This window comes from Phyllobates terribilis, unplaced genomic scaffold (assembly GCF_046119375.1).
Source record: "Phyllobates terribilis strain yellow unplaced genomic scaffold, ASM4611937v1 Scaffold_7__3_contigs__length_470593459, whole genome shotgun sequence".
NCBI classification, from domain to species: domain Eukaryota; kingdom Metazoa; phylum Chordata; class Amphibia; order Anura; family Dendrobatidae; genus Phyllobates; species Phyllobates terribilis.
The window spans coordinates 63,775,776-64,352,491 of record NW_027362767.1 but is presented as its reverse complement, the minus strand read 5'-3'; the positions used below and the strand labels follow the sequence as shown (position 1 = coordinate 64,352,491).

The following is a 576,716-nucleotide window of genomic DNA, read 5'->3' as shown; positions in this document are numbered from 1 at the left end:
CCTACCTCCAATCCCAATTCCTCATTTGCTCTGCCCACCCTCTATTCATCATCTGTTTGCCCCACTCCCAGTTCATCATATGCTCTCCCCACCCTCCACTCCCAGTTCATCATGCGCTCTTCCCACCCTCCACTTCCAGTTCATCATAAGCTCTCCCCATCCCCCATTCCCAGTTCATCATTAGCTCCCCTCCCCCACTCCCAGTTCATCATTAGCTCCCACTCCCAGTTCATCATTAGCTCCCTTCCTACTCCCAGTTCATCGTGTACTGTCCCCCAAGACCATTTAATTCTATAAAAAAAAATAAGTTTTCATACTTACCTCTTATATGATCCCTGTAACTCCACTTCTGACCTGGCAGCATCCTTGCGCTGGATGCCGGCGAGTACGCGATGACATCATCGCGTATGGCCATCTCCAGCGCATCACTGAAGGGGAGGAGGGACTCCCCTGGAGCTGCAAGGCCGTTCAGTTTTGAGAGCTGTGCAGCTCCAAGGCTCCCTGCGTGGAGATGGCAGCGGCACGCAGGGACACAGTGGTGGCACGCAGTGCAGGCACACAGTGGTGGCACACGATACATCGGGGCACAGTGAGCAGAAGCCCAAGAGCAAGGGAGCCCCAGACTGGGCTGGTGCCCCTGCTCTTTACTGCTGTTTATCGGGCCCCATACAACAGTAAGGGCAGTAATGCCCTGATGGCGGCCCTGCTGTGAATAGTGGGGGGTCTGGCCACTAGGACCTCCAGAAATACTGAGACTAAAGCTCTGAAGTGTCCCAGAGGCATGTGTGACGATACAGACTAAAATTTTAATTAGCCAGACGATTAGATTTGGTAATCCAAGAGAAAAACATTATTGTGTTTTATTAGAGATTGCTGGCGGTGTTTTATTAATGTTCTGCTTGCTCGTCAGTATATGTACACTAATTTAACTTGTAAAGTGTCCAGCATTTCACTAATCTCATTAGTATCTCAGGAGCCTCTAACCATAGTTCAAAAATCATCGAGGCCAATTGTGTAAGTGTTGAAAAAAGATCCGGCTGAGCCTTCACCACAGGGAGTCTCACATGTAGACCCAGGTGATGCGGTCGACCTGAAAAAGATACCTCCACTAATGCACACTTAGCTTTTGGGGGGGAGGGTGAGAGCAGTTCTGGCATTCAGGGGGCTGAGCCCAGAGAAGCAGAAGGGACATGTGTTTTTTGTAGTAGTCAGACTTGAGACAGAGAATCAAAAAGACTTTACAAGGAGAATGAGAGACATCATTCAGGAAAGTAGATGGATTGCATGGCATTACCCAAAGAGACACAGATTTGAATTCTATATGATTCTAGCCTAAGGGTACGGCCCTAACTGGAAAGATACGGATCTGTTCCATTAACCATCAGAGAGACATGGATATATTTTGAGGAGGCTAGGGTGCGACGAGGAAGTCACCTGGCCCCATGGATATGTTGTTTGGAGCTGCGAGGAGGGATCCACCAGTCATCTGGCCCATTGGAAACTCTTGAAAAGACCAGGCTGAGACCCTGGGGTCTCCTGGCCTTGTACCTCGATGGACTGCTAGCTTTCTAAGCTTGCCGCTACCTCCTCTCTGTGGGGGCCCGCTAGAAACGGGAGGCCACTGGTTCAGGTAGTCGGCCTTGGAAGTCCCAACGTCTCAGCTGTTCTATCCGGGGCGGGCGGAGAAGGAAGGGTGACACTGTGTAATGTTGTACCATCTTGGGTATTTGCTGGGACTGTTCTGTGTGTTTACTATCCGCTTTGTGGTTCAATAAAGCATTGCCACTCTGTTTTACCCTCACCCTGTATTGTCAGAGTAGCGTTATGCCCACGGAAGAACCCGGGTCTTCACAGCATGGAATAATGGCTGCATATGCTTGCCACTGTGTTATGATCTGCAGCAAATACTAAGGAAAGAAGGGGAAAGATTTCCCTATGGTAAGACTAAGCTGAATCCCTATGATGTAGCGGGCTGCCTGTTCCTTGTGACCAGACCCACCTTAGTCCTAGACTAGTCTGAACAATGACCTATAGAATAAAGGGGAGGGGTCCCTAAAAGAACTAAGGACTGGAACAAAAATGGGACACCTCCTGAACAGAGAGAGTTGTTGCAGAATACAAAAAGATAAACTGACAAAAAGGTACTAGAGGTCCCACGGGACCAAGCGAACTGACAGAGATAGGCACTGAAGCACCTGGCTAGCAAAACAGTCAAACAACACTGAAGTCCAGCACAGCTAAAAAGGCGGAGCTGGAATATAAAGGCAGATGGTCACGTGACCGCAAAACACAAGATGGAAGAAACAAACAGGAGGGTTCTAACAGTACCCCCTCTTTTAAGAGGATCCTCCGGATCCTCCAGGCCCAGGCCTAGGCCTATCTGGAAACCTCTTGTGGAAAGCTCTAACAAGCCTAGGAGCAGAGACATCATCCGCCCTTACCCAGGAGTTATCTTCGGGACCAAAACCCTTCCAGGAGACAAGATACTCTAATCTCCCTCTATGCCATCTAGAATTCAAGATACGTGAAATTTCATATTCGCCGTCTTCCACCACAGGAGGAACTGTGACAGTGGCATCCCAATCTGATACATCCACCTTTTTCAACAAGGAAACATGAAACACAGGATTAATCTTCCAGGAAGTGGGGACATCCAACCTAACCGCAGACTGGTTAACAATCTGAAGCACTTTAAATGGACCCACAAACTTAGGACCCAGTTTTTTAGAGGGAATCCTCAACCGCAGGTTCCTTGAGGACAACAAAACCATGTCACCCACAGTAAACAAAACCTCCTTACGTTTCCTGTCAAAATACTTCTTGGACTTCTTGTTAGCCTCTTGAAGGTTGCAACATACATTAGTCCAAACTCTCTCCAAATCACTGGAAAAATTCTCCTCCTCTGGCACCGCCGACCCCAATTTGGAGAACGAACCAAAAGACGGAAGTCTCCCAGTACAACAAAAAATAGGAGAACACCCAGCTGAGGAGGATGTATGATTGTTAATAGCAAATTCTGCGTGAGGCAGAAACTCAGACCACACCTCTTGATTGTCCGCCACAAAACATCGCAAAAACTGTTCTACATTCTGGTTCTTTCTTTCAGTCTGTCCATTAGACTCAGGATGATACCCAGACAAAAATGACAAATGGACTCCCACCTGTCACAAAAAGCACACCAAAAGCGAGCCACAAACTGAGGTCCTCTATCAAACACAATATCCGTGGGAATGCCATGAAGCTTGACAATCTCCTTAACAAACGCCTTAGCGAGTGTCTTGGCGCAGGACAACTTAATGAATGGAACCAAATGACACATCTTACTAAAATGGTCCACGACCACCCAGATGACCGTAAAACCCTCGGACATGGGCAGATCAGTAATAAAATCCATTGTGAGATGCGTCCAAGGCGCACTAGGAACCTCCCTCCAGAGGGCAAAGCAACCCCGCAACAGGAGTATGTGAAGCCTTTGACCTAGCACACACCGTACATTGACGCACCCACTTGATGACTTCTTTCTGCCATCCAGGCCACCAAAAACGTAGTCTCCGAAATTCCTGGATGACCTACCAACCGAGACTCATGACACTCCACAAACAAGTCTCTCCTAAAGGTTCTAGGCATGAACAACCTCCCATGGGGAGTGTTAGATGGAACATCATCTTGAGCTTTTAGAATCCCATTCTCCAAAACGGAGTCCAATGCAGCCACCACAACTCATTTATGTAAAATGCTCTCCTCGGCACCGACCGCAGGAGAGAAGCCGCAAGATAAAGCATCGGCTTTAACATTCTTAGTACCAGGGATATAGGTAACAGAAAAATGAAACCGAGAAAAAAAAAAGTGCCCACCTAGCTCCACGGGCATTCAAGCGCTTGGCAGCATCCAGATAGATCAAATTCTTATGATCTGTGAAAACCTGAATAGGAAATCTAGCGCCTTCCAAAAAATGACGCCAATGTTCAAACACGAGTTTAATAGCCAGCAGCTCCCGATTTCCAACATCATAATTCAATTTGGTTTCCGAAAATTTTTTCGAAAAGAAGGCACAAGGATGTACTCCATCCCTGTTCTCCTGAGACAAAACTGCTCCGACCCCCACCGATGAAGCATCGACCTCGACCAAAAAAGGCTTGGTCTCATCAGGCTGCATAAGGATAGGGGCAGAACTGAACCTCTCTTTGAGACACTTAAACACTTCAATGGCCTCAGTAGTCCATTGGACCATATTCGCACCTTTCCTGGGGAGATCGGTTAGAGGTTTAACAATTACAAAAAAATTCTTAATGAATTTCCTGTAATAATTGGCAAAACCCAAGAATCTCTGTATAAATTTCAAACTAATAGGCCTAGGCCATTGCTGCACAGCCTGAACCTTCACCGGGTCCATCTCAAAGCCCTCGCTGGAGACAATGTAGCCCAAAAAATTAATTTTCTGCACGGCGAACTCACATTTCTCCAGCTTAGCAAACAGTGAATTATCACTCAATAACGGCAAAACTTCACGTACACTCTGCCAATGGGACTCGAGATCTGGCGAATAAGTCAAAATGTCATCCAAATACACAACCACATTCTTACCAATCAAAGGTCTCAGGATGTCATTAATAAGGTTCTGAAAAAATGCAGGTGCATTGGTAAGACCAAAAGGCATCACCAAATTCTCAAAATGACCTACCGGAGTGTTAAAAGCAGTTTTCCATTCATCACCCTTCTTCACTCGTAACAAATTGTATGCCCCCCGGAGATCAATTTCAGAGAACCACTTGGCCCCCACTAACTGGTTAAACAAGTCAGGAATTAACGGCAATAGGTAGGAATTGCGTACGGTAATCTTATTAATTTCACGAAAATCCAGAAATGGACGCAAACCCCCGTCCTTTTCATCCAACTGCCACAGGCGACTTAGAAGGTCTAATGTGACCAGCAGCCAGGCTAGTCTGTATGTACTCCTCCAAGGCCTTTCTTTCAGGGATAGTTAGATTAAACAAGCGACTCTTGGGAAGAGTAGCTCCCGGAATAAACTCAATGGCGCAATCATAATCCCTATGAGGAGGTAAAAACCGAAAAAAAACTCCAAAAATCTTGAATAGGTACAGGTAATTCCCTTTTTCCCACAGCCGCAATGCGACCATTACAACATTTATCATAGCACTTCGGACTCCAAGACTTAATCACATTAGTAGACAAGTCCAGTAGAGGATTGTGCAGTTTTAACCAAGGCAATCCTAGAACGACCGGAGAGGGTAAATTATCTAATACAACCAAATCCAAAATTTCTTGGTGAAGCCCATTGATAGTGAGGGGAAATGCAGCAACCTTGTGAGTAATACATTTCAAGCAAGTGTTATCAATTGCAATCACAGAAATAGGTGAAGACAAAGGTTTGGATTTCAATTTAAGTTTTTCCAAAAACCCTTTATCAATCACATTAAGTGTTGGACCACAATCCACAAATACCTGAAATTCAATCAAATTTTCCTGCAACGTAGTACTCCCTGAAAGAAATACTCCTGCAGAGCGTAAACAAGCTATACAGGTGTACCTAATCTTTTTTTTTTCTTTACTTAAACGAAGCTCACAATACTTAATCAAATGGTCAGCTTTACCACAATAAAGACACAATCCCTCGGCGAACCTCCGGCCTCCTTCCTGAGAGCGGAGCGACATCGCCCCAATCTCCATCGGTTCTCCGCCGTCTGAGCAGATTTTCTGGGGACTAGGACCTGGCATTACAGGAGTCTTTACCTCATTCTGCCTAGATCTCAGCCTCCTATCCACACGAACGGCTAATTGCATGGCATCCTGCAGAGTCTCAGGTGCGGGGAATGCAATTAGTAAACCCTTAACCCTTTCACTCAGACCAGCAAGAAATAGACATTTCAGACCAAGATCCTTCCATCTGACTTCAGAAGCCCACCTTCTAAAGTGTGTGCAATAAATCTCAACATCACCTGACCCCTGATTCAAACACTTGAGTTCGGCCTCAGCAGATGAGATTCGATCAGGATCGTCATATAATAGACCCATAGCAGAAAAAAATTCTTCTACCGACCTTAAGCATGGATCATTAGGTTGAAGAGAAAAGGCCCACCCTTGTGGTTCATTGCGGAAAAGTGATATAATAAAACCAATGTGCTGTGATTCATTCCCAGAGGACCTTGGTCTCAATCGAAAATATAACAAACAAGCATTTTTAAAGGAAAAAAAATTCTTGCTGTTTACCATAAAAAACATCAGGCAGTCCTACCTTGGGTTCCACAAAATGCGCTCCAGAACAGCTACTCACGTGTTGCTGGAGCTCGGCCACCTCCAGAGTCAACCCCTGCAAGCGTCGAGCCAAATCCTGGACGGGAGCCACACTGATTCCCGTATTTCTTTTCTTTTAGTTTTTTGGGCTGGACTTACTGTTATGATCTGCAACAAGTACTAAGGAAAGAAGGGGAAAGCTTTCCCTACAGTAAGACTAAGCTGAATCCCTAAGATGTAGCGGGCTGCCTGTTCCTTGTGAACAGACCCGCCTTAGTCCTAGACTAGTCTGAACAAAGACCTATAGAATAAAGGGGAGGGGTCCCTAAAAGAACTAAGGACTGGAACAAAAAGGGACACCTTCTGAACAGAGAGAGTTGTTGCAGAATACAAAAAGATAAACTGACAAAAAGGTACTAGTGGTCCCACGGGACCAAGCGAACTGACAGAGATAGGCACCGAAGCACCTGGCTAGCAAAACAGTCAAACAACACTGAAGTCCAGCACAGCCAAAAAGGCGGAGCTGGAATATAAAGGCAGATGGTCACGTGACCGCAAAAGACAAGATGGAAAAAACAAACAGGAGGATTCTAACACACTGATCCTTGAATTCTCCATAGCACTAGCAAAAAAGTATATGACAGTTCCATAGACAATTAATTTCGGAGCCCCATTCTTGGATTGCTGGGGGTGAATACTTACAATAATAGGAATAATTGTTTAAGGTGACATTACAAGAAATACTGCCATACTCGATGTATTGGTCAGATAATGTTACCTTTCTCAAATATCGGATTGCAGGAGCTACTCAGGATGCAAAAGAGAAGCACAGTGAAAGGCAGTATGTGTAACATCTGCAGGGCCAGCGCCAGCACCCTGCGCACCTGAGCAAGTGCCAGGGCCTTGAGCAGGTGGGGGGCCCACTCGCGGTCGGGCACCCCGCCGGTCTATGGGCGGAAAAGAGCAGTGCCAGCGCCCGCCCTTCTCCCCCGCTTGCTCAGGGCCCCGGCAGCTGGATACTTACTTCGCCTCTGCAGATCCACTGTCTTCCTGCTGTGTGCTCCCTGTGATGTCTCAGGTCAGAGGGTGCGGTGATGTCTTTCCACCGCGCCCTCCCCTGAGCGGTCACAGGCAGCGCAGAGCGGGAAGACGCCGGCGACGCTGGAGTCCGGACCTGAGCAGCGACAGCAGGTGAGGGGGAGTGAGGTGAGTATTTGATTTTTTTTTTAAATGTATGGAGGCATGGGGCATTATATGGGGGGGTGACATCCTGCACTGCATGGGGCATTATATGGGGGGGTGACATCCTGCATGGGGCATTATATGAGGGGGGACATCCTGCATGGGGCATTATATGGGGGGGAAGGGACATCCTGCATGGGCATTATATGGGGGGGAAAGGGACATCCTGCATGGGGCATTATATGGGGGGAGTGACATCCTGCATGGGGCATTATATGGGGGTGACATTCTGCATGGGGCATTATATGGGGGGTGACATCCTGCATGGGGCATTATAAGGGGGGAACAGCCTGCATAGGGCATTATGTGGGGGGGGAAGAGCCTACATGGAGCATTATATGGGGGTGAAGGGACATCCTGCATGGGCATTATATGGGGGGGAAAGGGACATCCTGCATGGGGCATTATATGGGGGGAGTGACATCCTGCATGGGGCATTATATGGGGGTGACATTCTGCATGGGGCATTATATGGGGGGTGACATCCTGCATGGGGCATTATAAGGGGGGGGAACAGCCTGCATAGGGCATTATGTGGGGGGAAGAGCCTACATGGAGCATTATATGGGGGCCAGTATCCTGTATGGAGCATTATAAGGGGAACAGTATCCTGTACCGGGCGTTTTATGGGGGCCAGTATCCTGTACGGAGTGTTTTATGGGGGCCAGTATTCTGTATGGAGCATTATATGGGGGCCAGTATTCTATATGGAGCATTATATGGGGCCAGTATCCTGTATGGAGCGTTATATGGGGGCCAGTGTTCTGTATGGAGCATTTTATAGGGGCCAGTATACTGTGTGGAGCGGTTCGCCGGTTTCTGAGATATTGTGGAATTCACAATAGATATCACTCATGTAATGTAAGAAGTGAAATGTTTGCATTGTACTATATATATCTCTGCGGTATCTGTGCATCATGAATCATGGTATGTGTTAAAGGGGCCCACTGATACTCTTTCGCCCGGGGCCCAGAAAAACCTGGAGTCGGCCCTGAACATCTGTGCCACTTCCTCTCCCTTTTGTTTCTGCTTCGGCTGCGAGGTGGAGCCACACCTTTGTTGAGGATGACATGACAGCATCAGTCCTGTTTTATTCCTGGGACTTTTGGTGCCAATAGATCAGGGAGCAATGGAGTTAATTGTCTGGTTTTGATTACTCCTTTCTGAATGCCCTGGGTGGGGCTGAGGCTATTTAAACTCCTGGGCCTCTGACTTCCATTGCCAATCAATTTAGTTTTGGTACCTGACTTGTGCTCTAGTCCTTGTTGGTTCTGTTTTCTTTAATCCTCTTGATTTCTGACCTTGGCATGTATTTTCACCATCCTCTTGTTTTATGATTCTGTTCCTGAGGTGACCTCTTGGCTTTGACCCTGCTTGGTGACCCTTCCTGCCTCTGGTTTGCTCCTCCGGGGAGGAGCCCTTCCGTGGTAGCAATCCAGGGGACCCAGTTGTAAAGCCAGATCCGTGTACAGGGGTTAAAGAGTGAAAGTTGGGGTGGAGTGGCTTGTGCCAAGTCTGTCCGAGGTAGTCTAAAACCTGCCAGATGGAGTAGCTTGCGCAAAGTCTGTCTGAGGTAGTCTTTTTGAGCCTGTGGCCTCTAACGGACGTAACAGTATGACTGGTCTGGAGAGAGGAGCTGTATCATGCCGTCATTCACTGTGCTTCTCTTTTGCATTCTGATTAGCTCCTGCAATCCGATGTTTGAGAATAGTCAGGTAATCCAACCACAATGTCATGCTTTTGGATTGCCTAACAATAAGTACAACTATATTTTGCATTTTGAAAAAGTGTTGACATCTTTTTTTTACCATGTTATAAGGGCTAGACCCCTACTTCAGCACCTTACATTAGGACTGTTCCTGTACCGAGCTTGAAGAGGAAGTACATAATTTTTCACTCCCTCTCATAACATGCACTGGGCTTATTGTATTATATTACTTTTTACTGGAGTGTTTCATGTCACTCTATCACCTATGACTTGAGGTTGTCCCCCTGTAACCCAGATATGCCGGAGTGGCCTATGGATTATGTGGTCACATGACCATGGCATATGACATTGCATGGATGAGGTTTACCTAGTTTTCAAGCACTCTGTGTGAAATTTGATACAAAATAAAAGTATAGAAAACCCTGCATTGTCCTTCACTGAAATGTACACATATTTTTACAATATTTTTACTGTGCTTATCACAAAATATAATTTACAGAATTTACAAAGTATACAGGAGAAATGTTCCATTAAATTGCCTTTCCTTTAAAATGCGCTATTTCCAGGTGATCGCAGGAATTGATACAAGGCTTTATTCTCCGCTACATTACCTTTATGAAAGATTTGAAACATCTAGTGTTGTGTGTTCGCCTCAGGTAGACAGCGGTCTGTCCCCATGAGTCCTGCGCTCATTTTGAATGTAATGAATTGAGCTTCAGAAAAGATATTGATTGTCTCCGCAGTTCTGAAATGTTAGCCTAACATCATTTTACAAAAACGATTGTATATGCGTTTCGGGCAATTTTTTAACACATATGTTACTTGAAGGAAAGAAAGGAAGTGAAGTTTCATGGAGTGATATGTGATGCAGCTGTAAAGTCTTTAAACAGTGATATAAAATATTCATGAACTCAAAATCAACATTGGTGAAATGTGCGGCCATGTGCTATGACTAAACTGTGCCATCTGCTTTAGGAGCCTCCTCTTTATCCATCCATGGGGAAAATTACTCAAAAGAGGGAGCAGCCAATTCTACATTTCCCAATGATTGAAATTTAAAAAAAAATTTTTTTGTAACAATTTTAAAAATCCAAATTCAGATATTTATTTTTCTTCTCTAAATTCAAAGTGGATCTGTCAGCATTCCTGACATGTCTGTTTTAGTAAGTACTACAATGCTGGCTAACACGGTACCTAATATTTTTTTCATTTAGCATGCTTCCTGAAATGGTAGGCTTGTCCATAATTTTCGGAAACAGTCTTAACAAATTTAGGCAAAAGCTGGGGAATTCGATGTCTTTGTTTTACCAAGCAATAAGTTGGTAAATATGGATAAGCTGGATTTAGATGCATTGCTCCATTAGTATTGGTGGATAAAGGTTGAACTTGATGGACCTATATATTTTTTCAACCTTATATAGCTATGTAACCATACAGTTATGGCCGAAAGTGTTGGCACCCTTGAAATTGTTCCAGAAAATAAAGTATTTCTCCCAGAAAATTGTTGCAATTACACGTTTTCTTATACACGTTTTCTTATACACATGTTTATTTCCTTTGTCTGAATTGGAACAACATCAAAAAACAAAACAGAGGAAAAAAAAGGCAAATTGGATATACTTTCACACAAAGCCCCAAAAATTGGCCGGACAAAATTGTTGGCACCCTCAACTTAATATTTGGTTGCACACCCTTTGGAATAAATAACTGCGATCAATCACTTCCTATAACCATCAACAAGCTTCTTACACCTCTCAACTGGAATTTTGAACCACTCTTCTTTTGCAAACTGCTCCAGGTCTCTCATACTTGAAGGACGCCTTCTCCCAACTCTATTTTACTCTCCACAGGTGTTCAATGGGATTTAGATCCGGACTCATTGCTGGCCAATTCAGAACTCTCCAGTGCTTTGTTTCCATTCATTTATGTGTGCTTCTTGAGTATATTTCAGGTCATTGTACTGCTGAAAGACGCATGACCTAAGACGCAAACTCAGCTTTCTGACACTGAGCACTTCATTGCGACCCAAAATCCTTTGGTAATTGTCAGATTTCATGATGCCTTGCACACAGTCAAGGCACCCAGAGGCAGCAAAACAACCCCAAAACATCTTTGAACCTCCACCACATTTGATTGTAGGTACTGTGTTTTTTTCTTTGTAGGTGCATTTATGCATAGTTTTTCGAAGTCCCATCGGTTTTCAAAGTCTGGCCACAGTTAGACATGGCGAATCTAATATTCATTTTTCTTCTCTTCCTGCAGGTATATACTTCCCATTCATCTGCTGTATTTTAACCCTTCTGAAGTCTGCATTGCATCTCCATGCCTATATTGCTCTGCAACTAATTGGTATATACTTCTCATTCATCTGCTGTATTTTAACCCTTCGGAAATCTGCATTGTGTAACATCCCTGGCGGCGTCCTGGCATGGCTTACCATCTCCCACCATGCAAGACCGCCAACTTATCTACCAGTCCAGGCTGTGCACTATACTCCCCTACTTGCTGTGTGCATGTCTCTAGTCTGCTGGCTTAGGGCGGCGGCGCTGGAGCTTCCTGATTCTTAAAGTTACAGTGTGCACAGTCCTAATGCGTCCCCAGCCTATTGCTGTGAGTCGCTGGATACTTAAACCTCCTCCACCCAGTAGGAGGTGCCTGAGTAACACTTTCTTACAGTGTGTTCTGTGCAACTGTGAGTTGCCAGGTCCTGTCCTGAATCTAGTCTGTTTCCGCCACACTGGGGGCTGAGAATCCAGGCCCGTTACCTGTATCTGTGACTTCTAGTCTATTTCCACCACCCTGTGAGCTGAATGCACAGGCTCGTTCCTGTATCTCGTTCCTGTGTTAGTTCCTGTCTGAACTGTGTCTTAGCCCGTTACCTGTTTGTCTCTATGTCTGATCCTTCCCTTTTCCTGCAGTGTCTGAACCAGTAAGTAACTCCTACTTGTTGTCTCTGTACTTCTGTTTGTGAGTTTTGTGTCCACTCGCTACTTCATAGCAAGTACCTTGTGAGTATCTGGTTCTGCTTGTCCCGTTTCCCTGCCTCTGTGTCTACCTCCTGTGTTCTGGCTATCTTCATGTGTTTCCTGGTCCCTGTCTGTTCCATGTGAACAGAGCCCTGCTCTGCTTGCCCTCCGCACCTGCGCCTCTGCTCTGCCCTGCCCTGCTCCGCTTGCCCTCCGCACCTGCGGCTCTGCCCTGCTCCACTTGCCCTCTGCACCTGCGACTCTGCTCTGCCCTACTCCGCTTGTCCTCCGCACCTGTGGCTCTGTTCTGCTCTGCTTGTCCTCCGCACCTGCGGCTCTGCTCTGCCCTTTTCTGCTTGCCCTCCGCACCTGAGGCTCTGCTATGCCCTGCTCCGCTTGTCCTCCACACCTGCGGCTCTGCTCTGCCCTTCTCCGCTTGCCCTCCGCACCTGAGGCTCTGCTCTGCCCTGCTCCGCTTCCCCTCCGCACCTGCGGATCTGCTCTGCCCTGCTCCGCTTCCCCTCCGCACCTGCGGCTCTGCTCTGCCCTTCTCCGCTTTCCCTCTGCACCTGAGGCTCGGCTCTGCCCTGCTCCACTTGTCCTCCGCACCTACGGCTCTGCTCTGCCCTTCTCCGCTTGCCCTCCGTACCTGAGGCTCTGCTCTGCTCCGCTTGCCCTCCACACCTGTGGCTCTGCTCTGCCCTACTCCGCTTGCCCTCCACACCTGCGGCTCTGCTCTGCCCTGCTCTTCTTGTCCTACGCACCTGCGGCTCTGTTCTGCTCTGCCCTGCCCTGCTTGTCCTCCGCACCTGTGGCTCTGCTCTGCCCTTCTCCGCTTGCCCTCCGCACCTGAGGCTCTGCTCTGCCCTGCTCCGCTTCCCCTCTGCAGCTGCGGATCTGCTCTGCCCCGCTCCACTTCCCCTCTGCACCTGTGGCTCAGCTCTGCCCTTCTTCGCTTGCCCTCTGCACCTGAGGCTCTGCCCTTCTCCGCTTGCCCTCCGCACCTGTGGCTCTGCTCTGCCCTTCTCCGCTTGCCCTCAGCACCTGAGGCTCTGCTCTGCCCTGCTCCGCTTGCCCTCCGCACCTGAGGCTCCGCTCTGCCCTGCTCTTCTTGTCCTACGCACCTGTGGCTCTGTTCCGCTCTGCTTGTCCTCCGCACCTGCGGCTCTGCTCTGCCCTTCTCCGCTTGCCCTCCGCACCTGAGGCTCTGCTCTGCCCTGCTCCGCTTGTCCTCCACACCTGCGGCTCTGTTCTGCTCTGCCCTGCTCCACTTGTCCTCCCACACCTGCGGCTCTGCTCTGCCCTCCTCCGCTTGCCCTCCGCACCTGCGGCTCTGCTCTGCCCTGCTCCGCTTCCCCTCCGCACCTGCGGCTCTGTTCCTGTATCCCAGTCTGTGCTGGTCCCTATCCAGCCTGTTTACCTACCTGCTAGTACCCGCCTGTCTGCATACCAGCCGTGCCTGCCAGTACTCGCCTGTCTCCATACCAGCCGTGCCTGCCAGTACCCGCATGTCTGCATACCAGCCGTGCCTGCCAGTACCTGCCTGTCTGCATACCAGCCAAACCTGCCCATTGCCCATTCCTGCATTCCCCGGTGTGGGTCAACAGCTGCGACCGGGGTCTGACCTGAAGTAGCACCTGGGCCACCTCCCACGCCCCTCCTCAGACCACGGAGTCGATTGAGCCGCCGTGCGTCCGTGGTCGGATCTGGTGAGGTCCCTAGTCACGCCGCTCCAGGCACTCCTCGGTTCGTGGCCCAGTGAGACCACTAACTACGCTCACGCCAAACAGTCCGGGCGTGAGCGTAACACATTGCATCTCCATGCCTATATTGCTCTGCAACACATTGGTATATACTTCCCATTCATCTGCTGTATTTTAACCCTTCTGAAGTACGCATTGCATCTCCATGCCTATATTGCTCTGCAACTCATTGGTATAAACTTTCTATTCATCTGCTGTATTTTAACCCTTCTGAAGTCCGCATTGCATCTCCATGCCTATATTGCTCTGCAACTCATTGGTATATATTTCCCATTCATCTACATATTTAAGCCATGATGCTTTAAAACCCTTTCGCAACCTTGGGTTTTGTCATTTTTGATTTTTCGTTTTTTGCTCCCCTTGTTCCCAGAGCCATAGCGTTTTTATTTTTTGGTCAATATGGCCGTGTGAGAGCTTATTTTTTGCGGGACGAGTTGTACTTTTCAACGCCATTACTAGTTTTACCATATCATGTACGGGAAAACGGGAAAAAAATTCCAAGTGCGGTAAAATTGCAAAAAAAGTGCAATACCACAGTTGTTTTTTATTTATTTTTTTTACCACGTTCACTGACCTGCCATTCTTATTCTCCAGGTCATTACGAGTTCGTAGACACCAAACATGTATAGGTTCTTTTACATTTAAGTGGTGAAAAAAAATTCCAAAATTTGGTAAAAAAAATGAACAAAAAATAGCGCCATTTTCCGAGACCTGTAGCGTCTCCATTTTTCGTGATCTGGGGCTGGGTGAGGGCTTATTTTTTGCACACCGGGCTGACGTTTTTATTGATAACATTTTGGGGTAGATCCAATGTTTTGATCACCCGTTGTTACATTTTATTTCAATTTTGTGGCGACCAAAAAACGTAATTCTGGCGTTTCGAATTTTTTTATCGTTACACCGTTTACCGATCGGATTAATTCTTTTTTTATATTGATATATGGGGCGATTCTGAACGCGGCGATACCAAATATGTCTATGTAGGGTTTTTTTTTTTATATTTTATTTTGAATGGGTTGAAAGGGGGGTGATTTAAACTTTTATATTATTTTTATTTTTCTTTTATATTTTTAAAAACTTTTTTTTTTCACTTACTGCATGCTTCAATAGTCTCCATAGGAGACTAGAAGCAGCAGTAGTCTGATCGGCTCTGCTACATACAGGGGACCAGCAGATCCCCTGCATGCAGCAGAAATGGTCCTGTGCTATGAGCGCCGACCACTAGGTGGCGCTCATAGCGACCAGATCATGACAACCATATGCGTCTGCTGCAGACCCTGGGTTGTCATGCCCACCCATCGGTGACCCGCGATCACGTGACAAGGTCGCCGATGGGCGGGGCTTATGACGCGCAACCCGGAAGCGCGCGTTAAATGCCGCTTTCGGAGATTGACAGCGGCATTCAACATGTTAACAGCCGCGGGTGGATCGCGATTCCACGCGCGGCTGTTGCGGGCACGTCAGCTGTAAGAATAAGCTGACATGTGCTCGGTTCAGTGAGGGCTCAGCGCAGCAGCCCTCACTGAACGGGGGGTACGCAAATGTGCGTACTAAGACATCATGGGTTGTAAAGGGGTTAAGGTCATCACACTTACTTGACCAAATGTTATGATCCATGTAGTTCTGCTAGTCTGTTTTTTTTCTGCAGTTTTATTGTCTCCTGCTGTCTTAAGCTAGTTGATTGACTGTTAACGAGTTAAATCTGAGTTAGATCTGAGCACATATTTTCCTATATATTGAGACATAGTCAAGGGGCAGCATTTATGCAGGGTGCATTTATGCATAGTTTCTTGACCATATCCGACAGGAAATTTTCTCCCAATCCCTAAATGTTATGCATGCTCCTCCCTCCCACAGTCCATCTTGCTCACTTTCTGACTTCAAACCAGTCACGGAAGAAGAAGTGACCAGCCTCCATGCTTCCTCTCGCCCTACCACCTGCACCAGTGACTCTATTCCTTCACATCTCCTTAAGTCCCTTTCTCCAGCTGTCACCACTCACCTAACTAACATATTCAACCTCTCCCTCTCATCTGGTATCTTTCCCTCCTCTTTTAAACACGCCAGCATACATCCATTACTTAAAAAAACATCCCTCGACCAGAACTGTGCTGCTAACTACAGACTTGTTTCCAATCTTCCCTTTATCTCTAAGCTCCTAGAACGCCTGGTCGTCTAATCCGCTGTCTCTCAGATAATTCTCTTCTTGACCCTTTACAATCTGGTTTCCGTTCTTCACATTCTATGAAACTGCACTCACTAAAGTCTCTAATGATCTACTAACAGCTAAATCTAATGGTCACTACTCCCTGAAGATTCTCCTAGATCTCTCTGCAGCATTCGACACTGTGGATCACCAGCTCCTCCTCACTATGATCCGCTCTATTGGCTTCAAGGACACTGTTCTATCCTGGTTCTCTTCTTACCTCTCTGACCGCTCCTTCACTGTGTCTTTTACCGGCTCCTCTTTCTCTCCTCTTCCCCTTATTGCTGGGGTACCTCAAGGATCAGTCCTACGCCCCCTTCTTTTCTCCTTATACACCGCTTCTATTGGATAAACAATCAGCAGATTTGGTTTTCAGTACCATCTCTATGGCGATGCCACCCAATTATACACCTCTTCACCGGACATCACCCCTGCATTATTACAAAATACCAGTGATTGTCTTTCCGCTGTCTCTAACACTATGTCCTCCCTCTATCTAAAACTGAATCTGTCAAAAACTGAACTACTCGTATTTCCTCCTTCCACTAACCTACCTGTGCCCGATATTGCCATTCCCGTTTGTGGCTCCACCATTACTCCCCAGCAACAAGTCCGATGTCTTAGTGTCATATTCGATTCAGATCTTTCCTTCACTCCTCACATCAAATCACTCGCTTGCTCGTGTCATCTACACCTCATAAACATCTCTAGAATTAGAACTTTTCTTACCTTTGACTCGGCAAAAACTCTAACTGTAGCTATTATTCATTCTCGTCTGGACTATTGCAAATCTTTACTAAATCGGTCTCCCTCTTTCTAAACTTTCCCCTCTCCAATCCATCCTGAATGCAGCAGCCAGGATCATATTCCTCTCCAACCGATACACCGGTGCCTCTTCCCTGTGCCAGTCATTGCACTGGTTGCCCATCCAATATAAACTTATCACTCTTACCCCCAAAGTTCTCCATGATTCGGCAACACTTTACATCTCCCCCCTCATCTCAGTCTACCACCCTTCCCGTGCCCTCCGTTCTACTAATGACTTAAAACTAAAACTAAAATCCTCCTTAATCTGAACCTCCCACTCCCGTCTCCAAGATTTCTCACGTGCTGCGCCAATTCTTTGGAATGCACTACCCAGGACAGTTCGATTAATTCCCAATACCCACAGCTTTAAGCGTGCCCTAAAAAATTATTTCTTCAGACTGGCCTATCGCCTTAACACATTTATATAACTGTCCCAGTTTGGCCCACATCAAAATTTTCTTAAAAATCATGTTCATACCAACCATGCACTGATTAGCCTTTGTCTGTACTGTACATATACTGCCTGGCGACCAGTTCATGTAGTGCTATGTACTTACCCTAGTTAGTATATTATGGCAGTATTATACGATATTTGTACAATTTACCTTTTGTGTCCTCCCCATTTCATCATAGACTGTAAGCTTGCGAGCAGGGCCCTCACTCCTTTTAATATCTGAGTTAAGCTTATTTTGTAATGTCTTTTTGTGTGTTCAAGCCCCCCCCCCCAAAATTGTAAAGTGCTGCGGAATATGTTGGCGTTATAAAAATAAAAATTATTATTATTATTATTATAGGTCTCATTCCATTTTCGGTAAACAGTAGAATGATGTGCTTTACCAAAAAGCTCTATCTTGGTCTCATCTGTCCACAAGACATTTTGCCAAACTGCAGTCTATATTTTTTATGTCTATGTCAGCAGTGGGGTCCTCGTGGGCAGGGCTGGCATCAGCACCCGGCGTACCCGGGTAAGTGCCGGGGCCCTGGACCATCAGAGGGTCTCACTCAAAGTCGGGGCCCGGGCGGCTTCCCCAGCACCTGTTCAGGACCGCCTGAGCTGCTTCATTGCTGGCACTTCACCAGACATGGCCGTGCGCGGCTGTGCGGCTGTGTCTGGTAGTAATGACACAGCAGGGGTGACACTGCAACTTTAATTGTGCTTGTGTGTCGCCCTAGCCGCGTCATTACTAGCAGACACAGCCGCACAGCGCACTGCTCACTGCCATGTCTGAAGTGCTGGCAATCAAACACTGCTGGAGGTCCTGCACAGATGCGGGGAGAGCGGCCTGGGGCCCGACGGCGAGTGGGCCCCTCTGATGATGCAGGGCCATGTCTGTGACACATCGGTGGCCCCGCACAGCCACATACCTGAGGAGCTGCTGAACTGGACAAAGGCCGGGGAAGTTGAGTGAGGCTTCCCCAATCCCCATATTAAAAATATTTCTAATGTGTCTGTGTGTGTGCATGTATGATGTGGATGTTTGTGTATGTCACTGTGTATGAGTGTGTATATATATTTATGTCTGTTTTATTTGTGTTTTTAAGAATTTGTGTTCAAATATGTACGTATGCCTGTATGTGTACGTATCTGTGTATATGTGCTTGTCTGCGTATTGTATGTGTGCATATCTGTGTATCATGTGCATGTGTCTATGTGTGTGCAAGTCTGCATACTATGTGTGTGTGTGCATGTCTGCGCACTGTGTGTATGAGTGCGTGCATGTCTGCGTACTGTGTGTGTGCATGTCTGCATACCATGTGCGTGCATGTCTGCGTACTGTGCATGTGCGCATGTTTGCGTACTGTGCGTGTGCGCATGTCTGCATACTGTGAGTGTGCGTGTCTGCGTACTGTGTGTGTGTGTGCATGTTTTCATTTGTTAAGGATGAGGGGACAGCCTGGGCCCTGTGTTGTATACCTATATTTCTCTGCCATATCTGTACATCATGAATGGTGGGATGTGTTAAAGGGGCCCACTAAGACTCTTTCACCCAGGGCCCATGAAAACCAGGAGCCGGCCCTGCTCGTGGGTCTCCTGCCATAGCATTTCATTTCATTGAAATGTTGTTGACGGATAGTTTGTGCTGACACTGATGAACCCTGAGCCTGCAGGACATCTTGAATTTCTTTGGAACTTGACATCGGCTGCTTATCCACCATCCAGACTATCCTGCGTTGCAACCTTTCATCAATTTTTCTCTGCCATCCACGCCCAGGGAGATTAGCTACAGTGCCATGGGTTCTTGATTATGTTGCACACCGTGGAAAAGGAACATCAAGATCTCTGGAGATCTCAATGTAACCTTGAGATTGTTGATATTTTTCAACAATTTGGATTCTCAAGCCCTCAAACAGTTCTCTTCTCCGCTTTCTGTTCTCCATGCTAAGTGTGGCACACACAGACGCACAATGCAAAGATTGAGTCAACTTCTTCCCTTTTTATCTGGTTTCAGGTGTGATTTTCATATTGTCCACACCTGTTACTTGCCACCGGTGAGTTTGAAAAAGCACCACATGCTTGAAACAAAGTTTTTCACCCACACTTTTGGAAAGGTGGCAACAATTTTGTCTGGCCCATTTTTGGGGTTTTGCATGAAATTATGTCCAATTTGCCTTTTTTTGTCTGTTGAATTGTGTTGTTCCAATACACAGAAATAAAATAAACATGTGTATAACAAAACACGTGCAATTGCAATAATTTTCTGGGATAAATACTTCATTTTCTGGAACAATTTCACGACTGTATATTGTTTTTTAAGGCAGAATAACTATGTAATGCCAAGACATACAGAGGAATCATATGACAGGAATTGAACATACAATAGCTGCATAGATCAGAACTTCATTTCAAGATTTCACTATTTTGTATAGTTTTTGTTTAAAAATGTGCTATTTATAGGTGAAACAATTTCACTAATTAATGCATTATTTCAGTGAGTACTTAACTTGTTACACAATGTTACTAGTGCCTTTATTTTTGAGTGCCCCTTACTCTGAGTTTCTAGTCAAATTTTATTGAGTCTCTATAATTTATATTCTGAATCTTGGCATATATGAGATTATAATTCTTCCACTATGTCTACTAAAGTGTATGCCTTGGCTTAAAAAAAAATACTGAAAGCAGGGAATGTAGATGTAGCAGAATTAAAAAATAATATATAATGACCTAATTAAGCACCCACTACACTAGCCTCACCACTTTGTTGGCTCCCACCACTCTTGTTGACCTCTTGCAGTGATGTTTTGCCGTACATTTCAATCACTCAGCATTTTTTTTGCAATGCATGTAGGCATTCCCTAAAGGAGAAGTGGACAAGAACACTGGGGACTGCAGGCTTTACCTCACACAAATTTTCTCTAGTACGTTTTATAAGAACATAAGAAATTTAAGGTAAAGCTTATCTCCAAACGATGTAAAAACCATATCACCGTTAACATTCGAGTGAGAGCTGCTTAGCTTCTCTTAATTTTTGCATGACTACAGAGACCAGTTTCACCAAATCACACATCGTTCAGTGAGTAATGAATATATTACACAAAACGAACAAGTGCCCTATTTATTAAAAGTGGGGTCAAAGCTGGTTGCTTCCTTTACCTTTCGCCTGACTGTTAACAGAATCCAAAATAAGAAGACTGATTAGAGTTGGTATAAATCGATTCGCAGGGCCAGGTCCATTGACCACACCAGTAATCTGAGGTCATTGGACAAGAACCCTGAGAAAAGCCTCTTTTTTCCCTTAATCCACAGCTCTTCTTTTGAATAGCTGGCATGGCGTGACGCCACATGCCACAACGATGACTTTGCACCAGGCCAGTTAATCAAAAGAAGTGCCATAGATGGTAGGAGGGGACCCGTCCAGTGACCACAGATTACGGGCGTGACCAATGGATCGAGTCCTGCGAATCGATTCGTACCAGTTCTAATATTAATGCAACTCAACTATGAGAGCTCCATTTTCTGTGAGAAATAAAGACATCTTGCCATTATAAGATGGAACCCAGAGACATTGGAACTTTTGAGTTTCCTAGGTAAAATTTTAGGGACTATAAAACATTTATAGTATACTGTTAGTACAAATTTTACACTGTGAATAGCTGCTCTGGGTAAATTTACCTTTTTTACGACTGTAATTCGAGTATATCATGTATATAGCCAGCACACTAAAGTTTATTTACTGTGTTCTCCATACAAGCCTTTGAGATATATGTTGGTTCTTTTTATTTTTCATGCATTATTTGTAAATTTCCAAAATTCCTGCTTTTCCAGCATTCATGGTACGGTAATTATCTTGTACAATTTTCTGAAATGGGTTCACATTATATATTGTGCAAATGTACTATAATTATAGTTGGGGACCGACATTTTACATGAATTTTTTTTTCATAATGCAAAAATAAAAATGTTTAGTATGTTTCGCCCATTAGTATTATTAAAAATAATTGAGGTGGAACTAAACACAATAAATAAACTTTACAGTTACATTAAATAGACCATTAATGCAGGCAGATGGGACCAATTTTCCAACAATTTTAAGTTAGCTGTAAAATTTTAGACTTTATTTTTAAAAGGCAAGAAAAGGTCAAAGTAATGAATTGTATAAAGGTATAATGAAAACTATTAGGTTTATTAGCATTATGTGCAAACTTTTAACTGTTTGCAATAAACCAATGAAACTAGAACTTTAAATTGAAATAGCTCAATGCAACTAATCTAAGAAAAGGTTTCTCCAAATCCAACAGAAAATGCCATTTTTAATTACTACTGCCATCTCAGAATTATTCACACCCCTTCCTGACAAGAGCCTTTAGTACTTAGTAAAGCCTCTTTGGCTGTTATGACCTGCTGCAAAAGTGAAAAATAACCTGATACTAGCTTCTTTATAGATTGTAAGCTTGCGAGCAGGGCCCTCACTCCTCCTGTAACTGTTGAACTGTGTTACTTTGTGATATCTTTATTGTTTGTACATGTCCTGGTTGAATTGTAAAATGTTGTGGAATTTGTTGACGCTATATGAATACAATTTTTATTATTATTAGCTTTTGTCTGGTGGCATTTCTGAGGAATCTTAGCTCATTCCTGATGGACAATGGCCTCATTCTTGGGTTGTCAAGAAAGTTGTCCAAAAAGTTAAAGGGGTTGTCCACTACTCGGTCAACCTCTTCTTAATCCCTATGTTTCTCCCCAACAAAATAATAACACTTATACTCAGCTCCGATACAGTCGCCATTCCAGTGGTTTCGGTACTGACTCTCCGAGGGCTCATGTGAACTTGTTATGTCAAGCAATCCCTGCGGCCAATCAGTGCTGGTTTCACACTCCTCTCATATTCAAATCAAGACATCAGGAGGAAGTGAGAACTGCTACTCCTTTCTCATTTCCCCAAATTTGAATTAAGTCCATAGGAAAGGAGAACCGATTGGCCGCAGGGATTGCGTGACATAACAATGTCACACGAGCCCTGGGAGAGTCAGTGCCGACTTCACTGGAACGGCGTCGGCACAGGAGGTCAGTATAAGGCCACGGGCCCCACTATCAGTATTTGGTCAGTATTTTTTCTCAGTAGTGGGAAACAAAACCAGGTGAGGAACAATCAGAGAAAAGGTATAATAGAAACAAGTGCGACAATTTTGCATTTATCACCCACTCCTAGTTTTGGCTCCCACTTCTGAGAATAAATACTGACCGAATACTGACCAAATACTGATAGGGGGGCCGTGGCCTAAGTGTTTTTATTTTATTGGGGGAGAAACATAAGGTTTCAGAAGGGGTTTTCCGAATAGTGGACAACCCCTTTAAGAAAAGAGGTCAATACCTTGCACATTAATGGAAAAGAGGCAAAAACAGATGTTTCGGTTGAGTGATCATTTAATGTAATAGTTAATCTTAGCTAAGAATTTTAAGAATGAATTCAGTCATTTTTATAATTCATAGAATTTCCTTTAAATTATCTAACTCTCAAAAAAACAGTATATGCAATCTGTTGAATCTTTCTCTTTTGTCACGTGACGAAAAATGCTATGAAAGAGATTTTATTTGTCCAATCAATGGGAAACAGACCACAGAGACCTCAGATGATTTCTTGAACAAAGTAGCAGAAGCGCTGGTACTAACAATGCCACTTTATAAAAAATTGGCTCTACTTAGCCATGCGTACTCCAGAATAAAATGTGCAGATATACTGTATCTCAAATGGTTGTTGTCACTCAGTTCTTTCAAACTCCTGTATGAAAATCCTATCTGGTTATGCACTTACAGACTACTTACTGTATTGCTGTGTATCAAAGTACGGTATATACGCCATTAAGAAGGCTTTAAAAAAAAGTCTCAGGCAATCCCTATGGGAGAAGTAGTGAATGTTAGATTGACAGCCAGTGTTTCCCATTAAGGATACAATTAGATACAGTTTTTAACAACTTGACAGCAGGCAAAAGGGTTTTTCCAATAATATATTTAAAAACTTTACAGAATATGCCCCTCAGTCTGCAAATTCAAGCTTCTAAGCTAAAAAAAAAATGTCCTGCCTATTAACTATCCACTTACAGGATACAAACTCTGTTCATTTCATTAAGGAGCAGAGTAGAAAGAGAATTTAATCATTGCAGTATTTAACTTTCTCCCTGCTAAGGATACATAGACCTGCGATCTCAGCAGCATCAACGATGACTCAAGAAAAACAGTATTTTTTTCTCTCTCTATAATCTTAGAGTGCTGATGTGAGAAAGCAAATGAAGCAAACTGAATGTAAGTTAGAAGTTTTAGAGAAAGGATAGGTTCACACAACCAATGTCTCCACATCTCAGAAAAACGGTCCGATTATTCTGATCAGACTTTGATCAGAGTGGCATCAGTTTTTCTCGGACATGGGGAGGAAAAAAAAGCGGGCAAGCTGAAATTGTGCCATCACAAACACCCACATCTTGTCGCTCGACCTTACTGTCCCAATTAATAGGGGACCGCAGAACACCACTATTGAACAGAGAGCAGTGTCAAAAGGTTGTTGGTTGGATAGCAGATAATGCTTTCAGTCACTTTGCCACCACCACCACCACTCTGTCTTCCACGCGGTCAAGTCTCAGTAGCCGTGAGTCTGGACCACATATTCCTCACCTTGATCCTCCTTTCTCCCACCATGTGAGTGCCCGGAGACAACTGATCCCACAGATGGACACTCAGAAGGGCTGTTCACTTTTCCACTGGTAAATTCGGGCCTCTATGTGTTTTTAAATTGTTAGTGGGGTTTTTCATACATTTTGGCAGCCACTGGATTCACTGTATACTCACCCTATAACTGATTAGCAGGCCCTCTGCTTTCTAATGGGAACATGTCGTTACTGTGGCCCTGCTCTATGTGTCTTTAAATTGTTAGTAGGGTTTTTCCCAAATTTTGGCAGCCCTTGCAGTCACAGCATGGGCATTACCACTATAGGAGACCCGCTCATTTATAATGGGAACATTTTTTTTACTGAGACCCTCCTCTATGTCTGTTCAAAGGAGTATTGGGTTGCATCCAAATTTTTGGAAGCCCTTGCAGTTACTGCATACGCAATAACAGTATAGGAGACCCACTCGTTAATAATGGGAAAAACAAAGCAAAGCCGGCTGATGGCTCTCTAACAATAGTAAGGGCCGCCTGATGGCCCTATAAAAATAGGCTTTGTGACTTTCAGAGTCCCTCCATTATAAATGAAACAGGATGTGTCTGATAATGTGTCACACATTACATGGCCAGATAAGGTTGTAGAATTTTAAAATAACATTTCAGGTTGTAGCATCGGCGTCTCTGCCCCCTGACAGGCAGAGACGCCTTCCCCCTCACCGCCGTGCTCCTGGCCCGGCATCTTCTGGCTCTCCTGTTGCTGCTGCCGGCACGCGCAGCTTCCCGGGCACTGTGCTTAGGGCGAACGCGCGCTCCCTCCCTCTTAAAGGGGCCGCGCGCGCCGTCCTAAGGAGTCCCCGGCCAATGGCCGGAGGACTTCTCATATAAAAGGCACCTCCTCCAAAATGGAGGTGCCCGTGCAAGGTTGTTGCTCTGTGTACTAACTCTGCTTCAGCCCTCAGGTCCCGCTGCCAGTCTGACTACCAGTCCAGTCTGCTAGCCTGACTACCAGTCCAGCCCGACAGTCTGCTTACAGCCCAGTCCGCCAGTCTGTCTATGGGCTTGGCCAGTCCGCTTATCTGGAGCCTTTACCTGCTACCTGTCTCCGCCAGCCAAGTACACTCTCCAGCCCGACGGTCTGCCTACGGTCCAACCCGCCAGTCTGTCTATGGGCCAGGCTAGCCTGCCTACCCGGAGAACGTACCAGTTACCTGCCGTGCCTACCAGCCAGCCTACCTGGAGGCTCCTGCTTGTTACCTGCCGTGCCTACCAGCCTGCCTACCTGGAGGCTCCTGCCAGTTACCCGTGATGTCTGCCAGTCCGTCTACCCGGATCACCCGTCAGCCTGCCTGCCGGGCTCATCTGCTGTACTGGTCAGTCCCTGCCTTCTGACCCGTGTTAGTCACCTGCTCTCATACAAGGACTGGCCCAGAGTAGCACCTGGTCCCTCTGCTCAGTCCTTCCCTGGTTCACGAAGTCGATTGAGCCGCCGTGCGACCTTGGTCAGTCCGAGTTGATACCTAGTTACGCCCCTCTGGTCCCTCCTTGCACCGCAGCACAGAGTTTCCACCATGTGGATCCGTAACACAGGTTAATGCATTTGTCTTGGTTGAAAGCAATGCAAAAGTACAAAAAAGCATCAAAAACGCTACGTGTGAACATAGCCCAAGGTGTGGAGAAGTATTTTTGGTTTTGGTTATTTATTTTGCCTTATATACAAGTTAGTACCCTGGAAAGGATGTTCCTTAAAATATTTCCCAGGAAAATCCATTTTGGTTTAGTTTTGTATGTTTTATTGTGAGTCCCTAAAAGTGGTGTAATACCTCTGACAACGTTTTTGACAGCAGTGACCTGGGAGTCAGAAATGCTTCCAGGCGTCTTCCCCATGCTGTTCCCATCGATTTGGGCAATTTTTAGGCCCTTTGCAGACCGCCGTGGGGAGCCGCCGGAAAAATGCTCGAGTTTCCCATAGACTTACATTGCCCTCGTTACTCGGACCGAGTACTCGAGTATTCCAATTTGCTCGATTCGAACAACGAGTACCCGAACATTTTAGTGCTCACTCATTACTAGCAGCTATACTTCACTGCAGTAACCTGTTGGATATGAGCAGCTAATAAGACATTCTCCAGTACAGTGTGCACCCCTGAGTTATTACTATGTCCTCTTAAAAGCTGAAGATAACAAGTGTACTCCCATTACACACTGCTTCTTGCATAAGTTACTCAAGTGCACAGTGCATAAAAAGCAAAAAAAACTCTTCTTAAGATATTTCAATACAGCCTAAGAGCAAAGTGGAGATTGGATTTTAATTAGGCCAGTCCTCTGCTGAATTTCTAATAAAGGATTTTTAATCTAGGCACATACTGATAAAAAAAAAACTTCTTCTGTATCCTGAAGGCAACTTCCCTGCCAATTTTGTTTGCGGAGAGCGAAAATAATTGAAAGAACAGTTCAAAACAGGAAAATCACAAGAGAGAAAAAAGCACTTCAAACTTGTGCTCTGGATCTGTCCTAGGGTTTTCATGTTTTTGATACAGTTCATGAAATTTTAGTAAGTGACACATATCATTATTCATTTTTTTTCGGCACATCATAGGGTGATTTATTCAGATGGAAAAAAGCGTTTTGTACTCCGGGATGTTAATACATTGTGTACAGTCTGATGGTATGCCCCTAGCAGACCTCTTCAAGGGATAATGCATTCACTTAATTGCAAGATGTCGACATGGTCCTTTCAGACCGGAAAGGAATGACAATGCATTTTGTGGACTTAAGGCTATGCTAATGAGCTCACTATGATGCGTACATGCATGAATGGAAGCCGATACATCACTTTAAGTACACTTATTTTGAAAAGATAAAGTAGTATTCACAGGTATAGTACTTTAGAAGGGAAATATTTTATTTCTTCCTTGCATAAAATACAGTAGATTCGTATAGTCATCTTTTCAGGACCATGCTTTTATGCCATAAACTACAAGCGCTTCTAAAAAAAAAAGCATGTTTTACAGTTTCCCCATTAACAGCATTAAACTATTATTTGTGTTTAGTAGGGCTCACACCCACGGCTGTATGCAGATCTGTGCCATAATATGGAACTTTAAGGGCAGGTGTAGAAGAGCATATGTTTTTTCCTCTAAACAAATAGGGTCGATTATGCTAATCACATTCTGATCAGAGTTTGATCAGAGTGTAATCATAGTGTAATCCGATTCTCTTGGATGCGGGAAAGATGGAGAAAAAAATGTCTACATCTTCTCCATTCTAACAAGTAAAGTAGTACTCTATAGTGCTATAGCATGTAAACAAGAAATATGTGAAATTTGAATTGCATTACTGCTCTAGAAAATAGGAAAAAATGAAGATACTGGCTCCCAGCAAAAGGAGATTGCCTTCTTGTTGGCTGCTGGGCATGCATCAATTGGCCAAATTATGCGCTAAGTATCTTCATTTTTTCCTACTATCTAGAGAAGTAATGCAATTCAAATATATTTCATGTTTACATGCTATAGCACAACAGAGTGCAACTTTGTTAGTTATGTATAGAGATGGCTACTATTATTAGTATGCACCTGTACACACCAGTTTTCTGTTTGGAAGTGATGGTCAGTCATCTCCATTTTGTCAGTCTTTGAAAATCTGACTAAACTCAGATGTCATCCAAGCGCAGTTTGATGTTTTGCACAGACTCATTGACTTACATAGCTGAGTACGATCTGAATATCGAATCAAACTCGGGCATGCTGCTTTTTCCACTGGACAGGCCCTGTCCAAGAAAAAAATCAGACATATGCACGGCCCCATAGACTAACATTGATCCGAGTGCGATCTGATATTTTATGCGATCTCACTCGGACCAAAAGTATGTTCTTCTGAACCACCCCTAAAAGGTCTATACTATAGATCTATGTACTCAGATTGGGTCCATACTTTAGCTATGTGTGCACAAGGGAATGTACGTTAACAGCAATTCTCTTGTAAAAGCATTTAGTCTAACGGAGAACACTGTGAGACTCACCATAAAGTGCCAATATGAGTTTTACAAACCTTTACCGTCACATAGGTCTGTGGAGATTGATAGTTGAATTTTACTCTAAATTCTTTTTTTTTTTTTTTTTTTTTTTTTTAACTTATGTATCTTACTTTCCAAATAAAACTTATTATACTGTTTGCTTCCCTGCACTGATTATGAGACGTCTACTCATGTGACCACTTCTGCCAATCTCTGGCCTCAGGGGACTTGTGCTGTACACCTTTAAGGCCAATGATTAGCTGCAGCAATCACTACAAGAAGTAAACAGTAGCCAACAGGCAGTGCTGGAGAAGAGGGGTCTGATTGGACATAAATTGGTCACATATCTGCACATATAAAGTCACCATTTAAAAACAAGCATGCTGATGTGATTGACTACTATGGTGCAATGACCCAATTTTTTCCTTTTTTTTTTTTTGTATATATTTCCAAATGACTGCGTTGCAAAGACAGAAAATACAAGCCAAAAATTGACGAAATTGCAGATGAATTATGTATTTTCAATGGTGTTTGTTTACAATATCCACTTTTGCACAAAATATATGTGCCATTTTATAAATATAATAATGCTTTCTGTCTACTGTGCATTGTTGTGCAGGAAAATTATATTTTTCCAGCACCAAAAAAATAAAGGAACAAAAAAAAAAGAAAGAAAAAATTACATTTGCCATTGTTTATTTTAGAATCTCAACATGTATATTGTTGTACCTGAAATTGTATCATGAATTACTGGATGATTTCTATGTGTAACAAAAGGAATAAAAGTCACACCCATTCACATAAAACACTCATTGCTCCAGCAATTTGTAATTGGGGCAAATTCTTTAAAACATATTCATAATAATTCACAAAAATGACATGTTGTTTGTTAAGGTACCAAGTCACTTACAAACCAGGCTTCTTAATTAATTATCCCTGGCTGAAATTCATGTACAGTTCCCTTATATTACCATGTTCCAGTCTTTCAATAATTGTGCAGTTGTCACTATTATATAGAAACATGAGCATTGTTGCTTGCTCTCCATGGACACAATATAAAATTGCTGGCTCCAAGGACATAAAAATAAGGGTCACAATAGCTACAGTCTCATTTTGGCTCTCATGGCTAGAGGCGGCTGGTTTTGAAAATGACAATGGCATCATCTCTGGCTGCACGGTAGAAGGACTCACAAAAGTCACCAGGGTAGGAGAGTCAGTAACCACTTTCCTTGTCCCTCCAACCAGACAATAAAACACTCTCCGTTACTATCACAGACAAGACATAGAGTATTAGACTATAACCCAATTCCTTGCTGTTTCAACATGGCATTGGATATGAAAACAGATTTTTTAGATGGTGCTGAAAAAGGTGATAGCATATGAGGCTCAAAGTAAACTACAACCAATAAGTTCCAGTCCAACAGATGGACCAAATAGGGAGATCATTAGTTTTAACAACAAAGCCTCATCTGTAAGCAAACATGAAGCGTGGCAATATAAAATATCATGTGTGTTATGTTCATATTTCAATATTTGCCTTGTGATCTGCTAGACTAGTTGCATAAACAACTCGTAAGATGAATGCTAAGAAGTTTCTGCCACCTATTGGAAACAGCAATATTAAACATCAATATCGACCCTTTAACAAGCATTCAAGCCTTGCCACATGACTTGGGATAAAAGCCAAACCAGAATCTCAATTTGCAGACACGTGTTTTGGAGTGTTGCATCTCCTCAGTGCAAAGCATGAGATTTGATTTGGCTGTATACCCAATCTATCAACCACAAAAAATTACATCACGCTTTCCCCTGTATTGGAAGTCCGCTGTCTCAGAGTAACCCTCGACTCTGCCCTGTCCTTCAAACCACACATTCAAGTTCTTACCACCTCCAACTCTAAAATATTTCCAGAATCCGTGCTTTCCTCAACCCTCAATCTGCTAAAATGTTAGTACATGTCTTCATCATCTCCTGCCTCGACTACTGCAATATCCTCCTCTGTGGCCTCCCTGCTAACACAATCGCACCTCTCCAGTGCGTCCTTAACTCTGCAGCCGGACTCATCCACCTCTCTCCTCACTATTCCTCCATTTCTCCCCTCTGCAAATCCCTTCACTGGCTCCCAATTCTCCAATGTATCCAGTTCAAACTATTACCATTGACCTACAAAGCTGTCGATAATCTGTCTACTTCATATATCTCTGAAGTAATCTCCCGATATCTTCCCATACATAATCTCTGGTCCTCCCAAGACCTCCTCCAAACTTATACACTCCTCACCCAATCGCCTCCAAGACCTTTCATGAGTATCCCCCATCTTCTGGAACTCTGTGATTGATTATTCACCACATTCGAATACTTCCAGACAGAACTTAAAAATGCATCTCTTCAAGAAAGCTTACAGCGTGCAATGACCCCTTGCCACCTCACCACCACCGAAGCTGGCGCAACCTCCCTAACCTACTGTTTCCTTCCCTATTATCCTGTAAACTCGCAAGGACATGGCCATATCCCTTCTAAACAAGTCTGGCATTGTTAGTTTGTTCACTGTCATTTATATTTGTATTTTGTAAGTAACCCCTTCTCATGTACAGCACCATGGAATTAATGGTGCTCTAAAAATAAATAACAATATACCTATACATTTGGCACTAGAATTATAATCAACCATTACCCGGAATTTGTACATTAAGGATAATAATGTACCATATTTTTCCCACACACAAGATACTAGGGATTATGATTAAAACTGAAAGCTTCATTCTGAACTGCCAGTGGAGTGTACCATTAGTCTATATGTCCTATTCTCAGAAATGCTCTAGGCTTAGAGTTCTCCTTTAATTTAATATCTTCTCCTGTGAAGGTGCTCAATGCCGCCTTCTGAACTATTATAAGCAAGAAATACTAATGTAGTAAAGAGTAAACAAACAGAACTTCAAAGACTTTCCGACTATCCCGCTGCAATATTTGCTATGAGATTAACATTTAAAAATGTGTTTACAGAATAAGATGAAGAGTATCAGCTGGTCCCTGGCCATCACACCATCATGATAAAACAACAAAATACTGTAGGGATAGAACAGAAATTTGCGCAAATGTCAAAAAGTTGTTTTCAATGCAACAGAAGTTTAATTAAAATAACTAAAACCTGCAACGGTACCATTAAGTGTGCACTTGGCCTGGTTGGTTTAGGTGGTTCTGATTGACATTAGGGTATGTGCACACGATGCAGAAATGAAGCAGAAAATTTCTGCATCATTTCTGCATCTCCCTGGCAGAAAAAACGCATGCAGATTGTGCATGCGTTTTTCCTGCAGAATACATGCGGATTCACATGCGTTTCCACATGCGTTTCCGCATGTGGATTGACAAGCGCTTTCCAGGCGATTTTAGCATCACTTGGAAAGTGCTTGACAACTAGGTCACACTATATAAATCCATGCAACCAGCATGGATTTATATAGTGTGACCCGAGAGAGTGGTAAAAATAAAAAATAAATGTATACTTTACCCTCTGATGGCCCGCGCTGTCCTGCTCAATCCGTTCTCCCTCGCCGGCAACTTTGAATTGAAAGACCTGCCGACGTCAGCGTCACGTGACCCGTCACATGACTCTGACGTCAGCGCAGGTCCTTCAACTCACTGCAAAGTGCCGGGAACCAAGCAGGAGCGGTGCGCGGGCCGACAGAAGGTAAGTATACATTTCTTTTTTATTTTATTCTTTTTTTTACAGCTTTTTTAATGGTACCTGGGTGTGGATGAGACTCTCCTCTCCTCCACACTCGGGTACCATCCGCACATTAGAACGCGCCAATAGCGCAAGTATAAATGCAGTCTTGCGGAATTGGCGCGTTCTAATGCAAGTCAATGGCGGCGAAAACGCCGCGTTTACGCAAAATTAATTGACATGCTGCAGATTTTTGAGCGCAGCGTTTACGCTGCGGAAAAATCCGCATCATGGGCACAGCACATGCGTTTCCGCAGCGTTTACGCAACTGCAAAAACGCCGCGGAAACGCATTAAAAACGCATCGTGTGAACTCAGCCTAAGAGTCTTGTTCACTTTTGCAAAAGTCTCCTTACAATTCATTTATATGGGCAAATTTACTTCCATCAACTATATATAAGTTGATACAAAAATACAATATGTCCTAGTTAATAATTGTTGGGTGTGGCTCTCCCATATTCCTATACAATAAAAGCAAACTCCACTCCATACATTATAGAAATAATCTACCGTATTTTTTGGACTATAAGACGCACTTTTTTCCTCCAAAATTTTGGAGGAAAATGGGGGGTGCATCTTATAGTCCGAATGTTGGGGGATGGGGATGTATATATATGTGGGGTGTGGGGGGAGCGGTAGCGGTGGAGGAGCGGGGCACAGGAGACAGCAGCAGCCCTCTGCAGCCTACACTGTCCCTGCTGCTAAAGAAAATGAATATTCACTGCTCCCCACGCCCATGGGGCGTGGGGAGCACTGAATATTCATGCTCCTTAATAGCAGCACACAGTGTAGCCGCGCTGCGGTTCCTGCTGCAGCCGGAATCGCCTGTGCCCGCTGTTAAAGGGCATGAATATTCAACCTCTCTCCACACCCATGGGCGTGGGGAGGGGGTGAATATTTATGCCCTTTAATAAGTGGACACACGCGATAGCCCGGCAGCAGCAGGAACCGCAGCGCGGCTACACTGTGTGCTGCTATTAAGGAGCATGAATATTCAGTGCTCCCCATGCCCCATGGGCGTGGGGAGCACTGAATATTCATTTTCTTTAGCAGCGGGGACAGTGTATTAAGCAGCATGAAGTCACTCCTCCCCGTGCACACAGTCCCGGCGTGGGGAGCAGTGACTTCCGGCAGCTGATCTCTCCATGTGAGCCGCGCATGGCAGTGACGTCATGCGCGACTCACATGGAGAGATCAGTGCGACCAGACAGGACGCAGCGCTGGAGGAGAGAAGAAAGGTGAGTAGGAGTGTTTATTTTTTTTTATGTGCAGCCTGATGGGGATTAGGGGGACCATGCATACTAGGATAGGGATGAGGGGGCCATACATACCAGGGTAAGGATGAGGGGACCATACATAACAGGATAAAGATGAGGGGGCCATACATACCAGGACAGGGATGAGGGGGCCATGCATACCAGGATAGGGATTAGGGGCGCCATGCATACCAGGATGGGGATTAGGGGTGCCATGAATACCAGGATGGGGATGAGGGGTGCCATGCATACCAGGACAGGGATGAGGGGGCCATGCATACCAGGACAGGGATGAGGGGTGCCATGCATATCAGGATAGGGATGAAGGGTGCCATGCATACCAGGATGGGGATTGCTGTGCCATGCATACCAGGATGGGGATTGCTGTGAAATGCATACCAGGATAGGGATTTGTGGTGCCATGCATACCAGGATAGGGATTAGGGGTGCCATGCATACCAGGATAGGGATTAGGGGTGCCATGCATACCAGGACAGGGATTAGGGGTGCCATGCATACCAGGACAGGGATGAGGGGTGCCATGCATACCAGGACAGGGATGAGGGGTGCCATGCATACCAGGATGGAGGGGTTCCATGCATACCAGGATGGAGGGATGCCAGGCATACCAGGATGGGGATGGGGACCACGTATAAAAGGAAGGGGGGGGGGCATATATACCAGGATAGGGGATATTGTCAGAATTGGGGGATATTACCCCCATACCAGTGTCAGCAGTAGACCCCCTCCCCCTTAAAACTGCAACATGAACACATTTTTTGCTTAAATTTTTTCTTTTTTCTTTTCCTCCTCTAAACCTAGGTGCGTCTTATAGTCTGAAAAATACGGTACTTTGCTCATATACAAATACAACACAGACAATTACAAAATACAATAGACACATACAAAGAGAAAAAGGGAATGTGCACACACTAATATGGGCAACATATGATGTAAGTTAAAGGGGTTTTCCCACAAACAAAAGTTAATTTTAATCAATAGATTTGGGAATAATAATAATTTCCACAATTGGATGTATTTAAATAAAATGTTCCTGTGCTGAGATAATCTTGTAAATGTGCCCCTGCTGTGTACTGTGTAATGGCTGAGTCTGACCATACAGGAACATGGTCTGATCATACCACATCTCCTGAGCAGGGGAGGAAGCAAAAGAGTATACAGACATTACAGCATGGGGATCGCAGCTGATTTTTTTTTTTTTGGAGTAAAACATTTCCCTGCCCTTTTTTAAAAAAATATTCTCTTTGAATTATACCCATGAAACAATTAAGTTCTTCAAAGCTAATGAGGGAAAAAGATAGGATAGGTGCATTTTTTACAATAAAAAAAAAATCCATGGTTTGAATAATAGAGAATTATTATATGCTAATCTTTTCTCTGCCGATATGAATGCTTTCAAACAATGCACGGTAATGGGCTGTGCGTATCTGCAGAATGCAAATGGCGATCAGTGGTTAGTAAACTAATTACAAAAAATATAAAGTAAATACTGGCAAGTAATTGAGATAAAATATTTGTTGGTGCTGGTTTATTCATGCAATGCAAATGTGTTTTATTGCTGTGTTTGTCATCACCCTTCCATTTAGCAGATTGGGTTACTTGCAGTACAAGGCAGCTGGTGCGAAGATTTCAGAGAAGGGCAACAAGCATAAATGAAAATAAATCCATGGAAATAATCTTTTCTAAGCAAACTCAACTTACTGGGGTCAATTTACTGATCTAGTCTAATACTTAGAAATGCCTATATGAGGCTTCTAGTCCAGGTCAGCAGACCTGCGGTTGGGTTTGGCATTGTGAACCGAATACAGACGATAAAATATTCTTGTTTGAAGGCACTGAACAGTGTGAAAAAAGTGCTACATTTACAAAGGTGGTTCATGCTGGATGATACATTTAACACATCTTTGAAGACCTCCAGAGACTACGTCCAGCGGGCACAGCTGAAAACATAAGTGTGCATGCTCCCGCAGTAGGGCAAAGCATAGTGAGCAGGCGCGACCTTCAATTTCTGTGCGCAGGCGCAAGATTTCGCTAGGCAATGTGGATAATGCGAGGCGTTGTCCATGTCAATTAAAGAAGTAGGACGACGAGCAGCAGATGGGTGGAGGGATGTAGAGGCCCGAAACTATGCCCATCGGACCGGACCGACATGATTACCGTATAGCGCGGGAAAACTTAAAAATGTTTTGGGGGGTATACAAGGGGAGTCAGTGGGTTACCGTATTTTTCGGACTATAAGATGCACAGGACCATAAGACGCACCCCAAATTTTGGGGTGGAAAATAGAAAAAAAAAATTTTTTAAGATGGGGGTCCATCTTATAGTCTGAATAGGTACAGTATCTTACCTGCGGGGCAGTGGAGCGAGGGTCACAGGAGGCAGGGTCCCTCAGGAAGTCGGGGGATGCAGCAGAAGTGGTCAGATGCTGTGGAGCCTGTGCCGGGCCGGGGCCTGTGCCTGGCTGAGGCCCTTAGCCTGGCCGGTTCCTGTGCTGGGGCATGTGGCTGAGGCCTGTGGCTGGGGCTGAGGTCTGTGGCTGAGGCCTTTGGCTGGGGCTGAGGCCTCTACCAGGCTGGGGTTTGAACCGGGCTGAGGCCGGGGTCTCGGGCTGGGGCCTGTATCGGGCGGCAAAGCAGTGTGGCCTGCATAGCTTTCCGGTGAGGGCGGACATCTTCCTAGAGCTGTGATCTACAGGAAAATGGCCGCCGGAGCTACCGGTCTGTGCATGCGCCGGCTCGGGCTGCCATTTTCCTGTAGATCACAGCTCTAGGAAGATGGCCGCGAGCACCGGAAACCTGCACAGGCCGCACTGCTTCACCACCCGATGCCGCTCACAGCCCAACAAGGGCCCCAGTACCGGCCAGCACAGGTCCCGGGCCCCAGCCACTCTGACTCACCTCTGCTGCCGCCGCCGCTACCACCACCATGTTCCTGGAGGGCCCTGCGATCCCACTTCACCACCAATGCAGGTAACGTTCGGACCATAAGACGCACCTCCCATTTTCCTCCCAAATGTTGGGGGAAAATAGTGCGTCTTATGGTCCGAAAAATACGGTATATGAGCATTTATGGAATGCAGAACAGGCGCTGTATAAGGGGATAGTTTTAGTTGATATAGGACAAAACTAATGACAGGTTCCCTTTAATATAGGTGGGATGAGGCTATCTTTAGGCTCATTCACACAGTAAGGGGCTGCACATGAGCACACAGCACTGAACCATAGACACTCTGTGTGCCATGTTATAAATCTTTGTTACAAACATATTACTCTGCTTCTAGGGGAGAATAGCTCTATAATATGATATATGAAATTAGAGGCATATGGAGATACAGTAGAGCCTTATAAAAGTGTTGCAGTATAGCTCTGTTCAGCTGGAAGGCTGAGCAGTTTTTTGCACTAAATATTGTGATGCTGAATTCAAACATTAAGGATTTGGCTATGGCAAATTTAACTTTTTTTTTTTTACAAATAACCCACAGCAAAAATCTGAGACTGAAACTTGTGCCAGCAAATCTATGCATGGATTACTCCTATTGTCATTAAATGGTGCTAATCGATGGATTTTCCATGTGGAATCTGTGCAAATAAATGCTGAGAATTTTCATTACTTCATAGGGGATTTTTTTCTGTTGTATATCAATACGGTGGAAAACATCCTATTCATCTGCATTATCTGCTGAATGTTGGCAGATTAAATCAGAATTTATGCACAGAATACTTTGTGTTGGTAGTTTTTAATATCTTTGTAAACCATAGAACTGCTACTTTTGTATGCATGAAAATCTCTCTCCCCCTCAACACTGAAATTACAACATCAAGAAGGAAAAGTCATGGCCATATGAAAATCAGAGGATGGATAGATACAGTGAGTACAGAAAGTATTCAGACCCCATTAAATTTTTCGCTCTGTTTCATTGCAGCCATTTGATAAATACTAAAAAGTTCATTTCTTTCTCATTAAAGTACACTCTGCAGCCCATCTTGACTGAAAAAAAACAGAAATGTAGAAATTTTTGCAAATTTATTAAAAAACGGAAATATCACATGGTCTTAAGTATTCAGACCCTTTGCTCAGTATTGAGTAGAAGCTCCCTTTTGAGCTAGTACAGCCATGAGTCTTCTTGGGAATGATGCAACAAGTTTTTCACACCTGGATTTGGGGATCCTCTGCCATTCTTCCTTGCAGATCCTCTCCAGTTCCGTCAGGTTGGATGGTGAATGTTGGTGGACAGCCATTTTCAGGTCTCTCCAGAGATGCTCAATTGGGTTTAGGTCAGGGATCTGGCTGGGCCAGTGAAGAATGGTCACAGAGTTGTTCTGAAGCCACTCCTTTGTTATTTTAGCTGTGTGCTTAGGGTTATTGTCTTGTTGGAAGGTGAACCTTCGGCCAAGTCTGAGGTCCAGAGCATTCTGGAAGAGGTTTTCATCCAGGATATCTCTGTACTTGGCTACATTCATGTTTCTTTCAATTGCAACCAATCGTCCTGTCCCTGCAGCTGAAAAACACCCCCATAGCATGATGCTGCCACCACCATGTTTCACTGTTAGGATTGTATTGGGCAGGTGATGAGCACTGCCTGGTTTTCTCCACACATACCGCTTAGAATTATCACCAAAAAGTTCTATATTCATCTCATCAGACCAGAGAATCTTATTTCTCATAGTCTGGGAGTCATTCATGTGTTTTTGAGCAAACTCTATGAGGGCTTTCATATGTCTTGCACTGAGGAGAGGTTACTCTGCCATAAAGGCCCGACTGGTGGAAGGCTGCAGTGATAGTTGTCTTTGTGGAACTTTCTCCCATCTCCCTACTGCATCTCTGGAGCTCAGCCACAGTGATCTTGGGGTTCTTCTTTACCTCTCTCACCAAGGCTCTTCTCCTACGATTGCTCAGTTTGGCTGGAAGGCCAGGTCTAGGAAGACTTCTGGTGGTCCCAAACTTCTTCCATTTAAGAATTATGGAGGCCACTGTGCTCTTAGGAACCTTGAGTAAGGCAGAACTTCTTTAGTAACTTTGGCCAGATCTGTGTCTTGCCACAATTCTGTCTCTGAGCTCCTTGGGCAGTTCCTTTGAGCTCATGATTCTCATTTGGTCTGACATGCACTGTGAGCTGTGAGATCTTAACCCCTTTCTGACGTGTGACCTAATAATACGTCATGGTGACCTGGGCCGATTGGACCAATGACGTACTATTAGGTCATGGTCTTTAATGCGTTCCCGCGACTAAAGTCGCGGTGATCGCATTACATTTCCAGCACCATCTTACCTCAGGGTAGATGGTGCCGCCATCCCGGGGGGTGTTGCAGCCCCCCCACACCCATGATCGCTGTGATTGGCTATTCAATTCTGAACAGCCAATCACAGCATTCTCACTGTTTCCGGCAATCAGATTGCCGGAAACAGTAATGTGCAGCCTAGGATCGGTGCTCCTAAGAGCATCGATCCTAGCCTGTTGCTAGGAGACCCAAGCCCTGAGCCCAAAGAGCTATGATCGGTGCGATCGCCGATCACATCGATCGCGCCGATCGTAGCGTGACCGCGCGGTGACAGGGCGGTGACTGGCTTGTGACCTGCCAGTTACCGCCCCATGTCGCCCTGTAATGTGATGACAGCCCCCAGACTGTTCTGACTGGAGCGATCGATGATGACATCGATCGCTCCAATCAGAGTACCTGAATACACCTCCCTGTGACCCCCTGTGGTGCGTGCTCTGCCCCAGCCATGTCTGATTGGTGACATTGATTGCACCAATCAGACATGGCTGGGGCAGAGCATGCACCACAGGCGGTCACAGGAAGGTGACACCCCCCTGTGACCGCCCTGCATACTCTCACACTTGGTGAGGATTTCTACAGAGCGGTCACATCTGATCTGTCTGTCGCTGGGCCTTCTAGTGCCACATAATCTTCTGTGACACTACAAGACCGTCTTCTCACCTGCTCCAGTCGCTGCTGCTCTGGTCTCCTGGATCTTTTGCTCCGGCGTCCTGGGTCTCCTGCTCCTGACCTGCTGCGGTTCCTGCTTCAGATCCTGCTCCAGAGCCTGCTAAAAGAATAACAGAGAAGACTTTGGTAAGTCCATCTCTGTTCTCCCCTCATCCACACCAATCCCCCCTCTCCCCTCCCCCCTCTTTTTACCCCCCTTCCCACCAGTTTATTTTTTTTGTGCGTCCTCCAGCGGCCGAGTGCTGACCAGTGACTACGTCACTGATCAATGTCCGTGCTCGCTGCTTTTCAGGATTTTTTTTGTTAATTCTCTTGGTTCTGGTCTCCAGCTCCAGCTTTGGTCCTGGTTTCCTGCTCCGGGCTCCAGTTCCTGCTCTGGGCACCGTCTCCTGCTCCGGGCACCGTCTCCTGCTCCGGGCACCGTCTCCTGCTCCGGGCGCCGACTCCTGCTCCGGGCCCGGTCTCCTGCTCCTGGGTCTTCTGCGCTGGTCCTGCTGCTCATCCTGCTCCAGAGCCTGCTGCTGAAAGAAGAACAGAGAAGACTTTGGTAAGTCCATCTCTGATCTCCCCTCATCCACCGCAATTCCCCTCTTCCCACTCCCCACACATCCGTGCGCACATCCAGCAGCTGCCGAGCGTTGATCGGTGACATAGTTCACCGATCCACACTCATGCTTGCTGTTTGCACCACATACAGTAGACCCTTTTTCCCTTTTTTTTTTCAGAAAAAAAGGTTCACACCAAGCACACTGACACATACACACTACATACATAACAAAAAAAAAAAAATGTCCCGCTCATCCCAAACTCACTATTCAGCGGAGGAGGCATACGCTTTTCTTGCATCCAACACTGACAGCGAGGGCGAGGATCCCACATTTCTTTATTTTTCCGACTCCTCGTTGTCCTCCTCTTCTTCCTCCTCAGGTGCTGCTGGACCGCCCCGCAGTTGTCCCAGGAGAGAAGACGAACCAGCGCCCCCCACTACTGACCCCATATGGACCGCGCCCCCCGAAAACTATGACCCACTGATTCCTGATTTCGTGGCGGAATCAGGAATCAAGTTTGACACCACTGGCCTCACAGAAATAGACTTTTTCAAAGTCTTTTTTTCTAAGGATTTTATAAACCTCATGGTGGGCCAAAATAATTTGTACGCTCATCAGTTTTTGGAACAAAACCCCTCTTCATCATTTTCTAACTGGTCTCCTGTAGATGAAGTAGAAATTATGAAGTTTTGGTGACTGGTCCTTCATATGGGGATCCTGAAGAAGCCAGAAGTTCGCCAATACTGGAGTGTTGACTTTTTGTATAACACTCCAGTGTTCCGAATGGTCATGACCCGGACACGTTTTGAGGCCATCCACAAGTTCTACTATTACAACGATAATGTGTCCTGCACGTGATGACCCGAACTTTGATCGTCTTTTCAAAGTTCGGCCGGTCATCGAACACTTCAACAACAAGTTTGCTGAAGTGTATGTGACGCGCCCCCTGGGCCATATTCTTTAAGGGGAATATCCGGAGCCGGATCAGGTGGGAGTTGTAGTCTTCCGAGTGGCTGTGACCCGGTCCGTGCCCAGGGTGTCAAACTCAGTTGTATGTGGCAGTCCTACAGATGTTATAAAGTTCTTAATGTCGACTACGCCACCCGTTGTATTGCGGTCACTATGGCCGCCGCTGCAGCAGGGTCCGCTGAGGCTGATGGTGTAGGTGCAGCTTTTGGTGGTATAACCCCCAACGGGTGGGGTATAGCCTCAGGGGGTCAGGTGCAGAGGATGGGGGTTGTGGTGGTGCAGCATAGATGTTAAAGGAAGACAGAGTCGGGTTGTGCAGTTTAGGGTATTTACTCACTGCTGATGTTCCGGTCACTCCAGCTTCAAGTGACCACCCGAGCCGTGCTGCGTCCACCAGGTCCTGGATCCAGCCAACCCCCAAGCGAGTCCGGAGCGTGACCCTGAGCTCTCCTTCAGTCCTTTCTCTGGCCGTCCCCACTATTGATCCACCCAGGTCCAGCTCCCTCGGGCCTTCTGTTGGGACACCCTTGGCCTTGGGTTCCCTGACCCTCCTCGTGGTATGCCTTCGTGGTGGATGTGGTGGGTGACCGTGGCAAACGCTGCCCACGGTCTCCGGTCTCTGGCTGGGGAATGTTTTTACCCCCACCAGCTTGGGTTCCGGTACCCTGATGCCGACTCTTCACCCGGGGATTTAAGTTGGGATCTTGGAGTCCTTTTCTTCTGTGCCTCTGAGTCTCTCTCTCTCTCCTCTCTCACTCTGGGTCTCTCTTCTCCTCTGCTCCTGACTTTCTCTCTGCAACTGACCCTGTTCTTAGTTGGTGCCCACCTTATATACACCCTCTATGTGTGAGCTCAGGTGACCAGCACCCAATGAGCTCCTAACTTTACCCAGGCTGCTCCCCCTATCTGCCCCTACACTACTTGGGATGTACCACCCCCCTCCCACTCCAGCCAGGAACAGACTCGGTCGTACCTGCACATTTCTAAGTGGGAGTACCGTCGGTCTGCTCCTCGGAAATGGGATGTGTGTAGTGCATGCAGCCTACCGAGCTCAGATCCACACTCCATCCTTACCCGGGAGTGGAATATCACACCTCTGGATTGAGGTGCAATACCCCTGTAGCAGCCGAATCCTCAGGGTGCTACATTCCCCCCTGGTAAATCACAGCACGTCCTCGGGCTGTAAGACATAACACCAAAACATACAAATTTTTGCATAAACATAAACATAATAAAACATCATATAAAACTTTTCATATAAACATTCTCGTCGCCTCTGGCTCCTCCTCCGGTCACTGTGCAACGTGTGACCGGGTAAAGTGCGACAGTCTCTCTGGAAAACTGGTTTTCCCATAAAACCGGTAGGGGGCGCTTTAGGACGCGCAACTATATACAAGGGATATGGCCGCTCTCAGTCCTCGGCCAGTGGGATTTAGGGGTTAAACGGGTAACAGTTCACACTTGCTGGTCCCAACGGGGACTATATTAGCAGCAGTAACAGTTTCAGTTTCAGTTTCAGTTTCAGTTTACTGTGCCCCGACGGGCAACTATATACAGCTCCTGCTTCGCTGTACTTAGCGACGGCGTCCTCCTGCTCTTTCTTTATGGTTACCTTTGGCTCGAGTTTCAGACCCGTCCGGGTCCTCTTGTTCTTCCTCCTCACACCGCAGCTCTTCCTCCGTCAGACGATGCACATGGAGGGCGTAGGGTCCTTTGGCACACTTGTGCCGGGTGAAGGTGACCTCGTCCCCGATGTAAAGGTCACGACCTCTGTGTCCCTCCGGTAGGTGGGACTCAACGTCTCTCCTGGTCACGAAGACGTCGCCTAGGGTGCGGTGGTCTTGGATGAAGCCCCACCCATGCTGCATGTTAAACTTTATCACAGTCCCGGTGGTGCGGGGACTATGCGCTGCACGGGGGTCTCTCCTGGCCCGGCTCTTCTGCTCCGCGCTCCTTATTTGAGCTTGCTGTTCCCGGACCCGCCTCTCTCTCCGCTCCCTCTCAAAGTCCTCGAGCTGTTGGCGGCAGCACTCAGCACGCTCCGCTGCAGCTGCCCGAGTCTCTTGAGTGAACCCCATGAGATCTTCTCCGGTGGGGTCCCACTCGAACTGCGCTTCTGCTAGCGGGGGCGAGATCCTCTTTACGGGCTTTGGAGCCGGGATCAGGGGTTCATCCAGGGATCTCTCTCTCCGGAGTCGGGGATGGTGAAACTCCGGTGGCCATATAAATGGCTGCCCATCCGGGCACGTATGCTGGGCGTACAGGTCCTCTCCCAGATGCGGCACTTTAGGTCTTATGGGCGCGGTGGTGTTAGCGCCCGGGTTGCCCGGGCCTTGCGGCCAGGCCTGGGGTATCTGGAAGGTAAAGGGCACCGTAAGGACGGCGGCGCCCTGGGCTACTTGGCCCTGCGACCAGGCCGGGGGCTCCGCGGAGGTAGGGGGCGCTGTTGGTATTGCGGCGCCCGGGGGTACTAGGCCCTGCGACCAGGCTAGTGGTACTTCCTGCTTGGTCACGCTCGGGGTCGAGGCGTGTGACGTCACAGGGGTCGCGGCTCCCATTTGAGGCCTAGCCTGCGGCGGTGACGTTGCAGCGACGGGCACGGCAGGATAGACTTCGGGCTCTGCGACGGGGAGCTGGGGCAGGTACGCGGTTTCCCGGTTTGGGGTATAGACGTCCCCTTTACCTGCCTCCACTCGTTCGGCTCCCTTCTCGGCGCCGTCTCCGGCCTTCAGTTCTCCCGCGCCATCCTCAGAGGCAGTCGGTCTCCTCGTCTTGGGTGGCGTGCTCCGCTGACGGGTCTCGGTCTGCTGGGCCATCTCTCGGCTCCACTCCGCCAACGTCTCTCGCTGCACCCGGGCCATCCTCCTTGCGAGGCCCTCCAGAGCGGTCTGCGCACACTCCCGGTCTCGGGGGAGCTGTGCTAGGACCTCCACTAGGCCTAGTGGGGTCGTTGCTTCCAGCAGGCTCCTGACCAACGGGTCGGTGCTGCTCTGCTCTCCTCCTGTTGCCTCCAGCAGGCTCCTGGCCAGCGGGCCGGTGCTGCTCTGCTCTCCCTCTTCTGTTTCTAGCAGGCTCCTGGCCAACGGGCCGGTGCTGCTCTGCTTTCTCGCCATCTCCGGGTAAGCTCCTCCGATATTCTTCTCCCGGCTTCTTGCCTCCGGGTGCGCTCGCTCTAGACTGCTCCAGGCGGCACCCATCTTTGTTCTCTCCTTTCGTCTCCTCCCCCTTCGAGGGCGGTCCCGGGGCCACTTGGTGACTGTCAGCTCCAGGGGCTGTTCTTTCACGCTGACAGACACCTCTAGCATCACAGTCTCTGTTGGTGGGGGCGGTTTCCACTTTTGGCGCCATTTTCGGTCCTGGCCCACGATGGGAGGTGGCCTCTCGCCACCCTCTGGCACGCCCATAATGGCGTCCGCTCTGGCAAGGCGGGAAATCTTCGGAAATGGCGGGAATCGCTTCCCAGTGGCGGGAAACTCCGCAGATGGCGGGAAAAAGCTGTTAATGGCGGACAACCGGCGGGAATCGATCTGTGACGGAGTCCGATGGCGGGGACCCTCCGGAACCGGCAGGAGACTTCTTTTTGAGGTAAACTCGTTCTTTTCTTCAGGCACGCAGTACCCGGGTGTTGCGGGCACGTAATCCTGCCGACTACGCCAAAGTTGACGCGCCCCCTGGGCCATATTCTTTAAGGGGAATATCCGGAGCCGGATCAGGTGGGAGTTGTAGTCTTCCGAGTGGCTGTGACCCGGTCCGTGCCCAGGGTGTCAAACTCAGTTGTATGTGGCAGTCCTACAGATGTTATAAAGTTCTTAATGTCGACTACGCCACCCGTTGTATTGCGGTCACTATGGCCGCCGCTGCAGCAGGGTCCGCTGAGGCTGATGGTGTAGGTGCAGCTTTTGGTGGTATAACCCCCAACGGGTGGGGTATAGCCTCAGGGGGTCAGGTGCAGAGGATGGGGGTTGTGGTGGTGCAGCATAGATGTTAAAGGAAGACAGAGTCGGGTTGTGCAGTTTAGGGTATTTACTCACTGCTGATGTTCCGGTCACTCCAGCTTCAAGTGACCACCCGAGCCGTGCTGCGTCCACCAGGTCCTGGATCCAGCCAACCCCCAAGCGAGTCCGGAGCGTGACCCTGAGCTCTCCTTCAGTCCTTTCTCTGGCCGTCCCCACTATTGATCCACCCAGGTCCAGCTCCCTCGGGCCTTCTGTTGGGACACCCTTGGCCTTGGGTTCCCTGACCCTCCTCGTGGTATGCCTTCGTGGTGGATGTGGTGGGTGACCGTGGCAAACGCTGCCCACGGTCTCCGGTCTCTGGCTGGGGAATGTTTTTACCCCCACCAGCTTGGGTTCCGGTACCCTGATGCCGACTCTTCACCCGGGGATTTAAGTTGGGATCTTGGAGTCCTTTTCTTCTGTGCCTCTGAGTCTCTCTCTCTCTCCTCTCTCACTCTGGGTCTCTCTTCTCCTCTGCTCCTGACTTTCTCTCTGCAACTGACCCTGTTCTTAGTTGGTGCCCACCTTATATACACCCTCTATGTGTGAGCTCAGGTGACCAGCACCCAATGAGCTCCTAACTTTACCCAGGCTGCTCCCCCTATCTGCCCCTACACTACTTGGGATGTACCACCCCCCTCCCACTCCAGCCAGGAACAGACTCGGTCGTACCTGCACATTTCTAAGTGGGAGTACCGTCGGTCTGCTCCTCGGAAATGGGATGTGTGTAGTGCATGCAGCCTACCGAGCTCAGATCCACACTCCATCCTTACCCGGGAGTGGAATATCACACCTCTGGATTGAGGTGCAATACCCCTGTAGCAGCCGAATCCTCAGGGTGCTACATATGCGCCCCAAAGGGACATCTGTGTGGATGAGTCCTTAATTGCTTTTAAAGGGACGGCTTGGATTCTGGCAGTACCTGCCCAGTAAGAGAGCCAGGTACAGAATCAAGCTGTATAAACTTTTGTGAGAGTACCTCAGGGTACACTCACAAGTTCAGAGTTTACGTAGGGAAGGACTCCCGGATTGAACCCCCTGAATGCCCCCCTGTTCTGGGAGTGAGTGGGAAAATTGTGTGGGACTTGGTGCACCCACTGCTGGATAAAGGTTATCACCTGTACGTGGATAACTTTTATACCAGTGTCCCTCTCTTCAAGTCCCTCTCTGCGCGATGTACCGCAGCTTGCGGTACTCAGAGAGGCCTCCCAAAGATGCTAATTGTGCAGCTGCTCAGAAGGGGTGAGAGCAGAGCCCAATGTAGCGACCACCTACTGGTGGTCAAGTAAAAGGACAAGAGGGATGTCCTTATCTTGACCACCATACATGGTGATGGCAGCACCCTCAGCACTGTACAAGGTTCCACTACACAGGTTGTCAAACCAGACTGTGTAGTGGGGTACAACAAGTACATGAGGGGAGATGATCTCTCTGATCAAGTCCTCCAGCCGTACAGTGCTTTGAGAAAGGACAAGGTATGGTATAAGAAGTTGGCGGTGCACCTTGTACAGATGGCAATGCACAATGCTTTCCTTCTGTCACAATGTGCAGGCCAGACTTCTGCGTCATACCTTCACTTCCAGGAGACAGTTATCAAGGCCCTGATATTTGGCAGCAGTGACGGAGCGGGCCCCAGTACTTCTGGAACTGAAGGACCTCGAATTGTACCAGGCCAGCATTTCCCAGGGGAGATCCCTCAAGTCGCAAAAAAAGGTAAGTCACAAAAGAGGTGCCGAGTGTGTTATAAAAGGGAAATATGCAAGGACACCATCTATCAATGTGACACCTGCCCCGACAAACCTGACCTGTGCATGAAAGAATGCTTCAAAAAGTACCATACTTCCATGCACTACTAAATAAATTTCTGATGTATGACAACCTGATGAACACTACACAACTGACGTAGTGTTCGTCAGGTTGTCATACGTCAGTTGCGTAGTGTTCGTCAGGTTTTCCTACACAACTGACGTATGATGCTACATTATAAATTTACAAATCAGGTATCAGCTCCAAAAAGGGGGCACTTGTTGGGCATTTCCACTGTTTAGGCACATCAGGGGCTCTGAACACGTGACATGACGCCCACAGACAATTCTATCAAAGTCTTCATTCCAAAGCGTCACTCCTTCCCTTCCGAGCCCTGACATGCACCCAAACAGTAGTTTTCTCCAACACATGAGGTATCAGCATACTCAGGATAAATTGGACAACAGATTTTGAGGTCCACCTTCCCCTGTTACCCTTGTGAAAATATTTTTTTTTAACATTTTTGTAGAAAAAATGTTTTTTTTTTTTATTTTCACAAGTCAACATTATAATTTTCTGTGAGGCACCTGGGGGTTCAAAGTGTTCACCACACATCTAAATAAGTTCCTTAAGGGGTCTAGTTTCCAAAATGGGGTCACTTGTGGGGGGTTTCCACTGTTTAGGCACATCAGGGGCTCTCCAAACGCGATATGGGGTTCGCTGTCAATATCAGTAAGTTTTGCACTGAACACGTCAATTGGCGCTCCTTCCCTTCTGAGCCCTGCCGTGCGCCCAAACAATGGCTTTCCCCCACATATTAGGTATCAGCGTACTCAGCAGAAATTGCACCACAACTTTTGGGGTCCAATTTCTCCTGGTACCCTCGTGAAAATAAAAATATTGCGGCAAAAAGATCGTTTTTGTGGAAAAAAATGTTTGTTTTTTCTCATGGCTCTATGTCATAAACTTTTGCAAAACACTTGGGGGTTCAAAGTGCTCACCACACATCTAAATAAGTTCCTTAAGGGGTCTAGTTTCCAAAATGGGGTGACTTGTCAGGGGTTTCCACTGTTTAGGCACATCAGGGGCTCTCCAAACGCGACATGGGGTCCTCTGTCAATTTCAGCAAGTTTTGCATTGAAAACGTCAATTAGCGCTCCTTCCATTCCGGGCCCTACCGTGTGCCCAAACAATGGCTATCCCCCACATATGAGGTAAAGGCGTAATCAGGAGAATTTGCTCAACAACTTTTGGGGTCCACTTTCTCCTGGTACCTTTGTGAAAATAAAAAAATTGGGGTCTAAAATAAAATTTTTGTGAAAAAAACTTATGTTCATTTTTTCCTTTTACATTCAATTAATTGTTGTGAAGCACGTGAAGGGTTAATACAGTTCTTGAATGTGGTTTTGAGCACCTTGAGGGGTGTCGTTTTTAGAATGGTGTCACTTTTGGGTATTTTCTGTCGTAAAGGCCCCTCAAAGTGACTTCAAATGTGATGTGGTCCCTTAAAAAAATGTTTTTGTAAATTTTGTTGTAAAAATGAGAAATTGCTGGTCAACTTTTAACCCTTATAACTCCCTAACCAAAAAAATGTTGGTTCCAAAATTGTGCTGATGTAAAGTAGACATTTGGGAAATGTTATTTATTAAGTATTTTGTGTGACATATCTCTCTGATTTACGGGCATGAAAATTCAAAGCTTAAAAATTGCAACATTTTCAAAATTTTCGCCAAATTTCCGTTTTTTCACAAATAAACGCAAGTGATAATGACGAAATTTTACCACTATCATGAAGTACAATATGTCATGAAAAAACAGTCTCAGAATCAGGGGGATCCGTTGAAGCGTTCCAGAGTAATTACCTCATAAAGTGACAGTGGTCAGAATTGCAAAAATTGGCCTGGTCATTAACGTGCAAACCACCCTCGGGCGTAAAGGGGTTAAATAAACAGGTGTGTGCCTTTCCAAATCAAGTCCTATCAGTTTAATTAAACACAGCTGGACTCCAATGAAGGAGTAGAACCATCTCAAGGAGGATCACAAGGAAATGGACAGCATGTGACTTAAGTACGAGTGTCTGAGCAAAGGGTCTGAATACTTATGACCATGTGATATTTCAGTTTTTCTTTTTTAATAAATTTGCAAAAAGTTCTGCATTTCTGTTTTTTTCAGTCAAGATGGGGTGCAGAGTGTACTTTAATGATAAAAAATGAACTTTTTAGAATTTACCAAATGGCTGCAATGAAACAAAGAGTGAAAAATTTAAAGGGGTCTGAATAATTTCCATATCCACTGTATGTTAATGATATGCAAATGATAAAAAAAAATGTAAACAACATTTTCAAAACATCTTTGTTCAGTATTGAGTTTGAGCACAACATGCAGGAATATATGCACTTACACGGCTTAGTTGCTATCAATTAGGTTATTATTTTCTGCCTGAGGAAGGTTCTATCACGCTGAATACACTTGCGGAAATTACCAAGATCCTCTGCCGGCAGCCCCTGGTGTAATTGACGACAAATGATGTCCCAGATGTGTTCGATGGGAGACAAGTACGGAGATGCTGCAGGCCATGAAAGCACATTTGGGCCATGCAGGCTGCTCATAGTAGCACAAGCAAAATGCGGCCTTTTGATATGCAGAAAAATATCTCCTGGAACACTTTGGAGAAATGGCCACAGGTTCCACCACCAAATCAGTGAAATGGCGAGCTGTTAGTGTGCCTGGAATGAAGACTAGAGGGGTATGGCTACCATACATTCTGCCACTGCACACCATAATCAAGGGAGTAGGATTGGTGTGATGTTCCCTCATGAAGGTCTCTTCATGGCATTGCTCACATGGTCTCCAGACCAATTTCAGGCTATCATTGTGTCCAAGACAAAAGCAGGACACATCGCTGAAGAGGATAGACCTCCAATCCAGCCTTCATTGCCATTTTGATCTAATAGCCTTTGACAGCAGTGATTTAAGGTCAATTGAGGACCTGAAGAAGGACATCTGATTCATAGCAAGTGCCTTCTAATGGTTTGTGAAGTCACTCCTTAGGCTTGGGTATGTGATGTCCAATTTCAATTGCACTACAGAATGAATCAATCATGGAGCTAGTAGTACGGCCATTTCTCCAAAATGTCCCTGGCAGGCAGGCCGCGTATGTCTCGTGCTACTGTGAGCTGTTTGTGTAGTCTAAACGTACTACCATGACCTGCAGTGACTCCGGACTTGTCTCCCAATTGAGTACATCTGTGACATCATTGGTTAGCAATTGCCATAGAAGCTGCCAGCAGCAGATATTGATGATTTGCCCAATTGCATTCAACGTGGCAGAATAATCCTCAGACACCAATTAGTAACCTCATTGATAGCAGCCAAGATGTGTAAGTGCAGGGATTTCTGCGTGTGGAATTCATCCTCGATGCTGAATAAATCGAGATGTTTTGAAAATGTTGTTCCCATTTTATTCATAATGTGCATTTAATTAACATGTCTATCCATTCTTTGATTTCCATGACTTTCTCTTCCTTATTTTTTCTCCCTTTCCAACTCTACTTTTATTCAATTTTAATGTTGAGGAGTGTATGTAAATATATATTTGTGTGTGTATGCAAAAATAGTTAAATGATTACATATGTATAATTAATTATACCCAACATGGAAAATAATTTTTACATTTAAATGTTGACAATAATATACATTAAAACACAGCCAGAAAATTAAAAGACGTGGATTTAAGTTGAGCAATTAAATGGATTTATTACATCTTTTTTAATGTGACTGGAAAACTGCCCAATTATATATGTAAAATATATGGCTTTAAATAAAATTACTGCTCTGATTATGTGCAATTTAATAAGTCAGTGGCAGTTGAGAACATATTATTTTAAATGTAAATTACCAATTATCCACTTGCAGTCTGAATGGAACCTTTAGGCTGCATTCGGTCTATAGTACAATCCTTTAGGTTTATGCAGAAAAATACAATGGAAACTTCACCAAATCAGGGAACCTGATTGTTTTTTTTCTCCCTTTGCCGCTCTACTTTTATTCAGGTTGAAACAGTTCTACAAAGATAGTGATGATTTATTTTTTTCTTTTCCACGGAAAGTTCTCCAGTCACGAATAATCTTGAGTTTGAAAGGAACAAATAATAGTAATTGCTTGCAGTTCCTGAATGACACTTAGGACATGTTAATCAGCGCCTTCAACCAGATACAATACACTTCAAAGAGTCTCCCTGGAAGTTTCCAATAATATACACTTCTCCCTCCGAACATAACCTACTACTCTTTTTAATAGGCTTTTACCATGCTAAGGGGCTGTTTCTTTCTCTTTGTAGAAATAAGGATGGATAGAAAATGGAGACATTAACACATACTAAAGGTCATTACCCCTATGAAGGGCTTTTCTAACCATCAACATTGCCAGCACGTATATTTTAGTACTACTATACTTTTATCATGCTCAGTGTCCCCTTTGTCTAAAACATCCAGAGGACACGTGACTGCACTATTTGTATCCTTGGCACTTATGTTGACATCACGTTTGGATGCCCCATGAGTCTCTACTACTCGTATATCCAAATGCAATCACTACCTTAGATCCTTAATAGCCACGTAAAAGGCTTCAGGATAAAAGTGGCTCCAGCTCAATGTAAAAAATATAATCTTTATTGAAACAAGATAAAATTATACCATTTAGCTGTTATATGCTGGACTATGTTCAACTGCCATGTGATACATATTTATCTTTAAGTCCACCTATAGCTGCTATTCATTTATAATTCTATATATACTTGGACTTGCTCGGCATTCACTACATCAGCTGTGTTTTATCTGCTGGTACTATAGTCTATTGGGCACTTATAGTAACCTGGGACCATCAGTGTGTTTCCTATTGTCACCTGTTGGGATTCTGAATTTTATATCCCACTATGGTTTTAGCTGTTCCTTTCCCAACACTTATTATGTGACGTCTTTACTTATATATTTTCTTGTATCTAATAAAATTATTATTATTATTTATATAATTATTTTCATGATACCCGCTAGACTTCTTTTTTAAGATAATTTTAAAGCATATTAAAAACAGAACTGGGGGGAACCTCCAATAGAAGGGAGGCACTGTAAATGCATGCATAATCCACCGGTAATTTCATAAGGCATATGATAATAAATATACTGTATATGGACTGTAAACTCCTTAAAGATGGTCTACTGTTAGTAGTATATCACAGATTATATATACACTGTGTTCCAAATTATTATGCAAATAATATTTTCTCAGATTTTCCCAAATTACCTATATGAATTGCAGTCATTGTAATTTTCCAGTCAAATAACTATTAGAGTACAATTGAAAGGTTTTTGTACAAACTGCCTATGATAACAGTATATTTTTAAAAAAATAAAAAACTCAAACTGCACTCAAAATGCATGTTCCAAATTATTATGCACAGCAGAGTTTTCAACCTTTTCATTTTAATAAAGAACAAAAAAATGGTCATTTTTGAAATTATAAGCATTAGCAGGTTATTACAAACTGAAATCAAACAGTTTTCAACTCAAAACTTTATTCTAGGCGATGTTACATTTGCACATAGGACCGCTTATTCGAAAGCTGCACATAGCACATCTGCATCTCTGGCTGCTATGGGCATAAAAGGGGACAAACTTATGGTGTGGCCCCCATGCTCCCCTGACCTCAACCCCATTGAGAACCTCTGGAGCATCATCAAAAGGAGTGTCTATGATGGCGGGAGGCAGTTCACATCTAAGCAACAGCTCTGGGAGGGTATTCTGTCCTCATGCAAAACAATTGAAGGAGAAACCATCCAAAACCTGACAAATTCAATGGACGAGAGAGTTCAGAAGCTCCTTTCGAACAAGGGGTCCTATGTGCAAATGTAACATCACCTAGAATAAAGTTTTGAGTTGAAAACTGTTTGATTTCAGTTTGTAATAACCTGCTAATGCTTATAATTTCAAAAATGACCATTTTTTTGTTCTTTATTAAAATGAAAAGGTTGAAAACTCTGCTGTGCATAATAATTTGGAACATGCATTTTGAGTGCAGTTTGAGTTTTTTATTTTTTAAAAAATATACTGTTATCATAGGCAGTTTGTACAAAAACCTTTCAATTGTACTCTAATAGTTATTTGACTGGAAAATTACAATGACTGCAATTCATATAGGTAATTTGGGAAAATCTGAGAAAATATTATTTGCATAATAATTTGGAACACAGTGTAGAGTCCACTAATTATGCAGGAACAAATACCACTATATATGTCAGTTATATACCATGCCAAAATACATGACTGCTAATGACATATATGAGAGGACATTCATGAGAAGAGAATCTTTCAACCAGACCTAAATAATCCGAGGCCAACAAAGAATTCACTGCATAACTGTCCCATCCGCACTAGAAAAAACTGATCTAAAGGGTAAATGTAAATAAATAAGGTACCTCTGATGATTTAGGTCTGCTTGAAAGATTCTCTTCTCGTTACTGTCCTCCCATATATGTTATTAACAGTCATATATTTTAGCATGGTATATAACTGACATATATACGAGGGTCAGTCAATAAGTAATACCTCCTATTTTTTTCTCCTTAAATAAGGTAGTTATGTTAAATATTCGAATTTGGCACAATTCCTCAAACCTTCTTCTCCAATCCACAGCAATTGTAACTTCCTGTACAAACAGGTGGCAGGACTATATCCGTTTGCAAAATGGCTGACATCAATGTTCGCATTAGACAACGTTCTGCGATTGAATTCTTGCATGCAGAAGGTGAAACGCCCATTCGAATTCATGAGAGACTGAAAAATGTGTACGGTGAAGCAACAGTGGATGTCAGTACTGTTAGACGATGGGTTCGTCGCTGTAACACAGCTGAAGGGCCATCACCGTTGGCTGACAAAATGCGGAGTGGCAGGCCAGTAACCGCAGTGACTCAAAGCAACATTCAGCGAGTCGATGACATCATTCGTGGTGACCGCCGGGTGACTGCAGATGAATTGTGTGGCATTATCGGCCTCAGTAAAGGCAGTGTGATGAAAATTATTGGACAACTGGGATACAGAAAGGTTTGTGCGCGGTGGGTCCCAAGAATGCTTTTTACCATGCTGGAATACATGCCCTTGTTAAATGGTGGACCAAGACTGTGGAAATGGATGGAGATTATATTGAAAAGTGACAAATTAATCGTTAATGTTGTGGTTTTCAACCTATGTAATTGCATTTGAATTTCTTGCCAATTAAAAAGAGAAAAAAATAGGAGGCATTACTTATTGACTGACCCTTGTAGTTGTATTTGTTCCTGCATAATTGGTGGACTCTATATATAATCTGTGATATACTAATGTAGCACCCCGAGGACTCGGCTGCTACAGGGGTATTGCACCTCAGACCAGAGGTGTGGTATTCCACTCCCGGGTAAGGATGGAGTGTGGAACTGGGCTCAGATAGCTGCATGCACTACACTCACCCCATTTCCGGGGGACAGACCAACGGTACTCCCACCAGATAGATGTGCAGGTACGACAGCTTCTGTCCCTGGCTGGAGTGGGGGGGGGGGAGGAACATCCCAGTGGTGTAGGAGCAGAGAGGGGAGGGACTCTGGGCATAGGTAGGAGCCCATTGGGTGCTAGTCACCTGGGCTCGGGTGTCAGAAGGGAGTATATAAAGGGGGCACCATCTTGGATCAGTGGTCAGTTCAGAGAGGAGCTCAGCCAGAGAGGGCTGACAGGGAGCTGTGGCTCAGTCTGGGCCCAGCTCCGGAGTCAGGCCTGGAGTGGAGGCCTGAAGCTGAGAGAGAGAGAAGTCAGAGGAAGAAGGAACAGAAACACCAGGAAAGGCCCAGAGACGCAAGAGAGAGGGAACCCTGAGATCCCACGAGCTAACGGGTGAAGGGTTGGCAGAACAGGGTGCCGGATCCCAAACTGGTGGAGGCCAATTATCCTTAGCCAGGAACCGGAGGTCGTGGACAAGTTTTGGCGCGACCCCTCGCCATATCTACCAGGAAGGCATACCATATAGGGTCAGGGAAACCGGGAAAGGTTTCACCACCAGAAGGCCCGAGGGAGCTGGACAAAGGTGGATCCCTGGTGGGGACGGCCAGTAGAAAGGAAGAGAGGGGAGCTCAGGACCACGCTCTGGAACTACCTGGGAGTTGGCCGAGTCCCGCACCTGGTGGACGCAGCACGGCTCGGGCGGTCCTAGCTGTACACAAGGGACCTGATAAAGAACTGTGAGTAAAGCTGTGAAAACTGCAATTGCACGTCTCTGAGCTTCCTTGTCACACCACCACTACCACTATCATCTTTTCCTGCTTCATCAGCTGCCCTGAGGCTATACCCCTCCCGTTGGGGGTTATACCATCCACGCTGCACATCCGTACCACCGGCCTCAGCGGACTGCCCTGCAGCGGCGGCTTCATAGCCGCATTCAACGGGTGGCGTAGTCGGACACTAATACCATCATATCAATAACGCCACTTAGTTTGACACCCTGGGCACGGACCGGGTCACCGCCACAAGGACTACTACCCCTATCGGATCCGGCTCCGGGTATTCCCCGCGTGCGCAACGCTACACAACATGGCCCAGGGGGTGAGTCACTAACAATAGACCATCTTTATGGAGGTTACAGCCCATATACAGTATATTTATTCTTATCATATGCCTTATGAAATTACCGGTGGATTATTTACAGGGTCTCCCTTCTATTGGAGGTTCCCCCCAGTTCTGTTTTTGATATGCTTTAATTTTATCTTGTTTCAATAAAGTTTATATTTTTTATATTGAGCTGGGGTCACTTTTATCCTGAAGCTTTTTATGCGGCTATTAAGGATCTAAGATAGTGATTGTATGTAGAAAGTGTCTAGCACTCCAATTCTACAGTGTTGTTTTGGACATATGTGATTAATTATATCCAAATGCAGTGTCAGCAATGACTCTCCTTTTCCCCAACTGAGCATTTGCCTAACGCTTCTCTACGCTTTTTCAGTTTGAGAGACTGAAAGCCTAGTCTAGACGTCATTGCTGATTATGCATATGGATGCCGAAGAAAGTCACATCAATGGAAGTGCTGGAGATCCAAATAGTGAAATCACGTGAGACGTGGCAAAAGAGACACCTGAAGTAACCGACGCCTTTTTGTTAAAATAAATGTGCTCGCTATATCATTGGTTAGAAAGGCTCTTTATAGTGCGGGAAATCCCTATAACATCTCACCTCTGAATCCAGTTTTGACCTTCCTGACGGAGCCCCATTTATCTAATCTTGGGGGTGCCCATGGTGTACAAGAGGGAGTGCCCTGCCTCTCACAACCATATACATGTCGCGGTCACTATTGATTATGGCATGTAAGGGCCAAAATGGCCGCGATAGGTGCTAGCACTGATAGCAGCAGCTACACCATGGTGTCAGCTATAAAAAAAAAATGCTGACATATACTTTTGAAGGTGCAGGTATGGTACTTTGTGGTAACTCCTTGCCTGCTGCACCGTATATATGTGGCATATTTTGGGAAGGGTGTTGATGCAAAAAGCCTGCAGATAAAGGCTCTATAAATGACTATGATGGTAGCTGGTGGCATAGGGCACAGATCAGAGAAATAGTTAACCCTTGTCATGGTCATAAAATCACCAGGTAAGTTAACGCTAAAACAGAGTTCAGAACAACAGCAACAAATCGAAGGTAAAGGGTATGAAAACAATCTTGGAGTAAGTTTGAAGAGGCAGACAGGACGTTTGCAATCATGACTATACACACGTGATGGTAATAAATAAGATATCTTTGTCCAAAAACGCACACAGTGCCTCATGAATCTGATTCAGGGCCAAGTTGTGCAGATTATGAGAGAAATTTATCAAGAGAAGAATATTTGAAGTCCATTCTGCATGTGGCTGTGTTGCCTTTATTTGGGCGACAGTTACCAAAGCGTCGTTGATGAATTTGGTGGAAAAACTATAGGGAATCAAAAGCGCACAAGACCATCGGGTGATATCTTTTTGGGTGCAAAGGAAAGTAAAAGGAAGGTGCTCACCTGAGCAGGTTGTGTGCAGGCACAACTCTTATGAACACCTGAAAATATCAGCTGCTGCTGGCTCATGGCTGGGGGATGATCTCATCCAGGGTAGTTGACAATATCAGGCTGCACTGCTGTATGGAGAATCCTTAGGACCAAGATGAGTTAACGGTTTTTATTTCCACAATGCATTTAAACGCTGGACTATTGTCTTTTTCAAGTGAAAAAACAATTGTATTTTGCATCAAATTGTTTTTTTCACTTGAAAAAGATGCTAGAACAGCGCTGAAACCTGATATTGTGTTATCGTCCAAATGGGTTGATGAATTTGGAGCATCTTTAGATTTAACAATTCTGCCTAGAGCTAATTTTCCACTTTGTAAGCCATCCACTTACTGGATTAAGTTTCCAACTATTTGTGTGAGTTTTTAATAAGTCACAATTAATAAATGTGACAAACCTTTTTAGCATAGATTGCTAACCATGCATAGATTACATCCACTTATTAAAAGTGGTTAGAGTGGCATAAAATAGCGAAAAGAAGTACATTTTTTTTTACAAAATTTGCCATTTGTAAAACAACAAAACCTTAATAAATTTCCCCTTTATGTATGCAGGCACCCTACGGCGGCATACAGAATATCTATTGCTCTATAATTATAATATGGAACTGTAGGACGCGGCTTGGAGGCCTAAAGGGGTAGTTCGGCATTAGTAACTCCTACATTGGGAGGTGAGCGAGCGGTGTCGATAAGAGCAGGCCAAATATATGTGCCAGGATTGTGCAGGTATTGTGCACTTCTTCTAAAAATAAAATCCAAAAAGGCTATTTTATTTAGGTTGTCGAAAAGCTGAAGAGTTTGTCCAGCTTTATTATATAGCTATGTAGTAAATGTTGCTTTTTTAATTAAATTAATAAAAGGATTTTCTTAAACCTTTCATACTGGTATTCAATTAACTATTGTGTAGCAAACTAGCATCGATGTTTATTCTAATTACTGAAGCAATATAATCAAGAACAATCCTGTCATATTGACTTAACGGCCAGAAATGTTGCATTTCGCACTGGCCATTAGCCTTGGCAGGTTCACTAGATACGGAAAAAAAACTGTTAACGTTTAAAATCAGGGCTGATACTAGAATCTAATCTGAAAACAACAATATTGTACCAGTGTTTTGCATATTTGACTTTATTAGTGGTTTCAGGAACTTTTTGGAATAAAAGGATTTCCAAATAATGATCATATAACTCTCTGGGCTGAGATAAAGCAGTGCGGCAACTCAGAAAATGGTTGACACTTTTATACCCCAAGGCTACACCCGTAAAACGATAAAATAAACTATACCACCAAGACAGATATTGTAATGCAACCCATGTCTTTCATTTCAGAAGTGCCTGTAGCAAAATAGTCTGCAGACCAGATAAGTGTTCAGCTCTTTAGATAAAAAGCATCTGTAATCATAACCTTAACTTTGCTCTTATTCCTTCGCCTGTTTGTCATTCCAGCTACTTGTTTTATCTACTTATTTTATATCCAATGACACTTTCATTTAACTTTTGCTAGAAAGTACTAAGGAGCAAATATATTAACATTGGTGTCTTATACTCCAGTCAAAAAACTACCCAACACATTTTTGGTACAATTTCCACCAAGTTTATTGAAAGTTTCACCCCCTTAAAATATTTGGCGCATACTGGATTGTCCTGAACTCGGAAAATTAAATATCCTTTTGTGATGAACAGGAATAGTTTTGTGACAAAATTGTTGCCATTTTCTGGATTTCGACTTAATAAATCTGTTGTTGGCCACACACTTTCGTTTTTGCAACTTTTGTACGGTAGTCTGACTTTTCCTTTTCTTCCCTTATTTTAACACTTACTGTACCTCCATCAGAGAAAGACAAATTCAAAATAGCAACTATGGATGTGGCGGGTGCTCTTTTACTGCACTTTCCATTGTATGGGTTTTATCCAGGCTTTATTACTACCTGTAACTCTTCCGCAGGTTAGAACAATGATGATGTTGAATTTTATTCATATTTCCAAGAATGAAATTATTATCAAACAGAGCCTTCATTGGATGTGACACTGAATCTTATCTATCCTGCATATTATCTGTCATATCTGATAATTCTTAAATACAATTAGAGACGACAGCTGCTAAATTTAATACATTAGTTATTGAGTTGGCCTGCCACCTGGTAAATCATATCACTATTAAATCATCAGCCTACTGTTGCGAATGTGGAAAGCAAATGAAAAATCATATTATAGTTGTGCAACTGTCTGATGAAGTAGGAATTATAATGTGTGTGTTCAAGTAAAATGGTACAAGGCATCCTCCATATAAAGAAGGGGCGATTGTAAGGACAACAGAATGACACACTCTATAAAGGTGCATATTATACTATAGACCGGCACTTTCCAAAATTTCTATGCTAAGGCTGTGTGCCCACTATGTGTTTTTTAAGCGTTTCCGCAGCGCCAATTCCACCACAGAGACGCTTAAAAAACGCTTGGTAGAAGGCCTGCCATGTTCCCCAATGATAATCCGCATGTGCTGTGCACATGATGCGGAAATTTCCGCTGCGGATTAACATTGCGGAAAAAAACGCAGCACTACCAATTATTTTGCATAAACGCGACGTTTTTGCAGCCATTGACTTGCATTGAATCGCTTAATATCCGCATGACTACATGTGCACATGCGGATATTAAGCGATTCAATGTGCGAATGGTACCAGAGTCTGGAGAAGAGGAGACTCTCCTCCAGACTTGGGTACCATAGTACCTGTGAAAAAAAGAATTTAAAATAAAAAAAAACATTATACTCACCTTCTGATGGCCCCTGGTCTCCTTAGTGATGCGTCCTGGCTCCCCGGCGGCTAGCAATGGTCTAAAAGGACCTTCCATGACGTCATTTAGTCATGTGACAGGTCACACGACCGCTGACGTTGGCGGTCGTGTGACATGTCACATGACTAAATGACGTCATGGAAAGTCCTTTTAGACCATAGCGAGCGGCCGGGGAGACCGGAGAAGGAGACCGGGGGCCATCAGAAGATAAGTATAATGGTTTTTTTAATTTTTTACCATTTTTATTCTTTTTTTTTTTTAACTAACTTGGTCACACTATATAAAATCCAAGTTGTCAAGCACTTTTCCAAGTGATGCTAAAATCGCTTGGAAAGCGCTTGAACAGTCACATGCGAAATCGCATGTGCAAAACGCGTGACAAACGCTTGTCCCTGGCAGGAAAAACGCATGTACAATCCGCATGTACAATTCGCATGTACAATCCACATGTACAATCCGCATGCTTTTTTTCTGCCAGGGAGATGCAGAAACGCTTAGGAAAAATCCGGAGCATTTCTGCATCGTGGGCACATAGCCTAAGTATTCCTTAGTGGTACATTTTTAGGTAGCTGTAAGGCAATGGTGGAGACCACCGTGTCTCCAAAACATTTCAGGCACAGTATCCTGATAAAATTACCAGCCAGGAAATTGCAGGTCATGGTAATTTCTTATATTTGTCAGCCACAGTCGACCCAGTAGGTTGCTTGCCAGTGTGCCCACTACATTGTCAAAAACAAACTTAGAGTACGTGCACATGGAGTTTTCCGGGGATTTTCTTAAAGCAGATCTGCTAAAAAAAAGCCCACCTTAACAATTGCTTAAAGAAAAACACTTAAAGACTCTTCCTATTAATTTCTATTGTAAAACCCCTTTTCGGTTCATATGTTCGTACAATCCAGGTTCACAATATACACCTCCAAAAGGATCCAAATATTAAAAACACTTGATTAGCTGTTTGCATGGAGAAAAATTCTACCCAAAATAAATCAAAATTAATGAAAATAAATCATTGAAACATTCTCTTATGTTGGAAATTTGCCTTCTTGTACCTACCTTTACTCATGACGTACTGCGAGTGGATGACGTTGGATGCATCATCCACATTAATCAAGCCAGGAGGACGGAAGCTGCAGGGACTGATGAGGTGCCGAGAAAAAGATACATTCTTTTGTTGTTCACCGGTCTGATGCTGAAACGTAAAGATAATGAAGACCACTAATGGCGAAAAATCGATTTATTTCAGCAGCACAGCAGTTTTATTGTGGTAAATCATCTCCTGTTTAGAGAGAGAAAAAAAAAAAAGATGTCCACATCAGACCAGACTGCGCCGTATGTCAGAAAGGTGTTTTTTGGCATATGCTCTGGCAGTTGAGGCTTAGATACAGGTTGATCAACCTGCAGTAATAGAGCAGCTAAAGGAGTTTTCCCATTAACAAAAGTTCATTTTAATAAATGGCTGTGTGTGACCGTGTATGGAACATACCACATCTCCTGGGCAGGAGAGGAAACAAAAGAGAGTATACAGACATTACAGCAGGGGATTGCAGCTGATTCTTTCTTTGAAGTAAAACATTGTTTAAAAACAAGCAGTGAAATGTTTTACCTCAGAGAAAGAATCAGCTGTGATCCCCATGCTGTAATGTCTGTATACTCTATTTTGCTTCTTACCCTGCCCAGGAGATGTGGTATGATCAGACCATGTTCCTGTACGGTCAGACACAGCCATTGATTAAAATTAACTTTTGTTCGTGGGAAAACTCCTTTAAAGGCGGTGGCTGTAGTTTACATTGGGATATCCTGGTGACAGGTTCCCTTTAAAGACCTCTCATAGGTGAGGAGGTCTGCTGGAGATTTTGCTTTGGGGTCCACAAGCTGGAAATCACACCACTAATTGGTCAACAAAACACGAATGGAGCCAACCTCTTCGCTGGTTCAGATATCTTTGTTTTTTTATTAACAGTGGGAAATATTAGCACTGATTGATAAAGCTTTGAGTAAGGTCACACGACCGTATTTTGACTCATCTGAGAAAATGTGTCTGATTATGCTAATAACACTCTGATCAGAGTTTGATAAGAGTCTTATCCGATTTTCTCACATGAGAAGATGGAAAAAAAATTCTCAATCTTCTCCATTCTCTCAGTCCATGAAAATCGCACAGCACTCGGATGTCATCAGAGTGTAGTTCGATTTCTTTGATGAATCCATTGACTTGTATGACCGAGTGCGATCTGATTTACGCATGCAAATCGGGCATGCTGCGATTTTTTTCTCAGCCCCATAGAATAACAAGAGTCTGAGTGCAATCCGATGTTTTGTCACATCACACTCGGACGGAAAATACGGTTGTCCGCACGAGTCCTTATAGCCACCGATCAGGAGATGCCCATTGTTAGCGATTATCATGAATATATTGCACTTGCATAGTTTTATTCCACCACATAAGCTGCAGTGTCTCAAGTCTCTCTGGTATGTTCACATAGTAAAATAATTCAAATTACATACTGCACCTGGGGTGATGAATTCAGCCCGATGAAATTAACTCTACAGGGGATAAACTGCATTTTTCATTTCTCTTCTGTACAGTCATTTCGTTTATCACCTCCCCCCATTGCAAGATTCATAAAATTGATTTTTTTTTTCCTTTTGCATGCGAATCATCAATGCAGAGAAAAAATGATTCATTAAATCAATATCCCTGCAATGTCTTATTATATAAAGGCTGAAGGTCTGCGAGAGCCTATGCTCAGCCTTATATACAGTATTTTCAGTTTTTTTTATTTTGGTGGCTTAAAGGCATGGGTTTTACTCAGCAATCCCATAGGATTTATATATAACGACCCTGCGCTTGGATCTTCGCTGCCAACTCTCTGTCATTACGTAGGGAATTGAAATATGGAGGGCTGGCTAGATTAACCACAAAAAAAAAACAGACCATGCAGAACCAAAGGGCAGGTTCTTTGAATAAAGAACCATAAACAAACACAAGGAAAAATCAATTGGGGAGTGTTAAATCAGTGTGACTATCATATTTTCGCCTCTTTACTTGCGGCTCCACAGAGACCTGGAAGGGGGATTGTTATGGCGACTTAATGCGGAGTTGAAAGGAATCCCAGAGCAATTAGCAGGTTCTCAAAAGAGAAAAAAAATAATGGAAAAACTGTTATATCCAACAATGGCACTTGTGTAAATTGCTGGCATGACAGTTTTTTTTTTTTTTACTTTAGGATGTGAATGACATAAATGCAGACTAATGACATTAATATATTATTCTGAATGTGGCCATAAAAGTAACCGTCACTGACAGAATATATCCCCGTGGACTGACGACTTTCCTATTACTTTCCATACTGTAATCAAAAAGTTTTTCTAATGAATCCTTAAACCTATACACAAGTTTTCAAACATAAAAGGGCGACTGGTCACAAGCGTTAATACATGTACAGACAGTGCAGCTTTGCCAAGAGCAGAGTGAATTTACATTATGAAGTATCCTTGCGCTATAATAACACAGCGCCACCTACTGGCTGCAAAACAAAAAGCAATATGTTTTTATTTTTCTACTTCAATAATAATGATCATTTTAAATCAGATGCCAGATAGCAATTTTGACAAATAAAAATCTAGATACTGGTGATACATCATGGGGATGATTAATCCTAATAAAATAATAGTGGCCCAAAAAATAATAACGCCAAACACTGCATAATTCTATCATTATTTCCTGAGTAATGTAAAATAACACAGTGCAGTGCCCATAAAACAGTGATACCTAACACTAGTTTATTTATTATGCCTTTTTTGTGGTGTAATTATTGTGTTTTTCTTTATTTTTTTCTCACAAATGCTGCAGTCATATCTTTTCTTTTAAAGAAGCACTCCTCCTCCTCCTCCTCCCATCAAAGTTTTCATCCTCTTAATATATTGCAGTCACCATATTATACAGCACTGTGTACTTACAATTGCTCATTTTGCCTTTCTACCCAGCTAATTCTTCTCTTTTCCATTAGGTCTACCTAGAAAAAGGAAGTCTCCTTTCCCAGTATGAGTCATCCCCTTCTTCGCCTCCTGACCCAGCTGCTCCCTCTTCCCCCTGCCAGGGATTTTTGCAGTGACTAATGATTCATGCCAGGAAAAGAGACTTCCTGTTTCTACACAGAACATAGAAAGGTCCAGTTAGTCAGTTTTTAATCACGTAACGTCATAGACCTAATAGAAAATAGAAGAATTATCTGGGTAGAAAGACAAAATGAGCAATTGTAAGTGCACAGTGCTATATAATATGATGATTGCAATATAATACAATTATATTATATTACGAGGATAAAAATTTTGATGGGTGTGCTTCTTTAAGGATTGGTGCACAAGGTGAGAATTTCCTGTGGACTTCCCAAGTTGATTTTTCAGCAGCAAATCTGCAGGGTAATATAGTACCCACAATGTACATGAGGTTTAGTAAATCTCATCTACACACTGCAAATACATTTCCACAAATAAATTGACATGTGATATAAATTTAGAAATTTGCAGCATTTCAATTCTTTTTGTGGAATTCATCAAGGGCTTCAACCCTGCAATGCATAGGGTGATGAACAAAAAAAGGTGAGAATAACACATGTATTTTGTAGCAAATTTGCAACAATTTTGTTATGTAATCCGCAGTTGACACTAAGGCTGTGTGCCCACGTAGCATTTTTCAAGCGTATATGCTGCGGAATTTCCGCAGCGTAAACGCTTGAAAAACGCATGTATATCCGCACCCCATGGTCCCCAATGGGATTCCGCAAGGTCTATGCACATGCTGCGGATTTTTCCGCAGCGTTTATGCCGCGTTCAAAAATCCGCAGCATGTCATTTAATTTTGCGTTTCCGCAAGCGGAATTGCCTTTGTCCAATGCATAAAAAACGCAAGGCAATTCCTCATGTGGAAAACGCGTGATAAACGCGCAAAAAATGCGCGATAAACGCGTGCGGAATTCCGCATGCGTTTTTCAGGGAGAGGACTTGCATTTATGCAGCAGAAATTTTCTGCTTCATAAATGCAACGTGGGCACATAGCCTAAAGGTAAGTGCCCACGATGCAGATTTGATGCCGAGCGTTTTTGCTTCTCCCTGGCAGAAAAAAACGCATGCAGATTTACATGCATTTTTTCTGCCAAGGAGAAGCGTTTTTTCAGCGTTTTTACATGCGTTTTTTCAAGCGCTTTTACAAGAGATTTGGAAAAGTCCTTGACAAGTTGGTCACACAATATAAATCAATGTAACTGGCATGGATTTATATTGTGTGACCAACTTAGATGCTTTAAATGCAGCATCTATAGTTAAAAAAAAAAGAATTAAAAAGTTAAAACCTACATACTTACCTCTCCGGTCTCCTCCCGGTGGCGATACTCTCCTCGGCGTCCCGCAGTGTACTGGCAGGACCTGTGGTGACGTCATTTAGTCAGCTGATGGTCTCGCAACCATCACCTGACCGCTGAAGTCAGTGGTCGCGTGACCATCAGTTGACTAAATGACGTCACAACAGGTCCTGCCAGTACACCGCGGGACGCGGAGGAGAAAGGACGCGGCCGGGAGGAGACCGGAGAGGTGAGTATACAGGTTTTTTTTATTTTTAACTTTTTTATTTCTTTTTTTCACAGCGTGGTAGCCGGGATGAAGAGGAGTTGTAGTCTCCTCCTCATCCTGGGTACCACACGCACCGCGATTACGCCGCAAATTCGTGGCCATTGAATTTAATTGAAACACAGCAAATCCACATATACCTGCGGGTGGGCTGCGTTTCAGTGTTCCTCAATGGCCATGAATTTGCGGCGTAATCGTGGTAGAAATGGTCATGCTGCGTTTTGCAACGCAATGTGAATTTGGCGCGCTAATCAGCGCATCATGTGCACAGCACATCCGAATTCACATTGCTTTGCATGGCAGACGTTTTTACAAGCGTTTTTGTGTCCGTAAAAACGCCGCACAAACGCTACAAGAACACTATGTGGGCACATAGCCTAATACTGCCAAAACTATAGTGCTGTATAGTACCCAAATAATACCCCTGCCCCTTCTGGCAGAGTAAGAGAATTGCATGTCTTAAAAAGATTCTTCAGGAATAGAAACAAATAAAAAAACAACATTTGAATAGCTTAATAGTACAGTAAGTAGTATGGATTATTTCCAGGTCACCGCAGCAGAGCTCCTTACTGCACAAGCGCACAGCACCAGCCCTATTAACATTTTAGAACAGGCTTCTATCAGGGCAACAAGACGGCAACCACTTTTAATCTACTGTACCGATTAGCTCCTTAGACAAAATGAGTGTCAATTGCTAATTAAAGATATTAGGAATCTAGTCATAATCCCAATTTAATATTTCTTTTCTAGTCTTGAAGACCCTCTTTAAGTACAGTGGCACAATAAGATAAGGACTGGGTCAGGTGTCCCCTCAATGCTATAAGCCATACTGACCATATACTGTGAATTTAATTTTTTTTTATCCATAGCTACTATAACACCATCATTTAATATGGTGTGATAGTAGCTTTAACACACCACAGGTTGATAAGCAGTGGGTTTTCAGCCTTGATGTTCCACTACATACTACAGTAGGGGTGTTTTGTGAGAGATTTTACTAAATCTCATCCACAGCATAACTTGACCAAAATTATGTACTGTATTTGACATGTACAACTCCTTTGAAGCCAACCACTAATCTTGAGTAGATCCTTAGTAAATAAAATAAAGGTTTGAGAAGATGGAAGTTTTGCCCATGCTTCCCCTGAAAGACATGTTTATTGTTATTAGTGATAGGTTGTGTTCTGCTCAGCACAGGGAGTTAATATGAACTGTTAGGGTTAATAGTTGGGACTAGCCCAGAGTGGAAGGGGCTAAAGTGAAGGGACAGAGACAGTTTTCTGTCAGGAAGTCATTTAAGGCCCAGCTTGCAGCTGTAGCAGACCTCCCATCTGATTAGTAGGCAGATACACATGTAGTGAGTGTTCCTGTGGCAAGAGGGAGATGAGAGAAGCGGATAGTAAGACCCTGCAGAGAGAGTGAGAAGTGATCCAGAAGCTGTATAATAGTCCAGAGTCGGAACAGAGACAGAGAGCGAGAAGGAGGGTGTATTGAGGTCTGGGTCAAGAAGCCCAGCAGAACGTTACAGAGTTTTCAGCCAGGTAACAGAAAGAGAAAGTAAGAGAGAAGCGAAAAAAAAAAAAAAAAGTGGACCACGTGGTGGTCAAGAGGAGTCAGCAGAAAAAGAAAGCTGAGCAGTCTCCATACTGGCATAGGGAACTCTCATATAGAGAGAAGGACGCAATACGACGGGTTGGAATTTAGAACTCTTGCTTACTGGACTTTATTGAAGTTATCTGGGCAATATGGAAGCTCCCAATGTACAGTGGTGAGCTGTGTTAAGAGTTCAGAGAAGAACCAAGAGGGACAGAGTGATTTCAGCAAAGCAAGATATGTGTGTGATATTGTGTGCTTCAAAAGAAACGTCCATGAAGATGTATACCTACTATCCGCTGTATATAGCTTCTTCTTCAGTTATTCTTCAGTAAAAAGAACTTTATTTTTGAACTGGGGTCTCAAACACTTAACTCCTTACCACCTGGTCCTGGCCAGCCGAATACAACGGCACCATGCGGTCTGCAGAGGCAAAGTAATATAAGTCCACACACACTGCCAGGACTCAATTTTCATGTAGCGTGCCGAGGCGTGGTAGCAGAGTTATTCACTATTGATGAGCGAGCATGCTCGTTACTCGAGATTTACAAGCATGCTCGGGTGTTTTCCAAGTATCTTCAGCGTGCTCCGGTGTTATGTTTTAGTCAATCTGTGTGCATGATTTGCGACTGTTTGACAGCTTTAATACATGTGAGGAATGCATGTTTCTTAGGCATTCCTCACATGTATTAAAGCTGTCAAACAGTTGCAAATCATGTGACGCGCCCCCTGGGCCTGTGTTGTGCAGGGGAACCCGGAACCGGGCCTGTTGTAGAATGCTGGGGGCTGTAGTCTCCGTGTGGCGGTGACCCGGTCCGTGCCCAGGGTGGTCAAACCAGTGGCAGTCTTAATGTATAGCAAATGTCCGACTACGCCACCCGTCGATTGCGGTCAGTGGGGACCGCCGCTGCGCTGCCGACCGCTGAGGCTGATGTTGTTTGCGCAGCCGAGTATGGGATAACTCCCCACGGGAGAAGTATTGCCTCATGGCAGCTAATGTGAGAGATGATGGGAGTGATGGTGTGAGGGTCCCAGTGCTAATGGTGCTGGTGCGGCAAGGAATCACAGAGACGTGAGGTGCAGTTCAGGGTCTTTACTGATGGTACAAGGCAGACCCTCCCGGGAGTACTGGCTAGTATAAGGGGCCTGGTCAGTCTGCGAGCAAGCAGGAGTTCCCCTGGCCAGGTGGAGTTGTAGGCCTCCCCGTTTATCTGCACTCTTCCTGGCTACCTGGCTGTAAGCGGTTACAAGTAGCCCACGTCCCTGAGTATACCGTGTGGTGCTCACCCGTATGGCTGGTGACTTGGGGCCTTCTGTTAGCCTCCGCTCCTGGATGGCGGCGCTGGTCCCTTCTTTGTGACTGAGCCTCCGGGCTTCTATGGCCAGAGGACCTGGAATCCCCTGCCGGCTGGTTTCTGCTGCTGGGTATATATCAGTCCCCACAGCCTCGGACTCCTGTGTCCGGTTTTAGTAACTTCAGCCAGGGCGAGCTATATCTCTGCTCACAGCCCCTGGCCTTCAGCTGCTGTTCCTACAGAGCTCCTGTTCTCACTTTCCCTCTCCAGGCTCTGACTGCTCTGCTTGTTCTGCAGGCTCTGTCTAACCTAATCCCGCCCCAGACCCAGTTTATAAGGGCAGATTCCTCCCCTCCCAGGTCTGGGTGGGCCGTGGTGCATGCTTAGGGCTCCTGACCAGAGAAACCTCCCACTTGCTCTCAGACATAATATCTCTATTACTGTGGCAAAGAGACCCCTGGGGTGTCACACATGCACACGGGAGCGATTTAACCTTATCACCGAGCAGCTGTAAATACTCGGAGCTTGGCCCGAGCATACTTGGACAGAACATACTCGCTCAACCCTAGTTAATACCCTTCATCAGACTATGAAATAAAAATTACGAGTATACAACTATATATTAATTGAATAATGGTAATAAATATCAAAATCTCAAGACATTATAGTGATACATCATGTAAAAATACATCATATCAAAAATACATGAAGATAAAACAAACAATAGCTTAGCGCAGGCCTGCACAACATACGGCCCGCCAAAGAGTTTGGTGAGGCAACAGGAACCGAGAGAGACCGGCTTCATTGTTCCTATATTTAAATGTATTCGTGTCTTTCAGACGGGAACGACTCCAATCAGTGAACATGTTATCCATAAAGTACCTGGATACAAATGTATATTTGTGATGCTGACTACGTCTAGTTTTATTTATTTGAAATAAGATTTGGAGGCAGATTCTCAGGTAGTTAAGTGTCCATCCCATAGCCTGGAACAGCTCCTTTACATATAAGAAAATAGTGGATTTCTCTGGAATAAGATATTGGGTCGCAGATATCAAGGTATAACTTTATTCAGCTTCCTATGATCTACATGCCCATATAGACTGCTTAGGAGGGTTAATCTTACTGACAGATTCGCTTGAAAGAGAGACTGGGAACTGTAGGTTTAAGCAATACAATTATATATGTGGCTGACCTGACATTACAATTGATAGCTGTACTAAGCTTGGTGCTTTATACATGTACTGATGGTGATTCTGGCATTGCACTTATGTACTGATAGTGTTTCTGGTGCCACATTCATGTACTTACAGCAGTTCTGGCGCTGCATTTATGCACAGACAGTGGTTCTAGCGCTGCATTCATATACTGATGGTGGTTCTGGCACTGTATTTGTGTACTTATGGTGGTTCTAGCGCTGCATTCATGTACTGACGGTTTTTCTGGAGCTAAACTCATGTGCTGACTGTTGTTCTGATCTTGTACACATGAAACAATCCATAATGTGCTCCATGGATATGTTAACACTTAAAAACCCTCAAAACTTAAAAAAATTAGATTATGAGAAGGATTTGGTGAGTTTCTCCTGAAAAAAAAAACAGTTTTAGACCCCCTTCACATACGCGTGTTTCCTGGACCTATTATAACCTATTGTAATCTTCATATGTTCGTGCTTTAACACAGACCATATTAAAACACGGTCTGTTAATTTTTTCCCAGCTGCACAGATAACAAGGGCCAATACAAGTCTATGAGTCCATGTAAAACAGGTACAGCACACGGATGGCATCAGTGTGCCATCCGTATGCTGTATGTGTTTAACATTGCAAAGTATAGGAGAAGTTTTGGAATTGATTTTTCTTAAGCCATATCGGAAAAAAAAAGATGGCACACTGATCCAAAACACTAATGACACCGGTACCGTTTTTTCCAGACGTGTGAAGAGGGCCTAAGATAGTGTGTGTTCACACAGATTTTTTACCAGAAATCTAAATCCTCCTCAAATACTCAAAACTTGGCTCTGGTGATGTATTAATGTACTGATGGTAGATCTGTATTCATGTAAGTACCCCTTGAAAATTGTTTGCAGCCCTTGGGATTAGTACACTATGGCAATATAGCTCTTGGACCAAAAATGGCTTGCACCCCTGACTTAGTGGCAGAGGATGGCAAGAAACCGCCAGGGACCCGTCAGTCACTGACTCACAGGTCTCTTCCTATTCACGAATGCAGGGAGAGACCTGTCACTCAAGGACAGCACGTGGGGAGAAGCCGCCAGGGATCCACCTGTGTGATTAGTCTCCCATGCGGCTCCGTCCCTAGCTGCTTTTAAAATATATTTTTCTCTAAAACACCACAGTGTTTTAGAGTCAAACATATCTGGATGAAATCATACAGCCAGCGCCTGATACATGTTGCCTGTGACATTGTGATAGCCCTCCCAGAAACTCCCTGAGCAATTTAGGCTTAAAGAATAAGATTTTTCAGCTATATCATAAATATTATTTTACATTTATGAAACAATTCCAAAGTCGGTACTACAGTTATTAGTTCCAAAATCTGTAAAGAACTAAACAAGGGCTTTGGTTAAAATAGACTGCTAGATGGATACAGCCTCTCTACAGAATCTCTAAAGCCCACATGGAATGACAGCAGCTGGTTTTAATAGGATTTGGCGGTTAGATTGTGTATATAGGGTATCTGTAACCTCTCAATATCAGAAGGACACAATGTGTATCTCTTTTACTGAGGGATAAATCTGCTTATGTGCTGGTAAATAGGCATCTTGATCCTCAATTCCTCTTGTGCAGTCTCAGAAGTGACAAAACAATAGGAAAAGAACAACAGTCGTCATGTTATGTTTATGATTTCATTCCTCTTATCGCTCCCGGGCTGTCAAGTATCATCTTTACTGTACAGAGACAATTTGGAAATCTAGAGCAAGGAATGAGGCAGTCACTTCACAGACAGACTTTCCCACAGGAAAGAAGCGCTTTGCACTGACCTTGTACTGATGATATTATTGTCTGACACTGCAAATTGGAACATAACCATTCAGCTAATGGATTAGAGCTTCTGCACAATACAGATACGGCTCTATTCATCGAAGAAAATCCCAACAAGTAAAGCTGAGCTATTCACAGTGATTGAGGTAAATAAAAACTGCTCCATGATAAACACCGTGACAGATCGGTGATTATCCACTGGATGCATTAAGGCAGTAATGTGCATTAAATCTAAAGAATAAATGAAGAAAGGCAGGAGCGAGCAGCACAGAATACATCATAGAAAACTGTATAAAAGAGGAGAAGCAATGTATATGTAGGACAGTAATCATTAACAAAACTTGGATATTCCTTATGGGCAATCAAAGTAAAAAAAAAAGTTAAATATTAAAACTTGAAATTTGTCACCAAATGTATATGAATTTAGATGTGTGGCTCCATCTAGACCAGGGATGTCAACCTCAAATACAGAGAGGGTCAAAATAAAAAACTTGGAAAGAGTCGCGGGCCAACCTTGGTATGTATTAACAGCCCTCCATACAGTATAATGGGCCCCACATAGTCCTCCATACAGTATAATGGAGCCCACATAGTCCTCCATACAGAATAATGGCCCCACATAGTGCTCCATACAGTATAATGGGCCCCACATAGTCCTCCATACAGTATAATGGAGCCCACATAGTCCTCCATATAAAATAATGGCCCCCACGTAGTCCTCCATACAGAATAATGGGCCCCACATAGTCCTCCATACAGAATAATGGGCCCCACATAGTCCTCCATACAGAATAATGGGCCCCACATAGTCCTCCATACAGAATAATGGGCCCCACATAGTCCTCCATACAGAATAATGGGCCCCACATAGTCCTCCATACAGAATAATGGGCCCCACATAGTCCTCCATACAGAATAATGGGCCACACATAGTCCTCCATACAGAATAATGGGCCCCACATAGTCCTCCATACATTATAATGGCCCCACATTGTCCTCCATACAGTATAATGTGCCCCACATAGTCCTCCATACAGAATAATGGGCCCCACATAGTCCTCCATACAGTATAATGGGCCCCACATAGTCCTCCATATAGTATGATGGCCCCACATAGTACTCCATACAGAATAATGGCCCCACATTGTCCTCCATATAGTATAATGGCCCCACATAGTCCTCCATACAGAATAATGGGCCCCACATAGTCCTCCATACAGAATAATGGGCCTCACAGTCCTCCACACAGAATAATGGCCGCACATAGTCCTCCATACAGTGTAATGGGCCCCACATAGTCCTCTATACAGAATAATGGCCGCACATAGTCATCCATACAGTATCATGGGCCCCACATAGTCCTCCATACAGTATAATGGCCCTACATAGTCCTCCACACAGTATAATGGGCCCCACAGAGTCCTCCATACAGTATGATGGCCCCACATAGTCCTCCATACAGAATAATGGCTCCACATAGTCCTTCATACAGAATAATAGCCCCACATTGTCCTCCATACAGAATAATGGCCGCACATAGTCCTTCATACAGAATAATAGCCCCACATTGTCCTCCATACAGAATAATGGCCGCACATAGTCATCCATACAGTATCATGGGCCCCACATAGTCCTCCATACAGTATAATGGCCCCACATTGTCCTCCATACAGTATAATGGCCACACATTGTCCTCCATACAGTATAATGGCCCCACATAGTCCTCCACACAGTATAATGGGCCCACATAGTCCTCCATACAGTATGATGGCCCCACATAGTCCTCCATACAGAATAATGGCCCCACATTGTCCTCTATACAGTATAATGGCCCCACATTGTCCTCCATACAGTATAATGGCCCCACATTGTCCTCCATACAGTATAATGTCCACACATTGTCCTCCATACAGTATAATGGCATCATGGGCCAAATATAATCACCCCGGGGGCCAGAGTTTGACATGTGTGGTCTTCACTAAGTTAATAGCTCTCAAGATGAAACTTCACCTTTTAGGCCATTTCAAAGGGAGCTGCATTAATAGCAATTACCTAATATAGTACTGAAATAATCATCTATGGTAGCCGAAGCATTGCATGTTTAATACTGAGAAGAACTTCACACCCCTTATCAATGGCGTAACTTGAAACTCATGAGCCCTAATACAAAAGCTCCAATGGAGCCCCAATTATTGCAAGTCTTTAATAGAATTGGTCTTTTTATATGGGCAAAAGGAACTTTTGGGGCCCCGTAGGCTCCAGGGCCAGAGTGTGATTGCAACCCCTGTACCTATTGTAGTTATGTCCCGGCCCCTTATCTGCCCTGTAGGGAATTATGTGCAGTTGTAGCTTAAAGATTTGTAATATCATATTTCCTGACATCAGAAGATAAAATGGACTTCCCCTTTAAAGCATAATGCACACAGCCTTACTGCTTGGTTTTGTACAGAGCCATAACAGTGCTCCTATTCTAGTCATTGGCTATGTACTGCACCCTGTTTGCCTCTGATTTCTGTACAAATCCTTCAGTAGGGATCAGCAACCTTCGGCACTCCAGCTGTTCTGAAACTACGACTTCCAGCATTCCCCGACAGCCACAGGCTGTCAAGTGGCTGTCAGTGCATGTTGGAAATTGTGGTTTCACAACAGTTGGCGTGTCGAAGATTGCTGATCTCTGTCCTACAGAATAAACTGTAGCATGCCGCTTCAGATGTAACAAGTACAGAGCGTTTATCCCGAAAAAGTAATGCGGAATCAGATGGAGTCTGTGTGACCCCAAACAGATCGCCTTGCAATGTGCATGAGGCTCTAGTGTTATGGTTATTTTCATAAAACTGCTTCTGAGTTACGATTAGCCCAGTTCTAAAGCCTGTAGTTTTTGCCAAATGAAAATTTGGCAGTGCATAAGCAATACACAGTTTGACAAAATATTGCCTAGAAGCATCACACTATATGGGAATGAGGCATTGAGAACTTTGGATGAACTTTTATTACATTCCCAACAGAAATAATTATTAACTGGGGGAACATTTATAAAAGTCTACTTTAAATATAATTAAATATACTGCATCTCTAACACTTCAAATCTGACAAAAAAGAACATCTGCACGGAGTTTGTATGGTCTGTCTATGCCTGTGTGAGTTTCCTCTCACACTTCAAAAGCAGACTGATAGCTTCAGAGGTTTCCTATGGTCTGTGTCTGATATAAGGAATTCAGTCTCTAAGTCCTACTGGTCACAGGGACTGATCTAAGCCCATGACTTCCTTTGTCCAGTTTTACGCCATATGTTGGTGCTATATAAGCAAAAATAAAAAAAGAATTGCGACTCATATTGTCACTGGTGTAATTTGAAGTTCTTGAGCCCCAATGAAAAATCTGCAACAGGGCCCCCATCAGACAAGTTCCATTTGATGTCTCTCGTCATTCATTTCTATGAAAACTCTAAATATTGCACAGCAAGCAAATGGACATTTATGGCTTCTTCTGTCGAAAATCCATAAATGTTCCAAATGGGACAGTTCTTTTTTAAAGACCAGTGTGTTAGCGGATAATCACTGGTACAAGATTTGATGGATGATGTAAAACTACAGTTTATAGTCAATTTAAATACTGTACCTCTCCACCCTCTAGTTTTCTCCTTGTCATACAATTACTTTTCCTTGTATTTGCAAAACTTTCATTTTGACAGGAAAGAGTACAACAGGAGCGCTCATTGTGGAGACAGCTGTCAGCCAGTGCTGTTCATTAAAATGTGCTGTTGTGTCCTTCGAGCATCTTATTGAGTCCATGTGAATGGCAGAATGATGTGGTGCCAATTAACTCTCAGCATGAAAAAAATGCCCCCTCGTATAAGATGTCTTATGCTCTGGCCACAGTTTCCCGTTATGGCCTTTCACAAGTTTTTTTGTTTGTTTTTTTAAAGAAAATTATTGTAGTTTTATGTTGTATATACTACAATATTATTTATTTAAATCAGAAGTTCAGGGCTAATTATTATTCTAGTATTTTAAAGTAATCACATGACCTTAATTAACAATTAATACAAAATAAATACAGTATATGCATTTCATATTTATTTTAATTGATTTTTTTTTAGATAAAATGTATTTTTAAAAAACAAGAATATTGTAAAAATGAAAACAGGGTAGGACATGTTGACACCCGAGGTTATGTTTGGTTTAAAAAAATATATATATATTTTTCATATATCTTGTGTATGTTGCCATATGGTAGGTAAGACAGGGATTTTTTTGCCTGGATTCTTTTAGCAGAGAACAACACATTTTTTTGCCTCACCCGGTGAGGTGGATCCTCCAAGCCCAAGGTCCAGATAGCAGAGGTACTTGAGGCCGCAGGCAGACAGGAGACTCAAGAACACTAAAAGTCTTAATATCAAGGCACAGAAGTGTGTCTTGGTGGGTTTTATATAGGAACAGGCAGACTATCCCATAGGTGGACGCTGGGCCACCTGGAAAGCCCAAAGTGGAGCACAACAAAGTTCAGCAAGCCGTTGGGTGAGGGGAGCAAACCGGAACAGGTGCTCATTTCCGCATCGAAAGGTGAACCCACAAAGACGTTTGGAGAACCCCGGTTGGGACTGAACTATATGTTGTTGTCGACTGGAGCTGGATACATGTGCTACGATCGTGGTATCTGTCGTCGGGATGTGAGGAACCATTTTAAGAACTGTTGTTGCCGGCTGGAGCGACTTACATGTGCTACGGTTGTGGTATCCATCATCTGGTGGAGCATGGACTGTGACTACAGACTAAACTGGCAGGAGATACAAAAGCTGTGGGCCAACCAAAAGTTGGGAGAAAGTGGGTATTGTCTGGTAAGAGGGCTGTGGAACTACCGTCCCTGGGTTGGGATCTTTTAAACTAGGGGCACTGTATTTTGGCCATCTACCCGGAGTTGCTGTAAGACCATGGATGTAAGGAATAAAATATAGTTACATTGTTAACCTGCATAGGTAATTATTACAACCCACAACATCAGATCTTCACAGCTGATTTTCCAATAATCGGTGTAAACAGACTGCTAATCACCTGAGGAATGAACATAACGTTCGTCGAGTGAATTTCTAAGTTTCTCTAATACGTTTATCCTATCCAAACAAACTATTAAATGACTAAAGAGTTAGCCTTGTTTTTCCAACAAAGGGTCATTTTTACTTCACTTAAGTCTAACAGCCACTTAAGTGTACTGTTCATGCTAGATTTTTAACAGCTATTGTACCTTACAAGACTTCCTTATGCCATGACCTGCTGGTGTCATTCAGTCCAAGTATCTTTGAGATATTACTGTTTGAAATGTAATGTGAAGCCAGAGTTTAATGCTCGATGTCAAAGAGTTTGACTCTTCTGTTTCAGCCAAACAATGTCTTTCAAATGAAAAACAATGACGCTATATTTATCTACAGGAGAACAAGGTACATCTGGATAGGAGACTATTGCATCCAACATTCATTCTGATGATAGATAGTAATAAGGCGCAATTATCAATTTATCACAGATGAAGATATCAGGTTGACAAACAAGCCTTACAGCTTAATTATTTCATAAATCAATACAACACATGAAAATACTAAACTTTGCAATTTATCAGAAAAATCTGCTTCTTTCTCTGCCAGAAGGATCATTCATTTTCAAAATTCTCAATTCAAGGATAAAATCTGTATTCAGTGAAAATAGATTTTTACATTGCTGAGATAGGAGACGGCAGTTGGTTTTCATAAGATTCTGTGCAGAAGAGAGGGGGCAGGAATTTAGAATTATGAGAATGAATGATCAATCCTGCCAGAGGAAGAAGCAGATTTCTCTCATAAAGATGTACAGTGGCATGTAAATGTTTGGACACCCCTGGTTAAAATGACTGTTATTGTGAACAGTAAAGCAAATTGAAGATGAAATGAACTCTAAAAGGCCTTAAGTTAAAGATGACACATTTCCTTTATATTTTAGTTAAAAAAATATATTGTAATATTTTACATTTTAAAAATTACAAAAAGGAAAATAGGCCAATGCAAAAATGTGGGCAACCTGAGGGATTTTCATCCATTTTTCCTTGGAAAATTCTTCCAGTTCTGTGAGATTCCTGGGTCGTCTAGCATACACTGCTATTTTGAGGTCTAGCCACAGATTTTCAATGATGTTCAGATCAGGGGACTGTGAGGGCCATTGTAAAACCTTCAGCTTGTGCCTTTTAAGGTAATTTATTGTGGATTTTGACATATGTTTAGGATTATTATCCATTTGTAGAAGCTATCCTCTTTTCAACTTTAGCCTTTTTACAGATGGTGTTATGTTTGCATCAAGATTCTGTTGAAATTTCACTGAATCCATTCTTCCCCCTACCCATGAAATGTTCCCCATGCCATTGGCTGCAACGCAACCCCAAAGCACGATTGATCACCCCCATGATTAATGGTTGATGAGATGTTCTTTTCCTGAAATTCTGTGCCCTTTTTCCTCCACACATACCTTTGATCAATGTGGCCAAAAAGTTCTATTTTAACCTCATCAGTCCACAGGACTTGTTTCCAAAATGTATAAGCTTGTTTAGATGTTCTTTTGCATACTTCTGATGCTGACTTTTATGGTGAAGACGCAGGAGAGCCTTTCTTCTGATGACTCTTTAATGAAGGCCATATTTTTGCAGGTGTCTCAGAACAGTAGAATAATGTACCACAACTCCAGAGTCTGCTAAATCTTTCTGAAGGTCTCTTGCCATAAAGCGGGGGTTCTGATTTACCTCTCTAGCAATCCTACGAGCAGCTGCCACTGAAATTTTGCTTGGTCTTTCAGACCTTATCATGACCTCCAACGTTCCTGTTAACTGTTGTTTCTTAATTACATTTCAAACTAAGGAAAGGGCAACTTGAAAACACTTCGCTATCTTCTTATAGCCTTCTCCTGCTTTGTGGGCCTCCACCATTTTCATTTTCAGAGTACTAGGCAGCTGCTTAGAAGAACCAATGGTTGCTGTTTTTTGGCACAAGGTTAGAGGAAGCTGGGTTTTTATAAAGCATCACCTGGCCTTTCCTAACGGTGATAGTGAACAAGCCATAACCCTAACAGGCTAATTAAGGTCTGATACTTTGGTCAAAGTTATCTGAGCACACAAATTTCCAAGAGTTTCCAAACTTTTTCATCAGCCTATTTTCATTTTTGTAATTTTTAAAATGTAAAAAATTACAATATTTTTTTTTTTGCCCAAAATACAAAGGAAATAACTTTAGGCCTTTTAGAGATCATTTCATCTTCAACTTGCTTAACTGTTCACAACAACAGTAATTTTGACCAGGGGTGCCCAAACTTTTACATGCCACTGTATAACAAAATTATTTTTTTTCATGTGTACTATTGATTTTTACAATAAAAATTAAAGAGATGGATACTCTTTACCATGTTCTGATAACTGCTAGATATTGCTACAAAAGTGCAATAATCTACCTACTTTTAGTTGATAGCAAATTAAAAGTTTAATTGACATTGACACTATAATCAAATAATAGCATTTATTTACAGAGGTAACAGATTATATCACAGAAGAGAATTTCCCACTTAGGCTCCCACTCGACTTGCCAAAAAAATGGTTTAGCGTGACCATGTATTACATGGCTGTCCAATCATTTGTACCATAAAATATTGTTCTTCCTTAGTAGAAATGTGACATTTTCCACAGCTCCTGATAACAGATCATTGGCATGCTTCCAAGTTGGGCTCATCCATTATGTGACAAGTGAAGAACATGAATCATCGCACCCATGGAGGATGCAAACACCAAACACTAGTCTTAGGCTATGTTCACATCAGGTTTTACCCTCAGATCAGTGGCTCCATTGGAGCTTATGTCTGAAGTCCTAGAAAATGGAATTCGGGCATGTGTGCTGATGGGGCCATTGACTGTAATGATGTAGACTGAGTCACTGTGTACATTGTTTGACATCATTTTACGAAGCTGATTACGTCGTGGAGCCTGCCTCAAATAGGCATAAATGACCGAAAATTATGTCCGACAGAGCACACAAGAACACAGTGAGTCCTTCTGCATCATTACAGTCAATGGCCCTGTCAACACATAGGTCCAAATCCTGTTTTCGAAGACTTCAGACATAAGCCCTGATGGAACCACTAACACGACAGTAAAACACGATGTGAGCATAGCCTTAGGGTTTCTCTTAGTGGAAATTTTTGACACAAAGCTTGCAGTATAACATGAAAGATTTCAGCTCACTACTAACACCTCCATGACAGGGTGTTTTTACCTCTCCGTCTTACCAGAGCCATAACTTCTTTATTTTTCTGCTGACACAGACAAATGGGGATATCTTTTTGTGGGATGAGTTGTAGTTTTGAATGAATCCATTAATTCGACCATATAATATACTGAAAAACAATTTTAAAAAATGCCAAATGTAATGAAATATTAAAAAAGTAATTTTGCCATTTGTTACTGGGATTTGCTTTTATAGTGTTCACTGTGTTGCAAAAACAAACTGGTAAATTGGTTCTTCAGCACGATTATGGCAATATCTAATAAGACTATCAGCCACTTAAGAGCTTTTTTTATATTTTAGTGATTAAAAAAATTCAGAAGAAAAAAATTTGGTTTGTGTTTCTATTTGTGAGGGCTAAGGGTTCACGTCATGTCACTGACATGTCAGTGTAAGGAGACTTATAGGCCATGCAATGCTCCTCTGGGAAATAAAATATACAAATTGCCAAATCTAGCACCAAATATTGGAAGTAACAATCCTAAAAGTCAATATCGATCCTTTAAATAGCCTTGGACACATAACTTAGGATAAAAGCTGTCACGCAGGTGGCACACATGGTTCTTGGGTTCACTGTGCCACGGGGCCGGGCTTGCCTAGGAGGGGTGTAGTTAAGCGGCTACCTGGTTTTCACTGGAGCTGTTGATGGTGGAGTCAAGCCTGAGCTGCAGGTAGCCGCCAGGTATCACTCCGTTCGGACTACACCGGTTCTGGATCCTCAGACAGAATGGACACTGACACGGAGTAACACACAGGGCTGCATTCGTAGACTGGTATAACAGTCCGGACAACACGGAGTACTGGGATAGGTACATGTTCAGACACACAGGTCTCTGGAACTGGTGCAGGTACCGGCGGTGCGGCTTCAGAGTTAAGCAACCACCAGATCCGTTTCAGAGTTCAAGTACCACAGAAGCGGCTTCAGAGTTCAGGGACCGTGGATGGGGTTACAGGTTTGGAGACCACCTGATGCAGTTTCAGGTTCAGCGTTTAGGTACAGGCTCTGGCCACACACAGATCAGGGGTTCAGGTTGAGGACATGGCCATACAAGAACCACAGGTTCAGGCTCAGGGACTGGGACCTCACAACTCACTAGTAGCACACCAACTCACTTATGAAAGTACATTGCTTCGGCATCTCCCTATTGAGACATCTTTGCAGGTGCAAGCTGCCCCTTTAAGAATAGAGCACTAGGATCGCCATCAGGAAATGCAGAGTGCACAGAGAACCAGGAAGCTGGAGACGGGGAGGTGACTACGCAACCGTAGCGGTATGTCAGCGTCCCTGCATGGATGGGGGAGGGGAACCATGCAGGGGCATCGGCATTAGGGTTATAAAAGCCAGGCCAAAATCTCAATTTTAGCCTAAGCCATATGACAAAGCTCATTAAAGGGTTGATATTGACTTTTAGGATTGCTACTTCCAATAGGTGGCACTAGAGTTCAAGTTCTTTTCCTCCATGAAGAGGCAATTTGCATATTTAATTTCCCAGAGGAGCATTGCACAGCCTATAGGTCTCCTCTGTCGATCTGCGTGAGACCTTTATTTTTCGTGTGGTGAGTTGATATTTTAGTTTTTGGGTACTTACAATGTTTTTATCGCTTTTTTTGCATTTCTTTGGGGCAGTGCGGTGACCAAAAAACAATTATTGTTATTTTTCTTTCTCTTTTCCGTATTTAACGTATGTTTAAATAATTTAATATGTTGATAGACTGAACTTTTACCTATATGATGATGTGAAATATTACATTTCTGCTACTTTCATTTTGATCCGGGATAAAGCTGGTGATTGAAACTTGTTTTATTTTTTGTTTTAGCACTCCTAGGGGACTTAAACCTGTGATTGTTTAATTGCTTGTTCTATATACTACAATGCCGTAGTATTGCAGTCTATGGGTACATTAGTGATTTCTTAGGAAGCCGAGCCAAAGCCAAGCACCCAGCTCAACTTCATAGGAGCACCAACACAAACATGGCAGCCATAGGAGCACCAACGCAACTGCGCCATTTAAATGTCACTGTAAGAAATTGACTATTTGATGTGTCAGACAATGATCTTTTAATAGATTTAGTTGGATTCTCAGAGCTCTTACATCAGTATCCCTCCACAGCGATCTGCCATCAATTTAGACATATGATTCTCTCTTCACACAAAGCATTTGACAAAACATCAATCAAAAGGAGGGGAAAATTATTAACAACAATTTATTATTCAATTTCCAATGTACTTATCCCTAAATTGCACTCTACACATATTTTATGTTTTGTGTTTACGGTTTACATTCCTGGAGAAATCCTTAGTGTGACTGCACTTATGAGCCCTTGTTAGGAGCAGTGAAAAACAAAAAGCTTTTCTAAATTGATCACCGGAGCAGTCATCAGAACAATATCACTGCTGCATGAAGTTTTGTAAGCTTCATCAATTCAGTCACTAAATAATTTATGTAATTAGTGCACTGATAGAAATTTTATTTTGTTTTAATTATTTATGTATCATAGATTTTAAATTATTTCATTAACGAGAACTGATACTAGGGAAGTCAAATAAGGTATCTGCCAATACTATTAAAAAAAAGATACATAATACAAAAGTACAACAAAACAAGCCAATAAATAATCAGTTGACTATGAAGGCTCCTTTTCTCTTTGCTTGGTATTTTAGCAGTTAGGCTATGTGCCCACGATGCAGAAATGAAGCAGAAAATTTCTGCAGCATTTCTGCATCTCCCTGGCAGAAAAAACGCATGCAGATTGTGCATGTGTAGCGCCCCGAGGGCTCGGCCGCTACAGGGGTATTGCACCTCTGCCAGAGGTGTGGTATTCCACTCCCGGGTAAGGATGGAGTATGGACCAGGGCTCAGTTAGCTGCATACAGCACACACACCCCATTTCCGAGGGACAGCTCAACGGTGCTCCCACTAGACAGAAGTGCAGGCATGACCGACTATGTCCCTGTCTGGAGTGGGGAGGGGGTGGAACACCCAGTGATGTAGGGGCAGATAGGGGTTGGTTCCTGAGCGTAGGTAGGAGCCCATTGGTTGCTGGTCACCTGGGCTCATGTTTCTAGAGGGTGGTATAAAAGGTGGGCACCATCTTAGTTCTGGGTCAGTTCAAGCAGGAGGAGAAGAGATAGGAGTTCGGCCGGAGAGGGCTGACAGGGAGCTGTGGCTCAGTCTGGGCCACAGCTCCATGAGGCAGACCTGAGGAGAGGGCCAGGAACAGAAAGGAACAAGAACAGAAAGGAACAGAAACAGAAAGGAACAGCAAAGAAAGGGAGGAAGAAACAGAAGGGCTCAGGAACAAGAAGGTGGAAGGGACCCTAAGAACCCACGAGAATCCAGGGTGCAGGGTCAGGCAGATTAAGGGTACCGGATCCCAAGCTGGTGGAGGAGAAACAACCCTCAGCCAAAGACCGGAGGTCGTGATCATTTATTGGTGCGACACCTCATCAAACCTGCTAGGAAGGCACCATATAGGACAGCGGAGGACGGGGCCCACGTTTAACCGCACAAGTCCGCGATAGCTGGACAAAAGTGGGTCACTGGTGAGGCAGGCCAGAGAAAGGACAAAAGGGGGTCTTGAGCCATACTCCTGAGCTGTCTGGGAGTTGACCGAGCCCCTCACCTGGTGGACGCAGCACGGCCCGGGCAGTCATTCCCTGCAGAAGTGACTTGGATATTAACCGTGAGTAAAGACCCTGGACTGCAGTACGTTGTCTGTGTGCTTTTTCGCTCCTCCGGCATTACCGGTACTGGGACTCTCACCACCATCACTCCCACCATCCACTACACTGCCCTGGGGCCGCACTCTTCCCGTGGGGAGTCACACCATTCCAGCTGCATACATCATCGGCCCCAGCGGTCTACCTTGCAGCGGCGGTTCCTAATAACCGCAATCCACGGGTGGCGTAGTCGGACATCTCTTAAAACATCTAAAAGACTGCCACTGGTCTGACCACCCTGAGCCACGGGACCGGGTCGCCACAACTACCTCCATCGTCTCCCTATTGCCCGGTTCCGAGTGCCCCACGGCCCAGGGGGCGAGTCAGCTTTGGCGTAGTCGGCAGGATTTCGTGCCCGCTAACAACGGGTACTGCGCGCCTGAACAGAGACTGTTTCATTGTACTAAAGATGGCGCCCACCCCAGAAGAACGAGCGCCATAATGTGCGTGCCAAAAGACCACAGGAGGCCGCCTCCCATCGTGGGCCGGGTCCCAGAATGGCGCCAAAGAGGAAGCCCGCCCCCAACAACCATGAGCACGGCGGTAGAAATGTCCGTCAACGTGGGGGGGGCTGCCCCTGAGAGTGATTGTCAGCAGAATGCCCCAGGACCACCCCCCATGGGGGCGGAAAGAGAAGAAAACTGTGGGGCAGGGCGCGGTCTGGATCAGTCTGGCCAGGCCGCATCCGGAGATGGACAAAGGAACCAGCTCCAGCACTTTAGCAAGGGGCCTGCTGCAAGCCACACCACCATGCAGCCTCACAGAGCTGCTAGCCCATCTCCCCAAGGAGGACCCCGAGTATGCGCGAGCGGCACTGGAGGAGCTGGACCGGAGGATGGTCCGGGCGCAGCAGGACGTGATAGCTGGGTGGAAAGAAGAAGTGGCTCGGCGGGCTGTGACCCTGCAGCAGGAGGCACCGTCAACGTCCAGGAGCACACCAGCCACCGAGGGCAGTGAAGACGGAGCAGAGGCTGACGACGACGACGCCGCGGAGGAGGCCGCGACAGCAGAGACAGGTAACGGAGACGCCCCTACCCCGAACCCTGGGGCCGCCGACCTGCCCCTGCACCCTGTTGCGGAGCCCAACGCACCTGGACTCGCCGTCGACACCGTGCCGCCACCGCCATCAACCGGCCCCCAGACCGTCGACGCTACCGGAGAGCCCCGCCCCACGCCGTGCCCTCTGACCCCGGGCGTGCTTAGCAAACCACTGTCGCAGGCCTGGCCGCAAGGCCTAGCGCCCCGGGGCGCCGCTGCCCCGACGGAACCCCCTGCACCCGCAGTACCACCCCAGGGTGCAACTAGGAAGCGCCCAGCGCGGGCCTGGTCGCAAGCCCGCTTACCCCCGGGCTCCGCCATCCCGCTCGCCATCCCTGCCTCTGCAGTACCACCACTGGGCGCAGATCTCTTCGCCCAACATACCAGTCCGGATGGGCTTCCTTTCATCTGGCCCCCCGAGTATGTCAACCCCCGCTTTCGGAGGAGCCCGCCCGCGGAGGTTGGAGTACCATCTGAGCCCCTCATCCCTGCTCCGGCGCCTCAGGAAACCCTTCAGCTACTGTTGGAGGACGCCCAGTTTGAATGGGACCCCACTGGGGAGGACCTAATGGGGTTCACAAAGGAAACGCGGGCAGATGCAGCCGAACGGCGGGAGGCCTGCCGCCAACAGCTGGAGATGTTTGAGAGGGAGCAGCGAAACAAGAGAAGCTGCAGGTCCGGAGCGTGGAGCAGAAAATGAAGGCCCGGCGAGATCCCCGAACTGCCCGCAGTCCCCGAGTCACCGGGACTGTTGTGAAGTTCCAGATGGAGCGCAGCTGGGGTTTCATCCGAGACCCTGAGACCATCAGCGACGTGTTCGTGACGAGGAGGGATGTGGAGAGCCACCTGCCGGAAGGTCATTGAGGGCGGGATCTGTTTCCAGGGGATGTGGTGTCTTACACCCGGCACCAAGGCGTGAAGGGATGGTACGCCCTCCGCGTCCACAGAGTAGTAGAGGAGGAGGAACAGCACTACTCGGACTCTGAGTACCAAGAGGGCCCGGACGGGCCTGAAGATGACCAGGAGGAGCAAGGAGCATATGGAGGACGACTGTAGAGAGTAAGAAAAAGCGCCAATGTAAATAGTTACCCGTCGGGGTACAAAGGAACTGTTTGGGACTGTTTCCAGAATAAAGTGTGGTCCCCGTTGGGACTGATATAGGACTGTGTGACTGTTGTCCCATCCCCTAAGTAACCTGGCTGAGGACAGAGCAGCCATCCCTCTTCCCTTTAACAGGCTGAGGACTGTGAGCAGCCATTCCCCCTTTTCAACCGGCCGAGGACTGGGAACGGCCAATCCCTTGTATATAGTTGCGCTTCCTAAAGCGCCCCCTACTGGTTTTATATAAAAACCGCACCGTCTACCTCAAGACAAGTTTACTGGACTGTTGCACCTTTCAGAAGAAAGAACAGCTGGTCGCAAGTTGCACCGCGGCCAGGATACAAGAATATGCCGTATTTGAAAATGTTTTACATGAGAAAGTTTTATATGCTGCTAGGTGATAATGCAAATGTTTTATATGATGTTTTATATGATAAAAGAGTTCCAGTAGTATTAACAATGACAAAGAAAAGTGTTTCCCATAAAGGGAATTGAACAATGTCTTCCGTTTCTGATGTAAAAAGTTATTGAAAAGGTTTTGCATGTCCTGTAACTAACTGTTTTTGCTCTTTTCCAGCCCGAGGACGTGCTGTGGTTTACCAGGGGGGAATGTTGCGCCCCGAGGGCTCGGCCGCTACAGGGGTATTGCACCTCTGCCAGAGGTGTGGTATTCCACTCCCGGGTAAGGATGGAGTATGGACCAGGGCTCAGTTAGCTGCATACAGCACACACACCCCATTTCCGAGGGACAGCTCAACGGTGCTCCCACTAGACAGAAGTGCAGGCATGACCGACTGTGTCCCTGTCTGGAGTGGGGAGGGGGGTGGAACACCCAGTGCTGTAGGGGCAGATAGGGGTTGGTTCCTGAGCGTAGGAAGGAGCCCATTGGTTGCTGGTCACCTGGGCTCATGTTTCTAGAGGGTGGTATAAAAGGTGGGCACCATCTTAGTTCTGGGTCAGTTCAAGCAGGAGGAGAAGAGATAGGAGTTCGGCCGGAGAGGGCTGACAGGGAGCTGTGGCTCAGTCTGGGCCCAGCTCCATGAGGCAGGCCTGAGGAGAGGGCCAGGAACAGAAAGGAAGAAGAACAGAAAGGAACAGAAACAGAAAGGAACAGCAAAGAAAGGGAGGAAGAAACAGAAGGGCTCAGGAACAAGAAGGTGGAAGGGACCCTAAGAACCCACGAGAATCCAGGGTGCAGGGTCAGGCAGATTAAGGGTACCGGATCCCAAGTTGGTGGAGGAGAAACAACCCTCAGCCAAAGACTGGAGGTCGTGATCATTTATTGGTGCGACACCTCATCAAACCTGCTAGGAAGGCACCATATAGGACAGCGGAGGACGGGGCCCACGTTTAACTGCACAAGTCCGCGGTAGCTGGACAAAAGTGGGTCACTGGTGAGGCAGGCCAGAGAAAGGACAAAAGGGGGTCTTGAGCCATACTCCTGAGCTGTCTGGGAGTTGACCGAGCCCCTCACCTGGTGGACGCAGCACGGCCCGGGCAGTCATTCCCTGCAGAAGTGACTTGGATATTAACCATGAGTAAAGACCCTGGACTGCAGTACGTTGTCTGTGTGCTTTTTCGCTCCTCCGGCATTACCGGTACTGGGACTCTCACCACCATCACTCCCACCATCCACTACACTGCCCTGGGGCCGCACTCTTCCCGTGGGGAGTCACACCATCCCAGCTGCATACATCATCGGCCCCAGCGGTCTGCCTTGCAGCGGCGGTTCCTAATAACCGCAATCCACGGGTGGCGTAGTCGGACATCTCTTAAAACATCTAAAAGACTGCCACTGGTCTGACCACCCTGAGCCACGGGACCGGGTCACCACAACTACCTCCATCGTCTCCCTATTGCCCGGTTCCGAGTGCCCCACGGCCCAGGGGGCGAGTCACATGCGTTTTTCCTGCAGAATACATGCGGATCCACATGCGGATTCACATGCGTTTCCGTATACAGATTGACAAGCGCTTTCCAGGCGATAGCATCACTTGGAAAGTGCTTGACAACTAGGTCACACTATATAAATCTATGCAAACGGCATGGATTTATACAGTGTGAACCGTAAAAATTAAAACAAATAAAGCTATACTCACCCCCGAGGACCTGGTGTGTGCAGCAGCGCTCGTTCCTGTCTGGTTCCCGGCTGCCGGCATATCGCGAGACAGAGCGGTGAAGGGCCTGCGGTCACATGACTGTGACGTCACCGCAGGTCCTCAAGCGATGCCGGCATTCAGAGAAAAGCCTTCGGAAAGGTGAGTATAAACTTTATTTGTCATTTTATTCTTTTTTTACAGGTACAATGGTACCCAGGTCTGGATGAGAGTCTCCTCTCCTCCAGAACTGGGTACCATCCGCAGATAGAGACGCATAGAAGCTGCTTGTACAAATGTACAGTCGCGGTTTCTATGCGTTTCAATGCAAGTCAATGGCGGGAGTTCCGCTGCGCTTCCGCAAAATTAAATGACATGCTGCGGATTTTTGTACGCAGCATAAACGCTGCGGAAAAATCCACAGCATGTGCATAGAACATGCGGAATCCCCTTGGGGTCCATGGGGTGCGGATTACCTAGCGTTTCATAAGCGTTTCCGCTGCGGAAATTCCGCAGCATAAACGCTTGAAAAACGCTACGTGGGCACCCAGCCTTAGACCTTAGTTTATATTACAGAGATGCTCTTTGAGAACCTTCTATTTTGTAGGAGACAGCTTGCTAGTCCTTCAGTTATTCACCTGCATAAAAATATGCACAAAAAAACAACAAATGTTCCACTTCTCACTCACAGAGTTGTTTGGAGCTGCAGCACACTTGCTCTGAACTAATGATTAGTGGAATTCAAGTGATGACTTAAATTAAATTAAACATTAATCAATTATCTTCCGGAAAATTCCTTTAGGCAGGGTCGGACTGGGACTTAAAGGGGTATTCCCATCTCCAAGATCCTATCCAATATGTAGTAGGTGTAATAATAATGTGACATGCAGAAGTAGTGCTGTTGCTTTAAAAGCATCCAGCAACTAGAGGGGTTAACACAGTCACAAGACACAGGGAGTGTTTTAGCAGAGCCCCAGGGGGATTGTGGGGAAGTTGTTTTTACTGCTCTGGCTGGAGCCCTAGTGAAAGGTAGTGTGTGAGCTGTATCTCAAAGAAGACAAGGAAACAGAATTCAGGTCAGGAGGGAAGCTAAACACACGTCAAATACACTCCCTGAGCTAACAGTGTGGAGTATTTATCTGGCAGAAAGATAAGGACTGGAAGGAATAGTGTCATAGGGATCATCTAACTCATCAAACCCCCCCCCATCTCCATGCAGGATAAAGAATGCTGTGTACTAGTGAGTCCTTGTGAAGGAAAAGCCTGCTGTTTATGCATAGAAGTGTGCTGCTAAGAGATCTAATCTGTGCTGAATTATGCTACTGAAGAGACTGACATTACTGTGCCTGCTTTATTAGACTGTACTGTAATGAAAATTGTTGCTGCAATATCCCTGAATTGCACTGACCGTGCTTCAGATTAAATTCCACTGTTAAACTGTTGAAAAAGACTCTTGTCAGATGTGTCTGGTCAGCAACTGAATCTATCGTGTGCCTGAGAGAAGCTGCAGCCTAATGTCGCCCTGAGTAACGGTTCTCCCAGGATTCCAACGAATTCATGAGACCCGTCTCGCCCCTATCTGAACCTAGCGGCGTGCGTGTAACAATAATAATATTAGCAAATACCTCCAATTAGAAATGTAGTATAGTATTTTTGATTCGCTATGCCACTTATCTCATGTGCAGGCAATACAGGACCTTAGGTATCCACGGTTAAGACCATTAGCAGCAAGGACGTAACCATGGAAACCTAAGGTCCTGCAATGCCTGCACATGAGGAAAGAGACATAGCGAATCAAAAATACTATACAACATTTCTAATTGGAGGTATTTGCTAATATTATTATTATTACACCTACTACATATTGGGATAGGATCTTGGAGAAGGGAATACCCCTTTAAGATAAATGTCACAAGGCAGGATTGTTTTGCTCTATAATTAGGGCCGATGCAGCTCTGCAGCAAAGTGGAACCTCGACCTTGAAGAGGTTTGAAACTTTTTGGGACGTATGGTTTATAAAAACAAAATGTAAAAAAATATATAACAAATTGTATCAAAATAATCAAAAAAATATAAAATCATTATCAACCATACCTATAGTCTTTTCCGTGACCAGCATATGCAAACATCACATATTAAATGGGCGCTGCAGTGCGGACACCTAATACAGAACATGTAGTGGCACACTGAGTGCCTATGGCTTCATAGTATGGAACAAGAGTGGTTTCACAAGCCACCATGTAGATGTGCTATATGTACAAGGCTACGTCAAAAAGTATGATACTCTTCTGAGCAATAATTTCTTCATTAAACTAAAATTATACACTGCTCCTATGTTTCAATACACTGCAGTGACCATGAGAGCAGCTCTGCAACTGCGGAAATAATGATTTCCACTTAAAGGTTTTAACATTTATCTGTAGTTCATCTAGAAGAGATAAAATATTCATGAATGCTTTATGGAATATACGATAAGAGATTGACTAGGATAGTACAGCTCCATCAGTAAAGTACAGGGACTTTATATCAGACAGAAAGTGCTAGCAATGCTCCGCTCAGCAGATCTGCAGAGAACAGTCCATGGGAAAACATAAATGGAGTTATATAAGGACACGGCTTTCATAAATTATTTTGTAACAGATAAGTTGTCCTTGAGGGGCATCAACTGAACCACACTGAGACGTCTCTCAGGCTATTACCAAACTCAGACATAAAATATCGCCTTTCCAAAATTAATGTAGAATATTTGTTAACTTATTGTAAAACCCATATGGATAAAATGTTGACATATCAAGTTTTCTTTTAGCATCTAAGGCAATGTAGGCTATATATACAGTACCAGTCAAAAGTCTGGACAAGCCTGTTCATGCAGTTATTTTCCTCTTTCTTATTGGAAGGTGTACATTGTAGATTCAGGCAGAAGGCCTTCCAGGAAGGAAGACATAAGAAAACAACCAGTAAAGAAATACATTTTAACCCCTTAACCCCCGAGGGTGGTTTGCACGTTAATGACCAGGCCAATTTTTTCAATTCTGACCACTGTCACTTTATGAGGTAATTACTCTGGAACGCTTCAACGGATCCCCCTGATTCTGAGATTGTTTTTTCGTGACATATTGTACTTCATGATTGTGGTAAAATTTCTTCGATATCACTTGCGTTTATTTGTGAAAAAAATGGAAATTTGGCAAAAATTTTGAAAATTTTGCAATTTTCAAACTTTGAATTTTTATGCCCTTAAATCAGAGAGATATGTCACACAAAATAGTTAATAAATAACATTTCCCACATGTCTACTTTACATCAGCACAATTTTGGAACCAATTTTTCTTTTGTTAGGGAGCTAAAAGGGTTAAAAGTTGACCAGCGATTTCTCATTTTTCCAACAAAATTTACAAAACCATTTTTTTAGGGACCACATCACATTTGAAGTCACTTTGAGAGGTCTTTATGACAGAAAATACCCAAAACTGACACCATTCTAAAAACCGCACCCCTCAAGGTGCTCAAAACCACATTCAAGAACTTTATTAACCCTTCAGGTGCTTCACAGGAATTTTTGGAATGTGGAAGAAAAAAATTAACATTTAACTTTTTTCACAAAAATGTTACTTTAGACCCAATTTTTTTTATTTTCACAGGGGTAACAAGAAAACATGGACCCCAAAATGTGTTGTGCAGATACCCCATATGTGGGGGAAAAACACTGTTTGGGCGCACGGCAGGGCTCGGAAGGGAAGGAGCGCCATTTGACTTTTTGATTGTGAAATTAGCTTGAATAATTAGCGGACGCCATGTTGCGTTTGGAGAGCCCCTGATGTGCCTAAACATTGGAGCCCCCCCACAAGTGACCCCATTTTGGAAACTAGACCCCCCAAGGCACCTATCTAGATGCATAGTGAGCACTTGGAACCCCCAGGTGCTTCACAAATTGATTCGTAAAAATGAAAAAGTGTTTTTTTTTCACTTTTTCATTTTTACGAATCAATTTGTGAAGCACCTAGGGGTTCCAAGTGCTCACTATGCATCTAGATAGGTGCCTTGGGGGGTCTAGTTTCCAAAATGGGGTCACTTGTGGGGGAGCTCCAATGTTTAGGCACGCAGGGGCTCTCCAAACGCAACATGGCGTCCGCTAACAATTTGAGTCGATTTTCCATTCAATTTGTTAGCGGACACCATGTCGCGTTTGGAGAGCCCCTGATGTGCCTAAACAGTGGAGCTCCCCCCCAAGTGACCCCATTTTGGAAACTATACCCCTCAAGGATTTTATTAAGGTGTATAGTGAACATTTTGAACCCAGAGGTACGACACAGAATTTGATAACATTAGGTCATCATATTGAATAAGTTGTCATTAGTCTTGAGCGCAAGTGCTCGCTACTTGAGTTTGCATCGGGTACTCAGGTATGCACCATGTACTACGTGTGCTCGAGTGACATGCTCGAGTCCCTGCCCCGCATGTTTCACGGTTATTAGACACCCAAAAAAAAACATGCGGGGATCGCTCGTGCATGGCAGGCAATCCCCGCAAAGTTTTTTTGGCCGCGAAGCATATGGGGCGGAGACTCGAGCATGTCACTCAAATACCCACGATACTCAATGCATACCCGAGCACCCGATGCAAACTCAAGTAGCGAGCACTTGCGCTCAACACTAGTCGCCATATCGTCATCTTTTTTTCTTACTTTTGAAAAAAATCCCAACCCCATCACAACCCTAACCCCAAACCCAGCCCTAACCCTAGCCCAACCCTAACCCGAGAGTTTATTTTTTACGCCGTTCCTCGTGCGGTATAAGTGATTAGACGACTTTATTCTTCGGGTCGGTGCGATTACAGTGATACCAGAATCATATGGGGTTTTTATGACTGACAGCTGTCACACACTAAAAGACGCATTTTTTGTAAAATCTAGTTTTTGCATCGCCATATTTTGAGAGCATAATATTTCCAGATTTTGGCAGACAGTCATGTGACGGCTTGTTTTTTTGCGGGATGAGTTGACGTTGTTATTGGTGCCATTTTCAGGCACGTGACATTTTTTGATCGCTTTCTATTCTGATTTTTGGGAGGCAGAATAAACAAAAACCAACAATTCAGGAATTGTTTTTTTTTTTTTTTTTTATTCTGTTCCGCGTGTGGTAAAATTGATAAGGCAGCTTTATTCTTCGGGTCAGTACGTTTACAGCGGTACCACATTTATATAGTTTTTCTATGTTTTGCACTTTTACATAATAAAAGCAATTTTATAGAAAAAATTATTTTTTAGCATAGCTTTATTCTGAGAGCTATAACTTTTTTATTTTTCGGCTGATGGAGCTGTATGGCTTGCCACCGCAATGCTGCGATCGACTTCGATTGCAGCATTGCGGGGGTTAATGTGCTGGGAGCGGTGCGCTCCCTGCACATAGTACCGGGTGTCAGCTGTGACAATCAGCTGACACCCGGCGGCGATCACGCCCGCACAGCCTGTGTGAGCGCGCGGTCGCGATGACGTACTAATACGGGTCTGGCTCTTAAGTCCCAGGGCACAGACGCGTATTAGTACGTCTAATGTTGTTAAGTGGTTAAACAAACTAGAATATGAGTTAGGCTGCGTGTCCACGATCAGTAATACTAGCAATCTGGAAGAAGCATATTTTCGCTGCGTCCAAAACGCTACGTTGTAGAGTACAAGCACAGTGGATGGGATTAATAGAAATATCATGCCCACTGTGCTTCTTTTTTATGCTATGTAAAATCACATGTGGTGCGGGTTTCCAAGCCGCAGTATGTCAATTTCTCTTGTGGGAAAGCTAAGTCTCCTGTGCGGATTTTCCCCATAGACTTGCATGTGTTGTAAGTGCGTTTACGCAGGTTTTACCCTGGTTTAACCTAATAAATAAAGAATTTTTAAAAATGATGTGGGGTCCCCCATATTTTTGGTAACCAGACAAGAAAATCTGCCAGCTGAGGGCTTATATTATAAGGCTGGAAAGGTCCATGGTCATTGGGCTCTTCCTAGCCTAAAAATATAAGCCTGCATCCTTCCTAGAATTGGTGCATCACATTAGATGCGCCAATTCTGGCACTTTGCCTGGCTCGTCCCGGTAGCCCTGATGTGGTGGCAATTGGGGTAATGGTAGTTAGGGTTGATGACAGCTGTGATTTGTTAAAAATCACAGATGCCATCAACACCTAGGGTTAGTAATGGAGAGGTATCCATCAGACACCCCTATTACTAACCCAGTAACCAAAAATAAAAACACACAGAAAAAAAACACCTTATTTGAATAAAGACTCCCCCACACTATCCGTCGTTCAACAATTTATTGAAACAAAAATCCCATGCAGGTCCGTCGTAATCCAACAAATCCGAATTAGTCCAGAAAAGGATACTGGAAAAACAGAAAAATACAAAAATAAAAACAACAGACACTCCCTCGTTCACCAATTTATTACCCAAAATGTTCCCACAAAACTCTGATGTAGTCCACGTTCCCCGATGTCTCCAGGGACTGTGAATAGCAGTAAAGTGACTGCTATTCACAGGCGTTAGGTACTGATGACAACTCTCATCAGCATCTCATCATATTTTGCTCGAAATTCATTGGAAGTATGTGACGCGCCCCTGGGCCTGTGCTGAGTAGCGTTGCGCACGCGGGAGCCTACCCGGAGCCGGATCTGATAGGGGTAGTAGTCTCGTGGCGGTGACCCGGTCCGTGCCCAGGGAGTCAAACTGTGTGGCTGAGTATTAGCAGTAGATGTAGGACGACTACGCCACCCGTTGAATGCAGCTATGGAGCTGCCGCTGCAGGGCAGACCGCTGAGGCCGGTGGTAGGATAGTGCAGCGTAGATGGTATAACCCCCAACGGGAGGGGTATGGCCTCAGGGCAGCCGACGTGGATGATGGGGGTAGCAGGAACCACTCAGAGACGATGCGGTGTAGTTCAGGGTCTTTACTGGTGACAAAGATAGACCCTCCCGGAGTACTGGCTAGCGGTCGGGGCCTGGTCAGTCCTTGAGCAGATGGGATCCCCCTTGGCCAGGCGGAGTTGTAGGCCTCCCCAACTAATCGTACTCTTCTGGCTACCTTGCTAGAGGCGGGTAAAAGTAGCCCACGTCCCTGAGTGTACCGTGTGGTGCTCACCCGTATGGCCGGTGACTCGGGGCCTTCTAGTGGCTTTCGCTCCACGACGGCGGTGCTGGTCCCACGCGTGTGACCGTGCCTTCGGGTTTCTTGGCCAGAGGACCTGAAATCCCCTGCCGGGCGGTTTCTGCTGCTGGGTCTGGGTTAATCCCCACAGCCTCGGACTCCGGGTCCGGTAGTAACTCTTCAATCAGGGCGAGCTCTTCAGCTGCCAGCCCCTGATTCCTTTTAGCCTGCTACCACAGAGCTCCTGATCTTTCTTTCCTATGCTGCTTCTCTTCTTCTCAACTCTTCTCTACTCTTCTCTTCTCCCTAACCCTGCCTCAGCCCCAGTTTTATATAGGGGAAGTTCTTCCCCTCCCAGGACTGGGCAGGAGGTGTGGCATGCATAGGATTCCTGACCAAGAGACCTCCCACCTGCTCTCAGACATAACATTGCTATTACTGTGGAGACCAGACCCCTGGGGTGCCACATTCCCCCCTAGTGAATTTTAGTACTCCGGGACTAAACATACTTTTGTAAACATAACAAATTACAAACAGAAACAACGCAATAAAGAAAAACATTAGGATGGTCACGGCGTGTCCGCAACTGGGTGCAGTTTTTCAAGAAAACAAGGGTGTCCATTTCACCAACACAGGGAGACGTAACCAGGTAGGGGTCTGTCCTGCCCCGAGTCCTTAACAGTCTTTCAGTCCGTCCTGGGTTAGGCTCCAACTATATACACAAAGGATTCCCGGTAAATCCACCAAAGACTCCTATAAATAACTAGAAACACAAAATTATACACAAGCAACAATAGACAGGTAAACATTAATAAACAATCTAAACACTTAGATCCTCCAACGTATGGGCAACTGGCCTCTAGTGACCCTAGTGGACCTACGGAGCTGGCTCACTGGTCCTGAGCTACAGGGTATAGGAGCTGTCAAGGGTAAACTGGGCAGCCGTCTACGGACTCTTTGGCTCACTAGGGGTATGGCAGGCTCACTATAAGCAGAGGGTTGATTCTCCGGGTCTGCTTGTGTAGGGTCTTCTGCCTCCTGGACCGGCTGTTCTTCCAGTTCTACCTGTGTCTCCGTAGGCACTTGGGATGCTGGTTGGAGGAACGTGAGGACGGGTACCACAACAGCACCATTGACTTGAGTCCAGGATCGAGGGAAGTCTCCGAGCACAGTACTAACCATATCTTCCCTTTCCTCTACGGGTCGAGGGTCTTCTTGCTCTCCTTCTGGGTTCCGTAGCTGTTCGGGACACTTCTTCAGGTGATCCCGGGATACAATGGCTGTGGTTTCCCCTCCGTCTTTACTGATGGTACAAACCTTTGGGTTGTCGTGGCTTGAGGGCAGTACGGTGTACGGGTCCTTCTCCCACTGGTCGTCCAACTTGTGGAGCCGTCTCTTCCTCTTCAAGACCTGCTCTCCGGGTACCAGGGGAACAGCGGGAGCATACTGGTTGTAATTTTTCTCTTGTCTTTCCCTAGCGAGACAGAGACTTCGTTCCACGCTCTCCTGTACTTTCCGGTACTGCTGTAGCCTCTCTGTGTCCCAGTCTGCTTCCGGTGAAGTGTCCTCGGGTGTCAGGACTCCCATCTCCAGGTCAACAGGTAGCTTACCAGGCCTTGCCCTCATTAGGTAAGCCGGGGTACAGTTGGTGGAACCTACAGGGATGTAGTTATATAGGTCCACCAGGTCGGGCAGCTTCTCAGGCCACAGACTGCGTTCTTCCAGGGGCAACGTTTTCAGAAGATCCATTACCACCTGGTTCATTTTCTCACAAAGTCCATTAGTTTGCGGATGATAGGGTGTCGTCCTTATCTTCCGGCAGCCATACAGATTGCAGAATTCCTGGAAGACCTCCGCTTCAAAGGCAGGTCCCTGGTCCATCAGCACTTGGTCCGGGTACCCGTGTGGACGGCAGAAGTGCTGCTGGAAGGCTCTAGCTGCTGTTTGAGCTGTTAAGTCCTTAACGGGGACGACAACCAAGAACCGGGAGTAATGATCCACAATGGTTAACGCGTAGACGTAGCCACTTCTGCTTGGGGTCAGTTTTACATGATCCAAGGCTACCAGTTCCAACGGCTGCTTGGTGACAATGGACTGAAGGGGGGGCTTCTGGCTGGCACGGTCCTTCCTTCTTAGGTTGCACGGGCCACAGTCTCTGCACCACCTCTCGATGGTTCCCCTCATGCCTACCCAGTGGAACCGCCCGCGCAGCAGGAACTCCAGCTTCTTCCATCCGAAGTGTCCAGCCCCGTCGTGGTATGCCTCCATCACCATGGCTGCGTCTCTTCGTGGCACCACTACTTGCCAGATTAGTTCATGCGTCCGGGAGTTAACCATTCTGCGGCACAACTTCCCCTTGTAAAGGAACAGTCGACTCTTCTCAGCCCACAGTTGTTTGGCCTCCTCCGGAGCGTCTGGGTCAAAGCGGGCATCTGGCCGAGTCAGCATCTCCTTTACCAGTCGGACGGCAGGGTCACTGTCTTGCGTCTCCGCCCAGTTGTAATGAGGTAACGGGTTGAACGTAGCGGATTGCTTACTCCTTACACGGTGGGAATACTGGATAGTCCCATGACGGTGGAACGCGGGGAGTTCAACTTCTTCCAGTTCCTCTGAATCTTCCCCTACGTCCGGTAGGTTCGGCATCCTGGACAGGGCGTCCGCGTTGGTATTGGAGCGTCCTGCCCGGTATTTGATTGTAAACTCATAGTTGGACAAGCGGGCCATCCATCTCTGCTCTAGGGCACCGAGTCTTGCAGTGTCCAGGTGTGTCAACGGGTTGTTATCCGTGTACACGGTGAACCGGGAAGCAGCAAGGTAGTGCTTAAAGCGTTCGGTGACTGCCCACACCACTGCCAGGAACTCTAGCTTAAATGAGCTGTAATTCTCAGGGTTTCTTTCGGTGGGTCGCAGTTTTCGGCTGGCGTAAGCAATTACCCGTTCTTTCCCCTGCTGGATCTGGGACAGTACGGCTCCTAGCCCGATGTTACTAGCGTCGGTGTAGAGGATAAAGGGCTGGCTGTAATCCGGGTACGCCAGGATTTCATCCCCCGTGAGGGCCATCTTCAGCTGGCGGAAGGACTCTTCTTCCAGCTTCTCCCATCTGAAGGGTGGCTTCTGGTTCTTGGCCTTCCTGGACTGGCCTATCAGGAGGTCCTGCATAGGAGCTGCCTTCTTGGTGAAACCGGGTATGAACCTTCGGTAGTAGCCTACCAACCCGAGGAACTGCCTCACTTCCTTTACGCTGGAGGGGCTTGGCCATTCCTTAATTGCGGTGATCTTATCAGGGTCGGGAGCCACTCCGTCAGCACTCACCACGTGTCCCAGGTACTGCACCTTTGGCTTCAGGAGGTGACACTTGGAGGGTTTCACCTTTAGGCCGTAACTTGCCAGAGCTTCAAACACTTCCGCCAGGTGTTTCAGGTGGTCCTCGTAGGTCTTGGAGTAGACGATGACATCGTCCAGGTATAACAGGACCGTCTCAAAGTTCCGGTGTCCCAGACAGCACTCCATCAGTCGCTGGAAGGTTCCTGGTGCGTTGCAGAGTCCAAACGGCATGCAGGTAAACTCGCTAAGTCCCATCGGGGTGGTGAATGCGGTCTTCTCCCGGTCCGCCTCTGCTACAGGAACCTGCCAGTACCCGCTAGTGAGATCCAAGGTGGAGAAGAAGTTAGCAGATTTTAAAGCAGCCAAAGACTCCTCTATTCTTGGTAAGGGGTACGCATCTTTGTGTGTGATACGGTTAATTTTCCGGTAATCTACACACATTCTCATGGTGTTGTCTTTCTTTTTGACTAAGACTAGTGGAGCTGCCCAGGGGCTACAGCTATCCCTGATTACCCCAGCCTCCTTCATGTCTCTAAGCATCCCCTTGGCGTGTTGGTAGTATGCAGGGGGTACGGGTCGATACCTCTCTTTTATGGGAGGATGGTCTCCCGTGGGGATGTGGTGTTCTACCCCCTTGACTCGCCCGAAGTCTAACGGGTGTTTACTAAACACTCTCTCGTACTCTTGAACCACCCGGTAGACTCCCTGTTTCTGGTGGGAGGGAGTGGAGTCAGTACCCAAATGTAGTTGCTGACACCAATCCTCCATTATTTTCGTAGAGCCGTTACCTTCCTCCGGGTGAGATGGAGGCAAGGGTTCCACAGACTGTATAGAATTTTGGTTGATAGTATATAATTTGGCTAGCGTAGCATACCGGGGCAGGTATACTTCCCTTTTCCCGATATTTATTTTGCGAACGGGTACCCTCCCATGGCGTACATCAACTACCCCCCGGGCTGTCAAAATGGTGGGCCTACTGTCTGAGTAGACTGGCTCTACCATGGCCTGGTAATCTCTACCTCTCAGACCAATAGCTGCCCGGCACCAAATCATCATTTCACTTTTCGGGGGTATGGCAATAGGGAAAGGGTCACACATTCTTACGCTACCAATCTCACCGCCGGAGAGTTCCACTTGTTGCCGTCGCATCAGTGCACGGATCTCTTTCTGGAGCACTCGCTGCTGGCCGGAGCTGGCGTTCTTGGCAACCTGCTGTAAAATGAAAATCACCTCTGCAAGACAATTTTCAATCACATTAGTTCCTAGAGTTATCTTTGGGTGACTCTCGCGCTTGTCAATGTCTACAATGATCAGTCCCTGTGCTGCCAGTTCGACTCTACCGATTTTAATGGTCATTTCTTTAAATCCGATCTGTGGCACGGGCTGACTATTACTGGCGATGATACTCAAGTCGTCGTCTGGATAGCGGGTTATATCCGAGTCATTCCATTACTGCTTGAAGAGCACGTACGGGATGGTGGTGACCTGTGACCCGGTATCCAGTAGGGCACTCATAGGGATGCCATCCAGTACCACAGGCAAGACTGGACGTCCTCCCACATATTTGTCGCGCCAGCTCGATGGGCCTGGTGATCTTTTTCCTGGGGGTTGGCCCTCTACCCCAGGTTGTGCCAGTTTAAAGGACAGTACCTTGCCATATGTCCGGGTTGATTGCAGCGGCGGCAGATGGGTCGTCCGTCCTCGTTGTATCGGTCGCTGGGTCTTCCTCTGGCCGGTGGGGTCCTCCTTGGTCGACGCCACGGGATGTCCTCCGGTCCGGATGCCAGCTGGATCTTCCCTGGAGTGGAAACCTGTAAAGACTGCACAGTTCGGGTTAGCGCAGCAACGCTTTTAGCTAGCTCTTGGACCTGATGGTACAGGTCTGGAGCCGGGTCATTGTTCAAAGTCTGCGCATCAGCCCCCACAGGCCCTGCCGACAAGGGCGCCGCCTCCTGGTGGTAAACGGTAGTAGGGCGCCTGTGGGTCACAACGCCACCCGGTGCCGGTTCTCGGAGCACCCGGATGGCTCTGTCCTTGAACTGTGCAAAGTCCAGATGAGGATCCTGTAAGGCTATGGCCCGCAACTGGGTTCGGTGGACATTGCAATATAGTCCCTCTATAAATTGCTCGGTCAACAGCCTGTCCTCGTTTCCCACGCTGTCAGGGTCGGTCTGCTTAATGGCTCTCAGGGCCTCTTGTAGGTTTAGCGCATAGTCCCTTATACTCTCATGTGCTCGCTGCTTGCACCCATAGAATTTAAGCTTAATCTCGGCTGAGGTGCGGGTATCAAAGGTGTCCCTCACCCGGGTTAGTATCCCTGCGACAGTCCTCCTCCCAGGTGGCCAGGACTTTACCTCCCTTTGGGCTGCCCCGGTTAGTTGGGCCACCAGGATGCTCACTTTTTGCTCCTCTGTGAGGGGGTACACCTGGAAGAGGCTATCCAGCTTTTCTTTAAAGTCATTCAGGGTATGTGACTCCCCTGAGTACTGGGGTAGCCAGGCTGCTCCCGGGATATAGGGCATGGTGAAAGGCATGACTGCAGCAGCGCTGGCGCTGGCGGGGGTTGAGGCAGTGAAGCTCTCCTCCGTATCCGACATCTTTCTCCCCCCTAGTGGACCGTGGCCTACCTTGCGATGATCCTCTTCCGTAGGCCGCGGCTCCGCAGTGGATTGTCAGGGTTGAGGACCTTCCGTCGCGCTCCTGTGACGTCGGCGTCTGCTGGGCTCCTTCCAGGACCTTACGCAACGTCCGGACGTGAGGCGGGGCTTCAGTTCTCGCGCGCTTTCGGAGTCCACGCCCCTCTTCTTCCCGCGCGGCGTCTTCAAGATGGCGTCCAACGGCTGGAAAACTCCACGGAAGGCGGGAAGAAGGCTGAAAATGGCGCCGGATGGCGGGAATCTTCGCGGATGGCGGGAAGAAGGCTGAAGATGGTGCCGGATGGCGGGAATCTTCACGGATGGCGGGAATCTTCACCACTGGTAAGTTTGAACAGTCTTTTTCAGGCACGCAGTACCCAGTGGTTGCGGGCACGAAATCCTGCCGACTACGCCAAAAGTTGACGCGCCCCTGGGCCTGTGCTGAGTAGCGTTGCGCACGCGGGAGCCTACCCGGAGCCGGATCTGATAGGGGTAGTAGTCTCGTGGCGGTGACCCGGTCCGTGCCGAGGGAGTCAAACTGTGTGGCTGAGTATTAGCAGTAGATGTAGGATGACTACGCCACCCGTTGAATGCAGCTATGGAGCTGCCGTTGCAGGGCAGACCGCTGAGGCCGGTGGTAGGATAGTGCAGCGTAGATGGTATAACCTCCAACGGGAGGGGTATGGCCTCAGGGCAGCCGACGTGGATGATGGGGGTAGCAGGAACCACTCAGAGACGATGCGGTGTAGTTCAGGGTCTTTACTGGTGACAAAGATAGACCCTCCCGGAGTACTGGCTAGCGGTCGGGGCCTGGTCAGTCCTTGAGCAGATGGGATCCCCCTTGGCCAGGCGGAGTTGTAGGCCTCCCCAACTAATCGTACTCTTCTGGCTACCTTGCTAGAGGCGGGTAAAAGTAGCCCACGTCCCTGAGTGTACCGTGTGGTGCTCACCCGTATGGCCGGTGACTCGGGGCCTTCTAGTGGCTTTCGCTCCACGACGGCGGTGCTGGTCCCACGCGTGTGACCGTGCCTTCGGGTTTCTTGGCCAGAGGACCTGAAATCCCCTGCCGGGCGGTTTCTGCTGCTGGGTCTGGGTTAATCCCCACAGCCTCGGACTCCGGGTCCGGTAGTAACTCTTCAATCAGGGCGAGCTCTTCAGCTGCCAGCCCCTGATTCCTTTTAGCCTGCTACCACAGAGCTCCTGATCTTTCTTTCCTATGCTGCTTCTCTTCTTCTCAACTCTTCTCTATTCTTCTCTTCTCCCTAACCCTGCCTCAGCCCCAGTTTTATATAGGGGAAGTTCTTCCCCTCCCAGGACTGGGCAGGAGGTGTGGCATGCATAGGAATCCTGACCAAGAGACCTCCCACCTGCTCTCAGACATAACATTGCTATTACTGTGGAGACCAGACCCCTGGGGTGCCACATATGGATTCTATGTTTTTTTCCATTGTGGAACAAAGAAAGCAGAACGTTTTTAAACTGAAGAGGCCTGAGTGCTGGATGAACATTACTTCTATGTCCTAATTCTTACGTGGCTCGCATCTTAGCATCTGAGCAGCAGCCGAATAGGCAGGAGCCATTTGCAAGCTTTGGTGTACTTGACGCTAAAGTGTAGAAAATAAGTATTTGATACACTGCCGATTATGCAAGTTTTCCCACCTACAAAGAATGGAAAGGTCTGTGATTTTTATCATTGGTACACTTCAACTGTACGTGACAGAATTTAAAAATAAAAAACAGAAAATCACATTGTATGATTTTTAAAAAATTAAATTGCATTTTATTGCATGAAATAAGTAGTTGATCACCCACCAACCAGCAAGAATTCTGGCTCTCACAGACCTGCTAGTTTTTCTTTAAGAAGCCCTCCTACTCTGCACTCATTAACTGTATTAATTGCACCTGTTTGAACTTCTTACCTGTATAAAAGACACCTGTCCACACACTCAATCAATCACACTCCAACCTCTCCACCATGGCCAAAACCAAAGAGCTGTCTAAGGACACCAGGAACAAAATAGTAGACATGCAGAAGGCTGGGATGGGCTACAGGACAATATGTAAGCAGCTTGGTGAGAAGGCAACAACTGTTGGCACAAATATTAGAAAATTGAATAAACACAAGATGACTGCCAAGCTTCCTTGGTCTGGGGCTTCATGCAGTATATCACTTTGTGGAGTAAGGATGATTCTAAGAAACGTCAGAAATCAGCCCAGAACTACATGGGAGGGCTTGGTTAATGACCTGAAGAGAGGTGGGACCACAGTCTCAAACATTACCGTTAGTAACACACTACGCCGTCATGGATTAAAATTCTGCAGGGCACGCAAGGTCCCCCTGCTCACGCCAGCACATGTCCAGGCCCGTTTGAAGTTTGCCAATGACCAAATGAACGATCCAGGGGAGGCATGGGAAAAGTTCAAGTGGTCAGATGAGACCGAACTTTAATTTTTTGGTATCAACTCTACTCGCCGTGTTTGGATGAAGAAGAAGGATAAGTACAACCCCAAGAACTCCGTCACAACAGTGAAGCATGGTGGGGGAAACAACATACTTTGTAAAGTGTTTTTCTGTAATGGGGACAGGACGATTGCACCAAGTTGAAGGGAGGATGGATGGGGTCAAGTATCGCGAGATTTTGGCCAACAACTTCCTTCCCTCAGTAAAAGCATTGAAGATGAGTCTTGGCTGGGTATTCCAACATGACAATGACCCGAAACACACAGTTAGGGCAACTAAGAAGCATTTCAAGGCCCTGGAGTGGCCTAGTCAGTCTACAGACCTGAACCCAATAGAAAGTCTTTGGAGGGAGCTGAAACTCAATGCTGCCCAGCGACAGCCCCGAAACCTGAAAGATCTAGAGAAGATCAGTATCGAGGAGTGGGACAAAATCCCTGCTGCAGTGTGTGCAAATTTAGTCAAGAACTACAAGAAACGTCTAACCTCTGTAACTGTCACAAAGGTTTCTGTACCAAATATTAACTTCTGTTTTTCTATTGTATAAAATACTTATTTCATGCAATAAAATGCACAATAATTATGTAAATTATGTGATTTTATGCATTTTTTTAGATTCTGTCTCTCACAGGTGAAGTTTACCTAAGACAAAAATTACAGATTTCTCCATTCTTTGTAGGTGGGAAAACTTGCAAAATAGTCAGTGTATTAAATTCTTATTTCGCCCATTGTATATGTGTTTGTCTAAATAAACTTCCAACCACTAGTCACTGCACTATGTAGTTTTGATAAGTTCCATTTAGTTCGCTAACATTGAGGTAGCTGGGGGGATATTACATCATTTCAGCTTCTCTTGATGATTAAATCAACACAGAATGGGCCCTTATCTTCAAGGGCCCTATAGAAGGCACATGGCTTGTATGGTACACATGCCCTTGTGTTATTATTTTACGGAAGAAACAAGCAGATGTCACCTGAAAGTATGATCCCAAGATTTGCTGAAAAAGATGGGAGGGGGATCAGCTGTAATGTGGACCAACAGAAGTGTAAAGTTAAGAGCTCCTGTCCATCCTGTTAGATTAGGATGTGCTGCCCCTAGTTAGAAGAGACAGAAGCTCCCTTTGTTTTAAGTAACATAGTAACATAGTCTTCCTTCAACCTTAAAAACTAAGTCCATCTAGTTCAACTCATAGCCTAACATGTTGATCCAGAGGAAGGCAAAAACAACCCATGTGGCAAACACTAAGCTCCACATTGGGGAAAAAAATTCCTTCCTGACTCCACATACGACAATCAGACTAGTTCCCTGGATCAACGCCCTATCAAGGAATCTAGTATATATAACCTGTAATATTATACTTTTCAAGAAAGGCATCCAGGCCCTTCTTAAATGTTAGTAGTGAATCACTCATTACAACATCATGCGGCAGAGAGTTCCATAGTCTCACTGCTCTTGCAGTAAAGAATCCCCGTCTGTGATTATGATTAAACCTTCTTTCCTCCAGATGTAGAAGATGCCCCCTTGTCCCCGTCTCTGGCCTCAGAGTAAAAAGATCAGTAGACAGGTCTTTGTACTGTCCCCTCATATACTTGTACATAGTAATAAGATCACTCCTAAGCCTTCGTTTTTCCAAACTAAATAACCTTGTGGCGCCCCTGAGGGTTCAGTCGCCACAGAGGTACTGCATCTCACCCAGAGGTGTGGTATCCCACTCTCAGGTAAGGATGGAGTGCTGCCCGGGAGCCTAACACCTGCATCCAACACATCCACTTCAGTAGGGCAGGGCGAGATTGCTCCTAAGGGAGAGCACAGTCCCTGGTCCCTGGCTGGAGTGGAGGGGAACCAAGTGAGGTGGAACCATGTAGTGGGTGTGGGTGGAGGACGTAGATCAGGGGAGCACAGGAAAGGAAGTTGTATAAAAAGGGAAGCCATCCTGTAAAGACAAGCCAGTTGGAGGAGGAAAGTGAGGGGGGGAGCAGGGGCTCTACACGAGCTCTGCTCCAGAGTGGGCCTAGTGAGAGAGGCCCAGAAGAGGGAGAGAGAGAGGAGCAGGAAGGAAGGCTCCAGGAGGAACGAGGGGATCCTAGGGGTACGGGCAGTGCTGGAGGCCACCCGTACGCCCGAATCTACCAGGTGTGGAAGGATCAAGCCGCAGAGGGGACCGGCCCCTAACTAGTGGAGAACTACAAGGCTCAGCTAGAAACCGGAGGCTTCTGTACTTTTAGGGTGCGGTTGCCACAGCCACAATTACATCGCCGAAAAGGTGGCCACAGAGGGTCCAGGGGACTGCAGGTCGCCCGACAAGACCCGAGACTACCGGATTGGGACATTAATTGTGAGGCGCAGGGCAGGAGAGCAGGAAGACGACTGAGAAAGGCACATAGAACGGGGTCTTGTCAGGCACTCTTGAATTACCTGAGGGATTGCTGAACCCCTGCCTGGTGAACGCAGCGCGACGTGGGAGGCTGTAACCTGTACAATCAAACCTGAGGAACTTAACAACTGTGAGTAAACTCTGAAGACTGCACCCCACTGTCTCTGTGAATTACTGCTAAACCAACTCTGCTGCATCAACAACAGCTCCAGAGGATATGCACTGCAGCGGCGGCTCCACATAGCCGCATACCACAGGTGGAGTCACAAACTTTATATAAAAACTATAAATCCCCTGTAAATAATCCCCCTTTTGATTGACCGCCCTGGTTCACGGACCGGGTCACCGCCACTGTGACATCTCCCCTAGCCACGACCGGCCCGGCACCGAGTACCCCACGACCCAGGGGGCGCATCAACCCCAAGTGTAATAACCTGTCTTGGTATTGCAGACCCCCCAGTCCTCTAATAACCTTGGTCGCTCTTCTCTGCACCCGCTCTAGTTCAGCTATGTCTTTCTTATACACCGGAGACCAGAACTGCACACAGTATTCTAAGTGTGGTCGCACTAGTGACTTGTATAGAGGTAAAATTATGTTCTCCTCATGAGCATCTATGCCTCTTTTAATGCATCCCATTATTTTATTTGCCTTTGCAAAAGCTGCCTGACACTGGCCACCAAACGTGACCTTTACGTCCACCAATACACCCAGGTCTTTTTCAGTGACAGCTTTGCCCAGTGTTTTACAATTAAGTATATAATTATACATTTTATTTCCTCTGCCCAAGTGCATTACCTTACATTTATCCCCATTAAAGCTCATTTGCCATTTATCAGCCCAAGCTTCTAGTTTACATAGATCCTCCTGTAATACAAAATTGTCCTCCTCTGTATTGATTACCCTGCAGAGTTTAGTGTCATCTGCAAATATTGAAATACTACTCTGTATGTCCCCTACAAGGTCATTAATAAATACAGTATGTTAAAAAGAAGCGGACCCAATACTGACCCCTGTGGTACCCTACTGTTAACTGAGACCCAGTCTGAGTGTGTTCCATTAATAACCACCCTTTGTTTCCTATCACTGAGCCAGTTCTTAACCCACTTACGGTACATATATTTTCCCCTATCCCCACTGTTCTCATCTTTTGTATCAACCTTTTGTGTGGAACCGTATCAAAAGCTTTCGAAAAGTCCATATACACAACATCCACTGCTTTTCCTTGGTCCAGTCCGAAACTTATATCTTCATAAAAGCTGATCAGATTAGTCTGACAGGAACGGTCCCTCGTAAACCCATATTGTTATTGGGTCATGAGGTTATTCTTCTTCAGATACTCTAGTATAGCATCTCTTAGGAAACCCTCCAGGATTTTACCCACAGTAGAGGTTAAGCTTACTGGCCAATAATTTCCAAGTTCGGTTTTTGTCCCATTTTTGAATATTGGCACCACATTTGCTATACGCAAGTCCTGTGGTACAGACCCTGTTATTATGGAATCTTTAAAGATTAAAAATAATGGTCTATCTATGACGTTACTTAATTCCTGCAGTACTCACGGGTGTATCCGATCCGGGCCCGAGGATCTGTCAACTTTAGTGATTTTTAGACGCCGCCGTACTTCCTGCTGGGTTAAGCAAGTGACATTTAATGGAGAATTTTTGTTATCACTAATCATGTTTTCACTTATTGTGCCCCTTACAGCTCTATTTAGCCATAGTGGTTTCCTCCTATTTCTAGCATGTTTATTCCCATAGGGTATACACTGTGTGCAGAATTATTAGGCAAATGAGTATTTTGATCACATGATACTTTTTATACATGTTGTCCTACTCCAAGCAGCATAGGCTTGAGAGCCAACTACCAATGAAGTAAATCTGGTGATGTGCATCTCTGTAATGAGGAGGGGTGTTGACTAATGACATCAACACCCTATATAAGGTGTGCTTAATTATTAGGCAACTTCCTTTCCTTTGACAAAATGGGTCAGAAGAGAGATTTGACGGGCTCTGAAAAGTCCAAAATTGTGAGATGTCTTGCAGAGGGATGCAGCAGTCTTGAAATTTCCAAACTTTTGAAGCGTGATCACTGAACAATCAAGCGTTTCATGGCAAATAGCCAACAGGGTCACAAGAAGCGTGTTGGCCAAAAAAGGCGCAAAATAACTGCCCATGAATTGAGGAAAATCAAGCGTGAAGCTGCCAAGATGCCATTCGCCACCAGTTTTGCCATATTTCAGAGCTGCAGTGTTACTGGAGTATCAAAAAGCGGAAGGTGTGCGATGCTCAGGGACATGGCCAAGATAAGGAAGGCTGAAAAACGACCACCTTTGAACAAGAAACATAAGATAAAACGTCAAGAATGGGCCAAGAAATATCTTAAGACTGATTTTTCAAAGGTTTTATGGACTGATGAAATGAGAGTGACTCTTGATGAGCCAGATGGATGGGCCAGAGGCTGGATCAGTAAAGGGCAGAGAGCTCCACTCCGACTCAGACGCCAGCAAGGTGGAGGTGGGGTACTGGTATGGGCTGGTATCATCAAAGATGAACTTGTGGGACCTTTTCGGGTTGAGGATGGAGTGAAGCTCAACTCCCAGACCTACTGCCAGTTTCTGGAAGACAACTTCTTCAAGCAGTGGTATACAGGAAGAAGTCGGTATCGTTCAAGAAAAACATGATTTTCATGCAGGACAATGCTCCATCACATGCATCCAACTACTCCACAGCGTGGTTGGCCAGTAAAGGTCTAAAAGAAGAAAAAATAATGACATGGCCCCCTTGTTCACCTGATCTGAACCCCATAGAGAACCTGTGGTCCATCATAAAATGTGAGATCTACAGGGAGGGAAAACAGTACACCTCTCGGAGCAGTGTCTGGGAGGCTGTGGTGGCTGCTGCACGCAATGTTGATCGAAAACAGATCAAGCAACTGACAGAATCTATGGATGGAAGGCTGTTGAGTGTCATCATAAAGAAAGGTGACTATATTCATCACTAATTTTTTTGGTTTTTGTTTTTGCATGTCAGAAATGTTTAATTCTAAATTTTGTGCACTGATATTGGTTTACCTGGTGAAAATAAACAAGTGAGATGGGATTATATTTGGTTTTTATTAAGTTGCCTAATAATTCTGCACAGTAATAGTTACCTGCACAAACAGATATCCTCCTAAGATAGCCAAATCTATAAAAAAACACTCCAACTTACAAAAATATTAAGCTTGGATATTTATGAGTCTTTTGGGATGATTGAGAACATAGTTGTTGATCAATAATAAAAATAATCCTCTAAAATACAACTTGCCTAATAATTCTGCACACAGTGTATATTGTGCACAGGTCCTATTCCGGATGCTAATAAATGTCTCCCATTTGCTTTGTGCAGTTTTATGTCTCAGGATATCGTCCCAGTTGATTGCTCTCAACCGTTGGAAATTTGCCTTCCTGAAGTTTAGTGTCCTTGTAACCCCTCTACTACTATTAAAGGATACATGAAATCTTATTATTTTGTGATCACTATTACCCAAGTGACCCCAAACTCATATTTGATATGCGGTCTGGCCTGTTGGTTAATATTAGGTCTAGCAGTGCCCCCCTCCTTGTTGGGTCCTGAATCAGTTGTGAAAGGTAATTGTCTCTCGTAGTTGTCAAAAACCTATTAACTTTGCTTGAACTACAGGTTTCTGTTCCCCAATGTATTTCAGGGTAGTTAAAGTCCCCCATAATAATGACTTCTCCTTGAGTCGCTGCTTCATCTATTTGCTTTATGAGGATATTCTCCGCTGCTTCCATTATTTTTGGAAACTTATAACAAACCCCTATCAGTAATTTATTATTTTTTCCCCCTCCCCTTATCTCCACCCACATGGACTCTACATTTTCATTAGATTCACATATATTCTCACGCAAGATGGGTTTTAAGGATGATTTTACATATAAACACCCCCCCCCTCGCTTGTTTGTACGGTCATTTCTGAACAGACTATAGCCCTGTAAATTAATTGCCCAGTCATGGCTCTCATCCAGCCATGTCTCAGATATCCCCACCATGTCATAATTATTTTCCAACAAAATTAATTCTAATTCCTCCATTTTGTTGGTGAGGCTTCTGGCATTAGTGTACGTGCATTTTATGTATCTCTCTGTACCTCTCTTCCTTCTTACTATATTGACTATTCTAACCCCACCCCCAGTTTCTTTATTTGTGCCCAGGTCACTATCTGCACTATCTTCCCCACCTATAAAATGAATACCCTCCTCCCAATCCCTAGTTTAAATACTCCACCAACCTTCTAGCCATTTTCTCCCCCAGCACTGCTGCACCCTCCCCATTGAGGTGCAGCCCGTCTCTAGCGTAGAACCTGTAGCCAACTGAGAAGTTGGCCCAGTTCTCCAGGAACCCAAACCCCTCCTTCCTACACCAATTCCTGAGCCACTTATTTATCTCCCTAATCTCCCATTGCCTCTCTGGCATGGCACGTGGTACAGGCAGTATTTCAGAGAATACCACCTTGGAGGTCCTTGCTTTAAGCTTGCAGCCTAATTCCCTGAAATCATCTTTAAGGACCTTCCACCTACCTCTAACTTTGTCATTTGTGCCAATGTGCACCATGACCGCTGGGTCCTCACCAGCCCCTCCCAGTAATCTGTCAACCCGATCAGCGATGTGCCGGACTCGAGCGCCAGGTAGGCAGCACACTGTTCGACGATCCCTGTCTTTGTGACAGATTGTCCTATCTGTTACCCTAAGAATTGAGTCCCCCACTACCAGCACCTGCCTGGCCTGCCCTGCTCTCCTATTTCCCCCCTTACTGGAGCTGACACTCCTCTGGCTTTCAGAGGACATGCCTTGCTGCAGCAGTGCTACCCCTGTACTGACACCCCCTTCATCTGCCAACTTTTCAAACTTATTGGGGTGTGCCAGATCAGGACTAGCCTCCCTGGCACTCTTCCCTCTGCCCCACCTTCTAGCTGTCACCCAGCTAGCTGCCTCACTGTCCTGCAGCTCCCTACTACCACCCTCCCCTTCATCTACCCCAGTGAGCTGCTGCTCAGTGAGCAGCAGACTCCTTTCCATATTGTCAATGGATCTCAGTGTTGCCAGCTGCTCATTTAGATCCAGTACCAGGGCTTCCAAATGCACAACGTGCACACATCTCGCACAGCAGTATGTACCCACGACCGGCTGTTCATGGATTGCATACATGTGGCAAGATGTACACTGGATAGCATTGTCAATAATGGAGCTCATTTCCTAATGGGGATTGCACTAGACATAAATTTTAAGTAAAAAGAAGTATAAAGGATTGATAAAATACAGACAGCAATTCAGTCCAAATTCCTCCCTTCCAAACTCCCTGAATCCAAAGTCACTGAAAAACAAGTCACACACTTACTTCCGTTTGCACTTACGCTCCGGTCACACTTGCTAAGGAAGAAGATTTAAAGAGCTTTTTTTGTTTCTTTTTTCCCCTTTAGCAGCAATCCAACCTACAGCTCAATACACTTCCAAAGGGAGTGGAGTTAACAATTAATTCATTATGGAAACTTTGATACATAACTTTTTTTTCATTATTATGCTCAGTGTGGAATGTTATTAAAGTTTTTATTTATTTTTTTCAATAAGCAATATAGCTTCTTTCATGGTCAAAAAATGTTCAAAGCGGCCTCCAAACTTTGCATTTTCTTCAGTATTCTGATTTTTATGTCCTACATCCACACTCCTCTCCTTGTCTATATATTTAGTGTCTGGATCCTTTCTGTGGAGGATTTATTTTGATTTATTCATCTCCTTGATTTATTTATTCACCTTATGCTACACTACTGGTTTAGGTCATGGAAGGTTTTCCTTAATGTCTATCATCTCTTGGCTGTATATATGTAGAGACAAATATACTAATGACAGGGAGATCAGGAAGAGATCCCAACGCTGCCACCAATTGTCAGGACAATCACACAATTGACTGCCAGTCGATGGAAGAGACAATGACTACTATTGCTCTTAGGCATTCACAGTGAAGTATAGTATATACACATCCGGCTCCACCCTTTACCAGCAACCGTCCATGGGAAATACACATGTACTTTGGTACAGCCACTGCCAAGCTCTGCAATAACCAAAGATAAACTAGTTGCTACCACCAATCGTATATTACAGGCCAATTGGATGCCCGTCACGCCCGTTAATGGTAACCTTAAGAATCACGAGGCTTCAGGGGTGAGGTTTATAGAGCAAGAGGATCAAATCTATTAAATTTTACATATTTAATCCAACAATTAGGCAGTGTTTATAAAAACATACAAGAGATGTTACAAAGGGGACAAGACAATACAGGATATACAGTCACATAAAAAAGAGCTAAACAAAAGACCTGTTGTCATAGGAATGGCGCAGATCTTGAGAAGGGGAGATCTCAGTTTAGAAAATGCTGCAATCATTACTGCACGCTGTTTAACCAAGCACTAAACATGGGTTCTAGACCAGAACCTGCTTTTATCTGGTACCAGCAACTCCCACCTTCTTTCCCTGGTGAATTCAGATGGGGCTGATAAATAAGATGCAGGCTCGGTATAAAAAAATTATGAAATCCCGAACTTAAGAATATCTGGCCCATTGGAGGTTCCAAGTGGAAGATATTAATCCCGTATTTCCTATCACAATTTTATCTCTCTATACATACAGTGGGTACGGAAAGTATTCAGACCCCTTTAAATTTTCCACTCTTTGCTTCATTGTAGCCATTTGGTAAATTCTAAGTTCATTTTTTCTCATTAAAGTACACTCTGCACCCCATCTTGACTGAAAAAAACAGAACTGTAGAAATTTTTGCAAATTTATTAAAAGAAAAACTGAAATATCACATGGTCATAAGTATTCAGACCCTTTGCTCAGTATTGAGTAGAAGCCCCCTTTTGAGCTAGTACAGCTATGAGTCTTCTTGGTAATGATGCAACAAGTTTTTCACACCAGGATTTGGGTATCCTCTGCCATTCTTCCTTGCAGATCCTCTCCAGTTCCGTCAGGTTGGTGTAGCGTCGGCGTCCCTGCCCTCTGCTAGGCAGGGACGCTGTTCCCCTCACCTCTCTGCTCCGAGCCCGGCGTCCTCCTCCCGCTCTGCTGGCAGCGCGCGCTCCTTCCCGGCCACTTTGCTTAGGGCGCGCGCGCGCTCCCTCCCTCTTAAAGGGGCCGCGCGCGCCGTCCTAAGGAGTCCCCGGCCAATGGCCGGAGGACTTCACCATATATAAGGCACCTCCTCCAAAATGGAGGTGCCCGAGCAATGTTGTTGCACTGTTCACTACTCTGCTTCAGCCCTCAGGTCTCGTTGCCAGTTACCTGCCTGATTCCTGCCAGAGTCCTGCCAGTTTGCTGTCTGTTTCCTGCCTGATATTCCTGCTACCTGCTTGCTAGCCTGAGGTCCGACGGTCTGCCTTCCTACTCCTGTCAGTCTGTCTATGGACCAGCTTGGCTGCTCACCTGGGAGCGCACATCTGCTACCTGCCTGCTAGCCTACCTGGAGGCTCCGCCGTCACGTGCTGTGACCACCTGCTATTCCAGAGACTCCTGCCCGCTCACCTGGGAGCGCTCCTCCGCTACCTGCCTGCTTGCCTACCTGGAGGCTCCGCCGTCACGTGCTGTGACCACCTGCTATTCCAGAGACTCTTGCCCGCTCACCTGGGAGCGCTCCTCTGCTACCTGCCTGTTTGCCTACCTGGAAGATCCGCCGTCACATGCTGTGACCACCCGTTCATCCAGAGACTCTCGCTTGCTCACCTGGGAGCATACATCTTCCATCTGCCTGCTAGCCTACCTGGAGGTTCAGCCATCACAGGTCGTACCTACCCTTTACCCAGAGACTGCCCCGGTCACTTGCCGTGACCTCCAGCCCGTTCATCCAGAGACTGCCCCGGTCACTTGCCGTGACCTCCAGCCCGTTCATCCAGAGACTGCCCCGGTCATTTGCCGTGACCTCCTGCCCGTTCACCCAGAGACTGTCCCGGTCACCTGCTGTGACTGCCTGCCCGTCTTCCCTGGTCGCCACCCGCTCCCTTACAAGGACCGCCCCCTTGTATAGTAGCTCTGAGGTTCCGCCTCCCAGACCCGTTACAGTTGGATTGTGAACGTTGGTGGACAGCCATTTTCAGGTCTCTCCAGAGATGCTCAATTGGGTTTAGGTCAGGGCTCTGGCTGGGCCAGTCAAGAATGGTCACAGAGTTGTCCTGAAACCACTCCTTTGTTATTTTAGCTATGTGCATGGGGTCATTGTCTTGTTGGAAGGTGAACCTTCGGCCAAGTCTGAGGTCCAGAGCACTCTGGAAGAGGTTTTCATCCAGGATATCTCTGTACTTGGCAGCATTCATGTTTGGCCGCATTCATGTTTCCTTCAGTTGCAACCAGTCGTCCTGTCCCTGCAGCGGAAAAACACCCCCATAGCATGATGCTGCCATCACCATGTTTCACTGTTGGGATTGTATTGGGCAGGTGATGAGCAGTGCCTGGTTTTCTCCACATATACCGCTTAGAATTATCACCAAAAAGTTCTATCTTTGTCTCATCAGACCAGAGAATCTTATTTCTCATAGTCTGGGAGTCCTTCATGTGTTTTTGAGCAAACTCTATGCAGGCTTTCATATGTCTTGCACTGAGGAGAGGCTTCCGTCGGGCCACTCTGCCATAAAGGCCCGACTGGTGGAGGGCTGCAGTGATAGTTGACTTTGTGGAACTTTCTCCCATCTCCCTACTGCATCTCTGGAGCTCAACCACAGTGATCTTGGGGTTCTTCTTTACCTCTCTCACCAAGGCTCTTCTCCCACGATTGCGCAGTTTGGCTGGAAGGCCAGGTCTAGGAAGACTTCTGGTGGTCCCAATTTCTTCCATTTAAGGATTATGGAGGCCACTGTGCTCTTAGAAACCGTGAGTAATGCAGAAATTCTTTTGTAACCTTAGCCAGATCTGTGCCTTGCCACAATTCTGTCTCTGAGCTCCTTGGGCAGTTCCTTTGAGCTCATGATTCTCATTTGGTCTGACATGTACTGTGAGCTGTGTGGTCTTATATAGTCAGGTGTGTGCCTTTCCAAATCAAGTCCTATCAGTTTAATTAAACACAGCTGGACTCCAATGAAGGAGTAGAACCATCTCAAGGAGGATCACAAGGAAAGAATATCACTTAAATATGAGAGTCTGAGCAGAGAGTCTGAATACTTATGACCATGTGATATTTCAGTTTTTCTTTTTTAATACATTTGCAAAAATTTCTACATTTCTGTTTTTTTTCAGTCAAGATGGGGTGCAGAGTATACTTTAATGAGAAAAAAAACAACTTTTTAGGATTTACCAAATGGCTGCAATGAAACAAAGAGTGAAAAATGTAAAGGGTCTGAATACTTTCTGTACCCACTGTATGAGACATAGCATATACAACCTTATCCACCTGGCCGATATTAATTCTGGCCCAATAGGCAGGCTGCACAGCAATGAATGTTAATGCATTTTGTTCGGCACTACACCATAATGCTGAAAATATGTCTCCCATATCTATGGAACTTTACGTCTGTCACTAAAAGCCCAATGTTCATATATTTTAACATGGCTCCACAAAGTTTGGGACATTGGCCATGTAGCTTTGAAGTCGGGAAGAGTCTAATCATAAAGTGTCACCACAAAAAAAGCTGTTGTTCCATATTTGTACTGACCACATCACTGGAGGTGACTGCATCACAAACCCGCTGTTCAGCGGGGGTTTGCTGAGCAAATGGAAGGAAGAGATTGTCAGCTCTTCGTCCCATGGCCCTGATTCACAGTTCATAGTGAAGCCATGCTCCTATGATCAATATGAGGGTGACAACTAGGTTCACACTTTACTTCCCAGCAGAAACCTGCAATAAATCTGCATGTATTAAAGAGGTTGTCCAACATAAATAAAAATTCCACTAAAAGCAGATAATTGTATAAAGTAATAAACAAATCAATTCTCACTACTTTGAAACAATCCGTCAGCCCTCATTGCTCCATAGCAGGCAACTCCAATTCTCTCTGCTGTAAATGGCAGAGATGATGATGCTATATTCTTCAGTCACCTGATCACTATAGCCTGTGATTAACTGTTGTCGTCAGGTGACTGGAAGTGAATGCCAACCACTAAACATATGATAATGTCTCATTAAAGTCACCTGCAAGCTGGTGCCAATTATGATGAAAGAATGGGATGTCATCACTTCTAGTCCTTGCAAAGAGCACTGTAGCGGAATGTGCGGCTTATGGGGAATGTATCTGATGAGTATGGCTTTATTTATTATTTTAAAAGCAAAAAAACTAAGAAAAAAATCGGCACCAAAAATCTCAAAAGCACTGATATATAAATATCTGCCACACAGTATATTGCGAATCGGTACGCCGGGATCTCGGGTGCAAACCTGAATAGAACAGTAGCCAGACAAGTCCATGTAAAAAAAGAGAAAAGGTTGCACTCACCGTCCCTTTAAAGGTCCTTTATTGCATTGCAGCTAAAAACATGCAGGCAGGCGAACGTAGTGGATCAAAGACGGACGATGGCTGTTTCGCGCCTCCTGCTAAGATCATTTATTATTTTAAACCCTCACAAGTTAGCCAACCCTTGTTAAGAAACAAACAGTGGGACACAGTGGCGTACCACCAATGGCGGCAGGCCATGCCACTGCTATGGGGCCCGTGAGCCGGGGGGGACCTGGTGTCAGCACTTGCACCGGGCCCCCCCTACGCCCATCAGCACCCGCACTGCCCGTGCGCACAGAATGATGGGGGTGGAAGCATCTGCTGACGCTCCCTCTTTCATCATCATTGTTTGTGCTGATAGCCAGAGTCCGGCCATTAGTGCGAGCAATGATGATGGAGGAGGGAGAGTCAGCTGATGCTTCCACCCTCATCATTCTTCGTCAGCGTCTGCCGGTTCAGAACAGCGGGCGCGATGACGTCATTACAGCGCGCCCGCTGCTCTGAGATGTGTGGCGCTTCCCACCAAAGGATCAGCATACCGGGGCATCGGGGGAACCAGGAGAGGTGAGTATTGTATTTATTTTTTAAAATCAGTGACTGGTGGCCATAATAGTGTATGGAGGCCCATGGGGGGCGCATTATATTGTATACAGGACCATTGGGGGATATTATATTGCTTAAAGGACTATGGGGGGCATTATATTGTATACAGGACCATCGGGGCGCATTATATTGTGTACAAGACCATGGGGTCCGCATTATATTGTATACAAGACCATGGGGGGCGCATTATATTGTATACAGGACAATGGGGGGAGCATTATATTGTATACAGGACCATGGGGGACATTATATTGTATACAAGACCATGGAGGACATTATATTGCATACAGGACTATGGGGTGCATTATATTGTATACAGGACCATGGGGGGAATTATATTGTATACAAAATCACGAGGGGCGCATTATATTGTATACAGGACCATGGCAGACATTACATTGCATACAGGACCATGGGGGGCATTATATTGTATATAGAACCATGGGGGGAATTATATTGTATACAAGATCACGAGGGGCGCATTATATTGTATACAGGACCATGGGGGACATTATATTGCATACAGGACCATGGGGGCGCATTATATTGTATACAGGACCATGGGGAGCATTATATTATGTACAGGACCATGGGGGAGCATTATATTGTGTACAAGACAATGGGGGGCACATTATATTGTATACAAGATGTTGGGTGGGGGTGTATTATATTGTATACAAGACCATGGGGGACATTATATTGTATGGAGGACCATGGGGGGTGCATTATATTGTATACAGGACCATGAGGGGCATTATATTGTATATAGGACCATGGGGGCGCATTATATTGTATACAAGACAATGGGAGGACGCATTATATTGTATACAACACCACGGGGGTCATATTATATTGTATACAGGAACATGGGAGGACACACTATATTGTATATAGGACCATGGGGGACATTATATTGCATACAGGAATATGGGGTGCATTATATTTCATACAGGAATATGGGGTGCATTATATTGTAAACAGAACCATGGGGCGCATTATATTGCATACAAGACCATGGGGGGCGCATTATATTGTATACAGGACCATGGGAGATATTATATTGCATACAGGACTATGGGGGCAGTATATTGTATACAGGACCATCAGGGGCACATTATATTATATACAGGACCATGGGGAACGCATTATATTGTATACAGGACCATGGGAGGAGCATTATATCGTATACAGGACCATGGGGGGCATTATATTGTATACAGGACCGTAGGGGGTGCATTATATTGTATACAAGACCATGGGGGACATTATATTGTATACAGGACCATGGGGGTGCATTATACTGTATACAGGACCATGGGGGGCATTATATTGTATACAGGAACATGGGGGGCATTATATTGTATACAGGACCGTAGAGGGTGCATTATATTGTATACAAGACAATGGGGGACATTATATTGTATACAGGACCATGGGGGGTGCATTATACTGTATACAGGACCATGGGGGGCATTATATTGTATACAGGAACATGGGGGGCATTATATTGTATACAGGACCATAGGGGACATTATATTGTATACAGGACCATAGGGGGCATTATATTATATATAGAACCATGGGGGGGGCATTATATTGTATACAGGACCATGGGGGCACATTATATTGTATACAGGACCATGGGGGAGCATTATATTGTATACAGGACAATGGAGGAGCATTATATTGTGTACAAGAAAATGGGGGATGCATTATATTGTATACAAGACGTTGGGTGGGGGTGTATTATATTGTATACAAGACCATGGGGGACATTATATTGTATGGAGGACCATGGGGGGTGCATTATATTGTATACAGGGCCATGAGGGGCATTATATTGTATACAGGACCATGGGGGGCGCATTATATTGCATAAAAGACCGTGGGAGGACGCATTATATTGTATATAACACCACGGGGGTCATATTATATTGTATACAGGAACATGGGAGGAAGCATTATATTGTATACAAGACCATGGGGGACGCATTATATTGTATACAAGACCATGGGGGTTATATTATATTGTATCAGGACCATGGGGGACATTATATTGTATACAAGACTTGTTTAGTTCCCGTCCTTCCTGTCCGTCCTTCTCCTACTCCAGCCAATCTACCTGGTCTTCCGGCTCCTTATTGGTCGTATGCGGACGTCTTTAATAAAAAGGAGGCAGAGACATTACCCCCTCATAGACCATACGACTGCCCAATCGACCTGATGCCCGGCGCTACTCCTCCCCGTGGGCGTATTTACCCTTTGTCCGCTGCTGAGACCCGATCCATGTCAGAATATATTGAGGAGAATCTGGCCTGGGGATTCATCCGGAAATCTACTTCCACGGCGGGAGCAGGCTTCTTCTTCGTCAAAAAGAAGGATGGCTCACTCCGTCCCTGTATAGACTATAGAGGCCTTAACCAGATCACGGTGAAGAATAAATACCCCCTTCCGCTCATTCCGGAATTATTTGACCGTCTGAGGGGGGCTAGAATCTTCACCAAGCTGGACCTCCGTGGGGCGTATAACCTGGTCCGTATCCGTCAGGGGGATGAATGGAAGACGGCATTCAACACCCGGGACGGCCATTATGAATACCTGGTAATGCCCTTCGGTCTCTGTAACGCTCCCGCCGTCTTTCAAGAGTTGGTCAATGACATCTTCCGGGACCTTCTCTACTCCTGCGTAGTGGTGTACCTGGACGACATCTTGGTCTTCTCTCCGGATCTCCCCACACACCGGAGGGATGTTCGTCAGGTTCTGCTCAGGCTCAGGCAGAACCACCTCTACGCTAAATATGAGAAGTGCCTCTTTGAGCAGACCTCGCTTCCGTTTTTGGGCTACATAATTTCTCAGACCGGCCTACGAATGGATCCTGAGAAACTGTCTGCCATCGAGAAGTGGCCTCGACCAGAGGGGTTGAAGGCTATTCAGCGGTTCCTGGGCTTTGCCAACTACTACCGCCTCTTCATACCGCACTTCTCTTCCCGGACTGCCCCAATCTCTGCGCTCACCAGTAAGGGCACTAATCCCAGAGAATGGCCGCCTGAAGCTGAGGAAGCCTTTCTTTCCTTAAAACAGGCTTTCTCTTCCGCCCCGGTGCTGCATCGCCCGGACGGCAAGAAGCAATTCTTCCTGGAAGTTGACGCCTCCTCCTCTGGAGCCGGAGCGGTATTTACCCAAAAATCGTCTTCCGGGAGAATGGTAACTTGCGGCTTCTTCTCCAAACTCTTCTCCTCTTCCGAGCGCAACTAATCTATAGGAGACCGAGAGTTATTGGCCATTAAGCTGGCATTGGAGGAGTGGCGTTACCTGCTCAAGGGGGCTCTTCACCCGGTAATAATTTACACGGACCACAAGAACTTTGCTTACCTCCAGAGTGCCCAGAGACTTAACCCGCGCCAAGCCCGGTGGTCCTTGTTTTTTGCTCGCTTTGATTTTGTTCTTCATTTTCGCCCGGCTGACAAAAACATCAAAGCTGATGCCTTGTCCCGATCCTTCCTGGTGTCTGATCTTGAGGAGGTACCTAAACACATCATCGATCCCGCCAGAGTAATGCAGGTGGCCCCCGTGAGTCTAAATCGTCTCCCTCCCGGTAAGACGTTCGTAACGGTACCTGATCGGGAGAAGATCCTACACTGGGGTCACTCGTCTAAGCTTGCTGGCCATGCCGGTCAGAAAAAGACCCTCCAGCTTATCACCCGGCACTACTGGTGGCCTACCCTGCACAAGGACGTAATAGACTTTGTTTCTGCCTGTGTGTCCTGCGCCCGCAACAAGGTTCCGAGACACCTGCCAGCCGGTTGCCTCCTTCCTCTTCCAGTACCTGCTGCCCCCTGGCAGCATATAGCTATGGACTTCATAACAGATCTCCCTGTCTCTGCCGGTTGTACGGTCATTTGGGTGGTCGCTGACCGCTTTTCCAAAATGGCTCATTTCATTCCCCTGCCAGGCCTCCCGTCTGCACCCGAGCTGGCTAAAGACTTTATCCGCCACATCTTCCGTCTCCATGGCCTGCCCCTCCACATCGTGTCGGATCGTGGGGTTCAGTTCACCTCACGCTTCTGGAGAGCCACATGTAAGCTGCTAGACGTCACCCTGGACTTCTCCTCCGCATACCACCCACAGTCCAATGGTCAAGTGGAGCGGATCAATCAGATCCTGACCAGTTACCTCCGGCACTTCGTTAATGCCCACCATTCAGACTGGGTGGATCTCCTGCCATGGGCCGAATTCTCTTACAATAATCACGAGAGCGAATCTTCCTCCAAATCCCCGTTTTTTGTAGTCTTCGGTCAGCATCCTCGGATCCCATTTCCCGTCTCCACCTCGGTGGACAATCCGGCTGCAGAATCTCTCGTTAGCAAATTTTCCTCCATTTGGGAGAGTACCCGATCCGCACTCCTTCAGTCGTCCGAGCGGATGAAAAAACACGCTGACAAAAAACGCCTGGATCCTCCACAATTCCGTCCTGGAGATAAAGTCTGGCTCTCGTCCAAGTATGTCCGGCTCAAGATTCCTTCCTACAAGTTAGGGCCTCGGTTCATCGGCCCACTAGAAGTTATCAAACAAATCAACCCAGTGGCCTATAAATTGAAACTCCCGGCCAACTTGCGGATCCATAACTCCTTCCATGTATCTCTCCTCAAACCTGTGGTACTTAACTCTTTTTCCAAGTCTACAGGTACGCCTCCTGCTCCAGTTTCCGCTGAAAACGAGTTTGAGGTAGAGAACATTCTGGCCACCAAAAGGGTAAGAGGAAAAACCTTTTTTCTGGTAGATTGGAAGGGGTTTGGTCCTGAGGAGAGAACGTGGGAGCCCCGGGAGAACATCCATGCCCCTCTCATCCTTGATAAATTTCTGTCTGGCTTAAAAAAGGGGGGGCCTAAAGGGGGGGGTACTGTAGCGTCGGCGTCCCTGCCTCCTGCAAGGCAGGGACGCTGTTCCCCTCACCTCTCCACTCCGTGCCCGGCGTCCTCCTCCCGCTCTGCTGGCAGCGCGCGCTGCTTCCCGGCCACTGTGCTTAGGGCGCGCGCGGGCGCGCTCCCCCTCTCTTAAAGGGGCCGCGTGCACCGTCCTAAGGAGTCCCCGGCCAATGGCCGGAGGACCTCACCATATATAATAGTAAGAAAAAACGCAGCACTACTGGACCTGGGTGCTTGAGTTGGGTCCAAATCCTTGAGATATAGTGATATAGTGATAACCTCAGCACACCAAATGATATAAAAGGTACTTTTATTAGCAGTCCACAGTAAACTGTAGACTGCTAATAAAAGTACCTTTTATATCATTTGGTGTGCTGAGGTTATCACTATACTCACCATATATAAGGCACCTCCTCCAAGATGGAGGTGCCTGAGCAATGTTGTTGCAAAGCCTTCACTCTGCTTCAGCCCTCAGGTCCCGTTACCAGTTACCTGCCAGTCACCTGCCAGAATCCTGCCTGTGACCTGCCAGTCACCTGCCAGATTCCTGCTTGAGACCTGCCTGATATCCGCTCATCTGCTACCTGCCTGGAGGCTCTGCCGTCACTTGCCATGACCACCTGCCCATCCAGAGACTCTTGCCCGCTCACCTGGGAGCGCTCATCTGCTACCTGCCTGCTAGCCTACCTGGAGGCTCCGCCGTCACTTGCCGTGACTACCTGCCTGTCCAGAGACTCTTGCCTGCTCACCTGGGAGCGCTCACCTGCTACCTGTCTGCTAGCCTACCTGGAGGCTCTGCCGTCACTTGCCGTGACCACCTGCCCGTCCAGAGACTCTTGCCCGCTCACCTGGGAGCGCTCATCTGCTACCTGCCTGCTAGCCTACCTGGAGGCTCTGCCGTCACTTGCCGTGACCACCTGCCTGTCCAGAGACTCTTGCCTGCTCACCTGGGAGCGCTCACCTGCTACCTGCCTGCTAGCCTACCTGGAGGCTCTGCCGTCACTTGCCGTGACCACCTGCCCGTCCAGAGACTCTTGCCTGCTCACCTGGGAGCGCTCACCTGCTACCTGTCAGCTAGCCTACCTGGAGGCTCTGCCGTCACTTGCCGTGACCACCTGCCTGTCCAGAGACTCTTGCCCGCTCACCTGGGAGCGCTCACCAGCCACCTGCCTGCTGTCCTTCTACCCAGAGACTGACCCTGTCACTTGCCGTGAGTACCCGTCCTTCTACTCAGAGACTGTCCCTGTCACTTGCCGTGACTACCTGCCCTTCTACCAAGAGACTGTCCCTGTCACTTGCCGTGACTACCTGCCCGTCTTCCCTGGGAGCCACCGCTTCCTTACAAGGACCGCCCCCTTGTATAGTAGCTCAGAGGTTCCGCCTCCCAGACCCGTTACAGCATGTAAAGGCTAATGAGGGGGAATTCATTGTCGGGGTATCATACTGTGTTTGGGGGGCACTTTTGTTGGCATCATACTTTCTGGGGGCAATGAAAAAGGTATCTAGGACTTAAGCAGGAGGAAACTTACTATGTAAAGGCTGGAAAGTTGTGATATGCTCTCCTGTGACCCCAGCTAGTATTTTTTTTTGGAGGGGGGGGGGGTGGGCAATTAGAACTTCTCCTATGCGATCCCATGATTTCATTTCTATGTACACCCCTGGGGGGACAGATTAATTTCATGTAGTTCAAACATCACAAATCCCAATCAGTCTTCAGTTTTCCCACTGTAGAAAGTCACACCAAAAAGTGACATGGAATGAAAGATCCATGGGTCAGCTTGTGTGCATAAGGAAAGAATATAATTTTTGTGACAGAGAAGGGTTAGATTATTCCTTCAAGGAACTACCAAAAGTAAATGATTCGATCCTAGGTGGAGGATGGTTTGTAGGTGTGGCGCCCCTGAGGGTTCGACCACCACAGGAATGCTGCACTTCTTTAATGGAGTGTGGAGTTCCTCCTCTGAGGTAAGGCCAGTGTGATGGTAGTTACCTCGCCTTTTGCATCCAACACCACATTTCCACCAGGGGGAGCTAGTATGCACTAGGTGCGGCTCCCCTGGTTACAGGGAGACTGGGGAACACAAAGTGGTAGGAACCAGTTAGTGGGTGTGGGTGGAGGAACAACTAGTTAGTTACACTTTTAATTTCATATTTAATAGAATGCCATCTTTAATCTTGGTCTTTCTGCTGGTTCTTTCTGGTCCTTCAATCCTTGGATGGTTCAAACCTGGTCCTGTGTGGACCTGTCCTTTTTAGTGGTCGTACTGTGCTGTCATGAACTGTGTGTGATGTGACTTCCCTCCGGGAGCGCAGATCCTGTGTGGGCCTGCACCGGCATGGGACACAGCCCTCGTACCCCGATCTTTGGGACGAGAGGTAGGTTGCAGACAAGGAATGTCTCAACCCGGCCAAGGACCAGGATCAAGAAGGCCCGGGAGCTTTAGAGTGGGGCTCCCTAGCAAATGGGTCCCGGGGAGGATGCAGACGGAGCGGAGCACGCCACCTGTCCTCGCCTACCTGATCTATTCAGAGGGATTCCGGCTGCAAGAGGGGTACCGGCCCGCGACACCCGACCTCATACTCTACGTCCAGGACGGGAAAGCCCAGTTGGGCCCGGAGGATCCCGCCGGGCCTCGGATGGAGAGGAATTGCCACCCGAGCCCTACACCTGAGAGGAGCTCAGAGGGAGTCCTGGCCTATCTACTACACAAGCACAGTCGGGAAAGGGTGAAGTCTGTAGTGCAGGAACACTCTGGTGTAGGGTCGCTACCGAACACTGGACTTCCTCGGAGGTAGTCGGACCCCCGTCCCTGGTGGCCGCAGGACTCCGCGAGGAGCAGGGAGAAGACTTGCGCTGCTTAAGAGAACTGTGAGGAAAGCCTTGGAAATTCATCCCTACGGCCTCCGGACTGTTCATTACGCGTAATACCACGCGACGCGGTACCCGTCCTGTCACACTACTACTCCCCCCTCCATTCTGCTTTGCCTGCCCTGAGGACACGCTCCGCCTGTGGGGAGCAGCGAGAACTTTAGCCGCCATGACACCGGGCCTCAGCGGACTGTAGCGGCGCTGGTGGCGCATCACCAGACACCACAGGTGGCGTAGTCGACAATTACCACTCAACCCGGAAAGCCCTAACATCATTTTTAATGTGACGGCCCTGGGCACGGAACGGGTCAAGGCCACGGCTGCATCCCCCCCTCAAACATCTGACCCGGCTCCGAGTACCCCATCTTCCCAGGGCAGGGCTGCGAGCGTCACATAGGGAGCTCGAAGCATCCAGATAACGTCTGCATGAGGCCTAGATAATATTGATGGCAGACCTTGCCATCATAAACAGCAGCCTATGTCCAGCTAATGGACTCACAGAGCTACAGTGGGGAATTTGATTAGATGCAGAACAATTCTATTATAAAATTATACTTATTAATATACATATTTAATACTTCATTTTCTGGAACAATTTCAAGGGTGCCAACACATTCAGCCATGACTCTTGTGAGGCAGTGACCAGGATCGTATATGAGGGACGTTATACATCCCCCAGAATGTGTACAGAGACCTATTTAGGCTTTGTGCCCACGATGCGCTTTTTAAGTGTTTCCGCGGTGGCAAAAAAGCTGCAGAAACGCTTAAAAAATGCATGGTAGAAGGCCTGCCATGTTCCCCAATGATAATCCGCATGTGCTGTGCACATGCTGCGGAAATTTCAGCTGCGAGTTATCATTGCGGAAAAAAACGCAGCACTACGTTTTCGCCGCCATTGACTTCCATTGGAACACTTGGATTCAGCATCACTGCATCTGTAGATGCGGAATCCATGCATTTCAATGTGCGGATGGTACCAGGGTGTGGAGGACAGGAGACTCTCCTCCGGACCCGGGTACCATAGAACCTGTAAAAAAAAGAATAAAATAAAAAATGAATATTATATTTACCTTCTGATGGCCCCCAGTCTCCTTGCAGATCGCGGTGGTGGAAGTACCTGCGCTGACGTCATAGTCATGTGACAGCAGGTCCTTCAGTGTAGTGTACCGCGAGCTGCCGGCAAGCCAGGACAGAGCGAAGCAAGACTCCGGGGGCCATCAGAAGGTAAGTATAGATTTATTATTTTATTTTTTAACATTCTTTAAGGTCACAGTATATAAATCCATGCCGTTTGCATGGATTTATACAGTGTGACCAAGTTGACAAGCACTTTCCAAGTGATGCTAAAATCACTTGGAAAGCGCTTGTCAACCCGCATACAGAAATGCTTGTGAAGAACGCTTCACATCCGCATGTCCCTGGCAGGAAAAACGCATGTACAATCCGCATGCGTTTTTTCTGCCAGGGAGATGCAGAAACGCTCAGGAAAAAATCCTGAGCATTTCTGCATCGTGGGCACATAGCCTAAATCCATTGGAGTGCATTGCAGTCACAAACTCACCTGCGGCTGCAATGCAGGAATGAAGGTGAGCATTGACCAGGTCAGGCTATCTGGCTAAGGCAAATTAAGTAAAACCCGGCAGGGCCTTCATTTCTTGGGGGGAGGCTATAGGAAGGCAGTGGGGCGGCCTCCTCCCTCCAACCCGGATTTTCCAGTGGCTCTTGCCACAGGTCTTTTAAAAACCCTGCACTAAGGATTGGTGTTGTTCTATGTTGGAACCTGCTAGGAGCATAGCAGGAAAGCTCAGCAGGATTGAGTGTGGCTGAACCCACGCCTGGGAAGGCTTTGCACCTGCCAGGCTCTGAGCGGCCCGGCGCAGCCATTGCTCACGGCAGCCATTGTTTAAGGACTCGTGTTAACCCGGCTGCGAACCGGAGGACTTTTCTGTTTGCCCATGAGTTGCTGAATAAAGCTGTTTATGTTGGACTTGCTTGGGTCACTGCCTCAGTTACTGCACGGTCTGAACACCACCGCCTTAAGGGTTGGTGGAGAATGCGGGCATAGTGACCGAGGCATACCCCACCAGCCGCTGCATGACCACAATCCGGCCGGCCACCTTTCAGCCCCACCCCGTGAACAAAATGGAGGAGCTGCTAAAGCAGCTGGTACTCACCCAGCAGCAGCAGGTACAGTCTCAGCGGCAACAGCAGGAACAGCAGCATAATCAGCAGCAGCAGCTACTGTACCAGCAGCAGCAAAAAACAAACGAACTGTTGCTGCAACAGATTGCTGCCCTGCAGGAGACGCCGAAGGCACCAGCCCCGGAATGTCACGAGGCCCGGGACAAGGTTCGCTCAGCGTTGAGGAAGATGGGACCGGAGGACGATCCTGACCATTTATGAGCGCACAGCAGAGCGGGAAAACCGGCCAGTGGGCAGAAGTGGTGGCTCCGTTTCTGGTCGGCGATGTCCAAAAGGCCTACTTCGACCTCAGTCGGGAGGACGCCCAGGACTACCAGAGGCTCAAAGGTGGGATCCTTGCCTGACTGGGGGTCAATAAATACGTGAGGGCTCAGCGTGTATTTTCATGGGCCTATGTGGAGACCCGACCGGCCCGGTCTCAGTCTTGTGACCTCCTGCAGCTGGTAAAGATGTGGCTCCAGCCTGAGACTTTGTCTCTAGCCCAGATGGTGGAGAGGGTGGTGGTTGACTGGCTGGTGAGGACTCTGCCAGCCGCTATCCAACGTTGGGTGGGGCAAGGGGACCCCGGCACACTCAACCAGGTGGTCAGCCAGATCGAGCGCTACTCGGCCACTCAGGACTTTATCCGGGATTCTGCCCCGTCGCGGCTGTCACGCCGATCCCTGCCAACCCAGGAACCGGGAAAGGGGTCGCATCCCTCTGCTGAGGACAGTCAGCACCGTACCCGTGCTGAAGGGGTACCCCGGAATGAGAGAGGCAGGAGACGGTTCCCTCCCAAACAGTCATAACACCTAACAGTACCTCCACCATTAGGTGCTGGCGGTGTCAGGGGCCGGGACATGTGGTTGCTAACTGCCCCCTGACTACGGAACCCATGGACTGCGGGTTTATCCGCTGGGTCTCAATGTACGCCCAGACTGTCTGCACTGCGAGCGCTGACCCCTCGGACAGTGAACCCCAACTGTGCCAGGTACTGGTTAATGGGTACCCCACGGAGGCCCTCCTAGATTAGGGGAGCCTAGTGACTTAGGTACATGGGTCGCTGGTGGCAGGAGACAACCCCAGTGAACGGAGAGTTGGGGTTGTGTGTATCCATGGGGACCTCCGAGAGTACCCAACCACGGAGGTAGTTTTGTCCACGCCATGAGGAGACATAAAACATGTGGTGGGGGTGGAAAATCTCTTCCCTATGGGACTGTGTTGGGAAGAGACTTGCCCCTGTTCTGGACTCTGTGGAAAAACAAAATCCACTCTCCCCCGGTAAAATGTGTTACAGGTGCTGTACACGATGAACCCGAGTCAGGGTTACCTGCCGCAGGGGTGTCCAACCTAGGGACAGAATGTGACCCCGATAGGTTTCCCCTAGAGGTGCTGGCAGGAGAGGTCGAGGAGACCCTATCGATCCCCGAGCTGGAAGTGTCCCGGGGCACGTTTGGGACAGCTCAGCTACAGGATCCCACTCTGACTTGGGCGCGGGAAAGGGTGTTACAGGTAAATGGCCTAGCTCAACAGCCCGGTGCAGATACTGTATTTCCACGTATGGTAGTCAACGGTGAGTTGCTCTATAGGGTAGACAAAATCAGGGACGAGGTCGTGGAACAGTTAGTGGTACCTCAGTCGTACCGTTGGGTGGTTCTGGAGTTGACACACACACCTGCAGGGTGGACACTTAGGGGTTAAAAAGACGCAAGAGCGTATCTTGCAGCGGTTCTTTTGGCCGGGGATTTACACGGAGGTCCAAAAGTACTGCGAATCCTGCCCCGAATGTCAGTTGACCACACCCACCGCAAGTTTCCGTAGCCCATTGGTACCTCTGCCAGTGATAGAGGTACCTTTTGAAAGGATTGCAATGGACTTGGTAGGGCCAATTGTAAAATCCGCCCATGGCCACCAACATATACTAGTGGTCGTCGACTATGCCACCCAGTACCCGGAGGCTATACCACTACGCCACACTTCGGCAAAACTGATTGCACGGGAGCTGTTTGCCATGTTCTGTCACCTTGAACTACCTAAGGAGATCCTGACGGATCAGGGGACCCCTTTTATGTCCAAAGTGACAAGGGAACTGTGCAAACTGCTAAAATTTAAACAATTGCGCACCTCAGTGTACCACCCTCAAACCGACGGGCTAGTAGAATGGTTCAATAAAACCATAAAGTCCATGTTAAAAAGGTGGTTTCTAAGGACGGAAGGGATTGGGACATGTTGCTACCCTATTTGATGTTCGCCGTCCGTGAGGTACCCCAGGCTTCCACAGGGTTCTCTCCCTTTGAGTTATTGTACGGCAGACACCCTAGGGGTCTGTTGGACGTAGCCAAAGAGACGTGGGAAAAAGAGCCGACTCCACATAGGAGTATAATTGAACACGTGGCTAGTATGCAGGACCGGATCGCAGCGGTTATGTCCATCGTGAAAGAACATCTGTTAGATGCCCAAGCAGCCCAGTGGCGTACATATAATAAAAGAGCCATGGTCAGGTCTTTTAACAAGGGCGATTTGGTGTTAGTACTGGTACCCACAACTGAGAGTAAACTCATGGACAAGTGGCAAGGGCCATATGAGGTTCGAGAAAAGGTGGGGGAGGTAAATTACCGGGTGTATCAGCCCGGAAGGAGGAAACCTGAGCAGCTTTATCATGTAAACCTGCTAAAACCTTGGAAAGATCGAGTGTTTAGTTACAGACGTCACTCCGGGCATATCACCAGAGAGTTCTCTACCTTCAGCCAGGGATGCATCCGGGGGAGAGGTCAGGATAAGTGAGGCTCTCACTAAACAGCAGCGACGGGAGGCTCGCTCACTGGTGCAGCAGAATACCGACGTGTTCTCAGAGCTACCGGGTAGGACTACAGTTCTCCAACATGACATAGTCACCGAACCTGGGGTAAGGGTGCGAATGAGACCGTACCGGGTACCGGAAGCCTGGAGGCAAGTCATCACGGCTGAGATAAAACAGATGCTCCAGTTAGGCATCATAGAGGAATCACGGAGTGAGTGGGCTAGCCCCATCGTACTGATTCCGAAACCAGACGGATCGTTACACTTCTGTAACGATTTCCGAAAACTAAATGAAGTGTCGAAGTTTGACCTTTATCCAATGCCCAGGGTGGATGAGCTGATTGAGAGACTGGGGCAGGCCCAGTACTTTACCACGCTCGATCTCACTAAGGGTTACTGGCAGGTACCTCTCTTGAAATCGGTGAAGGAAAAGACCGCCTACATACAGTGCCTACAAGTAGTATTCAACCCCCTGCAGATTTAGCTGGTTGACACATGCGGAATTAACTTGGCATTGTGACATTTGTACTGTAGATCAGCCTGGAAGTGGGAAATGCACTGCAGCAAATTTTTTTTTTTTTTTTTTTTTAAAAACGTTAAAAGTTAATTCAGAGTGTCATTTATTATTCAACCCCTCAAACCACAAGAATTCAGTTTGGTCCCCCTAAAGTATTAAGAAGTAGTTCAGGCACCAAGAATAATGAGCTTCACATGTGTGGATTAAAGATCTCTTTTGCCAGCCTTTTCTGTCTATTTAAGACCCTCCCCAAACTTGTGAACAGCACTCAGATATGGTCAACATGGGAAAGACAAAGGAGCATTCCAAGGCCATCAGAGACAAGATCGTGGAGGGTCACAAGGCTGGCAAGGGGTACAAAACCCTTTCCAAGGAGTTGGGCCTACCTGTCTCCACTGTTGGGAGCATCATCCGTAAGTGGAAGGCTTATGGAACTACTGTTAGCCTTCCACGGCCTGGACAGCCTTTGAAAGTGTCCTCCCGTGCCGAGGCCAGGCTTGTCCGAAGAGTCAAGGCTAACCCAAGGACAACAAGGAAGGAGCTCCGGGAAGATCTCATGGCAGTGGGGACATTGGTTTCAGTCAATACCATAAGTAACGTACTCCACCGCAATGGTCTCCGTTCCAGACGAGCCTGTATGGTACCTTTACTTTCAAAGCGTCATGTCAAGGCTCGTCTACAGTTTGCTCATGATCACTTGGAGGACTCTGAGACAGACTGGTTCAAGTTTCTATGGTCTGATGAGACCAAGATCGAGATCTTTGGTGCCAACCACACACGTGACGTTTGGAGACTGGATGGCACTGCATATGACCCCAAGAATACCATCCCTACAGTCAAGCATGGTGGTGGCAGCATCATGCTGTGGGGCTGTTTCTCAGCCAAGGGGCCTGGCCATCTGGTCCGCATCCATGGGAAGATGGATAGCACGGCCTACCTGGAGATTTTGGCCAAGAACCTCCGCTCCTCCATCAAGGATCTTAAGATGGGTCGTAATTTCATCTTCCAACAAGACAACGACCCAAAGCACACAGCCAAGAAAACCAAGGCCTGGTTCAAGATGGAAAAAGTCAAGGTGTTGGAGTGGCCTAGTCAGTCTCCTGACCTTAACCCAATTGAAAACTTGTGGAAGGAGCTCAAGAATAAAGTCCACATGAGACACCCAAAGAACCTAGATAACTTGGAGAAGATCTGCATGGAGGAGTGGGCCAAGATAACTCCACAGACCTGTGCCGGCCTGATCAGGTCTTATAAAAGACGATTATTAGCTGTAATTGCAAACAAGGGTTATTCCACAAAATATTAAACATAGGGGTTGTATAATAATTGACCCACACTTTTATGTTTAAAATTTAATAAAATTCAACTGAGCAACATAACTTTTTGGTTTGTAAGATTTATGCTTCTGTTCATAAAACCTACTCTCGTTTGCAGTTTGAAGGCTCTAACTTATTTGCATCTTATCAAACCAGCTAAATCTGCAGGGGGTTGAATACTACTTGTAGGCACTGTAACTCCAGAGGGTCTATATCACTATGTGGTCTTACCTTTTGGGTTACATGGGGCCCCGGCTACATTCCAGAGGTTGATGGACATAGTGCTCAAGCCTCATCAGGAGTACGCGTCCACGTATCTAGATGATATTATCATCTTTAGCACTGACTGGCATACGCATATATCCCAGGTACAAGCAGTGCTGGATTCTTTCAGAGCCACAGGGTTAACGGCAAACCCCAAAAATGTGCGATAGGGCTAGAGGAAGCCCGATATTTGGGGTATGTGATTGGCCGAGGAGTTATCAAGCCTCAAATTAATAAAGTTGAGGCCATAAAAAATTGGCCTAAACAGTCAAGTACAAAGCAGGTGAGGGCGCTCCTTGGCATCCTTGGGTATTACCGCCGGTTTATACCTAATTTTGCTGGGAGAACGGCAGCCCTGACCGATCTCTTGAAAGGAAAAAAAAAATCGGTAGTGGTTTGGTGGAACCCTCCGGCAGAAGAAGCCTTTCAGTCCATGAAGTTGGCCCTGTGTTGACAGCTGGTCCTCATGAGCCCCAACTTCAAGGAAACCTTCATTATACAGACAGATGCCTCGGAGGTAGGCCTAGGGGCATATTGTCACAAAAAGTGAATGGTAAAGAGCACCCGGTCACCTACTTGAGTAGAAAACTAGTCCCGGCAGAGAAAAACTATAGCGTGGTAGAGATGGAGTGTTTGGTTATTAAGTGGGCCTTGGAATCGCTACTTTATTATTTACTCGGTCATCAGTTCTGCTTGGTGACGGACCACTCACCCTTGGTATGGATGAGAAATGCCAAGGAGAGGAATGCGCGAGTCACCAGGTGGTTCCTGTCACTGCAAAATTTCAGATTCTCTGTAGAACATCACCCTGGGAAGTCGCAGGCAAACGCGGATGTCCTGTCTCGGGCACCCTGTATGGTGTCAAATGTTCAACCCCACAAGTTTGAACAGGGGGGGGGGATATGTGAGGCAGTGACCGGGATCGTATACGAGGAACGTTATATATCCCCCAGAATGTGTACACAGACCTATTAAATTCATTGGAGTGCATTGCAGTCACAAACTCACCTGCGGCTGCAATGCAGGAATGAAGGTGAGCATTGACCTGGTCAGGCTATCTGGCTAAGGCAAATTAAGTAAAACCCGGCAGGGCCTTCATTTCTTGGAGGAGACTACAGGAAGGCAGTGGGGCGGCCTCCTCCCTCCAACCCGGGTTTTCCAGTGGCTCTTGCCACAGGTCCTTTAAAAACCCTGCACTAAGGATTACTGTTGTTCTATGTTGGGACCTGCGACGAGCATAGCAGGAAAGCTCAGCAGGATTAAGTGTGGCTGAACCCACGCCTGGGAAGGCTCTGCACCTGTCAGGCTCTGAGCGGCCCAGCGCAGCCGTTGCTCACAGCAACCGTTGTTTAAGGACTCGTGTTAACCCGGCTGCGAACCGGAGGACTTTTCTGTTTACCCGTGAGTTGCTGAATAAAGCTGTTTATGTTGGACTTCCTTGGGTCACTGCTTCAGTTACTGCATGGTGTGAACACCACCGCCTTACACTGTATATATATTGTGACAAAGTCACTGGCAAAGTACTAGAAGAGATATGTAGTACTGAAGTTGTTCGCATCAGTAATATAAACCTAAGAAAAATGATCCAGCACACTAAGTGCTGAGAGGGGTTAATCAGCTATGTTTAGTGCTAGGATGATTGAACAGCTGTAGAGTGGGAGGAGTCCAGAGGATAAATACCCAGCTTTTTAGAGCATTCAGTATGGGTGGGTCTGGAGGTGCAAGCTCTGGAGCTGAGTGTTCCTGTTAAGGAAAGCTAAACCTTGTGTTGATTGTTTCCGAAGCGGGTGGCTTCCCGTAGAAACAAGGACTGTGCCATATGTTATGCTTTTATTTTCCTGTTAAGCCGGGAAGACCGTGTTTGTTTTGCTAATGCTGCACTGGTTTTATGCAGTACTTTTAATAAACTAGTGGAGGATTTAAAGAGACAGTGTTGCCTGTGTCTACTGCTAAGTGCAGCCGAGTGAGATGATCTACCACAATTTATATACAGGGTGGTCCAAAAGTAGGTGGACAGAAAGTGTAATAAAGGTTATGAAGGGGGAGATTTATCAAACATGGTGTAAAGTGAAACTGGCTCAGTTGCCCTTAGCAACCAATCAGATTCCACTTTTCATTCCTCACAGACTCTTTGGAAAATGAAAGATGGAATCAGATTGGTTGCTAAGGGCAACTGAGCCAGTTTCACAGATATAGCTCCCCCAAATCTGTTTTCTTTTCAGATAATTCAGATAACACATAATGGCAAATAATTTAAATACAGATCAAAGAAAATGGATTTTAACAGAGTATTGGGAATCTCAAAATGCTGAAACCGTTAGAGCAAATTGGGTTGAAATATTTGGTACTCAAGCCCCAAAGAGACAAACCATTTACCGCATTCGTGACAAATTCAATGCCACTGGCTCAATCCTTAATGCTCCAAAAACTGGTCGACCCAAAACAGTCTGTACAGAAGATAATAAACAACTTGTTGCTGAAACATTTGTTCGGAGTCCAAAAAAGTCCACCAGAAGAGCCTCTTTGGAATTAGGAATTTCACGAGCTTCTATCATGCGAATCCTGAAATCTATTGTGTGGAAAGCTTATCGTTCACGTCTAATTCATGGTTTATTGGAGGATGATCCAGACAGACGGCTGCAATTTAGTGTTTGATAAATCTCCCCATTAATAACCTTATTACACTTTCTGTCCACCTACTTTTGGACCACACTGTATGTGTATATACTGTATATACACAGTACAGACCAAAAGTTTGGACACACCTTCTCATTTAAAGATTTTTCTGCATTTTCATGACTATGAAAATTGTACTTTCACACTGAAGGCATCAAAAATATGAATTAACACATGTGGAATTATATACTTAACAAAAAAGTGTGAAACAACTGAAAATATGTCTTATATTGTAGGTTCTTCAAAGTAGCCACCTTTTGCTTTGATTACTGCTTTGCACACTCTCGGCATTCTCTTGATGAGCTTCAAGAGGTAGTCACCGGAACTGGTCTTCCAACAATCTTGAAGGAGTTCCCAGAAATGCTTAGCACTTGTTGGCCCTTTTGCCTTCACTCTGCGGTCCAGCTCACCCCAAACCATCTCGATTGGGTTCAGGTCTGGTGACTGTGGAGTCCAGGTCATCTGGTGTAGCACCCCATCACTCTCCTTTTTGATCAAATAGCCCTTACACAGCCTGGAGGTGTGTTTGGGGTCATTGTCCTGTTGAAAAATAAATGATGGTCCAACTAAACGCAAACCGGATGGAATAGCATGCCGCTGCAAGATGCTGTGATAGCCATGCTGGTTCAATATGCCTTCAATTTTGAATAAATCCCCAACAGAGTCACCAGCAAAGCACCCCCACACCATCACACCTCCTCCTCCATGCTTCACGGTGGGAGCCAGGCATGTAGAGTCCATCCGTTCACCTTTTCTGCGTCACACAAAGACACGGTGGTTGGAACCAAAGATCTCAAATTTGGACTCATCAGACCAAAGCACAGATTTCCACTGGTCTAATGTCCATTCCTTGTGTTCTTTAGCCCAAACAAGTCTCTTATGCTTATTGCCTGTCCTTTGCAGTGGTTTCCTAGCAGCTATTTTACCATGAAGGCCTGCTTCACAAAGTCTCCTCTTAACAGTTGTTGTAGAGATGTGTCTGCTGCTAGAACTCTGTCTGGCATTGACCTGGTCTCTAATCTGAGCTGCTGTTAACCTGCGATTTCTGAGGCTGATGACTCGGATAAACTTATCCTCAGAAGCAGAGGTGACTCTTGGTCTTCCTTTCCAGGGGCGGCCTTCATATGAGCCAGTTTCTTTGTAGCGCTTGATGGTTTTTGCAACTGTACTTGGGGACACTTTCAAAGTTTGCCAAATTTTTCGGACTGACTGACCCTCATTTCTTAAAGTAATGATGGCCACTCGTTTTTCTTTACTTAGCTGCTTCTTTCTTGCCATAAAACAAATTCTAACAGTCTATTCAGTAGGACTATCAGCTGTGTATCCACCTGACTTCTGCACAACACAAGTGATCGTCCCAACCCCATTTATAAGGCGAGAAATCCCACTTATTAAACCTGACAGGGCACACCTGTGAAGTGAAAACCATTTCCGGTGACTACCTCTTGAAGCTCATCAAGAGAATGCCAAGAGTTTGCAAAGCAGTCATCAAAACAAAAGGTGGCTACTTTGAAGAAACTAGAATATAAGACATATTTTCAGCTGTTTCACAATTTTTTGTTAAGTATATAATTCCACATGTGTTAATTCATAGTTTTGATGCCATCGGTGTGAATGTACAATTTTCAAAGTCATGAAAATACAGAAAAATCTTTAAATGAGAAGGTGTCCCCAAACTTTTGGTCTGTACTCTATATATACACACACACATATACACATACACACACACATATATGTATATATAAACTGCTAAAAAAAAAAGGGAATACTCAAATAACACATCCAAGATCTGAATGAATGAAATATTATCATTGAATACTTTGTTCTGTACAAAGTTGAATGTGCTGACAACAAAATCACACAAAAATCATCAATGGAAATCAAATTTATTAACCAATGGAGGCCTGGATTTGGAGTCACCCCCAAAATTAAAGTGGAAAAACACACTACAGGCTGATCCAACTTTGATGTAATGTCCTTAAAACAAGTCAAAATGAGGCTCAGTATTGTGTGTGGCCTCCACGTGCCTGTATGACCTCCCTACAACGCCTGGGCATGCTCCTGATGAGGCGGCAGATTGTTTCCTGTGGGATCTCCTCCCAGACCTGGACTAAAGCATCCGCCAACTCCTGGACAGTCTGTGGTGCAACGTGACGTTGGTGGATGGAGCGAGACATGATGTCCCAGATGTGCTCAATCGGATTCAGGTCTGGGGAACGGGCGGGCCAGTACATAGCTTCAATACCTTCATCTTGCAAGAACTGCTGACACACTCCAGCCACATGAGGTCTGGCATTGTCATGCATTAGGAGGAACCCAGGGCCAACCACACTAGCATATGGTCTCACAAGGGGCCTGAGGATCTCATCTCGGTACCTAATGGCAGTCAGGCTACCTCTGGAGAGCACATGGAGGGCTGTGCGGCCCTCCAAAGAAATGCCACCCCACACCATTACTGACCCACTGCCAAACCGGTCATGCTGAAGGATGTTGCAGGACTCTGTCACGTCTGTCACATGTGCTCAGTGTGAACTTGCTTTCATCTGTGAAGAGCACAGGGCGCCAGTGGCGACTTTGCCAATCCTGATGTTCTGTGGCAAATGCCAAGCATCCTGCACGGTGTTGGGCTGTGAGCACAGCCCCCATCTGTGGACGTCGGGCCCTCATATCACACTCATGGAGTCGGTTTCTAACACATGCACATGCACATTTGTGGCCTGCTGGAGGTCATTTTGCAGGGCTCTGGCAGTGCTCCTCCTGTTCCTCCTAGCACAAAAGTGGAGGTAGCGGTCCTGCTGCTGGGTTGTTGCCCTCCTATGGTCCCCTCCACGTCTCCTGGAGTACTGGCCTGTCTCCTGGTAGCGCCTCCACCCTCTGAACACCACGCTGACAGACACAGCAAACCTTCTTGCCACAGCTTGCATTGATGTGCCATCCTGGATGAGCTGCACTACCTGAACAACTTCTGTGGGTTGTAGAGTCCGTCTCCGTCTCATGCTACTACGAGTGTGAAAGCACAACCAACATTCAAAAGTGACCAAAACATCAGCCAGAAAGCATTGGTACTGAGATGTGGTCTGTGGTCCCCACCTGCAGAACCACTCCTTTATTGAGGGTGTCTTGATAATTGGCAATAATTTCCATCTATTGTCTATTCAATTTACACAACAGCATGTGAAATTGATTGTCAATCAGTGTTGCTTCCTAAGTGGACAGTTTGATTTCACAGAACTTTGATTTACTTGGAGTTATATTCCGTTGTTCGTGTTACCTTTATTTTTTTTGGGCAGTGTATATATGTGTGTATATATATATACACACACATATATATATATATACATATATATATATATATATATATATACACAGTGCTGGCCAAAACACAAGAGAATGAAGCAAAAATCAAATCATTGATCATTTCACACAAAACTCCAAAAATGGGCCAGACAAAAGTATTGGCACCCTCAGCCTAATACTTGGTTGCACAACCTTTAGCCAAAATAACTGCGAACAACCGCTTCCGGTAACCATCAATGAGTTTCTTACAATGCTCTGCTGGAATTGTAGACCATTCTTCTTTGGCAAACTGCTCCAGGTCCCTGATATTTGAAGTGTGCCTTCTCCAAACTGCCATTTTGAGATCTCTCCACAGGTGTTCTATGGGATTCAGGTCTGGACTCATTGCTGGCCACCTTAGAAGTCTCCAGTGCTTTCTCTGAAACCATTTTATAGTGCTTTTGGAAGTGTGTTTTGGGTCATTGTCCAGCTGGAAGACCCATGACCTCTGAGGGAGACCCAGCTTCTCACACTGGGCCCTACATTATGCTGCAAAATTTGTTGGTAGTCTTCAGACTTCGTAATGCCATGCACACGGTCAAGCAGTCCAGTGCCAGAGGCAGCAAAGCAACCCCAAAACATCAAGGAACCTCCGCCATGTTTGACTGTAGGGACCGTGTTCTTTTCTTTGAATGCCTCTTTTTTTTTTCTGTACACTCTATGTTGATGCTTTTTGCCAAAAAGCTCTACTTTTGTCTCATCTGACCAGAGAACATTCTTCCAAAACGTTTTAGGCTTTCTCAGGTAAGTTTTGGCAAACTCCAGCCTGGCTTTTTTATGTCTTGGGGTAAGAAGTGGGGTCTTCCTGGGTATCCTACCATACAGTCCCTTTTCATTCAGACACCGACGGATAGTATGGGTTGACACTGTTGTACCCTCGGACTGCAGGGCAGCTTGAACTTGTTTGGATGTTAGTCGAGGTTCTTTATCCACCATCCCCACAATCTTGCGTAGAAATCTCTCGTCAATTTTTCTTTTCTATCCACATCTAGGTAGGTTAGCCACAGTGCCATGGGCTTTAAACTTCTTGATAACACTGCGCACGGAAGACACAGGAACATTCAGGTCTTTGGAGATGGACTTGTAGCCTTGAGATTGCTCATGCTTCCTCACAATTTGGTTTCTCAAGTCCTCAGACAGTTCTTTGGTCTTCTTTCTTTTTTCCATGCTCAATGTGGTACACACAAGGACACAGGACAGAGGTTGAGTCAACTTTAATCCATGTTAACTGGCTGCAAGTGTGATTTAGTTATTGCCAACACCTGTTAGGTGCCACAGGTAAGTTACAGGTGCTGTTAATTACACGAATTAGAGAAGCATCACATGATTTTTCAAAAACAGTGCCAATACTTTTGACCACCCCCTTTTTTAGGTTTGGTGTGGAATTGTATCCAGTTTGGCTTTAGGACAATTCTTTTTGTGTTTTTTCATTGAAGACAAATTAAATGAAGATAATAATACCAAAGAATTTGTGATTGCAATCATTTTCAGGAAGAAACTGAGTATTATCTGACAGAATTGCAGGGGTGCCAATACTTTTGGCCACCACTGTATATATATATATGATATATATATATGATATATATGATATATATATTACATGAAATATATAATTTTATTTATTCATATATATAAATTCTTCAAGGTTCACCAGAGAAGATCCTGTGCTTTCTGCATATTCTGAAACTGTGGGCCGCTTTACTACAGTTGGTGCTAGGAGTGTGGGCAAGATCCCCAGGAAGCAAGTGTGATGGCTGTGGACAGACTGCATGTCCCGGGTGAAGGCGGCTGTAAGGATGAAACAGTGGTCAGACAAAATGGAGGAGTTGATAAAGTATCTGGTCGAAAGCCAGCACCAGCAAAAGCAGCAACAGCTGGCACAAAATGAGACAAGTAAGCTGCTGATGGAACAGAACCGACAACAGCAGCAACAGATTGAGTTACTAACAGAGGCGATTCGTGGCACAGCGGCAGCTTTGTCCCCAATGTCAGCTGATGATTTCTCTGTCCAGAAGGCGGTGAGGCGAGCCTTGCAGAAAATGACCCCGGGTGACAACATAGAGGCCTTTTTAACCGTTTTTGAAAGGGTCACTGATAGAGAGAGAAACTCCCGCCAGAGCAGTAGGCGGAAATCCTGGCGCCACACTTAACGGGGGAGACACAAAAGGCCTACTATGATTTAGCCTTACAGGACGCCAAAGAATATGCAAAATTTAAAACAGAAATTTTGGTGCGCTTGGGGGTGACAATGTCTGTCAGGGCACAACACGTCCACCGCTGGGCATATCATCGTGACAAACCCCCTCGCTCCGAAAAGTTTGATCTGCTGCACCTCATCCAAAAGTGACTCAGGGACTTTGGTGACCCTCATGAGGGCCATACTCCCTCTCTAATTGATCCCTAGGAAGAAAGTTAGCATCTGCTGCATTCATCCGGTGGCCAGAGTGGCCCGAGGTACTGAGTCTCATGAGATCGGCATGGTCCCAAATGTATTGCACCCAATTATCATAGGCGGGGACTTTGTGTTGTTTTGGGACTTGTGGGAGAGGGGCAGATACATCAATATGTTGGGTAAGAAATGGGTTGGCCCTAAAAAAGTCTCACCATCCCCAGAGTCTGACAGGTTTCCCTTCTGTGTAATGGGAGAAGAGGAAAAAGTAGTATCCCCTGAGGCAGACATTCCTGAGATAGAGGTGACCGGAGAAAATTTGGGGTTCACCCAAAATAGGGACATATGTCTAAAAGAAGCGTTCAATAAGGTAATCGTCATAAACAACATAGCACAGGAGTCGGGGACGGACACCAGGTTTCCCCATTTCATGTTGAGTGGGACTTATTGTACCGGGTTACTAAGGTGAGGGAGGAGATAGTGGAGCAATTGTTGGTACCATGACCATATAGACAAAGGGTGTTGGACAGGGCCCATTCACATGTTTTAGGTGACCATATGGGGGTGGACAAAACTCAAAAACAGGTCATGTGGAGGTTCTATTGGACCAGATGTCACCGGGAAATCCTAAGGTATTGGAAGTCCTGTCCCAACTGCCAGTTAACCGCTACCACCTCTCACTTCCAAAATCCTCTCCTGCCGGTACCCATCAAGGCAAGAGGGGGACCCCGTTGAAACTCCATGTGGGCTGGATAAGCCAGACGGAGACACTGAGGATATCACAGTGGCAGAGACACTGTCACTGACCCAGAGACAACAGTGCCGAGACTTGCTGCAGTGGAACCAGGACCTGTTTTCGGAGTTGCCAGGAAGTACATAGGTGGTTGAACATGAAATCCTGAAGAAACCACATTTGCGGGTAAACCAACAGCCATATAGAATCCCTGAAACCCGCCACAAGTTGATTTCGAAGGAGGTGAAGAAAAAGTTGAACCTGGGCGTCATTGAGGAGTTAAAGAGCGGAGGGTCCAGCCCCATTGTCCTTGTGCTGAAGACTGGGGGAGAGTCGCGTTTCTGCAACAACCACAGGAAACTAAATGTGGTGTCGTAATGTGATACGTATTCGACGCCGCGTAGATAATCTCATAGAGAAGCTAGGGTTAGCCAGATACATCACCACCCTGGAACTAACGAAAGATTACTGGCAAAACCTTCTTTCTCAAAGTGCAAAGGAGAACATCGCCTTTGCTATACCTGATGGTTGCTTCCAGTATACCAGAATTACGGTAGGGCTGCACGGAGCCCCAGCTACCTTCCGGAGGGCTTTGGACCGGATCTTAGCCCCTCACAAAAAGTACGCCACAGCTTACATCAACGACATTGTGATTTTCAGCCCGGATTGGGGAAGTCATCTGCAGAAGGGCCATGTCTTGCTGGATGCGCTGAGGAAGGGGAGGTTTACCATAAACCCAAAGAAATGTGCCATGGGGGAAAAGAAGGGAAAATACTTGGGCTACATTGTTGGAAGAGGCAAAGTAAAGCCGCAAGTGAATAAGGTGGAGACAATCCAAAATTGTCCGAAACTGGTCTCCAAGAAACAGGTTCGGGCATTTCTAGGAATGCCATGAAAGCGGCACCCCTGACCGACCTTCTTAAGGGTACGAAGACGTCAATGGCCAAATGGTCTCTTGAAGCAGAGATTGCATTCCAAAAGTTGAAACTCAGGGCTACAGGACATCAATAGAGAAAGCAGAAAAATCCAGCTCACAGATAAAGTCCAAAAAAGAACATTTTATTTTCCAAGGTACATGAAGCAAAGATTAAAATTGTGTATTCACTAAAAAGAGAATGCAGGCATCTTTCGACCCGTTCTTGACAAAGAGCCCTTTCAGCTCGAAACGCGTGGAAAGATGCCTGCATTCTCTTTTTTTGTGAATACACAATTTTAATCTTTGCTTCATGTACCTTGGAAAATGAAATACACTTTTTTGGACTTTATCTGTGAGCTGGATTTTTCTGCTTTCTCTATTGGATGTTGCGCCCTGCCCAGGTGCAATCCATGCTTCAGAAGTGTGGAACTGCAGGTGAGGAGCTGGATTTACTTCTGTGACTACAGGACTTCAACTTTCTTGTGGAACATAGGCCTGGGAAGCTGCAAGGCAACGCAGATGCCCTGTCTAGACTTCCCTGTTTGGTGACTGAAGGTGCCAAAACCCCCGGCTTTGGGCATAAAGGGGGTATTTGTGACAAAGTCACTGGCAAAGTACTAGAGGGGAGATATGTAGCACTGAGGTTGTTAGCTTCAGTAATATGAACTTAGGAAAAATGATCCAGCACACTAAGGCTTAGTGCCCACGATGCAGAAATGAAGCAGAAATTTTCCTGAGCATTTCTGCATCTCCTTGGCAGAAAAACGCATGCGGTTTTTACATGCGTTTTTGACGCGTATTTGAATGCGTATTTGCCATGCGTTTTTCCAATGCATTGTATAGGCAAATCTGCATGCAGAAACACACAAGAATTGGTCATGTCCGTATTTTTTCTGCGAGTAAAATCTGCGCAGAAAAAATACGGACCATGTGCACAGAACTTGCAGAATGTCATAGGAAGTCATGGGATAAGGTATGCAATGCGTTTCTGGAGCGTTTACGAGCTGCAAATACGCACCAAAAACACATCGTGGGCACACAGCCTAAGTGCTGAGAGGGGTTAATCACCCATGTTTAGTGCTAGGATGCTTGAACATATGGAGAGTGGGAGGAGTCCAGAAGATAAATACCCAGCTTTCTAAGCATTCAGTGTGGGTGGGTCTGGAGGTGCAAGCTCTGGAGCTGTGTGTTTATGTTAAGGAAAGCTAAACCTTGTGTTGATTGTTATTGAAGCGGGCGGATTCCCGTACCAACAAGTACTGTGCCATATGTTATATTTTTGTTTTCCTGTTAAGCTGGGAAGGCCTGTTTTGTTTTGCTAACGTTGCACTGGTTTTATGCAGTACTTTTAATAAACCAGTAGAGGATTTAAAGAGACAGTGGACCTGCATCTACCTCTGTGTGCAGCCGAGTGGGTCGATCTACCACTATACATATATATATAATTATATTTATTCATAGATATAAATTTTTCAAGGTTCACCAGAGAAGATCCTGTGCTTTCTGCATATTCTGAAACTGTTATCAAAGAAGATTAAGCACTGACTGAAAACAATCTAATAATAATAATAATAATAAATAAATAATATTGTTAGTGCAAAAATTACTTTTGGTATAACCACAACGCAAATGGGATAAACAGTGCAGTAAAGTGGTTTATATCACATACATCCTTGACATAACAAAATCTAGAATCAGAGCAGTGCATTTCCACACTGTTCTGGTGTGGGTCAGCAATTTTAATAAGTGCTTATGTTATCAGAGAAAGCCATCACACCCTTGTCTCTTTCCAGAAGACCAATTGCTCAAGCTTTTCGCACATTATCAGCGCTGCAGTGCTGGATATTGCAAATGGGAAGACTTTGATTACTGCAGACCTTTTAGAGGTCAGGCCATTCTTTTCAATGCACAGCTAAATTACCTGGTATTATAAAGAACACAAATACCCTGTCTACCTCAACATATTCTATAGGGTGAGCAATGTAATTATCTCTAGGAGAGTCACCGCTTTGTGCCTCAGACTGACATGGACAAGAAGAAATGGGTGGTAATTATCTATTATAGTAAACCCATTGCCTTTTTTAAGTTTCTTATATAATAAAAAACGTGTTTCTGTTGGTGACTAAGAATTACATAAGTATCATACATACAGACACCTCCACAATTCTGACCACCCACTGCAGGGGGTCCTGGTGCCTCTGTTTCAGATGTGACATTCGAATGTGTATTCTACTTCCATCTATCTCTTGTGGACATTATATCCCTGTGTAAAACGGCCATAGTGCCTACTCTGTGAGGAGCTCTAAGCCCAATTGCTCCGATGGTCATGGAATCTTTTAATATTGAATAAAAGCAATATGCAAATTACCTGGCGAGTGCCGTATATATTTTCTGGACTTCCAGAAATATTTATAAATTATTCCTGCGTAGGCTTGTATCATTCATTAAAATGGGTGAAAGACTAATCTGCATTAAGACTCTGTTACACACCTTTTTCGGGTGTACCGGGCTCTGCTTCCTTCACCTCGGTCAGCTGCCCTCTGTTGTGCTCCACGTCAGGATTTGCAGGTTGCCCGGCGTGACTCATTGACATCATCTCCATGATCCTACTTAAAGCCCATTAGGACACACACCCGTGTTTTAGGATTGAGATCCAAGAATTTAGAGTGGTGTACTGCATCCTTATGTGCACAACCATGCTTAACCTGCTTCGATCACTGCTGACTACCACTTTATGTCTTGCTGCTCCCAAGATTCCTGAGTGTGCCACATCCTTGCTCCCCATGTGCCATCCTGCCAGTTGCACCAACGCCCAGTGTCCGTGTGCCCACCCTGGGGCTTAGTGGGTCCACTTCACAAGGTGAGCCTCAAAGACTCCTTTATCCATGGGAGATAAAGCAGCTACATATTTGTCTTTCAGGTACTTGTGGCCTTAATGCTACAACATAAAGTTTATGATGAAGAGATTAATCTGATAATCGAGAAAATAATGGTTCCTGACTTTTGTTTTCCTATTCTATTTCCGAATATGTAGATTTCTGCATATTTTCTTTCATCCAAAACCAGGATTAGATGAAAAAAACTTACACTTGATGCTTCAATACATTACTTCGTAATGCGTTTTTGTTAGTGAAAAAAAACAGCAGTCTTGCTTTATCACAAATACGAATGTTTTTTTTCAGGGTGGACTCTCATATACTATAATTTTATGCCTCTAAGAAACCAGCTACAAAATCCAAATGCTGCTAATTGCAGCATTTCTGCATCAAATCCACATTTTGCAGCAGATTAGTTAGGGGCGTAACTAACGGTCCATGTAAATCCACCTTGAAGCTTGCTAAGTTTTTGTATAAAAGTGAAGAATCTGTGTCAGTTATACTGTGTCTTTTACCTATTTTTTAGTGGTATAGTCCTAGACTGAGTGCAATTACAGTACCTTACTAATAGGTGAGAAAAGTGCATATGGCATACTGCAAAAACATGGTATTTCCCTAAAAAAAGAAAGCCAGGGGAAAAACTGTTTATAATAAAGGTTTTCTATGAGAATATAAAAGCAAGCGGCTTCATTCCAGAAATAGAAACGAGATACATGGGCTGTGTTTAGTATTATATTACAGGTATAGAGCTAAGCTATAATACCAGACACAGGCCATGGACAAGAGAGGCACTGTCTCTGGAAGAAAACAGCCATGATTTTCTAATCTTAAAAAAAACCAAAAAAAACCATTTAACCACTTCAGAACAATCGCCTGTAATATTACATCCATGAGCCATTTTTCAACATGACAACACCAGACCTCATGTTACTCACTCTACAGTGAGCAGCCTGCGTGGCTTAAATGAGTTACCATGGCCTGCAGAGTCTCCAGACTTGCCTTCCATCTGGGACATCATTGGTCGGCAATTACACAGGCTGCTGCCAGCAGCGGATCTTGATGATTTGCCCAAGTGCTTTCAGTGCAGCAGAACCTTCCTCAGACGATCATTAATAACCTCAATGATAACAGCCGAGGCTGTAAGTGCGGGAATTTCTGCAAGTAGCGCTTATACACCGATACTGAATAAAATCGAGATGTTTTGAAAATTTTGTTTCCATTTTTATATCATTTGCATATTATTAACATATCTATCCATCCTGTCATTTTCATAATATAAACAACGTTTGCTTTTTCCTATATCCATTATTTTGCTGCTGATTGTGTTCCTCACAGAAGCCCCAACACTTGATTTCCGATCCTACTACCAACCCCTGTTTCTGGTGACACCATCTGGATCTAAATTAGTTTTAGGTCTCAATCAAATGACTGCTATGGCCGCCAATCATGGTGCTCTCTTTCCTCATGTCTTCTATCAGACTGAGATTTTTTTAACCACTTCATGCCTGCCTCACTTAAATTACGAGTTAATGGCACCTTATGTTAAACTATGCACACATATTTGGCATAACCATTCAATTATTTGTGGTGCAACTGACGCGCCCCCTGGGCGTGGGGTACTCGGTAGCCGGGCCGGTCCGGTCGATGCTGGGGGATGTCACAGTGGCAGTGACCCAGTCCGTGACCCAGGGCGGTCAATAAAAGGGGAAAAGTAAAAGGGGAATAAAGTTTTTAGAGATAAGATTTGTGACGCCACCTGTGGTATGCGGCTATATGGGGCCGCCGCTGCGGTGCAGGTCCACTGGAGCTGATGGTGACGCAGCAGAGTTGTTTCAGCTCTCCACAGGCAGAGCTAGACTCTAGGACAGTGCAGAGGATTTGAAGAGTAGGTGTTGTTGGCAGGGACAGTGTCGTGTAGGGCTGAGGGTGCAGGTAATGAACAGACAACACATTAATGGCGGTCTCCTCTTGCTTTACTTGCGGTTTGTCAGAGCAGACCGGGGAACGGGTATTAGCTGCTAGTGGAGGTCCGGGCGGCCTGGAAGCAAGTTGGGGATCCACCTCGCCAGGTAGAGTTGTAGGCGCTATTCTCTTTGGCCCTGCTGCTTGAAGCTATGCTGCGGCCCTCGTCCCTGAGTAAAACGTCTTTTCCTCACCAGTATGGCAGGCAGCTCGGGCCTTCCTTAAGTGTCGCTCCCACGTGGCGGTGCTGGGCCCTATGGTGCTGCTGAGCCTCCGGGCGTCTGATGGGGCCAGGAGAACTGCAGTCTCCTGCCCTCCGGTTTCTGCTGCTGGGCCTTCAGTGCCCCACAACCTCTGACTCTGCTGTCCGGTTCTTCTGCGCTTCTCTTCTCTGGGGTGAGCTAGTACACAGCTCCCTTCCCCAGGTCCTTCCTCGTCGCTGTCCTGTCTTCAACACCTCTCACTAACTCTCTCTAACCCCGCCTCCAGATTCCAGTTGTCAAGGGGAGGAGCTCCCCTTTCTGGTCTGGAGCCAGGAAAGTGTTGTATGCTGGTATACCTGATTAGGGGACCCCTCCTTGCTTCCAGGCATCACTCCTTGTGAGGGAGGCAATGCTACTGTGGCAATTGAACCCCTGGGGTGCCACAAAACTACTTTAGAGAATAATATTAAAATATTAAGAAAAATGTTATATTATTCCTGTCAATACCTATTTATCAATACAGAATATCTACAAAATAAAAACATATCCACTTTAAATTGGATAAAGTAGAAATCCATATGCACAAAAAAAAAACAAAATAAACATTTGCATAGACTGAAAAATACAAAAATAAAAATCTCATATTCTACATATTGTCTGTGAAGCGCTGTGGAATTAATGGGCTATATAAGTGAGCAAAATAAAAAAATAATATGTGAAATTTTCCTCTGGCCATGAAGGCCCAAACTACCCCTTGTTAAAGAACATATGTGCTTGTTTGAGCCCCTTTCCTCACTAGTTCATTTATTGCAACATAAAAATGGTTAGCTCTGGAAATTTCTCTAAATAAAACGGTATCTTACTTGATTTAACATTTTTTAAATATTTCATCATTTCTTTGTAGCCCACATTTTTTTTTCCAATTAAATTGTACAGTACCTTTTCCTGACCCTGAATATTGAATAATTCTATAATCCGGTCATTCACCATACATTGCAGATGCAAACATGAAACACATTTGTAAAAACAAAGAGCAGCAGATCGGTAATTACTCTGCATTGTCTCCTCTAGGAAGATTTTTTTTTGTCCCCATGGTCTGTTTCCATATGTCCCAGAATTTCCTTCTCCCACAGTCTCCGCACTCACAAAGCTTTGCTGTCATCACAATGTGACTGCCTTTTGTTTTAGTTCAAATGACTAAACAGTGACCTTCTGTTTGTCTGGAGACAGAAATGAATTTACATTGTAAAAATAGGGCATCTTCTGCATAAAAGATGAGCACTGAAGTTGTTCACTTAAAATGTCCACGTAAAGTAGACGCATAATGATTTTAATAGTCTGGCATTACCTGTTCCTTTTCAAATAGATTGGAATTTGTAACTTATATAGCCTTAGATTAAAAAAAAAAAACAAGCTCCAATCAAACCGTCGCTAAAGTATACATTGTAGTTCAGAGTGTACCAATGATATCCAAATAATAATGGAATTCCTCAAGAAAAAAAATATATTCATGCCATATACTGCCATAAGCATACATATATGCATTGAACATACCTGAACAGTGCAAAAAATACTACATAAATGTAATATGGGTACTTACCATTCGGGTGAACACTCTGAACCACAGAGTTGAACATCTAGGAACAGGAGTCAGGGAGTAACATCATTACCTTTGTCCCTGCAAACAGACAGTAACGGATGCAGTAATCAGATGGGTCAGATTATTTATTATTATTTTGATCCCTCCAATGTCTGGCCTTTTATCAGGTGGTGGTATTTGCTCTGTTTTTCAGTTCAAGCTCTAGGAAACCATGAAAATTAACCTGGAAGTGCATTGGGGGCTTGTCAATACATTACAAGTGCATTGTCACACCCCAAATGCACTTCAAAGCAAATTTGTATGCCGTTTCAAAGCTTGATTTCTCACCGTTGGCACAACAGATTACTACCAGAAAGGGATCATTTTTACTGTTGTACAAGGACCTATACAGACATACTATTAGTTTCAGTAGTAAAATTGTCCAGACAGGTTCACTTTAAAGTACTGGTAGAGAAATCAGTCAGCTCTTATATGCTTTCAGGATACATTTTTTGTTATTTCCAGATATCCTTATACATTCTTTCACAAATGTAGCAGCAGCGATTAGAGTCTTTTTAAAGACCAATGTCTTAATGATCCTTAAAAGTGACAGCCAATTATTAGAAATATGCTCAGAGCAGCTATCACTTTCCTTCCCTAATTCATCTCGGAAGGTCATATAAAATACATTATTCCAGGGCGGCTGACTGTGAACATGTGGCAAATTAACTCAGAGTAATAGTTAAAACGACTACATCTCTACATCACGATAACTCATGAAAATATGAACAAAACATATAAGCCTATTTTCTTGTGTCTTTTCTTAGTGATGTGTCACTAAAGAGGTTGTCTCACGAAGACAACCCTGGCTCGTCTTAAGGATGTGTCACTTACTGGGCTGTGTGCTGTAGTTTCAATACAATCATTGTTTTATTAGCAGCATTTTACTAATGCCGGACTAGGTCTCACGTGCAGGCCAGTCAAGCTAGTCTGTGTAACCCCGCCACTGATTGGCAGCTTCTGATGATAAAGATATACCAAAAAAATGAGCTGAAACACGTAGGTAGACATTCACACTGTGGCCATTAACAAACATAACCTAGCATAAAAACAAAATGAATGGATACCCTGCAGTGAGTATATAGTAAAATACATGTAAATAACATAGTAGACCTAGTTGACGTTGTTTTGATCAAAAAAGCGTATAAGCCATCCCACTGTGACAAGGTGTACCTGACGCGCCCCTGGGCCTGTGTCGCGCAGCGTTGCGCACGAGGGAGCTTACCCGGAGCCGGATCTGTTGAGGGTTGTAGTCTCGTGGCGGTGACCCGGTCCGTGCCCAGGGAGTCAGACTAAGTGGCGCTGTATCAGCGGTAGATGATGGACGACTACGCCACCCGTTGAATGCAGCTATGGAGCTGCCGCTGCAGGGCAGACCGCTGAGGCCGGTGGTAGGATTGTGCAGCGTGATAGTATAACCCCCAACGGGAGGGGTATGGCCTCAGGGCAGCCGACGTGGATGATGGGGGTAGCAGGAACCACTCAGAGACGGTACGGTGTAGTTCAGGGTCTTTACTGGTGACAACGATAGACCCTCCCGGAGTACTGGCTAGCGATTGGGGCCTGGTCAGTCCTTGAGCAGATGGGATCTCCCCTGGCCAGGCGGAGTTGTAGGCCTCCCAAACTGACTGTACTCTTCTGGCTACCTTGCTAGAGGCGGGTATAAGTAGCCCACGTCCCTGAGTGTACCGTGTGGTGCTCACCCGTATGGCCGGTGACTCGGGGCCTTCTAGTGGCGTCCGCTCCACGACGGCGGTGCTGGTCCCATGCGTGTGACCGTGCCTTCGGGTTTCTTGGCCAGAGGACCTGAAATCCCCTGCCTGACGGATTCTGCTGCTGGGTAGGAGTTAGTCCCCACAGCCTCGGACTCCGGGTCCGGTGATAACTTCTCAGTCAGGGCGAGCTCTGCAGCTGCCAGCCCCTGACTCCTTGTAACACTGCTCCCACAGAGCTCCTGTTGTTTCTTCCCATAGCTGCTTCTCTTCTCTGTCTCTACTTCTGGCATGGCCCAGGAGCTGGGCCCAGCCGGAGCCACAGCTCCCTGTCAGCCCTCCTGGCTGAACTCTCCCTCTGAACTCTCTAACCCTGCCTCAGCCTCAGGTTTATATAGGGGAAGTCCTTCCCCTCCCAGGACTGGGCAGGAGGTGTGGCATGCATAGGATTCCTGACCAAGAGACCTCCCACCTGCTCTCAGACATAACATTGCATTACTGTGGAAACCAGACCCCTGGGGTGCCACATTCCCCCCTAGTGAAATTTAGTACTCCGGGACTAAACATATTTTTAGAAAAACATAACAAGGTATAAACAATAATAATACAATAAGAAAAACACATAAAGATGGTTAAGGCGTGTCCGCAACCGGGTGCAGTCTTTGAAGAAAAGCAAGGTGTCCATTTCACCAAAACAGGGAGACGTAACCAGGTAGGGGTCTGTCCTGCCCCGAGTCCTTAACAGTCTTTAGTCCATTCCTGGGTTACGCTCCAACCATGTACAAAGGATTCCCGGTAAATCCACCAAAGACTCCCATAAATTACTAGAAACACATAATTATTTACAGGATATGGCCGCTCTCAGTCCTCGGCCAGGTAGAGGGAAAGAACGACCGCTCTCAGTCCTCGGTCAGTGGGAATAAGGGATGGCTGCTCACAGTCCTCAGCCTGGTTTAAGATAGGGGCACATGGGGAACAATTCACTAATCCCAACGGGGACCATATTTTAATTAGCAGCAGTCCTTGTACCCTTACGGGTAACTATTTACAGCTCTTTGTTCATGCTACTTCCCTTCAGTAGCTATGTCCTCTTTGTGCTCCCTCCTGAGGGTAGTCCTCAGACCCGTCCGGGTCCTCTTGGCTTTCCTCGTATTGGCAGTACTGCAGCTCCTCCTCGGTTAGCTGGGTTAGTATCTCTGCGACAGTCCTCCTCCCAGGTGGCCAGGACTTTACCTCCCTTTGGGCTGCCCCGGTTAATTGGGCCACCAGGATGCTCACTTTTTGCTCCTCTGTGAGGGGGTACACCTGGAAGAGGCTATCCAGCTTTTCTCTAAAGTCATGCAGGGTATGTGACTCCCCTGAGTACTGGGGTAGCCAGGCTGCCCCCGGGATATAGGGCATGGTGAAAGGCATGACCGCAACAGCGGTGGCGCTGGCGGGGGTTGAAGCGGTGAAGCTCTCCTCCGTATCCGGCATCCTTCTCCCCCCTAGTGGACCGTGGCCTACCTTGCGATGATCCTCTTCCGTAGGCCGCGGCTCCGCAGTGGATCGTCAGGGTTGAGGACCTTCCGTCGCGCTCCTGTGACGTCGGCGTCTGCTGGGCTCCTTCCAGGACCTTACGCAACGTCCGGACGTGAGGCGGGGCTTCAGTTCTCGCGCGCTTTCGGAGTCCACGCCCCTCTTCTTCCCGCGCGGCGTCTTCAAGATGGCGTCCAACGGCGGGAAAACTCCACGGATGGCGGGAAGAAGGCAGAAGATGGCGCCGGATGGCGGGAAAACTTCGCGGATGGCGGGAAGAAGACAGAAGATGCCGCCGGATGGCGGGAATCTTCACCACTGGTAAGTTTGAACAGTCTTTTTCAGGCACGCAGTACCCGGTGGTTGCGGGCACGAGATCCTGCCGACTACGTCAAAAGTTGACGCGCCCCTGGGCCTGTGTCGCGCAGCGTTGCGCACGCGGGAGCTTACCCGGAGCCGGATCTGTTGAGGGTTGTAGTCTCGTGGCGGTGACCCGGTCCGTGCCCAGGGAGTCAGACTAAGTGGCGCTGTATCAGCGGTAGATGATGGACGACTACGCCACCCGTTGAATGCAGCTATGGAGCTGCCGCTGCAGGGCAGACCGCTGAGGCCGGTGGTAGGATTGTGCAGCGTGATAGTATAACCCCCAACGGGAGGGGTATGGCCTCAGGGCAGCCGACGTGGATGATGGGGGTAGCAGGAACCACTCAGAGACGGTACGGTGTAGTTCAGGGTCTTTACTGGTGACAATGATAGACCCTCCCGGAGTACTGGCTAGCGATTGGGGCCTGGTCAGTCCTTGAGCAGATGGGATCTCCCCTGGCCAGGCGGAGTTGTAGGCCTCCCAAACTGACTGTACTCTTCTGGCTACCTTGCTAGAGGCGGGTATAAGTAGCCCACGTCCCTGAGTGTACCGTGTGGTGCTCACCCGTATGGCCGGTGACTCGGGGCCTTCTAGTGGCGTCCGCTCCACGACGGCGGTGCTGGTCCCATGCGTGTGACCGTGCCTTCGGGTTTCTTGGCCAGAGGACCTGAAATCCCCTGCCTGACGGATTCTGCTGCTGGGTAGGAGTTAGTCCCCACAGCCTCGGACTCCGGGTCCGGTGATAACTTCTCAGTCAGGGCGAGCTCTGCAGCTGCCAGCCCCTGACTCCTTGTAACACTGCTCCCACAGAGCTCCTGTTGTTTCTTCCCATAGCTGCTTCTCTTCTCTGTCTCTACTTCTGGCATGGCCCAGGAGCTGGGCCCAGCCGGAGCCACAGCTCCCTGTCAGCCCTCCTGGCTGAACTCTCCCTCTGAACTCTCTAACCCTGCCTCAGCCCCAGGTTTATATAGGGGAAGTCCTTCCCCTCCCAGGACTGGGCAGGAGGTGTGGCATGCATAGGATTCCTGACCAAGAGACCTCCCACCTGCTCTCAGACATAACATTGCATTACTGTGGAAACCAGACCCCTGGGGTGCCACATACCCACTCAGGATGGTCTCATCTCTAAAGTAAAACTTCCAGCCAGCTGGCCTCAATAGATGAGAGGAGAGCAAGACCCAGGTATGACTCTTTAAACACCTGCCAGTGGAAAGCCAAATAAACTAAATACAAAAAAGGGGGAGATGTATAAAATGTAGAGTTCTGCCAACGTGGTTGGTATGGACTCTGCACATATTTATCAAGGAAAAAACGAAGATTGAAAAATGAAAAATCGTCTGCTCTTTAGGGGTTAACTCCGATTTTAACTGTGCTCACCCTCTAAAGGAACTACAAAACTAGGGAGAGTACATGATGTTACACTTGATGAGATACATTTGTTTTCAGCCTGAGTTGACCCCACTAATTACACGAGGTGCCAGCATTACTCACCCTTTGGTAATCTCTAATAATAAGATGATTTATCTGCACTATTACAGGTCCATTATAGTATTCATGGTATCATCAGATCCTGTATAAAAGATAAAATAATAATTACATTAGCCAATTAATGTTTCTAAGCAGCGGGGCACACCAGTAGGGTGTATATTAAGATGTTCTATGAGCTGTACATAATGCGATATTGATTTCTTACATATATATACATTGATTCCTTACCTATACATTAGTTCTAAATTAGAAAGTTAATGTCATTAAGATTAAGCAATTTGTGACTCCTCAGCATGCTCTGCTAACCCATGGTCACAGGATACCTACTACTCACTATAATAATAATAATAATAATAATAGTTTATTTTTATAGCGCCAACATATTCCGCAGCACTTTACAAATTTTAGGGGGGACTTATACAGACAATACAGAATAAGCATATCTCGTATCGAACGGAGTGAGGGCCCTGCTCGCGAGCTTACAGTCTATGAGGAAGTGGGGGAGACACAAAAGGTAAAAAGTACATATATTGTATAATGCAGCCTTGATATACTGAATAGGATGAATAAAAATACATGGACTGGTCGCCAGCCAGTATGTGTGCAGTCCTGACAGAGGCTTTTATGTGCATGGTTGGTTTGAACCCGAAGTTGAAGAAGATTTTAATATGGGGGAAAGCTGGGATGGACAGAGTGTGTTTAGGTGATACGCCAGTCTAAAGAAATGTGTTTTTAGGGTTCGCTTGAAACTGTGGGTATTGGGAATTAATCGAACTGTCCTGGGTAGTGCATTCCAGAGAATTGGCGCAGCACGCGAGAAATCTTGGAGACGGGAGTGGGAAGTTCGGATTATGGAGGATTTTAGTTTCAAGTCATTTGCAGAACGGAGGGCACGTGTAGGGTGGTAGACTGAGACAAGGGAGGAGATGTAGGGGGGTACTGAAGCATGGAGCGCTTTGTGGGTAAGCGTGATAAGTTTAAAACGAACTCTATATTGGATGGGCAACCAATGCAATGACTGGCACAGGGAAGAGGCATCTGAGTAGCGGTTGGCGAGGAATATGATCCTGGCTGCTGCGTTCAGGACGGATTGGAGAGGGGAGAGTTTAGTAAGAGGGAGACCGATTAGTAGAGCGTTGCAATAGTCAAGACGAGAATGAATAAGAGCGACAGTAAGAGTTTTTGCCGAGTCAAAGGTGAGAAAAGTCCTGATTCTTGAGATGTTTTTGAGGTGTAGATGACATGAACGAGCGAGTGATTTGATGTGAGGAGTGAAAGAAAGATCTGAATCAAAAATGACCCCAAGACAGCGGGCTTGTAGCTGGGGAGTAATGGTTGAGCCACAAACGGAGATGGCAATATCGGGCACAGGTAGATTAATGGAGGGAGGAAAGACGAGTAGTTCAGTTTTTGACAGATTCAGTTTTAGGTAGAGGGAGGACATAATGTTAGACACAGCAGAAAGACAATCACTGGTCTTTTGTAGTAATGCAGGGGTGATGTCCGGAGCAGAGGTGTATAATTGGGTGTCATCAGCATAGAGATGGTACTGAAAACCGAATCTACTGATTGTTTGTCCAATAGGAGCGGTGTATAAGGAGAAAAGAAGGGGGCCTAGGACTGACCCTTGAGGAACCCCGACAGTAAGAGGAAGTAGGGAGGAGGAGGAGCCGGCAAAAGACACAGAGAAGGAGCAGTCAGAGAGATAAGAGGAGAACCAGGAGAGAACCGTGTCCTTGAGGCCAATAGTGCGGAGCATAGTGAGGAGGAGCTGGTGATCCACAGTGTCAAATGCTGCAGAGAGATCCAGGAGAATCAGCAGGGAGTAGTGACCATTAGATTTAGCTGTTAGTAGATCATTAGAGACTTTAGTGAGGGCAGTTTCAGTAGAATGTAAAGAGCGGAAACCAGATTGTAAAGGGTCAAGAAGAGAGTTGTCTGAGAGATAGCGGATTAGACGGGAGTGGACCAGGCGTTCCAGGAGTTTAGAGATAAAGGGAAGATTGGAAACAGGTCTGTAGTTGGCCGTGCAGTTCTGGTCGAGGGATGGTTTTTTAAGTAATGGTTGTATGCTGGCGTGTTTAAAAGAAGAGGGAAAGATACCAGATGAGAGGGAAAGGTTGAAAATTTTAGTTAGGTGAGAGGTGACAGCTGGAGCAAGGGACTGAAGGAGATGTGAGGGAATAGGGTCGCTGGTGCAGGTGGTAGGGCGAGAAGATGCAAGGAGCCTGATCACTTCATCTTCCGTGACTGGTTCGATGTCAGAAAATGAGCAAGATACAATGTGGCGGGGGGGAGCATGCATAACATTTGGGGATTGGGAGAAAATTTCCTGTCGGATATGGTCAATTTTTTCTTTGAAATAGTTAGCCAGATCGTCAGCGCTGAGGTCGGTGGTCGGGGCCTGTGCTGTTTGATTGAGGAGAGAATGAAACGTGTCAAAGAGTCGTTTAGGATTATTGGAAAGTGAGATGATGAGGTTGTTAAAGTAGGTTTGTTTGGAGAGGTGAAGGGCAGAGTTATATGTTTTCAGCATAAATTTATAGTGGAGGAAATCTTCGGGCAGATTTGATTTTCTCCACAGCCGTTCAGCGCACCTGGAGTACCTCTGGAGAAGACGTGTTTGAGGCGTGTTCCAGGGTTGTCGCCGTCTATGCCGAATTGTTCTTTGTGTAGGAGGTGCGGCTTCATCCAGGGCGCATAGCATTATTTTGTTATAATGCTTCAATGCAGATTCGGGACATGAGAGGGAGGAGATTGGGGCCAATGATGATTGCAACCTTTTTATAAATTTCTGGGTGTTAATGGCGCGTAAATTTCTATAAGTGTGGACGGTGGGAGTGTCTTGAGTAGAGTCACAGTTCTTGACAGAGAATGAAAGAAGATTATGGTCAGAGAGTGGAAGGGGAGAGTTAGTAAAGTCATGTACTGAGCAAAGCCGGGAGAAGATCAGGTCCAATGTGTTCCCGTCCTCATGTGTAGGAGAATTAGCAAGCTGTGAAAGGCCGAAGGAGGAGGTTAATGATAAAAGATGCGTGGCAGATGGGGAAAGAGGATCGCCAATTGGGATGTTAAAGTCTCCCATGATTATCGTGGGGATGTCGCAGGATAGAAAATTTGTAAGCCAGGCAGCAAAGTGATCCAGGAATTGACGGGGGGGACCTGGGGGGCGATAGACAACCGCCACTCGCAGGGAGAAGGGCCGGTAGAGTCTGACTGTGTGGGCCTCAAAGGACGGGAAGATAAGGGAGGGTACAGGGGGGATAACCTGAAAAGTACATTTTGTTGAAAGAAGCAGACCAACACCTCCACCTGATCTGTTGTCAGGTCGCGGGGTATGAGAGAAATGTAGGCCACCATAGGAGAGAGCTGCAGCGGCGGTGGTGTCCGACTGCTGGATCCAGGTTTCAGTGAGAGCCAGAAGGTTGAGGGAATTAGAGAGGAGAAAGTCATGGATGTAAGAGAGTTTATTACAAGCTGAGCGTGCATTCCAAAGGGCACAGTTGAATGAGACAGAAGATATGCAGGGAATATTAATGAGATTAGCAGGGTTTCTGAATGTAACAGGGAAAGAGTTAGTGTTATTATTACTGGAGGGTCCTGGGTTGGGAGAAATATCACCTGCGACTACTATAATCACCAACATCTCAAATATTTTAATTAAAGAAGCAATCTCACAAAACTTTTTATTGTATAAACCTGTGTAAATGTCTAAGTAGTGTAAGTCCAGTAATATACTCACCGATCGCCGTCTTCCTCTTCTTGGTCGTGTGACTTTAATTCCGATTTGCCGGATCATATATGTGCCTGAAGTAGCTGTTACAATTTAAAGCTTTGGAGCCGCGCTGCTCCATAGGCTTACATTGTAAGAATGACTTTCGGCTCACAAACAGACCCTACTGTGATCCGGCAAGTCAGGACAGAAGTCACGTGAACCAGAAAAGGACCAGAGTGCTGCTAGAAACCTGGGAAGATGGAGATCAGCGAACATCTTACCGCATTTACACATGTCTAGACAATATAAAGTTTTGAGTTTTGTGCTTCTTTGAATCTAGGACAATAATTACAGGTATATAAAGTGGCTAAAAATATTCTACAGTTGTGGATAGAATATTTTATGGATTACAAGATGGATGAAAATGGCTGATCCCAGAATTATAATTATAACACTATGGATCCGTAGGTTGCTGTAAGTTTGATTCAGTAAAACCGATCCCATTGGTACATCTGGAATAAGTCTGGTTAACCCCTTTCCCGCTGTGCCAATGTTCATAACACTTTTATTTTTCAGTCCATGTATGGAGGGCTTGTGTTTTGCAGGATGGATGAGATTAGTTACATATGACACCATTCATTTTACCACATAGTGAAGTGGAAAAATGTGTAAAAAAAATTCATTAATGGGGAGTAATGGTAAAAAAAATGCATGTCAGCCATTCTTTTTTTGTGTTTCATATATATGACATTCATTGTGAGGTTAAACTGATTAAGCAATTTGATTTATAAAGTAACCACAATAATGATGATACTTCATTTTGTTTAATTGAAGTAGTAAAAAAAAAAAATTGTAAAAAAAATAAATTTGTATATATATATACACACACACACACACACACACACACACACACACACACACACGGTTTGTGTTTTTTGAGACCTGAAACTTTTTATTTTTCCATCAGTGGTTGTTTTTGAGTGATGAGCTGTAATTTTTATTGGTACCATTTTGGGATGTATATAATGTTCTGATCGCTTTTTTTTTTCATTTTTTATGGAGGTTTGGGTACCAAAAATGGCAAGTCTGGTGTTTACATTTTTTTGGGGACTATGATATAGAGAAAAGGATGTATTCTAACGTACAACACCATGAGCCAAAAAATTTGGCCCATATTTCTGGCACACAGCAAGTCAACAAACAATAGGTAAACTTACACTAGATTGTCTAAAGTTGTGCAATATATATAAAACAGCATGAACCACTTTACATAATCTGACTCCATACACTTGACATAGGCCAGAGGGTATCTCTTTGGCCTCCATTGGGGTGGTATGCATCAGCTGTCACTGGTATGTCAGGGTTGACAGACAGTCATTCGCTGTAGAAGGTCGCTGCGTTTGGCCTTACAAACATCTCCCTGATCCTTTCACGTTTCCTCTCCCTTTAGGACCCAGTGGTGATCCTTATCTTGTTTGGGGATTATACTTTTCCCTTTAGGACCCTGAGGTATCTTCATTTTTCGGCAGTTAATCAGCACTTCCTTGCTGTGTCCTTAAATATACTCAGATTGCTCAGAGAGTTGCTGATGATAGCGTGTGCTATGCTCACGCCCAGACTGGCGTGAGCGTGGTTAGTGGTCCCACTGGGGCACGAACCGAGGAGTGCCTGGAGGGGTGTGACTAGGGGCCTCGTCAGATCCGACTAAGAACACACGGCGGCTTAATCGACTCCGTGGTCCGAGGAGGGACGTGGGAGGTAGCCCAGATGCTACTCCAGGTCAGACCCCGGTCATAGCTGTTGACCCACACCGGGGAATGCAGGAACGGGCAGGTTTGGCTGGTATGCAGACAGGCGGGTACTGGCAGGCACGGCTGGTATGCAGACAGGTGGATGCTGGCAGGCACGGCTGGCATGCAGACAGGTGGGTGCTGGCAGGCATGGCTGGTATGCAGACAGGTGGGTACTGGCAGGCACGGCTGGTATGCAGACAGGCCGATACTGGCAGGTTGGAAAACAGGCTGGATAGGGACCAGTACAGACTGGGATACAGGAACAGAGCCGCAGGTGCGGTGGACAAGCAGAGCAGAGCAGAGCCGCGGAGGACAAGCAGAGCAGAGCCGCGGAGGACAAGCAGAACCAGATACACACAAGGTACTTGCAATGAAGTAGTGAGTGTACACAAAACTCTCAAACAGAAGTACAGAGACAACGAGTTGGAGTTAGGTGCAGGTTCAGACACTGTTGGAAAAGGAAAGGATCGGACATAGAGACAAACAGGTAACGGGCTTGGACACAGTTCAGACAGGAACTGAACCTGGAACACGATACAGGAACGAGCCTGGGTACTCAGCCCCCAGGGTGGCGGAAACAGACTAGAAGTCACAGATACAGATAACGGGCCTGGGCACTCAGCCCCCAGGGTGGCAGAAACAGACAAGATACAGGAGATGACCTGGCAACTCAGTAGCACAGAACACACTGAAAGAAAGCATTGCTCAGGCACCTCCTGCTGGGTGGAGGTTTAAGCATCCAGTGACTCACAGCAATAGACTGGGGACGCATTAGGACTGCGCACACTGTAATTTTAAGAATCAGGAAGTAACAGCGCCGCCGCACTAAGCAATCAGACAAGAGACATGCACACAGCAAGCAATGGAGAAAAATGTGCAGCCAGGACTGATAGGTAAGTTGGCGGTCTTGCATGGTGGGAGATGCAAAAGAGAAGCAAGACAAAAATATATCTCATACCCTACCATAATTATATATAAATGTAAAGCAAAATTGCATAATAAATATAGGGTACTTAGTGAACTATTTTTGATCAAAAAAAGTATACAAGCCGTCCCACCAGCGGCAAGGTGACCCTAAATTGGGACGGTACCTATACTGACTATATTAAAAACCTTACTGTATATCAAAGTTGAAGTAATGCATATAAAAGGGTAGACAAATAGGACCGGGTCCCAACTCCAGACCACCTAGGCCCGTGGTAAGCTACATATATACCAATCAGCTCAACAAAGGGCATGCCACACCCTTAAATTGCACAGAATGCAAACAAGTCAAAAAACCAGACAATGTGAACTGAGGTCTAAGATGGCAGACATACAAGAAACAGAGGCATGTTCACACTAGCAAAAAAGAAGCAAGACAAAAATATATCTCATACCCTACCATAATTATATAGAAATGTAAAGCAAAATTGCATAATAAATATAGGGTACTTAGTGAACTATTTTTGATCAAAAAAAGTATACAAGCCGTCCCACCAGCGGCAAGGTGACCCTAAATTGGGACGGTACCTATACTGCCTATATTAAAAACCTTACTGTATATCAAAGTTGAAGTAATGCATATAAAAGGGTAGACAAATAGGACCGGGTCCCAACTCCAGACCACCTAGGCCCGTGGTAAGCTACATATATACCAATCAGCTCAACAAAGGGCATGCCACACCCTTAAATTGCACAGAATGCAAACAAGTCAAAAAACCAGACAATGTGAACTGAGGTCTAAGATGGCAGACATACAAGAAACAGAGGCATGTTCACACTAGCAAAAAAGAAGCAAGACAAAAATATATCTCATACCCTACCATAATTATATAGAAATGTAAAGCAAAATTGCATAATAAATATAGGGTACTTAGTGAACTATTTTTGATCAAAAAAAGTGTATACAAGCCGTCCCACCAGCGGCAAGGTGACCCTAAATTGGGACGGTACCTATACTGCCTATATTAAAAACCTTACTGTATATCAAAGTTGAAGTAATGCATATAAAAGGGTAGACAAATAGGACCGGGTCCCAACTCCAGACTCTAGGTGGTCTGGAGTTGGGACCCGGTCCTATTTGTCTACCCTTTTATATGCATTACTTCAACTTTAATATACAGTAAGGTTTTTAATATAGGCAGTATAGGTACCGTCCCAATTTAGGGTCACCTTGCCGCTGGTGGGACGGCTTGTATACTTTTTTTGATCAAAAATAGTTCACTAAGTACCCTATATTTATTATGCAATTTTGCTTTACATTTATATATAATTATGGTAGGGTATTTGATATATTTTTGTCTTGCTTCTTTTTTGCTAGTGTGAACATGCCTCTGTTTCTTGTATGTCTGCCATCTTAGACCTCAGTTCACATTGTCTGGTTTTTTGACTTGTTTGCATTCTGTGCAATTTAAGGGTGTGGCATGCCCTTTGTTGAGCTGATTGGTATATATGTAGCTTACCACGGGCCTAGGTGGTCTGGAGTTGGGACCCGGTCCTATTTGTCTACCCTTTTATATGCATTACTTCAACTTTGATATACAGTAAGGTTTTTAATATAGGCAGTATAGGTACCGTCCCAATTTAGGGTCACCTTGCCGCTGGTGGGACGGCTTGTATACTTTTTTTGATCAAAAATAGTTCACTAAGTACCCTATATTTATTATGCAATTTTGCTTTACATTTATATATAATTATGGTAGGGTATGAGATATATTTTTGTCTTGCTTCTTTTTTGCTAGTGTGAACATGCCTCTGTTTCTTGTATGTCTGCCATCTTAGACCTCAGTTCACATTGTCTGGTTTTTTGACCTGTTTGCATTCTGTGCAATTTAAGGGTGTGGCATGCCCTTTGTTGAGCTGATTGGTATATATGTAGCTTACCACGGGCCTAGGTGGTCTGGAGTTGGGACCCGGTCCTATTTGTCTACCCTTTTATATGCATTACTTCAACTTTGATATACAGTAAGGTTTTTAATATAGGCAGTATAGGTACCGTCCCAATTTAGGGTCACCTTGCCGCTGGTGGGACGGCTTGTATACTTTTTTTGATCAAAAATAGTTCACTAAGTACCCTATATTTATTATGCAATTTTGCTTTACATTTATATATAATTATGGTAGGGTATTAGATATATTTTTGTCTTGCTTCTTTTTTGCTAGTGTGAACATGCCTCTGTTTCTTGTATGTCTGCCATCTTAGACCTCAGTTCACATTGTATGGTGGGAGATGGTAAGCCATGCCAACACGCCGCCAGGGATGTTACAGTACACCCCCCCTTACCCTTTACGCCCCCTCTTCTTCAAGCCTGCAAGGATTTTCTGCAGAGAATTTGGAGGCCGATCCTTCTCTTCAAGAAAATTACCTCTTCTGTCCACTAGAGGGAACGAGACTGGTCTCACCATCTTGGTGACTAGGATGCTTCCTCCCATCGAGCCATCCTCAGCATCAGATGAAGTGGGTGAAGTACTTGGAACAGGACACAGGAAAGTCTCTCTCCATTTGTTAATATCGGGTAGCACCCCAAAGGATTCACGGGACAACTGGAGATCCTCCACCGGGTTGGAGGGGTGCAGAGACTCCGGGGTAACCACCGCCTTGACGTACACTTTGCCAAGCTTACTGGATGAAGTGGGCGAAGTACCAGGTACAGGGTGTAGGAAAGTCTCTCTCCATTTGTTATCAGGTAGCACCCCGGAGGATTCAAGAGACAACTGGAGGTCCTCCGCCTGGTTGGAGGGGTGCAGAGACTTGGAGGTAGCCACCGCCTTGATGGACTTATTGGCAGATTTATTAGAGATGGAGGATCCTTGCTTTGGGACCATCTTCAGTCTGGTTTCTGAGATAACACGTTTGCGAGGCGGGGGGGTACCTGAAGCCAGATCAATGGTACAATCATCAAGACTGTGTGGGCACATTGCCTCCGCTTCTCTTCCTTCGGAGACTTCAGAACACAGCGAGTCAGCGACTAGCAGATCTGGTGAAGAAGAAGAAGACATTGCTGACTGTCCTGTAGGTATGGGGACTGGACACCCCTTGTACCTGAGCAGTCCCCCAGGAAACACCATGCAGGATCTCAAGATCTGAGCGGGCACTAGATCTCTCGGCTCTGGACGACCTGTGGGTAAACCAGACAGCACCTGGAATGTGAACTTCTTCATGTGTAATGCTTCAATCTGGAGCTTAATTTGTACAGACATATTTTGACTGTTTCTGAGTACGGCTCGTCCTTCCGATGACAATGCCCAAAACCGGATTTTGGAGTTGGCGGACGGGAATCAGACACTGACTCTTCAAGGCTTTAAGCCCAAAACTTCCGGTTAATCCGAGGCCTTCACTTGCCACGGAGACAGTCATGGTCATCTGTGGAGAGGAAACACTAACACCAAGGGCAGCCTCTCCTACAGGCCTAATGTCTTGGGACTCTCCAACCTTCGCTGGACAAAGACCGTCAGGGTGTCCCAAACAACCGCAGAGGGTCCGCAATCCGATTTTATGACTGAGTTCCGGCCTCTGCTTTGCCTGACAAACATGGTCAACCTTCATGGATTCTGTGCGGATAGCTGCCTCTACAGGCTGGGGAACAGGAGGTCTTTGGGAGGACAGAACCTGACGTGACGGTTTATCTCTACGCCTTGCACGTCTGGACTGCCTCTTGAGATTGGGAAGAGAAGTATTCTGCGGAGCATTGTCATCTTGTGTGGATTCTGTGTGGGCAGCAGCCTCTTCAGGCTGGGGAACTGGTGGGCTACCTACACGCATCACCTGTCGGGACTGCTCCAGGATATTGGGAAGGGAAGCTTTAGAAGAAGCTTCAGGGTTAGGGTCATCGAAGACCATTAGAAAGGCCACTAGGAAGGCCTGCAGGTCAGAGACGATAGGATCCCATGCTTCCCATAGGGGGGGTGATCCAATTCAAGGCATCACCCGCTAGGTAGGACATCAGAAATGCCACTTTAACCCGATCGGTGGGAATATAGTGAGCATAGAATTTGAAATGCAGCATGCATTGCTCCACAAACGCACGGCTTTGATTTGGATCCCCATAGTATCGTGGTGGATCCGCAGGAATGAGTGCTGATAGCTCCATTTGGGCTGGTGCGTAAATCACCTGGACATCAGCGTGAGAAAATTTTTTTCCTTGGTGCACGCATTTGCCAGACAAGGATTCAAATGTCTCTGAGAGCGAAGGGCCGTGGGGCTCAACAGGGACCATGGCCTGAGCAAACTGTTACGCTCACGCCCGGACTGACTGGCGTGAGCGTGGTTAGTGGTCCCACTGGGCCACGAACCAAGGAGTGCCTGGAGGGGCATGACTAGGGGCCTCGTCAGATCCGACCACGAACACATGGTGGCTTAATCGGCTCCGTGGTCCGAGGAGGGACATGGGAGGTAGCCCAGGTGCTACTCCAGGTCAGACCTCGGTCACAGCTGTTGACCCACACCGGGGAATGCAGGAACGGGCAGGTTTGGCTGGTATGCAGACAGGCGGGTACTGGCAGGCACGGCTGGTATGCAGACAGGTGGGTACTGGAAGGCACAGCTGGTATGCAGACAGGTGGGTACTGGCAGGCATGGCTGGTATACAGAAAGGTGGGTACTGGCAGGCATGGCTGGTATGCAGGCACGGCTGGTATGCAGACAGGCCGATACTGGCAGGTAGGAAAACAGGCTGGATAGGGACCAGTACAGACTAGGATACAGGAACAGAGCCGCAGGTGCGGAGGACAAGCAGAGCAGAACCACAGGCACGGAGGACAAGAGGAGCAGAGCAGAACCGCAGGCGCGGAGGGCAAGCGGAGCAGAGCAGAGCAGAACCGCAGGCGCGGAGGACAAGCGGAGCAGAGCAGAACCGCAGGCGCGGAGGACAAGAGGAGCAGAGCAGAACCGCAGGTGCGGAGGACAAGTGGAGCAGAGCAGAACCGCAGGCGCGGAGGACAAGCAGAGCAGAACCGCAGGCGCGGAGAACAAGCAGAGCAGAAAAGCAGGTGCAGAGGACAAGCGGAGCAGAGCAGAGGGGAACTGCAGGCGCGGAGGACAAGCGGAGCAGAGCAGAGTGGAACCGCAGGCCGGAGGACAAGCAGAGCAGAACCGCAGGCGCGGAGGACAAGCAGAGCAGAACCGCAGGTGCGGAGGACAAGCAGAGCAGAGCAGAGCGGAACCGCAGGTGCAGAGGACAAGCAGAGCAGAGCGGAACCGCAGGTGCAGAGGACAAGAGGAGCAGAGCGGAACCGCAGGTGCAGGCAGACAGGACAGGGCTCTGCTCACATGGAACAGACTGGGAAACACACGAAGATAGCTAGAACACAGGACATAGATACGGAAACAAGGAAACGGGACAAGCACAACCAGATACACACAAGGTACTTGCAATGAAGTAGCAAGTGGACACAAAACTCACAAACAGAAGTACAGAGACAACAAGTTGGAGTTAGGTGCAGGTTCAGACACTGCAGGAAAAGGAAAGGATCGGACATAGAGACAAACAGGTAATGGGCTAGGACACAGTTCAGACAGGAACTGAACCTAGAACAAGATACAGGAATGAGCCTGGGTACTCAGCCCCCAGGGTGGTGGAAACAGACAAGATACAGGACAGGACCTGGCAACTCAGTAGCACAGAACACACTGAAAGAAAGCGTTGCTCAGGCACCTCCTACTGGGTGGAGGAGGTTTAAGTATCCAGTGACTCACAGCAATAGGCTGGGGATGCATTAGTACTGCGCACACTGTAACTTTAAGAATCAGGAAGTAACAGCGCCGCCGCCCTAAGCAATCAGACAAGAGACATGCACACAGCAAGTAATGCAGCAAAGTGTGCAGCCAGGACTGATAGGTACGCTGGCGGTATTGCATGGTGGGGGATGGTAAGCTATACCAGCACGCCGTCAAGGATGTTACAGCGTGTTATACCTATTCAGGCTTTGGATTCTAGTAATCGGCTAGAATTACCTTGGAGTTCCTTTGTAGATTGTTGCAGTGCTTTCTCCAGTGCTATCTTGGAGCTAGGTGTATTCCCCTGTTTGTTTCCCCTGTGTGTACTTTAGTTGGTAGTGGGGCTGACTCAGCAAACACCCATGCCGCTCCCTACCCTAGCCTTAGGGTCAGCTAAGGTCAGGTTTCTTGCTCGGTAATAGGTGAAGAAACTATTTAAGGTCTATAGGGGAGTCAGGATTTGTTGTTTAGATCTGTTTAGGGGTCTCCACTCTCCCTTTCACTGGTTGCAGGGCTCGCGTTATGCGCTGGGTTCTCTCCATACCTAGTGTGACATCAGCATACCTTTTTAACAATGGGAAGTCTTTTCTTTCTCATAGTATTAAAACATTCGATAGAGAAGAGACAGAGAATTCTTATTTCTTCTACTACAGTATTACACAGTGTAACCTCACCTCCTGCTTTATATGCATACAGATTTTTTTTTCGAATATCCAGAAAGAGTGTTCTTTTGAGCCTCATGATCTTGCTTAAACATTGTAAAAATCAATTAAAATAATAATAATGACTTTTCGTGCTAAATTGTCTGCCATAAACTCATTGAGTAACAACCAATAAAGCATCTAATGCAGCTCCCACGGCTTATATGCAATGGCCTCTGGGCAGAGACGAATACCTCAAAAGTTTTCATTTAGCGGTATTTCTTTTTATTTTAAGAGACAACTAACACCACCATTAGGACTGTATAGGTAGTACAGCTGTTAGGGGTTTAACTTCAACTTGTCTTCCATTAGAGTTGCACAATAGTTCAAATTAGTCTTTTGGTTTCTCATTTAACAATTGACCCATCAAATTTGTCTTAGGATCTCACGGATCCATGTGGAACTATGTGTGGGCACAGGGTTAAAATATATTTTAAGTTGTTGCCCATCAAAAGTAAACAAATGGATATAGCACAAAGAAAAAGGTAGGGGGCCCAAGTCTACCTGAACATTTTGTCTATCAGTTTTATGGCGGCTGAAATCAAAATTTAACATTCTAATAAACTTTACTAGATTCCATCTGACATCTAATGTCACTATATAATTTTTTTTTACTGGGTAAAATAATGTAGCAGACTAAAGATGTCAACGTGTGGCCATCTGTCAGTAGAAGAAAAAATATTTCAATCACTGGAGACATCACTAGAAACAGCTCTCTGTTTTATTATGTTTTTACAGGATAAAGCAAATTAAAAGCCAGTGTGAATAGAGCATTAAAGTGTACCTGTGATTTCAAGTGACTTTTCAGGATAAGCTGTTGTGTGTGTACGTGGATAATAACACTATTTCTGTTTTATGACTTGCATCCTGCATTTTCACAAGTTTCCCCCTTTGCAAATTCCATCTCTAATGTTTAGTTTTCCTGTGCTAGTTAATAAAGACTGTCTGAATTTTTATTTATCCATTGACTCTTATCAAAGGATCAGTGAAACACCAATAGAAAACTGAATCACACAATGTTTCATCGGTTTTATATGGATTACTATAGACTTTTAAAGAGTAATGTCATTTTAATTCTTTTTTTCTTGAACAGTACACTTGAAAGTAAGAAGCTTTATAATATATTTTATCATAGATATTACGGGTAAAGCCTGTCTTCAATAAATACAGATTTTCTCATTACTGAGATAGGAGATGACGGTGCTCTTAAAGTTCTATAGAGAACTAACAGTTGTTTCAGGAGATCTTGCAGCTTAATGTCTGTGTTGGCCTCTAGCTCCTCCCCTCTCCATAGAATTTTTAAATCACCAACTGTCATCTCCTATCTCAGTAATTGGAAAATCTGTCTTCATTGAAAACAGATTTTACCCACGAATGGAGAATGAAGAATCAATCCAGGAGGAGAAAGAAGCAAATTTCTCTAATAAGATATATTACCCAGTTGCTAATTGTCACGTGCACTATTGATTTATGCAAGGTTTGTTGAAACGACATTGACCATTTAACTATAAAGGCCCGTCACACTTAGCGACGCTGCAACGATCCCGACAACGATATGACCTGTCAGGGATCGTTGCTGCGTTGCTATGTGGTCGCTGGTGAGCTGTCAAACAGGCAGGCTCACCAACAATCAGGGGAGCAGCGACATCGTGGAAAGAATCTTTCCACGATGTCCTGCTCCTAGTTACCAGCCTGCTGCTGAAGCAGGAGCAGGCTGGTAACCATGGTAAACATCGGGTTACTAGGGGCACACGCGCACCTAGTAACCCGTTGTTTATCATGGTTACCACTCTGCTACAGTGAGCGGGAGGTTACCGCTCACTTTAGCAGGCTGGTAACCATGATAAACATCGGGTTACTAGGGGCACACGCGCACCTAGTAACCCGATGTTTACCATGGTTACCACTCTGCTACAGTGAGCGGTAGGTTACCGCTCACTTTAGCAGGCTCGTAACCATGATAAACAACGGGTTACTAGGTGCGCGTGTGCCCCTAGTAACCCGATGTTTATCATGGTTACCAGCCTGATCGCTGCTCCCGCTGGTCACACACAGCGACGTGTGCTGACCAGCGGGAGGGCAACAACCAAAAAATGGTCCAGGACACTTTGCAGCGATCAGCGACCTCACAGCAGGGGCCTGATCGCTGCAAAGTGTCACACATAGCGATATCGCTGGTGAAGTCGCTGTTGTGTCACCAAAACCGTGACACAGCAGCGATCTCGCTAGCGATCTCGCTATGTGAGACGGGGGCTTAAGACTGTTACAGCTCTGGAAGATCTTGATTCTCACAATGCAATATCACAATCTCATTATTGTGCAATGGGCCTGACACTTGCATAATGATAAGATTGTTGTAATGCTAGTCACTACTCAATGTGACGCTAGACACTACTCACGGACTTGCCGTGAGGCAGAATAGTCAAGAGGTCCGGGGTCAGTACAAAGGGTGCTCATAATGGACAAAGGGAAAAGACAAAAGCATAGTCAAGTCACAGTCCGAGGTCAAAGTATCAGGAAGGTAGCGGATCAAGACAAAGGGGTAAGTCAAAAGGATGGTCAAATGTAAATCCAAGGTCGACAATGGAGATCAGAATATAACTCAGAGCACAGAGCAGACACACACCACTTGAGCAAAGCTACAATTGGCAATGGTCTGACCATTGTCAGAGTGCTAAATAGCCCTATAATCACCCAGAACGGATGACATCTGGAAGAGATCCCACAGACCCAGCCAGATAGGATGGCAGAGCGGTCATTCACAATACTCACACCTCTGCCTCAGATTGGGCGGTTGAGCTGTCACTCACAATCCTGACAGCTCAGCAAATCCTCAATTCCATAGGAAGGCAGAGCTGTCATTGACAGCATAGGACACCATGAGTGGAATTGTGACAATTGTTACTGCAATTAATATATAATCAATGACCTGTTGTAAATGGTGGGCAGTGGATTAAAGTTCTTCAAGCTCTTCTGGCAAGAAGTGAATCTTTAGATGTAATCCATCCTCACAGCCATTATGTGCTGCCAAACCGAACAATGATATTGCCTCTAATTGGATTCCATGGCTCATTTTTCAAGGACACCATGGAAAATGAAAGGACCAATCTTATTATGTGTTGTGGGTGTGGGGACAACATCTCTGTCTTCACCCAATTAAAATTTGATTTAGCGATTGATGCCTGATCTTGGACATGCTCTTATAGCTACCTTTACTCAATACAAAATCCTAATGTCATCAATTACACTTGATATTTTTCCCCATAATTGTGACCTGAAAAAAGTGAGGTACAGTGGTGGCCAAATGTATTGGCACCCCTGCAATTCTGTTAGATAATACTCAGTTTCTTCCTGAAAATGATTGCAATCACAAATTCTTTGGTCTTATTATCTTCATTTAATTTGCTTGCAAGGAAAAAACACAAAAGAGAATGAAGCAAAAATCAAATCATTGATCATTTCACACAAAACTCCAAAAATGGGCCAGACAAAAGTATTGGCACCCTCAGCCTAATACTTGGTTGCACAACCTTTAGCCAAAATAACTGCGAACAACCGCTTCCGGTAACCATCAATGAGTTTCTTACAATGCTCTGCAGGAATTGTAGACCATTCTTCTTTGGCAAACTGCTCCAGGTCCCTGATATTTGAAGGGTGCCTTCTCCAAACTGCCATTTTGAGATCTCTCCACAGGTGTTCTATGGGATTCAGGTCTGGACTCATTGCTGGCCACCTTAGAAGTCTCCAGTGTTTTCTCTCAAACCATTTTATAGTGCTTTTGGAAGTGTGTTTTGGGTCATTGTCCTGCTGGAAGACCCATGACCTCTGAGGGAGACCCAGCTTTCTCACACTGGGCCCTACATTATGCTGCAAAATTTGTTGGTAGTCTTCAGACTTCATAATGCCATGCACACGGTCAAGCAGTCCAGTGCCAGAGGCAGCAAAGCAACCCCAAAACATCAGGGAACCTCCGCCATGTTTGACTGTAGGGACCGTGTTCTTTTCTTTGAATGCCTCTTTTTTTTCCCTGTACACTCTATGTTGATGCTTTTTCCCAAAAAGCTCTACTTTTGTCTCATCTGACCAGAGAACATTCTTCCAAAACGTTTTAGGCTTTCTCAGGTAAGTTTTGGCAAACTCCAGCCTGGCTTTTTTATGTCTCGGGGTAAGAAGTGGGGTCTTCCTGGGTATCCTACCATACAGTCCCTTTTCATTCAGACGCCGACGGATAGTACGAGTTGACACTGTTGTACCCTTGGACTGCAGGGCAGCTTGAACTTGTTTGGATGTTAGTCAAGGTTCTTTATCCACCATCCGCACAATCTTGCGATGAAATCTCTCGTCAATTTTTCTTTTCCGTCCACATCTAGGGAGGTTAGCCACAGTGCCATGGGCTTTAAACTTCTTGATGACACTGCGCACGGAAGACACAGGAACATTCAGGTCTTTGGAGATGGACTTGTAGCCTTGAGATTGCTCATGCTTCCTCACAATTTGGTTTCTCAAGTCCTCAGACAGTTCTTTGGTCTTCTTTCTTTTCTCCATGCTCAATGTGGTACACACAAGGACACAGGACAGAGGTTGAGTCAACTTTAATCCATGTTAACTAGCTGCAAGTGTGATTTAGTTATTGCCAACACCTGTTAGGTGCCACAGGTAAGTTACAGGTGCTGTTAATTACACGAATTAGAGAAGCATCACATGATTTTTCAAACAGTGCCAATACTTTTGTCCACCCCCTTTTTTAGGTTTGGTGTGGAATTATATCCAATTTGGCTTTAGGACAATTCTATTTGTGTTTTTTTATTGAAGACAAATTAAATGAAGATAATAATACCAAAGAATTTGTGATTGCAATCATTTTCAGGAAGAAACTGAGTATTATCTTACAGAATTGCAGGGGTGCCAATACTTTTGGCCACCACTGTATTTATTTTTAAAATTATTCTAAATAGTGGACAACCTCTTTAAGGAACACCTATGATTTCCATTCATTTTTTTTATGTTTTACATATTTAAACACAGATAGGTACGTTTAAAGGGAACCTGTCAGGTAGAATAATGCTATTAACTGGCAGATATAATGTTAATCTACAGGTTAATAGAATGATGAAGGTGCCCGGGCACTGTACTCAAAGTGCGGCTCCTGGGAGAAAATTAACTTTATTTCTCTAGGGAGTGGCCGGCCTTCAGTCATATCAGCGTGCCAGCGTAGCTTCAGTCACCGCTCACTAAACTGTGCTGGCACTTTGACTGACAGCGGCTCTGCACTGAAGCACTGCTGACCGAACTGTCAGTCAAAGTGCCAGGGTACTTCTAGCCATGGCTCACAGCATAGTGAGTGGAGACTGAAGCTGTGCGGGCACACCTGTACGACTGAAAGCCGGTGGCTCCCGGGAGACATAAAGATTTTCTACCAGTTGGTGCACTTTCAGTACAGCAACCAGACACCTTCCTAATGCTATTAATCTGTAGATTAACCCTATATGTACAGGTTAATAGCATTATCCAACCTGACTGATTCCCCTTAAGTAAGTAAAACATTGAAAATAAAAAAAAATGATAGATACCCTTAAAGCATTAAACTTTCTTTTAGAAACTTGAAGATATTATTTAGAATTGCCTGGAGGAAAGAAGACATAATCAAACATTCAAATTCATTAAAGCTTATATAAGGTTCAGGAGAGATTTTTTTAAATAAGAAACTAAACACAAGAGTAAGTGTCTGTTTACATAGACCGACTTAGCAGCATGATACGACCACCGTTCAGTAAACTTTTACAGATCAGCGATTGTTTGAATGCATGTTTACACAGGCAGACCAACGTAAACAATGCACACTGAGTGATCTATACTCTTTATACAGGAGAATGCACCGCCGAGAATGATGATCTTTTATATTGCACAAAATAATATTGCACCTGATGAACGATCGGCAGCCTGTTGTTTTTAACAATGCTTGTTTACGATTATTATCTCTTAAGAGGGCACTACCTGTACTCTGTCGAGGAGTGAAAAAAAGTATTGTTAGAAAACCTTTTATTATTATTATTTGTTTATATGGCACCATTGATTCCATGGTGCTGTACATAAGAAGGGGTTACATACAAAATACAGATATCACTTATAGTAAATGACTAACAATGTTAGACTGGTACAGAGGGAAGAGGAACCTGCCCTTGCGGGGTTACATTCTACAGGATGGGGAGGGATTTATTTAATGAGAGAGTAGTGAGCTGCTTTGAACAAACTTTCATCAAAAGGTGAGGTGGATCCACTAAGCCTCTGGTCCAGGTGGGCACAAAGACCCCAGGTGGTGGTAGTGCAGCTTCCAGAGAACACGTGGAATCATGGGGACCAGGACTAATTGGAAACTCAGGAGACAATGGACAAACAAATGGAACCCAGCAGGGAGGGATGTGAGTTGAAACACAGTAGTATAGGTAATGGAGCACACCAAACAAAGAACACAAGAACCTCAATCCCAAGACCCAGGTGACATGTATCAATCGGTCTTAAATACACTGCTCAAAAAAATAAAGGGAACACTTAGGCTGTGTGCCCAGGATGAGTTTTTTAAGTGTTTCCGCAACGGCAAAAACGCTGCAGAAACACTTAAAAAACGCATGGTAGAAGGCCTGCCATGTTCCCCAATGATAATCCGCATGTGCTGTGCACATGCTGCGGAAATTTCCGCTGCGGAGTATCATTGCGGAAAAAAACGCAGCACTACCTATTATTTTGCGGAAGCGCTGCGTTTTCGCCGCCATTGACTTGCATTGGAACACATGGATTCCGCATCACTGGATCTGTACATGCAGAATCCATGCGGTTCAATGTGCGGATGGTACCTGGGTGTGGAGGACAGGAGACTCTCCTCCGGACCCGGGTACCATAGAACCTGTGAAAAAAAGAATAATATAAAAAATAAATGTTATATTTACCTTCTGACGGCCCCCGCTGCGCTCGTCCTCCCATGCCGGCAGATCGCGATGGACTGAAGGACCTGCGCTGACGTCATAGTCATGTGACGGCAGGTCCTTCAGTGTAACGCGATCTGCCGGCAGCCAGGACGGAGCAAAGCAAGACTGCGGGGTCATCAGAAGGTAGGTATATATTTGTTTTTTTATTTTTAACCATTCTTTGGGGTCACACTATATAAATCCATGCCATTTGCATGGATTTATATAGTGTGACCAAGTTGACAAGCACTTTCCAAGTCATGCTAAAATCTCTTGGAAAGCGCTTGACAACCCTCATGCGGAAATGCATGTGAAAAACGCTTCACATCCGCAAGTCCCTGGCAGGAAAAACACATGTATAATCCGCATGCGTTTTTTCTGCCAGGGAGATGCAGAAACACTCAGGAAAAATCCGGAGCATTTCTGCATCGTGGGCACATAGCCTTAAACAACACAAAGTAACTCCAAGTCAATAACAATTCTGTGAAATCTACCTGTCCAGTTATGAAGCAACACTGATTGTGAATTAATTTCTCCTGCTGTTGTGCAAAATAGAACAGACAACTGGTAGAAATGATAGGCAATTAGCAAGATACCCCCTATAAAGGAGTGGTTCTGCAGGTGGTGACTACAGACCATTTCTCTGTTCTCATCCTCTTTGGCTGTTGTTTTGGTCACTTTTTCATTTTGCCTTTGCTCTCACCCCTAGAGGTATAGTAGCATGAGGCGATGTCTACAGTACAACCCACAGAAGTTGCTCAGGTAGTGCAGTTCATCCAGGATGGCACATCAGTGCGAGCTGTGGCAAGAAGGGTACCTGTGTCTGTCAGCACAGTGTCCACAGCATGGAGCAGATACCAGGAGATGTGGAGGGAGCCATAGGAGGGCAACAACCCAGCAGCAGGACCGTTACTTCCGCCTTTGTGCAAGGAGGAACAGGAGGTGCACTGCCAGAGCCCTGCAAAATGACCTCCAGCAGGCCACAAATGTGCATGTGCCTGCACAAACGGGTAGAAACCGACTCCATGAGGGTGGTATGAGGGGCCGACGTCCACAGATCAGGGTTGTGCTCACAGCCCAACACCGTGCAGGACGCTTGGCATTTGCCACTTAACACCAGGATTGGCAAAGTCGCCACTGGCGTCCTGTGCTCTTCACAGATGAAAGCAGGTTCACACTTAGCACATGTGACAGACGTGACAGAGTCTGGAGACGCCGTGGAGAGCGATCTGCTGCCTGCTACATCCTTCAACATGACCGGTTTGGCAGTGGGTCAGTAAGGGTGTGGGGTGGCATTTCTTTGGAGGGCCGTATAGCCCTCCATGAGCTCGCCAGAGGTAGCCTGACTGCCATTAGGTACCGAGATGAGATCCTCAGACCCCTTGTGAGACCATATGCTGGTGCGGTTGGCCCTGGGTTCCTCCTAATGCAAGACAATGCCAGACCTCATGGGGCTGGAGTGTGTCAGTAGTTCCTGCAAGATGAAGACATTGAAGCTATGGACTGGCCCGCCTGTTCCCCAGACCTGAATCCGACTGAGCACATCTGGGACATCATGTCTCGCTCCATCCATCAACGACACGTTGCACCACAGACTGTCCAGGAGTTGGCGGATGCTTTACTCTAGGTCTGGGAGGAGATCCCACAGGAGACCACCCGCAACCTCATCAGGAGCATGCTCAGGCATTGTAGGGAGGTCATACAGGCACGTGGAGGCCACACACAATACTGAGCCTCATTTTGACTTGTTTTAAAGACATTACATCAAAGTTGGATCAGCCTGTAGTGTGTTTTTCCACTTTAATTTTGGGGGTGACTCCAAATCCAGGCCTCCATTGGTTAATAAATTTGATTTCCATTGATGACTTTTATGTGATTTTGTTGTCAGCACATTCAGCTTTGTACAGAACAAAGTATTCAATGAGAATATTTCATTCATTCAGGTCTAGGATGTGTTATTTGAGTGTTCCCTTTATTTTTTTGAGCAGTGTATGTCTAAAGGATATGATGTCATTGATCCATGCAGGGAAACCGGCAAAACCCGACGTGGAGCACAGCAGAGGGCAGCAGACCCAGGAGAAAGGAGTGGAGCCTGGGATAGCCTTGGACAGACGTATAACACGTATATCTATCTCATAAGCACATAAAGATAGGTGACATGGACCAGATGGTCTTTTCCAGACATCAATCTTCTATGTTTCTAAAATCTGCACTGTTATTACCATGCTACTTATTTTTCCAATACAGGTGGTTGCATCGAACCTACTGTACATCAATATTTACAATAGAGTCACTACTTTAAGTGTTATATAGGACAATGCCCAACAGTTATGGCCAAGTCACATGGTCAAGTATCTAGTTATTTTTTCCATATATTTAATTGTAAAATACTCAAGCACCATGCATCAATTGTAAATACTGCTCAAATTAAACTGATGCTTGGAATGCAATTTTAATAACTCCTGAGGTGATTAACAGCTGGATGTAGGGCACTGAAAGCCTCGCATTAATTGCTGCAGTCAGCTATGGTTTCCTTTGCGCAGCTTGGTACAAAGCAATCCAACTGGTTCAAACGAATAAAAGGCGAATACACACCAATCAGATTTACATATATATCTTATGTAACGTACATATTATGCAATCTTAGGTCTCACAGACTTAAAATGTCCCTCAATTTAGGATGTAAATGTTGATAAATGTGCCTTTTAAATCAGTTGTAAGGCAACAAAACCCCAAGAACCATTGGCCTCAGATCACACAGATCCTCAACATAGAAAGCAATGGCAAAACAGAGGCAAAAAGGTTTCACTTTTTTAAAGGTATTAAAAAAAGAAAGTAATACTCAAGTTAAATATTCACATATTTAGATTCACTTCTTTGAACTAACCGTCAATGTTTATAGTCTCTTATGTGATTACAATAAGCGTCTCTGGAAGGAATAAACTTATGTCACTTATGTCAACGCTCTGTTAGATGTGCAGGCTGAAAATCACACGCTTTATCACATAATTTAAAACAGACTTGTCATAAGAAATTGCAAATGCGGTTTAATGCTGTTACTAAACTCCCTCGGGATGATACTAAAGTCGCTGTGACTCACTTGGTTTCATGCAATATATTTTAGGTATAGATTCAGCAGTTACTGGCATTTAAAGGGTTATTCACAACATTACAAGTTATCTCAATACGAGATAGGTGATAACTTGCTGATGGATCAGGTTCCGTCAGAGTGAATGGGTGGCCAAATATTTGCACCACTGCTCTATTACTTGCCTATGGGATTGGAGATATTTATTATGCTCAATTATATAGCACCATCATTCAGCAGCGCTTTACTGACATTGTCATCACTGTCCCCATTGGAGCTCACAATCTAAATTCCTTATGAGTATGTCTTTGAAGTGTGGAAGGAAACCGGAGAACCCAGCGGAAACCTATGCCAACACGGGGAGAACATACAAACTCCTTGCAGATGTTGTCCATGGTGGGATTTGAACCCAGTGCTCAGCTTTTCTTAAGAGTCTCAGACAATGAAAGGAGTGCTGTATGATGTTTGGTGCATGATGCTCGTTTAACTCTTCAAGTCACATGATCCAAGAATGGATCACCCGAATAATTTAGCCTCATTCCCGTAGAAGGAAACGTATGTTACAGAAAATTTGCATTGACTTTTCTGAGTGCAATAGTCATACAATAACACTGGAATGGCAAAAAAAGCAATCAGTGCATCTTTTAGTGGTCAATACATACTGGCTACCAATCTAGTGGAAGAACAAAGTTATAAAACTTTATCTGCAGTAACATTGTGGTCAAAGTCACCAAGCAGCACATGCCTTGACTATTGCCTCTTTAGCAACATTTATTTATTGCAATAGTAAAAAAAAAACATTGGAACACAAATGATGAGACTCCATGTGCCGCAATGTTGTAGCAGGCAACTGTTTAACATTTTCCAGTTGCAAGGCACATCAGTCACAGGACAGCCCAAAGCAATGAAATGATGTTCTGCTAGTGCTGAAACTTTGCAAATAGCTGGTCACTTTTGCTTTTCGCAGGGCTATTGTGTTGATCCCAATCACCATCCCCATAAATGTTCATTTATATAGTGCTAGTGCGGATGTAAATGCAAATTGAGATATTGTCACAAACATACCATCCCGTGGTGCAAGCAGAACAGCACATGAGCAACCTAACCAAGGTAGGATGACGGCCTGCACTTCTGGCTAATTAGGTCACCTGATTGGCTCTTATAATTTGGCTTTCACTCAGCGGATCAACCGCAGGGTGGGTCCGACAGCCAATCGGGATGATCTGCACTTTATTTAAGTTTCTTATTTATTTAGCTCTGTGTTGACTATGGAGTTTTTCTATGGCAGCCTATGTAGCTTATTAAACTGTTATTCTAGTCTTCTGACCCGGAATTCTCTCTGATCATTTTTCTGGAATGGGTATGTGTCCACGATCAGGAAATGCTGCGGGTTTGAAGCTGCGTATTTATGCAGCGTCAAACCCGCAGCGTCCAGATGTTACAGCATAGTGGATGGGATTTCTAGAAATCCCATGTCCACTATGCGTCTCTGTGCACCTGCGGATCACCCGCGGAAACTAATATGCTGCGGGTCTTTCAGTACCGCCGCATGTCAATTTCTCTTGCGGGTCCGCATGTGAATTTTCCCCATAGACTTGCATCAATGAGGAAAATTCACATGTGAAAAAAAAATGGCAGCCACTCATTTGCATAATGAAGGCGGAAGTGGTGTGGCTGTTCCGCAGAGTCGGAGCCACAGCAGCTCCAGAACGTGGACACATACCCTTACTCTCTACTTTTAACCTTGGCTAGTTTGATTTTCCCTTAGTTCACTACACCAGCCAGTACTTAGTCAGCAGATTCAAGATGGGGGGGATTTGCAGCGAAAACAAATTCATGTATAAGGGTGATAGAGTAAAAACCTTAGTCTGTGGTAAAAACAGTGGCCTGTGCAAAGTCTGACTGTGTAATCCCTCTTAAAGAAGCACTCCTCATCCCATCAAAGTTTTTATTCTCTTAATATATTGCAGTCATCATATTATATAGCACTGTGCACTTACAATTGCTCATTTTGCCTTTCTACCCAGTTAATTCTTTTTTTCTCTGCTCTACGTAAAAACAGTAAGTCTCTTGTCCCTGCATTTATCATTCCCCTCTTCAACCTGACCCAGCTGCTCCCTCCTGCCAGGGACTTTTGCAGTGACTTATGACTCATACAGTGAAAATTGATCTCCTGTTTCTACATAGAGCTTAGAAGGATTCAGTTACTCAGTTTTTAGTCACGTGATGTCATAGACCTAATGGAAAACAGAAGAATTAGCTGGGTAGAAGGGCAAAATGAGCAATTGTAAGTACACAGTGCTGCAGGGACAGGACGACTGGTTGCAATTGAAGGAAACATGAATGCGGCCAAGTGCAGAGATATCCTGGATGAAAACCTCTTCCAGAGTGCTCTGGACCTGAGACTTAGCTGAAGGTTCACCTTCCAACAAGACAATGACCCTAAGCGCGCAGCTAAAATAACAAAGGAGTGGCTTCAGAACAATGTATGACCATGTGATATTTCAGTTTTTCTTTTTTAATAAATTTCTACATTTCTGTTTTTTTCAGTCAAGATGGGGAGCAGAGTGTACTTTAATTAGAAAAAAAAATGAACTTTTTAGAATTTACCAAATGACTGCAATGAAACAAAGAGTGAAAAATGTAAAGGGGTCTGAATAATTTCTGTACCCACTGTATATACGTAATATGATGATTGTTATATATTAAGAGGATAAAAACTTTGATAGGAGTGCTTCTTTAACTAACATATTGTTGTAGATTTCCACAACATATTTATGAGAAGACAAGATTGTTGGAGCAAAGAATAAGAAGAAAAAAAATCAGTGGGGAAAAATTATCACAAAGAGGGCTTCTGTAGTGCCAATGAGGAGGGGCAAACCATAAGCAAGAACCAATCATCTTTGCATATAGTCTTTCTATATTGTCATCATTCCCCAAAGCAAAGATGATGTAAGAAAACAAGAAGGGGGACAAAAGCTTTAACCCCTTAGTGACCTATAGATGTCTTTTTAATGACCTGCGACATAAGAGACTAGCGTTCTCCGACAGGTGACAATCCTGTAACTGTCACCTGTACACTATAGCTGACGACTTGCTGCATCAGCCACGATCAGTGTTGGCACTGACCATGGATGTTTAACCCCTTAGATTCTGCTGTCAATAGTGACTACAGAATTTAAATAGTTAACAGAGTGTGGGGGCTCCCTCTTTAAGCTCATCGGCACCCTGAGATCTGGATTGTGTGGTCCTAATGTTTGCTATGGCAGTTCATTGCCAAATAACGGCCTTAGAGTCTGCTGGCTATAGCGGCCTGTTCAGAAGTTATCAAAATTTAGGTGGTAAAAATAAACTTTTTCATTCTTGTCATGCCACCTTCCATTACTTCCTGAAAAGAACCAGAAGGGTTAATGAACTACCTGAAAGAAATTTTAAATACGTTGAGGGGAGCAGTTTTTAAAATGGTATCACTTTTGGGGTTTTCCAATATATAGGACCCCGAAAGTCACTTTAAAGAAGTTGTCCGGTACTTTTTTTAAATTGCCCAATGTATTCAGCATGTGGGCATAAGTATATTTTTAAATACCTTGTGTTGCTGATAATGCCTGTGAGCTGATCTATCGGTGGCCGCTCACAGACAACACGTGACCCCGCGATGACGTCACGACAAGTGAGGCATGACTCAGCGCTGGGGTCCCCGCGGTGGCTGCTGGGTTGTGGGCAGGGTTATTCCCCACGTCACACCCGGCATCCACCGCGCGCTTTCCTAATGAATGGGGAGAGGCAGAGCGTGCGGTGGATGCCGGATGTGACGCAGGTGAATAACCCCGCTCACAACCCAGAAGCTACCGGTGGAACGCGGAAGAGGGACCCTCGGCTGCAGACTGGACTTGTCGCAACATGTCCGCGCCGGCTGCAGCCGGGGGTCACGAGATGCCTGTGAGCGGCCAGTGATAGCGCCGCTCACAGGCATTATCTGCAACACAAGGTATTTACAGAGATACTAATGCCCACATGCTGAATACATTGGGCAATTTTAAAAAAAGTAACCGACAACCCCTTTAAGACTGAATAGGTCCCTATAAAAATAATTTTTGTAAATTTCTTTGAAAAAATGAAAAATTACTGCTACATTTTAAACCTTCTAAAATCCTAACAAAATAAAAAAAATGGTGCTGATGTAAGGCAGACATGAGGGAAATGTTATTTATTAATTGTTTTGTGTGGTCTGACTACCTGGATTAAAGGGATAGTCATTCAAAGCTTGAAAATTGCAATTTTTAAACATTTTTGTCAAATTTCTGATATTTTTATAAATAAACGCAAAACATATCAACCTAAATTTACCATTATGTGTCACAAAAAAAACCAGTCTAAAAATCAATGGGATATGTTGAAGCATTCCAGAGTTATTACTACATAAATTGACACTGGTCAGATAGATTTAAAAAAATTGTCCGGTCACTAAAGTGGTTAAGATTATTTGGACCTTGTGAGTTTAAAGATGCAAGCAAATCCGAGTCCGTGTCTTGTGTCGTGGACTATGGTGGGACAACAGCAGACCATCCTTCAATAACGTATAATAAAAAAACATATCTTTAATGAAAACTTTGTCACATGGGAACTTGTTGCACTTGGACACTTTTTTTTTTTAAAGATCTCCACTTTCCTCACTCGTGGTCAGTGATAACATCACACATCGTGCATACAGCAACATAGTGTATTAATTATTTGTAGTAATTCCACACACAGGTATCATGGGACCTTCTTTAACTTGATTTTCTGCTCTGATCCGGATATTTCTTCATCTACACACTATGGGGGTTAATCTGTGAGACCTCTTCTCACGTAGTGAAACGTATAGAAGTAACTCTACACAGATACTGATTCAGAGACTCACGCTGTGTTAAAAGATTTGTGTACGCCTTTGAGCATCCCCCATTGAGACTATGTATAAAAAAATGTATCTGTAGATCAGAAGTGTTAGAACTTGGATTGAGCAATAACATCTGCCGTATTTTCTTTGAAGTGGTAAAAACAAAATACTTTACTAATAAATTTTAGATAAAATGTTATGTGTTAGCAAACTAAAGTACTGTGTCTATGCTTTTGTCAGGCTGTGTTCACCCTTATCGTAGACTATCTCTAGGAAATAGGTCGCAATATAGAACATGGTATTATATGACGTTATATATAGAGGATAAGTATATATTGAACTAATTGCAGGACTTTACTTCTTTATAATAGTATTTACAGAAGACACACAGTTATTATAGGACGACTTGTTTTTCAGATCAATAAAGCAATGATACAACCTACATGGGATTTGCAGATGGCGTTACACATTGGTCATGTTGTCGCCACATAATGTGGGACGTTCTGAGACGTTGTGCCTATTCCAAATATGTGAACGGAAGAGCCACACTGATACAATGAGCATCAAAGCAGATCTCTCTTTATTTTCTCATTTGGTCAGGGTTTTATAGGTATTTAATAGTCATACATGATAACAATATAATTGGCTCAGCTTATCTCTAAATATGTGCTGGCACTAGCAGACATACATCTCATTGGCTAAAGGTAATTCTGTCTACACCCATCAGAAGAGTCTAGGTGTGTCTCTTAGTTTAGTTTCTTCCACTTTCCTATGTTTTCTCTAAGTCTGTTAGACAAAGAAATTCCTAAGGGACACACTTATCACAGAACACACATACTGGCTCTAGTGATGAGCCAGCGTATGCTGTCAACCCTTTCGGCAAAATTGCTCGGGTGCTTGCCGAGTATTTGTGGTGTGCTCGAATGTTATGTTTTAGTCACTCCATGTGCATGATTTGTGACTGTTTGACAGCTTAAATACATGTGAGGAATGCCTAACAAACAAGCATTCCTCACATGTATTAAAGCTGTCAAACAGTCGCAAATCATGCACACGGAGTGACTAAAACATAACATTAGAGCACGCCGAAGATACTCGAAAAACACCTGAGCATGCTTGTAAATCTCGAGTAACAAGCATGCTCGCTCATCACTAACTGGCTCAAATTACATCTTGGAAAGCAGGAGAGAATTTCCGAAATAAAGTCATGATAGATAAAATATAAATCCTACTCTCACAGTCAGTTGGTGAAATACTTTATTATTATTATTACTGTTATTATTTTTTTTAGCACACCATTGATTCCATGGTGCTGTATATTTGAAAAGAGGTTTACATACAAATATCGATTACGATGAACAAACTAAAAATGACAGACTGGTACAGAAATGAGAGGGCTCTGCCCTTGCAGGCTTATAGTCTACCGGGTTGATGGAGAAGAAGACAGTAGTTTGGGGGTTTCGGCAGCTCCGGGGGTGGTGAGGTGGGTTATTGTAGGCTGTAAGCTTTCTTGAAGAGGTGCGTTTTCAAGTTGCGCCTGAAATTTGTGAGTGTGGTGGATAATCAGATGTGTTGGGGCACAGAATTCCAGAGGATGGGGAAATACTTGGGAAAATTCTGGAGGTGATTGGGTAAGGAATTGGAAACTAGTAAAGGGATTTGTAAAGGGGAAAAGCATAGGAATAGAGGTGGATTAGTCGGGCAGCTGAGTTAAAGACGGCTTGGAGAGGTGTAAGAGTGTTAGCAGGAAGGCCACAGAGGAGGATATTGCAGTAGTCAAGGAGGGAGATGATGAGGTCATGCACTAACATTTTAGTAGAGAGTTGAGAAAAGGAAGGATTCTGGAAATCTGGAAATATTTTTGAGTTGGAGGCAGCAGGAGGTTGCAAGAGCTGGGATGTGCCGTTTGAGGGACAGGGCAGAGTCGAGCGTTACTCTGAGTCAGCAGACTTTCGATACAGGCGAAAGTGTGATGTAATTTATTAAAGGAGAGAGTGGGAGTGGTGGGCGGCGGATATCCTTGGGGCTCCACGGTCTGAGTCAGGAACCAGCCAGGTCGGGTGCAAGTATAGATTTATTTGGCACTACGCGTTTCAGGAACAATCCATCCCCTTCATCATGTAACCATTACCTGTCTCAATCAGCGATCAAGTGTGTAGACAGGACATCATCAACGTACCCAAGTAAACAAAGACCAGTAGAAAGCTCTAACGCAGTGGCTATGGAGCTACAGATCTGCATATGGTGAGCTAATGGTGTTATTCACATTAATTAATTTCATAGAGGCTAGAATTTATTATTTCGTTAATACCATCACTCTGAAATGTTAGACATACATTTAAAATGCTAACACTCCGAATGGCGTGAATTCCCGAAATTAACAGACTATTAGGACTGTCCCTACTGGGTACACCTTGGCACTGGTGGGGTGGCTTTTAAGTTTTTTTTAACAAAAACAGTGTTTACTAAGTACCTTCTGTTATTTATATGCACTATTGCTTTTTACTTACTTATAACAGAGTATATGCTCATTTTCTTTCAATCTTAGGTTATATCTGAAAAAGCCCGAACTTCATACAAGACATTGGGAAGTTTGAAATATTTTCAATGCTCTATCCTTTGAAATTATAAGTAATTACATGCTATAACTGCACTTTATTTGCACTCCTACATAAAAAAAATGTTACGATAACATGGCACTGACCTGAGGCTCATCTCCCTGAAGTTAGTTCACTTTGTGAAATGCAAACATTGGATTGATAGAGATGCAGATAGAGGTATAAGTGACAACCACTTTTCACATGGTTTTAGTGCTTTTTTCTTGCTCAGGATTCATATTCTTCGTTTACCGTCAAAATGCAAGTTTGATAGATCTTACAATTTCTAGGTTACTTGAGTGATCTTTCCTTTACTGTCTGTGACCTACTTTTCTCACTAACTTTAGGTAAAATAACCTCCTCTCAGTTAAACAGCATAAAACTTTTTTTTCCTTCTCTGTTTGGAGTCCCTGTATTCTGTTTCTCCTTAAAGTTCTGAAAAATGCTGATGATGTTGCGCTGCCAGCAGCCAGGACACGTGCATGACCATCAGGTGTCGTCACACACCCATCTTATACTAATGAGTAGGGCAGAATAGGACCAGTACATAATACCGGCTGAGAGTATATGTGTCTTGGCAGACCCCATTTTGAGGCAATGTCATCAGGACCTCTCCCCTCCATATGTGAAAATGAGAGGTATTTTTTCCCAAAACGGCACCACTCTTGTTCATGAGCTGTATTTTGTATTGCAGCTCATCTTTATTCAAGCCAGTGGGATGGTTCTGCAGTACCAGACAAAGCTAACATAAAAAAACTTACAATATTGTACATGTCCTTGTACACAGCCCTCAGAGACGCACACAGGTGTGGCTATATAAGCAAAGCCTGTTCCCTCTCGGTAACCTCCTCAGTTGTTCCCCTAAAGCTTCTCACCAGTTTGGAATAAACCCTTTCCATTAGAGTAGGTCTCCCAAGTGGACATAGACTGTTGGACCTGGTGCTGCTTTTCATGTGATCATCTCAGGTTACTGTTACAAGGTAAATAAAGCATTACATGCAGTCCATGGATGCTAGTGGTCCACCAGAGTAACAATTGATTTTTGCATTGTCTTTCTCTTCTCCTAACCAAAATTGGATCAAACAACTTTTTGTGTGAAAAATCAATTCTCATTAAAGGTATGCTCAATTTTGCTAAACTGCATACTTCCACAGTAATAAGAGCGAGTTCAGACATTCCAGCCATAGTGCTTTTTTGTCACCATGATTTTCCAGAATTGCGTCAAAACCTACAGTGCTTTCACCATGATTACCCGACTTGACAGCTTCATAGGCATGTCAAGTTCGTGTCACAGGATCCACAATCAGTTTGTGTATTGCAGCCCGTATTTGAACCATGAAACCAGAATATGTTATACCAGCCTTAGGATAAGGCCAGACAATGTGATGAGCTAAAACATGCATGTGTTTTTTGCATATATAAACATGCTTTGGAAGGACTTTTTTTACTGACAGAACAAAATATAATGGTCCAACATGGAACATCTGTGGTAATGTCCCTGCTAAACAACATGCAGTCAAAAAATAGACTGTTATAGCATACTTGCTTATGCAAAAACTGCATGCAGTCAGCAACAATAGGACATTGACAAATGCAGGAAAAGTTGTTATATGACACATGACTGACAGGCAACAGAGGGGATCCTGACCACGTTATATCTGGCACTCTATTAACATTCGGAAACCTACAGTCACAGAGAGAAATTGTAGAAATGTAAGTTCAACCTAGGAAACCACTTTAGATAACAAAAAAATTAAAAGAGATTATCCTATAAACAACTTTTATGTATGAACACTGAGTTTAAAACTGCTGTGACCCCCAACCGATCACAGGGACCCCATAGTCCTTTGTGTAAATGAAGTGGCAGTGCTTGAACATTGTTCCATTTACGGTCTACAGGAGTATTAGCTGCTCACTACTGTTGCATTCACACATTGGACTTTAAGACCCCCCATTCTCATAACTGATGTGATATCAGCAGCCGAATCCCCAGGACATATTGTAAATGTTGTTAATGGGACAACCCCTATAACCGCAGCTATGCAATATCAATACTAAACTATATTGTTGGAATTAACACATACCTATAAGTGGAAACTTTTCTCCTTCTGTAGAAACACAGTGTTTAGGCTCACCTGATAAGGTGTATCTGTGGCACCCCAGGGGTCTGGTTTCCACAGTAACAGCAATGTTATGTCTGAGAGCAGGTGGGAGGTCTCTTGGTCAGGAATCCTATGCATGCCACACCTCCTGCCCAGTCCTGGGAGGGGAAGGACTTCCCCTATATAAACCTAGGGCTGAGGCAGGGTTAGGGAGTAGAGAAGAAGTAGAGACAGAGAAGCAGATATAGGAAAAGAACATCAGGAGCTCTGTGGGAGCAGTGCTACAAGGAGTCAGGGGCTGGCAGCTGCAGAGCTCGCCCTGACTGAGAAGTTATCACCGGACCCGGAGTCCGAGGCTGTGGGGACTAACTCCTATCCAACAGCAGAAACCGACCGGCAGGGGATTGCAGGTCCTCTGGCCCAGAAACCCGAAGGCACGGTCACACGCGTGGGACCAGCACCGCCGTCGTGGAGCGGAAGCTACTAGAAGGCCCCGAGTCACCGGCCATATGGGTGAGCACCACACGGTACACTCAGGGACGTGGGCTACTTATACCCGCCTCTAGCAAGGTAGCCAGAAGAGTATCGTTAGTTTGGGAGGCCTACAACTCCGCCTGGCCAGGGGAGATCCCATCTGCTCAAGGACTGACCAGGCCCCAATCGCTAGCCAGTACTCCGGGAGGGTCTATCTTTGTCACCAGTAAAGACCCTGAACTACATCGTACCGTCTCCGAGTGGTTCCTGCTACCCCCATCATCCACGTCGGCTGCCCTGAGGCCATACCCCTCCCGTTGGGGGTTATACTATCACGCTGCACAATCCTACCACCGGCCTCAGCGGTCTGCCCTGCAGCAGCAGCTCCTTAGCTGTACTCAACGGGTGGCGTAGTCGTCCAACATCTACCGCTAATACAGCGCCACTTAGTCTGACTCCCTGGGCACGGACCGGATCACCGCCACGAGACTACAACCCTCAAAAGATCCGGCTCCGGGTAAGCTCCCGCGTGCGCAACGCAGCGCGACACAGGCCCAGGGGCGCGTCATATCCTCTAAGGAGGCTGCTTTTGATTCCAGTGGAGGCGGCAGATAAGTTAAATTTTTTTCTCTGTTCACCCTGCAACTTTCTGTGTTTGATACATATACGTATGTCTGAGGCTGTCTTGCAGTTTGCTAGGCATGAGAGGGGCTGGAGATAAACACTATATCTATATCTGTCTCCCCAGTCATCTTCAAAAATGTATCTGTGGCTATCTCTATATATGTTCTGTCTTTTATATAAGAGTGAACAATAGATATTGCCTTTTCAAAATAGATGCTGCAGTTACACTATATCTCTGATCATATCTGCAGGTTTTTGCTTAAGCATTTCCTTGGACATACCGTATATTTAGGACTATAAGACACACCAGACCATAAGACACATCTGGCCCCTCTCATCCTGGTATGAATGGCACCCCTCGATCCTTGTATGCATGGCACCCCTCAATCCTGTTATGCATGGCACCCCTTATCCTGGTATGCATGGCACCCCTCATCCCTCTTCCTGGTATGCATGGCCCCCTCATCCTGGTATGCATGGCATCCCTTAACCTCAATCCTGGTATGCATGGCACCCCTCTTCCCTCTTCATGGTATGCATGGTCCTGTCACAGCTCTTCCTGGTATGCATGGTACCTCTCATCTCTCTTCCTGGTATGCATGGCACCCCTCATCCCTCTTCCTGGTATGCATGGCCCCCTCATCCTGGTATGCATGGCATCCCTCAACCTCAATCCTGGTATGCATGGCACCCCTCTTCCCTCTTCATGGTATGCATGGCCCCCTCATCCCTCTTCCTGGTATACATGGCACCCCTCATCCCTCTTCCTGGTATGCATGGTCCTGTCACAGCTCTTCCTGGTATGCATGGTACCCCTCATCTCTCTTCCTGGTATGCATGGCACCTCTCATCCCTCTTCCTGATATGCATGGTGACGCGCCCCCTGGGCCATGTTTGGGGTGCGGCGCGCGTGCGTGCGCGAGGAATACCCGGAGCCGGATCCGATAGGGGTAGTAGTCCTCGTGGCGGTGACCCGGTCCGTGCCCAGGGTGTCAAACTAAGTGGCAGTTATTGGTATGATGGTATTAGTGTCCGACTACGCCACCCGTTGAATGCGGCTATGAAGCCGCCGCTGTAGGGCAGTCCGCTGAGGCCGGTGGTACGGATGTGCAGCGTGGATGGTATAACCCCCAACGGGAGGGGTATAGCCTCAGGGCAGCTGATGAAGCAGGAAAAGATGATAGTGGTAGTGGTGGTGTGACAAGGAAGCTCAGAGACGTGCAATTGCAGTTTTCACAGCTTTACTCACAGTTCTTTATCAGGTCCCTTGTGTACAGCTAGGACCACCCGAGCCGTGCTGCGTCCACCAGGTGCGGGACTCGGCCAACTCCCAGGCAGTTCCAGAGCGTGGTCCTGAGCTCCCCTCTCTTCCTTTCTACTGGCCGTCCCCACCAGGGATCCACCTTTGTCCAGCTCCCTCGGGCCTTCTGGTGGTGAAACCTTTCCCGGTTTCCCTGACCCTATATGGTATGCCTTCCTGGTAGATATGGCGAGGGGTCGCGCCAAAACTTGTCCACGACCTCCGGTTCCTGGCTAAGGATAATTGGCCTCCACCAGTTTGGGATCCGGCACCCTGTTCTGCCAACCCTTCACCCGTTATTCCGTGGGATCTTAGGGTTCCCTCTTTTCCTGCGTCTCTGGGCCTTTCCTGGTCTTTCTGTTCCTTCTTCCTCTGACTTCTCTCTCTCTCCCTCTCTCAGCTTCAGGCCTCCACTCCAGGCCTGACTCTGGAGCTGGGCCCAGACTGAGCCACAGCTCCCTGTCAGCCCTCTCTGGCTGAGCTCCTCTCTGCACAGAACCGACCCTGATCTAAGATGGTGCCCACCTTATATACTCCCTCTGACACCCGAGCCCAGGTGACCAGCACCCAATGGGCTCCTACCTATGCCCAGAGTCCCTCCCCTGTCTGCTCCTACACCACTAGGATGTTCCTCCCCCCTCCCCACTCCAGCCAGGGACAGAAGCTGTCGTACCTGCACATCTATCTGGTGGGAGTACCGTTGATCTGTCCCCCGGAAATGGGGTGAGTGTGGTGCATGCAGCTATCTGAGCCCAGTTCCACACTCCATCCTTACCCGGGAGTGGAATACCACACCTCTGGTCTGAGGTGCAATACCCCTGTAGCAGCCGAGTCCTCGGGGTGCTACATTCCCCCCTGGTAAACCACAGCACGTCCTCGGGCTGGAATAGAGCAAAAGCAAATTACAACATACAAAATTTTTAAAGTGCACTCACATATAAGACGTTAACCAACAACTCATCCCTTTATGGGAGGTACTCTTTTCTTCTTTCTCTTAACATTACAGGTATAAAACATTACGGAAACATTATCAGACTTTCTTCACATACTTATAAAATACCATTAACTCTTTTAGCATCATATAAAACTTTGTCATATAAAACATTCTTGACCAACACGTTCTTGATCTCTGGCCACCGTGCAACTTGTGACCAGGTAAAGTGCAACAGTCACTAGTTCCAAAGTAGAAAAGCAGTTCTTCTATAAAACCAGTAGGGGGCGCTTTAAGAAGCGCAACTATTTACAGGGTGGCCGCTCTCAGTCCTCGGCCAGTGGGAATAGGGAAATGGCTGCTCACAGTCCTCAGCCTGGTTGGGGATTAGGGCACACAGGTAACAGTTCACACAAACACCAATTTTATGACAGTTCTTGTACCCCGACGAGTAACTATATACAGTCCTTCTTTACCACTCTCTAATAATGGTGTCCTCTTCGTGCTCCTTCCTGAGGGTAGTCTTCAGACCCGTCCGGGTCCTCTTGGCTTTCCTCATACTGTATCTCCTCCTCAGTCAGCCGGTGTACGTGAAGGGCGTACGGTCCTTTGGCACACTGATGCCGGGTGAAGGTGACCTCATCACCCGGGTAGAGGTCACGTCCGCGGTGTCCCTCCGGCAGGTGGCTCTCGACATCCCTGCGGGTGACAAAGACGTCGCCGGGGGTTCGGTGATCCCGGATAAAGCCCCAGCCCTGCTCCAACTGGAACTTTATTACGGTCCCGTTGGCGCGGAGACCGTGGGCCGCACGGGGGTTTCGTCGGGCCCGGCGTTTCTGCTCCGCGCTTTGGACCTGCAGCTGTTCCTCGCGGATCCGCCTCTCTCGCCGTTCTCTCCCAAAGACCTCTAGCTGTTGACGGCAGCACTCCTCACGCCGGGCTGCGGCCGCCCGGGTTTCCTTGGTGAACCCCATGAGGTCCTCACCGGTCGGATCCCATGCAAATTGGGCGTCCTCCAACGAGAGCGGGACAATTTTGACGGGCGCCGGAGCCGGGATCAGAGGCTCGCACAGGGGCCGTTCCTTCCGGAGTCGGGGGTTGACGTACTCCGGTGGCCACACGAAGGGCAGCCCGTCGGGCTGGTATGTTGTGCAAACAGATCGGCGCCCAGGGGTGGCACTGTGGAGGTTGAGGGCTCCGTAAGGGCGGCAGCGCCCGGGGGTGCTCGGCCTTGCGTCCAGGCCGGAGGCATCCTATCTGGGCCCAAGTATGGCACCTTCCGGGAGTAGAGTGCTGTGGAGACCGCGGCACCCGGAGGTACTCGGCCTTGCGACCAGGCCGGTGGCACTTCCTCTTTTGCCGCGCTCTGGGTCAAGGGGCGTGGCGCGAAAGGGGGCGTGACCGCGGCTCCGGCCGCTTGAGGCCTAGATGGGAGCAGTGGCGGTGCGGCAACGGGCGCGGTGAGTGGGACTTCGGGCTCTGCGCCGGGGAGCTGGGGCAGGCTTACGGCTACTGGGCTCGGGGTGATGACGTCCCCATTACCTGCTTCCATCCCTGCGGCTCCCTCCACGGCGTCGTCTCCGGCCTTCGTCCCTCCTGCACCATCCTCAGGGGCAGACATGCTCCACGTTGCGGGTGTCGTCCTCTGCTGGCGGGTTCCAGCCTGCTGGGCCATCTCCCTCCCCCATTCGGCCAGTGCCTCCTGCTGTACTCGGGCCATCTTCCGGGCCAAGGCCTCCAGCGCGGTCTGTGCACGCTCCCGATCTCTGGGGAGCTGTGCCAGGATCTCCACCAGGCCTTCTGGGGTGGCGGCCTGCAGCAGGCCCCGGACCACGGGGTCGGTACTGCTTGTCTCTTCCTCCATCCCCGGGTGCGATCTGTCCAGACTTCTCCAGGCTGCACCCATCTTCTCCGTTTTGTTCTCTATCCGCCCCCCTTGGGAGTGGTCCCGGGGCAACTTGGTGACTGTCAGTTTCAGGGGCAGACCCCCCACTTTGATGGACATTTCCATGGTGGTAGTCTCGGCTGGTGGGGGCGGTCTCCGCTTTTGGCGCCCTTCTGGGACCGCGCCCACGATGGGAGGTGGTCTCTTGCCACCCTCTGGCACGCCCATAATGGCGTCCGCTCTGCCAGGGCGGGAAATCGTCTCAGATGGCGGGAATCGTCTCCCGATGGCGGGAAACTTCGCAGATGGCGGGCAAAGACTGCAGATGGCGGGCAAACGGCGGGAAACGACCCCAGATGGCGTCCGATGGCAGGAACCCTCTGGAATTGGCGGGAGACTCCTTTTTGCGGTAAATGTGAACTTTTCTTCAGGCACGCAGTACCCGGTGGTTGCGGGCACGTAATCCTGCCGACTACGCCAAAGTTGACGCGCCCCCTGGGCCATGTTTGGGGTGCGGCACGCGTGCGCGCGGGGAATACCCGGAGCCGGATCCGATGGGGGTAGTAGTCTTCGTGTGGCGGTGACCCGGTCCGTGCCCAGGGTGGTCAAACTAAGTGGCGTTATTGATATAATGGTATTAGTGTCCGACTACGCCACCCGTTGAATGCGGCTATGAAGCCGCCGCTGCAGGGCAGTCCGCTGAGGCCGGTGGTATGGATGTGCAGCGTGGATGGTATAACCCCCAACGGGAGGGGTATAGCCTCAGGGCAGCTGATGAAGCAGGAAAAGATGATAGTGGTAGTGGTGGTGTGACAAGGAAGCTCAGAGACGTGCAATTGCAGTTTTCACAGCTTTACTCACAGTTCTTTATCAGGTCCCTTGTGTACAGCTAGGACCACCCGAGCCGTGCTGCGTCCACCAGGTGCGGGACTCGGCCAACTCCCAGGCAGTTCCAGAGCGTGGTCCTGAGCTCCCCTCTCTTCCTTTCTACTGGCCGTCCCCACCAGGGATCCACCTTTTTCCAGCTCCCTCGGGCCTTCTGGTGGTGAAACCTTTCCCGATTTCCCTGACCCTATATGGTATGCCTTCCTGGTAGATATGGCGAGGGGTCGCGCCAAAACTTGTCCACGACCTCCGGTTCCTGGCTAAGGATAATTGGCCTCCACCAGTTTGGGATCCGGCACCCTGTTCTGCCAACCCTTCACCCGTTATTCCGTGGGATCTTAGGGTTCCCTCTTTTCCTGCGTCTCTGGGCCTTTCCTGGTCTTTCTGTTCCTTCTTCCTCTGACTTCTCTCTCTCTCCCTCTCTCAGCTTCAGGCCTCCACTCCAGGCCTGACTCTGGAGCTGGGCCCAGACTGAGCCACAGCTCCCTGTCAGCCCTCTCTGGCTGAGCTCCTCTCTGCACAGAACCGACCCTGATCTAAGATGGTGCCCACCTTATATACTCCCTCTGACACCCGAGCCCAGGTGACCAGCACCCAATGGGCTCCTACCTATGCCCAGAGTCCCTCCCCTGTCTGCTTCTACACCACTAGGATGTTCCTCCCCCCTCCCCGCTCCAGCCAGGGACAGAAGCTGTCGTACCTGCACATCTATCTGGTGGGAGTACCGTTGATCTGTCCCCCGGAAATGGGGTGAGTGTGGTGCATGCAGCTATCTGAGCCCAGTTCCACACTCCATCCTTACCCAGGAGTGGAATACCACACCTCTGGTCTGAGGTGCAATACCCCTGTAGCAGCCGAGTCCTCGGGGTGCTACACATGGCACCCCTCATCCCTCTTCCTGGTATACACGTCACCCCTCATCCCTCTTCCTTGTATGTATGACCCTTTCATCCCTCTTACTGGTATGCATAACCCCCTCATCCCTCTTCCTGGTATGGTTGGCACCCCCCCATCCTGGTATGCATGGCACTTCCATCCCCATTATGCTGCACACAAAAAAAAAGCAATTATACTCACCTTCCTTCCTCCCCTCTGCTCCAGCGCTGTGTCCTGCTCTGCTGCCAGCCGCGCATGATGTCACTGTCATGCACCCTCACACTGTGAGATGGTCTGCCGGAATAGTCATTGCTCCCCACGCAGGGACTACGGGAGTGGGGAGCAGTGACAATTCACTCACCTTAATAGCACACATACTGTAGCCGCAGCGCAGCTCCTGCTGGCGTGTGCCCGCTATTAAAGAGCATGAATATTCCCTACTCCCAACACCCATGGGAGAGGGTTGTAGTGAATATTCATTGTCTTTAACAGCGAGCACACGTGACTGCCGAGCATGGGTGTGGGGAGCAGTGAATATTTGTTTGTTTTTTTAGCAGCGGGCACAGTGTAGGCTAAAGTGGGCGGCTGCTCCCTCCTGTGCCCTGCTCCTCCGTCACTTCCGCTCCCCCCATACACCCCACCGTCCACAGTATATACAGGTGCATCTCACTAAATTAGAATATCATCAAAAGTTAATTTATTTCAGTTCTTCAATACAAAAAGTGAAACTCATAATATATAGAGTCATTACAAACAGAGTGATCTATTTCAAGTGTTTATTTATGTTAATGATTATGGATTACAGCCAGTAAAAACACAAAAGTCATTATCTCAGTAAAATAATTAACAAAAAACACCTGCAAAGGCTTCCTAAGTGTTTAAAAAGGTCCCTTAGTCTGTTTCAGTAGGCTCCACAATCATGGGGAAGACTGCTGATTTGAAAGATGTCCAGGAGGCAGTCATTGACACACTCCACAAGGTCCCAGAGTTCCAATTTTCATTTGGAAATCAAGGTCCCAGAGTCTGGAGGAAGAGTGGAGAGGCACACAATCAAAGCTGCTTGAGGTCTAGTGTGAAGTTTCCACAATCAGTGATGATTTGGGAAGCCATGTCATCTGTTGGTGTAGGTCCACTCTGTTTTATCAAGACCAAAGTCAGCGCAGCCGTCTATCAGGAAATTTTAGAGCACTTCATGCTTCCCTCTGCCGACAAGCTTTTGGAGATGGAAATTTCATTTTCCAGCAGGACTTGGCACCTGTCCACACTGCCAAAAGTACCAATACCTGGTTTACAAACAACAGTATCACTGTGCTTGATTGGCCAGTGCATTGAGTGCATTTACTGAACATACATTTCAGTAGGCCGACATTTCGGATTTTAAAAACATTTTTCAAGCTGTTGTTATAAAGTATTCTAATTTACTGAGATAATGACTTTTGTGTTTTCATTGGCAGTAAGCCATAATCATCAACATTAGTGAGATGCGCATATATATATACACATACACATACATATATTTATACATATACAGTGGTGGCCAAAAGTATTGGCACCCCTGCAATTCTGTCAGATAATACTCAGTTTCTTCCTGAAAATGATTGCAATCACAAATTCTTTGGTATTATTTTCTTCATTTAATTTGCTTGCAAGGAAAAAACACAAAAGAGAATGAAGCAAAAATCAAATCATTGATCATTTCACACAAAACTCCAAAAATGGGCCAGACAAAAGTATTGGCACCCTCAGCCTAATACTTGGTTGCACAACCTTTAGCCAAAATAACTGCGAACAACTGCTTCCGGTAACCATTAATGAGTTTCTTACAATGCTCTGCTGGAATTGTAGACCATTCTTCTTTGGCAAACTGCTTCAGGTCCCTGATATTTGAAGGGTGCCTTCTCCAAACTGCCATTTTGAGATCTCTCCACAGGTGTTCTATGGGATTCAGGTCTGGACTCATTGCTGGCCACCTTAGAAGTCTCCAGTGTTTTCTCTCAAACCATTTTATAGTGCTCTTGGAAGTGTGTTTTGGGTCATTGTCCTGCTGGAAGACCCATGACCACTGAGGAAGACCCAGCTTTCTCACACTGGGCCCTACATTATGCTGCAAAATTTGTTGGTAGTTTTCAGACTTCATAATGTCATGCACACGGTCAAGCAGTCCAGTGCCAGAGGTAGCAAAGCAACCCCAAAACATCAGGGAACCTCCGCCATGTTTGACTGTAGGGACCGTGTTCTTTTCTTTGAATGTCTTTTTTTTTTCCTGTACACTCTATGTTGATGCTTTTTCCCAAAAAGCTCTACTTTTGCCTCATCTGACCAGAGAACATTCTTCCTAAACGTTTTAGGCTTTCTCAGGTAAGTTTTGGCAAACTCCAGCCTGGCTTTTTTATGTCTCGGGGTAAGAAGTGGGGTCTTCCTGGGTATCCTACCGTACAGTCCCTTTTCATTCAGACGCCGACGGATAGTACGGGTTGACACTGTTGTACCCTCGGACTGCAGGGCAGCTTGAACTTGTTTGGATGTTAGTCGAGGTTCTTTATCCACCATCCGCACAATCTTGCGTTGAAATCTCTCGTCAATTTTTCTTTTCTGTCCACATCTAGGGAGGTTAGCCACAGTGCCATGGGCTTTAAACTTCTTGACACTGTGCACGGAAGACACAGGAACATTCAGGTCTTTGGAGATGGACTTGTAGCCTTGAGATTGCTCATGCTTCCTCACAATTTGGTTTCTCAAGTCCTCAGACAGTTCTTTGGTCTTCTTTCTTTTCTCCATGCTCAATGTGGTACACACAAGGTCACAGGACAGAGGTTGAGTCAACTTTAATCCATGTTAACTGGCTGCAAGTGTGATTTAGTTATTGCCAACACCGGTTAGGTGCCACAGGTAAGTTACAGGTGCTGTTAATTACACGAATTAGAGAAGCATCACATGATTTTTCAAACAGTGCCAATACTTTTGTCCACCCCCTTTTTTAGGTTTGGTGTGGAATTATATCCAATTTGGCTTTAGGACAATTCTTTTTGTGTTTTTTCATTGAAGACAAATTAAATGAAGATAATAATACCAAAGAATTTGTGATTGCAATCATTTTCAGGAAGAAACTGAGTATTATCTGACAGAATTGCAGGGGTGCCAATACTTTTGGCCACCACTGTATATATATATATATATATATATATATATATATATATATACATACACATACACATACATACACATACACATATACACATATATACTCAAACCAGACAGAGAAACCTGACCAGCACCTCCTAGTGTGAACTGGTGCCAGCTGCCGTAACTATAAAATATATCAAAAGAATGCAGCAGCACTCCATATGGCCAAGATACGTCTTAACATAGAAAATATTAGATCAAAACTGTTTTGCTCAGCAACAAGTACTTACAAAAAACGAAGGTTTTTAGCACATAAATTGGCCTATTCATGTGTGTCCATCAACCACGGCAAGGTAACCTCCCCCTGATGAGTAACTACTCTGCCTTCCATGCCACTTTTGGGCTACAAAATGGTTTTCACTTCCCAGGTGTGCCCTGTCAGGTTTAATAAGTGGGATTTCTTGCCTTATAAATGGGGTTGGGACCATCAGTTGTGTTGTGCAGAAGTCTGGTGGATACACAGCTGATAGTCCTACTGAATAGACTGTTAGAATTTGTATTATGGCAAGAAAAAAGCAGCTAAGTAAAGAAAAACGAGTGGCCATCATTACTTTAAGAAATGAAGGTCAGTCAGTCTGAAAAATTGGGAAAACTTTGAAAGTGTCCCCAAGTGCAGTTGCAAAAACCATCAAGCGCTACAAAGAAACTGGCTCACATGAGGACCGCCCCAGGAAAGGAAGACCAAGAGTCACCTCTGCTTCTGAGGATAAGTTTATCCGAGACCCCAAACACACCTCCAGGCTGTGTAAGGGCTATTTGACCAAGAAGGAGAGTGATGGGGTGCTACGCCAGATGACCTGGCCTCCACAGTTACCAGACCTGAACCCAATCGAGATGGTTTGGGGTGAGCTGGACCGCAGAGTGAAGGCAAAAGGACCAGCAAGTGCTAAGCATCTCTGGGAACTCCTTCAAGATTGTTGGAAGATCATTTCCGGCGACTACCTCTTGAAGCTCATCAAGAGAATGCCAAGAGTGTGCAAAGCAGTCATCAAATCAAAAGGTGGCTACTTTGAAGAACCTAGAATATAAGACATATTTTCAGTTGTTTCACACTTTTTTGTTAAGTATATAATTCCACATGTGTTAATTCAGAGTTTTGATGCCTTCAGTGTGAATGTACAATTTTCATAGTCATGAAAATACAGAAAAATCTTTAAATGAGAAGGTGTGTCCAAACTTTTGGTCTGTACTGTGTATATATATTATATACAGTTATATGAAAAAGTTTGGGCACCCCTATTAATCTTAAGCTTATTGTTTTATAAAAATTGGTGTTTTTGCAACAGCTATTTCAGTTTGATATATGTAATAACTGTTGGACACAGTAATGTTTCTGCCTTGAAATGAGGTTTATTGTACTAACAGAAAATGTGCAATCTGCATTCAAACAAAATTTGACAGGTGCATAAGTATGGGCACCTCACCAGAAAAGTGACATTAATATTTAGTAGATCCTCCTTTTGCAAAAATAACAGACTCTAGTCGCTTCCTGTAGCTTTCAATGAGTTCCTGGATCCTGGATGAAGGTATTTTTGACCATTCCTCTTTGCAAAACAATTCCAGTTCAGTTAAGTTTGATGGTCGCCGAGCATGGACAGCCCTCTTTAAATGATCCCACAGATGTTCAATGATATTCAGGTCTGGGGACTGGGATGGCCATTCCAGAACATTGTAATTGTTCCTCTGCATGAATGCCTGAGTAGATTTGGAGCGGTGTTTTGGATCATTGTCTTGCTGAAAGATCCATCCCCTGCGTAACTTCAACTTTATCACTGATTCTTGAACATTATTGTCAAAAATCTGCTGATACTGAGAGGAATCCATGCGTCCCTCAACTTTAACAAGATTCCCGGTGCCGGCATTGGCCACACAGCCCCAAAGCATGATGGAACCTCCACCCAATTTTACTGTGGGTAGCAAGTGTTTTTCTTGGAATGCTGTGTTTTTTTACGGCCATGCATAACGCCTTTTTGTATGACCAAACAACTCAATCTTGGTTTCATCAGTCCACAGGACCTTCTTCCAAAAAGAAATTGGCTTATCCAAATGTGCTTTTGCATACCTCAGCCGATTCTGTTTGTGGCATGCTTGCAGAAACGGCTTCTTTCGCATCACTCTCCCATACAGCTTCTCCTTGTGCAAAGTGCGTTGTATAGTTGACTGATGCACATCTGCAGCAAGTTGATGCAGCAGCTCTCAGGAGGTGGTCTGAGGATTGTCCTTGACTGATCTCACCATTCTTCTTCTCTGCCTTTCTGATGTTTTTCTTGGCCTGCCACTTCTGGCCTTAACAAGAACTGTCCCTGAGTTCTTCCATTTCCTTACTATGTTCCTCACAGTGGAAACTGACAGGTTAAATCTCTGAGAAAGCTTTTTGTATCCTTCCCCTGAACAACTATGTTGAATAATCTTTGTTTTCAGATCATTTGACAGTTGTTTTGAGGAGCCCATGATGCCACTCTTCAGAGGAGATTCAAACAGGAGAACAACTTGCAAGTGGCCACTTTAAGTAGCTTTTCTCATGAGTGCATACACCTGGCTCTGAAGTTCAAAGCTCAATGAGGTTACAAAACCAAAAAAAGTGCTTTAGTAAGTCAGTAAAAAGTAGGTAGGAGTACTTAAAACAAGAAAATGATAAGGGTGCCCATACTTATGCACCTGTCAAATTTTGTTTCAATGCAGATTGCACATTTTCTGTTAGTACAATAAACCTCATTTCAAGGCAGAAACATTACTGTGTCCAACAGTTATTACATATATCAAACTGAAATAGCTGTTGCAAAAACACCAATTTTTATAATACATTAAGCTTAAGATTAATAGGGGTGCCCAAACTTTTTCATATAACTGTATATATATATTTTTATTTTTTTTTCGGACTATAAGACGCAAGTGCGTCTTATAGTCCGAAAAATGCGGCATATACTAACAGAAACTATCTAATGTTGTGGTTTACATAAAATGGCCATATACTTTTGACAGAGGCGTCAGTAATATAGGAGTATTTGATTCCCTGGCATTAAGGACTTATCTGGAGCTTTTGCATGGGATTGGAGATGTACTGGTGTTTAAAAATCTCCATAGGAGATAAATCAACATCCCAAACCCCAGTATTGCACTGACCACCTGTATTTATGGTATTTTGCCTGCCTGTGTAGTGAGATGATGTCCCACGCTTGATTTCAATAGGTCTTAAAATGTTTTGTGGACTAATCATGTTTTGCCATATCCCTTTATTGTTATAATGTTTAAGACCAGGGATCTATTAGGGCCTCCTAGGGGCAGCCATCATTGAGTAGGGGTACCATTTTGCGTACAAGCTAGGGTGCCATCCTCCGTGGCAAGATATGGACACAGTGCAGGACCAGACTAGGTGTGTTGGTGTGGCAAACAGGAAAACATATGGGAAGCAAGGACTCGGCACACTCAAGAATCTTGGGAGCAGTAGGGGAACCCAGCAGGGATGGAAGCAAGTTAAAGCACAATGTGCACAGAAGGTGGCGTACACCAAGCAAAAGTCTTGAGATTCAATCCTAAAAAACAGGTGTGTGTCCTAATATACCTTAAATATAATTAGGGAGAAGACTTCACTGAACCACACTGGGCATCCTGTAAAACCCGAGGTGGGGCACAACAGAGGGCAGCGGACCGAGGTGAAGGAAGCAGAGCCCAAGATACCCAGGTCAGATGTGTAACACATACTTTGACATTCTAATTTGTCAAAAATTAACACATTGGATTGGTTTCTTCCAAAATATTGGATGCAGATTTATAAACTGGCTTGAATTAAACCTAATGATTTTTTTATCACTGGTAGTAAAATGTATTATTAATTTGGGCAATATTTCTACATCTTCATCTGGTATCTACCATTAAGGCATTTTGTATCTCTACCTGGAAAACCACATTAGTAAAAACAGGAAACTCTCTGCATCCAATGAATGAATATTTCCTCAATTAGTGAAAAACCTGTGAGCTAAGCATTGCTCGTGATGAAAAGGATATATGTCGCAGGTCTGCTAATGACTGAGATCAGTGCAGTTAATCTCAATTACTCTTTGGTGAGGGTTTCAAGTAATCTATAGGGGTGTTATTACATCATGAATCACTTCCCATTTCATTTACATCATGCTGCTCCCAATTACAGGATGTAATTTGTGATACAATAATTACATAGAACAAGCTGGCCAAGAGGTCATCATGGTAGGGGAGCTGCTCTTGGAGAGATATCGGAAGCAGCCGCTCAATAACATAGTGCTACACGGTACAGCAGCATAATGACAAGAAAAATAGCCCATGGTTTTTGTTTATTGCAAATCAAACATGGTGGAAGAGTAGTTGGATGGATATATAGTTTTACAAGTTGGAAGTATAGTGTAATATTTTATACACCACGGTTCATGTTGAAAATATATTATAGTGTCATTTCTCTCAGTGGGTGGCAGATACTGTTGATCATCAAGATTTCTCTGTGGTTCTGTGAAAATGAGTGGTGAGCGTGCTGGATTTTATATAGGAGATAAAACCAGCATCAAGATAAATACGTGGAAAAAAAGAGTCCTGAAAATTCACACTAGTTTTGCTCATAAAAGGTCCACTGTAACTCATGCACTTTCTACACTATTAGACCATTCTGTATACCAGGACATAATAGAAAGTCAACACTATTCTCCAAAATATTGGCTACCTTGTCATTTCCTTAATCTCCCCATATAAAATTATTATTTTATTACATTTCATCACTGATTCTTCAAATCTCCCAGATCATGCATGATTGATGGCTGCCTGATGGCTATTCTACAGTTATGAATAAGTCAGGTTTCTAATATTGTTGGTCGGCTACTTAATTCTTTAACTAAAATCCTATGTACACTTCATTTATTCATTCTATTCAGAAAAGAAACATAAAATAGGCTAATTGTTAAAATGTGTTTGATCCTTTGTAATTGACATTTTAGCTTTTATTTTATTTAATTTTTTTTTTTTTTGGGCTCTTGGTTGGAAATTGTATTTTTGATTTATTTGATCTGACAGTTCGCCCAGAGCTGTCAGGGTTTATATTAAGGTGTAAATGAAAGGCTTATGCTGACAAAGGAATCCGCACCAATAGACCTGATATCCCTAGGCAGCTTCAGTATTTCTGCTGACAATATTTCGAATCACCCATCCCTTCTTTACCTGATATTATTCTTGTGAACCTAGCATTTCTTACTTTCATACTTGGAGACAAATCTCATTCTTTTATCATGCACTCTTTCAGGATCCGTTCATTTGGGATGAAGTAGTGTGCAGAGTTCTAAAATCTGGATCAGGTCATGAATACCAGGTTCACTTAGTTTATACGGCTGTGGTAATGCCACTCACTTGTCTGCTACTGAGGTAGACACAGGAACAATTGGGAAAAAACCTGAAAGTCTGAACTGAAACGTAAATTGATGTGCATGCAAAATGTAAATGCATGTTCACACAAGGCCACTAGACAGAGAAAACCCAAAAACAAGCAAAATACCCAAATAACTGGAAGTAAATGGATAGATCGCACAGTGCAAAAATAATAATAAATAATAAAGGGTATTTAGTTAACATCATTTTGATCAAAACAATGTAACAGCTATCCCGCCATGTCAAGGCAACCCTTATGGGACAGTCCTAACTGTAATATTAAAAACCTTACCACTTGTCAAGTGACATACATATGGATAAGGGCAGAGAGACTGAATCCCTAGTATAAGCATAGACCTGAGGCAGAATGAACCTTTCAGCTCAGACAAAGGGCGGCCACACCCTTTTATATGCACTGAAGCACACTGAACTACAAAGAACAGGAACACTTGGGGTTAAAGTCCATGGTTGGTTTATTACTTCATAAACCAGCAAAAACAAAATAGTAGCACAAAACGGCCCTTTCTGGCATAACTGAAATTAAAAAGCACAAAGAAAGTCCTATCCACTGCTCCAGCCCTGTGGGAAACAACAAATTCCAGATCACATTTGAGCTCCAGACTGGAGACTTCCTTGCCTCCAAACACACAGAACACTCAAATCAACTCAGTGGTCGGACATTTACCTGCCGGACCACACCCTTGGGGTGGGGATGGATATGGTGAGTAGCCGTGCTGCCCATCTCTTACAGATACTCACAGAAAAACCCAACCCTGTCATGGCCGATTAACCCCTCAGCACATAACATGCTGGAGAGAAACTTCTGGGTCTCACATCAGGGAAGACAGCAACTTTCGAGACACATATCTCCCTTCAAATACATTGCCAGTGACCCTTTCACAGGCTTAAAATTATTCAGTCACTGATTTATAATGATCATCTATAAAGTGATGGCATTCACTGAATTCCAGTTTGGGGTTCCATTGAAAAGTGCATGCAGTTTGTTTATTGAACCTCAAAACCATTGGTAAGAGATGCTCCAGTTTGCACTATAGCTTTGATTATGTTTGGGATATTGTGATATTGCCAAGAACTCATAAGAGAGAGGAGGAAATTTGATTTCAAGCAGCCGTTTAAATCTTCAATGTTGATGTAATTCGCAAGGCTGGCATTTTTACTATGATACCAAAGAAAAGAATTACAAGCAGTATATGTGTGTGCACAGGAATCTTGCTAATAAGTACAGTTCATAGATTACAGCAGCCTCAGCACTGGTTAGTAAGTACAGTGCAGAAATTACAGAAGCCCCAATACTGGTTAGTTAGTACATTCCAGAGATTAGAGCAGCCCCGGCACTGGTTAGTTAGCACAGTCCTAAGATTTCAGCAGTCCAAGCACTGATTAGTTAGTAATGTCCTGAGATTACAGAAACCCAGTACTGATTAGTTAGTACAGTTCTGGGATTACAGCAGCCTCAGGACTGTTTAAAGCAATTCCTAAGTGTTTATTAAAAAGATAGAGAAGAGAGACAATGAGTGGCAAGCCCATTTTAAGCGGTCATCTTGTTGAGACAAAGACTGGGACCAGGTAATAACATCATCTCTAACAAGGCAGACAATAACAACAACCTGTTAGTGAATTAGATAAAACAGGAGCGATCTAGAGTTCAAGAGTTGAGCTTTGAAAGGAAAGACTGAGCAAATGTACTGTACTTCAGGATCTACAAGCTCTGTGAAGGCACAATTTAAGGCTGCGTGCCCACTCTGCGTTTTTCAAGCGTTTTTGCTGCGGAATTTCCATAGCGAAAACGCTTAAAAAACGCTTGGTAATACGTGCCCCATGGTCCCCAATGATAATCCGCATGTGCTGTGCACATGCTGCGGAAATTTCTGCTGCGGATTATCATTGTGGAAAAATATGCAGCATGTCCATTAATTTTCCGGACACGCAGCGTAATTGCCGCCATTGACTTGCATTGAACCGCATAATATCCGTATGAACACATTTGCACAAGCGGTTATCACACGGTTCAATGTGCAAATGGTACCCGGATTTGGAGAAGAGGAGACTCTCCTCCAGATTCTGGTACCATTGTACCTGTTCAAAAAAGAATTTAAAATAAAAAATGAAGATTATACTTACCTTCCGATGTCCTCCGGTCTCCTCAGCGATGCGTCCGGTCTGTTGTATGGGTCGCGGTGGTGTGAAAGCACCTGCCATGACGTCATTTAGTCATGTGACAGGTCACTCGAGAGCCGACGTCAGCGGTTGTGTGACCTGTCACATGACTCAATGACGTCATTGCAGGTCCTTTCACACCACCGTGACCCATACAACAGACCAGACGAAGCAGAGAAAACACCGGGGGCCATCAGAAGGTAAGTATAATCTGTATTTTTTATCTTTTACCATTCTTATTCTTTTTTTTTTAACTATTACTTGGTCACACAATATAAATCCATGCTGATTGCATGGATTTATATAGTGTGACCAAGTTGTCAAGCACTTTTCCAAGTGATGCTAAAATCGCTTGATAACCCGCATGCAGAAATGCATGTGTAGCGCCCCGAGGGTTCGGCCGCTACAGGGGTATTGCACCTCTGCCAGAGGTGTGATATTCCACTCCCGGGTTAGGATGGAGTGTGGACCAGGGCTCGTTTAGCTGCATGCATCACACACACCCCTTTTCCGGGGGACAGCTCAACGGTGCTCCCATTAGACAGTAATGCAGGCACGACAGAATCTGTCCCTGGCTGGAGTGGGGAGGGGGGAGGAAAACCCAGTGATGTAGGAGCAGGAGGGGACGGTCTCTGGGCATATGTAGGAGCCCATTGGTTGCAAGTCACCAGGGCTCATACACTAGAGGGAGGTATATAAGGTGGGCACCATCTTAGTTCAAGGCAGTCTGTTCAGTCAGAGGAGTGAGGAGAAGAGGAGTTCAGCCAGAGAGGGCTGACAGGGAGCTGTGGCTCAGTCTGGGCCCAGCTCCACGAGGCAAGCCTGGAGTGGAGGCCAGAACCAGCAGAGAGGACAGATACAGAAAGGAACAGAAAGGAAAGGAAGAAAGGAACAGAACACCCAGAGAGGCCCAGAGACACGAGGGCAAAAGGAACCCCAAAAGCCCAGGAGATTGCGGGTGATGGGTTGGCAGAACAGGGTACCGGATCCCAAGTTGGTGGAGGCGACTAATCCTCAGCCAAGGACCGGCGGTCGTGATCACATCTTGGTGCGACCCCTCACTACACCTACTAGAAAGGCACACCACATAGGGTCAGGGAAGTGGACATCCAGCCTCCCAAGAGAAGACTCGAGGCAGCCGGACAAAAGTAGTGTCACTGGTGGGGCACGGCCAGAGCAAGGAATAGAAGGGAGTCCTGTGCCACACTCCAGAATTACCTGGGGGTTGACCGAGCCCCCTGCCTGGTGGACGCAGCACGGCTTGGGCAGTCATTGCCGGCGGAATGACTAAGAATATAAAGAACTGTGAGTAAAGCATTTGAACTGCAACCCCACGTCTCTGTGCTTCATCGCCGCACCAGCACTACTAGTGCTGGGATGCTCGCACCATCACTCCCATCCTCTACTACACTGCCCTGGGGCTGCACTCTTCCCGTGGGGAGTCAGACTACCTCAGCTGCACACACCATCAGCCCCAGCGGTCTGCCTTGCAGCGGCGGTTCGCACTGACCGCATTCCACGGGTGGCGTAGTCGGACAATTAACTTAAACCTTATACAAAATACCGCCATTGGTCTGACCACCCTGAGCCACTGGACCGGGTCGCCGCCACGGAGACTACAACCCCCCAGAGACCTGGTTCCGGGTAACCCACTACACGTATACGCGAGGCCCAGGGGGCGAGTCACATGCAAAAACACTTGACAAACGCTTCTACCTGGCAGGAAAAACGCATGTAAAATCCGCATGCGTTTTTCCTGCCAGGGACAAGTGGAAAAAATATGCAGCATTTCTGCATCGTGGGCACTTAGCCTCTAGGTAAGATGCCGCAGCTGTGAGACAGTAATGATGCACTTTGATGTGGTCAAAAACACATGCGATTAACTGCATGTGGTTTTTGCATACAAAAATATGCTTTCATAATGTGGACCCAAATTTAATAAGGTCAATTTAATCAACATGGAACACCTGTGGTAATGGCCCTGCTAAACAACATACAATAAAAAATTAACTATTTAAGCATATTTCCTTATGCAAAAATCACATGCATTGCAACATCCAAGGCTACATTCTCACAATGAGTATTTGATGTTGCAGACTTTTTGCAGCATTTTTGCATCTAATAGGTAAATTAGGTTACGTGCATTGTTAGTGTGTTTTTGATGCTGTGTTTGTTGTCTCTTTTTTATGTTATTTTTTAAATAAAGCTGCTTTATTTTTGATACTTCCTGGTATTTGACTTTGACAAAACTTTATTGATACAGTCATGTGCGGATAACATGGATTTTTAGTGCGTTTCTACAGCGGTAAAATAATGCATATGCATTTTTTTATTTGCAAATTTTTTGCATTTAATGAAATTCTATGGAGAAAATATACACATAACTAGGTGTACCTGCAAGAGAAGTTGATATATTGCAGATATCAAACATGCAGCGCAGGTCAGTTTACGCAGTGTAAAAATAAAACATAGAGGGAATTAGATTTATTTAAATCCCATCCACTTTGCTGGCACTGTAAGCAGGGCCGGCTCCAGGTTTTTCTGGGCCCCGGGCGAAAGAGTCTCAGTGGGCCCCTTTAACACATACCACGATTCATGATGCAGAGATACGGCGGAGAAATATATTATATATATATATATATATATATTATATATATATATATATATATATATATAGTACAATGCAAAGATTTCACTTCTTACATTACATGAGTGATATCTATTGTAAATTCCACAATAGCTCAGAAACCGGTGAATCGCTCCATACAGAATACTGGCCCCCTTATAAGGCTCCATACGGAATACTGGCCCCCATATAAGGCTCCATACGGAATACTGGCCCCCATATAAGGCCCCATACGGAATACTGGCCCCCATATAAGGCTCCATATGGAATACTGGCCCCCATATAAGGCTCCATACGGAATACTGGCCCCCATATAAGGCCCCATACGGAATACTGGACCCCATATAAGGCCCCATATGGAATACTGGCCCCCATATAAGGCCCCATACGGAATACTGGCCCCCATATAAGGCTCCATACGGAATACTGGCCCCCATATAAGGCCCCATACGGAATACTGGCCTCCATATAAGGCTCCATATGGAATACTGGCCCCCATATAAGGCTCCATACGGAATACTGGCCCCCATATAAGGCTCCATACGGAATACTGGCCCCCATATAAGGCTCCATACGGAATACTGGCCCCCATATAAGGCTCCATACGGAATACTGGCCCCCATATAAGGCTCCATACGGAATACTGGCCCCCATATAAGGCCCCATACGGAATACTGGCCCCCATATAAGGCTCCATACTGAATACTGGCCTCCATATAAGGCTCCATACGGAATACTGGCCCCCATATAAGGCTCCATACAGAATACTGGCCCCCATATAACGCTCCATACAGGATACTGGTCCCCTTATAAAGCTCCATACAGGATACTGGCCCCCATATAACACTCCATACAGGATACTGGTCCCCTTATAAAACTCCATACAGGATACTGGCCCCCATATAACGCTCCATACAGGATACCGGTCCCCTTATAACGCTCCATACAGGATACCAGTCCCCTTATAACGCTCCATACAGGATACTGGCCCCCATATAATGCTGCATGCAGGCTGTTACCCCCCACATAATGCCCCATACAGGCTGTCCCCCCTTATAATGCTCCATGCAGGCTGTTACCCCCCACATAATGCCCCACACAGCCCCCCCCCTTTTAATGCTTCATGCAGGCTGTTACCCCCACATAATGCCCCATACAGGCTGCCCCCCCTTATAATGCTCCATGCAGGCTGTTCCCCCCAACATAATGCACTATGCAGGCTGTTCCCCCCCACATAATGCACTATGCAGGCTGCCCCCCCCCTTTATAATGCCCCATGCAGGCTGTTCCCCACCTTATAATGCCCCATGCAGGATGTCACCCCCCCTCTTTATAATGCCCCATGCAGGATGTCCCCCCCCTCTTTATAATGCCCCATGCAGGATGTCCCCCCCTCTCTTTATAATGCCCCATGCAGGATGCCCCCCCTTCTCTTTATACTGCCCCATGCCTCCATACATTAAAAAAAAAAAATCAAATACTCACCTCCCTTCTCCTCACCTGCTGCCCGCTGCTCGGGTCCGAACTCCAGCGTTGTCGGCGTCTTCCCACTCAGCGCTTCCTGTAACGGCTTAGGGGAGGGCGCGGTGTAAAGACGTCACCGCACCCTCTGACCTGAGACGTCACAGGGAGCGCAGAGCAGGAAGACAGCTGATCTGCGGAGGCACGGGGAGAGGTAAGTATCCAGCTGCCGGGGCCCTGAGCAAGCGGCGGAGAAGGGTGGGCGCTGACACCGCTCTCCTCTGCCCATAGCCCAGCGGGGTGCGCGACCGCCAGTGGGCCCCTCTGCCTGCTCAGGGCCCCGGCATTTGCCCGGGTGCTGACGCCGGCCCTGACTGTAAGGATATGTTCACACATTGCATTGTTGCCTAATTTTTCCTGACTTTTTTTTTGCAAAAAATGCAGTGTTTTACTGTACCACCAAAATAAATGAGATTTCTGAAATCTTATGCACATGCAACTTATTTTTTCCTTGCAGATTTGAAGCAGTTTCATGAGGTCCATTGACTGACAGCTATGGTCTGTGTGCACACTTATACAAGGGATGTTGTCACTAATTAGGACAGCCCACTTGACTGATCAGGTTAAAATGAGCAGAGATTTAATTGAATAAAATCTCTATACTGAAATATACTGAATCTTTCCCCCAAAAAATCATAGATCAATCTTTTCCGCTTCTCCTGTTGTATAGCATACCACCTGCAAATTGGACTACATTTCCAATATAACAGCTTCCATTTAATTCAAGGGGTTCAGTTAGAAAAAAAACCGAAATACTTTATTATGCTAACTAGCTTTTTATGGTATAGGAGGACAATATCATGATGAATGGGCAGCGCTACACTAAATGAGAAGCCTTTTGTGTTCCAAAATGGTTATTTATTGTTCCAATGTGTTTCGGTGCTAGACCAATGCCTTTCTCAAGGTAAGAAAACAAATATCAGCTTTTAACTGATATAACTAGCTTTTTATGTATCATGCAGTTTAGATTTACTTTACCTAATCCCTAGGCTGCTCAGTGTTTGCACAATCTTTCCACAGCTATCCTTGCTGCAAGTAAGATGTAGGAGATTATTATATATGAGTGTTGTCAAAATGTTTGTTTAAAAGGGCATTTATGGGATTATGTCTTATGGTAAGGCGGGTGATAGAGTAAATCTAGATGTGGATGGGGTTTATCCTATTCTTTTGCTAGACACTTCTAAAGTATTAAACCAGAAGTGCTGCTATTATCAAGTTGTACATCATGTGATTTTCTCAGTTGTTTGAAATATTAATCACAATAACAAATATTATCAGTAATTTCTTGGTAGATTTTTCCTTTTGTACACTGTAAGCATTCTTCATATTGCTTGTACAATTTGCAAAACCCACTGGGAGAGCATTAAAGTGTTGTGTGGCTCACTTATGTGCATCATATTCTTCATTTCAATTACTGCACGAAGAACACAAGATAAAGCACAAGGTATTGCTTCCTGTGACAAGTCATAGGCTTCTGCAAAACTTAAAATATAAAGTATATAGATACGGCTCAAAACAAAAGATTTTATGTGCGGAGGGAATTGAGAAAACGTAAACTATTGCTTTGAATATGAATACATTCCTGGTTTACTGTGGAGTTCACATAGCTGGAGTACATGGAACAAAACAATTAAAAAAAAAAAAAGAGAGTGTGAAGGCCAACACTGTGTGGATGACGTAGGATGCGCCATCCACACAAAGCACAGAAGGAGGACGGCATCGAAGAAGAGAGGAGGCACTGGACCAAGCCCTGCGACTCCCATCGGACCGGACCGCCCCATTGGTGAGTATAATAAAAGGTCTTTTTTTTGCCTTGCAGGGCGAATTGGAGTCATATGTGCAGCATTATAGAATGCTGTCACATGGGGCTGAAAGGTGGTGGCCGCAGGTTATATCGGAAAAAATGGTGACAGGTTCACTTTAAAGTCCATCTTCCAGGACATAAAATGACATCCTACTTGTTTGAGGATGTCTATCCAGTAGTTTTCTCAAAAGCAATAATTAAGAAGACTGTATTAAAGTAAGTGCACTCAATGTGGGTTTTTTTTGCCACAATTTTTAAAAATTGCAATAAGCTATGATTTGGGTACATCCTTGGCAAAATGATGTATTTTTACCATGGTTTCTGATAAATTGCAGCAAAGAAACACAACACAATCACATTACATGAACATGCTCTCAAGTTATAATAACATAGTGCACTGAAATTGCTGTTTAGCACCACAAGTACCCCAAAATCTACAGTTCAAGACAAACTGCATTCATTGTGGCAATACACTACAATTTGATCATATGGTACAAGATGCGTGAAGCAGAATTTCCAGCATCCACAGAAAAAAATTAAGTGAAGTAAAAATTTACTTTTAATGAATCATGATAAAAAAAAATAAAATGAGCATAATTAAAAAGGCTACTAAGTTCTTATGCATTTTAGATCACATGGATCCTTATTCAGATTCTGTATGATCCGAAACGCGTAAGAACTTAAGATCTTCTTTCATCTAAATGACTATTCCTATTCGTTTAAAAGAACAAAGTAAAGTTATAAGATTAAATCCGAAAAGATTTTCATATCAGACTGCTTAAGGCTATGTGCCCATGTTGCAGAAATGAAGCAGAAAATTTCTGCTTCATTTCCGCAAGTCCTCTCCCGGAAAAACTCTTGCGGAATTTGGCAAGCGTTTTTTTGAAGCGTTTGTGACATGCGGAATTGCCTTGCGTTTTTTATTGCATTATTGACAAGGCAATTCCGCAAGCGTAAACGCAAAATTAATGGACATGCTGCAGATTTTTGAGCGCATCAAAAACGCTGCGGAAAAATCAGCAGCATGGGCATTGAAATTGCGGATTCTCATTGGGGACCATGGGGGACGGATTAACAAGCGTTTTACAAGCGTTTACGCTGCGGAAATTAAGCAGTATATACGCTTGTAAAATGCTACGTGGGCACATACCCTAATTCCTCAGTTCCCAAATTGCAGTATGAAAAAAGATCAGGTATGTTGGATTTCAGTATGCCTAATTCTTTGTCTCCCTGGTAGATAAGGCTTTACCAGGTTTCAATGGAGATAGCTGCATTTCTAGTCACATCTCCATTCTGGCTCCCCATGAATTTAGGCACCTCTAATTGCAGAATATGGCTCAAACTCCACCATCGAGCTGTCATGCTGGGGACTCGCACGGTTTACAAGAGCTGTCCTACTCACGGCATGCTCCTCTCAGTGTCAGATCATCTCGCTGAGCTGCCTTGAGCATCTTGCCTGAGCGTAGGTCCTAGTTGCAGGTCTTTACTAGTTCCCTATCAAGGTGCTTTATTGTTTTGTCTCTCCTGTTACCAGTCCAGCTTGTTAACTTGTTTTGTCTCATCTCTCTGCTTCTGACCCCGGCTTCATAGTTTGAACCTGTGCTGCAAGCCCCGACCTTGGGCTTCCTGACCACGTCTCTGACTTCGACGTCTGTGCTTCGTATTTCTGCCTTTGACCTCTTGGTCAGCTGCTGCAAGTCTGGGGACTGCACTGGAGTGGCACCTGGTGATTACCCTAACGGCCCAAGCTTATTCTCACCATCAGAGGCTCTAGTAAAGACCAGGTAGTCACTTAGTTAATCTCCTCCAGGGTAAACCCAGCCAGTGGCGCAGTGGATCCACACCCACCGTCGTCACACAAACATTCATTGCATGAAAAAATAAATGTCACTTCTTTAAAGCAGATCCTGATGAAATCTGCTTCAATACAGGCAGTGTCACATCAAAAGGCTGATAAAAATGCATCCAGAAAAAAACAAACCCGTCAAAGCCACTTTAAAATGGATTTAGGAAAACTTTTCTAAAAACTCACTCAAAAAAGGACTGTTTCCTGGAGCAGCTTTCTGTATAGGATTGCTTTTGCAGGATCTGCATGGATTTCTGTAAAGGCTGTTCAGATGCATTGGAAAATTCAAGAAATTTATTTAACAAATCTGCAGTATGTAAATATTCTCTTAAAGGGATAGTAAATCAAATGCAAATTATTATTCCTAGCAATCAAATGCTGCAGGCTGGGAAGAGGCTGCAAACATTGTTCTCTATTGAGATAACCAAAAATTGCAAAAAATCTCTAGACTTATTGATGTTTTCGATTTCCAATTCCAAGAATCTCTAGATATATTTACGTACAGAGGACTGAATAATATTAGCTGCAGCTTAATATGTTTTTTGCACCTTCAAATAGTAAGCTCATACAACTATGCTGTAAAGAGCAAACTATAGCTAAGGAAACAACAGGAGGGCAGACATGTGGAGACAATCCCGGCCTCTGCAATCAAAGTCACAAAAAGGGTCATGTAAAAGTAACTCCTGCTGAAGGTGTGATAAGATTATGTACATTAGCTATTCTTTGCTATCAAAAGGATTTTTGGGGAGAAGGAAAGCGCCAGGCATCAGGAACCAGATGAGACATGAACCCTGACCCTTACTTATTGTTTTATTCTAGCTTGGATATGTCTTGATGCGCTGCTCATGTCTCTCTCACTTTGTGCCTTTTAAGCTTATCAGTCATTCCGTTACCACAGTGTTATTCGCAATGTTATACAAATACGGAGATTATTCAATATTCATGTATTATGGAATGACAGGAAAACATGACATATGGTAATTTAATCAACTTTCCAAGACGTTATTCAAATTAAGGAACATTAGGGTGTGTTCACACAGAGGTTTTCATTCTTGCTTAATTTTTGGAGCAGAAACTCTATATAAACCATAAGACGTTCATAAAGAAACAAGTTCAGATTGGAGAGATGGGATATATGCACTGGACGTCTCTTAAACTCGGGTGAACCCGCTGGGTTTTCCAAGAGGAAGACGCATCAGGACACGTTGGCGCTTTTTGTGCTGAAAGCGTCCTTTTTTTTTTTGCAGATTTTGATTGCTGGTATTTTTTTGAGTGTTTTTTCCATTACTTTGGGTTGACTTTTCTAGTGACATTTTCCAGTGTTTGAAAACGGAATTGGGGCTGAGGACTTTTAGATGTGTAGGAAGCACTGAGTTTTTCAAACCGAAGACTATTCAGGAAATGCTGGCACTTTTTTTTTTTTCCTTGAACATCTTGTGCAGTATTTTTCATTTGTTTTTGGCAACCTCTTTAAGCCTGATTTTTTTTTAAATTCTTTTTATTCAATAAACTAGGGAGCGGTTTCCAAGTGGAAGCCACCTGAAGAATGGTCAGCGGTCGGTTGACCCGTCACATGACTAAATTACGTCACCGCAGGTCCTTTAGTCCACCGCGAGCTGCCGGCAAGTCGAGACAAGGGCCATCAGAAGGTAAGCATAATATTTATTTTTTATTTTATTCCTTTTTTTTTACAGGTACTATGGTACCCGGGTCTGGAGGAGAGTCTCCTGTCCTCCACACCCGGGTACCATTCGCACATTTAAACGCATGGATTCTGCATGTACAGATCCAGTGATGCGGATGACATGCAGTCCAATGCAAGTCAATGGCGGCGAAAACGCAGCATTTCCGCAAAATAATTGGTAGTGCTGCGTATTTTTTCGCAATGATAATCCGCAGCGGAAATTTGCGCAGCATGTGCACAGCACATGCGGATTATCATTGGGGAACATGGAAGACCTTTTACCAAGCGTTTTTTAAGCGTTTCTGCAGCGGAATTGCTGCTGCGGAAACGCTTAAAAAAGGCATAGTGGGCACACAGCCTAAAGCCCGAGTCCTATAGGTGATTATCTACATTTGCAGTGAAGAAATGCTGTGGTCATCTTTTAACTTATCCTCAGATTATTTTTTCCATAATCTTTCAAAAGCTACTTGTCGAGGCAATAAAGTAGTCAATAAACACCACAACATCGCTACCAAATACACGCACGTTAACCAAAGAAATGAGCAGGAGGTCCCATGGGTGGGTGTCTGAGCAGTCGGGCTCCTGTCCTGCTCTGCCCTTATCTACATTGAGGTCGGCTGACACAAGGTAAGGTTTTAATACAAGAGACAGGATAGGATGGTCCCATTTGGGTACTTCTTGTTGCGATGGGATGGGTTTTACACTTTTCTTTTAAACAAAATAGTGTTAACTAAATTCCCTATGTTATTTACATGTACTATTACTATTTACTTACTACAGGGTATATGCTCATTTTGTTTTATTCTTGTTTTTTTTTTTCTTCAAATACTGTACTTACAACTTGCAAAAAGTTGGAAAAATGGGTCACAGGATTTTATGCTCTCCATCCATGAAATTAGTCACATTTTTAACTTCCAATGATGGAATAATTAACTTATATATATTTTCCCTTTTGTTATTGTATTTGCTAATCTAAATCCATTCCAAACACAGAGAGCAGTTTTTCTCTATCAATTGATCTGTACAGAGATATATTATGCCCCTTCGCCGCTATATGCAGTATTACTATTTTCATTTTAATTACTCCATGGATGTGATTTGCATTGTTCAGAAGTAAATTGACTCCACACTTGACGTTTCTCTCCAGTCGTAGATTTACTGAAGTTATGTAATTGCTGCTTATTGGAAGACTGATGTTTCTTATCAAAAATTACTGCTATTTACCATTCAGAATACATAAAGAGAGTCCCAGGATAGCAAAAGTGCTCTGGGTTGACACTTTATACCCAGATCAGCCACCAAAATACCGTAAACCAGCTTGAAATAACCTTTTACGTATTATCCAGAGTAAAGCTTCTGTTTCAGTAATGCACATATAAATCAAGGCTGTATATGAATATTGATTCTAGCTTTGCCCTCCTCACCTCTTATTGGGCTCCATAGACTTTAATACTGAAATCGGTCATAAAATATCATTTTAGTGAAATCATTTATTCATTTACTGGGATACAGAAATTATATTATACTATTGTGTTACCAAATGCAGAATGTCTGCCACCAGCACATGATGGGATTCCGATTGATCATTGCTTTTTAGGAATTTTGAATATCTTGACATAAACGCATATATAGTTAAGTAAGAAGGATCTCTGCCCAGCGTTTAATGATGAGTGATGAAGGATGAGTGAACCGATTCATCAAAATGTCAGACAGTCTGCAAAGGTCATGGGGACTGACTCTGAAATGTAAATACAGTTGACGTAAGAGTATAAAAACCTAGAGCAGCGGAGATGTGGGGCTGTAACTCATGGCAATCAATGAGATTCTCGGACAGTTCAGTGACAACACATGTGGTTGCCATTACAGATCCTGTAAAGGTTGTTACTTGGCTTTAATCAATCAAGTCTATTCTGGGACGTGCACCTACATTGACAAACTAATTCCACAGATCTCATCAAGCCTTATGAAATGGCTATTGCATCTTGGCAGAGAATACATGGACAAGTGGCCTCATGTGTACTCCTTGTTGGCCATAGGATAGGAATACCCCTTTAAATCATAGAATCATAGAATGGTAGAGTTGGAAGGGACCTCCTGGGTCATCTGGTCCAACCCCCTGCTCAAAGCAGGATTCACTAAATGATCTCAGACAGATGTCTGTCCAGCCTCTGTTTGAAGACGTCCATTGAAGGGGAACTCACCACCTCTCGTGGCAGCCTGTTCCACTCATTGATCATCCTAAATGTCAAAAAGTTTTTTCTAATATCTAATCTATGTCTCCTCCCATTTCGTTTCATCCCATTGCTTCTAGTCTTTCCTTGTGCAAATGAGAATAAAGATGATCCTTCTACAATGTGACAGCCCTTGACATATTTGTAGACAGCTATTAAGTCTCCTCTCAGTCTTCTTTTTCGCAAGCTAAACATTCCCAAATCCTGCAACCGTTCCTCATAGGACATGGTTTGCAGACCAGTCACCATTCTGGTCGCTCTTCTCTGAACTTGTTCCAGTTTGTCTATGTCTTTTTTAAAATGTGGTGCCCAAAACTGTACACAGTATTCCAGATGAGGTCTGACCAAAGAGGAGTAAAGACCGATAATGACTTCACGTGATCTAGACTGTATGCTTCTGTTAATACATCCCAGAATTGTATTTGCCTTTTTTGCTGCTGCATCACACTGTTGACTCATGTTCAGTCTATGATCTATTAGTATACCTAAGTCTTTTTCACATGTACTGTTGCTTAGCTCTATTCCTCCCATTCTGTATATGCTTTTTTCATTTTTATTGCCCAGATGTAGTACTTTGCATTTTTCCCTGTTAAAAACCATTCTGTTGGTTGCAGCCCACTGCTCCAGTTTATTTAGGTCTTTTTGAATCCTCTCTCTCTCTTCTCTAGTATTAGCTATCCCTCCTAGCTTTGTATCAGCAAATTTAATCAGTTTACCCTCAATTCCTTCATCTAAATCATTGATGAAGATGTTGAACAATACAGGTCCCAGGACAGAGCCCTGTGGTACCCCACTTGAGACATTCATCCAGCTGGATGTGAAGCCATTTACAACCACCCTTTGAGTCCGATCACTAAGCCAGTTATGAATCCACCTAACAGTTGCCTGGTCCATTGCATACTTGGTCATTTTTTCAATAAGGATGGTGTGAGATACTTTGTCAAATGCTTTGCTGAAGTCAAGATATACTATATCTACAGCATTTCCCTGATCCACCCAGTCAGTGATTCTGTCATAGAAGGAAATTAAGTTAGTCTGACATGACTTGTTAGTTACAAACCCATGCTGACTCTGGTTAATCACTTCATTCTTATCCATGTACGTACATACATGTTGTTTAATAATTTGTTCAAAGATCTTTCCTGGTATAGAAGTCAGACTCACCGGCCTATAGTTCCCTGGGTCCATCTTCTTCCCCTTTTTGAAGATAGGAACAACATTTGCTCTTCTCCAGTCTTCTGGGACTTCTCCTGTTCTCCAAGAATTTTCAAAGATTATGGAGAGTGGTTCTAAAATTTCTTCTACGATCTCCTTCAGTACTCTGGGGTGTAATTCATCTGGACCTGGAGACTTGAACTCATTTATGTTAGCTAAATATTCCCTCACAATCTTTCTGTTTACAGATAACTTGGATTCTTCTATTCCTTTAAAAGGACAGTGAAGATCAGTTGATGTTACATTTTCTTTCTGAGAGAAAACAGATGCAAAATAGGAATTAAAAAGTTCGGCCTTCTCAACATCCTCTCTTACCATTTCTCCATTTTCATCCTGTAAAAATCCTATAGCATCTTTGACTTTTCTTTTACTTTTGACATACCCCCAAAATCCTTTTTTATTGCTTTTGACATCTCTTGCAAGCCTTAATTCATTGTCAGCTTTAGCTAACCTGATACGTGCCCTGCAGGATCTGCAGACTGCATTATAATCTTCTTTAGATATGCCTCCCTCTTTCCATTTAATAAACATTTCTTTCTTTCTTTTTAGCATGTGTTTAAGTTCTGTGTTCATCCATCCTGGTTTCCTTAAATGCTTCCCATTCTTCCTACTTTTCGGAATTGTTAACGATTGTGCTTTGAGAATCTCATTTTTAAAAATTTCCCATCCTTCCTGGACATTTTTGTCCTTAAGGACATCCAGCCATTGGATCCCTCCTATTCTCTTTCTGAGTCTCTTAAAATCTGCCTTTCTAAAATCTAACCTTGAAGTTTGAGTCTTCACATGTCTTCCTCCTCTAGTTATCCAAAATTCTATAATAGCATGATCACTGCCTCCTAGGGTCCCAGCCACCTTTACCTCCTCAACCATTTCCTCCCTGTTTATAAGGATTAGATCCAAAGTAGCAGATCCCCTTGTTTTCTCCCCTACCTTTTGGAAGATAAAGTTGTCAGCAAGAGAGGATAAGAATTTGCTTGACCTGTTAGTTTTACTTGAGAGAGATTCCCAACAAATGTCTGGATAGTTGAAATCTCCCATGACCACTACGTCATATTTTTTGGAGAACTTGGTCATTTGATACATAAAGAGTTCATCCATATCTTCAGCTTGCCCAGGTGGCCTGTAGTAAATGCCTACAATGGTGTCCTTTCCGTTGTTCTCTCCTTGTATTCTTACCCAAACAGTTTCCACAGAACTCCCAGTCTCTGAAGCTTCAATCTCTGTGCAGATATACGCTTTTCTAACATACAATGCGACACCTCCTCCTCGTTTATCAAGTCTGTTTCTTGCAAATAAGTTGTATCCTTTTATTCCAATCATGTGTATCGTCCCACCAAGTTTCAGTGATTCCAATGACATCATATTTCTTTTCCTGCATTAGTAGTTCCAATTCTCCTTGTTTGTTGCCCATGCTTTGTGCATTTGTATAAAAACATTTTAGTTTGTGATTGGTTTCTCTTCCTCCCATATTTTTATTTAGATTTTTTTGTCTTTGTTCTTTCTTTCCACTTCCAGTAGCAGAGATCTCAATAGTATTTGTCAGCTGTATGGCTTTTTCTGGCCTTTTGCTTCCCTTCCCACATTGTTCTAGTTTAAAGCTCTCCTGATGAGTGTAGCAATGGGTTGGCCAAGGGATAAACTAATTTTTTAAAAGAGCATCAACTGGGTAAAAAAAAAAAAAAGGAATAATCTCACCGATCCCTCGTTGTTCCTGTTCAGGTACTTACCTGATCCTCATGGGTCTTTACTTCTTGGGCCCATTTTGACACACTAGATATGGCCAGAAATGCCGGGCCACTGCTGTGTCCTGCCTGTGATTGACTGAGCAGTGATTTCCAGCCCGATTGAGAAGAAAATAACCAGGGGTATTAGTGCGAGCATGGAAATGAGGTGTGGGGGGAAGCGGTGAAGGTTAGTTATTCTGACTCCATGACTAAGCTGCAAGCATAGGGCGCTGTGAGACACCGTTTCTAGGCTGTCTCTTTACTGTACTCACACGAAGTGATGTCCTCAGATTAGTTTAACACGACTGCAGGAAGCACCTTGTTGAAGATTCAGAAGAAGATTTATTTTCTAGCAGAATTCTTGATGATGTGCAAATGTACAGCAGGTAAAACAGACTTTTTTGGAAACAGGCTGGAATCACATGAGCTTCTAACATGGCTGAAGATGGTGAATGAGGAAGAAGAATGGGGAAGAAGGAAGGAGAAACTGACATCACAACTACATCAGAGAGAGACAGGGAGAGAGAAAGGGCAAACTTATAAGGAAGGCAAACCTTACTGTATAGCAACAAAACAACAAGAAATAACAACTCAATGATAGTGCAATACTGTCTGCAAGATTCCCAAATCATGGGACATGACATTAGTATTATTTTTTTTTAAATTAGACCACTTTTTAAAAATAATTTTTAGCCCCTAGGCACCTCCTTTAAACATGGTTTAAAACTTTAGTAAAATACCTTTAATACAGAATCTGACATTGCTTTGTTTTCAGCAGTCTAATTTTTTCCCAACATTGGACAGTCACAGAAATTGGAATCTTGCAAGTCTGGAAATCAGAAGAATAGGTGAAGATAGTTAATCTGATAAATCTTGTAATTAAGTGATAGCAGCATATTAGATCTTAAAATTGCTCGCTTTTGAAATGTCCATTAATTCTCACTATACATATAGAAGTTATACATTCCTCAACATTCTCATACCTTAAAAAGCATTTTATTTGGTGATCTAAATCAGATCTTTCACCAGATTTCACAATACAAACCATATGCATTATTTAATAGATCTCTCAGACTTAATGGGACTCTTGTATTTACTTTTAAAATCCACATCAGAATGGCTGTATAACCCTGATAATATAATGAGCATTTTATAAGCACAGCTATAGGATGAAACAACTCCTGAGTCTAAAGAGTATTTTGTCTCTGTCCACTCAGCCAAGTCTGACATCTGCAGCTTGTACTGAGCAGTGTGAGATCTCGAAAGGAAGGAGGTACACTGAGGAGCTGTCAATCAGGCTAGGTGGGCTGAGATTGCGTTAAACTTTCATATAAAATGTTACAGCCATTCTGATATGGATTTTCAAAGTAAGTACACCAGTCGGACCAGGTTTAAATGATCTATTTAATAATGTATGCACTCTGCCTTGTGAAATTTAGTGACAGATCTGCTTTAAGACTTAAAAACGGGTGAAATGCACACAGCACTGCAACTTGCATGTGCCCTGTATGATGACTTCCAGAGTATTTCTGGGCAGGCCTGTAAAGACTCCATGTGCTACTGACGCGCCCCTGGGCCTGTGTCGCGCTGCGTTGCGCACGCGGGAGCTTACCCGGAGCCGGATCTGTTTAGGGTTGTAGTCTCGTGGCGGTGACCCGGTCCGTGCCCAGGGAGTCAAACTGGACGGCAGTCTGTTAGCGGTAGAAAATGGTTGATGACTACGCCACCCGTTGAATGCAGCCAGGGGGCTGCTGCTGCAGGGCAGACCGCTGAGGCCGGTGGAAGGATGGTGCAGCGTGATAGTATAACCCCCAACGGGAGGGGTATGGCCTCAGGGCAGCCGACGTGGATGATGGGGGTAGCAGGAACCACTCAGAGACGGTATGGTAGCGTTCAGGGTCTTTACTGGTAACAACGATAGACCCTCCCGGAGTACTTGCTAGCGAACGGGGCCTGGTCAGTCCTTGAGCAGATGGGATCTCCCCTGGCCAGGCGTAGTTGTAGGCCTCCCAAGCTGACTGTACTCTTCTGGCTACCTTGCTAGAAGCTGATGTAAGTAGCCCACGTCCCTGAGTGTACCGTGTGGTGCTCACCCGTATGGCCGGTGACTCGGGGCCTTCTAATGGCTTCCGCTCCACGATGGCGGTGCTGGTCCCACGCGTGTGACCGGGCCTTCGGGCTTCTGGGCCAGGGGACCTGAAATCCCCTGCCTGACGGATTCTGCTGCTGGGTAGAAGTTAGTCCCCACAGCCTCGGACTCCGGGTCCGGTAAAGAATCTTCTTAGTCAGGGCGAGCTCTTTAGCTGCCAGCCCCTGACTCCTTGTGACTCTGCTGCTTCCTATGCTGCTCTTGTCTCTACTCTTCCTGGACTCACTAACCCTGCCTCAGCCCCGGGTTTATACAGGGGAAGTTCTTCCCCTCCCAAGGCTGGGCAGGAGGTGTGGCATGCACAGGATCCCTGACCAAAGGACCTCCCACCTGCTCTCAGACGTAATATCTCTATCACTGTGACAACCAGACCCCTGGGGTGTCACACTACCATATGGACAGTAAGTAATTATTTTAGGGAATAATATCTCTTTAACATAGCATATGAAATCTGTGAGAGAAAAAACCCTCCATGTCCATTTGTGTAAAATAGGAGGTTTAATTCCCCTGGTACCATATATTACAGATCCCTGCTGCTACGGTCCCTAATATAGCTCTGTTCATGGGACCGAAATCACCTAGCTAGCGATACCTCTGACCATATCCATACACTGGCCTTATAAGGTACATGTATATTTACATGACAGGACCACATTATCTCATTTAAGGAAGTCCCAAAGTGACAAAGCATAAGCACATACCCTTGTAGGGAATATAGACCCTATAAAAAAAAAATCACACTGCTAGCGTTCTAATCATTGCAGAAACTACCGTTTAATAAAATATGCTAATTATTGTGTTTGGTGCACCCAGAGTGTGGCCAAAAGGCTCAGTGCACTGTTCTGCTCACTTGTTTTTCATACACTGCTTTCTTCTCTGGGGAATGATGGTGCAGGCTTGCCTGGAGCAAGCACTCTCAGTAGTGAAGGCTTTTGCAAGCCAGTCAGTTAGGATAGCTGGGATATGCAAAACCAGAGGGCGGATTGCTGCACTGAGCTCACCGGCCACACCTAGGGTGCACACAGCACCATAATTAGCATATATTTTATTAAACTTAAATTTCTGCAGTGATTACAGAACTAAAGCTACAATTTTTATAGGGGCTACATCCCCTACAAGACTATATGTTTAGTTTATACAGTTGGTGTGAGCTGACAGACTCCCTTTAAATATACAGTACAGACCAAAAGTTTGGACACACCTTCTCATTTAAAGATTTTTCTGTATTTTCATGACTATGAAAATCGTACATTCACACTGAAGGCATCAAAACTATGGATTAACACATGTGGAATTATATACTTAACAAAAAAGTGTGAAACAACTGAAAATATGTCTTATATTCTAGGTTCTTCTGTAATGCACACGCCTGGGCTGAGTGGTGTGTGCGTGTATATGTAGTGATTCCACTGGACCGTGCCGGAGAGTGAATGCCTGGAGGGGCGTAACTAAGTATCCACCCGATCCGACCAGGGTCGCACGACGGCATACGACGCCAGTGCACCAAGGAGGAACCGAGCAGAGGGACTAGGTGCTACTCCAGGACAGACCCCGGACACGGCTGTTGACCCACACAGGGGAATACAGGAACAGGCAGGCTAGGCTGGCACACAGACTGCTGGGCATAGGCAGACACGGCTGGTATGCAGACTGGCGGATGCTGGCAAGCACGACTGGTATGCAGGCAGGGAGGTACTGGCAGGTACGACAGGTTGGAGCACCGAGTGGATAGGACCCAGTACAGACTGGGACTCAGGAACAGAACCGCAGACGCGGTGGACAAACAGCAGAGTGAGGCCGCCCAGAGCAGCGAGCAAGAGCAGAACAAGACGAGACCGCCTGGAGCGGTGAGCGGGAGAAGAGCAGGACGAGGCCGCCTGAAGCGGTGCGCGAGAGAGGAGCAGGACGAGACTGCCGAAGCAGCGAGCAAAGGGTCAGAGCAGAGCGAGACTGCCGGAGCAGCGAGCAAAGGGTCATAGCAGAGCGAGACTGCCGGAGCAGCGAGCAAAGGGTCAGAGCAGAGAGAGACTGCCGGAGCAGCGAGCAAAGGGTCAGAGCAGAGAGAGACTGCCGGAGCAGCGAGCAAAGGGGTCAGAGCAGAGCGAGACTGCCGGAGCAGCGAGCAAAGGGGTCAGAGCAGAGCGAGACTGCTGGAGCAGGGAGCAAAGGGGTAGAGCAGAGCGAGACTGCCGGAGCAGTGAGCAAAGGGTCAGAGCGGAAGAAGACTGCCGGAGCAGTGAGCAAAGGGTCAGAGCAGGCCAGAACCGCCGGAGCGGTGAGCAAAGGCAGAGCAGGCTAGAACCGCCGGAGCGGTGAGCAAGGCAGAGCAGGGGGACAGGGCTCTGTTCACATGGAACAGACAGGAAGGGAAAGGCAGAACCAGATACCCACAGGGTACTTGCAGTGAAGTAGCAAGTGGACCACAAACTCACAAACGGGAGTACAGGGACAACGAGTAGGAGTTAGGTACGGGATCAGATTCTGCAGGAAAAGGGAAGGTTCGGACATAGAGAAAAACAGGTAACAGGCTAGGAGAGTATTCAGACAAGAACAGACAAAGCAGCAAGATACAGGAGTGGGTCTAGGTATGCGGCCCCTAGAAGGCGGAACGAACAGGCTAGGAGCGTGTTCAGACAGGAACAGGCAAGATACAGGAATGGGTCTAGGTATGCAGCCCCTAGAAGGCGGAAAGAACAGGCTAGGAGTGTGTACACACAGGCCTGGAAATACAGCCTCCAGGATAGGCAGAAGACAACAGGCTAGAAGATAGTACAGACAGGACACAGTTCAGACACGGGAACTGATACCGAAGGCAGGGAACAGGAAAGGACCTGGCACGACAGCGACAGAAGCCAACTGACAGAACACAATGCTCAGGCCGGGTTTCTTGGGAGGAGCTGGGTTAAATACCAGGTGACAGACAGCAATAGGCTGAGGATGCATCAGGGGTGTGTCTGCAGCAGGTACAAGAAACAGGAAGTGATCGGGCGCCGCCCTTAAGCAGCAGAATCAGAGGCAAGCAGACAGCATGGAGGGAAGCCAGGCTAGCAGACTGGACTGGAGATCAAGTGCGCGCTCTTGCACAGTGGGAGATGGACCACTATGCAAGGACGCCGCCAGGTATGTTACAGTACCCCCCCCCTTACGCCCCCTCTTCTTCAGGCCTGCCAGAATGTTCCGCAGGGAATTTGAGGGCCAATCCTTCACTTCAAGGAGATCACTTCCACTGTCCCCAGGAAAAACTGGTCTCATCTGGTTAGCTAGGATGCTACCTCCTATCCAGCCATCCTCAGCAACAGACGAAACGGGTGGAGTACCAGGAACAGCACACAAGGAAGTCTCTCTCCACTTATTATCAGGTAGCACCCCGAAGAGTTCAGGAGACAACTGGAGGTCCTCCGCCTGGTCAGAGGGGTGTAGAGACTCGGGGATAACTTCTGCTTCGGAGTACACTAGGTCGGACTCACTGGACGAAGCGGGCGAGGTATCAGGTACAGAGTATAGGGAAGACTCTGTCCATTCGCTACCAGGTAGCACCCCGAAGGGTTCTGGAGACAACTGGAGGTCCTCCGCCTGGTCGGAGGGGTGTAGAGACTCGGGGTTAACTACCGCTTTGAGGTACCCATTGTCAGGCTCACAGGACGGAGCGGACGAAGTATCGGGTACCGGGTGTAGGGAAGTCTCTCTCTATTTGTCATCAGGTGGTATCCCGGAGGATTCAGGAGGCAACAAGGGGTCCTCCGCCAGGTAGTAGAGACGCACAGACTCGGAGGTAATCACTGCTTCGGAGTACCCTTGGACAGGCTCACCGGATAAAGTGGGTGAAGCATCAGATACCGGGTGCAGGAAGTCCTCCTGTGTGGATTTTAGGTGGGCAGAAGTCTCTTCGGGCAGGAGAACTGGTGCGCTGCCCACGCACATTACCCGTCGGGGCTGCTCCGGGATACAGGGAAGTGAAGCTTCAGCAGGGACTTCCAGGTTGGGGTCAGGAGTTCTTTGGGAGGACAGACCCTGGCGTGACGGCTTGTCTCTACGCCTAGCACGTCTGGACTGCCTCTTGAGGTTGGGAGGAGTATTCCGGAGAGCGTAGTCATCCTGTGTGGATTCTGGGTGGGCAGTAGTCTCTTCGGGCAGGAGGACTAGTGCGCTACCCACACACATTACCCCTACGGGGCTGCTCCGGGTTATTGGGAAGTGAAGCTTCAGCAGCAGCCTCTGGATTAGGGTCATCGAAGACCATTAGAAAGGCCACTAGGAAGGCCATTATGTCCAGGATGATAGGATCCTGTGCGTCCCATAGGGGGGTGATCCATTTCAAGGCATCACCCGCTAGGTAAGACATCATGAATCCCACCTTAGCCCGATCGGTGGGAAAACAAAGAGGGTAGAACTTGAAGTGTAGCATGCATTGCTCCACAAATGCACGACTCAGTCTTGGATCCCCATAGTACAGTGGCGGATCTGCAGGAACGAGTGCTGATAGATCCATCTGGACGGATGCATAATTCGCCGGGAACTCAGCTGGTAGCAAAAAAAATAAATTTCCTCTAGATGCATGTATTCGCTGGAAAAAGTCTCAGAGAGCGAAGGCCGTGGGGCTCAACGAGAACCATGGCCTGAGCATGCTGTAATGCACACGCCCGGGCTGAGTGGCGTGTGCGTGTATATGTAGTGATTCCACTGGACCGTGCCGGAGAGTGAATGCCTGGAGGGGCGTAACTAAGTATCCACCCGATCCGACCAGGGTCGCACAACGGCATACGACGCCAGTGCACCAAGGAGGAACCGAGCAGAGGGACCAGGTGCTACTCCAGGACAGACCCCGGACACGGTTGTTGACCCACACAGGGGAATACAGGAACAGGCAGGCTAGGCTGGCACACAGACTGCTGGGCATAGGCAGACACGGCTGGTATGCAGACTGGCGGATGCTGGCAAGCACGACTGGTATGCAGGCAGGGAGGTACTGGCAGGTACGACAGGTTGGAGCACCGAGTGGATAGGACCCAGTACAGACTGGGACTCAGGAACAGAACCGCAGACGCGGTGGACAAACAGCAGAGTGAGGCCGCCCAGAGCGGCGAGCAAGAGCAGAACAAGACGAGACCGCCTGGAGCGGTGAGCGAGAGAAGAGCAGGACAAGGCCGCCTGGAGCGGTGCGCGAGAGAGGAGCAGGACGAGACTGCCGAAGCAGCGAGCAAAGGGTCAGAGCAGAGCGAGACTGCCGGAGCAGCAAGCAAAGGGTCAGAGCAGAGCGAGACTGCCGGAGCAGCGAGCAAAGGGTCAGAGCAGAGCGAGACTGCCGGAGCAGCGAGCAAAGGGTCAGAGCAGAGAGAGACTGCCGGAGCAGCGAGCAAAGGGGTCAGAGCAGAGCGAGACTGCCGGAGCAGCGAGCAAAGGGGTCAGAGCAGAGTGAGACTGCTGGAGCAGCGAGCAAAGGGGTAGAGCAGAGAGAGACTGCCGGAGCAGTGAGCAAAGGGTCAGAGCGGAGGAAGACTGCCGGAGCAGTGAGCAAAGGGTCAGAGCAGGCCAGGACCGCCGGAGCGGTGAGCAAAGGCAGAGCAGGCTAGAACCGCCGGAGCGGTGAGCAAGGCAGAGCAGGCAAGAACCACCGGAGCGGTGAGCAAGGCGGAGCAGGGGGGACAGGGCTCTGTTCACATGGAACAGACAGGAAGGGAAAGGCAGAACCAGATACCCACAGGGTACTTGCAGTGAAGTAGCAAGTGGACCACAAACTCACAAACGGGAGTACAGGGACAACGAGTAGGAGTTAGGTACGGGATCAGATTCTGCAGGAAAAGGGAAGGTTCGGACATAGAGAAAAACAGGTAACAGGCTAGGAGAGTATTCAGACAAGAACAGACAAAGCAGCAAGATACAGGAGTGGGTCTAGGTATGCGGCCCCTAGAAGGCGGAACGAACAGGCTAGGAGCGTGTTCAGAGAGGAACAGGCAAGATACAGGAACGGGTCTAGGTATGCAGCCCCTAGAAGGCGGAAAGAACAGGCTAGGAGCGTGTACACACAGGCCTGGAAATACAGCCTCCAGGATAGGCAGAAGACAACAGGCTAGAAGATAGTACAGACAGGACACAGTTCAGACACGGGAATTGATACCGAAGGCAGGGAACAGGAAAGGACCTGGCACGACAGCGACAGAAGCCAACTGACAGAACACAATGCTCAGGCCGGGTTTCTTGGGAGGAGCTGGATTAAATACCAGGTGACAGACAGCAATAGGCTGAGGACGCATCAGGGGTGTGTCTGCATCAGGTACAAGAAACAGGAAGTGATCGGGCGCCGCCCTTAAGCAGCAGAATCAGAGGCAAGCAGACAGCATGGAGGGAAGCCAGGCTAGCAGACTGGACTGGAGATCAAGTGCGCGCTCTTGCACAGTGGGAGATGGACCACTATGCAAGGACGCCGCCAGGTATGTTACATCTTCAAAGTAGCCACCTTTTGCTTTGATGACTGCTTTGCACACTCTTGGCATTCTCTTGATGAGCTTCAAGAGGTAGTCACCGGATATGGTTTTCACTTCCCAGGTGTGCCCTGTCAGGTTTAATAAGTGGGATTTCTTGCCTTATAAATGGGGTTGGGACCATCAGTTGTGTTGTGCAGAAGTCTGGTGGATACACAGCTGATAGTCCTACTGAATAGACTGTTAGAATTTGTATTATGGCAAGAAAAAAGCAGCTAAGTAAAGAAAAACGAGTGGCCATCATTACTTTAAGAAATGAAGGTCAGTCAGTGCGAAAAATTGGGAAAACTTTGAAAGTGTCCCCAAGTTCAGTTGCAAAAACCATCAAGCGCTACAAAGAAACTGGCTCACATGAGGACCACCCCAGGAAAGGAAGACCAAGAGTCACCTCTGCTTCTGAGAATAAGTTTATCCGAGTCACCAGCCTCAGAAATCGCAGGTTAACAGCAGCTCAGATTAGAGACCAAGTCAATGCCACACAGAGTTCTAGCAGCAGACACATCTCTTCAACAACTGTTAAGAGGAGACTTTGTGCAGCAGGCCTTCATGGTAAAATAGCTGCTAGGAAACCACTGCTAAGGACAGGCAACAAGCAGAAGAGACTTGTTTGTGCTAAAGAACACAAGGAATGGACATTAGACCAGTGGAAATCTGTGCTTTGGTCTGAGGAGTCCAAATTTGAGATCTTTGGTTCCAACCACCGTTTCTTTGTGCAACGCAGAAAAGGTGAACGGATGGACTCTACATGCCTGGTTCCCACCGTGAAGCATGGAGTAGGAGGTGTGATGGTGTGGGGGTGCTTTGCTGGTGACACTGTTGGGGATTTATTCAAAATTGAAGGCATACTGAACCAGCATGGCTACCACAGCATCTTGCAGCGGCAAGCTATTCCATCCGGTTTGCGTTTAGTTGGACCATCATTTCTTTTTCAACAGGACAATGACCCCAAACACACCTCCAGGCTGTGTAAGGGCTATTTGACCAAGAGGGAGAGTGATGGGGTGCTACGCCAGATGACCTGGCCTCCACAGTCACCAGACCTGAACCCAATCGAGATGGTTTGGGGTGAGCTGGACCGCAGAGTGAAGGCAAAAGGGCCAACAAGTTCTAAGCATCTCTGGGAACTCCTTCAAGATTGTTGGAAGACCATTTCCAGTGACTACCTCTTGAAGCTCATCAAGAGAATGCCAAGAGTGTGCAAAGCAGTCATCAAAGCAAAAGGTGGCTACTTTGAAGAACCTAGAATATAAGACATATTTTCAGTTGTTTCACACTTTTTTGTTAAGTATATAATTCCACATGTGTTAATTCATAGTTTTGATGCCTTCAGTGTGAATGTACAATTTTCATAGTCATGAAAATACAGAAAAATCTTTAAATGAGAAGGTGTGTCCAAACTTTTGGTCTGTACTGTATATCATACATAAAATTAAAGGTTCATTCCACCTAACACATTTAAACATTTTTCCTGATGTCTCCTGACATGCATGGACCCATTGCCCTTTGAAGCGGAATAAACTTTTGTGGATTAAAACATACATCAAATTTCATAAAGCGCTGAAAATTAATAACAAAGTCTCCACATGATAGGAAATCTTAGATATATTTTAGAATAGATTCTTAATGAAAACAGATCCGTTACGGAGACGACAATAACATCTGCACCACCTACAGATGGAAAAGAGAATTGCACAAGTGAGTTTTATTATAAACAATCAAATTCACACTGCATGCGCTGGCTCACACATCTGTGGACATGTAATAAGACACAGACCACACACTTCTGAATTTATTCTAGTTTACAGCTTGCACTTTTAATCAAATACATTCTTGGAACATAAAATATCCTGATCTGAACTCTCTTAGTAATGTAATGGGAAAACCGAAACACACACACACAAAAAATGTGCTGATGAAATATGTAAATACTCCCAAAAGAACGAATGAACTCAAGCACATTATGGCTCTGCATGAGATCCGAGTTGTAATATAAGACCAGTCTAACACTATATTATAGTTGTGTATGACTATAAATTCACAGAGGCATATCAAGGTTTATTTCTCTGATTCAGAGTATCCAACAGAAACAAAATGATTGTAATACATGACCACAAGGACTCCATGGACTGCCATGTTCAAATATCTTTTGGCCAAATTCAGACGTTTGTGATGTATAGACCAGGCTTACATGCTCCCGACCCAAACTGCACGACCGCAGCTATGCCTATGAGCTGATGAGTTTGCATCGGGAGACCCAAAGTCAGTACATGGACCGTATTTCTTGTATGCCTGAATTTGGCCTTAAAAAATGCTGTATCGGTACTGTTGATTTCCTTACTGCTTAGTACAGTTGTAAGAGTGTTGCAGTTTGAGCAACTTGCAGATTATGGGCTTTTGCAGAAATAAATGGAAGATGGAGGCATAATTACATTTTTGCAGAACACCATAAACTTTACATTTTTATGTATTTCTGTCTTTCCATAGGACATATAAGTTTAGTTCTACCCAACAATCTGAATAATGATACAGATATAGCGGCCTGGTGGTTTTTCTTACTCTGTCAACATTAATCTGTGTCACAGCTCTTTCACAAGCACCATGACGGATACACACTGGGTTTCGCCACACGTAAAATTACTTTCTACCCTAGGAATGAAAAGTGACTATACATTTCTCATGTACAGTCATCCTACCTTGTGCCTCTGTTTTCCTCCCGCCACTTCCTTTTCTTAGATCGGCATAGCTTTCCTTCTGCTTCCAAGATGATCAATTTGTGTTCTGTTTCTTCTGCTTCCAAGATGGTTATTGCCACTACAGTAACATGAGGAACACAACGGTAAGTCTAAATCATGCCTCCTCTGCCTTTCCTATCCAACAGCACAGAAAAAGGCAGAGGAGAGGTGGTTTAGACTTACCACTGCACTTATTATGCTACTGTGGTGGACATGGCCAATAAGGAACAGAACACAGATATGAGCAAACGAGGCAACCGAAGGCAGAGTGACAATGTGAGATGTATAGTTATTTATTAATCCCAAGGTGAAGGGTCATTTTAACAAGAGCAAATTGATGTCTCAAGTCAACACTTCCACCAGTTGCAAACAAAAGCTCAGGTTATGAAGCAAGCTCCGCCAAGGCACTTCCGTACCTGCAATCTTACTACTGAGGTAATCCGTGTCACTAACACCAGATTGGGATAAGGCTGGATATGCTCACGGGCTCAGGGTGAGGAGAAGCTGCCAGGGACTGGCCTGTCTGTTTAGTCTTTCACGCAGCTTGGTCGCCGGAGACTTTTAAACTATGTTTTTGTCATGCTAGGTATGGGAAGAACCCAGCGTATGACGATGGGAAAAGGGGGGAAGCCCAGCAACTAGGGAAAGGGGGAGTGGAGACCCCTAAGCAGATCTAACAACACCCTGACTCCCCTATGGTCCCTAAATAGGTTCTGCATCTATCGCCGAAGGATACCTTAGCCCTGGCTGACCCTAGAGCTAGGCCCTAGGTAGGGAGGGGGAGGGGTGAGCACTAGTCAGCCCCACTGCAACTAAAAAGACAAACAAGAGAAACATACAAGGGGATACATTTAGCTTTGAGAAGACATCAGAGAGATAATGACTACAATCCACAACGGAACTCCAAGAAGAATCTAGCCGACTGCTAGAATTCCAGACCTGAACAGAGGAATTAACTCTATCATCAGCAACTCTCTGGAGAAACTGAGTGTATTTAAAGATACAGCAAGAGTGTGTCAATTAGCAGCAGAAAGTGGAGATCACTGCTGGGTCCTAGAGAGGGGGGGATGATGAAAGGATCAAGAAGGAGTCTGCAAGGCGAAGCGCAGCGACCTTCTACAGCCGGATCCAGAATGACTGTCTGTCAAACCTGACACATCCGTGACAGTATCCACGTTCTACGAGTTGCCTGCGGACACTCAGGACCAGGTTTCTCTGGATGAGAGGAATGGAAAGAACGAACCAACCTAGGGGCATTCACCTCCAATGCTGAAATCCACATCCTTTCCTCTGGACCATAACCCCTCCAGTGCACCAAGTAATGAAGGGAACAATGTTGAAGATGAGAACCCACAATCTTCGAAATTTGGAACTCCAAATTGCCATCATCCATGATTCGGAGCGGCGGCAGGGGGGAGGACTCAAGAAGTACCACATACTTCTTGAGCAGAGACCTGAGAAACACATTGTGGATCCTAAGAGCCTGAGGCAACTTAAGACGAAACGCTGCTGGGTTAATGATGACGGTTAGGTTATAGGGACCAATAAATCTAGGTCCTAGCTTCCAGTAGGGAACCTTCAACTTGATATTCCTGGTAGACAACCACACAAAAGTCATTCACACTTAGGTTTGGACCTGGCGAGCGTTTCCTGTCAGACATATGTTTGTATCTATCTCCCATGACCTTCAAATTACTCTGAAAAAACGGTCCTCCTCAGGAACTCTTGAAGCCTCTTCCCCACTAAAGGTACCAAACTGTGGATGAAAACCGTATGCACCAAACAAAAGGTGACCTGCCAGTAGATTTTTGGCGATGATTATTAATAGCAAACTCGGCCAACGGTAAGTAGGATGCCCAATCCTCCTGGTTCTCGGAGACTAAACACCTGAGGTAAGTCAACAGGTGTTTCTCCAAATTCTGATTAATGTGCTCGGTCTGTCCATTCGACTGAGGATGGAAGGCAGAAGAAAAAAAAGACAACTGCACCCCCAGTCGAGTACAGAAAGCTTTCCAGAATTTAGAAACAAACTGGGTCCCCCAATCTGACACCACATCAGAAGGAACCCCGTGAAGCTTGCTTCACGATCTCATTAATGAATACATGAGCAAGAGTCTTGGCATTCGGAAGTGCCAGTAATGCGATGAAATTAACCATTTTACTGAGCCTATCTCCAACCACCAGAACCACAGTCTTGCATGCAGATACTGGTAGGTCAGTAATAAAACCCATGGACAAGTGTGTCCATGGTCTGCTAAGAATAGGCAGCAGAAGAAGAGAACCAGAAGGTTGGGTATGCGATACTTTAGAACGCGCGCAAATACTGCAAGCAGACACATGTTCAACCCCATCCTGATGCAACCCCGGCCACCAAAAACTACCAGAAAGGAGGTCTGCAGTTGCCTTACCACCTGGATGACCAGCAAGCAGTTGTGATGTTCCCTAATTACTTTACGGCGCAGATAAGATGGTACAAATAACCTCCCAGAAAGGGCAGGAGGCAGGGGCGCCCTGAGTCTCCAACACCTCTCCCTCCAGGTCAGGGTACAAAGCCGAAATGACTACCCCCTTCTGCAAAATAGGGGCAGGGTTCTCATGGTCACCACCACCAGAGAAGGTCCGGGATGAAGAATCAGCCTTGATGTTTTTAACCCCCGAGACGGAAAGTGACAACAAAATTTAACCTAGTAAAAAACAGAGACCATCTAGCCTGCCTAGGGTTGAGCCGTTTAGCAAACTGAAGATATGACAGGTTTTTATGGTCCGTGATGACAGTAATAGGATGGACTGCCCCCTCCAACCAATGTCGCCATTCTTCGAAAGCCAATTTAAATCGCCAAAAGCTCTCTATCACCCACGTCATAATTTGTCTCGACCGAAGACAATTTTTTGGAAAAGAAAGTGCATGGACACCATTTACCAGGGGACTGACCCTGAGACGACACAGCCCCAACCTCTACCTCCGACGCATCAAGTTCTACAATGAAAGATTGAGAAACATCGGGTTGACTGAGTATATGTGCTATGGCAAAACATCTCTTTAAGGAGGAAAAAGCCTGCTGCACGGCATTTGACCATTTAGAAAGATCAGACCCCTTTCTTGTCATGTCAGTGAGGGGTTTCACAATTACCGAATAATTTTGGATAAATTTCCGGTAAAAATTAGTAAAGCCCAGAAAGTGCTGTACTGCCTTCAGGTTCTCGGGACAGTCCCAATCAAGTACAGCACGGATCTTCTCCGGATCCATCTGAAAACCCGATGATGACGACAGGTACCCAAAAATTGCACCTCCTGGACAGTGAAAACACATTTCTCTAGTTTGGCAAATAGTTTGTTATCTCTTAATATTTGTAGTACCTGTTGACCTTGATGTATCTCAAAATCAGATGAGTAACCCAAAATATCATCCAAATAGACCACCACAAACCCGCGCACTAAATGATGGAAAATATTGTTTATGAAACGCTGGAACACCGCAGGTGCATTGGTCAGACCAAAAGGCATAACCAGACTCTTGAAATGCCCCTCAAGGGTATTGAACGCCATTTTCCATTCATCCCCTTCTCTGATTCTAACCAAGTTGTAGGCTCCCCTTAGATCCAACTTGGAGAACACCTTAACTCCCCCAACCTGGTTGAATAAATCTGGAATCAGAGGAAGAGGATAAGGATCTCGGATGGTGATTTGATTCAATTACCGGAAATCTAAACAGGGACGGAGACCCCCAGCTTTCTTCTTAACGAAGAAGAACCCTGCCGCCACGGGCGAAGATGAGGGTCTGATATGTCCCTTCTCCAGACTCTCAGCAATGAAATCCTTCATGGCTTGTTTCTCAGGGCCAGAAGATTATACAGTCTGGACTTGGGTTGTTTAACTCCGGGAGTCAGGTTAATAGGACAGTCATATGCACGATGAGAAGGCAAATCCTGACACCCCTTCTCAGAAAATACATCCTCAAAAACCAGACAAAAATGCAGTTAAGGTCTCCGTAGATACCGCAGAAAGGGAAATGTTTAAGCAGTTCTCATGACAGTAATCTACCCATTCAATAATTTCCCTGGATTGGCAATCCACAATCGGATTATGCTTCACCAACCAGGGTAGACCCAGTACAATCGGAGTGGGAAGGCCCTCCAGGACATAACAAGGAATTAATTCATAATGAAAAGACCCCACCCTCAGTCTTATATTATGTACAATCTGAGTCAAAGATTTCTGTGCAAGGGGCGCCGAGTTGATGGCATAAATAGGGATGGGCTTAGTTAACGTACAGCAAGCCCATGAGTTATCACAAACCCAGCATCAATCATGCTGACTCCAGTTCCACTGTCCACAAACACAGAAATTTTCTGTCTTGCCCTCTAGCACCACCTCTGCCGCCAGGACAAACCGAGAACTGCATGTTGAAGACAAACACACCCCCTGATTATCCAACTCCAGACTACCAAGGGTTAATCAAATTTATTTTTGCTTCGGAACCAAGGGACAGACCCCAATAAAATGTCCCTTTTTACTACAAAAAAAACACCCCCCTTTCTCTTGTGGATTTCAGGGGAAATAAGCGACGCAGTAGCTCCCCCTAACTGCATGGGTTCCTCCAACTTCATAAGTACAGGTTCACCCCCAGAACCCCCTGGCAAAGTGGCGTTGCCCCGAATATGGGGCTCAGGAGAAGGTGGTCTCACCCACCTATCCTGAAGGCGTCTATCAACGCATATGGCCAATGACATGGCAGCCTCCAAGGACCCAGGGGTTTCGTAAACTGCCAGGGAATCCTTTAACCTTTCTATAAGGCTCTGACAAAATTGGCTTCTAAAAGCCGGGTCATTCCATCTGGTGTCGGTTGCCCATCTACGGAGTTAGGAACTATAAGTCTCCACTGACCGATTCGCCGCTGAAGGCGACGCAGCTAGGATTCAGCCAAGGAGATTCGGTCAGGATCATCATAGATAAGGGCCAGAGCCCTGAAAAATCCTTCAACCGATCTGAGGCCAGCAGAGCCCTGTGGCAAAGAGAAAGCCCAGGATTGAGGATCTCCTTGCAACAGTGAGATCACAATCCCCATTCGCTGCTCTTCATCTCCAGAGGAGTAAGGTTGAAGCTTAAAATACAAAAAACTTGTCTCTACCTCCTGAAAACCTGTCCGGGAGGGCAATTTTGGGTTTAAGCTGGACTGGCCTACCAGCAGAGTCCCCAACATTAAGAGTCTGAGGCCGCTGCAGTTGCTGCTGAACCTCTAACTGAAGGTCAGTCACCTCCAGTGACAAACTCTAAATCTGCTCTGCTAGCACCGAAACGGGATCCATAAACCCAGGAAAAAAAAACAACCAAAAGTCAGTTTTTTTTAAAAGGCTGGTAATAATGTCATGCTAGGTATGGGAAGAACCCAGCGTACAACGATGGGAAAAGGGGGCAAGTCCAGCAACTATGGAAAGGGTGAGTGGAGACCCCTAAGCAGATCTAACAACACAATGACTCTGCTATTGTCCCTAAATAGGTTCCGCACCTATCGCCGAGCAGGATACCTTAGCCCTGGCTGACCCTAGAGCTAGGCCCTAGGAAGGGAGGGGTGAGCACTAGTCAGCCCCACTGCAACTAAAGACAAACAAGAGAAACATACAAGGGGATACACTTAGCTTTGAGAAGACACCAGAGAGATAACGACTACAATCTACAATGGAACTCCAAGCAGAATCTAGCCGACTGCTAGAATTCCAGACCTGAACAGAGGAATTAACTCTATCATCAGCAACTCTCTGGAGAAACTGAGTGTATTTAAAGATCCAGCAAGGGTGTGTCAATTAGCAGCAGAAGGTGGAGATCACCGCTGGGTCCTAGAGAGGGAGGGATGATGAAAGGATCAAGAAGGTGTCTGCAAGGCCAAGTGCAGCGACCTTCTACAGCCGGATCCAGAATGACTGTCTGTCAAACCTTACACAGCCGTGACAGTTTTTCTCCCAAACGTTGCAGCATTTCTATGTGGCTTAAATTATGCAACCAGCGTCTGATACATGCTGCCTGTGGATCGGGCATCATGTATTAACTTTCAGGTTCCCTTTAATGACCTAAACTATAACATGAACACAATATTTATCCTGCCTGGTGAAAATAAAATAATGTCAGAATCATTATATTTATGTCACATTGTATCAAAATAGAAGGAATAAAAAGCGATCAAACAGTCACAAACCCCCCCACAATGATACGAATAAAACTACAACTCATCCTTCAAACAATAAGCCCTCTCATGCAGTCAACAGAAAAATCTAAGGGTTACGTTTCAAGAGTAAGGCGACACAACATTATTATTGTTTATTACAAAGAATTTTATTCTGCAAACATAGGAAAACATAAATAAAACAAATTACATTTGATATCCTGTTAATTGTGCAGACACACAGAATATACAGTGCTGGCCAAAAGTATTGGCACCCCTGCAATTCTGTCAGATAATACTCAGTTTCTTCCTGAAAATGATTGCAATTACAAATTCTTTTGTATTATTCTCTTCATTTAATTTGTTTGCAAGGAAAAAACACAAAAGAGAATGAAGCAAAAATCAAATCATTGACCATTTCACACAAAACTCCAAAAAAGGGCCGGACAAAAGTATTGGCACCCTCAGCCTAATACTTGGTTGCACAACCTTTAGCCAAAATAACTGCGAACAACCGCTTACGGTAACCATCAATGAGTTTCTTACAATGCTCTGATGGAATTGTAGACCATTCTTCTTTGGCAAACTGCTCCAGGTCCCTGATATTTGAAGGGTGCCTTCTCCAAACTGCCATTTTGAGATCTCTCCACAGGTGTTCTACGGGATTCAGGTCTGGACTCATTGCTGGCCACCTTAGAAGTCTCCAGTGCTTTCTCTCAAACCATTTTATAGTGCTTTTGGGAGTGTGTTTTGGGTCATTGTCCTGCTGGAAGACCCATGACTTCTGAGGGAGACCCAGTTTTATCACACTGGGCCCTACATTATGCTGTAAAATTTGTTGGTAGTCTTCAGACTTCATAATGCCATGCACACGGTCAAGCAGTCCAGTGCCAGAGACAGCAAAGCAACCCCAAAACATCAGGGAACCTCCGCCATGTTTGACTGTAGGGACCGTGTTCTTTTCTTTGAATGCCTCTTTTTTTTTTCTGTACACTCTATGTTGATGCTTTTTCCCAAAAAGCTCTACTTTTGTCTCATCTGACCAGAGAACATTCTTCTAAAACGTTTTAGGCTTTCTCAGGTAAGTTTTGGCAAACTCCAGCCTGGCTTTTTTATGTCTCGGGGTAAGAAGTGGGGTCTTCCTGGGTATCCTACCATACAGTCCCTTTTCATTCAGACGCCGACGGATAGTACGGGTTGACACTGTGGTACCCTCGGACTGCAGGGCAGCTTGAACTTGTTTGGATGTTAGTCGAGGTTCTTTATCCACCATCCTCACAATCTTGCGTTGAAATCTCTCGTCAATTTTTCTTTTCCGTCCACATCTAGGGACGTTAGCCACAGTGCCATGGGCTTTAAACTTCTTGATGACACTGCGCACGGAAGACACAGGAACATTCAGGTCTTTGGAGATGGACTTGTAGCCTTGAGATTGCTCATGCTTCCTCACAATTTGGTTTCTCAAGTCCTCAGACAGTTCTTTGGTCTTCTTTCTTTTCTCCATGCTCAATGTGGTACACACAAGGTCACAGGACAGAGGTTGAGTCAACTTTAATCCATGTTAACTGGCTGCAAGTGTGATTTAGTTATTGCCAACACCTGTTAGGTGCCACAGGTAAGTTACAGGAGCTGTTAATTACACGAATTAGAGAAGCATCACATGATTTTTCAAAGTGCCAATACTTTTGTCCACCCCCTTTTTTAGGTTTGGTGTGGAATTATAACCAATTTGGCTTTAGGACAATTCTTTTTGTGTTTTTTTCATTGAAGACAAATTAAATGAAGAGAATAATACCAAAGAATTTGTGATTGCAATCATTTTCAGGAAGAAACTGAGTATTATCTGACAGAATTGCAGGGGTGCCAATACTTTTGGCCAGCACTGTACTTAACATGTCATTTATACCACACAGGCAATGGAAAAAAAAACAAAAAACAAAACCTGAAAATTGGAAAAATGGTCCTGGTTAATGGAGACACAAAATCTCAAGAAACCTTTGATAGCAAAAATTTAAACAAGCAACTATTGACTTGTGTATAGTCGATCACCGCTACTAATGGACAGTAATATGCTCATGTGCATGAGTCTTCAAAAGGGATATTCCCATCTTCATAAATGGGTATTATCAAATGGTGCTTGTAAATACAAGCAATTTTGTAATTTAATGCTTCTTAAAATTTACAGCCATTCTTTAGATATTAAGATTTTTCTTTTGTATACATATCGTGGCCTTGGAACATGGGCAGTGCTTACAAGCTCTTTTCTATTGCGCTTGTAAGCTTTGTTTTGAAGCTGCCGGGATCACTGGAGTTTGCTGTTACCTTCTAATCCTGGTCAGCTTCACCACAGTGTTGATCAGCTAGATAGCAACAGCGGTAAGCAACAAATAGAAAACAAAGGAAAAAAGTGTTACCGGTACTATCTCAAGGACGTCTATAAATTTTAACATGTAGTAAATTGCAAAATTGCTTGTTTTTGCAAGCACTATCTGACAATATGCATCTATGAAGATGGGAATAGCCCTTTAAGCTGAAACACCAGGCACATCCACTGCTAAAAGTAAAGTTGTGCTGTATATACTCATGGGCCCCTTAAACAGTTGATCCACCAGGGTGCTAAGAGTCGGCCCTCTATTGATTATGATATTGATGGCTATCAATTTCAAAGTATCAAAAAAAAACTAAGTGTAAAGTCAGAAATGAAGTGCTAATAACAGTATGTAATAGTATAACCAGCTATTGTAATTTTCTCCACGCTGTACATCAAGCAAAGTCTGCCACACTCAACAACCGCTCTAAAGCAAAAAATCTCATTTACAAGCCAGACAGTTTGCCAGAAATGATTCCAATTACTCAGAACCAATTCATTTGCCTAATTATTCAAAGCTGACCATTCTCATAGGATTCTCCCATAGAGAGAGCAACAGATGTAGAGAATGATCTATTTGGATCATGGAGGACGGGTTAATTTTCCAGCTGCTGCAGAGGAAAGTGGTCATTTTATGAATCAATCTAACCATTGCGCAGTAGGACGGTATCGCAGGATTCAATAATTAACACCCCATGCTATCAATTCCTGATGTTTACTAAAAATTAAAACACTAGAGAAACAGAAACACAAGGAAAAAAACATTTATCAATCATTTTATGTGGATGAAATCCCAGAGATGCCAAGTGCAGGCTTGCAGGTTTTTATTTAAAGCTTTAATTTCCCATGAACAAACTCATTCATTTAGAGGCCTGAGGATTTATTGAGTCAATTTCATAAACAGAAAGTTGCCTTCAGCTCAGCGGAAGGTTAATGGCTCACAAAGCTTGGATAATATTTCTAGGGATGTGTTGAAATGTTGGACGGGTCTAAGTGCTTTTGTCTGCTGCCTGCAGAAGTCAGTTGGTTTATTTGGCATCTAATTTCGGAGGTGTCATATGTGACTCCTGGGCTCTGATGCAAAAAACTTACTGTATAAGTCAATGGTGGGCAACTAGCAGCCTGTAGCCCTTGGCTACATTGTGGCCATTGGCTCCATATTCCCCTTGTGTACTGTAAAGTATACAATGTACTGTGTATGCACTCACAATGTCTTACTAACAGACATTCTGCTGTCCTGTGTATATATACAGATTTTTTACAACATACAGAGGTGCAGAAAAGACTGTGCATTATATATCATCTTCAGCACAAAGAAGGTAATTTATTTTAATGGTTAAAGCTTTGGCCTGCTGTTCGTTGCATGGATCCAACATTCAGAGGGTTTTGCATCTCACTAAATTAGAATATCATCAAAAAGTTAATTTATTTCAGTTCTTCAATACAAAAAGTGAAACTCCTATATTATATAGAGTCATTACAAACAGAGTGTGTCAATGACTGCCTTCTGGACATCTGTCAAGTCAGCAGTCTTCCCCATGATTGTGGAGCCTACTGAAACAGACTAAGGGATCTTTTTAAACACTTAGGAAGCCTTTGCAGGTGTTTTTTGTTAATTATTTTAATTTACTGAGATAATGACTTTTGTGTTTTCATTGGCTGTAAGCCATAATCATCAACATTAACAGAAATAAACACATGAAATAGATCACTCTGTTTGTAATGACTATATAATATATATGAGTTTCACTTTTTGTATTGAGGAACTGAAATAAATTACGGTAACTTTTTGATGATATTCTAATTTAGTGAGATGTACCTGTATATTTTCATGTCTGCAAGATAGGTTTGATTATGTGGTCCTGTTAATGGGACCTTCAAAATGACAAGAACAGAAGAGATGGGTCTGCATATAAGCAATCAGTTGTGGCTTGCAACTAGGTCCCATAAACCAATGAAGAGTGATAGGCTAATTGCAGCCACTTCTGTACAGCAAACAGACATGGCAGGAGACACCAGGCACTGAATGTAATACTGGGTTCAGTCAATGGTCACACCTAAGACACTTGCTTTTAGGCTATGTGCACACAAAGTGATTTTAATTTGTTTTTGCGGCGTATTTTCGCTGTGAAAACGCATTAAAATCACTTGTAATAGGTCTGCCATTTACTGCAATGCAAATCCGCATGTGCTATGCACATCATGCGGAAATTTCCGCTGCGAATTTGCATTGTAGTAAAACCCGCAGCAAGACCAATTCTAGTGTGATTTCGCTGAGAAATCACAGCCACTAACTTGCATTGGATCGCATAAGATCCGCATGACTACATGTAGTCATGCGGATCTTATGCTATTAATGCGCGGATTGTACCCGGGTCTGGAGAAGAGGAGACTCTCCTCCAGAGGCGGGTACCATAGTACCTGTAAGTAAAAAAAGAATTAAAATAAAAAATAACCTTATACTCACCTTTCCGGCGGCCTCGGTCTGCTCCCGGCTTCGTTGCTGGCTCCGTGGTGGGTACCGGTAATGTAAAAGGACCTTCCAAGCCATCAGCGGTCATGTGATAAGGTTATTTATTTTATTTTTTTTTACATTCTAATTCTTTTTTTTTAACATTATGTTGGTCACACAATATAAATCCCTGCCGGTTGCATAGACTTATATTGTGTGACCAACTTTCAGGCACTTTTTCAAATGATGCTAAAATCGCTTGGAAAAGCGCTTTACAAAAGCATGCGAAACAGCATGCCAAAAAAGCTTGACAAACGCTTGTCCCTGGCAGAAAAACGTATGCAAAATCCGCATGCATTTTTTCTGCCAGGGAGATGCAGAAACGCTCAGGAAAAATCCGGAGCATTTCTGCATCGTGGGCACATAGCCTTAGGCTATGGTCACACTTTCAGTATTTGGTCAGTATTTTACATCTATATTTGTAAACCAAAATCATCAGGGGAACAATCAGAAGAAACGTATAATAGAAACATGTCTCCACTTCTGCATTTTTCACCCACTGCTGGTTTTGGCTTACAAATACTGATGTAAGACACTGACCAAATACTGAACGTGTGAATGTGGCCTTATAGTATATATGTACAGTTGCAGCAGCAATGGTGCATATAGCAATTTTTGGTCGCACAACCTGTGTTGTGGCCAAAATCACTGCATAGTCTCAGCCTAAAAATAGTGAAAAGTCCATGAACACCTGAACTTTAACCAGCGATATCTGAATGCAGCGCAACTTTGGCTCTTATTTATAATGCCCGGTACCAGCGAATCTCAGCAGAGATCAGTGAATTTGTCTATAGTACCATATACTCAGGAGTGGACACATAGAAGAGGCTCCTGTGCAAGAATAACATATGGGCCCTTTGCAGTCCTACATCTCATCATAATGTACAATTCCACCTTCTTTGGAGGTGTTAGTGGCCCCCTTACCTCTGGGCCCCGATGCAGCTGCATAGGTTGCATCGGGGCCTAGAGGTCCACCCCTATATATGCTGTAGTTTGATAGATCTTGGCAGAGAATTTGCAGTTTCCAGATTGATTTGCTTTGCAGTAAATATCTGTAGTTAAAGACGGTCAGTCAGCAGTGAAAAGTTACAAAGCCAACAGCTGTCTCCTTTATTAGAAATTACTTTCTTTTCGTTTTTCTGCAGCAGCAGGTGATAAAACCTTACTCCTTTGCAGAAATGAATTGACCCTCCATATGGTCCAGACTATATCCCCAGCTGCCATATTCAGTGACTTGTCTTTCCAATCCTTGTAACTGCATCCACAGCAATCAGTATTTAGTGGCTCTTTGCTCAAACTGTGCACAGGGGGTCAGGGGAAAGCAGGACAATCACCACACAAGAACACTCCTGCTGTTTGCCTTTAGATACTATTTCCCTCTTTTATTTAGTAGTCATTAAACTGAAAGTAGGATGCAATAAAAAAAAAAACACAAATAAATAACCTCTTCACTATGTGCAGCATTTATCGATACTCTCCTCTATTTTGATGTCTTTTTCAAAGCTGAATTTTGGCAGCAGCAAAGGGCCCCATTCACAAAGGTATTTTCGCCAGTTTTCTGGAATAAAACACCATGAAATATCACAATTTTTTTGCGCAATGTGAAGCTGCGATAAATAATTGCAATTCTTTTACATTGTTATGACAGTACAGGCCAGCTCCAAAGTAGGCAGAGCTTAAGGCCCCGTCACACATAACGAGATCGCTAGCAAGATCGCTAATGAGTCACGGTTTTGGTGACGCAATAGCGATCTCGCTAGCGATCTCGTCATGTGTGACAGGTAGCAACGATCAGGCCCCTGCTGTGAAATCGCTGATCGTTACAAAGCTTCCTGGACCATTCCTGGGTCGTTGCTCTCCAGCAGGGCAGTGTGCATCGCTGTATTTGACACCTTATCAACGACCTCGTTAGCGATTCAGAACTGAGACATGTAGGCGTGCATAAATTGGACTTTTCTGCGCTCCTCGTTTCCGATTGGTGGTCGCTACTGCGTCCTTGTTTTTTTCAGATCCCACCAGCGTTCTCCGGCTGTGACTCTACTTTGAAGAAATCAGGCATCTTTAGCGAGGTAAGTATTGTTTGGGGTCTCAAATGAGTTTCCATTTTCAATGGACACGAAGTGGAGATCCCATCTGACCGGAGACGCAGTGTTAAACCAAGGCCACCCAATCAGAATGTAGTAGCGTTCTCCAATTGAAGATGAGGGGGGCGCGGAAAAGTAATTTTATGTACGCCTTTCTGACATAGTACAGTCCCTATCAAGGTGTGGATCGTTGAAATAGCTGCTGTGTGAAAGCGTCCCAACGACCGCCGAGATCGTTGGTTAGATCGCTGGGGCGGCCGAGATCGTTGGGAAGTTCTGCATGTTTGACATCTCCCCAGCGATCCCAAAACCGTGACGCAATAACGATCTCGCTAGCAATCTCGCTAGCGATCTCGTTATGTGTGACAGGGCCTTTAGGCATGATGGGGTGGGGTGTGACAAAGCCCGACCAGCAAAGTGATAACAATTTACTTCACTTTCGTGGTGTAAATTAAGCCAATAATTTGCTCCAGTCCTTGACTGCAGTAAAGTTTTTGGTGGTGGAGGCACACTGCCTCTTAATGAATTAGACACATTTTAGCCCAGCGGTGCCTTAATTAAAGGGGTTGTGCAGGTTTATCATAAAAATCTGCAGTCACTCTACGTGACTGTAGTCTTGTGAATCCTCACATTGTGTGTAATGCGCGCTGTGAGGATTCTCTGGTGTCGGCGGCGAGACTGACTGATCATGTGCCTGCAAGTATTCGATATACATATTTCCAGCCACATTACGACTAGAAGTGCGTTACCTCACTCAATTAAATTTCACTGAGCGAGGCCACGCACATCTAGTTGGAATGAGGCTGAACGTATGCAAAAATAGCATAATTGTGGTCACATGACTACCCGGACTCGCCACTGGCACCGGAGAATCCTCAATCCGCTGTGTATAATGTGAAGATTCAGAAGTCTGCAGTCCCATGGAGTGACTGCAAACGTTTGTGGAAAACTTGGACAACCAACCTCTTTAAGACTGGTGTGCACATTTTTGCGCTTTCTTATTGCTTTCTGTGGGAGAAAAAAAAAAACAGTGCAAAAATGCTGAAAGAATTAACATGCTGCAGATTTAAAATACGCTGCAGTCCTTAAAATTCACTTAGGAAAAAATACCTATTGCGTGCATGAGATTTTGTGCATAAAAAATGCACATTTTTGATGTGGTTTTTTTTTCTATTCATTAGAAAGGGTGAAAAGATGCTGCAAAAACGCTGAAAAAAATTAACATGCTGCAGATTTGAAATGGCTTGAAATCTGCAAGGAAAATATAAACAACATGTGCATGAGATTTCAGAAATATCATTCACTTTGCCGGAACAGTAAAATGCTGTTTTTTTACCCAGAAAAAATGCTCATGAAAAAACTAGGCAAAAATCGCAATGTGTGCACATAACTTTAGGCTACATTCACACCTCATAGCTATTTATACATCGGTGTAAAGTGGACAGGTTCTATTTAAACAACACCTGAGTGGCAAACATGTGCCAGCTGGCGGACATTTAATGCTGCACATCGCACTGTGTAAATGCATCCTTAGGGAATCTTCATACTAATTTTACAGAGACCATACACAACAAACTACATCCAAAATGTGTGTGATATCAGTCTGGTCTTAAGCTCCTGTTTTTAGCATGAAATAAGTGGAAGGAACGTTAAATACACAATATGTAATTATGCCTTAAGGTGGTAGCTTCTAGCAAGCCTAATAATCACATTCACTGTGTAGCCTTTGTAAGATGATTAAAATATAAATGTTATTAAAAGAAAAGTTTTAACCAAAAGTTTTGGAAAAATAGTTAATTTTAGCTCACCAGTTTAGGTTTGTTCTTTCCCAATCTCTTCCAGGTGTTTGCATTTCTTCACTTACAGCCAAAGATCTCTGCTAGTAAAACTACAGCGGCCTTGTAGAGCCAAAAAAGGCAGATTTCCTAAAAAAGAGCAGACAAAACAATTAAAGGTGCAGTTACACCAATCCAAATCCATCATTTAGATTCTTTGTGACTTGTGTGTCACAACAGCAACTTGTTGGTTGCCACACAATTACATTCACTTACACCATAGCATGATGTAGCAGTGGCATGATAGCATCATCTTTGGTCGTCAAACATTGAGAAGTTTAAGCCAAAGCTACACAGCGACATGTGTCAAACTGCAGTATTTCAACTAATGATTTACTATGCTATGGCATTGCAATCCTCCTGCCACTGCCTCAGAGTTGCAAATGTTTCCAAATTGGATTTTCTATGTCTGGTCGCAAGTCGCATCCAAGTCACTTTCCATGGACTGCAATGCATGTCACATGCAAGTGTGGTTTGCATGTGACTTATTTGTGATTTAACTTATTTTTGGCTGATGCCATATCACCACACATTAACGCAATTCTGTTGGTTTAGTAAGTGTCGAACCAAGTGATTAATGGCTCTGGAAATGAATGCACTTCCTGTGTTTGGCATAGTTAACACAGCATGGAAGCTTGGCTTAATATATGCACTAGCATGTACCTCTCTGTAATCAGGAGTGACTCACTGGAAACTAGTATGCTTCTGTGGCACCCCAGGGGTCTGGTTTTCCACAGTAATGTAATGTTATGTCTGAGAGCAGGTGGGAGGTCCTTTGGTCAGGGATCCTGTGCATGCCACACCTCCTGCCCAGTCTTGGGAGGGGAAGAACTTCCCCTGTATAAACCCTGGGCTGAGGCAGGGTTAGTCAGTCAAGGAGAGTAGAAACAGCAGAAGCTCAGTGGGAGCAATATTACTAGGAGTCAGGGGCTGGCAGCTGCAGAGCTCGCCCTGACTGAGAAGCTTTCTTACCGGACCCGGCGTCCGAGGCTGTGGGGACTAACTCTTACCCAGCAGCAGAAGCCGACCGGCAGGGGATTTCAGGTCCTCAGGCCCAGAAACCCGAAGGCACGGTCACACGCGTGGGACCAGCACCGCCATCGTGGAGCGGAAGCCATTAGAAGGCCCCGAGTCACCGGCCATACGGGTGAGCACCACACGGTACACTCAGGGACGTGGGCTACTTATATCCGCTTCTAGCAAGGTAGCCAGAAGAGTACAGTCAGTTTGGGAGGCCTACAACTCCGCCTGGCCAGGGGAGATCCCATCTGCTCAAGGACTGACCAGGCCCCGTTCACTAGCAAGTACTCCGGGAGGGTCTATCGTTGTTACCAGTAAAGACCCTGAATTACACCGCACCGTCTCTGAGTGGTTCCTGCTACCCTCATCATCCACATCTGCTGCCCTGAGGCCATACCCCTCCCGTTGGGGGTTATACCATCTACGCTGCACCATCCATCCACCGGCCTCAGCGGACTGTCCTGCAGCGGCAGCTCCATAGCTGCATTCAACGGGTGGCGTAGTCGTCCTGCATCTACCGCTGTTACATCGCCGCTCAGTTTGACTCCCTGGGCACGGACCGGGTCACCGCCACGAGACTACAACCCTCAAGAGATCCGGCTCCGGGTAAGCTCCCGCGTGCGCAACGCAGCGCGACACAGGCCCAGGGGCGCGTCAACTTTGGCGTAGTCGGCAGGATTTCGTGCCCGCAACCACCGGGTACTGCGTGCCTGAAAAAGAGACTTTTCAAACTTACCTGTGGTGAAGATTCCCGCCATCCGGCGCCATCTTCAGCCTTCTTCCCGCCATCGGTGAAGTTTCCCGCCATCCGGCGCCATCTTCTGCCTTCTTCCCGCCATCCGTGGAGTTTTCCCGCCATTGGACGCCATCTTGAGGACGCCGCGCGGGAAGAAGAGGGGCGTGGACTCCGAAAGCGCGCGAGAACTGAAGCCCCGCCTCACGTCTGGACGTTGCGTAAGGTCCTGGAAGGAGCCCAGCAGACGCCGACGTCACAGGAGCGCGACGGAAGGTCCTCAACCCTGACGATCCACTGCGGAGCCGCGGCCTACGGAACAGGATCATCGCAAGGTAGGCCACGGTCCACTAGGGGGGAGGAAGATGTCGGATACGGAGGAGAGCTTCACTGCCTCAACCCCCGCCAGCGCTACCGCTGCTGCAGTTATGCCCTTCACCATGCCCTATATCCCGGGAGCAGCTTGGCTACCCCAGTACTCAGGGGAGTCACATACCCTGCATGACTTTAGAGAAAAGCTGGATAGCCTCTTCCAGGTGTACCCCCTCACAGAAGAGCAAAAAGTGAGCATCCTGGTGGCCCAACTAACCGGGGCAGCCAAAAGGGAAGTAAAATCCTGGCCACCTGGGAGGAAGACTGTCGCAGGGATACTAACCCGGCTGAAGGACACCTTTGATACCCGCACCTCAGCCGAGATTAAGCTTAGATTCTACGGGTGCAAGCAGCGAGCGCATGAGAGTATAAGGGACTATGCACTAAACCTACAAGAGGCCCTGAGGGCCATTAAGCAGACCGACCCTGATGGAGTGGGAAACGAGGACAGGCTGTTGACCGAACAGTTTATAGAGGGACTGTTTTGTAATACCCACCGAACCCAGTTGCGGGCAATGGCCTTACAGGATCCCCATCTGGGCTTTGCACAGTTCAAGGACAGAGCCATCCGGGTGCTCCGAGAACCGGCACCGGGTGGCGTTGTGACCCACAAGCGCCCTGCTATCACTTACCACCAGGAGGCGGCGCCCTTGTCGGCAGGGCCTGTGGGAGCTGATGCGCAGGCTTTGGACAATGACCCGGCTCCAGACCTACACCATCAGGTCCAAGAGCTAGCTAAGAGCGTTGCTGCGCTAACCCGAACTGTGCAGTCTTTACAGGCTCCCACCCCAGGGAAGATCCAGCTGGCATCCGGACCGGAGGACATCCCGTGGCGTCGACCAAGGAGGACCCCACCGGCCAGAGGAAGACCCAGTGACCGATACAGCGAGGACGGACGACCCATCTGCCGCCGCTGCAATCAACCTGGACATATGGCAAGGTACTGTTCTTTAAACGGGCACAACCTGGGGTAGAGGGCCAACCCCCAGGAAAAAGATCACCAGGCCCATCGAACTGGCGCGACAGATATGTGGGAGGACGTCCAGTCTTGCCTGTGGTACTGGATGGCATTCCCATGAGTGCCCTACTGGACACCGGGTCACAGGTCACCACCATCCCGTACGTGCTCTTTAAGCAGTACTGGAATGACTCGGATATTACCCGCTACCCTGACGACGACTTGAGTATCATCGCCAGCAATGGCCAGCCCGTGCCACAGATCGGATTTAAAGAGGTGACCATCAAAATCGGTAGAGTCGAACTGGCAGCACAGGGACTGATCATTGTAGATATTGACAAACATGAGAGTCACCCAAAAATAACTCTAGGAACTAATGTAATTGAAAATTGTCTTGCAGAGGTGATTTTCCTTTTACAGCAGGTTGCCAAGAACGCCAGCTCCGGCGAGCAGCGGGTGCTCCAGAAAGAGATCCGGGCACTGATGCGACGGCAACAGGTGGAACTCTCCGGCGGTGAGATTGGTAGCGTAAGAATGTGTGACCCTTTTCCTATTGCCATGCCCCCAAAAAGTGAAATGATGATTTGGTGCCGGGCAGCTATTGGTCTGAGAGGTAGAGATTACCAGGCAATGGTAGAACCAGTTTACTCGGACAGTAGGCCCACCATTTTGACAGCACGGGGGATGGTTGATGTACGCCATGGGAGGGTGCCCGTTCGCATAATAAATATCGGGGAGAGGGAAGTGTACCTGCCCCGGTATGCCACGCTAGCCAAATTATATACCATTAACCAAAATTCTATACAATCTGTGGAACCCTTGCCTCCATCTCACCCGGAGGAAGGTAACGGCTCTAAGAAAAACATGGAGGACTGGTGTCAGCAACTACATCTGGGTACTGACTCCACTCCCGCACACCAGAAACAAGGAGTCTATCGGGTGGTTCAGGAGTACGAGAGAGTGTTCAGTAAACACCCGTTAGACTTCGGGCGAGTCAAGGGGGTAGAACACCACATCCCCACGGGAGACCATCCTCCTATAAAAGAGAGGTATCGACCCGTACCCCTTGCCCACTACCAACACGCCAAGGGGATGCTTAGAGACATGAAGGAGGCTGGGGTGATCAGGGATAGCTGTAGCCCCTGGGCAGCTCCACTAGTCTTAGTCCGAAAGAAAGACAACACCATGAGGATGTGTGTAGATTACCGGAAAATCAATCGTATCACACACAAGGATGCGTACCCCTTACCAAGGATAGAGGAGTCATTGGCTGCTTTAAGGTCTGCTAACTTCTTCTCTACCTTGGATCTCACTAGCGGGTACTGGCAGGTTCCTGTAGCAGAGGCGGACCGGGAGAAGACCGCATTCACCACCCCGATGGGACTTAGCGAGGTCACCTGCATGCCGTTCGGACTCTGCAACGCACCGGGAACCTTCCAACGACTAATGGAGTGTTGTCTGGGCCACAGAAACTTCGAGACGGTCCTGTTGTACCTGGACGATGTCATCGTATATACCAAGACGTATGAGGACCACCTGAAACACCTGGCGGAAGTGTTCAAAGCTCTGGCAAGTTACGGCCTAAAGGTGAAACCCTCCAAGTGTCACCTCCTGAAACCAAAGGTGCAGTACCTGGGACACGTGGTGAGCGCTGACGGAGTGGCTCCCGACCCTGATAAGATCACCGCAATTAAGGAATGGCCAAGCCCCTCCAGCGTAAAAGAAGTGCGGCAGTTCCTCGGGTTGGTAGGCTACTACCGAAGGTTTATTCCCGGTTTCACCAAAAAGGCAGCACCTATGCAGGACCTCCTGATAGGCCAGTCCCGGAAGGCCAAGAACCAGAAGCCGCCCTTCAAATGGGAGGAGCTGGAAGAAGAGTCCTTCCGCCAGCTGAAGATGGCCCTCACGGGGGACGAAATCCTGGCGTACCCGGATTATAGCCAGCCCTTTATCCTCTACACCGACGCCAGTAACATCGGGCTAGGAGCCGTACTGTCCCAGATCCAGCAGGGGAAGGAACGAGTAATCGCCTACGCCAGCCGAAAACTGCGACCCACCGAAAGGAACCCCGAGAATTACAGCTCATTTAAGTTAGAGTTCCTGGCCGTAGTATGGGCAGTCACCGAGCGCTTTAAGCATTACCTCGCTTCTTCTCGGTTCACCGTGTACACGGATAACAACCCGTTGACACACCTGGACACGGCAAGACTCGGTGCCCTGGAGCAGAGGTGGATGGCCCGTCTGTCCAACTACGAGTTCACAATCAAATACCGGGCAGGACGCTCCAATACCAACGCGGACGCCCTGTCCAGGATGCCCAACCTGCCGGACGGAGGAGAAGATCCGGAGGGACTGGAAGAAGTTGAACTCCCTGCATTCCACCGTCATGGGACTATCCAGTATTCCCACCGGGTAAGGAGTAAGCAGGCTGCTACGTTGAACCCCTTACCCCACTACAACTGGGCGGAAACGCAAGACAGCGACCCTGCCGTCCGACTGGTGAAGGAGATGCTGACTCGGCCGGAGGCTCGCCTTGAACCAGACGCTCCGGAGGAAGCCAAACAACTATGGGCAGAGAAGAGTCGACTGTTCCTTTACAAAGGGAAGTTGTGCCGCAGAATGGTTAACTCCCGGACGCATGAATTACTCTGGCAAGTAGTGGTGACACGAAGAGACGCAGCCATGGTGATGGAGGCATACCACGACGGAGCTGGACACTTCGGGTGGAAGAAGCTGGAGTTCCTGCTGCGCGAGCGGTTCCACTGGGTAGGCATGAGGGGAACCATCGAGAAGTGGTGCAGAGACTGTGGCCCGTGCAACCTGAGAAGGAAGGACCGTGCCAGCCAGAAGACTCCCCTGCAGTCCATCGTCACCCGGCAACCGTTGGAACTGGTAGCCTTGGATCATGTAAAACTGACCCCAAGCAGAAGTGGCTACGTCTACGCGTTAACCATCGTGGATCATTACTCCCGGTTTCTGGTTGTCGTCCCCGTCAAGGACTTAACGGCTCAAACAGCAGCTAGAGCCTTCCAGCAGCACTTTTGCCGTCCACACGGGTACCCGGACCAAGTGCTGACGGACCAGGGACCTGCCTTTGAAGCGGAGGTCTTCCAGGAATTCTGCAATCTGTATGGCTGCCGGAAGATAAGGACGACACCCTACCATCCGCAAACTAATGGACTTTGTGAGAAAATGAACCAGGTGGTAATGGATCTTCTAAAAACGTTGCCCCTGGAAGAACGCAGTCTGTGGCCTGAGAAGTTGCCCGATCTGGTGGACCTATACAACCACATCCCGGTAGGTTCCACCAACTGTACCCCGGCTTACCTAATGAGGGCAAGACCTGGTAAGTTACCTGTTGACCTGGAAATGGGAGTCCTGACACCCGAGGACACTTCACCAGAAACAGACTGGGACACAGAGAGGCAGCAGCAGTACCGGAGAGTACAGGAGAGCGTGGAGCGAAGTCTCTGTCAGGCTAGGGAAAGACAAGAGAAAACTTACAACCAGTATGCTCCCGCTGTTCCCCTGGTACCCGGAGAGCAGGTCTTGAAGAGGAAGAGACGGCTCCACAAGTTGGATGACCAGTGGGAGAAGGACCCGTACACCGTACTGCCCTCAAGCCACGAGAACCCGAAGGTTTGTACCATCAGTAAAGACGGAGGGGAAACCACAGCCATTGTATCCCGGGACCACCTGAAGAAGTGTCCCGAACAACTGAGGAACCCTGAAGAGGAACAAGAAGACCATCGACCCGTAGAGGAAAGGGAAGATATGGTTAGTACTGTGCTCGGGGACTTCCCTCGGTCTTGGACTCAAGTCAATGGTGCAGTTGTGGTACCCGTACTCACCTTCCTCCAACCAGCATCCCAAGCACCTACGGAGCAACAGGTAGAGCTGGAAGAACAGCCGGTCCAGGAGGCAGAAGACTCCACACAAGCAGAACAGGAGGATCAACCCTCTGCTTATAGTGAGCCTGCCGTACCCCTAGTGAGACAAAGAGCCGGTAGACAGCTGCCCAGTTTACCCTTGACAGCTCCTACACCCTGTAGTTCAGGGCCAGACAGTCAGCTCCGTAGGTCCACTAGGGCCACTAGAGGCCAGTTACCCGCACGCTGGAGGATTTGAAGTGTATAAATTGTTTTATTTATGTTTATCTGTGTATTGGTGCTTGTGTATAATTTTGTGTTTCCAGTTATTTTTAGGAATCCTTGGTGGATTTACCGGGAATCCTTGTACATAGTTGGTGCGTAACCCAGGATGGACTAGAGACTGTTAAGGACTCGGGGTAGGACAGACCCCTACCTGGTTACGTCTCCCTGTTTTGGTGAAATGGACACCTTGCTTTTCTTCAAAGACTGCACCCGGTTACGGACATGCCGTGACCACCTTTATGTGTTTCTTCTTATTGTACTGTTATTGTTGTTATATCTTGTTATGTTTTTCTAAAATATGTTTAGTCCCGGAGTACTAAATTTCACTAGGGGGGAATGTGGCACCCCAGGGGTCTGGTTTTCCACAGTAATGTAATGTTATGTCTGAGAGCAGGTGGGAGGTCCTTTGGTCAGGGATCCTGTGCATGCCACACCTCCTGCCCAGTCTTGGGAGGGGAAGAACTTCCCCTGTATAAACCCTGGGCTGAGGCAGGGTTAGTCAGTCAAGGAGAGTAGAAACAGCAGAAGCTCAGTGGGAGCAATATTACTACGAGTCAGGGGCTGGCAGCTGCAGAGCTCGCCCTGACTGAGAAGCTTTCTTACCGGACCCGGCGTCCGAGGCTGTGGGGACTAACTCTTACCCAGCAGCAGAAGCCGACCGGCAGGGGATTTCAGGTCCTCAGGCCCAGAAACCCGAAGGCACGGTCACACGCGTGGGACCAGCACCGCCATCGTGGAGCGGAAGCCATTAGAAGGCCCCGAGTCACCGGCCATACGGGTGAGCACCACACGGTACACTCAGGGACGTGGGCTACTTATATCCGCTTCTAGCAAGGTAGCCAGAAGAGTACAGTCAGTTTGGGAGGCCTACAACTCCGCCTGGCCAGGGGAGATCCCATCTGCTCAAGGACTGACCAGGCCCCGTTCACTAGCAAGTACTCCGGGAGGGTCTATCGTTGTTACCAGTAAAGACCCTGAATTACACCGCACCGTCTCTGAGTGGTTCCTGCTACCCCCATCATCCACATCTGCTGCCCTGAGGCCATACCCCTCCCGTTGGGGGTTATACCATCTACGCTGCACCATCCATCCACCGGCCTCAGCGGACTGTCCTGCAGCGGCAGCTCCATAGCTGCATTCAACGGGTGGCGTAGTCGTCCTGCATCTACCGCTGTTACATCGCCGCTCAGTTTGACTCCCTGGGCACGGACCGGGTCACCGCCACGAGACTACAACCCTCAAGAGATCCGGCTCCGGGTAAGCTCCCGCGTGCGCAACGCAGCGCGACACAGGCCCAGGGGCGCGTCACTTAATTTTGTAATCTGAGAATAGGGTGGGGTATCTGATCGCATCAGTATTAATCTGGAAAAATATAAAATCTGACCACAAATTAACAAAATTTGCAATTGATATATATTTATATTTGCCTTTGTAACCTATATCAAAAGCAGTAATTAGAGCAGGTATAAGCGCAGATGCAGCTTTTTTTAGCTGACAAAAGTGATATGTAAATGGCCAGCGTCTGCAATTTGTAAGAACCTGTGAATACACAAACCCAGGGATCATTAAATGGAAACAATACAGCATAATATATGCGCATTCTTCCATCCCATTATTCTTAGACAGTGATAGTGAACACAATGCACGTTAACAGCTTTTCCGGTACACTTAATAAATGGACGTCTCAAAATTAATCTGAGTCTTTCAAAGAAAAAGTCTAGCGCAGACTATCCTAAATCATAGGAGACCTTACATCTAACTTTTATTGATTTTGATGCCGGAAAACCACACTGTTCTTCAGCCTGATTTTGTGATGGACATTAGTTTGTAATTGATGCTTGCATGGTGAAGATAGATGACAATATAACTAGGTGGCATAGAAAATGCGTAATGAAGTATATCTATAATATGTACATGGTTTTATATTGAGCGATGTCCAAATTCCCATTCAGGGCACAGATCAGCATAGCATGCTATATACCAGTTATAACACAGCAACAGCACATCTATGTCAGAAGGGGTTACACTCACGTGATACTGCTCTGGGAGACCCCGTAACTGGCTTTAGGGCAAATAAGGATTTTCTACTGAGGATTGGCTGCTGCACACTTGGTTCAGAAATGTTTCAGCTTTAGTGAAAACCTGAAAAATGTGACAATACTGTCAGCTCTCCTGTTAGTCAATAATTCCTCATGAAATGACAATGCTGGATCATTTCTTAAAAGCCTCTCATTTTTCTGTTCCTGTTTTCATCCTGGAAATGTATGAATAAGTTGACAAATGGGCATTACCATTGCCCTAGTATGTTATGTTCCTACACTGTCTGACAGTGTGCAGGTACGTTTTACAGTCTAAATAGGGATATATCCTATAGATATAATGCCTTATCGTTTATATATACAGTACAGACCAAAAGTTTGGACACACCTTCTCATTTAAAGATTTTTCTGTATTTTCATGACTATGAAAATTGTACATTCACACTGAAGGCATCAAAACTATGAATTAACACATGTGGAATTATATACTTAACAAAAAAGTGTGAAACAACTGAAAATATGTCTTATATTCTAGGTTCTTCAAAGTAGCCACCTTTTGCTTTGATGACTGCTTTGCTCACTCTTGGCATTCTCTTGATGAACTTCAAGAGGTAGTCACCGGAAATGGTCCTCCAACAATCTTGAAGAAGTTCCCAGAGATGCTTAGCACTTGTTGGCCCTTTTGCCTTCACTCTGTGGTCCAGCTCACCCCAAACCATCTCGATTGGGTTCAGGTCTGGTGACTGTGGAGGCCAGGTCATCTGGCGTTGCATCCCATCACTCTCCGTCTTGGTCACATAGTCCTTACACAGCCTGGAGGTGTGTTTGGGGTCATTGTCCTGTTGAAAAATAAATGATGGTCCAACTAAACGCAAACCGGATGGAATAGCATGCCGCTGCAAGATGCTGTGGTAGCCATGCTGGTTCAGTATGCCTTCAATTTTGAATAAATCCCCAACAGTGTCACCAGCAAAGCACCCCCACACCATCACACCTCCTCCTCCATGCTTCACGGTGGGAACCAGGCATGTAAAGTCCATCCGTTCACCTTTTCTGCTTTGCACAAAGAAACGGTGGTTGGAACCAAAGATCTCAAATTTGGACTCATCAGACCAAAGCACAGATTTCCACTGGTCTAATGTCCATTCCTTGTGTTCTTTAGCCCAAACAAGTCTCTTCTGCTTGTTGCCTGTCCTTAGCAGTGGTTTCCTAGCAGCTGTTTTACCATGAAGGTCTGCTGCACAAAGTCTCCTCTTAACAGTTGTTGAAGAAATGTGTCTGCTGCTAGAACTCTGTGTGGCATTGACCTGGTCTCTAATCTGAGCTGCTGTTAACCTGCGATTTTTGAGGCTGGTGACTCGGATAAACTTATCCTCAGAAGCAGAGGTGACTCTTGGTCTTCCTTTCCTGGGGCGGTTCTCATGTGAGCCAGTTTCTTTGTAGCGCTTGATGGTTTTTGCAACTGCACTTGGGGACACTTTCAAACTTTTCCCAATTTTTCGCACTGACTGACCTTCATTTCTTAAAGTAATGATGGCCACTCATTTTTCTTTACTTAGAATTTGTATTATGGAAAAAAAAAAGCAGCTAACAGTCTATTCAGTAGGACTATCAGCTGTGTATCCACCTGACTTCTGCACAACACAACTGATGGTCCCAACCCCATTTATAAGGCAAGAAATCCCACTTATTAAACCTGACAGGGCACACCTATGAAGTGAAAACCATTTCCGGTGACAACCTCTTGAAGCTCATCAAGAGAATGCCAAGAGTGTGCAAAGCAGTCATCAAAGCAAAAGGTGGCTACTAGAATATAAGACCTAGAATATAAGAACCTAGAATATAAGACATATTTTCAGTTGTTTCACACTTTTTTGTTAAGTATATAATTCCACATGTGTTAATTCATAGTTTTGATGCCTTTAGTGTGAATGTACAATTTTCATAGTCATGAAAATACAGAAAAATCTTTAAATGAGAAGGTGTGTCCAAACTTTTGGTCTGTACTGTACACTATATGGAAAAAAAAGTATTAGGATCTTAATAATTTAATTTAGATTTCTCAACCAATCTCATTGCCTCCAATGTATAACATCTGGCCCCCCCGCCAGGTCGTTTGCCTTTACTGATGTGAAAGAAAGGACGGTGATGCAGAGGTCACTGATACCAGTACAGTCCTGTAATAGGAGCCATCAATGTAACAAGTCAGATCTTGACATTTCTTCCATCCTAAATATTCCACCTTCACATGTGAGTGATATTAATGAGAAGTGGAAGGAGCTGCAGCAGCTCAGCCATGAAGTGGAGACCATGTAACCTTACAGAGAGGGGTCACCAAGTGCTGAGGAGCAGAGGGCAGAAATGTCACGCTCTGCCGACTCCTCCTCTGGTATCAGCACAAACACTGTGCACCAGAAGCTTAATGACATGGGTTTCGATTGCTAAGCAGATCTATGCAAGCCTTAGATCAGCAAGCACAATGTCAAAAGTTGGATAGATTGTTGTAAAGACACCACCACTGGTCTCTGGAATAGTGGACCATCTGGCATCTGATGGATGGTAAAATCAAATACTTGAAGGACAACAAAATGACTAAATAAGTATAGTGCTGGGACTGAGACCTACTGTATTCAAAACACCAAAAACCTGCCTAGAAGATGTTTTAGTAAATGTTTTTCCCTAAACACTCCTAATCATGTATTTAAGTGCAAGTGTATTAAAAAAAACTTTCATTTGCCGTATTCCCAGCATTGTTTTAGTCCTCTTCTGGCCCAAATGATCGCTCATCAGCTTTGGCAGCTCCCACTGTGGAGCAGTGCTTCTTTTCCAATGTAAGTCTATGAAAATCAAAATGATGCGCCATACACTTACATTGAGAAAGCCCCAGTGGCGCTCCCTCATGATTGCTAACATACATAACATTGAGCATTACATGCCTCTGCTCCTCTGCCTCATTGGATGCTTAATTTTATTTATTGTGTTCTTGTTTTTACACGGATTGTAACATGGTGGACAATCAATTTTTGTATCAATAAAGTATGTATTAGGCATACAGTCTGATGGACGAGTCTGTTTAAATCTGTTTGCTGGTTCCTTCATATTGGGATCATTCCTGCATGTGTAATCCTTGATACCTGATTGAGTTGTTAGTAAAAGCTTACTACATAGATATGGTACCAGAACAAAGTTTACTACATACATATGGAACCAAAACAAAGCTTACTATATAGATACCGTAACCAAACCAAATGTACTACATAGATAAGTTAAAAGAGCCAAGCTTACTACGTAGATATAGTAACTAGACCAAGCATACTACATAGAACCAAGCTTACTGTGAGATAATGGTAACAGAACCAAGCTTTCTATGTACATATGGTAACTAGATCAAGGTTATTACATAGATACAGTAACAGAACCAAGCTTACTGTGAGATAATGGTAACAGAACCAAGCTTACTATGTACATATGGTAACTAGATCAAGGTTATTACATAGATACGGTAACAGAACCAAGCTTACTGTGAGATAATGGTAACAGAACCAAGCTTACTATGTACATATGGTAACTAGATCAAGGTTATTACATAGATACGGTAACAGAACCAAGTTTACTGTGAGATAATGGTAACAGAACCAAGCTTACTATGTACATATGGTAACTAGATCAAGGTTATTACATAGATACGGTAACAGAACCAAGCTTACTGTGAGATAATGGTAACAGAACCAAGCTTACTATGTACATATGGTAACTAGTTCAAGGTTATTACATAGATACGGTAACAGAACCAAGCTTACTGTGAGATAATGGTAGCAGAACCAAGCTTAGTACTTGCATATATTGGTGGGCATTGCATGCTGTCCTCAAAGATGAGTCATATTCATCAAATAGAAACAGTTGTACTGATAAAAACTATGATCACTACATAAAGGTTTCATATTATGTCCCAAAGCACACCACTTTGAAAAAAAAATATAAAACCTTTTTTTCACCTACACCCCATCCCCCCCTCCAAAAATAGATTCAAAAGTATACGTGAGATATGGAAGAAAATTAATGGCTGGCGTATGCAAATGTAATGGGCTGTGTTACACAATTTACGCTTGCTTCTGTTAGAAAAAATACACTATATTTGTCTCAAATGCAAAGAAACAACAAAGATGCATTAAAAACAGCTTACAATTAACATACAGTTGCATCTCCTTAATTGTAGTATACTTCGATACGAATCTAGCCTAAGGGCCATTTTACATTACGATCTTGGAATGTGTTGAGTGACTGTAATACGTCTGAAAACCACATGAGAGGTATTCAAAGATACTGCTCAAGGGAACCTATGGTCATACATAGTACAACTTGTGCTTAAGTTTGACCAACATTACTCCAGGTGTACATTTTTAAGAAGTATAAAGCAACCCAGCATAACATGCTTATCTATACTTTTAAATAAAAAGTATACCAGGAGTAAAGTTGGTCAAATGCTAGCACAAGTTGTACAAAATTGGTCTAACTATTAGGTTCTGTAAGAAAAAAAAGGTACAAATCACTCCTGTAGAAATATACGTGCAAATTTTATTATGAGGCAATCAAAAAGATACATTGGTAACTTTTCAGTCTCAAAATATGGACCTTCGTCAGACATGGATTTCTGTAGAGTATAGAGAAGAAGAAAAGCTAGTGTTAGTGAAACGCAGCCATAGTCGAGCATGACTATGGCCGTATTTCACTAGCGCTAGTCTTGTTTCTTTTCTGTGCTCTACAGCAATCCGTGTCCGACAGTCCATATTTTGGGACTGAAATGCTACCACTGTACCTTTTGCATTGCCTCATAATATATCTGCACATATTTTTCTACTGGAGTGTCGAGTACTTTTGTTTACTCATCTTGATGGTGTGGATCCTTGAAAGAGGGTGGAATACCCCCAACATATATTAATGTCTGTTATCCCCTTGAGCGCCATTCGCCTTACAGATGTAGAGATCATTTCAACTAAGTTAAGGTTTAGCAAATATGGAGCAATTATCGGAATATGTTATGTTTTTACAGAAACTTTCACTTTTACCTACACACGGGCACAAAAAAAATATGTGGGGATACTTAAATGGATAGTGAAGCTTATGTGAATGAATTAAGGACCTGAGTGCTCAGCCTCAGCGGAGGATCTTGGATATGCAACCTGCAGTGAAGACAGGCAGCTCAAGAGGGGATGGGAACTGCTACCTGATAGGAAGCCCTGTTGCAAATGCAATGTGACCGCCAACATAAGATAGCAGCGAGTGCGTCTACAGCCTCCCAAAGCTTGTTTCTGGACAACAAGCAATATAACGACTTATAGCCACACAGTTTGGATGGCCTTAGGCCATTCAGATTGGCGTTTTAGGGCAGCCATAGGCCTCTACTAAGCTTCTGGATTCAAGTGGACTCTGGGACTATAAAGAGCTATTTTGGCACTAAACCTGTACAGGGAGACCAGCCTGTGGTGCATTTTCCTTGTCTCCAGCTCAGATATGGGGTGTTTTAGCTGTTGGCCTAGGCCCACTTGTTCCAATGAAGGGAAATCATAATGCTTCGGCATACCAAGATTTTTTGGACAATTGTATGCTTCCAACTTTGAGGGAACAGTTTGGGAAAAGTCCATTTCTGTCCCTCCAGAATGACGGCGTCCCAATGCTCAGAGCAAGGTCCATAAAGGCATGGTAGGGCAAGTTTAGTGTGAAAGACTTTGCCTGGCTCTCACAGACACTAGACATCAACCCTATAAAAAACCTTTGCAATGAACTATATATTTCCAGCAGCAATAACAAAGGTACTGTATATGTATAAAGGTTTTCAAGCATAATATTTTGTGAACTCCATCTAAACGCATTGGATTTTGTATAGGAAAAATGATACGGTGTATAATGCCTTAATGCATTTTAAAAAGGAGAGATTGCTTTGTTCCATAATGTAATATACACTTAAAACCCATTTTCACTGCTCAGGTTTCGGCATCTTCGCCAAGTTTACAATATATGATTTAGTTTTGTGTAGCTTTATCTGCAATTGGCAGGAGAATTTCATCTTTAACTGAGGGTTAGAAAGCAGCTTCTGTGAATTACTGGCAATGAAATTGGAAAGCTTTCCTGGTAAAACGTGTTTTACTCCAGATTTTTCTTGCCAAGTGACTCAATATAGACACACAAAGAGAGAGAGACATATGTGCCTTTTATTGTTACGGTTTATCCTAAGCAATAAAAAGTTCCTTGCCTTTTGTTGCAAATGATGGGAAGCCAGACCATACAACTTTACAACAAGAAACACAAATAGGGTTAAAAGACATGGCTGAATAACAGGACAGCTATAAGAAGAATAGACATAGAAGAAAATATGGGAACTCTATAAATGGAGGAATTCAAAAGTCATTTGGAAAGGGAGCTGGGAGTTTTAAAGGAAATCGTTGCTACCTATTTCTGATAGAAGCTTGATGTAGGGGCAGAGACACGGATTCCAGTAATTTATCACTTACTGGGCTACTTGCTGCAGTTTTGATGAAAGTTTTCTCTGCTGCAGATCTAGCAGTTCTCTGAATACTGAGCTCGGTACAACCCCGACCACAACAGCTTTAGCAGGTGTAGGGATTTGTACTTACTGAGCAGCGTTGGAGGTAGGCTCAGCTTCACACAGTGATGCAGTCCATGGGTTCAAACAAACTGGTGGTTTATTTAGTGTCCATACACCAGTTCAGAAACAAAAGTAACAGCCTCTTTCTGGCACAAAAAGGAATAACAGAACCAAGCGCAAAATAACAAGTCCATGCAGCACGGTCTCAGCCGTTTAAACAAGGTGCTTTTCTCTGCCTCCTGCAGAGTCTAAGAAGCATATGCAAGGTCTGCTCACCTTGCCCAACACACACAGACAGACAAAGACAGGCGCAACTGTCTTAAATCAGCCTTCCAACACCTGGAGGTAAGTGAGCAAAAATACAGAAAAATCTTTAAATGAGAAGGTGTGTCCAAACTTTTGGTCTGTACTGTACCTCCCGCCCACGACCTGTCCGGCAGCCACCTTACACAGGCCAGATCTTTTTCCCTGTCACCATGCAATAAACCCTTGACAAGGCATCAGCATTCCCATGTTGTTTCCCAGGCCTATGCTCTACCCGGAAACTAAAATCTTGTAGAGCTAGGAACCACCTAGTCACTCTGGCATTGCCCTTCTTTTCTCGCATCCACCTCAGTGGGGCATGGTCTGACACTAACCTGGACCTTCTACCTAACGGGTAATACCTCAGAGTGTCTAACGCTCACTTAATGGCCAAACATTCTTTTTCTACAATGGAGTAGTTCTGTAGCATCGGCGTCTCTGCCCCCTGCCCGGCAGAGACGCCATCCCTCTTTCCGCCGCGACCCTGCTCCGGCGTCTTCCGGCCTCCCTGCAGCTGCTGCTGGTGAACGCAGCTTCCCCGGCTCTGTGCTTAGGGCACGCGCGCGCCTTCCTAAAAGGTCCCCGGCCAATGGCCGGAGGACTTCCCCTATAAAAGGCACCTCCTCCAATATGGAGGTGTCCGTGCAAGGTTGTTGCTTTGTGATTCTTACTTTGCTTCAGCCCCCAGGTCCTCTGCAAGTCAGTCCTGTCCGCCAGTCTGATCTTCAGGACTTCATTCATCACATCTTTCATCTCCACGGCCTATCCCTCCACATTGTGTCTGATCGCGGGGTCCAGTTCACTTCGCGCTTCTGGAGAGCTACGTGTAAACTGCTGGATGTCACCCTGGATTTCTCCTCTGCTTATCATCCTCAGTCCAATGGGCAAGTGGAACGTATCAACCAGGTCCTTACCAGCTTTCTTCGGCATTTCGTCAATGCTCACCATAACGACTGGGTTGAGCTCCTACCATGGGCCGAGTTCTCTTATAACAACCATGAGAGTGAGTCTTCTTCCAAATCCCCGTTCTTCGTGGTCTACGGACAACACCCCCGGATTCCGTTTCCCGTCTCCGCTTCTGTGGACAATCCTGCCGTGGAGTCTCTGGTCAGTGAATTTTCTACAATTTGGGAAGACACTAGATCCGCACTTCTTCAGTCCTCTGAGCGGATGAAGAGATATGCCGATAAGAGACGTCTGGATCCGCCTCAATTCCGTCCGGGAGACAGGGTCTGGCTCTCCTCCAAACATGTTCGGCTCAAAATACCATCGTATAAGTTGGGTCCGCGGTTCATCGGCCCGTTTGAGGTTCTCAAGCCAATCAATCCAGTGACTTACAAGCTAAAACTCCCGGCCACCTTACAGATTCCCAACTCCTTCTACGTATCTCTCCTCAAACCAGTTGTCCTTAACTCTTTTTCTGACGATCCAGGTACCACTCCAGCTCCGGTCTCCGCTGAGGACGTCTATGAGGTAGAGAACATTTTGGCCACCAAAAGGGTAAGAGGAAAAACCTTTTTTCTAGTGGATTGGAAGGGGTTTGGCCCAGAGGAGAGGTCTTGGGAACCCAGGGAGAACATTCATGCCCCTCTTCTCCTTAAAAAATTTCTTGCTGGCCTGAAAAAGAGAGGGCGTAAAAGGGGAGCTACTGTAGCATCGGCATCTCTGCCCCCTGCCCGGCAGAGACGCCGTCCCCCTTACCGCCCCGGCCCTGCTCCGGCGTCTTCCGGTCTCCCTGCAGCTGCTGCTGGTGCACGCAGCTTCCCCGGCTCTGTGCTTAGGGCGTGCGCACTCCCTCCCTCTTAAAGGGGCCGCGCGCGCCGTCCTAAAAGGTCCCCGGCCAATGGCCGGAGGACTTCCCCTATAAAAGGCACCTCCTCCAATATGGAGGTGCCCGTGCAAGGTTGTTGCTTTGTGATTCTTACTTTGCTTCAGCCCCCAGGTCCTCTGCAAGTCAGTCCTAGCCGCCAGTCTGATCTTCAGTCCAGTCCGCCAGCCTGTCTACTCTCCAAACCGACAGTCTGTTTACAGTCCAGTCCGCCAGTCTGTCTATGGGCTCTGCCCGCCTGCTTACCTGGAAGCACCTGCCTGTTACCTGCCGTGCCTGCCAGCCTGCTTACCTGGAAACACCTGCCTGTTACCTGCCGTGCCTGCCAGCCTGCTTACCTGGAAGCACCTGCCCGTTACCTGCCGTGCCTGCCAGCCCGCTTACCTGGAAGCACCTGCCTGTTACCTGCCGTGCCTGCCAGCCTGCTTACCTGGAAGCACCAGCCAGCTACCTGTTGTGCCGCCAGCTTGCCTATCCGGAACTCTCGCCTGACTATCTGCCTAATCAGCCTGCTTGTCTACACGGACCACCCGTCAGCCTGCCAAGCCGAAGCTCATCCGCTGTACCGGTCAGTTCCTGCCCTCTGACCCGTGGGAATCACCTGCTCTCATACAAGGTCGGTCCCAGAATGGCACCTGGTTCCTCTGCTCAGTTCCTCCCTGGTTCACGGAGTCGACTGAGCCACCGTGCAACCTTGGTCAGACCGAGTTGATACTTAGTCACGCCCCTCTGGCCCCTCTTTGCACCGCAGCACAGAGGTTCCACCACCCGGATCCGTAACAAGTTCTTCTCACAAGTGGAGAGCTTCCGACTGAGGTATATTACAGGGTGTTCTTCTCCATTAATCTCCTGGGACAAGACTGCTCCCAGCTCGACATCCGATGCATCCGTCTGGACCACAAACTCCTTGGAGAAGTTGGGCACCACCAAGACTGGCTGTTTACAGAGGACCAGTTTCAATTCCTGGAAGACCGCTTCTGCTTCCGGGGACCATTGGGCCATAGCCGACTTCGTCCCTTTCAGAAGATCCGTCAGTGGGGCTGCTATCAGGGCAAAGTTAGGGACAAATCTTCGATAGTAGCCCACAATGCCTAGAAACGTCCTGACCTGCTTCTTCGAGAGGGGCTGTGGCCAGTTCAAGATCACCTCCACCTTATTTATTTTTGGTTTTATTTCCCCTCTACCAACCACGTACCCTAGGTACTTGGCTTCCTCCATCCCCGTGGCACATTTCTTTGAGTTGATAGTAAAGCCCGTTTTCCTTAGGGCATCAAGTATGGCTTGAACTTCGTCCAGATGACTTTCCCAGTCCTGGCTGAATATGACGATGTCATCTAAGTAGGCCGCTGCATACTTTTTGTTGGGTGCTAAGATCCGGTCCATGGCTCTCTGGAAGGTGGCCGGAGATCCCTGCAACCCAAACGGCATCCTGACGTATTGATAACATCCGTCTGGCGTCGAGAAGGCTGTCTTCTCCTTGGCCTCTTTGGACAGTGGAATTTGCCAATATCCTTTGGTGAGTGTTATGCACACGCCCGGGCTAAGCGGCGTGTGCGTGGGATTGGTAGTGATTCCACTGGACCGTGCCGGAGAGTGAATGCCTGGAGGGGCGTGACTAAGTATTCACCCGATCCGACCAGGGTCGCACGACGGCATACGACGCCAGTGCACCAAGGAGGAACCGAGCAGAGGGACCAGGTGCTACTCCAGGACAGACCCCGGACACGGCTGTTGACCCACACAGGGGAATACAGGAACAGGCTGGTAGGCTGGCACACAGACTGGAGGGTATAGGCAGGCACGACTGGTATGCAGGCAGGCGGGTATGCAGGCAGGGGGGTAAAGGCAAGCACAGCTAGAGTGCAGACAGGGAGGCACTAGCAGGTAGGAACACAGGCGGGATAGGACCCAGTACACACCGGGACTCAGGAACAATACAGGCAGAGGGTTACAGGCAAGGAGCGAGTTCAGACAGGTCAGACAAGATACAGGAACGGGTCTAGGTAATCGGCCCCTAGAAGGCAGGAGGAACAGGCTAGGAGCGTGTTCAGACAGGACTGACAAGAGACAGGAGCGGGTCTAGGTAATCGGCCCCTAGAAGGCGGGGGGAACAGGCTAGGAGCGTGTTCAGACAGGACAGACAAGATACACAGAAAGGACTCAGTTCAGACACGGGAACTAATACCGCAAAGCAGGAGACATACAGGACTCAGTTCAGACACGGGAACTAATACCGCAAAGCAGGAGACATACATGACTCAGTTCAGACACGGGAACTGATACAAAAAGCAGGAGACATACAGGACTTAGTTCAGACACGGGAACTAATACCGCAAAGCAGGAGAAATACAGGACTAGTTCAGACACGGGAACTGATACAAAAAGCAGGAGACATACAGGACTAAGTTCAGACAGGCCTGGAAATACAGCCTCCAGGAAAGGCAGACAAGGAAACAAAGACGGGACCTGGCACCTTCAGAGTGCAAGCACACACTGAAGGAAAACACTTATGCTCAGGCAGGGATAGAAGGGAGCTGCCGAGCTATATACCAAGTGACAGACAGCAATAGGCTGAGGACGCACAAGGGGTGTGACCCACAGCAGGTACAAAAGGCAGGAAGTGATCGGGCGCCGCCCTTAAGCAGCAGAAACAGACACAAACAGACAGCATGGAGGGAAGCCAGAGAGACATTCTGGACAGGAGATCAAGTGCGCCCTCTTGCACAGTGGGAGATGGACCACCATGCAAGGACGCCGCCAGGTATGTTACAGTACCTCCCCCCTTATGCCCCCTCTTCTTCAGGCCTGCCAGAATCTTCCGCAGGGAATTCGAGGACCAGTCGTTCACTGGGTTGGAGGGGGACAGAGACTTAAGGGTAATCTCTGCTTCGAGGTACATCTTGTCAAGCTCACAGGAAGAAATAGACGGGTTATCAGGTACATAATGAGGAAAAGTCACTGTCTCTTTGTTATCTGGTGGTATCCCGGAGGATTCAGGAAACAACTGGAGGTCCTCCGCCGGGTCAGAAGAGTGCAGAGGCTCAGAGAAAACAACTGCTTCAGAGTACACTAGGTCGGACTCACTGGAGGAAGCAGGCGAGGTATCGGGTACCGAGTATAGGAAAGTCTCTGTCCATTCACCACCAGGTGGCACCCCAAAGGGTTCTGAACACAACTGGAGGTCCTCCGCCTGGTCGGAGGGGTGTAGAGACTCGGGAGTAACCTCTGCTTCGGAGTACACTAGGTTGGACTCACTGGAGGAAGCAGGCGAGGTATCGGGTACCGAGTATAGGAAAGTCTCTGTCCATTCACCACCAGGTGGCACCCCGAAGGGTTCTGAACACAACTGGAGGTCCTCCGCCTGGTCGGAGGGGTGTAGAGACTCGGGAGTAACTTCTGCTTCGGAGTACACTAGGTTGGACTCACTGGACGAAGCGAGCGAGGTATCAGGTACAGAGTATAGGAGAGTCTCTGTCCTTTCGTTACCAGGTAGCACCCCGAAGGGTTCAGGAGACAACTGGAGATCCTCCGCCTGGTCGGAGGGGTGTAGAGACTCGGAGGTAACTACCACTTTGGGGTACCCATTGTCAGGCTCACAGGACGAAGCGGACAAAGTATTGAGTACCGGGTGTAGAGAAGTCTCTCTCCATTTGTCATCGAGTGGTATCCCGGAGGATTCAGGAGGCAACAGGGGATCCTCCGCCAGGTAGTAGAGGTGCACAGACTCAGAGGTAACCACAGCTTTGGAGCATCCTTGGACATGCACACCGGTTAAAGAGAGAGAAGCATCTGATGCCGGGTGCAGGAAGTTCTCCTGTGTGGAGTCTGGTTGGGCAGAAGTCTCTTCGGGCAGGAGAACTGGTGCACTACCCACGCACATTACCCATTGGGGTTTCTCCGGGATACAGGGAGATGAAGCTTCAGTAGGGACTTCAAGGTTGGGGTCAGGAGGTCTCAGGGAGGACAGACCCTGGCGTGACGGCTTGCCTCTACGTCTAGCACGTCTGGACTGCCTCTTGAGGTTGAGAGAAGTATTCCGGAAAGCGTAGTCACCCTGTGAGGATTCTGGGTGGGCAGTAGTCTCATTGGGCTGGAGGACTATTGCGCTACCCACACACATTACCCATCGGGGCTGCTCCGGGATATTGGGAGGTGAAGCTTCAGCAGGAGCCTCCGGGTTAGGATCATCGAAGACCATTAGAAAGGCCACCAGGAAGGCCATTAGGTCCCGGAGGATCGGATCCTGTGTTTCATATAGGGGGTTGATCCATTCCAAGGCATCACCCGCCAGGTAAGACATCATAAAGGCCACTTTAGCCCAATCGGAAGGAAAATAGAGAGGGTAGGCCTTAAAGTGTAGCATGCATTGCTCCACAAATGCACGACACTGTCTTGGATCCCCATAGTAACGTGGCGGATCCGCAGGAACGAGAGCTGATAGATCCATCTGGACGGTGCGTAATTCGCCTGGAACTCAGCTAAAGGGGGAAAAAAATTTATTTATTTATTTTAATGCATGTATTCGCTGGAAAAACTTCTCAAAGAGCGAAGGCCGTGGGGCTCAACGGGAACCATGGCCTGAGCATGCTGTTATGCACACGCCCGGGCTAAGCGGCGTGTGCGTGGGATTGGTAGTGATTCCACTGGACCGTGCCGGAGAGTGAATGCCTGGAGGGGCGTGACTAAGTATTCACCCGATCCGACCAGGGTCGCACGACGGCATACGACGCCAGTGCACCAAGGAGGAACCGAGCAGAGGGACCAGGTGCTACTCCAGGACAGACCCCGGACACGGCTGTTGACCCACACAGGGGAATACAGGAACAGGCTGGTAGGCTGGCACACAGACTGGAGGGTATAGGCAGGCACGACTGGTATGCAGGCAGGCGGGTATGCAGGCAGGGGGGTAAAGGCAAGCACAGCTAGAGTGCAGACAGGGAGGCACTAGCAGGTAGGAACACAGGCGGGATAGGACCCAGTACACACCGGGACTCAGGAACAATACAGGCAGAGGGTTACAGGCAAGGAGCGAGTTCAGACAGGTCAGACAAGATACAGGAACGGGTCTAGGTAATCGGCCCCTAGAAGGCAGGAGGAACAGGCTAGGAGCGTGTTCAGACAGGACTGACAAGAGACAGGAGCGGGTCTAGGTAATCGGCCCCTAGAAGGCGGGGGGAACAGGCTAGGAGCGTGTTCAGACAGGACAGACAAGATACACAGAAAGGACTCAGTTCAGACACGGGAACTAATACCGCAAAGCAGGAGACATACAGGACTCAGTTCAGACACGGGAACTAATACCACAAAGCAGGAGACATACATGACTCAGTTCAGACACGGGAACTGATACAAAAAGCAGGAGACATACAGGACTTAGTTCAGACACGGGAACTAATACCGCAAAGCAGGAGAAATACAGGACTAGTTCAGACACGGGAACTGATACAAAAAGCAGGAGACATACAGGACTAAGTTCAGACAGGCCTGGAAATACAGCCTCCAGGAAAGGCAGACAAGGAAACAAAGACGGGACCTGGCACCTTCAGAGTGCAAGCACACACTGAAGGAAAACACTTATGCTCAGGCAGGGATAGAAGGGAGCTGCCGAGCTATATACCAAGTGACAGACAGCAATAGGCTGAGGACGCACAAGGGGTGTGACCCACAGCAGGTACAAAAGGCAGGAAGTGATCGGGCGCCGCCCTTAAGCAGCAGAAACAGACACAAACAGACAGCATGGAGGGAAGCCAGAGAGACATTCTGGACAGGAGATCAAGTGCGCCCTCTTGCACAGTGGGAGATGGACCACCATGCAAGGACGCCGCCAGGTATGTTACAGTGAGGTCCAGAGTGGTGATGTATCGAGCGGGTCCTAGCCTTTCGATAAGCTCATCTATCCTAGGCATTGGGTAGGTGTCGAACTTCGAGACCTCGTTCAGCTTCCTATAGTCGTTGCAAAACCGCCATTCCCCATTTGGTTTCGGCACTAAGACTATAGGACTGGACCATCCACTTTTGGACTCTTCAATGACTCCCAGGTTAAGCATCCGCCTCACTTCTTTTGAGATCACCTCTCTGCGGGCCTTGGGAATCCGGTATGGTTTTAGATTGACGCGAACATGAGGCTCTGTGAGAACCTCATGCTCTATGACCTGAGTGAGTCCTGGCAACTCCGAAAACTGGTCTTTATTTCGCTGTAGCAACTCTTTGCACTCTAGCTTTTGGGCACGTGACAGTGACTCTGCCACCTTGACCTCTTTCACATCGGCCTCAGCTTCAGCCACTAAACAGGGAGCTTCCACGGACTTTCTATCTTACCATGGCTTAATCAAGTTAACATGGTAAATTTGGTAGGGCTTCCTCTTCCCCGGTTGGTGGATTTTATAGTTGACTTCCCCCTCTTTCTTTACCACCTCATAGGGGCCCTGCCACTTGGCCATGAACTTGCTCTCCACTGTGGGCACTAGCACAAGCACTCGATCTCCTGGGGTGAACAATCTCACCCTGGCCGACCTATTATACACCCTGGACTGTGCCTCTTGTGCCTTGAGGAGGTGCTCCCTCACAATGGGCATCACGTGGGCAATCCTCTCTTGCATCTGGGCAATGTGCTCCACCTCGCTCCTATAGGGAGTGGTCTCAGCTTCCCAGGACTCTTTCGCCACATCCAGGAGTCCTCAAGGGTGTCGTCCATAGAGTAGTTCAAACAGGGAGAAACCTGTGTAAGCTTGGGGAGGGAACTTCCCTGATGGCGAACAACAGATAGGGAAGCAGACAGTCCCAGTCTCGACCATCCTTTTCAACTGCTTTCCTCAACATTGCTTTCAAGGTTTTGTTAAACCTGTCGACCAGTCCGTCCGTCTGGGGATGGTACACGGAGGTTCTCAGTTGTGCAATCTGCAATGTCTTGCACAATTCCCTCATGACCTTCGACATAAATGGAGTTCCTTGGTCTGTTAGGATCTCCTTAGGCAACCCCGTTCTTGAAAACATGTGGACTAACTCCCGGGCTATACACCTGGCGGAGGAGTTTCGCAGTGGTACGGCCTCCGGATACCGTGTAGCATAATCTAATACCACCAGGATATACTGATGCCCTCGGGCGGACTTGACCAGAGGCCCCACTAGATCTATTGCTATGCGTTCGAATGGAACCTCGATGACTGGTAGGGGCGCTAGGGGACTGCGGAAGTGGGCCACTGGGAAGTTATCTGGCATGTGGGGCAGGAACGACAATAACTCTTTATTTCTCTATAGCAACCTGGCCAGTAGAATCTCTGGAGGATCCATTCTTGGGTCTTGTCTGCACCCAGGTGACCACCCAAGACATGAGAATGAGCAATGTCTAACACCCTGCATCTATAGAGCCCTGGAACCAACAACTGTTCTATTACCTCACCTCTTGGCTTGGTTACTCTGTACAGCAAATCCCCATTCACAGCAAAATGAGGGAACCGAGTGTCAGCCCCCGGTTCCTGAGGCACCCCATTTAACACAGTAACATTTTCAAAGGCCCCTTTCAGAGTTAAATTCCTGAGTTGGGCAGTTCCAAAGTTTCCCTCGGACACCTTCAGCTCAGGAATATTAGCCTCAGGGGATGCTACCTCATCCTCATCGCCCACAAACACACACATGGGAAACTCATCTACCATTTTGTGCGGGTAAGTTTCCTTAGGGGCAATCTGGCTGTTGTCCGAGCAACCAGGTGTCCCCGCTTTCCCCCACATTTCCGAGAATAATGCAAAGTCACGTCCAATTATTATGGGATGCAATAGGTTCTTAACGACTACCACTTCATGAGATGTGGTGCCACAGTCCGTGTTTACATCCACCTGGGCCACAGGATAGTTCTTAGCATCCCCATGGATACACTGGACACCCACCACCTTCCCAGGAACCAGTCGATGAGGGAGTGTGTCCCTTATCAGGGTCACCAAACTTCCTGAGTCCAATAGTCCAGAGACATGTGCCCCGTTTACTGACACTGAGCATGCCTGAGGGCCCTCGCCATGTTGAGGAACCGCGCTGCAGGCGGGGTAGGCAAAATAAGAGCAACGCCGGCCCATGTTGCAGTCCATTAGCTCAGAGTTTATGGGACACTGGGCGGCAATATGGCCATGGGTATGACATCTCTAACACACTATATTATGGGGTGGGACCTTGGGCAGCAACTCAGACCCCTCCTGAACTCTAGGATGCCTCCCAGGTGTGGCGCTAGCTCCCTTCTTTTGGGTGTCCACCGCCTTTTGGGAACCCCAGTATTGAGAGGCTATGACCCCTTGTTTTCCCAATGGACTCTCAACCGCCTGGTATCTTTCCACCAACCCCACCAAGTCATCGGCATTATGGGGATCTCTCTGGGCAACCCAGGATTTCACCGACTTCAGGAGAGAGTGTATAAACCTGTCTATAACGACTTCTCCACCATCTGTACTGGGGAGGAATATTCAGGTTGCAACCACTTTTGGGCCAGGTGTAGGAGGTCGAACATCTGTGACCGGCGAGGTTTGTCACTGCAATAGGCCCAGTGGCGCACCCGTTGCGCCCTGACAGTCAGAGTCACTCCCAAGTGTGCCAAAATCTCAGTTTTCAACTTAGCGTACTGTTTAATAATAGGCCTTCTGCGGCTCGCCTGTTAAATATGGCGCCAGTACCTCCCCCCACTGCTCTGGAGGCAATTTCTCCCGCTCTGCCACCCTCTCAAAGACCGTCAGGAACGCCTCAACGTCATCACCCGGGGTCATCTTTTGTAATGCTCTTCTTACTGTCTTCCTGACATGTGAGTCATCACCTGGATCTGAGGATTTGGAGGTCGTCCTGCCACGGATCGGCTCTGCCAAGATTTCCATTTGTCTTTGCTGCTGTTGGAATTGCTGCATCAGAAGTTTATTTGTTTCCTGCTGCTGCTCCCGTTGCTGCTGCTGTATGTTCTGCTGGCTCTGCTGTAACTGCTGCTGGAACTGCGCCTGCTGAGCCTGCTGTTGCTGAAGTTGCTGCTGGTGCTGCACTTGTTGCGCCTGCTGTGCTTGCAACAGATGTTTAAGCAGGTCCTCCATTTTGTCCGGCGACACTTGCTGGCTTATGGCTGACTTCACCCAGGACATATACGTCTTCTTGCAGCAGTCACACTGCCGCTTGGGATCTGTGCCCGTGCTTCTAGCACCAATTGTAGGGATTTGTACTCACTGAGCCGCGTTGGAGGTAGGCACAGGTTCATACAGTGATGCAGTCCATGGGTTCAAACAAACTGGTGGTTTATTTAGTGTCCATACACCAGTTAAGAAACAAAAGTAACAGCCTCTTTCTGGCACAAAAAGGAATAACAGAACAAAGCGCAAAATAGCAAGTCCATGCAGCACAGCCTCAGCTGTTTAAACAAGGTGCTTTTCTCTGCCTCCTGCAGAGTCTAAGAAGCACATGCAAGGTCTGCTCACCTTACCCAACAAACACAGACAGACAGAGACAGGCGCAGCTGTCTTAAATCAGCCTTCCAAGACCTGGACTGGAGGTAAGTGAGTAGCTGTCCCCCCCCCCAGCTCTTTCAGCGGCTCGTAAAACCCAGCCCTGTAATCCGGGCCCATTAAATTCCTCTCAGCACTATGTGTGCTGGAGCCTGCTTCTCCGGGTCCTACATCACCGAAGCTTGGCACTTCGGGGACACATACCTCCCGTCCACGACCTGTCCGGCAGCCACCTTACACAGGCCAGATCTTTCCCTCTCTCAAAATCAACAGTTCAAGGAAAGTCAAGAGACCTTTATACAAATTATACCATTGGACGATCCAGCGGATATTGGTGGTTTGGACAACTTTTAGTCTAATGTGTATACAGTAGTATTTTTAAACATTGCCTTTATTCGGTGTCTGGTGTGGTTTGTGCACAAGGGTACTATGTTAGAGTTAGCACAATTTTGGCTTACACCTTTTGAATTTTGCAACTCTTCGTCCCAATTAAAAGTTGCAAAACTCAAAAAGCATAAACCAAGATTGTGCTAACTTTACTATGGAATTATATTAAGAAAAAAAGACAAATTTTACACTTTATTCTGGATTGTACTTATAAATGTATAATAGACATACAGTATGTCTATGATAAGAAAAATTATCACAGTAATACAAGCCAGACACATAATAAAAAATTATTTTTAAAAATACTGCTCTTTAAAAGTAATAGTCTGGTCCCTAACACCCCCACTGTAGAGATGGTTTAATCTTGTTACTGAAGTGATGGCAAGTCAGCTTTGACTTCTTTTTAGACTGGAAACTAGGCAGACAGCTATTAAGTTTCAAATTGGTACAAACTATAGTACTGTTGTGGAAACCCCTCATTAGAGAGAGCTTTTTAGGGGAGATGCAAGGAGTCTTACACAAGTTGCCGGAGTTGATCAAACCAGGGCGGCGATCGATCAGATCGATCAGAGACAAAGCATACATAGAGATCTGTCTGTGTGCAAAGCTTGTGTTATTTATCCACAAATGCATGGGTTTTTTATTGTCTTCAGAAAAGAGTAAGGTGCATAAGAATCATGACACAGACGGTCATTTTTGTATAATACATTATCTAAATAGGATCAAATGTTAAAATGGTTCAGTGAAATCTGATTACTATAATTGAAGTCTTCTGACTTTAGCCTTTGTACCATAGATAGATTGTACTGATGATCACAATGCACTGTACTTCGTATGTAGGTGACTGTAGCAATTAGGTAAAAAGGTTTTTACCTTAATTATCTTTCCTAACCAGGAAGTACTATGTACGTTATTCTATTTGTGTTCCTTTAAAATGTTTTGCCCTCGTGGTTTCATGTGTCATTTGTTTTATATTATTTTTAATTGGGTTTTTAAAGAACAAAAAAAATAGTTCAATTGTTCCTCATAGTTATAAAGAACATATGACCTGTAAGAGCCAACAAAAGGTATAAAGATTGTCATGCAGTACATTACGGTATAGGGCTTCATGAATGTTGCCACATTGTGACTTATCTCTATTGGATTGTATGTCTCCAATATACAGTGACACATAGGGCCCTAAATCAAAGCACATGACATTTCTGCACCACCATACAGAGCCTGTTGAAGTTATATATACGACCTTACAGTCTCCTGCATTAGATGTTATCTGCGTGACAGCGTGGCAAATCAGGGATGTTCATGGGAGGAGCCGATTTTTTGGCGCGAACAAGCCGGAACCCCGAACACGAACCCGAATTTGAAATGTCAAACAAATTCGCTCAACACTAGTCACGTATGCATAGTAAATCACCATTATAGACCATGGGAGACACAGGCAGACACAGACAGAAGTGTCCCCTGTGCAAGATCAGTGTATGGGTCCTTTGCAGTGATGAGAGTGACTGTTGTGTATGATGACAATTTATAAAACGCTACAAATTATGTTGGTACTATATTAAGCAATTAATGTCACCCCTTTTTAATTTTTAGCATTTTTTTAAAACCTGGACTAGAGTGGTCTAAAAAAGAACAAAAATATCCTTACCTCCTAATGGTCCTTTTCTCAGCACTGGCTTTGTTTTCTGGCAGCGATGATGCGTGACTGCTGCAGCCAATCAGTGGTAGTTTTTTTATGTTTAGACTATGCTCAGTCGGATTTAAAAAAAAAAATTGAAAACCCCTTTTAATATGCGACCCTCAGGCTAGGGTCACACCAGTGTATTTTCTCTCATCCGAGAGAATTGGGCCGATTATGTAAATCACAATCTGATCAAATTCTGATGAGAGTTTGATCAGAGTGTAAGCACAGTGTGCTCCGATTTTCTCGGATGAAGAGAAGATGGGAAAAAAATTATTACGGTTGTGTGCAAGAGCCCTTAGATCAAGCCAAAGCTCACATCGCAGGCCCTCATATTGTCATGGATTGACCTCTATAAAAAAAAACATGGATATCTTGGGGGCAATTTTTTTTACTTAAAAGCAAGCATTGTCAACTAAAAATAATTTTTCCTATTTGGTTTTATTAAAATTATTTTCACAATTTGCCTTCTATAGTCTTTTTGTTCCACTGTCTATTACCAAGTGCAGAATGAGTTAAAGAGGTTGTCTGGGCAAAATAAAACTTTGCTCAGGGTACTGAATGTATAAAAAAAATAACAAACGCCGTAATAATCACCAGAAAACATTTGACAAGAAACTCAAAGTTACCTCAGCAATCCATCAGCAAGTTGAACGATGATGTCTCCACTCCCTGTCCCTGCGCAGAGCACAGAGCAGCCTGCCCTGCAAACAGGGGGTGCCGTTAAGTGAGTATAAGTTTGTTAGTTTGTTTTTTACACATCCAGACACCTAGTTTTATTTTGCCAAGACAATCCCTTTAACTGAGAATCTATCAGTCATCTGTTCTGACAGGAGAGTTTATAACTCCTATCTGTCATCTGAGCTCCTCTTTGCTGATTTATGACCACATGTGAGTTAAACTGAACTCTGTGGTCAGAAATCAGCTAAGAAGAGTTCAGAAGAAGGAAGATAAGCTCCTGTCAGAAAGAGCATATTGGCGGATTCTCAGATGACTCATTCGGCAAGCAATAGTTCAACACAGCGGTTATAGGAGAAGAACAGTACAACATTTTTTAATGTAACCCATTTGCCAAAATGATTTATAGCCAAAAAAAATACATCCATTTATGTAATAAAAATGCCCCTAAGGTTTTCATATACTTTAATAGTCTATAAAGTTGTATTGTGTCTCGAATTACAAAATATATCTCAAATGACAGCATGCGCCAACAGATTTCTGTCAATGCGATATATTACAAAGTCTTTTTGGCCTGTCCATTGTCTTTTAGTGTTTTCTGAAGTTTGACCAGGTACTTTATAAAGTAACAGGATTTCTGTTCTCCTAATCCCCTGTAATCTGCATTAATGTGACATTAACACAGAAAAATAATTATAGGCCTGAAAGCAGTAGACAAGATAGCAGGTGTTTTTTTTTCTGTTTGAGCCACTTACTTGCAAACAGATTTAACTTTTTGGATTTTTTAAGCCTTAAGTGATCAGTTGCCATCTGCTCAGAAGATTAATGCTCAGTGCAAATAAGCAGCAGATGCACACGGCTCAGTGTCACTTGCAGTCACGCACGCTTCCTTGCAGTCAAAATAAGAATGGGTTTAGAAAAAAAAAGGAACAAGTTATTATGATGGTAGAAGTCATGAAACTTTATTTTTCCAGCCCAGCGATTTAAGTATATAAGATGACAACAGGTAAAGCAAGCCTTTATTATTTTAATTGTATTTATGGATTTACATGTCAACTTCCATGCGGTGCTGTGATATGCGCACTGTTTTCTGAGTAAACAACATAGATTTGGAAAATAATACTTGGCATATAAACTGAGGATTTGCAGACTTGGAAAAAAAGAATGGATGTTTGTACAATTATTATTATTAGTGGATGCTATTATTATTGCTTATTAATGTTATTCAATTGTATCTCCGTGTGACAATATGAAAACATATTCATGTTAGTAAAGATCTATCCAGGACTTTGGTAATTCTTTCGTATGGGGCTAAGAACTTAATGACAGGTAGTTGCTAACTACTCGCCTGTTCTGCTTTGCGATAATCTCTTCCGGCTCCTCCTGGCGATTCTCCTACTTCTTTGACCTCACATCAACAAAGCAGCTTTCGCTCTCCTCAGGTCTGCTGTGTCGATGGGGCGTCACTACCAAAGTTATGCTGACAGCCAATTAGGCTGCAGGGAGACGGCTGTTAATTAGAATGACGTCGGCAATGATGCCCTATCGACAGAGCAGAGCGGAAGAGAAGCTGCCCAGTAGTCGTGACATCACCAAAAGTAGGAGGATCGTCGACAGCAGAGGTCTGTGACCATGACTTTACTGAGCAGGAACAGCTTGTCGCAGAGCAGAACAGGCAAGTAATTAGCAACTACCTGCCGGTAAGTTCTTAGCCCCTGTAGCAATATCAGGTAGGCTAGGGTTAAATACTAGCTCTGCAGGCTTTTATTAGTGCACCTTGCTGACCCTGCATATAAACAGGCTAAGTGTTCATCTGAGTCAGTCAGCTCAAGGAAGCTGACCAAACTGGATGTGTCTTGAAGCTGAAAAGAGAGACAAGCCAGAATCCCTCTCTGAGAGGAGTTTGCACAGGCCGTGTGTAGAGAACCACAAGTATCAGTGGTTGCTATGGACAATAGCTGTTTTGTTTGACCGAGCTGGAGCTAGCGTAGCTGTGTATGAGTAGCCAGGGTCTGTTTTGTTTAGTTAGCACCGGAACAAGGCTAGGGATTTATGTTTATGAGTTTGTTTTGGTGCCATGGAAAGCAATAAAAACTGCTTGTGTTTGGACCAAAACTACTGTCACAGGTGTGCCAGGTGTAATAGAAAATCAGTGAATATGAATAGCGGTACCAGAGCGCCAATAACAGGGCAAAAATATTAAAAGGACTGATTTATTAATACACACACAACGCGTTTCGGTGGACACAGCCACCTTCATCAGGTGTGACAAGCAGCAAACAATTGATCCTTATATACATTTGACTAGGTATACAATTACTTAAAAGGGGCGGGGCCAGATACAGAGTAATACCTCTATATTAACCCCTTGAGTTCATATATGCTCAATAGAGTAAATAGGATTGTTATAAAATAATGCCTAATGAAGCATATAGGGTTCTTATAAAAAGGATTCGCTGTATAAAAACTTGTGAATCCTATAATCTTAATACTTCATAGGATATATTGTCATCTACCACCCTATATTTTAGATTATATAAAAAAATAATAATAATAATAATTTTTACATACAGCATAAAACAATGCATAAATATAAAGTTATAAAATTACAATCAGTTTCTATCATTGTAATTAGGAAAAGTAGACGAAGAAAGGAAAGAGAAAAAAAAAAAGAGAAAAAAAAAAAAAAAAAAAAATCCCCCCCCAAAAAAATAAATAAATAATTTTTCTTTAAATTTTTTCTCCTTTCTCTCTCTCCTCCCTCCTCCCCTCCCTCTCTCCTTTCCCCTCTTCCCTCCTTCTCTCTCTCCTCCCCCCTCCTCCTCCATATAAAATATATATATAATAAATTTGCTAAAATATGAAAACAATTATTTAAAAAGTTGTCTTCTCTATATTAAGGTTCAAACCTTCAGGAGACAAGGTTCCCATTTTGAAAATCCAATAATTTTCATGTGTAATGAGACGATTTAGTCTATCAGGGTGTGTATCAACTATATGATCAATGATAGTTAGTTTTAGGTTATTAGGATTTTTTTGATGTTCTTTTAAGAAATGATTAGAAACACTATGTAGGGGAAAGCCGTTTCTAATGTTTTGGCGATATTTATTTAATCTTGAGTGCATTTCCTGGATAGTGCGGCCAATGTATTGCAGGCCGCAGGTGCACTGGAGCAGATAGATCACATATGAGGACTGACATGTAAGTCTAAAGCGAATGGGATATATCTCTCCAGTGACCGCAGAGACGAATGTTTTGGCTCCGTTATCAATGGATTGACAGCATAAGCATTTAGGGACATTACATTTATAACATCCATTATTGCTAATAGGAGCTGAATGGTTCGGTCTTCTACCAATTGTTGTATTGCTAGGGGCTATATAGTTTCCTAGATTTTTACTCCTCCGATATATGACATGAGGAAATTCCGGTAAATGACCAGTTAATATTGGATCATTACTTAAAATGAACCAGTATTTTTTTAATAAACTGGATAACACTTGCGTAGGTTTACCATAGGTAGTAATCAGATTTAAACTGAAATCGTTGTTTGGCTCTTGGCTGGTATTCTTGGATTTGTTGATACACAGGTTCTGTGATAGGGATCTAGTTTTGGAGAAAGCATCCTCTAATAATTTCCGGGGGTATCCCTTAGCTCTAAAACGTTTTTGTAAAACCTTAGATTCCAGAAAAAAATCCGAATCATGTGTACAATTTTTGCTGACACGCCAATATTGACCATATGGAATATTTCTAATCCAGCTGGGTAGATGGCCACTGTCAAATTCAAGATAGCTATTTACATCCACTTCCTTAAAGTGGGTAGATGTGGATATTTTACCCGAATTGTCTATATTTATCTGAAGGTCAAGATATTGAATATTACTCTCAGATATGGTAGAGGTAAAGGAAAGACCCCAGTCGTTAGAGTTTAATTCATCAATAAATTTGGCAGCCTCCACAGTATTTCCCCTCCATATGATAAACAGATCATCTATAAAGCGGCGGTACATAACGATGGGTTTATCGGCGCCGAGGGATTGCGCGATGTGGATAGACTCGAATGCCCCCATATACAGATTTGCATAACTGGGGGCAAACCTCGTCCCCATCGCGCAGCCCCTCAGCTGCCGATACATCACCCCCTTAAAAGAAAATACATTGTTCTCAAGAATGAAAGTTATACCCCTCAATAAAAAGTTTTTTTGAGGATCTTGTAAGTTAGGGTCCTCATCTAGGAATATTTTAATTGCCTGTAAACCCAATACATGTGTGATATTGGAATAAAGAGAGCTTATATCGAGTGTAATAAGAAGACAGCCTGGAAGAGGGGGTAATTCTCTCAATATTGTAATTAAATGTGTAGAATCCTTTAAATGAGAATCTAGGGATAAAACGTACTTCTGTAAAAAAAATAAAAAATAAAAAAAAAAATAGCTATCTTGAATTTGACAGTGGCCATCTTCCCAGCTGGATTAGAAATATTTCATATGGTCAATATTGGCGTGTCAGAAAAAATTGTACACATGATTCGGATTTTTTTCTGGAATCTAAGGTTTTACAAAAACGTTTTAGAGCTAAGGGATACCCCCGGAAATTATTAGAGGATGCTTTCTCCAAAACTAGATCCCTATCACAGAACCTGTGTATCAACAAATCCAAGAATACCAGCCAAGAGCCAAACAACGATTTCAGTTTAAATCTGATTACTACCTATGGTAAACCTACGCAAGTGTTATCCAGTTTATTAAAAAATACTGGTTCATTTTAAGTAATGATCCAATATTAACTGGTCATTTACCGGAATTTCCTCATGTCATATATCGGAGGAGTAAAAATCTTGGCAAACTATATAGCCCCTAGCAATACAACAATTGGTAGAAGACCGAACCATTCAGCTCCTATTAGCAATAATGGATGTTATAAATGTAATGTCCCTAAATGCTTATGTTGTCAATCCATTGATAACGGAGCCAAAACATTCGTCTCTGCGGTCACTGGAGAGATATATCCCATTCGCTTTAGACTTACATGTCAGTCCTCATATGTGATATATCTGCTCCAGTGCACCTGCGGCCTGCAATACATTGGCCGCACTATCCAGGAAATGCACTCAAGATTAAATAAACATCGCCAAAACATTAGAAACGGCTTTCCCCTACATAGTGTTTCTAATCATTTCTTAAAAGAACATAAAAAAAATCCTAATAACCTAAAACTAACTATCATTGATCATATAGTTGATACACACCCTGATAGACTAAATCGTCTCATTACACGTGAAAATTATTGGATTTTCAAAATGGGAACCTTGTCTCCTGAAGGTTTGAACCTTAATATAGAGAAGACAACTTTTTAAATAATTGTTTTAATATTTTAGCAAATTTATTATATATATCTTTTATATGGAGGAGGAGGGGGGAGGAGAGAGAGAAGGAGGGAAGAGGGGAAAGGAGAGAGGGAGGGGAGGAGGGAGGAGAGAGAGAAAGGAGAAAAAATTTAAAGAAAAATTTTTTATTTTTTTTTATTTATTTTTTTTTGGGGGGGGATTTTTTTTTTTTTTTTTTTTTTTCTCTTTTTTTTTTTCTCTTTCCTTTCTTCGTCTACTTTTCCTAATTACAATGATATAAACTGATTGTAATTTTATAACTTTATATTTATGCATTGTTTTATGTTGTATGTAAAAATTATTATTATTATTATTATTTTATATAATCTAAAATATAGGGTGGTAGATGACAATATATCCTATGAAGTATTAAGATTATAGGATTCACAAGTTTTTATACAACGAATCCTTTTTATAAGAACCCTATATGCTTCATTAGGCATTATTTTATAACAATCCTTTTTACTCTATTGAGCATATATGAACTCAAGGGGTTAATATAGAGGTATTACTCTGTATCTGGCCCCGCCCCTTTTAAGTAATTGTATACCTAGTCAAATGTATATAAGGATCAATTGTTTGCTGCTTGTCACACCTGATGAAGGTGGCTGTGTCCACCGAAATGCATTGTGTGTGTATTAATAAATCAGTCCTTTTAATATTTTTGCCCTGTTATTGGCGCTCTGGTACCGCTATTCATATTCACTGATTGTCCTTTTCCCCCTGTTGGGGTGCGGTAGAGCTGCCTTTAATCTATTGTTTTTTCACCTGTGGGAGCAATTTAATTAAAATTACTACCCTGGTTTTCCAAGCTGCGCTGCCTTAACCCCTCCGGAACGCTGCCGGGGGTGTTGGTGAAGCTGGGCGTCTATCTCGGCAATACATGCTACTAACCTGACCACGTGATATACCACCAAGAGATCAGGATCTGTGAACGCCGCTGGAAATAGATGACAGCCACCAACAGAGCGGAGCTTGTGGAGCTTTACACTGGGGTTGTGCAGAGGTGCACAACTTCATAAGGTTAGTAGCCATCCCCACACCCCTCTACAAATTGCAATACTGAGTCACCCATTGCGCCTTGTTCTCTCCTCTCTTTACAGGTGTAATAGAAAGTCACTCTGAATCTGGCTGTAGAAGGTCACTGCGCTTGGCATTACAGATGCCTTCTTAATCCTTCTACCTTTAGGACCCAGCGGCGACCTCCCTCCTGCTGCTGATTGACACACCCTTGCCTTGGAGTTAAAAACACTCAGTTTCCTCCAGGGAATCACCCGTGATACTTCTATGTACCTTTGTGCAGGCTTGGAGCACTAGCAGTCAGCTAGTTTCTTCTCTGGTGCCCTTGGAGGACAGTTGGCGTTACTCCTCTGGTGTCTGCTTAAGCTAAGTTTATTCCCTTTGTTTGTCTACCTTGTTGTCTTTAGTTTGTAGTGTGGCCTGAACAGTGCTCACCCCTCCCCCTCCCTATTTAGGGCCAAGCACTAGGGTCATCCAGGGCTTAGGGTCCTGCTTGGCGATAGGTGTGAAATCTATATAGGGACAGTAGGGTAGGCAGGGTGATATTAGATTTGCCTAGGGGTCTCCACTCCGCCTTTCCCTAGTGTTTGGGCATCCTTCCCCTCTTCCCTTCATGTTGCACTTAGTCTTTCTCACACCTTGCGTGACAACTACATTGCCTGTGTGAATGCTACCTAAAGTCTAATGCCTAACTCTACACCTCATACGAAAAAATAAGCAAAGTCCTGAATAACCCCTATAAGCTCTGTGATTCTCACTGAGAAAATAAGGATTCTTCTTTAAATGCAGTAAAGGGATTATGATAGCGTTGAGAATGTAATAAGATATTAGACTTTGCAACATTTTAAAAGCTGCTTTTTTATTCCTACTTGGGAACCTGCTGTGATCAGCTTTGAATGCCATCTTTCAAATATTGTTGGAGCCTTTCATGCTGGGAGTATATGGAAACACTTTAACAGGCTGTATGAGTTTGTTTCTTTCTAGTGATGTTTAATGAGCCAATAAAGCTGAGTATCTGCACCAAAGAAATTACCAACTTCCCTGCGGCTGACTATGAGAGGAGATGTGTCAGAGGAGACTAGGGACACCACAATAAACTAAGTAAATTTGATAAACTATGTGCGTAGGGAAGGTTCATAAAAGGTAGTTGATGTATCTAACTCATGAGCGCTTGCTACATTCTTATTGCTGCTTTTGTTTCATGTGAAGTTTGCCTTCTCAGTCTGATGAGATTATTACAGATTAGAACAAGCTAACATGAATTTTTAACTTTTTCACAGTTAGATATATCATGACTTTGAACAAAAATTATTGTCTATATTTTCCAGAAACAATGCTGAACCCTATTCACTTCCAATGCCAATCAAAAGGAGTAGTGCCTATTTGGAAAAAGACACTCTCTTTAATACAATAATCTTAGAGAGTTTCTTAGCAATTTGTACGAACACAGAAATTTGTTAAAGGTTTTCATGTGGCTGCATAAAGCTAAAATAGAGTTTGTATCACAACCATTGAAGTCAATAACCCTGCAAAATATCTATACTCTGTGTACTCCCTACATACATACACAAATGTTACGTATTTAGGTAAAACAGAAGCATAGAACCAATCTATGTATCAAAGGAACAGCGATAAGAACTTGATTACCATACACCAGTAAATTAATTAGTGCACACTGGGACATTCATTTCTGTAATAAAAAATGGGTTGAAAAATAATTGGTGGAACTTCTGAGGAGCAAAAACATCAAAGGATCAATTCAGACTGGTGCATATACTGCATTTCAATTGCAGTTTTTCTTTTCTTGCTTTCTTTTGGGATGATCTGTGTTTTTGAACTATTTGGTATTAATTTTGGCTCTCTTTTCACAAACATGCAAGATGAAAATTCAACATGGAAAATAAAACGCAAAGTCAGTTCCAACAGCAGAAAACAAATAACATTATATGGCACACATGTATAGCATGTGGCTAGATAATGAATCCTATTCTGTTTTCTTGCTGGAAACAGCCCAAAAAATGCTAAGCTCCAATTTTTTTTCAGCTTCTGAGTATCATCATCTATCTATAGAAAATTATGAATAACGTCTATCTCACAACGAGTGATAGTTTATTAAATGCTCTATGTGAATTATTCTAAAGACAGAGATGTAGCCAAGTACGGGGTTCAGTGTAGGAAGTACAATTATAAATATAACCATTACATTTCATTATTAAACTAAAAGTGCACCTCCATTTTCAAAAGAAAAACCATAATAGTGTTACGGCTTAACAGCAACAAAAGAGTGATATAGAAATATCATTATACTGCAAAGTCCAGCGCTATAATCGTTTTACTTTTGAAAATGGAGGTTCAATTTAAAGAATAATATTTGTTACCAATACCTGAGAGGATGAAAATCACTACTACCCAAGTTCAAAGACCTTTTTGTAGCATCGGCATCTCTGCCTCCTGCCCGGCAGAGACGCCTTCCCCCTTACCGCCGCGGTCCTGCTCCGGCGTCTTCTGGCCTTCCTGCAGCTGCTGCTGGTGCACGCAGCTTCCCCGGCTCTGTGCTTAGGGCGCGCGCGTGCTCCCTCCCTCTTAAAGGGGCCGTGCACGCCGTCCTAAAAAGTCCCCGGCCAATGGCCGGAGGACTTCCCCTATAAAAGGCACCTCCTCCAATATGGAGGTGCCCGTGCAAGGTTGTTGCTTTGTGATTATTACTTTGCTACAGCCCCCAGGTCCTCTGCAAGTCAGTCCTGTCCGCCAGTCTGATCTTCAGTCCAGTCCGCCAGCCTGACTACTCTCCAGCCCGACAGTCTGTCTACAGTCCAGTCCGCCAGTCTGTCTATAGACTCTGCCCGCCTTCTTACCTAGAAGCACCTGCCTGTTACCTGCCGCGCCTGCCAGCCTGCTTACCTGGAAGCACCTGCCTGTTACCTGCCGTGCCTGCCAGCCCGCTTACCTGGAAGCACCTGCCTGTTACCTGTCGTGCCTGCCTGCCCGCTTACCTGGAAGCACCAGCCAGCTACCTGTTGTGCCGCCAGCTTGACTACCTGGAACACTCGCCTGACTATTTGCCTAATCAGCCTGCTTGTCTACCCGGACCACCTGTCAGCCTGCCAGCCGAAGCTCATCCGTTGTACCGGTCAGTTCCTGCCCTGTGATCCGTGGGAGTCACCTGTTCTCATACAAGGTCGGTCCCAGAGTGGCACCTGGTCCCTCTGCTCGGTTCCTCCCTGGTTCACGGAGTCGACTGAGCCGCCGTGCGACCTTGGTCGGACTAAGTTGATACTTAGTCACGCCCCTCTGGCTCCTCCTTGCACCGCAGCACAGAGGTTCCACCCCCCGGATCCGTAACAGTTTGCACGGGCCATGGAACCCGGTGGCCCCCAGGCTCCTTTGCTTGCTGACCTATACCAGGAGGTTTCTCGTCAGAAATCCCAACAGGAAACCATTCTGACCTACCTGCGGTCTGTCAACTCCCGCCTGGACACGCTGTCCGCCCCACCTGTGTCCGCCTCGAGCCGAGCAGCACCTGCTCCGGCGGCGCCACAGCCTACTGGTCCATGGCATCCAGCTCTGGACCCCGGCTCTCTGCGCCTCCTCGTTTTGGGGGTGATCCCGTCTTATGTCGGGGTTTTCTGAACCAGTGCACGCTGCACTTTGAACACCTGGCACATCAGTTTCCTTCCAACTGGGCCAAGGTGGCGTTCATCATGTCTCACCTCACCGGGGAAGCATTGGCTTGGCTAAACCCTTTATGGGAGAGAGGGGATACCCTGCTGTCCGATCTTCCAGCTTTCCTCACTGCCTTCCGGAAGGTCTTCGATGAGCCTGAACGAACGACTTCTACTGCCTCCTCACTGCTCTGTCTCTGCCAAGGGAGTCTCACCGTGGGCCAGTATGCCATACAGTTCCGTACCCTAGCATCTCAGCTTGCCTGGAACAACGAGGCCCTGGTGTCCACCTTCTGGGAGGGTCTTTCCGGACGGATCAAGGACGAGCTAGCCGGCCGGGACATTCCTACCACCCTGGATGACCTGGTGTCATTAGCTACCCGGGTTGACATCCGTTTCCTGGAACGAGCTAAGGAGACTACCCGGGAGAGAAGATTTCCTCGTCTCACTCCTGTTTTCCAGAAGCCTGCCTCCCAACCAGCAACCCCCGGGCACTATTGCCCGAACCCATGCAGATCAACCAGACCAAGATAGTCAAATCTCGCCAAGAAACATGCCGAGCCGAGGGGAGCTGTTTCTACTGTGGTAGTAAGGAGCATCTGATCCGTTCCTGTCCGCTGAAGCCGGGAAACTCCAGAGTCTAGGACCGCTCGGAGAGGTCGTCCTAGGCAAGAGGAAATCCTCTACGTCCTTGACTCTATCCGTTTCTATTTCCTGTGGAGAGACCCGCTTCTTTGAAACCGCCCACCTGGATTCCGGAGCCGCTGGGAATCTCATTTCTCAGTCCCTTGTGGAGAAGTATCAGATTCCCACAAAACGTCTGGCTGAACCATTGGCAGTCGCTTCCATGGATGGAAGACTCCTTCCGGTGACCATCTTGCTCGTCACAGAGCCTGTAACCCTTCAGGTGGGAATGCTGCACTCGGACAGGATCTCCTTCCATGTGCTATCCGGACTCTCAAACTCCCTTTTGCTAGGTCTACCCTGGCTACAGAAACATGAACCCGTCCTGAATTGGCGATCCGGTGAGGTGCTCCTTTGGGGGCAGGATTGCCATGGGGCCTGCCTGGTTCTGATTCGCTCGGCACGACCCCCGTCTACTCCGGCTAATCTACCTGGTCTGCCGGCACCCTACTGGTCTTAAGCGGACGTCATCGACAAGAAGGAAGCTGAAACACTACCACCTCATAGGCCGTATGATTGCCCCATCGACCTGGTACCTGGTGCTTCTCCTCCCCGCGGGCGTATCTACCCTTTGTCAATGGCTGAGACCCGGGCCATGTCTGAGTACATCGAGGAGAATCTTGCTAGGGGATTCATTCAGAAATCCACTTCCCCGGCTGCAGCAGGATTCTTATTTGTTAAAAAGAAAGACGGCTCGCTACGGCCGTGTATCGATTACAGGGGGCTTAATCAAATTACCATCAAGAATAAGTACCCCCTGCCTCTCATCTCGGAGCTGTTCGACCGCCTTAAAGGCGCGAGGGTCTTCACCAAGCTCGATCTATGTGGGGGGTATAATTTGGTCCGGATCCGCCAGGGAGACGAGTGGAAGACGGCATTCAACACCTGTGACGGTCACTAGGAATACCGCGTCATGCCCTTTGGTCTCTGTAAAGCTCCAGCCGTCTTCCTGGAGCTAGTTAATGACATTTTCCGCGACCTCTTGTATTCTTGCGTAGTGGTATACCTGGACGATATCTTGGTCTTCTCTCCGGATCTGCCCTCACACCGGAGGAATGTTCGTCAGGTTCTGCTAAGGCTCCGGCAGAATCGTCTCTACGCAAAATTTGAAAAATGTCTTTTCAAGCAGACTTCCCTTCCGTTCCTGGGATATATTATCTCCGAGACTGGTCTTTGGATGGATCCCGAGAAGGTTTCTGTCATCTTAAAATGGCCCCGACCGGAGGGGTTGAAGGCGATTCAGCGATTCCTGGGCTTCGCAAATTATTACCGCCTCTTCATTCCTCACTTCTCCTCTTGGACTGCTCCCATCTCCGCGCTCACCCGTAAGGGAGCAAATCCCAAGGAATGGACCCCTGAAGCGGAGGAGGCCTTCGTCTCCCTAAAACAAGCCTTCTCCTCAGCCCCTGTGCTGCAACGTCTGGATTGCAATAAGCAGTTCTACCTGGAGGTTGATGCTTCCTCCTCCGGAGCCGTGCTCACCCAGAAATCCCCGTCCGGGAGAATGGTAACCTGCGGCTTCTTCTCCAAGCTCTTCTCCTCATCTGAGCGCAACTACCCCATAGGAGATCGTGAGCTGCTGGCCATCAAATTAGCGCTGGAGGAGTGGCGCTACCTGCTGGAAGGGGCTCTGCACCCGGTGATCATCTACACGGATCACAAAAACCTGGCCTATCTACAGAACGCCCAGAGACTCAATCCGCGTCAGGCCCGGTGGTGTCACGGGTGTGTCGCCACGAAGATCGTCACGAGTACACAGCCTGACTTCTCGCAGTTGACTTGTTGGTGCTTTGTGTTTTTCGGCAGTGAGGGAGTTAATTCTCTCTCTCTCTGTGCTAGACGAGGTCCAGCCTCGCCCAGCTGCAATCAATACTTCTGTAGTGAGACTCCTTCAAATGCCTGCTGGTCTGTTTGGGAAGTGTCGGTGAAAGCATTTCATTCAGACTTACAGAGCGGATCGTGGTGTTTGGAGTTTCTGAGATAAGTGTTTTTGGAGTGTTTCTTCCCTTCCTCGCTTTATCATTTATCTCCTTTCCCGTTGGTGTTCCCTCTGTTGTAGTTGTGTAGTTGTTGTATGCAAGGTGGTTTTGGTTTTTCCCTTGTACTGTCTCGTTCGTCTAAGTACTGTGTGTGGGCATATTATTTCTTGTTCCCTTTTGTAGTGATCGGGGTCCTTCTCAGGACTAGATTACTTTGGTGCAGGGATCCTCAGGAGGTAGGGGTTACGCTGGCGGCCTGGACCTCTGTACCTTTAACAGTACCTCCAGGTTGAGGGATTAGTCAGGGCCCCAGCTTAGGGTCAGCTTAGGCCCCCTACCTCCAGTATACTGAGACAGCGTGACAGGTGGTCTCTGTTCTTTGCCCGATTCTGCTTTTCTCTACATTACCGCCCTGCGAACAAGAATGTTGAAGCCGACGCTCTATCCCGCTCTTTCCTGTCCCCCGACCAAGAGGAGGAGCCTCTGCATATCATCGACCTCTCCAGTGTAATGACTGTGGCTCTGTTTGACCTGGCTCGTCTTCCACCCGGTAAGACTTTTGTAGTTGTTCCGGATCGTAAGAAGGTTCTTCTCTGGGGTCATTCGTCCAAACTAGTCGGCTATGCAGGCCAGAGGAAGACCTTCCTGCTCATCGCCCGGCATTACTGGTGGCCTTCTCTACGCAAGGACGTTGCGGATTTCGTCTTGGCTTGTTCCTCCTGTAACAAAGTTCCTAGGCATCTGCCGGCTGGCCGTCTCCTGCCTTTACCCGTACTTTCCACTCCTTGGCAACATATTGCTATGGACTTTATTACGGATCTCCCTGTTTCTGCCGGTTGTACCGTCATTTGGGTGGTCACTGACCGCTTTTCTAAGATGGCCCGCTTCATCCCTCTGCCTGGTCTCCCGTCTGCATTTCCTTTAAAAGATTTCTTGCTGGCCAGAAAAAGAGGGGGTGTAAAGGGGGGGGGTACTGTAGCATCGGTGTCTCTGCCTCCTGCAGAGACGCTGTCCCTCTTACCACCGCGGTCCTGCTCCGGCGTCTTCTGGCCTCCCTGCAGCTGCTGCTGGTGCACGCAGCTTCCCCGGCTCTGTGCTTATGGCGCGCGCGCGCTCCCCCCCTCTTAAAGGGGCCGCTGTCCTAAAAAGTTCCCGGCCAATGGCCGGAGGACTTCCCCTATAAAAGGCACCTCCTCCAATATAGAGGTGCCCGTGCAAGGTTGTTGCTTTGTGATTCTTACTTTGCTTCAGCCCCAGGTCCTCTGCAAGTCAGTCCTGTCCGCCATTCTGATCTTTAGTCCAGTCCACCAGCCTGACTACTCTCCAGCCCGACAGTCTGTCTACAGTCCAGTCCGCCAGTCTGTCTATGGGCTCTGCCTGCCTGTTTACCTAGAAGCACCTGCCTTTTACCTGCCGTGCCTGCCAGCCCGCTTACCTGGAAGCACCTGCCTGTTACCTGCCGTGCCTGCCAGCCCGCTTACCTGGAAGCACCTGCCTGTTACCTGACGTGCCTGCCAGCCCACTTACCTGGAAGCACCTGCCTGTTACAACACTGAGATCCATTGACAATATGGAAAGGAGTCTGCTGCTCACTGAACAGCTGTTCACTGGGGTAGATGTGGGGGAGGCTGGTAGTAGGGAGCTGCAGGACAGTGAGGCCGCTAGTTTGGTGACAGTTAGAAGGGGGGGTAGAGGGAAGAGTGCCAGGGAGGCTAGTCCTGATCTGGCACACCCCAATAAGTTTGCAAAGTTGGCAGATGAGGGGAGTGACGGTACAGGAGTAGCACTGCTGCAGCAAGGCATGTCCCCTGAAAGCCGGAGGAGTGTCAGCTCCAGTAAAGAGGAGCAGGGCAGGCCAGGCAGGTGCTGATAGTGGGGGACTCAATTCTTAGGGGAACAGATAGGGCAATCTGTCACAAAGACAGGGATCGTCGAACAGTGTGCTGCCTACCTGGCGCTCGAGTCCGGCACATCGCTGATCGGGTTGACAGATTATTGGGAGGGGCTGGTGAGGACCCAGCAGTCATGGTGCACATTGGCACAAATGACAAAGTTAGAGGTAGGTGGAAGGTCCTTAAAAATGATTTCAGGGAATTAGGCTGCAAGCTGAAAGCAAGGACCTCCAAGGTGGTATTCTCTGAAATACTACCGGTCCGACGTGCCACGCCAGAGAGGCAACGGGAGATTAGGGAGATAAATAAGTGGCTGAAAAACTGGTGTAGGAAGGAGGGATTTGGGTTCCTGGAGAACTGGGCCGACTTCTCAGTTGGCTACAGACTCTACGCTAAGGACCGGCTGCACCTCAATGGGGAGGGTGCAGCTGTGCTGGGGGAGAAAATGGCTAGAAGGTTGGAGGAGTGTTTAAACTAGGGATTGGGGGGGAGGGTATTCATTTTATAGGTGGGGAAGATAGTGCAGATAGTGACCTGGGCACAAATAAAGAAATTGGGAGTGGGGTTAGAACAGTCAATAAAGTAAGAAGGAATAGAGGTACAGAGAGATACAGAAAATGCATGTACACTAATGCCAGAAGCCTCACCAACAAAATGGAGGAATTAGAATTAATTTTGTTAGAAAATAATTATGACATGGTAGGGATATCTGAGACGTGGCTGGACCAGAGCCATGACTGGGCAGTTAATTTACAGGGCTATAGTCTGTTCAGAAATAACCGTACAAACAAGCGAGAGGGGGGGGGTGTTTATATGTAAAATCATTCTTAAAACCCATCTTGCAGGAGGATATATGTGAATCTAACGAAAATGTAGAGTCCCTGTGAGTGGAGATAAGGGGAGGGGGAAAAAATAATAAATTACTGATAGGGGGTTTGTTATAAGTCTCCAAAAATAATGGAAGCAGCAGAGAATATCCTCATAAAGCAAATAGATGAAGCAGCGACTCAAGGAGAAGTCATTATTATGGGGGACTTCAACTACCCAGAAATACATTGGGGGACAGAAACCTGGAGTTCAAGCAAAGGTAATAGGTTTTTGACAACTATGAGAGACAATTACCTTTCACAACTAGTTCAGGACCCAACAAGAAGGGGGGCACTGCTAGACCTAATATTAACCAATAGGCCAGACCGCATGTCAAATACACGAGTTGGGGGTCACTTGGGTAATAGTGATCACAAAATAATACGTTTTCATGTAACCTTTAATAAGATGTGTAGTAGAGGGGTTACAAGGACACTAAACTTCAGGAAGGCAAATTTCCAATGGTTGAGAGATGATCTTAGTGCAATAAACTGGAACTATATCCTGAGACATAAAGCTACACAAAGCAAATGGGAGACATTTATTAGCATCCTGAATAGGACCTGTGCACAATATATACCCTATGGGAATAAACATGCTAGAAATAGGAGGAAACCACTATGGCTAAATAGAGCTGTAAGGGGCGCAATAAGTGACAAAAAGAAAGCATTTAGAGAACTAAAGCAAGTAGGTAGTGATGAGGCATTAAATAAATATAGAAAATTAAATAAATTCTATAAAAACCAAATCAAGGCAGCAAAGATTGAGGCAGAGAGAATCATTGCCAGAGAAAGTAAAAATAACCCCAAAATATTCTTTAACTACATAAATAGTAAAAAACTAAAAAATGATAGTGTTGGCCCCTTAAAAATAGTCTGGGTGAAATGGTGGATGAGGATGAGGAAAAAGCCAATATGCTAAATGATTTTTTTTCAACAAGAAAATCGCATGACAGAAAACATGATTAGTGATAACAAAAATTCTTCATTAAATGTCACTTGCTTAACCCAGCAGGAAGTACGGCGTCGTCTAAAAATCACTAAAGTTGACAAATCCCTGGGCCCGGATGGGATACACCCGCGAGTACTGCAGGAATTAAGTAACGTCATAGATAGACCATTATTTTTAATCTTTAAAGATTCAATAATAACAGGGTCTGTACCACACGACTGGCGTATAGCAAATGTGGTGCCAATATTCAAAAAGGGGACAAAAACTAAACTTGGAAATTATAGGCCAGTAAGCTTAACCTCTACTGTGGGTAAAATCCTGGAGGGTTTCCTAAGAGATGCTATACTAGAGTATCTGAAGAAGAATAACCTCATGACCCAATATCAACATGGGTTTACGAGGGACCGTTCCTGTCAAACTAATCTGATCAGTTTTTATGAGGAGGCAAGTTCTGGACTGGACCAAGGAAATGCAGTGGATGTTGTGTATATGGACTTTTCAAAAGCTTTTGATACAGTTCCACACAAAAGGTTGATACATAAAATGAGAACAATGGGGATAGGGGAAAATATATGTATGCAGGTTAAGAATTGGCTCAGTGATAGGAAACAAAGGGTGGTTATTAATGGAAAACACTCAGACTGGGTCTCACTTAACAGTGGGGTACCACAGGGGTCAGTATTGGGCCCGCTTCTTTTTAACATATTTATTAATGACCTTGTAGGGGGCATACAGAGTAATATTTCAATATTTGCAGATGACACTAAACTCTGCAGGGTAATCAATACAGAGGAGGACAATTTTATATTACAGGAGGATCTATGTAAACTAGAAGCTTGGGCTGATAAATGGCAAATTAGCTTTAATGGGGATAAATGTAAGGTAATGCACTTGGGCAGAGAAAATAAAATGTATAATTATATGCTTAATTGTAAAACACTAGGCAAAACTGTAACTGAAAAAGACCTGGGTGTATTGGTGGACGACAAGCTCACGTTTAGTGGCCAGTGTCAGGCAGCTGCTGCAAAGGCAAATAATATAATGGGATGCATTAAAAGAGGCATATATGCTCATGAGGAGAACATAATTTTACCTCTATACAAGTCATTAGTGCGACCACACTTAGAATACTGTGTACAGTTCTGGTCTCCGGTGTATAAGAAAGACATAGCTGAACTAGAGAGGGAGCAGAGAAGAGCGACCAAGGATATTAGAGGACTTGGGGTCTGCAATACCAAGACAGGTTATTACACTTGGGGTTATTTACTGTGGAAAAAAGAAGGCTTAGGGGTGATCTTATTACTATGTACAAGTATATGAGGGGACAGTACAAAGACCTGTCTACTGATCTTTTTACTCTGAGGCCAGAGACAAGGAGGCATCTTCTACGTCTGGAGGAAAGAAGGTTTAATCATAATCACAGATGAGGATTCTTTACTGTAAGAGCAGTGAGACTATGGAACTCTCTGCCGCATGATGTTTTAATGAGTGATTCACTATTAAAATTTAAGAAGGGCATGGATGCCTTTCTTGAAAAGTATAATATTACATGTTATATATACTAGATTTCTTGATAGGGTGTTGATCCAGGGAACTTGTCTGATTGTCGTATGGAGTCGGGAAGGAATTTTTTTCCCCAATGTGGAGCTTAGTGTTTGCCACATGTTTTTTTTTGCCTTCCTCTGGATCAACATGTTAGGCTATGGGTCGAACTAGATGTACTTAGTCTTCCTTCAACCTTAAAAACTATGTTACTATGTAAACTATGTTACTATGATCCAATAGATCATATTTTCAGAAACGTGATGAAGTGGAGAATGCAAAGCATGGTTTAAAGTCGCTGAGTGATGACCATAATCCTATCAATTGTATACGGAGCTGATAGACGAGGCTACACCTGGCATATTTGGTCTCTATGTGAAGATAAAATCATGATAAAAAATATGACGTTGATAAAGAGCACCTGCAACTCTCCAGAGCAAAGATATAGTCAATTTAGGGAATCTCATAATATTCTGAAACGGAAGCCACATCCTATGTCCAACCCTGTAAGGCGTCATCAAGGGCAAATGGAACTTTTGGGTGTTGCAAGTACTAGGAAAGACAGTTCACTGTCCATTTTTCCTGGAGAGCCTGCCTCCATAAATCTGAAGCCATTGCTGTGATGACAGGTTTATTAACTTTCTTTTATTTATCTTTTTATTTTATATATAATATAAAAATATATAATTCAGAATATATAATTCTGTATTGTTTTGTCCCCTTTGTAAAATCTTTTGTTGATTTTTATAAACACTGCCTATCGTTCTGGATTAAATATAAAATGTAATAGTTCTGTTCCTTTTGTTCTGTAAACCACAGCCATATGCTACCAGAACCAGGCCTCTAGTCAGCCTGTATAAGACCCGACTGGTGGTGGCAGCTAATAATCTTTCTTGGGTTATCGTGGAGTTAGCAGTGATCGTACGGGGGTATATACACATATTCCATGTGTAGGAATCCGGAGGTGTATATACCATATGCTGACTGTTAGTTTTCCAATAACTGGCCTGTTACTGTAAACAGACTGCAGCCTCCTACATTAAATGTCGGCCAATTGTGTAATTGTCCAGACGATAGGGGGCAGCAGAGAGCTGTTCGACACAAAGATCACAGCAGGTGGTTTTGCAAGACCTTCCTAGGCTATGAGATTTTGACACGCTCAAATAAAAGTTGCTTACAATTTTAGCTTTCCCTGGGGACAACAATTTATTATTATTATTATTATTATTATGCATTGCTTATATAGCGCTATCATATTCTGCTGTGCTGTACATACATTATCATCACTGTCCCAAATGGGGCTCACAATCTAGAGTCCCTATCAGTATGTCTTTGGGGTGTGTGAGGAAACCAGAGTACCAGGGAAAACCCACGCGAACACATGGAGAACATACAAACTCCTTGCAGATGTTGTCCTTGATGGGATTTGAACCCAGGTCCCCAACGCTGCAAAGCTACTGTGCTAACCACTGAGCCATCGTGCTGCCCACTTTAGATGTAAGGGGTTGTTTTACGGGTGTGTCAGAGGTGACAGACAATCGCCCTGCAATGGTTTGCAGGAGATCTCCACGTTTAGCAATGCAGACAGCTGCCTAGATAGGAGGCTGTGTTTAGGACCCAGCGACTACCTCCCTTTAGTCTGGGTGTATATATACCTGTTGTGTCTAGGGGGCGTCGCCGGTTATACTCATTTCTACTTGGAACTTAGCTGAAGCAGCATCAAATCCTCTCTGGAGTCTTGGCTGTGAACCCTGTTGGAGTTATTCTAAAGCTGATTTGTTGTGCCCCTGTGTTGTCTTCCCCTTTTGTCTTTAGAGTGCTAGTGGAGGTTGACTAGTGCTCATCTACTTCCTCCCCCAGCTATAGCCTTACGCCAGGGATAGTAGGGCGAGGCACGTGATCGGTGACAGCTGTGGAGGCTGTATAGGCACCTTAGGGGGAAACAGGGTGACGCTAGTCCAGATTAGGAGGTCACCTCTTCCCCCTTTCCCTAGTGTCTGGGCTCCCTTTCCCTTTCTCCTCTGTGTTGCACTCACACCTGTTGCACTTTCCTCTAAGACAAGAGGGAAATATCCATTTAGGGCTCGTGGAAACGACTATATTTTCAGTCCGAGTGTGACCAGACAACATATCGGATTGCACTCAGACCAATGTAATCCTATGGGGCCATGCATATGTCTGATTTTTTTTCCTCAGGCAGAGTCTGTCCGAGGAAAAAATAGATCAAAGTATGCACGATTTGCATCAGATAATCGGATTGCACTCGGCCATGAAGTTCAATGAGTGTGTAGAAAAAAATCGGACCACACTCGGATGACATCTAAGTGCTGTCCGATTTTCCCATCTTCTCATCCAAGAAAATCGGATCACACTATGATCATACTCTGATCAAACTCTGATCAGAGTGTGATTAGCATAGTCTGAAAATTTTTCTCAGATGAGAGAAAATACTGTCATTTGACCCTAGCCTTACAATGCTCGATTAATGTGAATGAGCTCTTCTGGCTCCTTCATGATAATTGCGTTGCCAATCATCTACCGGATGAGCAAAACGTTAGTTCGTTACGTGAAATTATCACATGATGCACAAAAGATCATCACATTGGCATTTTATCATCATGTACAAATGGGACTTGCGCTGACAAAAATAATGGCAGCTTATGCACAATGAACAATCTATTACAGATCGATCCCTGCATATCTGAAATGTGGTGTGCGTGTGTAATCTGTCTATATAACAAGCACCGATCAGCAAACAAGTAGCTGATCAGCAGTCATTTAATGCTGCTGGTCGTCAAGTGTGAACATACCTCCAGTTATGGAAGTTAGTTTGTGGAGTTGGGCCTTTCAAAAGAACTACTCACTTTGCTATACCGTGGCGACCAAAAGTTTTGCATTTTCTTTTAAAAGTGATTACTTCTGTCTGGTTGTTTTGATGCCATTTTCCTGGTAATTTTAGTAAACTGAAAGCAAATGGTTGTCAGCTACAAGGACAAAAATTATGTTTGACATTGTTTTATCCCTTTATGTGTTAGTTTTCAAAATTTGCTGGGCCAAATTTGGAACAAAATTATTTTTTTTATGTGTGTGTTTTTAGGTCAAAACACGGCAAAAACAAAGCCAAATTTATCACCAGATGTCAGGAAGCTTATTATTTTGAGAATGAAGTCAGGCAAAAGCCAAAAAGAGGTAGCTATGGAATTCACCTGTTCTCCGAGTCAAATGTCACGTATATTAAAGAAAGAAAAAGAAGGTTATGGAACAGCTGACAAACCTAGAAGTGGACAACCACCGAAAACTTCCTCCAAAGTTGATCACATTATTAAGAAAGTCAGTATATGATGTCCATAAAAGTGCTGTACATATTTCGCACGAAATGAACGAAGAATATGGGGTCAAAGTGAGTCGTCAAACTGTGGTTTGACGGCTAAGAGCAGTAGGGTTGAATGCACGAGTTCCAGAGAAGAAGCCTTTTATCTCTACAACGAACCGGAAGGTACGACTTGAGTTTGCCAAAGAACACATCCAATGGAAAGAGACAGATTGGTCTAAGGTGTTGTGGTCGGATGAACCCAAGTTCAGTCTGTTTGGTAGTGATGGCAAACACTATATATACCGCCCAATTGGAAAACGTAACGATGTAAGGTGCCAAACACCTACAGTGAAATATGGTGGTGGCAATGTCATGGTTTGGGGCTGCTTTTCTGTATCTGCCATTAGCCCTCTGCATAGAGTTGATGGAAATATGAATGCTACCATGTACAAGTATATACTGGAGAATGTAATGCTGCCACATGGTAAAACCAAAGTAGGCAGGGGATGGAAATTCCAGCAAGACAATGATCTTAAGCACACATCCAATTTACTCAAAAATTAGTTAGCAAAGAAAAATGTTCTCCTTTTGCAATGGCCAAGCCAATCACCTGATTTACACCCTATAGAGCACCTTTGGGATGAGTTAGGGCAATGAGTTGGGGCCCGTACCCATAGGAATAAAGATGAATTGTTTGCAGATTTGCAAATGGAATGGAGCAAGATCCCTCAAGATGTCTTGAATACTCTAGTGGCTTCTATGCCCCATCGGTGTGGTGCAGTAATTAAAGCAAGAGGTTATGCTACAAAATACTAAGTTATGGCATTGTAAAACAATGAATTGCTCTCTATGTTGTGATCAATAAATAGTATATGCAAAACTTTTGGCAGTCAGTTTTCTTTAATTAAATGACTATAACTATATTCAAAAGCATTTTGGTTAAAATTAAGGTCTTGTATGATGACACCTTCATGCGCTTTGAATTCATCACCAGGGAAAATGGCATCACAACAACCAGACAGAAGTAATCACACTTTAAAAAAAATGCAAAACTTTTGGTGGCCACTGTATATCTCAGCTAAGCTAATCAAAATGTTTAATTTGCACATATTTTTTTTTTACATTTCATTCTAGATTAGCTTGAGAAGAGTTCAGAGTGTAGTCTGATGGAACGGGGGGCTGAATGAGATTGAGCAGTCTGTATGTAGTGAATCCTATGCAAACTCAACGTGCAAAACATTTTATTAAAAAAAAACCTTGAAAATCTTTTATTTGAAAAAGAACAAGCAATGTAATAATAGAAACAAATGCTGAATGTACAGAAAACTGTATTTACTCAGCAAACGTGACATGAACATAAACTGGATACAGATAAAATAAACTAAATACAGTACTTCCAAAGTAAGGTACAAATCAATTAAGCACTTGAAATGTCAGTAAAATAAGTTTGTTTCTAGTTAATGCTTTTTATCTATCCAATTAGGATATGTTAGGTTAAAAGGAGATACAAGCTTGGACCTCCGATTTATCAAGTATGCCATACACACAATTTAGCTCTTGGGCAATTGCTTATTCGTTTCCCATACACCTAATAAAAATGCCAAGCATACATGTGAGACAAGCTGCTGCCAAATCTTTTTGAAGCAGCTCATCTCCTGACAGAGTAAAGGATTAGGTATGTTGACAATCAACATGAGTAAGCTTCACTATTCCCCACATCTACCTCTGGGAGACCATTAGAAGGTCCTCATAACATAAGATTAATGGATATTGCCAATTTCTGTGAGGACTGATAAAAATAATCTAACATGTATGAGCAGGGTGCTTGGTTTTTAGATGAAAGGATCAGGGCACTAAAATCACTAATAATCAGCACTAAAATCAAGACAGATTGCAGAGGTCTAAGCATAAATTAATCATTATTTAGCAATTAGTAAGGAGCAAAACAACATATACATAGAATTAAACTAAAAATATAACTACGATAGTAGTTCTATCTACCAGGTCTGATCTTATAGAGAGATGCATCAAACATTCTGCGTGCACATGGGAATATGAGCAGTGACTTGATATCCACCTCAGCAGTGGATACTTTACAGAAGGCTTTCATTTTTAGTTCCAGCCTAAGGAATCAATATGCCTAGCCAGTGATAATGTGCAGTATAATTATAGATAATATATGGCATGGTGAACATAAAAACACAATTAGTGGGAAAGTACATGCATATTTTTTATTTGCCCCAGGTGTGTTCTGTCTCTTATCTTTGGCTAAAGAGCACAGATCAGTGATCTCAACAAACTGAACACAATATATCCAGAGCAATTTGGAAGAATGTTCTATTTTGTTACTTTCATCATGCTCATCTTATGAGCTACAACATGATCAACAAAGCAGAAACAAGGAGAAAGAAGAGTACAGCGCTTGCGAAATATGATTTGTGATAAAGAATGGTTTCTTGTTTTTACATTAGATGTAAAAACAAAGTAAATGATGCCAAAGTAAAAAAAAAAAAAGAGTAAAGTTTAGTAAAAATATCACTGATTTACTTAAGAAACAAAAGCTATTAAAGCTGATTAAAAGACAGTATGGTTATGTTGAGCGCAGTGCTCTCTTTATGGTTTACCATACTAGGTACAGCGCCCTACATTTGGCAGTGGCTCTGCTTGGTATTGCAACTTAGTCCCATTTAAACTGAGCAATACCTGGCACAGACACTACAGAATGTATGAAGTTCTGCCTGGTAAACAATGAAGAGGGTGTGGCTGGAATAATGCAGCTGCTTCAAGCAGCTGAGCGGTGTGAATATTTGGATTCAGACTGAACTGATGTTCATGGCCCATCAATATAAAAATCTAAGAAAACCAAAGTTAATAACTTGAATACAGGGATATTAAGAGACTTAATTTAAGCAACACGAGAAAAAATAAACACCCAAGCAAAGTCTCTGTTGAATAGGCTATAATTTCTTATCAACCATTTGAATGTATAAAGGGAATCTGTCAACAGATTTTTCCTATGTAATTTGAGATGATAAAGTGGCAGAAAGCCTGATTCCAGCGATGTGTTACTTATTAGGCTGTGTTTTGCTGTTTCAAAACAATCAGTGTTTTATCAGTAGGAGATTATCACTGAATAACTGCCTTCCTCTTGCCTCCTGGTCCGGTCCAACCACTCCTACACCACTGATTAGAAGCTTTCTGTCAATTTACAGTACAGACCAAAAGTTTGGACACACCTTCTCATTTAAAGATTTTTCTGTATTTTCATGACTATGAAAATTGTACATTCACACTGAAGGCATCAAAACTATGAATTAACACATGTGGAATTATATACTTAACAAAATAGTGTGAAACAAATGAAAATATGTCTTATATTCTAGGTTCTTCAAAGTAGCCACCTTTTGCTTTGATGACTGCTTTGCACACTCTTGGCATTCTCTTGATGAGCTTCAAGAGGTAGTCGCAGGAAATGGTCTTCCAACAATCTTGAAGGAGTTCCCAGAGATGCTTAGCACTTGTTGGCTCTTTTGCCTTCACTCTGCGGTCCAGCTCACCCCAAACCATCTCGATTGGGTTCAGGTCTGGTGACTGTGGAGGCCAGGTCATCTGGTGTAGCACCCCATCACTCTCCTTCTAGTTCAAATAGCCCTTACACAGCCTGGAGGTGTGTTTGGGGTCATTGTCCTGTTGAAAAATAAATGATGGTCCAACTAAACGCAAACCGGATGTAATAGCATGCCGCTGCAAGATGCTGTGGTAGCCATGCTGGTTCAGTATGCCTTCAATTTTGAATAAATCCCCAACAGTGTCACCAGCAAAGCTCCCCCACACCATCACACCTCCTCCTCCATGCTTCACGGTGGGGACCAGGTATGTAGAGTCCATCCATTCACCTTTTCTGCGTCACACAAAGACACGGTGGTTGGAACCAAAGATCTCAAATTTGGACTCATCAGACCAAAGCACAGATTTCCACTGGTCTAATGTCCATTCCTTGTGTTCTTTAGCCCAAACAAGTCTCTTTTGCTTGTTGCCTGTCCTTAGCAGTGGTTTCCTAGCAGCTATTTTACCATGAAGGCCTGCTGCACAAAGTCTCCTCTTAACAGTTGTTGTAGAGATGTGTCTGTTGCTAGAACTCTGTGTGGCATTGACCTGGTCTCTAATCTGAGCTGCTGTTAACCTGCGATTTCTGAGGCTGGTGACTCGGCTAAACTTATCCTCAAAAGCAGAGGTGACTCTTGGTCTTCCTTTCCTGGGGCGGTCCTCATGTGAGCCAGTTTCTTTGTAGCGCTTGATGGTTTTGGCAACTGCACTTGGATGTAATTACATATGGGGTTCACGCACAAAAAAGACAACTGCAAACATATCATGATTAGAGGGTTTGCTTCTAGAAGTGACGTATCAATCTGGATAAACTGATTTAAAGGAGTTTTCTGATATTTGAAGAAAATTGTCCACAGGAGAGAAATGGTACTAACGTTCAAAAGTTTGGGGTCACCCAGACAATTTTGTGTTTTCCATGAAAACTCATACCTTTATTTATCAAATGAGTTGCAAAATGATTAGAAAATCTAGTCCAGACATTGACAAGGTTAGAAATAATGATTTTTATTAGAAAGAATAATTTTCTCCTTCAAACTTTGCTTTTATCACAGAATGCTCCCTTTGCAGCAATTACAGCATTGCAGACCTTTGGCATTCTAGCCGTTAATTTGCTGAGGTAATCTTGAGAAATTTCCCCCCATGCTTCCTGAAGCCCCTCCCACAAGTTGGATTGGCTTGATGGGCACTTTTGGCATACCATACAGTCAAGCTGCTCCCACAACAGCTCAATGGGGTTGAGATCTGATGACTGCGCTGGCCACTCCATTACAGATAGAATACCAGCTGCCTGCTTCTTCCCTAAATAGTTCATGCATAATTTGGAGGTGTGTTTTGGGTCATTGTCCTGTTGTAGGATGAAATTGGCTCCAATTAAGCGCTGTCCACAGGGTATGGCATGACGCTGCAAAATGGAGTGATAGCCTTCCTTATTCAAAATCCAATGTACCTTGCACAAATCTCCACTTTACCAGCACCAAAGCAACTCCAGGCCATGACATTACCTCCACCATGCTTGACAGATGGCGTCAGGCAATCTTCCAGCATCTTTTCAGTTGTTCTGCATCTCACAAATTTTCTTCTGTGTGATCCAAACACCTCAAACTTTGATTCGTCTGTCTATAAAACTTTTTTCCAATGTCTGTGTTCTTTTGCCCATATTAATCTTTTCCTTTTATTAGCCAGTCTCAGATATGGCTTTTTCTTTGCCACTTTTCCCTGAAGGCCAGCATCCCTGAGTCGCCTCTTCACTGTAGACGTTGACACTGGCGTTTTGCGTGTACTATTTAATGAAGCTGCCAGTTGAGGAGCTGTGAGGCGTCGATTTCTCAAACTAGAGACTCTAATGTACTTGTCTTGTTGCTCAGTTGTGCAGCGGGGCTCCCACTTCTCTTTCTACTCTGGTTAGAGCCTGTTTGTGCTCTCCTCTGAAGGGAGTAGTACACACCGTTGTAGGAAATCTTCAGTTTCTTGGCAATTTCTCACATGGAATAGCCTTCATTTCTAAGAACAAGAATAGACTGTCGAGTTTCACATGAAAGTTCTCTTTTTCTGGCCATTTTGAGAGTTTCATAGAACAAACAAATGTAATGCTCCAGATTCTCAACTAGCTCAAAGGAAGGTCAATTTTATAGCTTCTCAAATCAGCCAAACCATTTTCAGCTGGGCTAACACTTGTGCAAGGGTTTTCTGGGGTTTTCTAAACATCCATTAGCCTTCTTACACAGTTAGCAAACACAATGTGCCATTAAAACACTGGAGTGGTGGTTGTTGGAAATGGGCCTCTATACACCTATGTAGATATTGCAATAAAAACAAGACGTTTGCAGCTGGAATAGTCATTTACCACATTAACAATGTATAGTGTATTTCTGATTCATTTAATGTTAGCTTCATTGAAAAAAAATGTACTTTTCTTTCAAAAATAATGAAATTTCTAAATGACCCCAAACTTTTGAACGGTAGTGTATATATAAAGAAAGAAACCTATACTCACCATTTTAATCCACCACTGTTTCTGCTTACTTCCTGCAGAGATGACGTGCCAATCACAAGTACATAATCACTGCTGCCAATCGCTGGCTTCAGTAGGTTGATACATGGGAGCATGATGGGTATGTGTCCAATAAGGACAACCTGCCGTTGTCTCGGGTTTGCATTCTTGCATGAATGTAGAATTAATAATCAAGTCAGGCCTTACTGAATTCAATGTAAATATATAAGACATTTTGCCCAAAAAAGACAAAATTAAAAAATGTTTACTTTACTTAGTACAAAAAACCCAGGGTTTCAAAATGAGTCACAAAATGGAATGGCGACATCGCCGGATAGAAAGGTACGAGCATGATTCATATAATAATAAATAATGAGGGTACCAATATGGATATCGACAACCATGATATGGACTGTTCTTGATATAAATTACCAGTAAAAAAAAGTTCATTGGAAAAAACAGTAATGGCTGTCACAGCAGGCACAAAAATACAAGATTCACAGAATAAAAAGGAACACAATTCCCAGAATAAGGATACAAACCACAATATAAGCATAAGCAACAATAATGTGGGCTGCTTATGGTACAAACTGCAACTAAAGGCCCCGATGTAAAAGAACAATGACTATCTCAGCAGACTCGGAATAGTCTATCATAAAAATGGCCGATTCAATTGTAAAGACCATAGTAAAAATGATAAGAAAATGTCAGTATATCCATAATAGTTACACCAATAATCCCTCTGGGATGGCGACAACCCCCTAGTTTTTGCTTACTTCCTGCACCAGCCATCCGCACATAATCACTGCTAATTATTGGCCTCAGCAGAAATGGAAGAATGGTTGGTATGGGGCCGATGAGGCCAGTGACTGCCTGAGGTTGTCCCTTAGTTGTTTTCTTGCATGAATATAGAATTTCATATTCAAGTCAGTGTCATGCCTAGGGATTTGATCCGGCAGTCCTGTGCTTTCCTGTCAGCGTCTCTGTCCGCTAAGCCACAGCAGTATCTGTTGTGGTCCAGGTGCTGATTGCATTTTGGTCCATTCCTTTCGGACAGCAGGTGTTTTCTATGTGTTATCTAGTCTGTCCTATCACACTGCAGGTGCCTTTATTTAAACCTTACTTCTTCTTGATGATAGTATTTAATGGAGTCTGCTTTGAGTATCAAGACCATTCAGCTAAGTGTACTACTGGGGTTTTGTTTTTATGCTGCACTCTCACTCCGTTTTTTAGGAGGTACAAGATACATTCAACAACCTTTTCGGGAGCGAGGTCCGAGTGGTCATCTGTTGTTTTTCCTACAGGGGTTATCCAGGTTGTGCTGAAGCTACTAGGGCCTGCTTTACCGGATACTTTTAGTCTGTACAAGAACCAGGTATGACTTTTGTTCAGTTTTCTCATAGCTAGTTCCTTTTACCCATGTTTACTATCACGTGTGCATAACAGTAAGACTTTATTAGGATCAATGCTATTCTACCATTATATTTATATAAAGCTGGGAGATCAGGACGAACAGCTCTATAAGTATTGCCCAGACAGGGCAGTGTGAGGTATTGTTCTTCAATGCTCATCAGATACCATATTGAAAAGCCAATCAGCTTTTAAAGTGTGGCTAAAGATCCCAGCAAAACTAAGCGTGCGCGTCCAAACCAGTCCAGCATTGTGCTGAATATCTGTAAAAATCAATCTAATACCCTAAATACAATTATCATCTGAAATACTGAACAGTTCAAAGCACAAAATAAAAGATTCTCCCTAATGATACATGCTTAACATAGGCATGATGGTTTAAGCTAGGTTAGTACGATAAACTGTAGCCTTTAATTTGGAGCTAGCATCCACTTTAATTTTTCACATATTTGATATTAAATTGCTTCTATAGCCAATATAAAATATACTGAAAAGCTTCCCATGTCATTTCATACTTGCACTTACATATAGCCTTTCTGCTTCTTCAACAAGACAAAAAAAAAGAAAAGAAAAAAAAAAAAAAACTTCTTATAGTGCAGGTGCCCTATTCTTTAAGCTGTGTGTGGTGTGGTCTGTTTAAAATACCCTTTCATCCAGACATCCAGCCAGCTTCAGAGCAAAGCTCTACAGAAAAAAGTTTGCAAGCGCTTCACTCCTTGCCTAGTAGATGGAACCACGACTAACAGATGCAGAAGTGGCTCGTGACCTAGCAAATGAGCTGCAAGCTATAGCCTTAAAACTAGTTTCTCTACTACTATCTGTAGTTTTAAGAACGGAAATGGTTAATAGGTGAATTGCAAAGTTTCTTGCTTTTAAAAGCATTATGCAATTTTACCCATTTAAGAACATGAGATAACTCCTTTAGGTAACAGCATTTCGGAGGCTCTCAGGAAGAACACAGAGGCTTCTGTTGTTCCCAGTGGACAGCAACCCAAATTCTTGTTTCAGATCCTGCTAAATTGCACATGGTCATGGCTTTTAAACAGATCTCACCTAATAAGCAAATATAGAGAAGCTGCAAATAAATTCCATGTGCAGAATTTGCAACTTTATCTATGCTTAAATTTACTTTTTCATCTTGCAGTCTTTGGTTTCTTAGTAGAGCTGAGAAAGGCTCTTTTCTCTTCAGTAGAAATGGCATAAACAGGATAAATCTTTAGCTTTTGCTGTTGGCAGAACTCTTGTTTATGACCGATAGCCCTGTTACTCCATGATACATGAATTGAGTTACCAGTGCAGTTGCCTCAGGCTTCCTAATGAATGTGTCACACAAGTAGCAGTTCATATATTAAGTTGCTCAAAGCCTCAGCAAGTGGGCAGAATGAGGGAATTTCATTGCTGTTAAATGACTGCGGAGCTCCCACCAAGCCTGAATTACCCAGCAGCAAGCTGCAATTAACTAAATGGCACGCAGATGACTTATATTTGCCTTTTTTCATTCTTAATCAGTGGCAATCAACAGACAGCAATATTTATGTAGAAATGTTAAATATTCTAAGAAATTCTTAAAATTAGTTTTAGTACTTTCCTACAACAGTCTGGTATAGACAACCTTAATTGATTTGTTTTTCAATGATACAACCTAAAGTTCAGGCAACAAGTCGATACGAGGTCACGCAGGATTCACATTTAGGATTAATTCACACTCGTGTAGTAGAGATTTTATTAATCTAGTTCTTTTCATCATTGAAAACAAATGTTGTCAAAACATTGAAATGTATCAAATCAAAAAATGACACCCCAAACCCTGAATAGATGGTGGGGTAATCAAAACAGGACCACTACAATTGTAATTAAAATTAGTGTTTATTAATACAAAAATTTTTTGGGGAACAACAGCCAATTCTTGCTTATAATAAAAGATTTGTATTTTTCAAGCATCCAACAATCTGTTATGAAGGCACCTGTCCTGCCAAAGTGCATTTATGCTGCACCATATAGGTAGTTAAACAACCGCCCATCAGCTACTTATGAGCCAATTGGCAGTCATTTCTTAGCCTATTTCACCCATCGAATGAGCGTTTTGCTTGTACAACAGGTGATTGGCAGCCTGGAAGATTATCATGAAATGAGTGTTACTATTTCATGATAATCAGCCAGTGTCATTGAAGTCATCTGGAGAAAAAATATCCATTAGACAACCACCAACCAACTTACTAGTAATCAGTAGCCTGAGCGAAGCCATTAGGAGACACTGAATGCCTCATGCCTTATTAATATGGTTATTTATGTCCACTGGATACACTTTCATTGTGATAAATGTTTACATGACTGGTATGGAAAAACCTGACCGGGGCACAGCTGATGTAGCACAAGGTAATGTTAAAGTGTAGTAAGTTATTCACAAAAGATGGGCTTAATTATTTCACTCTGTAAATTAATTGCAAATATTTAGTTCCTTTGGTGATCTACTTACAGTTGCTTAGGCAACATCTCATGTAACTTTTAGTAGGTCTATCCACAGTTCTGTATAATTAAACAGGGTTTATATGTGCACGTGTGAATGTGTGTGTGTGGGGATGAAAATCTTGGTGGCATAAATGACATACCAGATGTTTTCACCATATGGAACAAATTCCTACCTTTGACATTAAAATTATCTGCTCAATAGGTTATAATATTGCAAGATGAAGCTTTGGCAAATAAAATCAAAACCCCCCAAAAAAGTCTTTCCGATAAAAAAAAAGAAATTCAGTGCTAACATCGTTGGACAATGAACAATAATTATGAATTTATTTATATTTATTTATTTTTTGGCAGCGGAGATGGCCTAATCCATAGATTAGAGCGTTTCTGTGAAGATGAAACAACTTGCATTACATCAGTACAATTTAAGCTCTCAAGGGCTACATATCATGGATAATAAACCAAAGAAAAGGAAGCGCTTGGCATAAAGTGATTTTAAATTACTTCTAAAAGCTGTGAATGTTGTTGCGTCTGTGTTTTTCTTTTTCTTGAACTGTAGTGTAATGTCAAAAACTTTGTTGTAATGATGTATGTGCAATATTGTGATTTAATAAATATTCCATACACACAATATCAAAAGAAACAAATGCTAAAACACAATCATGAAAAGTGTTAGCGATGCCAAAATAACATAACAACATATTCGATTTTTTATACATTTTGATGCAATTTATTTGATCTATTAATATGTAGCAGAGCAAAGTTTGTCAATCTATCAGTTTATTGATTATTTCATCTTTGGAGTTATTTATTGAAATAACCTAATAACAAACAATGGCAGTGACCACTAAACAGTGTACGCAGCTGCGATATTCCGCTCTGTACATTTGGCTCTACTCTACTCGGATCAATAATAACTCAATATGCAGCGACGATACCGGAAGTCAGTAGGAGAATAGCAATGGGCAAATCGAGAATGAAGTCACTGGACAAGGTCTTCAAATTATTATTATAATAATAATTATTATTATAGCGCCATTTATTCCATGGTGCTTTACATGTGAAAAGGGGGTATACATACAAAAACAATTACAATAATCTTGAACAAAACATGACAGCGACTGGTACAGGAGGAGCGAGGACCCTGCCCACGAGGGCCCACAGTCTACAGGGGATGGGTGAGGATACAGTATGTGAGGGTAGAGCTGGTCGTGCAGCGGTATGGTGGAGCGACGGTTACTGCAGGTTGCAGGCTTGTCGGAAGAGGTGGGTCTTCAGGTTCTTTTTGAAGGTTTCCACGGTAGGTGAGAGTCTGATGTGTTGGGGTAAAGAGTTCCAGAGTAGGGGGGAAGCACAGGAGAAATCTTGCATGCGATTGTGGGAAGAGGAGATAAGAGGGGAGTAGAGAAGGAGATCTTGTGAGGATCGGAGGTTGTGTGCAGGTAACAAGGAACATTTCACTGGCAATGAAGACAGGGCTCCTACATAGTCTTGTCTTTTCTCAGGTAAGATAAGTATGCGAAATCTGAATGATAAAGAAACAAGACAGAAGAAGAATCGACGCCTTTGAAATGTGGTGCCAGAGAAGGATGTTATCAATACCATGTATGGCAAGAAGAAAAAACAAATCAACTTTGGAAGAAATCAAGCCAGACATGTCACTCAAAGCAAGGATCACCAAGATAAGACTTCTCTACTTTGGACACATGATACTTAGTGAGCAATCACTGGAGAAGGACATCATGGTCGGAAGAATAAAAGGAACAAGACGAAGAGGAAGACCAGCAACACGATGGCTTGATACTATCAAGGTAAAGGAATGGTGGAGAAAACCCTGGCATACATATCTAGGCTTACACAAGATCGATCTTCCTACAGTGCGTTCATACATCAAGTTGCCATGGCCCAAGATCGAGCTGAAGGTTGTTAAATAATAAAATAAATATTGGCTTTGTATATCTGGCAGCGGCCAGAGCAGTTATCAGCCAATCATTGGGGGTGCCAAGTGTCAGCCCGCCACCATTCTTGATGATCTATTCTATCTATAAACCGTCAATATATTAGTCTAGGACAGCTGCGTTACACATGCATAGGCTTAAATAGGAGCTGTAGATACAAAAAAGTAGGATGTTTTTAATTAGGATTATTTGCCAAGTTGCTTTTTTATATTTAATATCCAGATTTTTATATTTTTAATACTGAAGCAATAAAAAATGGCAGCAAAGATTAAACAACTCTAGCTGCAGGCAGCACAATATAGAACTATGTTTTACTCTAAAGCACTTACCATACTTGTTATGAAGTGGTCATAGTTATAACACTGACTTGAGTCTAATAATAGATGTCAGACTCAGATAAAAGAGTTATTTGTATGGCTTCCCAGTAACTGTCTCAACTTGACTGTAAGATCTCTCCCTATCTGAGTATACGGAGAGGGCCTGTCACTCAAGTAGAGCCTGGTGGTCAGAAGAAAGAGGAAAGCTGCTAAGCAGAAAATTTTCCCAAAGTCTGGCAATCATAAAAACTATGATTCCCCCCCCCCCAAAAAAAAAATGCAGTACTTCAGAGTACAATATAATTTAGTTTAATCTGGATACCTGTTGATATATTATGCTGCCAGTCATTAGGCAGGTTTCATATAAAGGTTTTTTTCACAACTGTGATGAAATATTGTAGGATATGCCATCACAGCTGCCTGGATCAACACAATGTTTCCCTGCACAGCAGTGCTCCAGACCCCATGCTATACAATCAACTACCTCGCTACCCCATTCCCAGTTATTCACATTTTCATGGATGGCTATTATTGGAAAGTGCTTATAAAACCTACCACTTTTGTCTTTTACTAAAATTCCCTGCCATTACCTAGATAATTACAATTTTATTATTTTCTTGTTTACTGCTCAATTTCTAAGCTAACAGCCATTGTTACAGTCTAGCAGCAGTAGCCAAACACGTGCAGTGCTTACAAGTGCTGTCCAATAGAGATTGTAAACACTGCACAGAAGCTGGCCGGGATAACTTGCACGCACTGTTAGCTCCTAATTCAGCCAGCGCTCCTCCGATGATACAGAAGCAAAACTGCCTCAGAGCAGCATTGGGGAAGCACAGTTCTGGCTAGCAGCACAATTATGCAGCTGGTCTATCGTCAATCAAAGCAGACAACAGACAAGGTGTGACCAACACTTTAATGAGGCTTTCCTGCAATTTCCTACCCAGTTGGTGTCTAAGAGCTACCCTGAGAAGGAGAAAAATTAGAGGTACCGATATTGCGTCGGTCCTCAGATCCTTGAGGCTGGACCCTCATCGATCAGAATTTTATAACAAATTTTGGAGATATGCCATAACCCTTTATGATGAGAATACTCCTTTAATCTTTTATACACTAAGTTTTATTAAGTTTGATTAATGCATTTCCTTATGAATCAAGATATTATGAATAATGTCAATTCATCAGTCATATGTCCTGAACCACTTACATCACAGGCCACAAAAATACAAAATTTAATTTCCATATCTATTAAACTAATGCCGCAATTCCTTTCATCTCTTTGAAAAAGGTATTTCACTTAGTACATTTCGCTACACAAAAAACGGCTTAGCCTTTTTTCTAAATTGTGTCCAAAAAGCTTTTCCCCTCACTTGTCAAAAAAGAATTGTGATGTCTTGCAATCAGCTTAATCCTTCACATTTTGTTAATGGCTTTTTGATTAGTAGACTTAGATCTTAGTACTCTGGAGCTATCTTCAGAAATAGGGCTGCAAGAATCAGCACAAACTGTGAAAGTTAGTAAAAAACTTTTTTCCAAGTTTAAGCCAGACAATACACTTGAGATGTGTTTAATAAGGGCATGTAGAGAGGATTTCCACCAATGATAGAAAAATATAAGACATACCCTTCTTTAAAACTTAATATACTAATAAAGCATAAAAAATACAAAATGTCTGCTTTTCCAGCACTCACATGGGAGACTCAGCTTTCATAGTGTCCTGAGTGGCATTATTTACTGCTCACGAATTTCTTCCCTGGGCATCAGAGACAGTGCCGTAAAAGCATAAAGGTTGACTACAATATAGAATCTAACATTGATCCACTGGGTATCTGGCTCTTTGATCCATGTGTTAACAGGAAAGTTACTATTACTTGCAGATAAATGGCCGTACTTGACCACTGATTGTTAGTGAATCTCTGCTATGATTCATAGAGTGGGGTTCATAAATGGGGGGTAACCAATCTGTAACATCCCTGGAGGCAGGGCCGGCGTCAGCACCCGGCGCACCCGGGCAAATGCCGGGGCCCTGAGCAGGCAGAGGGGCCCACTGGCGGTCGCGCACCCCGCTGGGCTATGGGCGGAGGAGAGCGGTGTCAGCGCCCGCCTTTCTCCGCCGCTTGCTCAGGGCCCCGGCAGCAGGATACTTACCTCTCCCCGTGCCTCCGCAGATCCGCTGTCTTCCTGCTCTGCGCTTCCTGTGACGTGTTAGGTCAGAGGGTGCGGTGACGTCTTTACACCGCGCCCTCCCCTGAGCCGTCACAGGGAGCGCAGAGCGGGAAGACGCCGACAACGCTGGAGTTCGGACCCGAGCAGCGGGCAGCAGGTAGCAGGTGAGCAGAAGGGAGGTGAGTATTTGATTTTTTTTTTTTAATGTATGGAGGCATGGGGCAGTAGAAAAGGGGGGACAGCCTGCATGGGGCATTATAAAGAGGGGGGGGCATCCTGCATGGGGCATTATAAAGAGGGGGGGGCATCCTGCATGGGGCATTATAAAGAGGGGGGGGCATCCTGCATGGGGCATTATAAGGTGGGGAACAGCCTGCATGGGGCATTATAAAGAGGGGGGGGGACATCCTGCATGGGGCATTATAAGGTGGGGAACAGCCTGCATGGGGCATTATAAAGAGAGGGGGGGACATCCTGCATGGGGCATTATAAAGAGGGGGGGGCATCCTGCATGGGGCATTATAAAGAGAGGGGGGGACATCCTGCATGGGGCATTATAAAGAGAGGGGGGGACATCCTGCATGGGGCATTATAAGGTGGGGGGGCAGCCTGTATGGGGCATTATAAGGAGGGGGGGCAGCCTGTATGGGGCATTATGTGGGGAGTAACAGCCTGCATGGAGCATTAAAAGGGGGGGGGCCTGTATGGGGCATTATGTGGGGGGTAACAGCCTGCATGGAGCATTATAAGGGGGGGACAGCCTGTATGGGGCATTATGTGGGGGGTAACAGCCTGCATGCAGCGTTATAAGGGGACCGGTATCCTGTATGGAGCGTTATAAGGGGACCAGTATCCTGTATGGAGTTTTATAAGGGGACCAGTATCCTGTATGGAGCGTTATATGGGGGCCAGTATTCTGTATGGAGCTTTATAAGGGGACCAGTATCCTGTATGGAGCGTTATATGGGGGCCAGTATTCTGTATGGAGCCTTATATGGGGGGCAGTATTCCGTATGGAGCCTTATATGGAGGCCAGTATTCCATATGGAGCCTTATATGGGGGCCAGTATTCCGTATGGGGCCTTATATGGGGGCCAGTATTCCGTATGGAGCTTTATATGGGGGCCAGTATTCCGCATGGAGCCTTATATGGGGGCCAGTATACCGTATGGGGCCTTATATGGGGGCCAGTATTCCGTATGGGGCCTTATATGGGGGCCAGTATTGCTTATGGGGCCTTATATGGGGGCCAGTATTCCTTATGGGGCCTTATATGGGGGCCAATATTCCGTATGGGGCCTTATATGGGGGCCAGTATTCCGTATGAAGCGTTATATGGGGGCCAGTATTCCGTATGGAGCCTTATATGGGGGCCAGTATTCCGTATGGAGCCTTATATGGGGGCCAGTATTCCGTATGAAGCGTTATATGGGGGCCAGTATTCCGTATGGAGCCTTATATGGGGGCCAGTATTCCGTATGGAGCCTTATATGGGGGCCAGTATTCCGTATGAAGCGTTATATGGGGGCCAGTGTTCCGTATGGAGCCTTATATGGGGGCCAATATTCTGTGTGGAGCGATTCACCGGTTTCTGAGCTATTGTGGAATTTACAATAGATATCACTCATGTAATGTAAGAAGGGAAATCTTTGCATTGCACTATATATATATATTTCTCTGTGGTATCTCTGCATCATGAATCGTGGTATGTGTTAAAGGGGCCACTGAGAATCTTTCGCCCGGGGCCCAGAAAAACCTGGAGCCGGCCCTGCCTGGAGGCATGCTGGCATGGCTTACCACCTCCCACCATGCAAGACCGCCATCTTACCTATCAGTCCATGCTGCGTGCATGTCTCTTGTCTGATTGCTTAGGGCGGCGGCGCTGTTACTGCCTGATTCTTAAACTTACAGTGTGCGCAGTCCTAATGCCTCCCCAGCCTATTGCTGTGAGTCACCGGATACTTAAACCCCCTCCACCCAGTAGGAGGTGCCAGAGCAACATTTTCTTTCAGTGTGTTCTGTGCAACTGAGTTGCCAGGTCCTGTCCTGTATCTTGTCTGTTCCGCCACCCTGGGGGCTGTATACCCAGGCCCGTTACCTGTATCTGTGACTTCTAGTCTGTTTCCGCCACCTTGGGGGCTGAGTTCCCAGGCTCGTTCCTGTATCGTGTTCTTGGTTCAGTTCCTGTCTGAACAGTGTCCTAGTCCGTTACTTGTTTGTCTCTATGTTAGATCTTCCCTTTTCCTGCAGTGTCTGAACCTGCACCTAACTCCAACTCCTTGTCTCTGTACTTCTGTTTGTGAGTTTAGTGTCCACTCGCTACTTCATTGTAAGTACCTTGTGTGTATCTGCTCTGCTTGTCTACCGCTCCTGCGGTTTTGCTCTGCTCTGCTTGTCTACCGTACCTGCGGGTTTTGCTCTACTTTGCTCGTTTACCGCACCTGCGGGTTTTGCTCAGCTCTGCTTGTCTAACGCACCTGCGGTTTTGCTCTGCTCTGCTTGTCTACCGCACCTGCGGTTTTGCTCTGCTCTGCTTGTCTACCGCACCTGCGGGTTTTGCTCTGCTCTGCTTGTCTACCGCACCTGCGGGTTTTTCTCTGCGTTGCTTGTCTACCGCACCTGCGAGTTTTGCTCTGCTCTGCTTGTTTACCGCACCTGCGGGTTTTGCTCTGCTCTGCTTGTCTACCGCATCTGCGGGTTTTGCTCTGCTCTGCTTGTCTACCGCACCTGCGGGTTTTGCTGTACTCGTCTACTGCACCTGCGGGTTTTGCTCTGCTCTACTCGTCTACAGCACCTGCGGGTTTTGCTCTGCTCTGCTCGTCTACTGCACCTGCGGGTTTCGCTCTGCTCTGCTTGTCTACCGAACCTGCGGGTTTCGCTCTGCTCTGCTCTTCTACTGCACCTGCGGGTTTCGCTCTGCTCTGCTCGTCTACCGCACCTGCAGGTTTGGCTCTGCTCTGCTTGTCTACCGCACCTGCGGGTTTTGCTCTGCTCTGCTTGTCTACCGCACCTGTGGGTTTTGCTCTGCTCTGCTTGTCTACCGCACCTGCGGGTTTTGCTCTGCTCTGCTTGTCTACCGCACCTGCGGGTTTTGCTCTGCTCGTCTACCGCACCTGTGGGTTTTGCTCTGCTCTGCTTGTCTACCACACCTGCGGGTTTTGCTCTGCTCTGCTTGTCTACCGCACCTGTGGGTTTTGCTCTGCTCTGCTTGTCTACCGCACCTGCGGGTTTTGCTCTGCTCTGTTTGTCTACCGCACCTGCGGGTTTTTCTCTGCTCTGCTTGTCTACCGCACCTGCGAGTTTTGCTCTGCTCTGCTTGTTTACCGCACCTGCGGGTTTTGCACCTGTCTGTTAGGCAATCTCTGCATGTGTTGCAGCTGTCTAACACCCGCGAGACATGCAGCCAAGGGACCTCGAACATAGTTTTCGAGCACTCGGAAGCTACTCGGTTAGCACCCTAGCGTGCTTGGATAATACCTTATCCGAGCACGTTCATGCATCACTAGACTTCCCCCTTATAAATTTGTTTGCTTTGTGTTTGTCCCTATATTGCATTATTAGGTGCCAGTACTAAAATATTGTGACTAACATTATGGATTTATTGTTGACTATTTTTTTAATTAATTTATTTAAAATAAATGTTTTAAAAAGGGACAGATTTTTTTGTCAGTGATAAAGCCTTATAAAATTCAGAGGTGTCCCACATAACAATCATATTAACAATCAGTCTGCACATGTAGTACGTTCATCAGCTTGACTAAAGCTGGCCAGTAAACAGCTGATCTGCTTGAATATAGCCGAATGACAGTCATTTCAATGCCTGGATTGGCTCACCTAAAGAGGTTAAAAGTGGCCCAGCAAGCCTTAATGGACCATAATGTATTTAGGCCTCCATTAGCATACCCTGTCCTGCATCTGGCGGGTGGGGGGATTTATGGTTTTGTTCCTCTCTGCAGTGGGCTTTCCTGATATACAGCCCTGCAGGCTGGCCGGAGTCAGGACTTCACTGACCCTCTTCAATGCCTTGAATTAAATATAACTATTTAAGGGGGTGGGATGTGAGCAGCTCTGCTTAGCCAAGGGGGCTGATCCCAAGAGAGAAAGGGAAAGACATGTGCTTGCAGCGCAATGGCCGGCGTCCCTTCATGCAGATAAGCCGGCTTACTCACTGCACCGGCGTGTTCACTGCTTACTGTTCTGCTTAGAGTCCCAGCAGCACATCTAGGGCAAGCACACTCCCCTGCTCTTAAAGGGGCAGTGCGCATATAGTGAAATGCCCTCAGCTTGTTGCAGAGGGGCATTTAGCATAATGAGTTCTCCTGCAGGATGACTCTCAGCCTATTATTGAGAGTCATTCTGCATCGTCTCCCTTAGGGAGTCGCCGAATCAACAGCTTTCATTAGTATGTTGCCTCTCCTGCTGGTGAGTTGCTAGGTCCTCTGGTCCTGGTGTGGCCAGCGTCCTGAACCCAAATCCCCGGTCCTGGTGTGGCCAGGTCCTGAACCTGAAGCCCTGGTCCTAGTGCGGCCAGTGCCTGGACATTGTCCCCTGGTCCTGGTGTGGAGCAGTTATTTCCCCGAAGTACCCTGGTTCCGATGCGGATAGTGCCTGAACATTGTCCCCTGGTCCTAGTGCAGCCAATCCTGTTCCCGAAGTCCCCTGGTCCCGATGCAACAAGTATCTGAACGTCTCCCTATCTGAATCTCCGTGACAGTAACCGTTCTGCAGTGATCCTGAACTGAACCTATTAGTTTGAACGAAGCCTTAGTCTGCATCAGCTAACCTGACCCCTGGAGTCAGCTGCTGAAGTACCAGTATCTGCCTGGGAGTGGTACCTGGTGGCTACCTACAGCCCAGCCTGTCTCTACCATCTGGAGCTGCAGTTAACATCAGGCAGCCACTTAGCTACACCCTACTTAGGCAGACCTGGCCCTGTGGCACAGTGGGTCTGTAAGGTGCCCCAGCAAGGCAGTCGTGGGAAGCTGTAGCCCATACTTGCTTTGGCACCCTACATACAAAGTGTGTTCTCTCTCTAGTGTGCTGCGGTGCATGTGATGTTTTCCACTTACTTGTGACCAGCCGGTCTCTTCTGTCTCCAGGAATTTCTCTTCTGGAACCAGGGCAGCAATGAATTCAGAGGACACAAAGTTCATAATGATTACTGGAACTTTACTTGATAACTGACAGTATTTACAATATTTACAGGCACGTATAAAGGATGAGACCCACAGATACTTGATACAACTTCAGCCCTGGTTCCCAATTTAGGTGAAGCATCTCTGTTGCTTCGTTCTCTAGCAATAGAGAATCTTCCTCACCAGTGACAGTATATCCGGATCTTAGTTATCTCCACGTCCTAGCCTTGAGTCCTAACTTCTTCTGCAAACCTGCAGACAGAATGCTCCCCTAGGTCCCCGGCGACTCTCTCTCGCGGTTCCCAGGCCAGCTAAGGGGACTCTTGTGGAGGGATTATTCTATTTGATGATCCACTGTCTGGGATTCTAGGCTCACGCCTACCCTAGCAGACAGAATACAGCCTACCCGTCCTTCTGAATTACTGTACACTACTGCTGAGCTCATTTCCTGTACTCAACATTAACACTGGGTTGCCCCTCCCTCTACTGGGCTGGCTGTCACGGTTAAACTCTATCTGGACTAAACTGCAGTCGCAGAGGGTTCTAACTTTTGGGAACATGCTTTTAACCCCTTTTCAGCGTCAGAGGTAAATTACCTCCTTCGCCACTACTACAAGTCCACTAATCCACATGCGCCACCGGTGGGCGTAACAATTTGTGCCCGCCATGGGCCCCGCTGATCCTCAGTCCTCTCTACGCTTGGATCTGTGTCAACGGCTGATCAACCAGCAAGAGAGCCAGAATTTTTTTTTTACCATCTGCAGATACCAGATGCCCGATTGGAAGCCCTGATGTCAGCTGCATCAGCCCAAGTTGCAGTACATACGGCTATGCTTATGCAACCCGAAACTTATGCCTCTGAAGTGGAACCTGTCCTGTCTGATCTGCCTCGGTACTATAGGGATCCGAAGCAGTGCTGTGGGTTCCTGGAGCAGTGCATGCGGCACTATGAAGCTTTCGGTCAGCAGTTTTCTTCCAATTAGGCCAAGGTGGGATTCCTGATGTCCTACTTAGCAGGAGATGCCCTGGCATGGCTCTTCCCCCTGTGGGAAAAAGGGGCTCCTATCACCTTGGACCTGCAGGCCTTCCGGGTGGCCTTCCAAAAGGTTTTCAACAAGCTGAACCCAGAATCTTCTGCAAAAAACTTCCCTTCCCAACTTACAGGAACAGACGGGTGACGCGTGTGAGGAAACCATCACATCTGGCCCTGTCCTTTCAAAGACTACCCGTTCCACAGCCTGTAGAGGTAGCTACCTGTGCAAAATCCGTGAAGATCAACTGTGTTTGGCAGGCTGATCAGAAGCCAGAACTCAATCGTAAGATGGGATTGCTGTATCGCTGCAATTGTGCGGAATATCCTGATAGCCTTTGTCCAGAAAAGTTTAAAAAAACTTCAAAACCTTGGGCCAGTGGGAGAGGTTGCCGTTGGCAGGAGTATTCCCTCTCCACAGATGACTGTGACTTTATCCATAGCAAGTGGAGGCTTCGGTTCAGTGGGAAAATTTGTGCTGAAAGCTGTGAAAAGTTGGTGTCTGATTCTCCGACAGCTCCAAAATCCGGTGAGGGATGTTGTCAAGTGAAGGACGAGCCCTACTCAAGAACAGTCAAGTTATGACTGAACAACTTGAGTTCCAGATCGGAGCATTATATACATAGATGATCGCCTTCCATGTGCAGTCTGGTTTGCCCATAAGTCATACAGAGCCGAGCACTCTAGTGCCCGTTCTGGTCTGGAGACCCCACGTGGTGCTTCGTTGTCACAAGAGGTGTCTGGCTCTCATATGTCCTGATCAGTTAGCAATGTCGCCTTCCTCTCCGCCAGGTCTGCTAGTCGCTGACTCGCTGTGTGCTGGTGACGCGCCCCCTGGGCCGTGTGTGTAGGGGAATACCCGGAGCCGGGTCTCTGTGTAATGCTGGGGGTTGTAGTCTCCGTTGCGGCGACCCGTTCCCGTGGCTCAGGGTGGTCAAACCAGTGGCGGATCTGTTTATTTGGGTTTTGTAAGGTTTAAATGTCCGACTACGACACCCGTGGATTGCGGTCACTGAGAACCGCCGCTGCGGGCAGAGAGCTGAGGCTGATGCTGTGTGCGCAGCAGGGGGTAGTATAACCTCAGGGCAGTGAGTGCAGATGGTGGAGGTGATGGTGCGCGGGAGCAACAGTAATGACTCAGAGTCCAGTGATGCAGTCCAGGGTCTTTACTCACAGTTTTACACTCCAAGCCACTTCTGCAGGTAATGGCTGCCCACGTCGTGCTGTGCTCACCAGGTGAGGGGCTCGGCCAACTCCCAGGTACCTTTGGAATGCTTTTCAGGACCCCCTTCGTGTGTCCTTTCTTTGGCCTGTCGTACCCCACAATTGACCACGTTTCTGTCCAGCTGCCTCGGGCCTTGGCGGCAAACGTATGTTCCGTTTCCCTGGGTCCTATATGGTGCCTTCCTAATGGGTGTAGTGAGGGGCCGTAACACGTGCAATGCCACGGCCTCCGGTTACTAGCTGAGGGTAGTTGCTCTCCTCCACTAGATGAGGGATCCGGTTCCCTTTCTTGGCCTGACTCCCCTACTCTGGTAGCGGCGGGCGTACGGTGGCGACTGGCCGGTCCGCACCCCTGGGGTCCCTTCACGCCACTCCTGGAGCCTCCTCCATTCCTCTCCTCTCCTTTCTTCTCCTCCAGGCCCAGGCCTTGAGACTTGGCCTGCCTGCGGAGCAGAGCCCATACAGAGCCCCTGCTCCCTGCCTCCTTCTCTCTCTCTGCCCTCTCCCACTTTCTACTCTTCGACTCTAAGATGGTGCCCACCATATATACTCCCCTATACAGTGCACCCGGGATCTACTCTCCCCACCCACACACTACCGGGTCCCCCCTTTCTAGGTGTTCCCTCCCCCCACTCCAGCCAGGGACAGGGGCAGTTGTGCTCACTCTTGGGAGCATTGTCGCCCTGTCCCCCGGAAATGTGGTGTAGTGCATGTGGGTGTTAGGGTCCTGAGCCACACTCCATCCTTACCTGGAAGTGAGATATCGCACCTCTGGGTGAGATGCAATACCTCTGTATCGACCGAACCCTCGGGGCGCTACACTGGTGTCTCTGGAGAAAGGGAAGTGGAGGCCATGTCCCCACACAGTCCCGACGATTGTACCAATGATCTGCCCCTAGGAACCTCCCCGCCTCATGAAGGTATCATCTTGGAGACCAGGCTGAAGACAGTCCCAAAGCAGGTATCTTTAGTTTCAAGTAGGTCTGGTGAAGAGAACATTAAGGTGGTGGCATCTTCCAAGTCTCTGCAATTCACCAACCAACCCCTTGAATAGAAAAACAACATTTACTATGTTTCTGAACTTCAGGAATTTACTATGAAATGGTGCAAAGTACCCGCCCTCTTTTCTGTACAAGTTTCTTTAGCTTGACCTGTAATCGGGTTATTTGTACCCGTGTTGTAATCCAAAATAACATGTTGCCTCTTGTTTTATTTATTGGTAGGTTGCTGTAATTCAGTGGGCTGGCACATCTTTTAATATTCGTAAATCCAAGTTGGTACTTGCCTATCACTTCACCTGCTCTCTTGTATTCATGTTATTGTATTTTATACAGTGGTTTCATGTATTAATGTCAGATTTAGTGGTTCTGTAGTTTGGGTCATTTGATGAAATATTATTCTACGTTCAAAACTCAGAAAATGTCAATCTCTTTTCAGAAATTCCTACTACCTATTTATCAGACTAAAGGCGGTCATACACCTTCAGTTGCTGTCAGCTAAATGCCAATTTAGCAAACAGCAATCATCCCAATCTCTGCAACCACATGCACACATAATTTGGCCAAGAGTGCATGCATTCTCAGTAAACCTGACAGACAGCTCTGGTGGTGGATTATCCCCCTTTTCAAAAAAGGATTGGACTTGTTGACATTTTTTACATATCCAATCCTTTTGATCACGGATATTTGCTGAAAAAAACATCAGCTGAACATCTAATACATGGATGATAGACGGCCAAAATTAGTCTAATGTCTATGACACCTTAAGACATTCTATAAAATATACCAGCGTGTGTCTTGTGAATAAGAGTTATTTTAGGAGCTGTGATATATTTAACATTTTTAAAACTACACTTCAGATACTGTGAAATTACTTCATCCCATAGCTACTGAGGATGTTCTGCAAAATAGCAGAATTATAAGATCAGTTGTCACAAAAGGAAATACTTCAAACACTTGATCTGCATGGTGCGCACATGAATGAGTTTATTGATTATGGTTACACTTTGAAACTGAATACATTTAGGTGTATTAATAATGCATGTAGTATTTATTATACATCCTAATGGCAGAGGTTGCATGTTTAGGCCAAGAGTAAGTAACTAATATGGTGGAATGGGCTCGAGCATACTTGACATGACATCTGTAGTAACTAAGCATGTTGAAAGCAATAATGCACCTAAATGTAGCTCCAATGTCAGCAATAACATGTGGTTTACTGTATAGTGTAATAAATCTTCTGGGAACAATATAATTTATTGAAATAAATGATTGAGTGTATGTTTCACATGTTTTTCTAATCTCTAGATACCATCTATGGAATTGACTTGACACCGGCTGTGGTCTAAAAAGCAAACGTCCTTTGCCTATATGTGAACACCATCCTGGACAATATATATTCCTTAGGATAATTTAATCGACCATCCAGAAAAAAAATACTATGCAAGTCCTATCAGAAGTGTACATATTGTGGGGCATCTCATTTCCTAAACCACAGTTGCATGAAGCAAGTCAATATGATTTTACTTATGACACTAAAGGCTTTTGCACATGACAGTATTTTTTGTCCGAATGCGATCTGACAAAACATCTGATCATACACGGACCAATGTTATTCTATGGGGCCATGTACATGTCGAATTTTTTTCCCTGGGCCGAGACGGTCTGAGGAAAAAAAAAAAATCGCAGCATACCCAAGTTTGAGCCGATATTCGGATCGCAGTCGGCCATACAAGTCAATGAGTCTGTGGAAAACATCGGACTGCTCTTCAATGACATCCGAGTGCAGTCCGATTTTCATGGATTGACAGAATGGAGAACATAGAGAATTTTTTTGCCATCTTCTCCTCATTCTGAGAAAATCGGAGCACACTATGATCACATTCTGATCAGAGTTTGATCAGACTGTGATTAGTATAATCGGTCCGATTGTCTCGAATGAGATAAAATACTGTAGTGTGACCCTAACCTTACAGTTCCTGTCCATCGTGCTTCAGTTATATCATTTGTACTCTGCGCCCATAGAGCAAAATTAGGAATGATGACAAATCAGAACTGGCTATATGTAATTTCTATTCATACCCTCAATTTCCTACTCTAGATGTATACGATTTAGCTAGCCATCAGATTTCCTGAACTTCAACACAGGCATGGTATGGTCATGGCAAGGTACAGTCCCCTTGTGACCACTGTGATTCCCTTTACGCTTTGTGCTCTGGAAATGAGGGCTAAATAATCCAAAACCCTTCAGATGGACGGAGCTACTATTGGAATAGTTCATTCTGATAAGTAGGTGAGTCTAACCTAATTTGCAATACAAAGTGTACGGCTTAGATGAAATACTGCTATTGAGTAAACCGCAAATTAAACTAGTTCTGCCCCCAATCTTCACATTTCAGTGGTAGGTACTCATACTTGGTGTTAACACACTTCTTTTTTATTATGTATTGCAGGAAAGGAAGCAATATGGAAGCAGAATTACAGGGGGAAGGAGAGGAGTAGCCTGGACCAATGATGAGACAGAAGGTGTGCGTCAGACTACCTGTAGATATTGTATCTAGGCTGTAGTCACAGATCACAGCTCTGCATTAGTGCAGCAGAGTTAAAAAGATCTGAGAAAAAGAAAAAGCATGGAAGTAGCAACTGTAGATACTGACAAACATATAACTTTTTAACTCGTGGACAGTCAAAAGTCATTAGAGCAATTAGGAGTGCTGGATTAATGATTTGGAAAGATATGTTACTATGTAGGATGAGTGAATGAAAAGACTTTTTGGAGCAGAAACTGAGGAGCTAACAACATGGCAAAACACCCACAAACCAAGGTGGTGATAAAGAAGGTTCATCCAACTGTTAAATTTAGCTAGTAAGGTGTACATAAATCTCAAAAAGCACTAGTAATACACTGCCTTTGTTACAAGGATTACTGAAGCAGTAAACATCTGAATACATATGTAGAATAAAAGGCATCAATAGGAAATTAAAATTAGAGGACCAGAACGAAGAAAGACATTGTAATAGTAGTAAGTGTTTATTCTGGGAATGGCCAAATTTAGTTGACATTTTAAAAATATGCAGCAATTAGCTGCCTGGAAATCCAGATTGTATATACAAATTTACACAGATTAAGAGGCCGTCATTAAAGGGGTTTTCTGATCTCAGGTTAGTGGTTTATCACTAGATCAATGTTTGCTACAACAAAGTGCTGCGAAAGTGCTGTGACACTTCATCTTGTAATGGCTCCAACCCGTCAGTTTGATAATTCTGGCATATCCTAGTAATATGCTACTAATGTCTGTGACTTGATAGCACCTTTAAACAATAACAAGTAAATTTAAGAATTGTGAATGTGAATATTTCCTAGTTGAACCGTGCCATTGTACTGTTTGTCATTCAGCAATTATTTTTCAGGTAGGTTACAAAAACACACATGACAGGAAAGGAGGAGAAAATAACTAGTGATTTCCAATAAAAAAGTAAGTTCTATCCTGTAATATTCTAGTTATACAATAGGAGCCCTGGAAATTGGTGCAGAATGACTTCCTACTATTCACCTCAGCACTAAAAAGTCTATTACAATAGTCAGTTCTCTTTTTCCCACAGACAGATCAGATTCAGAACCGGAATGAGAACATATTAATCTCACCCTTGGAGATTTTTGTGTCTGAGTTTGGAAATATAATTATTATTATGTTAAGCTCTGATAGAGAATTGCTAACCTCAGGCATTATCAAACCAAAAGGGAAGATTGACATTTGCCTGCTAAAATTAAGTAGCAAAGTTCAATGATTTCACAAATGAGCTGTGTTTGTGATTGGACTTCTCTCATAGATTATCTCAATGGGAGGCTGTGAGAGAAATGCTCAGCTTTGAGCTTAGTTTCCTGAATAAAATAAAATGATCTTTGTAACAAATAAAGGTTTTAAGTTATCTGCAGACAGTGAATAAAGCGTTTTTTCCCAAAAAAGAAAATATTAATTTGTATCATAGTATTTTTTTTAAATCACACAGCCTTAGGCAAGTTTCACATGTGCGTATTACGGATACAAATTCTAGTAGAACCACAGGTCTAAGGACCCAAACTGAATACTTCGTAGAGCCTGCATTGTGGATACATGGCCCAGCTGAGTGAGAGTTTAAGAAGCCAAAAATACTAATTCATAGATTCATAAAAGGGCTCATGCAGACCACCATATTATCAGTCCGAGTGCGATCCGACAAAATATCGGATCGCACTTGGACCAATGTTATGCTATGGGGTAGTGCAGATGTGCAATTTTTTTCCTCTGATCGAGCCGGTCTGGAGAAAAAAATTGCTGCATGCTCAAATTTGATCCAATATTCGGATCGCCATGCCAGTCAATGAGTGTGTGGGAAACATCGGACTGCACTTGGATGACATCTGATTGCAGTTAAATTTCCATGCACTGATACAATGGAGAAGATGGAGACATTTTTTTCCCCTCATCTTCTGATACGAGAAAATTGGATCACATGGTGATAACACTCTGATCAGAGTAGGATTTGCATAATCGGCCTGATTCTCTCAGATGAGAGAAAATACGCTTGGGTGACCATAGCCACAAGCTTTAAGGTCGGATCCTTAGACACTTGGTCAGGCCAGGATTTGCACAATACATGTACACAATACTCACATCTTAAAATGGGTTTCCAGTCCTTACTAAAACCTCCGTCACGTCACCTACCCAAAATAACCTTGATTTAGTGTGGATCCCCACGTATCAACCTGTTATCTCAGTAGGTCTAAAAAGGGTTGTCCAATACTCGGAAAACTTCTTCTGACATCCTATGTTTCCTGCTAGTAAAATAATAACACTTATATTCATCTCCGATGCTGGCGCCGTTCCAGCGGATTCAGCATTGGCTCTCCTGGGGATTGTGTGACACTGTTATGTCATGCAATCCCTGCGGCGAATCGGCGCTGGCTTCACTCTCCTGTTCTACAGAGATAACTGACACCCAAAGGAAGTGAGAGCTGCTGCTGCTCTCTTACTTCCACAGGATGTTTTGATTTGTCCAAAGGAGGGGAGAATGAAGGCAGGGCTAATTGTTATGTCACATGATCACTGCAGCCATAGTCACATGATTCCCAAGAGGGCCAGTGCTGACACCGCTGGAATGGCGCTGGCATCGGAGCTAAGGGTTATTATTTTACTGTGGGGAAACACAGGGATTCAGAAGATAATGGGCTTATATTTCCCTTAAAATGTACTGAGGTCAAAGTTTAAACTGAGTATCTCCTCAAATTTGTGCTGCTCTAATTCTGGAATAGTTTTTACTTTTTTTCATGTTATGGTCTCCAGCAATAAAAAATGGAAATTTTCCCTTTAACTAACTGGCCATACACCACAGAATTTTTCGTGTTTTGATTGATCAGCTGGTTAAATGGAAAATTTACATCATTAATACCAGGGAGTATAACTATGGGGCAGAGGGATACAGCAGAAATAGAAAAACAGTTCCAAAATCAATGGAGCAGCACCAATTGGAGGAGGTGCTCAGTTTAAATTAAAAAAAAAAAAAAGGTGAAAGGTCCTCTTTAAAACTATGCAGTAAACTCACCCAAGTTGTGCTACAGGCAGTCAAAACTTTAACATTTCACTCAAAATTTATACATGGGTTATGAAGTTCAGTGTTTTAAAAATGGAGCTCCAACAATTTCCAAGATATTTCAAGAAATAATTCAGCATATAATGTAATAATATCATTTTAAGCATCAAAACTAAAAAAAAAAGCTAGCACATCTCTTATAGATAATTTATTCCCAGTAGAAAAAACAGTAACAATAATTTACAAGTCATTTTATTATTATTTTAGACGCTGGGGGATGTATATTAATAACAAGCATCTTGAATGGAATTCCCTTTAAGTCAAAGGGCTACAGGAAGGCTTCTACTTTTCAAGAAATGTCTTATATAAGTACTGAAGTACTGACAGATACAGTAGGGAGAAGCCATAGACTATAATAACTTAGATGTGCCTGAGGGCAGGCAACAACAGAGCTGAAACAGATAAGTGAAGGAGGCACAGCGGAGAGAAGTCAAGGGCAGACTGACATGGTGACTCATCTCAGCTTCACCTCAGACAATTGATCGGCAGACCCCCATACCGGATCAGAGTCTATATGGTAGCAAAGAGATGGAGAACATTAAATAAACAGTAACGACTGCACCTAGGGGTATTCAAGAGTGACGTGCATGGAGGAAGGTCATACTGAATAAGCATATTATTTCACTACTTCACAGCCTTATCCAGATAAAAAGGTATTTTGCAAGTTTATTCCTGAATATGAAATTTAAAATTACTTACAAGTAAAAAAAATAAAATAGGGGGATCTGTTTAAATTGTATTATTCCTTTTGTACAATAATCATCATTTCAAGAGGCACATTGAGGCATCTGACACCAGCATGGGCTCTAAATGAGGTAAGGTCAAATACAGAGGCAACAGGTAGATCAGTGCTTTTTACAAGTAGTGGTCTAAGGTTTTGCAGTTTATTATACTTTCGTTCTGCTAAGTAGACATATTAGGTATTTGCACTAGTTTGTATGGATTTCCTCACATGCTATAAGAGGCCGATCCTCTGATAAACACCACACTTTTTAAAAAAGTTGGGTGAATGACTAAAAACCTTCTATTATTCAGCAAATATTGTATGAACTATAATTTGCAACTAATTGTGCCAGAAAATTGTTGCAAAAGCTATAAATTCTCCTAATAATATAAACCCAGCTTGAGAATTACTTTAACCTGCAATGGGTAAAGTCCAATATTACATTGTTATCCTAATTTGTGAAATCCAGAATGAAGCCTAGAAATCAGCTTAATATTTCAATATACTTCTCCATCTTCTAATTTCTTTAGCTGTAGGCAACAAATATGTAAATCTTGCCTTGACTGGCAGCGCTCCACGGAGTTAAAGCTCGGTGGATTACTTGTAAAAATTGTTTTACATGTGATATTAACAGGCTGCTCCAGTTTCCAATCTGCTCTGGCTGACTGAGAAGTCAATAAGATGCATTTTTTTTTTTTTACTAATTAGATTCCCTGAGACTTTTAGCCCTAAAAAATTATCTTTAGCTTTATCTTTATGGTTTCTATGCGTATTTATCACATGAATATTAACCTGCAAGCAATTTAGAGTGGGAAACCAAGAGGAAGAAGCGGGTGCCAGTATTTTGAGAATTTCGAGATTATTATTGCTCTAAAGAGAATATCTAAATGTATATTAAAATAAAGTACAGCTGGAAAAAAAAGAGGTTTAATGCAAAGATTGGATAAGTGCTAGTTGAAAAGAGTCATCGCTGGTTCCAGAAGCATTGCAATATTTTTCACTTTGATACTTGTTAAGAAAGGGTCACAAATGCCAAGATATAAAAGGGAAATTACCTATGAAGAAAACTGTTGCATATGTCATTCTTTTGCTTTTCCATATACAGTTGTGCTCAAAAGTTTACATACACGGGCAGAATTTTTCCTTTCTTGGCCTTGTTTCAGAGAATATGAATGATAACAAAAAAACTTTTTCTCCACTCATGGTTATTGGTTGGGTGAAGCCATTTATTGTCAAACTACTGTGTTTTCTCTTTTTAAATCTTAATGACAACCAAAAACATCCAAATAACCCTGATCAAAAGATCACATATCCCGGTGATTTCGGCCTGATAACATGCACAGAATTTTACACAAATGGGTTTGAATGGCTACTAAAGTTAACATCCTCACCTGTGACCAGTTTGTTTGTTTGCATAAAAGCTGAGTGAGTTTCTGGGATCCAGACAGACTCTTACATCTTTCATCCAGCCACTGACGTTTCTGGATTGTGAGTCATGGGGAAAGCAAAAGAATTGTCAACGGATCTACGGAAAAAGGTAGTTGATCTGTATAACACAGGAAAGGGATACAAAAAAATATCCAAGGAATTGATAATGCCAGTCAGCAGCGTTCAAACTGATTAACAAATGGAAAATCAGGGGCTCTGTAAAAACCAAACCATGGTCAGGTACACCAACAAAAATTTGGGCCACAACTGCCAGGAAAATTGTTCGGGATGCAAAGAAAAACCCACAAATAACATCAGCTGAAATTCAGGACTCTCTGAAAACTAGCGGTGTTTCTGTTTCAAGATGCACAATAAGGAGGCACTTGAAGAAAAATGGGCTGCCTGGTCGAGTCACCAGAAGAAAGCCATTACTGCACAAATGGCACAAAGTATCTCGCATACAATACGCCAAACAGCACAGAGACAAGCCTCAAAACTTCTGGAACAAGGTAATTTGGAGTGATGAGACCAAAATTGAACTTTTTGGCCACAACCATAAATGTTACATTTGGAGAGAGATCAGCAAGGCCTATGATGAAAAGAACACCATTCCTACAGTAAAGCACGGAGGTGGATTGCTGATGTTTTGGGGATGTGTGAGCTACAAAGGCACAGGAAACTTGGTAAAAGCTGAAGGAAAGATGAATGCAGCATGTTATTAGCAAATACTGGAGGCAAATTTGTACCCAACAGCCCGGAAGCTGAGCATGGACGTACTTGGACGTTCCAACATGACAATGATCCAAAACACAAGGCCAAGTCGACCTGTTATTGTCTACAGCAGAACAAAGTGAAGGTTCTGGAGTGGCCATCTCATTCTCCTGACCTCAATATCATTGAGCCACTCTGGGGAGATCTCAAGTGCGCAGTTCATGCTAGACAGCCCAGGAATTTACAGGAACTGGAGGCTTTTTGCCAAGAAGAATGGGCTTCCACATCCACAACTACCACAAAAGACTTCAAGCTGTCATTGATGTTAGAGGGGGCAATACACGGAATTAAGAACTGGGGTATGTGAACTTTTGATCAGGGTTATTTGTATGTTTTTGGTTGTCATTAAGATTTAAAAAGAGAAATCACAGTAGTTTGACAATAAATGGCTTCACCCAACCAATAACCATGAGTGGAGAAAAAGTTTTTTTGTTATCATTCATATTCTCTGAAGCAAGGCCAAGAAAAGAAAAATTCTGCCGGGGTATGTAAACTTTTGAGCACAGCTGTATGTATTTTTTTAATTAATAGATTAAAAGAAACTCATCACTAGGTGTCTTGGTGTGTGATCACTTTTAATGTTCATATGTATTGCATTGGATACAACCAATTTTCATACTGTCACAGACATATGGTATCTCTAGTTACCTTGTATTAACTAGTGTTAATTAAATGCCTATGGCGTTCCTGCTTGATTGTTTATTTTCAACAACATGAGATGTACATTTTTATGGCCATTCACACACAGGGTTTTGCTTTTGTTTTTTATCCTATTCAACGACCCCAAAAAAACTAACATATAATGGAACAAAATTGCAACGTTTATTACCAGTCATAGTACCTAGACTACATTGCACACAACCACTTTCTCTTTTTTTACTAATTGATTCCCTATTTGCAACAAGTGGCCATAAAACATATTTTTAGCTAATAAAAAAAAACAAATAAGAATAGCACCAAACATATTGCCCTAGATGAATGATATCACTGTAAAATATAATCTGTCAGTCATTCTTGTCTGTATATTTGTTCTTATATGCTGTTTTAAGCTAAGCTTTGACCAGTGGCGTACCGCCAATGGCGGCAGTCCACGCCATTGCTATGGGGCCCGTGAGTTGGGGGGGAGCCCGTGAGCAGATAGGGAACGAGGAGGATAGGTGAGTATTGTATTTACGGGGGAAGAGGGGAGGTTGCGGCGGTGGAGGAGTGGGCACACTCAGTAGCCGCTGCTGCAGCTACCACGTGTGCCCGCTGCTAAAGGGAAATGAATATTCCCTTTTCTCCACTCCCATGGGCGTGGAGAAGAATGAATATTCATTCTCTTTAGCAGTGGGCACGGAGGAGCGCACTAAAGAGAATGCATATTCATCCTTCTCCACGCCCATAGTCCAGGCGTGAAGAGGAGCGAATATGCTGGCAGCTCACATCAGAGTCTGAGATTGCACGCTGCTCAGATGCTGACATGAGCTGCTGGCAGACAGGATGCAGCGCTGGAGCAGAGGTAAGGAAGGAAGGTGAGTATAAGTGTTTATTTGTTTTGTGTGCAGTGATTGGGCCATGCATACCAGGATTGGGGGATGAAGGGGCCACACATACCAGGATTGGGGGATGAGGGGGCCACACATACCAGGATTGGGGGATGAGGGGGCCAAACATACCAGGATTGGGGGATGAGGAGGCCAAGCATACCAGGATTGGGGGATGAGGAGGCCAAGCATACCAGGTTTGGGGGATGAGGAGGCCAAGCATACCAGGATTGGGGGATGAGGAGGCCAAGCATACCAGGATTGGAGGAGGAGGAGGCCAAGCATACCAGGATTTGGGGAGGAGGAGGCCAAGCATACCAGGATTGGGGGATGAGGGGGCATACGTACCAGGATTGGGGGATGAGGGGTGCCATACATACCAGGATTGGTGATGAGGGAGCCATGCGTACCAGGATGGGGAAATTTACCAGTAGCTGCTGCATTTCCCACCCTAGGCTTATACTCGACTCAATACGTTTTCCTATTTTTTTGTGGTAAAATTAGGGGCCTCGGCTTATACTTGGGTCGACTTATTTAAAATATACGGTATTTTGAAATCAGTGAGTATGTGGTGCCCATAATACTGCAGGACTGTGGGGTGCATTATACTATATGGGGGCTGCATTTTACCCTATGGGGTATGTAATATATTGTATGGAGGACTATGGGGAGTGCATTATATTCTATGGAGGACCATGGGAAGTTCATTATACTATATGGAGGATTATGGGGGGCACATTATACTATTTAGAGGATTATGAGCGGCATTATACTATATGGAGGATTATGGGTGGCATATTATACTATGTGGAAGGCTATGTGGGGCCATTATAATATTTTAAGGGCTATGTGGGGGGCGATTATACTGTATGAAAGCAATTATACAGTGTGAAGGTTTGTGTGGGGTCCATCATACTGTTTGGAGGGCTGTGTGGGACCATTATACTGTTTGGAGGGCTGGTGCGGGCCATTATACTGTATGTAGGCCCATTATACTGTATCGAGTGCTATGTGGGAGTCACAGTTGGGGGATCATACTGTGTTGTGGTCACCATGCTTTGCCTTGGGAGTTGAGGTGGGGCACGGTACGGTCATTATACTGTGCATGTGGAGGCTAATGTGGAGGAATGCACCATGGGGGTATCATACTGTGTTTGGGGGGCACTTTTATTGGCATAATACTTTACGGGGGCAATGAAAGAGGAGTCTAGGACTTCAAGAGGAGGAAAATGACTATGTAAAGGCTGGAAAATTGTGAGATCTGCTCTACTGTGACACAGACAAATATATATATTTTTTTTTGGGGGGGGGAATTAGAGCTTTTGCTATGGGACCCCATGATTTCTATGTACGCCCCTGGCTTTGACCAATGCAATTAGGGGTCATCACCCACCTTTCAACATACCCTGAATAGCAAATATTAAAGTTATGAAGTAGTTTTAGACCATGTTCACACGTTGAGTATTTGACCAGTATTTTACATCAGTATCTGTAAGCCAAAACCAGGAGTGGGTGAAAATGCAGAAGTGGTGACGTGTTTCTATCATACTTTTCCTCTGATTGTTCCACTCCTGGATTTGGCTTACAAATACTGATGTGAAATACTGACCAAATACTGAACGTTCGAAAGTGGCCGTAGGGTGCTTTCACATTGCGTTCAGGCACTTGTTCGTTGGTCTCGTCGGAGCTTATGTCCGAACCCGCAGCAAAACGTGATTCAGGCGTATGCACCATAGGGCTATAGACTATAATGGTGCTGACAGAGCGAACGTGTGCTCTGTCGTGCATCATTTTCAGGAATGCATGCCTGCTGGAGATGGACATACAGATGCAGTCTACTACGTCTGAGTGTAAGCCAGTAGGCGTAGATGCCCGAAAATGATGCACGTCAGAGCGCATGCTCGCTCTGTCGGCACCATTATAGTCTATGGCTTAGTCGGTGCATACGCCCGAATCACGTTTTGCTGGGGATTCAGATGTAACCCCCGACGGGACAGACAAACGGGTGCCTGAACACAATGTGAAAGAACCTTTAGGCTATGTTCACACTAGGTGTTTTTTCAGCGTTTTTTTATGCAAATTTTCAGCTGCGTTTTATAGAACCAGCAAAGTCTATGAGATTTCAGAAATCTCATGCACACATATTGGTTTTTTGGTCATCAGTATTTTGTGCTTTGCATGTTTTTTTGCACAATAGAGCTCGTCACTTCTTTCAGCGTTTTTTCAGCGGTTTTGCAGCGTCTTTCACCCATTGAAAGTAATGGGCAGTGACAAAAACGCTGAAAAAACGCTGGTATCAGGTTTTGCTGCGTTTTTTGTGCAAAAACCTGATGAAGTTGAATAGGTAATTTTTTTTTGTCACTGAACTTTATCAGTATGCATAAAGAGACAAACCTGATTTTTGGAGGCAGAAACTACTGCCAAGACATCAGGTTTTGCTGGAAAATAAAACACTGAAAAAATGCCTAGTGGGAACATAGCCTTAGGCTATGTGCCCAAGATGCAGAAATGCTCCGGATTTTTCCTGAGCGTTTCTGCATCTCCCTGGCAGAAAAAACGCATGCGGATTGTACATGCGTTTTTCCTGCCACGGACAAGCGGAAGTGAAGCGTTCGTCACATGCATTTCCGCATGCGGGTTGTCAAGCGCTTTCCAAGAGATTTTAGCATCACTTTGCTTGACAACTTGGTCACACTATATAAATCCATGCAAACGGCATGGATTTATATAGTGTGACCGAAAGAATGATAAAAAAGAAATATTATACTTACCTTCTGATGGTCCCCGGTGTCCTTGTCTCGGCTTGCCGGCAGCTCGCGGTAGATTTTTAAGAACCTGCCGACGTCAGCGGTCGCGTGACCCGTCACATGACTAAATGACGTCACCGCAGGTCCTTTTAGTCTACCGTGAGCTGCCAACAAGCTAAGACGCATCACTAAGGACACCGGGGGCCATCAGAAGGTAAGTATAATGTATATTTTTGATTTTATTTTATTTTTTTTTTACAGGTACTATGGTACCCGGGTCCGGAGGAGAGTCTCCTTTTCTCCAAACCCGGGTACCATCCGCACATTGAAATGCATGGAATCCGCATCTGCAGATGCAGTGATGCGTATTCCATACGGTCCAATGCAAGTCAATGGCGGTGAAAACGCAAAAATAATTGGTAGTGCTGTGGATTTTTCCGCAATGATATTCCGCAGCGGAAAATTACGCAGCATGTGCACAGCACATGCGGATTATCATTGGGGAACATGGCAGGCCTTCTACCATGCGTTTTTTAAGCGTTTCTGCAGCGGAATTGCTGCTGCGGAAACGCTTAAAAAACGCATAGTGGGCACACAGCCTTAGAGTCAGGATGTAGGTTCTGTTAACATTAGTATTGTGGTTTTGAGGTACACTGGAAACTATGACACCTGTTGTATAATGGGTGCCAATAGTGCAGACAAACCCCAATAGTACACAACGGGATGTGTTGTTTTGGCAGAAAAGAACAAATAAAGCAGCCAGTACTATTATTTCCGTCAAATCTGTGATGGAGGCTCTGATGCAGATATGAACATGACCTAACTATACTTATTTCAAAGATTAAAAAAAAGCCTAGTGATCCATGCCATTGACGGAAATGTATCCCCTTATGAAAATTACCAAGATGAAAGCCATAGCAGCTGGTTGGATGTCCAGTAGCTAAGGAGTGCAACTTGATTGTTAAAAGGATTTTCCGATTTCAGAAAACACCTGTTCCCCCTAGTTGTGCTTGGTTTTGAAAAACAAATTGTGCTTTACTCACCCTTCCCAGGCTGAGTGTGTAATCTCTGCCACTGCTCCTTTTCTCTGCTATTGTTTGCAGTGCTGACGTCACATCAACAGCTCTGCAGCCAATCGCTGTGCTCAACAGCTCTTTGTGGCCCACACCGTCAATTTGGGCAGAGTAGCTGAGCTCAGCTATTGGCTGCAGCACTGTTAATGTGACATTAGGGCTGTAGACAATAACAGACATATGGAGCAGCGAAGGAAACTCAGCGCTAGATCTGGGGAGGATTAGTAAAGAACAGGGTTTGTTTTTTTAAAAAACAAACTGCAGCCAGGGGTTTTCTGAAACTGAAAAGGTGATCGTAAGGCCACATTCACACATCCGATTTTCACAAATGTGTGCTAATTTTTTTTAACAAAAGCACACAGACACTTTATAGTCTATGGCTATTTTCACATATCCAAATTTGGTCTGATTTTCTGACCAAAGTCACCCTTACAAGTGAATGAGCTGGCAAGACAATTGGGCAGCACATGGATACCTTCAGTATTTTTTTCATGTGAGAAAAAGGGATGACACATGGAGAGCAAAAACGGACACAAGAGCCAAAAAAAGAATAAAAATCTTTCCTATTTATTTTGCATACGAGAAAAAAAAAAAAGGAGATCTGTGAATTTGGCCTAAGGATAACGAGGGCACCAAAAGCCTGGAGAAGGGAAGAAAAAACCTAATGAAGAGAAATGGACATAAGAATAATAACCTTTCAATTTCTTGAAAACGCTTCTAGCTGATGGTAATCACTGCAGAATGAGCCCCGGTTACAAGATTTGCTATTTGGCCCTATGGGTAACTTATTGCAGTCCTGATTTAAACAATATCTATTCTTACTATTTTCTTCGACTGTTTTCTGTACTGAACTGAGAGAAGGTTCCGCAATGCTGCTAAAATTACTTGTATTTATCATGCTGACTTTGATCACCGGTGCATCCAGACAAACCAATTGTTTTGCTTGCAGCTGAATAAATAATTGCTGAAATGTTAGTAGTCTTATGAATATAATTATTAATGGAAATTATACTCTCAGTCAAGTTTATAATCTCATTATAGGTACATTCTCAGTTTAAATAAAATGTAAGCGAGTCTGATTTACAGTCATTGCACTTTTATATCAGTCAGTGCAGGCTCATTGTGTCCTTGAATTGTATATTTATATCGTATAATTGCCGCACATGTAAGCCGAAGTTAGAAGTTTATGCAGTGGTAATGATTGTTATGCAGAGCTGCATGGCTTACCGACTATAGGGAACATTTACTGGGAATATTAATGTATCCATTTATGCAGTTTCATTTCTTTGCATGGTATTTTGTGTACACTGTGGTTTATTTGAAGATATTTATATTTTTTATGGCAAATACTTATCTTTGGAGGATCTTTTGATTAAATTATTAGAGCACTGAATACACGCTTGTAATGATGGGGCATTATGAGATGTCCAGTCCTGCAGGAGATAGGACAAAATAACAAAATGTTCTACATGTCTTTTCCAAAAGGGTGTCACTCTGAAGCTTGGTGGTTCACAAAGGGAGCAATAGTTTACTTACAAACTGCACACTTGTGAACATTACCTCCCAGTCATAGTATGTGTCAAAGTAATCACTGCCCGGGAGGTCAGGCAGATCCACCCGATGTTATCTTTGGAGTGACCAGAACTCTGCTGACCCCTATAATCTGGACAATTACGAGATTGACCGACGATTAACGGAGGAGGCCGCAGGCTGTTTCCACTAATAGGTCGATTATCGGGAAACTAACAGTGAGTGTATGGTATATACACCTCTGATTCCAATGGATGGAATATGTGTACATACCCCCGATACGGTCACGGCTAGCTCCATGATAACCCAAGTACTACTCCCTGCCATCACCAGTCGTGTTTTATACAGACTGACTGGAGGCCTGGTTCTGGTAACGTATGGCTTCGGGATGTGTGTTAAAGAACAAAAGGAACAGAACTATTAAATTTTATATTTAATCCAAAACGATAGGCAGTGTTTATAAAATAAAATATACAAATTTTTTTACAAAGGGGACAAAACAATACAGCATATACAATTATATAAAACAGGATTAACAAAAGAACTTACTACGCTGATCACAGAGATGATTCAGCTTAGTGGATGGAAGCAATCCAATTGAAAACCTTTGGTTAACAGGATCAAGCCTACACTGGTATGTATCTTCCTCAGCATTAAACACAGATCATAATTTGTATGGACCTTTTATCAGCACCTGAGTTAGACCCACACATACACCTCCCTAGTAATGACCTCACGTGGGGCGGGTTGTGGGATGTTCTCAGCCCTTCAGGATTTTATGAAATTCCCAACTTATGCGATAACTTTACTCCTGATAATTGTAGAAGCTCAAGATCACCACCATATTTTCAGGATTTTACCGTTACCCAGAGACCACAGGAAGGAGAAGAAGTAAATAATACAATTTAATGTATGCACTGAGTAGAGAGCAGCCCTGCCCCCTGAGGAGGAGGACCTACAGAGTGAAGAAGACGTCAGAGAGGAGAGGTGCGTATAGAAGTGGTACAAAAGCTCTGATGCGACGTGACGGGATGCGGGACTGAGCCCTCAAATCGGGACAGTCCCGCTGAATCCGGGACGGTTGGGAACTATGCGAGAACCATCGCTGTACTGTACAACAAAGATGTGATGCAACACAAAGATATAATACATGAACATTCCTCCACTCCCTTTCCCTATGATCTTCACCCTTTACTGTGCTCCATTTCAGGTTGCACAAGTTGCTCAGTATACCTCACTTACACCATCATTCAAAGGCCCCAATTCATCAAAGCAAATTCAACAGTATTCTGGCATGAATTGTTTTGAAAAGTTGCAAAAACCGTTAGCGCAGGGTCCCGATCGTTGCCATGGTGACCCGATGTGGTCATGATGACATCCGGGACACCAGGCACCAGCAAGTTACTTTGATCATGCGCAGTGCATGATCAAAGTAACTTGTGTCTGCAGCACTGACAGGTCATAATGTATAGCAGTGATCCTGCACTGCTATACATTATAACTGCGAGCAGACTGCAGAAAGTGAAAGTCCCATAGAGGGACTAAGTAAAAAAGTGAAAAAAAAGTTTAAAAAAAAAAAAAGGTGTAAAAATATGTTTTAAAAAAAATAATAAAAAATATATATACACAGTACATACCAAAAGTTTAGACACACCTTCTCATTTAAAGATTTTTCTGTATTTTCATGACTATGAAAATTGTACATTCACACTGAAGGCTTCAAAACTATGAATTAACACATGTGGAATTATATACTTAACAAAAAAGTGTGAAACAACTGAAAATATGTCTTATATTCTAGGTTCTTCAAAGTAGCCACCTTTTGCTTTGATGACTGCTTTGCACACTCTTGGCATTCTCTTGATGAGCTTCAAGAGGTAGTCACCGGAAATGGTTTTCACTTCACAGGTGTGCCCTGTCAGGTTTAATAAGTGGGATTTCTTGCCTTATAAATGGGGTTGGGATCATCAGTTGTGTTGTGCAGAAGTCTGGTGGATACACAGCTGATAGTCCTACTGAATAGACTGTTAGAATTTGTATTATGGCAAGAAAAAAGCAGCTAAGTAAAGAAAAACGAGTGGCCATCCTTACTTTAAGAAATGAAGGCCAGTCAGTGCGAAAAATTGGGCAAACTTTGAAAGTGTCCCCAAGTGCAGTTGCAAAAACCATCAAGCGCTACAAAGAAACTGGCTCACATGAGGACCGCCCCAGGAAAGGAAGACCAAGAGTCACCTCTGCTTCTGAGGATAAGTTTATCCGAGTCACCAGCCTCAGAAATCGCAGGTTAACAGCAGCTCAGATTAGAGACCAGGTCAATGCCACACAGAGTTCTAGCAGCAGACACATCTCTTCAACAACTGTTAAGAGGAGACTTTGTGCAGCAGGCCTTCATGGTAAAATAGCTGCTAGGAAACCACTGCTAAGGACAGGCAACAAGCGGAAGAGACTTGTTTGAGCTAAAGAACACAAGGAATAGACATTATTATGAGTCCAAATTTGAGATCTTTGGTTCCAACCACCGTGTCTTTGTGCGACGCAGAAAAGGTGAACGGATGGACTCTACATGCCTGGTTCCCACTGTGAAACATGGAGGAGGAGGTGTGATGGTGTGGGGGTGCTTTGCTGGTGACACTGTTGGGGATTTATTCAAAATTGAAGGCATACTGAACCAGCATGGCTACCACAGCATCTTGCAGCAGCATGCTATTCCATCCGGTTTGCGTTTAGTTGGACCATCATTTATTTTTCAACAGGACAATGACCCCAAACACACCTCCAGGCTGTGTAAGGGCTATTTGACCAAGAAAGAGAGTGATGGAGTGCTATGCCAGATGACCTGGCCTCCACAGTCACCAGACCTGAACCCAATCGAGATGGTTTAGGGTGAGCTGGACCGCAGAGTGAAGGCAAAAGGGCCAACAAGTGCTAAGCATCTCTGGGAACTCCTTCAAGATTGTTGGAAGACCATTTCCGGTGACTACCTCTTGAAGCTCATCAAGAGAATGTCAAGAGTGTGCAAAGCAGTCATCAAAGGAAAAGGTGGCTACTTTGAAGAACCTAGAATATAAGACATATTTTCAGTTGTTTCACACTTTTTTGTTAAGTATATAATTCCACATGTGTTAATTCATAGTTTTGATGCCTTCAGTGTGAATGTACAATTTTCATAGTCATGAAAATACAGAAAAATCTTTAAATGAGAAGGTGTGTCCAAATTTTTGGTCTGTACTGTACATACAGTACAGACCAAAAGTTTGGATACACCTTCTCATTTAAAGATTCCAACAATCTTGAAGGAGTTCCCAGAGATACTTAGCACTTGTTGGCCCTTTTGCCTTCACTCTGCGGTCCAGCTCACCCCAAACAATCTCGATTGTGTTCAGGTCTGGTGACTGTGGAGGCCAGGTCATCTGGCGTAGCACCCTATCACTCTCCTTCTTGGTGAAATAGCCCTTACACAGCCTGGAGGTGTGTTTGGGGTCATTGTCCTGTTGAAAAATAAATGATGGTCCAACTAAATGCAAACCGGATGGAATAGCATGCCGCTGCAAGATGCTGTGGTAGCCATGCTGGTTCAGTATGCCTTCAATTTTGAATAAATCCCCAACAGTGTCACCAGCAAAGCACCCCCATACCATCACACCTCCTCCTCCATGCTTCACGGTGGGAACCAGGCATGTAGAGTCCATCCGTTCACCTTTTCTGCGCACAAAGACACGGTGGTTTGAACCAAAGATCTCAAATTTGGACTCATCAGACCAAAGCACAGATTTCCACTGGTCTAATGTCCATTCCTTGTGTTCTTTAGCCCAAACTTGTCTCTTCTGCTTGTTGCCTGTCCTTAGCAGTGGTTTCCTAGCAGCTATTTTACCATGAAGGTCTGCTGCACAAAGTCTCCTCTTAACAGTTGTTGAAGAGATGTGTCTGCTGCTAGAACTTTGTGTGGCATTGACCTGGTCTCTAATCTGAGCTGCTGTTAACCTGCAATTTCTGAGGCTGGTGACTCAGATAAACTTATCCTCAGAAGCAGAGGTAACTCTTGGTCTTCCTTTCCTCAAGTGAGCCAGTTTCTTTGTAGCCCTTGATGGTTTTTGTAACTGCACTTGGGGACACTTTCAAAAGTTTGCCCAATTTTTCACACTGACTGACCTTCATTTCTTAAAGTAATGATGGCCACTCGTTTTTCTTTACTTAGATGCTTTTTTCTTGCCATAATACAAATTATAACAGTCTATTCAGTAGGACTATCAGCTGTGCATCCACCTGACTTCTGCACAACACAACTGATGGTCCCAACCCCATTTATAAGGCAAGAAATCCCACTTATTAAACCTGACAGGGCACACCTGTGAAGTGAAAACCATTTCTGGTGACTACCTCTTGAAGTTCATCAAGAGAATGCCAAGAGTGTGCAAAGCAGTCATCAAAGCAAAAGGTGGCTACTTTGAAGAACGTAGAATACAAGACATATTTTCAGTTGTTTCACACTTTTGTTGTTAAGTATATAATTCCACATGTGTTAATTCATAGTTTTGATGCCTTCAGTGTGAATGTACAATTTTCATAGTCATGAAAATACAGAAAAATCTTTAAATGAGAACGTGTGTCCAAACTTTTGGTCTGTACTATATATATATATATATATATATATATATATATATATACACTGTACCCATAAATAAATATTCTGAAAAAAAACAAACCAAACAATAAAAGTACACATATTTGGTATTGCTGCGTCCGAAGATACCTGACCTATAAAACTGTACCCATAAATAAATATTATTCTGAAAAAAAAACAAACAAACAATAAAAGTACACATATTTGGTACTGCCACGTCCGGAACGACCTGACCTATAAAACTGTCCCACTGGTCAACCCCTTTAATGAACACGGTAAAAAAAAAAAAAAACGAAGCAAAGAATTGGTGCTTTATCATCATACCGCCGAACAAAAAGTGGAATAAAACGCGATCAAAAAGACGAATGTAAATAAAAATGGTACCGCTGAAAATGTCACCTTGTCTCGCAAAAAACAAGCCGCCATACCGCTCCATCAGCCGAAAAATAAAAAAGTTATAGCTCTCAGAATAAAGCAATGCAAAAAAATATATATTTTCTATAAAATAGTTTTTATTGTGTAAAAGTGGAAAAACATTAAAAAAAACAATATAAATGTAGTATCACTGTAAACGTACTGACCCGAAGAATAAAGCTGCCATATGAATTTTACCACACACAGAACTGCATAAAAAAAAAAAAAAAAAACAATTCCTGAATTGTTGTTTTTTGTTTATTCTGCCTCTCAAAAATCGGAATAGAAACCAATCAAAAAATGTCAACTTGTCTCGCAGAAAAAAAAGCCCTCACATGACTCTATCGGCCGAAATATGGAAAAATTATAGCTCTCAAAATATGGCGATGCAAAAACTAGTCTTTGCAAAAAAAAAGTTTTTTTTAGTGTGTGACAGCTGCCAAACATAAAAACCTGATATAAATCTGGTATCGTTGTAATCGTACCGAACCGAAGAATAAAGTAATCTAATCACTTAGGGTTGTGTTGGGGTTAGGGCTGTGCTAGGGTTAGGATTAGGGTTACAGTTAGGATTAGGCTGTTTCAGGGTTAGGGTTGTGTTAGAGTTAGGATTAGGGTTGTGTTAGGGTCAGGATTAGGGTTATGGTTAGGATTAGGGTTGTGTTAGGATTAAGATTAGGGTTGTGCTAGGGTTACGGTTAGGATTAGGGTTGTGGTTGGGTTAGGGTTGAGGTTGTGATTTTGTCAAAAGTAAAGAAAAAACTGTTAGAACCCTCCTGTTAGTTTTTGCTATCTTGTGTTTTGCGGTCACGTGACCATCTGCCTATTTATTCCAGCTCCGCCCTTCTGGCTTTGCTGGACTTCAGTGTTGTTTGACTGTTTTGCTAGCCTGGTGCTTCGGTGCCTATCTGTCAGTTTGCTTGGTCCTCTTGGACCTTTATTACTTTTTGTCAGTTTGTCTTTTGTGTTCTACAACAATTTTTGTTTAGGAGGTGTCCCATTTTTGTCCCAGTCCTTAGTTCTTTTAGGGACCCCTCCCTTAATTCTATAGGTCTTTGTTCAGACTAGCCGAGAACGAAGGTGGGTCTGTTCACTAGGAACAGGCAGCCCGCTACATTGTAGGGATTCAGCTTAGTCTTACTGTAGGGACAGCTTTCCCCTATCTTTCCTTAGTTCTTGTTGTAGATCATAACAAAAACATGATGAACCTCCCTTCCCAACATCACGGAAAGAGACCTTACTCGTCTCCTCTCCAAATCACACCTCACCACATGTGCACTCGACCCCATCCCATCCCACCTCCTCCCCAACCTCACCCCCACACTCATCCCATCCCTAACCCATCTCTTCAACCTATCACTATCTTCTGGTACTTTCCCCGCTGCCTTCAAACATGCCACAATCACGCCCATCCTCAAAAAGCCATCCCTCGACCCAACCGCCTTGTCCAGCTATCTCCCCATATCGCTGCTCCCATTTGCCTCCAAACTCCTTGAGCAACACGTTCACGCTGAAATTTCCTCCCACTTTTCATCTAACTCTCTCTTCGACAACCGACAATCTGGCTTCCGCCCCCACCATTCCACCGAAACTGCCCTTACAAAAATCACCAGACTTACTTACAGCCAAAGCTAACAGACAATTCTCTGTACTCCTTCTTCTTGACCTGTCCTCTGCTTTCGATACAGTTGACCATTGCCTTCTACTACAGATCCTCTCTTCCTTTGGCGTCAAAGACCTTGCCCTATCCTGGATCTCCTCATACCTTTCTAACCGCACATTTAGCATCTCCCACTGCCACACTACCTCCTCACCCCACCCCCTCTCTGTTGGAGTCCCTCAAGGCTCTGTCCTAGGACCCCTACTCTTCTCAATCTATACCCTTGGCCTGGGACAGCTCATAAAATCCCATGGCTTCCAGTACCATCTGTACGCTGATGACACCCAGATCTACCTCTCTGGCCCAGATGTCACCTCTCTGCTGTCCAAAATCCCAGCATGTCTAGCAGCCATATCCTCCTTCTTCTCCTCCCGCTACCTCAAGCTCAATGTGGACAAAACTGAACTCATTATCTTTCCCCCATCTCGCATATCTTTCCCACCTGATCTTTCTATCACAATAAATGACATTACTCTTTCCCCTGTACCGACAATCCGCTGCTTTGGAGTAATCCTTGACTCTGCCCTGTCCTTCAAACCCACATCCAAGCTCTCGCCACCTCCTGTCGCCTCCAGCTCAAAATTATTTCCAGAATTCGTCCTTTCCTCAACCCTCAATCTACTAAACTGCTTGTGCATGCCCTCATCATCTCGCGACTCGACTATTGCAACAATCTCCTCTGTGGCCTACCTGCTAACACTCTCGCACCCCTCCAGTCCATCCTCAACTCTGCTGCACGACTCGTTCGTCTCTCACCTCGCTACTCCTCTTCTACCCCCCTTTGCAAATCCCTTCATTGGCTCCCATTCCCCCAGCGTATCCAGTTCAAACTACTAACACTGACCTACAAAGCCATCCACAACCTCTCTCCTCCGTACATCTCGGAACTAATCTCCCGATATATTCCTTCACATAACCTCCGTTCCTCCCAAGACCTCCTTCTCTTCTCCACACTTATTCGTTCCTCACGCAATCGCCTCCAAGATTTCTCCCGAATATCCCCCGTCCTATGGAATTCTGTGCCTCAACACGTCCGATTATCCACCACACCTGGATCCTTCAGACGGAACCTGAAAACGCATCTCTTCAAACAAGCTTACAGCCTGCCATGACCTTGCTTGCTGCCACCACAACCAACAACACCGGAACTACTGCAACCCCTCAACCTACTGTCTCCGCCCCTTTCCTGTAGAATGTAAGCCCGCAAGGGCAGGGTCCTCTTCCCTCCGTACCGTTCTATCATTGTTAGTTTGTTTACTGTAAGTGATATCTGTATTTGGTATGTAATTCCTTCTTATGTACAGCGCCATGGAATCAATGGCGCTATATAAATTATTAATAATAATAATGATGACAATATGGCGATTAGTGCTCAGCGCAAGACCTCGCTACTTGAGTTTGCATCGGGTGCTAGGGTATGCACCGAGTATCGTGGGTGCTCGAGTGACATGCTCGAGTCCCTGCTCCACATGTTTCGAGGCTGTTATACAGCCAAAAAAACATGCAAGGGATTGCCTGCCATACATGGGCAATCCCCGCATGGTTTTTTTGGGTGTCTAACAACCGTGAATCATGCGGGACGGGGACTCGAGCATGTCAGTCGAGCACTCGCGATACTTGGTGCATACCCGAGTATCCGATGAAAACTCAAGTAGTGAGCAATTGCGCTCAAGACTAATGACAAAATATTCAATATGATGACCTAATGTTATCAAATTCTGTGTCGTACCTCTGGATACAAAATGTTCACTATACCCCTTGATAAAATCCTTGAGGGGTGTAGTTTCCAAAATGGGGTCACTTGTGGGGGTTTTCCACTGTTTAGGCACATCAGGGGCTCTCCAAACGCGACATGGTGTCCGCTTTCGATTCCAACCAATTTTGCGTTCAAAAAGTCACACAGTACTCCATCCCTTCTGAACCCTGCTGTGCATCCAAACAGTGGTTTTTCTCTGCATATGAGCTATCTGTGTACTCAGGAGAAATTGCACAACAATTTTGGCATCCATTTTCTCCTTTTACCCTTGTGAAAATAAAAAATTTGGGGCTAAAAGATAATTTTTGTGGAAAAAGTTGGATTTTTTTATTTTCACTGCTCTACATTATAAACTTCTGTGAAGCATCTGGGGGTTCAAGGTGCTCACCACACATCTAGATAAGTTCTTTGAGGGGTCAAGTTTCCAAAATGGTGTCACTTGTGTGGGGTTTCCATTGTTTAGGCACATCAGGGGCTCCCCAAACGCGGCATGGCGTTCGCTAATTATTCAAGCAAATTTTACATTCAAAAAGTCAAATGGCGCTCCTTCCCTTCAGAGCCCTGCCATGCACCAAGTGATTTTCCCACACATATGGGGTATCGGCATACTCAGGAGAAATTTCACAAATGGTATGGTGCAATTTCTCCTGTTACCCTTACAAAAATGCAAAATTGGGGGCTAAAAAACATTTTTGTAAGAAAAATGAGAACATTTTATTTTTATGGCTCAATGTTATAAACTTCTGTGAAGCACCTGGGTGTTCAAGGTGCTCACCACACATCTAGATAAGTTCCCTGAGGGATTTAGTTTCCAAAATGGTGTCACTTGTGGGAAATTTCCACTGTTTAGGCACATCAGGGGCTCCCCAAATGTGACATGGCGGTCGCTAATTATTCAAGCAAATTTTACATTCAAAAAGTCAAATGCCACTCCTTCCTTTCCAAGCCCTGCCGTCTGCCCAGTGGTTTTTCCACACATATGGGGTATCGGCGTGCTCAGGAGAAATTTCACAACACATTTTGGGGTCCATTTTTTCCTGTTACAATGCAAAAAAAAATAGGGTCTAAAGTAAAATAATTTTTGTGAAAAAAGATAAATGTTTATTGCTTTCTTCCACATTCCAAAAATTCCTGTGAAGCACCTGAAGGGTTAATAAACTTCCTGAATGTGGTTTTGAGCACCTTGAGGGGCACAGTCTTTAGAATGGCGTCACTTTTGGGTATTTTCTGTCATAAAGGCCCCTTAAAGTCACTTCAAATGTGATGTGGTCCCTAAAAAAATGGTTTTGTAAATTTTGTTGGAAAAATGAAAAATCGCCAGTCAACTTTTAACCCTTATAACGTCCTAAAAAAAAAAATTTTGGTTCCAAAATTGTTCTGATGTAAAGTAGACATGTGGGAAATGTTATTTATTAACTATTTTTGTGACATATCTCTCTGCTTTAAGGGCATAAAAATTCAAAGTTTGAAAATTGCGAAATTTTCAAAATTTTCACAAAATTTCCGATTTTTACTAAAATAAACGCAAGTCATATCAAATAAATTTTACCACTATCATGAAGTACAATACATCACGAGAAAACAATCTCAGAATCAGTGGGATCCGTTGATGGGTTCCAGAGTTATTACCTCATAAAATGACACTGGTCAGAATTGTAAAAATTGGCCTGGTCATTAACGTGCAAGCAACCTTTGGGGGTAAAGGGGTTAAGGTTGACTTATACACACCTGTGTTTCTGAGTATTCAGTCAGTGTTGTATTAATTTGCTGTTTGTCTTGGAGTTTGCCACCATTCTGTTCCTTGAGTTGCAATCAGCTCTGTAGACTCCTGTGTTTCTAAAGCCTGCATCTACATCCCCTCAGACCTGCTGATTAACCTATCATCTGCTGTGCGCATTACAAATTGTTATTTACAGACTGTTCACATTATGCTGCAATTATCTCTGCAAACTTCTGTGGCTTCCTAAACCTGCATCTGATTCCTGGTTCAGAACTTCAATTTAACATTTCACCTACTCTCTGTTATGCACACGCCCGGGCTAAGCGGCGTGTGCGTGTGATTGTAGTGATTCCACTGGACCGTGCCGGAGAGTGAATGCCTGGAGGGGCGTGACTAAGTATTCACCCGATCCGACCAGGGTCGCACGACGGCATACGACGCCAGTGCACCAAGGAGGAACCGAGCAGAGGGACCAGGTGCTACTCCAGGACAGACCCCGGACACGGCTGTTGACCCACACAGGGGAATACAGGAACAGGCTGGTAGGCTGGCACACAGACTGGTGGGTATAGGCAGGCACGACTGGTATGCAGGCAGGCGGGTATGCAGGCAGGGGGGTAAAGGCAAGCACAGCTAGAGTGCAGACAGGGAGGCACTAGCAGGTAGGAACACAGGCGGGATAGGACCCAGTACACACCGGGACTCAGGAACAATACAGGCAGAGGGTTACAGGCAAGCACAGCTAGAGTGCAGACAAGGCTGAGCAGGGAGGACAGGGCTCTGTTCACACGGAACAGACAGGAAGGGAAAGACAGAGCCAGATACTCACACAGTACTTGCAGAGACAACAAGCAGGAGTTAGGTACGAGTTCAGACTCTGCAGAAAAAGGAAGGGAACGGACATAGAGGCAAAACAGGTAAAGGACAGGAGAGAGTTCAGACTGGAACTGAGTGTACGGAGGAGACCGACACTGCAGAGGGATACAGGAGCGGGTCTGGGAATACGGCCCCCAGAGAGGCGGAACGAACAGGCAAGGAGCGTGTTCAGACAGGACAGACCAGACACAGGAGCGGGTCTAGGAAATCGGCCACTAGAAGGCGAGAGGAACAGGCTAGGAGCGAGTTCAGACAGGTCAGACAAGATACAGGAACGGGTCTAGGTAATCGGCCCCTAGAAGGCAGGAGGAACAGGCTAGGAGCGTGTTCAGACAGGACAGACAAGAGAACACAGAAAGGACTCAGTTCAGACACGGGAGCTGATACCGCAAGGCAGGAGACAAACAGGACTCAGTTCAGACACGGGAACTGATACAAAAAGCAGGAGACAAGAGACGGGACCTGGCACCTTCAGAGTGCAAGCACACACTGAAGGAAACACTATGCTCAGGCAGGGAAAGAAGGGAGCTGCTGAGCTATATACCAAGTGACAGACAGCAATAGGCTGAGGACGCACAAGGGGTGTGACCCACAGCAGGTACAAAAGGCAGGAAGTGATCGGGCGCCGCCCTTAAGCAGCAGAAACAGACACAAACAGACAGCATGGAGGGAAGCCAGAGAGACATTCTGGACAGGAGATCAAGTGCGCCCTCTTGCACAGTGGGAGATGGACCACCATGCAAGGACGCCGCCAGGTATGTTACAGTACCTCCCCCCTTACGCCCCCTCTTCTTCAGGCCTGCCAGAATCTTCCGCAGGGAATTCGAGGGCCAGTCGTTCACTGGGTTGGAGGGGGACAGAGACTTAAGGGTAATCTCTGCTTCGAGGTACATCTTGTCAAGCTCACAGGAAGAAATAGACGGGTTATCACGTACATAATGAGGAAAAGTCACTGTCTCTTTGTTATCTGGTGGTATCCCGGAGGATTCAGGAAACAACTGGAGGTCCTCCGCCGGGTCAGAAGAGTGCAGAGGCTCAGAGAAAACAACTGCTTCAGAGTACACTAGGTCGGACTCACTGGAGGAAGCAGGCGAGGTATCGGGTACCGAGTATAGGAAAGTCTCTGTCCATTCACCACCAGGTGGCACCCCGAAGGGTTCTGGAGACAGCTGGCGGTCCTCCGCCTGGTCAGAGGGGTGTAGAGACTCACGGGTAACCTCTGCTTCAGAGTACACTAGGTCGGACTCACTGGAGGAAGCAGGCGAGGTATCGGGTACCGAGTATAGGAAAGTCTCTGTCCATTCACCACCAGGTGGCACCCCGAAGGGTTCTGGAGACAGCTGGCGGTCCTCCGCCTGGTCAGAGGGGTGTAGAGACTCACGGGTAACCTCTGCTTCAGAGTACACTAGGTCGGACTCACTGGACGAAGCAAGCGAGGTATCAGATCCAGGATATAGGAAAGTCTCAGTCCATTCACCACCAGGTGGCACCCCGAAGGATTCTGAACACAACTGGAGGTCCTCCGCCTGGTCGGAGGGGTGTAGAGACTCAGGAGTAACCTCTGCTTCGGAGTACACTAAGTTGGACTCACTGGACGAAGCGAGCGAGGTATCAGGTACAGAGTATAGGAGAGTCTCTGTCCTTTCGCTACCAGGTAGCACCCCGAAGGGTTCAGGAGACAACTGGAGATCCTCCGCCTGGTCGGAGGGGTGTAGAGACTCGGAGGTAACTACCACTTTGGGGTACCCATTGTCAGGCTCACAGGACGAAGCGGACAAAGTATTGAGTACCGGGTGTAGAGAAGTCTCTCTCCATTTGTCATCGAGTGGTATCCCGGAGGGTTCAGGAGGCAACAGGGGATCCTCCGCCAGGTAGTAGAGGTGCACAGACTCTGAGGTAACCACAGCTTTGGAGCATCCTTGGACATGCACACCGGTTAAAGAGAAAGAAGCATCTGATGCCGGGTGCAGGAAGTTCTCCTGTGTGGAGTCTGGATGGGTAGAAGTCTCTTCGGCCAGGAGAACTGGTGCACTACCCACGCACATTACCCATTGGGGTTTCTCCGGGATACAGGGAGATGAAGCTTCAGTAGGGACTCCAAGGCTGGGGTCAGGAGGTCTCAGGGAGGACAGACCCTGGCGTGACGGCTTGCCTCTAAGTCTAGCACGTCTGGACTGCCTCTTGAGGTTGAGAGAAGTATTCCGGAAAGCGTAGTCACCCTGTGAGGATTCTGGGTGGGCAGTAGTCTCATTGGGCTGGAGGACTATTGCGCTACCCACACACATTACCCGTCGGGGCTGCTCCGGGATATTGGGAAGTGAAGCTTCAGCAGGGGCTTCAGAGTTAGGGTCCTCGAAGACCATACGAAAGGCCACCAGGAAGGCCTGCAGGTCAAGGATGACAGGATCCCATGCTTCCCATAGGGGGGTGACCCATTTCAAGGCATCACCCGCTAGGTAGTCAATCATAAAGGCCACTTTAGCCCAATCGGAAGGAAAATAGAGAGGGTAGGCCTTAAAGTGTAGCATGCATTGCTCCACAAATGCACGACACTGTCTTGGATCCCCATAGTAACGTGGCGGATCCGCAGGAACGAGGGCTGATAGATCCATCTGGACGGGTGCGTAACCCGCCTGGAACTCAGCTAAAGGGGGGAAAAAAAATTATTTATTTTATTTTAATGCATGTATTCGCTGGAAAAACTTCTCAAAGAGCGAAGGCCGTGGGGCTCAACGGGAACCATGGCCTGAGCATGCTGTTATGCACACGCCCGGGCTAAGCGGCGTGTGCGTGTGATTGTAGTGATTCCACTGGACCGTGCCGGAGAGTGAATGCCTGGAGGGGCGTGACTAAGTATTCACCCGATCCGACCAGGGTCGCTCGACGGCATACGACGCCAGTGCACCAAGGAGGAACCGAGCAGAGGGACCAGGTGCTACTCCAGGACAGACCCCGGACACGGCTGTTGACCCACACAGGGGAATACAGGAACAGGCTGGTAGGCTGGCACACAGACTGGTGGGTATAGGCAGGCACGACTGGTATGCAGGCAGGCGGGTATGCAGGCAGGGGGGTAAAGGCAAGCACAGCTAGAGTGCAGACAGGGAGGCACTAGCAGGTAGGAACACAGGCGGGATAGGACCCAGTACACACCGGGACTCAGGAACAATACAGGCAGAGGGTTACAGGCAAGCACAGCTAGAGTGCAGACAAGGCTGAGCAGGGAGGACAGGGCTCTGTTCACACGGAACAGACAGGAAGGGAAAGACAGAGCCAGATACTCACACAGTACTTGCAGAGACAACAAGCAGGAGTTAGGTACGAGTTCAGACTCTGCAGAAAAAGGAAGGGAACGGACATAGAGGCAAAACAGGTAAAGGACAGGAGAGAGTTCAGACTGGAACTGAGTGTACGGAGGAGACCGACACTGCAGAGGGATACAGGAGCGGGTCTGGGAATACGGCCCCCAGAGAGGCGGAACGAACAGGCAAGGAGCGTGTTCAGACAGGACAGACCAGACACAGGAGCGGGTCTAGGAAATCGGCCACTAGAAGGTGAGAGGAACAGGCTAGGAGCGAGTTCAGACAGGTCAGACAAGATACAGGAACGGGTCTAGGTAATCGGCCCCTAGAAGGCAGGAGGAACAGGCTAGGAGCGTGTTCAGACAGGACAGACAAGAGAACACAGAAAGGACTCAGTTCAGACACGGGAGCTGATACCGCAAGGCAGGAGACAAACAGGACTCAGTTCAGACACGGGAACTGATACAAAAAGCAGGAGACAAGAGACGGGACCTGGCACCTTCAGAGTGCAAGCACACACTGAAGGAAACACTATGCTCAGGCAGGGAAAGAAGGGAGCTGCTGAGCTATATACCAAGTGACAGACAGCAATAGGCTGAGGACGCACAAGGGGTGTGACCCACAGCAGGTACAAAAGGCAAGAAGTGATCGGGCGCCGCCCTTAAGCAGCAGAAACAGACACAAACAGACAGCATGGAGGGAAGCCAGAGAGACATTCTGGACAGGAGATCAAGTGCGCCCTCTTGCACAGTGGGAGATGGACCACCATGCAAGGACGCCGCCAGGTATGTTACACTCTCCTGTGTTTGTCTGCACTCCGGTGTGGCATCTGGACGTCCTACTCTTCTTGCTTGCCGACCAGCATAACTCCATGTCTAGGTCCCCATAGGTATGCCATTGTCTTTGGTCCAAGTGTTCACTCCTGTGGCTTAATGGATCTATCTCACCAGGTGAGCTCGAACATTGCCCCCTGCTGTCTGTTCTTACTATTTGTAGCAATATCCCTTTTAGTGTATGGGGCAATGCTGCCTGGAATCTAGGGTACAAACCCCACATATCCCACACTACTACCTACCTATCTATGGATACAACCAAAACCATGAAAAAACAATGCACAATGGTGTTTGAAGGGCCAAAGTTACAAGTAAGAATTTTTCATAATAAACATGTTGCACAAAAAATACAAATCAAAACACCATACCCAATGAATTAATATTTCATGTTCACTTTCTTAGCTATACAAACTATAAACTATATAGCTATACTTTTCTTTCCTGTGTCACACCCAACAAATGAATTTTCCATTGTCTATATAGCCTTGGGAAAAGTTGATGTCAGTGGTATACTAAATTGACACTGATGGGAAAACACATTGGTTTTGTAATCATTATAGACAGGAACAGGAAAACTAATCTAGGAAAGCCCAACATTACTAATACAGCTAACTGCTAACTAATAACTTTCCAACCAAGAGAATGGATCTTTATCAATAACATTACTGGCTATAGCACAAAAATGCCTTACTTCAGCCAATGGAAATTTGCTTCATAGGTCAGTGTATCATCACAGCATGTAATCTTCTACTATCGGAGAAAACAACAGTGCACATAAATAATAATTGCAGAACTGGAAACTTTTTTTTCTACATAGTGAGTCATTGTCACTTTTGCAAAGATTCCTTAATGTACACTGTACCCGTTTAACTATATCTGTCCCAGTTGTGAAAAATATTTGAATTATTAAGACCCGTGGCTGACTTTTGGCAAAATTTATGTAGAATCATGCAAATAGTGTTAACAGGCAGCTATTATATATTGTTATATGGGCTCAATGTTGGACTGGGATGCCAAGGGCCCATCAGTAACCAACTACAAGGCCCCACTTTTCAGCTACATGGATATGTCACTTTATCCTCAATCACAAGTTTATATAACAATGACCTGGGTATATTGTTAAATTAATAAGATACTGCCTTTGTCTGTTCATAGTGATTCAAATATATAGTGTCAATTACAGCTCATATAAGAGGGTGGTGGCCCACTCTTGCACAGAGGCCCACCGGAGGATTCTCCTGTGGGCTAGTCCAAGTCTGTATGGGCTGTTATGTGTATATATACAGTGGGTACGGAAAGTATTCAGACCCCTTTACATTTTTCACTCTTTGTTTCATTGCAGCCATTTGGTAAATTCTAAAAAGTTAATTTTTTTCTCTCATTAAAGTACACTCTGCACCCCATCTTGACTGAAAAAAAAACAGAAATGTAGAATTTTTTGCAAATTTACTAAAAAAGAAAAACTGAAATATCACATGGTCATAAGTATTCAAACCCTTTGCTCAGACACTCATATTTAAGTCACATGCTGTCCATTTCCTTGTGATCCTCCTTGAGATTGTTCTACTCCTTCATTGGAGTCCAGCTGTGTTTAATTAAACTGATAGGACTTCATTTGGAAAGACACACACCTGTCTATGTAAGACCTCACAGCTCACAGTGCATGTCAGATCAAATGAGAATCATGAGCTCAAAGGAACTGCCCAAGGAGCTCAGAGACAGAATTGTAGCAAGGCACAGGTCTGGCCAAGGTTATAAAAGAATTTCTGCATTACTCAAGGTTTCTAAGAGCACACTGGCCTCCATAATCGTTAAATGGAAGAAGTTTGGGACCACCAGAAGTCTTCCTAGACCTGGACGTCCAGCCAACCTGAACAATCATGGGAGAAAAGCCTTGGTGTGAGAGGTAAAGAAGAACCCCAAGATCACTGTGGCTGAGCTCCAGAGATGCAGTAGGGAGATGGGAGAAAGTTCCAGAAAGTCAACTATCACTGCAGCCCTCCACCAGTCGGGCCTTTATGGCAGAGTGGCCAGACGGAAGCCTCTCCTCAGTGCAAGACATATGAAAGCCCACATAGAGTTTGCTCAAAAACGCATGAAGGACTCCCAGACTATGAGAAATACGATTCTCTGGTCTGTTGAGACGAAGATAGAACTTTTTGGTGATAATTCTAATTGGTATATATGGAGAAAACCAGGCACTGCTCATCACCTGCCCAATACAATCCCAACAGTGAAACATGGTGGTGGCAGCATCATGCTATGGGGGTGTTTTTCAGCTGCAGGGACAGGACGACTGGTTGCAATTGAAGGAAACATGAATGAAGCCAATTACAGAGATATCCTGGATGAAAACCTCTTCCAGAGTGCTCTGGACCTCAGACTTGGCCGAAGGTTCACCTTCCAACAAGACAATGACCCTAAGCACACAGATAAAATAACAAAGGAGTGGCTTCAGAACAACTCTGTGACCATTCTTGACTGGCCCAGCTAGAGCCCTGACCTAAACCCAATTGAGCATCTCTGGAGAGACCTGAAAATGGCTGTCCACCAACGTTCACCATCCAACCTGACAGAACTGGAGAGGATCTGCAAGGAAGAATGGCAGAGGATCCCCAAATCCAGGTGTGAAAAACTTGTTTCATCATTCCCAAGAAGACTCATGGCTGTACTAGCTCAAAAGGGGGCTTCTACTCAACACTGAGCAAAGGGTCTGAATACTTATGACCATGTGATATTTCAGTTGTTTTTTTTTTTTTTTAATAAATTTGCAAAAATTTCTACATTTCTGTTTTCTTCAGTCAAGAAGGGGTGCAGAGTGTACTTTAATGAGAAAAAAATGAGCTTTTTAGAATTTACCAAATGGCTGCAATGAAACAAATTTAAAGGGATCCGAATACTTCCCATACCAACTGTATATATATCCATGCAAAAATGGAGGCAGCACACAGAGTAGAAAAAAGTGATAAGATTTAATAGCCCATGTGGCAACGTTTCGGTCTAAGTTGTGGACCTTTCTCAAGCCATAGACCTGTATATATTGTAAGGCGGCGGTGTTCACACCGTGCAGTAACTGAGTCAGTGACCCAAGCAAGTCCAACATAAACAGCTGTTATTTCAGCAACTCACGGGTTAACAAAAAGTCCTCTGGTTCGCAGCCGGGTTAACAGAAAGTCCTCCGGTTCGCAGCCGGGTTAACAGAAGTCCATACACAATGGTTGCCGTGGGCAACGGCCGCCCCGGGCTGCTCAGAGCCTGACGGGTGCAGAGCCTTCCCAGGCTTGGTTCAGCTATACACAGTCCTGCTGAGTTTTCCTGCTATCCTCCTAGCAGGTCCCAACACTGAACAACGCTAATCCTAAGTGCAGGGTTTTTAAAGGACCTGTGGAAAGCGCCATTGGAAAACCCGGGTTGGAGGGAGGATGCCGCCCCACTGCCTTCCTGTAGCCTCCACCAAGAAATGAAGGCCCTGCTGGGTTTTACTTAATCTGCCTTAGCCAGATAGCCTGACCAGGTCAATGCTCACCTTCATTCCTGCATTGCAGCCGCAGGTGAGTTTGTGACTGCAATGCACTCCAATGGATTTAATAGGTCTCTGTACACATTCTGGGGGATATACAGTACAGACCAAAAGTTTGGACACACCTTCTCATTTAAAGATTTATCTGTATTTTCATGACTATGAAAATTGTACATTCACACTGAAGGCATCAAAACTATGAATTAACACATGTGGAATTATATACTTAACAAAAAAGTGTGAAACAACTGAAAATATGTCTTATATTCTAGGTTCTTCAAAGTAGCCACCTTTTGCTTTGATGACTGCTTTGCACACTCTTGGCATTCTCTTGATGAGCTTCAAGAGGTAGTCACCAGAAATGGTTTTCACTTCACAGGTGTGCCCTGTCAGGTTTAATAAGTGGGATTTCTTGCCTTATAAATGGGGTTGAGACCATCAGTTGTGTTGTGCAGAAGTCAGGTGGATACACAGCTGATAGTCCTACTGAATAGACTGTTAGAATTTGTATTATGGCAAGAAAACAGCAGATAAGCAAAGAAAAATGAGTGGCCATCATTACTTTAAGAAATGAAGGTCAGTCAGTCCGAAAAATTGGGAAAACTCTGAAAGTGTCCCCAAGTGCAGTTGCAAAAACCATCAAGCCCTACAAAGAAACTGGCTCACAAGAGGACCGCCCCAGGAAAGGAAGACCAAGAGTCACCTCTGCTTCTGAGGATAAGTTTATCCGAGTCACCAGCCTCAGAAATCGCAGGTTAACAGCAGCTCAGATTAGAGACCAGGTCAATGCCACACAGAGTTCTAGCAGCAGACACATCTCTTCAACAACTGTTAAGAGGAGACTTTGTGCAGCAGGCCTTCATGGTAAAATAGCTGCTAGGAAACCACTGCTAAGGACAGGCAACTGTTACGCACACGCCCGGACTGACTGGCGTGTGCTTGATTAGTGATCCCTCTGGACCATGAACCGAGGAGTGCCTGGAGGGGCGTAACTAAGTATCAACCTGGTCCGACCAAGGTCGCACGGCGGCTCAGTCGACTCCGTGAACCAGGGAGGAACCGAGCAGAGGGACCAGGTGCTACTCCAGGTCAGACCCTGGTCACAGCTGTTGACCCACACCGCGGAATGCAGGAACAGGCAGGTTAGATTGTCATATAGACAGGCAGGCTCTGGCCGGCACGGCTGGTATAAAGACAGGTGGACACTGGCAGGTACGGCTGGCATGCAGACAGGCGGGTACTGGTAGGTAGGAACGTAGGCAGGATAGAGACCAGTACAGACTGGGATACAGGAAGAGAGCCACAGGTGCAGTAGACAAGCAGAGAGGAGCAAAACCCGCAAGTGCGGTAGATAAGCAGAGCAAACCAAAACCCGCAAGTGCGGTTGACAAGCGGAGCAGAGCAAAACCCGCAAGTGCGGCAGACAAGCGAAGCAAAGCAAAACCCGCAGATGCGGTAGACAAGCGAAAGTGAACGCAGGTGCGGTGAACAAGCAAAGCAGAGCAAAACCCGCAGATGCGGTGAACAAGCAGAGCAGAGCAAAACCGCAGATGCGGTTAACAAGCCAAGCAGAGCAAAACCCGCAGATGCGGTGAACAAGCAGAGCAAAGCAAAACCGCAGGTGCGGTGAACAAGCAAAGCAGAGCAAAACCCGCAGATGCGGTGAACAAGCAGAGCAAAGCAAAACCCGCGGATTCGGTGAACAAGCATAGCAGAGCAAAACCGCAGATGCGGTGAACAAGCAGAGCGGAGCGAAACCGCTGGTGCGGTGAACAAGCAGAGCGGAGCGAAACCGCTGGTGCGGTGAACAAGCAGAGCGGAGCAAAACCGCAGGTGCGGTGAACAAGCAGAGCGGAGCAAAAACGCAGGTGCGGTGAACAAGCAGAGCGGAGCAAAAACGCAGGTGCGGTGAACAAGCAGAGCGGAGCAAAACCGCAGGTGCGGGGAACAAGCAGAGCGGAGCAAAACCGCAGGTGCGGTGAACAAGCAGAGCGAAGCAAAACTGCAGGTGCGGTAAACAAGCAGAGCCGTCAAAAACCAACAGATGCGGTGAACAAGCAGAGCGAAGCAAAACCGCAGGTGCGGTGAACAAGCAGAGCAGAGCGGAACCGAAGGTAGACAGGACAGGGCTCTGATCACATGGAACAGACTGGAAAACACAGGAAGATAGCTAGAACACAGGAGGTAAACACAGAGGCAGGGAAACAGAACGAGCAGAACCAGACAACCAGATACACAAAAGGTACTTACTATGAAGTAGCGAGTGGACACAAAACTCACAAACAGAAGTACAGAAACAACGAATTGGAGCTAGGTGCAGGATCAGACACTGCAGGAAAAAGAAGATACAAGCATAGAAACAAACAAGAAACAGGCTAGGACACTGTTCAGACAGGAACTGAACCAGAAACAAGATACAGAAACGAGTCTGGGAACTCAGCCCCCAGGGTGGTGGAAACAGACTAGAAGTCAAACATACAGGTAACAAGCCTGGCTACTCAGCCCCCAGGGTGGCAGAACAGACTAGATACAGGACAGTTATATATAAGAATAACCTCGGCACTCAATGGATATGCAAAGAAGGTAATTTTATTATGCAGTCCACACAAAAAATAAACGTTTCGGTCACAGTTGACCTTCATCAGTATTGCTGCAAAATAAGTAGATGCAGTCAGAAAATAATAAAATGAAAACAAAATAATACATTCAAGGATTATAACAAAGTATAAATGCAACTCAATGGGATCTGGGAAGGAAAGTGGAATAAGGGTGGAGGAGGATGTAGGGTAGAGGAGGATGTAGTTAATAGAGGCGGAAGAAAACATACCAAGAGGAAGGAGAAGGTGTATGTGGCTGGATGGTCCAGAAGAAAGGTTTCTGGAGTTACCTGTGTAAAAGTATATGCAGAGGTAAGGCGCCAGGTATAATGGAGACACACAGTCTAAAAGACATAGTAAAAATACCTGAGTAGTAGTAGAAGTAGTAGTGAATGAGGAGAACTGTATAACGCGGTATCCCCCGTTCGTATGATATGGACAAAAGGTAACAAGGCTTCCTGGAAGCGTATAAATTTAAAGAGGTGAGACGCTTGCTGAAGAGCAGTGTATGTCCAGGGAGAGACAGTACTATACCTGGGTGAAGAGGGCAGAGCTACGCGGTATCCCCCGCTAGTAGAAGGCACAGGTAAGAGGTGTGGAGGGTCCCTATTTATATATGTAGTGAGAGGAACGAGGCGCTGCAGAGCGCGCTAGAGCGGAAGAGGAAGTGACGTCACCGGATGTGACGCGTGCGGTCCAGAGGCTTGCGTTCCACCAACAGGAAGTGACCGGCCGAGAGAATCAGGAGATCTGGGCAAGCGCAGTAGTCAAGGAAACGGAGGAGGGGACTGGAGGGGAGAGCAGGAATGGAAGGCAGGGCTTTCTAGGGAGAAAAGAAACAACGAATGAGTACATGTAAACCGAGCATTGTGCATCATATACTATAGAAATATAGTCATGTTAAAGAGATACATTGAATGACAATATAAATCAGAGTTACTAGTTACATTACAGAAAACAGCGTGGCTGAGCATAAAATCACGATATAGAGCAGGGTACTATGTATCCTATTAGATGAAAGCAGATAAGTCATATTCCCTGTTCAGACCTTTGGGGGTCCTGGAATCCAACTCGTGGATCCAGAATGCTTCCCTTTGTTTGAGACGTAAGATCCGATTACCACCTCTGCGTAATGGTGGTACCTGTTCCAGGATTTGGAATCTAAGTTGTGATATATTATGTCCTACTGTAATGAAATGGTGCGGGATCGGTAGTAACATATTTCTACATCTGATTGTCGATTTGTGTTTAGAAATACGATCTTTTATAGGTTGTGTGGTTTCTCCAATGTAAATCATGCCACACGGACATTTAATGAGGTAAACCACAAACGAACTGTCACATGTGAAGTAATTTTTGATAGTGTATCTCTTGCCTGACTGGGGATGAAAAACGGAACTGCCTTTAAGCACATTATTGCATTGATGGCAATGAAGGCATGGGAATGTGCCTGATTTAGGATTGCAGAGAAAGCGTTGTGTCTGGCCTGTTTTGTTGCTGCCAATATCAGCATGTACCAGTGCATCTTTGATGTTGGGAGCTCTTTTGAAACAGGGCATAAAAGGTTGTTTAAATGACAATATGGTAGGGTGTGCTTCTTGTAGTAAGTGCCAATGTTTTTTTTATGGTTTTGTGAATCAGATAGGCATAAGGATGAAATGTATGAACAAAAGGGATGCGTTCCTTGGAGCCCGAAGCCGTATTGTTGCTGGAATTCCCTGTTCCGAGTTGGAGAGTGGAAGAGGGGTAACCCCGTTCTCTAAATTTGGATTGCATCTCTTGTAGTCGAAGATTTCTTGTGTCTGGATCTGAGACAATACGTTCGACCCTTTTAAACTGGGATCTGGGGATAGATGTTTTCATAGGTTTGGGATGATTGCTAGTAAAATGTAGTAGACCATTCCGGTCCGTCGATTTGCGAAAAAGATCTGTGCTAAGGCGCCCCTCAGTGTCCTTAAGTACCAAGGTGTCTAAAAAGCTAATCTGAAATTTGTCATGTGTCATGGTGAAGCCCAAATCAGGCCATGCACTGTTCAGGAAATTGTGAAATAACTCAAGGGACTCCAATGGACCGGCCCAGATGCAAAAAATGTCATCAATGAATCTTTTCCATACGATGGAGTATGACTGGAATAATTGGTTTGTGTACACCATGCAATTCTCAAAGTTGGCCATGTAGCAGTTCGCATATGGGGGGGCCACATTGGAGCCCATAGCAGTGCCCTTAATCTGAAGGTAGTAGGTGTCCTGAAATAAGAAATAGTTCTTGGTGAGGACGAGTGTGAGTAACTCGATGGAGAGGTCTATGATGGAAGGATCTATAGAAGACTCGGTCATGAGAGTCTTGACTGTGGCTATACCGGTGTCGTGAGGTATAGATGTATATAAATTTCGGACGTCAAATGTGACTAATAAAGCTTCTGGGGGCACTTGTCCCAAATTACCCAGTGTCGTCAGGAAGGCTCCTGTATCCAGTAGAAAAGCCGGACTTCTCTGAGTAAGAGGAGTCAAGATTTTCTCCAGGAAAATGGCCAGAGGAGAGAGAAGAGAGTCCGTGGAGGCTACGATCGGTCGGCCCGGAGGATTTATTAAGCTTTTGTGAATTTTCGGTAGTATGTAGAAGACCGGTGTCACAGGGTGTGTTTTAGTGAGGAATTCGCATGTTTTAGTGTCAATAACACCGGCTCCAGCAAATCGGTCAGTAACAGTCTTGATCAATTTGCTGAATTGAAAGGTGGGGTCATGAGATAGACGGCGATACGTGGTGGAGTCGTTAAGTTGTCGTTCGATTTCAGCGATGTATTGTGTACTGTCCATCACCACTATGGCACCCCCTTTATCAGCGGGTTTGATAATGATGTTTTTGTCCTGTCTCAGGCTGTTAAGGGCCTGTTGGTCAAGAGATGATAAATTGGATTCGTAGTGTAACTTGCCTCTGTCAGCTTTGGACCGAAGGTCCTGAAATGCACTGTCAACGAAACCAATGAATGTTTCGAGGGCATGTGAGCCTTGAGGTGGTCTATATGGGCTGCGAGTATAGAGGCCTAGGCTTTTGGAAGTAATGGCTACCTGGGGTTCTGAGGAAGATACTGACACGTGATCAGTGGCTACAGGACCGGTTGTTTGGGCAAAATGAACCTTCAATCTAAGTGAGCGATAGAACCGTTGAAGTTCCATCTCCAGTTTGAAGGTATTCGGGCGATAAGAGGGGCAAAAGGAAAGTCCTTTCTGTAATAGGGAGGTTTGGGCACCGTTCAAGGTTTTAGATGATATATTTACCACCAGGGGCGTTGGGTCTGCGAGCGAGTTATCCTGGTGAAATCCATGCCTCCTCTGATGCTGCCCGCCTCTTCGCGTCTTCTTCTGGATGGGCGTCTTTTGTACTGTCCTAAAAAACGAGAAGAGGAAACAGATTGGTCTCTTCTGTCGATCTCCGAACCTGAAGAGGAGATATCTGTTGATGAGTGGAAAAAACGGCGAGAATTTCCCCCCGTTGTACGTTTCTCTTGCCATCGGTAGACTCTTTGTAGTTCGTAGTCCTCAGTGTCTCTCTGGAATTTTTGTCTTTTCCGGGTCTCGGTTTCCTGTCGGTGTAGATCAATGTTAGTTTTAATCTTAGCTTGTAAGGTGGACCACTCATCAGCAACTCTCATCTACATTCAATGCTGATGAGTGGTCCACCTTACAAGCTAAGATTAAAACTAACATTGATCTACACCGACAGGAAACCGAGACCCGGAAAAGACAAAAATTCCAGAGAGACACTGAGGACTACGAACTACAAAGAGTCTACCGATGGCAAGAGAAACGTACAACGGGGGGAAATTCTCGCCGTTTTTTCCACTCATCAACAGATATCTCCTCTTCAGGTTCGGAGATCGACAGAAGAGACCAATCTGTTTCCTCTTCTCGTTTTTTAGGACAGTACAAAAGACGCCCATCCAGAAGAAGACGCGAAGAGGCGGGCAGCATCAGAGGAGGCATGGATTTCACCAGGATAACTCGCTCGCAGACCCAACGCCCCTGGTGGTAAATATATCATCTAAAACCTTGAACGGTGCCCAAACCTCCCTATTACAGAAAGGACTTTCCTTTTGCCCCTCTTATCGCCCGAATACCTTCAAACTGGAGATGGAACTTCAACGGTTCTATCGCTCACTTAGATTGAAGGTTCATTTTGCCCAAACAACCGGTCCTGTAGCCACTGATCACGTGTCAGTATCTTCCTCAGAACCCCAGGTAGCCATTACTTCCAAAAGCCTAGGCCTCTATACTCGCAGCCCATATAGACCACCTCAAGGCTCACATGCCCTCGAAACATTCATTGGTTTCGTTGACAGTGCATTTCAGGACCTTCGGTCCAAAGCTGACAGAGGCAAGTTACACTACGAATCCAATTTATCATCTCTTGACCAACAGGCCCTTAACAGCCTGAGACAGGACAAAAACATCATTATCAAACCCGCTGATAAAGGGGGTGCCATAGTGGTGATGGACAGTACACAATACATCGCTGAAATCGAACGACAACTTAACGACTCCACCACGTATCGCCGTCTATCTCATGACCCCACCTTTCAATTCAGCAAATTGATCAAGACTGTTACTGACCGATTTGCTGGAGCCGGTGTTATTGACACTAAAACATGCGAATTCCTCACTAAAACACACCCTGTGACACCGGTCTTCTACATACTACCGAAAATTCACAAAAGCTTAATAAATCCTCCGGGCCGACCGATCGTAGCCTCCACGGACTCTCTTCTCTCTCCTCTGGCCATTTTCCTGGAGAAAATCTTGACTCCTCTTACTCAGAGAAGTCCGGCTTTTCTACTGGATACAGGAGCCTTCCTGACGACACTGGGTAATTTGGGACAAGTGCCCCCAGAAGCTTTATTAGTCACATTTGACGTCCGAAATTTATATACATCTATACCTCACGACACCGGTATAGCCACAGTCAAGACTCTCATGACCGAGTCTTCTATAGATCCTTCCATCATAGACCTCTCCATCGAGTTACTCACACTCGTCCTCACCAAGAACTATTTCTTATTTCAGGACACCTACTACCTTCAGATTAAGGGCACTGCTATGGGCTCCAATGTGGCCCCCCCATATGCGAACTGCTACATGGCCAACTTTGAGAATTGCATGGTGTACACAAACCAATTATTCCAGTCATACTCCATCGTATGGAAAAGATTCATTGATGACATTTTTTGCATCTGGGCCGGTCCATTGGAGTCCCTTGAGTTATTTCACAATTTCCTGAACAGTGCATGGCCTGATTTGGGCTTCACCATGACACATGACAAATTTCAGATTAGCTTTTTAGACACCTTGGTACTTAAGGACACTGAGGGGCGCCTTAGCACAGATCTTTTTCGCAAATCGACGGACCGGAATGGTCTACTACATTTTACTAGCAATCATCCCAAACCTATGAAAACATCTATCCCCAGATCCCAGTTTAAAAGGGTCGAACGTATTGTCTCAGATCCAGACACAAGAAATCTTCGACTACAAGAGATGCAATCCAAATTTAGAGAACGGGGTTACCCCTCTTCCACTCTCCAACTCGGAACAGGGAATTCCAGCAACAATACGGCTTCGGGCTCCAAGGAACGCATCCCTTTTGTTCATACATTTCATCCTTATGCCTATCTGATTCACAAAACCATAAAAAAACATTGGCACTTACTACAAGAAGCACACCCTACCATATTGTCATTTAAACAACCTTTTATGCCCTGTTTCAAAAGAGCTCCCAACATCAAAGATGCACTGGTACATGCTGATATTGGCAGCAACAAAACAGGCCAGACACAACGCTTTCTCTGCAATCCTAAATCAGGCACATTCCCATGCCTTCATTGCCATCAATGCAATAATGTGCTTAAAGGCAGTTCCGTTTTTCATCCCCAGTCAGGCAAGAGATACACTATCAAAAATTACTTCACATGTGACAGTTCGTTTGTGGTTTACCTCATTAAATGTCCGTGTGGCATGATTTACATTGGAGAAACCACACAACCTATAAAAGATCGTATTTCTAAACACAAATCGACAATCAGATGTAGAAATATGTTACTACCGATCCCGCACCATTTCATTACAGTAGGACATAATATATCACAACTTAGATTCCAAATCCTGGAACAGGTACCACCATTACACAGAGGTGGTAATCGGATCTTACGTCTCAAACAAAGGGAAGCATTCTGGATCCACGAGTTGGATTCCAGGACCCCCAAAGGTCTGAACAGGGAATATGACTTATCTGCTTTCATCTAATAGGATACATAGTACCCTGCTCTATATCGTGATTTTATGCTCAGCCACGCTGTTTTCTGTAATGTAACTAGTAACTCTGATTTATATTGTCATTCAATGTATCTCTTTAACATGACTATATTTCTATAGTATATGATGCACAATGCTCGGTTTACATGTACTCATTCGTTGTTTCTTTTCTCCCTAGAAAGCCCTGCCTTCCATTCCTGCTCTCCCCTCCAGTCCCCTCCTCCGTTTCCTTGACTACTGCGCTTGCCCAGATCTCCTGATTCTCTCGGCCGGTCACTTCCTGTTGGTGGAACGCAAGCCTCTGGACCGCACGCGTCACATCCGGTGACGTCACTTCCTCTTCCGCTCTAGCGCGCTCTGCAGCGCCTCGTTCCTCTCACTACATATATAAATAGGGACCCTCCACACCTCTTACCTGTGCCTTCTACTAGCGGGGGATACCGCGTAGCTCTGCCCTCTTCACCCAGGTATAGTACTGTCTCTCCCTGGACATACACTGCTCTTCAGCAAGCGTCTCACCTCTTTAAATTTATACGCTTCCAGGAAGCCTTGTTACCTTTTGTCCATATCATACGAACGGGGGATACCGCGTTATACAGTTCTCCTCATTCACTACTACTTCTACTACTACTCAGGTATTTTTACTATGTCTTTTAGACTGTGTGTCTCCATTATACCTGGCGCCTTACCTCTGCATATACTTTTACACAGGTAACTCCAGAAACCTTTCTTCTGGACCATCCAGCCACATACACCTTCTCCTTCCTCTTGGTATGTTTTCTTCCGCCTCTATTAACTACATCCTCCTCTACCCTACATCCTCCTCCACCCTTATTCCACTTTCCTTCCCAGATCCCATTGAGTTGCATTTATACTTTATGTTATAATCCTTGAATGTATTATTTTGTTTTCATTTTATTATTTTCTGACTGCATCTACTTATTTTGCAGCAATACTGATGAAGGTCAACTGTGACCGAAACGTTTATTTTTTGTGTGGACTGCATAATAAAATTACCTTCTTTGCATATCCATTGAGTGCCGAGGTTATTCTTATATGTTACGGGTTCGGCCCCTACTCGAGCACCACTCATCAACAGCTGTGCGGTGATTTTTTCATTTATTAGATACAGGACAGGACCTGGCAACTCAGTTGCAAAAGACAAACTGAGTGAACGTGATGCTCAGGCACCTCCTACTGGGTGGAGGGGGTTTAAGTATCCAGTGACTCACAGCAATAGGCTGGGGACGCATTAGGACTGTGCACACAGTAACTATAAGAAACAGGCAGAAGCAGTCAGACAAGAGACATGGACACAGCAGATACTGAAACAAAATGTGCAGCCTGGACTGACAGGTAAGATTGCGGTCTTGCATGGTGGGAGGTGGTGCACCATGCAAGCACGCCGCCAGGAATGTTACAGCAACAAGCAGAAGAGACTTGTTTGGGCTAAAGAACACAAGGAATGGACATTAGACCAGGGGAAATCTGTGCTTTGGTCTGATGAGTCCAAATTTGAGATCTTTGGTTCCAATCACCGTGTCTTTGTGTGACACAGAAAAGGTGAACGGATGGATTCTACATGCCTGGTTCCCACCGTGAAGCATGGAGGAGGAGGTGTGATGGTGTGGGGGTGCTTTGCTGGTGACACTGTTGGGGATTTATTCAAAATTGAAGGCATAGTGAACCAGCATGGCTACCACAGCATCTTGCAGCGGCAAGCTATTCCATCCGGTTTGCGTTTAGTTGGACCATCATTTATTTTTCAACAGGACAATAACCACAAACACACCTCCAGGCTGTGTAAGGGCTATTTGACCAAGAAGGAGAGTGATGGGGTGCTACGCCAGATGACCTGGCCTCCACAGTCACCAGTCCTGAACACAATCGAGATGGTTTGGGGTGAGCTGGACCGCAGAGTGAAGGCAAAAGGGCCAACAAGTGCTAAGCATCTCTGGGAACTCCTTCAAGATTGTTGGAAGACCATTTCCGGTGACTACCTCTTGAAGCTCATCAAGAGAATGCCAAGAGTGTGCAAAGCAGTCATCAAAGCAAAAGGTGGCTACTTTGAAGAACCTAGAATATAAGACATATTTTCAGTTGTTTCACACTTTTTTGTTAAGTATATAATTCCACATGTGTTAATTCATAGTTTTGATGCCTTCAGTGTGAATGTACAATTTTCATAGTCATGAATATACAGAAAAATCTTTAAATGAGAAGGTGTGTCCAAACTTTTGGTCTGTACTGTATATATTGTAAGGTGGCTGCCGGACAGGTCGTGGACTGGAGGTATGTGTCCCCGAAGTGCCAAGCTTCGGTGATGTAGGACCCGGAGAAGCAGGCTCCAGCACACATAGTGCTGAGAGGAATTTAATGGGCTCGGATTACAGGGCCGGGTTTTACGAGCAGCTGAAAGAGCTGGGGGGGGGGGGGACAGCTGCTCACTTACCTCCAGCCCAGGTCTTGGAAGGCTGATTTAAGACAGCTGCGCCTGTCTCAGTCTGTCTGTGTGTGTTGGGCAACGTGAGCAGACCTTGCATGTGCTTCTCAGACTCTGCAGGAGGCAGAGGAAGGCACTTTGTTTAAATGGCTGAGGCCGTGCTGCATGGACTTGTTATTTTGAGCTTTGTTCTGTTATTCCTTTTTTGTGCCAGGAAAAGGCTGTTACTTTTGTTTCCTCACTGGTGTATGGACACTAAATAAACCACCAGTTTATTTGAACCCGCGGACTGCATCACTGTGTGAACCTGTGCCTACCTCCAATGCGGCTCAGTGAGTACAAATCCCGACAATATATACATATATATATATATATATATATATATAATATATATATATATATATATATATATATATATATACTGTGGCAAAGTCAATGGTAAAGTGCATTCAGAGTTCAATGTCTGGAGAAGTAAGCTCGTGTTTGAACTATGTGGCGTTGCTGAACTCTCAGCAGACGAACCCCTGCTACTCCAATGGCTGTGTTCTATGTGTTACCATTTTTGCTTTGTTTTCCTGTTTTGCCCAATGGGCTGTGTTTATTTTTATGGACTAAAGGTTGGTTTATGCAGCATTATAAAAAATCAACCAAAGATTTAAAGAGACGGCGTACCTGTGTCTACCTCCGTGTGCAGCCGAGTGAGCAATCTACCACAGGTGGTGGTAGAAGTGAGGACAAGATCCCCAGGAGTCACGTGTAGCAGCGGAGAACAAACCACATGTCCTGGGTAAAGACGGCCATAAGCGAGGAAATTAAGACAGACGGTATGGAGGACCTCATCAAGCACCTGGTGCTAGCACGGCAGGAGACAAGCAAGCTACTATTGTAGCAGATCCACCAACAGCAGCAGCACCAACAGGACCAGCTCAGACAACAGCAGCAGCAGATGGAATTGCCCGTAGAGGTGGTTTGTGGAAGGCCGACAGCCCCTCCCCCAACTCCAGGTGATGACTCGAGCATCCGGAAAGCGGTAAGGCGAGACATGCAAACAATGACCCTGGGCGATGATGTGGAGGCATTTTTGACTGTGTTTGAGCGGGAGGCAGAGCGGGAGTAGCTACTGCCAGAGCAGTGGTCGGAGGTGTTGGCCCCCTATCTGACTGGTGAGCCCCAAAAGGCTTATTACGACCTGGCCTTGCAGGATGCCCAGGAGTATATTAAACTCAAAACTGAGAAAATGGCATGTGCTGGAGTGACTACGTCGGTCAGAGCCCAAAGGGTCCACCACTGGGCGTATTGCGATGATAAACCCCCTCACTTCCAAATATTCGATCTCCTCCATCTTGTGCAGAAGTGGTTACAGCTGGAGTCCTCCACTCCAGCCCAGATGGTCGAGCGGGTTGTCATGGACAGATTTGTACACTCCCTACCTAGGCCCTTGCAGACCTGGGTTGCCCAGGGAGACTCCCGGAATGCGGATGACCTGGTCGGCCTCGTAGAAAGACATCAGGTAGTCGAGAGGTCCCTGGTGAAGTCCCAAAAGAGGGGTAGTAGAGACAAGAGTGGGGGGGGGGGGTACAAGGTCCCAAGGGGTTGCTGAGGGGCTGCCAAAGGCCACTGGGAAAGACATGATTTGTTGGAGGTGTCGTGGTCCTGGACACATAGCTGCAAGTTGTCCTAAGTCCTTTGAGCAGATGGACTGAAGTGTAGGAAGACGCTGCTCATATTATGCCTACCCCGCCTGCAGTGTGGACTATCAGCCCTGTGAGGGGCCCCAGTCATGTCCCGTAAACATAAATGGTGTGTTAGTGTCGGGACTCCTGGACTCAGGAAGTTTGATGACCCTGGTAAAGGCTACACTTCCCCACCAGTTGATCCCAGGGAAGTACGTGAGTGTCCGCTGTATCCACGGGGATGCCAAGGACTACCCTGTCACCCGAGTGACAATAAAAACTAACTGTGGGGCTGAGTCCCATGAGGTCGGGGTGGTTGGGGGCTTGTTACACCCGGTTATAATCGGGCGAGACTTTCGGCTATTCTGGGAATTGTGGGGAAAGGCAGGAGTGCCCACTAGCTGAGACCGGAGCTGGTTCGTCCATGAAGAATCCTCATTACAGCCAGAGGCAGATGAGTTCCCCCTGTTTGTCCTGGCTGGCGACGAGGACGAGACAGGGACCCATGAGGAAGAGATACCTGAACTGGGGGGAATTTTGGTACAGCACAAATGCAGGATCTTATGTTAAAAGGTGCATTTGACAATGTGACTGTAATAAAAGGGGTTGCCCAAGAGCCGGGGGCTGACACCAGGTTCCCATATTTCACCTTAAATGAGTAGCTGCTTTATCGGGTCACTAAACCAAGAGGGGAAGTGATAGAGCAGTTGTTGATGCCGGGTCAATATAGACGTAGGGTATTAGATTTGGCTTATTCGCATATCTTAGGGGGCATATGGGAGTAGATAAAACCTAAGAGCGGGTCTTGCAGAGGTCCTACCGGCCTGGGTGTCACCGAGACATTGTTAATTTCTGCCGGTCTTGCCCTACTTGTCAGCTAACTGCTCCCGTGTCCCACTTCCGGAGTTCCCTGGTTCTGTTACCCATTATAGAGGTCCCGCTTGACCGAATTCCCATGGACCTTGTAGGGCCCTTAGTTAAGTCCGCCAGGGGTCACCAATACATACTGGTTCTGCTGGACTATGCAACATGGTACCCAGAGGCGGTACCATTGAGAAACTCTTCTGCCAGGAGAATAGCCCAAGAGCTAGTACACATTTTCTCCCGGACAGGCCTGCCAAAGGAGATCCTGACAGACCAGGGAACTCCTTTCATGTCGAAGGTGATCAGGGAGTTGTGTAAGGCTCTCCAGATTATGCAACTCATGACATCAGTGTACCATCCGCAGATGAACGGCCTAGTGGAGAGGTTTAGCAAGACCCTAAAGTCCATGCTTAAAAAGGTTGTAGAGAAAGATGGACGAGACTGGGATTGCCTACTCCCCTACCAGCTATTCTCCATTAGGGAAGTTCCCCAGGTCTCTACGGAGTTCTCACCCTTCGAGTTGATCTATGGACGGCACCCTCGGGGACTATTGGACAGAGACCTGGGAAGCCGAGGTAACACCCCACGGGAGCGTCATCGAGCATGTGGCCCAGATGCAAGACCAGATTGCGAGGGTGATGCCGATAGTAAGGGAAAGCCTCCTTCAAGCCCAAAAGGCCCAGGCCAGGGTCTACAATCGGTCAGCGAGGCAGAGAAAATTTAGCCCAGGAGTCCAGGTGTTGGTGTTGATCCCCACGGTGTAAAGTAAATTCCTGGCCAAGTGGCAAGGGCCATAAGAGGTGGTGGAAAAGTTGAGTGACATCAACTACAATGTCCACCAACCAGGAAGAAGGAAGCCGTATCAGGTATATCACATTAACCTGCTCAAACCTTGGTGAGACAGGGAGCCGGTGAAAGCTACGTGCCCAGGGGCCCACCCTGAAGCCCGAGTCGAGGATGTCACAGTGGCGGAGGCACTGTCACCGACCCAGAAGCAACAGTGCCGAGAGCTGCTTCAGCGGAACCGGGACCTGTTTTCAGAGCTGCAAGGTTGTACGTAGGTGGTCGAACATGAAATCATGACAGCGCCGCATGTGAGGGTGAATGAAAGGCCGTATCGGATTCCTGAAGCCCACCGTGAGGTAATCTCCAAAGAGGTGAGGAGAATGTTGAGCCTGGGCGTCATCGAGGAGTCAAAGAGCGGTTGGTCCAGCCCCATTATCCTGGTGCCGAAGCCAGACGGAGAATGGCGGTTCTGTAATGACTAGAGGAAGCTGAATGAGGTGTCAAAGTTCGACGCGTATCCGATGCCCCGCATTGATGAGCTTATTGAGAGGCTAGGGACAGCCAGATATATCACCATCCTGGATCTAATGAAAGGGTACTGGCAGATTCTCTTGTTCCCACGTGCCAAGGAGAAAACGGCCTTCTCTACTCCTGATGGGTGCTTTCAGTACACCAGGATGCCGTTCGGTCTGCAGGGAGCCCCAGCTACCTTCCAGAGGGCCATGGACCGTATCCTAGTCTTTCGTAAAAAGTACGCTGCAGCTTACCAGGATGACATCGTACTCTTCAGCCAGAATTGGGGAAGTCATTTACAGAAGGTCCAGGCGGTACTGAATGCGCTTAGGAAAGCAGGGTTTACGATAAACCCAAAGAAGTGCGCCATCGAGAAGGAAGAGGCAAAATACTTGGGCTACGTTGTCGGAAGGGGTGAATTAAAGCCGCAAGTAAAGAAGGTGGAGGCTATCCAAAACTGCCCACAACCAAGTTCCAAGAAGCAAGTTTGTGCGTTTCTGGGAATTCTGGGGTATTATCGGCGATGTATCCCAAATTTCGCCATGACAGCCACCCCACTGACTGATCTTCTTAAAGGCACAAAGACATTGATGGTCAAGTGGTCCCCTGAAGCAGAGATGGCATTCCAGGAGTTGAAGCTCGCCCTATGTAAGCAGCCAGTTTTAGTAGCACCTGACTTCACTAAGGAGTTCGTGGTTCAGACTGACGCCTTCGAGGTCGGTTTGGGAGCTGTGTTGTCTCAGGAAACAGATGGGGACGAACATCCAGTACTATTCCTGAGTAGGACACTCTCCTCCTGTGAAAAGAACTATGCCATCGTAGAGAAGGAGTGCCTCCCCATCAAATGGGCCATTGAGACCCCAAGATACTATCTGTTAGGCTGAAAATTCAGGCAAGTGTCAGACCATGCACCCCTGAGATGGATGAGGGAAAGGAAGTGGAACAATGCCCGGGTAACCAGGTGATTTATAGCGCTCCAAGATTTTAATTTTCATGTAGGGCACAGGCCCGGGAAACTACATGGAAATGCAGATGCCCTGTCCAGACTTCCCTGTTTAGCGAGTGAAGGTGCCAAAACCCCCGACTTTGGGCAAGGGAGGAGGATATGTGACAAAGTCACTGGTAAAGTGCTGGAGGGGAGATATGTTTCCCTGAGGCTGTTGACGTCAGTGAACTAAAACCATTAAGTTTCCTCCAGCATGTTATTTGTTGAGAGGGGTTAACTCTATAGTAAAAGGGAGTGGTTTTTGTTAATGACTATTGTGAAGGGTGGGAGGTCATTCACCATATCTACCTGCCTCAGGGTGTGGTCTGGGGGAGTTTAAATACTCGGCCAGCTGAGGCATTCAGAGTTCAATGTCTGAAGAAGTAAGCTCCAGAAGGGAGCTTGTGTTTGAACCGTGTGGAGTTGCTGAACTCTCAGCAGGTGAACCCCTGCCACTCCAAGGGCTGTGTTCTATGTGTTACCATTGTCGCTTTGTTTTAACCTGTTTTGCCCAGTGGGCTGTGTTTATTTTTGGTTTGGTTGGTTTATGCAGCATTATAATAAATTAACCAAAGATTCAAAGAGACGCCCTACCTGTGTCTACCTCCGTGTGCAGCTGAGTGAGCGATCTACCACAATATATATATATATATATATATATATATATATATATATTATAGGAATCGTACTCACTTGGGTGCCATGGGAGGCAAATAGGAGGCATGTTCCTCTAAGTGTCCATAACGGTTTATTGGCTTCATAAACTGATCAAAAGTAAAATGCAAATAAACAGCCGTTAGTGCAGGCAAAAACAAAGAAAACAGTCTGTTTAGCAAAGACTCTGGTTAGCCAGCACTGTGGTCACACAGGCTGGCAAGCATCCAGTACACGACCCAGTCTGGAGACAACCACACACAGGAGTCCTTCTCCCTCCAGACACACAGACCATGTGACAAACAACCATTTTATAGGCGGTTAACCACACCCAGAGGGTAGCTAGACTCGCCCAACTGTCTCAGCTATCCGTAACCCGGTCCCAGGTGCACCAAAAGAACCTCTTAGTACTTAAATGCACTAGAGAAACACACTGGGTTACATCACAGAGGACAGCCATCTCTGTGACACATACCTCTCATCGACTATGTGACCATTAGCTATCTTACATACCTCCCCCCTCTGCCTAAAGCCATGGGGCTTGGCACTTTCTACTACGAGACAGGGGATTCTCGAGAGGGTATCGGCATTATCATGTAGCTTTCCTGCTCTGTGTTATACATGGAAGTTGAAATCCTATAGAGCTAAGAACCAGCGGGTGACCCTAGCATTTTTACTCTTTGTTTCCCTTATTTACCTGATTGGGGCATGATAGGATATCAATCTAAATTTATGTCCTAACAGATAGTACCTTAACGTGTCCACCGCCCACTTTATGGCCAAGCACTCCTTCTCTATGACCGAATAATTCCTCTCACATGAGGAAAGTTTCCTACTTAGGCAGAGAATCGGGTGTTCCTCCCCATGTATCTCCTACGAAAGGACTGCTCCCAAACCGACATCTGAAGGGTCCGTTTGGAGTACAAATTCTTTCTTAATGTCGGGGGCAACCAGGACTGGTTACTTATACAGAGCCCCTTTCATTTTTTTAAAGGCCATCTCTGCCTCTTCAGACCATTTGGCCATTGCCGATTTTGTTCCCTTAAGGAGGTCAGTCAGGGGTGCGGCCATCATGGCGAAGTTTGGGATGAATCTCGTGTAGTATCCCAAGATCCCCAGGAAGGCTCTAACTTGTTTTTTTGACAGCAGCCTCGGCCAGAATTGGATTGCTTCCACTTTAGTGATTTGGGGTTTGATCTCGCCCCTACCCACTACATAACCCAGGTATTTGGCTTATTCTTTCCCCATGGCACATTTCTTGGGGTTTATTGAAAACCTTGCCTTCCTCAGAGCATCAAACACCGCCTGGACCTTCTCCAGATGACTCTCCCAGCCTGGGCTGAAGATATCGATATAACAATACCGTCCAGGTATGCTGTGGCATATTTCTTATGGGACGCAAGGATTCGATCCATGACTCTCTGGAAGATTGCAGGGGCCCCCTGCAGTCCAAACGGCATCCGAACACACTGGAAGCATCCGTCCGGCATAGAAAACGCAGTCTTCTCCTTAGCTCCTTGTGCCATGGGGATCTGCCAATACCCCTGACCTTGCATAACTCCCTTATTACCTTACACATAAAAGGTGCTCCCTGGTCGGCCAGGATCTCCTTTGGTAAACCTGTCCAGGAAAAAACGTGGACCAATTCAAGGGCTATACTCTTTGTGGAGGAGTTTCTCAGGGGAATCGCTTCAGGATAGCATGTCACATAGTCCAGAATAACCAATATATATTGATGCCCACAAGCAGATTTAACCAGGGGACTGACCAAGTCCATGGCAATTCTCTCGAACTGCACTTCATTAATGGGCAATGGCATGATGGGACTTCGAAAGTGAGAGGTGGGGGTGGTTAACTGACACATAGGGAAGGACCTGCAATACTTTAATATTTCCCGGTGACACCCGGGCCATTAGAACCTTTGCACGATCCTTTCTTGCATTTTTTTCCATCCCTAGATGTCCCCCAAGATATGTGAATGGGCCATGTCCAACACCTTCTGTCTATAGGGACCCAGGACTATTAACTGTTCCCTCAATTTTGTGACCCGGTACAACAATTCCCTACTTATCATAAAATAGGGAAACCTTGTGTCAGCCCCCAGCTCCTGTGCAAACACCATTTATGACCTTAACATTATTAACCCCTTTACAACCCAAGGTGGTTTGCACGTTAATGACCAGGCCAATTTTTACAATTCTGACCACTGTCACTTTATGAGGTAATTACTCTGGAACGCTTCAACGGATCCCCCTGATTCTGAGACTGTTTTTTCGTGACATATTGTACTTCATGATTGTGGTAAAATTTCTTCAATACCACTTGCGTTTATTTGTGAAAAAAAATGGAAATTTGTTGAAAATTTTGCAATTTTCAAAATTTGAATTTTTATGCCCTTAAATCAGAGAGATATGTCACACAAAAGAGTTAATAAATAACATTTCCCACATGTCTACTTTACATCAGCACAATTTTGGACCAAAATTTTTTTTTTGTTAGGGAGCTATAAGGGTTAAAAGTTGACCAGCGATTTCTCATTTTTCCAACAAAATTTACAAAACCACTTTTTTAGGGACCACATCACATTTGAAGTCACTTTGAGAGGTCTTTATGACAGAAAATACCCAAAAGTGACACCATTCTAAAAACTGCACCCCTCAAGGTGCTCAAAACCACATTCAAGAACTTTATTAACCCTTCAGGTGCTTCACAGGAATTTTTGGAATGTGGAAGAAAAAAATGAACATTTAACTTTTTTCACAAAAATGTTACTTTAGACCCAATTTTTTTTATTTTCGCAGGGGTAACAGGAAAAAATGGACCCCAAAATTTGTTGTGCAATTTCCCCTGGGCACGCAGATACCCCATATGTGGGGAAAAACCACTGTTTGGGCGCACGGCAGGGAAGGAGCGCCATTTGACTTTTTGATTGTAAAATTTGCTTGAATAATTAGCGGACGCCATGTTGCGTTTGGAGAGCCCCTGATGTGCCTAAACAGTGGAGCTCCCCCACAAGTGACCCCATTTTGGAAACTAGACCCCCCAAGGCACCTATCTAGATGCATAGTGAGAACTTGGAACCCCTAGGTGCTTCACAAATTGATTCGTAAAAATGAAAAAATATTTTTTTTTCCACTTTTTCATTTTTACGAATCAATTTGTGAAGCACCTGAGGGTTCCAAGTGCTCACTATGCATCTAGATAGGTACCTTGGGGGGTCTAGTTTCCAAAATGGGGTCACTTGTGGGGGAGCTCCACTGTTTAGGCACATCAGGGGCTCTCCAAACGCAACATGGTGTCCGCTAACAAATTGAATGGAAAATCGGCTCAAATTGTTAGCGGACACCATGTTGCGCGATACTCAGTGCATACCCGAGCACCCGATGCAAACTCAAGTAGCGAGCACTTGCGCTCAACACTAGTCGCCATATCGTCATCTTTTTTTTTTTCTTTTTTTTTTTTTACATTGGAAAAAAAAAACAACCCCAACCCTAACATTAGCACAACCCCAGCCCTAACGTTTATTTTTTACGCCGTTCCTCATGCGGTATAAGTGATGAGATTACTTTATTCTTCGGGTCGGTGCGATTACAGAGATACCAGAATCATAATCGGGTTTTTATGATTGACAGCTGTCACACATTAAAAGACACATATTTTGTAAAATCTAGTTTTTGCATCGCCATATTTTGGCAGACAGAGTCATGTGATGGCTTGTTTTTTGCGGGATGAGTTGACGTTTTTATTGGTGCCATTTTCAGGCACGTGACATTTTTTGATCTCTTTCTAATCCTATTTTTGGGAGGCAGAATAAACAAAAACCAACAATTCAGGAATTGTGTTTTTTTTACATTTTTTTATTCTGTTCCGCGAGTGGTAAAATTGATAAGGCAGCTTTATTCTTCGGGTCAGTACGTTTACAGCGGTACCACATTTATATAGTTTTTCTATGTTTTGGCGCTTTTACACAGTAAAAGCTATTTTATAGAAAAAATTATTTTTTTGCATCGCTTTATTCTGAGAGCTCTAACTTTTTGATTTTTCGGATGATGGAGCTGTATGGCGGCTTGTTTTTTGCGGGATGAGATGACGTTTTCAGCGGTTCCCTTTTTTATTTATATTCGTCTTTTTGATCGCGTGTTATTCCATTTTTTGTTTGGCGGTATGATGATAAAGCATTGTTTTTTGCTTTGTTTTTTTTTTGTTTTTTTACCGTGTTCACTGAAGGGGTTAACTAGTGGAACAGTTTTCTAGGTCAGGTCGCTACGGACGTGGCGATACCAAATATGTGTACTTTTATTGTTTGTTTGTTTTTTTTCATAATAATATTTATTGATGGGTACATTATATTTTTATTTTTAGTGGATTATTATTATTTTTTTATATATATTTTTACAATTATTATTATTTTTTTTTTTTCACTGTCAGACAGTTTTTTTACTTTTTTACTTTGTCCCACTATGGGACTTTCACTTTTTTTATTCTGATCGCCTGCATGGCACAGGAATGCAGCACCATCCCTGTCCCATGCAGGCTGTCAGCGCTGGACAGGGAGAAGATAGTTTGGAGATGCACTGCGCATGTCCAAACAATCTTCCTGCTGTCTGGTGACCCGGATGTTGTCATGACGACATCGGGTCGTCATGGCAACACCCGGGAAGCCGCGGCAGACAGCGCTGGACGCCGGAAGAGGAGGTGAGTATCGGCGATCACCTCCCCTTGCCTCCGCAATGCTGTGATCGACTTCGATCGCAGCATTGTGGGGGTTAATGTGCTGGGACCGCTCCCTGCACATAGTATCGGGTGTCAGCTGTGACAATCAGCTGACACCCGGCGGCGATTGCGCCCGCACAGCCTGTGTGCGCGCGCGATCGCCATGACGTACTAATACGGGTCAGGCTCTTAAAGCCCAGGGCACAGACGCGTATTAGTAGGTCATGGGCTTTAAAAGGGGTTAAAGGCTTCCCTCAGAGTTAGGTTCCTATGTTGGGCAGACCCAAAATTCTCGCTGGTCACCCCTAACTCCGGAATGTCAGACTCAGGGGACACTACCTCCTCATCCCCCACAAGGACACAAAAGGGAAACCCGTCTGACTCTGAGTGTGGTGATACCTCATCAGGGTTAACTGATTTCCTATCGGAGCGAACGAACCCGGAACCCTTTCCCACAGATCCCAAAATAAACAAAAGTCGTGGCCTATAATGATAGGGTGCAACAAGTCCTGAACAACGCCGACCTCGTGGGACTCAGTACCGTGGGCCGTTTCAATATGCACTCTGGCCATAGGATATTCCTTAGCATCGCCATGAATGCATCGTACGCCGACTTTTTTCCCCGGGATCAGTTGGAGAGGAAGGGTGGCCCTCACAAGGGTCACCAGACCCCCGGAGTCTAATTGTGCCATTACCTGCCGCTCATTCACCTTCACGGGACACGCTTGTTCACACTGCAGGCCGGATACGCATAATATGAACAGCAGCGTCCTATGCTGCAGTCCATCTGCTCAGGGATCAGGGGACAACGGGCGGCTATATTGCCTGGGCCGTGGCACCTCCAGCAAATCACATCACCCATAGGGACCTTGGGCACCACCTCCCCCGCTCCTTTGGACCTTGGACGCCCCACCTCCTTTTGGGCCTTTGTCCCCTGTTGGGACCCCCAGTATGGAGTGGGCTACCTTCCCAAGGAACCTTTAACCCTCTGGTATCTCTCGACGAGTCCGATCAGTTCATCAGCATTCCGGGGATCATCCTGGGCAACCCAAGTCTGTATGGGCCTTGGTAGGGAGTGGACAAACCGGTCCATTACTACTTGCTCTACCATCTGCGCAGGTGTAGAGGACTCCGGCAGCAGCCACTTCTGGATCAGGTGCAAAAAGTCAAAAGCAAAAAAAGAGGTAGCTATGGAATTCAACTGTTCTCAGAGTCAAGTGTCACATATATTAAAGAAAGAAAAAGAAGGTTATGGAACAGTTGACAAACCTAGAAGTGGATGACGACGGAAAACTTCCTCCAAAGTTGATCACTTTATTAAGAAAAAGTCAGTATCTGATGTCCAGAAAAGTGTTGTACAGATTTCGCATGAAATGAACGAAGAATATGGGGTCAAAGTGAGTTGCCAAACTGTGCAGCGATGGCTAAGAGCAGTAGGGTTGAATGAACGAGTTCCAGTCTGCAAAGAACCTGAGGGTACAACTTGAGTTTGCCAAAGAACACAGCCAATGGAAAGAGACAGATTGGTCTAAGGTGTTGTGGTCGGATGAATCCAAATTCAGTCTGTTTGGTAGTGATGGCAAGCACTATATATACCGCCCAATTGGAAAACGTAATGATGTAAGGTACCAAATGCCTACAGTGAAACACAGTGGTCATGGTTTGGGACTGTTTTTTTTTCATCTGCCATTGGCCCTCTGCATAGAATTGATGGAAATATGAATTCCACCATGGAGAAGGATATTCTGGAGAATGTAATGCTGCCACATGGTAAAACCAAAGTAGGCAGTGGATGCATTGTCGTGCTGCTGGTCCAAACTATTCATTCTACAATGCTGGACGCAGTGGCAGCTTTGCCTTTACAAAACTGGAAAAGGACAGTTACACTGAAGCTGGCTGAATAGAGCTTGCAAAAGCATGCTCCTTGCTTAGAAAACCGGCCACTTCTGATAGACTGCAGAGGTGGCTAATAACCTAGGCATTTTAAAGTGCCCCATTTCTTGAGAACAAAGAGGATTTTTTAGTAAGAGGTAAATTGGAAAGTAGCTTGTTTTTACAAGCACTTTGCAATTTTACCAATTTATGATAAAGAGAGAACCCCTTTAATTTTCTATTCTCCACAACTGCTACCATTTAGTTAATAATTTAATTAAGTTCAAACCATTACACTAATGTACAAAACGCCACTTATCCTTCATGTTTCCCACCTCCTGCATTTATGCCCCGTCCACATGAAGGTTATTAATAATAATAATAATAATAATAATAATAATAATAATAGGTTAGCACTCTATTCTCTCCATTCTTGCCTGTGTGAATCATATAAGCATTTCAATGCCCAGACAATCACAATATGTTTAATTTCATTGCAGCAATACGATGTTCTAAAATTGCAGAATACATTTACTCCTCCTCATAACATCTGGAAGTCATGGGAAGCACACGGTGACTGCATACATTTGAATGAACTTTTTACATCTCTTTACTAGGAAATCCTGAAAAGCCAATTACTGAAGTGTTGTAAGCATCTTGTAATTAAAGCTATACTTCAGGTTTGTGGGAGAAATGCACTCTGAATGATTATACCTTAATTTAATAAGGAGAGTCAAGTTCTTTTACAGGCAAGATGTGGGCTCCAGACATCTTGTGAATATACTGGATCCTCCAAATGCTATGAAAAACAGGCAACTTGCACAAACAATTGCTAGAGAATGGGTCATATTGATGAAATAATTGAAATATCAGCATAAAAACTGTTAGGTGGGGGCTACAGTCACTTTACTGATTATAATGTGGCGCCATGCCACATAATAATTGTTATTATTGTATTATAATGTTACTGGTAACGTTCAAGAAAAGTGCCTCCCATAAAGGGAAGAAATGTTATTTGTTAACCTGTTTTGAGAAAAATGCTTCAGTCCAGGAGTACTGAGTTTTACTAGGGGGGGATGTGGTGCCCTGCTGTGCATTGGTGCCACAGAACCCAGAAGGGTGCATGGATGGACTTCTCCACAAGAGGCCCTCACACATTCACACACCTCCACCCTACCACCTCACACCAGCAGAGGGAGCCCATTAGGGATATATATAGGGAGGGTAGAGCCAGGCAGCTCAGTTCTAGTTTAGAGTTTAGTGTGCTCAGTGAGAGAGCAGCACGCAGGCTGCTGCGTGAGGCAAGTTGAGGCCTACAGCACACACTGAAGCCTAGTGAGGGCCCCTGGAGTGGCCGAAGGCGAGAGGAGAAGGAAGAAGTAGCGAGGGGGCAGAGGAGCATACCAGGCTCACCCCGAGATATATACCGGACACCGGGTCCGCGCCTACAGGGACCCTTTACACCCAGTAGGAACCACTGGAACCCCTGGAGGACTACAGGTCCCAGGTTTGCAAAACGCTGACTATAGTACAAGGGCTAGGAGTCACGGAGGCCCCAGCATCCAGGGAGAGTGATCTCCAAGAAAAAGCCCTACCACCAGGTCAGCAGGTGCAAGGGAGAGAGAGACAGTAATCAAGCTAGGCCTAGTTCCAGGCAGGCCAGAAGCTTAGTGAGTAAAGCCACGGATCAGGAGGCCCTATACCCGCTCACTGGGGAGAGTCCAAAAGTGCGCCCTTCGTCCGGAGTACCCTGGACCGTGCCTGCATCATCACCAGTAAAGGTACTGAAGCTTACCCCCGTGTGAGTGTCCGTCTTTCCTCCGGAACCGTCCTGCCGTCTCTCACCAGCATCCACCATTCACCCCTACGCTGCCCTGGAGCTAGCTCTATCTGTGGAGAGCCACACCATCCCTGCTGCCATAACACCAGCTCCAGAGGACTGCTCCGCAGCGACGGCATGCTTTAGCCGCAATCCAGAGGTGGCATTACGAACACTTTCCAAATCCCCTATAAATAATATTTCCCCATTTTACTGACCGCCCTGGGTCACGGACCGGGCCAGCTACCAGGATATTCCCCAGCAACCAGAGGACCGGCTGCCGAGTACCTCACGGCCCAGGGGGCACGTCAATAACATTGCAAGGGAGGTTTATGAGTTTGTCTTTTCTTCACCATGTGTCTTTTTCTTCTGATATTTTATCTTACAACAGTTGTTGCAGAATCTCCTGGAAGCTTCATGTACATGTGAAAAATTTAGTGTTGCACAATCTTACAAAAATTGTTGTGTGGGAGAATTAAAGTGGTTTCACCCATAACACATTTTTGGAAAAGCACCATTGCACTTTTTGATGCGCTTGTGACCAAGTCCGTTGAAAAAAAATTTAAACACAGGGGTAGGTAAGTACTTTTTTTTTTGCTGGATAAACTTTTGGATCTGGCGAAGTTTTTCTAATAAAAAGCTGTGTGTGAAAACAATACTTGGGTGTATGCACATGATACATTTTTCATTACTTCTTTTCCTGCAAAAAATACACAAAATTCTGAATCAACTATTGTGGATTTTGATACTTTTGTTTTTGAGGATTTGTGTTTTGTTGCATTTTGTGGTGTATTTTTTTTCTGCAGTGTTATACATGCATTTTTTTGGTGGTCCTTCCTGCTCCTGAGACATCAAATCCTTTTCCTATTGAAAGTCACACCACAGTTCACATAATGAGGTGATTGTAATGGGGGATTTCAACTACCCGGATATTGACTGGGAAACAGAAACCTGTAGATCTCACAAAGGTAAAAGGTTCTTGACAAATATTAAGGATAATTATCTCTCCCAACTAGTGCAGGAACCAACGAGAGGGAAGGCCGTGTTGGACTTAATATTGACTAATAGGCCTGATAGAATAACTGAGGTACAGATAGGGGGGCACCTAGGTAATAGCGACCATAATATTATCGACTTCAAAATGCCCTTCAGTAGGGTTATCAATAAGGGAACAACAAAAACATTAAACTTTAGGAGGGCGAAGTTTGATCAGCTGAAAGAAAGCCTTCAACTTATTGACTGGGACAAAGTTCTTAATCAAAGGAATACGAATAGTAAATGGGAAACCTTCAAAAGAATTCTGAATACTCAGTGCGAGAGATATATACCGTATGGGAATAAAAGGGCCAGAAATAAGAGGAAACCAATATGGTTGAACAAGAACGTAAAAGGGGCGTTAAATAGCAAAAAAGAGGCATTCAAGAGATTAAAACAGGAAAACAGTAAGGAGGCACTAATGTGTTACAAGGAAAAAACGAGAACCTGTAAAAAACAAATAAAAATAGCCAAGGAGGAAACAGAGAGACGTATTGCTAGGGGAAGTAGATCAAATCCCAAACTGTTCTTTACGTATATAAATAGTAAAAGGATTAAATCGGATAATATTGGACCGATAAAAAGTGAGGAAGGCAAAATCATAGAGAAAGATGAGGATAAAGCTAATCTATTAAATAATTTTTTTTCGACAACTTTCACAAAGGAAATCGAACTAACAGGAGAAATGAGAAGTGACAAGCTTAATCCTCCACTAAGTATGATATATCTAACCCAAGCTGGGGTACAGAAACGCCTCAGTAACATTAAAATAAACAAATCACCAGGACCTGATGGCATACACCCACGGGTACTAAGGGAACTAAGTAATGTGATAGACAGACCGTTATATCTTATATTTAAGGACTCTGTTGAGACTGGGTCTGTGCCACTTGATTGGCGACAGGCGAATGTAGTGCCAATATTCAAAAAGGGAGCGAAAAGTGACGCCGGAAACTATCGGCCGGTGAGTCTGACGTCCATTGTGGGCAAAATTTTTGAAAGCTTCATTAAAGAGGCAATTACGGAGCATCTTGATGCTAATAATCTTTTAATCCCGAACCAACATGGATTCATGAGGAATCGCTCCTGCCAAACAAACCTGATTGACTTCTACGAGGAGGTTAGCTCTCGAGTAGATCAGGGGGAACCAGTGGATGTCGTGTATCTCGACTTCTCAAAAGCGTTCGATAGCGTGCCACATAATAGGTTGGTATACAAAATGAGAATGATGGGGCTGGGGGGAAATGTCTGCAAGTGGGTAGCTAACTGGCTAAAGGATAGAAGGCAGAGGGTGGTTATAAATGGAATATACTCAGATAGGGTAAGCGTTACTAGTGGGGTACCACAGGGGTCTGTACTAGGCCCAATGTTATTTAATATCTTTATTAACGACATAGTCAACGGGATAAATAGTAAAATATCAATATTTGCAGATGACACAAAGTTATGTAAAACAATTAATACAAAAGAGGACAGTGCAGACCTACAGAGGGATTTGGATAAGCTGGGTAGGTGGAGCATTAAATGGCAAATGAGGTTTAACGAGGAGAAATGTAAGGTCATACATATGGGAAGGAAAAATGGAAGTCACCAGTACTCACTGAATGGGAAATCATTGGGGAATTCAGAGATGGAGAAGGACTTGGGCATCTTGATTGATAGCAAACTAAATTGGAGTGCCCAAAGTCAGGCCGCTGCTGTAAGGGCAAACAGGGTAATGGGATGTATCAGAAGAGGTATAGCTGCAAAGGATGAGAACATTGTTCTTCCACTGTACAAAGCACTGGTCAGACCACACTTGGAATACTGTGCTCAGTTATGGGCCCCAATATATAGAAAGGATATAAACGAGCTTGAAAAGGTACAAAGGAGGGCAACAAAATTAATAAGGGGAATGGAGGGACTGCAATACCCAGAGAGGTTGGCAAAACTAGGACTATTCAGCCTGGAAAAGAGAAGGTTGAGGGGGGACATAATAAATGTGTACAAATATGTTAGGGGACAGTATAGAGACCTTGCCCGGGATTTGTTCAAAAGGAGGGATATTACGGTAACAAGAGGGCATTCACTAAGACTGGAAGAGAAAAGGTTTCAGCACCAGCATAGGAAGGGGTTCTTTACGGTAAGAGCAGTGAGAATATGGAATTCACTGAGTGAGGAGACGGTAATGTCGGATTCACTACACCAGTTCAAGCGGGGACTGGATGCATTTCTAGATACCAGGCAGATTTCAGCATATACTTAAAAATAAAATAAAATAGTAGGTTGATACAGGGATTTATTCTGACTGCTGGTTTCAGAGTCGGGAGGGAATTTTTCCTCAGGTGAAGATTGGCCAAATCATTTGGGGTTTTTGCCCTCCTCTGGATCAACTTTAGCAATTACAGAACTAACAGGTCGAACTTGATGGATGCAAGTCTTTATTCGGCTTTACAAACTATGTTACTATGTTACAGTGCAGCGATGTGACACAACTTAGACGTCAATGCAGGTAAATCACATGAAAAAAAGCAGGAAAAAATCAGTAACAATTGACGTGCTGTGTACACTATACCGCAAGTCAATTTATGTGGGGAGAAATTCTAATTTACTTTTCCTGTACCTTACACCTATTCAAGTGAATTAAATAAGGCGAAGTATCCAGAAGGAACCACTAATTGTACGGAATTGCGTTGTTCCAGCTCCAAGCATTGTTTACATCTGGTCACTTCTGAAGCAAATAATTGCTGATCAGTGGGACTGCCGGGAATTAGAACCCCACCAACCTGATATTGACGATCTATTCAAGGGATAGGTTGTTAATCCCATTTAAAGAGGATGTCCGGTCTAAAATGAAAACTCTGCGTTCACTCTGTGTGACTGCCGACTTGTGAATCCTCCCAGTGCACGATTTGTGGGCTGTAAGATTCGCCATGGTCTTCCACAGGAATGACGGTGATGTATGTGATATACATACTCATGGGCAAAACAAGTCTAGTGGGCAAGGCCTCACTGAATACAAGAGTATTGGACAAGGCTTCGCCCTGTCTAGAGGGCACGGTTGTCCTGGGCGAGACCACGGCCAACTAGTGGGCGCAGCCTCCCTCAATACAAGTGTATGGAGTGAGGCCACGCCCACTAGACGGGTTCTGCCCGGGAGTATGCATATGGCATACTTGACCACTGTTCTCAGGGCAGACAATGGTGAATCCTCACAGTGCACAGTGCGTGCGCTGGGAGGATTCATAAGTCTGCAGTCACAAAGAGGAAATCAGACTTTTCATTTTAGACAGAAAATCCCTTTAACCAAAGGAAGACAAATAAACTTGTCTCTTAGAGGTTGCACAGAATAGCATCGAGGTTCCCCAGGTTTAAAGCTGTGACCCAAACCCCACCAAATGTTTTTGTAATAAACTGTATCAGCCAATGGTAAAGTTCAGATCCACAAGTGAGTAGTGGAGGCTATTAGAGGACCAAGGAAAGAAAATAAATTACTTCTTCCACCATCATTGGTCAGTCTGTATTATTCATAAAATTATGTAAACACCGCCACCTTGTGGTAAGAAGTGATAATACATGTAAATCAAAACCCTGTTAAATTAACTTCACCATTACACTTAGAGAGCATATCCATCAAGCAACTTTATCCCATTGGGTGTATCATTTTGTGTGGTACAATGTATTACTTATGGTTTTTCAAAACAGAAGCCAACGTACAACCTACCTCCAAAATGCCACGGATTTCTCCTGCCTATTAGAATTATTTGGACAAGTAAATCTCATTTCACTCTGCAGTTAACGGTGCTTTTCCATTTTTATGTCGATTGAAATATTCATTGTAAAATGAATGACTACACTGTAGAATGAGCAGGATTTAGGCTGGGGATACACTGTGACATGTGTTAAGCAACTAACTAGTCGTATGACTAAAAACATTTGTGCAAATTGCTTGCTGTCACACGACTATTTTAGATCTCGGATTTTGTTTTAAATAAAACAGCCAAGTTGAATTCAAGTCGCATGCTGCGTTCGACTCGCATTGAAGTGTAGGGCAAGTGTTTCTTGTATGATTTGAGACCACTGACAGAAAATTCAACACATTTGGAAATGCATTGGACATATATCGACTCGATGCTGCAGGTGCAATGCAACATAACCAATACATCCAAGGTTGCAAAGTGTCACTACGATTTCAGTGTCGTGCAAAAACATGTCGCCGTGTAGCCCTAGCCTTAGGAGGGACATTGTCTATCGCATTACGGAATTTTATCATAACATGGAGACATTTCAGACAATCAGATTCACTTAGCATAACATTTTCTATGTGGGAAATGAAAGCCACTACACCACTACCCTCAGCTGCGAGCAAACACATCCTATAATACTCTGTGCAACAAAAGAGTGCTGGACCACTGAGTGTCAAACTGTCAAAGTAAAAACCCTTTGGGAAGGGGTAGCATCTCTGTTTGCCTAATATACTGTAGTTTGTAAGAATAGTAACTTTAAAGGGAACGTATCACTAGATTTATGCTGCCCGAATCACAGGCAGCATGAATCAGAGCCTGTGAGATTGTAGCCAGCTACATTCTACTCCAAAACGTCATAGCATTTCAGAGAAAACATATTTTGAAAACCGAAAAAAGGAGAGACATACACCCGGTGTGGCCCCCGGCCAGCTTCTTCCTGCCCCACCAGGTGATCATGTATCTTTTCAAAATATGTTTTCTCTGAAACGTCACAGCGTTTTGGAGTAAAACATATCTGACTGCAATCTCACGCCCAGGCTGTTGTTTGGGCAGCATAAATCTAGAGACAGGTTCCCTTTAAAAGGGCTGTCACTGTTACAAAGTATTACAAACGCAGTGATACGCCCCTATCAGCACCCACCTGGATCCAGCGCAGGCTACTCTGTGGCCTGTGCAGGAACAGGAAGCTGAGGTTTCACTGTTCCACCAGCTGCTGAACTGCTGCAACCTGTGAATGGCTGCTGTTATCAGGTGTTTTGAGCAGCGTATCATTGGATGTTTTATGATAACATGCTCAAAATCACCTGACTGCTGTAGCCAATCACATTCTGCAGTGATCTGGCAGCTAGTAGAACAGTAAAACCACTGTTTTCTATAATGGTGCAGACTAGAGAGCGGCCTGCACTGGATCCAGGTGGCTTTCAGTAGGTGAGTTTAGCTGAATTTGTTATATTTTTACATAACTCGTCCTCTGGGCAAAGTTTTATTTTGCCCAGCAACACCTTTGATACTGGGTACTTGAATTTTCCAGAATGCAATATATATCTTGAACCTCATTTCTGGTACACAGGAGGAGGAAAAACTAGATTGACTTGAACTTGTACCTCTTTGTTGCATCAGTCTAATCACTCAGCTAAGCTTAGAGGGTAAGCTCTCCAGTAAGGCTCAGGGTAGCCAGGCTTTCTCTCATATGTACAGGCTGACAGGCCATAACGGTCAGGCAATGGCTCCCAAAATCTCTCAGATGGTAGCTGTACTCTAACCTGCTCCTCAGCATCACTCATAGCATGTTCCTCTGACACTGCACAATCTTACTTCTACACTCCACTCATTTTTTCCTTCATCCCCGGATCTGCCACCCGTTTTTTGATATCTTATCTGATAGCAGCATAATGTAGGAAAAGAGACCCTAATGCCAGCGATGTGTCACTTTGTGTTACAACTGCTGCACCCAGTAAACTATCAGAGTTTTTAGATGTAGCAGAGCTCAGAAAGCTACTCCCTCCCACACCACAGCTTTCTGTGCACATTGTCTATTGACAGTGAGCTGCTTATCAGAGGAGGGCGAGAAGTCGAACCATTGGGCAAGAGGGAGCTAGTCTGGGCACTGATAATCTGCTGGTGATAAAACATTAATTGTATGGAAATAACAGCACACAGCCTAATAAGTGACATATTGCTGAAATCTCATCCCCTATCTCATGATGCCTTCACATTACATAGCAAAAACTCGCTGACAAATTCGCTTTAAGAAGCCTTTCCATTCGTCCCTTCCCATGCAGAATCGCCACGGCATAACATCGTCCTCCATTACCCATCAGAGACAAGACCTCTGCTGATGTGGGATTCATTAACCTGCAAGCTGGCCACAAAGAAAATATGTCTCCAGCTGACCAGCGACACGGACAGGTTTTTGTGGCATCATTGCATCAAAACAGCCATATAATACAATTATGGACAATCAAAGGGTGTTGCGTTGAGAACAAACAACATGGAGACGAGCAAAATCCTCTAAGAGTAAAATATGAGGGTTACAATTTCATTGGGAAGATGAATGATATTTAGAGGACAGCCACTGTAAATGTCCCGTACATCCAGGATACTGTACCTTTACTTACAGTGAGTCACAGAATACTAATCTATGGATGTGAAAAATTTGCTCCAAAAAAAAAAATAGTGAGGAGTTTCTTGACTTAATGACTAAATTGACCAATTTTTAACTTCTCAGTCTTCCACACCTGGATTATAAATGCCCGAATGCAGATGCTCCCAAAAAGTGCCATAAACATCAACAAGCAAAAAGAATGGCAAAAAACACATCAATAGGACTTATCAATCTTTCTTTTTATCCAGTGAGAAAAGTTTTCATCTTTACAAAATTCAGGATCGCAGCAAGTTTAAAGAATCATATTCACCACAGTGAATGTAGCCCTGAGGCAACAGTGTAGACTCCGTTGTAGAAAGTCCATGCACTCATACAGTACAGACCAAAAGTTTGGACGCACCTTCTCATTTAAAGATTTTTCTGTATTTTCATGACTTTGAAAATTGTATATTCACACTGAAGGCATCAAAACTATGAATTAACACATGTGGAATTATATACTTAACAAAAAAGTGTGAAACAACTGAAAATATGTCTTATATTCTAGGTTCTTCAAAGTAGCAACCTTTTGCTTTGATGACTGCTTTGCACACTCTTGGCATTCTCTTGATGAGCTTCAAGAGGTACTCACCAGAAATGGTTTTCACTTCACAGGTGTGCCCTGTCAGGTTTAATAAGTGGGATTTCTTGCCTTATAAATGGGGTTGGGACCATCAGTTGTGTTGTGCAGAAGTCAGGTGGATACACAGCTGATAGTCCTACTGAATAGACTGTTAGAATTTGTATTATGGGAAGAAAAAAGCAGCTAAGTAAAGAAAAACGAGTGGCCATCATTACTTTAAGAAATGAAGGTCAGTCAGTCGAAAAATTGGGAAAACTTTGAAAGTGTCCCCAAGTGCAGTTGCAAAAACCATCAAGCGCTACAAAGAAACTGGCTCACATGAGGACCGCCCCAGGAAAGGAAGACCAAGAGTCACCTCTGCTTCTGAGGATAAGTTTATCCGAGTCACCAGCCTCAGAAATCGCAGGTTAAAAGCAGCTCAGATTAGAGACCAGGTCAATGCCACACAGAGTTCTAGCAGCAGACACATCTCTACAACAACTGTTAAGAGGAGACTTTGTGCAGCAGGCCTTCATGGTAAAATAGCTGCTAGGAAACCACTGCTAAGGACAGGCAACAAGCAGAAGAGACTTGTTTGGGCTAAAGAACACAAGGAATGGACATTAGACCAGTGGAAATCTGTGCTTTGGTCTGATGAGTCCAAATCTGAGGTCTTTGGTTCCAACCACCGTGTCTTTGTGCGACATAGAAAAGGTGAACGGATGGACTCTACATGCCTGGTTCCCACCGTGAAGCATGGAGGAGGAGGTTTGATGGTGTTGGGGTGCTCTGCTGGTGACACTATTGGGGATTTATTCAAAATTGAAGGCATACTGAAGCAGCATGGCTACCACAGCATCTTGCAGCGGCATGCTATTCCATCCGGTTTGCGTTTAGTTGGACCATCATTTATTTTTCAACAGGACAATGACCCCAAACACACCTCCAGGGCCAACAAGTGCTAAGCATCTCTGGGAACTCCTTCAAGATTGTTGGAAGACCATTTCCAGTGACTACCTCTTGAAGCTCATCAAGAGAATGCCAAGAGTGTGCAAAGCAGTCATCAAAGCAAAAGGTGGCTTCTTTGAAGAACCTAGAATATAAGACATATTTTCAGTTGTTTCACACTTTTTTGTTAATTATATAATTCCACATGTGTTAATTCATAGTTTTGATGCCTTCAGTGTGAATGTACAATTTTCAAAGTCATGAAAATACAGAAAAATCTTTAAATGAGGTGTGTCCAAACTTTTGGTCTGTACTGTACGTGTGCTTAAGGAAGGGGGAGGACCCCCAAAAAGTTGCCGCAGGTGCAGATTTCCAGCTCGTCTGACAGCGTCTCTGCCTCTCGGTCTTCATTCCCTTAGCGCCGGTGAGCGAATGGACTTTCTACACCGGAGTCTCTACCGTAGTCTAAAGGATACTTTCACTGTGGTGAATACGATTGTTTAATCTTGCTATAATGCTGAATTTTGTAAAGATTAAAACATTTTTCACTGCATAAAAAGAAAGATTGATAAGTCCTTTGAAGTGTTTTTTGCATTTCTTTTTGCTTACTGAGTTTCTTTATTTACCAGTTAAATCAAAATTCTGCAGTTTTGATTTCAGTGTTTTTATTTCTAGAAATCATTAATAACTTGCATGTACTCCTAAATAAGGCTCTTTTCACGCTACCTTTTATAACAGAAGCAAGATCTCTTTGACGGATCGGTTTTTTCAAATGGATCCCAATGAATTCTCACAGATTGAATCGATCTATAATGGGAAACGTTTTTAACCAATATAGTATATACCCAATCTTATTTACTGCATTTCTCCCCTCCCTGGTCTCATCTGTGGATAATGATCAGCCAACGCATTTACTGTGAGTCCATAACTCTTCATACACTATAGTAACTGGTACATTTACAGTAGATAAGCCGGGGAGATGCCATATATATGGCCTGACTCTGTAATAACATTTCTGTAAGCGGTGCATGGCACTGGAATAATGCCTAATGCACAGTATAATTAAGAAAACATTGCCATTGTGCAGTAAGTGATATTGATCGCATTTCTGTTTGATATTTTATGGGAAAGATTAGAAGACTTTTCCGGCATCAATGTTGGATTTAAAACCTGCTTAGAGAGCCCTGGCTCACAGAGGTACATCAGACATGCACTTCAGTTACTTATTTATAAGCCTGATAGCAGAAAATAAATGCATCTGCCCAAGTACATAAGAGCCAGAGAGAGCTGCCTTGTGCAGTTTACCCATTTTTCTGACTTGTATAATCTGAGCTTGAATTTGTTTAAAGGGAACCGGTCATAGGATTGCACCTTTTAAACTACATCTTTAAACATCTAATTATCATTTACACCCAGTTTTTTCACTGTCAGTGTGAAAAAGTAAAAAAATCCCAGCATGCTGTGGTCCCATATTTCTGATGAAACTCACCTCCATAAGTATATGGGGGATGTAATAAAACAGGCCCCTTACGGATTATCTGTATTTCATCTGTTTTTAGGGCTGTCATACGAATATGGATGACAAGTGTTAAGGCTCACCTGGATAGGTGGATTCATTAAACCTAGGTCCGGGTGTATACACAGATCCCGGGCGCTGGTCCTACCTTGGTGAGCAGTGAGGACTTAGCAACACAGGAATCAAAGGAGCAGCAGAGCAAATGAAGTGGAACCAAGCAGGGATGAACGCAAACACAAAAGCACATATACCTAGTGGAGCACACAAACATAGGAGTAGAGTCCCAATCTCAAGACATGGGTGTGTCTGTCAATGGGCCTTAAAAAGGTCTAGGGAGATCATGTCACTGATCTACTCCGATCAACTTGAAAATCTCATTGTGGAGCACCGCAGAAGGCAGCAGACCCAGGGGAAGTAAACGGTGCCCGGGATACTTGAGACAGGTGTGTAACAAGTATGGAATACGACTGAAAATTTTTCTGGATGTCAGCCGACACCCAGTTAGTGAGTTACTGCAAAAGAGGAGGAGCAGAACCAACCCCCCCTCAAACAAGTGCCGTGTTCCCCAGTGAAGGCTACGAGAAAGAGATTTTATGGTGAGTACCACAAATTTTAATTTCTCAGACATGTCATTGAGGAACACAGGAACCATGGTTCATCCTAAAGCAGTACCTGTGGTGGGAAAACTAATACCTGAACTGTCAAAAGAAGAATAGCAATCGCTCAGGGTACCCTTCTGCGAAGACTTGCATCCCTAGATGCAAAGGTAAGAGCTCCACAAAAATGTGGATTGAAGACTAAGTAGCAGTCCTCTGGAATAGAAGAACAGGCGCCTGTAGGCGTATGACCCATGAAGCTTCTACAACATGGGGGCAGTGAGCCATGCTGTGCCATAATTTAATCAGATCTTTCGCATTGGCAGATTGAAAGCGGTGAACAATGGTAGCCCTAGAGATGGTTCGACCTCTGCAAGAGCATACCGGGATGACCAACAATGCACCAAACGGAGCTGTGAAAGATAGGCCGAGCTACACAGCTTTGACTATGTTGCATTGTGTAAGAACCTCCCAGGAAGAAGACATGTGAAGTGTGTAAAGGAAGGAGAGCAATCTCCTCATTAAGATGAAAGAGTAAAGAACGCGCTAAGGAGAAAGAAGCATGCCGAACGCAAGACCACTCTGTCCTGGAAAAGGAGAAACACAGGTGAGGGCTGTTATGCACACGCCCGGGCTGAGCGGCGTGTGCGTGTGATTGTAGTGATTCCACTGGACCATGAACCGGAGAGTGCCTGGAGGGGCGTGACTAAGTATCTGGCCGATCCGACCAAGATGGCACGACGGCATACGACGCCAGTGCACCAGGGAGAAACCGGGCAGAGGGACCAGGTGCTACTCCAGGTCAAACTCCGGACACGGGGGTTGACCCACACAGGGATTACTGGATCAGGCTGGTTAGGCTGGCGCAGACTGGTGGATATAAGCAAACACGGCAGGTATGCAGATGGGTGGATACAGGCGAGTATGCAGGCAGGGAGGTACTGGCCGAAAGGACGGGCTGGAGCACAGAAAGGTTAAGACCCAGTACAGACTGGGTCACAGAACCGCAGATGCGGTAGACAACCACAGCAGAGAGGGAACGCCCGAAGCGGTGGGCAAGAACAGAGCAGGACGGGGCTGCAGGAGCAGCGAGCACAAGCAGGGCAGGACAGGACTGCCGGAGCAGCGGGCAGAAGCAGGGCAGGACAGGACTGCCAGAGCAGCGGGCAGAAGCAGGGCAGGACAGGACTGCCGGAGCAGCGGGCAGAAGCAGGGCAGGACAGGACTGCCGGAGCAGCGGGCAGAAGCAGGGCAGGACAGGACTGCCGGAGCAGCGAGCAGAAGCAGGGCAGGACAGGACTGCCGGAGCAGCGAGCAGAAGCAGGGCAGGACAGGACTGCCGGAGCAGCGAGCAGAAGCAGGGCAGGACAGGACTGCCGGAGCAGAGAGCAAAAGGGTCAGAGCGGAGCAAGGCTGCCGGAGCAGTGAGCAAGGAGTCAGAGCAGGACGGACAGGGCTCTGTTCACACGGAACAGACAGGAAGGGAAAGGCAGAGCCAGATACCCACAGGGTACTTGCAGTGAAGTAGCACGTGGACCACAAACTCACAAACGGGAGTACAGAGACAACAAGCAGGAGTTAGGTACGAGTTCAGACTCTGCAGAAAAAGGAAAGGAACGGACATAGAGGCAAAACAGGTAAAGGATAGGAGAGAGTTCAGACTGGAACTGAGTGTACGGAAGAGACCGACACTGCAGCGGGATACAGGAGCGGGTCTGGGAATACGGCCCCCAGAGAGGCGGAACGAACAGGCAAGGAGCGTGTTCAGACAGGACAGACAAGATACAGGAACGGATCTAGGTAATCGGCCCCTAGAAGGCGGGAGGAACAGGCTAGGAGCGTGTTCAGACAGGCCTGGAAATACAGCCTCCAGGAAAGGCAGCAGGCAAGAGTACACACAGACAGGACTCAGTTCAGACAGGAACAGATACCGCAAGGCAGGGACACAAACAGGACTCTGTTCAGACGGGAACAGATACCGAAAGGCAGAGACACAAACAGGACTCTGTTCAGACGGGAACAGATACCGCAAGGCACAGACAGGCAGATCTAGGAATACAGCCCCTAGAAGGCGAAAGAACAGGCAAGAAGCGTGTTCACAAGAACAGACCACAGTTCAGACACAGAACTGGAAAACAGGCAGGAAAACAGGATAGGACCTGGCATGTCAGAGACAAAAAAGCCGACTGACAGGACACAATGCTCAGGCGCCATCTTGAGGAAGAAGGTGGTATAAATACCCAAAGATGGACAGCAATAGGCTGAAGGTGCAACAGGGGCGTGTCCGCAGCAGGTACAAGAAACAGGAAGTTCAGCGGGCGTCGCCCTATGCAGCCAAAACAGACAAACAGACAGCAAGGAGGGAAGCCAGAGAGACATTCTGGACTGGAGATCAAGTGCGCGCTCTTGCACAGTGGGAGATGGACCACCATGCAAGGACGCCGCCAGGTATGTTACAAGGGCCACCATCTGATGGAAGAGATCGCTAAAAGGAAGATATGAACCTGCTGGAAAGTCGAAGTGGAGAGATATCTCTGATAGGCACAAAAGGAGAGGACTGAAGGGCATCCAAGAGCAGACACTAAGCTAAACTGAACAACTGGGTGTTGGTTGGCCAAGTGTAGGCTGTTGGGGAGAAGTCAGCTTTTTTTCTAAGATGTATACTTAGTGTCAGCCTTCAGGTAGCATTTTATAACCCATGGTTCCTGTGTCCTCCAATGAAGAAATCACTATTTTATCAGAGGGAGATTATCATTAGAGGACTAGTAAACCTGATGCCAAGCAATCAAGCATATTCATGAGCTGTGTATAACCCTGCCCCACCACTTATTGGCAGCTTTCTGTGACAACTGTACATGGGCAGGAAGCTGCCAATCAGTGGTGTGTACAGTGTATACAGGGCTCAGCATTCAGAGAACTGCTAGTTCTGCAGCAGATGAAGCAGTTATTTTATCAAAATGACAGAAAGGAGCCCAGTAAGTGACAAATCACTGGAAACAGGGTCACTATCCCTACATCATGCCACTCTCAGATGGGTAAGCAAAAACCTGGTGAAAGATTCCCTTTACAGGTCTTCCCAATATACACTATGGCCACTCCCTTTAATGCCTCTTTTACAGTAGTTTAGAAAGATGTATATAAATACCCAACACCCTCTGCTCAGCCTTAAAAATATATTTTATAATTCGCCCATATGGTGTGGTCCAGTGGACAGAGGTCTTACTTTGGTGCCTTTTTTCTAGTCACAATCGCCGTCCTTCTTGCTTCATGTGGATCATGCATCCACATAGCGCCTTCAATCGTGCTCCTGTGCAGGCATACTTTGTTCTGCACCGCTACGACAAGAGGGGCCAAAAGAAGATCAGCAATGCCCATCGGAGCGGACCTCGCTGTATGGGGGAGAATTATAAAAGATATAAGATATACTGGGCTATGAAGAGGGGGTTGGGGACTTATGTACATCTTGCTTAACTATGGTATAAGAGGCATTAAAGGTGATGGTGGCCATAGTTTATATTGGGAAAAACTGGTGACAAGATCCCACTGAAGCCCTCAAGCCAGTAGAAGGGCCACATTTTGACAGAGACTAAGTTATTTGAGGATTTCTATGGTCGTGCACCTGCATAAAAAATGTAATTAGTGAAGCTAAAATGTATCCCTCGTAGTGTTATTTATTTCACTACGAGAAGAAATGATTCCACATGCTGCACTATTGATCTAGTAATATTCATATTTATGTTGTATGGCATACAAAAAAATAATAATACCCTTTTGATCTTTCTTTCTTAGTTACAGTCCACACAGGGCTGCAAGTGCAAGATAAGAAGAAATATTATTCAGTACACATTTTATTACTGTTACTTTGAACCTGAAAAACAGAGACTTGTTTGTATATTTTCCTCTTGCCTAAAACACATCTAAGAAGGCGCCAAACATAAAAAACAAGGAATATAGAGGCACAGAAGAAAGGGGGCTGGGGAATTTGGATTTATTATATTAAACTTCTTATTGATCAGGGTGCTTTAACCCTTGTTACTCAGACAAATATTAGCAATATATAGTTTTATGAGTGTTTTTCTAATAGCAGAGCTGAAATGCCACTGTGTATGATGTAGGACGCATCATCCACACGAAGCAGGTACGGAGGACAGCGATCGTAAGAAGAGGAGGCGCCGGATCAAGACCAGAGATACCCATGTGACCGAATCGCGCCATCTGTGAGTATAATAAAAGCTATTTTTTGTGTCTTGCAGAATGAGACATACGGTTGAAACCAGAAGTTTACATACACTATATAAAAATACACATATGCATGTTTTTCTCAATATCTGACATGAAATCAGAATAAACCTTTCCCATTTTAGGCCAATTAGGATTACCATAATTTTTATTATTTGCCAAATGCCAGAATAATGAGAGAGAGAGAATGTTTTAAGGCATTTTTATTACTTACTGCAAAGTCAAAAGTTTACATACATTTCATTAGTATTTGGTACCATTGCCCTTAAACTGAATGACTTGGGTCAAACGTTTGGGATATCCTTCCACAAGCTTCTCACAATAGTTGGTCGGAATTTGGGCCGATTCCTCCTGACAAAACTGGTGTAACTGATCCAGGTTTGTAGGTCGTCTTGCTCGCAGCCTTTTCAGCTTTGCCCATAAAGTTTCAATAGGATTAAAATCCGGGCTTTGTTAAGGCCACTCCAAAACATTGACTTTGTTATCCTTAAGCCACTTTGTTACCATATTGGCAGTATGCTTCGGGTCATTGTCCATTTGGAAGACCCATTTCCGCCCAAGCTTTAAATTACTGGCTGATGTCTTGAGATGTTGCTTCAGTATTGCCACATAATCTTCTTTTCTCATGATGCCATCTATTTTGTCAAGTGCGCCAGTCCCTCCTGCAGAAAAACAACCCACAACATGATGCTGCCACCCCCGTGTTTCACAGTTGGGATGGTGTTCTTAGGTTTCCAAGCTTCTCCCTTTTTCCTCCAAACATAACGATGGTCATTATGCCCAAAAAGTAAAATTTTAGCTTCATCAGACCACAGGACATGTCTCCAAAAATGAAGGTCTTTGTTCCTGTGTGCATCTGCAAACATTAATCTGGCTTTTTTATGTTTCTTTTGGAGTAATGGCTTCTTCCTGGCAGAATGGCCTTTCAGCCCATGTACTCGTTTCACTGCGGTTATTGACACAATTTTACCAGCTTCCGACATTATCTTCACAAGGTCTTTTGCTTTTGTCCTTGGGTTGATATGCACATGTTGGACTAAAGCACGTACATCTCTGGGACACAGAACCCGTCTCCATCCTGATCGTATGATGGCTGGACATTCCCATCTTGTTTGTACTTGCGTATAATTGTTTGTACCGATGAACGAGGCACCTTCAGGTATCTTGAAATTGTACCCAAGTATGAGCCAGACTTGTGCAAGTCCACAATTCTCTTCCTGATATCTTGGCTGATTTCTTTAGACTTTCCCATGATGCTACACAAAGAAGAAGTGTGTTTCAGGTGTGCATTAAAATACATCCACAGGTGTGTCTCTAATTAACTCAGATGTTGACAAAAAAATCAGAAGCTTCCAAACACATGACATCATCATATGGGCAGTCCAGAATTGTTTAAAGGCATAGTAATCTTAGTCTATGTAAACTTTTGACTTTGCAATAAGTAATAAAAATGCCTTAAAACATTCTCTCGCTCTCATTATTCTGGCATCTGGCAAATATTGTACATGTCGGACCAAAGCACGTACATCTCTGGGACACAGAACCCGTCTCCATCCTGAGCGTATGATGGCTGGACATTCCCATCTTGTTTGTACTTGTGTATAATTGTTTGTACCGATGAACGAGGCACCTTCAGGTATCTTGAAATTGTACCCAAGTATGAGCCAGACTTGTGCAAGTCCACAATTCTCTTCCTGATATCTTGGCTGATTTCTTTAGACTTTCCCATGATGCTACACAAAGAAGAAGTGTGTTTCAGGTGTGCATTAAAATACATCCACAGGTGTGTCTCTAATTAACTCAGATGTTGACAAAAAAAATCAGAAGCTTCCAAACACATGACATCATCATATGGGCAGTCCAGAATTGTTTAAAGGCATAGTAATCTTAGTCTATGTAAACTTTTGACTTTGCAATAAGTAATAAAAATGCCTTAAAACATTCTCTCGCTCTCATTATTCTGGCATCTGGCAAATATTGTACATGTCGGACCAAAGCACGTACATCTCTGGGACACAGAACCCGTCTCCATCCTGAGCGTATGATGGCTGGACATTCCCATCTTGTTTGTACTTGCGTATAACTGTTTGTACCGATGAACGAGGCACCTTCAGGTATCTTGAAATTGTACCCAAGTATGAGCCAGACTTGTGCAAGTCCACAATTCTCTTCCTGATATCTTGGCTGATTTCTTTAGACTTTCCCATGATGCTACACAAAGAAGAAGTGTGTTTCAGGTGTGCATTAAAATACATCCACAGGTGTGTCTCTAATTAACTCAGATGTTGACAAAAAAATCAGAAGCTTCCAAACACATGACATCATCATATGGGCAGTCCAGAATTGTTTAAAGGCATAGTAATCTTAGTCTATGTAAACTTTTGACTTTGCAATAAGTAATAAAAATGCCTTAAAACATTCTCTCGCTCTCATTATTCTGGCATCTGGCAAATATTGTACATGTCGGACCAAAGCACGTACATCTCTGGGACACAGAACCCGTCTCCATCCTGAGCGTATGATGGCTGGACATTCCCATCTTGTTTGTACTTGTGTATAATTGTTTGTACCGATGAACGAGGCACCTTCAGGTATCTTGAAATTGTACCCAAGTATGAGCCAGACTTGTGCAAGTCCACAATTCTCTTCCTGATATCTTGGCTGATTTCTTTAGACTTTCCCATGATGCTACACAAAGAAGAAGTGTGTTTCAGGTGTGCATTAAAATACATCCACAGGTGTGTCTCTAATTAACTCAGATGTTGACAAAAAAATCAGAAGCTTCCAAACACATGACATCATCATATGGGCAGTCCAGAATTGTTTAAAGGCATAGTAATCTTAGTCTATGTAAACTTTTGACTTTGCAATAAGTAATAAAAATGCCTTAAAACATTCTCTCGCTCTCATTATTCTGGCATCTGGCAAATATTGTACATGTCGGACCAAAGCACGTACATCTCTGGGACACAGAACCCGTCTCCATCCTGAGCGTATGATGGCTGGACATTCCCATCTTGTTTGTACTTGCGTATAATTGTTTGTACCGATGAACGAGGCACCTTCAGGTATCTTGAAATTGTACCCAAGTATGAGCCAGACTTGTGCAAGTCCACAATTCTCTTCCTGATATCTTGGCTGATTTCTTTAGACTTTCCCATGATGCTACACAAAGAAGAAGTGTGTTTCAGGTGTGCATTAAAATACATCCACAGGTGTGTCTCTAATTAACTCAGATGTTGACAAAAAAATCAGAAGCTTCCAAACACATGACATCATCATATGGGCAGTCCAGAATTGTTTAAAGGCATAGTAATCTTAGTCTATGTAAACTTTTGACTTTGCAATAAGTAATAAAAATGCCTTAAAACATTCTCTCGCTCTCATTATTCTGGCATCTGGCAAATATTGTACATGTCGGACCAAAGCACGTACATCTCTGGGACACAGAACCCGTCTCCATCCTGAGCGTATGATGGCTGGACATTCCCATCTTGTTTGTACTTGCGTATAATTGTTTGTACCAATGAACGAGGCACCTTCAGGTATCTTGAAATTGTACCCAAGTATGAGCCAGACTTGTGCAAGTCCACAATTCTCTTCCTGATATCTTGGCTGATTTGTTTAGACTTTCCCATGATGCTACACAAAGAAGAAGTGTGTTTCAGGTGTGCATTAAAATACATCCACAGGTGTGTCTCTAATTAACTCAGATGTTGACAAAAAAATCAGAAGCTTCCAAACACATGACATCATCATATGGGCAGTCCAGAATTGTTTAAAGGCATAGTAATCTTAGTCTATGTAAACTTTTGACTTTGCAATAAGTAATAAAAATGCCTTAAAACATTCTCTCCCTCTCATTATTCTGGCATCTGGCAAATATTGTACATGTCGGACCAAAGCACGTACATCTCTGGGACACAGAACCCGTCTCCATCCTGAGCGTATGATGGCTGGACATTCCCATCTTGTTTGTACTTGCGTATAATTGTTTGTACCGATGAACGAGGCACCTTCAGGTATCTTGAAATTGTACCCAAGTATGAGCCAGACTTGTGCAAGTCCACAATTCTCTTCCTGATATCTTGGCTGATTTCTTTAGACTTTCCCATGATGCTACACAAAGAAGAAGTGTTTCAGGTGTGCATTAAAATACATCCACAGGTGTGTCTCTAATTAACTCAGATGTTGACAAAAAAATCTGAAGCTTCCAAACACATGACACCATCATATGGGCAGTCCAGAATTGTTTAAAGGCATAGTAATCTTAGTCTATGTAAACTTTTGACTTTGCAATAAGTAATAAAAATGCCTTAAAACATTCTCTCGCTCTCATTATTCTGGCATCTGGCAAATATTAAAAATTATGGTAATCCTAATTGACCTAAAACGGGAAAGGTTTATTCTGATTTCATGTCAGATATTGAGAAAAACATGCATATGTGTCTTTTTATATAGTGTATGTAAACTTCTGGTATCAACAATATATACAGCATTTGAGTATGCTGTAATGGAGGGCTTACAGGTGCTGGCCGTACTTTATATGGGAAAAACCTGGTGACTCATAGTGACTTTTTTTTGTCCAAGGGACCTGACAAACAAGCAAATGGCCCTGGAATTAACATTTACCCCTGCCAAAAACTTTATACTCTACGCCTTAAGCAGCGACCCATGTTTTGCTAATGAAGCAACAGCATAGTTTTGCTTTTCCCATGGCTGCTTTGCTCATTTATCAGAACTTCCTCTATGGACATACATGAAACACGCATAAACATGAAACAGTGTTCATCATTGACTGAACCTGTCCCCCCTGGACTGAGGAAGAAGCTGTTCTAGCATTAAAATATGTTGGTAATAAAAATGGTCAGCAAAAGTCCCGAGAAGTTCTCTGTTAATACAGGGGATGTCACAGACAGATTTATCTGATGTCAACCTCATTGATAACTATATCTCATGTTCCTCATGGCGCTGCTGTCATTGCATCTACAATAAAGTATAAATGAGTGAGAGGCACCAGTTCTTCTTTGTTCTTGTTTGGTGGCATTTTTGATAGTCACAGAAACAAAGGATATAAATGATAATTTTTACCTTGACTGCAGAGGATGGCTCAATAATTTATCTATACTGGCAAGTTTTTGACTAAAGCTTTTTTCTGCCTCTAGAGGGCACCAAATAATAAAATTTACTGCAATATGGGAAAAGCTTCTGACTAACATCGGACTGGAAGAGAGGTGAACTGTTTTAATGTACTTAAGGCAGCACAAAGAAAAAATTAATGTAAAAAAATAAATTAATAAAAAAAGCAGTTTTATCACAAAACTGAAAGGTAAATGTGTTAGCTTTAATTAATTTAAAGAAACTGAATTTGCTGTCATCTTCCATACATATTTCTATGCAACTGTCATGCTCGGTTCAGGACATCCGATGGCCAGTCCGAGCATTGCGTTGTGATCCTCATCCGAGTTACACCGCCGTCTGACTCCTCACTAAGTCTAATATTATCAACACTTAGGCACTGATGAGGATATTTTCGATAGTATTTTAGCCTAAAAAAAATCTTCAAATGTCACAATTTTTTTGCACATCTCAGATGTTGCATAAAAATGTTACAACTTTTGGCATTTCCATGCCACTCCTGGCCAGCTTTGCCAAAATGGGTTCAGTATGGGGGTGGGACAGGGAATGGATAAGCCCATACATTTAATTAATAAAAATTTACTCCACAGTGGCATTAATTTTGCCAGAAATTTTCTGGCAATGGCGCACGTCAGTTGTGGCGTGCGCCTCTTAATGAATGCACGTATTAGTCCAGCGGTCTTGTTCATTTAGATTGGCATGCACAACTACAGTCTTAATGAATTGGGGCAATTGTGTCTGAATATAACCACCATCCTAATACTGAACATTAACCACGATGCCAATAAAAATACACCAATAATACCACATATAGGGGACAAATACCGCCAGACAGTAGCGTAGCTACTGGGGGGACAAAGGGGGCGGTGGCCCCGGGCCCCACGCTCGGAGGGGGCCCACCCGGAGCTATGCCAGTGTAACTGTATCCGGCGTGCACAGCACGCCGATACAGTTACACTCCAGGCAGAGGAGGGATACTCTGTCCCTGCACTGCCCGGCGGCCGCTATGCAGCCTTGAGCAGCAGGGGGCCCCCGATGCCAGCATCAAGCTCCCCTGCCCGTCACCGCCGCAAGTTTACTGATGAGAGAGGGAGCACGACGCTCCCTCTCCCATCAGTCCCCTCTCTGTGACGGATGTCTCCAATGTCATCACTTGGCGCCTGGCCCGCTGTGCTGAAGATGTGTGCGGGCCAGGCGCTCGGAGCAGCGAGGGAACCAGGAGGAGAGGCGAGTACTGTGTTTATTTCTTTTTTGCTGAGCGGGCGGCATTATATTACAGCCTCTGCCTATGGGGAGGGGGGGGGAGCATTACACTAAAGACTCTGCCTATGGGTAGGGGGGAAGCATTATACTAAAGACTCTGCCTGTGGGGAGGGGGGAAGCATTATACTAAAGACTCTGCCTACGGGGTAGTGGGGGAAGCATTATACTAAAGACTCTGCCTATGGGCAGGGGGAGCATTATAATAAAGACTCCGCCTGGGGGGGTGCATTTTACTACAGACTCTGCCTATGGGGGGTGCATTTTACTATATGAAGGACTACGGGGAGTGCATTATACTATATTGAAGACTATCTGGTGCATTATACTATATGTAGGCTATTTATACAGTGTGGGAGATAATGTGGGGTCTTTGCACAGTGTGGGGCCCATCATACAGTGTTGGAGATAATGTGGGGTTTTTGTACAGTGTGGGGGCCATCATACAGTGTGGGAGACAATGTGGGGTCTTTGCACAGTGTGGGGGCCATCATACAGTGTGGGAGATAATGTGGGGTCTTTGCACAGGGTGGGGGCCATCATACAGTGTGGGAGATAATGTAGGGTCTTTGCACAGTGTGGGGCCATCATACAGTGTGGGAGATAATGTGGGGTCTTTGCACAGTGTGGGGCCATCATACAGAGTGGGAGATAATGTGGGGTCTTTGTATAGTGTGGGGGACATCATACAGTGTGGGAGATAATGTGGGGTCTTTGCACAGTGTGGGGGCCATCATACAGTGTGGGAGATAATGTGGGGTCTTTGTACAGTGCGGGGGCCATCATACAGTGTTGGAGCCATCGGATTGGAGGCTACTAAGGGGTCAGTATACTGTGTGGGGGGTACTATACAGTGAGGGGGCATTATACTGTGTATAAGAGAGCATCATACTGTGTAGAGGGGAGCTGTACATGGGGGGGAGACTCAGGACATTATTAAATCTTAAATGGACACTTATCGTTATAGGGGAACTCAGGTTATTGTGACTGTCAAAGGGGCACACAGAGGGCATTATTACTTTCTAGAGGGCACAATGTGGGCACTGTTTTTTAGGACACTTGCACATGGCATTACTATACACTGTGTGCAGAATTATTAGGCAAATGAGTATTTTGATCACATGATACTTTTTATACATGTTGTCCTACTCCAAGTTGCATAGGCTTGAGAGCCAACTACCAATTAAGTAAATCTGGTGATGTGCATCTCTGTAATGAGGAGGGGTGTTGACTAATGACATCAACACCCTATATAAGGTGTGCTTAATTATTAGGCAACTTCCTTTCCTTTGGCAAAATGGGTCAGAAGAGAGATTTGACGGGCACTGAAAAGTCCAAAATTGTGAGATGTCTTGCAGAGGGATGCAGCAGTCTTGAAATTTCCAAACTTTTGAAGCGTGATCACCGAACAATCAAGCGTTTCATGGCAAATAGCCAACAGGGTCGCAAGAAGCGTGTTGGCCAAAAAAGGCGCAAAATAACTGCCCATGAATTGAGGAAAATCAAGCGTGAAGCTGCCGAGATGCCATTCGCCACCAGTTTTGCCATATTTCAGAGCTGCAACGTTACTGGAGTATCAAAAAGCACAAGGTGTGCGATACTCAGGGACATGGCCAAGGTAAGGAAGGCTGAAAAACGACCACCTTTGAACAAGAAACATAAGATAAAACGTCAAGAATGGGCCAAGAAATATCTTAAGACTGATTTTTCAAAGGTCATGAAATGACTGATGAAATGAGGGTGACTCTTGATGGGCCAGAGGCTGGATCAGTAAAGGGCAGAGAGCTCCACTCCGACTCAGATGCCAGCAAGGTGGAGGTGGGGTACTGGTATGGGCTGGTATCATCAAAGATGAACTTGTGGGACCTTTTCGGGTTGAGGATGGAGTGACGCTCAACTCCCAGACCTACTGCCAGTTTCTGGAAGACAACTTCTTCAAGCAGTGGTACAGGAAGAAGTCGGTATCGTTCAAGAAAAACATGATTTTCATGAAGGACAATGCTCTATCACATGCATCCAACTACTCCACAGCGTGGCTGGCTAGTAAAGGTCTAAAAGAAGAAAAAATAATGACATGGCCCCCTTGTTCACCTGATCTGAACCCCATAGAGAACCTGTGGTCCATCATAAAATGTGAGATCTACAGGGAGGGAAAACAGTACACTTCTCGAAACAGTGTCTGGAAGGCTGTGGTGGCTGCTGCATGCAATGTTGATCAAAAACAGATCAAGCAACTGACAATCTATGGATGGAAGGCTGTTGAGTGTCATCATAAAGAAAGGTGGCTATACTGAGCACTAATTTTTTTGGTTTTTGTTTTTGCATGTCAGAAATGTTTATTTCTAAATTTTGTGCACTGATATTGGTTTACCTGGTGAAAATAAACAAGTGAGATGGGATTATATTTGTTTTTTATTAAGTTGCCTAATAATTCTGCACAGTAATAGTTACCTGCACAAACAGATATCCTCCTAAGATAGCCAAATCTAAAAAAAACCCACTCCAACTTCCAAAAATATTAAGCTTGGATATTTATGAGTCTTTTGGGTTGATTGAGAACATAGTTGTTGATCAATAATAAAAATAATCTTCTAAAATACAACTTGCCTAATAATTCTGCACACAGTGTATTCTAGAGGTTTGTTTTACCATCTAGAGCAGGGGTCTCAAACACGCGGCCCGCGGGCCGCATGCGGCCCCTGAGGCTGCTTTATGCGGCCCGCAGGCACAGACCCCTTGATGATCCCGACCAGGTCCAGGAGGAGCCGCCGACAGCAGCGCTGCATTGCCGCACAGAGACTGTTTCCTAGCACTGCATTTCCAATGCCAGCCGCTGGCCAATCAGAGGCCAGCAGCTGATATCTGCGTGTCGGCGCAGCGAGTATGACGTCATTGCCATACGCAGCTATCAGCTGCTGGCCTCTGATTGGCCGGCGGCTGGCATTGGAAATGCAGTGCTGGGAGACGGTCTCTGTGCGGCAATGCAGCGCTGCTGTCGGCGGCTCCTCCTGGACCAGGTCGGGATCGTCAAGGGGTCGGACTCTGTGGTGCCTGCGGGCCACATCTGCAGGAAGGCCGCCGAGGGAACGGAGGACAGGTGAGAATCATCTTTTTTTTTTTCTATTTTATGTGTGTGAAGAACAGGGGGCACATAGCCACAAGAGGGGACCTGAATGGGGCACATAGCCACAAGATGGGGACCTGGATGGGGCACATAGCCACAGGATGGGGACCTGGATGGGGCACATAGCCACAAGATGGGGACCTGGATGGGGCACATAGCCACAGGATGGGGACCTGGATGGGGCACATAGCCACAGGATGGGGACCTGGATGGGGCACATAGCCACAGGATGGGGACCTGGATGGGGCACATAGCCACAAGATGTGGACCTGGATGGGGCACATTACTACAAGATGTTTGCCATTATTACTATATGATGCTAATTGTAAGACAATATTACTGAATGTGGCCAATTGGGGGAAACAAAATTGTAAAAATCAAAAAAATAAAAATAAAGCATGAAAAAATATTGGGCACTAAAAATGCTGTTTTATATGTAAACTAAAGTAAACACAAAAAAGTGCACGTTTATTATCGCCACATCCATAACGACCCAAGCTATAAAAAAATAAACACGGAAAAAATGTTCAAAAGGTGTATACAAAAAAAAATGGTATCACTAAAAATGTCACATTGAACAAAGAATGCGGCCCCCCAAATTCAAATTTTTTCCATGTGCGGCCCATATACCCAGCCGAGTTTGAGACCCCTGATCTAGAGGGCACACAGCAGGTGCAGTAATAGGGACACATACAGCAACAGAGGCTCAGTATTGGGGTATCAGCACGATGAGGAGTTTGTGCAGGTTGGGAATAGATGGGGACAGTGCCTGAAATGTAAGGAGTCAAATGTGTCTTTGTTGTGATCTCTGCAGACCTGAGACTCTGAGTCCTGGATGGAGGAGTTGTCGTGTCGGTCTGGGCCAGATGGGAAAGACGGGAAAAGTGAACAATTTAATCTGAAAGAACATCACCTGTAAGGTACTTTATATAACTGTACTGTGATCTCTTATATGCTCTGCAGGACTGGTATCTATCAATATATGTCACCATATGGCGGAAGTATCAGTGCTGATCTTTGTATGGATATTATTTTCAGTAACAGCGCGGTCATCTGCTAAGGTTCTCCTACATCCACTATTAGGGTGTGCCACCATAGCTGTAATCAGGGTTTAAATATGTAATAACAAAGGATAAAAAAGTCTTGAATAATACAGATAAAGTATGATGCAAACAAAAGTGCCTCCAAATACCGTAAAATACCCCCACACGCACGGTATGATGACCCTACTGTACCTTCCTCCCCGACAAAGAATGGTGACCCCATCACAGTATGATTCTCCAATTGTAATCCCCACACAGCCCTCCATACAGTATAATGGCCACAAAAAGTGCTCCATACAATATAACGGCTACAAAGAGTCCTCCATACAGTATAATGGCCCCACATAGTCCTCCATACAGTATAATGGGCCCGATATAGTGTTTCATACAGTATAAAGGGGGCCCTGCATTACCTTCCATAGAGTATAATGGTCCCATGTAGTGCTCCATACAGTATAATGGTCCCATATAATGCTCCATACAGAATAATAGGCACCACATAGAGTTCCATACATTATAATGGGCACCAAATAGTCCTCCACACAGTATAATGGCCTCACGCAGTGCTCCATTCAGTATAATGCCCTCAAGTAGTGCTCCATACAGTATATTGGCTCACATAGCGCTCCATAAAGTATAATGGTGTCAAATTGTGCCCCATACAGTTTAATTTTCCCACATAGTGCTCAATACAGTATAATAGACCCTATATTAAAAAAACAAAAACTCACCTCTGCCCGTTTCCCCGCTGCTCTGGTCTATTCCTGATGTATTCAGATCCTCTGAAGGTCTCAGTACAGTAGGCGCGTTGTAATTATGTCATCACGCCCACTGCGCTAAGACGCAAGAGGCAGAGGGGGAATGATGGGAGTGGGAGCACCAGCTGACACTCCCTCCTCCAACATTGTTTTCAACTGTATCGGCATCTAGGATGCCAAATATAGTTGAAAGTGTGATGCCGGGTGGGGGACCTGCCTCATCTCGTGGGCCAAATATACTCACCCTGTGGGCCAGCGTTTCACATACGTGCCATACAGTAATAGTGTCCAACTTTAATGACTCAATACAGTTGGAACGTCCCAAATTGTAGCTCCATAGATTAATTAATAATGTATGGGCCACACTGGGGATTATTATTTGTGTACCTCATTCTGGCCTCCAATCCAGTAATAATGTCAGTTAATTTTCTCCCTATATTATGTTCTCCAATTTCCTCCATATGCTAAGTAACACAACGGTAACAATGTCCCCCAATTGGCACCTTACAATAATATTGTCCCCCAATTGGCCCTATAAATAATAATGTCCCCCAATTGGCCTCGTAGAGTAATTATTCTGTCAAATAGACGATATATAAAAATTAATTCCCCCAATTGGCCTCCCAAAATTGCCCCCATAAACTAATAATGTTCTCCATTCTCCACTGGCTCTCTGCTCCAATGTTCATTTCAAATGAATGTGCCACCATGGATGCAGATCCAGCTGTAAATATGTGGCGCCCCTGAGGGTTCAGTCGCCACAGAGGTACTGCACCTCACCCAGAGGTGTGGTGTCTCCCTTCTCTCAGGTAGGATGGGAGTGCTGCACAGAACTCCAAAACACCTGCATCCAACACTACACTACTCCAGGCCGGCTGGAGGGGCAAGACACAATGTATGTTTCTGCTGAGCTCTGACCCTGGCTGGAGTGAGGGGAACCCAAAGGTAGGGGGAACCAGTAGTGGGTGTGGGTGGAGGAAGTAGATAGAGGAAGCACTTTTCATAGGAGTATAAATAGGGAAGCCATCTTAGGGTGGCAGTTCAGTTGAGTGGTGGAGTAGTCGTGTCAGTTCAGAAGAACAGCTCGGGACTGTTCGGAGGAACAGTCCGGGAGCAGAGACTCATTAGGAGATCTGCTCCGCAGTTAGGGCCAAGTGTGAAGGCCCCAGAGAGGAGCAGGGAGTAGGCTCCATTCTACAGAACTGATCCCAGGGGGTACGGCGCGTACAGGACGGCACCCGTATGCCCCGCATCTGTCAGAAGACAGAGGGATTGCTGCGGCATTCTAATCCCCCAGGAGGGTCAAGTAGGTCCCGGATCCAACGTATAGGAAGGACTCTAGAGCACCCGAGTGGGATTGAGAGTGGGCAGCGCAGAGCAGGAGGGAGAAGGACCAGAGTAAAGACAGTCAAAATAGGAACACGAGAAAGTGGGGTTCTGCCAGGTATTCCCAAGTTGCCTGAGGAAGGATTGAACCTCTGCCCGGTGAACGCAGCGCGACATGGGAGGCCTTTACCTGCACCGTGCACCTGTGAAGTGTCTAAAGAACTGTGAGTAAAATCTTGGATGACTGCACCGCACAGCCTCCGTCCATTCTTTCAGCGGCACCATTGTTCCCCCTGCACTACAACGCCCAGCGCAACCACCACTCTATTTTACACTGCCCTGAGGCCTGCTCCACCTGTGGGGAGCCGTCCCATCACTTGCTGCCCTAACATATGCCTCAGAGGACTGCTGCAGCGCTGGTGATTTTCACCAGACACCACAGGTGGCGTCACGACAAACACCATATTGTTGGAAGACCATTTCCGGTGACTACCTCTTGAAGCTCATCAAGAGAATGCCAAGAGTGTGCAAAGCAGTCATCAAAGCAAAAGGTGGCTACTTTGAAGAACCTAGAATATAAGACATATTTTCAGTTGTTTCACACTTTTTTTGTTAAGTATATAATTCCACATGTGTTAATTCATAGTTTTGATGCCTTCAGTGTGAATGTACAATTTTCATAGTCATGAAAATACAGAAAAATCTTTAAATGAGAAGGTGTGTCCAAACTTTTGGTCTGTACTGTATATACACTGCTCAAAAAAATAAAGGGAACACTCAAATAACACATCCTAGGTCTGAATGAATGAAATATTCTCATTGAATACTTTGTTCTGTACAAAGATGAATGTGCTGACAACAAAATCACACAAAAATCGACAATGGAAATCAAATTTATTAACCAATGGAGGCCTGGATTTGGAGTCACCCCAAAAATTAAAGTGGAAAAACACACTACCGGCTGATCTAACTTTGATGTAATGTCCTTAAAACAAGTGAAAATGAGGCTCAGTATTGTGTGTGGCCTCCACGTGCCTGTATGACCTCCCTACAACGCCTGGGCATGCTCCTGTTGAGGTTGCGGATGGTCTCCTGTGGGATCTCCTCCCAGACCTGGACTAAAGCATCCGCCAACTCTGGGGAGCGGGCGGGCCAGTCCATAGCTTCAATGCCTTCATCTTGCAGGAACTGCTGACACACTCCAGCCACATGAGGTCTGGCATTGTCTTGCATTAGGAGGAAGCCAGGGCCAACCGCACCAGCATATGGTCTCACAAAGGGTCTGAGTAACTCTCATCTCGGTACCTAATGGCAGTCAGGCTACCTCTGGCGAGCCCATGGGGGGCTGTGCGGCCCTCCAAAGGAATGCCACTTACACACCATTACTGACCCACTGCCAAACCGGTCATGCTGAAGGATGTTGCAGGCAGCAGATCCCTCTCCACAACGTCTCCAGACTCTGTCACGTCTGTCACATGTGCTCAGTGTGAACCTGCTTTCATCTGTGAAGAGCACAGGGCGCCAGTGGCGACTTTTTGCCAATCCTGGTGTTCTGTGGCAAATGCCAAGCGTCCTGCACGGTGTTGGGCGGTGAGCACAACCCCCATCTGTGGACGTCGGGCCCTCATAATACCCTCATGGAGTCGGTTTCTAACTGTTTGTGCAGACACATGCACATTTGTGGCCTGCTCTAGGTCATTTTGCAGGGCTCTGGCAGTGCTCCTCCTGTTCCTCCTTGCACAAAGGAAGAGGTAGCGGTCCTGCTGCTGGGTTGTTGCCCTCCTACGGCCCCCTCCACGTCTCCTGGTGTACTGGCCTGTCTCCTGGTAGAGCCTCCAGCCTCTGGACACTACGCTGACAGACACAGCAAACCTTCTTGCCACAGTTCGCATTGATGTGCCATCCTGGATGAGCAGCACTACCTGAGCAACTTCTGTGGGTTGTAGAGTCCGTCTTATGCCATCACGAGTGAGAAAGCACAACCAACATTCAAAAGTGACCAAAACATCAGCCAGAAAGCATTGGTACTGAGATGTGGTCTGTGGTCCCCACCTGCAGAACCACTCCTCTATTGAGTGTGTTTTGATAATTGCCAATAATTTACATCTATTGTCTAATCCATTTGCACAACAGCATGTGAAATTGATTGTCAATCAGTGTTGCTTCCTAAGTGGACAGTTTGATTTCACAGAAGTTTGATTAACTTGGAGTTATATTCTGTTATTTAAGTGTTCCCTGTATTTTTTTGAGCAGTGTATATATACACATATACATATACACTACTCAAAAAAATAAAGGGAACACTAAAATACCACATCCTAGATATCATTGAATGAAATATTCCAGTTGAAAATCTTTATTCATTACATAGTGGAAAGCGTTGAGAACAATAAAACATAAAAATTATCAATGTAAATCAAAATTAATATCCCATGGAAGTCTGGATTTGGAATGATACTCAAAATCAAAGTGGAAAATAAAATTACTGGCTGATCCAACTTCAGTGGAATGCTTCAGGACAAGGAAATGAGGCTCAGTATTGTGTGTGGCCTCCACGTGCCTGTATGACCGTCCTACAACGCCTGGCCATGCTCCTGATGAGGTAGCGGATGTTCTCCTGAGGGATCTCCTCCCAGACCTGGATTAAAGCATCAGTCAACTCCTCAATAGTCTGTGGTGCAACATGGCATTGGTGTATGGAACGAGATATGATATCCCAGATGTTCTCGATTGGATTCAGGTCTGGAGAACGGGAGGGCCAGTTCAAAGCATCAATGCCTTCATCATGCAGGAACTGCTGACTCATTTCAGCCACATGAGGCCTAGCATTGTCATGCATCAGAAGGAACCCAGGGCCCACTGCACCTGCATATGGTCTCACAATGGGTCTGAGGATCTTATCCTGGTACCTAATGGCAGTCAGGATACCTCTGGCTAGCACATGAAATGCCTCGCCACACCATTACTGATCCACTGCCAAACCGGTCATGCTGGAGGATGTTGCAGGCAGCAGAACGCTCTCCACGACGTCTCCAGACTCTGTCATGTCTGTCACATGTGATCAGCGTGAACCTGCTTTCATCCGTGAAGAGCACAGGGCACCAATGTTGAATTTGACAATTTTGGTGTTCTCTGGCAAATACCAATTGCCCTGCACGGTGTTGGGCTGTAAGCTCAACACCCACTTGTGGACGTCGGCCCCTCATACCACAGTTTGAGCAGACACATTGATGTTAGTGACCTGCTGGAGGCCATTTTGCAGGGCTCCGGCACTGCTCCTCTTGTTCCTTCTTGCACAAAGAATAAGGAAGCGGTCCTGCTGCTGGGTTGTTGCCCTCCTACGGCCCCCTCCACATCTCCTGGTGTACTGGCCTGTCTCCTGCCATCTGCTTCATGATCTGGACAACGTGCTGACAGACACAGCTACCCTTCTTGCCACAGCTCGCATTGATGTGCCATCCTGGATGACCTACACTACCTGAACAACTTCTGTGGGTTGCACTGTAGACACCACCTCATGCTACTGTACCTCTATGGGTGAGAGCAATGACAAAATGCAAAAGTGACCAAAACAACAGCCAAAAAAATTTAGAACAGAGAAATGGTATGTGGTCCCCACCTGCAGAACCACTCCTTTATAGGGGATGTCTTGCTAATTGCCCATCATTTTTACATGTTGTCTGTTCCATTTGCACAACAGCCGGAGAAATTGATTCACAATCAGTGTTGCTTCATAACTGGACTGGTTGATTTCACAGAAGTGTGATTGACCTGGAGTTACATATTGATGTTTAAGTGTTCTCTTTATTTTTTTGAGCAGTGTATATATATAATATATATATAAAAATTATAAATGCGGTTTCCAACAGTAAGGGGGCCTGGCAGGCTCCCTTTAACCGTACTGAGCCGATGACAGTATAATTGAGGTTTTTTTCTGGTTATCTCACTTTAACAGGAGTAACCTTGTACAATACCTCCTACCAATTCTTTTCATCTACAATTTATTCAGTACCAAAATGTATCCCCTTATACAGGAAAAAATACATCTTTTCTTATAAAGATTCACCAATGCACTGATTCCACAGCAGAGAAAATAATCTCTTTATTTGAAGCAACTATCTATCTGACTCCTTGTCCCATTGATGTTAGCAGTATGGGATTTCCTTGACAACGCATATGCTCATGTGGTACACAGAAAGCTTTTTTTGCATCTTGGCTTCCATGTTTATGACTTGCAAAGACAACAGGGATGCTTTGCATACAAATTCGAGCGTCATTATATTATTTTTAGCGTTACTGATTTTTGCATATTGGGTGGCAGATTATGTTCTTAGTATCCATCAGTAATATGTTGGGATGTACTCTGTTATGAATACTCTCCAGTTTGACTTAAAATGGTGGGAGATGAAATTATATACAGTTATGGCCAAAAGTGTTGGCACCCTTGAAATTGTTCCAGAAAATGAAGTATTTCTCCCAAAAAATTATTGCATTTACATGTTTTGTTTAGAAATTCAAGCTGTCCTGCAGGCTCAGGGTGCATCAATGTCAGCGCAAACTATCCATCGACATTTTAATGAAATGAAACGCTATGGTAGGAGACCCAGGAGAACCCCAATGCTGGCACAGAGACATAAAAAAAAACTAGACTGCAGTTTGCCAAAAAGTACGTGAGTATGCCAAAATCCTTCTGGGAAAGCGTCTTGTGGACAGATGAGACCAAGATAGAGCTTTTTGGTAAAGCACATCATTCTACTGTTTACAGAAAACAGAATGAGGCCTACAAAGAAAAGAACACAGTAATGACAGTCAAATATGGTGGAGGTTCAAAGATGTTTAGGGGTTGTTTTGATACCTCTGTCACTGAGTGCCTTAACTGTGTGCAAGGCATCATGAAATCTGAAGATTACCAATGGATTTTGGGATGCAATGTAGTGCCCAATGTCAGAAAGCTGTGTTTGCATCCTTGGTCATGGTTCTTCCAGCAGGACAATGACCCTTAACATACTTCAAGAAGCACCCATAAATGGATGGAAACAAAGCGCTGGAGAGTTCTGAAGTGGCCAACAATGAGTCCGGATCTAAATCCGATTTAACACATGTGGAGAGATCTTAAAATTGCGGTTGGGAGAAGGCACCATTAAACGGAGAGGCCCGAAGCAGTTTGCAAAAGAAGAGTGGTTCAAAATTCCAGCTGAGAGGTGTAAGAAGCTTGTTGATGGTTATAGGAAGTGATTGATTTCAGTTATTTATTCCAAAGGGTGTGCAACCAAATATTAAGTTGAGGGTGCAAACAATTTTGTCTGGCCCATTTTTGGGGTTATGTATGAAATGATGTCCAACTTGCCTTTTTTTCTCTGTTTTTTGTGTTGTTCCAATACACACAAAAGGAAATAAATGTGTATAACAAAACACGTGTAATTGCAATAATTTTCTGGGAGAAATACTTCTTTTCTGGAACAATTTCAAGGGGGCCAACACTTCGGCCATGACTATATGTATAAGGTGTAAATGAATTGTGATTTTAAATTGTTTTGTATATGGTATATTTTCCTTAAGTGATTATCCTGTGTCATTTCAAGCTCGCCTTCTAGTTACATGTTTTACATTCCAGAGCTGCAGAATAGTTTCTTAATGTGACTCTTTTATAACGGGGGAGGGGGCGGGGGTTAGGCTGTTCTGTTTTCTCCTCCTTCTTATACGTTTAACATTATCAACCTGTGGAAGAGAGTGATCTGAATGACTCAAGAAAAAATCCCAGCGAACAGAGAATTAGGTTTTGGATTGGCTGCCGTAAATGGACCCCAGATTCATTAAGACTGGGGTTTTGAACACCAGTCATAATGAAAGTTGTGCTGGGGTAAGATGCGCCAAATTATTAATATTTCTGGCATCGTTTACGGCACTTTTATTGTACAAATTATGATGACTATGACAGGCCTTGTGCCAGCATCTTCTACTTTGGCAGCGATGCCTGGGACTGGTGTAAAAAAAGCCAAAAATAACACAATTTTTTTCACAACTTCAAGTTGCATAAAAATTTTGCAACATTTCAAGGAGGATTATGGCAGATAATAGGCGAAAACACATTAAGAATTGTGGACTTTATCTGTATTTTAACAAATTATGGCACTTAGTAATATACAGTAGTGACCAAAAGTTTTTTTGTTTTTTTTTAAACGTGTGATTACTCTCTCTGGTTGGCGTGATGCCATTTCCCTGGTGATGAACTGAAAGTGCATGAAGGTGTCATCATGCAAGACCTTAATTTTAACCAAAATGCTTTTGAATATGGGTATGGTCACTTAATTAAAGAAAACTGACTTCCAAAAGTTTTGTATATACTATTTATTGATCACAACATAGAGAGTAATTCATGGTTTACAATGCCATAACTTAGTATTTTGTAGCATAACCTGTTGTTTAATTACTGCACCACACCGATGGGGCATAGAAGCCACTCGGGTATTCAAAACATCTTGAGGGATCTTGCTCCATTCCATTTGCAAATCTGCAAAAAATTAATCTTTATAACTATGGGTACGGGCCCCAACTCGTCACCCTAACTCATCCCAAAGGTGCTCTATAGGGTTTAAATAAGGTGATTGTCTTGGCCTTTGCAACAGGCGAACATTTTTCTTTGCTAACCAGTTTCTAACTAAACTGGATGCGTGCTTAGGATCATTGTCTTGCTGGAATTTCCATCCCCAGCCTACTTTGGTTTTACCATGTGGCAGCATTACATTCTCCAATATATCCTTGTACATAGTAGCATTCATATTTCCATCAATTATATGTAAAGGCCAATGGCAGATGGAGAAAAGCAGCTCCAAACCATGGCATTCCCACCACGTTTCACTGTAGGTGTTTGATACCTTACATCATTACGTTTTTCCAATTGGGCGGTATATATAGTGCTTGCCATCACTACCAAACAGCTTGAACTTGGATTCATCCTCCCATAACACCTTAGACCAATCTGTCTCTTTCCATTGGCTGTGATTTTTGTCAAACTCAAGTCGGACCTTCCGATTCTTTGCAGAGATGAAAGGCTTCTTGACAGGACCTCGTGCATTCAACCCTACTGCTCTTAGCCCTTGCACCACAGTTTGTCGACTCACTTAGACCCCATATTCTTCTTTCATTTAGTGCGAAATCTGTACAGAACTTTTATGGACATCATATACTGACTTTTTCTTAATAATGTGATCAACTCTGGAGGAAGTTTTCCGTGGTCGTCCACTTCTAGGTTTGTCAGCTGTTCCATAACCTTCTCTTTCTCTTCTTTAATATACGTGAAACTTGACTCTGAGAACAGTTGAATTCCATAGCTACCTCTTTTTGGCTTTTGCCTGACTTCACTCTCAGAATAATCAGCTTCCTGACATCTGGTGATAAATTTGGCTTTGTTTTTGCCATGTTTTAACCTAAAAACACACATAAAAAAAAATGTAGGCAAAATTTGACTACCCATGACAAACTATACAAAACATTTGGCCCAGCAAATGTTGAAAACTAACACATAAAGGGATAAGGCTAAGTGCCCACGATGCAGAAATGCTGCAGATTTTTTCTGCATCTCCCTGGCAGGAAAAACGAATGCAGATTTTACATGCGTTTTTCCTGCCAAGTAGAAGCATTTGTCAAGCGTTTTTGCATGCATTTCTGCATGCGGGTTATCAAGCACTGCACAAATTGATTAATTTATTCATATAGCACTATAACATATGGTTTAGTGTAGTGCTATACATGCTTGTATCGATTCATCCAGATAGGTTTTTATAGGCATACACATTTCTTCAATTCTGTAATCCTAGATATAACTATGCTATATATATAACTATGTAATGTTCAAGCACACATATATGTATGCGGTTTTATAGTTAATACATCACTTTCAGTATTGTATTGTAATGAATTATGCAGAAATTGACTAATTTATTCATATTGCACTTTAATATATGTTTGAGTGTAGTGCTATACATCCAGATAGGTTTTTATAGGCATACATTTTTTCAACTCTGTAATCCTAGATTTAACTATGCTGCTTCACACATACACTTTCCTTTCTACCAGAATGTTAATGAGCAGGGACACGCAGGTGTTTCTTAGGCGCTCCGGGCTTCCACCGGTGTCGGCGTCTTGATGCGGCATAGGACCTGCGGTCACGTGACACCACGTGACCGTGTTTCCTGGGTGACGAGCCATGTGACCCGGTCACCTCAGCTGCATGACGCAGGTTGCGGATGGGAATATCCTGCGTTATCTCCCTGACTCACCCCCATTGACTGGCAGCCTCTTTTTAAACCTGACACTTGGAGTCACACCCTGATGAAGGACGCACCGAAACGCGCGTTGGGGTGAGCGCCACACTAGGAGCAGGACTATTGAGCCCAGAGCTATTGCGACACGTGCATACACTATATACCAGGTATGAATGAATTAAATACAACATTATTGCTACTTGGGAATTAACCTACTTGGATATAATACATCCCTTGATATATGTATATACCAAAAGGTCATTATCTTGGGAATGCCTACATTGGCTGTTATTACTTAGGATTATATGTCTCTGCAATTCAAATATTTACATTATATCTCCTCACTATTATATGGTATCACTATATATATGTGTGTGCGCTCTTTTCTTTGCCACCATGTACCCAAACTGTTATAATAAAGGTCTTTTTTTAACACATTGACCCTTTGTCGGATATATTATATATTGGTTGTTGTTCTCCGATTGGTCTACCAATTTATCTAGCAGATATACATTTTGTCACTACGTGGATTAATTGGACCAGTAAGAATATATATAAATACAAATGTATATTATCTGCTTGTCCTCTGCAACATTTTTCTACATAAAAGGATAAGGCTAAGTGCCCACGATGCAGAAATGCTGCAGATTTTTTCTGCATCGCCCTGGCAGGAAAAACGCATGCGGATTTTACATGCGTTTTTCCTACCAGGTAGAAGCACTTGTCAAGCGTTTTTGCATGCATTTCGGCATACGGGTTATCAAGCACTTTTCCAAGCGATTTTAGCATCACTTGGAAAAGTGCTTGACAACTTGGTCACACTATATAAACCCATGCAATTGGCATGGATTTATATAGTGTGACCAAGTTAATAGTTAAAAAAAAGAATAAAAATGGTAAAAAATAAACATTATACTTACCTTCCGATGGCCCCCGGTCTCCTGTACGATGCGTCCGGTCTCTTGTACGGCTCGCAATTGTCTAAAAGGACCTGGGGTGACGTCATTTAGTCATGTGACAGGTCATGTGACCGCTGACGTCGGCAGGTCCTTTTAGACCATTGCGAGCCGTACAAGAGACCAGACGCATCGTACAGGAGACCGGGGGACAACGGAAGGTAAGTATAATGTTTATTTTTTATTTTAAATTATTTTTTTAACAGGTACTATGGTACCTGGGTCTGGAGGAGAGTCTCCTCTTCTCCAGACCCGGGTACCATCTGCACATTAAATCGCATAATATTCGCATGTGCACATGTAGTCATGCGGATATTAAGCAATTCAATGCAAGTCAATGGCGGCAATTAAGCGGCGTGTCCGCAAAATTAATGGACATGCTGCGTATTTTTCCGCAATGATAATCCGCAGCGGAAATTTCCGCAGCATGTGCACAGCACATGCGGATTATCATTGGGGACCACGGGGCACGTATTACCAAGCGCTTTTTAAGCGTTTTCGCTGCACGCAGCCTAAAACAATGTCACTAAATTTTCTTCCTTATAGTTGACAACCATTTGCTTCTGGTTTACTAAAATCACCAGGGAAATGGCATCACAACAACCAGACAGAAGTAATCACACTTTTAAAATAAATGCAAAACTTTTGGTCGCTACTGTATAAGTATGATAGGTTTTCCTCCAGCACTATCTTCTTTACAGACTGCTCAGCTCTCTCCTCCACAAAAATGACTGCTGATGGAGGAGCATGTGAGCAGACCTGTCTGTCAACCTCATCCAACTAAAATACATCCTGAAGGACTGGTCTGGTCATATGCTCCTTCATTAGGAGGACATGTAATACTTATATTAGTAAGTGCCATCATATTCCCAAGACATTTGGTAAAATAAAGATAAAGTAGAAAACTCCTTTAAGTGACATCAGAGGACTTAGAAATGTGAAGATAAATGGCCAGTCTTATGGTTCAGGACAGTTTCAATTCAGTCCTGGTTGATAAACAAACACCCACAATTGGCCAAAAGCAACGGGTCCTTTATTTTGCTTTCTCTTTACAAATACATGTATAAAATAAAATGCACAAAACACAGGTTAAAAAAAGAAAAAATGAAAAATAATAATGGGAAAATAGGGTTTGGAACACAAGGAAACATAGACTGCCAAACAAGTTAAGATCCACTGCTACGGGCGATCATCTTAGATAACTGGCAGAGAGAAAGCATCAAGTTCCAATGTTATATACTTCATTTGGCAGCAATTCAAAGCAGATGAAATAATTACCACCTATCTGCATCCACGGGTACATTCCAAATTTTATTACAACGCCTGAACGCATGCTGTCAGGTAATTTGCACTGACTTATGTCATTAGGTTAAAATTAACCCATAAATCTGCCAGTCGGAATAATAGTGGAATGAGAAATGCATTATGATACTACAGTTATGTAACTTTATAATATACTTTGTTTTCAAACCCTTAAATGGTTGCTCCACATTTTTTTATACTGATGACATACAGTTAGGTTCATATATATTTGGACAGAGACAACATTTTTCTAATTTTGGTTCTAGACATTACCACAATGAATTGTTTTGTTTAACCGCTTCGCAATGCCCCACTGTATATAAACGTCGGCGCTACCTGGGCTCTGTGCAGCGCCGACGTTTAAAAACGGTGGGTGGTCTCGCAGCGCTCAGGACCCCCAGGGTCCTGCAAGCGCTGCGGTACCGGTTCAGAGCGATAGCTCTGACATGTGGCATCATGGGGACCTGATTGGATCAGGTCCCCATGATGTTAACCTGTTCCTATCTTCTAGATGCCGCGATCCATAGCGATCGCGGCATTTAAAAGATAGTGACAGCCGGTGGTCGGCGATCGGGACCCCCCACATACCTTAGTAGCGGCAGGGATCCCGGTGCTGTGACCTCTGACATCATCGAGACCTGATTGGCTCAGGTCTCGATGAAGTCAGCGTCACACCAGCCAATCAGAGAGATCACTAGGGAAGTTTGTTTTAGCAACAAACTTTCCCGGGCGATCTGGCTGATAAATACACTGTTTCTCCTCCGATCTCAGTGAGAGAGCAGAGGAGAAACAGTGTGACAAGAGCTGTCAGCCTTGCCACAGTAAAAGTGAAAAAAAATAAAATAAAAAAGAAAGTAAGAGTTAAGGTTAGTCAGTCCTGTCAGATCAGTCCTGTCAGATCAGTCAGTCCTGTCAGATCAGTCAGTCCTGTCAGTCAGTCCTGTCAGATCAGTCCAGTCAGTCAGTCCTGTCAGATCAGTCCAGTCAGTCCTGTCAATCAGTCCTGTCAGATCAGTCAGTCCTGTCAGATCAGTCAGTCCTGTCAGATCAGTCAGTCCTGTCAGATCAGTCAGTCAGTCCTGCTAGATCAGTCAGTCAGTCCTGTTAGATCAGTCAGTCAGTCCTGTCAGATCAGTCAGTCAGTCCTGTCAGATCAGTCAGTCCTGTCAGATCAGTCAGTCCTGTCAGATCAGTCAGTCCTGTCAGTCAGTCAGTCCTGTCAGATCAGTCAGTCCTGTCAGATCAGTCAGTCCTGTCAGTCAGTCCTGTCAGTCAGTCCTGTCAGATCAGTCCAGTCCGGTCAGTCCAGTCCGGTCCCGTCCGTTCAGTCCGGTCCCGTCCGTTCAGTCCAGTCCAGTCAAAAAATATAAAAATAAAATGGCCCGTCAGACTTATACCGCAGAGGAGGTGTATGCCCTGCTATGTTCTGACACTGATGACAGTGCAATCTCAGATGGAGATGTGGATTTTGAGGGCTTTAGTAGCGGCGACACTGAGAGCTCAGAAATGAGTAGTGATTCTGGTCCATCCTCAAGCCCAAGGACCAGTACAGCAATAGGGGCAAATAGCGCTACTGGAGAAACGTCTCCAAATCAGGGAACACTGCCCAGTACAAGCGCTGTCCCTGCTACCAGTGAATTGGCGCACGCCAGTGTACAAGGGGCTTTGCCACATGATCTAGCATTTCCCAGATGGGAGGCTTCGGATTCGGCTGCTCCATTCAGCCCTGATTTCAACGCCACTCCTGGTATAAATGTGGAGGTGGAAGATTTTGGACCAATTCATTTTTTTAATTTGTTTTTTACAGACAGCTTGCTAGAGCATATTGTCGTGCAAACAAATTTATATGCGTCCCAATTCATAAGCCAGAATCCCCGATCTTACTATGCTAGGGCAAATTTATGGACACCAACTAATGTCCCGGAAATAAAAAAATTTTTAGGACTTACATTTGCCATGGGGCTTGTTAAAAAACCGAGCATTCGATCCTACTGGTCCAACCACCCTATTCAAGCCACCCCTATGTTTTCAGTTGTTCTTACTAGGACCCTTTATGAAATGCTCATGCGGTTTTGGCATTTTAACGACAATAGTCAATGCCTGCCCAGAAATGCCCCAGAACATGACAGGTTATATAAAATTAGACCCATCATTGAAAATTTGTCAGAAAAATTCTTAAGGCTCTACACCCCAACACAAAATATTTCTATAGATGAGTCCCTTGTAAAATTCAAAGGAAGACTGCACCTCAAGCAATTTATCCCATCTAAAAGGGCAAGGTTTGGAATAAAGATCTATAAAATGTGCGAAAGTTCAACCGGATACACATCCGCTTTCCTCATATATGAGGGGAAAGATAGCCAACTAAACCCACCAGGATGCCCTACTTATGTGGGGACATCTGGAAAAATTGTTTGGGAGCTGATAAGTCCATTTTTTCAAAAAGGCTACAATCTATATGTGGACAATTATTACACCAGCATACCCCTATTTAAAAGTCTGGTTGAACACAACATCGGGGCTTGTGGGACCATCCGTAAAAACCGTCAGGGGTTTCCACAACCATTGGTCAACCAAAAGTTTCAAAAGGGGCAGTCAGGGGCTGTACGCAACGGAGAGCTGCTTGCCCTGAAATATAGGGATAAGAGGGATATTTTTGTCCTCAGCTCGATCCACACAGATGCCACAAGGGCCACTGTAGAACTAGGATCCACCACTCCGAAGCAAAAACCTGTGTCAGTCATTGACTACAACAAACAAATGGGGGGTGTGGACCTTGCAGACCAGATTCTACAGCCATACCAGGTATCAAGAAAGTCCTATACCTGGTATAAAAAGTTGGTTATTTATTTGTTTCAGGTGGCCACATACAATTCTTTTGTGTTGTACAAAAAAGCAGGAAATTCAGATCCTTTTCTTGACTATCAAGAAAAGGTAATTGAAAATCTTGTTTTTCAAAGTGTTAGCCCCGCTCATCCATTAAAATCTGAGGATGTGAAAAGACTCACTGAGCGACATTTTATTGCACTTATTCCAGCAACGGAAACAAGAAGGAACCCCCAGAAAAGATGTCGTGTACGTACTAAGAGAGGAATGAGGCGTGATACCCGCTACTATTGCCCACAACGCCCATCATTGCCAGCCTTATGCGTCACTGACTGCTTTAAAATCTTCCACACAGAATGTTTTTAAACTGTAAAAATGTATCCCAATTTGTCATTCAAACATTTGGTTCATTTAGTGAATGACACATTCGAGTAGAGCTCACTTAATTTCCAGGGGTGGGTGGGGGGGTTCTCCAGAATCTAAACCTTCCATTGCGTGCTTGTTTCTGGAAATCATCCATTGAGTTAAAATGGTCACTAAACCCATAGATGAATTCCCAGAGGGGTGTCATTTCCAAAATGGGGTCACTTCAGGGGGGATTCTTTAATTCTGGTACTTAGTGCCTCTGAAAAGTGCCGGAACAGTAGAATCCCCCCTGAAGTGACCCCATTTTAGAAATGACACCTCTCTGGGAATTCATCTATGGGTTTAGTGACCATTTACCTATCTACTTATTTTCCCACCACTATATTAATTTATACAGAGGAGTAGATTGTAAAATTCGGTCACTTGTTGGGGGTTTCCTCTGTTTAGGCACCCCAGGGGCTCTCCAAATGCAACATGGCGTCCGCTATCGATCCCAGCCAAATTTCCATCCCAAAAGTCAAATGGCGCTCCTTACCTTCCGAGCCATGCCGTGCGCCCAAACAGTGACTTTGCACCACATATGGGGTATCAGCGTGCTCAGGAGAAATTGCACAACACATTTTGGGGTCCATTTTTTCTGGCTGCCCTTGTGAAAATTAAAAATTTGAGGCTAAAGTAGCAATTTTGTGTTAAAAATGTGTTTTTTTATTTTCACACTTCAACATTATAAAATTCTGTGAAGCCCCTGGGGGTTCAATGTGCTCACCACACATCTAGATAAGTTCCTTGAGGGGTCTAGTTTCCAAAATGGGGTCACTTGTTGGGGGTTTCCTCTGTTTAGGCACCTCAGGGGCTCTCCAAATGCAACATGGCGTCCGCTATCGATCCCAGCCAAATTTCCATTCCAAAAGTCAAATGGCGCTCCTTACCTTCCGAGCCATGCCGTGCGCCCAAACAGTGACTTTGCACCACATATGGGGTATCAGCGTGCTCAGGAGAAATTGCACAACACATTTTGGGGTCCATTTTTTCTGGCTGCCCTTGTGAAAATTAAAAATTTGAGGCTAAAGTAGCAATTTTGTGTTAAAAATGTGTTTTTTTATTTTCACACTTCAACATTATAAAATTCTGTGAAGCCCCTGGGGGTTCAATGTGCTCACCACACATCTAGATAAGTTCCTTGAGGGGTCTAGTTTCCAAAATGGGGTCACTTGTTGGGGGTTTCCTCTGTTTAGGCACCTCAGGGGCTCTCCAAATGCAACATGGCGTCCGCTATCGATTCCAGTGAAATTTCCATTCCAAAAGTCAAATGGCGCTCCTTACCTTCCGAGCCATGCCGTGCGCCCAAACAGTGGCTTTGCACCACATATGGGGTATCAGCGTGCTCAGGAGAAATTGCACAATACATTTTGGGGTCCATTTTTTCTGGCTGCCCTTGTGAAAATTAAAAATTTGAGGCTAAAGTAGCAGTTTTGTGTTAAAAATGTGTTTTTTTATTTTCACACTTCAACATTATAAAATTCTGTGAAGCCCCTGGGGGTTCAATGTGCTCACCACACATCTAGATAAGTTCCTTGAGGGGTCTAGTTTCCAAAATGGGGTCACTTGTTGGGGGTTTCCTCTGTTTAGGCACCTCAGAGGCTCTCCAAATGCAACATGGCGTCCGCCATAGATTCCAGCCAAATTTCCATTCCAAAAGTCAAATGGCGCTCCTTACCTTCCGAGCCATGCCGTGCCCAAACAGTGGCTTTGCACCACATATGGGGTATCAGCGTGCTCAGGAGAAATTGCACAACACATTTTGGGGTCCATTTTTTTCTGGTTGCCCTTGTGAAAATTAAAAATTTGAGGTTAAAGTAGCAGTTTTGTGAAAAAAAAGTTAAATGTTCATTGTTTTCTTCCACATTCCAAAAATTCCTGTGAAGCACCTGAAGGGTTAATAAAGTTCTTGAATGTGGTTTTGAGAACCTTGAGGGGTGCAGTTTTTAGAATGGTATCACTTTTGGGTATTTTCTGTCATAAAGGCCCCTCAAAGTCACTTGAAATAAGATGTGGTCCCTAAAAAAATGTTTTTGTAAATTTTGTTGTAAAAATGAGAAATCGCTGGGCAACTTTTAACCCTTATAGCTTCCTAACAAAAAAAAATTTGGTTCCAAAATTGTGCTGATGTGAAGTAGACATGTGGGAAATGTTATTTATTAACTATTTTGTGTGATATATCGCTCTGATTTAAGGGCATGAAACTTCAAAGTTTGAAAATTGCAAAATTTTCGCCAAATTTCCGATTTTTTCACAAATAAACGCAAGTGATATCGAAGAAATTTTACCACTATCATGAAGTACAATATGTCACGAAAAAACAATATCAGAATCAGGAGAATCCGTTGAAGCGTTCCAGAGTAATTACCTCATAAAGTGACAGTGGTCAGAATTTTAAAAATTGGCCTGGTCACGAAGGCAAAAACAGGCTCTGGTGCGAAGTGGTTAAAATTCATTGTGGTAATGTCTAGAACCAAAATTAGAAAAATGTTGTCTCTGTCCAAATATATATGGACCTAACTGTATACTTGGGATATCAAATTAGTGGGGTTTGACACCCCCACCAACCAACTGTTCTCTGTGTTGGCAATGGCCGGATGTTCACAGTTGGTGGGTACTACAGATCCACTCCAATTCATTCAAAATAGTGATGGATTTGCAGTATTCTGCAGCGGCCACTACATAGTTGGCTGAGCTGTGCTATTCAGCAGCACAACTGATAACATCCGGCCAATGCCGTCACTGAGAACAGTGGTTGGGTTGCTGGGTATGGGCTAACAGCACCACTTTATTTCAAAGGCTATGTCAAGTATTGCATTTCATACCCTTTCAAGTTACAATTCAATCAAACAAATCAGGTATATATTTGCAGAAAAACATTTCCAAATAGTGGTATTTGTTTATATTAAAAAAAAAAAATACCAGAAAACTAATTAGGAGGAAGTGACTTTGTAGGGAGACCAGTCTCTACTTGTGCTAGCATATAATATAGCACTGGTGCGTTTTGGCTATGCTGAATTACGGACTGCAGAAAATTAAAATGTACTTTTAATATATTACTATAGAAGTGCCAAATTGATTGTTTTAAAGGCGTGTCTGACAACGGACATACAGTACAGACCAAAAGTTTGGACACACCTTCTCATTTAAAGATTTTTCAGTATTTTCTTGACTATGAAAATTGTACATTCACACTGAAGGCATCAAAACTATGAATTTACACATGTGGGATTATATACTTAACAAAAAAGTGTGAAACAACTGAAAATATGTCTTATATTCTAGGCTCTTCAAAGTAGCCACCTTTTGCTTTGATGACTGCTTTGCACACTCTTGGCATTCTCTTGATGAGCTTCAAGAGGTAGTCACCGGAAATGGTCTTCCAACAATCTTGAAGGAGTTCCCAGAGATGCTTAGCACTTGTTGGCCCTTTTTCCTTCACTCTGCGGTCCAGCTCACCCCAAACCATCTCGATTGGGTTCAGGTCTGGTGACTGTGGAGGCCAGGTCATCTGGCGTAGCACCCCATCACTCTCCTTCTTGGTCAAATAGCCCTTACACAGCCTGGAGGTGTGTTTGGGGTCATTGTCCTGTTGAAAAATAAATGATGGTCTAACTAAACGCAAACCGGAAGGAATAGCATGCCGCTGCAAGATGCTGTGGTAGTCATGCTGGTTCAGTATGCCTTCAATTTTGAATAAATCCCCAACAGTGTCACCAGCAAAGCACCCCCACACCATCACACCTCCTCCTCCATGCGTCACGGTGGGAACCAGGCATGTAGAGTCCATCCGTTCACCTTTTCTGCGTCGCACAAAGACACGGTGGTTGGAACCAAAGATCTCAAATTTGGACTCATCAGACCAAAGCAAAGATTTCCCCTGGTCTAATGTCCATTCCTTGTGTTCTTTAGCCCAAACAAGTCTCTTCTGCTTGTTGCCTGTCCTTAGCAGTGGTTTCCTAGCAGCTATTTTACCATGAAGGCCTGCAGAACAAAGTCTCCTCTTAACAGTTGTTGAAGAGATATGTCTGCTGCTATAACTCTGTGTGGCATTGACCTGGTCTCTAATCTGAGCTGCTGTTAACCTGCGATTTCTGAGGCTGGTGACTCGGATAAACTTATCCTCAGAAGCAGAGGTGACTCTTGGTCTTCCTTTCCTGGGGCGGTCCTCATGTGAGCCAGTTTCTTTGTAGCGCTTGATGGTTTTTGCAACTGCACTTGGGGACACTTTCAAAGTTTCCCCAATTTTTCACACTGAATGATCTTCATTTCTTAAAGTAATGATGGCCACTCGTTTCTCTTTATTTAGCTGCTTTTTTCTTGCCATAATACAAATTCTAACAGTCGATTCAGTAGGACCATCAGCTGTGTATCTGTTACTGTAAAAGTCAGAAGGCCGGTAAAACCTAGGATTTACCGGTCAATCCGTACATTTACCGAGGCCGTCGGTAAAAGCTCAAAATGAAAAGTAAAATTGGACTTTTACCTGTGAAGTCTTGGTAAATGTTAACATTTACCGTCGAGCGTAGTAAAAGTCAGAAATATCAGGTGTGAAGATGGAACATCTGACTTTAACCAAGCGCAGTTGGTAAATGTGCACATTTACCATGGCTTCTTGGTAAATGTAGCTAAGAAGGGTGTAATAAAAAGTGTAAGCCACCGCGGGAAAAGTGTCTGATTAGGCAGATACGGCGAGGAAATGGAGGACACAGTGGGAAAGGGGTCTGATTAGGCAGATACGGCGAGGAAATGGAGGACACAGTGTTCAAAGTTTTTATAAATGTAATAAGAGTAAATGGGGAAAATATGGTAATAACAATGAACAAAATCTGCTACCCTGTAAGGTATCTGCTACCCTGTAACGTATGTACGTTCTACAGTGCTGGCCAAAAGTATTGGCACCCCTGCAATTCTGTCAGATAATACTCAGTTTCTTCCTGAAAATGATTGCAATCACAAATTCTTTGGTATTATTCTCTTCATTTAATTTGCTTGCAAGGAAAAAACACAAAAGAAAATGAAGCAAAAATCAAATCATTGATCATTTCACACAAAACTCCAAAAAAGGGCCGGACAAAAGTATTGGCACCCTCAGCCTAATACTTGGTTGCACAACCTTTAGCCAAAATAACTGCAAACAACCGCTTCCGGTAACCATCAATGAGTTTCTTACAATGCTCTGCTGGAATTGTAGACCATTCTTCTTTGGCAAACTGCTCCAGGTACCTGATATTTGAAGGGTGCCTTCTCCAAACTGCCATTTTGAGATCTCTCCACAGGTGTTCTATGGGATTCAGGTTTGGACTCATTGCTGACCACCTTAGAAGTCTCCAGTGCTTTCTCTCAAACCATTTTATAGTGCTTTTGGAAGTGTGTTTTGGGTCATTGTCCTGCTGGAAGACCCATGACCTCTGATGGAGACCCAGCTTTCTCACACTGGGCCCTACATTATGCTGCAAAATTTGTTGGTAGTCTTCAGACTTCATAATGCCATGCACGCGGTCAAGCAGTCCAGTGCCAGAGGCAGCAAAGCAACCCCAAAACATCAGGGAACCTCCACCATGTTTGACTGTAGGGACCGTGTTCTTTTCTTTGAATACCTCTTTTTTTTTCCTGTACACTCTATGTTGATACTTTTTCCCAAAAAGCTCTACTTTTGTCTCATCTGACCAGAGAACATTCTTCCAAAACGTTTCAGGCTTTCTCAGGTAAGTTTTGGCAAACTCCAGCCTGGCTTTTTTATGTTTCGGGGTAAGAAGTGGGGTCTTCCTGGGTATCCTACCATACAGTCCCTTTTCATTCAGATGCCGACGGATAGTACAGGTTGACACTGTTGTACCCTCGGACTGCAGGGCAGCTTGAACTTGTTTGGATGTTCGTCGAGGTTCTTTATCCACCATCCGCACAATCTTGCGTTGAAATCTCTCGTCAATTTTTCTTTTCCGTCCACATCTAGGGAGGTTAGACACAGTGCCATGGGCTTTAAACTTCTTGGTGACACTGCGCACGGAAGACACAGGAACATTCAGGTCTTTGGAGATGGACTTGTAGCCTTGAGATTGCTCATGCTTCCTTACAATTTGGTTTCTCAAGTCCTCAGACAGTTCTTTGGTCTTCTTTCTTTTCTCCATGCTCAATGTGGTACACACAAGGACACAGGACAGAGGTTGAGTCAACTTTAATCCATGTTAACTGGCTGCAAGTGTGATTTAGTTATTGCCAACACCTGTTAGGTGCCACAGGTAAGTTACAGGTGCTGTTAATTACACGAATTAGAGAAGCATCACATGAATTTTCAAAGGGTGCCAATACTTTTGTCCACCCCCTTTTTTAGGTTTGGTGTGGAATTATATCAAATTTGGCTTTAGGACAATTCTTTTTGTGTTTTTCTCATTGAAGACAAATTAAATGAAGAGAATAATACCAAAGAATTTGTGATTGCAATCATTTTCAGGAAGAAACTGAGTATTATCTGACAGAATTGCAGGGGTGCCAATACTTTTGGCCAGCACTGTATATATACAGATGTCAATCCTGACTATCCTATGATTATTGTTCCGATCATACAAAAAGTGCCCACTTCCCGCTAACATACAACCACTAACCCCACACTAAAATAAGCAAAAGAGAACGTCCTATGAATCTTAGGGTATCAGTGTTCCGCAGCACCCTCTCACAAAAAGTTACAAGAAGTACACACGCTGCCGGTGCAGTAGTGTATAAATTGTCCTGTACTTAGCTTCCTGTAGAGCGCAGAGTCCAAAGTCTTTCCAAGGGCCCCTTGCAAGGTGGACGCTAACACTGCTCACACGATTTACCGTTGCCGCGCCAATGTGGTAGAACCAGAAGATATGCAGATAAGCTCTGAGCCGGAGTTGCTGGGTGCCATGAACGGTCTTGTTCCACCCGAGCACCGTAGTCTCTGATCAGGGGAATCGGAAGACAGCGCATTTCGAGAAAAGGCTGGAAGGAAACAGCGCAACAGCCCTGTCTGGGCTCAGTCTAGTCAGCACAGCACCAGTCCTCTCACTCTCCCTAAAATAGCTCCTGCCTCAAGTCCTAGTATTCTGTGACTCAAAGTTACTTTTACCAACACATGCTAGTAGTTACTTTTACCAACACATGCTGGTAAATGTAAAAATTTACCAATTTGCCCAGGTAAAAGTCCAAAATCGTTCGTTTATATGGAATACATCTGACTTTTACCAACGCTGTTGAGAAATGTTAAGATTTACCAAGACTTCACCGGTAAAAGTCCAATTTTACTTTTCATTTTGAGCTTTTACCGACGGCCTCGGTAAATGTCCAGATTGACCGGTAAATCCTAGGTTTTACCGGCCTTCTGACTTTTACAGTAACATATCCACCAGACTTCTGCACAACACAACTGATGGTCCCAACCCCATTTATAAGGCAAGAAATCTCACTTATTAAACCTGACAGGGCACACCTGTGAAGTGAAAACCATTTCCAGTGACTCCCTCTTGAAGCTCATCAAGAGAATGCCAACAGTGTGCAAAGCCGTCATCAAAGCAAAAGGTGGCTACTTTGAAGAACCTAGAATATAAGACATATTTTCAGTTGTTTCACAATTTTTTGTTAAGTATATAATTTCACATGTGTTAATTCATAGTTTTGATGCCTTCAGTGTGAATGTACAATTTTCATAGTCATGAAAATACAGAAAAATCTTTAAATGAGAAGGTGTGTCCAAACTTTTGGTCTGTACTGTATATACACATACAGTGGCATGCAAAAATTTGGGCACCCCTGGTCAAAATTACAGTTATTGTGAACAGTTAAGCAAATTGAAGATGAAATGATCTCTAAGGGGGCGTTACCAAGTTCAGGATTTGCTGTGGTTTTGACGCTGCGTATTTATGCAGTGTCAAAACCGCAGCGGCCAGATGTTACAGCATGGTGGATGGGATTCCTAGAAATTTCATGTCCTTGGTGCATCTATGTATACCTGCGGCTCACCAGCGGAAACTGACATGTGGCGCGTCTTTCAGATCCGCAGCATGTCAATTTCACTTGCAGGTACGCATTAGGATTTTCCCCATAGACTTGCATCACTGAGGAAAATAGGCATGTGTAAAAAAAAATGCGTGTCCGCTATTTTGCATAATTAGTGCGGAAGTGGTACGGAAATTTTGCAGCGTAGGGGTCGCAGCGGGTCCTGAATGTGGAAACGTACCCTAAAAGGCCTAGAGTTAAAGGGGTATTCCTATCTCCAAGATCCTATCCCAATATGTTGTAGGTGTAATAATAATAATTGTAGCATCAGCGTCTCTGCCTCCTGCTAGGCAGAGACGCCGTCCCTCTCACCTTCCTGTTCAGTGCGCGGCGTCCTCCAGCGCTCCTTCTCTCGCTGCTGCCAGCGCGCGCTCCTGCCCGGGCACTGTGCTTAGGGCGCGTGCGCGCGCGCTCCCCCTCTCTTAAAGAGACCGCGCGCACCGTCCTAAGGAGTCCCCGGCCAATAGCCGGAGGACTTCCCATATATAAGGCACCTCCTCCAAAATGGAGATGCCCGAGAAAAGTTGTTGCAAAGCATATTCACCTCTGCTTCAGCCCTCAGGTCCCTTTGCCAGCCTGACGTCCAGTCCTGTCAGCCTGCTTGTCTTCCCTTCAGCCCGACAGTCTGTCTCCTGCTTCCGCCAGTCTGTCTATGGGCAAGTCCACCTGCGGTACAGGAAGCACCTGCCAGTTACCTGCCTGCTACCTGCCGTACCTGCTAACCCGCTCACCTGGGAGCGCTCACCTGCTACCCACCTGCTAGCCTACCTGGAGGCTCCGCCGTCACTTGCCGTGACCACCTGCCTGCCAAGAGACTCTTACCCGCTCAGCCGTCACTTGCCGTGACCGCCTGCCTGCCAGCCAAGAGACTGTTACCCGCTCAGCCGTCACTTGCCGTGACCACCTGCCTGCCAAGAGACTCTTACCCGCTCAGCCGTCACTTGCCGTGACCACCTGCCTGCCAAGAGACTCTTACCCGCTCAGCCGTCACTAGCCGTGACCGCCTGCCTGCCAGCCAAGAGACTATTACCCGCTCTGCCGTCACTTGCCGTGACCGCCTGCCTGCCAGCCAAGAGACTCTTACCTGCTCTTCCGTCACTTCCCGTGATCACCGGCCTACTCACCCAGAGACTGCTACCTACCAGCTGTGTCCACCCGCTACTCCGGTCAGTCCCAGCTACCTGACCCATGGGAGCCACCTGCTCTATTACAAGGTGGTCCCCAGTATAACATCAGCCCCTCGAGGTTCCGCCTTGTTCCTGGGCACAGAGGTTCCACCACCCGGCCCCGTTACAATAATATTAGCAAATATCTCCAATTAGAAAAGTAGTATAGTATTTTTGATTCTTTATGCCACTTACCTCATGTGCAAGCAATACAGGACCTTAGGTATCCACGGTTACGACCTCTAGAAGCTAGCTAACTAACTGTCACTTTATCAGTGGACGTAACCATGGATACCTAAGGTCCTGCAATGCCTGCACATGAGGAAAGAGACATAGCGAATCAAAAATACTATACCTCATTTCTAATTGTAGGTATTTGTTAATATTATTATTATTAGACCTACTACATATTGTGATAGGATCTTGGAGATGGGAGTACCCCTTTAAACATGACACATTTCCTTTGCATTTTAGGCAAAAAAAATTGTAAAAATTACAAGAAGGAAAATGGGCCGATGCAAAGTTTGGGCACCCTGCATGGTATATACACCGCGTGCAGAATTATTAGGCAAATGCGTATTTTGATCACTTTGATACTTTTTATACGTATTGTCCTACTCCAAGCTGCATAGGCTTGAGAGCCAACTACCAATTAAGTAAATCTGGTGAAGTGCAGCTCTGTAATGAGGAGGGGTGTTGTCTAATGACATCAACACCCTATATAAGGTGTGCTTAATTATTAGGCAACTTCCTTTCCTTTGGCAAAATGGGTCAGAAGAGAGATTTGACGGGCTCTGAAAAATCCAAAATTGTGAGATGTCTTGCAGAGGGATGCAACAGTCTTCAAATTTCCAAACTTTTGAAGCGTGATCACCGAACAATCAAGCGTTTCATGGTAAATAGCCAACAGGGTCGCAAGAAGCGTGTTGGCCAAAAAAGGCACAAAATAACTGCCCATGAATTGAGGAAAATCAAGCGTGAAGCTGCCAAGATGCCATTCGCCACCAGTTTTACCATATTTCAGAGCTGCAACATTACTGGAGTATCAAAAAGCACAAGGTGTGTGATACTCAGTGACATGGCCAAGGTAAGGAAGGCTGAAAAACGACGACCTTTGAACAAGAAACATAAGATAAAACGTCAGGAATGGGCCAAGAAATATCTTAAGACTGATTTTTCAAAGGTTTTATGGACTGATGAAATGAGAGTGACTCTTGATGGGCCAGATGGATGGGCCAGAGGCTGGATCAGTAAAGGGCAGAGAGCTCCACTCCGACTCAGACGCCAGCAAGGTGGAGGTGGGGTACTGGTATGGGCTGGTATCATCAAAGATGAACTTGTGGGACCTTTTCGGGTTGAGGATGGAGTGAAGCTCAACTCCCAGACCTACTGCCAGTTTCTGGAAGACAACTTCTTCAAGCAGTGGTACAGGAAGAAGTCGGTTTAGTTCAAGAAAAACATGATTTTCATGCAGGACAATGCTCCATCACATGCATCCAACTACTCCACAGCGTGGTTGGCCAGTAAAGGTCCAAAAGAAGAAAAAATAATGACACGGCCCCCTTGTTCACCTGATCTGAACCCCATAGAGAACCCGTGGTCCATTATAAAATGTGAGATCTACAGGGAGGGAAAACAGTACACCTCTGGGAACAGTGTCTGGGAGATTGTGGTGACTGCTGCATGCAATGTTGATCAAAAACAGATCAAGCAACTGACAGAATCTATGGATGGAAGGCTGTTGAGTGTCATCATAAAGAAAGGTGGCTATATTGAGCACTAATTTTTTGGCTTTTTGCTTTTGCATGTCAGAAATGTATATTTCTAAATTTTGTGCACTGATATTGGTTTACCTGGTGAAAATAAACAAGTGAGATGGGATTATATTTGGTTTTTATTAAGTTGCCTAATAATTCTGCACAGTAATAGTTACCTGCACAAACAGATATCCTCCTAAGATAGCCAAATCTAAAAAAAAAAACACTCCAACTTCCAAAAATATTAAGCTTGGATATTTATGAGTCCTTTGGGTTGATTGAGAACATAGTTGTTGATCAATAATAAAAATAATCCTCTAAAATACAACTTGCCTAATAATTCTGCACACAGTGTATATATATATATATATATACACACATATATATATATATGTATACATATATATATTGAAGACCCTTTAACATCTTGTAAATCGGGGGTTGTGGGGGGTTCAGGGTATTGAGACTCCCCACTAATATAAACCATTGTGCGGACTAATTCAGCAGCCGAGCGCTTCTGCCTGCTGAGCTAAGCATTTCTGCACCATGTTGTGAGCGATTGGTGGGGGTATAAGAATGTCCACCGATTTATAGGACGTTTAAGGGGTTACAACATATAAAAAAATAAACTTTTAAGAGCTTACTTAGAATCAAAACACAAAAAAATCTTGTTTTTGTTTGTATTTTTTAACATCTCATTTACAAAAGTTTGCTGGAAAAAAAAAGCTTTTGACAACTTCACTTTGGCAGAGAGCATATTTGCCTCACACAGAGTTGCCTGTTTCTGCAGATTATTACATCTATAAATATTTAAAACATTTCAGGAACAAATCAAGACAAGTAAGTGGAAGGCGAAGAAGAGCGTTTTTGTTTCCAGCTATACACAATTCCAAAAAATTGGTGCGTGAGAAAATTCAGGATTATCCACCCACACACAAGTATAGAGCATGTGTCAACTAATCACAATGTATTTAATAAAGTAGATTTACCGTAAATTAGACAAGTGAGTATACTGTGAGGATTTTTTGGGATTATTTTGTTTTATATTTCTTTTATTTTCTACAATCTTTCTGAAGCACAAGGTTTATTTACAGTTCCCCTTATACTTTATTGTAATATTTTCCTCTGCTTGTAGTGGGGCAAAAGTTGGCAAGGTTGTTTTTTTGCCTAGGGCAAAGCTATTTAAATGTATCCCTCCTCAAAATGATGACTAAATCCATCTATTACTTATACTACACTTGCCAATTATGCCTACATAGTTTACCCAAAAGTGGCACCATGCAAAATTCCCCCTCACAGTAATATATATATATATATATATATATATATATATATATATATATATATATATATATATTGCCCATATTAAAGAAGTGAAAATTAATACACTGTGATCAATTCAATTACACTCTCTCCTTGTGGTATATTCTGTGCTGAGTCCTTGACCTTTAAAGCTAATACTAGATAATGTGTGTCATAATATTTCAGCCTGTATGGCATTCCTACCCCTATCACACCTTCTATGACATCATAGCGTGGTATTGTCACGCAAGGTGTGGGAAAGACTTAGTGCAACACAGAGGGAAGAGGGAAAGGGAAGCCAGACACTAGGGAAAGGGGGAAGTGGACACCTACTAGTCTGGTCTAGTGTCACCCTGTCTCAACTACCGTCGCTACATTGGCTCTTCACCAATCGCCGCACGCATGCCTCGCCCTGACTTTCTCTGGCGTATGGCTAAGCTAGGGAAGTGGGGAGATGAGCACTAGTCGATCTCCACTAAACTCTATAGACAACAAGGGTAGACAAACAGAGGGGGATTGCTTAGGTTTAGACGACTCCAGACAAATGCGCACACGGCCTCAAGCTCCAAAGAGGACGAAGTACTGCTCTTGCTAAAGCCTCACAAGTAGTTATGAATATCGCCGGCACCTCCCTCTCAGACACACTAGGTATTTATACACCCAGGTCAGGGAGCTAATTAGCCAGAAGGAGGTAGCCGCTGGGTCCTAGGGACAGCCAGCCTTTAAGATGTCTGTAATACTAAACATAGAGATCTCCTGCAACCAACTGCAGGGCGACTGTCTGTCACCTCTGACACACCCGTGACAGGTATGATCTCATAGTTATATTAATGGCATAATATGCCACTTCAGTGTTCTGGTGTTGCATCTATCATGTCCTGACATTTTTTCCGGATATGCATTGTTGTACTGACAGTGTTCCTGCGGATGTCTTCATGTACTGACTGTGTTTCTGGCGCTGCCTTCATGTACTGACGGTGTTTCTGACGCTGCAATCATGTACTGACGGTGTTTCTTTTGATGCCTTCATGTACTGACGGTGGTTCTGGAGCTGCAATCATGTACTGACTGTGGTTCTGGAGCTACATTCATCTACTGACGATGGTTCTGGCGCTGCATTCATGTACTGACGGTGATTCTGCCGCTGCATCAAAACCAGAAACTGGCAGCAAACCAGAATCTGCTTCCTGGCTAAGTTAAAACTGAAAAATCCTCAAACTTTAGCAGTTTTGAGATTATGAGGAGGATAAGCTTGGTCCTGGTGATGTATTAATAAAGGTGCTTCTGGTAATGTATTTATGTAAGTACCCCTTTAAAAAATTTTTACAGCCCTTGGGATTGGTTCAGTATGACATTGTGGCTCTTGAACCGAAAAATGTTGTGCACCCCTGCTATAGTCAACAACAATCATGGTATTTAACAGGTTAATACACTGGCATCGTGGTTATGTCTTATCCCAGCAGAACAGGAACTTAAATGTGTATTACAGCTTTGGTTCTGACTCTGAAAATACGGGCATAGTAACTGCCTTCGTGATCAAAGCACTATAATTGTAAGCTGAGTGTTTTCTGAAGACTCCTGCCTACACAATACTTTTACACAGCAGGCCTTTAAAGCGTTGATATTGATAAAAATTATATAATTAGGTTTTCCCTTAAAGCGAACTTGTCATCAGCATTTTATACCACCAAACTAATAGCATGTATGTAAAGGCGCTTTAATGCTGATTAAATCCTTACCTTTCTTGTAGAAATATGTTTTAATGTTTTAGAGAAATACATAGTTGAAATTGTATGTAAGTGCAATGGGGTAGACACTGCACTTTCAGCTCTCCTGCCTCTCTTCCTATTCCTCGTCTGCTGCCTGCCTCCAGTCTCTGACTCTGATGTCACTCATGTTTCAGTAAGGCCTCTGTCACACGTCCTGATATTTCCGATACTGGAAAAAACAGTACTGGAGATATCCGAGTCCGTGTGTACCTGTGTGGCATACATGTGATAACCATGTGCCGCATCAGAATCACAAGTACCGAGGCCTGGGAATCAGCGGTATAGTTAGCACTATTTCCAAGCGCTGGGTGCTGGAGGCAAGTCTCATCATTGTCCCCTGCTGATGCTGAGATCAGCGCCAGCAGGGGACAATGTTGAGAGTTGTATTCTGCCCCTGCTATCTCCAACAAGTGTAAAAATAAGAATAAAATAAACACATTATACTCACCTTTTCACCTAATTCCCTGAAGCCATTGTCCCCTGTAAACAAACCAAAAATAAAAAAGAACAATATCCCTCACCTGTCCGAAGATTAAATAATCCAGTGTCCCACGCCATAATCCATCTGGGCGACATTTCTTCATCAGGGTGTGCGATGGCTTGAGGCGACCGCACACGCTAAGGAGCAAGGGAAAATGACTCGATGCAGCGAGCAGGCCCCTGTACTGCACTGAGCTCACTGAGTGACAGGACACCACTCACAGAGTTCAGCGCAGTTCAGGGACCCGCTCGCTGCATTGAGTCATTCTCCCCTGCTCCTCAGAGTGTGCAGTCGCCCCAAGCCACCGCGCACGCTATTGAAGAAATGTCGGTCAGATTGATTATGGTGTGGGACAATCTCAGCACAAGCAGGGGACAATGATGAGAAATGCCTCCAGCACCCAGCGCTAGGGAACAGCGCAAATTTTACCGCTGATTTCCATGCACCGGTACGTGTCACACTGATGACACACAGATGTCATCCTTGTGTCATCAGTGTGCATGTGTGTGGGACGTTTTGCCACCCGTGCTGCATGTAAAAAATGGACATGTCAGCATTTTTTGCCCACGGACACCCGATCAGTGGAAACTCACTGACATGTGTGCAGATCCATTGATTTGAATGGGTCTACGTGTGTCAGTGTCTCCAGTACATGTGAAAACTGGCACCAGACGTACTGGAGACATGGACATGTGAATGAGGCATAACAGGAAGCAGGCAGGGAAAAGGCTGAGAAGCAGTAGAGATGGAAGTGCATCATCCCACCTACTGCACTTGTGACTCATTAGTATATAATTTTAACTACATATTTCTCTAAAAAAGCATAATGGTTGTCTGCAAGAAAAGTAAGGATTTACTTAGCATTAAAGCATCTTTACATACATGCCATTAGTTTGAGATATAAAATCCTGCTGACAGGTTGCCTTTAAATTCTTTCTTTCTACCTAGAGGTGATGAAACGTTACAAATATTAGTGAACATACATGGTGTCACCTTACAAAGATATCACTTTTATTCCCGTTGAACTTAAAATGCAGAATCCTATGAGAATGTGAAACTACAGTTACAATGTTGGTTACATCAATGATTTCTAAAAGTCCCTCAGGGACACTCTAAATAAAAGATCACAGGAAATCGAGGTTGTGCATTGACAGTTCCAGTGTTATACCTATTAAAATAGTTTACCTGCATAACTGACTATAGCTGTGCAAACAAACTACAACTTAGATGTGTGAACGTTTGCCACTTCAAATAGTGTCTCCACATTGCCATATGGGTTACGAGCTTTGATACATGTGTCACAAGTGTTGAGTAAACTGTGCATAAAGTTCACAATTTTTTTTCTCAGAATGTGCCGTCACTTTTAAACAATGAGATTTTGTTGCTTGACTGTTCTGAGTAGTGCTGGATTCACCTACAGTGTCTACAGTCATTTTAGTGACAATTTCTATGGGGTCCTTTTTTATCCTACTGTTTTTTCCAAATGCAGCATGTAATGGGATACATCCCTTTTAAATATTTGTTAAAGGGGATGTTCACTACTTAGATATTGATCACCTATCCTTAAGAAAGATCAATATTAAATAGAGGGGTCCAACACCTGGCTCCCCCATGCTCAGCTGTTTGCAGCGCAGCCATCGACAAGATGTAAACAACGTACAGAGCTGGAACAGAATTGCTCTACAGACTGTCTAATGGCTATTTTCAGGTACTGCAGCTGATCTTCTATTCATTTCAATAAGAGCCAAGCTGCAGCACTTGTAAATGGTCACTACACAGTGAAGACAGCCGAGCTGTTCCAGCTCCATACACGATTTACATCAGGCCACTGGCAGTGCTGCAAACTTCTGATCGGTGGGTGTGCCAGGTGCGAGACCCTCACCAAACTAGATAGGTCATCAGCATGTAAGTAGTGGACAACCCCTGTATCAGGAGGAGTCAATTATCTAGTGACTACAAGGCAAAATGCAAAGTTATTTTATTCTGCAAAAATCTTATTTGCAGATTTTGCACCCTATGAAAATTAAATTTTGCGTTACACATGCATTTTACTTTCTTTGTTGTTACTTTATGCAACATATATATCAAAAATCTTTAACAAATGCACCAAATGTGAACTTGGTATGTGTAGCGTCGGCGTCCCTGCCCCCTGCTAGGCAGGGACGCCGTTCCCCTCACCTCTCCGCTCCGTGCCCGGCGGCTTCCTCCCGCTCTGCTGGCCTCTGTGCTTAGGGCGCGCGCGCTCCCCCTCTCTTAAAGGGGCCGCGCGCGCCGTCCTAAGGAGTCCCCGGCCAATGGCCGGAGGACCTCTCCATATATAAGGCACCTCCTCCAAAATGGAGGTGCCCGAGCAATGTTGTTGCAAAGCCTTCACTCTGCTTCAGCCCTCAGGTCCCGTTACCTGTTACCTGCCAGTCACCTGCCAGATTCCTGCCTGTTACCTGCCAGTCACCTGCCAGTTTCCTGCTTGATACCTGCCTGTTATCCGCTTACCTGCTTGCAAGCCTGCGGTCCGACGGTCTGCCTTCCGACACCTGTCAGTCTGTCTATGGACCAGCCTGCCCGCTCACCTGGGAGCGTTCACCTGCTACCTGCCTGCTAGCCTACCTGGAGGCTCTGCCGTCACTTGCCGTGACCACCTGCCTGTCCAGAGACTCTTGCCCGCTCACCTGGGAGCGTCCACCTGCTACCTGTCTGCTAGTCTACCTGGAGGTTCTGCCGTCACTTGCCGTGACCACCTGCCTGTCCAGAGACTCTCGCCCGCTCACCTGGGAGCGCTCACCAGCCACCTGTCTGCTGCCCTTCTACCCAGAGACTGTCCCTGTCACTTGCCGTGACTACCTGCCCTTCTACCCAGACACGGTCCCTGTCACTTGCCGTGACTACCTGCCCTTCTACCCAGAGACTGTCCCTGTCACTTGCCATGAGTACCTGCCCGTCTTCCCTGGGAGCCACCCGCTTCCTTACAAGGACTGCCCCCTTGTATAGTTGCTCAGAGGTTCCACCTACCAGACCCGTTACAGTTTGCTCGGGCCATGGAACCCGGTGGCACCCAATCTCCCTCGCTCTCGGACCTATGCCATGAACTGTCCCGTCAGAGGTCCCAACAGGAGTCCATCCTGAGCCACCTGCGGAATGTCAACTCTCGCCTGGACACTCTGACTGCTCCACCAGCAACCACCGCTATTGCCATGACTCGCAACCCGGCAGCGCCGCTGCCCACCAATACCATGGCATCCTGCCGCGGTCCCCGGCTTTCTGCACCTCCTCGCTTCGGAGGCGACCCCGCTCCAGCTCGGGGCTTCATAAACCAGTGCACCCTGCACTTTGAACTCCTGGCCCACCAGTTTATCTCCGACCGAGCCAAAGTGGCATTCATCATGTCCCATCTCACTGGGGAGGCACTGGCATGGCTTAACCCTCTGTGGGAGAGAGGGGATCCCCTGGTGTCCGACCTGTCGTCTTTCCTCACTGCTTTCCGAGGGGTCTTCGATGAACCGGGACGAAAGACCTCATCTGCCTCCTCTTTGCTACGTCTCCGCCAAGGGAGTCTCACCATGGGTCAATATGCCATACGGTTCCGCACCATCGCTTCTGAGCTTGCCTGGGATAATGAGGCCCTGGTGTCTGTCTTCTGGGAGGGTCTTTCCGGTCGGATTAAAGATGAGCTCGCCGGTCGGGACATTCCTACCACTCTGAATGACCTGGTGTCTCTGGCCACCCGGATTGACATCCGGTTTCAAGAACGTACCAAAGAGACCACCTGTGAGAGAAGGTTTCCCCGCCTAGCTCCTACTTGCCAGAAACCTGTCTCCTCCTCTGTCACTCCCCGGGCGCACTCACCCGAGTCCATGCAGATCGATCAGACCAAGTTGGTCAAATCTCGCCAAGAGTCACGCCGAGCCGAGGGGAGCTGCTTCTATTGTGACAGTAAGGAGCACCTGATTCGTTCCTGCCCGGAGAGGTCGGGAAACTCCAGTGTCTAGGACCGCTCGGAGAGGTCGCCCTAGACAAAAATAAGTCCTCTCCAACCCTGACTGTCTGTATCTATCTCCTGGGGAGAGAACCGTCACTTTGAACTCGCCCACCTGGACTCTGGATCCGCTGGAAACCTCATCTCTCAGTCCCTGGTTGAGAAATACCGTATTCCCACCAAGTCTCTGGCTGAACCTTTGTCAGTCGCCTCCGTGGATGGAAGACTCCTTCCGGTGACCATCCTGCTCGTCACTGAACCCATAACCCTGCAGGTGGGAATGCTGCACTCTGAGGTAATCTCCTTCCATGTGTTGTCCGGACTCTCCCACTCCCTATTGCTAGGTCTACCTTGGCTCCAGACACATGAACCCGTGTTGAACTGGCATTCCGGTGAAGTACTCCGGTGGGGGCCGGCCTGCCATAAGACCTGCCTGGTTCCGGTTCGTCCGCCACCTATCCCAGCTAATTTACCCGGTCTTCCGGCTCCTTACTGGCCCTATGCTGACGTCTTCAGTAAGAAGGAAGCAGAGACATTGCCTCCTCATAGGCCATATGATTGCCCGATCGACCTGGTACCTGGTGCCACTCCACCCCGTGGGCGTATTTATCCGTTGTCTGCAGCAGAAACCCGGGCCATGTCTGAGTACATAGAGGAGAATCTGGCCAGGGGATTCATCCGGAAGTCTACTTCCCCGGCTGGAGCCGGATTCTTCTTTGTCAAAAAAAAAGATGGCTAGCTTCGCCCCTGTATTGACTATAGAGGACTCAATCAGATCACGGTTAAAAATAAATACCCCCTTCCGCTCATCTCTGAGTTATTTGATCGTCTTAAAGGTGCCAGGATCTTCTCCAAGCTGGATCTACGCGGAGCATATAACCTGGTCCGTATCCGTCAGGGAGACGAGTGGAAAACAGCATTTAATACCCGGGACGGACACTATGAGTACCGTGTGATGCCCTTCGGTCTCTGCAATGCTCCCGCCGTCTTCCAAGAACTGGTCAACGACATCTTCCGTGACCTTCTTTACTCCTGCGTGGTGGTATACCTGGACGACATCTTGGTCTTCTCTCCGGATCTTCCCACACACCGGAGGGATGTTCGTCAGGTCCTGCTTAGGCTCAGGCAGAACCACCTCTATGCTAAATACGAGAAGTGCCTTTTTGAGCAGACCTCTCTTCCTTTCCTGGGCTATGTTATCTCCCAGACAGGCTTGCGAATGGATCCCGAGAAGCTCTCTGCTGTCCAAAAGTGGCCCCGTCCGGAGGGCTTGAAGGCGATACAGCGATTCCTGGGCTTCGCTAATTACTATCGTCTCTTCATTCCTCACTTCTCGTCACGGACTGCGCCCATATCTGCGCTCACCCGTAAGGGAGCAAATCCCAAGGTATGGTCATCCGAAGCTGAGGAGGCCTTCCTTTCCCTGAAACAAGCCTTCTCCTCTGCCCCTGTGCTGCACCGTCCGGACTGCAACAAACAGTTCTACCTGGAGGTTGATGCCTCCTCCTCTGGAGCCGGAGCGGTGCTCACCCAGAAGTCTTCCTCCGGGAGAATAGTAACCTGCGGCTTTTTCTCTAAAATCTTCTCCTCCTCTGAGCGCAATTACTCCATAGGAGACCGAGAACTGCTTGCCGTTAAATTGGCGCTGGAGGAGTGGCGTTACCTGCTTGAAGGGGCTCTATACCCGGTGATCATCTATACGGATCACAAGAACCTGGCATATCTCCAAAATGCCCAGAGACTTAATCCACGTCAGGCCCGGTGGTCTTTGTTCTTTGCCCGCTTCGATTTCATCCTTCATTTCCGCCCGGCGGACAAAAATGTCAAAGCTGATGCCTTGTCCCGATCCTTCCTGTCCCCCGATCAAGAGGAGGAGCCTATGCACATTATCGACCCCTCCAAGGTGATGAATGTGGCCCCCTTGGATTTGACTCGTCTTCCACCCGGCAAGACGTTCGTGGCGCCTCCAGACCGTGAGAGGGTTCTTCGCTGGGGTCATTCTTCTAAACTAGCTGGCCATGCCGGCCAAAAGAAGACCTTCCTACTCATTTCCCGGCATTACTGGTGGTCTACCATGCGTAAGGATGTGGTAGACTTAGTCTCTGCCTGTTCATCTTGTGGCCGCAACAAAGTTCCCAGACACTTACCAGCTGGTCATCTCCTGCCGCTTCCCATACCTGTTGCCCCGTGGCAACACATCGCTATGGACTTCATTACCGATCTTCCTGTCTCTGCCAGGTGTACTGTCATTTGGGTGGTCGCGGACCGCTTCTCTAAAATGGCCCACTTCATTCCCCTGCCTGGTCTTCCGTCTGCACCTGAGCTGGCTAAGGACTTTATTCGCCATATCTTCCGTCTCCATGGCCTACCCCTCCACATCGTGTCGGATCGAGGGGTTCAGTTTACCTCACGCTTCTGGAGAGCCACATGTAAACTGCTGGACGTCACCCTGGACTTCTCCTCCGCTTACCACCCTCAGTCCAATGGTCAAGTGGAGCGGATCAATCAGATCCTTACCAGCTATCTCCGGCACTTTGTTAATGCCCACCATTCTGATTGGGTGGACCTCCTTTCTTGGGCCGAGTTCTCTTATAATAACCACGAGAGCGAATCCTCTTCCAAGTCCCCGTTCTTTGTTGTCTATGGCCAGCACCCCCGGATTCCGTTTCCCGTCTCCGCCTCTGTGGACAACCCTGCCGCGCAGTCTCTTGTCAGCGAGTTTTCTACCATTTGGGAGAGTACCAGGTCTGCACTTCTTCAGTCCTCCGAGCGGATGAAGCGTTATGCTGATAAGAGACGTCTGGATCCGCCTCAATTCCGTCCGGGAGACAAGGTTTGGCTCTCTTCCAAACATGTACGGCTCAAGATACCCTCCTACAAGTTAGGTCCTCGCTTCATCGGTCCTTTCGAAATCCTCAGGCAAATTAATCCAGTGGCCTACAAATTAAAACTCCCGGCCACCTTACGGATTCCCAACTCCTTCCACGTATCTCTCCTCAAACCCGTTGTCTTTAACTCTTTTTCCAACAATCCAGGTACTCCTCCTGCTCCGGTTTCCGCTGAAGACGTCTTTGAGGTAGAGAGTATTCTGGCCACTAAGAGGGTAAGAGGAAAGACCTTCTTTTTGGTAGATTGGAAGGGGTTTGGTCCTGAGGAGAGAACATGGGAGCCCCGGGAGAACATCCATGCCCCTCTCATCCTTGCTAAATTTCTCTCTGGCCTAAAAAAGGGGGGGCCTAAAGGGGGGGGGGTACTGTAGCGTCGGCGTCTCTGCCCCCTGCTAGGCAGGGACGCCGTTCCCCTCACCTCTCCGCTCCGTGCCCGGCGGCTTCCTCCCGCTCTGCTGGCAGCGCGCGCTGCTTCCCGGCCTCTGTGCTTAGGGCGCGCGCGCTCCCCCTCTCTTAAAGGGGCCACGCGCGCCGTCCTAAGGAGTCCCCGGCCAATGGCCGGAGGACCTCTCCATATATAAGACACCTCCTCCAAAATGGAGGTGCCCGAGCAATGTTGTTGCAAAGCCTTCACTCTGCTTCAGCCCTCAGGTCCCGTTACCTGTTACCTGCCAGTCACCTGCCAGATTCCTGCTTGTTACCTGCCAGTCACCTGCCAGTTTCCTGCTTGATACCTGCCTGTTATCCGCTTACATGCTTGCAAGCCTGCGGTCCGACGGTCTGCCTTCCGACACCTGTCAGTCTGTCTATGGACCAGCCTGCCAGCTCACCTGGGAGCGCTCACCTGCTACCTGCCTGCTAGCCTACCTGGAGGCTCTGCCGTCACTTGCCGTGACCACCTGCCTGTCCAGAGACTCTTGCCCGCTCACCTGGGAGCGTTCACCTGCTACCTGCCTGCTAGCCTACTTGGAGGCTCTGCCGTCACTTGCCGTGACCACCTGCCTGTCCAGAGACTCTTGCCCGCTCACCTGGGAGCGTTCACCTGCTACCTGCCTGCTAGCCTACCTGGAGGCTCTGCCGTCACTTGCCGTGACCACCTGCCTGTCCAGAGACTCTTGCCCGCTCACCTGGGAGCGTTCACCTGCTACCTGCCTGCTAGCCTACCTGGAGGCTCTGCCGTCACTTGCCGTGACCACCTGCCTGTCCAGAGACTCTTGCCCGCTCACCTGGGAGCGTCCACCTGCTACCTGTCTGCTAGTCTACCTGGAGGTTCTGCCGTCACTTGCCGTGACCACCTGCCTGTCCAGAGACTCTCGCCCGCTCACCTGGGAGCGCTCACCAGCCACCTGTCTGCTGCCCTTCTACCCAGAGACTGTCCCTGTCACTTGCCGTGACTACCTGCCCTTCTACCCAGAGACTGTACCTGTCACTTGCCGTGAGTACCTGCCCGTCTTCCCTGGGAGCCACCCGCTTCCTTACAAGGACTGCCCCCTTGTATAGTTGCTCAGAGGTTCCACCTCCCAGACCCGTTACAGTATGCTGTTAGTTTCTAGGCTGACATCTCATTTGGTCACGTGTAACCCCAATGACCTATCATGTGCTATGTTATTGTGCAGCTTTACTGAAATGAACTATAGGCTACAGTTCGGTTTAAGACTCTAAAATGAATGGAATAGTGATAATAGAGGTCATCAAGTGTCTGTTTCCAAGCAGCAAACACCAATACACAAAGAAGCAGTGATGGGGTCTTGTGGATGATATTACCTTTTTATTGTAGTTTGAATGGAGGACAATAACCTTGCTTTGTACAAAATTATACCATGTGAGTGGTATACATATTTTAGTTAATAAAATAATATAAAGTTATAGGGCTTGTCTTACAAAGATAATCCCTTTTTATATGCCCGATTAAGGCATATGGACATTATAGGAGAGGACTCATGTTTGAGAACATCCTCAATGAGAGAGAAAAGAGTGAAAAACAACGAAAAAGGCAAAGATACTGGATTTGAGCAAAAAAAGTCACACAGAATGACATCCTGACTGGGTCTCCATGGCAGGTGGACCAGGACAATCTTCACTTCTACAGATGGCATCCTGGGTACCTCTGGCGTTTACTAGGCCATGTCATGTCATAACATATGTCCTAATCTCACACGAGTCCTGGTGACTAGGCCTTGTGACGTAATTATATTGCAGAGCATAAGAAATGTCAGAAGTGCCAAGAATGACAATGTCATGATAAAGTAGCAACTCTCTTGGGAAAATAGGTACCACACTAAAAACTGCAACAGACCCTGCCGATTCCTGTACAGACTAGAGATCCTGACCCCACAGTCTCTAGTGGTTCCTGTGTGAGCTTAGAGAACCTTAACCGCAGACTAGATAATGGCAACTCGGATCTATGCTGCGCAAAGGGCCGTCGGGAGCTACACTTTCCTCGTAAAGAACCTGAGGGCAGAGCAGAGTGCAAATTACCTACAGAAGGGAAAGTGTGCTGAACTACAAAGAGATCCCAGACTGAGTAAAACAAACCACAAAATAAAAAATAAAGGATTACGTACATATTGTAAGTACGTACTGTTAGAGAATATGCCGTCTACTTCCTAAAAAGAAAGAAAAAAGAAAGAAGATAGCTGCAGGGTAAGGAACATAAACAGCAGAGAGATAAACTCTAGCTGGTCTTTCACTGACTGGTTTTAAACTACAGCAGTATGGCTGGACATCCAAATGAGACTATCACCAGCAGGAAATACCAGCAGAGGTAAAGTATATAAAGCACACCCGAAAGGTGACAGGGCAGACAAATGAGTAAATAAAAACACCGGTTACCCTAAAAAGACTGAAGCAAGGATAAGACAGACAGTAAACACCCAGAGAAAGGGTGCATCTGCTGTGGCTCGGTGGACAGAGAAGCCGACCACAAAGCACAGGCTCAAGGGTTCGAAACCAAACATATGACAGCAAGGCTGAGAATAACACCTGCAGAAATGAAGATTGTCCTGGTCCAGCTGCCACATGGGGCCAGGCTGGACAATGGACTAGGGAAGCACAAATCAGACAGTAAATGGAAATAAATAAAAAAAAAAAAAAACAAGATTAGGGTGTATTAAGGATTCATAGGACTCTGACATGTGGTGTCTCAATAGCAGGCACAACAAAAATTGCATAAATTGCTAAAGTGAACAACCAGTCACCCATGGGCCTAATCCAGCCTGCAATGTTCTTCTATGTGGCCCTCAATCTTCTGGACACAGGCATGCCTGTCTGTGTCTAGTGGCTGCTCACAAGTAGTTTCCATGTCAAATAGAAGAGGAGTAGCACATATTCGCAATCATTAATATTCCAGCATGGGCTATAAGGAGAGAAAAGGGTCTCTTGGTCTCACAAAGGAGTAAATGAGGTAAAAAAAATAGTGAACGATTATGCATGTGGCTCTTTCCAGTGCAGTATATGGGAGCTGAGAAATGCTAGGCTTTTTCTGCAGGTCTAATTTTCTAGATTGAAGAGAGATGCATGCATGGTCTTCTTATTTCTGGGGTGCTGAGACTCCTAATCTCATGATGGGTATGAATCAGTGGAAAGCACACCTATTTGACATTTCCACATGTCTCAAATGGTAATACACCTTTAATTATATTGTGCCATTGAGAGTAGTTCAGTCTCGGAGCAAACAACTAAGTGCAACCCTGCGTTAAAGAGAGTCCATCACATATAGGACTAAGCCCCTATAAAAATCTTACTTGTGGTCGGGATTTTAATTATTGTTTTCTTAGTTTTCTTTTGCAAAAACAGTATTATTACATATATACCATTCTCCACCCTGCTGTGCAATGCTGTGTGCAGCAAAAGGCCACTGCAGACAGGACGGGGGGATCAGAGGGGGCCCACACACAATGACACTGTGTGGGTTCTTGGCTCCTGCAATGTTAGTATTGTGACAAAATCACTGGCAGAATACTGGAGGGGAGATATATTTTACTGAGGCTACTAGCTTCAGTGATGTGAAACATGGAAGTTTTTCTCCTGCATGGTAGGTGCAGAGAGGGTTAATCAGCCATGTTTAAAGGGTGTGCTTTATGACAACAACCATACAGGGGGCGGGAGGTTGTTCTCCATATCTCCACCTCAGGGTGTGGTCTGGGCTATAAATTCCCAGCCTTTTGACTCAGGTGTGGGTCAGTATCTGGAGAGGCTTGCTCCAGAGAGGAGTTTGCATATGGTGAGCTGAACCTTGTGTATTTAATGCTGAGTGGCCGGACCCCGGCCGATGTACGGACTGTGCTGCATCTTTGTATTTTGTTTTGCCATTATGCCGAATCGGCTGTGTTTATTTTACAAACTCTAGGTTGATTTATGACATTTTAATAAACCAACCCGAAACTTAAAGAGACATTATTCCGTGTCTACTTCCGTGTACAGCTGAGCAAACCGCTTTACCACAGTATGTACAGGGCTGAGGATTTATGCAGGCAGTGCTCCTTGGAACACTGTCAATCATCAGAAGGGAAAGGCAGAGGATGGTAATTGAGGGGACTGAACAGTACACTGAGCACTTGGCCATGCCAAGGGTGCTCAAAGCCCCCTCCTTAGATATGTAATAAAACTTTTTTTTATTACATAAAATAATCAAAATCTGTTCTACGAGTATGATTTTTATAAGGGCTAAGTCTCCTATATGAATGTACAAATGGTTAAATTTGAGTATTGGGGATGAGCCTTCCTTTAAAGCATTACTTTTTTGGTAGGAAACATCATATAGTATTACAGAGAAGACTGTGGACTGAACCTTAGAAATTCAAAGGGCATGCACTAACAAAATGTGATAAAGCATAGTATAATTGTGACTAAATAAATGCATGGAAACAAATGAAAAACGTATAAAATTAGAGATGCAGATAGATATGTTGCTTCTCTTTCCTGTATAATGAATGAGATTACATTTTATATTTGCTCTCGTTATGATAATCTTGTTGCTCAAAAGAAAAAAATCTCCAACAAAAGCCGGGCCTTGCAATATAGTGCAATCACGAATGAGAGCAGTTAAGGTACTTGCACTTAATCTCCATTAGAAGGTAGATTAAACCTGGCTTACAGCAATTAACTGTATTCATCTTTCTGCAAGTTGTCCTCTAGAGTTCGTAGAAAGGCACAATGCAACATAAAAACTGTGGGCACAGGTACTGAAAATGCCCAGTGGAAACACAATGGATCTCTTTGACATAGACGTTCCATAGACATGGTTCACCGATATCTCACCTATGTGGAACGTGTTCTACTCTATATTGGCAAAGATAGTACACAAGAAAAATATAAAGTGGTGTTTATTTAAAGAGGAGTGGACTTCTTTCAATAGAGCAGTTACATACATCTGAACTACCTGGATACATAGTAGGCTCCTTTTTATTAATTCATACACAGAATGACACATTAGCTTCATTATTCATATATAGTGAGGGAGCTGCAAGACCTGTCAAACAAAAGTGTGCCGGCTGGTGGAACAAAACAATCTGCTCTCCTCTAAGCGAGCTGTGTATTTGTCATTTATTACATATGTAAAAGGTCATGCAGGTAAATCGAGATCATGGATGTAAAAAAAAAAAATCACGTTGCATTGAGATTTTAGCGTTACATACAGTGCAGTAGGCATAGTGGTAACGGTAGTGTGTGCAGGTGTTGCAATTGCACCCGGTGCCCTGAATCCTATAGCGGCCCAAAAGATCTATTTGGCCCAGGGGCCAAGTATACCAATATAGCCAAAGATCTATGATACTTAGGAGCCTTACTGGAGATTTTACAACAAGGCCCAGGAGCTACAAGTTACGCCAATGCAGCAGAATATATTACATCTGAGAGAAAATCTCTAAGACTTCCACTAGTATTCAGAACGAAATTTAGCTAAAGGGAATTTTCCAGGATTATATAATTTCCTTTATTTTAATCTCGAGCCACCTAATGTACTGCCATTAGAGAAAAATGGTATAGTGTCCCTGTTGACCATGCCCTGTAATGGAATATCATCAATCATGTCCCTTCAGGGTGGTACCTAGTGGTGCGTGTACCACTGATGCATAGACTTATCTTGATCCGTCCATGTCCAGTGTAGACTACAGCACTTTTCTAGTACTTGTTCTAATACACAGATAGAAAAGGACATGTATAATGCATTTGAAGCACATGGCATGCTGGGAAATACAATTTCATCTTTATGCTGAAATTTCAGAAACTTCCCGCTCTGAAGCCTGGGGATGTAAACAAACGGCACACAGCATGGCAGCAGACAAGGAAGAAAGACTAATTCTGCATTAAAAAATTAAGGACAGCCAGAGTATTGATTTAATCTATGGATTCTAGAATTTTTTTTAAATCTTTATTTCTATATACAGCAGCACTTCTGTCCAACCCCTATTATGGCAACTGTAACACAGTATCATTTAACTGAGTGGTTATTGGGAAGTAAGGCCCCCCATTAACCATAACATTATTGCAAATCATCTTCAAATATGGAAGTAGCCTGTAAAAAATAAAAACAATCACTCCCGGATTGTGATGGCCATTAATATCTGAGTCCCGGAAATGATGTCTATCAGCAGAATGGTAGTGACCCTCTGTATAGGAAAATGTGGTTTGCAGGAAAGTGCAGTTACAAAAAAAAGATACAGGACAGAAGTCGAAAGGATGATCTTTTGTCAGTCAGGCAAAATGTGCCCTATGAATGTGTGTAACATACAGCATACACTTGGAGCTTTTATCAGTATATATGCTAAAGGCAGTTCTATGACAGAAATCCAAACAATGGCACATGGAGTGCCTATGGTTAGATGATAAGAAACCATAGAGACTATGTTCCGCCGTACACAATCCAAGCATAGACCTTCACACAGAGCAACATATTTAGTTGTCAGATGCATTTTAAACTGTCCATTCATATTAGATTTTATCAGTATTGAGTATCAAACGGTCATTAGGTACATTCCCATTGTGTCACAAGTACAAACAAACAATCACGTTCACATTTTGCTGCAATATATCAGCTTTAGTCAGAAGCAGAAGGTATTAATTCTTCTAATCTTACTTCTGTTGTACAACGCTGTATTATTATATTCATTGTGTCGTCGGCTTACTGCGGGTATATGGCTAACGTCCACTAATGATTATCTCTTGTAAGCGTGAGTGGATATTGCATTACATGTATTATATAAGAGCTGGGTCATTCCTTTTCTGAATGAACAGTGTACTATGGGTGCTTGTAGAATATAGATGACCATGTGAGTGCATTGAATGTCAGTATAAAGGGCTGTGAGTGGCATGTCAGGTAAACAGAACAGCATCAAACAAAAGCATTTTACTCTTGCTAGGACACATGTCAGTTCCTAAACAAACCATGTAAAGAGAGCCTTACACCTATACCGTGCTCATGTTACCTGCACTGTAGCCTCCCGCTCTATGCAGCTATATTATATCAGGATAATCAATAGCTTCAATATTACTAGAACATCACTACATCCATTATTATGGCTTTTAGGAAACATACATAATTAAGTAAAGTTGCGATTTTGGAAACTTGAAAGACATTAATGGTGGCCTTTTATGTTGTCACGCAGCTTTACCCAAATCATTGGACTGCAGTGCCAACAAAGGCTATTAAACTTGGCAGGGGCGGACACAGACTGTAGTGGGCCCCTGTGCAAGAATTTTTTTAGGCCCCCCCCCTGCCCTTCATAGAGGGCATGAAGGCCCCCCCCCCCGTGCATCTCTCATCCCCCCGTGCATCTCTGATTCCCCCAACTCCTAGTTAATTAATTGTATTTTAAAAAAATAAAACTTGTTATACTTACCCCCAGGGCCGGCTCCAGGTTTTTGTGGGCCCTGGGCGACAGTTTCAGTGGGCCCCTTTAACACATACCATGATTCATGATGCACAGATACCACAGAGAAATATATATATATACTATATACTACTATATATATATAGTACAAGGCCAAGGATTTCACTTACTACATTACATGAGCGATATCTATTGTAAATTCTACAATAGCTCAGAAACCGGCGAATCCTCATAGCGCACAGTGCAGATCGGACAGTATAGTCCTCCATACAGTATTATGGACACCATATAATGCTCCATACAGGATACTGACCCCCTTATAATGCTCCATACAGGGTACTGGTCCCCATATAATGCTCCATACAGGATACTGGTCCTCATATAACGCTCCATACAGGATACTGGTCCTCATATAACGCTCCATACAGGATACTGGTCCCCATATAACACTGCATACAGAATACTGGCCCCCATATAATGCTCCATACAGAATACTGTCCCCCATATAACGCTCCATACAGAATATTGGCCCCCATATTACGCTCCATGCAGGCTGTTCCCCCCTTATAATGCCCCATTACACGAGCGATATCAATTGTAAATTCTACAATAGCTCAGAAACCGGCGAATCGTCACAGCGCACAGTGCAGACCAGACAGTATAGTCCTCCATACAGTATTATGGGCACCATATAATGCTCCATACAGGATACTGACCCCCTTATAATGCTTCATACAGGATACTGGTTCCAATATAATGCTCCATACAGGATACTGGTCCCCATATAACGCTCCATACAGGATACTGACCCCCATATAACACTCCATACAGAATATTGGCCCCCATGTAACGCTCCATGCAGGCTGTTCCCCCTTTATAATGCCCCATGCAGGATGACACCCCCCTTTTAATGCCCTATGCCCTATGCAGAATGTCACCTCTATCCCCCATAAAATGCGCCATGCAGGATGTCACTTCTCCCCCCCATATAATGCCCCTTGCAGGATGTCACTTCCCCCCTTTTCAATGCCCCATGCAGTATGTCAGACCACCCCATCCCTTATAATGCCCCATGCAGGAGGTCACCCCCCCTCCTTATAATGCCCCATACAGTATGTCACACACCCACCCTCCTTATAATGCCCCATGCAGGATGTCAATTCCCCCCACCCCCTTTTATAATGCCCCATGCAGGATGTCAATTCCTCCCTTCCCCTCTTATAATGCCCCATGCAGGATGTCACACTCCCCCCCACCCCCATATAATGCCCCATGCAGGATGTCAATTCCCCCATCCCCCTCTTATAATGCCCCATGCAGGATGTCACACTCCCCCCCCCACCCCCATATAATGCCCCATGCAGGATGTCATACTCCCCCCACCCCCATATAATGCCCCATGCAGGATGTCAATTCCCCCCTCCCCCTCTTATAATGCCCCATGCAGGATGTCACACCCACCTCCCTTATAATGCCCCATGCAGGATGTCACTTCCCCCCTTCCCCTCTTATAATGCCCCATGCAGGATGTCACTTCCCCCCTTCCCCATATAATGCCCCCATGCAGGATGTCAATTCCCCCCTCCCCCATATAATGCCCCATGCAGGATGTCAATTCCCCCCTCCTCCTCTTATAATGCCCCATGCAGGATGTCACACCCCCTCTCTTATAATGCCCCATGCAGGACGTCCCCCCTTCCCCTCTTATAATGCCCCATGCAGGATGTCACACCCCCTCTCTTATAATGCCCCATGCAGGACGTCACGTCCCCCCTTCCCCTCTTATAATGCCCCATGCAGTATGTCACCCCCCCATATAATGCCCCATGCAGTATGTCACCCCCCCCCCATATAATGCCCCATGCAGGATGTCAACCCCCCTCCCATATAAAGCCCCATGCAGGATGTCACACCCACTCTCCCCCCACCATATAATGCCCCATGCCCCCATACATAAAAAAAAAATCAAATACTCACCTCACTTCTCACCTGATGCTGATCTGGACTCCAGCATCGCCCGCGTCTTCCCGCTCTGCGCTGTGACAGCTCAGGAGAGATCGCGCGCGGTGTAAACATATCACCGCGCCCTCTGACTTGAGACGTCACAGTCAGAGGACGCGGAAGATGCTGCGGAGGCACGGGGAGGGGTAAGTATTGTGCCGGCGCCGTCACATGACCGGAGATGTCCCTGCGCACAGCATGGGGCCAGGGGCCCATGCTGAGCGCAGGGACATCTCCGGTCATGTGACAGCGGGGGGTCATGTGACAGCGGGGGGGCCCCATGAGGAGACGCACAAGAGGGGGGCCCCAACGGGGCTCCGAGGGGGCCCCGACAGGCAGGGCCCCATGCTGGAGTCAGGGCAGTCATGCCCTGATTGCGGCCCTGCTGGAGGGGCCCCCTCTCCCTCGGGGGCCCCCGTTCAATGAACCGGCTGCACGGGAGGTAGGTCCGCCCCTGAAACTTGGGATTATTTGGAAAAAAGATTGTATATGCCCGATCCTTTTACACCATACATGTCAAACTCTGGCCAGTAGGCCAAATCCGGCCCATAGGGTGGTTTTACTTGGCCTGCAACACCAGAACGACCACCCCTATGTGGGCCCATTATTCTGTATGGAGGACTATCTGGGGCCATTATTCTGTATGGAGGACTATGTGAGGCCCATTATTCTGTATGGAGGGCTATGTGGAGCCCATTATTCTGTATGGAGGACTATGTGAGGCCCATTATTCTGTATGGAGGACTATGTGAGGCCCATTATTCTGTATGGAGGACTATGTGGGGCCATTATTCTGTATGGAGGAGTATGTGGAGCCCATTATTCTGTATGGAGGACTATGTGAGGCCCATTATTCTGTATGGAGGACTATGTGAGGCCCATTATACTGTATGGAGGACTGTGTGGAGCCCATTATTCTGTATGGAGGACTATGTGGAGCCCATTATTCTGTATGGAGGACTATGTGGGGCCATTATTCTGTATGGAGGACTATGTGAGGCCCATTATTCTGTATGAAGGACTATGTGGGGCCATTATTCTGTATGGAGGACTATATGCGGCCATTATTCTGTATGGAGGACTATGTGAGGCCCATTATTCTGTATGGAGGGCTATGTGGAGCCCATTATTTTGTATGGAGGACTATGTGAGGCACATTATTCTGTATGGAGGACTATGTGGGGCCATTATTCTGTATGGAGGACTATATGGGGCCATTATTCTGTATGGAGGACTATATGGGGCCATTATTCTGTATGGAGGACTATGTGAGGCCCATTATTCTGTATGGAGGGCTATGTGGAGCCCATTATTCTGTATGGAGGACTATGCGGGGCCATTATTCTGTATGGAGGACTATGTGAGGCCCATTATTCTGTATGGAGGGCTATGTGGAGCCCATTATTCTGTATGGAGGACTATGTGGGGCCATTATTCTGTATGGAGGACTATGTGGGGCCATTATTCTGTATGGAGGACTATGTGAGGCCCATTATTCTGTATGGAGGGCTATGTGGAGCCCATTATTCTGTATGGAGGACTATGTGGGGCCATTATTCTGTATGAAGGACTATATGGACCCATTATTCTGTATGGAGGACTATGTGAGGCACATTATACTGTATGGAGGACTATGTGGAGCCCATTATTCTGTATGGAGGACTATGTGGGGCCATTATTCTGTATGGAGGACTATGTGGAGCCCATTATTCTGTATGGAGGGCTATGTGGAGCCCATTATTCTGTATGGAGGACTATGTGAGGCCCATTATTCTGTATGGAGGGCTATGTGGAGCCCATTATTCTGTATGGAGGACTATGTGGGGCTATTATTCAGTATGGAGGACTATGTGAGGCCCATTATTCTGTATGGAGGGCTATGTGGAGCCCATTATTCTGTATGGAGGACTATGTGGGGCCATTATTCTGTATGGAGGACTATGTGGGGCCATTATTCTGTATGAAGGACTATGTGGAGCCCATTATTCTGTATGGAGGACTATGTGGACCCATTATTCTGTATGGAGGACTATGTGGGGCCATTATTCTGTATGGAGGACTATGTGAATCCCATTATACTGTATGAAGGACTATGTGGACCCATTATTCTGTATGGAGGGCCAAGTGGAGCCCATTATTCGGTATGGAGGACTATGTGAGGCCCATTATTCTGTATGGAGGACTATGTGGGGCCATTATTCTGTATGGAGGACTATATGGGGCCATTATTCTGTATGGAGGACTATATGGGGCCATTATTCTGTATGGAGGACTATGTGAGGCCCATTATTCTGTATGGAGGGCTATGTGGAGCCCATTATTCTGTATGGAGGACTATATGGGGCCATTATTCTGTATGGAGGACTATGTGGGGCTATTATTCTGTATGGAGGACTATGTGGGGCTATTATTCTGTATGGAGGACTATGTGAGGCCCATTATTCTGTATGGGGGACTGTGGGGCCATTATTCTGTATGGAGGACTATGTGGGGCCATTATTCTGTATGAAGGACTATGTGGAGCCCATTATTCTGTATGGAGGACTATGTGGACCCATTATTCTGTATGGAGGACTATGTGGAGCCCATTATCTGTATGGAGGACTATGTGGGGCCAATTATTCTGTATGAAGGACTATGTGGGGTCATTATTCTGTATGGAGGACTATCTGGGGCCATTATTCTGTATGGAGGACTATGTGAGGCCCATTATTCTGTATGGAGGGCTATGTGGACTATGTGGAGCCCATTATTCTGTATGGAGGACTATGTGAGGCCCATTATTCTGTATGGAGGACTATGTGGGGCCATTATTCTGTATGGAGGACTATATGGGGCCATTATTCTGTATGGAGGACTATGTGGGGCCATTATTCTGTATGGAGGACTATGTGAGGCCCATTATTCTGTATGGAGGGCTATGTGGAGCCCATTATTCTGTATGGAAGACTATGTGGGGCCATTATTCTGTATGGAGGACTATGTGGGGCCATTATTCTGTATGGAGGACTATGTGGAGCCCATTATTCTGTATGGAGGACTATGTGGACCCATTATACTGTATGGAGGACTATGTGGGGCCATTATTCTGTATGGAGGACTATGTGGAGCCCATTATTCTGTATGGAGGACTATGTGGACCCATTATTCTGTATGGAGGACTATGTGGGCCCATTATACTGTATGGAGGACTATGTGGGGCCATTATTCTGTATGGAGGACTATGTGGGGCCATTATTCTGTATGGAGGACTATGTGGGGCCCATTATTCTGTATGGAGGACTATGTGGAGCCCATTATTCTGTATGGATGTGACGCGCCCCCTGGGCCGTGTGTGCACGTGTGTGGGATACCCGGAGCCGGGTCTCTGGGGGTTGTAGTCTCCGTGGCGGCGACCCGGTCCCGTGGCTCAGGGTGGTCAAACCAGTGGCAGTCTTTATAGGGTTTTTGTGGTTTTTAGGATTAAATGTCCGACTACGCCACCCGTGGATTGCAATCAGGATGAACCGCCGCTGCAGGGCAGACCACTGAGGCTGGTGTTGTGGGTGCAGCAGAGTGTAGTACAACTCCCCACAGGAGGAGTATAGCCTCAGGGCAGTGTAGAGTGATGATGGTGGTTGTGGTGTGGGGCGTCCCAGTACTAGTAGTGCTGACACGGTGAGAAAGCACAGAGACAAGGTGTTGCAGTTCAGGTTCTTTACTCACAGTTCTCATCCAGGTCACTTGTGCACAGATAGGACCGCCTGAGCCGTGCTGCGTCCACCAGGCAGGGGGCTCGATCAACCCCCAGGCAATTCCGGAGTGTGGCACAGGACTCCCTTCTATCCTTTAGTCAGCCGTGCCCCACCAGTGACACTACTTCTGTCCAGCTGCCTCGGGTCTTCTCCTGGGAGGACTGGGTGTCCACTTCCCTGACCCTATGTGGTGTGCCTTCCTAGTAGGTGTAGTGAGGGGTCGCACCAGTAAATGATCACGACCACCGGTTCTTGGTTAAGGATTAGTCACCTCCACCAACTTGGGATCCGGTACCCTGTTCTGCCAACCCGTCACCCGCAATCTCCTGGGTCCTTAGGGTTCCTTCTGCCTTCGTGTCTCTGGGCCTTTCTACACTTTGGGTACTTCTCTTTCTTTGCTGTTCCTTTCTGTTTCTGTTCCCTTCTTTTCCTTTCTGTTCCTCTCTTCTTGCTCCGGCATTCACCCTAGGCCTGCCTCGTGGAGCTGGGCCCAGACTGAGCCACAGCTCCCCGTCAGCCCTCTCTGGCTGAACTCCTTCTCTCACTCCACTGACTGAACTGAACTTCTTCTTTTTCTGCACACAGAACTAAGATGGTGCCCACCTTATATACCTTCCCCTAGTGTATGAGCCCATGTGACTTGCAACCAATGGGCTCCTACCTATGCTCAGAACCCGTCCCCTCCTGCTCCTACATCACTGGGTTTTCCTCCCCCCTCCCCACTCCAGCCAGGGACATGTTCTGTCGTGCCTGCATCACTGTACTAATGGCAGCACCATTGAGCTGTCCCCCGGAAATGGGGTGTGTGTGATGCATGCAGCTACCTGAGCCCTGGTCCACACTCCATCCTTACCCGGGAGTGGAATATCACACCTCTGGCAGAGGTGCAATACCCCTGTAGCGGCCGAACCCTCGGGGCGCTACAGATGACTATGTGGGCCCATTATTCTGTATGAAGGACTATGTGGGGCCATTATTCTGTATGGAGGACTATATGGGGCCATTATTCTGTATGGAGGACTATGTGAGGCCCATTATTCTATATGGAGGGCTATGTGGAGCCCATTATTCTGTATGGAGGACTATGTGAGGCCCATTATTCTGTATGGAGGACTATGTGGGGCCATTATTCTGTATGGAGGACTATATGGGGCCATTATTCTGTATGGAGGGCTATGTGAGGCCCATTATCCTGTATGGAGGGCTATGTGGAGCCCATTATTCTGTATGGAGGACTATGTGGGGCCATTATTCTGTATGGAGGACTATGTGGGGCCATTATTCTGTATGGAGGACTATGTGAGGCCATTATTCTGTATGGAGGACTATGTGGACCCATTATTCTGTATGGAGGACTATGTGAGGCCCATTATACTGTATGGAGGACTACGTGGAGCCCATTATTCTGTATGGAGGACTATGTGGGGCCATTATTCTGTATGGAGGACTATGTGAGGCCCATTATTCTGTATGGAGGGCTATGTGGAGCCCATTATTCTGTATGGAGGACTATGTGAGGCCCATTATTCTGTATGGAGGACTATGTGAGGCCCATTATTCTGTATGGAGGACTATGTGAGGCCCATTATTCTGTATGGAGGACTATGTGAGGCCCATTATTCTGTATGGAGGGCTATGTGGAGCCCATTATTCTGTATGGAGGACTATGTGGGGCCATTATTCTGTATGGAGGACTATGTGAGGCCATTATTCTGTATGGAGGACTATGTGGACCCATTATTCTGTATGGAGGACTATGTGAGGCCCATTATTCTGTATGGAGGACTACGTGGAGCCCATTATTCTGTATGGAGGACTATGTGGGGCCATTATTCCGTATGGAGGACTATGTGAGGCCCATTATTCTGTATGAAGGACTATGTGGGGCCATTATTCTGTATGGAGGACTATATGGGGCCATTATTCTGTATGGAGGACTATATGGGGCCATTATTCTGTATGGAGGACTATATGGGGCCATTATTCTGTATGGAGGACTATATGGGGCCATTATTCTGTATGGAGGACTATGTGAGGCCCATTATTCTGTATGGAGGACTATGTGGGGCCCATTATTCTGTATGGAGGACTATATGGGGCCATTATTCTGTATGGAGGACTATGTGAGGCCCATTATTCCGTATGGAGGGCTATGTGGAGCCCATTATTCTGTATGGAGGATTATGTGGAGCCCATTATTCTGTATGGAGGATTATGTGGGGCCATTTTTCTGTATGGAGGACTATGTGAGGCCATTATTCTGTATGGAGGACTCTGTGAGGCCCATTATCTGTATGGAGGGCTATCTGGACCCCATTATTTGTATGGAGGAGTATGTGGGGCCATTATTCTTTATGGAGGACCATGTGGGGCCCATTATACTGTATGGAGAACTATGTGGAGTCCATTATTCTGTATGGAGGACTATGTGAGGCCCATTATTCTGTATGGAGGGCTATGTGGAGCCCATTATTCTGTATGGAGGACTATGTGGGGCCATTATTCTGTATGGAGGACTATGTGAGGCCATTATTCTGTATGGAGGACTCTGTGAGGCCCATTATCTGTATGGAGGGCTATGTGGACCCCATTATTTGTATGGAGGAGTATGTGGGGCCATTATTCTTTATGGAGGACCATGTGGGGCCCATTATACTGTATGGAGAACTATGTGGAGTCCATTATTCTGTATGGAGGATGTTGTGGGGCCATTATTCTATACGGAAGACTATGTGAGGCCCATTATTCTGTATGGAGGACTATGTGAGGCCCATTATTCTGTATGGAGGACTATGTGGAGCCAATTATTCTGTATGGAGGACTATGTGGGGCCATTATTCTGTATGGAGGACTATGTGGGGCCCATTATTCTGTATGGAGGACTATGTGGGGCCCATTATTCTGTATACTGGTTGGCCCGCGACTTTGTCCAAGTTTTAAATTTTGTCCCTCTGTGTGTTTGAGTTTTACATCCCTGTTTTACACCTAGGTCTACAACAGTGACAAGAAGGAGTCCTCTACGTATATGTCATCATCATCACCACAGATGGCGATTCTTTAATGTGTGAGCAGTGAGAATATGGGACTCTCTGCCACAACATATCGTAATGGTTGAGTTCAAGGAGGTTCTGGATGTCAGGAAGGAATTGTTCCCTATGGAATAATAAGCATCTGCCTCATGAGATTTTTGCCTTTCTGTGGGTCAAAATGCTAGGATATAGGTTGAGCTCGATGAGCTTGTGTCTATTTTAAAACTTACAACTCTGATACAAAACCATCAAACAATTTTGTATAGGAGAAAAAAACGTGGATTTTACCAAGCTGCTGATAACTAGAAATGAGGATCCAAAGCCAGGAACTGTATTAAAGCGGTTTTTCAATCGACGCGTTTCAAAGTATGCACACTTCTTCCTCAGGATATAACTACAGTGTGTGCACTTCAAAATGTATCAATTAAAAAAACGGTTTAACATAGTTTCTGACTTTGGAGTCTCATCTCCACTAATCAACAGCGCGGAAAAATCAACGTTTTTTTCTCCTATATCCTTTATACCGGTCAGAGGACCTGTGGATCTGCAGCAGCCGAATATTCATACTCCTTTACTGTTGTGTGATCACAACTCCACCAAGTTAGCATAACCTATTATTTTATTCTGGGTAAGACCCTATTGCATTTTTCTGCTCCCCAGCTCCTGTATATATAAACTTAATATTATGATACACCATCAATAAGAAACAGTTGGAAAGAATATGTACCAAGTTACCAAAGTATTATAATGTGGTTTTAAGGAGTTTTCCAGCACCTCTCACATCCATATCAGGAGGTGGATAGGAGGAACTACTGCTGTGGCATCTGTTAGCCACTAGGTCTTGTGCACAGCAGGCATGTATCATGCACCTAATTAGAATAGGACGCATTGATGATACATGCCATAAGTGCACAATACTTGCCGATGTCTGAAAAATGGCAAATGGATGCCATGTTGATGGCACCTCTTACCTCCCAATTTGGAAGAGACAGCTGATGGATAATCCACTCAATAATGTAAGTGCTCCTTCCAGGGGAGAATAGCTTCACAATATGGTTTCTCATGGAACATAACAGTTTTTATCAGTCGGATTCATACATTAGTTACAGTAGGCCTCTATATGCTACTATATTCTTGGGGAAGGGTACACTGGGCCATAATATGGTAATGTCCATAAATCCTGTTGTTCAGAATTAGAAAACATTGTCTGCTTTTCTCCAAAAAACAGACCCATACCTATCTATAGGTTGTGTCTGGTACAAGAGTTCAATATTACTGAAGTGAACCAAACACAACCCGTGGACAGGTGTGGTGCAGATTTTAGAAGAAAGCATCAATGTTTTTTAATAATTTCCAAAAAAGTCACATCTTAGAAGAAAACAAGGACAGAAGTAAAAGCACAGCTATTCACCAAAAAAAGGAAACTTGGTATAGTAACTCAAAGGAATTAGCCAGCGCAGCTTTTTATGTAATTAATATGGTTAAAAAAAGACAAATGTCCATTAAGTTCTACCAAAATGCATGATCTAGTTCACTCCAAGAGCTAATCTTCATTATCAACAAGAATTGGCAACATTGATGCATTTTATTCATATTATATAATATGACACAATATTAGTTGAAATGACCCGTGATTATATAACTGCAGACCTTCGCTGCCGCTGCTGAACCCCCTCGAAACCACAAATAAAGTCCTATGAATAGGATATGTGCATTGTATTTTGGAGGTTACAGGAAGAAATAATCACATGCAAACAAAATGAGCGACTGTTTACCGCTCATATCAAGTTCTCATCAGAAGCAGGCTCTCTGTTGTATTTTGGTAGCACCTGTACTTAAATAGCAATATCAGTTCTCACTTTTTGTTTCAGCTTATTCAGGAGGTTGTCATAATGTAATGGGGCCTTTGAAGCATGAGACAGATTATTACAACTGTCAGCAACCCAAGGTCTCATTCCACAGCTCTCTGTGTGCGGTTTTATTTCACAAAGCAAATAGGCCAGGACCTGCATCCCATTTATGCCAAGCAAACGTGGGGTGATTCAATTATTTATGTGCGATTTTTTTTTTTTTATTTTATTATTTGCTTCATAACAGGCAAAGCAGCAGCAACAAAATAATATTCTATAGCAAAGGTGTCAGCAGGGCAAAATGATAGCAAAGGCGTCACTAGAACTCTAATTCAGCAGGGCCACAGTAGTAGGAGGCAACAGGTGGTCCATACGGGCCATCTCTCAAAAACCTGCCTAAGTTTGATCCCAAATAATTTGACCACTTCCTTCCCCTTTCCTTTACAGTAGTAAAATATGAAAGATATCAAATAACATTACCTTTACTTCCCTGGGCACTCCAGTGCACCTATCGAGGCAAGAAATGATTACATTTCATATTCCTTTGGTCTTTACTACCAAACACCACCAAGTATAAAACTCAAAAACTTGATTATTTTTCAAGGGGTTTTGGTGGGTGGCAATCATGGGATATCTGTAACTGACTCATATGGGTACTTCTTTCTGAATTTTGGAGGACACGTAACACCTACACAGTAGTGTGGCCTTCTCTAAATCAGTATTTTCTTGTATCTTTCCTATTTTGTTCTTCCTGAAGATATATGAATAGTTATATTTACCACTGGGTACTACCATTCCCCTTGTCAATATGGTGAAAGATAAGGGAATGGTAACACCGGACAGCTTTGCAGAAACACACAGGCTCCATTACAAGTCAAAGAAGTTTGAAGATAAGCCTCTCCACATAGGAAGAGAACAGGGTTTCTAGTATGACCAACTGGAAGGAAATTTGTCACTAGAGACTCTGTTTTCTTCCTTTATGAAGAGGCTATTTGCATATTTTACTTCCCATGGTGCACTGCATGGCCTATAAATGTACCTGAGTCAGTTAGGAGGTCTCCTTCAGAAGAAATTTTACCCCTTATACTTTATAGACTTGTTTGTGTGATTTTAATCCGTGGCCCGGATAAAAAATGGACAGGTCTCTGTGATTTTTTTTTTCTGGACACATGGTCCACAAAAATACACGGATATGTGAACAGCCCCATCGCTTATAATGGGTATGTGAAAAACATAGACGTCTGAATGAGTCCTTATATGTAGAAAATATAAGACAAGGCCCGCAATAACTATGGCATCAAATTAACATGCAGGTGCACACACGCTGTTGGCTATACACAAATATATATAAAAACACTGCAATTAATAAATACATGAACTTGACTATTGCTACACAAGTAGAAAATGTGAGGTGTTTGGTTTACATTTTTGATCAAAAGTGTATAAGCCATCCACCAGCGACAAGGTGATCTCCTCTCAGATGGGATCCTGATTCGATAGACTCACCTTTACGCAACGGCCACACTATCAGTATTCGGTCAGTATTTTTTCTCAGGAGTGGGAGCCAAAACCAGGTGAGGAACAATCAGAGAAATGGTATAATAGAAACAAGTCACCAATTCTGCATTTATCACCCACTCCTGGTTTTGGCTCCCACTCCTGAGAAAAAATACTGACCAAATACTGATAGTGGGGCCGTGGCCTTACATGTACTGAGGCCTCACAACGAACTGGGGAAGAACAGGATTCAGTACCTCACGTCTGGAAAATTAGCATCCCAAATAAAATGAGGTCACCTTGTCACTGGAATTTTACACTTTTCATCAAAAATATAAAGAAGATATTGATATGTGGTGTACTTATTTGTACAATCGGATCTTGTGTTATGTATGTTGTAGAATGTGCTTATATTCTCCAAAAAATGACAATTTTGAAGGACTACTGAATGAACTGACAACAGTGTAGTACCACTTTGCTTATCAATAGGCTGTGCCCAATGCATTATGACATTGTCCAATCGCATTGTGTAGGGAAACACAATATTGTTTTACTGGTGCAATGTTAATTTAACTATCCAATTCCAGGTGCAATAATAGAGGAATGGCACACTCTACGCTAAAGCTGTTATGATCTGCAACAAGTACTAAGGAAAGATAGGGGAAAGCTGTCCCTACAGTAAGACTAAGATGAATCCCTACGATGTAGCGGGCTGTCTGTTCCTAGCGGCAGACCCGCCTTAGTCCTCTGCTAGTCTGAACGAAGACCTATAGCATAAGGTCAGGGGTCCCTAAAAGAACTAAGGACTGGGACAAAAATGGGACACCTCCTAAACAGAGAAGTTGTTGCAGAACACAAAAAAACAAACTGACAAAAAAGGTACTAGAGGTCCCAGAGGGACCAAGCGAACTGACAGAGAAAGGCACCGAAGCACCTGGCTAGAGAAACAGTCAAACACTGAAGTCCAGCACAGCCAAAAGGGCGGAGCTGGAAAATAAAGGCAGATGGTCACGTGACCGCAAAACACAAGATGGAAAAAAAACAAACAGGAGGGTTCTAACAAAAGCTGTTTGACAACCAACAGTTGTGACAATAGCTCCTACAATAGATAGTACTCAACTTCCCCGGATTCCTGAATTACAGTGTTACTAGTAATGTGAACAAACAGAAATGGGAAATACATAATTGCTGAAATAATATAAAGTGACTAGAGTATATTTAAAGGGTTATTCTTTATCTCATTAAGTGATCCCTTATGATTTGTGGGGATTCAATCACCGTGCCCCCAACGATTCTGAGAATGAAGGGGCTTCAGTGCTGCGTCCTATTCTCAATTTGTTTCTGCACATTGTGCTCCCGGCTATCCAGGAGACTGCAGACTACCACATTTGCTTGGCTAGCTCCTTCTTGGAGAAAACTATGAGGCTGGTGCTAGATGGTGGCTTTGGCTGTGACATAGGTTGTGTGGTCAAAGATCGCTCTGTACAGCTACTACATTGCAGCATAATGTGGGTGAATAGGGTTTTCTAGAGTAATGCGACTGAGACAAGAAAGTGGCAAAAAGAAGGAGTTGGATTTTTTGTGATTGTCATGTTTGAGGTACCCAAGGGGCTGCAATGAGATCCCATTCCCCTGCATTACGTTGCGATGTAGCAGCTGCACTGAGTGATCTTTGGTTACAACACTCCCTGTATCATGGCCAAAGTCGCTGTGTAATTCCAGCCTTAAAGGGGTTTTCTGGGTTTGAGGTGGATTTCTGAAGTCATTCTGTGTCTGCAGACTGGAAAATCTTTACAGCTTGCACCATGCGCACTGTCATGATTCCCTTCAATTGCCAGATTGAGCTAGTGGTAACATGACAACTAGATTATCATCTGCTTCTCTTGATAGGACATTGAGAGAAAAGGATGAGAATCTAGTCAGAACGTCACCACCAACTCGATCTGACATTTGAAAAAGATCCTGACAATAATGCCGATTGGATTGTCCAGTCTGCAGTCAGATAGAGTGCAGAAATTTACCTCAAGCCCAAAATATCCCTATATTGACAAGCAATCATGAAGCCCCTTAATCCTCAGTTTGTAGGAATACTGAAAGCAATGATCGATGATGGATATCCAGTGATATTTCAAAGTTCAAAGAGACTGGAATACCTCTTTAACTATTAAAAAATGAGAACAGCACAATGGCTTATACTCAGTCACCTTATAGTCTGTGGACTTTTTTTTTTTTCATTTTACTGTCTTTTTTTTAATTAGAAAATATAGCAAATAATATTTACTTAGTGATGTGCACCAATTACATGGGCAATTTGTGCCTTTTTGTGGCTGCGACTTTGTTATGAACATCAAGCTTCAGGACAAACCAGAAACAAAAAATATGTCTGCTTTCCAGAAATGAAAGCAAACATCTTGCCTGACCTTACTTGCAGAATTAATGTTTAACCCTTTCGTCTATTTCTTTTAGGATGTCAGGAAAAGGATAAAAACTTTGTAAATGGAATGAGGAGAAACCACCTGTTATTAAAAAAAAAGGAAATTTTTTACGACTCTGGGTTAAAGCATTATAACATGACTGGTCTGTGCTTAGGTGACTAATACCTCAGTCAACATTTTTATCATAGGTGGTATCAGCTCTAACAGCTGTTGTAGCCTTTCTACCTAAAAAGCCAAAGTCAGAATTGAATAATGTATTGTTTTCTTTGACTCTTGTTTGTTCAGAAAAACTCCATCGCTCATAAAAATGTAATTTCCTGCCTATGTTATAATGGCGAAGAACATTGTCAGGAAGCTGCTAAAAGCCGACTGAAGTCGAGAGATATGCAATGGTTTGACTGCCAGTAGCACCCGGTATTATGTCTGATTGCACTTTTACTGAAAGGCACACCAACACAATTATAAACACATTTGGCTGTAGCTCAGAGCAATAAGCGCAACGATAATAATGTGGGTTTGAGTGGAACATACAAATACGTATAACTAACACATTAAATAGGAAAAATAAGCTGATTATTGTAGGGTAGTTTACTTTGGCTATTTAAAATAAATATCTGCCTTGGAACCACTATAAAGATTATGTTTGGAAACCTCATTATCAGCAATTCCCTAATACAAGCAATATCACTTTGGTAATGGAGCAAAGCAGCACCGACAATACTAAATCCTCAAGCTCACATGTAGTGGAGCCTGGTGGGGCGGTTCATGGAGCACTTGCTTCCCTGCATGCAACAACAGCAGTAAATAAACCAGACCACAATTGCTACTATGTATCTAGCAGCCATAATATTAAACCCACATATAGTAAAAGGAAAGCCAGCTCACCCAGTACTTATAATCCAGCTTGCACGGAACCAGGTGGATCCACACCAGAATGTGCTAAAAAAAAAAGGAATAGTTGTTCCAGTGTCTGGTAAAATAATTCTTTCCTTATTTTTTGTCCATTAAAAACTTGCAGAAAGAATTATTTTACCAGACGCTGGAACAACTATTCCTTTTTTTTTATAATATTAAACCACCCGCCTGAAATCCTACAAGTCAAAACAGCTTTGACCCTTCCAGACATGAACTCGGCAAAGCCTCTGAAGGTGTCCTGTGCTATCTGCCACCAAGAAACTGGCAGCATATCCTAAGTCCTGAAAGTTGTGATGTGCAGCATCCATGAATCAGACTTGTTTTTCCAGCAAATCCCACAGATGCTTCATCGGATTGAGCTCTGGGAAATTTGGAGGGTTATTAAACACCCTGAATAGTTTATGTTCCTCAGACCATTTTTTTTGTGCAGTACGGCAGTGCGCGTTGTCTTGCAGAAAAACGGCACTGCCATTAGAGAATACCGTTGCTGTAAAGGGGGTACTCGGTCTGTACAATGTCTAGGTAAATGGTACATATCACTCAAACAGAAGACTACCAGGATACCACGTCACCCATTATATCAGACTGCCCCCGACGGCTTGTCTTCCTCGAATAGTGCATCATGGTGCCATGTCTTCTACAGGAAGGTGACGCATACACACCCGGCCGTCCACATCACGTAAAACAAAATGTGACTCATCAGACCAGGCTGCCTTCTTCCATTGCTCCATGGCCCAATTATCATGCTCACATGCCCATTTTCTAAGATTGACAGGGGTCAGTATAGGCACGCTAACTGATCTGCTGCCCCATACAAAGCAAGCTGTTACACGCACGCCGCTAGGTTCAGTTGGGGCGAGATGGGTTTCATGAATTCTTTGGAATCCTGGGGGAACCGTTACTCAGGGCGACCATAGGCTGCAGCTTCTCTCAGGCACACGATAGATTCAATTGCTGACCAGACACATTTGACAAAAGTCTTTTTCAACAGTTTAACAGTGGAATTTAATCTGGAGCACAGCCAGTGCAATTCAGGGATATTACAGCAACAATCTTCATTACAGTACAGTCTGAGTTTCTTGAGCAACCGGCTCCAGTAACAATACAGTATTTTCTTCACAAGGCATAGTATTACAGTCTCTTCAGTAGCATAATTCAGCACAGATTAGATCTCTTTGCAGCACACTTCTATGCATACACAACCACAGGCTTTTCCTTCACGAGGACACAATAGTACACAGCATTCTTTATCCTGCATTGAGATGGAGGGGGGGAGAGTTTGATGAGGAACATGATCCCTGTGACACAATTCCTTCCAGTCCTTATCTTCCTGCCCAATAATATTCTGCACTGTTAGTTCAGGGAGTTTATCTGACCTGTGTTTCGTTTCTCTCCTGATCTGAATCCTGTTCAGTTGCCTTCTGTCAGATCCAGATAACACACCACCTTTCTCTTTGGCCTCAGCCAGACTACTATAACAAGTTTCCCACAATCCCCCTGGGGCTTTGCTAAAACACTCCCTGTCTCCTGTGACTGTGTTAACCCCTCTAGTTGCTGGATGCTTCTGAAGCACAACACTTCCTGTCTCCTGTGCTTGTGTTATTTGTAACAGTTGCTGGATGCTTTGGAAGCAACAGAACTACTTCCGCATGTCACAAAGCTAAAGATGCTTTATGTGTTCGGATACTTCTCTATCATAGCATAAATATAATAGATTTCTTTTTAAATGGACTGTTTGATCAAACAAGTCAATGGTCAGTCTCGAGATAATTTCTAGAAACTATTTTAATCACAAGTAAAAATCTTCTCTGCATAAGCTTTAGTTCAGCTATGTCCTTCTTATACACTAGTGATCAAAACTGTACACAATATTCCAAGTGTGGCAGCACTAGTGACTTATATAGAGATAAAACTATGTACTTGGCATGATCTATGCCTCTTTTAATGCATCCCATTATTTTATTAGCTTTGGCAGCAGCAGCCTGGCACTGGTCACTAAAGTTGAGTTTGCCGTCCACCCATACGCCCAAGTCTTTTTCAGTGACAGTTTTACCCAGTGCTTTACAATTTAGTACATAATTATTCCACTGATTGGGAGAATGAAGGTTCGGCATTACCTGTTGGAACGTAGTGTTAATGCTCATGTGTCACCATTGCTCTATTCATTGTCTATAGGAGCGGTCATTACGCATTGTGCAATACTGCTCCCCTTGACCCTTAGAAGCGAATGTAGCAGTATACACATATGTGCACTACCAAACAGTTCACACTTGGGATATAGCCCCCACTCTTCCTGAAATAGTGGGGGTCCAACTGCTGGATGGGTGATAAATGTCATAACGCTTTAACCTTTTTTACAATTCTTATTAGAAATGTTCTCCAACAATAAACCTATGGCTGGTTGTCCCATTGCTGGGACTCCCAGAGATCATCTGTAATCTGCAGGATAACTCCAGGAAAGATACTGTTTACAAGTCAGAGCTGAGATGAATTCAAAGTTCAATCTTGAACAACAGACCAACTCTATTAACTCAGAACTCCCAAATAAATATTTACAGGGTACCTAACATTTTACATTTTATTTTACACGTTATTACTTTTAAACATGTAGCCGATAGGTGGGACTCTGGGTCCTGAGACCCCAACCTCACAAGCACTCACTTTAGCTCGTAAAGGAGCCATAAGCAGTATCTTGAGCAATTTATGGGGATCTCAGAACTCTGATCCCCACCAATTTTAAGCACCTTTAGGTGAGGAATAACATAAAAACGTAAAATAATATGTATCATTTAAGCAAGAGATCAGTAAATCAACAACTCCTCCATAGGAATAGACATTATCACTGTTGCTGCAGGCTTTTTTCTTACTAAATAATAAAAAATACTTTCTATGCATTGCTTGTTTACAGATTTCCCAACCTGATGGAGTTGGGCAACACAAATTACATAGTATGATAAAATATTCTGCATGAAGCAATATAAAAATATTTGAGTTGAAATAATAATAAGCATATGATACCAGCTATGTATGCTGGCACATTGTCCATACACATCTTTTTTTTCCATACCTGCCTTACCTCCAGGCACCAGAATTAATATTGCACTATTTACATGATACAGTACTTTTGTACAGTTATTATTGAAGCGGGTAAAAGTATGACGCCTCAGCCAGTGAATTGGTTTATCCTACAGGAAAGTTATGGCTGCAAGAATGTACATCTGCTTAAGTTAAAGAAAATTGAGTCACATAATGATTTAGTTGATTTTTCATGCTATTATTTAGTAAAAGCTAAAAATAATTGACAATTGAAGGTTTGGGGACAAGGTGTTACCGAACCAGGGTCAATGGGAAAAAATGGCTTCATACTGTATCTGCACTGTTTATTATGTCTCTAGGCGCAAGTTAAGTTCAGTCCTGAGAAATCAGTGAGAAAGAGGGGTGTATGGAGCCAGGCAGTCTACGAGATAAAGAGTGGTATTGTGTACAGTCATCTACATAGCTGTGAGATCTTGAGATTGAATTTATTAACAAAGTATGGAAAATGTTTAAAAGAATCTTTCCCGAAGCCTACACCCCTTATTTCCTTGTGAACGGAGCTGTATCAGGAACATCAGATAATCCATTTTATGTGCCGCTGTTTCCCTGAAGGAAGAGACTCATTTTATTAGAGTTCTCTACGTTCCTTTTTGCATGTAGTTTGTTACATTATAAATGTGGTATTTTGTTTTTTTATTGTTTAATATGTTTCGATTATGTAAACCAAGTCTATATATCTGCAATAATGCAATCACATTCTGGTGCGTAGCAGGTCAATATCTTACAGATTGCCTGGTGTGCTAGTGCACTCCACAGATTACTTACCCAACAGCAATAGGGAGGTCTTCAATCATATATAGCATGTATTTGTGTGTACAATCTGGCACGTGGAGGTTGGCGAAATAAATTAGTATCTTGTTACTAGTGTGCAGTAAAAATGTAAAGCAGTTGTACAGAATTAGGCTATGTTCAGACGAATGTCTGAACTCCCGATATGCTTTTGTCTCTGACTATAAAAACATACATTGACAGAATGAAGACCAAAGTTTCATATTTAGGACCCTTTGCCTCAGTGAGTCAATGGCTCCATTGGAGGCATTTCTGAATCCCATTTACTGTATCTGTGATTCAGACGGAAGATGACAAAGGACTCCCGAGGCCAGCAGAATGTGGTGAAACAAGGCCTTAGAAAAAAAGACTATGGGCTCGATTCATTAAGACTGATGTTATGCAAGCCAATCTTAACGAAGGCACTGCTTGAGTAAGATGCACCTATCTAATTAATGATCATGCTTCTTAGTAAATTAAATGTATCTTACATCTGCAGAGTAAGTCCACCAAAAAAGGTTATTCCAGTAAGGGACTGGAGTACATTTCTGGCGTAATTTACACCATTAAAATGGTGTAAATTTTGATGCATTTGCCAGGCAAGCTCCCAAACTTCCATACCCTGTTCCACCCAACCTCTGCCTATTTTAGCAGAACTAGTCAGGATTGGCTTAAAAATGCCAAAAGCCACAAAATTTTGAGACATTTCATGGTGTTTTACAACAAAAAGCAGGATCACGTTAGTACATAGGATCTGTCTGACATTACAGCTCAGCTTTATGGACTTGAATGGGATAATGATACAATATCAGACATTGTCCTAGGATAAGAATGGTGCTAGTTAAAAAAAAAGGCACTTATCAAAATCTTGGGAATACGTATTTATTCAGAAACTGTTTAAATTCACCCTCAGTTAAATAAAAAGGGATTTGTAATGATTAGCCAAGGTACCGCCTTATAGCCTCACTTGTCTGACTGAAGTCAAGGATGTTCCCTTTTTAAACACAATTTTATAGATTGCACATATAATTGTCAAAATAAAAATAACTTTATAAATACTATGTATTCCGCATCTTGTATGAATACTAAATTCCTGTCTGTAACATGGTTCAAACCAGTAGTCACAATTCCGCAGGCTTCAGAGCTGAAATCTCCCAGCTTTCTCATCTTCTGCACAGAGCTTATACTGGTGATTTTTACATTTGAGACACTGTAGGTTTTATGTTTGGCATTGTATAGTAATCTCCAAGTACACTATAGGGGCTCATAGGCTGTTCAGGGAATTTCTGATGATAAACTTGTCAACTGTTTTAGCTGTTACTCAGGTCCAGTAAACAATATAAGGTAATGTATTATTTAATGTACACACCATTATGGGTATTTACTATTTTTAGTTCATAAAATAAAAGTAAACATACCCTTCAACTTTGCTTTGCTTATGACAGCAATAGAAGGCAGGGTCAAAGAGCGAAGCAATGGTTGTAAAAGAAAGAAGTGTTACTTACCTCTGAACTCCTGATTCTCCAGTTATTTCCGGAAGGGATAATGTCCCTGGATCGGCAGGTTTCAGAGGAAATAAGTAATGCTTTTTTATTATCTTACAACCCCTTGTTATTTATTATTATTTATTATACATTGCTTATATAGTGCTATCACATTAGGCAGCACTTTACAGCCATTATCATCGCCGTCCTCAATGGGGCTCACAATCTAAATTCCTTATCAATATGTCTTTGAAGGGTGGGAGGAAACCGGAGAACCAGGAGAAAACCCACGCAAACAAGGGGAGAACATACAAACACCTAGCAGATGTTGTCCTTGGTGGGATTTGAATCCAGGACCCCAGTGCTGCAATTCAACAGTGTTAACCACTGAGCCACCATGCTGCCCACAATTATTAAAAAGGGGATTTTCCATTTGTTTTCCTAGGCAGTCAGCAGAAAGGGATGGTTTGAAATGAAAAAAAAAAGAAACATTACTTATTACTTTGAATCTCTATGACCCAGTGTTGCCGTAATGGGTGGTCTCCCGAAGGATCGTAAGGGATGATTCCTGTCTATATATTCACCTGACCAGTCATTGGCTGCAGGTTTAGGTTTCTCATGCCCTGGAACATCATCCCACAGGAAGGAATATCATCCCATCTATCAGTCTCCTAACTCTGCAGTAAATCAGTGGCCTCAGCAGTCAGGTGGCTTTTCTTTGGAGAGACCATCAGATGTGGCCGCACTGGATCGTCAAGATGCAGAAAGATAAGTAACGGTCCCACCCACAACAACCTTTTTTAACATCTTTAGAAAAAACAGGTGGAAAACTTCTTTAAAAATAATAATACATTAGAAAAAATTAATAGCCACCCATTCAATCACTATAATACCTAATTGAGATGTCCACTTTCACGTACATGTTCTATCCTTTCTCTTCACAGATAAAACATACACCCATTATAGTCTATGAGGCTGGTCCCATATCCACAAAAAAAAATCATGATTTGAGTCATGTATGAAAATGACCTATACAGGTCTGTGGGTCAGTGAAAAAATCACAGACAGCACATAGATGCTATCTGTGTGTTGTCACTTTTTAACATTGCAATGAGTAGGAAAAGCTTTGCATACTTTTTTTTTACATATGAGGAAATCACTCATGGTAAACACTGAGATGCTGACTAAACAGTGATGAAAATCTGACCCAGCACACTAATCAAATACGAGAAAAAAAACGGATGTGTGAATAAAGATTAAAGAAGTATATATTTGTATTACAGCAGCATTCTAGAAGTAATCAGTTAATTTTCATGCTATTTGTATCCCACTAATAATTAGGTTTTATAAATCCCCCATATTTATTGTGCGCTATAACTGTAATAATGAATGTGATAAATCAAACCTGCAGACATATCATATTTCAAAGCATTAGTATGTATTTATGGACATACATATATGCACAATTGACATTTGTAGTTTCAGCTTGGCGTCATTCCAATGTTTGAGTTTACCACTTGGGTTCTCTTACATTCTTGCTGATCAAGCTAACACCCGAGCTTTTATATTAATATTAATCCCTTCTTTTTATGGACACATACTAATCACGGGGGTTTTTAATAGACAGCTGTTGTTTGAAACTGTAGACTTACAGAAATAGGTAATGATGACACCCTAAATCATATATGGCATTCCGCTTTCTTTTTAATTATCTCAATAATGACACTTGCAGAAATGATACTTTGATGTATATGTATACTGCAACATGAAAAGTGATTAAATAATTATTACATTATACGGTAGAGTGGTGAAAATGGTTTACGCTACAGTATCTCATTTGTGAGGCTATTATGGCTCCTGCACATTAGTATATTATGGGTTTGTACAATCTCCAACTTCTACAGAGCTGTTATACAGCAGCAATAGACTTCTATGTGGCCCTACTGTAACTCCATATGCCCAAACTACTGTATAGTGTTATTGCATGAATCCCATAGGAAAAGAATGGAGTCATAATCCTTTGAAAACTGTATTAAAGGGGGGTGTACTTGCTGATGGCTAGGGATCCCACCCATGGGACCACTACAATTCTTGGCTCTGAAGTGCCTCAATAGAATAGAGCAATAGTTCTACATGCAATGTCTATTTAACTGCAGGAATAGTCGAGAACTACACTTAGTGTCCCATAGACAAAGAAAAAGAGATGGTGCAGATGTGTGACCATACAAGGATAAAATAAGGATTATGGCACATACTGGCACAGGTGCATCATGCTCAGTAGATATATACAGTATATAGAAGTAACACACTGTGGAATATAACCCTAGAGAATCACTGAGCATGATGTATCTGTGCCAGTATGTGCCACAATCATCCTTTTTTTATCCTTGTATGGTGTGCTGATATGAAGCATTATTTTCAAAGACCATTAAGACCATTCTTACACATGTCAAATATTTCTACCACAACCCCTTCAAGGGCTCTACATATCTGTCATTACAGAGCATTGTAAATGGCACAGAAAAATGTATGCTAATAACGAGGAAATGCCTTTTTAAATGAGCAACATTTTTGCAGTATTATTCTATCATAGAAGGAGTCACTTTCAGGTTTTCTGCTTTGTAAGAAAACAAAGACAGGATAAGGAGGTTTCCATAACAAAAAAAGCAATAGGCAATCACCCCAGTAGAAAAAAAACAACCCCAAATATCGCAAATATTCTCTAGGCCATCAGCATCTGGTCGTCGGAACAATTTTAATCATTGACTTTGCAGACTGGCAGGTTAGGAGGGCTCAGCAGGGGCCTAGACAAAGATGGTGAGGAGTAGAAACTCCTCATGGGCGTTACCAAATCAAGAACCAAGTGAAAACTTTTGGATGGGCCACTTTTACTTTATGATTACAGAAATTGGAAGTATAGGATGAGGCTCTCTAAGCAGTGCAAAGACTATAACCGGTTATAATTGTGTAAAGCCTCATTCTTGATGTCCATTTTTTTCTCATACGAGAGACTAGGGACTTCTTTTTAACTACGTTGGAACCAATTTTCAACCATTTTTGGTCCATTTTTGCATCAGTGTGGCTTCCATTTTTTTCATATGCAAAAAAAAAGAAATCCCAACTCTGATGGCAAACGGACGGCCTCCATGTGCTGTCCTTTTTTCATGGACCTGTTGCATTGAATGGATGAGTATGATCTGTGACTCAAAAAACTGACATTTCTCTGGGTTTTTTTTTGCTGACACTCAGTCTGAAAGAAAACCACAGAAATGTAAACAACCTCACAGACTAGAATGGGTGGATGTTCAATCCATAAAAATAAGGAGAGAACATGTACATGAAAAATGGACATCTGAAAGAGGCCTTATTACCACTGCTCGGACAGGGACCTATACAGCCATAAATGCAATCAGTCCAAAAACTCCAATTTTGGCCTTTAGAACACAATGAGTCTTTTTTTTTTAACAAGGATAAAGTCAAAATCCTCATTCCGATATCTGTGAGTTTTCTTGTAAGCAAAAAACCAAACTACTTGTCAACAGTGAATTGAATCAGATTTCAGCAGTGTGTGGTCTATGCATTCGTGTTATCATCAGAATTTCATGTTTTTTTTTTTTGCTTAAGAGGTGGTTTATCTAACTTCTTCTATCAAACAAACATGAAAATGAACAGCATTAGGCCACGGCCCCCATATCAGTATTTGGTCAGTATTCGGTCAATATTTTTTCTCAGGATTGGGAGCCAAAACCAGGAGTGGGTGATAAATGCAGAATTGGTGACTTGTTTCTATTATACCTTTTCTCTAATTGTTCCTCATCTGGTTTTGGCTCCCAGTCCTGAGAAAAAATACTGACCAAATACTGATAGTGAGGCCGAAGAATTTGGATGTAGCTAGGAGGGAAACCAAGTCTTGTCTGATTTATTTCACAGAGCAATAGACTAGCATTGGCAAGTATCATTTGTGGTGCGTCTTAAAACTGAATATGCCTCCATGTTTTAGTGCAGACTACTTGGCCTGCAAAAATACACAGACATGTGACCAGCCCCATAGACTATAATGGGTATGAGTTATATCCATGAAATACACGTCGAAACACTGGTGTCTGAATGAGCTCAAATTAGTAAATTAGTATTTTTATGCACCATTTCAGTACATATGTTAGCTTTTTTTTTTAATATTACTTAATCTAGAAAATTCTATTACATTTCTATCAAAGGGTCAAACAGATACAACCTGATTTTTATGCAGCAATAAGCCCCAAAACAGTTGTTTATTCTCCACTTAAAGAGGGTTTGTTATTTATTTTCCTTGCTGTACCAGTTGATAAGTAGGGTGAATGCACAAGTTGTGTATTTGCTTTATGTATTTTTTATATTATATACTGTATGTCCAATGAGGCCATTGAGTTCAGATAAGGAGATTGGTATCTTCTCTTGACATCATGGTCCATGCTTGGATTGTAAATATTGGATGTGTGAAACTGGTCTGGGAAGGCTGGGTTTTCACAAAAATAGCTGACATGTGCAGCAGAAACTACACCGACATGTAGTGGTAAATGGCTACACAATTTTATGAGTAAGGTCACAGCCCCACTATCAGTATTTGATCAGTATTCGGTCAGTATTTTTCTCAAGAATGGGAGCCAAAACCAGGTAAAGGAACAATCAGAGAAAAGGTATAATAGAAAGAGGTGCACAAATTCTGCATTTATCACCCACTCCTGGTTTTGGCTCCCACTCCTGAGAAAAAATACTGACCAAATACTGATAGTGGGTCCGTGGCCTGAATGGAAGTATTGAGAAATGGATCGGACAGCTGGAATTGCAACAGTCGGTCTTCTTGTTTTAGGTAGAGATAAGTCACTGCCACAGGTGTCTGGCAGGGGCTTTCTCCTCTCTTTCTGCTGAAAAAAACATGAAGGCTATGTGCCCACGATCAGGAGCCGCTGAGGGTTTGAAGCTGCGTGTTTATACAGCGTCAAACCCGCAGCGTCCAGATGTTACAGCATAGTGGATGGGATTTCAAGAAATCCCATGTCCACTATGCGTGTCTGTGCACCTGCGGATCACCCACGGAAACTGACATGCGGCGCGTCTTTCAGACCCGCAGCATGTAAATTTCTCTTGTGGGTCCGCATGTCGACTTTCCCCATAGATTAACATTAATGAGGAAAGTCTGCATGTGAAAAAAATTGCAGCCGCTCATTTGCATAATGAGGGCAGAAGCCGCACGGTTGTTCTGCAATGTCGGGGCCACAGCGGCTCTCGATCGTGGGCACATAGCCGAATGCTTGGCCGAGCTGAGCGCTCATATGTATGGGGAAGTCAAGAGAGACAGCTGTCTGCTCACCAAACTTTTGCAGACTACTATATCATATGTACGGCCATCTCTACCTTTAATACTTTGTGGGCCATTGGTCACCGCATCTGGCCGTGGGTTTTGGCTGCAAGCAGCACCCCCTGCGTGAAAGCTCAGCCTTTTACGTCTGATCAACTGTCCTCCATTAGTCAGCTGGCTATAATCTCATGTCCATCACTAGCTATAAAATATTGCTAGTAAAATGTTAACAGAATATATTTTAAATAAGTTGTTTGAAATTCGGGATGAAGGAAACAAGGTCAATTCTGAATCATATTTCTTCTTTAAAATTAAAAATTACCTCTTCTGCAGATTTTTTTTTTAAGCTTTTCTTCCCTGCAACAGACAACGCTAAGGCAAGGAGACCGGTCTTTACACGAGACAAAGGACTACATAACTGCCAGTAATGTGTCATTACTGTTTCCATGGAGACAAACAGCTTAATGAATACACATTTACCGAGCAGGTAGTGCAACTATCCTGTTCCTTATCATCTACAACTCTTAAATAATATGTGAGCATATCCCATTTCCAAGCAAATATAAAGAAACACAATAAAGAATAATTACTAACTGCAAAATAACAACAAAACCCCCAAGCCTTTAAATGAATATTCATCACAAAATTAGCCTGCTCTCTTCTCATTTTCCCCTGTTAGCTTTCTCTAACGTTGTAATACATGCATGTTCCCTTTGCAAATTATTACAAAATGTGTGGGAGAAACAGCCAGAATAGCGATGTAAAGATTATTAGTTAGACTAAGGCATGATCTCCATTTTACAGGATTAGTATGCAAACAAAGAATAAAAATTATATTTATATATCTGCCTCTTTGTGCAAAGATGATTTCACCAATTCTGTGTTGCCAATTCTGTGTTGCTGTGTAAAAAAGGTAGATTTCATATTTATAAATCTGGCAATACACAGTAGAGTAAAAATAGCAGCCATATTGGTTATCATCACCCATCATTTATAGAAATGTATATAATTAAGGAGTATCCTGGGGATGTTGGTGAGATAGGATAAGTCATCATTATCAGATTGATGGGGGTACCCAGCCCCCCACCAATTACCTGTTTGTAGGGTCTGTGACAGCCGAATGTAGTCAGTAGATGGAGCCAGGACACCACAGCGACATACCCGGTTGTAGTGGCCATTCTCAGGTACTGCAGCTCAGCTCCCGTTGAAGTGAATGAGATATGAGCTGCAGTAGTTGAGAATGGTCCCCACCGATCCCGTACCTTGGCACTTAAAGCCTAGGTTCTTCAAGTGTTTTTTGTTTAAAGGGCTTTTCCACTTTCAACTCTTAACTAATTCTTCTTGGTAACGTTAACATTTTCCTCCTTTCAACTATTTTAACAAATTCTTCCTTACAATGTTGAAAGAAATTAAATAAAATCATCAGGTACTCACCCTCCCTGGGTCCAGCACTATGTCTCCGCAAAATTGATAAATTCTGGCACAATAAAACTTTCAGACTTCTTATCTAAACTAATTAAGGATTAACTCTCTAAGTTTATTCTGTTTGTTTTTCTAATGTCGATTTATTACACCATGTCTCGGCTCTTTTTGCGTATATGTGTGCTTGTGTTTCTTCAGACACCCTGTTATACCACGCCTGGTGAAGAGAACAAAGTAGTCTCAAAAGCTCGCTTTGTAACATCCTATTTCCGTTAGCAATTAAAAGACATCTAATCAACAAGACTATTTTTTATTTCCTTTTCTGAAAGCAATCAATACTTCAATGTTCGGAGAAATATCATTTGCAAGACAGAGGCCCGAAAGTGTGGCTTCTTTGAACTTCATCTAGCAAGTGTGTGTCTGCATACTGTTTATTTAAAGGGGTTGTCCAGGACTTTTACTTTGATGCCCTAACATCTTAGAACACATCATCAATGTCCGACTGAATCGGTTGCGACACGCAGCACCCCTCAGCTAATTATTTTAAAAGGAGGTAGATGTGCATTACCCCTCCGTGGCCACAATACAGGTGACAGAACTGTGCTGTGCAGCTCCGCAACTGAGCACTTTCAGGCGCCACGGAGAATAGGTGATCGGGAGGGGAGCTGGGTATCAAACCCCCACCAATCAGATATTGATGATCTGTCCTAAGGATAGGCCATAAATGTAAAAGTCTCAGAAAATTCCCATTCAACTCTAAAGAAAAGTGCTGCATCCTGCACTTTCCTATACAGAAGGCTACTAAAAAACATCTATATCTTGTGGTATATGTCTAAATTGAATGCCTGGCCATCTATCCAAACAATGACCACTGACGGGCATATACCTGGCCCAAACAATGGCCACAAAAGCAGTGTGCACTAAGCCTAAAGCTTGCCATGCACATTAGATGGCTGTTGGCCAAACAATGCTTCAGCCGATCGCCATCTCAGATGACTCTCCCATACACTGGAGCGCTCATTCGGCAGAGAGCTCCTGTCTCTATGAAAAAGCTGGCAACTGACACGTTGGCCGGCAACTTATCTCTGGGAGAACAATGCAATCAGCAGTCCGAAATTGGACATGCACGGTTGACATCTCCTCCGCCCATCAGTCAGTCGGCCATACCCACTGTCGATATCAGTGGGTATGGCCGACATCAGTCTAAAGTGTATGGGGCCTTAAGTAGTAGTGGGAACACTAGCCACTCGGACTGTTTATTACTAGCTATGTAGATGGTTTATTTTCACTGCACAAACCTCCTGATACCAGCAGCATGGTGTCAGAGAGAAAGTTGGAGGTGCTGCAAACTGCATTCCAACAGCGCACTGAATTCTTACACTGAGCGAGGTTTGTAATAATGAGAACATACCTGAAAATCTTCTCTCGCTACACAGCAGAACAAACAGATTCCATTTAAATGGATATTACACAATGAAATTGTCATCTTCTGTTATATAGTGGTGATCGATGGCGTAAGTCTTCAATCTGAAACCAATGTAAACACAGATGAGAAGGTAAACCTCAGAAGTGCCCTAAGTACATATTGGGGTTTTCATGTAATTTATACTTCCTAACATCTGAGAAGTTCATCCGGGCCTTTTCAGTGCTGTACAAACCCATTGCACCATTGTTTTATTTGTACACATCACAAAATAATGGACTTAATATTAACCACTTAATGGCAAAATTAGGGCATTTACCCACTGTAATGTCCACAGCGACAATCAATTTATGCCAAGCATATTCTTCACAGCATGGGCATGAGATTTCTTAAAATCCCATTCACTGTACTGGTACTGTAATATGCAGATTTTCAAGTTTGGATTTTCCACTACATATAGTGTATGTCCTGTGCGCACACAGTCTAAATGTTTGTACAGCATGTCCATGCATTTCATTAAGGCCTATTGAAATGAATGAGACAGTTTCAGAACTTTCTTTATACACTTCCATGAAAGCTAAGGCGAGTCTGTTTTACGGCTCATTCAGTTGTCAGTTTTTCGCTTCCGAGTTCTAGCCCCACCACCCCCAACATGTCATGTCTTCAGGATTTCCTTAGCATTACCCAGGTGATGGAATACAGTGCTGCTCACCATTATTGGCACCCCTTCATTTTTTTCATAGACTGTACAATATCTTCAGAAATAAATGGAAATGTACCAAAGTTATATCCTCAGGATTTTTTAATTAGTGGTCGAAAGTAATACAACAATAAAACATTGTTTTTCAACTTCCATGTTGCAATTTCAAAGAAAAATACAGAGTAATAAGCATGTGCAGCAATAATGGCACCCCTAATTAATACTTGGTTGCACACCCTTTGGCATTGATGATAGCCTCCAAACGTTTCTTGTAGCCATCTATAAGCGTCTCGCACTTCTCAGCTGGAATTTTCTCCCACTCTTCCATTGCAGTTTGTTCAAGCTCTTGAATGTTTGCAGTGTTCATTTTCCCAATGGCAGATTTCAGCTCACCCCAAAGATTTTCAATGGAATTGAGGTCAGGACTCATTGCTGGCCATTTTAAAATAGTCCATTTTTTCTTCTTCAACCATTCATGTGTACTTTTGGATGTGTGCTTTGGGTCATTGTCTTGCTGGAGGATCCATGATCTTCAACTCAAACCAAGTTTTCTTACACAGGGTAGGACATTTCGCTCTAAAATCTTTTGATAATTCTCTAATTTCATGAGTCCTGTGATACGGTCAAGGCCTCCAGTATCAGACGCAGCAAATCAACCCCCCAGCATTATGGATCCTCCACCATGCTTAACTGTTGGTAAGGTGTTCTTTTCCTTATAAGCTTCATTGCGCCATCTGTAAATAAACTGATGCTTTGCCTTGCCAAAAAGCTCTATTTTTGTTTCATTTTTCCACAGAACATTTTCCCAGAAGGATTGTGGTTTGGTGGTTTGTCTAGATACTCTTTGGCAAAGATCAGTCGTTCCATTTTATATCTTTTCTTCAGCAATGGTTTCTTCTTTGGTCTTTGCCCATAAAGCTCTGCTTGGTTTAGTGTGGTGAATTTGGTACTTGTTGAAACCATGACCCCAGACTGTCCAGGTTGGCCTTCAGCTGTTTCCCCAACGTCCAGGAAGGTTCTTGACGGTTCCATGCTTGGCAAATTTCTTAATAACATTGCGCACTGTTGAAACTGGGATGCCAAGGTCTTTGGAGATAGCCTTTTAACCTTTGGAAGTCTTTTGTTTGCTAATAATTGCAGATCTGATGTCCTCAGACAGCCCCTTTGTCTTCACCATTGTGACAAAGGAACAGGCCTACCATGTGGCTTTTTAAAACAATAAAGTCATCATTCATTGGCTAATTCATGTCACATGAGCAACAACAATTAATCACAGGAGAATCTCTCTTATGATTTACCACAGACGACTCAAAACGTGTTTCCATACTAAATTAATGTAAAAGGTGCCAATAACAATAACACAGCAAGCTTTAGGTTTTTCTATTTTTCTCTCCCATTGTTTTTGGTTTTAAATTATTGTTTATCATTTGCTCTTTTGTATTTAACACAAGTGCTCTATATAAAAAAAACTGTTTCGCTTGATTCATTTTTTTCAGGAGATATTCCACATTATGTACTTAAACTTCAAGGGTGCCAATAATGATGAGCAGGACTGTAATTATCAAGGCATGAGAAATTGCCATAGGTTCTCTCACCTGTGCAGTACTAGGGAAATCCTGAAAACATGATTTGTTGAAGGTTGTAAGTAGTGTTGAGCCACCCCCGTAGTGTTCGGGTTCGGTTCGGTTCGTCGAACACCGGGATGTTCGAGGAACTGTTCGTCGAACTGTTCGTCGAACACCTTAGAACACCGTCGAACACCGTTAAAACCAATGGCAGGCAAACAAAAACACATAGAAACACATAGAAAACACCTTCAAAGGTGTCCAAAAGCTGACAAACTGCTCAGAAGACGCTTTGTTTAAAAAAGCCGGCCGGCAATTCAGCAGCGGCATACACCGGTACCCGACAATTTAGACAAGAAGGAATAGAGCCTCACACATAGATTAGATAGATAGAAACATGTCAGTCACATATATATGAAGTACAGTGACAGTGTTGCTTACTGTACTTGTCATTTAGTGTAAAGGATTTATTAAAAAATATAATAGTGTTTTCATGCACTGTCTCTTTAAAAAAGCCGGCCGGCAATTCAGCATCTGTACCCGACAATTTATAACAGACAGAATAGAGCTTCACACATAGATTAGATAGATAGAAACATGTCAGTCACATATATATGAAGTACAGTGATAGTGTTGGTTACTGTACTTGTCATTTAGTATTAAAATAAAGGATTTATTATTAAAAAAAATTGGCGTGGGGTTCCCCTTAATTTTAGTCTCTAGCGGAGGTTAAGCAGACAGCTGGGGCAGATGTTTGAAGCCTGGGAAGGGGGTAATACCCACGGAGCTTCCCAGGCTACTAATATGAGCCCCCAGCTGAATACATAGCCTTTACTAGCTATTAAAATGGGGGACCCCCCAAAAAAAATGACGTGGGGTCCCCCCTAATTTAATAGCTAGCAAAGGCTAGGCAGACAGCTGGGGGCTGATATTAATAGCCCAGGAAGGGAGCCATGAATATTGGCCCCCTCCCAGGCTAGAAACACCAGCCGTCAGCCGCCCCAGAAATGGCGCATTCATAGGATGCGCCAATTCTGGCACTTAGCCTCGCTCTTCCACGCTGCCCTGTAGCGGTGGCAGGGGGTAATAGGGCTGGGGTTGATGTCAGCTTATAATGCCAGCTGACATCAAGCCCAGGTTAGTAATGGAGAGGCGTCTATAAGACACCCCCATTACTAACCCCATAGTCAAAGTTAAAAGAAAACACAAACACCCAGAATAAAGTCCTTTAATTGAAATAAAGACACAATCCTTTATTGTTCTAAATTAAACCATACTTACCATCACGCCCATTCCAGCTGAAGCCAACGATCTCCTGCAATAAAAGAAAAATAATAAAGTAACATCATCCTTACCTTTCCATGGTTCCCACGACAGCTTCAGCTCTGCTACATCGAGATGAGAGGCTGGACCGCAGCAGAACGCTGCCATCCAGCCTGTCATCCCGCAGACACTGAGAAGCGCAGGCATGCTTGCGCTCTGCAGTGTCTGGCTGTGACGGCATAAAGATGAGACGAGTTCATGTCCAATGAACTCGGCGCACCTCATGCACGTCACTGACAGCGTGGGAAAATTCTCACGCTGAAGCGCTGAGTGCAGGAGAATTCTCCCACGCTGTCAGTGACGTGCATAAGGTGAGCTCATGTCCAATGAACTCAGCTCACCTCCTGCACGTCACTGACAGCGTGGGAGAATTCTCCTGCACTCAGCGCTTCAGCGTGAGAATTCTCCCACGCTGAAGCGCTGAGTGCAGGAGAATTTTCCCACGCTGTCAGTGACGTGCATAAGGTGAGCTCATGTCCAATGAACTCAGCTCACCTCCTGCACGTCACTGACAGCGTGGGAGAATTCTCCTGCACTCAGCGCTTCAGTGTGAGAATTCTCCCACGCTGAAGCGCTGAGTGCAGGAGAATTTTCCCACGCTGTCAGTGACGTGCATGAGGTGAGCCGAGTTCATTGGACATTAACTCGGCTCATCTGGATGCCCTCACAGAGAGACACTGTGGAGCGCAAGCAAGCCTGCGCTTCTCAGTGTCTGCGGGATGACAGGCTGGATGGCAGCATTCTGCTGCGGTCCAGCCTGTCATCTCGATGTAGCAGAGCTGAAGCTGTCATGGGAACCATGGAAAGGTAAGGATGATGTTGCTTTATTTTTTTCTTTTATTTCAGGAGATCGTTGGCTTCAGCTGGAATGGGCGTGACGGTAAGTATGGTTTAATTTAGAACAATAAAGAATTGTGTGTTTATTTCAATTAAAGGACTTTTTTCTGGGTGTTGTGTTTTTTTTAAATACTTTACTAGAAATTCATGGTGGTCATGTCTAATATTGGCGTGACCCCATGAATTTTGGGCTTAGGGCCAGCTGATAATGCCAAGCTGGCCCTAACCCCTTTATTACCCAGTGAGCCACCGCATCAGGGCCCTGGATGAGTTGGGTACAGCGCCAGAAGATGGCGCTTCTATGAACGCGCCATTTTCCGGGGTGGCTGAGGACTGCAATTTGCAGCGGGGGTGGCCCAGAAAGCTTGGGCCTCCCTGCGCTGCGGATTCCAGCCCCCAGCTGCATAGTTGTACCTGGCTGGACACAAAAACAGGGCGAAGCCCCACGTCAATTTTCTTTAAATTATTTCATGAAATAATTAAGAAAAAAAGGGCTTCCCTATATTGTTGTGTCCGGCCAGGTACAAATAGGCAGCTGGTGGTTGGGGGCAGCCCGTTCCTGCCTGCTGCACCTGACTGGACACAAATATAGTGCGAAGCCCCACGTCAATTTTTTTTTAATTATTTCATGAATTTCCTGAAATAATTAAAAAAAATTGAAGTGGGGCTTCGCACTATATTTGTGTCCAGCCAGGTACAGCAGGCAGGAACGGGCTGCCCCCAACCACCAGCTGACTATTTGTACCTGGCCGGACACAACAATATAGGGAAGGCCTTTTTTTCTTAATTATTTCATGAATTTCATGAAATAATAAAAAAAAAAAATACGTGGGGCTTCGCCCTATTTTTGTGTCCAGCCAGGTACAACTAGGCAGCTGGGGGCTGGAATCTGCAGCGCAGGGAGGCCCAAGCTTTCTGGGCCCCCCCCGCTGCAAATTGCAGTCCGCAGCCACCCCGGAAAATGGCGCGTTCATAGAAGCGCCATCTTCTGGCGCTGTACCCAACTCATCCAGGGCCCTGGTGCGGTGGCTCACTGGGTAATAAAGGGGTTAGGGCCAGCTTGGTATTATCAGCTGGCCCCAAGCCCAAAATTCATGGGGTCACGCCAGTATTAGACATGACCGCCATGAATTTCTAGTAAAGTATTTAAAAAAAACACAACACCCAGAATAAAGTCCTTTAATTGAAATAAACACACAATTCTTTATTGTTCTAAATTAAACTATACTTACCATCACGCCCATTCCAGCTGAAGCCAACGATCTCCTGCAATAAAAGAAAAATAATAAACCAACCTCATCCTTACCTTTCCATGGTTCCCACGACAGCTTCAGCTCTGCTACATCGAGATGACAGGCTGGACCGCAGCAGAACGCCGCCATCCAGCCTGTCATGCCGCAGACACTGAGAAGAGCAGGCATGCTTGCGCTCCTCAGTGTCTCGCTGTGACGGCATCCAGATGAGCCGAGGTCATGTCCAATGAACTCGGCTCACCTCATGCACGTCACTGACAGCGTGGGAAAATTCTCACGCTGAAGTGCTGAGTGCAGGAGAATTCTCCCACGCTGTAAGTGACGTGCATGAGGTGAGCCGAGTTCATTGGACATGACCTCGGCTCATCTTTATGCCGTCACAGAGAGACAATGTGGAGCGCAAGCAAGCCTGCTCTTCTCAGTGTCTGCGGGATGACAGGCTGGATGGCGGCGTTCTGCTGCGGTCCAGCCTGTCATCTCGATGTAGCAGAGCTGAAGCTGTCGTGGGAACCATGGAAAGGTAAGGATGATGTTGCTTTATTATTTTATTTTTATTACAGGAGATCGTTGGCTTCAGCTGGAATGGGTGTGACGGTAAGTATGGTTTAATTTAGAACAATAAAGAATTGTGTCTTTATTTCAATTAAAGGACTTTATTCTGGGTGTTTGTGTTTTTTTTAACTTTGACTATGGGGTTAGTAATGGGGGTGTCTTATAGACGCCTCTCCATTACTAACCTGGGCTTGATGTCAGCTGGCATTATAAGCTGACATCAACCCCAGCCCTATTACCCCCTGCCACCGCACCAGGGCAGAGTGGAAGAGCGAGGCTAAGTGCCAGAATTGGCGCATCCTATGAATGCGCCATTTCTGGGGCGGCTGACGGCTCGTGTTTCTAGCCTGGGAGGGGGCCAATATTCATGGCTCCCTTCCTGGGCTATTAATATCATCCCCCAGCTGTCTGCCTAGCCTTTGCTAGCTATTAAATTAGGGGGGACCCCACGTCATTTTTTTGGGGGGGTCCCCCATTTTAATAGCTAGTAAAGGCTATGTATTCAGCTGGGGGCTGATATTAGTAGCCTGGGAAGCTCCGTGGGTATTACCCCCTTCCCAGGCTTCAAACATCTGCCCCAGCTGTCTGCTTAACCTCCGCTAGAGCCTAAAATTAAGGGGAACCCCACGCCAATTTTTTTAATAATAAATCCTTTATTTTAATACTAAATGACAAGTACAGTAACCAACACTATCACTGTACTTCATATATATGTGACTGACATGTTTCTATCTATCTAATCTATGTGTGAAGCTCTATTCTGTCTGTTATAAATTGTCGGGTACAGATGCTGAATTGCCGGCCGGCTTTCTTAAAGAGACGGTGCATGAAAACACTATTATTTTTTTTAATAAATCCTTTACACTAAATGACAAGTACAGTAAGCAACACTGTCACTGTACTTCATATATATGTGACTGACATGTTTCTATCTATCTAATCTATGTGTGATTCTCTATTCCTTCTATTCTAAATTGTTGGGTACAGATGCTGAATTGCCGGCCGGCTTTCTTAAAGAGACGGTGCATGAAAACACTATTATTTTTTTTAATAAATCCTTTACACTAAATGACAAGTACAGTAATCAACACTGTCACTGTACTTCATATATATGTGACTGACATGTTTCTATCTATCTAATCTATGTGTGATGCTCTATTCTTTCTGTTATAAATTGTCGGGTACAGATGCTGAATTGCCGGCCGGCTTTTTTAAAGAGACGGTGCATGAAAACACTATTATTTTTTTTGATAAATCCTTTACGCTAAATGACAAGTACAGTAAGCAGCACTTTCACTGTACTTCGTATATATGTGGCTGACATGTTTATATCTATCTAATCTATGTGTGATGCTCTATTCTTTCGGTTCTAAATTGTCGGGTACCGGTGTATGCCGCTGCTGAATTGCCGGCTTTTCGTGTTTCACTGTGAGCACAGTTCCCATCGATTTGGGCAATCACTGTAATGCCACAACCACCATGGCTGTGGCATTACAGTGAGTGGCAGACAATCCCTGCATGATTGGTGCTCTAAATAGCACCAGACATGCAGGACACGCTTTTGGTGCACGAACAGTTATCGAACATAACCTCGAACAGCCGAATTTTTTGCAAATCGTTCGGGTTCGTCGAACAACTCGAACACCGCCCAAAACAGCTCGAATTTGAGATTGGCGAACAGTACTAGTCGAACACCGCTCATCTCTAGTTGTAAGTTTGAGAATCACTGGTCTATGGGGATGTTTACATGTCCGTGTATTTTTGCGGCCTGAGTGGTTTGCACAAAATCACAGAGACATGTCTAATTTTTATCTGACTCTCGCACATTCAGCTGAAATTTATCATGGCGCAGAGACCCGTCTGCTCCTTGCACTGCAATATACACCGCCGGCCAATCAGAGGCCGACAGCTGACATCGGTGTGCTAGTCACAGGTAACGAATGGCAGTGACGTCATGTGCTGCCCGTTGCTTGCATGCTGAACTCATTTGCAGGCTTCAGCGTCAGCTATAGAAGAGGACACCGCACGTCGTGAAAGCAGAGGGATGTAATAGGAATTGTTTTTGGTTTTTTTTACATTTGTTGGAGAAGAGCAGCAGAACAAGACATTATTCCTAGAAGGGGGCACAAGATGGAGGAGATTACACCAGAATGGGGGACATTATACCAGTTAATGGCTCGCTCCCACTTGCGATGCAATCGAACGAGTGCAATCCGATAAAAAATCGGATTGCACTTGCCCCAATGTTATGGTGCAGCTCACATCTGCGATTATTTTCTCATGTCGATTCGGCATGCAAAAACAATCGCAGCATGCTTCGATTGCATCCGCAAATTGGATCGCACGCACCCATATAATTCTAACATCGCACTGCACTCGGATATCACCCGAGTGCAGTGCGATTCCCGCTGACGCGAGCAACAGAGATGGAGAAATTAATTTCCCCACACTTGTGCAGCAGAGCAAGAGCCGAGTGTCATTAGCATACCACATCCAATGATCTTGGGATGCGATATGGAACTCGGGCCTAAAGAAGACATTATACCAAGAAGGCGCCGAGGATGGAGTATATTATACCTGGATGGGGGATGGGGAACATTTTACCAGGAAGGGGCCAAAGATGGAGAACATTACACCAGGAAGGGACCAAAGATGGAAAACATTATACCACGAAGGGGCCCAAGATGGAGGACATTATATATATATATATATATTATATTCTATTCTATGAGGACATTATACAAGGAAGGAGCCCAGGATGAAGGACATTATACCAAAAAGAAGCCCAGGATGAAGAACATTGTACCAGGAAGGAGCCCAGGATGGAGGACAATATACCAGGAAGGAGCCCAGGATGGAGGACATTATTCCTGGAAGGGGCCTAGGATGGAGTAAATTAGTAATAAAAGGGGCCCACGATGGGGACATTATAACAGGATGGGAGAGAACACATATTTCTTCACATGAGCTGGAAAGCTACAAGGGCCCATACATCTGACGAAAATGCAGGTGGGGGCCAAGGTACAAATTTTTCAACAGGTCCCATCGGAATCTAGTTATGTCACTGTTTACACGGATTCTTTTTGCTGAGTTTTTGGAGCAGAGATTTCTGCTCATTTTCCACTCAAAAAACGCAACAACTTAAAGGCTCAATTCATCAAATTTTTTATTCCAGAATTCTGGCGTAAAACCCATTAAAAAATATCAAAATTTTGGCACAGTGGAAGGCTGCGTTATGCCCACGATCAGGCAATAACAGCGCTTTGGACACATCATATTTTTGCTGCGTCCCATGATGCAGGTAAATCCGCATGTGTTCATTGAACACATGCAAAGTTACCGCATCCTATACATTCTATTGTGGAAATTTCTGTTGAGGAAATTAGCGTCTCCGCAACAGAAGTTGACATGCTGCGGCTTGTAAAGTCGCGCCGCCGGTGAGTTTACACGACATCAAATAGAAGCACAGTGGGCATGGGATTTCTATAAATCCCATTCACTGTGCAACGCAGCGTTTTGGACGCAGAGCAGGTAAGCTACGTCCAAAACGCTGCTTTACAGATCGTGGGCACGCACCCTTAAAACTTTGCCACTTTAAGTGGTTTCACGCCATTTTAGCCCAACGAAAGTGTGAACACACCCTAATGGCTCATGCAGACATCAGTGTAAATCGGTCCGAAATCAGACCGCAATGCACAGACTCGCTACAGCCCTCCCAACTGGAGCGTGACAGCTTTGTATATTTCTATGAGGCTGTCACGCTCGGATCACGAGATCCACGGTTAGCCCAGCATTAGTGCTCCGTGCTCGGACTGATTTGCACTGACATCTGCATAAGCCCTGAAGGTATGTTTACACTACGTTTTTTTTTTTTCTGATGGTCCTAAACAACAAGTTTTTTGGAAACACGGGAGTTTTATTCTATCCTGAAACAATTTGTTAACGTTCTCCTTGGGTGTTTTCTGTTAACGTATTTCATTTTATTTTACTTTTTTGTGTGTGTGGGTGATGATTTTCTACCATTTTTTAAATCCACTAACCAATAAATAAAACATCAGCATTTGGTTTTCTTGGGTGAAAACGCTTATAAAATGCTTTCCCTATTGTAAAGTATGAAGATTCATCCTAGCGGAAAAAGTCAGAAGGATAGGCACATCTGGTTTTTGGAAACCTGAAGCGTCGAAAAGACGTTCTAAAGCATGAAGTCGTTTTACCATAGAAATGAATGACTAGGAGGATTCTTTTAAGTGTTTTTTTTTTTTGGGGTGTTTTAGGAGTGAAGCCGCTCAAAAATTGTGTGAACAAAGCCTAAAGGGTAGGAGCCGGCTGTACCGTACAGCTGAGACCTTCTCTGAAGTTTTACCATAGGAATGAGTAGGGGGATTCTTTTAAGTGTTTTTAGGAGCGAAGCCGCTCAAAAAAACATTATGTGAACATAGCCTAAAGGGTAGGAGTCGGCTGTACTGTACAGCTGGGACCTTCTCTGTCTGCCATATACCAAATTGACGTTTTTTGCATGCGGTTTGTGAATGGTTCCCTAAGGATATGACAGCCGGATGTTTTCCACAAAATTTTACTTCAGAAATATGCTATATATATATATAAACAAATATGTTATATAACCTCCATAGTCTGTATTAAAGCTATACTAAACATTATAACACTATAATGTAACATTATATGGCAGTCACAATGCTGTATAGTTATAGTGGATCCTTTGCAGACATTTTTCTAGTGTAAATAGGTCAGACCACAATTCAATATTGACTTTTTTTTTTTGCAAAAAAAGAAAAATGTGACTAATGCCAGAGAGACTTCTCTTACATTTCAGCACAGGTTGTGTGTAGAGTAAATAAAGGCGTCTTTTCTCTGGCGCACGTCCGCGCCTCCTGTGTGTACTGTGTGTGCGGCATTTAGCGCCGGCGCTCACCTGAAATGGGCGGGAAAAATCACACACACAAGGCAAACAGCAGCCGCGAGTGCGCGGGCGGGAATCTCCTCAGCTCCGGGCTGCCGCTTGTGTCAGAGCGCGCAGCACCTGACATGAAAACACGGCTCTGTGTGTATGGTGTGTGACAGGAAAACACGGCTCTGTGTGTATGGTGTGTGACAGGAAAACACGGCTCTGTGTGTATCGTGTGTGACAGGAAAACACAGCTCTGTGTGTATAGTGTGTGACTGGAAAACACGGCTCTCTGTGATTGAGTACAGCAGTAATGTCCAAAGTGGCAGGAAACAGGTCCCTGTCAGTAAACTGCCTCCTCAGACACATATATGGCTTCCATATCTGACACACAACACACAGAAGGAGACCTTTTGTTGTATATACAATAATACTAATACCCTGACCTCATAATAAAGAATAGGTTCATTTCATAGCAAGGCTTCATTCACACGTCGCTGTCAACAAACATGTTCTGATGTGTTTTTTCCTTTTACATATAGACCACATAAATCTCAATCGGTATGGTTTTTTATCTTAGTGGTCCACAAAATAAACCCTAGAAGTTTTGAAAAAATTAAAAAATATATGCACTATATATATATATATATATATATATATATATATATATGTGTGTGTGTATATATTAAATAGATATGTAAACGAATGACAAGACAGATGCTTTTTTAACTAGGAGAAGACAAACCAAACATGAATTTTACCTTAGGATAATGCCTAAAATATACCTGTTAAAAAAGCATTAGGCCACGTGCAAACGTTGAGTATTTGGTCATTTTTTTTACCTCAGTATTTGTAAGCCAAAATCAGGAGCGGGTGAAAAATACGGAAGTGGTGACGTGTTTCTATTATTCTTTTCCTTTGATTGTTCCACTCCTGATTCTGGCTTACAAATATTGAGATAACAAACTCACCAAAATACTCAACGTGTGACCGTGATCTTAGAGTATTTGCACACGTTCAGTATTTGCAGCAGATTTTTATTGCCGCAAAAAACAGCGTCTTGGCAAGAAATAAAACGCTGTATAAAATAAGTGCGTTTTTAACTTGCGTTTTATTTTTTCCCCCATTCACTTGAATGGGCAAAAAACGCTGAAAGAATTGACATGATGCTGATTTGAAGAAATGCTTTGATGGCTCAAATCTGCAAGGAAAAAATAAGCAGCGTGTGCACAAGATTTCGGAAATGTCGTTATCTCATTAACTTTGCTAGTACTGTAAAACGCTGCGTTTTTGTTTTTTTCCAGCCGCAAAAATCCAAACCCTTAAGAAAAAGCAAACTTTTTTTGGTGTGTTTAAGGGCCCTTTCACACGTCAGTGTGTCTTGTATGTGGGGTGACAGTTTCCACACATACTGGAGACACTGACACACGCAGACCCATTCAAATCTATCGGTCTGCGCACATGTCAGTGTGTTTCCACAGACCGTGTGCTCCACACGCTGACATGTCCGTTTTTTTGCAGATGCACGGTCCGCAAAAGTGTCTCACGCTGAACACACACGGATAACATCTGTGTGTCATCAGTATCACACGTACCAGTGCCTGGGAATCAGTTGTACAGTTAGCGCTGTTCCCAAGCGCCACGTACTGAATTCTGCCCTCATTATAGTTCCTGCCGGGGCTGCGATCAGCACCAGCAGGGACAACGATGAGGGTAGTAGTGTCTGCTCCTGCCGTGTCCACCTGTAAAAATAAGAATAAAATAATAAAATCCTTATACTCGCCTGTCCGGGGATGTCCCCCTCTGTAATCCTCTGACCACTGACACCGAGGAACCGCTCCAGAGCTGCACTCAGTGAGTGACAGGACACCGCTCCTGAGCTCAGCTCCAGGGTCTGCTCACTGGAGCGGCTCATTCTCCCCGGCTCCTTGGCGTCAGCAGTCAAAGGATTACAGCGGGGGACATCACCGGACAGGTGAGTATAAGGATTGTATTACTTTATTCTTATTTTTACACAGGAACACTGCTACCCTCATCATTGTCCCTGCTAGTGCTGATCGCAGCGTCGGCAGGGAACCATGGTGAGAACAGTGTTTAGCACCCGGCGGTTGGGAACAGCGCTAACTGTACACTGATTCCCAGGCACCAGTACGTGTGATACTGATGCGGCACATGGGCTGCACACGGTTGCCACACGTGTGACACACACAGACACATGGGACACGGATATCTCCGGTACTGGAAATATACGGATGTGTGAAACCGGCCTTATGCTGGGTTTTTTTCTGTGATGGACATTTTCTCTGCTTCATTTTATTGAAAAGTCAAATTTGGAGCATTTTTAAACCACAAAGGGTTTTGTTCACGTGGAGGTTTTTAATTTTTTAACGTGGATTTTAGCGCTAAAAAATCCATGTAAAAAAGTCTTACACTTTTAACATGCACAAAAATTTTGCAACTTTTCAAAGCCTTCACTCCAGTTTTCTGGCATAAAAGCTTTGACGGATCGGCCCCATTTTTTTTGGGCATTGTAAGAATACAAGTTTTTTTTATACTGTCTGGATGTAGTTTTTGATGCATTTTTTTAGCATGGTTTCTGATGGGCTTTTAATTATAGTATAGGGTGTATCAATATGACGTGTTTTCTTTTGGCACGCTTCCTCTGTAAAAACATCACTAAAAACTAAAGTGTTGAACAAAAAACATGCATTTTTCTATGATTTAGAATTATTATTATTTATTATAGCGCTATTTATTCCTTGGCACTTTACATGTGAAAGGGATATACATAGCACAAACAATTACAATAAATTTTGAACAATACAAGTCGGCGACTGGTACAGGAGGAGCGAGGACCTTGCCCGCGAGGGCTCAGAATCTACAGAGGATGGGTGAGGATACAGTAGGTGAGGATTGAGCTGGTAGTGCAGCGGTATGGTGGAGCTAGGGTTACTGCAGGTTGTAGGCTTGTGGAAGAGGTGGGTCTTCAGGTTCCTTTTGAAGGTTTCCACGGTAGGCGAGAGTCTGATGTGTTGGGGTAGAGAATTCCAGAGTAGGGGGGATGCACGGGAGAAATCTTGTATGCGATTGTGGGAAGAGGAGATAAGAGGGGAGCATAGAAGGAGATCTTGTGAGGATCGGAGGTTGCGTGTAGGTAAGTATCGGGAGACTAGGTCACAGATATATGGAGGAGACAGGTTGTGGATGGCTTTGTATGCAATGGTTAAGGTTTTGAACTGGAGTCTCTGGGCAATGGGGAGCCAGTGAAGGCATTGACAGAGAGGAGAGGCCGGGGAATAGCGGGGGGATAGGTGGATTAGTCGGGCGGCAGAGTTTAGGATAGATTGGAGGGGTGCTAGAGTGGTAGAAGGGAGGCCACAGAGAAGGAGGTTGCAGTAGTCGAGGTGGGAGATGATGAGGGCGTGCACTAATGTTTTTGCAGATTCATGGTTAAGGAATGTGCTGATCCGGGAGATATTTTTGAGTTGGAGTCGGCAGGAAGTGGAAAGGGCTTGGATAAGGATAGGCCAGAGTAGAGCCCCCCCCCCTACCCCCCCCACACACAGGCTTGGACGCAGGCCTGCATGACAATGGGTTGGAGGGAATGGCTAGCCCTTAATGGTAATGGGGAGTGGTTTAATGTTTTTTTTTAAGAACTTGTGAGGGGAGGGGTTACCCAGATTCCTGCTCACAGGGGTAGTGTGTTGTCTCCCCCATACCGTCCTGTGAATACCAGATGGCGTCCACAGCGCTGCTCTTGGAAGCCCTGAGGACGGCTGCAGAGTCGCACCCGGTGGGATGGCTTGAGGAGCAGGTAGCGGCGATCATCGGAGGGGGACGGTGGCTGTGACAGCACTGCTGGAGCGGCGTTCCCGTCGGACCACTGGCACACAGACCTTGCAGCCAGGGGTCAGAGAGGGCTGGGGGCTGGGTGACAATGATGTGCCCTCACATACACAGCCCCCTGGTCCTTTTTCAACATCAGTGTAACGGGTCTGGGAGGCGGAACCTCTGAGCTACTATACAAGGGGGCGGTCCTTGTAAGGGAGCGGGTGGCGACCAGGGAAGACGGGCAGGCAGTCACAGCAGGTGACCGGGACAGTCTCTGGGTGAACGGGCTGGAGGTCACGGCAAGTGACCGGGGTAGTCTCTGGATGAACGGGCAGGAGGTCACGGCAAGTGACCGGGGCAGTCTCTGGATGAACGGGCAGGAGGTCACGGCAAGTGACCGGGGCAGTCTCTGGGTAAAGGGTAGGTACGACCTGTGATGGCTGAGCCTCCAGGTAGGCTAGCAGGCAGATGGTAGATGTGTGCTCCCAGGTGAGCAAGCGAGAGTCTCTGGATAAACGGGTGGTCACAGCATGTGACGGCGGAGCCTCCAGGTAGGCCAACAGACAGGCAGCAGATGAGCGCTCCCAGGTGAGCGGGCAGGAGTCTCTGGAATGGCAGGTGGTCACAGCACGTGACGGCGGAGCCTCCAGGTAGGCCAACAGACAGGCAGCAGATGAGCGCTCCCAGGTGAGCGGGCAGGAGTCTCTGGAATGGCAGGTGGTCACAGCACGTGACGGCGGAGCCTCCAGGTAGGCTAGCAGGCAGGTAGCAGATGTGCGCTCCCAGGTGAGCGGGCAGGAGTCTCTGGAATGGCAGGTGGTCACAGCACGTGACGGCGGAGCCTCCAGGTAGGCTAGCAGGCAGGTAGCAGATGTGCGCTCCCAGGTGAGCGGGCAAGCTGGTCCATAGACAGACTGACAGGAGTAGGAAGGCAGACCGTCGGACCTCAGGCTAGCAAGCAGGTAGGAGGAATGTCAGGCAGAAAACAGACAGCAAACTGGCAGGTTTCTGGCAGGTAACTGGCAACGGGACCTGAGGGCTGAAGCAGAGTAGTGAACAGTGCAACAACATTGCTCGGGCACCTCCATTTTGGAGGAGGTGCCTTATATATGGTGAAGTCCTCCGGCCATTGGCCGGGGACCCCTTAGGACGGCGCGCGCGGCCCCTTTAAGAGGGAGGGAGCGCGCGCGCGCCCTAAGCACCGTGGCCGGGAAGGAGCGCGCGCTGCCAGCAGAGCGGGAGGAGGACGCCGGGCTCGGAGCAGAGGGGTGAGGGGAACAGCGTCCCTGCCTAGCAGAGGGCAGGGACGCCGGCGCTACAGTACCCCCCCCTTTAGGCCCCCCCTTTTTTAGGCCAGAGAGAAATTTAGCTAGGATGAGAGGGGCATGGATGTTCTCCCGGGGCTCCCACGTTCTCTCTTCAGGACCAAACCCCTTCCAATCTACTAGAAAAAAGGTCTTCCCTCTTACCCTTTTGGTGGCCAGAATGTTCTCTACCTCAAATTCGTTTTCAGCGGAAACCAGAGCAGGAGGCATACCTGTAGACTTGGAAAAAGAGTTAAGTACCACAGGTTTGAGGAGAGATACATGGAAGGAGTTAGGGATCCGCAAGTTGGCCGGGAGTTTCAATTTATAGGCCACCGGGTTGATCTGACTGATGACCTCCAGAGGACCGATGAACCGAGGCCCTAACTTATAGGAAGGAATCTTGAGCCGGACATACTTGGACGAGAGCCAGACCTTATCCCCTGGACGGAATTGAGGAGGATCCAGACGTTTTTTGTCAGCATGTCTTTTCATACACTCGGATGACAGAAGGAGTGCGGACCGGGTACTCTCCCATATGGAGGAAAATTTGTTAACAAGAGGTTCCGCAGCCGGATTGTCCACCGAGGTGGAGACGGGAAATGGGATCCGAGGATGCTGACCGAAGACAACAAAAAACGGGGATTTGGAGGAAGATTCGCTCTCGTGATTGTTGTAAGAAAATTCGGCCCATGGCAGGAGATCCACCCAGTCTGAATGGTGGGCATTAACGAAGTGCCGGAGGTAACTGGTCAGGTTCTGATTGATCCGCTCCACTTGACCATTAGACTCTGGGTGGTAAGCGGAGGAGAAGTCCAGGGTGACGTCTAGCAGTTTACAAGTGGCTCTCCAGAAGTGTGAGGTGAACTGTACCCCACGATCCGACACTATGTGGAGGGGCAGTCCATGAAGACGGAAGATATGGCGGATAAAGTCTTTAGCCAGCTCGGGTGCAGACGGGAGGCCTGGCAGGGGAACGAAATGAACCATCTTGGAAAAGCGGTCAGCGACCACCCAAATGACCGTACAACCGGCAGAGACGGGGAGATCAGTTATAAAGTCCATTGCTATATGCTGCCAGGGGGCAGCAGGTACTGGGAGCGGAAGGAGGCGACCGGCTGGCAGATGTCTCGGAACTTTGTTGCGGGCGCAGGACACACAGGCAGAAACAAAGTCTATTACGTCCTTGTGCAGGGTAGGCCACCAGTAGTGCCGAGTAATAAGCTGGAGGGTCTTTTTCTGACCGGCGTGGCCAGCTAGTTTAGACGAGTGACCCCAGTGTAGGATCTTCTCCCGATCAGGTACTGATGCGAACGTCTTACCGGGAGGGAGACGATTTAGACTCACGGGAGCCACCTGCATTACTCTGGCGGGATCGATGATGTGTTTCGGTTCTTCCTCGAGATCAGACACCAGAAAGGATCGGGACAAGACGTCCGCCTTGATGTTTTTGTCAGCCGGGCGAAAATGAAGAATAAAATCAAAGCGAGCAAAAAACAAGGACCACCGAGCTTGGCGCGGGTTAAGTCTCTGGGCATGCTGGAGGTAAGCCAAGTTCTTGTGGTCAGTGTAAATTATTACCGGGTGAAGAGCCCCTTCGAGCAGGTAACGCCACTCCTCCAATGCCAGCTTGATGGCCAATAACTCTCGATCTCCTATGGAATAGTTGCGCTCAGAAGAGGAGAAGAGTTTGGAGAAGAAGCCACAAGTTACCATTCTCCCGGAAGATGATTTTTGGGTAAGTACCGCTCCGGCTCCAGAGGAGGAGGCATCAACCTCCAGGAAGAATTGCTTGTTGCCATCTGGGCGATGCAGCACCGGGGCGGAAGAGAAGGCCTGTTTTAAGGAAAGAAAGGCCTCCTCTGCTTCGGGCGGCCACTCTCTGGGATTAGTGCCCTTACGGGTGAGCGCGGAAATTGGGGCAGTCCGGGAAGAGAAGTGCGGTATGAAGAGGCGGTAGTAGTTGGCGAAGCCCAGGAACCGCTGAATGGCCTTCAACCCCTCCGGTCGGGGCCATTTCTCGATGGCAGACAGTTTCTCTGGATCCATTCGTAGGCCGGTCTGAGAAATAATGTAGCCCAAAAACGGAAGCGAGGTCTGCTCAAAGAGGCACTTCTCATATTTAGCGAAGAGGTGATTCTGCCTGAGCCTGAGCAGGACCTGACGAACGTCTCTCCGGTGAGTCTGGAGATCCGGAGAGAAGACCAAGATGTCGTCCAGGTACACCACTACGCAGGAGTAGAGAAGGTCCCGGAAGATGTCATTGACCAACTCTTGAAAGACGGCAGGAGCGTTACAGAGACCAAAGGGCATTACCAGATATTCATAGTGGCCGTCCCGGGTGTTGAATGCAGTCTTCCATTCATCCCCTTGACGGATACGGACCAGGTTGTACGCCCCACGGAGGTCCAGTTTGGTGAAGATTCTAGCCCCCCTCAGACGATCAAATAATTCTGGAATGAGCGGAAGGGGGTACTTATTCTTCACCGTGATCTGGTTAAGGCCTCTATAGTCTATACAGGGACGGAGAGAGCCGTCCTTCTTTTTTACGAAAAAGAAGCCTGCTCCCGCCGGGGAGGTAGATTTCCGGATGAATCCCCTGGCCAAATTCTCCTCAATATATTCGGACATCGACCGGGTCTCAGCAGCGGACAATGGGTAAATACGCCCACGGGGAGGCGTAGTACCGGGTAACAGGTCGATAGGACAGTCGTATGGTCTATGAGGGGGTAATGTCTCTGCCTCCTTTTTATTAAAGACATCAGCAAATGACCAATAGGGAATCGGAAGTCCAGGTAGATTAGTTGGGGTAGGAGAAGGACGGGCGGGATGAACAGGAACCAAACAAGTCTTATGACAGTCCTGTCCCCAGCGAAGGACTTCTCCGGTCTGCCAGTCAAGCACGGGTGCATGTCTCTGGAGCCAAGGTAGACCTAGTAAGAGGGCGTGAGAGAGTCCAGGCAGAACGTGAAAAAAGAGATGCTCTCAGAATGCAGCATTCCCACCTGCAGAGTTATGGATTCGGTGATGAGTTGGATGGGACGTGGTAAGAGGCCCCCATCCACAGCAGCGACAGATAATGGTATAGCCAGAGGTTTGGCGGGAATGCGGTATTTTTCTACCAGGGCCTGTGAAATAAGATTCCCGGCCGCTCCAGAGTCAAGTTGGACTAGTTCGAAATAACGATTCTCCCCGCAGATAATTGAGACTGACAGCAGCAGAGATGGAGAGGATTTATTCTTGTCTAGGTCGACCTCTCTGAGCGAACCTAGACACAGGCGTTTCCCGACCTCTCCGGGCAGGTACGGATCCGGTGCTCCTTACTGCCACAGTAGAAGCAGCTCCCCTCGGCACGGCGTAAGTCCTGACGGGTTTTGACCATCTTGGTCTGGTCGACCGGCATAGGCTCAGGAGAGTGTACCTGGGGAGAAACGGAGGGAGTGACGGGTTTCTGAAAAGTAGGAGCTAGACGTGGAAACCTCCTCTCACGGGTGACTTCTTTGGCACGCTCCTGGAACCGTAGGTCAATCCGGGTGGCAAGAGTTATTAGGTCATCGAGAGTGGTAGGAATGTCTCGACCGGCGAGTTCATCTTTAATACGGCCGGACAGACCCTCCCAGAAGACAGATACCAGAGCGTCGTTATCCCAGGCCAGCTCCGAGGCAAGGGTACGGAACCGTATGGCATATTGGCCCACGGTGAGACTTCCCTGACGGAGGCGTAGCAGAGATGATGCGGATGAGGTCTTCCGTCCGGGTTCGTCGAAGACTTTCCGGAAAGCCGTGAGAAAGGCAGGCAAGTCGGACACCAGGGGGTCTCCTCTCTCCCATAGAGGATTTAGCCAGGCCAGGGCCTCCCCGGTGAGATGGGACATGATGAAGGCAATTTTGGCCCGGTCGGAGTTAAACTGGTGGGACAGGAGTTCAAAGTGCAGGGTGCACTGATTTATAAAGCCCCGAGCCTGAGCGGAGTCGCCTCCGAAGCGAGGAGGTGCAGAAAGCCGGGGTCCGGGGTAGGATACCATAGTATTGGTGGGCAGCGGAGCTGCCGGATTGCGAGTCATGGCACTGGCGGTGGTTGCTGGTGGAGCAGTCAGAGTGTCCAGGCGAGAATTGACATTCCGCAGGTGACCCAGGATGGACTCCTGTTGGGACCTCTGACGGGACAGTTCATGACACAGGTCCGAGAGTGAGGGAGCTTGGGTGCCACCGGGTTCCATGGCCCGAGCAAACTGTAACGGGTCTGGGAGGCGGAACCTCTGAGCTACTATACAAGGGGGCGGTCCTTGTAAGGGAGCGGGTGGCGACCAGGGAAGACGGGCAGGCAGTCACAGCAGGTGGCCGGGACAGTCTCTGGGTGAACGGGCTGGAGGTCACGGCAAGTGACCGGGGTAGTCTCTGGATGAACGGGCAGGAGGTCACGGCAAGTGACCGGGGCAGTCTCTGGATGAACGGGCATGAGGTCACGGCAAGTGACCGGGGCAGTCTCTGGGTAAAGGGTTGGTACGACCTGTGATGGCTGAGCCTCCAGGTAGGCTAGCAGGCAGATGGTAGATGTGTGCTCCCAGGTGAGCAAGCGAGAGTCTCTGGATAAACGGGTGGTCACAGCATGTAACGGCGGAGCCTCCAGGTAGGCCAACAGACAGGCAGCAGATGAGCGCTCCCAGGTGAGCGGGCAGGAGTCTCTGGAATGGCAGGTGGTCACAGCACGTGACGGCGGAGCCTCCAGGTAGGCCAACAGACAGGCAGCAGATGAGCGCTCCCAGGTGAGCGGGCAGGAGTCTCTGGAATGGCAGGTGGTCACAGCACGTGACGGCGGAGCCTCCAGGTAGGCTAGCAGGCAGGTAGCAGATGTGCGCTCCCAGGTGAGCGGGCAGGAGTCTCTGGAATGGCAGGTGGTCACAGCACGTGATGGCGGAGCCTCCAGGTAGGCTAGCAGGCAGGTAGCAGATGTGCGCTCCCAGGTGAGCGGGCAAGCTGGTCCATAGACAGACTGACAGGAGTAGGAAGGCAGACCGTCGGACCTCAGGCTAGCAAGCAGGTAGGAGGAATGTCAGGCAGGAAACAGACAGCAAACTGGCAGGTTTCTGGCAAGTAACTGGCAATGGGACCTGAGGGCTGAAGCAGAGTAGTGAACAGTGCAACAACATTGCTCGGGCACCTCCATTTTGGAGGAGGTGCCTTATATATGGTGAAGTCCTCCGGCCATTGGCCGGGGACTCCTTAGGACGGCGCGCGCGGCCCCTTTAAGAGGGAGGGAGCGCCAGCAGAGCGGGAAGAGGACGCCGGACTCGGAGCAGAGGGGTGAGGGGAACAGCGTCCCTGCCTAGCAGAGGGCAGGGACGCCGGCGCTACAATCAGTGCATGTCAATGACTTTCGGCCTTACAGAGCTGCGTCGGCGGGATCCATTGCATCGTCGGTGGTCGGGCCACAAGAGACGGAGGGTCCAGCGGGAAGAATCGGAAGTCGAGACGGACGGCTGGATTTAGGAAGGTCGGCTGGGGGGACCACAGCTCCTTCGCAGCCTGGTGAGTTGCGTTCTATGTCTTGTTCGTTACCCCAGAATTTTCTATCCCCAGGTTTAAGTGTTAATCAGGGGTCGGTGGCTGGGGGTACAAGTCAGGGACAGATGGGGGTGGTTGGCGAAGGGGTGAGTTAGGTATTAGCAAATGTGAGGGAGTTATTGTCGCGACTGGAAAGGGGTAGTAGTGCCGCTTCGGGCCATTTAGCCGCATGGGTGAGCCCGCAATGGGGCGGGCTGAGCAGTGTGGGTAATGGACTTGGGGGTGAGAGTCAATTGCCCGAGCCCGTTTCGGTGTCGGTGCAGACAGAAAAAGAAAAGGAATGTAGAATTCATTTGGACGATAGGGCTCACGGGGAGGTTTATGTCTGTTTTGAAGGTCCGTTAGGGCCACACCTCAAGAAAGAGGTGAGGGAAAAAATTTGGTAAGACGAATACATACAAATTTTTTCTCTTCTGCTTCTGGTGAAATTTAACCTGGAAAAAAGTAAAAAGGATGATAGTAGGAAGGAGGATGAAGAGAAGAAAAGGTGGCGTTTAATCCCGCAGACTTTCACTAATTGGCTGCAGGCATTCGCCATTTTGGTGAGCGTGATAGGTGAGAAGGCACCCCGGAGAACTGCTCTCCCTTGTTTTGCTATATAGATGCTATTGGGGAGGCCCATAGGACTTACGGGGGACAGACTTGGCTTCGGTATGACGAGCAGTTTCGTCAGAGGAAAGCTATTCGTCCTGCCATAAGGTGGGATCAGAAGGACATTGGCCTTTGGTTACGGGTGATGGCTTCTTCTAGATTGGGGCATTCCTTTTACGGAGGGGCCGGCTTAGCCGGCCATTCCGCTGGTCAATCAGGTACGCAGGGGAGTGGAGGCACATCCGGGTAGTCAGTAAGTATCTCCATTGGGGGTAGTGCCCAAAAAGGAGCCTAATAAGTTTAGGCTCATTCAACCATCTTTCTTATCCGCGGGGAAGGTCAGTTAATGACGGGATTGATCCGGAACTGTGTTCTGTGGTTTATACGTCATTCAATGAGACAGCGCTGTGGGTTAGATGGTATGGTAAAGGGGCATTGCTATCTAAGATGGATGTGGAATCAGCGTTTCAGTTGTTGCCTGTTCATCCTGAAAGTGTTAGGTTGTTGGGTTTTTACTGGGGGGGTGAGTTTTTTGTGGATAGGTGTTTGCCCATGGGTTGTACTCTGTCTTGTTCCTTGTTTGAGGCTTTCAGTACATTTCTAGAATGGGTCGTCCAGGATGTGACCGGTCTTGAATCTATCATACATTATCTGGATGATTTTGTGTGCATTGGTTAGGGCGATTCTACATGTTGTGAAATTCTGCTGAGAGCAATTCAGTGGGTAGCAGAGCGTTTCGGAGTGCCTTTGGCTTCAGAAAAAACTGAAGGTCCAACTACGACCATTTGTTTTTTAGGAGTTGTAATTGATTCAGTTAATTGGGAATTTAGGTTGCCAGAGGAGAAAGTGTCGGCTTTGAAAAAGGAGGTTGCGCGGGCTAGGAAGTTAAAAAAAATGACTTTGAGGGAAATACAGTCTCTTCTTGGGAAACTTAATTTTGCATGCCGCATTATTCCCATGGGGAGAATTTTTTCTCGTCGGTTAGCCAGCGCTACGGCGGGTGTAAAATCGCCACATCATTACGTTCGTTTGTCGGCTGAACACAGAGATGATTTGGTAGTGTGGGAAAAATTTCTGGAGCAATATAACGGACGTTCATTGCTCATGGAGGAAGTACAGGACAATTGTACTTTGGAATTGTACACGGATGCGGCGGGAAGTTCAGGTTTTGGGGCGTACTTTAGAGGTCAATGGTGCGCATCCATTTGGCCTGAAGATTGGGTAGCTTCAGAATTGGTAAAAAACATAGCCTTATTAGAGATTTTTCCCATTTTGGTGGCAGTATATCTGTGGAGGGGGGAACTTCAAAATAAGAGGGTACGGTTTAACTGCGACAACATGGGGGTCGTGTGTGCAATTAATAATATTACAGCATCCTCGCCTCCAGTGATTAGGGTTCTCCGCCAGTTAGTGCTGACTTGCCTTTCCATGAATGCTTATGTGACAGCGTCTCATGTACCGGAAGTGCAGAATGCCATTGCTGATTCACTTTCTCGCTTGCAGTTGGAGCGCTTCCCGCGGTTGGCACCAGAGGCGGCAGACAAGGGGCTGGTGTGCCCTCCGGAGCTTTGGAAGGTGGTATACGGGCCGCTGAGTCGTTGATTAGGTCATCATTGGCGGTGGGAACTTGGGAAGCGTATCAATCTATCTGGCAATTATGGGAAGACCGGTTGTTTAATACGGTCGGGCTTTCGGCTCTGGACGATGATCAGTTAGGAGTATTATTGTCATGGATAAGTCAAGGGGCTGAGGGGGGTTGGTCAGAAGCAGAAAACTCTTGGACTATTGCTGCTATGGCCTTTGGCTTCAAGTTACATGGTCAGAGAGATTTAACAAAAAGTTTTTTGATAAAACAGGCATTGAAGGGGTTTCGGAGGGGGAAGGGGCAGGAGGACTCTAGGAGGCCAGTTTCATTTGTCATTTTGGAAAAGATAGGGGGGGGGGGTGTTACCTTCTGTGTGTTGCTCTGAGTTTGAAATTTGTCTTTTTAGATTGGCCTTTTCCCTGGCCTTCTTTGGAGCTTTGAGGGTGGGTGAAATCGTATCACCTAGCAGATCAGTGGGCGGACGTCTTTTGTCAGCAGATGTGGTGGGCACCTCAGGAGGTGTGGAATTTTGGATCCGGAAATCAAAAACGGATCAGTTGGGAAAAGGAAGACGCGTAGTTTTGGGAGCGGTTGGGAATTCTTTTATGTGTCCGTTAAGATGCTTGCAGCTGTTTAGGGAGTCTGAACCAAAGCAGGGAGGTCCATTATTGTGTCACAAGGACGGGTCTTTCTTGTCCAGATACCAGTTTATAGCAGTATTTAGGAAGAGTTTAAAGTCATTGGGGTTAGATTCATCCCGTTTTGTGTCACACTCGTTTCGGATTGGAGCAGCAACGGAAGCTGCTGCGGGTGGTCTTAATAGGGAAACTATACAGCGCATTGGGCGGTGGGAGTCGAGGCGTTATCGGAGTTATATCAGACCTCAGGCTCGGGCAGGTAAACTGCCTCTTTACTGTTGGATTTTATGGCTGCTGTTGGTTTATGGCAAGTGTTTTTCAAATTTGTTTGTGTTTATTCTGCAGGTTCCAATTCCGTGTTGGTATGGATTCTGGGACACTCCTACGTGCACTGGGGAGCACTGAGGGCGGATATAAGGCCTGCAGGAAGGCAGTTCGGTTTTGACAGAGAAACGGCTGTGATCAGGTGGTTGGGCTTTAGAGGCATGAGTTGGTGTAGAGTGCTGCAGGAGCGCGCGTTTAGACAGGTCACCTGACATTTTGGTTTTGCACGTGGTGGGGAACGACCTAGGTTTGCGCCCTTTTAGAGAGTTGATAAAGGATATTAAACATGATTTGTTGCGATTGTGGTTGGCATTTCCAGGTTTGTTTATTGTTTGGTCGGAGATTGTCCCTCGGAGATTTTGAAGTAGAGCAAGGTCCGTGGAGAAAATCAATAAAGCTAGGATTAAAGTTAATAGGGCAGTCTCTACACTGTGTTCCAAATTATTATGCAAATAATATTTTCTCAGATTTTCCCAAATTACCTATATGAATTGCAGTCATTGTAATTTTCCAGTCAAATAACTATTAGAGTACAATTGAAAGGTTTTTGTACAAACTGCCTATGATAACAGTATATTTTTAAAAAAACTCAAACTGCACTCAAAATGCATGTTCCAAATTATTATGCACAGCAGAGTTTTCAACCTTTTCATTTTAATAAAGAACAAAAAAATGGTCATTTTTTAAATTCTAAGCATTAGCAGGTTATTACAAACTGAAATCAAACAGTTTTCAACTCAAAACTTTATTCTAGGTGATGTTACATTTGCACATAGGACCCCTTGTTCGAAAGGAGCTTCTGAACTCTCTCGTCCATTGAATTTGTCAGGTTTTGGATGGTTTCTGCTTTAATTGTTTTGCGTGAGGACAGAATACCCTCCCAGAGCTGTTGCTTAGATGTGAACTGCCTCCCGCTATCATAGACACTCCTTTTGATGATGCTCCAGAGGTTCTCAATGGGGTTGAGGTCAGTGGAGCATGGGTGCCACACCATAAGTTTGTCCCCTTTTATGCCCATAGCAGCCAGAGATGCAGATGTGTTATGTGCAGCATGAGACGGGGCATTATCATGCATGAAAATGATCTTGCTGCGGAATGCACAGTTCTTCTTCTTGAACCATGGAAGGAAGTGCTGTTTGAGAAACTCAACATACATTATGGAGTTCATCTTTACCCCTTCAGGGATCCTAAAAGGGTCGACAATCTCTCTCCCCATGATTCCAGCCCAAAACATTACTCCACCTCCTCCTTGTTAGCGTCGTAGCCGTGTTCGCATGGGGTGTCCATCAACCAGCCATCCTCCACCTCATCCATCTGGACCATCGAGATCATTTCATGCATGATAATGCCCCGTCTCATGCTGCATGTAGCGTCGGCGTCCCTGCCCTCTGCTAGGCAGGGACGCTGTTCCCCTCACCTCTCCGCTCCGAGCCCGGCGTCCTCCTCCCGCTCTGCTGGCAGCGCGTGCTCCTTCCCGGCCACGGTGCTTAGGGCGCGCGCGCGCTCCCCCCCTCTTAGAGGGGCCGCGCGCGCCGTCCTAAGGAGTCCCCGGCCAATGGCCGGAGGACTTCACCATATATAAGGCACCTCCTCCAAAATGGAGGTGCCCGAGCAATGTTGTTGCACTGTTCACTACTCTGCTTCAGCCCTCAGGTCCCGTTTCCAGTTACCTGCCAGTTACCTGCCAGTTTCCTGCCAGATTGCTGTCTGATTCCTGCCTGTTATCCGCTTACCTGCTTGCTAGCCTGTGGTCCGACGGTCTGCCTTCCGACACCTATCAGTCTGTCTATGGACCAGCTTGCCCGCTCACCTGGGAGCGCTCATCTGCTACCTGTCTGCTAGCCTACCTGGAGGCTCCGCCGTCACGTGCTGTGACCACCTGCCAGTCCAGAGACTCTTGCCCGCTCACCTGGGAGCGCTCATCTGCTACCTGTCTGCTAGCCTACCTGGAGGCTGCGCCGTCACGTGCTGTGACCACCTGCCAGTCCAGAGACTCTTGCCCGCTCAACTGGAAGCGCTCATCTGCTACCTGCCTGTTAGCCTACCTGGAGGCTCCGCCGTCACATGCTGTGACCACCTGCTTATCCAGAGACTCTCGCCTGCTTACCTGGGAGCACACATCTGCCATCTGCCTGCTAGCCTACCTGGAGGCTCCGCCGTCACATGCTGTGACCACCTGCTTATCCAGAGACTCTCGCCTGCTCACCTGGGAGCACACATCTGCCATTTGCCTGCTAGCCTACCTGGAGGCTCAGCCGTCACAGGTCGTACCTACCCTTTACCCAGAGACTGTCCCGGTCACTTGCCGTGACCTCCTGCCCGTTCACCCAGAGACTGTCCTGGTCACTTGCCGTGACCTCCTGCCCGTTCACCCAGAGACTGCCCCGGTCATTTGCTGTGACCTCCTGCCCGTTTACCCAGAGACTGTCCCGGTCACCTGCTGTGACTACCTGCCTGTCTTCCCTGGTCGCCACCCGCTTCCTTACAAGGACCGCCCCCTTGTATAAGTTGCTCAGAGGTTCCGCCTCCCAGACCCGTTACAGTTTGCTCGGGCCATGGAACCCGGTGGCACCCAAGCTCCCTCGCTCTCGGACCTTTGTCATGAACTGTCCCGTCAGAGGTCCCAACAGGAGTCCATCCTGAGTCACCTGCGGAATGTCAATTCTCGCCTGGACACTCTGACTGCTCCACCAGCAACCACCGCTAGTGTCTTGACTCGCAACCCGGCAGCTCCGCTGCCCACCAATACCATGGTATCCTGCTCCGGACCCCGGCTTTCTGCACCTCCTCGCTTCGGAGGCGACTCCGCTCTGGCTCGGGGCTTCATAAACCAGTGCACCCTGCACTTTGAACTCCTGTCCCACCAGTTTAACTCTGACCGGGCCAAGGTAGCCTTCATCGTGTCCCATCTCATGGGGGAGGCACTGGCTTGGCTAAATCCTCTATGGGAGAGAGGAGACCCCCTGGTGTCCGACTTGCCTGCCTTTCTCACGGCTTTCCGGAAAGTCTTCGACGAACCCGGACGGAAGACCTCATCCGCATCGTCTCTGCTACGCCTCCGTCAGGGAAGTCTCACCGTGGGCCAATATGCCATACGGTTCCGTACCCTTGCCTCGGAGCTGGCCTGGGATAACGACGCTCTGGTGTCTGTCTTCTGGGAGGGTCTGTCCGGCCGTATTAAAGATGAACTCGCCGGTCGGGACATTCCTACCACTCTCGATGACTTAATAACTCTTGCCACCCGGATTGACCTACGGTTCCAGGAGCGTGCCAAAGAGGTCACCCGTGAGAGGAGGTTTCCACGTCTAGCTCCTACCTTCCAGAAACCCGTCACTCCCTCCGTTTCTCCCCAGGTACACTCTCCTGAGCCTATGCAGGTCGACCAGACCAAGATGGTCAAAACCCGTCAGGACTTACGCCGTGCCGAGGGGAGCTGCTTCTACTGTGGCACTAAGGAGCACCGGATCCGTACCTGCCCGGAGAGGTCGGGAAACGCCTGTGTCTAGGTTCGCTCAGAGAAGTCGACCTAGACAAGAATAAATCCTCTCCATCTCTGCTGCTGTCAGTCTCAATTATCTGCGGGGAGAACCGTTTTTTCGAACTAGCCCAACTTGACTCTGGAGCAGCCGGGAATCTTATTTCACAGTCCCTGGTAGAAAAACACCGCATTCCCACCAAACCTCTGGCTGTACCCTTATCTGTCGCTGCCGTGGATGGGGGCCTCTTACCACGTCCCATCCAACTCATCACCGAATCCATTACTCTGCAGGTATGGGAATGCTGCATTCTGAGAGCATCTCTTTTCATGTTCTGCCTGGACTCTCTCACGCCCTCTTACTAGGCCTACCTTGGCTCCAGAGACATGCACCCGTGCTTGACTGGAAGACCGGAGAAGTTCTTCGTTGGGGACAGGACTGCCATAAGACTTGTTTGGTTCCCGTTCATCCCGTCCGTCCTTCTCCTACCCCAACTAATGTACCTGGACTTCCGATTCCTTATTGGTCATTTGCTGATGTCTTTAATAAAAAGGAGGCAGAGACATTACCCCCTCATAGACCATACGACTGTCCTATCGACCTGTTACCCGGTACTACGCCTCCTCGTGGGCGTATTTACCCATTGTCCGCTGCTGAGACCCGGTCGATGTCCGAATATATTGAGGAGAATCTGGCCCGGGGATTCATCCGGAAATCTACCTCCCCGTCGGGAGCAGGCTTCTTTTTCGTTAAAAAGAAGGACGGCTCTCTCCGTCCCTGTATAGACTATAGAGGCCTTAACCAGATCACGGTGAAGAATAAGTACCCCCTTCCGCTCATTCCGGAGTTATTTGATCGTCTGAGGGGGGCTAGAATCTTCACCAAACTGGACCTCCGTGGGGCGTACAACCTGGTCCGTATCCGTCAGGGGGATGAATGGAAGACTGCATTCAACACCCGGGACGGCCACTATGAATATCTGGTAATGCCCTTTGGTCTCTGTAATGCTCCTGCCGTCTTTCAAGAGTTGGTCAATGACATCTTCCAGGACCTTCTCTACTCCTGCGTAGTGGTGTACCTGGACGACATCTTGGTCTTCTCTCCGGATCTCCAGACTCACCGGAGGGATGTTCGTCAGGTCCTGCTCAGGCTCAGGCAGAATCACCTCTTCGCTAAATATGAGAAGTGCCTCTTTGAGCAGACCTCGCTTCCGTTTTTGGGCTACATTATTTCTCAGACCGGCCTCCGAATGGATCCAGAGAAACTGTCTGCCATCGAGAAATGGCTTCGACCGGAGGGGTTAAAGGCTATTCAGCGATTCCTGGGCTTCGCCAACTACTACCGCCTCTTCATACCGCACTTCTCTTCCCGGACTGCCCCAATCTCCGCGCTCACCCGTAAGGGCACTAATCCCAGAGAGTGGCCGCCCGAAGCAGAGGAGGCCTTTCTTTCCTTAAAACAGGCCTTCTCTTCCGCCCCGGTGCTGCATCGCCCGGACGGCAACAAGCAGTTCTTCCTGGAAGTTGACGCCTCCTCCTCTGGAGCCGGAGCGGTACTTACCCAAAAATCGTCTTCCGGGAGAATGGTAACTTGTGGCTTCTTCTCCAAACTCTTCTCCTCTTCTGAGCGCAACTATTCCATAGGAGACCGAGAGTTATTGGCCATCAAGCTGGCATTGGAGGAGTGGCGTTACCTACTCGAGGGGGCTCTTCACCCGGTAATAATCTACACTGACCACAAGAACTTGGCTTACCTCCAGCATGCCCAGAGATTTAACCCGCGCCAAGCCCGGTGGTCCTTGTTTTTTGCTCGCTTTGATTTTGTTCTTCATTTTCGCCCGGCTGACAAAAACATCAAAGCAGACGCCTTGTCCCGATCCTTTCTGGTGTCCGATCTCGAGGAAGAACCCAAACATATCATCGATCCCGCCAGAGTAATGCAAGTGGCTCCCATGAGTCTAAATCGTCTCCCTCCCGGTAAGACGTTCGTTTCAGTACTTGATCGGGAGAAGATCCTACACTGGGGCCATTCGTCTAAACTAGCTGGCCACGCCGGTCAGAAAAAGACCCTCCAGCTTATTACCCGGCACTACTGGTGGCCTACCCTGCACAAGGACGTAATAGACTTTGTTTCTGCCTGTGTGTCCTGCGCCCTGAACAAAGTCCTGAGACACCTGCCAGCCGGTCGCCTCCTTCAGCTTCCTGTGCCTGCTGCCCCCTGGCAGCATATTGCTATGGACTTCATAACTGATCTCCCCGTCTCTGCCGGTTGTACGGTCATTTGGGTGGTCGCTGACCGCTTTTCCAAGATGGCTCACTTTATTCCCCTGTCAGGCCTTCCGTCTGCACCCGAGCTGGCTAAAGACTTTATCCGCCACATCTTCCGTCTTCATGGCCTGCCCCTCCACATCGTGTCGGATCGTGGGGTACAGTTCACCTCACGTTTCTGGAGAGCCACTTGTAAATTGCTATACGTCACCCTGGACTTCTCCTCCGCTTACCACCCACAGTCTAATGGTCAAGTGGAGCGGATCAATCAGATCCTGACCAGTTACCTCCGGCACTTCGTTAATGCCCACCATTCTGACTGGGTGGATCTCCTGCCATGGGCCGAATTCTCTTACAACAATCACGAGAGCGAATCTTCCTCCAAATCCCCGTTTTTTGTAGTCTTCGGTCAGCATCCTCGGATCCCATTTCCCGTCTCCACCTCGGTGGATAATCCGGCTGCGGAGTCTCTTGTTAACAAATTTTCCTCCTTGTGGGAGAGTACCCGGTCCGCACTCCTTCAGTCGTCCGAGCGTATGAAAAGACATGCTGACAAAAAACGTCTGGATCCTCCTCAATTCCGTCCAGGTGATAAGGTCTGGCTCTCGTCCAAGTATGTCCGGCTCGAGATTCCTTCCTATAAGTTAGGGCCTCGGTTCATCGGTCCTCTGGAGGTCATCAGTCAGATCAACCCGGAGGCCTATAAATTGAAACTCCCGGCCAACTTGCGGATCCCTAACTCCTTCCATGTATCTCTCCTCAAACCCGTGGTACTTAACTCTTTTTCCAAGTCTACAGGTACGCCTCCTGCTCCGGTTTCCGCTGAAAACGAGTTTGAGGTAGAGAACATTCTGGCCAAAAAAGGGTAAGAGGAAAGACCTTTTTTCTAGTAGCTTGGAAGGGGTTTGGTCCTGAAGAGAGAACGTGGGAGCCCCGGGAGAACATCCATGCCCCTCTCATCCTTTCTAAATTTCTGTCTGGCCTAAAAAAGGGGGGCCTAAAGGGGGGGGTACTGTAGCGTCGGCATCCCTGCCCTCTGCTAGGCAGGGACGCTGTTCCCCTCACCTCTCCGCTCAGAGCCCGGCGTCCTCCTCCCGCTCTGCTGGCAGCGCGCGCTCCTTCCCGGCCACGGTGCTTAGGGCGCGTGCTCCCCCCCTCTTAAAGGGGCCGCGCGCGCCGTCCTAAGGAGTCCCCGGCCAATGGCCGGAGGACTTCACCATATATAAGGCACCTCCTCCAAAATGGAGGTGCCCGAGCAATGTTGTTGCACTGTTCACTACTCTGCTTCAGCCCTCAGGTCCCGTTTTCAGTTACCTGCCAGTTACCTGCCAGTTTCCTGCCAGATTGCTGTCTGATTCCTGCCTGTTATCCGCTTACCTGCTTGCTAGCCTGAGGTCCGACGGTCTGCCTTCCGACACCTGTCAGTCTGTCTATGGACCAGCTTGCCCGCTCACCTGGGAGTGCTCATCTGCTACCTGTCTGCTAGCCTACCTGGAGGCTCCGCCGGCACGTGCTGTGACCATCTGCCAGTCCAGAGACTCTTGCCCGCTCACCTGGGAGCGCTCATCTGCTACCTGTCTGCTAGCCTACCTGGAGTCTCCGCCGTCACGTGCTGTGACCACCTGCCAGTCCAGAGACTCTTGCCCGCTCACCTGGGAGCGCTCATCTGCTACCTGCCTGTTAGCCTACCTGGAGGCTCCGCCGTCACATGCTGTGACCACCTGCTTATCCAGAGACTCTCGCCTGCTTACCTGGGAGCACACATCTGCCATCTGCCTGCTAGCCTACCTGGAGGCTCCGCCGTCACATGCTGTGACCACCTGCTTATCCAGAGACTCTCGCCTGCTCACCTGGGAGCACACATCTGCCATCTGCCTGCTAGCCTACCTGGAGGCTCAGCCGTCACAGGTCGTACCTACCCTTTACCCAGAGACTGTCCCGGTCACTTACCGTGACCTCCTGCCCGTTCACCCAGAGACTGTCCCGGTCACTTGCCGTGACCTCCTGCCCGTTCACCCAGAGACTGCCCCGGTCATTTTCTGTGACCTCCTGCCCGTTTACCCAGAGACTGTCCCGGTCACCTGCTGTGACTACCTGCCTGTCTACCCTGGTCGCCACCCGCTTCCTTACAAGGACCGCCCCCTTGTATAAGTTGCTCAGAGGTTCCGCCTCCCAGACCCGTTACACTGCACATAACACATCTGCATCTCTGGCTGCTATGGGCATAAAAGGGGACAAACTTATGGTGTGGCACCCATGCTCCCCTGACCTCAACCCCATTGAGAACCTCTGGAGCATCATCAAAAGGAGTGTCTATGATGGCGGGAGGCAGTTCACATCTAAGCAACAGCTCTGGGAGGGTATTCGGTCCTCATGCAAAACAATTGAAGCAGAAACCATCCAAAACCTGACAAATTCAATGGACGAGAGAGTTCAGAAGCTCCTTTCGAACAAGGGGTCCTATGTGCAAATGTAACATCACCTAGAATAAAGTTTTGAGTTGAAAACTGTTTGATTTCAGTTTGTAATAACCTGCTAATGCTTATAATTTAAAAAATGACCATTTTTTTGTTCTTTATTAAAATGAAAAGGTTGAAAACTCTGCTGTGCATAATAATTTGGAACATGCATTTTGAGTGCAGTTTGAGTTTTTTATTTTTTTAAAAATATACCGTTATCATAGGCAGTTTGTACAAAAACCTTTCAATTGTACTCTAATAGTTATTTGACTGGAAAATTACAATGACTGCAATTCATATAGGTAATTTGGGAAAATCTGAGAAAATATTATTTGCATAATAATTTGGAACACAGTGTAGTTTTGTTACTAGGAATGGGGGGATTGCTGTGCTGCATTTCGATTTAGAGAAAGGAGAGGGTGAATTTTGGTTGGCGGATGGTGTGCATTTAAATGCAGTGGGCATTGACATGTGGGCTTTGGAGTTACAAGAGGGCATCGAGATGGCCATAGCTTTTCGTTCGGGGGGGGTCTCGGGCATTTGAGATATTCAAAGTGCCCTCGATGTGGCGGTTGGGGTTCCTTGAAGTTGGATTTACATTGGTATGGGGGTCCATTAGGGTATGGATTCCTTAATTGGAAAACGTTGGTTGCTGATCTGGTTTTGGGGGTTATGGAACCCTTTTGGGTTATGGTGCTCTCGAGCCAGTGGGGTAACGGCTGGGGGCAATTTGGTTTTAATTGTTGGTTTTATGTTAATCACCAGATCTTTGGAGCTTCAAGGACCCTCCTACCATTGAGTGTTAATTATTTATCTATGTAATTTTTGTTTAAATAAAGGCTGCTGTGGCCTGAATTTCCCAAAAGAATATGGTGTTTTAGTCTTATTTTATTTTAGTAAGGGAATTACAAAGAGGGAAGGGTACAAAATTTGGATGGTTCGGTTAAACGGATCATCAACGATACCAGTGTCAAGGATAGGCCAGAGTACAGCCGCCCCCCGCAGGCTTGGAACCAGGCCTGCATGACAATGGGTTGGAGGGAGTGGCTAGGTCTTAATGGTAATGGGGAGTGGTTTAATGGGGGGATTTTAAGAACTTGTGAGGGGAGGGGTTACCCAGATTCCCGCTCACAGGGGTAGTGTGTTGTCCCGCCCGCCCGCCCTATGGTTGGTATTTCGGTATGAGGGGTTTTGGAGTAGATTTGGGTCACTGTGGCTTTTGGCGGTTGGGGGTCCTTGAAGTTGGATGTAAATTGGTATGGGGGGTCCATTAGGGTATGGATTCCTTAATTGGAAAACGTTGGTTGCTGATCTGGTTTGGTGGGTCTCACGGCAGGTAATGTCGCAGCCCGGGAAGTGGAAGTAAATAATGGAACCCTTTTGGGTTATGGTGCTCTCGAGCCAGTGGGGTAACGGCTGGGGGCAATTTGGTTTTAATTGTTGGTTTTATGTTAATCACCAGATCTTTGGAGCTTCAAGGACCCTCCTACCATTGAGTGTTAATTATTTATCTATGTAATTTTTGTTTAAATAAAGGCTGCTGTGGCCTGAATTTCCCAAAAGAATATGGTGTTTTAGTCTTATTTTATTTTAGTAAGGGAATTACAAAGAGGGAAGGCTACAAAATTTGGATGGTTCGGTTAAACGGATCATCGACAATACCAGTGTCATGTGGTTTGAAGGAGAAATTAGAGTCCAGGGTTACCCTGAGGCAGCGAGCTTGCGGGACTGGGGAGAGTGGGCAGCCATTGACTTTGATGGATAGGTCAGTTAGGGGGGGGTTGAGTGAGACGGTGAAAAGATGATGAATTCAGTTTTATCCATGTTAAGTTTTAGAAATCTGTCAGAGGAGAAGGATGAAATAGCAGACAGACATTGTGGGATTCTGGTTAGTAGGGAGAAGATATCGGGTCCAGAGAGGTAGATCTGTGTGTCATCAGCATAGAGATGATACTGAAAACTATGGGACTCTATGAGCTGTCCCAGGCCGAAGGTGTAGATGGAGAAGAGCAGCAGTCCTAGGACTAAACCGACAGATAGGAGACGAGATGAGGAGATGGTGTGTGAGTGGGAGACACTGAATGTCTTGTCTGTTAAATATGAGGAGATCCAAGATAGGGCCCAGTCTTTGATGCCAAGAGATGAAAGAGTCTGTAGTAAGAGGGAATGGTCCACTGTGTCAAAGGCAGATGACAGGTCCAGGAGGAGGAGGACAGAGTAGTGTCGCTTGGATTTGGCAGTTAGTAAGTCGTTGGTGACTTTAGTCAGGGCAGTTTCAGTGGAGTGGTGCGGTCGGAAGCCAGATTGTAAGTGGTCAAAAAGGGAGCAGGAGGAGAGGTGGGAGGACAGTTCAGAATGGAAGTATTGTTCCAGTAGTTTTGAGGCGTAAGGGAGAAATGATATGGGGCGATAGCTAGACAGAGAGGATGGGTCAAGGGATGACTTTTTGAGGATGGGTGTGATCGAGGCATGTTTGAAGCACGAGGGGAAGACACCAGTTGTTAGTGACAGGTTGAAAAGGTGGGTTAGGGTTGAGATGAAGACTGTGGTGAGGTTAGGGATGAGGTGGGACAGGATTGGGTCAAGTTTGCAGGTGGTGAGGTGTGATTTGGAGAGTAAAGAGGAAACTTGATCATCCGTAATGGTGGAGAAGCTGGGTTTAGAGGAGGACGGGGCTGTGAGGACTTTAGGCAAAAGCTTTGTCTGATGGTGTCAATCTTCTACTTGAAGAATGAGGCAAAGTCTTCGGCTGAGATGAGAGGAGAGGGAGAAGGTGCTGGAGGATGGAGGAGATAATTGAAAGTGTTGAATAGCTGTTTAGGGTTGTGAGACAGGGAGGATATGAGGGATGAGAAGTAGAATTGACATAACATTTTGTCTAACACTCATTAAATAAACTCAAGGAGAAAAAATGAAACGTGTACTGCAGGAGCATTTTCTCATTCAAATAAATGGGAAGCTTGACGCAAGAAGATCAGATACTTTTTTTGTATGTAGATTTTAGGGTGAAATCCATGGTTATTACTGCCTTATAAAATTACCTGTTGGCCAATTTATGTTGTCGCATATTGTTCTAATGTGGTAAGGAGATTTCATGAAATCTGCATATTTTCTATCCACTTGCTGTTCAAAAAATCATCATGGTAATCGCAGCATGTAATTTTATACAGCAGATTTCACTGTTTGCAATTTATATCGTGTACGGATGTACCCATATAATTCTGTGTGTATTAATTAGGGCACATAGTGTAAATGTTCTATACGTACAAAAGGTGCATAACCCCCCCTTCCCCCCGGGGACTTTTTTTGTTTGTTTTTTCCGTGTTTTTTGTGCTTCAATGGATTAAGAAGTCAAGTTTGAAGCATTTGTTTTACCTATTAAGGTATGTGCACATGACATCTTTTAGATATGCGCCAACCCGCTGAGTTTTTCAGGAGGAAGACACTTTAGGACACATCAGCATCTTTTGTCCTAAGGCGTCTTTTCCGTAGGTTCATGGGCCGTTTTAGCACTGGTGTTTTTTTTAAAAAACTTGTATAAACGAATGAGCAGCTTCCATGCAGAATGGTCCCTTTTTTTTAACCACTTCAGGTCTCCAGATCCAAAGACTGAACATATGAACAGCAAGTCGTTTTGACACAGAAATGCATATGTTCATGCTTTTTAGCATTTATTTAGTGTTTTTCCAGGAGGGTTATGGAGCGGACCCGTCTGAAAAAGACCACGTGTGCACATGCCTTAACAGATACATCTGCTCTTGATTGACGTTGTACTATGGTCTACCTAAGCTGTTTGTTCCACGCTCTGTGCTTGCATTCCCATTTTCCTTATCACCCTGGTAATAAGATGCACACTTTTCCCCATTTCCTTGAATTACTTTGTAACATTTTGGTATGCCTGCCCTTATAAAATAGGGGGCCTACAGCAAACACATTTGGGGCGTATACTCAGGCATATGGAAAGGGTAATTTATGGAATTTGTTAAAAATGCAAAAGCAAAGGTGATGGAATGCTGATTTATTCCTGGCCCAAAAGAATATGTAATACATTGCCTCTCAACCCTGCATGTGGACGTCACAGAGGGACATATGTAGCACCCTGAGGATTCGGCTGCTACAGGAGTATTGCACCTCAACCCAGAGGTGTGATATTCCACTCCCGGGTAAGGAAGGAGTGTGGAACTGAGCTCAGATAGACTGCATGCACTACATACATCCCATTCCAGAGGAGCAGGCCGACGGCACTCCCACTTAGAAATGTGCAGGTGCGACCGAGCCTGTTCCTGGCTGGAGTGGGAGGGGGGAGGAACATCCCATGTAGTGTAGGGGCAGATAGGGGGAGCAGTCTGGGTAGTGGTAGGAGCTCATTGGGTGCTGGTCACCTGAGCTCACACATAGAGGGTGTATATAAGGTGGGCACCATCTAGAATCAGGGTCAGACGCAGAGAGGAAGTCAGATGCAGAGGACAAGCCTGCAGCAAGAGAGAGAAAGAAACAACAGCCCTGGAGAGAGAGTGGAGTGAGAAAGACCCAGAGGGGGACAAAGAAGGGACCCAAGAACCCAAATCAGATCACCGGGTGAGGAGTCAGCACAAGGGTACCGGAACCCAAACTGGTAGGGGCAGAAAGCACATCCCTAGCCAGAGACCGGAGGCTGTGGGCAGCATCTGCCACAGCCACCCACTACATCCACCCTGAAGGCTTACCACATGGAGGGTCAGGGAACCTGAGGCCAAAGGTTGCCCCGCAGAAGGCCCGAGGGAGCTGGACCTAGGTGGACCACTGGTGGGGAAGGCAGAAGAAAGGACAGAGGGAGAGCTCAGGGCCACGCTCCGGACTTGTTTGGGGGTTGGCCGGATCCAGGACCTGGTGGACGCAGCACGGCTCGGGTGGTCACTTGGAGCTAGAGTGACCCGTATAACAACTGCAGTAAGTAAAGACCCTTAACTGCACTACCCGACTCTGTCATCATTACCGGCTGCACCGCACCACCACAACCCCCATCCTCTGCGCCTGTCCCCTCTGAGGCTATACCCCTCCCGTTGGGGGTTATCCCACCAAGCTGCGCACCCACCATCAGCCTCAGCGGACCCTGCAGCAGCGGCGGCCACAGTGACCGCATCACAACGGGTGGCGTAGTCGACACACGAACTTTAATAACATCAGTAAGGACTGCCACATAACACTGAGCTTGACGCCCTGGGCACGGGACCGGGTCACAGCCGCTCGGAGACTACAACCCCCCATCTGATCCGGTGCCGGGTATTCCCCTCAAAAAGGAATATGTCCCAGGGGGCGCGTCAACTTTGGCGTAGTCGGCAGGATTACGTGCCCGCAACACCCGGGTACTGCGTGCCTGAAGAAAAGTGCAAGTTTACCTCAGAAAGAAGTCTCCCGCCGGTTCCGGAGGGTCCACGCCATCGGACTCCATCACCAGTCGTTTCCCGCCGATTGTCCGCCATTTCCAGCTTGTTCCCGCCATCTGCAGAGTTTCCCGCCACTGGGAAGCGATTCCCGCCAAAACCGCAGATTTCCCGCCTTGGAAGAGCAGCGGACGCCATTATGGGCGTGCCAAAGGAGGGCAGGAGGCCACCTCCCATCGTGGGCCAGGACAGAAAATGGCGCCAAAAGTGGAAACCGCCTCCACCAACAGAGACTGTGATGCTGGAGGTGTCTGTCAGCGTGAAAGAACTCCCCCTGGAGCTGACAGTCACCGAGTTGCCCCGGGACCGCCCTCGAAGTGGGAGGAGACGAAAGAAAGGAGAGAAGATGGGTGTCGCTTGGAGCAGTTTAGAACGAGCGCACCCGGAGGCAAGGTGTCTAGAGCGAGAGCACCCGGAGTCGAGGAGAGAAAGAATAGACCCGGGAATGGAGCGGCAGCAGAGCAGCACCGGCCCGCTGGCCAGGAGCCTGCTGGAGGAAGAAGGAGGAGAGCAGAGCAGCACCGGCCCGATGGCCAGGAGCCTGCCGGGAACGGAGCAGAGCAGCACCGACCCGATGGTCAGGAGCCTGCTGGAGTCAACAACCCCGCTAGGCTTAGCGGAGATCCTAGCGCAGCTCCCCCGAGACCGGGAGTGCGCGCGGAGTGCCCTGGAGGGCCTCGCGGGAAGGATGGCCCGAGTGCAGAGGGAGATCCTGGCGGAGTGGGGCCGGGAGATGGCCCAGCAAGCTGGAACCCGTCCACGGAGCCCGCTCCCTTGGAAGAAAACATCAACTGCCTCTGCGGAAGACGCGGGAGGACCCAAGGCCGGAGACGGCGCAGAAGAGGGAGCGAGACGCATGGCAGCAGGTAAGGGGGACGTCTATACCCCATACCGGAAGACCGCTTACCTGCCCCAGCTCCCCGTCGCAGAGCCCGAAGGTCCCCCAGCCGTACCCGAAACCGCCACGACACCGCCACAAACTAGGCCCCGACCGGAAGCCGCCGCCGCGACCCCCGTGACGTCACGCGCCTCGACCCGGAGTGTGACTAAACAGGAAGAGCCTCCGGCCTGGTCGCAAGGCCTAGCGTTTCAGGGCGCCGCGTCACCAACAGCGCCATCTACCTCTGCGGAGCCTCCGGCCTGGTCGCAAGGCCAGGTAGCTCAGGGCGCCGCCGTACTGACAGTTCCTTTCACCTTCCAGATGCCCCCGGCCTGGCCGCAAGGCCTGGGTAACCTGGGCGCCCCCACCATCGCGCCCGCACCCGTAACACCAAGGGTGCCACATCTGGGAGAGGACCCCTTCAGCCAGCTAACGTGGCCGGACGGTCGGCCTTTCATCTGGCCCGAAGGATTCTTGGAGCTGGAGCGGCAGAAGCAACTAGGTCCCCTGTGTGAGCCCCTGATCCCGGCTCCAAAGCCCGTGACTCGGGTCTCGCCTCCCCTAGAAGAGGCTCAATTTGCGTGGGACCCCAAGGGAGAAGATCTGATGGGGTTCACCGGAGAGACTCGGGCAGCTGCAACAGAGCGTACTGAGTGTTGCCGTCAACAGCTGGCAGAGTTCAAGAGAGAGCGGGAGGAGAGGCAGGCCAAAGAGCAATGGGCCCAGACCCGCAGCGCGGAGCAAAAGAGTCGGACCAGAAGGGACCCCCGTGCAGCAGATCGTCCCCGTACCATCGGGACGGTAATAAAGTTTAATGCGCAGCATGGGTGGGGCTTCATAAGAGACCGGAACACCATGGGTGACGTCTTCGTTACTCGACGGGACGTCGAGTCCCACCTGCCAGAGGGTCACAAAGGCCGTGACCTCTACGTCGGTGATGAGGTAACGTTCACCCGGCACAAGTGTGCCAAGGGACCTTACGCCCTCCACGTGCATCGCTTGACGGAGGAGGAGTTGCGGTGCGAGGAGGAGGAGCAAGAGGACCCGGACGGGTCTGAAGAAACCACCAGCCGTAAGCTAAGAGCAGGAGGAAGACGCCGTTGAGTGCGGCAGAGCAGGAACTGTATATAGTTGCCCGTCGGGGCACAGTAAATCGAAACTGAAACTGGAACTGTTGTTGCTGCTAAAATAGTCCCCGTTGGGACCAGTGAACTGTTACCTGTGTGACCCCTTCCATACCAGGCTGAGGACTGTGAGCAGCCATCCCTTTCCCTTTACCTGGCCGGGGACTGAGAACGGCCAAAATTTCCCTGTATATAGTTGCGCTTGCTAAAGCGCCCCCTACCGGTTTTATTTGGGAAACTGTTTTTCAAAAGACTGTCGCACTCTACCTGGTCACGAGTTGCACGGTGACCAGAGGACGAAGAGAAAGAGACGACGAGAATGTTGTTTACCTGAAAAAGTTTATATATATATTTATATAGTATTTCGTATAATATTTAATATGTTTTACATGTTTATAAAAATGTTGTATGTTTTGGTGTTTTTTGTCTTTGCAGCCCGAGGACGTGCTGTGATTTACCAGGGGGGAATGTAGCACCCTGAGGATTCGGCTGCTACAGGAGTATTGCACCTCAACCCAGAGGTGTGATATTCCACTCCCGGGTAAGGAAGGAGTGTGGAACTGAGCTCAGATAGACTGCATGCACTACATACATCCCATTCCAGAGGAGCAGGCCGACGGCACTCCCACTTAGAAATGTGCAGGTGCGACCGAGCCTGTTCCTGGCTGGAGTGGGAGGGGGGAGGAACATCCCATGTAGTGTAGGGGCAGATAGGGGGAGCAGTCTGGGTAGTGGTAGGAGCTCATTGGGTGCTGGTCACCTGAGCTCACACATAGAGGGTGTATATAAGGTGGGCACCATCTAGAATCAGGGTCAGACGCAGAGAGGAAGTCAGATGCAGAGGACAAGCCTGCAGCAAGAGAGAGAAAGAAACAACAGCCCTGGAGAGAGAGTGGAGTGAGAAAGACCCAGAGGGGGACAAAGAAGGGACCCAAGAACCCAAATCAGATCACCGGGTGAGGAGTCAGCACAAGGGTACCGGAACCCAAACTGGTAGGGGCAGAAAGCACATCCCTAGCCAGAGACCGGAGGCTGTGGGCAGCATCTGCCACAGCCACCCACTACATCCACCCTGAAGGCTTACCACATGGAGGGTCAGGGAACCTGAGGCCAAAGGTTGCCCCGCAGAAGGCCCGAGGGAGCTGGACCTAGGTGGACCACTGGTGGGGAAGGCAGAAGAAAGGACAGAGGGAGAGCTCAGGGCCACGCTCCGGACTTGTTTGGGGGTTGGCCGGATCCAGGACCTGGTGGACGCAGCACGGCTCGGGTGGTCACTTGGAGCTAGAGTGACCCGTATAACAACTGCAGTAAGTAAAGACCCTTAACTGCACTACCCGACTCTGTCATCATTACCGGCTGCACCGCACCACCACAACCCCCATCCTCTGCGCCTGTCCCCTCTGAGGCTATACCCCTCCCGTTGGGGGTTATCCCACCAAGCTGCGCACCCACCATCAGCCTCAGCGGACCCTGCAGCAGCGGCGGCCACAGTGACCGCATCACAACGGGTGGCGTAGTCGACACACGAACTTTAATAACATCAGTAAGGACTGCCACATAACACTGAGCTTGACGCCCTGGGCACGGGACCGGGTCACAGCCGCTCGGAGACTACAACCCCCCATCTGATCCGGTGCCGGGTATTCCCCTCAAAAAGGAATATGTCCCAGGGGGCGCGTCACATACCTGATCGGAACTCCTATCTTGCAGGCCTGATTCACATCCGTGTTGCACATACGTGTGGCATCCATTTTTTTTCACTGATACAGCACATATCCATTATAATCTATGGTGCTATGCACATGTCCGTTTTTTTTCTGGTGACTCAGAAGACAACGGCCAATACAAGTCTATGGGTCAGTGAAAATTGTGTACAGCACACGGATGGCATCCATGTGCAATCTGTGTCCTGTCCGTGTTTAACATTGCAAAGTATAGAAGACTTGTCATTTATTTCTTTATCCATCCTTGAAAAACACTGATGACACACTGATGATAAAAACGGACTCACAGATGACACACTGATGCACAACACTGATGACACTGGTACCATTTTTTCACATATATGTTTAAAAACGGACATGTGAGTGAGCCCTAAGCAGTCAGGATAGTTTCATACGAGTATAATATGAGCCAAATTCCCTGTATAATAAATCAAACTAGCATCATAAGCATTCGTCAGGCAGAATCTGTGGCTCTATAGGGGCTCGTGCACGCGATCGTAATGATGAAACGAGTGCTATCCATGGTTTTGACAGATCACATTTGTGTCCATGTTATTCTAAAGGGCTATGCACATATCCATATTGCAGAATGTATGAGTTGTCTCCGATAATCAGATGACTTTCGCCCATTCATGTCTATGGGTCCGTGGAAAACATCGGACTGCACTCGAATGATATCCAAGTGCAGTTCGATTTTCATGTACACACTGATTAACCCCTTTACAGCCCATGACGTATTAATACGCGTCTGTGCCCTGGGCTTTAAGAGCCTGACCCGTATTAGGACGTCATCGCGATCGCGCGCGCACACAGGCTGTGCGGGCGCGATCGCCGCCGGGTGTCAGCTGATTGTCACAGCTGACACCTGGTACTATGTGCAGGGAGCGGTCCCGCACCGCTCCTGGCACATTAACCCTTGCAATGCTGCGATCGAAGTCGATTGCAGCATTGCGGTGGCAAGGGGAGGTGATCAGTATACTCACCTCCTCTTCCGGCCTCCAGCGCTGTCTGCCGCGGCTTCCCGGGTGTTGCCATGACGACCCGATGTCGTCATGACAACATCCGGGTCACCAGGCAGCAGGAACATTGTTTGGTCATGTGCAGTGCACGACCAAATAATGTTCTCACTGTGCAGCTAGGACAGCCTGCATGGCATAGGGATGGTGCTCCATCCCTATGCTGTGCAGGCGATCAGAATAAAAAAAGTTAAAGTCCCAGAGTGGGACAAAGTAAAAAAGTGTAAAAACTCGCAGAAAGTGAAAAAAAAATTGTAAAAATATTTAAAATAAAATAAAAAAAAGAATCCACCAAAAATAAAAATATAATGTACCCATCAATAAATATTATTATGAAAAAAAAGCAAACAAACAATAAAAGTACACATATTTGGTATCGCCGCGTCCGGAACGACCTGACCTATAAAACTGTCCAACTAGTTAACCCCTTCAGTGAACACGGTAAAAAAAAAAAAAAAAAAAGCAAAAAACAATGCTTTATCATCATACCGCCAAACAAAAAATGGAATAACACTTGATCAAAAAGACGAATATAAATAAAAATGGTACCGCTGAAAACGTCATCTTGTCCCGCAAAAAACAAGCCACCATACAGCTCCATCATCCAAAAAATCAAAAAGTTATAGCTCTCAGAATAAAGCGATGCAAAAAATAATTTTTTCTATAAAATAGCTTTTATTGTGTAAAAGCGCCAAAACATAGAAAAACGACATAAATGTGGTACCGCTGTAAACGTACTGACCCAAAGAATAAAGCTACCTTATCAATTTTACCACACGTGGAACACAATAAAAAAAAAAAAAAAAACAATTCCTGAATTGTTGGTTTTTGTTTATTCTGCCTCCCAAAAATCGGAATAGAAAGCGATCAAAAAATGTCACGTGCCTGAAAATGGCACCAATAAAAACGTCAACTCACCCCGCAAAAAACAAGCCGTCACATGACTCTGTCTGCCAAAATACGGAAAAATTATAGCTCTCAAAATATGGCGATGCAAAAACTAGATTTTACAAAAAATGCGTCTTTTAGTGTGTGACAGCTGTCAATCATAAAAACACCATATGATTCTGGTATCACTGTAATCGCACCGACCCGAAGAATAAAGTTGTCTACCACACGAGGAACGGCGTAAAAAATAAACTCTCGGGTTAGGGTTGTGCTAGGGTTAGGGCTGGGCTAGGGTTAGGGTTGGGCTAGGGTTAGGGTTGTGCTAGGGTTAGGGCTGGGGTTGGGATTTTTTTCAAAAGTAAGAAAAAAAGATGACGATATGGCGACTAGTGTTGAGCGCAAGTGCTCGCTACTTGAGTTTGCACTCAAGCCTTAGGGCTCATTTAGATGTCAGTTTTTTTCTTGTACGAGAAAAACGGCCCGAGTTTCATCAGTGGTTTTGATCATACGAGTTTGGTCCAAGTTTCATCAGTTTTTCTCGAAAACGAAAATTCTCTAGCTTCTCATATCAAACAGGCCATGAAAAACAGACAACATATGGATGGCTTCCATGTGCTATCCTATTTTTTCACCTACCTGTAGAATTGTATTGGCGTGTTTAATCCGACACTCAAATCAATATCGGACAAGTCTCCGTGATTTTGTGCGGACCACTTGGTCCAAGGAAAGAATCGGACTTGTGAACTACCCCATAAGCTATCATAGTTACTAGTGCGATCTGTGAAAAACGCGGATAGAACTAGTATGTGAAATCTGACATCTGAATGAGCCCTTAGCGTACTGTGACCATGATAAGCAAATTGCAAGAAGTCATACCCAGATGTCATTTTTTTGCAGTGTCAGCACAAAGCGATCTTTGGCTTTTGGCTTTACGACCAGTGTTGCAAAAGGCTCCATCATCGCATGAAATTATATTTTGTATAGCGCAAAAACTATTCGTTCTTGGCGGTGCATCGTTCTGTTAAACAGAACTTACACTGTTCAGAACACTGACAGCCTATGCGCACTGAGCAATCTAGTATTCTTTGCTTTGGTCTGCCTGTTTAAATATGCATTAAAATGATAGCTGATTGGTAAAAATGCATCGATCGGTGGTTGTATCGTGTCGCCTGTCAGTCCATGTCAACAGACCTCAAGGCACATGGCATCAAGTTTAACAGAACCAAAAAGGGCACCCATAGAGGTGCACAAGACATTAATGTATCCCAGCAGACCTTTGACTTAAAGGGGTGGTCTGAAGGCAAAGTCATTTTGCTCCTAACTCTTCATCAACATTTGATGCTATAATCTAAGCTATTTTATTTTTTTATTTATTTTACTCACTTATATAGCACCATTTATTCCACAGCGCTTTACAGACATTATTGGCACTGTCCCCATTTATACTCACAAATTCCCTATCAGTATGTCTTTGGAGTGTGGGAGGAAACCGGAGAACCTGGAGGAGACCCACGCACACATGGGGGGAACATACAAACTCCTTGCAGATGCTGTCCTTGGTGGTATTCAAACTCAGGACCCCAGTGCTGCAAGGCTGCAGTGCTAACCCCTGAGCTACCGTGCTGCTTTTCCAATATACTTGCTTTAAAAATTCCCTACCGTCTAACTGCTAATGTATTTTTTTCCCTACTTCCTGTGTGATGACGATACATTTGAGTATCCCAGTGCAAGCAGGGATACTTAAACGAACCGTCATCAGAGCAGGGGGCAGATTCTGCGGTCACTGTCACAGCCCCTGCCCACTCCCTGAAACGAAGCGTCATTAGGGGGCATACAGTGGTGGCCAAAAGTATTGGCACCCCTGCAATTCTTTCAGATAATACTCAGTTTCTTCCTGAAAATGATTGCAATCACAAACTCTTTGGTATTATTATCTTCATTTAATTTGCTTGCAAGGAAACAACACAAAAGAGAATGAAGCAAAAATCAAATCATAGATCATTTCACACAAAACTCCAAAAATGGGCCAGACAAAAGTATTGGCACCATCAGCCTAATACTTGGTTGCACAACCTTTAGCCAAAATAACTGCGAACAACCGCTTCCGGTAACCATCAATGAGTTTCTTACAATGCTCTGCTGGAATTGTAGACCATTCTTCTTTGGCAAACTGCTCCAGGTCCCTGATATTTGAAGGGTGCCTTCTCTAAACTGCCATTTTGAGATCTCTCCACAGGTGTTCTATGAGATTCCGATCTGGACTCATTGCTGGCCACCTTAGAAGTCTCCAGTGCTTTCTCTCAAACCATTTTATAGTGCTTTTGGAAGTGTGTTTTGGGTCATTGTCCTGCTGGAAGACCCATGACCTCTGAGGGAGACCCAGCTTTCTCACACTGGGCCCTACATTATGCTGCAAAATTTGTTGGTAGTCTTCAGACTTCATAATGCCATGCACACGGTCAAGCAGTCCAGTGCCAGAGGCAGCAAAGCAACCCCAAAACATCAGGGAACCTCCGCCATGTTTGACTGTAGGGACCGTGTTCTTTTCTTTGAATGCCTCTTTTTTTTTTCCTGTACACTCTATGTTGATGCTTTTTCCCAAAAAGCTCTACTTTTGTCTCATCTGACCAGAGAACATTCTTCCAAAACGTTTTAGGCTTTCTCAGGTAAGTTTTGGCAAACTCCAGCCTGGCTTTTTTATGTCTCGGGGTAAGAAGTGGGGTCTTCCTGGGTATTCTACCATACAGTCCCTTTTCATTCAGACGCCGACGGATAGTACGGGTTGACACTGTTGTACCCTCGGACTGCAGGGCAGCTTGAACTTGTTTGGATGTTAGTCGAGGTTCTTTATCCACCATCCGCACAATCTTGCGTTGAAATCTCTCGTCAATTTTTCTTTTCCGTCCACATCTAGGGAGGTTAGCCACAGTGCCATTGGCTTTAAACTTCTTGATGACACTGCGCATGTAAGACACAGGAACATTCAGGTCTTTGGAGATGGATTTGTAGCCTTGAGATTGCTCATGCTTCCTCACAATTTGGTTTCTCAAGTCCTCAGACAGTTCTTTGGTCTTCTTTCTTTTCTCCATGCTCAATGTGGTACACACAAGGACACAGGACAGAGGTTGAGTCAACTTTAATCCATGTTAACTGGCTGCAAGTGTGATTTAGTTATTGCCAACACCTGTTAGGTGCCACAGGTAAGTTACAGGTGCTGTTAATTACACGAATTAGAGAAGGATCACATGATTTTTCAAACAGTGCCAATACTTTTGTCCACCCCCTCTTTTAGGTTTGGTGTGGAATAATATCCAATTTGGCTTTAGGACAATTCTTTTTGTGTTTTTTCATTGAAGACAAATTAAATGAAGATAATAATACCAAAGAATTTGTGATTGCAATCATTTTCAGGAAGAAACTGAGTATTATCTGACAGAATTGCAGAGGTGCCAATACTTTTGGCCACCACTGTAGGCTGCGGTCACTGTCACAGCCCCTGCCACCTCCCTGAAATGAAGTATCATCAGGGGGCAGAGGCTGCGGTCACTGTCATAGCCCCTGCCACCTCCCTGAAATGAAATGTCATCAGGGGGCAGAGGCTGAGATCACTATCACAGCCCGTGCCACCCCATGAAATGAAGTGACATCATGGGGCAGAGGCTGCGGTCACTGTCACAGCCCCTGCCACCTCCCTGATATGAAGCATGATCAGTGATGCTCGTTTCAGGGGCTGTGCTGTACTCGCTGTCTTCCCCGCATTGCTCTGTCTCCCCTGTGTGCGCTCTGTTGTCTGCTTATATGAATAAAAATAAACCGGGAACAGAGCGGTACCACTATACCCAGCAGTGCAGGAGACTAGCGCCACTCCTGCAAGTGACGTCTCTGGTCTCTGCTGGGTATTCTGACACCTCTCTGTTCCCGGCTTATTACTATTCATCTAAGCAGGGGCCGGGGCTGTGACAGTGACCGCAGCCTCTGTACCCCCCCCCCGCTCTGATGACGCCGGGCTTGCACTGGGATACTCAAATGAATATTCATCACACAGGAAGGAGAGAAAAAAAAATACAATAACTATTAGACCGTGTAGTGAGGGAACAGTAGGGAATTTTTAAAGCAAGTATATTAGAAAATAGCTTAGATTATAGAATCAAATACATAGGGACTTAGGAGCAAAATGACTTTGCTTTTGGACCACCATTTTAATTCCTAATTCCGTATGAAGCAGGGCAAAATATCTCTGACGTATGGAACCTGTCAGAGCATCATACACAGTGGAGTCCATGCACAGCTCAACCATGTGCACAAAGCCTACAAATGAGATGTAGATCAGTTCACATTTTCTTCTCTTTTTTTCTCCCATAATAAAAAATAACAAGGTACCATATTAAACAGCATCTGTAATATATAACCCCCACCTTCTGATGGATACATTTATACCCAATAACTTTTTGATCTTTACCTGTATGGTGTTAATATTAACCTTAATTTTTATTTCAGGTTAGTATAATTTTATCAAAAGTTAATGAGCATCTGTGTTATCTTCGATGGTCAACTGCGGCCCCATTGATGGCCTAATCATGGGGGATAATTAATTATTGCTAGACGTCTTGTAGTAGTTGGTAGGGAAAACTTTTCTTTTTTTTGTAAAGACAAAGCTGGGAGAATACGTTGGGTGCCTGTGACACAGCAGCTGGCCTGGACACGGGCTGACGCACCAGTTGACAAGTTGCTGGATTAGAAAGAATATTAAAAGGCAGCAAGTGTAAGATTAGGGGTAAATGAGCATCTGACAGCAGTTTGCAGCAGGAGAGAGCAGATGATAGACAATGAGAGCTTGGCACTTCAGGGGGAGGTTTAGAGGTGATGAGGGCATGGGAAAAGTGTGTCAGTAATCAGTCAAACTCCAGGTTGCTGATCTTGATGAATAGGGCAGGAAATAGGATTTTAGATGCGATGAGCAATGAGGAGTTCACCGAACAAGGGAAGAAAAACCAAGTCTCCCTGCCTTCAGATAAAAAAAACAAACATTTAATTCATTTATACACTTTTTTTTGTCTTCGTCATGACTTTCTACATTTCCCCTTTAAAAGAACCGAAATGTCCGACTATATAAAACACGGGGTATTATATTTTTTTCATCATTTTATTATGTGATCTCAGAGCTTCTGCCGAGCTAAAGCATCAACAAATCCTCCCAAACTTGCGGGAGTTTCTAATGGTTTTCACAGCAAGTGAGTAGCATCATGCATAAAATAATCTCTTTGTGGAGATCAGAGCTTTTGCATTGTATGTGTAAAATGGATTGACATGAAAGTGTTTACAGTGATTGAAATAAATGGGTTACATAAAAAAATGTCAAAGCATGAAAAAAAACTGAATTTACAAAAAGAGAGAAAAGAAGAGATGCAAATTGCCCGCTTCTTCTGAATTTGTATATGTGTATATCCATTTTACAGTTGCATCATGGACACACTATATATTTCAGCTAAAAGCAATATAACCAGTGAAGAATACAGTAAATCCATAACACGGCATTTCGTTGTAAATGCAACTTTTATGTTATGGAAAAATGCAGAGGAATCCTTGAGAATAACAAATTTAAAATTAAGGGGCACACAGAGGTGTGATGTTTCCAGCATAGAACACATCCATACCACTTGGATCAGTAACACGACCATGTGCACGCTTCACGGCTAACGTCACACTTCCATTTATTAGATTCTCTTTGATTTTCGCTGATCTGTTAATAGATCCTTTTACACGGTAGTCCTGAGCCTCCATTGGTTCCATCATGATCTTCTTTTCTTGCTTAAGGTCAATGGGAAGCCAAGTAAAAAACATATCAATTCATCATCAGATTGTCAATGAATACAGTACAGTAATAAAATTAAATAACATCTATGCTATCTGTGATGTCATTTTGACAGAGCAGTTGCCTTTATTCCGCTCTGCTCTTTCAACAGGGCGTCATTTTCATTGACAGCCGGCTACCCACTGCATAACTGCAAAATGTTTTGTATGCTGAAGTATTAAGCACTGGAATTCCCTGAAAAGCTGCACCCTGAAAATGAAACACAGAGTTATCACTCCTCCACCAAACTTTACAATTGGCACAGTGCAGTCAGGTGGGTAATGTTCTCCAATCCCAGATTCATTCATCAGATGACAGATAATCAAGAATGATTCGTCCAGTTTTGGTGGCTTTACACCACTCCATCTTAAACTTAGCATTGTGCTTGGTGATGTAAGGCTTGCATGCAGCTGCTCAGCCATAGAAACCCATGCCATGAAGCTATCAATTTTTGTACTGATGTTATTTCCTGTGGAGGTTTGAACTCTGCAGTTATGGAGTCAGCAGAGTGTTGGCAACTTTTATCCACTCTGTGGCCCAGCACTTTGTGACCCTGCTCTGTAACTTTACATCGAGTTGCTACTGTTCCTTCCACTTCTCAATAATATCAATTACAAGTGATGGAGGAATATTTAGGAGGGAAGAAATGACATAATTTGACTTGTTACACTGGTGGCTCCTATGACAGGACTGCGCTGGTATCAGTGAGCTCTTTACCACCGGCCATTCTACCAGATGATAGTAAAGGCAGACGACATGGTGAGGGGCTGGATGTTATACACCGGGGGCGATGGGACTGAATGAAAAAGCTGAATTCAATGATTAAAATGTGTGTCCCAATACTTTTGTCCATATAGTGTATATTTAGTATATAGTGTATATACATGTGTATGAACTGCATGCAAAATCCCAAAGTATGGAGATAGAAATAAGCAAGTAGCATGATAAGGACAAGAAGAATTTTTGGTCCAAGAGCCACATTGTCATACTGAACCAATCCAGGGGCCGCAGTAAAAATGAAAGAGGTATTACTTTCTCTGACATTTAACGCATATCGAAAGTATATACAATAAATGTATGATAGGTGCAAATTCTACTTATAGGACTCTTTTTTCCAAAAATCAGCACTGTAAGGATACGTTCAGAGTTCTTTGACAAGAATTTAGAAATAGAGTCTGCTCCTAAATCCACATTAAAAACTGCATTAAAGAGGTTGTCCACTACTTTTTCATTGATGATCTATCCTAAGGATAGGTCATCAATGTCTGATGGGTCAGGGCCCAACACCCGGCACCCCCACCGATCAGCTGTTACCTGTGTCGGTGGCAGCGGCCGCTGGCCTGAAATACTCACTTGCAGAGCTGGCCGTCCTCTGATAGAGGCTGCTGCAGGGTACTACACATCCACCTCATATTCAAATCAATAAGAGGGGGATGTGTAGTACCCTGCTGCGACCACTATCAGAAGACGGAGTCACTCCACAAGTGAGTATTTTTGGCCGACACCGATTGCGGCTGATCGGCAGGGGTGCCAGGAGTCGGACCCCGGCCGATCAGACATTGATGACCTATCTTAAGGATAGATCACTAATGAAAAAGTAGTGGATGAGCTTTTTAAACACTCTTTGAGTAAGTTTCTGGCTGATTTTAATGGGAAAGCTTCTTATGTGCACATAGTACTGTTTTTTTTTTCACGTTGTTTTTGCACATCTTCCATAAAACCAATAGGAAGCTTATATATATAAAAAAAAAAGTGTAAAGAGGAAGAGGTCATGCATGCATATGGGTCTCTACAGTAGGCTATGGGTTTTGTGCCTACTTTCTAATGTTTCACAACTCCTGTAAACTACAGTGGAGAGAGTCACCAGCACGGAAGGCCACCTGTCTAATTCACATACTCCTTTCTGGAGTGCAAAACAGGTGACGAGACCCTATTCTTCTGATGTATAAGATATCCAAAGATGTCTACATAGTGTGCCATTAGTAGATTCCAGTCCCTGCTTCTCAATTGCTTGCTTCTTCTGTAAGTGTATCTGCTCACATATAGTTGACTATTAAGACAAGTATTTTTCTGTCCATGTGGTTGGGGGCCACACAGATTGGCATTGCGGGCTGCATGTGGGCCCCTCATTTTATGCACCCTTGCACTAATGCCTGTTGATACCTACTAGACTTGAAATACAGTACGCTCAAAATATTGAAAATAAAGGATAAAAATTCCCAATATTTTGTATTTACTGTATTGGAGATCTAGTAGGGATCAACAGGACTACTAACGCACACCACAAGGGGGCACTATAGAGCTATGGGACAGAAAAGGCAGATTGTTTGTTAGACCTGAGGCATTAATGCAAGGGAACTCTATAAGTAACATTCCAGTCCATTTTGGTGGTGTAAGTCGCTTGCATGTCTTTATCATACTACTTGCTTATCTCTATCTCCATACATTGGGATTTCGTATGCGGTACCCTTATACTTTTTGTTTTGCACGTGTTTTCACAATTTGCATTTACGTCACATTATGTTTTTATTTTACATTGTGAGATAAATGTCTGTGTCATTTCACTTTTACAGGTAAATTTTGCGATGCTTGTAGTTTAAGGAGAATATCATTCAATAACAGCGGATTGAATTTAGATATGTTGTAATCTATAAAACTGCTACATCTGCTTTTGGGATACGGTAAAAGATATGTGCTCCTAACCTTGCGTGCCTTTCACATTACCCTATATGACTCTTCAATACTTGCATGGCGCAGTGAATCAGAAGACTGAGAATTTAGTGAAATTTGGATGCTGTTGAAGCGTACTGGTTTTGTCACTGAATGCATCTTGTTATGTTTGGGTTTCCACCTACATTTTTCCTGAATAAAATTTTTAAGGAAAAATTGTCAGGTGATTCATGCTGCCCAAATCGCGGGCAGCATTAATCAGAGCCTGGCTGCACAATTACATCCAGATATGTTATTCTCTGAAATGCTTTGGCATTTCCAAGTAAATGTACTTTAAAGAACCGGCTGGGGACCATAGCCAGAGACGAGACTAGTCCCGCTCTTCTCAGCGCTGCTGCAGATGATTGACAGGTCTCTTGCACACATGTACATAGGGATAGACCTGTCAATCACCTGTAGTGGCACTGGGAAGAGCTGGCTGGAGAAGGAACCGGACTAGTCGCATCTCTGGCTATAGTATGCTCTTCACAGCGCTCCTGGCATCCATAGTATAGAGCGCTAAGGGCACATAGTTTGCTTTAGTCTGCCTGCGTAAACAGGCATTCAAACGACCGCCCTGCAATTGTATCATGCCACAGGTTGGTCCGTCTAAACTGACCATAAGTGATCCAGAGGGACCAGATTTTGACAATTTTATCATCTGTGTCCATTTATCAGAAAGACACATTTTTTTTTTTTACAAAATACAGTTTTCAATGACTATTTCAGTTATTAAACTTAGCCAATGCCAGTTGGTCTTTTGTGAAAAAGTAAATGTACCCTTAGTTACATAGTCAAACAGCGTATGTCAACCAACTTATGCATTGGCTAAAACAATTCAGGAGCACTAAATGCTCCAGGTTATGCATTCTGAAAAATAACAAATCCAAAATTGAGTTGAATACATTTGTAGTGCTCTATGACAGTCGCTACCAGACTCTTCTGGCCGTTAGAAATCCAACAGGCAGGATCCTTCTCTCCCTGACATTATTTGTTTGAGAGCCCCCCCTAAACAATAGACGGTCAATTGATCCAGCCTATATGATGGGGTTTGACAGCCTGTAATCGAATCGGTATGGGGGTCTTTAGCTTTCCTACACCTAATATCTTTGGCAGATAGGTGCTGAGTAGTGATGAGCGAGCATGTTCTGTTTACCCTTTTGGCGAGCATGCTCGCGTGCTCTCCCAGTATCTTTGGTGTGCTCATGTGTTATGTTTGAGTCACTCCGTGTGCATGATTTTCGACTGTTTGACAGCTTTAATACATGTGAGAAATGCCTCAGAAACAGTCATTCGCAAATCATACGCACGGAGTGACTCAAACCTAACACCCGAGCACACTGAAGATACTCGGAAAACACCCGAGCGTGCTCGTAAATCTCGAGTAACGAGCATGCTCGCTCATCACTGGTGCTGAGTGCAAACAATTACAGAAGCTTAAGGCTATGTTCACATACAGCGTTTTTGCAGCATTTTTTTTTGCTGCATTTTTTTATACTAATCAAAAGCTACTTTTTTTACAGTAGCAGCAAAAGTTATGAGACTCCAGAAATCTCATGCACGTGTTTTATTTATTTTCCCTGACTGAATATGAGAACTGCAGCATGTCAATTCTTTCTGCGTTTTTTTTCACCCTATAAATATTTTTTAAGCGTTTTTGGTGAATAAAACTAATTTTATTAATCATGTACTGTCGACAAACAGATATGAAATCTGCACAAAAAAAGTGTCAAAAACGCAAAAAAATGGTGTTTTAAAAGCTGTGTTTTACTGCCAAGAGAGCAGGTTTGGACTGTAGAAGAAAACGCAGCAAAAATGCTGCATGTGAACACAGCCCTAGGGCAGAAAGAAATTTATGGCTTATCTCTACCCACTAAGTAAATCCTTTTGTGAGGGAGCCGTTGCTAGAGTACAATGGTTTATAGGTCAGTTTTCACAAATACCTCCAATTACCAAAGGAACTGTCAACTATTGACAGAAGTGTTATGATAAAACAATATAACATTGTAATCAGTGCGGTGAAGCTGTCAGGATCAACTAGATTTCTTCAGGCTGAAATATGGAATCGTGCATGGCTAGATTATAAAAATGTTATAAAAATTTTTGTTACTAGACTGTCCTATTGTACCAATATTTCAACAGTATCTGACTGCTCTTTCGACATGTTTATTTTAGTAAATGCAATGCTTGTATTCTCCATAATATAAAACATTTAGAGAATTTTTTTTATCACTTTCTGGAGTATTATTCCTCTTTACTCCTATTAGAAATTCATCCATAAATTGACATACAATATATTTAAAGCGCTGCCGAACATGTTGGCGCTATATAAGCAAGTATAATAATAAATAAGAATGGGGTGTTACCAGTTTGGGGCGAGTCTTTGAACACTCCTACTCTGTCCAATCAGTGCAGACCATGCTAGGCTGCCTAGGGATGCATCATTTTGACAATGGTAACAGTTGTCAGTTTTCCAGATGAATTTCCTGGAGGAATAAGATAGGAATGTCACAACACAGAATTTTAAAAATAACGATGCTCCATAATTGTTATTTCAGGTGGACACAAATGTCTGAGATGGCTGACAAGTCTTCTTTAATGATCCGTACTACGGTGGTAACATCAAGACCCCTGGCGAAATAACTGAACAAAACTTACAGCACTTTAAAGGATCAAGACACTTTTTTCCCACAGTCTTATTCCAATCTTGAGTGGAACGCTTATGGCATCTCTGGCAGTCAGGCTGATAGAAATGAACGGTCCTGAATGCGGTCATAGTTAGGACTTCCCAAGCAACCAGTCTGTCTTAGACTAATAAGGGTTTAAAACAGTGGTCTAACTTGAAGCTAATGAGCCCCAATGCAAAATTTTCACAGATTTTTATTAGTATTGGTTTTTATCATATTGGCCAAAAGGACCTATTGGACCTCCCTAGGCATTCACTTTTAACATCATGTAATCCTCATCAGTAAGGCATATCCATCAGTCATATACGGTATGTTGTATATATACATATACAATGCCCTCTTTAAAGGAAACCTTTTAGTAAGGTGGCTAGGCAGTATTGTAATGCTATTAACATGCAGATTGACCCTATATATGCAGGTTATTTTTATTTATTTTTAGAGCACCATTGATTCCGTGGTACATGAGAAGGGGACACATACAAAATACAAATAGAAATTACAGTCAAGAAACTAACAATGACAGACTGGTACAAAAAGGAGAAAGCCCTGCCCTTGTGGGGTTACAGTCTACAGGGTAATAGCGTTTGGTGACATGACAGACATGACAGATTCCCTTTATCATCATGTGACTATAAGAGGCATATTGCCTTGCTGAAATGTAGCCATAATAATTAAAAGACAATAACATGTTTAACATGCAGAGGTGACAGAGTTTGTTTAATGATAATCTTTTATCTTCGATGATACGGCGCACATTACACCAAGCCTGTGATACAACTTCTCCAGTATGAGAAGACGTGCTATGCTTTAGGGAAGGTCATTTTTATAATGAGGTGTCCTTTCATACATATCATTACAATTTTTCCGCTAAGCAGAATTTACAAGATGTCACAGTGACATGTGAATGCAAGTGTCTATGTTTATTTTACCTCCTAGAGTGAAGGCAGAAAGTACAAGTACCTTAGACTTATAGATCAACCTTCTTCTAACTGTGTCAGTGCAGTTTCTTAAGAGAGCCCTGGAAAGACACAGCAATGCATGCGGAGGAGCAAGGATATGGAAAATAAACGTAATAAAAAAAATAAAAGGACCCTGTCTGCAAAAATAATAAAATGGTATTCAAGTGTGTTTGTTGTGTTTTGTCATATCAGCATTGTTCATTGTAAAGAAATGTCAGGCATTTAAGAAATTCTTGCATTGTGTATTTATGTTGTAGGTATCACAAAAAAAAATGTGAGGAAGCCGGTTTCCTTTACATTGCTTTATCTAAAATTGAATGCCAAATAAAAGGCTGTTATTTAGAGGAATACGCCAACAGACCTTCAAACACTCCATTAATAATCAGCAGTATGTACTGAGTTATATGTTGGATTAGGGGTCATTGTTCATACAATTGCAGCGTTTTGAGAATTGAACGTGAACTTTTTAAAGTAACTTCAGTCCATATGTGCATAAATGCAGTATAGGGAGTACAATATGATAAAATATTAATGTAGAGTTGAGAAAAAAGATTTGCAGTGCTCTGGTTCAGCTGTCACATTGGCAGCCCATGGCTGCTGGACAATAGCCCCGTGAACCTGTTCTTACCTGCCGGCATTCTCAGCGCCTCTCCTAATTAGTAGACCCGGCATCATGCTCACAAGATGTTGTGACCAGCTCACTAATCAGAAGAGTGAGCTTACTGATTGGCTGCAGCGCTGTCAACGTGACGCCAACACTGCAGACAGTGAAGAACTCTAGAGAGGGGCAAAAGACACATAATAGGGCAGTACTATTGTAAAAGAACACAACCAAGGGGGTGGTTGTGTTCACTTGGTGGTGTTGTGTGAAGGCACAACACCTGTTTGAGCTTTAATATCCGCTGCTGCCCCATAGCTAGGGGAGATATCTTTCATATGTGCATTTACCAGAATGGAGATAATCACATTAGGTAAGCTGCACTGCGGGGAATGAGGAGCTTTGGAGCTTCAAATAAGGTTTTTTACTAATACCAATGCATTTCATTGCCGGGCCTGCAACTTTGTTAAGGTCAAAAAAACAAGTGAGATTTGTATACTATTTGTATACCTACATGAACTAACACATTATCAAGAGTTATCTGTAAAATATAGCCTGAAGAAGTGTGTCTTACTCGAAAACAGTTGTCGCTCATTTTACTTCTCCTGGTCTACGCTCCTTACATGTTGTCAGAATAAAGTTGCTGTTTTAACGTACCAGTGGTGAGTGCCACTATTTACTATCTCATTCCTCTTGTCCAAATTTTGAGCACTTTTTCCCAATAGCCGAACACCACATTTTTTGCAAATCTTGGTAGATTTGCTTTCTGATGTTATGTGGATATATCAGCATTGTCAACGTTCCATGCCTCTTTGATTATATTTCTGTAAAATATATGCTCAATTTATTAAGTATCTATAGAAAGAGACCATATTGAACACAGAAAAAGCTCCATAGCTAAAAATTTATTCATTAAATTAAAAAAAGAAGACCCTATATTTTGGGTCAGTTCAATCACTGCTGACGACGTCCTCCATGGTCCTGTGTGAGTTTAAAGAGCTATTTTATTATCTTTGTAGCACTTCAGTGGCCTTTATGGAGAGGCTAGTTAAAAAGTGACTTTTCTTGTCTGTTGTTTCAGTAAATTCTGTTCTAGAGATGAGCTTCATTAGACTTGAACAAATAGCTAGTTTTTTTTTCTACCGTCATAATTAACTTTTTTCCCAAGGCAGTGACACCGATGTGTAAAAACTGGGAAATGTAACATGTACTATTAAGTACATTTGGTCTTTTCAACACTTCTTCAACTATTTTCTAGAAATTACTGTGGCATAACTTTATTTATGTTTGTAAAAAGATGAAAGTTTCACCAAACAATTAATTGTCTCTGTAATACTTGTACAATATGTGCTGGGTCATCCTGTATAAGGCATTATTTTTGTACCTGGTCTCTGCTGTGGATCATAAATAGGGGACACTATCTGTCTGCTCAGAATTCCCTAATGGGCCAATAAAAAAAATGCTAAACTAATGATGGCTTCAATCAATGTAAGATCTATTTGTCAACAAAGCCCCACCCCTGAGGAATCACTGCTGTATTATTAGCAGCAGCATTTAGGACAATTCCTCTCTTTCTAGCTGAGGTTGCCCCACAAGCTTAAAAATTTGCAACTGTTGTAGTGCTGGATTCTGTTGCACACATCATACCAACGCATGCAGTATAATTTATTGTCTATAGATTGCAATAACAAATCATTACAAAGTGCTGGGGCGTGCTCACAGCCTCCGCTCACTGTGTACTAAGAGGTGACTGAAGCCGCTCAAGGCGTGCCTTTATAATTGAAAGGCGGCAACTCCCGAGAGGAATAAAGTTTATTTTCTCTCGGTAGGTGCACTTTCAGTAAGGTATCCTGACAGCACTGTAAGGGTGTGATCACACATGGCATTTTTGTAACATGTTTTTAAGTGCATTAAAAACGCTGTGTTTTACAGTACCAGCAAATTAAATGAGATTTCAAAAGTCTCTTTCACATGCTATGTTGTTTTTTTTTTGTCTTTATTGAGCTGCTTGGCATTTTTTTTTATTAAATCATATCAATATTTACAATGTTTTTGCAGCATTTTTCACCCATTCAAATAAAAATAGAAAAAAAACGCATGTAAAGACAAAGCAAAAATGCACTGAAAAATGCATGAAAAACACATAAAGAAAGCGTGTATTGTACACAGCATTTTTCTTACCAACACTTTGGTTTTTGGTGCAGAAAAAATCTGTAGCAAAAACGCTGCGTGTGAACATACCCGAACACTACTAACCTGCAACTTAATCCTATATCTGCAGGTTAATAGCATTTGGAGACATGACAGGTTCTCTTTAAGGATATCCTTTAAATTATATATAAAATTTAATGACGCCTCCAATGGAGCCAAAAAATATGCATGCTTAGTTGTAAAGATTTATGATTAGAAAGCACACATTATCAAGATCAGGGGACATCCGCTTTAAAGGGCTGCAAAATAGCTAAAGTGGAATGAAATGTGTGCTGTGCATAATGTGAAAGAAATGGCACGTAACTATTCATGCAACAAAAGAAGACGGGAAGGAAACGTTCTACTTTGTTGGACAAGTCTAGGCTTGAGCAAGTCATTCAATACATCATTCTGTACTGTTCCAGTTGCACAACATAGTGTGGAAAAGCTGCAGCGTGTCCTTGCCTCGGCTTTTCTACTTTACTTTTTTTTTTATTATTATTTGTGAAAAGATTTTGCACAAACTAAATATTCTAAATGGAGATTGTAGGTTTTATGTTCCACAGATCACTGTGTACCTTCAGTGCAGATAGGTAGCTCTCAGTGCGTGTAGCGAGTAACAACTCGTATGCTCTTTTCTCAGATGTATTTTTAAAAGGACTGTTCCACTTCATGAACCGAACTTTGAAAATGTATTTGAAAGCAAAAATTGGCACAGTTTTAAAATAAAGGTACTTTTTTTTGCTTTCAAATACATTTTCAAAAGTTGGGTTCATGAAATGGAACTGTCCTTCTCAGCCCTCCAAGAATAAATGTAGGATGTGCCAAAGGAAGGCTTGGTACCCTTGGCACTGTGTCCAAAGGAAACATGATGTGCACCCAAAGTGCTGATGAATAAATGTACTAAGCACCAGAGGATTTTTTTTACCACATTTTAAATTAGGTAATTATTGGTATTTCCCTTAAAGGGTTTATCCACTTCTTGGACAACCCTTTGTTAAATGCAATAGTGCTTCTTGTAGAATAAATACACAGTATACCCACCTTTTGGACGGGTGCTATTTCAGCGATATCGGCACCATGTCTGCTGTTGCTTATGTGACATTGTTATGCCACATGAGCGTTGCAGCCTATCAGTGGCCGCAGATGGGCAGCAGTGCTTACATTTCGCTTGTCCAAAACTGTTTTGTCTACGGAAAATGTGAGTGCTGCAGCACTCTCGTGGCATAACAATGTCGTGTGAGAACCAGCAGACAAAACACTGGTGTTACTGGAATGGCGGTCCGGGAGGGGAAGTATATGGTGTTTATATTTTACATGTTGCATTGAACAATTAGTAGATGTTAGGGATCCGGATGGTGGAACCACTGTGCCGTGGTACTAGGAGGGACCAGAAGGGCGTGACTAAGGACCAACCTGGACCGACCATGGCTACACGGCAGCTCAGTTGACTCAGTGAACCAGAGAAGGACTGAGAGGGTGGATCAGGTGCCACTCTGGGACCGACCTCGTGTGAGGGCAGGCTACTCCCGTGGGACTGGCGACAGGTGTAGACGGGCACGGCAGATAGACTCGGTAGTAGGCAGACAGACAAGCACTTCAGGAGTACAGGCTGGTGGGCACGGCTAATAGGCAGGCACGGTTGGTAGACAGGCTGGCGGGCATGGCTGATTAACCGGCTGGCAGTCACAGCTGGTAGACAGGCTGGCGGGCACAGCTAGTAGACAAGCTGGCAGGCACAGATGATAGACAGGCTGGCGGGCACGGCTGATAGACAGGCTGGCGGGCACAGCTGATAGATGGGCTGGCTTGCAGCACGAGGATCTGAGAACTGACAGAAAGGTTAGGAGATCAAACTAACATATTGCATAGGCACCTCCATATTGGGGGAGATGCCTTATATATTACCTGTCCTCCGGCCATTGGCCGGGAACATCTTAGGAAGGTGAGCGCAGCCCCTTTAAGAGACAGGGAGCAAGCGCGCGCGCAGCCCCATTAAGAGACAGGGAGCACGCGTGCGCGCCCTAAGCACAGTGCCCGGGGATCTGCGTGCAGTGCTCGCACCCCGGACACAGCCAGCGTGGGAGACGAGCGGCGGCGCCGGAGACACCTGGCCGGGGCTGCGGCGGTAAGGGGGTTAGTGTCTCTGCAAGGGCTGGAGGCAGAGACGCTGGTGCTACAGTAGACAATCCTTTTAAAGGCATTCTCAGACAAAATTGGAGCAAACTCAGAAAATTTTGGAAACCACACAAGCAGCAGTCACCTTTTGAATTCTTTGCAGCTCCAGCGATGCCTCTCCTCTGCTCCTGGCCGGTTTATTGGGCTCCTGCAATGAAGTCCCTTTTACAACATGACTGCGGCAGAAGCTAATTGTCAAAAGCAGTCTTATGTCCTACGTCTTGGTATCCCCACTTGATTAAGATTACCCTTTAAATAAGTTTTTTTTAAGTTTGTAAAGAAATGGCTCTTACCTAGTGCCAGGCTCATATTCCTTAGGTCCACCAGAATAAATCTCTTGGCTCAACCTCCAGCAGTACATGGCAAGTGCAATAAGTGAGTTTTAAAAATGTTTTCAAAAAAAGTTTAAGAATAATAATAAAAATAAGAAATAATAATGAAACACAAAACTTTGTAAATTATTATTAAATTGTATTTTGTAGATAACATTTTATTAGTTTAGGTTTTTTTTGTGATTTTTCTCCTAGTAAATAGATCTTTTTTGACTAGTGAATAGTGATTGGTTCCAAAGGGGTTGTCTTCTGCTCAACTTTTGGGGCCTATTGTTGTGCCAGAGTCTGAATTCTCTGGTCGATCAGTCTAACTGTCCTTGTTCTAAGGGTGAAGTGAAGATTTTGTCTGATAGTTGGCACACAAAAAAAATCTTGGCTTGTCTTTACATGTATACTTTACAAAGTATTTATAAAGACTTATTTGTGCATTAGGTGTTTATAAAACAATACTTTTTGGATAATTACAGTACAGACCAAAAGTTTGGACACACCTTCTCATTTAAAGATTTTTCTGTATTTTCATGACTATGAAAATTGTACATTCACACTGAAGCCATCAAAACTGTGAATTAACACATGTGGAATTATATACTTAACAAAAAAGTGTGAAACAACTGAAAATATGTCTTATATTCTAGGTTCTTCAAAGTAGCCACCTTTTGCTTTGATGACTGCTTTGCACACTCTTGGCATTCTCTTGATGAGCTTCAAGAGGTAGTCACCGGAAATGGTTTTCACTTCACAGGTGTGCTCTGTCAGGTTTAATAAGTGGGATTCCTTGCCTTATAAATGGGGTTGGGACCATCAGTTGTGTTGTACAGAAGTCTGGTGGATACACAGCTGATAGTCCTACTGAATAGACTGTTAGCTGCTTTCTTCTTGCCATAATACAAATTCTAAGTAAAGAAAAACGAGTGGCCATCATTACTTTAAGAAATGAAGGTCAGTCAGTCCGAAAAATTGGGCAAACTTTGAAAGTGTCCCCAAGTGCAGTTGCAAAAACCATCAAGCGCAAAGAAACTGGCTCACATGAGGATTGCCCCAGGAAAGGAAGACCAAGAGTCACCTCTACTTCTGAGGATAAGTTTATCCGAGTTACCAGCCTCTGAAATCGCAGGTTAACAGCAGCTCAGATTAGAGACCAGGTCAATGCCACACAGAGTTCTAGCAGCAGACACATCTCTTCAACAACTGTTAAAAGGAGACTTTGTGCAGCAGGCCTTCATGGTAAAATAGCTGCTAGGAAACCACTGCTAAGCATCGGCAACAAGCAGAAGAGACTTGTTTGGGCTAAAGAACACATGGAATGGACATCAGACCAGTGGAAATCTGTGCTTTGGTCTGATGAGTCCAAATTTGAGATCTTTGGTTCCAACCACCGTGTCTTTGTGCGACGCAGAAAAGGTGAACGGATGGACTCTACATGCCTGGTTCCCACTGTGAAGCATGGAGGAGGAGGTGCGATGGTGTGGGGGTGCTTTGCTGATGACACTGTTGGGGATTTATTCACAATTGAAGGTATACTGAACCAGCATGGCTACCACAGCATCTTGCAGCGGCATGCTATTCCATCCGGTTTGCGTTTAGTTGGACCATCATTTATTTTTCAACAGGACAATGACCCCAAACACACCTCCAGGCTGTGTAAGGGCCATTTGACCAAGAAGGAGCGTGATGGGGTGCTACGCCAGATGACCTGGCCTCCACAGTCACCAGACCTGAACCCAATCAAGATGGTTTGGCGTGAGCTGGACCACAGAGTGAAGGCAAAAGGGCCAGCAAGTGCTAAGCATCTCTGGGAACTCCTTCAAGATTGTTGGAAGACCATTTCTGGTGACTACCTCTTGAAGTTCATCAAGAGAATTCCAAGAGTGTGCAAAGCAGTTATCAAAGCAAAAGGTGGCTACTTTGAAGAACCTAGAATATAAGACATATTTTCAGTGGTTTCACACTTTTTTGTTAAGTATATAATTCCACATGTGTTTAATTCATAGTTTTGATGCCTTCAGTGTGAATGTACAATTTTCATAGTCATGAAAATACAGAAAAAATCTTTAAATGAGAAGGTGTGTCCAAACTTTTAGTCTGTACTGTACATAAAGTATATATACTGGGTAAAGTGTATAAATCAGGTGAACCCATATTCCTGTGAATGCTACTTATGGATATAGTAGGATTTGTTAGTACCAAATGCATAATAAATATGATGAAACGTCAATTAAAGGTTTTGTTAAAAGTCTGAATATTTTTATTAGTTTTTATCACATATTTTTGGAGGTATCCATTGATTCCAGGTAACTATTCAAAAATTACTTTATCTTTTAGCAAAGACAAGCTGGTTGAGCACATTAATGAGGAGGCCTGAAGGTTAATTATGCTGAGTGTGGCCTATAGGAAGTCTGCAGTTGGAGTGACCTTGTAAACCTCTTACACATAATGACACGACCATTTAAAAAATGTTGTCATATCCTATGCAAAGCAAAAACAACACACACCATCCAAACAGTATACCCTCATGTGCAAGTTGCTTCTTGGCCGTATTGTGTGAAATCTCGTTATCAGCCGTGTGTAACTGTATCCAGTAGAGGTAATGCGATATGATTGTAATTAAACTTTGAACTGACTGGTGAGCCTCTTCTTGTTTTATGTTGTCTTTTTCACATCTTTACTGTCAGCACTCAGTTCTAATTGGAATTTAGATCTCCCTTAGGGTTGCCATTCTTTTACCTACCAAGTTGCTGCAGTTAACATTCTGTGGATATTTACATTTTTATGCAAAGAGTGGTTTGATGTAGTCACGTTGACTCATATACAGGGGGGAAAATAAGTATTTGATACACTGCTGATTTTGCTAATTTTTTCACCTACAATGAATGGAAAGGTCTATAATTTTTATCTATCGTAGGTACACTTCACCTTTGAGAGACAGAATTTAAAAATAAAAAACAGAAAATCACGTTCTTTGATTTTTAATTAATTAAATTGCATCTTATTGCATGAAATAAGTATTTGATCACCTACCAACCAGCAAGAATTCTGTCTCTAACGGACCTGTTAGTTTTTCTTAAAGAAGCCCTCCTACTCTGCACTCATTACCTCTACTAATTGCACCTGTTTGAACTTGATACCTGTATAAAAGACACCTGTCCACACACAAATCAATCACACTCCAACCTCTCCATCATGGCCAAAACCAAAGAGCTGTTAAGGACACCAGGAACTGTAGACCTGCACAAGGCTGGGATGGGCTACAGGACAATAGGCAAGCAGCTTGGTTAGAAGGCAACAACTGTTGGCACAATTATTAGAAAATACAAGAAACACAAGATGACTGTCAATCTTCCTCGGTCTGGGGCTCTATGCAAAATATCTCCTCGTGGGGTAAGGATGATTCTAAAAAAGGTCAAGAATCAGCCAGAACTACACGGGAGGACCTGGTTAATGACCTGAAGAGAGCTGGGACCACAGTCTCAAACACTACCGTTAGTAACACACTATGCCATCATGTTTTAAAATCCTGCTCACATGTATCATGAGATTTTGGCCAACAACTTCCTTCCCTCAGTAAGGGCACTGAAGATGGGTTGTGGCTGGATTTTTCAGCATGACAATTACCCAAAAAACACACAGCCAGAGCACCTGAGGAGTGGCTCCATAAGAAGCATTTCACTATCCTGGAGTGGCCTAGCCAGTCTCCAGACCTGAACCCAATAGAAAATCTTTGGAGGGAGCTAAAACTCAATGTTGCCCAGCGACAGCCCCGAAAACTGAAAGATCTGGAGAAGATCTGTATGGAGGAGTGGGCCAAAATCCCTGCTGCAGTGTGTGCAAACCTGGTCAAGAAGTACAGGAAACGTCTGACCTCTGTAATTGCAAACAAAGGTTTCTCTACAAAATATTAAGTTCTGTTTTTCTATTGTATCAAATACTTATTTCATGCAATAAAATGCAAATCATACAATGTGATAAATCATGTATACAATCATGTATACAATGTATAAATTGTATATAATCATATATAATGTATATAATGTATATAATGTATATAATCATGTATACAATCATGTATACAATGTATAAATCATACAATGTGATTTTCTGGATTTTTTTTAAGATTCTGCCTCTCACAGTTGATGTGTACTTACGATAAAAATTCAGACCTCTCAATTTTTTGTAGGTAGTGTAAGGCGGGGCGGTGTTCACACCGTGCAGTAACTGAGGCAGTGACCCAAGCAAGTCCAACATAAACAGCTTTTATTTCAGCAACTCACGGGTTAACAGAAAGTCCTCCGGTTCGCAGCCGGGTTAACAGAAGTCCATACACAATGGTTGCCGTGGGCAACGGCCGCTGTCCGGGCTGTTTTCTGCCAAGTTTTCCTGCTATGCTCCTAGCAGGTCCCAACACTGAACAACACTAATCCTTAGTGCAGGGTTTTTAAAGGACCTGTGGCAAAAGCCACTGGAAAACCCAGGTTGGAGGGAGGAGGCTGCCCCACTGCCTTCCTGTAGCCTCCTCCAAAAAATGAAGGCCCTGCCAGGTTTTACTTAATCTGCCTTAGCCAGATAGCCTGACCAGCTCAATGCTCACCTTCATTCCTGCATTGCAGCCACAGGTGAGTTTGTGACTGCATTGCACTTGAATGGATCTAATAGGTCTCTGTACACATTCTTGGGGATATATAACGTCCCTCGTACATGATCCCGGGCACTGCCTCACATATCCCCCTCTCTGTTCAAACTTGTGGGGTTGAACATTTGTCACCATACAGGGTGCCCGGGACAGGGCATCCACGTTTGCCTGTGACTTCCCAGGGCGATGTTCTACAGAGAAACTGAAATTTTGCAGTGACAGGAACCACCTGGTGACTCGCACATTCCTCTCCTTGGCATTTTTCATCCATACCAAGGGTGAGTGGTCCGTCACCAAGCGGAACTGACGACCGAGTAAATAATAACGTAGCGATTCCAAGGCCCACTTAATAGCCAAACACTCTTTCTCTACCACGCTATAGTTTTTCTCTGCCGGCACAAGTTTTCTCCTCAAGTAGGTGACCGGGTGCTCTTCATCATTCACTTTTTGTGACAAAACCGCCCCTAGGACTACCTCCGAGGCATCTGTCTGTACAATGAAGGTTTCCTTGAAGTTGGGGCTGATGAGGACCGGCTGTCCACACAGGGCCAACTTCATGGACTGAAAGGCTTCTTCTGCCTGAGGGTTCCACCGAACCATTACCGATTTTTTTCCTTTCAAGCGATCGGTCAGGGCCACCTTTCTCCCAGCAAAATTAGGTATAAACCGGCGGTGATACCTAAGGATGCCAAGGAACGCCCTCACCTACTTTGTACTTGACGGTTTAGGCCAATTTTTTATGGCCTCAACTTTATTTATTTGGGGCTTCATAACTCCTCAGCCAATCACATACCCCAAATACCGGGCTTCCTCTAGCCCTATCGCACATTTTTTTGGGTTTGCCGTTAACCCCGCGGCTCTGAGAGAATCCAGCACTGCTTGTACGTGGGATAGACGCGTATGCCAGTCGGTGCTAAAAATTATAATATCATCTAGATACGCGGACGCATACTCCTGATGAGGCTTGAGCACTATGTCCTTCAACCTCTGGAATGTAGCCGGGGCCCCATGTAACCCAAAAGGTAAGACCACATAGTGATATAGACCCTCCGGAGTTATGAAGGCGGTCTTTTCCTTCGCCGATTTTGTGAGAGGTACCTGCCAGTAACCCTTGGTGAGATCGAGCATGGTAAAGTACTCGGCCTGCCCCAGTCTCTCAATCAACTCATCCACCCTGGGCATTGGATAAAGGTCAAACTTCGACACTTCATTTAGTTTTCGGAAATCGTTACAGAAGCGTAACGATCCGTCTGGTTTCAGAATCAGTACGATGGGGCTAGCTCACTCACTCCGTGATTCCTCGATGACGCCTAACTGGAGCGTCTGTTTTACCTCAGCCGTGATGGCTTGCCTCCGGGCTTCGGGTACCCGGTATGGTCTCATTCGCACCCTTACCCCAGGTTCGGTGACAATGTCATGTTGGAGAACTGTAGTCCTACCCGGTAGCTCTGAGAACACATCGGTATACTGCTGCACCAGTGAGCGAGCCTCTGGTCGCTGCTGTTTAGTGAGAGCATCACTTATACTGACCTCTCCTCTGGACACATCCCTGGCTGAAGGTAGAGAACTCTCTGGTGATATGCCCGGAGTGACGTCTGTAACTAAGCACTCTCGATCTCTCCAAGGTTTTAGCAGGTTTACATGATAAAGCTGCTCAGGTTTCCTCCTTCCGGTAATTTACCTCCCCCACCTTTTCTCGAACCTCATATGGCCCTTGACACTTGGCCATGAGCTTACTCTTGGCTGTGGGTACCAGTACTAATACCCGATCACCCTTGTTAAAAGACCTGACTCTGGCTCTTTTATTATATATGCGCCTCTGGGCTGCCTGGGCATCTAACAAATGTTCTTTCACGATGGGCAGGACCGCCGCGATCCAGTCCTGCATACTAGCCACGTGTTCAATTATACTCCTATGTGGAGTCGGCTCTTGTTCCCACATCTCTTTGGCTACGTCCAACAGACCCCTAGGGTGTCTGCCGCACAATAACTCAAAGGCAGAGAACCCTGTGGAAGCCTGGGGTACCTCACGGACGGCGAACATCAAATAGGGTAGCAACATGTCCCAATCCCTTCCGTCCTTAGAAACAACCTTTTTTAACATGGACTTGAGGGTTTTATTGAACCGTTTTTCTAGCCCGTCGGTTTTAGGGTGGTACACTGAGGTGCGCAATTGTTTAAATTTTAGCAGTTTGCACAGTTCCCTTGTCACTTTGGACATAAAAGGGGTCCCCTGATCCGTCAGGATCTCCTTAGGTAGTCCAAGGCGACAGAACATGGCAAACAGCTCCCGTGCAATCAGTTTTGCCGAAGTGTGGCGTAGCGGTATAGCCTACAGGTACCGGGTGGCATAGTCGACGACCACCAGTATATGTTGGTGGCCACGAGCGGATTTTACAATGGGCCCTACCAAGTCCATTGAAATCCGTTCAAAAGGTACCTCTATCACTAGCAGGGGTACCAATGAGCTACGGAAACTTGCGGTGGGTGTGGTCAACTGACATTCGGGGCAGTACTTTTGGACCTCCACGTAAATCCCTGGCCAAAAGAACTGCTGCAAGATACGCTCTTGCGTATTTTTAACCCCTAAGTGTCCACCCAGCAGGTGTGTGTGTGCCAACTCCAGAACCGCCCGACGGTACGACTGAGGTACCACTAAGTGTTCCACGACCTCGTCCCTGATTTTGTCTACCCTATAGAGCAACTCACCATTGACTACCATGCGTGGAAATACAGTATCTGCACCGGGCTGTTGAGTTACGCCATTTACCTCTAACACCCTTTCCCGCGCCCGAGTCAGAGTGGGATCCTGTAGCTGAGCTGTCCCAAACGTGCCCCGGGACACTTCCAGCTCAGGGATCGATGGGGTCTCCTCAACCTCTCCTGCCAGCACCTCTAGGGGAAACCTATCGGGGTCACACTCTGTCCCTAGGTTGGACACCCCTACGGCAGGTACCACTGACTCGGGTTCGTCGGGTACAGAGCCTGTAATACATTTTACCGGGGGAGAGTGGATTTTGTTTTTCCAAGTCCAGAACAGGGGCAAGTCTCTTCCCAACACAGTCCCATAGGGAAGAGTTTTTACCACCCCCACCACATGTTTTATATCTCCACATGGCGTGGACAAAACTACCTCCGCGGTTGGGTACTCTCGGAGGTCCCCATGGATACACTCAACCCCGACTGTCCGTCCACTGGGGTTGTCTCCTGCCACCAGTGACCTATGTACCAAAGTCACTAGGCTCCCCGAATCTAGGAGGGCCTTCGTGCGGTACCCATTAACCAGTACCTGGCACAATTGGGGTTCACTGTCCAGGGGGTCGGCGCTTGCAGTGCAGACAGAGTGGGCGTACATGGAGACCCAGCGGATAAACCCGCAGTCCATGGGTTCCGTAGTCAGGGGGCAGTAAGCAACCACATGTCCCTCCCCTGACACCGCCAGCACATAATGGTGGAGGTACTGTTAGGTCTTATGACCGTTTGGGAGGGAACCGGTCACCTGCCACTCTCATTCCGGGGTACCCCTTCAGCATTGGTATGGTGCTGACTGTCCTCAGCAGAGGGACGCGACCCCTTTCCCAGTTCCTGGGTTGGCAGGGATCGGTGTGACAGCCGCGAGGCGGCAGGGACCTGGATAAAGTCCTGAGTGGCCAAGTAGCGCTCGATCAGGCCGACCACCTAGTCGAGTGTGCAGGGGTCCCCTGGCCCTACCCAATGTTGGATAGTGGCTGGCAGAGTCCTCACCAGCCAGTCAACCACCACCCTCTCCACCATCTGGGCTGGAGACAAAGTCTCGGCTGGAGCCACATCTTTACCAGCTGCAGGAGGTCATAAGCCTGAGACCGGGCGGGTCGGGTCTCCACAAAGGCCCATGAAAACACGCGTTGAGCCTTCACGTACGTATTGACCCACAGTCGGGCAAGGATTTCACCTTTGAGCCTCTGGTAGTTCTGACCGTCCTCCCGACTGAGGTCGAAATAGGCCTTCTGGGCATCGCTGACCAAAAACGGAGCCACCACTTCCGCCCACTGGCCGGCTGGTAGGTTTTCCTGCTCTGCTGTGCGTTCGTAGGCGGTCAGGAAGGCTTCCACGTCGTCCTCCGGTCCCATCTTCCTCAACGCTGAGCGAACCTTGTCCCGTGCCTCTCGATGTGCCGGAATCGGTGTTGTGGCTGTTTCCCGCAGGGCAGCAATCAGTTGCAGCAACATTTCATTTGTTTTTTGCTGCTGCTGGTACAGTAACTGCTGCTGCTGATTGTGCTGCTGCTCCCGCTCCTGCTGTTGCCGCTGAAACTGCAGCTGCTGCTGATTTTACTGCTGCTCCCGCTCCTGCAGTTGCCGTTGGAGACTCTGGTGCTGCTCCTGCAGTTGCCATTGGAGATTCTGGTGCTGCTACTGCTGCTGCCGCTTAGACTGTAGCTGCTGCTGCTGGGTAAGTACCAGCTGCTTTAATAGCTCCTCCATTTTGTCCACGGGGTGGGTCTGAAAGGTGGCAGGCCGGATTGTAGTCATGCAGCCGCCGGTGGGGTATGCCTCAGTCACAATGCGCGCATTCTCCACCAAGTTGTAAGGCAGCGGTGTTCACACCGTGCAGTAACTGAGGCAGTGACCCAAGCAAGTCCAACATAAACAGCTTTTATTTCAGCAACTCACGGGTTAACAGAAAGTCCTCCGGTTCGCAGCCGGGTTAACAGAAGTCCATACCCAATGGTTGCCGCGGGCAACGGCCGGGCCGGGCCGCTCAGAGCCTGACGGGTGCAGAGCCTTCCCAGGCATAGGTTCAGCTACACACAGGCCTGCCGAGCTTTCCTGCTATGCTCCTAGCAGGTCCCAACACTGAACAACACTAATCCTTAATGCAGGGTTTTTAAAGGACCTGTGGCAAGAACCACTGGAAAACCCGGGTTGGAGGGAGGAGGCCGCCCCACTGCCTTCCTGTAGCCTCCTCCAAGAAATGAAGGCCCTGCCGGGTTTTGCTAATCTGCCTTAGCCAGATAGCCTGACCAGGTCAATGCTCACCTTCATTCCTGCATTTCAGCCGCAGGTGAGTTTTGACTGCAATGCACTCCAATGGATTTAATAGGTCTCTGTACACATTCTGGGGGATATATAACGTCCCTTGTACACGATCACAGTAGGAAAACTTGCGAAATCGGCAGTGTATCAAATACTTATTTTCCATACTGTACTTGTATTTTAATATTATGTGAATAAACTCTGCATTATAATATAAGCAAAGGTATTTTGTACATGCTCATATACATACAGTATATCTGCCTGACATTCTGCAACAATCTAATGATCCTAGTACCTCCACTCTTTTGCATACCAAGGACCGCAGTCCATTCATTCACACCTATCATCCATTCGCATACATCCTCCACAAAACCATCCATAGACACTGGAACATCCTACAAACGCTTTACCCAACTATTTTTGCATTCCAGCAAACATTCCTACCCTGTTTTAAACGGGCCCCCAATCTGAGAGATTCATTGGTCGATGCGCATATAGGCACTACACATTCTAACTTCTAAGGTAAAACAGCGCTTTTTACAAAAGCCCAAGACGGGTACATTTCCCAGCCTACAATGCCACCAAAGCCATAACATCTTACGTGGTAATGTTTTCCATCACCCCCACACTGGCAAAAAATATCCCATCAAAGATTAGCGGCAATAAGAAGCACTATTCAAAATCGCATACCTTGCTTGAAGATCAAAGGATATTTGTACTGGTGCCGGCCCACGCCGTGACAAGCAGGTGCACAAGCCGAAGGAAAGATATCCTGAATGCAATACGTAGTAGATGAAGGTGGCACTCTGCGACACGGTAAGTACAATGAAAAAGGAACTTTATTCCAAAAGCACGTAAATAGAACATAGAGCACGGGAAGCGGGAGTTCTCATGGACGATGGCCGTTTTGCATCTCAATGACACCTCAACGTGTCCAGGTACCGTTTCCATCCATTTATGGGTGCTTCTTGAAGTATATTTGGGGTCATTGTCCTGCTGATAGACTCATGTCCTAGGACCCAAACCCAGTTTTCAGACACGGGGCACTAAATTGCGACCCAAAATATTTTGGTAATCTTCAGATTTCATGATGCGTTGCACACAGTTAAGCCACCCAGTGCCAGAGACAGCAAAACAACCTTGTAACATCTTTGAACCTCCACCATATATAACTGTAGGTACTGTTCTCTTTTCTTTGTAGTCATCATTCCATTTTTGGTAAACAGTAGAATGATGTGCTATACCAAACAGCTCTATCTTGGTCTCATCTGTCCACAAGACGCTTTCCAAGAAGGATTTTGGCATAATCACATACATTTTGGCAAACTGCAGTCTAGCTTTTTTATGCCTCTGTGTCAGCAATGGGGTTCTTCTGGGTCTTCTGCCATAGCGTTTCATTTCATTCAAATATTGACGGACAGTTTGCATTGATACTGATGCACGCTGAGCCTGGAATACAGCTTGAATATCTTTGGAACTTGATTTGGGATGCTTATCTACCATCCGTACTATCCTGTGTTGTAACCTTTCATCAATTTTTCTCTGCTTCCACATCCAGGGAGATGCGCCATTGGTTTTAAACTTCTCGATTATGTTGCACACTGTGGACAAAAGAACATCAAGAGCACTGGAGATGGACTTGTATCCTTGAGATAGTTGATATTGTTCAACAATTTCAGTTCTCAAGTCCTCAGACAGTTCTCTTCTCTTTCTATTCTCCATGCTTAGTGTGGCACACACAGACACACAATGCAAAGATTGAGTCACATTTTTATCTGGTTTAAGGTGTGATTTTCATATTGCCCACACCTGTTACTTGCCACAGGTGAGTTTGAACGAGCATAACATACTTGAAACAAAGTTGTTTCCACACAATTTTGGAAAGGCGGCAACATTCTTGTCTGGCCCATTTTTGGGGGTTTGTGTGAAATTATGTCCAATTTGCCTTTTTATCTCTGTTTCTTTGTGTTGTTCCAATACACACAAAGGAAATAAACATACAAGTGCTTCTCACTAAATTAGAATATCATCAAAAACTTAATTTATTTCAGTTCTTCAATACAAAAATATTATATAATTTATATAATATTATATAGAGTAATTACAAACACAGTGATCAATTTCAAGTGTTTATTTCTGTTAATGTTGATGATTATGGCTTACAGCCACTGAAAACAAAAAAGTCATTATCTCAGTAAGTTACAATACTTTATAACAACAGGTTCAAAAAATGTTTTTAAAACCCAAAATGTTGGCCTACTGAAATGTATGTTCAGTAAATGCACTCAGTACTTGGTCGGGGCTCCTTTTGCATCAATTACTGCATCAATGCGGCGTGGTATGGAGGCGATCAGCCTGTGGCACTGCTGCGGTGTTATGGAAGCCCAGGTTGCTTTGATAGCAGCCTTCAGCTTGTCTGCATTGTTGGGTCTGGTGTCTCTCATCTTTCTCTTGACAGTACCCCATAGATTCTCTATAATAGATTCTCTATGGGGTTAAGGTCAGGCGACTTTCTTGGCCAATCAAGCACAGTGATACTGTTGTGTTTAAACCAGGTATTGGTACTTTTGGCAGTGTGGACAGGTGCCAAGTCCTGCTGGAGAATGAAATTTCCATCTCCAAAAAGCTTGTTGGCAGAGGAAAGCATGAAGTGCTCTAAAATTTCCTGGAAGATGGCTGCGCTGACTTTGGTCTTGATAAAACACAGTGGACCTACACCAGCAGATGACATGGCTCCCCAAACCATCCCTGATTGTAGAAACTTCACACTAGACCTCAAGCAGCTTGGATTGTGTGCCTCTCCACTCTTCCTCCAGACTCTGGGACCTTGATTTCCAAATGAAATGCAAAATTTACTTTCATCTGAAAACAACACCTTGGACCACTGAGCAACAGTCCAGGTCTTTTTCTCCTTGGCCCAGGTAAGACGCTTCTGGCGTTGCCTATTGGTCATGAGTAGCTTGACACAAGAAATGCGACACTTGCAGCCTATGTCCTGGAGGCGTCTGTGTGTGGTGGCTCTTGAAGCAATGACTCCAGCAGCAGTCTACTCCTTGTGAATCTCCCAAATTTTTGAATAGCCTTTTCTTAACAATCCTTTCAAGGCTGCTGTTATCCCGGTTACTTTTGCATCTTTTTCTACCAAACTTTTTCCTTCCACTCAACTTTCCATTAATATTCTTGGATACAGCACTCTGTGAACAGCCAGCTTCTTTAGCAATGACCTTTTGTGGCTTACGCTCCTTGTGGAGTGTGTCAATGGCTGCCTTCTGGACATCTGTCAAGTCAGCAGTCTTCCCTATGGTTGTAGATGCTACTGAAATAGACTAAGGGACGAATTTAAACGCATTGGAAACCTTTGTAGGTGTTTTTTGTTAATTATTCTAATTTACTGAGATAATGACTTTTGTGTTCTCATTGGCTGTAAGCCATAATCATCAACATTAACAGAAATAAAAACTTGAAATAGATCACTTTGTTTTTAATAACTCTATATAATATATGAGATTCACTTTTTGTATTGAAGAACTGAAATAAATTAACTTTAGTGAGAAGCACTTGTATGTATAACAAAACATGTGTAATTGTAATAACTTTCTGTGAGAAATACTTCATTTTCTGGAACAATTTCAAGGGTGCCAACATTTTTAGCTATGACTGCGTGTATATATATATATATATATATATATATATATATATATATATATATATATATATATATTGTGGTAGATAGGCTCACTCAGCTGCACATAGAGGTAGACACAGGAACACTGTCTCTTTAAATCTTCCTCTGGTTTTATTAAAAATACTTCTTAAAGCCAGGGCAACATTAGCAAATCAAACATGGCCTTCCCGACTTAACAGGAAAACAAAAACATTCCACATGGCACAGTCCTTGTTGCCATGGGAGTCTGCCTGCTTCAGGAACAATCAACACAAGTCCAGCTTTCCTTAACTTGAAAACACAGCTCCAGAGCTTTCACCTTCAGGCCAACACCACCCACTGCTCTAGAAAGCTGGGTATTTATCCTCTGGACTTCTCCCACTCTACACCTGTTCAATCATCCTAGAACTAAACATGGCTGATTAACCCCTCTCAGCACTTAGTGTGGACCATTTTTCCTAGGTTTATATTACTGAAGCCAACAACCTTAGTACTACATATCTCCACTATAGTACTTTGCCATTTTGGAAACTAGACTCTTCAGGGAACTTATCTAGATGTGGTGAGCATTTTGAACCCCCAGGTGCTTCACCGAAGTTTATAACGTTGAGCCATTAAAATAAATCACATTTTTCCACAATGTTTTCTTAGCCCCAAATTTTGCATTTTCACTAGGGTAACAGGAAAAATTGCTTTATACAATTTGTTGTGCAATTTCTCCTGAGTATGGAGATGACGCGCCCAGGGGATGGGGACGACTACTCGGCGCCCGGGCCTTGCTGTTGGTTTTTTTGGGGGATGGCGCGGTGGCCGGCTCCCGGGCCTGTACCCTGGGGTCACTCTTAAAAGCAAGGAATGGGGGGAAGGTGTATGAGAATGGGGGAATGTTCGTGACGCCACCCGTGGTGTCTGGTGAGGATAACCAGCGCTGCAACAGTCCTCAGAGGCCGGTGTTCAGGCAGCTTAGTTGGTGCTGCTCCCCACAGGTGGAGCGGGGCCTCAGGGCAGTGTAGAGAGAGGGATGCAGAATAGAGCGTTGGCGGGTGCAGAGCCGCGGAGGAAAGAACAGACAGAGGCAGTATTTGAAGTCATCCGAGTCTTTACTCACGGTAGTGTTTTCTCAACCCAGAGCTTCTCTCTGCTGTCACACTGCGAGCTGCGGCCGCCAGGGTGAGGTTCAGCACACTCCTGGTAGTTCAGGAGCGCTTGACAGGACCCCCGCTCTAGTGTGTTCCTCTCTTGTAAGCTTCTCCCTCCTTGTGTCCCCCACTGAGTCCCGTACGGGTACTGCGATGTCCCTGATGGGTAGCGTGTAGCTCCCGGACCGACTGGGTGCCCTTCTTGGTGACTAGTGGTGAGAACGTGGCGTAAGGCCGGGTCCCTCTGGATAAACTCAGATTAGGGCATACAGGTGGCGACTCCGCTCCGTCCATATCCCCCTGGGATCCACATAAGCCTCTGGACTTTTCCGACAGAGACATGAAGTACAAAGTCAGATAATCGGGGACCGGTACCCCCTCTTGCGGCAGGGTCTCTCTGGCAGGGCCAGAATAAGGTATGCAGGTGGCGACTCCGCTCCGTCCACATCCCCTGAGATCCTTTCGCCTGTGGAGCCTAACTCCTCTGCTCCCCTCCTGGGCCTTCTTGGTTGGACTCTTACCAGGGACAGAGCCGGTTTTAACTCTGCCCCAATCCCCCGTTTCGAGGCCTGAGACTGGGAATCGTGGACCCTAAGCCGGCTGCACCCTTGTACTGACTTGCCGTCCCAAAGACCCGGTTCTTAAAATGGCCTCCAGTTATATATGATTCTAATTAAGTGCTTAAGTAAAGTGCTTCCTCCACCCTCACTCACTACATGGTTCCCCCTAACTTTGGTTCCCCCCAACTCCTGCATTCAGGCCCGGGGCAGCACTATGGTGCTTTAGGCCCCCTTCAGAACTGGAGTGGTGTAGTGTTGAGTGTGTGGTTGTGGTCCTGTGTGGTGCTTCATCCTTACCTTGGAGAGGAGATACCACACCTCATTCTGAGGTGCAGTACCCCTGTGGCGACTGAACCCTCAGGGGCGCCACAAAAATACCCAATATGTGGAGGAAGACTACTGTTTGGGCGCACAGAAAGGCTTGGAACTATAGGAGTGTCATTTGACTTTTTGAATGTAAAATTTGCTGGAACAAGTAGCGGATGCTATGTCCCGTTTGGAGGGCCCCTAATGTGCCTAAACAGCGGAAATCCCCCACAAGTGACCCCATTTTGGAAACTAGACCCCTCAGGGAACTTATCTAGATGTGCGGTGAGCACTTTGAACCCCCAGGTGCTTCACAGAATTTTATAACATTGAGCCATGAAAATGAAAAAAATCAAATTTTTCCACAAAAATGTTTTTTTTTAGCCCCAAATTTTGTATTTTCACCAAGGTAACAGGAAAAATTGCACCATATAATTGTTGTGTAATTTTTCCTGAGTACGCGGATACCCAATATGTGGAGGAAGACTACTGTTTGGGTGCATGGCAGGGCTTGGAAGTGAAGGAGCACCATTTGACTTTTTGGATGTAAAATTTGCTGAAATAATTAGCAGGCGTCATGTTGCGTTTTGAGAGCCCCTGACGTGCCTATAAAAAGGAAACCCCCCACAAATGTCACCATTTTGGAAACTAAACCCCACAGGGAACTTAACTAGTTGTGTGGTTAGCACTTTGAACCCCCAGGTGCTTCACAGAAGTTTATAACATTGAGCTGTGAAAATAAAAAAAAAAACACTTTTTTCCCGCAAGAATATTTTTTAGCACGAAATTTTGCATTTTCAGAAGAGTAACAGCAGAAAATGGACCCCGAATTTGTTGTGCAATTTCTGATGAGTACGCAGATACCCCATATGTTGCCAAAAACTACTTTTAAAGTATAGTGCAAAGCTCAGAAGGGAAGAAGCGCCATATTGGAGTTCAGATTTTGCTGGACTGGTTTGAGGGTGCCATATCACATTGGCAGAGCCTCTGAGGTGCCACATCAGCAGAACCCCCATAAGTGACCCCATTTTGCAAACTACACCTCTCAATGAATTCATCTAGGGGTGCAGTGATCATATTGACACGACAGTTGTGTCTCAGAATTTTATACCATTGGGCAATGAGGAAAAAATAATTACATTTTTACCACCAAAATTTTGTTTTAGCCCCAGATTTTACATTTTCACACTGGGAAATGGGTAAAAATGGCACCAGAATTTTTCCCACAATTTTTGCTGAATGTAGAAATACCCCATATGTGGCTGTCCAGTACTGCTTAGTCACACAGCGAGACTCAGGAGGGACGGAGTGCTTTTTGACTCCTGGAGCACAGATTTTCCTGGAATAGTTTGCGGACTCCATATACAGAGCCCCTATGTGCTAGAAGAGCAGAATCCCCCTCAAGTGACCCCATTTTGGAAATTATACCCCTTTGTGAATTTATCTGCTAGTGTAGTGAAGATTTTGACTCCATGGGTATTTTCCAGAAACGAGCAGCAGTGGATGTTGCTAAATGAAGACTGTAAACTCCCATTGTAGTGACCAGTACGCTGTAGCGACCAGTACGTTGTAATGACCAGTAGATTATGCTCTGCTCGCTGTAGCGACCAGTACATTGTAGTGACCAGTACATTATGTTCAGCTCGTTCTTCTGGAGACATGCACTCATAAATTAGGCAGGCTCTCATTGCTACAGGAATGTCAAAGATGGGCATTAACTGCGGTTTAAGCACACTGGAACTCAGATAGGAGGGGAACATTTGGATTTGGGAGTGCAGAATTTGCTGGATTTCTTTTGGAGGGCAAGGAGCCATTTCGTCTTTCCAGTGCCTTTGTGCTATCAGTAACGTGGAAGCCCCCTATATTTTCATTAACAGATGACGGACTTGAGTGGGGACTTGCTTTTTTTGTGAATGAAGTTGAAGCTTTTATTGGGAATATTTTACATAATATTTTGGATTACGTTTATCCTGCGCTATACTCTAAGCACTTATATCAGGGTTTCCATCTAAATCTCCGAGTGATGTGATTCAGATGAAATCACCAAGGGATCCATTTACTATAATGAGGCAGCAGAGTTACTCTGGACTCCATCTGGCCTCTGTTCAGCGTTGTCCTTCTTTTCAGAAGTGCACAAAACTGTGGCAGACAGCACTTTTATGCACGCAGGGGAAGACTTGGTTTCATTCATTTTTTATGCCATTCCTCATGCGGTATAAGTGATTAAACAACTTTTTTGTTTGGTTCGGTGCGATTACAGCGATACCAGATTTATATCGGGTTTTTATGATTGACAGCTGTCATACACTGAAAGACACTTTTTATTGTAAAAACAAGTTTTTGCATCCCCATATTTTGAGAGCTATAATTTTTCTATATTTCTGCCGACAGAGTCATGTGATGTAGTGATGAGCGAGCACTAAAATGCTCGGGTACTCATTGCTCGGGTCGAGCAAATTGGAATACTCGGGTGCAACGAGCCCAATGTAAGTCTATGGGAAACTCGAGTATTTTTCAGGCGGCTCCCCCCAGCAGTCTGCAGAGGGCCTAAAAATTGCCCAAATCGATGGGAACAGTGCTCAGATGACATTGGAACAGAATGGGGAAGACCCCTGGAAGCATTTCTAACTCCCAGGTCACTGCTGTCAACAACATTGTAAGAGTATTACGCCACTTTTACGGACTCACAATAAAACATACAAAAAACGAAACCAAAATGGATTTTCCTGGGAAATATGTTAAGGAACATCCTTTCCAGGGTAATGACTTGTATATAAGGCAAAATAAATAACCAAAACCAAAAATACTCCTCCACACCTAGGGCTATGTTCACACGTAGCGTTTTTGATGCGTTTTTGCACTTTTGCATTGCTTTCAACCAAGACAAATGCATTCACTGGGATATGTCATTTTAACATTTTACAACCTTATCTGGCCATGTGGTGTGTGGCACATCATCAGACACATGCATACAGTGCTGAAAAGACATGGGAACAGCATGGGGAAGACCATTTCTGACTCCCAGGTCACTGCCTAAAAGTTTGACCATCATAAGTGATCCTTGGCGCATGCGAAGATGCCTCCCGCCATGCACCTGTCGTTGCAACAATCACCGTCCACGTCCTTGTCCCAGTGCAGCATTCAGTTGTCCCTACCCCATTCCTTGGAATGCAAGCGCAAGTATGCAGCCAGCCACCCACCCTCCCACAGTCTGCAATACTATACTGCCAAATTTTTGACAGCTGCTTGCACTTGAAATGTGGCCTTCTAGGCTCGTGGAGGCGGAAGCTGTCCACAATCTTATGGCGGCGGCGACCGGGTATCCATACTCGGTCCCCAGCCGCCTCGATTTTTCCCGGTATCGTCTCCGCCTTCCACAAGCACGGGTCCCACAACATTACCCTTGCCCTCCCCAGTGCACTTACTGAGAAGGACCGCCTAACCACAAACATATGGACAGGTGAATGTGACCAGGGACGGTATGGAGCCAGTCCACAGCTTTTTTTGCTGAGTTGTATTTAGCTCGGTGAAAGGACTGGCATAGAGGGAAACCGTATCTACTCTGGGTGTCATTTCTCCCAGGAAGTCCTCTAATGCAGCTTGTTGCAGAAGCAATGGCAGCCCGTCCAACATCAACTCACACTTGTCGGTGGTGCTTTGACACACGAACATCTTTCTTTGCACATTTAATTTCATGACTACAGAGTTGGGCAATGGCCTGATCTGCAATGCGGTTTGAGAAATAACATGCATAAGCACGTCCGATCCACATTAAAAAAGCAGCCATAGAGTGTCCGGAAACCTTCCCCCACACTTTTCTTAGCCAGGACTGCTTCTTGGCAGGATTGGACGGTCCCACCAGCGAATCCTCTGGTGTGCCCTGGCTTTTACCTTAGGAGAGTTCATGATAGCGCTATCTTTGCAGCTCCTATGGGGCTCTTGATCGGGGGAGAAAGGTGAGCCCTCAGAATCAAATCTGGTGGGCACAATGTTTTTCAATCTGAAACAGCTTCTCAGTGGGAGTTGTATTTCACCACAGCCATATTCTTTAGCTCGGCGAAAGAACTTTCCAGTAAACTATGGTACGACGCCATGGTATTAGCACTGCCCCCAATACCAGTAGTGAAGCCTTCCCCAATTTCCTTCTCAGGAATTTTATTTGGTAGACTGAGTGGCTGCCTAAATACATTAGTTTATCACAAAGGAGCTGAAGATAGAGTGGCAGTTGGTGCAAGTTTCTCCAGCCTGTTAGATATCAGAGGGTGAACGGCAGCACATTGGATCAGTGGTTAGCACTGAATCCTTGCAGCGCTGGGATCCTGGGTTCAAATCCCAGCAAGGACAACATCTGCAAGGATGTTGTATGTTCTCCCTGTGTTTGCGTGGGTTTCCACCTCAGTAAAAAAGCAGCCATAGAGTGTCCGGGAACCTTCCCACACACTTTTCTTTGCCAGGACTGCTTCTCGGCAGGGTTGTACGGTCCCACCAGAGAATCCTCTGGTGTGCCCTGGCTTCTACATCAGGAGAGTTCATGATAGCTATAACTTTGCAGCTCCTATGGGGCTCTTGAGCGGGGGAGAAAGGTGAGCCTTCAGAATCAAATCCTCTGGTGGGTCCAATGTTTTTCAATCTGAAACAGCTTCTCAGTGGGAGTTGTATTTCACCACAGCCATATTCTTTAGCTCAGTGAAAGGACTGGCATAGAGGGAAACCGTATCTACTTCGGCTGTCATTTCTCCGTCACCAGGTTCCGCCCATTGTCACACACGACCATGCCTGGCTGTATGTTCAGCGGTGAGAGCCACAGATCAAGCTGCTGTGTTACAGCTTTCAACAACTCTGGAGCGCTGGGCGGTTTGTCACCTAAGCATTAAGCATGTTATCTTCAGCACAGCCTGTTGCCGCTTGACCAAGGTAGTGCTGCAGTGCTTTCAGCTTGTGACTGATGTGGTCATTTCGGAGATGGAGGAAGAGGTGCAGGAGCTGAACAATGTGATTACATTGAGGTTAAATTGACTACGCCGTTTTTTATACTAAAGAAAGATCCTATTGTTTTGGGGTTTTTTGCTTTATTTTTTAAGACAAATGCATTCACCGGGAAATGTCATTTTAACATTTTACAACCTTATCTGGGAATGTGGTGTGTGACACATCATCAGACATATCGTGTTTAATTTATGATGGAGTGACTGTGAAAGTCATAAAGCCTATTTTTATAGGGCCATCAGACGGCCCTTACTATTCTTAAAAGGCCAGCAGTCGGCCCTCGCTATTGTTAGAGAGCCATCAGCCGGCTATGCTTTGTTGTTTCCATTATTAACAAGTACGACATGCTCCCATTAGAATGGAGAGGGTTTGCTATACAGTTATGGGGTATGCAGTGAGTTCAACGGCTGACCAATTTTAGGAAAAACCCCACTAAGAATTTAAAGACACATAGAGCAGGGCCACAGTAACGACAAATTCCCATTAGAAAGGAGAGAGTCTGCTATACAGTTATAGGGTATGCAGTGAGTCCAACGGCTGACCAAATTTAGGATAAACCCCACTAATAATTTAAAGACACATAAAGCAGGGCCACAGTAACGACAAATTCCCATTAGAAAGGAGAGGGTCTCCCATAGTGTTGGCCTATGCAGTGAATGCAAGGGCTGCCAAAAATTTGGAGGCACTCCATTGCCCCTTGGAAGAGACTTAGAGGGCCTCATAAAAAAATGTTCCCATTAGAAAGGAGCGGGTCTCTTATACTTGTAATGCCCATTCAGTAAATGAATGGGATGCCAAACATTTACCCCTGGGGGTATACATGAACATACTTTATAATTTTTTTTTTTGCGGGCATCATAAACACCCTTTAAAAAAATTATGTGGGTGTTGCATCACAGACCACGGTCACCCTGGTGATATGGTGGCGGAGGATGAGGAGAAGGAGGAGACAAGAGCAAATAGCCAAAATCAGGAAGCATATACCCATGTGTGGGCGTGAAGAGGTGCATGGGAATACCCCTCCCAAAAAAGACACTGGATTTGAGGTTATGTTACGTTGCTATCATTCGGTGGTGTTGAGAAGTCTGGCCCAATCCAGCCCTTGTCCATTGTTATAAGAGTCAGCCTGTCAGCATTTTCAGTTGACAGGCGGATGCGCTTGTCAGTTATAATTCCACCAGCGGCACTAAAAACCCACTCTGATAAAACGCTAGCGGTAGGGGTGGCCAGGACCTCCAAGGCGTAGAGAGCCAGTTCATTCCACTTATCCAGCTTGGATACCCAATAATTAAAAGGCACAGAGGAATCACGGAGGACGTTGGTATGGTCGGCAAGGTAATCTCTCAGCATCTTCCTAAACTTTGCACTCCTTGTGAGAATACCCCGCACCTCAAGGCCTGTGCAACGGGAGGGTCTGAGAAAACTTCCCAGATCTTTGACAGTGTTCCCTTGCCTCTGCTGGATTGCATTTGTGTCTCTCTCGCCTGTACTCCTTGGTTGTCCAACAAACTGTGACCTTTGCCGCCAGCGTTTTCAGATGGGAATTTTTTTAATAGTTCCGCAACAAGGGCCTTCTGGTACTACCCCATTTTTGTAGTCTTGTCCGCCTCAGGAATAAGAGATATAAAGTTCTCCTTATAGCGTGGGTCTAGAAGTGTCACCAACCAGTAATGACTGTCACCCAAATTTTGAGAACGCAAGGGTCATGGGAAAGGCAGCGTAATATAAACTCAGCCATGCGTGCCAGACTGCTAACAGGCAAGACTTCCGTGACCTCACCAAGAGGATGACTGACCATGCTCTCTTCCTCCTCCTCTCTGTCCTCTGGCCATCCACGCTGAACAGACTTTATGACAGTTGTGCAGGTAGTACCGTCTATAGTGCATGAAACTAGCTCCTGTTCTTCCTTCTCCTCCTCTTCCTCATTGTCACCCAATCCACGTTGGGATGAGATGAGGCTGGGCTGTGTGTAATCACCCTGTATGGTTCCTTGCTCCATCTCATCGTGCTCCGCCTGCAATGCATCCTCTTTGATTGAGAGCAGAGAGCGTTTCAGAAGACAGAGAAGCGGGATGGTGATGCTAATTATGGCGTCATCACCTCTCATCCTTTGGTGGAGTCCTCAAAGTTTTGGAGGATGGTACATATGTCTGACATCCATGTCCACTCCTGAGGTCTTATGTGTGGAGGCTGAACTGAATACCGACGGCCTTGTTGATACTGGTACTCAACAACTGCCCTCTTCTGTTCACAAATCCTTCCCAACATCTGCAGTGTAGAGTTCCAATGCGTGGGGGCATCACATACCAGTTGTAACGGGTCTGGGAGGTGGAACCACAGAGCAACTATACAAAGGGTCAGTCCTTGTAAGGAAGCGGGTGACACCCAGGGAAGGCGGGCAGGCAGTCACGGCTAGTGACGGAGACAGTCTCTGGGTAAGAGGGCAGGAGATCACGGCAAGTGACGGTGACAGTCTCTGGGTAAGAGGGCAGGAGGTCACGGCAAGTGACGGGGGCAGTCTCTTGACAGGCGGATGGTCACAGCAAGTGACGGCTGAGCCTCCAGGTAGGCAAGCAGGCAGGTAGCGGGTGGATGCTCCCAGGTGAGCGGGCGAGAGTCTCTGGACAAGCGGGTGGTCACAGCAAGTGACGGCTGAGCCTCCAGGTAGGCAAGCAGGCAGGTAGCGGGTGGACGCTCCCAGGTGAGCGGGCGAGAGTCTCTGGACAAGCGGGTGGTCACAGCAAGTGACGGCAGAGCCTCCAGGTAGGCTAGCGGGCAGGTAGCAGGTGAGCGCTCCCAGGTGAGCGGGTAAGATTCTCTGGACAGGCAGGTGGTCACAGCACGTGACGGCAGAGCCTCCAGGTAGGCTAGCGGGCAGGTAGCAGGTGAGCGCTCCCAGGTGAGCGGGTAAGATTCTCTGGACAGGCAGGTGGTCACAGCACGTGACGGCAGAGCCTCCAGGTAGGCTAGCAGGCAGGTAGCAGGTGAGCGCTCCCAGGTGAGCGGGTAAGATTCTCTGGACAGGCAGGTGGTCACAGCACGTGACGGCAGAGCCTCCAGGTAGGCTAGCAGGCAGGTAGCAGGTGAGCGCTCCCATGTGAGCGGGCAGCCGGATCCATAGACAGACTGGCAGGGCTGGTAGGCAGACTGTCGGACCGCAGGAATAACAGCAGATAGACACGAGTCAGGCAGGTATCAGACAGGAAACTGGCAGGAAACTGGCAGGTAACTGGAGACGGGACCTGAGGGCTGAAGCAGAGTGATGAACTATGCTACAACATTGCTCGGGCACCTCCATTTTGGAGGAGGTGCCTTATATATGGTGAGGTCCTCCGGCCATTGGCCGGGGACTCCTTAGGACGGCGCGCGCCCTAAGCACGGTGTCCGAGAAGCAGCGTGCGCTGCCAGCAGAGCGGGAGGAGGACGCCGGGCACGGAGCGGAGAGGTGAGGGGAACAGCGTCCCTGCCTAGCAGGAGGCAGGGACGCCGACGCTACAGTACCCCCCCCTTTAGGCCCCCCCTTTTTGAGGCCAGACAGAAATTTATCAAGGATGAGAGGGGCATGGATGTTCTCCCGGGGCTCCCAAGTTCTCTCCTCAGGACCAAACCCCTTCCAATCCACTAGAAAAAAGGTCTTTCCTCTTACCCTTTTGGTGGCCAGAATGTTCTCTACCTCAAACTCGTTTTCAGTGGAAACTGGAGCAGGAGGCGTACCTGTAGACTTGGAAAAAGAGTTAAGTACCACGGGTTTGAGGAGAGATACATGGAAGGAGTTAGGGATCCGCAAGTTGGCCGGGAGTTTCAATTTATAGGCCACTGGGTTGATTTGTTTGATAACTTCCAGTGGGCCGATGAACCGAGGCCCTAACTTGTAGGAAGGAATGTTGAGCTGGACATACTTGGACGAGAGCCAGACTTTATCTCCAGGACGGAATTGTGGAGGATCCAGGCGTTTTTTGTCAGCGTGTTTTTTCATCCGCTCGGACGACTGAAGGAGTGCGGATCGGGTACTCTCCCAAATGCAGGAGAATTCGCTAACGAGAGATTCCGCAGCCGGATTGTCCACCGAGGTGGAGACGGGAAATGGGATCTGAGGATGCTGACCGAAGACTACAAAAAACGGGGATTTGGAGGAAGATTCGCTCTCGTGATTATTGTAAGAGAACTCGGCCCATGGTAGGAGATCCACCCAGTCCGAATGGTGGGCATTAACGAAATGCCGGAGGTAACTGGTCAGGATCTGATTGATCCGCTCCACTTGACCATTGGACTGTGGGTGGTAAGCGGAGGAGAAGTCCAGGGTGACGTCCAGCAGTTTACATGTGGCTCTCCAGAAGCGTGAGGTGAACTGAACCCCACGATCCGACACGATATGGAGGGGCAGGCCATGGAGACGGAAGATGTGGCGGATAAAGTCTTTAGCCAGCTCGGGTGCAGACGGGAGGCCCGGCAGGGGAATGAAGTGAGCCATCTTGGAAAAGCGGTCAGAGACCACCCAAATGACCGTACAACCGGCTGAGACAGGGAGATCCGTTATAAAGTCCATAGCTATATGCTGCCACGGGGCAGCAGGTACTGGAAGAGGAAGAAGGCGACCGGCTGGCAGATGTCTCGGAACCTTGTTGCGGGCGCAGGACACACAGGCTGAAACAAAGTCTATTACGTCCTTGTGCAGGGTAGGCCACCAGTAATGCCGGGTAATAAGCTGGAGGGTCTTTTTCTGACCGGCGTGGCCAGCTAGCTTAGACGAGTGACCCCAGTGTAGGATCTTCTTCCGATCAGGTACTGTTACGAACGTCTTACTGGGAGGGAGACGATTTAGATTCACGGGGGCCACCTGCATTACTCTGGCGGGATCAATGATGTGCTTAGGCTCCTCCTCTAGATCAGACACCAGGAAGGATCGGAACAAGGCGTCAGCTCTGATGTTTTTCTCTGCCGGGCGAAAATGAAGAACGAAATCAAAGCGGGCAAAAAACAAGGACCACCGGGCTTGGCGCGGGTTAAGTCTCTGGGCGCTCTGGAGGTAAGCCAAGTTCTTGTGGTCCGTGTAAATAATTACCGAGTGAAGAGCCCCCTCGAGCAGGTAACGCCACTCCTCCAGTGCCAGCTTAATGGCCAATAACTCTCGGTCTCCTATAGAATAATTGCGCTCAGAAGGGGAGAAGAGTTTGGAGAAGAAGCCGCAAGTTACCATTCTTCCGGAAGACGACTTTTGGGTAAGTACCGCTCCGGCTCCAGAGGAGGAGGCGTCCGCTTCCAGGAAGAATTGTTTGTTGCCGTCCGGACGATGCAGCACCGGGGCGGAAGAGAAAGCCTGTTTTAAGGAAACAAAGGCTTCCTCTGCTTCGGGCGGCCATTCTCTGGGATTAGTGCCCTTACGGGTGAGCGCAGAGATTGGGGCAGTCCGGGAAGAGAAGTGCGGTATGAAGAGGCGGTAGTAGTTGGCGAAGCCCAGGAACCGCTGAATAGCCTTCAACCCCTCTGGTCGGGGCCACTTCTGGATGGCAGACAGTTTCTCAGGATCCATTCGTAGGCCGGTCTGAGAGATTATGTAGCCCAAGAACGGAAGCGAGGTCTGCTCAAAGAGGCACTTCTCATATTTAGCGTAGAGGTGGTTCTGCCTGAGCCTGAGCAGGACCTGACGAACATCCCTCCGGTGAGTGAGAAGATTCGGAGAGAAGACCAAGATGTCGTCCAGGTACACCACTACGCAGGAGTAGAGAAGATCCCGGAAGATGTCATTGACCAACTCTTGAAAGATGGCGGGAGCATTACAGAGACCGAAGAGCATTACCAGATATTCATAGTGGCCGTCCCGGGTGTTGAATGCCGTCTTCCATTCATCCCCCTGACGGATACGGACCAGGTTATACGCCCCACGGAGGTCCAGCTTGGTGAAGATTCTAGCCCCCCTCAGACGGTCAAATAATTCCGGAATGAGCGGAAGGGGGTATTTATTCTTCACCGTGATCTGGTTAAGGCCTCTATAGTCTATACAGGGACAGAGTGAGCCGTCCTTCTTTTTGACGAAGAAGAAGCCTGCTCCCGCCGGGGAGGTCGATTTCCTGATAAATCCCCGGGCCAGATTCTCCTCAATATATTCAGACATGGACCGGGTCTCAGCAGCGGACAAAGGGTAAATACGCCCACGGGGAGGAGTAGCGCCGGGCATCAGGTCGATTGGGCAGTCGTATGGTCTATGAGGGGGTAATGTCTCTGCCTCCTTTTTATTAAAGACGTCCGCATAAGACTAATAGGGAACCGGAAGACCAGGTAGATTGGCTGGGGTAGGAGAAGGACGGACAGGATGGACGGGAACTAAACAAGTCTTATGGCAGTCCTGTCCCCAGCGAAGGACTTCTCCGGTCTGCCAATCAAGAACGGGTGCATGTTTCTGAAGCCAAGGTAGGCCTAGCAAGAGGGCGTGAGAGAGTCCAGGCAGAACATGAAAGAAGATGCTCTCTGAGTGCAGCATTCCCACCTGCAGGGTTATGGATTCGGTGATGAGTAGGATGGGATGTGGTAAGAGGCCCCCATCTACGGCAGCGACAGACAAGGGTACAGCTAGAGGTTTGGTGGAAATGCGGTATTTCTCTACCAGGGACTGAGAAATGAGATTTCCGGCAGCTCCAGAGTCAAGTTGGGCTAGTTCAAAATAACGGTTCTCCCCGCAGATGATAGAGACCGACAACAACAGAGATAGAGAGGGTTTACTCTTGTCTAGGACGACCTCTCTGAGCGATCCTAGACACAGGCGTTTCCCGACCTCTCCGGGCAGGAACGGATCCGGTGCTCCTTACTGCCACAGTAGAAGCAGCTCCCCTTGGCTCGGGATAACTCTTGATGGGTCTTGACCATCTTGGTCTGGTCGACCTGCATAGGCTCGGGTGAGTGTGCCTGGGGAGTAGCGGGAGAAGTGACAGGTTTCTGAAAGGAAGGGGCTAGACGTGGAAACCTCCTCTCACGGGTGACCTCTTTGGCGCGTTCCTGGAACCGGATGTCAAAACGGGTGGCAAGAGTTATTAAGTCGTTGAGAGTGGTAGGTATGTCCCGACCGGCGAGTTCATCTTTAATACGGCCGGACAGACCCTCCCAAAAGACAGACACCAGGGCGTCATTATCCCAGGCCAGCTCCGAAGCAAGGGTACGGAACCGTATGGCATATTGGCCCACGGTGAGATTTCCTTGATGGAGGCGTAGCAGAGATGATGCGGATGAGGTCTTCCGTCCGGGTTCGTTGAAGACTTTCCGGAAAGCCGTGAGAAAGGCTGGCAGGTTGGACACCAGGGGGTCTCCTCTCTCCCATAGAGGATTTAGCCAAGCCAGTGCCTCCCCCGTGAGATGGGACATGATGAAGGCTACTTTGGCCCGGTCGGAGATAAACTGGTGGGACAGGAGTTCAAAGTGCAGGGTGCACTGGTTTATGAAGCCCCGAGCTTGAGCGGTGTCGCCTCCGAAGCGAGGAGGTGCAGAAAGCCGGGGTCCGGGGCAGGATGCCATGGTATTGGTGGGCAGCGGCGCTGCCGGGCTGCGAGTCATGACACTAGCGGTGGTTGCTGGTGGAGCAGTCAGAGTGTCCAGGCGAGAGTTGACATTCCGCAGATGACTCAGGATGGACTCCTGTTGGGACCTCTGACGGGACAGTTCATGACATAGGTCCTAGAGCGAGGGAGCTTGGGTGCCACCGGGTTCCATGGCCCGAGCAAACTGTAATGGGTCTGGGAGGTGGAACCACAGAGCAACTATACAAAGGGGCAGTCCTTGTAAGGAAGCGGGTGACACCCAGGGAAGGCGGGCAGGCAGTCACGGCTAGTGACGGGGACAGTCTCTGGGTAAGAGGGCAGGAGATCACGGCAAGTGACGGGGACAGTCTCTGGGTAAGAGGGCAGGAGGTCACGGCAAGTGACGGGGGCAGTCTCTTGACAGGCGGGTGGTCACAGCAAGTGACGGCTGAGCCTCCAGGTAGGCAAGCAGGCAGGTAGCGGGTGGATGCTCCCAGGTGAGCGGGCGAGAGTCTCTGGACAAGCGGGTGGTCACAGCAAGTGACGGCTGAGCCTCTGTAACGGGTCCGGGAGGCGGAACCTCTGAGCTATTATACAAGGGGGCGGCCCTTGTAAGGGAGCGGGTGGCAGTCTCTGGGTGAACGGACAGGAAGTTACGGCAAGTGATCAGGGCAGTCTCTGGGTAAGGGGTAGGTACGACCTGTGATGGCAGAGCCTCCGGGTAGGCTAGCAGGCAGATGGTAGATGTGTGCTCCCAGGTGAGCAAGCGAGAGTCTCTGGAATAGCAGGTGGTCACGGCACGTGACGGCGGAACCTCCGGGCTGGCAGGCAGGTAGGTAACGGAGAAGCGCTCCCAGGTGAGCGGGCAAGAGTCTCTGGATTAGCTGGTGGTCACCGCACGTGACAACGGGACCTCCGGGCTGGCAAGTAGGCAGGTAACGGAGATGCGCTCCCAGGTGAGCGGGCAAGAGTCTCTGAGATAGCTGGTGGTCACAGCACGTGACAACGGAGCCTCCGGGCTGGCAAGCAGGCAGATAACGGAGAAGCGCTCCCAGGTGAGCGGGCAAGCTGGTCCATAGACAGACTGACCGGAGTAGTAAGGCAGACCGTCGGACCTCAGGCAAGCAGGCAGGTAGCTGATATGCGCTCCCAGGTGAGCGGGCAGGCTGGTCCTTTAGACAGACTGACAGGAGTAGTAAGGCAGACCGTCGGACCTCAGACTGGCAGACAGGTAACAAGTATTCAGGCAGGAATCAGGCAGGTAACTAGCAGGAAACTGGCAGGAAACTGGCAGGTAACTGGCAGGTAACTGGCAGGTAACTGGCAACGGGACCTGAGGGCTGAAGCACAGGTGAGACACAGGTGCAAACAACATTGCTCGGGCACCTCCATCTTGGAGGAGGTGCCTTATATATGATGAAGTCCTCCGGCCATTGGCCGGGGACTCCTTAGGACGGCGCGCGCGGTCCCTTTAAGAGGAGGGGAGCGCGCGCGCGCCCTAAGCACAGGGGCCGGGAAGGAGCGCGCGCTGAGAGCAGAGCGGGAGGAGGACGCCGGGAAGGAGCGCGCGCTGACAGCAGAGCAGGAGGAGGACGCCGGGACGGAGCGCGCGCTGACAGCAGAGCGGGGAGAGGACGCCGGGCACGGAGCAGAGCGGTGAGGGGAGCAGCGTCCCTGCCTAGCAGAGGGCAGGGACGCCAGCGCTACAGTACCCCCCCCTTTAGGCCCCCCCTTTTTTAGGCCAGACAGAAATTTAGCTAGGATGAGAGGGGCATGGATGTTCTCCCGGGGCTCCCACGTTCTCTCCTCAGGACCAAACCCCTTCCAATCTACCAGAAAAAAGGTCTTTCCTCTTACCCTTTTGGTGGCAAGAATGTTCTCTACCTCAAACTCGTCCTCAGCAGAAACCGGAGCAGGAGGCGTACCTGTAGACTTGGAAAAAGAGTTAAGCACTACAGGTTTGAGGAGAGACACATGGAAGGAGTTAGGGATCCGTAAGTTGGCCGGGAGTTTCAATTTATAGGCCACCGGGTTGATCTGACTGATGACCTCCAGTGGGCCGATGAACCGAGGCCCTAACTTATAGGAAGGGATCTTGAGCCGGACATACTTGGACGAGAGCCAGACTTTATCCCCAAGGCGGAATTGAGGAGGGTCCAGACGTTTTTTGTCAGCGTGTCTTTTCATACGCTCGGATGACAGAAGGAGTGCGGACCGGGTACTCTCCCATATGGAGGAAAATTTGTTAACAAGAGATTCCGCAGCCGGATTGTCCGCCGAGGTGGAGACGGGAAACGGGATCCGAGGATGCTGACCGTAGACTATAAAAAACGGGGATTTGGAGGAAGACTCGCTCTCGTGATTGTTGTACGAGAATTCGGCCCATGGCAGGAGATCCACCCAGTCAGAATGGTGGGCATTAACGAAGTGCCGAAGGTAACTGGTCAGGTTCTGATTGATCCGCTCCACTTGACCATTAGACTGTGGGTGGTAAGCGGAGGAGAAGTCCAGGGTGACGTCCAGCAATTTACAAGTGGCTCTCCAGAAACGGGAAGTGAACTGTACCCCACGATCCGACACGATGTGACGGGGCAGGCCATGAAGACGGAAGATGTGGTGGATAAAGTCTTTAGCCAGCTCGGGTGCAGACGGAAGACCTGGCAGTGGAATGAAGTGAGCCATCTTGGAGAAGCGGTCAGCGACCACCCAAATGACCGTACAACCGGCAGAGACGGGTAGATCAGTAATGAAGTCCATCGCTATATGCTGCCAGGGGGCAGCAGGTACTGGCAGAGGTAGGAGGCGGCCGGCCGGCAGGTGTCTCGGAACTTTGTTGCGGGCGCAGGACACACAGGCAGAAACAAAGTCTATTACATCCTTGTGCAGGTTAGGCCACCAGTAGTGCCGGGTAATAAGCTGGAGGGTCTTTTTCTGACCGGCGTGGCCAGCTAGTTTAGACGAATGACCCCAGTGTAGGATCTTCTCCCGATCAGGTACTGGTACGAACGTCTTACCAGGAGGAAGACGATTTAGACTCACGGGAGCCACCTGCATTACTCTGGCGGGATCGATGATATGTTTCGGATCCTCCTCGAGATCAGACACCAGAAAGGACCGAGACAAGGCGTCCGCCTTGACGTTTTTGTCAGCCGGGCGAAAATGAAGGACAAAATCAAAACGAGCAAAAAACAAGGACCACCGGGCTTGGCGCGGGTTAAGTCTCTGGGCATGCTGGAGGTAAGCCAAGTTCTTGTGGTCAGTGTAAATTATTACCGGGTGAAGAGCCCCCTCGAGCAGGTAACGCCACTCCTCCAATGCCAGTTTGATGGCCAATAACTCTCGGTCTCCTATGGAATAGTTGCGCTCAGAGGAGGAGAAGAGTTTAGAGAAGAAGCCACAAGTTACCATCCTCCCGGAAGATGATTTTTGAGTAAGTACCGCTCCGGCTCCAGAGGAGGAGGCGTCAACTTCCAGGAAGAACTGTTTGTTGCCATCTGGGCGATGCAGCACCGGGGCGGAAGAGAAGGCCTGTTTAAGGGAAAGAAAGGCCTCCTCTGCTTCGGGTGGCCACTCTTTGGGATTAGTACCTTTACGGGTGAGCGCAGAAATTGGGGCCGTCCGGGAAGAGAAGTGTGGTATGAAGAGGCGGTAGTAGTTGGCGAAGCCCAGGAATCGCTGAATGGCCTTCAACCCCTCCGGTCGGGGCCATTTCTCGATGGCAGACAGTTTCTCAGGATCCATTTGTAGGCCGGTCTGAGAGATAATGTAGCCCAGAAACGGAAGCGAGGTCTGCTCAAAGAGGCACTTCTCAAATTTAGCGTAGAGATGGTTCTGCCTTAGCCTGAGCAGGACCTGACGAACGTCCCTCCGGTGAGTCTGGAGATCCGGAGAGAAGACCAAGATGTCGTCCAGGTACACCACTACGCAGGAGTAGAGAAGGTCCCGGAAGATGTCATTGACCAACTCTTGAAAGACGGCAGGAGCGTTACAGAGACCAAAGGGCATTACCAGGTATTCATAGTGGCCGTCCCGGGTGTTGAATGCCGTCTTCCATTCATCCCCCTGACGAATACGAACCAGGTTGTACGCCCCACGAAGGTCCAGTTTGGTGAAGATCCTAGCCCCCCTCAGGCGATCAAATAATTCTGGAATGAGCGGAAGGGGGTACTTATTCTTCACCGTGATCAGGTTTAGGCCTCTATAGTCTATACAGGGACGGAGAGAGCCGTCCTTCTTTTTGACGAAAAAGAAGCCTGCTCCCGCCGGGGAGGTAGATTTCCGGATGAATCCTCTGGCCAGATTCTCCTCAATATATTCGGACATTGACCGGGTCTCAGCAGCGGATAAAGGATAGATACGCCCACGGGGAGGAGTAGTACCGGGTAGCAGATCGATGGGACAGTCGTATGGTCTATGTGGTGGTAATGTCTCTGCCTCCTTTTTATTAAAGACATCTGCATAAGACCAATAAGGAATCGGAAGTCCAGGTAGATTAGCTGGGGTAGGAGAGGGACGGACGGGATGGACGGGAACCAGGCAGGTTTTATGACAGTCTTGTCCCCAGCGAAGGACCTCTCCGGTTTGCCAGTCTAGCACGGGTGCATGTCTCTGGAGCCAGGGCAGACCTAGCAAGAGGGCGTGAGAGAGTCCAGGCAGAACATGAAAGGAGATACTTTCAGAATGCAGCATTCCCACCTGCAGGGTAATGGATTCGGTGATGAGTTGAATGGGGCGAGGTAAGAGGCCCCCATCCACGGCAGCGACAGACAAGGGTACAGCCAGAGGTTTGGTAGGGATGCGGTATTTCTCAACCAGGGACTGTGAAATAAGGTTCCCGGCTGCTCCAGAGTCAAGTTGGGCTAGTTCGAAATAACGGTTCTCCCCGTAGATGATCGAAACTGACAACAGCAGGGATGGAGAGGATTTATTCTTGTCTAGGTGGACCTCTCTGAGCGAACCTAGACACAGGCGTTTCCCGACCTCTCCGGGCAGGCACGGATCCGGTGCTCCTTACTGCCACAGTAGAAGCAGCTCCCCTCGGCACGGCGTGAGTCCTGACGGGTTTTGACCATCTTGGTCTGGTCGACCTGCATAGGCTCAGGAGAGTGTACCTGGGGAGAGATGGAGGGAATGACGGGTTTCTGGAAAGTAGGAGCTAAACGTGGAATCCTTCTCTCACGGGTGACCTCTTTGGCACGCTCCTGGAACCGTAGGTCAATCCGGGTGGCAAGGGTTATTAGATCATCGAGAGAGGTAGGAATGTCCCGACCAGCAAGTTCATCTTTAATACGACCGGACAGACCCTCCCAGAAGACGGATACCAGAGCGTCGTTATCCCAGGCCAGCTCCGAGGCAAGGGTGCGGAACCGTATGGCATATTGGCCCACGGTGAGACCCTCCTGACGGAGGCGTAGCAGAGAGGATGCGGATGAGGTCTTCCGTCCGGGTTCGTCGAAGACTTTCCGGAAAGCCGAGAGAAAAGCAGGCAAGTTGGACACCAGGGGGTCTCCTCTCTCCCATAGAGGATTTAGCCAGGCCAGGGCCTCCCCGGTGAGATGGGACATGATAAAGGCAATTTTGGCCCGGTCAGAATTAAACTGATGGGACAAAAGTTCAAAGTGCAGGGTGCACTGATTTATGAAGCCCCGAGCCTGGACGGGGTCGCCTCCGAAGCGAGGAGGTGCAGAAAGCCGGGGTCCGGGGTAGGATACCATAGTATTAGTGGGCAGCGGAGCTGCCGGATTGCAAGATATGGCACTGGCGGAGGTTGTTGGTGGATCAGACAGGGTGTTCAGGCGAGTATTAACATTCCGCAGATGACCCAGGATGGCCTCCTGTTGGGACTTCTGACGGGACAGTTCAAGACAGAGGTCCGAGAGCGAGGGAGCTTGGGTGCCACCGGGTTCTATGGCCCGAGCAAACTGTAACGGGTCCGGGAGGCGGAACCTCTGAGCTATTATACAAGGGGGCGGCCCTTGTAAGGGAGCGGGTGGCAGTCTCTGGGTGAACGGACAGGAAGTTACGGCAAGTGATCAGGGCAGTCTCTGGGTAAGGGGTAGGTACGACCTGTGATGGCAGAGCCTCCGGGTAGGCTAGCAGGCAGATGGTAGATGTGTGCTCCCAGGTGAGCAAGCGAGAGTCTCTGGAATAGCAGGTGGTCACGGCACGTGACGGCGGAACCTCCGGGCTGGCAGGCAGGTAGGTAACGGAGAAGCGCTCCCAGGTGAGCGGGCAAGAGTCTCTGGATTAGCTGGTGGTCACCGCACGTGACAACGGGACCTCCGGGCTGGCAAGTAGGCAGGTAACGGAGATGCGCTCCCAGGTGAGCGGGCAAGAGTCTCTGAGATAGCTGGTGGTCACAGCACGTGACAACGGAGCCTCCGGGCTGGCAAGCAGGCAGATAACGGAGAAGCGCTCCCAGGTGAGCGGGCAAGCTGGTCCATAGACAGACTGACCGGAGTAGTAAGGCAGACCGTCGGACCTCAGGCAAGCAGGCAGGTAGCTGATATGCGCTCCCAGGTGAGCGGGCAGGCTGGTCCTTTAGACAGACTGACAGGAGTAGTAAGGCAGACCGTCGGACCTCAGACTGGCAGACAGGTAACAAGTATTCAGGCAGGAATCAGGCAGGTAACTAGCAGGAAACTGGCAGGAAACTGGCAGGTAACTGGCAGGTAACTGGCAGGTAACTGGCAACGGGACCTGAGGGCTGAAGCACAGGTGAGACACAGGTGCAAACAACATTGCTCGGGCACCTCCATCTTGGAGGAGGTGCCTTATATATGATGAAGTCCTCCGGCCATTGGCCGGGGACTCCTTAGGACGGCGCGCGCGGTCCCTTTAAGAGGAGGGGAGCGCGCGCGCGCGCGCCCTAAGCACAGGGGCCGGGAAGGAGCGCGCGCTGAGAGCAGAGCGGGAGGAGGACGCCGGGAAGGAGCGCGCGCTGACAGCAGAGCAGGAGGAGGACGCCGGGACGGAGCGCGCGCTGACAGCAGAGCGGGGAGAGGACGCCGGGCACGGAGCAGAGCGGTGAGGGGAGCAGCGTCCCTGCCTAGCAGAGGGCAGGGACGCCAGCGCTACAGCCTCCAGGTAGGCAAGCAGGCAGGTAGCGGGTGGACGCTCCCAGGTGAGCGGGCGAGAGTCTCTGGACAAGCGGGTGGTCACAGCAAGTGACGGCAGAGCCTCCAGGTAGGCTAGCGGGCAGGTAGCAGGTGAGCGCTCCCAGGTGAGCGGGTAAGATTCTCTGGACAGGCAGGTGGTCACAGCACGTGACGGCAGAGCCTCCAGGTAGGCTAGCGGGCAGGTAGCAGGTGAGCGCTCCCAGGTGAGCGGGTAAGATTCTCTGGACAGGCAGGTGGTCACAGCACGTGACGGCAGAGCCTCCAGGTAGGCTAGCAGGCAGGTAGCAGGTGAACGCTCCCAGGTGAGCGGGTAAGATTCTCTGGACAGGCAGGTGGTCACAGCACGTGACGGCAGAGCCTCCAGGTAGGCTAGCAGGCAGGTAGCAGGTGAGCGCTCCCATGTGAGCAGGCAGCCGGATCCATAGACAGACTGGCAGGGCTGGTAGGCAGACTGTCGGACCGCAGGAATAACAGCAGATAGACACGAGTCAGGCAGGTATCAGACAGGAAACTGGCAGGAAACTGGCAGGTAACTGGAGACGGGACCTGAGGGCTGAAGCAGAGTGATGAACTATGCTACAACATTGCTCGGGCACCTCCATTTTGGAGGAGGTGCCTTATATATGGTGAGGTCCTCCAGCCATTGGCCGGGGACTCCTTAGGACGGCACGCGCCCTAAGCACGGTGTCCGAGAAGCAGCGTGCGCTGCCAGCAGAGCGGGAGGAGGACGCCGGGCACGGAGCGGAGAGGTGAGGGGAACAGCGTCCCTGCCTAGCAGGAGGCAGGGACGCCGACGCTACAGTACCCCCCCCTTTAGGCCCCCCCTTTTTTAGGCCAGACAGAAATTTATCAAGGATGAGAGGGGCATGGATGTTCTCCCGGGGCTCCCAAGTTCTCTCCTCAGGACCAAACCCCTTCCAATCCACTAGAAAAAAGGTCTTTCCTCTTACCCTTTTGGTGGCCAGAATGTTCTCTACCTCAAACTCGTTTTCAGTGGAAACTGGAGCAGGAGGCGTACCTGTAGACTTGGAAAAAGAGTTAAGTACCACGGGTTTGAGGAGAGATACATGGAAGGAGTTAGGGATCCGCAAGTTGGCCGGGAGTTTCAATTTATAGGCCACTGGGTTGATTTGTTTGATAACTTCCAGTGGGCCGATGAACCGAGGCCCTAACTTGTAGGAAGGAATGTTGAGCTGGACATACTTGGACGAGAGCCAGACTTTATCTCCAGGACGGAATTGTGGAGGATCCAGGCGTTTTTTGTCAGCGTGTTTTTTCATCCGCTCGGACGACTGAAGGAGTGCGGATCGGGTACTCTCCCAAATGGAGGAGAATTCGCTAACGAGAGATTCCGCAGCCGGATTGTCCACCGAGGTGGAGACGGGAAATGGGATCTGAGGATGCTGACCGAAGACTACAAAAAACGGGGATTTGGAGGAAGATTCGCTCTCGTGATTATTGTAAGAGAACTCGGCCCATGGTAGGAGATCCACCCAGTCCGAATGGTGGGCATTAACGAAATGCCGGAGGTAACTGGTCAGGATCTGATTGATCCGCTCCACTTGACCATTGGACTGTGGGTGGTAAGCGGAGGAGAAGTCCAGGGTGACGTCCAGCAGTTTACATGTGGCTCTCCAGAAGCGTGAGGTGAACTGAACCCCACGATCCGACACGATATGGAGGGGCAGGCCATGGAGACGGAAGATGTGGCGGATAAAGTCTTTAGCCAGCTCGGGTGCAGACGGGAGGCCCGGCAGGGGAATGAAGTGAGCCATCTTGGAAAAGCGGTCAGCGACCACCCAAATGACCGTACAACCGGCTGAGACAGGGAGATCCGTTATAAAGTCCATAGCTATATGCTGCCACGGGGCAGCAGGTACTGGAAGAGGAAGAAGGCGACCGGCTGGCAGATGTCTCGGAACCTTGTTGCGGGCGCAGGACACACAGGCTGAAACAAAGTCTATTACGTCCTTGTGCAGGGTAGGCCACCAGTAATGCCGGGTAATAAGCTGGAGGGTCTTTTTCTGACCGGCGTGGCCAGCTAGCTTAGACGAGTGACCCCAGTGTAGGATCTTCTTCCGATCAGGTACTGTTACGAACGTCTTACTGGGAGGGAGACGATTTAGATTCACGGGGGCCACCTGCATTACTCTGGCGGGATCAATGATGTGCTTAGGCTCCTCCTCTAGATCAGACACCAGGAAGGATCGGAACAAGGCGTCAGCTCTGATGTTTTTCTCTGCCGGGCGAAAATGAAGAACGAAATCAAAGCGGGCAAAAAACAAGGACCACCGGGCTTGGCGCGGGTTAAGTCTCTGGGCGCTCTGGAGGTAAGCCAAGTTCTTGTGGTCCGTGTAAATAATTACCGAGTGAAGAGCCCCCTCGAGCAGGTAACGCCACTCCTCCAGTGCCAGCTTAATGGCCAATAACTCTCGGTCTCCTATAGAATAATTGCGCTCAGAAGGGGAGAAGAGTTTGGAGAAGAAGCCGCAAGTTACTGTAGCGCCCCGAGGGCTCCGCCGCTACAGGGGTATTGCACCTCTGCCAGAGGTGTGATATTCCACTCCCGGGTAAGGATGGAGAATGGACCAGGGCTCAGTTAGCTGCATGCAGCACACACACCCCATTTCTCAGGGACAGCTCAACGGTGCTCCCACTAGACAGAAGTGCAGGCACGACCGACCATGTCCCTGCTGGAGTGGGGAGGGAGGGGTGGAACACCCAGTGCTGTAGG

At 45.5% G+C, this 576,716-nt stretch overlaps 1 long non-coding RNA gene across 1 annotated transcript; it reads right to left on the bottom strand.

The window, feature by feature from the left end:
• Positions 1-218,188: 218,188 nt before the first annotated feature.
• Positions 218,189-488,565, bottom strand: LOC141152868 (uncharacterized). The gene is made up of 4 exons (XR_012247175.1): positions 488,383-488,565; positions 477,317-477,432; positions 243,788-243,904; positions 218,189-218,326 (listed from the first exon to the last, which is right to left on the bottom strand). It is a non-coding gene; the product is annotated as an uncharacterized lncRNA (long non-coding RNA).
• Between the last annotated feature and the right edge of the window lie 88,151 nt (positions 488,566-576,716).